Genomic DNA, 530,492 nt, shown 5'->3' with positions numbered 1-530,492 from the left:
TTTTGTTTGTTTGTTTGTGGGATAGAGTCGTCTCACTTTGTAACCCAGGCTGGAGTGCAGTGGCATGATCTTGGTTCACTGCAGCCTCTACCCACTGGGCTCAAGCAATCCTCCCACCTCACCCCCCCACCAAGTAGCTGGGACTACAGGCACAGGATACCACACCTGGCTAACTTTTGTATTTTTTGTAGAGACAGGGTTTCACATGTTGCCCAGGTTGATCTTGAACTCCTGAGCTCAAGCAATCCACTCGCCTTGAACTCCCAAAGTGCTAGAATTACAGGTGTGAGCCACAGCACCCTGCTGATTTTTCTTAAAGTAGGTCCCCCAAAATTGTGTAAGCTTCAGTACCTACAAAACCTGGAATCACGCTGTCCATTAGACAGTGCAGTATAGAGCCTGGTGTCTTACATTTTCCCCTCCAGATACCCCCATCTGCTCCAAAGACTTCTCCTGCCTGACCTCTGCCGCAGGAGGCTGACCTCTACAAACTACTTCCAGCTCCCTGTGCTCCCTGGCTTTGGGGTGTGCCCAGTGGATAACCCCACAGAAGACTGGAGGAAAAGAGAAAGTCAGTTAGAGTAGGTTAGGCCCCTGGATCCTTACTGGCAAGGTCACCTCCAGTTAGCGGGTCCCTCAGCTGAAGGTCACTGCTCCCTGGTCCTTCCTCCAGTGTGCGGTAATAGCCCTTCTCTTTGTACCCCGGGACTGGAAGTGGTAACATCAGGACTGCTGCTGACCCACAAGTTACTGCTCCCTCCCTCGTGGTTCTCACCTCCAACACAGTTGTAGATAGTCTCATTGCAAATAACCCTCCTCAAATTATCCTATTCAAATATGTCATCTGCTTCCTGTTGAGACCCTAACAGAAACACATGGGCAAGGTGAGCACTCGATAAAATTTGTTGGCAAAAATGTCTTGAGATTCGTACATCTCATGGGTGTGGAATCCCCCAGCAAGACTCTGTGGCCAGAATCCACTGAGAGAAAGTCACACACACACACACACACACACACACACACGCACACACAAGGAAAACTTGGAACAGGACTTATCTGTCACAGTGTGACCATGTTCCCCTAACCTCACAATAGACATGTGGAAGAAATGTCCCTGCTTCCACACTGGGTTGACAATTGGCTGACCTTAAGGCACAATTAAATCAGCAACAGTATAAGGTGAGAATGGAACGTATTTATTCTGGAGCTCATGGCCCTGGCACCCTTGGTCTGATTGCTCACTGTTAAACACTCTGTAAGTACAGCCATGTTCCAAGGCAGTTGCCAGCACCTACAACACCACCCACACATGCTGAGATGTCTTCCCGGTGCAGAGCATGGCAGGACACCAGTCCAAGCTGCTGTGGCAGAGACAACACGTCTGAAATGCTGTAGATGGGAATACAACGTTCGAAGCTAGGAGACCTTTGACAGGTTTTTATGAGTTGATAGCTTGGTATCAAGATCAGGGTCATGCATAAGGTTGGCCAGTGAGGACTGGCTGTTGGTGGGCTTTAGAAACTAAGAATTGAACTAGGCAGTAAAGGTTCATAAAAATAATCCTGCCATATATTCAAAATACCTATACAGTCCAAACAAATGTTTACAGAGCACTTACTACTGTGAGGCAGGGATTGAGCCCAATTCCAGGGATTCTGATTTAAGTAATGTTAAAGGAGGCAGTACTACTTATCAGGCACTGTGATTTTTCACACACATTATTTCCCCAATTCTTAGAGGGGAAAAAAAATCTTGAAGAATTTAGACAATGATTCTTGGTCCCCTGAATCTACTTCCAAATGTTCTTTTTACTGTCCCTTTATGTCCAACTTCAATACAAGAGGACAACTCTTATAAAGAAGTAATTTAGCACAGTGGTGGAGAGTTGGACAGAATGCTGTCATAGCCTAGTACTGAGATTCCTGGTTAAGGGGTCATAATTGATGAAGCAGGGTGACCCAGTGAATAAAAATTTTCCAGCTTCCCAGTAAAGACAAACCAACTAAAAATTTATACATGAGCTCTGTATTGATTTCCTGCATAGTCAGACCCCAGAGTTCCCTTTTTATCTCTGGGAGCCCAAACACAAAAATGTGGAGAAATAAAAATAATCCAGGCATGTTGAGAAAGTGTGAGGAGGTTAGTGTTGGCTCCACTGTGGCAAAAACTCAATCAAAAACTTGAAACAAACACTATAGTTATTAGGAAGCAACACTGTCCTGGCAGGGTGCCCAGCAGGCACTGACTCAACCCATGAGTCAGTTTATGAATCCTTGCCCTTGTTATTTTCATCTGTAGAATGGGAGCAATCATTCTGAGCCAACAAGCTCTCTGCCACCCCAGGCTGGTAGGAGGCGGATGAGGTAATATTTGAGAAGGGCTTTGATCTATCCAGAACAAAGTCGCTAGGGTGTCCTTACTCAGTGTAGGTGGCCTAAGAACGGCCCAAGGAAATATCACCTCCTGGGAGAAAGAAAAGGAGAAAGGAGTGAGGGCCAGAATGTGATCAGGATCTTCTGAGTATTCTGACCCTGGTCTGTACTTCCCCACCACCTCTTGATGCTTCATCTCATCCCAGGTGCCCAGAACCCTTATTTCCCTTTTAGCAAGAACTTTTGAGCATCGACCGTGTGTCAGGCACAGTGTCTGATATGGATATGGATTAGCTGTTTCCCCACACAAATCTCATCTTGAATTGCAGTTCCCATAGTCCCCATGTGTCATGGGAGGGACTGGTGAGAGGTAATTAAATCATGGGGGTGGCTACCTTCATGCTGTTCTCATGATAGTGAGTTCTCATGAGATCTGATGGTTTTATAAGGGGCTTTCCACTCCTCACTCATATTTCTCCTTGATGCCGCCCTGTGAAGAAGGATGTGTTTGCTTCCCCTTCAGCCATGACTGTAAGTTTCCTGAGGCCTCCCCAGCCAGGAACTGTGGGGAGGAACTGTGAGTCAATTAAAGCTCTTTCCTTTTTTTTTTTTTTAATGAGAGAAAAAAAGAGAAAGAAAAAGGGGAAGAGAGAACAGGATTCTTGCTCTATTGTCTGGGCTGGAATACAATCTAAAATTAGGTATTAAAAACCTCTTTTATGCCGATAATTGTGCTTAACAACGGAGACAGGAAGGAATAAGGGAAGAAAATAACAAACAAACAGCCAACCAATATTTCATTTAAGTCTGTGAAATGCTATGCAAATGCCGAAGAGTGATTTACTTCCAATTATGTAGTCACTTTCAAAATAGATGCAATATGATACTGAGAAAAATGTATGTTCTGTGGACCTGGGGTGGAGAATTCTATAAATATTCACTATGTTTACTTATTCCAGGTCTAAGTTCAAATCATAGATGTCTCTATTAATTTTCTATGTCATCGATATGTCGAATATTAACAATGTGGTGTCAAAATCTCCCGCTATTGTTGTGCAGGGGTCCAGGTCTCTTTATAAGTCATTAAGAACTTGTCTTATGCATCTGGGTGCTCCTGTATTGGGTGCATATATATTTATAATCATTAACTCCTGTTGTTGCATCGATCCTTTTACCATTATGTAATGTCTTTCTTTGTTTCTTTTAGTCTTTGTTACTATTAAAGTCTATTTTGTGAGAGATGAAAATTACAACTCCTGTTTTTTTTTTTTTGTTTTTTTTTGCTCTCCATTTAATTGGTGAATCTTCCTCCATCCCTTTGTTTTGAGTCTTTGTATGTCATTGCTTGTGAAATGGATCTGGATACAGCATACCGATGGGTTTTGACTTTTTATTCAATTTACCTGTCTGTGTTTTTGATTGGGGCATTTAATCCATTTAAATTTAGAATTAATATTAATATTTGTGAGTTCAATATTGTCATTTAATGCTAGCTGGCTATTTTGCCCATTAGTTGATGTAGATTCTTCTTTATAGAGATACTCTTTACGTTTTGGTGAGTTTTGGGGATGACTGATACTGGTTGTTCCTTTCTGTTTGTAGTGCTTCTTTCAGAAGCTCTTGTAAAGCAGGCCTGGTGGTGATGAAATCTCTGAGTGATTGCTTGTTTGCAAAAAATTTTCTTTTTCCTTTGCTTATGAAGCTTAGTTTGGCAGGATATGAGATTCTGGGTTGAAAATTCTTTTCTTTGAGGATATTGAATATTGACCCCCACTCTCTTCTAGTTTGTAGGGTTTCTGGTGAGAGGTCTGCTGTGAGTCTGATAGGCTTCCCTTTATGGGTAACGTGACCTTTCTCTCTAGCTGCCCTTAGAATTTTCTCCTTTATTTCAACCCTAGTGAATCTAGCAATTATGTGTCTTGGAGTTGCTCTACTTGAGGAATATCTTTGTGGTGTTCTCTGGATTAGCTGGAGTTGAGTATTGTCCTGCCTTACTAGATTAGGAAAGTTGTCCTGAATAATATCCTGAAGAATATTTTCCAACTTGGATTCATTCTCTTCATGACATTCAGGTACACCTATCAATCATAAATTAGGTCTTTTCACATAGTCCCATATTTCTTGGAGACTTTGCTCATTCCTTTTTATCCTTTCTTCTCTAATCTTGTCTTCTCGTTTCATTTCATTAAGTTGGTCTTCGACCTCTGATATCCTTTCTTCTGCTTGATCAATTCGACTGTTAAAACCTGTGCATACTTTGTGAAGTTCTCCTATTGTGTTTTTCAGTTCCATTAATTCACTTACATTCCTCTCTAAGTTGTCTATTCTCGTTAGCATTTCATCAAACCTTTTTTCAAGGTTCTTAGTTTCTTTACATTGGGCTAGAACATGTTCTTTTAGCTCACTAAAGTTCCTTATTATCCACTTTCTGAAGCCTAAATCTGTTAATGGAACGCACTCGTTCTCCATCAGGCCTTGTTCTCTTGTTGATGAGGAACTGTGATCCCCTGTAGAAGGAGAGGCATTCTGATCTTGGGTATTCTCAGCCTTCCCATCATTGTGAGTTCATCCACCTGTCGTCTTTGTAATTGCCTACTTTCAAATTAGGTCTCTGAGTGGACGTCCAACTTGTTGATTCCCAGTGTCGAAATCTGAGCAACCCACTGTGCCGGCCAAAACAGCGGCATTAAGATTCGTGGTGCTTTTCTGCCTGGGAATCTCCAGTATGGCTTCCCTCCTGAGTCCCTTCTTCAATCAGGTAAATGGGTGACTCTGCCCTCCCGGAGCTCCAAACGTTGACCAAAAGGGGACCCAGTCCCGTTTAGCTCTTTCCTTTATAAATTACCCAGTCTCAGGTATGTCTTTATTAGCAGTGTGAGAGCTGACTAACATAGTCCTTAACACATTTACAATCCCATGGGAGCACCAAACATGTCCACGAATTCTAGTGACTATGATGTTTACCAGAACCTATTACATGCTGGGAAAACTAGCTCATGTAACCCTGTGAGGTGGGTAATATGACCGCAGTGTCCAGATGAAGAGACAAAGCCCCAGTGAAATGAACTGATCTGCTCAAGGTCCCACTGCTAGTGGCCAGTAGAGCTGCCTGACTTCGAATCCATCCTGATATCAATCATAGCTGTTGACGTAGGAAAGTGTAATGAGGCAAGAGCTAACTGGAGGTACACAGACTCCACACAGTGAGAATGCAGGAAGAAGAGCGCATTGTTCTACCAGGCCTCACAGAGAAGCCTGAGAAGGTAGAGAAGGCACTATGAACCCAGTTACTCTGCTGAACTAATATGGTTCCTCTCATAATGGTAGAGATAGGTTCTTTTAGATATTTTGATGCAATAATAGATTATCGTAATTATTCTGAGGTCAGAAGTGGATGAAAGAAGTTTTAAAAGTCTAGAAAATGTTTCCTTCTTCTTTTCTTCCTCCTGATAATGGCATCAATGGTGGTGATGATGGCAACGATGATGATGATGACACTGACAACGGCAGCTTTTATTTATTGAGTTTGAAGCATTTGCCAGGAACTATGCTAATACCACTTCCAGAAATCTTCACAATATTTTAGGGAGTTGGTAACTTTACCCCCAGTGTAGAGGTAAGAATATTAGAGCGCAGAGAAGGTAAGTCACTTGCTGAAGGTCACACAGCTGGTGTATGATGCAGTTGGGCTTTAAGCCAAAATTTCAACTGACTCAGAAGACCAAATGCTTAACTACTCTACCATGAGGTTCACCAAACACTCGTCATTTCATATGCTTATGTCTTCTGAGCTGGTTTTCAAAATGCCATACTCATTTTATCTTCCTCAAATCTTGAGAGATTTACCGTGTGGGCCTCCAGGAATGAATTGTTTCACAGTGCCTTGGTGAAATTCTCTGAGCTGAGGATGATGTGAGCTGCCTGCAGGTGGGTTGTTTCCTCCTTTCTTGTTAGGAGGCGTGCCCTATAGGACCTGTCGACACTCAGCATCCATTTCTACTGCCTTCTTCTGTACCTTCCTACCTACTGCACAGGCTGCAAAACTGAAAGTCGCACTTTCCAGGAACCCTAGTACTTGGGGCCCTGAATGCAAAAAAGTTCCACCAGTTAAGGTCCTCAAAGAAGATTTGGAGGGCAGGTTGAGGTGGCAACACGGTCATGGTGTTGTCTTGGGATTTTTCCACAGCCATGTTCCACTGCCTTGTCCCTAATGTCATGACTGTCAGAAGACACTCATGCGTTGTGTTGGTATCAGTATCAGCTTCCTGATGGAGTTGTGAGACTGCATAGGAAAGATATGGACCTTGCCCAAAGAGAGGTCTGGCCTTCATTCTCAGCAATCGGAAGCCCTTGGAATGTCATGCTTTATAGAAGTGTCTTTGTTTGCCTGGGGGCCTTGGGTCACCAAATAGTCTAAATATAATTTAGGGTGGGGCTGGTCACGCCAGATAGTCTTAGGATGGCAGTTGCTCATGCCAGAAACATCAGCAATGCAATTTAGGGTGAGTGCTTTGGGTCACACTGCATCAGTGTGGTCCACAGGAACCAGAGACTGAGATCAGCCACGTGGGCAACCACACCTTCGTGACAGAGCCCCAATAAAATCTCTGGACACCACGGCTTGGATGTGCTTCCCTGGTCCACAGTACTCTGTGTGTATTTCCACAAAGTGATACTGGGAGGAAACATCCTAACTCCATGAAAAGAGGACAACGCACTGTGAATGTAGAACCCTCTCCAGCCTCCGCTTCTTCTCGTGGCTGATTTTAACCTGTAACCCTTCCCTGTAATAAACCATACCCATGAGTATCATGCCTTTTAATGAGTTCTAGGAACCTTTTTAGCAACTTATCCAAACTGAGTGAGGTTTAGGGAGCCCCTCAAATTTTGCAATTAATTTCAGAAGTGAGGGAAGTCTTACGGGCCGTGTACTCTCCAACTGTATAGTTTGCTAAAACTCCTGCAGAGTTCTCAAACTCTCTAGTCCCAGGGGCAGCCTCCGCATTCTTCCCCTTTAGATCGTTGCCGAGCTGGTGACTCCCCCCGCAAGGCAGTTCTGCCGTGCTCGAGCCAGTGCCTGCCAGTCTGGCCCTTCAATCTTTTAATCCCTATGTTAATCCCTTTGTGCTTTAAACATCTAGCAGGCTAACAGTTAACTGTGTCCTGTGTTAAACTTTGACTAACACAGGAGAGAAGAGAGACATCAATAAATGCAATCTATCATCGATTCTAAGAGGCATGCTTTTCCTATTGTAATACCTCTGGACTCTGGATATAGCTTGTAATTGATGCCAATTACAATCAGCAATGGTTTCTTTTCTTTATTAGTAATACGTAAAATAATGGGGCATCTAACGCTTGATGGAGTCTTAGATTTGTTGAAATTCTAGGATACATGGTGTTTGCTTCATCAGAAAGTCTTTCCAGATCATTTCTCCTCTTCATTTTACTTCTCACATTGCACACTGGATCCGATGTCCCCAGACCTGAGGGCATGGACTTCTTCCTTTCTTTTGCTTCACACTCTTCGAAAGTGAAAACAAACACCCTTAGAGAAAGAGAGAAGCAATGTGTTCATGCAATAGGACATGGGTTTCATGATTGAGAGAGGCCTGAATCCGAAACCTTCCTCTACAACTTAAATGCTGTGTGACCTTGTATAAATTATTAATCTTGCTGAGCTTCCTCTTCATCTATAAATGATACTGGCTGTTGGGATTAAATGAGACAGCACCTATAAAATTCTTGGCCCTAGGAGGCACTCAGTAAAGGCTTTCCCTCCTCCTTCTGCTCATCCTTCTCTTATTGTTCTCCTTCTGAACATCATGAGTTCGGCCACTCACATCACTCCATGTCCGAGAGCCAAGCTGCAAGCAGCCGTTATCATTTATCGTCCATGGCTAGACATAGACTCAAGTCAAATATACGTTCATGTTCATATCCAGTCGCCAACTTGCGAACTGGGAAAGAGAGTTTTGTCAAAAACAAAAGCAAATTGTTGCTTTTATTTTTGCAACAATCCAACTCTTGTCATGTTTTGATTTCAGGGCTGCTCCAAGATTCCGGGACAAAAGGCGCTATATATAAGCACGATTATGAGACTCAAAGGGGGGCTCTGAGCAGAACAAAATCCTTTTATTACAGAGAATTGGAAAGACTTGTTGCCAAATATAGTTACCACATGGAAAACGCTTTTTTTATTTCTTCCACACATCACCAGCGTTGCCACCACTGTGCTGTAGCTAAACCCACATGCTGTCAATTAATTTATCTACAAATATTTTAAATGATAATGACTAACATATTTTGGCAGTTACCATGTGCCACGCATGTGCCACGCCCATGTACTTTATATCTCATATCTCATTCAATCTTCCCAGCAGCTCTTCCCCGAGGTAGGTATCATTATTAGCCCATTTGACAGGTGACGAAATCAAGCCTTGGAGAACTTAAGCAACTTGCTGAAAGTCATACGGCTAAAAAGAGGTAGAGTCAGGGTTTCAATGCAGCTACATGGTGTCCATTATTATGATCCTCCTCTATATCAAATGGAATATGGGAATGCACAGCAAGATGGGTACATGTCCTTGATCCTCAGAAATCTATAATCTGATAAGATAAATGTCAAGTGACTGGCATACTAGTAGCTGTCCCAGCAGCTGAGGTGTCACAGATATCTTAGTGAGCCAGGGTTCTTCCAGAAGACAGAGTTCAGAGTCGATACTGTTTATATGAATTACCATGTTCCCCTCCCTACTCCTGACCTCGTGGTTTCCTCCTAGTTCAGGCAGCAAGGGCTTTCCAGCCCCATGCCTCAAGGAATTCCACAAGAAAGGGAACAAAGATGGTGGCAATTCTTGGCTTCCAAATTTTAAAATACAATCTTGAAACTCAAGGTAGAAGCAATATAATTCAGAGAAGATTTTCAGAGTTTCGGTAATGTATCCTTTGGAGTATCAAACGTCAAGGCCCTGGAGGAAAGGCTAGAGCACAGCAGAAGTCTCTGAAGACCTTTCTCCAGTGCAACAGCGGATATGTGTCCTAGAATAAGGAACAGAGAGAAGAAGGAGGGAGAGAGGGGTCACTGCCAAGGTGTCTTTGAGAAGGGCCCTCTCTGTATCTCGCCCCAAGACCAAATCCCAGACCATGGAGGAGATAGAATCTCACATGGAATGCATTTGATGGGTCTCAGAGAACCAAGTCTCACCTGTGTCCTGGAATCTCTCCCTCAGGCAGCGACTCTGTGGTGTTACAGGCTAAATTATATCCCTTTTTATTCCTGTGCTGAAGTCCTAACCCCTAAAACCTCAGAGATGACTGCATTTGGCCTATAAAGAGGTGATCACTTAAAAATCAGGTCACTGGGGTGGGCCTTCATCCGATCTCACTGGTGTCCTTAGAAGAAGGGGACATTTGGACACAGAGACACGCAGAGGGAAGACTGAAGAGCAGGGAGAAGACGGCCATCTGCAAGCTGTGAGAAGCCTCAGGAGAAACCAACTCTACCAACACCTTGATCTTGGACTGTGAGAACAGAAATAAACTGTGGGAAAATAAGCTCCTCTTGTTTAAGTCACTCATTCTCTGGTATGTTGTTATGACCGCCCTAGCGGACTAATACATGCAGTGACCTTAGAGCTGCAGAGCACGGCTCTGCATCAAGACCAATCCCCACACCCCAGAGGCTGGCTCCCCTGCCCCCGCTGAGGGCTGGGCTGTGGCTCTGGGCTCAGTGCTGCATCTCTATCTTGCACCAACATCTTGCAGCCACCTACATGTGAGCCCCATCAGGAGTCCTTTCTTCTTCTGTCACTCAGATTAGAGGGAAACTTCTAAGAGGCCAAAGCATGAACCGAGAGAGCGAGAGAGAGAAAGACAGAGAGAAAGAGAGAGAGGTTGGTGCAACCACTTTTAAAAGTTAAATAGATTGATAGAATTCCTACGAAAATAGCAGAAGGGGAGAGGAATGAAACTGTGTTCCACATTGAATTCCTAAAAAGAAAAAAAAAATAAATAATAAAGAAAAAGTTCCACATTGAATTCCTAATAAGAAAATAATAATAATAAAGAAATTGTGTTGCACTCCTATTACGGGAGGACTGTGGACGACGCTGACTTGTTTAACCTTCACTATCAACTCTGAAAGACAGGTATGATTACGTAGCAGATGAGAAACAGGATCTCAAGTTGTCGTTAGTGACAGTGGGGTTTTATACCCGAGACTGTCTGACTCGAAGCCATGATAACTCCACACTGACTACTCAAACTAGATTCATGGCCATTTTCCTCTCTCTCTCTTTCTGCGTAAATGTCTCTGGCTAATACTTCAAGAGAGAGAAGGAATAATCAGCAAGTTGATACATTATACTCACTTCAAGCAAACAAGCCAATCGTTGTTTGTCTCTCACAGGTGTGGCTTGATTCCTGACCATTAGTGACCATTAATAAAAGAAACCACGTTACCACACACACGTACGTTTGAATTTCCCAGGGAGCTGAGCCAGGGAGCTGAGCTCAGCCAACATTTTCATAAGCTAACACCTGCAATGGAGACATAAAGCATGATCTAACTGAAGCACCATTTATCTTTGGGAATTAAAATACAAACCAAAGGATAATTTATGAGCTTGATCATTCTCTCCCCTCACCATCATTGGTCTCAGCTTAACACAGAGATAAGCCTCGGTTGTTCCGCACATCTGTTAAGCAGCTTTAAGAGGAGTCAGGACACATTTGCAGGGCCTTTGGGTGCCTCTGCTGGTTTAATCTCAAGTTTCTTCATTGACCATTGAACAAATGAAGAATGAGCACCTCGTGTGTCCCAGGCACGGTGCTAGGCTCTTAGGACAGGAATAAACAAGAAAAGATTGCTATCCTCAAGTGGCCACACTCTATGGGGGCAGATGGACACAAACTTATGGTGATAGGACAAGGGAGCAGTGGCATTATGGGGGAATTTCTGCTCCCACTGGCCAGTTTTCCTGAAGAAAGCTATATTTCACGCCCCAGGGGATGTGCTCTTGGAAAGAAATTGTAGCCCCTCTCCCACTCACTCCTCCCAAGTAAAGAGAAGTGACTTGCCAGTTAGTAAGACTTGGAGAAAGAACCCAACATGGGTCTGAGTTCCCCGGACCCACCCACTCTCTCACTGTCTCTCTTTGATCTGCTTGCCTGCCCCTGCCTCCAAGGTATAAAAAAGTGTGGGTTAGGCCCAAGACTTGCCTTCCTAACTCAGATCTGGAAGCACAAATTGCTCTGTGGAGGCTCACAGGTGTAGGACAGGGACTCCTTGCATTTGGCTGTGAATGGCTGGCCTCGGCGGAGTTGCCCCAAAATTTAGATCTGGAGCCAAAGTCTAAGGAAGCTCCATTGGCCACAGATCAGCCCATATTCTCCAATCAAGCTTTACCTAAAATAAGGCTGGCATTTTGATGTCATCTGTGTGATTCTATGTCTATACTTCCATTTATTTCAAAACTCAGAGGGAAGGAAAGAGTGTTATTTAATCACCAGTAGCTATGACAGTGGTGAGAAGGAGGAAATGAATGAGCAGAGGAGAGATAGCTAACCCAGTGGAGGCAAGGGGCTGGGGGGTAAGGCTGGACTCTAGTGTGAGGTTCTGAAAAAGAAGTAAATAGGACTCAGGCAAACAGACATGGGAAGGGCATTCCTGGCAGGGGGAGGGGCATATGCAAAGGCATGGAAGTATGAAAGAAGCTCAGTGCATTTGAGAACTTGTTAAAAGCTACCCTCAACTCTTGACTCTCCAGGGATGGCACCTGCTTAGCTCCGCCCCTTCTCTTTGGATGGCTCACTGTCTTCACCTCTTCATCTCCAGCCATACGTTAGTCCTCTCTAATACAGCATCTGCCTCCTTCACACCACCAAAAGCATTCTTGCTAAGACCACCCATGACCACATGGTACTAAGTACAATTACCATTGTTCACTTTCTATCTCACCAAGGCTCCTCCAATGTTCACCACAACTGACCATTCTCTTCTTCTTAAAGTACTTTCTTCTCTTGGCTTCTATAACACTGCTTTGTCCTGATTTCTGTTTTTCTCTATGAAAGCTCCCTGTGCTAACATTTCTTCTTTGGCTCCAATTTCTAAGTCTTCAAGGCCCTTTTTTCTATCTTTATGTTAGATATTTTTTAAGAGATGGAATCTCATTCTATTGCCCAGGCGGATCTCGAACTCCCAGGCTCAAGTGATCCTCCTGCCTCTGCCTCCCAAATAGCTGAGATGACAGGTGTGAACCACCACACCTAGCTTATGTTTGGATCTTTAAGCTCAAATCGACATGGATATCAGTGGGTGGAGATTAAAACCTGGGAATTATTAGCATCTAGTTGCATGCTGGAGATGGGAGTGGATCATCTATGAGGACGGATAAGCTACCCTAAGAAGTGAGTGTAGATTAAAAAGAAATCAGAGTCAGTGGTGATGGTGAAGTAGCTTCCATCATACTAATCTCCCACTGGACAGCTGCCAAAAGCAGGCAGAAACCAAAGGGGATTTGACCCTTGAAAGAAGGGGCCACACTATGGGACAGCCTTGTTTATATTTGACTTTTCTACGGAGGACACTTCCCAGTCTGCATGCCACAGGGTGGCTAGAACTCAAGAAGAAAACCACAGTTTTATTATCTGGAAGCATCAGAGGATGGGGTTCTGAACTGCCAGAGCAATTGGAAACTGAGGGAAGGCAGATGTCCTAGAATGGGGGTAGTCACAAGGGGCAGCCCTAAAACCTCCATATATACACCCCTGAAATCACTGGCTATTTAGTGAATTGCATATGCATGAGAAAGATTTCAAGGAGCCCAAGGGGAAAACAATAATTGGAAGGTGAGGCCAGGTGCAGTGGTTCACGCCTGTAATCCCAGCACTTTGGGAGGCCGAGGCAGACAGATCACAAGGTAGGGAGTTTGAGACCAGTCTGACCAACCTGGTGAAACCCTTTCTCTACTAAAAACACAAAAAATTAGTCCATCGTGGTAGTGTCCACCTGTAATCCCAGCTACTCAGGAGGCTGAGGCAGGAGAATCACTTGAACCCGGGAGACAGAGGTTGCAGCGAGCTGAGATCGTGCCATTGCACTCTAGCTGGGGTGACAGAGTGAGACTCTGTCTCTCAAAAAAAAAAAAAAAAAAAAAAAAATTGGAAGGCTAAAAGAACAATGTGCAGATTTCAGCAACTGCCCGCTGTGGGGAGACCACGTTTGGGGTTTGAGTTCCGCCGAGTTAGAGGAGCTTAACAAACGTTTCAGGCTGTCCATGGAAACCCCCAAAAAGACCATGACTGAAGATGAAAGGCTATGTCCAAGCTCTAAGGAACTAAGCAACAGAGATGCAATGATGTCAAGTAGTCGGTTTAGGCACACAGCTAACGAGTTTAGGGCTGGGATTCAAATCCACCTGGTCTGGCTTGTCACAGTTGTCAGCATCAAAATGAAGTCACTGGTATTAAGGAAATCCTAACAAATGTCGCCAGGGAAAGCCATAAAGAGAAATTCTCATGCTTGTATGTCTTTGACTAAAAACGATCACGAAAGACTGCGAAAACCACAATGTTGCGCAAAGGCCATTGCACAAAAAATTCTCCTGCCAGGACATCTGCCCAGCAACTGCCTGTCTAACCTCAGACTGGCATCACCCTTGTTATTGATCTTTGTAGCCAAGAATAATTATTTCCAAACAATTGTGTAATCCTCCTCATTTTTTGGAAAACCTTTGTCTTTCTTTACGTCTCTGAATATGCACGTAGTTTACTAGGGCATGCATTTCTCCATTGCAATGATTTATTCCCAAATAAACTGCTTTTTTTTTTTTTTTTTTTTTAGCAAGCCTCTCTCTAGTTGTGATTTAGGATGACAGACCCTATAGCCCATGCCCTTGCCACTGCCCTCCACGGCCTCTCTCTGCGCACCCTGCATTTTTCCTTCAAAGCCCTTGTCACCAAATTCAATATCCAAATGTAATTGTATATTTGGTGGTTTGTGTTCTGCACTAGGCTGAAGATTCCTGGGCAGAGAGCTTACCCAGCCCCTGGCACATGGTCCACAAATTAAATATTTGTTGAATGAATAAATGAATCATTTGGTATGGCTGATTTACCAATGCTTGAGTGTGTATAATGTATTAATATCTCTTCTGGTAGTAAAAATATATCATTAAAAATGCCTTCATGCCATATGATTTCACCCCCTTGTGATCCTGGAGTGAATTAAATCACCAATAATCATTCTCATTTACAGCTGGGTTTATTTGTACATATCTGTTACTGACTATTTTTAAGCGTGATCAGGAATTCCTAAGTGCAGTATGAATGACTCAGTATTTGATTAATCAGCTCAGTAGGGAAAATTTCTATGAGTAATCAGACTGAACATAAAGATAGGGCGCATGCTGAGAAGGAACGAAGGGAGGGAAAAGAAGGAGAGAGAAGGACAGAGATAAGAATTCTTTTGTAGCCAGAAATGCAGCTTGAGTCAGTGCCACTGAATGTGTAAAGTTTCTTTCTTTTTTGTTTTTTTTGAGACTGAGTTTTGCTCTTGTCGCCCAGGCTGGAGTGCAATGGTGCAATCTCGGCTCACTGCAACCTGCAGTTCCTGGGTTCAAGTGATTCTCCTGCCTCAGCCTCCCGAGTAGCTGGGACTACAGGCATGTGCCACCACACCCGGCTGATTTTTTGTATTTTTAGTAGAGATGGGATTTCACCATGTTGGCCAGGCTGGCCTAGAACTCCTGACCTCAGGTGATCCACCCACCTTGGCCTCCCAAAGTGCTGGGATTACAGGCGTGAGCCACCGCGCCCGGCCATCCAAGTTTCTGTTTCATTGTGAGGTTGGGCTGGCAGCTGTATTAATTTCCTGGGGCTGCTGCAACAAATCAGCACCACCGTGGAGACTCATAACAACAGAAGTGCACAGTTCTAGAGCTCGAAGTCCTAAAGCAAGGTGCCCGCAGAGCTGTGCTCCGTCTGAAGGGGGCCTCCTGCAGCTGCTGGTGGTTCCTGGCTTTCCGTGGCTACTGCCTGCATTTCTCCAACCCCGCCTCTGTCTGCACATGGCCTTCTCCCCTGTATGACTCAGATCTGTCTTCCCTTCCTCTTTTAACGAAACCAGTCATTGGATTTATGGCCCACTCTAAGTCCAGGATGATCTCATCTCCACATCCTTAAATTAAACATCTTGTTTCCAAAAAATATCACGTTCACGGGTACCCAGAGTTAGAACTTGGACATACCCTTTTGGGAGACACAATTCAACCCACTGCAGTAGATGCTGCTGTATAATTCCCTTTAATGGAGGTAAAGAGTGGGGACTGCCAGCCAGGTGCAGTGGCTCACACCTGTAATCCCAGCACTTTGGAAGGCCGAAGCAGGTGGATTACCTGAGGTCAGGAGTTCTAGACCAGCCTGACCAACATAGTAAAACCCCGTCTCAACTAAAAATAGAAAACATTAGCCTGGTGTGGTGGTGCACGCCTGTGTTCCCAGCTACTTGGGAGGCTAAGGCAGGAGAATCATGTGAGCCCAGGAGGCAGAGGTTGCAGTGAGCAGAGATCGTGCCATTGCATTCCAGCCTGGGTGACAGTGTGAGACTCTGTCTCAAAAAAAAAAAAAAAAAAGAGTGAAATTGCCCTGACAGTCAACTTCTGTCCCCAGGTGTCGCTGGCTATGTCCCCACGGGAGCCTGCTCTGGCCCAAGCCCAGTACTGGGTGTTGTTTTATTCTCACAAGTACTCTGCAAGATCTCCACTTTCCAGAGAAGGAAACATATACCCCAAAAGGTTAAATCAGCTGCTCAGGGTCACATACATGGAGGTGCAAGGTTTGAATTCAAGTGTATCTTCTCCAAAGCCAGGGATATCACCATCCCACACTGCCTGAAACACTTCTATTAGAGAAGCACTGGATTCTCAAAACTCATTTGTTAAAATGCAGACACTTCCTGTGAGTGGTTACCCAAGCCTTCCTAGAAACCCAGATTGTAGAAGACTGTATTAGATCACCTTCTTCTAGAACCCGAGAAACCTCAGGGGCACACATGTAGGGAGAGGCACTAAGGTGGAGCTTTGGTACAAGGGTAAACTCACACGCTGAGAAACTGATGTCCACAGAGGTTAAGTGATGGGAGCAGGAGTACACAGCAAATCAGAAATCAGATCTGGGAATCCTGATTCTGCATCAGAAAACTTGGAAGGCATCAGTCAATTGAAATATCCTAAACTGGCTGTGTTGAAGGATTGCTATCAATGGAATCAAGTTTAAACATCAAAGTCCCAGCCAGATGTCCCATGATCAGACCTTTCCGGGATCTCTCCATAACCAAATAGTTCAGACAGGAGAGTTTTAGCATGAAAATAAGTGTTAGAGACCTGAGTTTCAGTAGCCACTTCTCCACTCTGAGCTGCAGTTTCCTCAACTTTCAGCAAAAATGTGGATTTAGTAACCTCAAAATTACCTCTAGCACTAAACATGTATTACTCAGAAGCTCCTAGAGCTTAGGCAAGCCTCAGCGCCAACTAGAGCTAGTTCAAACCCCAAATAGGTGCCCATTGCTGACACGTTTTCCCCCTTCCTCTATTATCTGCACTCCACCATTCCAGTGGGGAACCATCATCTATCACTTTTACCTTGCAGTTGAAAAGAGCTGACCACTTCTGTTCTGTAGTGAGCATGTAACTGAGGCCTAACCAATCAGAGCAGCTTATACCTTGAAGATTATGATTGGCTCAGGAATAGACATCCATCCAATTTGAGCCAATGAGATACAGTCCAGACCCTTTTATTGAAAATACTGGGAGGAAGAAGTGCTCTGTCTGTTGGTCTTGCCGAGCAATGAGAATCTCATTATGTGAGCCAGGGAGGTCAGTGTGAAGGGGAGGTAGAGTATGGTAAATTGAGTTCTGGTAACACTGACATTGCCGGAGCGTCTAGATGCAACCTTGCCTAAACTCCAAACACTCATGCTCCTGAGATTTTTAGTTACGTGAGCTAGAGTCATTATATTCCTTATTTTTTTCTTTTTTTGTTTAAGCCACTTTAAGTTATTACTTGGAACTAAAAGTTTCCTGATTGATACCAAAAAACTCTCATTTTAAGCATCAGAAAATGGAAACCCAGAATGAAAAAATAGCTTTTCCATAAAATCTGACAGCAGAAAGCACCTTAAAGCCCATCAAGTCCAATTCCCACTATTTGCAGATAAAGGAACTGGTGTCCAGAGATGAGAAGTGGCTTGTTATGTGTATACAAAACACACATACGAACACACTCACATCGCAGTGTGAGTTGTCTTATTACAATACTGAGGAACTCTGTTTATCATCAAACATTTCATACCTCCTATTACACGAGAGAATTATTATCTAGCCTCGTGCCGTGAAATGCTTTTTCCCATAATGGAATTTTACTCTGGAAGTGTATTTTGGTATTAAAAGGTTCCACTTTATAATGCCGATGGTTCAATCTGTGATCTAAAAGGCACTTAAACGCTTTGAACAAGAAGCATAAAAAGCTTTTATTGCAAAAGCCTTGCTGGATCTACCAATTTTGCCATTGATCCTTTTCCCCAGAAGACTGCTCTTGGAAGCGGCCATTGCAGAAGCAAATCCCATGGCGGGGTTGGGTCTCCCGTGGGTTAGTAAGGCACATTTCAGAGGGCTGTACTTTCCGCGTGCCCATATGCAGATACCAAAGCATTCTGGATGGACTGCAACAAAATGCTTTAAGCACATCACTCCAAGCAAAGACATTTGAGCCATCCAGAAAGGCCATAAAGATTGAGTCTAACTTCCCTTGTTAATCCCAGTGTGTTTCCTCCATTAGGTCACTTCATTGTAAAATAGGTTCAATAATAACAGTATCTGGGCCAGGCATGGAGGCTTATGCCTATAATCTCACTACTGTGAGAGGCTGAGGTGGGAGGATCACTTGAGGCCAGGAGTTCGAGACCAGCCAAGCCAATGTGGTGAAATCCCATCTCAACTAAAAAGACAATACAAAAATTAGTGTACGCCCGTGGTCCCAGCTACTCAGGAGGCTGAGGCATGTGAATTTCTTGAGCTTGGGAGACAAAGTTGCACACCAGCCTGGGCGACAAAGCAAGATTCTGTCTCAAAAATTATGAATACTAACAATAACACCAGTATCCAGTGTTATTGTGGGAGTCAGTCAGTTACAGTTTCTAAGAAACCTGACACATATCAGTGCCTGGGTGAATGTAGGTTTCCTGTTTCTGATTGGCATGCTTCCTTCATAACTGAGGGATTCAGGTCCCAAAGAGAACACTGATGTCATGCAAAGAACCCCACACTTAAAGCAGGGAGACTCCTGACATCCTAGCTTTACCCTGGGCAGTTCATTCACTTCTCTAAGCCTCCATTTCCTCATTATAAAGGGGCATTTGAATATGTCACAGAACTGTCATTGTCACTCACGTTGTGTATGGACCAATATGGCTGCCTCCAACCTCAATTCCACGTGACCTTTCAGCTCAGTTGCTTGGCATGGAAAAGGGAATATAATTAGCACCTCTTAGTCATTGACTCACCCTTTACCAATAGCTGGGGACCAGGGAAATTTGGTCTACTGCCAACTTAGCAGAAGCTATAGGCAGGAGTATCCCATGAAGGGGCTGTGGGCGGAGCAGCAATGAGAAGCTGGAGTGATAGAGCACTTCCCAGAGAGTGCACCTTGGACCAGTGCCCCATCAGAGTTCCAAAGTGAAATACGTATGGGAAATATTGCATCCAGCACTTTCTGCAAGATTTCTGGTGCTCATCATTATGTTTAATTCCTCCAGTCAGAGGGGGAAATAATCTTGTTTAATCTTAGACTTCTCAAACATATTTCACTATGGAACACCTTTTCCCAAGCACTGTTTCATAGCCCTGAGGGAGGGCAGAGCACACTTGAAGGAGCAGGGCTCCAAGATTCCAGAAGCTCAAGTGGAATTTCTGAGCTATTTCTTACATTGGGTATTCCTGCTGACACTTTGATGCTTCCATTTGGGTATTCCAATGCTAAGCTATTCTTTGGCCACACCATTGACTGTTCTCAAAGCACTTATTGATCTTTGCATGTGGTCACATTGACAAAATGCACTCCACTTCCCATGTACTCTTCTAGGCAAAGAGAACACCTCAAAATATGGCTCCTGGCTAAAGGGAAGGTAGACACATGAGCAAACAAGAGTGAAAAGGCTCATAAGATAAATGTGTGCCTGGTGGAGGTGCAGAGGCTTTGTAGAGAAGCCTTGTTTGAAGGACAAGGTGCTACTCCTAGAAAATAGTCGAGAAGGCAGGATCCAGCACAGGCAACACATGCAAACGCTCAGAAGGAAGACGGCAGAGGGGATTTCTGGAATTACAAGGAATTAAATCAGGATAGAGATCCAGGGATAAGAGGAGAGGAGTGGAAAGGTAAGTAGGAGCCAGGCCATTAAGAATGTACTGAGCAGTGCATGCCAAGGGTATCCTTAAGTGTCCTTCAGAGGCAATGCAATAGTCAAATATGTGTGAGTGGGGAGGTGAAGTGACATAGTTAGACCTGTGATTAGCAAGAGTCCTAAAACCCTGTGGAGGTGGGCTTGGGGAAAGCACCTGGAACATTTGATGATAGCTGATAGTCAGGATGTGCTTAAAAGGTTAAAGACAGCTGCAAATTTCTTGTCCATCTCCTGATTGAAAGATGGGGTTTATTTCCCATCCCCTTTCATCTGGGCTGGACTTGATGGCTTGCTTGGCCAACAGAATGTGGGAGAAGGGACTTCCAATCCTAGTCATAAGAATCCTTGCAGTTTCTACCCAGGCTTTTGGAATACTCACTCTAGAGCAGTTGTGTCCAACCCTTTGAATGAGAGGACCTTTTTTTTTTGAGATGGAGTCTCGCTCTGTTGCCCAGGCTGGAGTGCAGTGGCACGATCTTGGCTCACTGAAACCTCCACCTCCCAGGTTCAAGCAATTCTCCTACCTCAACCTCCCAAGTAGCTGGGATTACAGATGTGCGCCACCATGCTCAGCTGATTTTTTGTCTTTTTAGTAGAGACAGGGTTTCACCATGCTGGCCAAGCTCCTCTCGAACTCCTGATCTCGTTATCCGCCCGCCTTGGTCTCCCAAAGTATTGGGATTACAGGCATGAGCCATTGCACCCAGCCAAATATGAGGACTTTTTTGCTTAACTGTGGTGGTGGCTATCACAAAAATTACGCATGGACCTTTTTTTTTTTTTTTTTTAGCTCATCAACTATCATTAGTGTTAATATATTTCATGTGTGGCCCAAGGCAATCCTTCTTCCAGTGTGGCCCAGGGAAGCCGAAAGTTTGTACAGTCATGCTCTAGAGAGAGCCAGCTGTCTGATTCTTCCCGGGAAAGACCATCCTGCTCTAAGGGTAGCCCAAGCTAGCCACATGGAGAGGTGCATATTCAGTGAGACTGGCCCAGCTAGCCCCACTGTGCTAGCCATCCCAGCCAAATCATCAGAGATGTCCATGCAAATGCCATCTTGGGTAATCCAGCTCTAGAAAATACAACACGAAGGCAAATTAAAGAGTTCAGCCAGCAGTCAGAACCAAGGCCCCAGTAACACAACCCCAGTGGGGTCCCCCAGACATCTCCTATTGTTCAGGTCAACCCAGCTGAGGTCAAGCCATTGTGAAACAGAGACCAGCTATCTCCCATGCCCTGCCCCAATTCCTAACCTACAAAATAGTGCATATAATACAACGGGGCTATTGTTTTATGCCACTAACTTTTGGGGTGGTTTGTTCCACAGCAAGAGATAAACATGATCCTGGACAAGTTCAAGTGGAAGTTTATCTAGTGAAACCATCCTGTGAACAGAAGCTACAGAGTTTCCATTTGGAAAATAAAGAATTCTGAAGATGGATGGTACTGATGGTTTCACAACAATGGGAATATGCTTAATGCCACTGAGCTGTGTGCATTTAAAAATGGTTAGGATGGTAAATTTTATGTGATGTGTATTTTACACAATTAAAAATTTATCAGTCCTGTGAAAAGATAAGTGGGTGTTGAACAGTGAGAACACATGGACACAGGGAGGGGAACAATCACACAGCAGGGCCTGTCAGGGGGTGAGGGGCTGGGGGAAGGATAGCAGCAGGTGGGGGGATTGGGGAGGGATAACATTAGGAGAAATAGCTAATGTAAATGACGGGGGGATGGATGCAGCAAACCACCATGGCATGTGTATAACTTTATAACAAACCCGTACGACCTGCACAGGTACCCGAGAACTTAAAGTATAATAAAAAAAAATACACTGCTCTATGGAGTTAGGCACAGTAGTGTCCACCACCCCTTCCCAAATGAAGTGAGGCAATTATCATTGTTCGGTTTCACTTATAGTTTCCTTGTGTTGAGACTTCTCTGGCCACAAACATTCTCCATATTCCCTTCTTGGAATGTGATATGGCATAAATCACATCTGAGAAATAAAACCCCCATAATTGCCAGAGAAAATATTGCACTTGAAAGAATCCCTCCCCCACCAAAAGAAAAGATTGGGAGTAGTGCCTGTGCACGCGCATGCGCGCACACACACACGCACACACTTCTCAGACACTTTTCCCATTTCACAGCACAATCTTACCATGTCCTCTGCCCTAGCACGTGTCACTTCATAGCCACGATTCTGAAGCATTGTGGGTAGTGTCCCTTGAGAAGGAACACAGCCATAAATATGGAGAACCTCCTTAGGAGGTGGGCTTCATTAATTATCGAGAATTTAATAGAATTCCAGGAGCCAAGCAACACCACGATGCTAGTCGTCGTTTTGTTTCATGGTAAGATCATCTCTGCAGCGATTTATTACGTTCCTGGGTCAAATCCAAGACCTCACTGCAAAGCCAGCCAAAGCCTCCCTTCAAGGAGGGAAGGCACTTTGGGGAACTTCAAGCCATTCATCTTTCCCAAGGCTCAAAGTCTGCCTAGACATTGTTGAAGACAAGGCATAGCCTCCCATTGCCTTTGGTATTGGAAGTGCAGGGGAGGTGCTGCGAGGCCTTGGGGAGGGGAAACCACTCTGCAGGAAAGGGAAAGCGTTTGGGGAGGGTCCCAGAGTGAGCATCCTCACCAAGACACTGCCAGACAGGAGCTGAGCACAGGTCTCTGATCACATTTCACTCATATTTCGGAGTGCTTTGCTATGTGTCACTCACATTTCAGAGTGAAATATGATCAAGGACCTGTGCTTAGCTCCCGGTTCTGAACCCAACAGTCTCTGTGACATTATGGGGGTTTCGCTGTCTCATGATGGGGGCTTCTCTGTCTCTGCGACAGGTATTACAGGGCCACAGTGAGGTATTAAACTTGCAAACTGTCTATCAGGTCTGGGAGAAAGAGCCTTGCTACCAGCCCAAAGGGCTGTTGTGGCTGAATGTTGTCTCCCAAAAATTCCTGTGTTGAAGTCCTAACACCCAGTACCTAAAACGACTTGACCTGAAATGAGGGTCATTATAGACATCATTTGTTAAGATGAAGCCATGTTGGAGTGGGGTGGGCCTCTAATACAGCACAGCTGATATGCTTCATAAAAGAGGAAATCAGGACGCAGATACACACCCAGGGAGCGTACTGTGTAAACATCAGAGACTGCGGCCACAAACCAAGGAGCTACCAGAAGCTCCAAAAGGGGCCGGGACTGGAGCCTCCCCTGGCACCTTCAGAGGGAACTCGGCCCTGCCCACACTTTGATCTCGGGCTTCTAGCCTCCAGCGCTGAGAGGCAATAAATTTTTGTTGTTCTAAGCCAAGCAGTTAGTGGTCCTTTGTTACAGAATCCCTGGGAAACTAATATGAGGTTGATCTGCTTTGCAAACATGCCTTCATGGAACTCCTCCCGTGTCCTGGGCTCCATGGACAGAGATGAGTGGGACACCTGTCTCTTTGTGGTCATGTCCCCTTGAGAGAAAAACTCATCACAAAGTGTTATGAGTAAATTGTGTCCCCCCACAGATTCATACTTGAAGTCCTAACCCTCAGATGGCGACGGCCAATTTGGAGAGAGGCCTTAAGTAAAAAGGAGGTCATTGGAGTGCACCCCAATCCAATAGGACTGGTGTCCTTATAATAAAGGGAGATTAGGACACAGACACACACAGGAGGAAGACAATGTGAAGACACAGCACGATGTCAACCATCTATAAGCTGAGGAGAGAGGTCTCAGGAGAAACCAGTTCTGCTGACACCCTGATTTTAGACTTCCAGCCTCTAGGACTGTGAGAACATAAACTTCTGTTGTGTAATCCCCAATCTCTGGTACTTTTATGGCAACCCGACCAACCAATGTGCAAAGTGACATGCTAAGTTCACAATGAACACAGCGCAGAAAAGAGGCTCCCAACCTGGCCCAGGGAATCTGGAAGGGCTTATACGAATAGGTGACATCTAAAATTTGGATAACTCCCAGGACTGTGAGAGACAAGTTCTTTGTTCCATAAGCATCCATATTCTGTTTCACTTTGGGGATTCTGGCACTGGACTCACTCTCTCCTACCTGAAGACAAAACCCAAAATGTCTGGATCTGAGCATGACAAGAACCTCCATTCCACAGAGGGAGTCTCGTTAGCAGGAGCAGCCAGGTTGCTGGGGAAGGTAAGCCACGCATCTTATGACTCCACAATTCCACGGGAACTCCACTGGGCAGGGAGGGCTCTCATTTCCCTGACTTTACCCCCATCAGGGCCCATACTGGAGCCGGTGCCTAGTAGTTCTCTGAAATCGTTCATGGAATGGAAGTGAGAGAAAAGCTGGACTCCAGCCCAGTCCATTCCCAGGGCCAGTCACCATGGTGGCCTTGAAGTGTTTGCACAGCTTCTGCAGACAACCGGGACACCTGCTCCTTCACATTGGAACATGGACCTACTAGTCAAGTCAGCCCAACTGTGACCAACTCTATGGGTCACGAGGCAGGGAGTTACACCATGCAAGTTGGCAGTACATTGGGCGTCTCACTCAAGCTGAGCCTATTGGCTCTTTCTCTGAGGATTCTGAATTGAAGGGAAGGGGGAAAAAGATGATGAAAGAGAGACAGACGCAAAGAGAGCCTGGGACAAAGTGACACACACACACACACGCGTGCGTGCGTGCGCGCACACACACACACACTCCACACAGCCTTTTTCCCTAGTTCAAGTCCCTTCCTCCCTTCCAGAAGCAGACAAAGCTCACCTAGCAGTGATGGGAGTTGAAGATTCCTATTATCCCTGCCTCCAATCCCATTGGTTCTTCCCAGGAAGAATACTTAAATATGCCTACCACCAGGTGCCTCAGAGGGTTATTTTGCAACAACACAATGAAAAAATAAGAGAAATCTTGGCAACCTTTAAAGAAAATACAGTTAATTGCCACTGACATTCTCTCTTAGGTTGCATAAGCAAGTCCTGGGCTTAATCACATGCATTATTGCAATCAGCCTGCCAATCACATTTTGAAATATTTCATTTTTGACATAATTACAGTAGAATACCCACAACCCATCAATAATATGGATAAGGCAAGATTGATATTGTGTTTCCAAGTGGGGCCTGACAAAGGCATCATAGCTTTTGTTCGGGGAAGAAAGGCAGGAGGGAAAGCATCTCCCTCTCCCTTTACGACGGGTTTAGCCAGACTGTCTAGAACGTCACTCACGTGAGGCTGGAAACCCCACTCGTTGGAACTGTAATTGGGAATTTTCAATTATTCAAGCCTCATGTAGGTTATTCTTATGGAGTAACAAATTCAGAATGAATGCTATAACCTGGGGCCTTTGTGCTTACATGTTATTGTGAAACAGAAGCCTATTGTCAATTGCTCTTTTATGTTAATTTACCTCATTTTACTTATTAGTTCCTTGCTGCAGATCAGTTGATTCGTGTGCACGATTCGCAAAGGTAAAATGTGCAGAGAGAAACTGTAAAATTCAGACTTCCAATGTACCCAGTAGCTTGGCCATGGGCCCCCTACCACCCTCCACACCTTTTGTCTTTTCATCAAGGTAGGGCTTTGCCTTTATTCCCAACAGCGAGGATTAGAAACCTCAGACAAACCCTTAGACACGTTGTTCAAAGAATGACTTTTTTTTTTTGCATACAGAGTTCAGTTCTTTCAGGAGAACCCGTTTTCCGTAGTTGAAGTGCAGAAGTTGAGAGAAAGAGGAGGAAGCTCAGATCTAAGGAGAGCAAGTCCTTACTCAAACCTTTGTTCTAGAAGGTTTGCTTATGATGGACAAAACACTGGGTGTGTTTGGCCAACAGAAGGGGCATGAAACCTCTCACAAGCACACCCCTGGGGTCTGGCATGGAGATGGGGGTAGCGTCCTGCGGGTCTGCAGCATGGCTCTGAAGCAATCGCACCCGCCCTGGGCGCTCCCTTTTCAGAAAGGCCCTGGCACCTGCCAACTGGCCCTGCCCACAGGGCCGACTTCCCCACCAGGCAACGCGGGCCCTGAGCCAGGCCCCTGATACTTTCCAGGGCCTACAAACACATCTGCCTTTCTTACAAAATTAGAGGGGGAAAAAAAAGAAGTTTTACAGCACAGAAAATGTTTTAATATGCAATGTTAATATATTTGTCTTTATACTCATGCATTCATAAAATATAGTTTTAACACATTTAAATTTTTATTGTGATAAAATATACATAAAATGTACTATCTTAACCATTTGTTAGTGTACAGTTCAGCTGTGTTAAACTCATTTACAGTGATGTGCAACCAATCTGCAGAACTCTTTTCACTTGCCAAACTGAAACTCTGTACCCCTTAAATAACAATTCTCTACTCTCCTCTCCCCCGGGGCCCTGGCAAGTACCATTCTCTTCTCTGTCTCTATGCATTTGACTACTATTGGTACTTTGTATAGGTGGAATCAGACAGCATTTTTCGTTTGTTTTTTTGTTTGTTCTTTTTAAAGAGACAGGGTCTCAATCTGTCACGCAGGCTGGTGTGCAGTGGCACAATCATAGCTTACTGCAGCCTTGAACTCTTTGGCTCAGATCAATCCTCCTGCCTTAGCCTCCCAAGAAGCTGAGGCCATAGGCATGCACCCTTACACCCAGCTAATTTTTAAATTATTTGTAGAGAGAGGAATCTCGTTGCATTGCTCAGGCTGGTCTTGAACTCCTGGCCACAGTAGTGTTTGTCTTTTTCTGTCTGGCTTATTTCACTTGGCAAAATGAACTCGAGGTCCATGCATGCTGCAGCATGTGTCAGAATCTTCTTCCTCTATAAGGCTGGATAATGTCCCATCGCATGGAGGGAGCGCACTTGCTTTCCAGTCGTCTATAGGTGGACACTTGGGCTGCTCCCACCTTTTGATTATTGTCAACAATGCCGCTGTGAACATGGGTATATAAATTGCCATTGAGCCCCTACTTGCAATTCTTTTACCCAGAAGTAGAATTGCTGGGGATCAAACGAGAATTCCATTTTTAATTTTTTGAGGAAGCACCACGCTGTTTTTCCTATCAGTTGCACCATTTTACATTCCTACCAATAGTAGACAAAGGTTCCAATTTCTCCACACCCTCATCAACACTGTTAATTTCTGTGTTTTGGTTTGATTTGCTTTGGTTTTTGATAGTGGCCATCCCAATGGGTGAGAGCTGGTATTTTTAATATTTTTGCTTAGAGGAAGACACCCACAAAGGCAATAGTGTCTAAGACTCATGACAGTCAGAGTGTGGGCCTGCTGGCCTCCCCCAGCCTCTTGGGGGGCTCCTGGCCTCTGTACTGCAGCCAGGGTGGCCTTTCCCATTTCCATCTGGAGATTTCACTCCTCTGCTTCATACTCTTTTATGGTGCCCGGCATCCAGAATGTTCCGATCCCCTGCTTCTGTGCTTGCCGTGTGGAGCTGAAAGCACCAGGAGACAGGGGCTGACTCATGAACAGCACTTGGAAAATACGGACTGAAGAACAGATAGCACTGCCCTGTCATGCATTCATCGCATGAAACGAGAATGCACAGTCGCCCCCTCTGAGGTTGTCTGCAATCCACAGCGACTACTCACGGGCACGCCCTCAGCACTCCACGGAGGCTGCTTCGCTTAATTCTGTGTTGATTCCTGTGGTGGCTATAACAAATGACAACACGCTGGGTGGCTTGAAGCAACAGGAGGGGACCCTCTCACAGTTCTCGTGGCCAGACCTCTGAAGTCGGCATCACTGTGCCAAAATCAAGGCTCTAGAGGAGAATCTGTTGCGTTTCCTGGTGGCTCCTCCACGTGGCTGCCCACATCCCTTGGCCTGTGGCCACATCCCTCCAGCCTCTGCCTCCATGATCACATTGCCTTCTCCTTTGTGTGTGCCGCGTCCCCTCTTGCCTCGCTTTTATAAGGATACAGGTGATGGTATTTAGGGCCTGCCAGATAATCCAGGATGATCTAGTTTTAAGAGAGTAACTATCACATCTGCAAAGACACTTTTCCAGATCAGGTAACGTTTACAGGTTCCAGGGATTGGGTCCCGATATATTTGGGGAGCATTATTCAGGCTACCACAGTTCCCCACACAACCTCCTGAAGCACGTACTGTCCCCTGTATTTTGGAGGTAAGAAGCTGGGACTGGGAGAGGGGTAGGTGCTTAACAAGCGACATGCTGAGGTCACACATTCCCTTTGGGTGAGATGGTTAATGCACCAGATTCCAGAGGTTTAGCTCTTCGTGGGGCTTCTTAGAGACAACCCCCAGCTTCTAGGATTCCAGCTCTGCCTCACACAATCCCTTCAGTCCTGCCCCCTGGACTTCAGGATGTTAGGGACCCCCCCCCAACCCAAGAGAGTAGGTCCCTGTCTCATTGAGTGCCAAGACTCTTTTCGCTATGCTGTAGAGGGAGATGTAACTATCTGTTTTAGGAGATTTTCTGAAATAGAAACTACCGTAAGAATGGTTTTCACATTACCCAGTATTCAAGGAGGAATGGTATCCCCCTAAATTGCTGTCTTGAAGTCCTAACTCCGAGCACCTCAGAATATGACCTGACTTGGAAGTGGGGTCATGGCAGATGTCATGGTTCCGATGAGGTCAGACTGGAGTAGGGTAAGCCCTGCTGCAGTATGACAGGTGTCCTTATAAAGAGGGGAAACGTGGGCACAGACACACAGGGAGAATCTGATTTGAAGGGAGTTCTGCTGCCACAACAAGGAGTTACCAGAGCTCAGAGACAGGCCTGGAGCAGATCCCTCCCGAGAGCCTTCAGAGAGAGCCTGGCCCTGCCCACACCTTGATCTTGCATTTCTGTTTAAGTCACCCAGTTTGTGGTGCTTTGTGACAGCAGCCTTAGCACATGAATACATCAGGTAAGGCAGATCACTGAGCTAACCAGAAACTTCATTCCCTGCTGCTTCTCCGGGCCTGGGTAGGCAAGGCTGACCTGCTTTTAGGCTGGGGATGCTGTACTATTCAGTGCAGGCACCGAAGGGTGCTTTCTATGGCCTCCCTCACCAGCTGTGACCATTATCATCACAACCTGGGGTGTGGTATGGTGTCTCATATAATATGACTTGGGAAAAAGAAAGAAGAAAGGGAGGGAGGGAGGGAGGGACAGAGGAAGGAAGGAGGGAAGGAAGGAGGGAAGGGAAGCATGGAGGGAGGGAAAAAGAAAGGAAGGGAGGGAGGGAGAAAGGAGGGAAGAAAGGAAAGAAGGAGGGAAGGAAGGACAGAAGGTAAAAAGGAAGGGAGGGAGGGAGAAAGAAGGGAAGAAAAGAAGGAAGGAAGGAGGAAGGAGGGAGGGAGGAAGGAAAGAAGGAGGGAGAAAGGGAGAGAGGGAGGAAGGAATGGAGGGAGGGAGGAAGGAAGGAGGGAGGAAGGAAAGAAAGAAGGAGGGAGGGAAGGAGGAAGGAAAAAAGGAAGGAAGGAAGGGAGAAAGGAGGGAAGAAAGAAAGGAAGGAAGAAAGGAAGGGAAAAAGGAAGGAAGGGAGGGAGGGAGAAAGGAGGGAAGGAAGGAAGGAGGAAGGAAAAAAGGAAGGAAAGAAGGAGGGAGAAAGGGAGGAAGGAGGGAGGAGGGAAAGAAGGAGGGAGAGAGGGAGGAAGGAAAGAAGGAAGGACAGAAGGAAGGAGGAAAAAGAGAAGGAGGGAGGAAAGAAGGAAGGAAAGAAGGAAGGGAGGGAGAGAAGGAGGGAAAAAGGGAAGGAGGGAGGAAGAAGGGAGGAGGGAAAGAAGGAGGGAAGGAAGGAAGGAAAGAAGGTAGGAAGCAGGGAGGGAGGGAAGAAAGGATGGATGGAGGGGAGGGAAGCAAGGCTGGAAAGGAAGGAAAGAAGGAGGGAGGACGGGAAGAAGGAACAAAGAAAGGGAAGCAGGGGAAGAAGGGCACCTTATCTACACTTGTAGGCAGACCTGTGCAGGCTCTTCCCCTCTTCTCCTTTCCGCTGACCTCACTTCCTCCGTTTGCCCGTTTGTTCTTGCAAGGGTAGTGTTCCCTCCTGGTCGTGCCCTCTGTGGCATCTCTCCAGGAGTGCCTCTCTGATACCATGTATGAATGTGGGTCCCCAAGGTCCATTCACTGCTTTACCTCCTTGCTTTCCATCTATAGGATCTCTGTTGATGCCTTTACAAAAACGTGGAAATTTTTCAGCCGCTGTGGATTTCTTTTGTTGTTCAGCAAAAGAGGAACTTCCAGTCTCAGGGCAATTTCAACTTTTAATAAATTGCATAAAGTTGGAATGAGGTGTGGCAAGAAGCCCCCACACACATTTCTTCTGCCACCAAAATCCCTAGTTTCAGCTTCTTTCATTGGCTTGAGACCTTCATGATGTTCCCTTCAATTTTCAATCTAAACAGAAGAGCTGCTTCTTGTCCTATTTTTGCCCCAAATCCCCCACCATATTAGGGCTGATTTCTTTTTCAATCACATCCTTTATTAGGTTTCTCTTTCTGAAAATAAAATTTTAGTTTTAACTATATGAAACTCATTTGCATAACTCGAAACTGGTCAAATACCAGCATTTCAAATGGATCAACCTAATGACAAAACATAAAAATAAAAATAATACACGTAACATTATCTCTACATAAAAGAGAGGAATTTTGAAAAATTCAAAATGTATAAAGGTAAAAATATAAATCACTCATTTCAAGGCCGGACACAGTGACTCATGCCTGTAATCCTAGCACTTTGAGAGGCCAAGGCGGTCAGATAACCTAAGATCAGGAGTTTGAGACAGCCTGGCCAACATGGGGAAACCCCGTCTCTGCTAAAAATGCAAAAATTAGCTGGGCTGGTGGCAGGTGCCGGTAATCCCGGTCACTCAGGAGCCTGAGGTAGGAGAATCTCTTGAACCTGAGAGATGGAGGTTGCCGTGAGCCGAGATTATGCCACTGCACTCCAGCCTGGGCAACAGAGCAAGACTCTGTCAAAAAAAAAAAAATCACTCATTCCTTTCAAAGAGGATCAAAGCGAACAATCTGGTGTTTGGCCTTCCAATTATTTTCTATTTTTATCTTTAATACACATTATTAGAGCACTAGTAATGCACGTCTTTCCAACATGTTTAAGATCGTAATTGCAACTGCTACTACTAACATGAGTAAGCACGTACGTCAGTAACTACGCACAGACACTGTTCTATGCACGCCACAAATATGAACTCATTTAATCATCATAGCAAGCCCGGGAGGCAAGTAGTAATGTCAATCTCATTTCACGCAGGAAAATTGTATGTACAGTTTGTACTCACTTTTCTAACTTCATTTGTGGTTCTCACACATTGTTCAAAATTTCTTGAGATCATATTCTTCAATATTAGCAGAGTTCTTCATAAGTTTGTGCTATGAGGTCAGCAAATGTGCTATGAAGGGTCAGATGGTAACTATTTTAAGCTATGAGGGTTGGACGGTCTCTGCTGTAAGCACAGGACTCCGCTGTTGTATTGAGAGCCACAGCCAGTACGCAAAGAAATGGGTGTGACCGTGTCCCAGAGAAAGCCTATGAACAAAACAGGTTGCCAGATGCCAGGCTGCAGTGTGTCAAACTCTGCCCTATTATAAGTTGACTGTGTTCCATGGTTGGACATTTAGGCTTCTTATAATTTTTAACATGCAGATGAGAATTTCGATCTAGTTCAATCTATTTGCCTTAGTTTTGGCTTTGTTTTCATTACTTTACAACTCAAGAGAGCTTTGTCCATTTGTACTGAAGTCCTTATCTGTAGGATCTCTGCCGTCGCCTTTAAAAACGTGGAACTTTTTCAGCCGTTGTGGAGTTCTTTTGTTGTTCAGCAAAAGAGGGACTTCCATTCTCAGGTCAATTTCAATTTTTAATAAATCCCATAAAGTTGGACCAAGGTGTGGTAATAAGCCCATATGCTGTAATAAGCCCACATTTCTTCTGCCACCAAAATCCTTAGAAATTATAGGAGGAAAGTGTTAATAACGATAAAAGAAAAACTACATAAAACTCTGAATACAAAAAATACTTGCTAGGGTCTGAATACTTGTGTCCCTTCACAATTCTTATGCTGGAACTCTAATCTCCAAGATCACAGTGTTAGAAGGTGGGGCCTTTGGGAATGGTATCAGGGCCCCTATCAGAACCCCAGAAAGCTGCCTTGCCCCTTCCACCATGTGAGGACACAAAAGAAAGCTTTACTTACAAACCAGAAAGTGGGCCCTCACTAGACACTAAATCTGCCAGTAGCTTATCTTGGACTAACCCAAATGGAATACGATAACACCAGTGTAAACACACACATACGAACCCTCATACTCTGTACAGTAGGTTTCCTATGGCACATTAGCTTTCTACTGCTGCATAGTGCCCTAAAACCAGGGGTCCCCAGCCCCTGGGTAATGGACCAGTACCAGTCCATGGCCTGCTAGGAACTGTCCACACAGCAGGAGGTGAGCGGCAGGCAAGTGAGAGAAGCCTCATCTGTATTTACAGCCGCTCCCCACGGCTGAGCTCTGCCTCCTGTCAGGTCAGCGGCTGCATTAGATTTTTACAGGAGCATGAACCCTGTTGTGAACTGTGCATGGGAGGGATCCCGGCTGCATGCTCCTTATGAGAATCTAATGCATGGTGATCTATCACTGTCTCCCATTACCCCCAGATGGGACTGTCTAGAACAAGCTCAGCTCCCACTGATTCTACATTATGGTGAGTTGTGTAATTATTTCATTATATATTACATTGTAATAATAATATCAGGTTGGTGCAAAAGTAATTGTGAGTTTTGCCATTGAAAGTAAGAAATAAAGTGTACAATAAATGTAAAGTGCTTGAATCATCCCCAAACCATCCCCCACCAACTCCTGGTTTGTGAAAAAAATTGTCTTTCATGAAACTTGTCCCTGGTGCCAAAAAGTTTGGGACTGCTGCCTGAAACAACCTCCATGTATTGTCGGGTGTCACGATGGTGTCGCGGGATTCTGCTCGGGATCTCACAAGGCTACACTGAGGGTGTTGGCTGACTGCTTTCTCATCTGCAGCTTGGTGACCTCTTCCAAGCAATTCCTGTTATCGGCAAAATTCGGTTCCTTGGACTGTAAGTTCTTCTTGACTATCACGTGGGGGTCCCCTCAGTTCCTTGTGGCTGCCCTCTGATGCTGTGGCCCCCTCCACAGGGATCCGTCACATGCACAGTTCTCAATAGGGTTCACGCTCCAATGAGAATCTGATGCAGCCAGCGATGACAGGAGGAGGAGCTCAGGTGGTAATGCCAGCAATGGGGGGTGGCTGTCAATACAGATGAAGCTTCACTCACTTGCCTGCCATGCCCTCCTCCTTCTGTCTCCTTCCACCACAGGGGTTGGGGACCCCTGGCTTATATGGATTAAATGTAGGCTTAGCAGTTATAGCAAAAACCCAAAATAAGTGGCTCAAAGAAAAGAGAAACTTCCACTCACCTAACTGTCTAGAGTCCGGCATGGCAGCTTCATGGCGCTAAGAACCCAGGCTCCTTCTGCCTTCTGAATCTGCCACCCTAACTTGCTACCTGACCCACCTCTCAGTCTCCCTTCAAGGTGGCAAACTGAGGAAAGAAGGGAAACTCTCCCACATTTAAAGGCCTGTGCCCAAAGTGGCACACAAACATCATTTGCCTTCACAACCAAAAACCTGAAACCTTTAACAGCCTGGGCTTTGAAACTTGGCTACCTCTAGCCACAGAGAAGCCGGGAAAGTGTCTCCTAAGAATTTTCACTCAGTTACAAGTTAAAGGTTCTCTTATCTTAGAAAAAGGAGAGAACCAAGGTTGTGGACAATTAGCAGTCTCTGCCACAGTAGTCAAAGATATATCTCTTCAAAAAAAGAATCACCATGCCAGATCGTTTTAAGAACAAATTCCCCCAAATCTTTAAAAAATAGTTTCAGATCTATTGACTTTTATAGAGCATAGGACGGGCAGAAAGCTTCCCAGTCCACCTTTCAGGTTGGCATCACCTCATTAAAAACAAGAATAATGCACAGATAAAGAGAACTACAGGTCAGCACCACTTATAAACATAGAAGCAAATCCTAAATAAAATATGATCCATGGTCTGTGATGGAAATCACACAACTTGATCAAGTAGAGTCTAATCCCAGTAATGCAAATATGGTTCAACATTAGGAAATTCACTTTATTAACAGATTACAAGAGAAATCCTTTGGTCACCTCAAAATATGGTGAAAAATAATCTGGTAAAATAAAACACTTGGGGATTTAAAGTTAAATCCCCAAATTTAACTTTAAAAAAAAAAACTGTTTATTACTTGGAAATAGCAGGAAATTTCCTTATGTTGATAAAGAACATTGTGGCATTGATTGCTCTAGTCACCCATCATCCATTCCTCACTTCCTCCCTTTTGTAATGGTCCCTAACCCCTAGCTTTAGGTGGGTATGTGGTCACTAAGTTAGAGACTACATTTCCCAGCCTCCTTTGCCATTGAGAGTGGTCAGGTTATTGATTTCAACCAATAGGATGTGAATAGAAGGGATACCTACAATTGCCTTGTTACTGCTTTAAGAGGAAGCTGTTTTCCTTCGACATCCCTTTCCCATCTCCAGCTAGCTGGAAAACAGCAATGATTGAGCATGTTTGGAAGTTACCTGGAGAGACTAGCAGAACCAGCCCTTACCCTGGACTATCACTGTGAACTCTTATGTAAGAGATAAATTAGCTTCTATCTTATTTAAGCCATCGTATTTTGGAGACTTTTTCTTGTACCATTTAGCCTATGCCCTAAATCACCACAAACATAATTTCCAATGATAAATCGTTAGAAGAATCCCTATTAAAGTCAGGAACATGAAAAGGATACCTGCTATCATCTTTACTATACAACATTTTGCTGGAGGTACTAGTCAAAACAATTAGGTGAGAAGAGGGATAAAATAATAAGCATAAGAAAGCAAGAAATTTAAATTCCCATTTTGTGCAGGCAATATGATCATTTGCTTTTCAACTGAAGAAGTACTAGAAAGAATAAGAGATTTCAATAAGCTTCTGGAATTAATAGATTTTCTTTCGTATGGTTTTTTTTTTAATTTTAAGTTCCGGAATACATGTGCAGGATGTGCAGGTTTGTTACATAGGAAAACATGTGCCATGGTGGTTTGCTGCACCTATCAACCCATCACCTAGGTATTAAGCCTCGCATGCATCAGCTATTCATTCTGATAAGAGGTTTTCTAAACAAATGACCAATTAGAAAATATAATGCGAAAAAAATCCTGTTCACAAAAAGCAAAAAAAAAAAAAAAAATGCTGACAAATATGTAGAAATAGACTTTATGAAAAATGTGCACATTCCATTTAAAAAAAAAAAAACTGTAAGCTTTTCTCAATGATATAAGAAGACCTAAAAAATCAAGAGCATACTATTTTTAGATGGTATACTCTGCTCTAAAGATGTCGGTATTCCTCAAATTCACTCTTAAATGTTATGTATTCCCAATAAAATGTTTATAGAACTTGATAAAGGGATTTTCAAGTCCATCTGTTTGAGTCCAAGAAGAATAAAAACATCAAACATCTTACATGTTCTAGTAGCTAAAGTACTAGAAATAGACACAGAAACAGACAAATGAAATAAGAGAGAATACAGAAAAGAGCCATTGTATAAATGACAATTTTGTTGGTGGTAAAGATAGCATCTTACATTAGCAGACAGCACAGACTATTTGAGAAATAACCTTGAGATAATTGGCCCTCCATTTAGAAATAATTTTAGAACTTTACCTCACACCATATACAATAATGGATTCTAGTTAAATCAAACAGCTAAGAGTAAAATTCTAAACTATAAAAGTGTATGAATAAAAGAGAGGGGAACATTCTCTAGAATGCCAAGCAAGGTACAAAAGAAGCCCTAAAGCAGCAGATCTCAAAGCTTTCCCTCTGTTCCAGCCACACTCCTAGCAGTTCCTGGACATTGCAGGCATGCTCATCTCTTGCTGTTCCCTTGGCCTGGCTGTTTCAATGTTATCTGACTAAGGAGACCTTTCCTGATCCTTTTTGAAAAATAGGCTCGACTGGGCACCACAGTTCATGCCTGTAATCCCAGTGCTTTGGGAGGCTGAGGCAGGAGGATCGCTTGAGGCCAGGAGTTCAAGGCCAGCCCAGGCAACGCAGTGAGAACCCAACTCTACAAAAATAAAATAAAATAAAATAAATAAAATAAAATAAGCCAGGCTTGGTGGTGCACACCTGTAGTCTCAGCTACTCAGGAAACTGAGGTGGGAAGATCACTTGAGCCCAGGAGTTCAAGGATGCAGTGAGCTATGACTGTGCCACTACACTCCAGCCTGAGCAGAAGAGCAAAACCATATCTCCAAAGAACAAAAACACAAACAAACAAAAAATAGGCTCTAAAAGTAAAGTAAGCCTCTACTGCAATTCTGTGCTGAGGAATAGCTCTACAGGAATGTGGTGGAATGCAGGGGATTTCTTCTTGGAAACATCTAACAGATTAGTTTGTCTAACAACCCATTTAGGTCCTGAAGTCTCTCTACAATCTGTGCTTAAATATTTCCAGTGTCAGGGAAAGCATTATCCTCTAGGAGGATCTGTTCTGTCAATCTATCTACCAACCCATCATCCATCCACCCACCCACCCATCCATCCATCTATCTACCCATCTTCCAACTACCCACCCATCCTTTCTTCCGTCCATCCATTCATTTGCTACCTCCCCATCCTTCCATCCATCTGTCCATTTATCCATCCATCTACCCACTCATTCATTCACAGCATCATTACACAAACATTTATAGAGTGTATATTCTGCACCAGGCATGGTTGTAGGCACTGGGGTTTTTGAATTGAACATATCATGGTCAGGCTGTCAAGGACTTCAGAGTCTTGTGCATGTAAACAAATAACAGTAACACATTGTGACAAGAGCTATAATAGAGTTCCTTTTCAATTGCTGTGGAAGAATGGAAGTAATAACTTCTGGTGGTGTCAGAGAAGGTTCCCAGCAGGGATAGCATGTTAGCCAGGAGTTGAAGAATGTCTAAGAGATATCCTCCAAGCAGAGAAGGGGAAGAAGGGCATTATAGATGGAAGAAACAGAAAACAGAACGCAAACATGTACTCACATGAGAGCTTCATAAAATTGCAAATAGGGGGCCAGGACTGGGGTTGCATGGGAAGGGGGAGAGTGAGGTGGAAGAGAGGCATCAGGCAATGTGCCTGGAACAGTGACAAGAGATGAATTCTGAAAGTCTTTGCAAATGTTGCTTAGGCTAAAGTTTTGGTGAGTAGAACATTCTCTAGAAATCTCCATAAAAAAAATATGTAAAGAATCCCCATGATGTTCTTACATTAATCTATGCTGCTGGCTTGGGCTTAGATGCAGCTTTGCAGAATATATTTTTTAAAGTTTCATTATGCCACTGTACATCAAAATAGGCCAATATAAATTATAATACGGTCATGCCAATAGGACTTGCAAACACAATATTTTAAGTTTATATCGCATTCCAAGACCCATAAAAATTATTCCGAATGGCTGTTTGCTTTTTGAAGCCAAATGAAAAGGTATTTGCAATTTGATTATTAACAAATCAAATCACTGATATGATATTGGATTCGGTACATCTGAAACTGACTGAGAGTGAAAAATCCTCAGTGGTCAATTATGTAGCACAGCTGGTTTATAGTTTCCGGTGTGTCGTTGAGAAAAAGCACCACAGCCAACTCAGATTTCATTCTGATTTATTTTAACCATTTCTCTATGCTGAGACTTTCTCTCCTAGTCTCTACCAGGCACAGCAGCTCTGCCCTAACTGACACTGGTGTGGGTATGACCTGTTGGATAAGGGGTGCATGCCTAGGCGAATGAACAAATAAGTGGAAGGAAGCATTATCGCATGGGTGAGGGAATTCATACCACGTATACTGCACTCCAGATTGGAATAACTGGACTCTCAAGAACCGAGTTGCTTTCACAGTGGAAAGAGTGTTGGTTTTCTGCTCCCCAGCATATAGTCCCCCTTATTTTTGATATCACTTTGTGGTTTTGCCCTGTGTCCTTGACTAATATTAAAGTCCTCCTTTTTTAGGTATGTTCAAAGCCTTTGGAGAATAATCAATAAAGATAAATAATATGCCTTCCAGTAAAATTGATCATTCTAGATTGAGCCTCCTGTTCAGTGTCTCTGATCCCTCTGCAGCTTCGGGGGAAACCTCTTCCTTCCAGCAAAGATAGCTCTGTCTTGCCTTGGTAGGGTGTGCTTTTGTCTTTGGGAAAGTCTCTTCCCACTTCCTTCAATGTGAGACCTTCATTTCCAGGAATCCTCAGATGACCTAAACTTTGTCAGTGTACAGAAATGCATGACTCCAGGAAACACGGGATAAATGTCTCCTGTTGAGAGGTCCCTCCGTTTTGCCTTCTGATTGGAAACACTGGGTTTTAGTTCTCTTCCTCTGTACGAAAGGATTTGGGTTTGGGGGAGTCACACCTTGTTCTGCTCAGTTTTGAGCCATCTCCAGATGGCTACTGGTGCGAACAGTCCCCCCTTCCAGGTAGACACTGCTTCTGTGACAGCTTTCATAGGCTTCTTGCTATGCTGTTTTCAAACCTGAACCCTACAATGAGTTGGGCAGGACAAGAATTACATTCTTACTTTTTTTCTAGAATGAGAGGAAATAAAGATTTAGGAAAGTTATGTGTCTTATACAAGGTCACAGGAACAGCCATCTACTTGTGCCTATCCAGGGTCCTCAGTAATAGGTATGTCCCTTAGATTTTTTTTTTTTTTTCTTGAAACAGAGTCTTGCTCTGTCACTGGGCTGGAGTGCAGTGGCACAATCTTGGCTCACTGCAACCTCCACTTTGTGGGTTCAAACAATTCCCCCGCCTCAGCATCCTGAGTAGTTGGGACTACAAGCATGTGCCACCATGCCCAGCTAATTTTTGTCTTTTTAGTAGAGACGGAGTTTCACCATGTTGGCCAGGATGGTCCCGATCTCTTGACCTCATGATCTGCCTGCCTCAGCTTTTCAAAGTGCTGGGATTACAGGCGTGAGCCACCGCACCCAGCCTAGAGATCTTTTAAGAGGTATTTTCCCCCATATTCAGGACTTGATTTGGGCAGAGCTGATGTTCATTCCATCTTGAAGAGGTACAGAATGTTCCTTCCATACCCCTCCCCTCTGGCCCCATCAGGAACATTTCAAGAAAAAGCCTGTTACCAGCCTGTGAGGTGTATTCCCAGGACTTTTGTTGAATGCAGTGAGCAACAGTAGGTCTGTTCACTGGCATTGCTGGAAGCAGGGGTGAAACCAGTCTGGGAGTTCTAGGGGACAGGCAGTGGAGAGAGATGGTTTAGAAAAAAAACCAGCACAAGAGAGCAAGACATGACACAGGGAAAACACAAGACCCAATGATATGCTTTGAGCTCCTGGGTCCAGCAATGCCTGAAATTGGATCTCTGTGAACTTTTACATTATATATGTATTCTGATTCTGCAAACAATCTGTCTCAAAATACAGTGGTGTAAAACAGTCATTTATTATCTACATGGTCCTGTGGGTTGATGAGCTCAGCTAGGTGGTCTTGCTCAGTATCATTGACTCTGTTGTGTTCAGATGCCAATCAAGCCAGATGAGCTGGGGGCTGGCCAGGCATCTCTCTCCATGCAGCCTCCCACATGGCTCGTGTGGACTTCCTCACAGCACGAGGCCTGGGAGAGCAGGACTTCCTACTTAGTATCCGGCTTTCCCTAGAGTGAGTGTTCCAAGGAACAGGGCGAGGGCTGCAACTTCTGCCTTGGAGGCCAGTTGCATTATTTCCGTGGGTTACCAGCCATTTCCAGGGGCTACTAGCAAGTCTCAGGGCAAACCCAGATCCAAAGAGGAAGCTACTCAAGGGCATGAATCCAGAAGGCATGAGTCATTGAGAAGCTGCCTTTGGAGACCCGCTACCATGACACGCCAGTCAATACATTCCCTTCAACGCCCGAAAGCTGGGTTGCTGCCACTTGCGGCCACAGCCACAGCCTAGGTTAGGATGCAGCCCTGCTCTCCTATCTCCCCTCTCAAGCCCAATTCAGATGCCGCTTCTTCCTGCACCTCCCTCATCCTCCTACCCCTACCAGAATTAACCTCTTCCTTCTTGAAATCCACAGCTCTATAACTGAAGTCATCAATGAGGCTCAACACTCTAGGGAGGAAACTAAAGCTGGGGAAACTGAGACCCAGAGAGGCAACACCAAAGTCACTCAATATGTTCTGGATTCAAGGAAGAGCCCTTATCACATTCTCTCTCATAGAATGGATATATGTACATAGCTGATTCTCTCCACTGGACTGTAACCTCTTGATAAGCAGGGATCGTGCTACCACTTCCCTGTATCCCCCACTGCACCTGGACGGGGTTTGAACAGGGGAGAACTGCAGAACTTGTTTGCTGAAGCAACTTTTACTCGGGAGCTTCCCAAGTCTGCTCTGCCCTAAGCCATCGTCCAGTTTCTGGGGAGCCCTTTCTGCCCCCACGAGAAAGTAAGGGCAGGAAGGACAAGAGGCAGCACGATGCCGCAGAAAAGCAACAAACAGGCTTGGCATCAGGCAGACCTGCGTTCTATTTAATTTGTTTAATTTATTTTTTTGAGACAGAGTCTCACTTTGTTGCCAAGGCTAGAGTGCAATGGTGTGATCTTGGCTCACTGCAACCTCCACCTCCTGAGTTCAAGCGATTCTCCTGTCTCAGCCTCCCGCGTAGCAGGGATTATAGGCGTGCACCACCATGCCCGGCTCATTTTTGTATTTTTAGTAGAGATGAAGGTTTCACCATGTTGGCCAGGCTGGTCTCGAACTCCTGACCTCAGGTGATCTGCCTGCCTCAGCCTCCCAAAGTGCTAGGATGATAGGTGTGAGCCACCGTGTCCGGCCAGGCCTGCATTGTAGCACAGGCTCGGCAAATTGCCAGGTGAACCTCCATTTTCTCATCTGTAAAATGGGATGGGATAATTATGCCTTCCTCCCAGTCATGTGGCTGTGCAATCCATTAATGTATGCAAAAGGGCGTTGAGAACGCTAATAAGCTTCACGTACGCAAGGGGTTGGCATCATTAGCAAATTCAGATGCACAGACGCCTGTGCACTGACGGGGCTGGGAGGGGATGGAGGGGCACCACAGCCCAGATCCCCCGAAGAGCTGCCCCCTCTGTCTTCCCTCCTTACTCACCCCCACAGCTTTTTCCAGGCCCAGGAAAGAGCAATGTCACCAAGAGCTGCCCGTCACAACCCAGGGCCAAGGAGAGCCTGAGTCCCCTCAGATTTCCGCTCTCCCCGAAGATTTCCACCCATTATTAGCCCCGAATGGGGAAAGAGACATGACTAATTGTGCCCACAGTTGCCTCCTGGCATGGACAATTAGCCACCTGCATCTAATTCTGAGGGACCCAGAGGCTAATTGCATCTGCCAGACCCCATGGGTTGCATGAGTCTGTGTGTGCGTGTGTGTGTGTGCGTGTGCGTGTGTGTGTGTGTGTGCGTGTGCGTGTGTGTGTGTGCATGTGTGTGTGTGACTTCTTGAGCTACTAGTGGGCACCAAAGCAGAGGCTGCTAAGATGAGTGAGTATTATTGCATTTAACACCCACTAAGAGCCTACTGGTTCCTGAACACAAAGAAACCAGGGCACGACCTTGCCCTTCCCTATGGTGGAGGGACAGAGGAGGCTTTCACTGGTGAATGAGCAGAGTGCATCCCCTGGCTGGTAAGCCTGCTCTGACTCGTCCTCGGGGTGGAGGGGCTGACTTCAGAGTGGCCACTGTCATCAGAACCACCTGCTCTGGGTTCCAGAAAAATGTCATCCCGGACCCTCCTCTACGCCCCCTCCTCCCTTCAGAGCGCTGAGTATGCTCCACTTTGATGCACATACGCTGGGCTGTGTGCTTTCCCCTCTCTCTGGCTCAGGGCTGGGCACACAGTAGGTGTTGAGAAAATGTGTGTGGATGAATAAATGAATGTGTAAACCAATGAATGACACCTGCTGTCTCCATCAGGGCATCCTGGTTTCAGCCTGGATTATTAGGGCACCCTGGCATATGCCTTCTCATTTCATGCCCATCCTCGCCAAGCAGCACACAGATACCTACAGGGGGTTTGGCTCTATGGGGGCCCCTGACATGTCCCCGGATTCCAGCCTGTGCCTGCTTTGATCTGGACGCAGGCTGAGGGCCTGACCTTTACCTCCAACCCTCGCACTCCTGCAGCAGCTACTCCCCCTGGCTGCTGAGGACTCCAGGCCCCATCTAGAGACTTCCAGCTGGAATTCCCAGTCCTTAGCTCCACAACCATCTACTTTGCATCTGTTTAGGAGGTGTGCCTGCCCTGGCTGGCCCCATGGGACTTAACCTTCTCAGGCCACCTCCCCTGACCCCCTGCAGGGCAGCTGGAGACTCCTCTGAGCCACATGAGATTCTCCCCGCCCAGGCCTCCATCTGGCCCCATTCCACTCCCCCACAGAGACCTTCACCTAATGTGGCCCAGTTGTTTGCAGAGGATTCTTTGCGCTGGCAGCAGGGAAGTGGTTGTTAAGGTCAAAGTAGGCCACTGCTGTGATAAACTCCCACCTCTGAGTGGCTTCCCACAATAACACACAATACAGGCCTCTCGCAGTGGTTCACGCCTGCAATTCCAGAACTTTAGGAGGCCAAGGCGGGAGGATCACTTGAGCACAGACAAGTCTGAGCAACATAGTGAGACCCAGTCTCTACAATTTTTTAAATAAGAAATAAATAACACACGACATAGCCCAACATGGGTGGGTGAGGGTGTTCTCCATGCAGTAATCCCACCAGCCGGGCTTCCTCCATCTGGGGCTCAGAGTCCCGTACTGTCCCATCTGCGTTCAGCAGGCAGATGAGGGATGAGGGAGTGTGGAGGATAACAGGGAGGTTTCCATGACCTTGTCTAGAAGGGACATACCTCATCTCTCCCACATTCCGTTGAACTCAGTCATATGGCAGCACCTAACTGCAAGGAAGTCTGGGACTTGTAGTTCACTTATGTGCCAAGGAGGAAAAATACACAACTAGCCAGTCTCTGACATTCCCCACCTAGGATCTCAAATATAAAACAAAGAACATGAGCAATTAGGCATTTCCTCTGCAAACACCACGCTGTGGCATCCAGACTCCCTGCCTCATTCCTTGGCCTTCCCTCTCCCTGCTTCCACACTCCAGCCACTTCAAATGCCCGAAGCTGCCCCCAGGCTGTTGGACAGGTCTGTGGGTTGCTTATTTCATTTCCTCTGCCTCTGGTGTCCTCTCTGTGTCCCCCACACTCTACTCCACTTTTAAGAACCCCATCAAGGGCATGCTTCCCTGCAGAACCCTCCCCAGCCTCCTTCCTAGGCAAAGTGGCAGTCTGCTTGCTCTCTGCCACTGCCGTGCCTTGCACCTGCCCACACAGTTTGTTCTCCATGGCCCACTCGGCAGTCCACCTGCGTGTGTTGAATTATGTCCCCCCCAAAAGATATATCCAAATCCTGACCCCTGGTACTAGTGAATATGGCCAAATTTGGAAAGAGTGTCTTTGCAGGTGTAATTAAGCTGAAGATCTGAAGAAGAGACCATCCTGGACCTAGGACTTGTGCCCTTGTAAGAGAAAGGAGAGGGAGGTGTGACACAGAGACCGGGAAGACCCAGGGAGAAGACCGTGTGTAGATGGAAGTAGAGGTGGAAGCGACACAGCACAAGGCAGGCACACCAAGGACTCCTGGCAGCCACCAGAGGCCAAAAGGGAGACATGGGACAGATCCTTCCATGGACCCCTCAAAGCAGCAGTCCCCTATATTTTTGGCACCAGGGACTGGATTCATGGAAGACAATTTTTTCCACAGACTGGGTGGGGGGATGGTTTTGGAATGATTCAAGTACATTACATTTATTGGGCACTTTAGTCCCATTGTAATATATAATATATAATAAAATACGGATACAATTCACCACCAGTGGGAGCCCTGAGCTTGTTCTCTTGCAACTAGATGGTCCCATCTGGGGGTGACGGAAGACAGTGACAGGTCATCAGGCATTAGATTCTCATGAGGAATGTGCAACCTAGATCCCTCAAATGCATAGCTCACAGCAGGGTCCACACTCCTGTGAGAATCCAATGCTGCCACTGCACTGATAGGAGGCGGAGCCCAGGCGGTAATGCAAGCGACGGGGAGTGGCTGCAACTACAGGTGACACTCCCCTCACTAGCCTGCCGCTCACCTCCCGCTGTGCCGCAGCACTGTGACCAGCACTGGCCATGGCCTGGGGGTGGGGGACCCCTTTCTTGCTGACACCTTGATTTCAGACTTTTGGCCTCCATTACTGTGAGAGAACAAATTTCTGTTGTGTTAAGCCACCAGATGTGTGGCAATTTGTTACAGCAGTTCTATGAGTCAAACATACCACTCACATGGCCTCTGACCACTAAAAGCCAGCTGCAGATGTTATATCTGGAGCCACAGCTCCAAAGCTTTGAGAGGCCAGGCAGGTGATGTGACCATGTGTAGGACCTAAGAGACTGCCTGGGCCTGTGTTGCGCATGAAAACATACGCCTCCCTAGAGAATATTCATATTTATTTTTGTTTTTAAAAAAAGAAAAACTAAAGGAAAGCATTATGACATTGAAACAAAACAGTGTTGGGAATCTGGCCTGTAGCTAGGGTGACCATATGTCCTCGTTTTCCTGAGACAATCCTGGATTATCCCTGTTGTGCCCGTGTCATTTTTCATAGGCCCCCTTGACTCTCAGAAGCATCCAGAGTGAACGGTGAATGATGTGCTCACTCATGGGCCATGAGTTTTCTCCTGCCTTCAGAACAAGCATGCAGAAAAGATCTGCCTTACCCCACTCCAGTCATGGCCCCCACCCCACTGATGGTTTAGATGATTATTCAGCAAATATTCACTCCCTCCTGACACCCAGCTCCATGGGAGGATTATTTTTCTCTATCCAGAAGATGCAGGGCTTCCCCACGTGACCGCTTTGGCCTCATGGCGGGCAGTCTGCTTCCTGGCAGAGTATGCCTCCCTGCTGCTGCATTTTGGTCCCAGCCCCATGACTTGCTTTGGTGAATGGGATGCTAGCAGAGATCACTGAGCTGAATTTGAAAAGCACTTGTGCAAGTAGGACATACCCCTTGTGTTGGGATCCACTGGGGATGGCTGGCACGATATTGAGGGAAATATTAGGGAAAAGTTATAAGATATAGTCTCTAACCTTTAGGAAGGCTGAAATGTTTTTATTAACTTATGGAAGTGGCTGAAGGCAGCCAGTTCATAAGTTCAAGTACGAAGTCGCAAAGTTTAAGTTAATAAAAGCTTCCCCAGTTAAGTCTGTTTATCCCACATTCCTTTGTCTCTACTCGGTTGACTTATGTAAACTTTATGCTAGATGGTCCTCTCAAGAAGTCAAAGAAGAATTACCTGTTAATAGTGCCTATTGTAAGCCCCCAAACCAAGACCTTTTATCCTTCATAAAACCACTCTTTTAACCATGTTAATTATCCACAAGCATGTTGACTTAAAACTTGTTATTAAATCTATACTAAATAAATGCAAAGAAAAACAAAAAGTTGCAGTCAGTTAGCTGCAATCGCCGTCTAAGAGCAGTGGACAGCCTCCCTAGCCCACTCAAATTCACTGTACCCTAGTGTGTGAAAGTGTATTTCATTCATCCATTGCTAAGTCAAAGTCTGCAAGACAGACCTCCACAGGTAGTAATCAATGTCTCACCCTTGCACCTGTGGCATCATGCAGAGAGCTTCTCCCATGTACTTGCTGCTCCTTTTCAAAATGTTATTTTATTTTTTAACTTTTACGTTAGGTTCAGGGTACACATGCAGGTCTGTTATATAGGTAAACTACACGTTGCAGGGGTTTGGTGTACAAATTATTTTACCATCCAGGTACTAAGCATAATACTCAATAGGTAGTTTTTCAATCCTCACCCTCCTCCCACCCTCCATCCCCAAGTAGGCCCTGGTATCTGTTCTTCCCTTCTTTGTGTCCATATGTACTCAGTGTAAGATCCTACTTATAAGTGAGAGCATGCAGCATTTGGTTTTCTGTTCCTGCATTAATTCACTTAGGATAATGACCAGTTGCAACCATGTTGCTGCAAAGAACACGATCTTGTTCTTTTTCTTTTTCTTTTTTTTTTTTTTTTTTTTTTTTTTTTTTTTTTTTTTGAGACGGGGTCTCGCACTTGTTACCCAGGCTGGAGTGCAATGGCGCGATCTCGGCTCACTGCAACCTCCGCCTCCTGGGTTCAGGCAATTCTCCTGCCTCAGCCTCCTGAGTAGCTGGGATTACAGGCACGCGCCACTGTGCCCAGCTAATTTTTTTTTTTTGTATTAATAGAGACGGGGTTTCACAATGTTGACCAGGATGGTCTCGATCTCTCGACCTCGTGATCCACCCGCCTCGGCCTCCCAAAGTGCTGGGATTACAGGCTTGAGCCACCGCGCCCGGCCTCTTGTTCTTTTTCATGGCTGCATAGTATTCTACGATGTATATGTACCACATTTTCTTTATCTAGTCCGCTGTTGATGGGCATTTAGGTTGATTCCATGTCTTTGCTATTGTGAACAGTGTTGCAATGAACATACGCATAAATATGTCTTTATAGTAGAATAATTTATGTTCCTTTGGGTTATACTCAGTAATGAGATTGCAGGGTCAAATGGTAACTCTGTTTTAAGTACTTTGGGAAATCACCAAATCATTTTCTACAATGGCTGAACTAATGTACATACACACCAGTAGTATATAAGCATTCCTTTTCTCTGCAACTTTGCTAGCATCTGCTCTCTTTTGACTTTTAAATAATAACTTGCTGCCCTCTTTTGCCTGGACCTTGGAATGAACATCCTTGGAGCAGATCTGAGTCCAGTCCTCAGAGAGATGCCAAACCCAACCAGGTCCTGCTTACATCAGCTGAACGCCTGCCAACCTGCAGAGGTGTGCGAGAGAAACAGATGCATATTGTGGTATGTCCCTGAGGATCTGTGATTATTTGTCACCCAGCAACAGCTGACTTATACTGCCACACACTGCCATCTGATCCCACTGTGTGTTCACTCCCGATTCCCTGCGTTCCAGCTCCAGACTCTTGACTCCGACTTCAGTAAGGGTCTCGTGCCTCCCCACCCAGCTAGGACCTTGGCTGACCTCTCCACCCGGCCTCTGGGGAGGCCTCCTCACGTCAGGCTCCAGCACTGGGGCAGAGGGGTGAGGAGGAGATCTGGGAAATTATAGCATTTCTATTGTTGTATTGTTTTAAATTAATTACATGTCTGTGAACCTTCTAGGCCAGCACTGTCCAACAGAAACAGAACGTGAGCCATGTATATGATCTAAAATTTTTCAGCAGCCACATCAAAAAGTTAAAAAGAAGCCAGGAGCAGTGGTTCACACCTGTAGTCCAGCACTTTGTAGTATGTAGTTGCAGGGCGGGGAATCACTTGAAGCCAAGAGTTCAAGACCAGTCTGGGCAATAAAGTGAGATCCTGTCTCTACAAAATATTAGAAAATTAGCTGGGCATGATGGTGCACACCTGTAGTCCCAGCTACTCAAGAGGCTGAGGTGGGAAGATTGCTTGAGCCCAGGAACTGGAGGCTGCAGTGAGCTATGATCGCACCACTGCACTCCAGCCTGGGTGACAGAGCGAGACCCTATCTCAAAAATAAATAAATAATTAATTAGTTAAGAAATAATGCTAGTATTTTTTTTAAGTAAGAAGAAAGTGAAATTAGTTCTAATAATACAGTAAATTTAGCCCAATATACCCCAAATATTATTTCAACATGTAGCCAACATTATTTAAATTATATTATATGTGTCTAATATATAGTACATATACATTATTTAACAGCTATTTTACATTCCTTTTCATGCTCAGCCTTTGAAGTCCAGCGTGTATTTAACAGGCACGGCACGCCTCCCTTCAGACCTGCCACATCTCAAGTACTTAACAGCCACATGTGGGTTACAGCTACCATACTGGACAGGGCGGCTCTGAATGATAGGAGGCAGAACTCCATGTCACCGTGTGTAGCGTGGTGCCTGGCACACAGGGGGCACTCGGTAAATAATTCCTGAATGAATGAATGATAAACACATAGGCACTGCTTTAAAGCTGAGAACAGGTGGGCAGACCTGTTACCCATGGCATAAAAAAAAAACCTACAGCTTAGACAAATCGAATTTGCATCAACACCGATGGTGGTGTTTTGGAAAGCCACGTTGGCTGGTGCTGTGTCTGAGTCCAAAGGGGACTTGCTTGAAGGGGTCATATGCAATGAAAATATAATCTCAGGCAGCATTTCCCAAACTTGTCTGACCATGGCATGTTGTTTAAATTGCTCTGCTTTTGTCAGGATGCCAGTAGAGGCTCATGTGATACTGTTTAAATTAAAGTAGACAGCAAAATAATAATAATAATAATAATAATAGTCTCAGAGTTGAATTAATTGCTGTAAGAAATGATGAAAATTTGATTCATATGCTTAATATAAACACTGAATAATTGCACCAATAAGTGTTAAAAAGCATGAGTAAAATGCATAACAAAGACTGGCAATTGTCAAATAGAAACGCACACAGGTTGGCAGTGGAGAGGCAAAATATACAACCTGCTGCCGAATCTCACGCTTCCTGCCTGAGGTGATTTGTCATGGGACGTGCGCTTGTTTTCAGGTGCAGGAGACTCTTTCCCAAAGGAAGATCAGCACTTAAAAATCAAAACTACCACCAGCCTGGCCAACAAGGTGAAACCACATCTCTACTAAAAATACAAAAATTAACTGAGCATGGTGGCGCACACCTGTGATCCCAGCTACTCGGGAGGATGAGACAGGAGAATTGCTTGAACCTGGGAGGCAGAGGCTGCAGTGAGTCGAGTTCACACCACTACACTCCAACCTGGGTGACAGAATAAAACTCTGTCTCAAAAAATAATAATAAAATAAAATAAAACTAATAAAAACTACCGCTAGTCAAAGATGTACGACGTGTCAGGTACTGTTCTAACTCTCTGAGGCTGATACCTCAATCAGGGTCATTTTATGGATGAAGAAACTGAGTCACAAAGAGGTCAAGTAATTTCCAGGTCATGTTGTACCGGGGCTTCTGGTTCCAGAGCCGGTGCTCCTAACTGTTATGCCATACAGTCTCTTTTGTTTAATAATTAGAATCACTCTGCCCAGCTAATTTTGGTATTTTTTTAGTAGAGATGGGGTTTCACCATGTTGACCAGGGTGGTCTCCATGTCTTGACCTTGTGATCCACCTGCCTCGGCCTCCCAAAGTGCTGGGATCATAGGCGTGATTATGCAGCCATCAAAAATGATGAGTTCATGTCCTTTGTAGGGACATGGATGAACCTGGAAACCATCATTCTCAGCAAACTGACACAAGAACAGAAAATCAAACACTGCATGTTCTCGCTCATAGGCGGGTGTTGAACAATAAGAACACATGGACACAGGGAGGGGAGCATCACACACTGGGGTCTGTAGGGGGGAAATAGGGGAGGGACAGAGGGGGGTGGGGAGTTGGGGAGAGATAGCATGGGGAGAAATGCCAGATATAGGTGATAGGGAGGAAGGCAGCAAATCACACTGCCATGTGTGTACCTATGCAACAATCCTGCATGTTCTTCACATGTACCCAAAAACCTAAAATGAAAAAAAAAAAAAAAATTAAAAAAAATACAAATAAATTTTTAAAAAGTAATTAGAACCACTCTATAAATTTTTTGCATTTTTCTAATGTACACTTTTTTTTTTAATTTTTTTGAGACGAAGTCTCACTGTTGCCCAGGCTGGAGTGCAGTGGCACTATTTCGACTCACTGCAACCTCCTCCTCCTGGGTTCAAGCGATTCTCCTACCTCAGCCTCCCAAGTAGCTGGGACTACAGGCATGCACCACCACCTCAGGCTATTTTTTTCCTATTTTTTAGTGGAAACGGAATTTCACCATATTGGACAGGCTGGTCTTGAACTCCTGACCTCGTGATCTGCCTGCCTTGGCCTCCTAAAGTGCTGGGATTACAAGTGTGAGCCACCACGCCCAGCCCCTAATGCACACTTTAAAATGAATTTAAGATGAACAATGCCACCAGCTGTGAGAGCTCCTGTCCTTTGGAATACTCATGAACATCTCATGGAACCTGCGTGCCATGGAACGGAGTTTCGGAAATGGTGTTGGAGAGATACATGCAAACTCTATTTAATATTGCCAGAAGCTATTTCAAACCATTTATGACTTCATCACTCTGCTTTCCAGAAGAACATCTTACAATAAAAACAGAGTAACAGCAGATGAAGCAGGGAGGTGTAACATTACAGGTAATGCTATAGAAATTAAGCCCGAAATCTTGTTCTGAGCTTCCCAACAGCTGGAGTGTGGAGAAAAGGCCGCCTGGCCACAGAGTTCTTACTTCCTTAGAGGTAGGACCAGCCCGTATGGCAGGAGAACCAATTTTTCTTGGCCCAGTGCCCTGGAATTCATTTGTCATAGAGACATTTGCATAAGTGGCATTGAGCAGTGTAATGAATTATAACCCCAATAGTCATTTTACAAAAAAAAAAAAAAAAAAAAATGCAGTGATGTTTCTTGGGTGGCTCTTATCACCGTGGGACCTTTGCTGAGGGCAAAATATTAAAGTGTTGCTCCACACAGGCAATTCTAGAGGAAAATCAAGTAGCTCCAGTGCCTTAATTCTAGACCAAAAAGGAAGTGAAAGTAATTCTGGAATTTCAGCTTAAGCTGCTTTCAAATCTATTCACCCATCTTTATGCCTGCAGCCTTCTTCGGCATTGTCTCCTAACACCGAGCTCTGAGCATATCCTGTTTTGCTCAACAGATCACAACTATTCTGCAAGAATGTGGAAGTGACTACCTGGTCTGTTTATTTCTCTCCATGCACCATGATATGTGCTCACTGGGTGTTTATCGCTGAATGAAGGAATCATTCAAAACTTAAAAATATGGGCCAGGCACGGTGGCTCATGCCTGTAATCCCAGCACTTTGGGAGGCTAAGGTGGGCGGGTAACCTGAGGTCGGGAGTTCGAGACCAGCCTGATCAACATGGAGAAACCCAGTCTCTACTAAAAATACAAAAAATTAGCCAGGCATGGTGGTGCATGCCTGTAATCTCAGCTACTCGGGAGGCTGAGGCAGGAGAATCACTTGAACCTGGGAAGCGGAGGTTGCAGTGAGCCAAGATCGTGCCATTGCCCATTGCCCTCCAGCCTGGGCAATAGAGCAAAACTCAGCCTAAAAAAAAAAAAACCTTAAAAATAATAATAAAAAAGGTCTCATGTCACTCCTGCCAACTTGCTGGTCCTCAAAGTCAATGCATACTTTCCTTTCTCTGTGCCTTCTCTGGCCTGGCCCCCACTGCTAAAATCATACTCAGACTCCGACTCCTCTATGGAATTTCCCTCCTTGCCTCCAGTGGAAATTTGCACCATCTTCTCCATTCTCCCCGGCATCCAGCACAGATGGATGCTTACCCGGGGCAGCAGGAAACAGTGGCTTTCAACATCAGGAAGCCTGGCTTTGAGGGGCTCAGGTAAGTCACTTAAGCAAGTCTGAGCCTCGGTTTCCTCATCTATAAAATGGCCAGGTGAGAATGAGGAGCAAAGGGGAGAGATCTCTATAAGTTACAAAGAGCTATGTTAACGTGCGTCCACCCAGCAGTGCCCCTCCAGCCTGCAGGTGACCTTACAGCAAGGTGCTCATCAGCCTCACCTCTCCATCACCAAAATGTCTCTCAGGGACCTGGCTCACAGGACTGAACAAACTCCAGCAGATTTAAACTTGAGGGGTAGGATACATGCGCTTTATGGCTGGCACGCTAGGTCTCCAACCTAAATATTCTGGGCAATATTCATAAATATCTAGAATTAACTCCCAACACTTCACATGTCTTTGATTTCATGGTTCTAAGAATAGAAATAACCTTTCGATTTTAAAGAGAAATTGTGGAGCTGAAGACAAGTGACGAAAGTCTTCCAAGACATCCAGGCACAACTGCAGAGTTCAGGCAGGGCACGGAGCACCGAGGGGGAGGTCTGTTTGACAAATCTTTGAGCGAAGCCAGAGTTCCGGAGAGTGAGGTCTGAGACGGGCTCCGCTGGAGGCAGGCACAGCCTGGGCAGAGAAGATGATTAGTAATAAATGGAGAACACCTCAGGGGACCCTCCTACAGACAGTCTGTCACCCAGTGTTTTTACCATTCCATTTCAAAGTTTAATTAGATAATCACTTTCCAATGCCTAGATGCAATTAACCCCTTTGGAGCAGCCCTCGTTCACAGTCAACTTTCACAGGCCACAGAAGCTGAAATGCCCGTGACAAGCCCGAGTGTCGCAGATTTCAGGAAAACATCTCTCAAGGAGAAAAATAACCAACAAATATTTGCGGGTTTGGAAGAGAGAACTTCTTTCTCAAATGCCAGAAGGAAACCATTTCTCATCCAAGAGTTCAGCGTGAACCATCAGTGCCTCCTTCCTCGTGCAAGCCCATGGGCAGAACCGTCTTCGGGCACAGCCAGGCTTAACTCGCCCGACGAGGAAGAGAAGGGGACTAGCAGCCTGTCCTTCGAGGCCACTGCCTGGCCAGCTGCACGTGCAACCCCCTCTCCAGTCCTTGAAGGTTGCTGTGTTTCATTTAACACAGTGGGCGAATGTAGACTCCCTGTGACCCTCTTTCGCCCGTGTGATTCACAAACCCAACACGGCAAAAGCCCAAACTGAATTCACAATGTCCCTGGACTTTCTTCCCTATTTTTGTGAGATGGAGTCTCACCGTGTTGCCCAGGCTGGTCTCAATCTCCTGGCCTCAAGCAATCCTCCCACCTCCACCTCCTGAGTAGCTGGGACTACAGGTGCACGCCACCATGCTCAGCTTCCCTGGACTTTCAAAAGCAATTTCTTTATTTGCATGGTCTTTTAAAGCACTCCTATATTTCACATGACCTTTCCTATATCCCCATGAAGTGGACAGAAAGGGACTGTTATGCCCATGTGACACACAAGGACACTGACTCAGAGAGGGGCCAGATTCAGCGTCACACAGCTGGTAAGAGGCAGAGCAAGATTCCGACTTAGGGCCCCAGATACAGGCTCCAGTCGCACCGTGTTTCCTCCACGCTGTCTTTATTTATTCTACATCTACTTACTGATCGCCCACTATGTGCAAGGCCCTGGTGGTTCTGCACCTCACAGGACACAGGAGCTACCTATTCTCAAGAGATTATAAAACTAATGGAGGAAGCAGACATAAAACCACAGCGTGAGAGTCCAGTGCCCTGGAAGCCACAGGATCCCAGCCCATGAGCCCAACCTGACACTGGGAAGCCAGGTGAGCAACAGCAGAGCCAGGACTGGAGTGAGGAGCAAGGCTGGAGCAGACAGTCTGTGGGGCCTCCTGGCCCTGTGACTCATGGGTACACAGGAAAATATTTAATGACTGGCTCTGTGTGGGAAACAGGCCTGATTTGTAGAGTCTGCCCATTCCCGTGTTGTAAATGCTTCCATAGCAGCTGATGTCAAGCTACCAATGTGAAGTCACTGCAGGTTGGGAAGAGATGCACACGTGCTCCTGCAAGCCGGGGCAAGCTGGTGCCAGCCAGTGCAGGCCGACTCCAGCATGCCCCTGAAGTGACATCTAGAGCAAGGCCTGCAGGGCTCATAACAGGGTAGACACAAAAGACGGATCTGAGTTTGAGTGAGACCAGAGGCAGAACTGAGGACAGGTTTTTATAGAGCTGTGCTGGCCAATACTGTGCTCGCTAACCGTATGTGGCTATTTAGTTTAGATTAAAAGTAATTATAATTAAAATTCAGTTGTTTGGTGGCACCAGACACACTTCAGGTGCTCAGTGGTTACATGTGGCTGTGGCGACCATATTGGACAGCACAGACCTTAGAACATTACCATCCTCATTGAATGTTCTATTAGATAGCACTGTAGGGAACGGGGGAGGGAGGATGAATTTCTAGCAAGAGAAGAGAAGTTGTGGCAGATGTTCATGGAAGATGAAGGGGCAACTAAAATAAACTACCTCAGTGTCCCAATTTTACCAAGGATCAGCTTCAAATGAAGGATGGATAGAATGAATGAATGAAAGTTAAGTTATTGAGCTCCTTGACTGTAGTAAGCCTTTTTTTGTGTGTGTGTCAGGGTCTCACTCTGACACCCAGGCTGGAGTGCAGTGGCATAATCTTGGCTCACTGCAGCTTCAACCTCCTCGGCTCAAGCCATCCTCCCACCTCTGCCTCCCACAGTGTTGGGACTACAGGCATGGGCCACCGCACCTGGCCCTGTAGTGAGACTCTTGCTGGGTGATCTGCTCCCTGCCCGTGAGGAATTTACATCCCTGGTACATGGCAGGTGCTCAATACATGTGTCAAGCATTTTGGACTATCTCGGGGACAATGTCCCATGGAGCATGCTTTGGGACGCACCTGTCCAAACACAGCCCTATTGTGAGCAGGTGACGCTCAGGTGCTGGCCCACAGACCATCTGGCTTGGGTTAAGACACTCATCAGGAAGTAGCTTTCTCTCCAACAAGAAGGTACTCTGTATCTTTCTTGTTTCACCAGCATAAAGGAGCACGGTGATGATCACAGATACACAGTGCTCGGGTCAGCTGTTGAGGACACCCACCCCATGTTTAACAGCTAAGGCAGCAGCAAGACTTCGCTGGAGCCCAGCACTGCCCCCACGTCATGCAGTGGAAGCTGAGTTGGAACCTAGCTGCATTTGTCTCCAATATCCATGCTCTGTCCCTCCCGCCGACACCCTCACCTCTTGATCACTTCTATTTCACAGCCCCTGTTCATCCGAGAACGTGGGTTCCTTCCCAGCAGTCCTCCTTACCTCTCAGAGCCTGTGCCACTTTCACAACCACTTTAAAAAAGAAAAAGACAGCTACTCGGGAGGCTGAGGCAGGAGAATTTCTTGAACCCAGGAGGCGGAGGTTTCGGTGAGCCGAGATCACGCCATTGCACTCCAGCCTGGGTAACAAGAGTGAAATTCCGCCTCAAAAAAAAAAAAAAAAGAATCTGGGCATAGTGGTTCATGCCTGTAATCCCAGCACTTTGGGAGGCCGAGGTGGGCAGATCAGGAGGTCAAGAGATTGAGACCATCCTGACCAACATGGTGAAACCCCATCTCTACAACCAATACAAAATTTAGCTGGGCGTGGTGGCACATGCCTATAGTCGCAGCTAGTCAGGAGGCTGAGGGGCAGAGGTTGCAGTGAACCAAGATCGCGCCACTGCACTCCAGCCTGGCAATACAAAAAAAAAGAAAAGAAAAAGAAAGGTGACTTTTATTCTATTCTAAAAGCAAACTCACACTCTTTCCAGAAAATTAGAAGGTAAAAGAGAAGCGGAAGGATAAAAGAGGACAAAATGTGCCCATAGTTCCAACCGTACAGAGACAAGCGCGGTGCAGGTATTTTCTGTGTAACTTTCACTTTGTGTGGCGTCTTTGTGATCATGCTGCGGATTCAGCTTTGAATCCTGCTTTTCGTCTCAGCCCTCGATCGCCTGCCCTCCCAGGTTACTGCACTCTTACAAACACGCTTCTTCATGGCAGCATCGAGTCTCCGTGACGTGCACCCCGCTGTACGTAAACAGTCTACTTTTCCTGGACATTTAGATTATTTCCAATTTCTCTTTCACATATGGCAGCTTGATTTACTTCTCCAGACACAAAGCTTTTTCCACATTTCAGATTATTTCTTTGGGATAGATTTTCAGCAGCAGAATTACTGGACCAAAAGGTATGTGTATCTGGCTGGACGCGGTGCCACACGCCTATAATCCCAGCTCTTTGGGAGGCCAAGGCAGGCGAATCACCTGAGGCCAGGAGTTTGAGACTAGCCTGGCCAACATGGCGAAACCCTGTCTCTACTAAAAATACAAAAATTAGCCGGGCGTGGGGGTGCACACCTGTAATCCCAGCTACTAGGGAGGATGAGGCAGGAGAATCACTTGAACCCAGGAGGCGGAGGTAGTGGTAAGCCGAGATCATGCCATTGCACCCCAGCCTGGGCAACAAGACCGAAACTCCATATCAAAAAAAAAAAAAAAAAAAAAAAAGGTAGGAGTATCTTAAAGGTTCTTAATAAAGATTACTAAATTTCTTTCTACCAGTTTCTATCCCAAAGCTCTGTATTCATCCTGTTTTCTCTCCTTTCTCACCAGCCTTGGGTTTTACTGTAATCTTTCCTCACTTCATAGGTTAATGTACTAACTCATTGCTCTGATCTGAACTCCTTTCATTATTTTGGCGATGGAGCCTTCTCTCAAACACCAACAACCTTTGAAAAGGCTGATGGCCACTGAAACTGAACACACCTTTAATAAACGTGTGCCTGGTTCCGAGGCTGCCCGAGCCGCAGGCAAGATGTCAGGCTCTCCTGGAAAGTCCAAACTCCAGGAGCCTGTGGAGGATTCTCCGTGACCGCTGCCTCCTAGGCCGGGTGTCCTGTCCCCATCACGTTCCTACACTCCCCTAATGCCACCTCTTGAATGAGGACAGTGAATTCCAAAGGAATGCCTATCTGTGTTTATAAAGTAGAGGAAGAACAAAGCCAAGCCTGGCCAGATGGGGCTGCAGAAGGCACCTGTGACCCTTCAGACCAGAAGCTCAGACTGCAAGGTTCGGGCAAGACGAATTCCAAGGCGGTCCATGGGAAAGAGGTGGCTTGCATTATGGATGACTACGCTGGTGGCCTATGATTCATCTGTGAACTCCCTGGGGAGCAGGCGGTAGAAAGAACATAAGCAGAAATATGAAGTCAGAGGCCGAGAAACAGAAAGGGAGAGAAAAGGCAGGGCCCGATGGCTCAGGCCTGTAATCCCAGCACTTTGGGAGGCCAAGGCAGGCGGATCACTTGAGGCCAGGAGTTCGAGACCAGCCTGGCCAACATGGAGAAACCCCGTCTCTACCAAAAATACAAAAATTAGCCGGGCGTGGTAGCAGGCGCCGGACAATGAGACCGGGGTCTCACCACTGCTCAAAAAGAGAGACGGGGGTGGGGGGGGGGTTGGGGGGGAGACGGAGAGAGAGAGGGAAAGGGAGGAGGGAGAGAGAGAGACACAAGGAGAGAGAGAGAGAAAGTTACAAGGAAGGAAAAAAACGGTAAGAACACGGTAGGATGGGGAGAGGCAGAGAGAGGAAAGTGGAAGACAGAAACGGTGACCCGCTGCTCTAAAATAAATTAAACAGGGAGAAAAAAGAGACCCAGTGGTATGTGGACAGAGAGTGGAAGCGCAGGACGAGGGAGTGCCCCAGGCCGGAACAGGCCAGAGAGCCAGACCCCGGTAGAGTGGAGGGGGCCAGCCAAAGGGCGAGGTGCGGGGAGCAGACGGGAGAGAGGGCCGCGAGGAGCCGCCAACACCCGAGGAAAAGCGGCCCCGCCTAGCCACCTCCGGGGGTCCGGGCTTGGGCCACTCGCCCCATGCCCAGGGTTCGGGCACAACAGCAGCACGCGGCCGCAGCCAAGGAAGGGGCTCGCGAAAGTTTGCAATAAAATCATCCACGCCCGCCTCCGTCTCGGCGGGACCTCGTGCAAATAAAAGCACGCGCCCGGGCACTCCGTGGGCCCCTCGTCCCCTCGCCTCTGCTGCAGCCCGGGCGGCCTCTCCCGCGGGCGGGTGGTGCTGGCGGCGACGGCGGCGGCGGCGGCGGCGGGCGGGCCAGCTCGTGGTGATCCCCGATAGCGACGCTAGAGGGCGCGCAAGGGTTGCTGCGCCGCGCCTGGTCGGCGAGGAGCGGCCGAGTAGAAACGCAGAAAGAGTAGGGCCTGCGGGTGTCGGGCCGAGCAGTGGGGTGCTGGGGCTGGGCAGTGGGGTGCTGCGGGGCCGCGCAGTGGGGTGCTGGAGGCGCTGGCCCGATGGCTGATGGGAGGGTGCCATGCAAAGAGGTGTTGCGCGCTTCATTTAATTGGACAGAGGTTGCCCCTGAATTAAATCTTTGCAAGACTGAAACAAGCCGGTGCAAACTAAATGAGAGACAGGCGGAGGCAGGCAGGGTGTGAGATGCCGGCACCTCGCTTCCTGGGTTACTGATCCCCCAAAACTGCTCAGGGGAAGAAATAGTCTGATCCCACCAGTACTCACCTTTGCACACATACATACGCCCTTTCGGAATGGGGTGGGGTGGGGGGGCAGGTGGTGAACTTTAAAAGGCTTTTAAAGCAAAAAAAAAAAGCGGGGTTTGCACGAGGCTGAGGTACTTGAAATGATTTTTGTGTTGCAAATTGCTATGCTTTTACTGAGGCGCTGATGAAAATAAATGAAGCTCCTCGCTCTCTTTTGCTAATAAATGAAATGAAAAAAGCGCCATTATTATGCCACCTGCTTCTAATTCCTAATTGTGGTAACTTAATTCTCAGATTGTTGTTAGCTGCTTAATATCGCAGGCGCACAAGCAAAAAAATAAAAATATAGGAGCCGTTTGGGTCTCTTTTTGGCCGATGGAGGTGGAAGGTGCTTGGACTCTGTTGTTTTTTATTTAGTTTGGTGACAGTTCCCACAGTGAAATGTGTGTGCGGTATTGGAAGGGAGAAATCTTCATTCTCTTCAGCATCCCAGGGGGAGCTCAGAAGGAATAAAAAGGCTTCTGAGATGCTCAAAACCTAAGTAAATAGTCCATGAAAAATGATCAGTGACAAGGTCCATATTTTTTCTGTACTGAAATAGAATGGTGCATATTTCCTATAAAAGAAAAAAACATTAATTTTTATAACCTGGTTCCTAAACGCCTTCTATGAACCTAAACCACACAGTTCCCAGCCTGGGCACTGTACTGGGTCCCCCTGCTGAAAAACCTTTGTTTTGGGTGTCACAGATGACAGGTAAATTCCTTTCCAGTCATTCCTTCCAGGCCCTCTAGTCTGGGGAGGTGGGGATGGTGATGGGGTGGTCGGGAGGGCTCTGATTTAAATTTTCTCCTAGGGAAATAGAAATTAGCAGATCTGAATCACAATTTTGCCAAAGTTAAGAGCTATATTTAGCTTCTTCTCCTATTTTCCATTAAAATCAAGCTTTTTTGTTTGTTTTTCTTGGTCTTTCTTATTGTTGGGAAGTTCTGGAGGATCAGACGTGTTAGGAAGGTGTGAGAGAGCCCCAAAGAAGTACAAATTTAGGAAAGAAAAATGCCATATTTCTTTGGTACAATTATGAAAGGCTAGAATATTTCCTTATGCTGTAACACATTTTTTTTCTTCTCTAGTTCTAGGCAAACAGCTAAATAAACACATAAGAATAATAAGCATTTACTCAAGAACAACTTGTCACAATGTTGCTAGTCAGCAAGACAGAACTGCCTTCTGCGAAACCGAATGAAATCAACTTATACTTCATGCCCTGGCCTCCCTGGCCTTCGAGTTTTTCACGTGAGATGCATTTGTCCCTTATGACTGTGAATGAGAGTACCTTGGAAAATGCTGGCTAAATTGCATCCAAGCCAGTTTGGGGCCTGCCGGGGAAAGCAGCCAGACCTTCAATCCCAGTTCAAACTACCCTCTAAGTGTTGCAGCGACACATGGCGATGTCCTGTTGACTATAAAATCCCATTCTAGCAGACGAGAACGCCATCCAGCTCTTAGCAGAAGGGCAGCCCGCATGAGCAGATCGCGAGATGCTGCCCTGTCCGAAACGTGAGCAAAGTTCATGGGGGAGAGAAAGCAGAGCAGCTACCCTGAGTCAGCCCTGAAGCAAGAACAACCGAAAGAAAACACTTGTGAATGAAACTTAGCAAGCTCTCAATGGAGCTGGAGCAGCAGGTGCTGTTTAAATAACCAAAATAAGGTTGCAAGCAACAGATCCTATGTTTGCCGGGTTCTTTCCTATGCTGCATGACATTAGAGAGTGAGTGTGTAAAAATACAAGCCTACATCTGCAGGCAGAGCTAGGCTGATGGTGAGGAGACACAGCAAATGAACCCCAAATTCAGGAAAATATGCAAAAGGTTTGCTCTTTAAATGCTACAGGAAAACAGAAAGTGGAAAATATGTGTGTCTGGGTTGTAGTGAGGAGGGATAGATGAAACATGGAATGCTAATGTGTATCATGATCAACCTAGAGGATCTTATTTACATCTTAAGCTATTTGTTGCTGATTTTCCATGCAACTGTTTTGTACTGGAATTCTCAAAGCTGAACCAGAGGCATTTAAATGACCCTGTACGTTTGCTATGTGTCTTCTAGAAAGCGTAGACACACGCGCGCACACACACACACACACACACAGTCAGTCCCACATCTATGTGCATAAGCAGCATATACCCCCCTTATCTCTACAAATCTCTGCCATCTCTATATTCCCAAACACAGGAGAATCTATGTATTTATTTCTCTCTTGAACTCGACTATGCAACACAAGTCAACACTCTTAAATGTCATCTTTTAATACCTCATATAAAAGGCAAACTTTTCCTAACATGCTTTTCTCCAATCCTATTTAATGAACTCCCCCTGAACGCTGCATGTACCCAATTTCATCTGTAGAGGTAAGGCATAATATTAAAAAAATATATTTTTTTGGTATTAAAAAATGAAAGGAAAAAAGCAGGGGAAATATTTTGAAAGTCAATTAAAATTTTGTGTACGTTTTCATTTTTTAATGATAAATTAAGTTACTAATTTTGTCCGTGCTCTTTGTAGACACTGCAGGTTTAATTGCTAATTGTTAACTGCGAATGAATACATTTGCATATTAATTAGCTCCCAATTTACATTTTTAATTTGCTTCCTTCAAAAGGTGCAAGATAAAAGGTCGTGTTATTTTAAATAATTTATGCTTTATTGCATGAAATACGCTAATATGAAATGTGCCTACTAATTTTAACCCCTTTTCTAAGAAGGAAAATGAATACCATTAAAAGGGGGAAGGCAGAGCTGGTGGTATTTTGAAAAACAACATTATGCTACGCTGTACCTCAGCAGCCGATCTGCTTTTTCCTGCAACCTCCTTGGGCTGAAAAAAACGAATGTATTTTTTTCCTTTACCATCAGTTTAAAAAGTAATAATATATTTGAAGAACAAAACAGCTGCAGTGGGGGGACTGATCAGTGCTTTATCCAGGAAGACTGACAAAATGAGTCTTGTTTCTAGTCAATATCGCCAGCACGTGGAAGCCCCCCCACCCTGTCCCCCAGCCCGTGCAGTGGAGAGGCCTCCAGCAGAAGCCGCTTCTCCCCATGCCTGTCTCCTCACCCACCAAAAGAAAGTTTTGCAGCTCACATCTTTCTCTAGGTTTTGGAATCCAAGTTTCTCACCCTGGTTTCCTGAAAAATCATGAGGTGGTTTGCACAGGGGAGAGTCCGTTCTTCCCCAAGAGCTGAGCAAAGAGGTTCTGAAATTGTAATTTTTGCTCCTCATCCCTTGTCAGTCAGCTTCACTGTAAGAAAATAAAACCCTATTGTTAAAGTGGTGATATGAATACACCATGGCTAGGACCAGAAAACGAATATTCAGTTCTGAAAGGGGTGTACAGATTGGTATATTTTGACCGTTACTGGAAACATCTCCTTTATTTTCTTCCTCTTTTTCTTTTGTATGATGTCATTTTGAGACATACCCACTAAAATGGTGCTAATATTTCATAGGGCTTTTAAAATCATTTGTCTAAATAAGCATGCATGCAAAAAATTTTAAAAACAGGGCTTGGGTACTGGAAAATATAATTATGGAAAAATATATGAACAATTTGGAAGAAACTGAAACCTGTCACTTTGTTCTCTGGATGACTGCTGAGTCTCAGCCTTTTTCATTGTGTCTAATTTTTTGCAGATGGAACCCAAGCCAGTCTTGTGGTAGGAACCTCATAGCTGAGGGCCACCTAAGATCACCCTTGCCAGGATTAATTTATGTGGATCTGCAGGCGAATAGCATTGGGCCGCCTCGCTGCACAGATCCAGGGCTCTGACTGAAACCGTCCCTTGTTCTGACACCAAAACACCCCCTTCCAGACCATGTGGGACAGGTTGGGATGGAAATGCATTCGAAGTGTGAAGCAATGGAGTCGAGTCAGTTGTTCAGCAGAGGGTCGATCTTTCTGGGCAATTATAGCTGCAGTGACAGGAACACTCGCAGGTTCATTGTGAAGACGCACTGGCAGTTAGCTTTCTCCCTCCAGAGAAGCCAGGTGCATGAGCACATCCCTCCAAGTGATTAGGATTTTCAAGTAGAAAGATTTCCTTCTGCTCACATGAACATCAGCAGAACAAAAACTCATGCCAACATGCAACCTTGGCCGTTTGTCCGTCTAAGGGTAGGGGACTAAGAGGAGAGGAGCTGCAGTTTAACCACGTGTTATTTCAGTCTCACCTGGTCATCAAAAGAAGCATGAGAACAGCCAAATCCCCCAAAACCAACGAGCTCACAGCCACTGCTGCCTAACAGGGAGGGGTCGAACACAGGAACACGAGGGACAGTTGCCTTTTGTGAAACATGGATGGATAAATGGGCAAACACATACAGAGATACGCAAGGTTCATCTGCAGTGAATATTTTGGCTTTTTATTCAGCTGTGTGTTGACGCTATCGTAAATTCGCCAGCACAGACACCGTGATTGAAGACAGGCTCTGCCCGCATCATCCCTGCACACGAGTCTTCCTGCGTTTCTGTCTCTGTTGCCGAGCTTTCTCATATTTCATACCTCTACAGCCCTCCCGTAAATCAAGGGTTAATTGTGATTCTTTCAGACCCATGGAAATAGGAAGCCGAGACTTCTGAAGGATCCCTTGCTAGTCGGGAAGCGCGCGAAGGGAGGGGGTACTTTCTGAAATCCAACTTTACTGCTTTTACCGAACCATTTGTTGTGCATGTGTGTGTGTCTAAAAAATGCATTTGGTACAAATGTTTGAAAGTCCTGGTGCGCTTTAATTAATAAAGCCACTTAGGACGAGTGCAAATCGTGCACGCGGAGATGTGCACGGCCCAGCATCTCTCTGACATCCAGCCCGGTTTGTTTAGTGTAATAGTCAAAACATTTTTTCTTCTCTCGGGTCATGTTGATCTGTAGAATAATTTGAATTCTCAAGCTGTTATCCATACATCACTCCCAATCGCATCCAAATGAAAGGAAACAATTTCATATTCTATAATTAAGTAACACCAAGAATGCAACAGGCAGGAGGCGTTATGGGGAGGGAGGGGGTGGGGGAGTGGGCAAAGGACTGAGGCCTGAGCCCCAAGCCCACCAGGCACGACCCAGAGCAGGTGACATGGCAGCCTCACCTAAATGACTCTCTTCACCTAAGTATTCTCCATATTCAGCCGCAGAGCTCCCACCCACACTGTCTTCCCTCCCGAAATAAAATCTTTCTGGAAAATTCCAACATATTTGACAGATTTATTCCATCGGGGACCCTCCACCCCCTTTCTTCAAGGAAACCATTTCTGGGGTGCACAGAGCAACCCTATATACCATGTGCCGTAGAAGGCTGGGCTGATTCCTTTCTTTTAATTTTTTTTCCCCATAACAGGAGAGGGTTTGAAGAATGCTTCTACCATGGATACCAGAGAGGGGAATTTTAAGTAGGCAGAATGTAATCACCCAAATTGGAACTCAGCCAGGACACTGCCAGGGCAATTACTCCTCCTCTCGTGCTAAATGCCAGGGGAGCGTAAATGACCTGCAGTTTTGCACCCTCGTGCCAGCGGAGGGGCTCGCAGGGACAGAAGCCCCAGAGCTCACCTGGGACAGAACAGCCGCCCCTCCCCATCACCCCTAGCTCAGCTCTGTCTTCAACTTGCCCTGCTCTGGTTTCTGAAATTATCAGGGTTTTTAAGCTGTGGTCAGAAATCACTTTTTAAAAATAATATTAATAGCGCCCACCCCCGTGGTGCTTCCCTCTCCCAGGACCTGAGTCGAGGGTTCCCTGTGTCCTACATGATACAGCCCACCTCCCAGTGGCTCCAGGGACATTGCTTCTCTTATCCCACTTCCTGAGTCCAAAACTGAGGACCAAAGAGGTCACAATCTGCTCGAGGTCACAAAGTCGGGTTTCAGGATTGTCAGACCCCAGACCCCAGGTCTGTCTCTTCTTTGATGGAAAAAGAAGAGACACCTCTGCTTATACTTTCTCATAGAGCAGATTTCTCTTGGAGGGCAAGGATCTATTTTCTAAACAGGTCTCTGTGTTATAAGTAGGATTATAATGAACATCCTTGGTATGTTGGTCTTTGCACACTTCTCTATGTCCTTAAAATAATTTCCTAGCAGTGGAATTGTTGGGTCAAAGAAAATACATATTTAAAAAAATAACATATTATTAAATTGCCTTCTGGAAAGGTCTGCATGCTGGCCAGTGGTGTTAGAGTGTCTTCTGAAAGTGTGGTTCTTTTAAAGCTCATAGTTGATACATCCAGACTCCACGTGGACCTGACCTTATGCACTCACAGTGACTGGGATGCCTATCACTGCGGCATTCATCAGTGGCTTTATGTGAATCTGCTGGTTCTTTCAATAGGAGGGCGAGCTCACTGAGGTCAGGAATCCTGCTTTATGCAACTCTGTAACCCCAGAACCTAGCACAGAGCCTTGCATATAGAAATAGCTCCATGAACGCTTGTGCCGGTGAATTTGTAAAGCCCAAGGCTGCTGGAATGGAGAATACACCTGTACTGAGTGAGAGACAATGTGGTGGGTGGAAACTAACACAGGAGTTGGAGTCAAGGCCACTGAAGTTCCAGTTCCTCCCCTACCATAGCTGGATCTGGGGCCCTTAAGCAAAATCACTTAGACCAGTCGAGCCCCACTTCCCCCATGTATAAAACGGAGCTAACGGTGTCTGCCGTCCAGCGCCGTTGTCAGGAGTAAGGTCAAGTGTGGTAAACACCTGTCTCTAGGGTTTTTAGCCTTCTACGTGCTATTCACAGCAACCCATGACTCACGGGTGGTGCTGGTTTATAGCAAGTTTTCACTAACCTGCAGCCAAGGGAGAACAAGGAAGATAATACACCGAGTTTTTCATAAAGCAAAATCCTTTCCATTGGAAGGGCTGTTTCATCGTGAGATGATGTCATTTCTGCCTCTTCTTTGCCGTTTAAACACCCTTTTGTTTATGAAATGATGGTGACAGCACACGGGAGCTGCTTTTTTTTTTCTTTCTACAGTTTCAACTTTGACAAAATTTGAAAGCGACTCTCTATTAGCCCCTCTCACCCCAACTTTGTTTCATGCTTTTCTGGCTCATAAACATAAAGGGCTTAGAACAAATGGCTCAGGCGACAGCTTCATTCAGACTTCCGATCAAATATCCCAATTCTAAACCCTTAGTGAGGGTAAGAGAAAGAACCGGAAGGCGACAATGGCAACGTCCCCCATAAAACTACTCACAGTTATTTTTGGGTGATACGAAGAATCAAATGGGTATTTTTTTTTTAGAACAAAACTGTGAGAATTTTCAATTGTGCACATTGTTCCTTTGGAAGCAGTGACTTTGGGGGGCTCAACCCCCATGCCACATTCGGAACCACTCTCTGCTCTGTGCCCCTCCTGGCTTCCTTATCTGCCATCCTTCTTGACCCCAAATTATTTCTCCAGCTTCTCGTCAACCATCTTAGGAGCTGCTTTCGTCCTCCGTGGCCACTGACTGTTTCAAAAAATCAAATCTACCCATAAAGAGTGGAGATTTGCCAAGATCCAGGAGATCCAAAAGAGGAACGGAAGCTCTGAAATGTGAGCAAAGCGACATTACTTTTGATTACCTTCTGGGCCTGTGCTATTGAATGCATGGCCTGAATATCTTGGTGGGTGCCATTCCTCCTTGGCTGAGAGACTCGGGACCCCAGCCGCCTTGGCCTGATGCCTCAGGCTATGATGCATGGTGGGAAGGCTGGGTGAAGAGGCAAGTCTGGAAACAGCCCTCGAAGGAGACAGATTGTTAAGACCTGCTCTGAGAAGCATGTAGGGGACTGTGGTGCCCCAACACTGGGTCTCATCCTGTGACCAGGGTTTGAGGAGTAGCCCCAAAGATTGTGGCATCAAAAGCTTTCAGAACCAAAAGCCGCAGAGCAGCGCGGTTTGAGAAGGTCCTTTGTCTGCTCACAGGGCAGGGGTTAGGCGGGTAAAGATGGCGGGTGGCACTGGTAAGGAAGGCAACCACAAGAGCGGTCTCATCGTGGACTGAACAGTGGCTCCCGGAAAGCTGTGTCCACATCCTGAAGGCCGGTACCTGCGAATGTGACCTTATTTGTAAAAACGGTCTTTGTAGACGTCATTCATTGAAGAATCTCGAGATAAGATCATCCTGTATTAACCAGGTGGGTCCTAACTCCAATGGCAGGTTCTTACGAGAGACACAGAGAAGAGAACAGATGCTGAGAAGGTCATGTGAAGACAGAGGCAGAGATTAGAGTGATGCTGCCACGAGCCACAGAACACTGAGAAACTCCAGGAGCCACCAGAAGCTGGAACAGGCAGGGATAGATTCTCTTCTAGATTCTTTGGAAGATGTGCGGCCCTGCCAGCACCTTGAGTTTGGACTTCCGACCTCCAGAATTATGACAGAATAAATTTTGCTGGTTTAAGCCACTCGGTTTATAGTATTTTGTTCCAGCAGCCCCAGAAACTGATCCAGACCTCTCTAGGTGGAGGTGAGTTTTTGTCATCTTAGGAGATCAGGGCAGTCCAAGGTAGTGGCTGGGAGGAAAGTCTGAGATGGGCACACATAGAGAGTGAAGTGGGTGCTGGCATTACAGATGTGACCTGGCATTTTGGGAGGCCGAGGTGGGTGGATCGCTTGAGCCTAGGAGTTCGAAACCAGCCTGGACAACACAGTGAAACCCTGCCTCTACAAAATAAACACAGGTATGGTGACATGCACCTGTTGTCTCATCTACTTGGGAGGCTGAAGTGGGAGGATTGCTTGAGCCCAGGAGATCGAGGCTGCAGTAAGCAGTGATCCCACCACTGTGCTTCAGCCTGGGTGACCGAGGGAGACCCTGTCTCTCTCTGTCTCTCTCTGTCTCTCTCTCTCTCTCTCTCTCTCACACACACACACACACACACAGGTGGGGTAATGAGCAGCACCCCAACACCAGGGAAGTGCTACTGGTAAGCCTCAGATTCTTAAAATCTGAGGCAGTGGCATGTTCCGGGGATCTTGAAGAGGCTCTGGAACAGGCAGAGCAGCAGAAAAGAGGGATGAAATAAATGAGAGAGACAGAGCATGCGCACACACATCTGAGAGCAGAAACCATTCATCTTCTACAACGGCCAAAACCTGGAAACGCTTGTGCCGAACAACAGAGGATTGAAAAACTATTACAAACCATTGAAACAGTACGTCGATTTGTAGTCGGTTCCGTGGGCAGGGCTCCGCTATACCTCGTTAAATATAAACAGTCAACTACAAACTGTATGTATGTCACGTGGTCCTGGGCCTGTATTATGTAAATGTATATTCTCCTTACAAAGTCTAGAAGAAAAGCTCACTAAGGTGGTCATCACGGGATGAAGGATTTTACTTTTATCAGATGCATACATATTTTCCACTGTTTCTAACTTTTTTCTACAGAGGAACTGATGACTGCATAATATTTGAAGGCTTCGTTTTTATAAAATCCTGTGATAGTGTCTACATATAATCCTTTAAAGTGAGGCCCTTGATATAAAATCATCAGCAAGGTTGTCGCCTACCTAGAAAATCCTCTAACACCGCTGGTGGGACTGTGAATTACTTCAGACTTTCAGAGAACAATCGGGCAGAATTTATTAAAATTTAAACTGCATATACCCTTTGTCCCAGCAACTTCATTCCCAATCATCTATCTTAGAGATTTCCTCAAATGCGCATGCAAATAGCTTGTATATGGTACTCACTGAAACATCGATTGTATTAATAGCATCAAAAAAGTGGAAGTGAGCCAAGTGTTCATAATGAGGAAGTGTGAATAAATGATACTCATTACTACTGTGGAGTACTATGTAAGCCTTAAAAAGAAAGAGGGCGGTCTATATATAATATGTGTGTGTGTGTCTGTGTGTGTGTGTGTGTGTGTGTGTGTGTGCGTGTCTGTACACCAGTGTGGAAAGAGTTCTGAGATGTTGTGAAAGGAGAGCTAAAAAAAAAAACCCTGCAATTTGCAGAGCAATATGTACAGTATGATCTTGTCTCTGAAAAAAACACCAACCTACTTTTGTGCAAATACACATAGGTTTATAAAATGCTGAGCAAAAGGGCTGAGGGCGTTAAGTCCACCTCTGCCTCCTTCTGATAAGGACACCGGTGATTACATTCTGGGGCCCACCTGAGCATCTAGAATAATCTCCCCATCTCAAGAGCCTTAATCGCCTCTGCCTCTTGCTTCAGATGTCTCATTGCTGTCGTCAAGAGACAGAAGTGGCATTGGGAGGACAGTGGTGGAGACTTTACCTTTTGCTCTGATTATGGGTAGCTTGAATAATATGCATTAAGAATATAGCCGTGTTTACTTTAATAGAATAAATAAATAAGCCGAATGACTAAAGGAGCTTGGAGGCTTTGTGCCCCTAAACGCGCAGGACTGAGTCAGGCCCCGCCCCTTGCATGCCCGGTGATCATGTAGTTGCAGGTCAGCTTCTCTGTTTGTTCCTTGGTCTCCTCGTCTGTCCAACCAGGGAGCTGGATACCGCAGCTTCTCAAAGCCCTTTCAGCTCAAAGAACCCCCAGTTGTCTGTCCGCCATGACAAGAGAAAAGATTAATTTTCCTTCTGTCCTATGAACCTTGACGGACACAATGAGGCAAGGGGTTTGGCAGGAGACATGTTGCTCTGTTTGCAAAGTCAGCAAAAAAATAAAAAGCCTCTGCTCATGCGACTTCCAGAGCCCACTCAATACGCCAAGCCCTCGAAGGGCCTCTTCTGCAGAAAGCACTGTTCACCCCAAGTAGACTTTAAAAATCGTTGATAAGCGAAAAGATTTTCTAAGACTCTTCGGGAGGGATTTTTTAGTACCCTGCTCTGTAATAACCAGAAGGTGTTTAATAAACATGATATGCAGCAGTTGCTAAGAGAATCTGATTTATGTACAAAAGCAACACAGAGCAACTGTGCATCAGGGTGGCGCCCTTTTATTTGACTGTGAATGCTGGTATTCTGATGGAAGCAACTGGGCTGAACTTTATTTATAATCAGCTTACAGCATGGATAGCGGTACTGTAAGTGCTTCTCAAATTACACAGCAAATCGTGCTGTCTCCTTAGGCAAACAAGAGACCCCCACGTCATAAGCTTTAATTGTAATACAGGTCACTGTCGAGGGTAGACTATTTCCCAAGCCCTTCTGATTAGCAAGATCACATATAGCTTAAGCATGGGCTGCGGCTGCAGCCACGGCACCTGAAGACAGCTCCGACAGCAGCCAATAAATAAATGTTCAAGGAAATCGACATTAAGGAAAATCTCATTACAGAAAAAAAAACATTTAATTTTTCTACGTTTGTGTTGAAGAGTTCACCAAGAAGTGCAAATCGCTTGGGCTAAGGAGCTTCCTGGTTCTAAAACGAGTCCTGAATAAATATCCGGCAAGTGTGAGGCAGTGAAGAAATCTCATTTCATTGGCTGAGAAAGAAATCAGAACAGATGCGGAAGACCAGTTTCTCAGATACACAAATAGGACGCAGGACCAGACTTGGAGGCTTTTTTCCCTTGCTGGGGCTGCCTGTCAGAAGATCGTAGAGCGATTCCTTAAATGTGAAGTCTAAAATTCCTTCCCGAAGAGGGATCTACAGAAAGGATCCCAGAGCGGCCCATCATAGCTTTCTGAAATGTTCTCATCATTCATAATTAATATGCTATGGACTGGATCAATAGAGCCTGCTTTTCAGGTGCCCCTTTTAAGTCTCTCTGTACCTTGGCGTTCTCATTCTGCCTAAATCAGCCATAAGTGACTTCAGAACAACCTCATCTGAGGCTCGTATTAGGGCTAAAGAAAAGCTGGGTCATTCCAGGCGTCAGGCAAATCCTGGGACCATCATAAAACCCTCAGCAAAATAACCCCAAAATAGACATCTTCTTTCTCTGTCCTTTTGTTCCCCTTCAAGTGTCCATTTCTCCTCTCCTCCATTTCTTTCTCCCTTTCTAGAAATTAGAAGCAGGCAGTTTTCCCCCACCCTCATCTCAGTTGACCTCAGCCAGCTGCTGTGTGTACACGGTGAGCGCTGATGTGCACCTGCGTGTGTGGCAGACACTTTCAGCCATTTGATGGGGTCCTTCAGGAGCACTGAATCCACTCACTCATCAACAAATATTTATCGGTATCCACAAATATCCATCAAGCATTGTCCTAGACTGTGAAGATACAAAAGTGATTGAGACAGAATGGATACTTTACAGTTTCATGAGGCAAGACAAAGAAAAACAAAATAAAAAAACTTCAGTATAAATTGGGATGATTGTGGTCAAGTCAGCAGTGTTAAGAGAAACCCCAGCAGGGGTCTCCTGGTGGTCAGGGATGGAGTTCATTCTCACCCAAGGAGCTGGGATCAGAGGCTCAGTTATAAATACGGCAAGGAGAGAAACCAGGCTGGACCGGGTGCACGACGTCCGGAGTTTTGTGGTCTACAGGGAGTGCGGGATGTTGCCCGGTTTCTCTGCATCCTTTTTAAACCCCGGGACTCCAGTGAGCAATGCAGATGAGAAGCGTTATTGTCCCCTTTTACAGACAAGGCAGTCAAGGCTCAGAGGGGTTACTGGCAGTCACTCTGTGAGCGAGTGGCAGCTCACCCCAAGACACTCCAAGTCACGAGCTCCACGCCAGTGTTCTGTTCCCACCACAGGTTGTGTGAGAGTCACAAGATGTGTTCTATCTCATCCCAAAATGACCACAGTCCTGCTCTGGAGTGACCAGAGTTATGTTGTCCTCAGAGTCCTTAGAGCATATCTGTGGGGCACAGGAAAAGGCCGTCCCTTCCTTTGAGCAGACCCAGCCCAGCTTTACGGGCTGAACACTGGCTGGATGACAGCCCCTCTCGCCTGCCCCAACCTGCCCCAACTGCCTGAGTGTACCTGTCCAGTGAACGACCAGCACCACTGCACATGACAGCCCTGGAGCATCCCTCCTGACATCTGAACTAATGCTGGGGTTTTGTTTGTTTGTTGGAGACAGAATCTCACTCTGTCACCCAGGCTGCATTGCAGTGGTGCAATTTCGGCTCTCTGCAATCCAGCCTCCTGGGTTCAAGCAATTCTCCCGCCTCAGCCTCCAGAGTAGCTGGGATTACAGGCATGCACCACTACACTCAGCTAATTTTTATATTTTTAGTAGAGACAGGGTCTCATCCTGTTGGCCAGGGTGGTCTCGAACTCCTGACCTCGTGATCCACCCGCCCCAGCTTCCCAAAGTGCTGGGATTACAGACTTGCAGACGTGAGCCACTACGCCTGGCCAACCAAGCTGCCCTCGCTTCCTATTTCCTCCCACCATGTGACCCTGCCTGCTTCCCACCCCTCCCCGCTCCACCACACATACCAGCCTCCCCCATGCAGCAGGTGGGCCCCTACAAAAGCTGTTTCTCTTGTTCCTCTGACTTCCTCTCAACTTTTCCATTTTCTTCATCCTGATCCCAGACACACCTCTCATTCAAGTTGCCAAAGCCCTTTCTCAGATTCCCTGAGAGCCTCTCTGACTCCTCTCTGTTCCAGTCTCCACTCAGTGGTCACGGTAATTTTTAAAAGGCGCAAATCACATTGTGTCACTCGTTTGCCTAAAAACCACTCCAAATCTTCCCACGGTTCCGAGGATACTGGTGACATCCTCACCGTCACCTCCAGGAACTTGCTGCATCTGGCCTCAGCTTACTGCACGTCCTTACACGCCACCTCTCTGTCTCCGTTCTGGCCTTTGTCTAGTTTTTTTGAATTCACAACTTCTTCCTGCCCCAGGGCCTTTGCACATGCTCTTCCCTCTGACTGGAACACAGAAGGACTGCTCCTGGTCCTCTCGTTGGAATTTGGTCCGCCTGTTTTGCTCTGTCATGATGTTAGCCACTGCTTAGTGAGGAATGCATGTCTCAGACCACTGTTGTAAAATCCTTCTGTGTACTTAATCGCCGCAAGGATCCTATGAGGGAGATGCTAACCGTATTCCCACTGGAAAGACTCAGGCAGGGAGGCCCTGAGAAGCTAAACACTTTGCCTAGAGGCATATAGCTAATTAGAGCTAGAATTGCCATCCAGGTCAGTGACTGTAGAGCCCACCGCCCTCTTCTCTGATGCTCTGAGGGACATTTTCTATTTATAATGGGCTGTGCACAGCCTTGCCTTGCAGCACCAAAAAAAATGTATTGAGTACATACCAGGTACTCAATAAATGTGCAATCCATGAGCAAGACGGTAGGGAACATCCCAACCTTTCTCGATAGCATCCTTTACCACTGCCCATGGGAACTATGACGTGCATAACAACTACACTCATTTCCCACGGCTGCCAGAACAAATTACCACAAAAGGGGTGGATTAAAACAACACACATTTATTCTCTTGCCATTCTGAAGGTCAGAATTCCAAAACCAGTATCACTGGACCAAGACCAAGGTGTCGGCAGGGCTGTTCTCTCTGAAGGCTGCAGAGGAGAACCCGTTTCCCTGCCTTTCCAGAGCTGCCTTTCCTCCATTCCTTGGCTTGTGGCCCCTCCCTCCACCTTCAAAGCCAGCAGTGTTGCATCTGACTTCAACTGTCACATTGTCCTCTTCTGTGTCAATTCCTCCTCTGTGTCCCTCTTACAAGGACACTCATGGTTACATTTAGGGCAGACCTGGATTATCCAGGATCATCTTTCCATCTAAAGGCCTTTCCTTTCGTCCCATCTGCAAAGTCCCTTTTGCCATGCAAGGTCACACATTCACGGATTCCGGGGATTCGGGCCTGGATATGTGTCTCTGGGGACCATGATCCAGCCTACTATGATAATAATGGCTGACTGGGTGTAGTGGCTCAAGCCTGTAATCCCAGCACTTTGGGAGGCCTAGGTGAAAGGAGTCCTTGAGCCCAGGAGTTCAAAACCAGCCTGGGCAACAAAGCAAGACCTTGTCTCTACAAATAATAATAATAGTAAAATAAATTAGCTGGGCATGGTGGTATACACCTGTAGTCTCAGCTATTCAGGAGGCTGAGATGGGAAGCTCTCTTGAGCCCAGGAGTTCGAGGTTGCAGTGAGCTGTGATTGCACCATTGCACTCCAGCCTGGGTGATAGAGCCAGGCCCTATTACTAAAATAATAATAATAAGAGCTGAAAATAAAGAGCCAATAGTCATCACATGTTTACTGTATGTGCTTCACGAGTGCTGATCACAGCATTGGTAGTGCTATGAGAGAGATACGTTATCACCATTCCCATTTCTCAGGTGAGAACTCTGAGGCTTAGTAAGCAGCAGCGCCAGGATTTGAATCCAGGCTGTTGAGACCCTGAACCTGTGCGACTAACCTCATGGCACCTGTAAGGCCGTGCTGGTCATCCGAGTCCCGAGTCGAGGGGAGTGTGGCCAGGCAGCTTCACGGGAAACCTCACCACGAGCTTCAGACAGACGCAGCCCAGCTGTCTCAGCACCGGTGGCGACCCTTCCTCATTGGGCCCTGGACACCCGCGGGCCGGGAAGGTGGGAGGCCCAGCCCCTGCCTCGCGCCAGCTTCGCTCAGTGCCCGCAGCTTTGTGGTCTCTGCTCCAGCAGAGCGCTGCGTCTCGCTCAACTCCGTTACTGTCAGCCCCTCTGACTCGGGAGCGCTGCACCTCGTTAACGTGTTATTTATTTTATTGCCTTATTGTGGAAGTTGTTTATAATTCGCTATTCTATATAATGGCCTTCTAATGCACACACTGCTAAATAATTAAAAAATGTCTTGCCGCCACTCCTCAGGAACCCAGTTCCTTCGCCCTACTAACGAGGCCCACTGTTTAAGTCCAGTCTGTGGTGCTCCTTTCCTGTAGAGCATCCTGGTGAAGAGGGGGTCCCCAGATGTCTGCCAGACCAGGGTGGCCAGGGTTGCTGGGAACTGGAATTGGGGTGCTGCCCATCCCTTCCACATGTAGGGCAGAGAACTTGTGAGATAGACTAGATCCTGGCCCCCAAAGATGCCTCATCCCAGGAACCTGTGAGTATGTCACCTTACATGGCAAAAGGGACTTTGCCAATGGGATTAAGTGAAAGATCTTGAGCTAGGAGATGCTCCTGGATGATCTTGGGTGTGTCCTAAGTGTAATCCTAACTGTCCTTGTAAGAGGGAGGCTAGGATCAGAGGAGAGAGGAGAAGGTGCTATAATAACAGAGGCAGAGAGCAGTCTGATAGTCGCTGTTTGGCTTTGAAGATGAAAGAAGAGGCCACAAGCCAAGGAATGCAGGCAGCCTCTGCAAGGTGGAAAAGGCAGGAAACCAGTCTCCTGAGAGGCTCCAGAAGGAACCTGCATTTCTGCACTTGATTTCCACCTTGTAAGACCCAATCTCTGACTTCTAGAACTGTCGGAGAATGAATTTGTGCTATTAAAAGCCACTAAATGTGTCATGATTTACTATAGTCACAAGAGGAGAGTAGCCCAGCATGTCACATGCGTCCACCAGATACAGAGCTCAGTGCAGGGCAGGCACCGAGGGAGGTCAGGCTCAGGTGGAGATTCCACAAGCAGAGGGCTGAAGCCACACAGCGACTTGTGAACACGGACCACATTACCCACTCACACTGAGTCTGGCCTGGCAAAATCCAGTCCAGATTCCCAAGCCTTGGCCAAATGGGGCTGGCAGGCAAACAAAACCCACAGAAAACCCAGATCTTCACAGCGGCGAGTGGGCTCCACGTCCTCTCCTGCCGAGCTTTAGGCGGGTGATACCTACAACCGCTTGCTCATAGTGGCACATGTTTTACAGGGAGCAAAGTCCCCCCATCCCAACCGGACTTGAGAGTTAGGCAGAACAGGTTTACAGTCCTAACAGACAAGAAAAGCAAGCCTCGGAGAGGCAAAAGAGCTCATTCCAGAGAGTTCAGTGAGTCAGGAGCAAACCTGGGACCCCTGTACCCCCCGCTGCTTGGGAGACAGAGCTGAGTGTGCCTTGCTTGGATGCATTTTCTTTCCTCTTTCTGGGGGTGCTAATTCACCCTGCCAGGCAGCAGGAACAGAGCAGTCAAGGCTGAAAGGTCCATACAGGTCCCTAATTTAAAAATTGCTCCCTGAATAATTGACTGCTTGTCCTCATGAGCTATCGGTTGGGGGCAAATGTCTGTTCCTTTCCCATCTGGAATCCCGTCTCTGGTCAGCCAGTCAGTCACCAGCCAAGATTAAGTGCCACCCGCAGCACCACACGCCAGGCCCAGGAGAAAATGACACGTGCTGTGATCTAGTTCCCAGCCCTGGGGACTCCGCGTCTGCCCAGGTAGCCAGCCCAGAGCTGGGAAAGCCAAAATCAAGAAGCAGACACCATAAAGTTTTTTTTTGCCTCACTTTCTCCTGTCATCCCTCAGTTCATGGCTTATTTGGGGGAACAGACAGGAGGATAGAACATGACAGCAGACGTGGTTTATGAAGAAATGAGCCAGGGCCCTCCACTTCCCCCCACACCATGGCAACACAGTTGGTCTGTTGGGGAAGAGCCTCCTATTCACTAATGGAATTCTCCCCTTGAAAGTCATGATCCTGAATGCAAAACACGCAGCGAATCTCTGAATGCATAGCTGTGGGAAGTAGAAAAGTTCCTCTTTAAAGTTTCCTTTCTTGTTAAAGAGTAAGTGTGCTTTTTTGTTAAGCCCTATCCTCTGTAGCTGTTAGACATGCCATGCTTACAGGCACATAGTACATTCCAGTATATCTGTGCTGAACTCGCTCACAGGCATGTCCCAGCTCTCCATTGCTTTTCCTTGTTTAGAAAAGTTTTAAGTTGTTAGCCAATCGGGTTTTAGTTTAGATTGTGAGGTCTGGCTCCAGCCAACGGAGATCAGACACGGCAGTAAGGACGACCCCAAATGCGTAAGGGATAAATTTGTGTGTATCCCTTTATTCTCTGTACTCCCGTGGCTAGTGAGAGTACCCTTCCTGCAGTCCAGGAAGTAAAACTTGTGTTGCTGAAAGATCCTTTGTCTCAGTGCTGATTTTATTTTGCGGCACCAAGCATCTGTTTCCAACACACAGTAAGGCGAGTGTGTTCCCACCACAGAGCAAGGGTCCCATCTCTACCAGGACATCTGCCAGGGCGTCGCTGCCATGGTGTGTGGTTGCCATATCCCTAGGGTTATATTATGGGTTTGCATCTATCCCGGCCTTCCTTGGCTCATCCAAGAACATGCATTGAGGACCTGCATGCAGTCAGGCCCGGCTGAGAACCACACCCCTGACTGTGAAGGAGCTCAAGCTCTGCATGGGAAAACTGACAGCAGCAGACAGCAGCAGGACGAGTTCCCGTGCGAGGGTAGAGGGAAGCTCAAAGGGCTGGGGGCAGAAAGAGGACCCACGCATCCAGAAAGGCTTCCTGGAAATGTGACCCCTGGTCCCAGTCCTGAGAGTTGGAAGGTCGCTCTTTTTAATGAGAAACCCAGAAGTAAGAGAGGAAATAAAGCTTATTCAAGCACCCAGAAGAAATCCTTTCTGCCTGAACAAACGGACAACTCAACTTGCAATCTTAGACGTCAGGGGAGGCCACACGGTGTGAGCAAGCCAAGAATCTCAGCTCTTCTAACTACAGCGTGTGTTTACTCAGGCCTGGCTGCGACAAGCTTCAACCAGACTTTGGGTAGATGGCAATGGCCCCCACCCTATCAGCTCCTACAGAAGTTGTAAAGTGGGGTGTTAGGAGTGGACCCCGGGCAGACAGGCACCCCGTCATTTAAGCACTCCTTTCTTAAGTACTCTTCAGTAGACACCTGCCGCTTGTCAGCCCAGTGTTCCTTCTTTCAGGAGAAGAGCTGTGTCCAAGCTTGGGTCAGTTTTACAAGATGATGAGCTCCCTGGTGGCCATTATGATGATGGCAGCAGGAGTTAGCCTTAAAGACTGAGAGCCTTAAAGAGGCTTGGAGGTAGTGACTCTCAGCATCTGAGTTGGATCACTTGGTCATATGCCATGACCAGACTTCCAGCTAGTCAAAGCCTCAACAATTTCTCTTTTATATAATAAAACATTAACGATCACTACCACAGGCCTCACCTGCCCCAGCCCTTGGACATGGAGGAGGTTTTCCACCCAAGGGACCCTGATAAGAAAAGCATGTCAGGAAGGGCATAATGTAGAAGTCTGTCACTCCACCCTCACGCCAGCTCAGCTAGTGCTGATGGAGGGGCGGGGTGCCTCTCCAAGCCCTGCACTGAACACCCCAACAGGAGTGGCCCCAGCAACTGGAAGGCCATTTCTCATGAAGCTACATCTTCCTGCAGGTGCTGTGTCAACTGTTTCCGGGCTGAGTGACCTTCAGAAGTACCCAGAGAAGGCTGGCAATCTTAATTCTTTAAAGGAAAAGATGAATGCCTAGTTTACCATCTCTGGGGCATTTTGAGTGAGGTGAAAAGCAGAAAGGAGCCTGTAGAGGTCTGGAGAATGGAGGCCATGCCCCTTGCTGCTCCCCACAGCTCCCAGGACAGAGCTGGACAGAGGGAGGCGGGCTCAGCCTCCACCGGCCCACAGGCCCTGCTGTATCTACATCCGAGCTCTCCTTGTGGAATTCTCCCAGCAACAAACCAATGAAAAGTTTCCAGAAAGCCAGTGACAGGAGTGGGCTCCACATTCCTCTCCTGCATTCCGCTTCTCCTTCGGTAGCCGGGCTGGGATTTATGCAGATGTGCAGATGCACAAAAGAAAAAAAGGTGCCTTGCTGTGTTGTCTAAAACCGCTTCCCTCTTGCTCTCGAGTCCCAAGCCTGTGATGGCAGAAACCTTGATTTTGCCAGTTGAGGCTGCTCGGTGATTGCCGGGTGAGACCTTAGCTTCTTGCTAGGCTTCTGCTCCATCTTCCAGGATCTTCCCCTCCTCCTTCCCATGATGGAATCTGTGGTGAAGGGGTCAGTGAGGTGCCGGGGGTGGGGAAATGTTGCCTGAGGCTCCCAATGACCTCCAGTTAGGGTGTGACCCACCCCATGGGATGCCAGATGACAGCCCTGGCCCCTTTTCTGTCCTGTAAGGAGAAGTGTGGCTGTCAGGTCTGTGGACGCCCTGCTCTGGCACCAACTGGTCTTTGCAGCATTGGCCCATACTCACTGGGTCTGCTTCCAGGGTCCCACACCACGTGGCCTCCTCACTCCTGTCCTTATTTTAGTCACATCTTAAAAGATCTCTCTGCCACCTAAGTTACCACATTCACTGATTTCAGAGATTAGGATGTGGACATCTCCTAGAGCGGTGGAGATTATTCCGTTCACAGTGAGGATGTCAGAGACACGTGAACCAGAACAACTCCATTTTGAATAGGAGCTGGGTAAAATGAGGCTAAAACCCACTGGGCTGCATTCCGAGGAGGCTAAGCGCATTCTAAGTCACAGGATGAGACAGGAGGTTGGCACAAGATGCAGGTCATAAAGACCTTGCTGATAAAACAGGTTGCAGTAAAGAAGCGGCTCAAACCCACCAAAACCAAGATGGCGACGAGAGTGACCCACGGTCACCCTCACTGCTGCACTCCCACCAGCGTGTGACAGTTTGCAAACGCCATGGCAACCTCAGGAAGTTACCCTATATGGTCTAAAAGGGAAGGCATGAATAATCCACACCATGTTTAGCATATCATCAAGAAATAACCATAAAAATGGGCAGCCAGCAGCCCTCGGGCTGCTCTGTCTATGGAGTAGCCATTCTTCTATTCCTTTACTTTCTTAATAAACCTGCCTTCACTTTGCACCGTGCACTGGCCCTGAATTCTTTCTTGTACGAGATCTAAGAACCCTCTTGGGGTCTGGATAGGGACCCCTTTCCTGTAACAAGGAGACATGAAGAGTCTTGGCTGGGGGTATCAGGGAAGGCTCTGAGCCTGTTAGCACCGTGAATGAGCGAACATTCTGAGCAGCGTATAGTATTTAGCTTGGACGGCTGAAGCAGAGACCCAAGGTACCAAATCCTTGCCTAGATAGAACTGCAATTCCCTCTCAGGTAAACAGCAGGGGCAAACCACGCAGGGCTGGGCAGCAGCCTCACAGCATGGTGGGCCAGGCCCCTTCTGTCCTCTTGCTGTGCCCTCTTACTGCGTTTCCCTCGGCTGCACAGATCAAGGGGGCCCTCTGTCCACCCAAATTCCAACCAGCCTGCAGGGGTGGAAGTGTGTGTTTACTCTTTAAAGGCAGGACGGGGAAGTTAATCCTACAGATCCCCTCCCATTCCCACTGGTGCACTTGGCCACACCTCGCTGCAAAGAAGGCAGAGAAATGCAGTTCTCATTCTCAGCGTCCATGGGCATGGTTAAAAGTTCTGTGGCTCTGTAGAATGGAATGAGCAAGGGCAAGTGTCTTCCACCAGCACCTTCTAACTACACAGCACATGGCTGCATTGCTAGGAATACGCAGCAAGGGAGTCCCTGCCTTTGAGGAGCCCTCAGACCACCAGGGGAGAGTCTGTTGTCACGGGTGCCCATGCAGTGTGCCATGGGAACCCCAAGGCTGGGCAACTGGCCAGTCCTGATGGAGGAGACCAAGGGTCGCAGTAGGCGTCCTGGGGAAGGCGGCATCTAGGCAGGCTCCAGGAGTCACTGGTCCTCCCTCGTTCTCTATGTCTCATAGGCCTGCAACTCAATGTCCCCAGTGTCCCCACCCCACTCTCTCTCCACCCGGAAGCACTCTGGCCCATGGCCACCTCTAGAGACTCTGTTCTGAGTCAAAAGAAGTACTTCTCTGAGTGTGTGCATGCATGTGGACATTCTTGGAACTCTTAGAACCCACCCCACCTCTCAACAAACAAACCATAGACCCCTAAAGAGGCTGGTTTTGACTGGGTGCAGTGGCTCACGCCTGTAATCCCAGCACTTTGGGAGGCCGAGGCAGGAGGATCACTTGAGGTCAGGAGTTCGAGACCAGCCTTGCCAACATGGTGAAACCTTGTCTCTACTAAAAATACAAAATTAGATGGGTGTGGTGGCACCCACCTGTAATTCCAGCTACTCAGGAGTCTGAGGCAGGAGAATCACTTGAACCTGGGAGGCAGAGGTTGCAGGCAGTGAGCCGAGATCACACCACTGTACTTCAGCCTGGGCAACAGGGTGAGACTCTGTCTCAAAAAAAGCAAAGGAGGCTGGTTTTGAAGCAAGGCAGCAAAGGGAGCACCTTTATTAAAACTATTCAATGAGCAAAACTTGCTTTCTTAAAACACCACCCACTTTGAGGTCACCAAACTAGAAAGATCCATCTTTGCTACTCTGAAAATTGGATTCTTCTGCTGAAATTAGCCAAGTACATAGTGCCTGCACTTTTGCATACACACACACACACACACACACACACACGTGCCCAGACAGTTTTTCAGAAATGAGGATGCAGATGAGAGACTCAAGGACAGGTCTTACTTGCTCTCTGTCAGTTTACAAGAGAATTTATTCCACAAATTCATCCATGAATATTTAGCAAGGCAACAATAACATTCAATGACACCCATGAGATACACAACTCAGAGAGCCCTCTCCCAGGAACGTACACAATGCTTGATGTCAACGTTTTATCTGGACTGAACGTTTGAAATGCAAGCATTAGCTTACAATAATCCTCCCCGCCCTCTCTCTGTCTCTGTCCCTTACTCTCTCTCTCTCTTTATTTGCATACACAGACATCCCTCCCATTTTGGATCCAAACTGCCAAGCAAACTCTTCAACAGAGTAGACGCGGTGGGGTGTGTGGAGAGCCACCAAAGGTTTAAGTAGTGCTAATGGCACGAATGAATTTTCAGACAGGCCACTCTTTCTTCTTTCTCAAGAGAAACAAAACAAAACGGAAAAAACTCACACGTGTTAGGCAAAGCCATTCTGGGATTGGCTAACAAGGTTTAGCATTCAATAAATCTGCAAACTTTTGACAAGCCACTGTGGAAGGCTGAATAGCAGCCCCCAAAGACTTCAGCGTCTGAGATACAGCAGTTCCGGGTCCCCATCCCTGGAACCTGTGTATGTTATCCTATGTGGCAAAGGAACTTTGCAGGTGGGATTAAGTTAAGAATCTTGAGATGAGGGGGATGATCTTGGATGACCCAGGTGGGCCCTAAATGTAATCATGAGAGTCCTTTTAAAATGAAGAGGGAGGCCTGGCTGAGAGAGAGAGAGAAGGCCAAAGGCCGCATGCTGATGGAAGCAGTGGTGCATTCGAGCAAAAGGCCATGAGTCAAGGATTGTAGGTACCCACCAGAAACTGAAACGGGCAAGGAAACAGATTTCCCTCCAGAGCCTCAGGAGGAACTGACCCCACCAACACCTTGACTTTGACCCACTGAGATCAATTTTGGACTAAATTTCTTACAGTTCTGGCCTCTAGAACTGTAAGAAAATAAATTTTGTTCTTTTAAGTCACGAAGTTTGAGGAATTTTTACAGCAGCAACAGGAAACTCGTCCAGCCACGTAGCTCCAGGGATGGGGCTCCTCCCCTCTGCAGGTGCACCAGGCTTCTTCTGACCGGCTCCATGGGCTCCAGCGTCAGTGGGGCCACTGGAAGCCATGCAAGCACCTGGGCTTTTGTGTTTATGTGTTTCTAAAAGTCCTCTGTTTTTCTTTCTTTCTTTTTTTTTTTTTTGAGACGGAGTCTCACTCTGTTACCCAGGCTGGAGTGCAATGGTGTGATCTCAGCTCACTGCTACCTCCGCCTCCCAGGTTCAAGTGATTCTCTTCCCTCAGCCTCCTAAGTAGCTGGGATTACAGGCACGTGCCACCGCGCCTAGCTAATTTTTTTGTGTATTTTTAGTAGAGATGGGGTTTCAACATCTTGGCCAGGCTGGTCTTGAACTCCTGACCTTGTGATCCACCCACCTCGGCCTCCCAAAGTGCTGGGGTTACAGGCGTGAACCACCGCGCCCGGCCAGTCCTCTGTTTTTCTAATAGAGTCCCACTGTCCGAAATTTAAGATGTCAAGAAAAATTGGAAGAACATAAAAAGAAAATAAAATAAGACAAAAGAATAAAAAACAAAACCAAAAAAATGACAATCAGCTCTAATCCCACCTCTAGAAATAGCCTTCATAACAGTAATAATCACAATTTGTAATTACAGGTTTATTTTAATATTTTTATTATTTTATTTTATTTATTTATTTTTTTAGAGACAGAATCTTGTTCTGTCGCCCAGGCTACACTGCAGTGACACAACCTCGGCTCACCGCAACCTCCACATCCTGGACTCAAGCAATTCTCCTGCCTCAGCCTTCCGAGTAGCTGGGATTACAGGCACCTGCCACCATGCCCAGCTAATTTTTGTAATTTTAGTAGAGGTGGGGTTTCATCATGTTGGCCAGGCTGGTCTTGAACTTCTGACCTCAGGTGATCTGCCCACCTCAGACTCCCAAAGTGCTGGGATTACAGGTGTGAGCCACCACGCCCAGCCAATGATTATTTTTAAAATAATGTCAGTTTGCCCATCATTTCCCCAGACAGTAGGGCCCAGGAAGGTAGGAACCCACTCCAGTGAAGAGCTCCGCGTCTGAGATACAGCAGTGTCCGCAAACGCACTGTGTGATCACTGAACAAATGACCTCTGCTAACATTTTGGCCTATTTCTTTCCAGTCTTTTTCCTATGCATAATGCATATTTTTATGATTGCAATTGTTCGAGGACCGTGCATTTTTGCCCCACTTTCCTCACTTAGTATTTTATTCTGAGTATGTCTAAAGTCATTAAATAGTCTTCAGAACTTTATTTTAATGGCAGACTAATAGTCCATACTATAGATGCTTCTTTGTTCGGTTACATCCTCTTTTTTCCCTTTTTTTCTGTTATAAATAATTCAGCAATGAACATCTTGGTGCATAAATCTTTATCCACATTTCCGATTATTTTCTTGGGGTCAATTCTTAGGAGGGATATTATAGAAACAAACCACGTCATCATGTTTAAGACTCGGGGTAGTGATCAGTGCATGCGTTTAAAGCAGCTCTGTTATCAAGAAGGGAACCTCAGGGACGTAGGACTGCAGTGTACACAATTGCATGGTGAAGCTAATCTGCTCAGTTTTCATCTAAGCAGAGACCACTGGCTGGGTGATAGGAGACCTGAACTCTGGTCTGAGATTTGCCATTTCCTAGTCATGTTGAACTGGATGGCCCCATATTTCAAACAGGAGGGCCAGATGATAATGTTAAGCTCTCTTCTATCAAGAAAATTCTAGTGGCTGGGCAAGGTCGTTCACACCTATAATCCCAGCACTTTGGGAGGCTGAGGCAGAGGGATCACTTGAAGCCAGGAGTTTGAGACCAGACTGAGCAACAGAGTGACACCCTGTCTCTACCAAAAAGATTTTTTTAAATTAGCCGGGTGTGGTGGTGCAAGCTTGTAGTCCCAGCTACTCGGGAGCCTGAGACAGGAGGATCACTTGAGTGGGGGAAGTTGAAGCTGCAGTGAGCCATGATCCTGCCACAGCACCTCAGCCTGGGTGACAGAGTGAGACCCTGTCTTCAAAAAAGGTAAAAATGAAAGAAAGAAAACTGTAGCAACACCTTTTGGAGATCATTACTAAAGGGGAAAAGCCAGTGAAAATTAGGAGCAATTCATGCCAGATAATCAAATGTTGATCTTAAAAGTCCAAGCCACGAGATTTGTAAATTAAACCATGATAAAAAGCATTCTGCCACTCTCCTCTCTGTACAGACACAGCATCTGTTGTACCTGTATGTTTGCTGAACAATGATTCAAATAATTTAAAGAATGTGCAAAGCCTTCCTCTCAGTCGATGGACTAAATGAAGCGCAGTTGACCCTTGAACAACATGAGGGTTAGGGGTGCTGACCCCACCCCCCACCCTCAGTCAACAATCTGTGGATAACTTTTGACTTCCCCAAAACGTAACTACTAATAGCCTACTGTTGACTGCAAGCCTACTGATAATATAAACAGTGAATTAACACATATTTCGTATGTTATTTGTTGTATTATAAACTGTAGTCTTACAACAAAGTAAACTAGAGAAAAGAAAGTTATTAAGAAAATCATAAGGAAGGCCAGGCGTGGTGGCTCATGCCTGTAATCCCAGCACTTTGGGAGGCCGAGGTGGGTGGATCACCTGAGGTCGGGAGTTCGAGACAGCCTGACCAACATGGAGAAACCCTGTCTCTACTAAAAATACAAAAAATATTAGACAGCCGTGGTGGTGCATGTCTGTAATCCCAGCTACTCGGGAGGATGGGGCAGGAGAATCGTTTGAACCTGGGAGGCGGAGGTTGTGGTGAGCTGAGATCACGCCATTGCACTCCAGCCTGGGCAACCAGAGTAAAACTCCATCTCAAAAAAAAAAAAATCATTAAGAGAAAATCTATTTGTTATTCATTAAGTGGAAGTGGATCATCATAAAGGGCTTCAGCCTTGTTCCTTCATGTTGAGTAGGCTGAGGAGGAGGAGGAGTGGCCTTGCTGTCTCATGGGTGGCAGAGGTGGGAGAAAATCCATACAGAAGTGGACCTGTGCAGTTCAAACCCGTTTTGTCTAAGGGTCAACTGTAGTTGGCCTGACTTACCAGATGCGGCAAATTCCACGTATGCAGAATGAGAAGAAACAAAAGGTGAGCCGAGCGTGGAGGCTCACGCCTGTAATCCCAGCACTTTAGGAGGCTGAGGCAGGTGGATCACTTGACTCTAGGAGTTCAAGACCAGCCTGGGCAACAGAGTGAGCCCTCATCTCTACAAAAAATACAAAAATTAGCCAGGCGTGATGGCATGTGCCTGTAGTCCCGGCTACTTGAGAGGCAAAAGCGGGAGGATCACTTGATCCAGGAGGCAGATGTTGCAGCGAGCTGAGATCGCACCTCTGCACTCCAGTGAGACCCCGTCTCAAAAGAAAAGAAGAAATAAAAGGTGATTTGTAGAAGTATGATCGATATTACTGTATTCCAATGCTTGGAAAAGTGTAATCCATGTCTGACCATGACTCTATTAGCCAGCGTTCTTCCAACCTAGTTTGTGCTTCTAAGCAAGACACCTGGACCACTTTAGACAGCACCTGCTCCACAGCTCTCCTGGAAATTAGACACTTGCTCGCTCATTCATTCTTTTATTCAGTCAGTCAGTCAGTCAATAAACATTTGGTGGAAAGCTGTGCCAGGCCCTCTGGGGGCTCCAGGAGGAGGGGGCTGAATAGAACATGGTCTCCCTGGCATAGTGAGGGGACCACAGAAATCCTAGCTCTGCTTCAAAGTGGCCACATTTTCTGAGAAAATGCACCTCTCCTTTCAGCCTCCTGTTCCTCACCTCTGAAGAGGCACCATTAGTACTTCATTTGGTCCTGTTAAAAAGCATAAATCAAGGTGCATAATTTGTGGCACAGAGCCTAGTACCAAGGCGACAGTAAATGTCAGGCCCTCCACCCTGACCTGGAAACACTCACAGCTTGATGAGCAAGACAGAAATACAGAAGGTTATTTCAGTCTAACAGAGGTTTTCACCAAGTTCTAAGAGTAGAGACAGAAACCAATCGCTCTGGTGTTCCTAGATGCAAGAAGGGGACTGTTTCAAGTGTGCTGGGATAAAGGTGAAGAGTTTGCAAGCCCCCAGTGCTACCCTTCGGAGCCAAATGTTTAGAATCAGCCCGCAAGGATCCAGGCTGATGGGTGTTTATTTAGACACACACGCCAACAGCCTGTAATGTGCCCAGAAGAGGGAAGGGGGCCAGAGGGATGGATAGATTTTATGTGCAAGAAAGAATTGCGGCTGTGAAATGTGAAGTGAAAGATGCCTCGTTTTCGAATTAGGCTACGGGAAGAGAGGAAATGTAATTCTCCCAAAAGCTAGAGAATTGGGCCAAGTTGGGCTGCAGAGAGGATTTCTGCATTTGGAAGACAATCTAATTTGGTGGGTTTGGGTTTTGGGGCAGGCAGCCTGGGTTTGTGTCTCAACTCTGCCATTTACTGAGCTCATGTGGCCAGGCAAGCTCTGTTTCCTAGAAAGTTCCATTCTATGCCAGATAGGGATGAATCCGCAGCACAGGTCAGGCGGTTGGTGTGAGCACGGATGGGGTGCTGCTGTGAGAACACCTTACCCAGTGCCCAGCCAGCAGCAATGTTACTGTTTATTATAACAATAATAAATGTTAGTTCTTATTATCAAGCAGGAGGCTGGTTGGGATGCTTCTAGCTAAATGTCCGAGAGTGCTCTCTGTATCTCTTTCCACCACAGTTATGGAGGGTTATGGGGAAAACTTTAAAAAAAAAAAAAAAGGGAAAGAGACAGGAGTGCATTTCACCTGGTGTGGGTGACCCAGCACCTACAGCTGGCACTTCTGATTGGCCAATAACCCACCCTTGTCTTTGATCTATTTATTCTCATCCCCAGGTGGGAGAGTGTCTTAGGATCCAGAGTCAACAAAAATTTTCTAAGTAATCCTCTGTTCTAGGCACTGCACTGCGGGCACCACCTCTCCTCTATTTGTTTTCTTTTTTGAGACAGAGTCTCCCTCTGTTGCCCAGGTTGGAGTGCAGTGGCATGATCTCGGCTCACTGCAACCTCCACCTCACAGGTCCAAGCCATTCTCCTGCCTCAGCCTCCGGAAGAACTGGGACTACAGGCGCCTGCCACCATGTCCAGCTAATTTTTGTATTTTTAGTAGAGAACTCCTAATCTTAAGTGATCCACCCACCTTGGCCTCCAGAGTGTTAGAATTGCAGGTGTGAGCCACTATGCCTGGCCATCTCCCCCCCATTTAATCTCAGTTCTCTCACCCCTTTGGCAGCAGCACGAGTGGACTCAGAAAGCACAGAGAGGCCAGGTGACTTGCCCGAGGACACACAGCTTAGGGGTGGGAGACCAGGCATTTGCAGCTAGAGCTGAATGGCCACTGGTCTTTCATTACTTCATACCTGGAAGGATGTCGGTTCCCTTCGGGGATGGGGGTGTCCTAGGAAGACCCACATAGGGACCACAAACCCCCTCCTCACACAGACCTCAGAAAGGCATCTGTCCTGTGACTGGAGACTGGCTGCATTCCAGACCCAAGTTCCTGACATGCAGAAAGGGTGAACTTATTGTTACTTCAGTCATAACAAAAGCAGGCAAATCATTATTTCTTCATTGCCATGAACCTGAAGGCTTCCTGGGGTGCAGGGTAAGGAGAGGTTTATTAAGGGTGCTGAGCAGGGTGCTAGAGTGCCAGGAGAGGAGACTAAGCTGTGGGGCCTCCGTGCATCTCCCACTGCCCAGCACTGACGGGGCTGACACTTGGCATCGCCACTTCAGGGAGCCAGGACTTGCTCAGGAGAGGAACCAGCCTCCCTCATCATCCATTCAAGCTCCTCAGAAGAGGCAGCATCTCTGAGCCACCTTTAGCCCCCAGGGAGGGCACAGAGGAGAAGCTTGGCCCCTGCACACTAAGAAGGACATGAGAGCCAGGCGTTCCCTGCAAAGACAACTCGATTGCTCACCACTCAAACAACTGGAACACGGCCAATGGCCCGGGATGTCCTCACTCCATATGTTTGGTCCCCTGTCCTGCCTCGACCTCCCTGATAATCTGGCCACCCAGGGGCCCGTTCCCATTCAGGCCCTGGCTTGTTTCAGCCCTCCCCTCTGCCAGGTACCCTCTCACCTTGTCTACCTGCATTCTCTGCTCCCTTCGGAGGAAGAATCATTTCCCCTTCTCTAAGCCCCTCCGTCACCCCCCGACCCCAGCTATATTTGAGGAAAGGTCCCACAACTCCTCAGGGGTGTTCATCTTTGCAGCTTCAGCTTTTTGATCAGCTCACACTCAGAATAACTGAATAGAGGCATGGTTAATAAATTCAGTAACTAGGTCAGGTGTGATGGTTCATGCCTGCAATCCCAGTACTTTGGGAGGCTGAGGCGGGAAGCTCTCTTGAGGCCATAAGTTCAAGACCAGCCTGGGCAACACAGTGAGACCCTGACTCTATAAAAAACAATATTAAAAAAAGTTACCTGGGCCTGATGGTGGCACACCTGTAGATCAGATACTGAGGGCTGAGGCAAGAGTATTGCTTGAGCTCAGGAGTTTGAAGTTGCAATGAGCTATGATCATGTTACTGCACTGTAGCCTGGATGACAAAGCAATACCTTTTCTCTTAAAAATAATAATAGCAATAATAAGTAAAAATACATTTTCAAATTCAATAATTAGTTATAAATTCCTCATTTTCCCCATATGCCCTTGAACCCTTATATTACCCAATCTGGATAATTAAATAGCTAGACTTTATCTTTTAAAAGAGTTTTCCAGCATGATCTTATTTCTTATAATCACCCTAAGAGATTGGAGTTCTCACTGCTTCAAAGAAATATTCGTTTCATTTCCTACCAATGCTGAGACATGGACCCAGAGAGGTTAATGACTCACCCAAGGTCACACAGGTAGGTGGCCACAAAAGTGGGATCCAGCCTGAGCTTTAAAACCTTCATGAGACAAGGCCAAGCAACCCTTCCCAACCCCTGGAGCCAGTTCTGCCCTGAACATAAGCCCTGGAAGAGGCTAAGCCACGCCCAGGCTCAGACTGCCTTCTGGGCCTGGCAGCCCCTCACCTGGGCCAGGTGGGGTGTGGCCAAGGCCCCCAGGCCCTCCTGCTGGACGGCCCATCCTGCCTGCCCAGGGGCGGCTCAGCCGGCTGCCCTCCACCATCTGCCGATTCCAAGCTTTTCGGCAAACTGGCACCTAATCACCCACCATCTGTGAGCAGAGCGAGTCTTGGCTACCTCTTGGTGCTTCTTCAAATCAACTTGCAAGTTTTCAAAGTGACGCGAGTTCTTGATGCTTGCAAAAATGTCAGCTTCCGTCACATCTTATTAAAACTGAAAATACGAAAAGGTTTTGGATAAACTGAAACACGCCCAGTTTTAAGTGAGATCGCTTTTTTTTTCCTAAAATGTGAAGAATTTTGTTGTTTTTCTCTGATTACCAGGGTGATCATCGTTATCCTTGCACTTGTTGTCCTCCGTGGCCCCCGCCATGACAGGGCTGCAGCTGACTGTGCGCAGAGTGTCAGCAGCGGTTCAGTCACTTTCTCACGGTGACTTATTCGTGCAGGGTCCCCTTGGTGAGGCTACAGTGGTGGAGAAAGTACTAACAGTGAGTAACACCTCTGTGCCAAGGAACAACGTCCTCTGTGCATTCCCTTATTTAATCCTAAAGTAAGATTCTCCATAAAAGTGAGGAAAAGGGGCACAGTGATGCCACTCATCACACGGCTAGTAAGTGGCAGAGCTGGGATTTTAACCCAGGCAGGACTTGGGCTGCTGTGGGACCTGCAGGCTGGGGAAGGTGCTTGGACTCTACCCGAGGGGCCCTGAGAAGCAGAGGGAGCATTCTGAGCAGGCGTCGGCAGGGTCAGGACTGCGTTTGAAACGTCGTTGTGGCTACATCATGTATTCACTCAGCACTCATTCGGTGCTACTGCTGCATGGCCTGATGCTAGATTCCATGGGGAAATATGAGATGGATAAAACCCAAATCTAGGGAAAGAAGGCCTGTGCTTAATTATGGTGCTAGCAGAAGAAGCGATAATGGCCTCCTGTTGCTTCCAGAATGAGTGCCAAATTTCAGAATCAGTCCCTCACTCGCCCCAACCCTCACTCCCCCTCCACCCACTGTCCAGGCCCAGCAAGAACTCACTCCTGAGCTGGGTGCGGTGGCTCACACCTGTAATCCCAGCACTTTGGGAGGCTGAGGTGGGTGGATCACCTGAGGTCAGGAGTTCAAAATCAGCCTGACCAACATGGAGAAACCCCGTCTCTACTAAAAATACAAAATTAGCCAGGTGTGGTGGTGCGTGCCTGTAATCCCAGGTACTTGGGAGGCTGAGGCAGGAGAATTGCTTGAACCCGGAAAGCGGAGGTTGTGGTGAGCTAAGATTTAACCGTTGCACTCCAAACTGGGCAACAAGAGCAAAACTCTGTCTCAGAAAAAAAAAAGGAACTCACCCCCTGGACTGCCTGGCAAACAGACCCCCACTCCACCTCCCAACTTAGTTCAAAGGCCTCCAGGAGGCCCCTGGGACATCATCCTCCTGCTGGCCACCCTGAAACAGTCACGTGCCTCCAGGCTGGGGGCCTTTCCCAGGGAACTTGAATCCTGTGGGTGGGTCAGGCTCAGCAGTTGGGCTCCCTGAGGGTGGGGGCTCCTTCTCATGTGTCTCTGGGTCCCCAAACCCTTCCATGACCCTGGCACACAAGAGGCATTCAGAAGATGTGTGTGGGGTAAGCGCTTGTCCAGGCAACATCCTAGAAAGGCTCCTCAGGAGACGCGTGGCACAGAGCACAGCCAGAGCCAGTGTGAGTCTCCGCTCAGCCAGCCCCTCCTGGGTGGTGTCCACGTGTCTCTCCTCACCTGTGAAAGGGGAGCAGGCAAAACCATCCCAGAGTTGTTGGGTGAACTGAATGCATGACACTTGGCAATGCTCAAGATATAGCAGCTTTTACTACTGCCACCACTGCTGCTCCGACCACCATGACCAGCACTGCCACTAAAACCGCCACCACTGCCACCACTGCTGCTCCGACCACCATGACCAGCACTGCTGCTCCGACCACCATGACCAGCACTGCCACTAAAACCGCCACCATTGCCACCACTGCTGCTCCGACCACCATGACCAGCACTGCCACTAAAACCGCCATCACTGCCACCACTGCTGCTCCGACCACCACTGCCACCACTGCTGTCCCGTCACCACGACCACCACTGCTGTCCCGTCACCATGACCACCACTGCTGCTGCTCCCACCACTGCTACCACTGCTATTGCTACCATTACCACACTGCTGCTACTATCACCACCACCACCATGGTTACCACTGGTATTACTACCATGAGCACAACTGTTGCTACTCCCACATGACCACCACTGCGGCTGTTCCCACCACCAAGACCACCATTACTACCACCACTATCACCACTATTACCAAAACAACTCCTACTGCTATCACTCACACACCTGCACTGTGTTGCTGCTGTGGCTCCTGCCAGCACTGTGCTGATGCTACCATTGCTACCACAGTCACTGCTCCTTCCATCACGGTTGCTACTGCCGCCAGCACGACTGCTATCAATACAGCTGCCGCTGCTGCTGCCACCACTACTACTGTTGCTAGTGCCACCGGCATTGCCACCACTGCTGAGACCGCTTCTGCTGCTCGCTGCTGCTGCCACCACTACTACTGTTGCTAGTGCCACCGGCATTGCCACCACTGCTGAGACCACTTCCACTGCCGCTGCTGCTGCCACCACTACTACTGTTGCTAGTGCCACCGGCATTGCCACCACTGCTGAGACCACTTCCGCTGCTCGCTGCTGCTCCCACCACTACTGCTGTTGCTAGTGCCACCGGCATTGCCACCACTGCTGAGACCACTTCCACTGCTGCTGCTGCTGCCACCACTACTACTGTTGCTAGTGCCACCGGCATTGCCACCACTGCTGAGACCACTTTGGCTGCCGCTGCTGCTCCCACCACTACTACTGTTGCTAGTGCCACCGGCATTGCCACCACTGCTGAGACCACTTCCGCTGCTCGCTGCTGCTCCCACCACTACTGCTGTTGCTAGTGCCACCGGCATTGCCACCACTGCTGAGACCACTTCCGCTGCTCGCTGCTGCTCCCACCACTACTGCTGTTGCTAGTGCCACCGGCATTGCCACCACTGCTGAGACCACTTTGGCTGCCGCTGCTGCTCCCACCACTACTACTGTTGCTAGTGCCACCGGCATTGCCACCACTGCTGAGACCACTTCCGCTGCTCGCTGCTGCTCCCACCACTACTACTGTTGCTAGTGCCACCGGCATTGCCACCACTGCTGAGACCACTTCCGCTGCTCGCTGCTGCTCCCACCACTACTGCTGTTGCTAGTGCCACCGGCATTGCCACCACTGCTGAGACCACTTCCGCTGCTCGCTGCTGCTCCCACCACTACTGCTGTTGCTAGTGCCACCGGCATTGCCACCACTGCTGAGACCACTTCCGCTGCTCGCTGCTGCTGCTACAGCCAACCACTCCCGTTACTACTGTTACTATTACCTCTGCTATGATCACTGCTGCTATTGCCAGTTAAGGAAGAACAGGTAGAAAGTCACACTGTGCAATAGAAAGTGTACAAATAGTAAACCCGAGGAAAAATACTATTTCTGGGCTTTTAAGCAAAGACATTCACCTTAAAGCACCCTTGAAATACCACGCTATAACAATTAACTAGGGGAGAACTATTTTAAATAGACCCATGCAATGCTTGTGAGACGGAGTTGAAGACCTGATAAAATAGTGCGTTGTTACAATGGACTGCTTTAGAATGGCAAAAGATAAGAACTATCACAAGCCTTAAAAATGCCCTTGAAGCAACACTTTCCACTCCTGGGACTAATGCAAGAGATGACAAGGTGGGAGAAAAAACATCACCTGAACCTTGATCAGCAACAATAAAAACAGAGGCAAGGTGACCCCGACGTTTGCATCTTGGGGAATGAACACCTCAACGGGTATATTCCTGCTGGTGGGAATATTACACAGCTTTGAACAACTGTGGTGATAAGAACTGCAGCACCCAGAAAGATGCTTAACATGTGCTGCTGAGAGGAAAAAATTAAGACATAACCAAGTATTTATACTGTGTTTAGAGTATTATAAAACATGTATGTCATAGACAATAAGTGAAAAATGAAAATAATTGTTGGAAGATTTGTATAGTAAGACTAAGAGACTTTTTAACAATTCTTTTTAATGTTGCTGTCATATTGTTTTCTCAATACAAGTGGAAAGAAAAAGAAACGTCCCAACAATCTATTGATAGGAGTTTTCCCCCGAGTATAACATAGATGTGTCTATTTAAAAGATTTCTTTGAAAATCTCATTTAGCACCACAATAAAGAGTGTCCAACTTTTAGTTCATTTCAAATGAATTCCTAGTCATAACTTTATTCTCATTCACAATGTGTATAATTTGCGCACTTCAGGAGATTTGGTGATTATACAGGAATTCAGTGTTTTTAATAATTTCCTGAAGGGTTTTTGAAGCAGACATTGTGTTCTTCCTGTTTCCCAAACAATCTGAATGATGGAAAATCTCCAAAATAGCTATGCCCGAGTCTCCCTTTCTTCCCTCTAATTTCACATACATTTTTGTCGTCGTTGCTGTCCTTGTACTTCTGCAAGTAGGAATTCTCCTTTTGAAGCCGTCCCTTTGCCGACAAGAAATTATAGTCATCTTATCCCTAATGCACTGCTCCCTAAGCAAAGGACTTATTATCCTTCAAGACTCTGTGTACAAAGGCTTCATCCCAGCAGGCAGACTGAATCTCCGTGGGGCAGGTGCACATACAGGCTGACCCGACGGATTCAGAGCTTTGGAAAATGGGTATTTACGTCGGCACTCACACTAACAACTGTTTTGATTTGTATTTAATGGAGACGTAGAAGCAGAGGGCAAAGGAGCCTTTCCGATCAACTCATTCAGCCACGTCATTTTAGAAATGGGGAACCTAAGCCCCCCTCCCTATACCCCCCTACTAAGAAGCCATGACTTGACCAAGGTCACACCGCCATTTAGGAGCTGAGCAGGGACCGCAGCTGCTCCCAAACCACCATTCTTTCTGTCCCCTTCAAGGTGACCATATTTTCTTAATCTAAATGGGGCCAAGTCTTCCGGTGAAGTTCTCCCTGGTTTGTGAATTTACTGATAAATCACACAGAGGCCTGACCACAAGGCCATTGGTTGTGAAGAACTTTGGTGAGTGCTGACAGAGACGTCTAATTGTTTCAGGTTGCTTTTAGAGAGAAAAATTAAAGCTCATTTCATTTTCAGTGTAACCCTTATTATAAAACAAAGTGACATTAGAAACAAAGAAATGAAGTTCATCCTTCCCAACCCCTACAAGAATTGTTTTATATTTGTCCACATTCTGTATTTTCTGGGGCAGATTTAAAAAAACAGTTCACAATGAAAGACACAATGATCGAGTTATAAAGTAGAATCATTTAAAATCAGCCCAAGGTTGACACTAAGCCACATCATCCACCTCTCCTCCCCCTCCAAGTTCAAAACAGAAGAGACTGGGAACAGGCTTGTGGGCTCCACACAGATAAAAAACTCCGTGACTGGCCAACAGGAGGGTCCTGCAGTCTGGAACCATGGCTGCCTTTTGCTCCATGGTAAACAGCTGATCCAACCAGTGTCAACTGTTTGCAAGCCACTGCTGATCCCAAGAGAGGGATAAAACAAGAGGGGCCGTGGAGGAGCAGCGATTCTGTCCTATCAACCCGGCCCAAGAGAGACCCCAGCCCAGGTCCTGGAGCTCTCAAGATACCCTTTTCCCTGGGGGAGGAAGGGGAAGGGAAACTCCCAGCCAGTCCTCCCTCCAAACGGCTGAGGTGTTGCAGGAAGGTTCCCAGCACTTCGCTGGCGAGGCAGAGGTGACACCACTTTCTCTTTATGGGCCAAATTGGTGGCGATATGAGGGTTGAATGTCTCCCTCCTCATCTCAGCTTGGGTTCCCCCGTCTCTTCCTGAGACAAGGATTTGGGAGCAAGTAGTTTGTTTCGGAGGTGATCCCAGGAAGCAGACGGGGGAGTTGGGAAGTGAGGCTGAGGTGGGGCAAGAGCCTGTAAGCGGGGGCACTGGGGACCCTCGGGGAACCCCTGACCCATCCCCCATAGGAACAAGGAAGTGGGGGCAGGGGAGCATTTGTCTACCAGTTGCCCTTCCTCACTGGCTGAAGGGTGCCCTGTGCTCACAAGCTCCTGGGCGTCCCCGCTGCTCTATGGGGAGGGAATACCCTTGGTAGAAGAAAGACACAGCAAACTGTCAGCTCGGGGGTAAGAGCCGCCTGCAGGTGGTCTCCGGGACAGGCTGCGGGATGTGGGTGGTTACCTCCTCTCCCCTCTCCAACCCACAGTGCACACCTAGGAGCTCCACCTGCTCTAGCTCCATCTTCCTGCCTCTGGCCGGGCAGAGGTGAAGAGGTTCCCAGGAGGCCTGCCTGCTCCCAGAAGCCCCTCACTCACTCCCCGCACCCACCACCACCACCGCTCACAGCCTCACCCCCTCCATCTCCCTTGAGGTCATGGGGAAAAACAGTGCAGTGAGTCCTCCTCTGGCTTCATCAGTTCCCCCAAGGCATCGGGGATTCCAACATCACTCCTCATCCCGACATGGTCCAGGGAAGCCAGGCAACCCCCAGGCTCTATCCTCCCACCATGCAACCCATTCCCTGCCCAGTCCCCACTCTCCGGCCTCAGCTCCTGCAATCTTCATAGCACATCCACCTGACATATGACACATTCACCCACTTGTTGGTCTCCACCCACCCAGAGCACGGCCCCAGAAGGGCAGATGCTTCGCGTTTCACTTCCTGCCATTTCCCTTCCCTGGAGCAGAGCTGGCCATAAAGCAGGCAGTCAGTAAATATTTAATCCGTGCTGAACAACGAAGGGAACCAGCCCATGTATCAGAACTACTTTCTCCGAGGTCAAGAGAGGGCCAGAAAAACAGAAACACCACAACAGTCCCAATGCTTGCGATACACATCACATGTTTACATTTACTAAACCAACACTTTTAACAAAAAAAAATACAGCATAATTTACTGTGCCAGTCACAAGATAATGACCCCACTGGTTTTGCTAAATGGATTTTTACCACCCTGCCTGCACCCCAGGAACAGGGTCTGTATTTGACCATTTTCATGCTGCTGATAAAGACGTATCCGAGACTGGGCAATTTACAAATGAAAGATGTTTAACGGAGAACCCACAGTTCTGCACGGCTGGGGAAGCCTCACAATCATGGTGGCGGGGGGCAAGGAGGAGCAAGTCACATCTCACATGGATGGCGGCAGGCAAAGAGAAAATGAGAGTCGAGGGAAGGTCACGGGTCCTCTTCTCAAACCATCAGATCTTGTGAGACTTATTCACTACCATGAGAACATATGGAAGAAACCACCCCCATGATTCAATTATCTCCCACTGGATCCCTCCCAGAACAGGTGGGAATTATGGAGTAAATTCAAGATGACACTTGGGTGGAGACATAGAGCCACACCGTATCAGTCTCTGTGGGACACGCACGGAGGCTGCACAGAGACAGCCTCCTTGTTTCCATCCTTCAGTGCCTCCCTGCGATGGCGTCCAGAACCTCATCTGGAGAACCTACGCAACGTCTGCATTCGAGGCTTCTTGTTACTATGATCAACCCCAATTCCTCCCTCCATAAGCCTTGCTTTTCAGAACACCCTACTGAGGGTCCTCACCAAGGTACCACCCTGCAGTCTGTCCCCTGGCACCTGTGCCCCTGCCCACAGTGGGTGCTAGGTGCATAGCAAATCACTCAGAGAAGGGCTCACTTTGGTCAACAGACAACCGGGGAGAGCGTAAGTCAGGTCCCGACGCCCTGCAGGCCACCCAGTGCACAGGGAATGGAGGCCACGGTCCTTCCCAGCCCACCCTCACTCCGGCTTATTTCCCCAGCGGCACTTACTACCCTGGCCTCTACTGTGTTTTCTCACATGATTATTTCTGTCTTCCTCCAACACGAGGGCAGGGCTGATGCTCACTTACTAGCTGCGTGTCCCCTACCACTTAGCACTGTGCTGTACGTAGTAGGTGCTCAACAGCTGTCAAGTGAATGAATAAATTGTCCTCTCCCTCAAGGCCCCAACCAAGCTACCAGGCAGATGGGGTGGTCTGTCCCCCGTGGGTGTTTCTCAGCCAGCCCCAAAGCCTGGCTCCCGGGTCCTTCCCTCTGCTCGGATCAGCAGCCCAGGGGCTCAGCCTGCCACACTTTGCCCAGGCTGACGAAAGCAGCCAGTTTCTCCACAGACACGCACCTCCCTCAAAACTGGTACCGACAGGCAGATCTCCTTAATTAGGGAGGCTCAGCCAATGACCTATGGCATGAATACATTATGTGGATGTCTTGGGGGTGATATTTTCTGAACAGGTCCCTCATTAATGACCTGCTCGGTCCCCTGTTGAAACTGTGCCAGGCTCATCCCAGGGGAAGGCACAGGCTCCCAGGGAGAGGAGAGAGACACACACCCCAAGCAATCTCGGTTGAAAGCTGACCTATACCGCATGCTCACAGGGGAACTTACCCCAGCTAAGTCATCTGGATGTGCCTCGGTTTCCTCAACAAAATGAATGGGAAGGACATTTTTCAATCCAGGAAAAATTAAATGGACATGGCACAGAATACTCTGCAAAAGGACCCATCTAACCTGAATGATCTGGAAGGACCAACCCCGGCTGGGCTATGATGATGATGATGATGATGATGATGATGGTGATGATGAAAAGCTTTAATGAGCATCTGTTTACTCTATGCCACTCTGTTAGGTGTTATCACAAAACTTTTCTCATTTAAACCTCCCTGCAATTCAAGAAATAGGCATTATTACCCCCATTTCACAGAGACAGAGCTGGCCCTCGAAGGGTTGGGTGACAACGCCAGTGGAGAGGTCAAGTGGGGGAGCCGGAAGGTCTTTTGAGAAGGACCCTGTCAGGACCCAGCCCCTTGTGCTGCCTGCACTTTCATCTCAGGCTCCAAGAGAATCAAGCCCCTCCCCTGGCCACATGGCCTAAGTGGCCTGTTCCCAGACACACAAGAGATGCCCCCAGCCTTGCCGACCTCTCACCTTGTCCCCAAGTCCAAGTGCCGTTGGAGTATTTAGTGAGTGAGACCCGCTGGCCGAGGGGTGGAGCAGCCTGAGGGGCAAGCAGGAAGAGGCCAGGTCAACACAGGGAGGCCTCAGATGAAATTAGGACGAGCATCCAGGGTGCAACCGACTGCTGAGCCCCAGGCAAAAGGATCGGGCCAGCTCTCGGGCCAGGGCTGGACCCTCAGGGGACATAGAGTTTCTCATTGGGAACCAAGTCCAGAGCCCAGAGTCCATGGCAGGTGGAGGCCTGGGAGGGTTCAGTCACTTCCTGACACTTTCATTATGGACTCAGGCTCTTTTCCAAAGGGGATTCCATAGAAAACCAGTCACACTCGGTGCTTCCAGGTGGGACAGGCAGGGGAGGGAGGTCCTAGCCCAGCACACAGCACAGTCCAACAGATGCCAGTGACCTTCTATGGCACCAAGCACAGCCCCATATGGGCGCCTTTCCATCCACTTCCTCTCATTTAGAAATATCAGCTTATAAGTTTCCTTTCCCACCTTAAAGCAGGGCAGAAACCCTGTTCCCCTCGGTAAGTCCATTGAGACTAAGGGTCTACAAGAAGGTATTCAAGGAGAGGGGAAAGGGAAAGAAGCTCACGTTTGCTGAAGTCCTGCCACCAGCAGGCACAGGCGAGGCACTTTCAAACGCCGTAGCCTTCGTCTTTCTATCAGTCACGTAAAAGTGGGCATTGATTTTTACCCTGCCCAGCATCTGTTCTCTAAGCTTCCAAAAATTTTCTTTTTTTAGGCATCCACCCCCTCCAACTCTTTTTTTCCTCAAATAACAGCTGTATTAAGACATAATCACATATCATACAATTCACCCATTTAAAGTGTTTGATTTAATGGTTTTTACTTTCTTATTTATTTATTTTTGTTATAAACAGGGTCTTGCTCTGTGGCCCAGGCTGGAGTGCAGTGGCGTGGTCATAGCTCAGTGCCACCTCAAACCCCTGGGCTCAAGGGATTCTCCCACCTTGGCTTCCTAAAGTGTTGGGATTACAGGTGTGTGCCACTGTGCCTGGCCTCAATGATTTTTTAATATATTCAAGGCTATGTGCGAACATCGCCACAGCCAATTTTGAACATTTTAATCACCTCAAAAATAAACCCTGGGCTGGGTGTGGTGGCTTACACCTGTAATCCCAGCACTTTGGGAAGTCAAGGCAGGCAGATCACTTGAGGTCAGGAGTTCGAGACCAGCCTGGCCAACATGGTAAAACCCTGTCTCTACTAAAAATATAAAAATTAGCCAGGCATGGTGGTTCAGGCCTGTAAACCCAACTACTCAGGAGGCTAAGGCATTAGAATCACTTGAACCCAGGAGGCAGAGGTTGCAGTGAGCGGAGGTCAAGCCACTGCACTCCAGCCTGGGTGACAGAGCAAGACTCCACCTCAAAAAATATATAAATAAAAATAAAATAATAAACCCTACACTCCCTTTTAGCCTCCCTCCTCACTCCCCCATCTCCCCAGACCTAAGGAACCACTCACCTACTTTCTTTCTCCAGAGATTTGCCCGTTCTGGACATACTTTATAAATGGAACCAGGTACTATGCGGTCTTTTACGTCTGCCTTCTTTCACTTAGTGTAATGTTTCCAAGGTTCCTCCACATGCTAGGATGTGTCAGTGCTTTGTTCCTTCTGATAGCGGAATAATATTCTGTCGTATGGAGAGACCACACTTTGTGTATCCACTCACCCGTTGTGGCACATTTCGGTTGTTTCTGCCTTTTGGCTATTATGAACACTCCTGCTGTGAGCGTTTCTGTACAACTTTTTGCATAGGCACACGTTTTTATTTCTCTTGGGTATGGACGTAGGAGCAGAATTGCTAGATCACATGGTAAGTTGACACTTTACTATTTGGGAAACTGTCAGGCTCTTTCCAAAGTGGCTGTGCTATTTTAGATGTCCACCAGCATGTATGGGGCTGTGATTTCTCCACATCCTCACCAGTACCTGTTACTATCTGGCCCTCTCTAACTCATGATCCACGCGGTTCCAAGGAACTCCACAGCTGTGCAGACACTTTACCTTAGCCACTCTCTCCTACCTGTACCTCCACACCAGGCACTTTGTGCCATGGAAAATGGTGGAGTCTATACTGATGAGTAGTATGTTGTGTGTTGTGGGGGAGAAATTCTAAGAAGGCAGACACTAAGGGAAGTAGAATTGTGGAGCAGAAAGAGCCCAGTTCTGAGTCTGAACTCTGGCTCCCCCTGCAGGCTGGGTGACACACTCACAGCTTGAGCCACAGTTTCCTCACCTGTACAATGGGATCAGGAGACCTTTCTCATCGGGCTGTCATGGGGAGTGCCTGAGATGACACTTGCAGCATCCGTTACTTGAATCTGCCTCACATAAGCCCCCATGCAATGTCTGGGTCTTTCCAAACCATGCCCTGGTGTTTCCCCATTCTGCTTGCTGGGATTTGACACACGAGTTCCATCTCTTTTCCAGCTGCACCAGCAATGCCTCTGCCTTTCCTCTGCAGCTCGGGGACCTGGTGACACACCCGCTGTATTATTAAATGTTTGTGATCTGCCAGACCCCACACTGGAGCATCCTAGATGCAGTCTCTAATCCTCACAGCCACCCTGAGAGAGGAGGTTTCCCAGCTCCAGTTTTCTGATGCAGACATGAGCTCAGAAGGTAGAGAGCTCGCCCTGGTCCCCTAGGCAGGACGAAGCAAAACCAGAACAGCACGCCAGGCCCTGTGGCCCACCTGTCCTCATATCTCACCCAGGGTGCTTCCTCTCCCCTTCGTTCCTCTTCTTGTGTGCAGAAAGGGTGGTCCATGGACTAACAAAGGAACCAGGCAGGAATCGCCTTCTCTCCCCGGCTCTCGCCTCCGGCAGGCCGCCATCACCTCCACTCCCCAGCCCACCTGGCCCAGCAGTGAACAACATCCCGGGTATCATGACGATGAGAAGCTGGCAGTTTTCAGCTGCAATGGACTCCTTTTCGGCTCTGCACTAAGAGTCCATTAAGGATGCCCTCTCCTCTAAAGTGTGGTGTCCTCAGGTTAAATTCTTTCTAAGCAGATGTTTATTTTTAGAGAGCCACTGTATGGGCTGTTATTGAATGCTTAAGCAGTTCCTTAAGACTAGGGTCACTGAAGGCTTCCACCACAGAAAAACCTCCACATAATACCACCTGCTGAACAACACTGCAAAGGGGGAGAAAAAGGAGTCTTTTATTTAAAGAAGGAGGAATTTGATGAGGGGGAAAAAAAAACTCTGAAAGCACGTCTGCTGAAAGAAGCAGACTAGTATGTTTGTATTCAATGTGGAAATAGATTCAATAAAGTATATTTTCCCAGGTATTTTGAATGACAATGACAACACCCAGGAGGGGCGCGGGGGACCAGCTGTGACACGAAGACACAGACAGACCTTGAACACGCAGCTTCTCTGGAGGTCGGAGGCTAATGTACGCTTCGCTGTGCCCTTCCGTGTGTTTTGTTTCTATCTCATGCTTTTAGGCAGGGAAGGATGAAAGACCTCAGCTCTCAGACAACTTGTGGGAGCTGGAAGAGGAGGCTGTGGGGCTTCCATTTGGGCTGGAGAGGGGAGGTTTTTATGAGATGCCGCCAAAGGCACTAAGAGTTTTTGTCCCCATGCAGTGGTGCTGAGCCCAGGTTTGAGAACCGCAACAATTTAAGAAGGAAAATGAGAGCTAACACGTCCTATGCACTCTCTGCATGCAGTTCCTCTGGAAGCTCATGCTATGTCTTGGCACAGGCAACCTCACAACGACAGAGAGGGGGTGTTACGGTTCCCACTTATCCAGCGGAACCAGGTCAGAGAGGTTAAGTGATGTGCCTAGGGTAGAGATTACGGTGTGTTTTCATTGAAACGCCTCTCCTTTTCCACAGGGACACATAGCTAATGAGACGTTCCGGCCTCCCTGTTAGGTGTGGTCACAAGACTGGGTTCTGGCTGAAGGATGGGTGCCACATCTAGGCCCAGCCCATAACACCCTTCCATGCGCTCCTGCAAGCTCTTTTGAGGTCCACTGGCTTAACAGAAGAGCACCCCAAGACACAGGAACACAAGACGGAAGGGGCACAGTGACTGCAGGGTGGCTGACTGGCCAGGAACACCTGCATTAGATTGTGGTGTAAGTGAGAAATCAACTTTTAGCGTTTGAACCACTGATAACTCCAGGTGCAGCTATCACGGATGGCCACAGGAGTAGAAGCAGCATCTGATTTCACTGTTACATGACCCAGAGAAAACTCGGAGAGTTGGAAACCCAGAGCTTGGCTCTAGTTGGTGCAAGCTTCTTAGTTGGTTCTCCTTGAGACCACTCTGTCTCTCTGACTTGGAATGAGTTCCCCAGAAGCAGCTCCTAAAATGAGGATTCCTGTGAAATAATCAACTAGGAAGTATTCCAGGAAAATCGGGTAGGGGGACGAGGAGGTGGAACAGGGGAGGGAAGGAGGCCAACAAGGAAGTGGCGTTGAACAAAGTCCCGTGGAGGCAACCCTGGCTCGGTGCCCAGACCTCAGAGTTGTCCCAGTCAGGGTGAGGGGGCTGCAGCATTCATACCTCTGCACGAGTCTCTCACTGGAGAAGGGCTGGCCTCTGCAGAACATAAACCCGGTTCCCAAGCATGGCCAGGCCTTCATGAACATGAGCTAAAAGCAGTCCTCCAGCAAAAAAAGATCCATGGCTGGTTGTTGGGAGTGGAGGCACATCAGCAGCCCGTGGCCTGAAAATGATCAAGGGATGAAGCGGACGAGTGAACCTGAGGGGACCAGTGAAGCTTCTGCTACCCTCTCCAGGCTCAGTTTTGCCATCTGGATAAGGTGAGGGCTCAGGTCTCCTATAGTCAAACGTCCTCTGGCTATGTGACCTCAAGATAATATTCCCATCCCCAGCAGGCCATCCCAGGGGGCTTAGAAAGACAGTGCAGCCATCCAGAAGTAATGATAGTCCCCTCAGTCGCATCCAGAAGCCCGGTGAGGAGCACAAAGCGCTGGTGATGCTCTGGCAGAAGTCTCATCAACATGACACCATGGGCACCATGAGCGACCAAGAGACTTCATCTGTTCCAGCTCTCGTCACTTTTCTGCTGCCTCTAGCAATCAGAAATGCAGTCTCGTGGGGCAAATTCCAGCTTGTAATTCACAGCACAGGGTTCCAAGGGCCATGATGGAATTTTCACACCAGGAATGGTCAGGACTTACAGCTGCACGTGCCCATGTAGAGAAACAAGCTTAAGGAGTGCAGATGGACCAGGACTTGGAAGGAAGAGGGCTTTGAGAGCGGAACTGGATTTGAATTATGGCTTTGTCTTTGACAACTGTGTAACCTTGGGCAAGTGACAGACTTCTCTGAATCTCATTTTCACTGTTGTCAAACCACACATAATCTTAGGGTTGTGAGAATTAAACTGGGCATTTCATGTAAAGTGCTTTGTATATAGCAGGTGTTCTGAAAACACTGCTCTTTCACTGCACTTGTTTCACTCATTGTATGTCTTATGACAGTGCTCAAGAAATATTAGTTGCAAGAATGAATATGTGGGTGGTGGGTGGGTAGGTGGATGGATGGATGAATGGGGCAATAAATGGATGTTTGGAAAGGTGAATTCACAAATGCCCTGGACAACTCTCTGGAGATGATATGCCCACTAAAAATACCGATGTAATTTATGGTTCTCTGACAGTCTTTTCACAAAGGGTCCCTTTACTCCTCTTTCTTAGGCAGTCTCTACTCTTCTTTCTGCCCACTTTCCCTTTCTTCCAGCCAGAACTCCTACTTACCTGTAGCCCCTGGACAGCCCTCTTTCTGGGACTGGTTTACTTCCCAGCTGGGAACTTTTAAGAAACATCCTGGGAGAAGTACCTCAAGTCCAGGGAGTAAAGTCTCCTTGCAGTCTGTGTCCCTGACCCTCTTGCAGCTGAAACACTGTGGCCAGGTTCTGATCCTCCTCTCGAGTCTTTGCCTAGATTCTGTCCTGCCTCCTCAACCACTAACACTGGTCTTTGGGCACTTCTTGTCTCAGGCCTGACCTCTCCATTGGCTATTCCACTAGCTGGTGGAATTGCTATCCCTCTGCCTAGCCTCTGACTCTCTGCTCTGCCATTCTCCTTGGAGCCTGTGTCCTTCTGCCCATTGACATTTTCCTGACTTGTTCTGACCTCCAGGATCAGCAAACAGCCCCCATTGAACTAATTAACATAATTAGCCTTATTTTGCCTTGACCACATTGCTTCCTAGGCTCCACCCATCCTCTGGCTGTCCCACATCTATGCCCTGTGACCCACAAAGTCCCAACCATCCCCTCCCTTTTGCCCACAGCCACTCAAAACACCACTATTTAATAAATAAGGATATAATTCATATCTCCTCTTCAAAGAGAAAAGAGTGGGGTTGACCAAGGAAAGAGGACATGACCAGGATCATTCATGAAGTTTGGGACTGAGACTGGCACTGAGGTGGCCTTACTCAAATTCTGTACTAATCATAGCGAAGGTTTAGATAATATTAAACAATACGGCCTTACATTTATATGGTGCTTTGAGATTCAAAAGCAATTTCCTACACATTGTCTTGTCTGAGCTTCACACAAGCTTGCAAAGGGAGGCAAAGACGGGATTTCAGTCCTATTCGCCAAAGGAAAAATCCCAGCCTGTGTCAGGGGCATGGCAGGAAGAGTCTGGGTTTTGGAATCATGCAGACCTAAGTACTAATCCCGACTCTGCTGTGTAAGCTTCTTCAAGTTACTTTTCCTTGTCAAATCTCATCTGTGGAAATAATAATGCCTATTTCCCAGAATTGCTGAGAAAAACAAATGAGAAAGTACATATCACAGACCCACATATGTGAACGGGACATGGTGGATGCTCAGCAGATGCCATTTCCTGAGGCAGATTAAATGGTTGGCCCCAATTCCTCACCTTTTCCTGCACTCACAAGCTTGAGATGGCCTTGCTGTGGACAAAGAGCTTTTCCCTACCTCCTGACTCTGGGCTTAGTGGTGTGACTTTCTCAGCAGTGGCCTATGGGCAGGAGTAAGTTGGACATTTCCAGACCTAAACCTTAGGAGACCTTGTTGTCTTCAGCTTCTCCCATTGCTGTGAAAAACCTTTCACCTGGGTAGCCACTGTCCCTTAGCCTGAGCCACAGAATGAAGATACACAGAGAGCAGAGATGTCCCACCAAGCACCACCAGATCCAAGTGTGAAGCAGAGCTGCCATCTGAGCCCAGGCAACCTGCAGATTGGTAAGAATAAATGATGTTTGAGATTACTGAGTCTTGGGGTGGTTTGTTATGCAGCATTTTGTAACAATAGCTAACCAATACATCTCCTTCCTTGTGGGGCTCCCTAGGTTCCCATGGACTAACTTAGATACCTGAAATAGACCCCATCTCTCCTGGAAAGGAACTGAGCATGTTTTTCCCTCACCGCCATACTGTGTCTCACCTCCTTGATGTACAAGTTTTCCTCCAAATGTCCATCTCCTGCAGACAGTGGTGGAGCACCTCTCTCTTCCAGCAGCATATTAGCAGACATGTTTTCACAGGCAAAGATAAAGCAACAGAGGCAAAGGCCTGCTTCTCAGCCTCTAAACGAATCCTTTGTTGGTGATAATGCCTTTGTTGACAATGCTCACGTTCCTAGATCAACCACTCAGCATAAGTCAGGGACAGAGGTGTTCGTTTCACCAAAGCTGCCCACTTCAGTTTTCTCTTTGCCAAAAGAAGAAACATTAAAAGTGCTTCGTGTGTACATTTAAGTACATCGTTACTTTCTGAGTGCTTTATCGTCGCTACCGAGTGTTCTTCCATCACAGGGAGACCTTGACTCGCAGTCGATCGCACTGCCTTCTGCTTCGGGGCTCCTCCGCCGGGTGGGTTGCAGGCATTGTTCTACCAGCGCTATCGATGCCTAATGTGAAGGAGTTGGAGAGGAGGCTCTCCAAGTAAATAGATACACTTTCTGCTTCCATTCAAGGCTTTGAGCCATTCTTTAACCTCCAATGATGCTGGATAAGTCATCTTTGCTTAGGAGGTCTGAAAAGGCTCAAAGGGAAGAATTTTCTGCATGGACCTCCATTTATCTCAGTAGATAGTAGGAGGAATACAAAGAGAAGAGAGAGAGTGCTGGGTGAACTCGAGATGATTGGAGGGTCTGTTTAGTTTGGTATGTGGAAAGTGGATGATGAGTGTGAAGGTTATCTGAATTTAATTGAATTTCTCTAATCCCTTAAGGCACTTAGGTTTCACAGTTATCTAGTACCTCCTGGGTGTGGACAAAATACAAAGTGCAGAAGAGCCCTGCCGTTGTCCTGGAATGCAGTCTCCCTTGGCACACCCCCTACGCAAGTGGGGATGGATTCTGTCCCGTCCCCTCCACCGCTCCAGCCACTCATGGAGCAAACTGTAGCAAAGATCTCTCAGCCTCCACCGTTTGCCAAGCAGCACCATATCTGTTCTCTCCTTTAACCTTGGTGGAAGGGGAAGAGGGCAGCAGGACCCAGAAGGAAACTGAGGCTGGAAAGATTTGTCAGCTAAAGATACTCAGAGCTCATATGCAGGGCTAGGCTGGGGCCTTAATTCAGGACACTTTCTGCTCTAAATCAAGAAATGAATAAAACTGCCATTTAAACAAAGATGGGAAACGCACCCAGAAATCATGCATTCCTTTCCCAAATATTTATTGAGTGTCTACTATGTGTCAGGAACTACTTATTTTAGGTGCTAAATAATAGTGATTCCAAGCCGCCAAATCACGGGTCTGAAAACCAGAAATGAAGAATTTGTGGAGACAACCGTGTACTCATCTCAGATCTCAGTGACATGACAGTGACAGGGGCTGGGCTTATTTGTGTCCTGATGCCCAGCAACCAGTGCACACCTGCCCGTCGGGGGCCTCAGAGGTATTTGCCTGGTGGCTCCATGGGAGTCATCCAGACACTTTCTACACCTGTTGGTCTGTGGCCTGCCTCTACTCCTTGGGCTCACCCTTCCGGGCTATCCCTCACAGTCCTGCCTGCTGGAGGGATAAGACCACACATCACCTTACCTGCGACCAACTTTCCAGGGGCTCCCAGGGCCCCTCAGGATACAGCCAAAACCACCTAATGAGGCCTAACGTCATCCTTAGTCACCTAAGGTCACCCTTAAGCCTCCTTCTCCAGCCTCGTCTCTCACCACTATGCACCTATGACAAAATTATACATACACACCCACAAACACTCCATAGACACACAGTATACACCACACACACACACACGCGCACACACACTCCCACCTGCTATTTTTTATTGTATATAGTTAAGGGGTACAAGATGATGTTTCGATATACACACACACAGTGGAATGATTACTACACTCAAGCAAATTAACATACCCAGCATCTCACATAGTCACCTCACATGTGCGTGTGTATGGTAAGAGCACCTAAAATTTCCTCTTGGAAAACGTCCAGTATACAATACAATATTATTACCCCAGTCCTCATGCTGTACCTTGTATCTCTGCACTTACTCATCCTGTGTGACTGAAGCTTCGTACCCTTTGACCTACATCTTCCCATTCCCCTCCCCCGGTACCCACCATGAGTTTGTTTTTTCAGATTCCACATATATGTGAAATCATGTAGTATTTTTCTTTCTATGTCTGGCTTATTTTACTCAGCATAATATCTTCCAGGTTTATTCATATTGTCACAAACGGCAAGACCTCCTTTTTAAAGACTAAATAATATTCCATTGTGCTACGGTTTGAATATGTCCCCTCCAAAATGCAGACGTTGCCAATGTCATCGTACTAAGAGGTGATTAGGGCGTGAGGGCTCCTCCCTCATCTACAGGATTGGGTGCCCTTATAAAGGGGCTTGGCAAAGAGAGCTGCATACTCTCCTGCCCTTCTGCCTCCCACCATTTGAGAACACAGCAAGGCCCTCCCAGATGCAGGTGTCCTGATCTTGGACTTCCCAGACTCCAGAACTGTGAGAGAACAAGCTTTTCTTTATAAATTACCTGGTCTCAGGTATTCTGTTACAGCAACACAAAACAGATTAAGACACATCCCTAGTCTCGGGTATTCTGTTACAGGAACACAAAACAGTCTAAGACATATTGTGTATATATGCCACCAGTTCTTTATTGATTTGCCTGAGATATGGATCCTTTGTTTCCGTCTCCCAGTTATTGTGAATAATGCCGTATTGAATGTGGGAGTGTGCATATCTCTACATGGTGTTGATTTCATTTGCTTTGCATCTAACTCACAGGGGTTGCTGGGTCATATGGTAATTCTGTGAGGAACTGCCACACTGTTGTCTATCATGGCGACACGAATTCACATTCCCAGTAACAGCGTACACTCCCTTGCTGTTTCTTACCCCAACACTTTAACTTAAGCCATTCATTCCCCTAGCACACCTTTCCTGACCAACTCCCCTTCTAAGTTTTCTCGTTCAGGTATCCCTAGTGCTCACTTGAGGTTAGGCTGCTGCACTGAGCATTTTTCATGCATCATTTCATCTGATTATTGCTATAGTCCTGTAAGGTGGAGATTCTGTTTCCATTTTGCAGATAAGGAAACAAAGACTGTGCAGTTGTGCAATGTGACCAGGGTCACAGTTACTAAGTGGTGGTGCCAGGAATTAACCCGGCCTGTGTAGCTCCCAAGCTCAGCCATAGGAAGGTATAATTCCCTTCATCTCACAGAGGCTGAACTGGTAGCTGGAGAAGTTAAGAGGTCCCCCTGAGTCTGCCATTGTTTCATAGGGGCCCGATCCAGCATCCAGATCCCAACTCCTCCCTAGGACTGGGAGCTGTTGGAGGACAGAGAGAGCTTCTTACTTGTTTCCATGTCCCAGCACTTGGCACAGGATCTGGCCCCGAGCAGGTGCACCAACAAATGGGGACTGAATGAATGACCGAGCCAGCCAAGTGGCAAGAGATGGTCACACTCTCATGGTTTGTGGGCTGTATCCATGGGTCTGAGAAACAGAAGAAAAAAGACTCGAAGGCCCCTGCCTGTAGCAACCAGTCCTAGTCCTCCAGGAAAAGCACAGGACTGAGAAGGCTCAAGTTCATTACCTGGCTCTGCCCCAGTGCACCGCGTGTGTACTGCAGAGACCCCCTCTGCTTCATCGTGTGTGAGGAAGCGACAGTAACATGACCTGCACAATAACTCTGTGTCGTTGTTTCTGTTTCCTTTCAGCCTGGAGGCATTCCCTGCCCCGCACTGACCCTTGAAGGCTCTGGAAGCCCAGAAGGATGTAATAGGGACTTGGACTTGCATCCTCAAGGCAAGGATGGTTTGCTTTGATCAGGGGCCTGTCCAAAACATTTGCATTGGAGAAAGAGCTCCTCTGAGGCAGAGAGGGCAGGACGGGTGGCAGGTGGTCCCATGAGGGGGAGGCTGCATGCAAGGGGTGGCGAGCCCTGCTCGGCATGGCCCAGGGGGCTCTTCACATGGATCCTTGAAGCCGTGGTAACTGGTCGACCACAGAGCCTGTGGGAGTTAAGATTTAAAGCTGCCTCTCATGTTTCTGGCCTGCGTGGATGATGATACAACTTACCATGTTTATAGGACCAAGAGAAGAACATAAGGGCAAAATGACGAGTTCTGCTTGGGAACCTATTTAGTTGGAGGGTCTGTGGGACAGCCCAGCGTGACTTTCAGGAGCCAGTTGCATGGGTGTAGAGTTTGTTTAGAAGGGAGTTTTGGATTGGAATGCACATTTGGGAGAGTTGTACAGATGGTACAATGAGATGGCCCAGAAAGTGGGGGTCAGGAAAGCAGCAGCAACCGCGTCTGTAACGCTGGGAAATGTCAGTGTCAGAGGACAACTGGGAAGGCCCTGAGGACGAACAGCTGGAGAGGTAGCAGGGAATCCCGCAGAGACTGCTATCGTAAAAGCCAAAGAAGCAAAGAATTCAAAAAGAAGGAAGAAGTAACAGTGTCCCAGGGCCTAGACAGGTCAAGAGAAGAACTGAAAAGTATTAACTGGACTCATCAGCTAGTGGTGGGAAGAGCCATGGCGGACGCCCTCTGCTCCTCCACCTTCCCCCTCTGCTCCTCCACCTTCCCCCTCTGCTTCTCCACCTTCCCCCTCTGCTCCTCCACCTTCTCCCTCTGCTCCTCCACCTTCCCCTTCTGCTCCTCCACCTTCTCCCTCTGCTCCTCCACCTTCCCCCTCTGCTCCTCCACCTTCCCCCTCTGCTCCTCCACCTTCCCCCCCTGCTCCTCCACCTTCCCCTTCTGCTCCTCTACCTTCCCCTTCTGCTCCTCTACCTTCCCGCTCTGCTCCTCCACCTTCCCCCTCTGCTCCTCCACCTGCCCCCTCTGCTCCTCCACCTTCCCCCTCTGCTCCTCCACCTTCCCCTTCTGCTCCTCCACCTTCCCCTTCTGCTCCTCCACCTTCCCCCCCTGCTCCTACACCTTCCCCCCCTGCTCCTCCACCTTCCCCTTCTGCTCCTCTACCTTCCCCCCCTGCTCCTCCACCTTCCCCCCCTGCTCCTCCACCTTCCCCTTCTGCTCCTCTACCTTCCCCTTCTGCTCCTCTACCTTCCCGCTCTGCTCCTCCACCTTCCCCCTCTGCTCCTCCACCTGCCCCCTCTGCTCCTCCACCTTCCCCCTCTGCTCCTCCACCTTCCCCTTCTGCTCCTCTACCTTCCCCCTCTGCTCCTCCACCTTCCCGCTCTGCTCCTCCACCTTCCCTTTCTGCTCCTCCACCTTCCCGCTCTGCTCCTCCACCTTCCCCCTCTGCTCCTCCACCTTCCCCTTCTGCTCCTCCACCTTCCCCCTCTGCTCCTCCACCTTCCCCTTCTGCTCCTCTACCTTCCCCCTCTGCTCCTCCACCTTCCCGCTCTGCTCCTCCACCTTCCCTTTCTGCTCCTCCACCTTCCCCTTCTGCTCCTCCACCTCCCCGCTCTGCTTCTCCACCTTCCCCCTCTGCTCCTCCACCTTCCCGCTCTGCTCCTCCACCTTCCCCCCCTGCTCCTCCACCTTCCCCTTCTGCTCCTCTACCTTCCCCCTCTGCTCCTCCACCTTCCCGCTCTGCTCCTCCACCTTCCCTTTCTGCTCCTCCACCTTCCCCTTCTGCTCCTCCACCTCCCCGCTCTGCTTCTCCACCTTCCCCCTCTGCTCCTCCACCTTCCCGCTCTGCTCCTCCACCTTCCCCCTCTGCTCCTCCACCTTCCCCTTCTGCTCCTCTACCTTCCCCCTCTGCTCCTCCACCTTCCCGCTCTGCTCCTCCACCTTCCCTTTCTGCTCCTCCACCTTCCCGCTCTGCTCCTCCACCTTCCCCCTCTGCTCCTCCACCTTCCCCTTCTGCTCCTCCACCTTCCCCCTCTGCTCCTCCACCTTCCCCTTCTGCTCCTCTACCTTCCCCCTCTGCTCCTCCACCTTCCCGCTCTGCTCCTCCACCTTCCCTTTCTGCTCCTCCACCTTCCCCTTCTGCTCCTCCACCTCCCCGCTCTGCTTCTCCACCTTCCCCCTCTGCTCCTCCACCTTCCCGCTCTGCTCCTCCACCTTCCCCCCCTGCTCCTCCACCTTCCCCTTCTGCTCCTCTACCTTCCCGCTCTGCTCCTCCACCTTCCCCCTTCTGCTCCTCCACCTTCCCCCTCTGCTCCTCCACCTTCCCCCTCTGCTCCTCCACCTTCCCCTTCTGCTCCTCTACCTTCCCCCTCTGCTCCTCCACCTTCCCGCTCTGCTCCTCCACCTTCCCTTTCTGCTCCTCCACCTTCCCCTTCTGCTCCTCCACCTCCCCGCTCTGCTTCTCCACCTTCCCCCTCTGCTCCTCCACCTTCCCGCTCTGCTCCTCCACCTTCCCCTTCTGCTCCTCCACCTTCCCGCTCTGCTCCTCCACCTTCCCCCTCTGCTCCTCCACCTTCCCCCTCTGCTCCTCCACCTTCCCCCTCTGCTCCTCCACCTTCCCACTCTGCTCCTCCACCTTCCCCCTCTGCTCCTCCACCTTCCCCTTCTGCTCCTCCACCTTCCCCTTCTGCTCCTCCACCTTCCCCCTCTGCTCCTCCACCTTCTCCCTCTGCTCCTCCACCTTCCCCCTCTGCTCCTCCACCTTCCCCCTCTGCTCCTCCACCTTCCCGCTCTGCTCCTCCACCTTGCCCTTCTGCTCCTCCACCTTCCCCTTCTGCTCCTCCACCTTCCCCCCCTGCTCCTACACCTTCCCCCCCTGCTCCTCCACCTTCCCCTTCTGCTCCTCTACCTTCCCCTTCTGCTCCTCCACCTTCCCCTTCTGCTCCTCCACCTTCCCCTTCTGCTCCTCCACCTTCCCCTTCTGCTCCTCCACCTTCCCCCTCTGCTCCTCCACCTTCCCCCTCTGCTCCTCCACCTTCCCCCCCGCTCCTCCACCTTCCCCTTCTGCTCCTCCACCTTCCCCCCTGCTCCTCCACCTTCCCCCTTCTGCTCCTCCACCTTCCCGCTCTGCTCCTCCACCTTCCCCCTTCTGCTCCTACACCTTCCCCTTCTGCTCCTCCACCTTCCCCCTCTGCTCCTCCACCTTCCCCCTCTGCTCCTCCACCTTCCCCTTCTGCTCCTCCACCTTCCCCTTCTGCTCCTCCACCTTCCCCCCCTGCTACTCCACCTTCCCCCGCTGCTCCTCCACCTTCCCCTTCTGCTCCTCTACCTTCCCGCTCTGCTCCTCCACCTTCCCCTTCTGCTCCTCCACCTTCCCCTTCTGCTCCTCCACCTTCCCCTTCTGCTCCTCCACCTTCCCCTTCTGCTCCTCCACCTTCCCCCTCTGCTCCTCCACCTTCCCCCTCTGCTCCTCCACCTTCCCCTTCTGCTCCTCCACCTTCCCCTTCTGCTCCTCCACCTTCCCCCCCTGCTACTCCACCTTCCCCCCCTGCTCCTCCACCTTCCCCTTCTGCTCCTCTACCTTCCCGCTCTGCTCCTCCACCTTCCCCCTTCTGCTCCTCCACCTTCCCCCTCTGCTCCTCCACCTTCCCTTTCTGCTCCTCCACCTTCCTCTTCTGCTCCTCCACCTCCCCGCTCTGCTTCTCCACCATCCCCCTCTGCTCCTCCACCTTCCCCCTCTGCTCCTCCACCTTCCCCCTCTGCTCCTCCACCTTCCCCCTCTGCTCCTCCACCTTCCCCCTCTGCTCCTCCACCTTCCCCCTCTGCTCCTCCACCTTCCCCTTCTGCTCCTCCACCTTCCCCCTCTGCTCCTCCACCTTCCCCCTCTGCTCCTCTACCTTCCCCCTCTGCTCCTCCACCTTCCCCCTCTGCTCCTCCACCTTCCCCCTCTGCTCCTCCACCTTCCCCCTCTGCTCCTCCACCTTCCCCCTCTGCTCCTCCACCTTCCCCCTCTGCTCCTCCACCTTCCCCTTCTGCTCCTCTACCTTCCCCCTCTGCTCCTCCACCTTCCCCCTCTGCTCCTCCACCTTCCCCCTCTGCTCCTCCACCTTCCCCCTCTGCTCCTCCACCTTCCCCCTCTGCTCCTCCACCTTCCCCCTCTGCTCCTCCACCTTCCCCTTCTGCTCCTCCACCTTCCCCCTCTGCTCCTCCACCTTCCCCCTCTGCTCCTCCACCTTCCCCCTCTGCTCCTCCACCTTCCCCTTCTGCTCCTCTACCTTCCCCCTCTGCTCCTCCACCTTCCCCCTCTGCTCCTCCACCTTCCCCCTCTGCTCCTCCACCTTCCCCCTCTGCTCCTCCACCTTCCCCCTCTGCTCCTCCACCTTCCCCCTCTGCTCCTCCACCTTCCCCTTCTGCTCCTCTACCTTCCCCCTCTGCTCCTCCACCTTCCCCCTCTGCTCCTCCACCTTCCCCCTCTGCTCCTCCACCTTCCCCCTCTGCTCCTCCACCTTCCCCCTCTGCTCCTCCACCTTCCCCCTCTGCTCCTCCACCTTCCCCTTCTGCTCCTCCACCTTCCCCTTCTGCTCCTCCACCTTCCCCCTCTGCTCCTCCACCTTCCCCCTCTGCTCCTCCACCTTCCCCTTCTGCTCCTCTACCTTCCCCCTCTGCTCCTCCACCTTCTCGCTCTGCTCCTCCACCTTCCCTTTCTGCTCCTCCACCTTCCCCTTCTGCTCCTCCACCTTCCCGCTCTGCTTCTCCACCTTCCCCCTCTGCTCCTCCACCTTCCCGCTCTGCTCCTCCACCTTCCCCTTCTGCTCCTCCACCTTCCCGCTCTGCTCCTCCACCTTCCCCTTCTGCTCCTCCACCTTCCCCTTCTGCTCCTCCACCTTCCCCCTCTGCTCCTCCACCTTCCCCCTCTGCTCCTCCACCTTGCCCTTCTGATCCTCCATCTTCCCCCTCTGCTCCTCCACCTTCCCCTTCTGCTCCGCCACCTTCCCGCTCTGCTCCTCCACCTTCCCCCTCTGCTCCTCCACCTTCCCGCTCTGCTCCTCCACCTTCTCCCTCTGCTCCTCCACCTTCCCCCTCTGCTCCTCCACCTTCCCCCTCTGCTCCTCCACCTTCCCCTTCTGCTCCTCCACCTTCCCGCTCTGCTCCTCCACCTTCCCGGTCTGCTCCTCCACCTTTCCCCTCTGCTCCTCCACCTTCCCCCTCTGCTCCTCCACCTTCCCCTTCTGCTCCTCCACCTTCCCCTTCTGCTCCTCCACCTTCCCGCTCTGCTTCTCCACCTTCCCCTTCTGCTCCTCCACCTTCCCCTTCTGCTCCTCCACCTTCCCCTTCTGCTCCGCCACCTTCCCCCTCTGCTCCTCCACCTTCCCCCTCTGCTCCTCCACCTTCCCCCTCTGCTCCTCCACCTTCCCCTTCTGCTCCTCCACCTTCCCCTTCTGCTCCGCCACCTTCCCCCTCTGCTCCTCCACCTTCCCCCTCTGCTCCTCCACCTTCCCCCTCTGCTCCTCCACCTTCCCCCTCTGCTTCTCCACCTTCCCCTTCTGCTCCTCCACCTTCCCGCTCTGCTCCTCCACCTTCCCCTTCTGCTCCGCCACCTTCCCCCTCTGCTCCTCCACCTTCCCCCTCTGCTCCTCCACCTTCCCCCTCTGCTCCTCCACCTTCCCCTTCTGCTCCTCCACCTTCGCCCCCGCTCCTCCACCTTCCCGCTCTGCTCCTCCACCTTCCCCCTCTGCTCCTCCACCTTGCCCTTCTGCTCCTCCACCTTCCCGCTCTGCTCCTCCACCTTCCTCTTCTGCTCCTCCACCTTCCCGCTCTGCTCCTCCACCTTCCACCTCTGCTCCTCCACCTTCCCCTTCTGCTCCTCCACCTTCCCGCTCTGCTCCTCCACCTTCCCGCTCTGCTCCTCCACCTTGCCCTTCTGCTCCTCCACCTTCCCCCTCTGCTCCTCCACCTTCCCCTTCTGCTCCTCCAACTTCCCACTCTGCTCCTCCACCTTCCCCCTCTGCTCCTCCACCTTCCCCCTCTGCTCCTCCACCTTCCCCTTCTGCTCCTCCACCTTCCCCCTCTGCTCCTCCACCTTCCCCCTCTGCTCCTCCACCTTCCCCCTCTGCTCCTCCACCTTCCCCCTCTGCTCCTCCACCTTCCCCCTCTGCTCCTCCACCTTGCCCGTCTGCTCCTCCACCTTCCCCCTCTGCTCCTCCACCTTCCCCTTCTGCTCCTCCACCTTCCCGCTCTGCTCCTCCACCTTCCCCCTCTGCTCCTCCACCTTCCCGCTCTGCTCCTCCACCTTCCCGCTCTGCTCCTCCACCTTCCCCCTCTGCTCCTCCACCTTCCCCCTCTGCTCCTCCACCTTCCCCCTCTGCTCCTCCACCTTCCCACTCTGCTCCTCCACCTTCCCCCTCTGCTCCTCCACCTTCCCACTCTGCTCCTCCACCTTCCCCCTCTGCTCCTCCACCTTCCCCCCCTGCTCCTCCACCTTCCCGCTCTGCTCCTCCACCTTCCCGCTCTGCTCCTCCACCTTGCCCTTCTGCTCCTCCACCTTCCCCCTCTGCTCCTCCACCTTCCCCCCCGCTCCTCCACCTTCCCGCTCTGCTCCTCCACCTTCCCCCTCTGCTCCTCCACCTTCCCCCCCGCTCCTCCACCTTCCCGCTCTGCTCCTCCACCTCCCCGCTCTGCTCCTCCACCTTCCCCCTCTGCTCCTCCACCTTCCCCCTCTGCTCCTCCACCTTCCCCCTCTGCTCCTCCACCTTCCCCCTCTGCTCCTCCACCTTCCCACTCTGCTCCTCCACCTTCCCCTTCTGCTCCTCCACCTTCCCCCTCTGCTCCTCCACCTTCCCCTTCTGCTCCTCCACCTTCCCCCTCTGCTCCTCCACCTTCCCCCTCTGCTCCTCCACCTTCCCCCTCTGCTCCTCCACCTTCCCCCTCTGCTCCTCCACCTTCCCCCCCGCTCCTCCACCTTCCCGCTCTGCTCCTCCACCTTCCCGCTCTGCTCCTCCACCTTCCCCTTCTGCTCCTCCACCTTCCCGCTCTGCTCCTCCACCTTCCCCTTCTGCTCCTCCACCTTCCCGCTCTGCTCCTCCACCTTCCCCCTCTGCTCCTCCACCTTCCCCTTCTGCTCCTCCACCTTCCCCTTCTGCTCCTCCACCTTCCCGCTCTGCTCCTCCACCTTGCCCTTCTGCTCCTCCACCTTCCCCCTCTGCTCCTCCACCTTCCCCTTCTGCTCCTCCAACTTCCCACTCTGCTCCTCCACCTTCCCACTCTGCTCCTCCACCTTCCCCCTCTGCTCCTCCACCTTCCCCCTCTGCTCCTCCACCTTCCCCCTCTGCTCCTCCACCTTCCCCTTCTGCTCCTCCACCTTCCCCCTCTGCTCCTCCACCTTCCCCTTCTGCTCCTCCACCTTCCCCTTCTGCTCCTCCACCTTCCCCCTCTGCTCCTCCACCTTCCCCTTCTGCTCCTCCACCTGCCCCCTCTGCTCCTCCACCTTCCCCCTCTGCTCCTCCACCTTCCGCTTCTGCTCCTCCACCTTCCCCCTCTGCTCCTCCACCTTCCCGCTCTGCTCCTCCACCTTCCCCCTCTGCTCCTCCACCTTCCCCCTCTGCTCCTTCACCTTCCCCCTCTGCTCCTCCACCTTGCCCTTCTGCTCCTCCACCTTCCCGCTCTGCTCCTCCACCTTCCCCTTCTGCTCCTCCACCTTCCCGCTCTGCTCCTCCACCTTGCCCTTCTGCTCCTCCACCTTCCCCCTCTGCTCCTCCACCTTCCCCTTCTGCTCCTCCAACTTCCCACTCTGCTCCTCCACCTTCCCACTCTGCTCCTCCACCTTCCCCCTCTGCTCCTCCACCTTCCCCCTCTGCTCCTCCACCTTCCCCCTCTGCTCCTCCACCTTCCCCTTCTGCTCCTCCACCTTCCCCCTCTGCTCCTCCACCTTCCCCTTCTGCTCCTCCACCTTCCCCCTCTGCTTCTCCACCTTCCCGCTCTGCTCCTCCACCTTCCCCCCCTGCTCCTCCACCTTACCCCTCTGCTCCTCCACCTTCCCCCTCTGCTCCTCCACCTTCCCCCTCTGCTCCTCCACCTTCCCCTTCTGCTCCTCCACCTTCCCCCTCTGCTCCTCCACCTTCCCCCTCTGCTCCTCCACCTTCCCCTTCTGCTTCTCCACCTTCCCGCTCTGCTCCTCCACCTTCCCCCTCTGCTTCTCCACCTTCCCCCTCCTCCGCACAGCCCAACTTTCCCAGAGATGTCCTCTGTGTAAAACCCTTCCCTGCTCCACACTCTGACTCCTTTTTCAATATTCTTGACCTGGCTCAGGACCCCAGAGCCATAGAACTGATTTATCCTTGTTTCCTTTGTAGATTCTCCTGCTCACTTTGATGGCAGGTCTCTTCGTGGAAACTGAGGCAGGAAGCATGCCACACTGACACTGTTACAGACTTTGGGGAGAGCAGACTCAGTGGCCTGCTTCAGGAAGGAGCTGGATGTCCCTGGCTGGAGGACCTGATGGGAAGCAGGAATGGCAGAAAGACGGGGCTGTTCAAGGTGCTACAGGAATAGAGGCATCCTGGGAGAAGGTGCCCAGCCCCACTTATACCGAGAACCACTCAAGCATACAGAGGAGGCAGGGACAGCTCCTGGCCAAGTCCACATGGTGACACCAGTGCAGACACTTGGGCTCCATTGCTTTGTGCATAGAAGTGCTATTTACAAAGCTGTCCTCAAGATTCAAGGAGAAAGAAACTTAGTTGTTTTTAAATATGGGAAACTAAAGGCAATTTAAAAAAAGAGAGAGAGAGAAGAGAAAACCCATCAAATGTCATTAGACTTCATCAGAACCATTTCTCATACTGACAAAAGAGAAATAACAAAGAGTGTGTTCTTGTTATTTTTCCAGAGGGACAGTGTGCGTGCCAGTGAAGAAGGAAGTCATAAAAGATACCAGGGAAATGCAATAACTAGATATTTCAGTGCATGGGAGTCTGATTCTTTGGGGGAAGGGAAAACCACAGTGGAGCACTTTAGATGCCCTACTTAATTTTGAAAGAAAAGGAAAATTATTGGAGATTTCAATGGCAGCCCGATCACAGGCCTCTACCTCTGCCTCAGCAAGGAAATTAGTTGCCATGGCAACCTCAGGTTGCATCATTAAGAATTTTTAAAATGTTGAGAGTAGGGAGGCAGGGCTTTAAACACTGAAGGAGGAGGTAGAGAGAGGGAAGAGAAGTGAGGCTTAAGAAGTAGAAAAGTGATCCAGGGACAAGTGGAAACCTTGGCAAAGAGAGGAAAGGAGTGGGGCCTCCCTTCCCAACAAGTGGATGTGTTTATTGTCCCTTTCAGGGTCTCGGAAGGAAATAGTATATTGGGTTCCTTTTTGTTCCATGTCGTAATTTGATCATTTTTTCCTCTTGCTATTAAAAGGAAAAAAATGGAAAGATGAAGGGGATCACAAGATCCTTTATTTATTTTTTATTTTTTGAGACAGTGTCTCACTCTGTCACCCAGGCTGGAGGGCAGTGGTATAATCTCGGCTCACTGCAGCCTCAACCTCCCCAGGCTCAGATGATCCTCCTGCCTCAGCCTCCCGAGTAGCTGGAACTACAAACGTGTGCCACCATGTCTGGCTAATTTTTGTATATTTTGTAGAGATGGAGTCTCAGTATGTTGCCCAGGCTGCTTTCAAACTCCAGGGCTCAAGCGATCCTCCCACCTTAGCCTCCCAAAGTGCTTGGGTTACAGGCATGAGCCACCACTCCTGGCCTGTTTTATTGTTTAAAAGTATAGAGCCAGGTGTGGTGGCAGTCCCAGCTCTTCAGGAGGCTGAGGCAGGAGGATTGCTTGAGCCCAGGAGTTTGAGGCCTCAGTGAGCTATGACCTCGTCTGTGAATAACCACCGCTCTCCAGCCTGGGCAACACAGCAAGATGTCATCTCCTAAAAAAGAAACATAAAAGTTTTGAATGGATCATTATATTTCAAGTTATCTCCCCAATGCTCTTAAATGGTTTGGTTCTGAACTTTCCCATCTGACAAAATATAAAAATTAAATTTTGTGTTCCACGTCAACTTCTTAAAGTTCTTTCCTAGCTCTCCAGGTGTATGGAAAAAAGCCATGGAATCTTATTAAAGGGAAATATATTTCTGTCCAAGGAAGCATTTCTATCCAAAGAACCTTGGATGAGAGATTATACAACCACTCCATCACTGTAATATTATTTCTTTTTAAGGAATGTGGTTCTTGTTTTCCTTTTGCCTGCATCTTCATACAGAAGGAGGAGAGGGAAATTCAGATGACCACCAGGTCAGTAATTACCTGGGAAAGCTGGAAATATTCTCCACTTTCAGCCTGGAAATATGTGGAAGGTGAAATATCTGGGTCATCAGTTTGATTTTGCACCTGTCCTTGTATTGGCCCAAGCAGTTCAGAGCCCTTCCTTCCAATGTGGGTCCCGGTTTAACTCCTCAACTGTGGCTGCCACAGCCCTTTGAAAGGGGCTCCCCTGGCACACAGTTTTCCTAAGGGCGAGGGTTTCTGCAAATCCCGTGGAAAGCTGGTGGACATGTCTGTGTGTTGTGGTGACAGAGGGACAAACCAAATACAACACAGTGGTGTCTACAAGGGAGGGGCCCCACCTTGGGGCAGCAAAGCTGGAGTCAGGGAGCCCCGGGCTGGAGACAGCCTGCGTGGGAGCCACCTTCTTCTCTGCTTCCACTGGGGGAAGAGAAGATAGAGCCACGTTTTGTGGTCCTGAGCAAAATCTGCATACACTCTCCAGGCCTGTTTCTTCCCAGGGCAAATGGGAACAGTAATAATAACTGCCGCTTACCTTGAAAAGCTGGAAGGGGGATCAAGTGGGGTGAGACACAGAGACTGCTGTGTGGACAATAAAAGGTTACACGGATGTCAGGCATCCTCCTCAGGGCGACAGTTGCCAGGCTCCAGGTTTTATGGCACAGGACAACGTTGGCCACGCTGCAGAGGCTGTTCAGGATCTACCTGCCTGGTTCTCTGGATGATGGAGCCCACTGTCTTGGCTTTGGGCCAACTAAAGGCAAACAAGAAGCAATGCTAGCTGCAAAGGTCCACCCTGCCCAAACCATAGCAACTCCATGAAGGCATCAACCCTAGGACACCAGCCTCCTCACTCAAAGGGGTGACAGAAGAGTGGGCTAAGTGGCGCAGGATCCCAGGCACGGCTGTGGCAAGCCTCCCATTGCTCTCTGCTAGCTACTGCTCACATCCCTGACCCACGAGGCTGGCCTCACTGCACCCTCCAACTCTCCTTCCATGCCACCATGCCCAGGGGCCCCTCCAGCTTTTCTCAATGACCATCTTCTTCTTAGCAAGACAATGCTCCCTGAACACAGGCAACTCTTTTTTCTTCTTTTGTGTAAGTGGCTATGTGGTTAGTAGCAGGGCTCTGACTATATATACTTGGGTTAACTCAGTTTCCAAATACTCACAAGTTGTTCTTTCTGTCATCCATTCATCCATCCACCCACCCATCCATCCCATCAATCAACAAACATTACGTAACACCTTTGCTAAACACTGGCTGAACCAGAGGTCAGCAAACGACAGCCCATGGGCCAAATCCAGTTTGATATCTTCAAGTTTTTGTCGATAAAGTTTTATTGGAACACAGCTGTGCCCACGGTTTACATTTTGGCTATGGCCACTTTTACTCTACAATGAGAATCGAGTAGTTGCAAGAGTCCTTATAGCCTGCAAAGCTGAAAACATATACTATCTGACCTTTTACAGAAAAGGTTTTATGGATTCTTGGGCTGGTCACTTGGCAGGATGGGGAGGGCCCCAATAGCAGAGGAAGAAGATACAAAGCAGGATCGAATCTGGGTCCTTCCCGCAAGGAGCTTACAGCTGGAAGAAATAAGTCAGACTTTCACAGGTCAGGCTGTCTTCAGGGAGGATCAGAGAAAGTGCTAAGGGAGCCCAAAGGCAAGCTATCCCTGTCCGCAGGACAACTCAGGAAGTGTCTGGAGGCTGGGAGTGGCAAGCTGGGTTGGCTCAGTCGTATGCCTGTGAAGAGGTGAGGGAAGAGCCTTCACAGAGAAGTGGCTCTGTGGACAAGGGCACCAGTGCAGGGACCGGGTTGTGCACCTGGGAAGCAGGTGCTCCAGTTCAGTATGAAGGTGAGATGCCTGATGACGAGGATCGAGAGAAACAGTGCAAGGAGAGGTTGAATGAGGGTCCTGGAGGGTCCTCGATGCCAGGATAAGGAATTTGGAGCTTATTCTCTAGATGCAGAAAGTTTTTAAAAGTTCTTGAGCTGGAGAATGAATGGGGAAGCTGCGCTTTGGGACCATTAAAAAGGCAGCCAGGTGTAGTATAGACTAGAGATTGATATTTCTAAGAGAAATTACACCTTAAGATTTATTCTCCCTAACCTAGTCAAATGAAGTAATCTATAAGAAGGATTTTGTAAACTATAAAATGTATGGGATTATTGTGATTATTTATTATAACAATAATGCTAACCCAGGTAAGATTTAGACCTTTCTGTTCAGATTCATTTCCATGTTTCAATCACTTTAACAGTTCCCCACACTGGATTGTATTTTGACTTCCCCAGACTGTAATGATAGCCCATTTAATATTAAGCATGATGTAATTCAACAGTAATGTCCTGAGCCTTCATTTTCAAGGAAGTTATTTTCGGTATGACACAGAACATGTCATGTCATCATAATATCACACAACAAAGGGTTGAATTCCACCCAGGACACAATACTCCCACCAATGGGGCCTGGACATATCCCTCCCGTGGGCTTGGCCCAGAGGAGGGTTGACTCTGCTGTAATAAGACCATCACCAAAGGGCCAGAAGGATAAAGAGCCACAGCGCCATGTAGCCCCAGGCAGCATGAGGAAGAAATGGATCCTTCAAGGCTGGGCATGGGAGATCTCTACTAAGAATAAATTCACTGGGACCAGGAACCAACAGTTCATGCAATTGGTTAAAAATGTGACAGAAGAACTTTGTCTTCAAAAACCAAACTAAAAATCTTAAAATCAATATTTTTAATAAAGTCAACAAAATGTAGATTATGACCGCAGCTGTGCATTAATTCTTAGAATAAATAAGTGGTAAATTGGTGAGGAGGCATGATTTTTCCTACAAAATTGCAAGACAACAGGTTATAACATCCTTCATTCCACATTTGACCTCCCAGTATAGTAATAAAGTCTATTTAAAAAAAAAAATCAAGGATTTAATCCATTATCTCAAAGGCTTTTCTCTATCCTTTGATATGAAATCATTCAAAACATCAATCAAACCATTACTCTTTATGGTAATTAAGCACTAATTCTTCTAAGGTGGATCTTCTTTTTGCCAATGGCTTTTGCAATAGTTCAAGCAGTTCTCTAATATCACTTGCAATGACTTCAAGAAATCCTTCACTATTGGCCAGATGTATGACTTCTCTTTGTAACTGGTTTGCCACTGTTCTCATCCTATTCATCCCCAAACCGAGAGACAGTGTTGGTGTGGTGGGCAGAAGAGAGACCATGGTTTTTCAACAGGAAGGAGACTCCCAGAGGTGGGAAAACCTCCATCCTGAGGCCAGGAGCTTCTACAGCTTCAAGAGGGCCCCAAAACTGCCCAGCAATCCCTGCCGTGGCCCTGCTCCCAGAGCCAGCTGCAATTGGAATCCTCTCTACACTCTTTGGAGGCCTGGCCTCCTCCACTCACCCTCTGGGAATGACTCACCCACTACTCCACAGTAAAAACAGAGGCCTGAAAAGGAACGTCTGCCATCTCTTGCCCCCACACCTACAGGCTAAGGGGCATCTGCATCAGATCTCACCCACTCTCCTCGAACCCTCAGCGGGAGGACCCGTCCTTCTGCATGAGCTTCATTTCTTCCTGTCTTCTGGGTTCAAACCCCTTCCCATCAGTGCCCGGAAGCCACCTGTCATTTTCTTACCAGTCTTCCTTCCTTCCCTGCCTTCACTGTGGCTTCCTTGGGAGTGGAGTCAACTTCCCACCCCGCTGGCTGTGGACCTGACCAGGTGACTTTGCTGTAACCAATGGAACATGGGTGGGAGGTGTAACAGTTCCTGGTGGGGCATTTAGGAGCACAGCATGACCTGCTGCTCTTGTGCTGCTGGCATTTGCAAGGAAAAGCCATGCCCAATGTGGTCACTGCATTCTCAGCTGCGACCGTGGAACAAGAGCGGATCTGGACTGAAGGCCATAAGACCCTTAGAGAGAAGGAAATATTTATTTAGAAAATCCTGGAGATTTGGATTGTTTGCTAGTTTAGTATCATTATTGCTACTAAATTAATACACCCTCTTCTCCACAAACTATGAACATAGATAAATTTCTATAATGTTTATCTTAACAAAATTCTGTGGGTACACAAGTTAAGGGTATAGTCAATCCTGCCAGAGAATAAGAAAGAGGATCCAGGTTATTTTGTTTTTTGGGGAGGGAGAGTTGTATGTTTTTTATTCTCTAGCCCAACAGGCAGTCTTGCACAGTAGTAATGAGTGTGGATTTTGGAACCAGTTTGCCTAGATCCTGGCTCTATTACTGCCTGACTCTATAACCTTGGGCAAGTTACTCAACCTTTTTGTGTTTTGCATCTGTGAAAATGAAATGTCAATAATAATATCACCTCCATAGCAAGGTCATGGGAAGAATTAACTGAGCTAATACATGGCACTTATAGTCGAGCCTGGCATAAAGTAAGATGTGTTCAATCAAGATGATCATTATTATTATGTGACTCTCCTCTCCTTCTGGCTGTGAACTCACACCCATCTCTGTAGCCCTGTGGTCTAAACACACAGCCTGCTAAGTGCTTCATGAATGCCTTGTGAAATACCTGCAACCCACCTACCATTTCTCAGACTTCCCTAACTCTAACACAAGCAAAAGAGCCTGGGCTTCTTGGAGAGGCCCCCAGGGACTCAATACACAAACTCCCAATGTGTCTCTCTTTTAAAGGGATTGCCTAATTAGGTCAGGACAACCAGGAGAGTCTTCCTTTTGAATCATTTACAGCCAGCTGATTAGAGACCTTAATTACATCTGTAACATCTCTTCACCTTTACATAGAATTAACCTGATCATGGCAGGTTACTAGCCTAACTCACTAACCTATGGGTAACCTAATCATGGCAGTGACATCTATAAAATGTATGTAAATGCCTTATTTACAGGTCCCACCCACACTCAAGGAAAGGGGGTGTGCAGGTGTGTGCACCATCTTAGAATTCCACCTACCACACCACTTTAGAGATTAAAAACTTCCTTCACTGAGAAGAGAGTAGGGCAGGAAAGAATTAAGAAGGCTTGACGCTTAATTGGGTAGGTGCCCAAGAAGGGAACGTGAACACTAGCATCCCTGCCGCCAAAACCTGGCTGAGCCTCATAGGAACCAGAGTGGAGATTGAGAAGAAACCCACAAGTAATGGGGCAGGACTTGGGAGCAATAGGGTCTGTCCCTCTTTTTCTGGATGAAGACAGGAGAGGGGCAAGCTGACCTAAGTCTGGAAAAAGAACGTTAAGGTATAAACGGTTACACAGGGTATTAGGCAGAGAGGACCTGACACAATCTCTTGTATGTTCTAGAAGCCTCAGAGTGGCCAGGACAAGAGTTGGCCTCTTCCCCTCCTGCTGAGGAAGCCTGTGGAAGTGACTTCCATATAGTCTGATGTAAAAAGACCTTAAGGTCAGGATGAGCGATGGCTCAGCTGCACATCAGCAGGTCAAAGCCTGGGAACCAGAGAAGATGATGCACATCTCAGCCAGTGGCATCATGGACAGCTGGTGACTGAGCAATAGACGTTCTGCTTTCTGGCCCCATGCCATGCACTGTTTAAGGCCCTGGGACATAGTTAGAACCCTGGAGAAAGGCAGGAAAGAGCTACAGTGAGGTTGGATAGGATCACAATTGAGTGAACATCACTCAGTGGAATGGGATTTGGATTAGTTTCCGAAGACTGCCCTAACCAATGACCATAAATTGGGTGGCTTAAAACAACACAAATTGGGCTGGGCTCAGTGGCTCACACCTGTAATCCCAGCACTTTGGGAGGCCGAGGTGGGCGGATCATGAGGTCAGGAGTTCAAGACCAGCCCGGCCAATGTGGTGAAACCCCGTCTCTACTAAAAATACAAACATTAGCAAACCTTGACTTGTAGATGCACTGCCCCAATATCTGCCTCAGGCTTCACATCAGCTCTTCTCCGTGTCTCTCCACATTTCCTCCTTTTCTGTCTAAGGACACTCATCATTGGATTTAAGGCCCACCCTAAGTCCAAGATGATTTCAACCATAGTCCTTTAATTTCAATACATATTCAATAAACTTATTTTTAAATAAAGTCGCATTCTCACGAATTGGGGCTGAGGACTTAGACATAGCTCTTGGCAGGAACATAATTCGACCCACTACAGGGTTCAAAATAGAAATTAAGGTAACACCAGCAGCTGTAACACATAAACCCCCAAATCTCAGCAACTGTACACATCAGAAGTTGATTCCTTACTTACATAACCACCAACGCCTATATTCCTGGTCAGCAGGAGGCGGGGACTCTACTCCACACAGTAGCTCCGGGACTCCGGCCCTGCCATCTTCAGCCTGCAGCTTCCAAGGTCATCTTGGGCTTTGGCAGCCTCCTGGAAGTTGCAGAAGAGAGAGGGAGAAGAATGAGGGAGAACAGAGAGGGTAGAGAAGACACATCTGTTTCTTACTTACAGCCTGGCAATGACATTGCTGAGAAGTAGTCAGTGATCCTACCTAGATGCTGGGGGATTGGGGCTCCCCTGGCTAGACAGCCATTCCCTGACATTCCTGAAGGGATTCATGAATCTTTGGTGAATAGCTGGCCATTTATGCCACGGCTAGTAATGAGAAACTAGAGTAAGATTTCTTACACCCATAAGCTAATAGCCTGAGTTGTGTGCCCATTACACAACTATAACATGTATTTTCCAGGCCACACCCTCTGGGGACACATTTAGGTCCTGTTTTATCCTGTTTGGGATGCTACAACACACCATAAACTGGGTCACTTTTAAACAACAGCTTTATTGTTCACAATTTATCGCACACAGTTCTGGAGGCAGGGAAGTCCAAGAGCAAGGTGCCAGCAGATTCAGTGTCTGGTGAGGGCCTACTTTCTCATTCATAGAAAGCTCTGGTGGAAGGCCAGGCATAGTGGCTCATGCTTGTAATCCCAGCACTTCGGAGGCCAAGGCAGGCCAATCATTTGGGGCCAGGAGTTCAAGACCAGCCTTGCCAACATGGTGAAACCCCATCTCTAAGAAAAATACAAAAAATTAGCCAGGCATGGTGGCATGCGCCTGTAGTCCCAGCTACTCAGGAGGCTGAGGCAGTAGAATCACCTGAACTCGGGAAATGGAGGTTGCAGTGAGCTGAGATTGCACCACTGCACTCCAGTCTGGGCAACAGAGCAAGACTCCATCTCCAAAATAAAAAATTATAATAAATAAATAAATAAATAAATAAAAAGAAAGCACTGGTAAGAAGGGTGAGTTAGCTCTCTGGGGCCTCTTTTATAAGGGCACTGATCCCATTCATGAGGGCTCTACCCTTATGACCTAATCACCTCCCAAAGGCCCCACCTCCTACTACTATCTCCTTGGGTGTTGAGTTTCAACACAGGGCAAACATCAGACCATAGCAGCCCCTAAACCAGAGCCAGTTAGTTATTCTGCTTGCCCCTGAAGGCTCCAGTTTCCGGCAGCACGGCATTTCCCTCTGAGTACTTCCCCTCTGCTCAAAGTGGGAAGGGAACATCTCAGTTCTCCCTACTTCCCACCCAGGCCTCCACTTCTTAGGCCCTTGTAGGTTTGCCTCAGCCATATCTAACACCTTCAGGAGCACTGTACCACCTCAGCTGCCCAGAGAATCCACAGCTTTTACCAGAGCCCAAGGAGAGTCAACCCTCAATGCAAAATGACCTTCCTCACCTGCTACACACCTGGATCATTTTCACTGCTGCAGGTGTCCCAAGCCAGGGCCTTTTCTCCCAGCTGGAGCTCAAGTCAGCCCTAAAGACCTCCACCCCAAGCCTGCGTGCCACACAGGACCAGCCCTCCTTCACTCTTGTCTAGGCAGCCTCCTTTCCCCTTCTCCAGCCAGATCTTCCCAACTCCAACAGCATTTCATGCCCTCACATGAACTGTGTGTTCTTTTGGAAAGAAGAGGTTTGCTACTTTAAAAAACGCCATTGAAGACATACAGCCACCCTTGCATATGTTTCCAAAAAATACAGGCCACATAGCAGGGATCTGTGACAATTATGGTCAGATGTGGGTCTTTAATTCTGTGAAAAAATCAAGAAGGAGGGTGTCCTAGAGGGAAATTGAGGGAGAAACTACCAATACAGACACCATCATGGCACTGCTCCTCTTTCTCTTAGAGCCTCGCCGACATCCTTGGGGACCCCGGCAGGAGAACAAAGTATACAAGATATGTCTCTACACTGGGGCATCTCACCCTCAGCACAAGTGACATCTGGGCTGGCCAAGGCTTTGTCATGGGACTGTCCTGTGTGTGGTAGGATGTTTGGCAGCATCTTCCGCCTCCACCCACTAGATGACAGTAGCACCCTCCCCACTGCAGGTTGTAGCAGTCAAAAACATCTCCAAACATTCCACATGTCTCCTGGGGGACAAAATCGCCCCCAGTTGAAAAGCACTTCTCTTAAGCAATAGGACAAACTGCTGTTGAAGAAACACACAGAGATTTACAGTCAGGGATGGCGATGTCCGGATATAATGTGAGCCACAATGCAAGCCACAGATGTAATTTTAAATTGTCTAGTAGTGACATTTTAAAAAGTTCTGAAAACGGTGAAATTAGTTTTAATCATATAGTTTGTTTAACGCAACATGTATTATACAAAATGTTCTTTAACATGTAATCGATATTAATGGTTACTAATGAATGGTCTTTTTTTTTCCTGGTACTGTGTCTTGGAAATCCGGTGAGTGTTTTGTATCTAAAACACATCTAAAGCACATCTCAATTTGGACTAGTCACATTTTAAGTGCTCAGTAGCTACACAAGGTGAGTGGCCACTGTCTTGGCCAGTGCTGGCTAGGAAGCATGGATAGCTTTATGATAAAACCATAGACATTAGAATCAAGCAAGCAGTAGCCTCAAGTTCCGGCTCATGAGCTATGTGACCCTGAGCGAGTAAGTCTCTCGGAGCCTTGATTTCTCTATCTGTAAAATGTGACAGTGATGCATTCTGCACAGGGTCTATATAAGTCCATTCTCACTTTGCTATAAAGAACCACCTGAGACTGGGTAATTTATAAACAAAACAGGTTTAATTGGCTCACAGTTCTGCAGGCTGCACAGGAAGCATGGCTGGGGAGGCCACAGGAAACTTACAATCATGGCGGAAAGTGAAGAGGAAGCAGGTGTGTCTTACATGGCCGGAGCAGGAAGAAGAGAGAGGGAAGGTGCCACACATTTTTAAACAACCAGAACTCATGGGAACTCACTCACTATCGTGAAAACAGCAAGGGGGAAATCTGCCCCATGATGCAACCACATCCCAACACGTCCCTCCTCCAACACTGGTGATTACAATTCGACATGAGATTTGAGCAGGAACGCAAATCCAAACCACATCGGGTCGTTGTGAGGATTACGAAGGAGAAGAGAGGTTTGAAGGACCCTTAAAACAAGCAGAGCATAGTGGCCCCCCCCTTTAGGGGTTAGTCCCCTTCCTCCAAGGAGCAGTTCCCTCCAGAGCAATGTGTAAGCACACCTCAAGGCGGCCACACAGGGAGTCCATAATGCCCCACCGACCCACTTTTCTCTCCCTCTCTGGAAACAGCACATCCCACGGGTCTCAGCCCCACTAAATCTCCTCTTCCAGGCAGCAAGATTCATCTGCGGCATGTGTTTGCCCCTTTATTTGTTAATAAAAGTGCTTTTCCTAGAGTGCAGTCAGAAGGGGGAGTGGGGAGTAATAACATGTGTTTGGTGTCTCCGATATTAATAGCACCAAGTGTCACATGCTATGACAGCAATGAAAGTGGGTATGGACTCGGGACCCCCTCTTTTCTCGGAGGCAATGCTCCCCCTTGCAAACAGAAAATAAACACAGCCCTGGTGGAGCACAAATGCCAATAACTGTGAGATTTTGATTAAATAATAGATATGTGTTCAGAAGCACTTCTTTATAGTATGTGATTAAGAAAGATAACTAGACATTCTTACAGCCCTAATGATAATAATTACCACAACACATAAAGTGCAGAATATGACACCAGAAAGGCCATTATTAACCTTTCCCAGGGTTATTTTTTTTGGGGTGTATTTTTGACACCATGGACACTGGCATTCAGAAACTAAATAAAACTATAGCTGAGGCAATTACCCTCAGCCATTGCCCTGATCCAGCCTGGGATCAGGACAAATAAAGGGGGGTAAGAAGGGGGGGGAGAGAGAGAGAGAGAGAGAGAGAGAGAGAGTGTCTGCAGGGGGCATAAAAAGTCTTTTATACAAAACAGATGCTTGCTTAATATCGAACATCTGGCCAGTCTTATAAAGATTTGTATTAACATTTCTGCAACTGTCAGTAATTCAGAAAACTGACAGAGCTTCCCTGTTTAGGTTTTTGCTATAAATAACAACCTTAGATTTTTTTTTTTTTTTCTGCTTGCATGCAATTTGGGTCCCTGACATCTGATACCCAACTGCTCAGCACTTCCTGGCCTGCCTTGAGGGTGCAGAGGGGTGGCAGCTGCTCTGGAATCTCACTGCCCTGCACTTCCTCAAGAGCTGCCCAAATCTCCCCACCCTGGCTTCACAATACCTGGCCTTAATGCTATTGAATTTTCCTCTACACCAAGTGCATCAGTCAACTTTTGCTGCATAACAAACCATCCCAAAATTGAATGGCTTCAAAGAGTGACCATATATTTTGTGTATGACTCCAAGGGTGGGCTATTTGGACTGGGCTCTGCTTGTTAGTTCTTCTGGTCTTGACTGGGTTCATTCATTCTATTGTAGTCAGCTTCCAGTTTGGCTCCGGGCTGGGTGGTCTATGTTGGTCTAAGCAGCCTCTAGCTCATCTCTGCTTCACATGCACTCTCATCTTCCAGCAGGCCAGCTTGAGCACATTCACACAACCCAGGCAGAGGTCCAAGAGAACAAATAGCAGCATGCAGAGTCTTTTGGGGCATAGGTTCAGAACTGGCATGCTATCACTTCTGCTGCATTCTACTGATAAAATTAAGTCACAAAACCAGATTCGTGGGGTCAATAAAAGAGTACCATCCACTCAGAGGAGCTACCAAAATCTAATTGCAAGGATACAGGCTGAAGAACAACTGTGGCCATTTTTGCAAACAAGACCTCACCTCTGGTACAGTTTCTCAACCATTCTCCAATGACCCTCTGAGTTGGTCAGAGAAGGTATTATTATCACAGCTTTAAAGCTATGGAACTGTAGCTAAGTGAATCATCTAGAGTTGCACATCTTTCCAAGCAGGCAGCGGAGAAAATTCTGGAAGATGGAGTTTACCACCAGCTGTAGCTGCTGACCATGGTCAGGGCAGACTTTCTGGCTGATACAGTAGTAAGCCTGATGTGAGAGTGATTTGAGCAGAATCAAAAGGTGTATTTGCTATTTCACAAATTTGTTTCTCCCACCTTCTTATTCCATAAAGGAATAAGGCATGTAACAAAAATATATCCAAAGATTGTATTTTTTATTCAAAAAATAAATAAGAGAGCATGTCAGGGCACGGTGAAAATAGAAGTAGCAGACACAAAGCAAATCTCACATTATCAAAAGCTGTAAGAAGACACCTGCAGGTAGCAGGCCTCCTACCCCCCCTTCTGAGCTCTCTGCTGGCCCTTTGGTGGGTGAGACCCTCAGAGGAGACCTTGTAACACACAGGCAGCTGCTCACCAGGGGAATCTAAGGTCAGTCCCTCAAGAATCAGATTCTCTCTGTGGATCAACTAGGACAATCCAACTGGGCTCTAATAGGTCACCTGATGCACCTGTGACCTCTGCCTGATGATGACTGCTGCCAGCCATTCCTCCTGGCTGTGGCTGGTGTCCCCTGAAAATCCTACCTCTGCCTTAATGGAAGTTTCCAAGTCCAGCCTCTAGCTGCCCATTCCAGAATGCGTGAAGGTCTGTGCTTGGGCTCTCTGTTACATTTTGTCCATAGAGTGTTCAGTGCCATACCAGGTGTTGCCCTTGGTAGTCATTGTGCAAATATCCAATTGGGGTGTGATTAATTCCTCCCCAGAAACCACTCATCCTTGCCTTGGCCCAGTGTTTAGAAGGCCAATAGCACTAATTACTCTGACTTGAGGCCCTCAAGGCCCAAGTTGAAGTGTAAATGCTCAGGGAGGATGAGGATCTACTAACCTAATAATGTATCAGCTGGACAGAGTTCAGCACAGTAGTTCTCAACCAGGAACCAGGCAGCCCCAACAGCTGTTATTCAGAAATGGTATGAGGTCATTTTTCATGGTTGCAATAATGGGGATGGGAAAAGCCACTGGCATTTAGCAGGTGGGAGCGTGGGATACTTAACATGATGCAGTCCCACCTGACACAGAATAGTTGCAACTAAAACATCAAATGCAATCTCATTTTTCTGCTGCTGGTCTACAGGGGTCTCTAAGAAAATGGGATCTAAGACCAGCAATCTTTGAGGAGAAAATAATGCATCCTATTTGCATGACTGCATTGTTTGCAAAGTTATACATCTTTTTTGTTATTTAATCCTCAAAGTCACCTTGTGAAATGCAGCAAATCTGATTCTCTGTTACACAGACAAGGAAACTGAGACTCAGGGATATTCACGGATGTTCTCAGATGCATCTGTTCAGATCCTTCAAGAAGCAGATGCCAAGAGGGATGAAGGGGAGACAAAGCAGGCGAGGGAGGGGAGAGCCTTCAGACAGTGGTGCACTGCACTCCAGCCTGCGCGACAGAGCGAGACTTTGTCTCAAAAACAAAAAGAATGAATAAATAAATAATAGATTGATTCCTTTCATTATAAATCATATCCAGAGCACCAAATATTTAGAAAACAAAGAAAACGAATCGAACAGCATGACTCCACCAGGTCCAATACCTGGGAAAGGAGAGAGGGAAGGAAGGGGGATTGGGTTGGAAGAGATGCCGACCACAAGGAGCTCTGAGCAAGCATCAGCCACCCCGATGAGTAACCCCAGAGCAAAAACTGCCTGTAAGAGGAGTCCTAGTCAGGCAGAAATGGTCCAGTTCCATCATCCCACCATCACCATGGGAGGCCATGGTCTCAGGTAAGCTCTACCTAGGATAGGAAGATGTAGCAGCTGAAGGCTCTCTACCTATGACCCTCTTGCAGTGCAGTCTCTGGAGGGAGACCTGGGCTGCCGCTCCATAGCTATCACATCACACAGCTAGAATGCGATGGAGTCAGGACTCAAGTCTCACTAGACAGCCAACGCAAATGCAGACAAAGAAGAATAAAGGGACCTTGGAGCATGAGGGACTGAGGGGACACAGCCCAAGTGAGAATGAGAAGTCAAAAAGAGAGAGAGACTCAATATCAGCTTCTGGCACCCATCTCAAAAAAAATCAACCAAAGCTAGAACATGCTGGAAAGGCTAGGCCAGCTGCTGCGCTCTGTGTTCATGTGATAGCATGACGAGAAGGTCCAGTTATCCAAAGCTTTGCAAACGCGGAATCCACAGTGCCTTACTGAAGGAGGAAACAGGAAAACAAGCAAATAAAGCACATGTTTGGGGGCTGAGAGTGTCTGACTTCCAGGTTGGCATTTTCTAGTGACTGTCACTGCAAAGAGCCTCCCGCTGGTGTCTCCCAGCTGAGTACCATGTCACGCGGGTGCCCTGGCATTGGAGATGCTATAACGGGGTCTTGGTGTCACAGGGACAGGAAGCCAGTGATGCAGAATCTCTGAGTCACTCTGGAACCAGAGATAAAATTAGATGGCAGAAGCTTTAAGGGACCTTAGGCATCATCTAGTGTATAACCTCCCCACCTGCATTTTTCAGAGGAGGAAACCGAGGCCCAGAGAGGTCAAGAGATTTCCTCTAGACCAGGGGTTCTCAACCCTCAGCCCCACACTACTGGCATTTGGGGCCATACATGATTTTTTTGTTGGGGGGAGGAGGGGGAGAAGGGGAGGGGCTGTCCTGTGCATTACAGATTGTTCAGCAGCATCCACAGCCTCTACCCACTAGATCCCAGGAAGATTGTCCCAGTCACACAACCAAAAATATCTCCAGACCCAAATGACATTGTGAAATGTCACCCTGCAAGCCACAGTTATACTCAGGTGAGAACCACAGCTCCAGACCAAACATCCGGAGACCTCCAACTGGCCTCCTGCCTCAGAAGACACAGCCCACCTCCAACATCATAACAGCATGAGAGGACAGGACCAGTGTTTACCCTTCAACAGTAGGAATTTGTAAAGAAAAGTAGAGAATTTTGAACTTCACTGAAATGCGCTGGCTGCAGCAGAGAGGCAGATAGAAACCTAACATTTGACCAACATCTAATCAGAAAGAACTGCACTTTTTAAAAAACAGGCTAGGCACAGTGGCTTGTGCCTATAATCCTAGCACTTTGGGAGACCCAGTCAGGCGGATCATCTGAAGTTCAAGACCAGCCTGGCCAAAATGGTGAAACCCTGGTGTGGTGGCATGCACCTATAATCCTAGCTACTTGGGAGGCGGAGACAGGAGAATTGTTTGAACCTGGGAGGCAGAGGTTGCTGGGAGCTGAGACGGTGCCACTGTACTCCAACCTGGGTGGCAGAGTGAGACTCCGTCTCAAAATAAATAAACAATAGATTGATTCCTTTCATTATAAATCACATCCAGAGCACCAAAAATGGAAAACAAAGAAAATTAATTGAATGGCATGACTCTACCATCTCTTTCAGTGCATTTCCAAATCTCCTTGATTTCCCAGAACTACTTGGGATGCCTCCAGGTCACCATTGGATTTAAAGAAGTACAGAGGGAAATAACGCTGTGGATTTCCTTCCTCTACTTTGATTGGGCTATTTGGAGGCACTTGAGCATACAAATGTAAAGACTTGTTTGGCAGCATACTGCAGGGCTCCACTACTCTGGCCTGCTAGGGCTCCCCTGTGCTGGGATCAATTGGCAATGCCTCATATTTGTATATTACTGATGACCTTTCAAAGTGCCTTACCTAATGTTTGAGTGTTTTTGTTATTTTTTTATCATAACAACCTGTAGAGTTGTCTGGGATGACATCCCTAGATGAAGAAATGGAAGTTCAGAGACATAGGGTCACTTGCCCAAAATCAGGGTGACCTAGAAGTCAAACAGGAACAATAACGTACATCTTCTGACTGCTAGGGAGTGATGCAGGATAGAAGAGCAAGGGTTTGGGACTCAAGTGTGCACGCCCATGCTGCTCTGGCCCCTATTTGCAATGAAACATGTTTAGGTCTTGATTCACCTGTTAGTGAATGTGGAGGATGAGGATGTAATGCTGCTTCACAGAGCTGTTGCGATAATTTTATGAGGTCACATATATGGGATGTACAGGGAAGGCTTTCAGAGTTTGCCTGATACATTTGGCATTTATTTGGCAAGACTTTCTGAGTGAATGAGTGATCACCACCCCTATAAAGTATGTAGACAACTACAATTCAGTTCTAGAATAAAGGAGGCAGGCTTCTGCTTCCATGGGTGATGGACTGGAGGAGGCATTGCCTTTTTTGTCACAAGGTGTCACCAGCATTGGTTCAAGGCAAAAAGCACCTCTGATCTGAGAGCACCAGATTGTCATGACTGCTGAGCAAACCCTGTTGCTCTTAATCACCAAGATCCCAATCCACTGAGATGCTGGGACAGAGGGTACTGGCAGGGGCTGCATTTTCAGTGACTTTGAAATGCTGCTGCAGCTTTAGAGGAAAAGGGGTCCCCATGAGCTCAAGGAGTACACTGGAAAAAGCCCCAAATGCATCTGAAGTCCTAAGTTCCGATCTCAGCCTTCTGGTTGTAGAATTTCAGGCATCATTTTCGAGTCTGCCCTGTGTGGTTGTGCAGGTGGTTTACTGCACAAGGCAGTGATTAGAGGTTGAAATCTGGTCTGCACTTTACTTGCCAAGCCATGCACCTTCAAACAGGGCTACCTCTGCCCAGAGAAAAGTGCACATTTTTCTTGTTCTCACAGAGATGTTCAAAGGGTCAGTGGCAGTCCTGGTCTATTGCCATTTTAGAACCACAGTTTTCCTCTGCATGAAATAAGAGATTTTTAGGGGTCTGTCCCTAGAAATTCCAGATCCCTCTCCTTCCCACTTACTATTACTTCTTTTCCCTTCCTTCCTATTCAAGGGAAAAAAAGGCTTTTGGTTTGTCACTCTGAGCTTCCAGAAGGGAAGATGGAGAGAGATGGAGAGCGTAGGCAGAGCCTAGAGTTATTTAGAGGATGAATATAGCAGGACTTACCAGGGACTGGATGTGAGGGGGATGGTGGGGGAGCTACCCCTCGGTTTGAACTCAGGGTGGGTGGAGGAGCAGGAGGGCAAGTCTGGGAATGGGGTATGGTGTGGAATGAGCTTATCCTAGGCAAGTGGGTTCGTGGACCTTCTAGGAGAGATGCTTAGCCTGCATAGGTCCGAAATTCAGAAAATCAGCCAGGACTAAAGGCACAAATTGAAGAGTCATGGGGGACATCACAGGTGAGCCCATCAGATCCGCACTCACGACTCCACCTGCTGTCAAAGAAGAAAGCCGTTTCAAAGCAGGAAAGGACAGGATCCTAGAGCCCACTTCGGCTCCAGCACTTTAGAAGGCTTTGGTGCCAGGTGGGACTTCATGTCACAAATGTGCAAGGAAAGGGCTCCAAATCTCTCTACAGGTAGAAAAGGGTCACAAAGGCTGAGCTGGGTCAGGTCTGTCTCCCCAGGCAGCTGGGCTGTCGGAAAACAAGATCACAGGGATTTGGGTCAAGCTCTGAAAAATGTTTCTGTCTGGGACACCTTCTCTGACCTGGATCTATTTTTAGAAACTCTTTTTAATGATCAGAATGCAAAACTATGGATTCAGCAGAGTATATTCCCCCTGAGCTCCCTCCACGATGCATTTTAAATGGAATCACTGGAGAAAGCAGCTATGAACACTCATTAGGACCAGTTGAAACACTCTCAGGCTGTGCTTTCTGTTACCACTAGCTGTCCCTTAATAATATTCACAATAACAACAGCCGCTCCCAAGCCTGGAGCACTTTACAGTTTGCAGAATGCATTCATTTATCCCCATTGGCTCACTTGATCATCACAAGAGCACAGCAAGGTGGAATTATTATCTCACCGTATGAATGAAGAAACTGAGGCTAAGTGGTAGCCATCAGCCCACCCAAAGACCACACATACGGAGGTCCTCACAGAAGTGAAGGGAAGTCAGACTAGATACATAGGAACGGGACCAGGGTGGCTCTGGTTCTACAGATAGCCAGGACTATATAGTGTCCTTCACAGGCCATTGTTGGGATGAACCAGCATCAACCCTTTTTTATAATACATGCCTGTCTCTGGTCAAAAATCTCAGAGAGAATCTCATTGGTTGAGCTTGGGTCATGTGACCATTATTTATCTAGAGAAGTAAAGGGCCCTTTGAATGACAGCTCCTTCCAGAATGCATACAAAGGAGAAGAGGTGATACTCCAGAAGGCAACTAGGGTACATTAGTATTAGAAGAAGTAGGCCCAAGAAGCAGAGGAAGCATCTGATATTCACTCCAATCTTTAAACGCTCTGTGAGGACCTGATTTCTAATGAATGGGGTCCTGCGGTTCTCTTCCCTCCGACCTTCATTCTCTTTCTAGCACTACTTTCACTTCATCACTGAATGCCTCTGTGAGTAATGCCACCTAACATTTTGGCTGCACATGGCTGTATGCGACCTTGGACCTGTCTTGCCCTCTCTGGACCCAATTTCCTCATCTACACCACAAAGGCAAACTCTGTGTTTGCAAAGACAAGTGAGCCCAGGAGTTCTGCAAACCCAAGACAGAGACACAAGTTCCAAAGGCTAATAACAAACAGACACCAGGAATCTTGTCAGTGCCCCTCTCACTGGCCATCTTTTCCATGTGAAATGATGACACGCTCTGGACTTGATTCCCCAGCAGCCTCATGGGAGCGGCATGGCCTGGCTAAAGGATATTCCCCCACCCTCAGCTTTTCCACTGTAGGTAGAAATTCACAAAGGCTCCTAATCCTTCAGACCTTCAAAACTTGCTTCCTTCCCAGCTTCCTCCTGCCCACAAGAGGCCCCTGCTCTTCCCATCTGTCTTCACTTGCCACATTCCCACTCATCTGCCAAGCCCCAGCTCCAATGCCCCTGTCATCCTTGACCATCTGCCCTAGCTGAATGAAATCTCCTGCTTGGAACTGCCCCTGACTCGGTGCCTCACGACTATCCATCCCATGTTAGCTTAGTTATTCACGTCTCCTACAAGACTGTGAGCATTCTATAGGCAGTGCATGTTTCTCACTGTGTCTGCATTCTCATTGTCTACCATGATGTCCAGCTTGAGGCAAGTACTGAATGATGGTTTATGGGATAATGAATGAATGAATGAATTGATGGGGGATGGATTATTTCTTGTGGACAGCTGTCTTTCCATCGTAGATCCCAGTCTTTCCACTCTAAGACAACGTACTCCCAAATGGATTATTTCATTTCCCCCAATCCACAGATGCCTGTGTTCACTGTGGCTGAACCCTGGTTCCACTGGACCTGCACCTCCAGGGTTGCTGCCTCATTAATTCAATCACTCAGCAAACATGCACCAAGCAGCTGCTCTACACCGGGCATCATGCTAAAAGCAGGCAGTCTAATAGCTACACTCTGCATGTGCACCCAAACAGCTCCTGTTAACCCCAGCCAGTAGGAGGCACAGTCACACTCTGAGAGAAAAGGAGGGTAAGGACACTGGAGAGTCTGGAAGAGCCTCTATAGGAAATGAGAGAAGGCATTGGCCACGAATCTTGGGAGCTTCCTGGGCAGCACGGGGGACCATAAAGAATGCAGCATCACAAATCCGTAGGGCAGCATCTGAAAGGGAGGAGTGGATTCTGGGAAGGTCAATCCAGAGTGGAAGCTGCCAAATGGAACTATGGTCTTGCAAATGACAGGAACTGCAGACAACCTAAAAGGAAGATGCTAACTATCACAGGCCTTCTGGTTTTGAGTGGGTAGCAATTCCTAAGCTTCACATATTGTCAAATAATCAGCAGTAGCCAATAGGGACATCGCTCTTTTAAAAATTTTTACGTCACAGAGAGGGTTTGGAGAGGGGAAAGGTAAGTCCACAACTTTCCCACCATGTCACTGAAAGAGGATCTGCTGGCCATAACTTGTTCTTAGAGTAGGGAAAGGGTTGGGGTGGGAATGTCTTGCATATATTCAGTGAACAATTTTTCCCATCTGTGTCAAAAGAGATGTCAAATATATCCAAATGTGCATTTGTCTGTGTTTATGTGTGTTTTTATAAGAATAGGAGACAAGGATTCTTATCTTCCTAACTTTTAGCAAAGATGTAAAAGGTTGTGGCTACGCACACTTCTATTACTTACTTTATCCTTTTATCACATTTTCTTACATTTTGAGGGCAATGGAATTTCTTCCAGGTAAATCTTGTGTCTGCCACCAACCTACATAATTTCTCCAGACCTCCACTTGCTTTTCTGTAAAATGAGGGGCATAGAATCAACATTCAGTCCCTCTGAACCCTAATACACCGCAAGTCTTTGAGAGCAATAGGAAGGAAAAGTCCTGCATGGATGCCTGAGCACAGTCACTCTTCCCAGAGGCACAGTGCAGATGCATCAAATCAAAATATAAATCATCACGCCCTGTTATGGGTCTCATACACAGTTTCTTTTAATAAAATATGCAAATATTTTGCAGTAAATTGATTTCCCAGTTTCATTCTCTTATCTCCATATTTATTATTCATGATTCCTCCACTCCTCACTTGAAGAAGCACAGGGGTAGTGGGGATAAATCTAGAATGTAGAGTTTGCTTGCTTTCCTACAGTTATTATTAGCACAGCGCTGTACTCCCAGGAGTAAAAGATACATGTAAATATGACTCCCAGTCTCAACTCAACTAAGAACAAAATGCAAGAAAGTCTTCATTGATCTGAATGCATGCACTTAAACTTCCTGTCAAACTTTCATAAAAGTGTGACTTTGCTGAGGAAAATGATGATGGCTTAAGTTATGACTGCATGGATACTGTTTTCACTTGTTAAAAGCAAATGGGGTATGTCTCAGTCAGGAACTTGGAGAAACAGAAAAATCTAAGGAACTTTTTACTGCTGGACTAGAGGGCTCTTTAAAATATATGTATATGTATATTATATATATGAAGGATATTCATTGTGTATCAGATATTCATTGTTTTGAGACTGGAACCCAAATGTTCCAGTCTCAAAACAATGTCCCATTAAAAGCGGGGAAATCCAAACAGGAATTTTGACCACTATTCACATAATCTGTAGCAACTCTTAATAAAACCAACTGTCTTCTCCTTTCTTCTGACACTCTGCCATTCCTGGGAGCTTTTCCCTCTCCAGCCCCAGTAGACTTTTCTCTCTTCCTTGCCGCCTTCTTTTGGCCTCCTTGCTCTGGGTCTCTCTAATCCATCATCGTGTCCTGCTTTTGCAGCCTCTCAGCAGCCCATATGTCCGAGGGCATCAGCCCTAGTGGGTTTGGTCTTTTCTAACTTCCCCCACTGTAGTGGATTTGAGGGATTCTGTGTCTGATCAGGAGAAAAGATATAACCATGAGTTGGCAGTAGTACACAATAGACTTTATTTGGGTGCCACTTTGACAGGTTTGCATGCAAGAAAAGTTGATCAGAGCATGACGCTGTCCAGGGGCCACCACCCAGAAGGGTAAGGGAGAGCAAAGGGAAGAAGGAGGGCCAGGGAACTCCTGGGGGAGAGGGAGATTGGAGAGAGTCTTACATGTCTAGGTGGTGTTACTCAGCAGCCCAGAGGGCAGTCGGGGTCAGACAGCTGAAATTTAGGGATCTTTACGGCTACAAGGTTTATCTTACCTACGGTTAGCAGATGTTGGGCATAGTTTTATAGGGTTAATGCTCACTCTAATCAGCTAAAAGTTTGCTCATCTGGGCTGTTTAAAATAATTGGATGTCTACGAGTTTGAGTCTAGTGTCTTTGAGCCACGTGAATGCAACCCCATTCACATCTGACAGTGCTGGCTGTTGGCTGGGATGCCTCAGTTCTCCTCAGTTGTTTGGGATGGTGTCTTGTCCTCCAATAGGCTAGACCAGACTTCTTTGTATGTTGGCAGAAATGCCCTAAGAGGGCAAAGTTAAATGTGCAAGCACTTATGTCTCCACTTACATCATATTTGCTGTTGTTTCATTCGCCAAAGAAAGTCATACAGCCTAGAACAGAGTCAAGGTGGGAGGGGACTACATGCAGGCATGGAGACCGGGAGATGGACTCATCTGGAGCCATTACTATGACATAGACAATAGATCATAAGCCCTAAGCTGCAGCCACAATAAATTTTTTTATATGGTATCAACTTTCCTGCCTACTGGAAGAAAACGTTTTCAGCCTGGAGGCCAGTAAGAAAGTTACTTTTTCTGATAAAGAGTTCCCTCCAAAGCAGATCCTGGTGAAATGACTTTGGTGCAGGTAGCTTACTTGGGAGAGAATCCTAGGAAGTAAAAGTGAAGAAGCAGGGAAAATCAGACAGGAAAAGGAGGAAACCCAATAAGCATGTGCTAAGGAGTGGGTTACCCTTGGGAGAATCTGGACCTGCATGCTGTTGGGGACCCTCTGAGAAGCCACGTGGGCAGGCCTCAGAATTGTCCATCAGAGAAGGGTTAGCCTGGAGAATTCATCCACCACTGGTTGAGCCACTTCTGAGATAATGTGGAAAGCACTAAGGGAGAAAAAGAGGATCTCAGGTACTTGAGGTGAGAAGCTGTCAGTGGGCTAGAAACAGTCCACCCCAGCTGCAAGTGATCCAGTGGGCTCAGGCCATCGACAGCATCTGATACAAAGAGACAAGAAAGTCCCTCTTATCGTCAAAATGCAAGTGCAACCTGCCCAACACACACAGAGAACACAGAGCTCAAGAGCAGAGGGAGAGAGTATCGAGTGACAGAAAATCTACATAATCATCACTGGGTATTCTACTGAGCAGGCAAACCACCAGCATCACCAGTAACAGATAATTAGTACTGAAAGTAAACTTTGAGCAATCTAGAGACAGATATGTTTTCCAAAATAGATAAGGATCTATTTCCAGAAAGTGGTGCCCTTCCTGGTATTCTTATTGTGGAACAAAATCTGCTTGGGACACAGAAAGTTCTCACCTATTTTTTGGCAAGAGCAGAACAGAAATTTAACAGCAGAATTCTATGTAGTATATCTGTGACTGGTTGTGGGTAATGATGCTTAAGTTAACCGTATGGTTAACTATATGTACCATACTTCATTGATCTAAAAAGCAATTTCTTCACATTTAACATTTCTGGAATCAGGATGCATCTTACAATTATAGCTGGCAGAACTTTTCCTTCCCTAATCTATAAAATATTGGTGCACTTTAGTATCTTAGAGATGATGAACTATGGGAGTTCAGAGCATGGATCAACCAGGTTGGAATAATCCTTTTATTGACTATCAAAACTCTCAGATTAAAAAGGTTTTCCAAACCACAGTTAGGGAGAGATCCTTAAGCCAAGAAGTCCCCTCCTGCCTTTTCCAGTTAAAATTCTGAGGTCCCAAGGAGATACACAGAGAAGTTCTGCAGTCCTCCTTACAAAACTTTGCTTAAAGCTCCTACTTTTACGTGTGTGGCTCAGGCTATCTTTTATTATTCAAGATGTTAACTTTTCAAAGAATTTTCACATCTATCGGAAAAAGTAAATGCTATAAAATCTAAAAAGAATGCAGGGAAAGTGACAGAACTCTGGGAAGGGGAACTCGATCTTCACCAAGTTCCCTGGGTATTCTACCGAGCAGGCAAATCACCAGCATCACCAGTGAGAGAGAATTAGTACTGAAGATTGGGTTCCACTGCGCACAACAGAAAGCCCAGAATGATCCAGATTAAACAAGTTAGAGGTTCACTTCTCCATGTGAAAGAAGGCTGGAAGAAGGCAATTCCAGGCTGTGAGGGAGAATTCTATAGTCAGCAGGGATCCAGGCTCCTTCTTTCTTACCCAACCTCCAAGCACCTTGTTTCCATCCTGTTTCCTCATGATCCACCATGACTACTGGAGCTTCAACCATCTCTTCTGCATCCCAGACGGGAGGAAAGAAAGGCTTAGAGCAAGCAGGACCCCTTCTCCACCCACTTTCAGAAAGACTCCACAGAAGCTCCGCCCAGCAACTCCCACATGCCTCTCATTGGCTAGAATTCAGTCACATGACGAGCTCCCTCGCAAGGTGGGCTGGGAAGTGTAATCGTCCAGCAGGGAGCCATGTTGTCCCTTGGTGTAGGGTTATTAAGGGAGGAGGGAGGAGGAAGGAGAGGGTGGTAGGTAGGCAGCTCGCAGTCCAGCGGCCAGAAAGGTTTTCTGGGGCTAAACGAGAACGTGGGGTGAGGAAGAGTTCAGAAAACTGCAGAGGAGACCGTACAGGACCCTTGGCAGGGAGGTGCCTTGGCAGCTGTGTTTAGAACTCGGTGGGAGGCCTAGAGGCCTGGATCCCAGCCCTGAGTCTGACACCACTGGCCTCGGAGGCTACTCAGGAGTCATGCAGGATATGCGGCAGGCTGCAGAGGGAGGGCCAAGGTCCCCATCTCCGCGAAAGGAGAGGGTCCCCGCTAGGTGAGGGCCCAGTTCGCGCGCTGCTTTCTTCTCCGGGAGCGAACGCGGGCTCCAGCCTCTGCGGCCAGGCCTCTTGCTCCCATTAGCACCCTGGGGCCGCGGAGGCGAGTGGGCCTGGTTATTAATGGACTTTCCAGGCGGGAGTTGCAGAGTGGGCCTTGTTCATGGTCACTGGTGGTCTCTGAGTCCCACCAGCTCCGCGGGAATCCGGGCCGTGGCGAAATGTTCTTAAAAGAAGAAAATTACCCAGAAAGCGACTCCCAAAGAAAAGTCGGCTTTAAAAAAGTTTGTGCGTGTTGCAAAGCATTATCTTTAAGTCCTCCAGCTAGGCTAAAAGCCTATCCCATTCCTCCCTGGGATTTCTAGTGAATTAATAATGTCGCTGATGAATATTCAAAAGTAGACAGCTATTGTGCCTCCAAGCACATAATTAATTATTCATTACACATTTTTATTCACTGAATTAAAAAACACAGGGTGCTCTGGGAAATGAAGTGTACTTCACTGCAGGAGCATGAAATTCCACACTGCCCCTTTAAGGACTATTATTCTCTATTTGTGGTTACCAAGCAACATAAATGCTGGGCAATTAGATCATGGGTTGTCCCTGAAGACTGATGGGATAATAAGCAGTAGTTAAGTATTAAGTTGACCCAGTGAAGGTCCCATATGAATAAACCTGGGTAGGACCACAGCTGGTGTCTTTTAAATGAAACTTTTACATTAATACCGTACAAAAGGTGATTCTGTTCCAGGAGCGTGCATTGGCAAAACTTGCTCGTCTGCAAATCCCGCACAGGTTAAATGTGCTTTTTCTCCGAAGCGACTGTACTTGAGAGGTTGTGCGAGGAGTGCACTGTCCGCTCCCAAATGGGGCAGCAGCCTGCATCCAGGGACCAACTTGGTGAAGATGTCAGTCTTCAGCCTCAGCCTCCCAAAGAAATGCATTAGTTGAGGGACTTCCAGGGAGGGTGCAGGTGGAAGTGATGAAAACGGAACTTCTCTGCTAGCGGAGTTGAAGTCAGAGCAAAGGCCAGCCCTGCCAGAAAGGCCCGGCTGAGAAGAATACTGGTTGCTCCCTGCTCAAGGCTGCTCTCTCATCCTGGATTCCAGTCCCAGAAGGGCCTTCTGCCCTTGAACCCAGTGCAGTGTTCTGACAGCCCAGGCCTGGAGCACCGGGTCTATGCAGCTGCCTGTCTCCTAGACTTTAGACCCCTCAGGGACAAAATTCAGGTCGTAATTATGTCTGTACCTTCAGAGTCCGGCACACAGTCAGCCCTCAACAAATAATTAACAATAAATAATAAGAATTTGGGACACTTAATGGTGTGAGTTGGCTGAAGGTGAAAGTAAAGGAAAATAAATGAAAAGTTTGGGACACTTTATTAGTCATGCCATTTGGTTATAAAGCAAAGCTTAGACTATTGATTGCAGTTTGCTGTTTCTTTACAGACTCCAGTGTTTGCAAATCTCTTGGCACTTTTCTTAAATGCTCCTGAGTGCTGCCAGCAGGAATGCCATGTACAGTTGTACAGGATGTGCACTGCACAAGGGTGCCTAACCAAGGGAGTGTGATTGGAGCCTGAAATCAAGCCTTTGGTCCAAGTCATATGCTTTTCCAGAGTGGCCACCTTTTCTCAGCTCTCACAAAGGCATTGAATGGGCTGAGAGCAGCTCTGGCTATCGTTGGAATATGGGTGGCAGGAGGGGAGAGCTGGCTCTGAGGGAGTGGAGCCAGAGGTTCTGCTCAGGAAAAAGGAGTTGTCAACTGGGGCAGACAGAGGGCAGGGCCCAGAAGGTTGTGGCCTTCACCAGTATGATACAGGAGAAAAATCCCCAGGTAGAGCCTACTTTCTGTCCTCTCCCAACCTCTGGTATGCGGCTGTGTACACCCCAAAGGCAAGTCCCCAGGTTATCCTCACTGTTGATGTAGGCACATGGAGAGAAAGTCTGAGGTGCTAGCAGTGAGAACTGGCAAGACAGAAACCAGAACATTTTTATTAGTGGGATTCTCAAAGCAACCCTACGAAGTGCATATCCATATTTGCAGATTGGGAGACTGAGGCTCGGAGAGTTTAAACAACCTGTCCCATCACAGAGCTGGAGGGAAACCAGGGTTTCAACCCAGACAGGTTGGCTGCACAACCCCTGCTCTTTAGCAGGGCTTGTCTTGAAAACACTTAACAATCAGGAAAGTATTAGAACAGATACCTGCCTTAGGGCTAGAGCAGGGGCCTGGAGGTCCCTGCAGGTTCTTAACCCCTCAGCTGCTGAATTATTTAATGGTCAAGAGAAGAGGGGAGGGCCCTCTCAGGATCAGGCAGTGGCTGTTTACAAATTGGAATGCAAACATTTTAGTGTTTTGACAACTGGTACGCCATGCAGGTGCCTACCTGTGAAATGTCAGCCTTCCTCAAAGGTTCCCTGAGTCTGAAAGAAGCATAAGGGAGGTGGCCAGAAGCAGAGTCCTGAGCAGGGAGCAGTCTGGAGACAGCAGTTGCAGATGAGGCAGCAGGAAATGATGGGGGTGGGGAACTTCCGGCAGCCGGCTTTTCAAGAACGGGACCGGGCCCCCCAGCTCAGGTAGAGAACTGAAACTTACTGATGGGCAATTGAAGAAGGGAAAACAAGGCTGATGATGGAGAGGCCAGGTCCTGGACCCGGCACCCCTGCTGACCCAGCACCCTTGAACACGTCTCCCATCCCCTTCCCGGTAAATAAAGGATTTAGGCTAGAAAATCTCCTAGGAATGCTCCAACAATAACATTTTATGATTCCATGTTTCTAACAAATGAAAACACTATTGAAGGAAAAGGAAAAATAAAAACATCTGCACTTTTTGCCATTGAAATTTTGTGTTGCTGGCGTTTTTTTAAGCTTAGAATGTCCTGTGATCCCTGCTGGTGACAGGAGATGATGGTTTTATTGTAGTTGTAGATCATTAATTTTGTAGACAAAAATGTGAAAACACAGCTTATCTCTGTCTGCAGACACTTTGCTATGCCAGAGCATGAAACAGTTCTCAGTTGAAGATAAAGAACTGCTGTCTAGAGTTTTGTGATATGAAGCAGGGAAGACAATTCCCCCCAAAGCTAAGTGGGCTCCATGTTAGACATGAGAGATACAGCTGCAGTAGTCTCTAGGTAAGGGCCGAAGTGTGTCAGGCAGGAATGTGGGGGTGGGAAGGGCTGCTGGAGAAGCTACTTCCAGGCCAGAATACCCTACTCTGCTGCACTTCCACCCCAGTCCACCCAAGCTGCCCTGATCTGTGTAGACTCTCTCAGAGCTACTTGCTAGGGCACTGACTATCACCATGATTTTCTTTCTTCCTGTATGCTTTTCTTGAGAGTCAGAGTGTTTATTTTGTGTTTGTTCTCTGAGCTGCTAGCACAGTGCCTAGACAGTGAACACTGGATAAAGGTTTGATAAATGATGGGATGAGATGGATAGATGATGGATGGATGGATGGATGGATGGACAGCAATCGAGAGATTCTCAATGGCTCCTCTCTCCCCATTTTCAAGAGTCAGCATTTGCAAATTTAGTAAATCTGCTTACTAGAAGGTTTGTTCTTGCGGATGTCCTCCAGGCCTTCTATACGTCTAAATCTGAGCCCTTAAAAGTAAATGCTGGCAAGACTTTTCAGTATAGCAAAGTGAGGAACAATGATAAACTCAGCAATGTCAAAAACAGCCATTGCAGGCTGGGTGCGGTGGCTCATGCATTGTAATCCCAGCACTTTGGGAGGCTGAGGTGGGCAGTTCAGTTGAGGTCAGGAGTTCAAGAGTAGCCTGGCTGAGATGGTGAAACTCTGTCTCTACTAAAAATACAAAAAAAAAAATTAGCCAGGTGTGGTGGTGCATGCCTGTAGTCACAGCTACTCAGGAGGCTGAGACAGGAGAATTGCTTGAACCCGGGAGGCAGAGGTTGCAGTGAGATGAGATCACATCTCTGCATTCCAGCCTGGGTGATAGAGTGAGGCTCCATCTCAAAACAAAACAAAAAACATCCATTGCAGAAACCTGTAAATCACACCAAATTGAAAAGTGGTTATTCAGATCAGGAAAGTGGAAGTAAGGAGCATTCTTGCCTGGGGCTGCTCCCATCTCCCACCCCTGACCTGGTCTCCCAAGGCCAGTCAAGTCATGACCAGTAGTTTTGATGCCAGAGGGGGCTGACTTGATTGGAGTGGAGCAGTGAAAAAACCCACACCCAGTGGCATTGTCAGGAATAGTAGCAATCTCAGTGGCGAATGAATAGGAATGATCATTCAGCTAGCTCGAGATTGAGGTTCTGAATGGGGCAAGCACAGACCAGCAGAGTAGCCAGAAACTTCACAGGGAGATGTAGGAAATGAGACAATAGGGAGCCTTGATAAACTCTTGACATATCCAAGCAGGAGACACCTGAGAAGGCCCAAGCTATCCAGACTGACTGTGAACATGCACATGTGTGCTAAGGAGATACGAAAGAAAAAATACAATGCAGATTGAACTCCGAACACGTTACCTGCACACACTGATATATCAGTAGAAGATGGAAACCTTACTTGCCCAAGGTGGATTAGCACAACATTGGCAATCATTTGCTGACTAGCACTCTGGACAGACACGGGGGAAGTCCTACAGACCCAGGCTTAAAAACAAACAAAGCAACGAACTTTTAAAAACTGAATGGAGACATCTGCAGCTGCCTTCTGCAGTAAAATAGAAACCGCAGATTTTGTTCAGGCAAATTATTAAACAGCAAACAGCTACAGCAACCACCTTGGATCAGAATCTGGAGTTACTATAATATATAATCTTAAAGTATTTCATTTTTAATAGGAAATTATGAGATCTGCAGAGAAACAAGAAAGCAGATAAGAAAGGAGAAGGAGGCATCTTGGGAGTCTGAAGCAGGTGGATCACCTGAAGTCAGGAGCTTGAGACTGCTGGTGAAACCCTGTCTCTACTAAAAATACAAAAATTAGCTGGACATGGTGGTGCATGCCTGTAATCCCAGATACTTGGGAGGTTGAGGCAGAAGAATCACTTTAACCCAGGAGACGGAGGTTGCAGTAAGCCTATATCGCGCTACTGCACTCCAGCCTGGGCTACAGTGCGAGACTCCATCTCAAAAAATAGAAAAAGGAAAAAGAAAGAAGAAGGAGGAAGCAGTCAGTAGAAATTTTGTCTAAGGGGGGTCCAGCTGTTAGAATTAGAAGACAAGAACACCAAAGTACCTACTGTAAATATGTTTTCTTAAAAAACAAAACAAAACTACAGGTAACTGTCATTTAAAAAATTAAAAGAAAGTATGACAACAGTGCTTCAACAAATAGTGAATATCTACAGAGATATAAACTACCAAAAATAACCTAATTAAAATCCTGAAAATGAAAAGTACGACAATGGAAATGAAAACAACTGTAAGAGGGACTCAACACCAGAATTGAAATGGCCAGGAGGCAGAATTAACAAACTTGAAACTACATCATACAAATTATCCAATCTGAAAAAGATGGGGGGAAAGAATGCGGAAAAATGAACAGAACCTTGAAGAACCTTGGGACACTGAGTGTACCAATATATAAGAAATGGGGATTCCAGGAGAGGAGAGAGAGAGAAGGTAGACAATGTAGGAAAAACCAGCTCAGCTTCTCCTACTATAGTCTCACGACACAGAATGTTTCTGTGGCCCCATATGTGTTTGGGTTTATCCCCACACACCAAGCAAGTAATCCTGCAGTGGACACCAGCTGAGTGTTCTCTAATTTAATTTTGTTCTAACAGTGTCTATCTGGAGATAGCATTAGATCCCACAGATTAAGAGCTCTATCTCCAAGGCTGCCCCCACTTCAGATACCAGTAGCAAGCACAGGTTGTGGCATAAGCTTCTGACCAACCGACTATAAACTGAGGTTCCCCTGAACCCTTCCTCAGGTTCAATTAACTTGCTAGAGTGGCTCACAAAATTCAGAAATACTTTATTTACATTTACTTATTTATCATTAAGGTAATTACGAAGGATACTAGTAATAGCCAGATGGAAGATATGCATAGGGTGAGGTATGAGAGAAGGAGCATGGAGCTTCCATGCTCTCTCCAGTCACGCCAACACTAGGAATCCTCGCATGTTCAGCTATCTAGAAGTTTTCCAAACCCAGTCCTTTTGGGTTTTTATGAAAACCTTATTACATAGACATCATCGATTAAATCATTGGCCACTGGTGATTAGCTTCACCTTTAGTCCCTCACCCTATCCTAGAGGTTAGAGGGGTGAGGCTGAAATTCCCAACCCTCTAATCATGCTTTGGTTTTTTTCTGTTACCAGCCCCAACACTAAAGACACCTGGGACTTCCAGCCATCTGTCATTAGTATACAAAAGACATATTACTCCAGAGATTCCAAGGGCTTTAGGAGTTGTATGTCAGGAAGCGAGAAGACCAATTAATATTTCACAATACCATCCAAAAGGAGAGAGAGAATTATAATGAAATAATGGCAAATATTTCCCAAATTTGATGAAAAACATGATATATTCTAGAAGCTTAATGAACCATAAGTAGAATAAACACAGAGGTCCACCCTAGACTTATCATAATGCAATCATATAAAGAGAAAATCTTGAAAACAGCAAGAGAAAAATAACTCATCACTTACAAGGAGGAACAGCCATATGATTAATGGTTGCCTTTTCATCATGAACAAGGGAAGCCCAAGGACAGTGCAGTAACATATTCAAAGTGCTAAAGGGAAAAAAAACTGTCAACTAAGAATTCTATATCCACTAAAAGTACCCCTCAAAGAATAAAAGTGAAACGGAGACATTCTCAAACAAAAAGCAACTAGATAATTTGTTGCTAGCAGACCTGCTTTACAAGAAACACTAAAGGAAGCCCTTTAGGATACAAAAAAATAACATCAGACCTCAGTTCATACAAAGAAATGAAAAGCACCAAAAAAAAAAAAAGGTAACTATATAAATAATATAAAAGACTATGTTTATTTTCCCTTTAAAAGATGTAAAATTGTAGAAAATAATATAACACTGTATTGCTGGTCTTATAACACATATACATACATACATATGCATATAGGATGGAGGAGGAAATAGACCTATATTGGAGCAAAGATTATGTATTTTACATGCATTAAATTAGTATGAATCTGAAGCATATTGTGATAAATTAAGAAGCATTTTGTAATCCCAGATCAATCACTGAAGAAAAAAAACGTAATAAACTTAAAAAAAATTTAAGCCAAGAAATAAATTAGTATGCTAAAAATTACCTATTTAACACAAAAGAAAGTAGAAAGAAGAAACAAAGAAAGGAAAAAGGAATGGGACACAGAGAAAACAAAAAGCAATATGAAACATGAATTCAATCACATCAATAATGAAATTAAATATAATGGATAAAACACTTCAATCAAAAGGCAGAAATTGTCAGACAGAATTTATTTTTCAATCCAATAATATAGTATATATGAGAAATTTCTTCTAAAGAAATGAAAATCAAAACCACAATAAGATACCATCTTATGCCAGTTAGAATGGCGATCATTAAAAAGTCAGGAAACAACAGATGCTGGAGAGAATGTGGAGAAATAGAAATGCTTTTACACTGTTGGTGGGAGTGTAAATTAGTTCAACCATTGCGGAAGACAGTGTGGTGATTCCTCAAGGATATAGAACCAGAAATACCACTGGACCCAGCAATCCCATTACCAGGTATATACCCAAAGGATTATACATCAACCTACTGTGAAGACACATGCACACATATGTTTATTGCAGCACTGTTCAAAATAGCAAAGACTTGGAACCAACCCAAATGCCCATCAATGATAGACTGGATACAGAAAATGTGGCACATATACACCATGGAATACTATGCAGCCATAAAAAAATGAGTTCATGTCCTTTGCAGGGACATGGATGAAACTGGAAATCATCATTCTCAGCAAACTAACACAAGAACAGAAAACCAAACATCACATGTTCTCACTCATAAATGAGAGTTGAACAATGAGAACACAGGGACACAGAGTGGGGAACATCACACATAGAATTAGGAGAAATACCCAATGTAGATGACAGGTTGATGGGTGCAGCCAACTACCATGGCACATGTATACCTATGTAACAAACCTGCATGTTCTGCACATGTATACCAGAACCTAAAGTATAAGAAACACACACACACACACACACACACACACAAATAGGTTGAAAGGAAAGGATAGAAAAAGATATAGCCTGCAAGCAACAAACTTATAATAGAGCTGGAGTGTCTGTGTCAACGCAAAACAAAGAGAGAGAAACAGGGACATTTTGTAATGATTAATAGGATCAACTTATCAATAAAACATAACAATCATAAATATATAGAGACCTAATGAAAGAGACCCAAAAGTTGTGAAGCAATAATTAACAAAATTAGGCCAGATGCAGTGGTTCATGCCTGCAATCCCAGCAATTTGGGAGGCCAAGGCAGGAGGATCACTTCTGCCCAGAAGTTCAAGACCAGCCAGGGCAACATAGGGAGACAAAAATCTCTACAAAATGAAAAATAAATTAGCCAGGCATGGTAGTGCACATCTGTTGTCTCAGCTACTCAGAAGCTGAAGCAGGAGGATTGCTTGAGCCCAGGAGGTCAAGGCTGTATCGAACCATGTTGTGCCACTGTCCTCCAGCCTGGGTGACAGAGTGAGAATGTGAGACATCTAAAGTAGTCAATGAAACTCGCAGACTGCAAAACAGAACGGTGGTTTCCAAAAGCTGGAGGAAGAAGAATATAGAAGCTGTTGTTCAATGAATTTCAGTTTTGGTTTTTGTTTTGTTCTGTTTTGTTTTGTATTTTAGTAGAGATGGGGTTTTACCACATTGGCTAGGATGGTCTCGCTCACCTGACCTCATAATTTGCCTGCCTTCACCTCCCAAAGTGCTGGGATTACAGGCGTGAGCCACTGTGCCTGGCCAGAATTTCAGTTTTGTAAAATGGAAAGGTTCTAGAGATCTGTTGCATAACAAGTGAATACACTTAACACTTTTAAACTATACACTTAAAAATGGTTAAAATGGACCGGGCACAGTGGCTCACACCTGTAATCCCAGCAATTTGGGAGGCTGAGGCGGGTGGATCACCTGAGGTCAGGAGTTTGAGACCAGCCTGGCCAACATGGTGAAACCCCGTCTGTACTCATAATACGAAAATTAGCTGGGTGTGGTGGCACATGCCTGTAATCTCAGCTACCCAGGAGGCTGGGGCAGGAGAATCATTTGAGCCTGGGAGGCAGAGGTTGCAGTGAGCTAAGATTGATTGCATCATTGCACCCCACCCTGGGCAACAAGAGCCAAACTTCATCTCAAAAAAAAAAAAAAAAAAAAAAAAGGTGAAAATGGCAAAATGTATGTTTTTTAACTACAATTAAAAATTTTGTATTCCAGAAAGGGAAATGGGAAGTAAAGTTTTTAAAAAATAATTAATAAATAAAAATTAAAGAAAGTGAAGGGACAATTTAATAATCATAATTGGAGGTGTCAGTACTCCACTATTAATAATAAATACATAATAGAATAACTAGACAAATCAGCAAGAATATAGGAGATAATACTATCAATTAATTTGTTCTAACCAACATCTATAGGATACTCACTTGACGAGGCAGAATACACATTCTTTTCAAGCACACTTGGAACATTCTCAAGGGTAGATTGTATTCTAAGCAATAAAACAAGTTTCAGTAAATTTTAAAAAATTGAAATCATACAAAGTATGCTCTCTCATTACAATGGAGTTAAATTAGAAATTAACAACAGAAAGAAATTTGAGAATTCTCTAAATATTTGGAAATTAAACATCACACTTCAAAATAACTCATGGGTCAAAGAAAAAATCACAAGGAAAATTAGAAAGTATTTTAACTAAATGAACACAAAAATAAAACATATGAAAATAAACTGGGCACAGTGGCTCACACCTGTAATCTGAACGCTTTGGGAGGACGAAGCAGGTAGATCACTTGAGGTCCGAAGTTGAAGCCAGCCTGGTCAACATGGTGAAATCCCCTCTCTACAAAAATTCCCAGGCATGGTCACAAGCCTGGGGTCCCAGCTAGCTACTCAAGAGGCTGAGGTAGGAGAATCACTTGAACCCAGGAGGCAGAGTTTGCTGTGAGCAGAGATTGGGCCACTGCACTCCTGCCCAGGTGACAGAGCAAGATTCTATCTCAAAAAAAGAAAAAAGAAGGAAAGAGAGAGAGAGAAAAAAAAGAGAGAGAGAAGGAAGGAAGGAAGGAAGGAGAGAAAGAGAGAAAGAAAGAAAAGAAAAGAAGAGAAAGAGAAAGAAGGAAAGAAAATGCATGGGGCCTGGAGTGGCGGCCTGTAATCTCCCCATTTTGAGAGGCTGAGGAGGGTGGATCACTTGAAGTCAGGAGTTCAAAACCAGCCTGGCCAGCATGGTGAAACCTGTCTCTACCAAAAATACAAAAATTAGCTGGGCGTGGTGGCACACGCATGTAATCCCAGCTACTGGGGAGGCTGAGACATGAGAATCGCTTGAACCCAGGAGGCAGAGGTTGCAGTGAGCTGAGATGGCACCACTACACTTTAGCCTGGGTGACAGAGTGAGACCCTGTCTCAAAACAAAACAAAACAAAAACAAAAAAAATCAGACAATTTATGGGATGCCATTAAAGCAGTGCTTAGAGGAAAATATATAGTTTTAAACATTTATATTATTAAAATGATATCAAATTATTAACTCAATTTTCCACCTTCAAAAACTAAAAAAAGACAAACTAAACCCAAATCCAATGAAATCAAAAGCAGTAAAACAATAAAGAAAAAAAAAATCAATGAAACCAAAAGTTAATTCCTTTAAAAGATCAGCAAAGTTGACAAATCTTTAGCTGGACTGATCAAGACAGAAAGAAGACAAATCACCAAGATCAGAAATGAAAGAGGGAACATCACTGGCAAACAGAAGCTTAAAAGGATTATGGGAAAAACTATGAACAACTTTATGCCAATAAATTAGGCAATTAGGTGAAATTGATAAATTCCTAGAAAAACACAAAGTACCAAAACTGACCCAAAAAGGCAGAAAATCTAAATATATCTACAGTTAATGCGATGGTAAATTTTATGTGTTAACTTGACTGGGCTAAGGGATACCCAGGTAGCTGGCAAAACATTATTTCTGAGTGTGTCTGTGAGGGTGTTTCTAGCAATTGAACCCGTAGACAGTTAGGAAGATTGCTTTCATCAATGTGGGCAGGCATCACCCAATCTGTTGAAAGCAGGAATAAAACAAAATGGCAGGGGAAGAGCAAATTATCTCTTCCTTCTGGAACTAGGACATCCATTTTCTATTGCCCTCAGACATCAAATCTCCAGGGATTTGGGTCTTCAGACTCAGGACTTAGACCAAGCAGCTCCCTAGTCCCCAGATCTTCCGCCTCTGACTAATTACACTCTACTGGTCTTCCTTGTTCACCCTGCTCAACACAGCATATTGTAAGGCCTCTTAGCCTCCAAAATTAAGTGAGCAAATTCTCATGGTAAATCCCCTGTTGTATATGTACATATTTCCTATTTGTTCCATTTCCCTGGAGAGCTCATATAATTCATAAAACATGAATTTTTAAAAATAGTAATTTAAAAATCCTTCTACAAAGAGAAGCCCAGTCCTCAATGATGAATTCTATTAAGTATCTATATCTAAAGAAGAAATAATGCCAATCCTTTACAAACTTTTTTATAAAACTCATTTTATAAAATGAGTCAGTGCCTTGATACCAATGTAAGACAAGATACCACAAGAAAGAAAAAAAAACTATACATCAATATCCCTTATGAACATAAATGTAAGGTTTTTAAACAAAATATTAGCAAACCAAATACAACAATATATTAAAAGGGTTATGCACCATGACCGAGTGAGATTTGTCCCAGAAATACAAGGTTGGTTTAACATCTGAAAATCAATTACTGTAACACACCACATTCATAGAATAAAGAACAAAATGTGCATGATCATTTCAATAGATGCAGAAAAAACTGATAAAACCTAACACTCATAATAAAAATCTTTAGCACAGTAGGAACAGAAAGGAAAATCCTCAACTTGATAAAGGGCAGCTACAAAAAGCCTACCGCTAACATCATATGTAATAGTGAAATACTGAACACTTTCTCCCTAAAATCAGGAACAAGGCAAGGATGTCCATCCTTACCACTTCTATTCAACATTGTACTGTCAGTTCCAGCCAGTAGAGTCAGGCAAGGAAAATAAATAAAAGGTATCCAAATTGGAAGAAAAGTAAAACTGTTTATGCACAGATGACACAATCCTATAAGGAGAAAAACCTAAGGAACTCACACATACACATACACATGCACTCGCACACACATCTAAATAAATGAGAAATTTCCAGTGATCCACATTCTTACTGTGGGCTCCTATAACCCTAGACACAAGATAACTCCTCAATCCTTGTGTGTCTTGAGATTCCCATAAGGAGCTCTCAGAGACCACATAAAGGCACTGCTCCAGAGAGAAAGCTCATTCTGGCTTCCACACAAACTCTGAGTTTTGAGCAGTTGCAGCAGGGGACAATTTTGAGAGCTCAGCCCCTACCACACTGCATCCTGACCAACAGCCCCTGCATCTTTACATCCTGGGATCCCCACTGACATCACATCCCCCTGTGTTCTCCCAGAGGGCTGCATTGGCATGATGCCAATTGAACCCAGCAAAGTGACAAGATCACCAGCTCCCTAGCACACACCGTGTCCTGCACTCCAGGGAATGGGCATTGCAGTACGCTGGGAAGACTGCCCTAGGACAATGAAAGTCAAAATACGTACTCCTCAAAGCAAGAAACCCACCTACCCAGGCCCCTGCTACTGACAGCAACCCTTAGCCCACCAGCAGCAGGGCTACAGCAAGCTTCCATGCTCCCTGAGGACTCTCCCAGCCTCCAGATGCCTCTGCTGCTGCCACCAGAATCCAAAGTACTTGCCACTGGCAGCAACACTGTACTCCTCAGCAACAGGGCCACCAGACACGTGAATGTGCCTTGAGGACTGGCTTTCCCCACTGTTGCCATTGCAGCCACCTCCTTGAGGGGCCAAACCAAACAATCTTCAGATTCTAAGAGCGGCCTGCCTGCCTGCCTGCCTACAGCTGCTGCCAGTGACAGCAACCCCACACTCCCTAACAGCAGGTTCTCAGCATACTTGCATACACCCTGAGGATAGATGCTTTCTGCCCTCAGCCACCTCTGCTGCTATCACCCAAGTACTCCACCGTAGGGCCTGGGGATTACCCTATCCTGCCCACCGCAGCCTGCGTTCATGCACACCATCAAGAAGCCTGAGGATAGGCCTGCCCCGCCTGGAGCCCCTCCCTCAATGCACAAGCATATTCCCCAAGGGCCTGGAATCAGCTATCCCCACCTCCCACCGCTGGCATCTGTGCACTTTTCCCAGAGGCTTGAGGACTGGCCCACCCAGCCTACCACTACCATCACAGCTGGAGGACCTGGGGTCTGGCCTACTCAGACCATTACAATGACCACTAAGACAAGCACATACTGCCTGGGAGCCTGAGGGTTGTCCCACCACCACTACAGCCATCACCCACACCACACTTGCTGTCCAAGGGCCTGAAGACCCACTCACCCACCCTGCCCACTGCGGCCACTGCTGACACCTCAGTAAGCATCCCAGAGTTTCAAGACTTGGCCCACTTGGAAATGCTAAAACGAGAGATCTTGTACACCACCTGGAAGCACAAGGACAGGAACACTTAACCTGCTGCTTTCACCACTGGTGACTGAGGAGTGGCCTACCAGGCATCCCTGTCCCCAGGAAAACCTCATCACAGCCTCTGCTAACAACCACAGCCTAAGCCACTGAAGAAATCACAGATACCATTGACACTGTTTACAGCTGTGGAAATCATATGAAGATTACACTACCGCATGCACTCAAATAAAGCTAAAGTGCTCTCCTAAAGCAACACTATAGATACATCTTCTGAAAAATTTCTTCCCTATGAATGCTAACCCAAAAATTGGGACTGGCAACTGTTATGCCAGATGTGCAGATATAAACTGTTACACAGATTTGCAGATATCAACATAAGAAGGCAAGAAACATGAAAAAGCAAGGAAATATAACACCTCCAAAGGAACACAATAATTCTCCAGCAACAGTGTTTATAAAAAACAGAATTATGAAATGTTGGAAAAAGAATTCAAAGTAATGATATTAAATAAGTTTACTGAGATACAAGAGAGCACAGATAAACAATACAAGGGAATCAGAAAAAGCAATTTAGGATATGAATGAGAAATTCAACAAAGAGATCGCTTTCATAAAAAAAGAACCAAACAAATCCTGGAACTGAATAATTCAATGAATAAAATAAAATAAAATTATTTGAGAGCTTTAACAATAGATTATACCAAGCAGAAGAAAAATCTTCAGAACTTGAAGACAGATCTTATGAAATAGCCCAGTCAGACAAAAGAAGAAGAAGAAAAAGAATGAATAAAGCCTAGGTGACATCCATATGAGACTAAACTATGACACCACAAAGAGAACAGACATTCTAATTTTGAGTTCCAGAAGGTGAAGAGAAGCCCAAGGCATAGAAAACCTATTTAACAAATTAATAGCTGAAAACTGCTCAAGTTGGACAAGAGATTTATATATCCACATACAGGAAGGTCAGCAATCTCCAAAAAGATGTAACCCAAAGAAGTGTTCTCCACAGCACATCACAGTCAAATTGTCAAAAGTCAAAGACAAAGAAAAAGCATGTACTCACATGTAAGGGAGTCCCCACCAAACTAATAGCAGAATTCTCAGGAGGAACCTTACAGGCCAAGCAGAGTAAGATGACAGAATGAGAGAATGAGATAATATATATTCAAACTGCTGAAAAAAAAAAAAAGACTGTTGAACAAGAATACTATACCCATATAGTAGTTCTTCATAAATGAAGGAGAAATAAAGTCTTTCCCAGAAAAGCAAAAACTGAGGGAATTTGTAATTACTACATGGTCCTACAGGAAATGTCTAAGGGAGCCCTATGATTAGGACTGGTAGAGCAAACACGCAAATGAGGAAGAGAAAGGACTCAAATATTACCACTACAAAAAGCAAAATAAACAAAAACAGAGGAAGAAAGGAACAAAGAAACAATTAATAAAGTAACTGGAATAAGTCCTCACACATCAATCATAACCTTGAATGTAAATGGATAAATTTTCCACTTAAAAGATCTAAACAGGCTGAATAAAGGAAAAAAAATGACCCCTACTCTGGAAGATGCTCCATGTGCTGTGAGAAGAATGTGTATTCTGCAGCTGTTGGATAAAATGTTCTGTAGATGTCTGTTACGTTGATTTGATCTAAAGTGCAGTTTAATCCAATGTTTCTCTTGTAGGCAACATACACTATGTGTTGCCTACAAGAAACCTGCTTCCCCTATAAAGACACATATAGCCTGAAAATAAAGGAATGAAAAAAGATATTCCCTGCAAATGGAAACCAAAAGTGAGCAGGAGTCGCTATGGTTATGTGAGATAAAATAGACTTTAAGTCAAAAATAGTAAAAGAAGACAAAGGTCATTATATAATGATAAATGGATCAATTCAGCAAGAGGATATAACAATTCTAAATATATATGCACCCAACACCAGAACACCCAGATATATAAAGCAAATAATATTAGAAGTCTATCTCTCCCACTAGAGAGATAAGACTTCAATTCAATAATAGCTGGGGACTTCAACATCTCACTCTCATCATTGGACAGATCACTAAGACACAAAGATAACAGAGAAACATTGGATTAAACTGCACTTTAGATCAAAGCAACGTAACAGACATCTACAGAACATTTTATCCAACAGCTGCAGAATACACATTCTTCTCACAGCACATGGACCATCCTCCAGGGTAGACCAATGTTAAGCTATAAAAACCGATCTCAATACATTTTTAAAAATTGAAATTATATCAAGTATCTTCTCAAGCCACAATAGAATAATTCTAGAAATGAACAACAAGAGGGACTTTTGAAACTATACAAATACATATGAAATAAACAACTTGCTTCTGAACAACTACTAGGTAAATAAAGAAAGTAAGAAGGAAATAAAAACATTTCTTGCAATAACTGAAAATGGAAACACAGTATCTGGAAACCTATTGAATACAGGAAAAGCAATGCTAAGAAGGAAATTTATTGCAATAAACACCTATATCAAAAAAATAAGAAGCCTCTAAATAAACAATATAGCAACACACCTCAAGGAACTAGAAGAACAAGAACAAACCAAACTCAAAATTAGAAGAAAAAAAATAATAAAGATTAGAGCAGAACTAAATAAAATAGAGGCTAAAAAAATACAAGTGTTCAATAAAGTGAAAATTTGGTTTTTTGAAAAGAAACAAAATTGATAAACCAGCTAGACTAACCAAGAAAAAAGAGAGAAGACCCAAATGAACAAAATCAGAAACAAAAAAAGGAGACATTACAACTGACACCACAGAAATATAAAAGATCATCAGAGATTATTATGAACAACTATGCACAAGCCGGAAAACCTAGAGGAAAGGATAAATTCCTGGACACATACAACCTACCAAGACTAAACTTAAAAGAAATAGAAAACATGAACAGACCAATAATGAGTAACAGGCTTAAATCAGTAATAAAAAGTCTCCCAACAAAGAAAAGCCCAGGAATGGATGGCTTTACTGCTGAATTTTATGAAATGTATAAAGAAGAACTAACACCCATTTGCCTTTCCAACTATTCCAAAAAGGTGAAGAGGACGGAATTCTCCCCAACTCATTCTATGAGGGCAGCATTACCCTGATACCAAGACCAGACAAGGACACAATTTAAAAATAAAAATAAAAAAAAAAAAAAAAAACAGAAAATTACAGACCAATACCTTTGATGAACATAGACACAAAATTCTCCAACAAAGTGCTAGGAAATAGAATCCAATAGTACATCAATACACCATGATCAAGTGGGAATTGTCCCAGGCATGCAAGGATAGGTTCACATACGCAAGTTAATCAATAAACATGATATATAACATCAACAGAATGAAAGACAAAAAACATATGTTTATCTCAATAGATGCAGAAAAAGCATTTGATAAAATTCAACATCTTTTCATGACAAAAACCTCAACCAACTAGGCAGAGAAGAAACATACCTCAATATAAAGGCCCTGTATGACAAACCCACAGCTAACATACTAAATGGAAAAATGCTAAAAAGCCTTTTCTGTAAGAACTGGAAAAAAACAAATATGCCCGCTTTTACCATCCCTATTCAACATGAAAGGAAAATCTTCCACGCCTGGAACCCCGAGCCAGAGCAATCAGGCAAGAGAAAGAAACAAAAGGTATCTGAATCGGAAAAGAGGAAGTCAAAATTTTCATTTTTGCAGATGACATGATTTTATATTTAGAAAAACCTAAAGATTCCACCAAAAAAACCTCTATGAAATCATTTTTTAAAAAATCAAGAAAACAATTTAGTTTTCTTGATTCATTTATTCAAAATAAAATGCCCAGAAATAAATTTAACCAAGGAGTTGAAACACCTCTGCAAGGAAAACTCCAAAACCTGATGAAAAAAATTAAAGAGTACAAAAACAAAGTGAAACACATTTCATACCCATGGATCAGAAGAATTAATATTGTTAAAATGACCATATTACCCAAAGTAATCTGCAGATTCAGTGTAATCGCTATCAAAATACCAGCATCAGGCCAGGCACAGTGGCTCACACCTGTAACCCAGCACTTTGGGAGGCCAAGGCAGGCAGATCACTTGAGGCCAGGAGTTCAAGATATGCCTGGACAATATGGTAAAACTCCATCTCTACTAAAAATGAAAAAAATTAGCCAAGCATGGTGGCAAGTGCCTATAACCCTAGCTACTCAGGAGGCTGAGGCAAGAATACCTTGATTCCAGGAGGCAGAGGTTGCAGTGAGCTGAGATCGTGCCACTGCACTCCAGCCTGGACAATAGAGTGAGACTCTGTCTAAAACAAAACAAACAAATAAAAACCCTCAAAATTTTAATATCATACTTTACAGAATTAGAAAAAAAAATCTTATAATTCATATGAAACCAAAAAGGAGCCTGAATAGCCAAAGCAACCCCAAGCAAACAAGCAAAAAGAACAAAGCTGGAGGCATTACACTACCTGCCTTCAAATATATTACAAGATCATAGTAAACAAAACAGCATGTTATTGGTACACAAAGAGACACACAGACCAATGGAACAGAATAAAGAATCCAGAAATAAATCCACATATTTACAACCAACTGATTTTTGACAAATGCAACAAGAACATACATTGGGGAAAGGACACCCTCTCAATAAATGGTGCTGGGGAAGCTGGATATCCATATGCAGAAGAATGAAACTAGACCCCATCTCTCACCATATACAAAAGTCAACTCAATATGGATCAAAGACCTAAATATAAGACCCCAAACTATAAAACTACTAAGAAAACAGGGAAAACATTACAGGATATTGGTCTAGACAAAGATTTCATGGCTAAGGCCTCAAAAGCACAGGCAACAAAAAAATATAGACAAATGGAACTCTATTAAACTAAAAAGCTCCCAGGCAGAAAAAAAAAAATCAACAGAGTGAAGAAACAATTGTTGAATGGGAGAAAATATTTGCAAACTGTTCATCAAAGGACTAATATCTGGAATATACAAGGAACTCAAACAACTCAACAGGAAAAAGCAAATAATTCCATTGAAAAGTGGACAAAGACAGCAGGACAGTGGCCATGGAAGTCAGAATCCGCTAAGGAGTGTGTAATTCACCTGCTGAAAAAAAAAAAAAAACAGAAGTGGACAAAGAATTGAATGTGGTGGTTCATGCCTCTAATCCCAGTGCCTTGCGAGGCCAAGGCGGGAGGATTGCTTGAGGTCAGGAGTTCGAGACCAGCTTGGGCAACCTAGCAAGAACCAGTTTCTATAAATAAATAAATAAATAAATAAGCCAGGCATGATGTTCACACCTCTAGTCCTAGAAACTTGGGAGACTAAGGTGAGAGGATCACTTGAGCCCAAGAGTTCAAAGTTGCCATGAACAATAGTCACGCTGCTACACTCCATTCCAGGTGACAGAGTGAGACTCTGCCTCTAAAAAAAAAAACTTTTTTTTTAATGTGCAAAAGACACAAATAGACATTTCTCAAAAGGAGACATACAAATGGTCATGAGGTATATGAAAAAATGCTCAATGACACTAGACTTCAGGGAAGTGCAAATCAAAACCACAATGAGATATCATCCTAACCTAGTTATAATGACTATCATTAAATACATAATGGATGTTGGTAAAGATGTAGAAAAAAGGAAACTCATACGCTGTTGATGGGAATGTATATTTGCACAGCCATTATGGAAGACAGTATTGAGGTTTCTCAAAATACTAAAAATAGAACTACCATATGATCCAGCAATCCCACTACTGGGTATTTACCCAAAGGAAGAGAAGTCAGTGTGTCAGAGAGATACCTGCACTCCACATTCATTGCTGCGCCATTCACAATAGCAAAGATATGGAATCCTAAGTGTCCATCAGCAGAGGAAGAGATCAAATGTGGTACATTATGCAATGGAATACTACTTGGCCAAAGAAAAGAATGAAATCCTGTCATTTACAGCAAGAGGGATGGAATTAGAGGTCCTTATGTTAATAAGTCAGACACAGAAAGACAAATATCGCATGTTCTCACCCTCATATGGGACCTTTAAAAGTTAATCTTGGCCAGGCATGATGGCTCACATCTGTAATTCCAGCACTTTGGGAGGCCAAGGCAGGTGGATCACCCGAGGTCAGGAGTTCAAGACCAGCTTGACCTGCATGGTGAAACCCCATCTCTACTAAAAATACGCCAAGCATGGTGGTGTGCACCTGTAATCCCAGCTACTCAGGAGGCTGAGGGAGGAGAATTGCTTGAACCTGGGAGGTGGAGGTTGCAGTGAGCCAAGATTGTACCATTGCACTTCAACCTGAGCAACAGAGCAAGGCTCCGTCTGAAAAAAAAAAAGATTGACCTTGTGGAGGTGGAGAGTAGAATGATAGTTACCAGGGGCTGAGAAGTGGTGTGGAGATGAAGAGAGGAGAAGTTGGTGAATGGGAATAAACATACAGTTTAAGTTCCAATGTTCAATGGCAGAGTAGGGTAACTGAAGTTAACAACATACTGTGCATTTCAAAATAACTGGAAGAGAGGATTTAAACTGTTCTCAACACATAGAAGTGAAAAATACTCAACGTAATGGACACCCAAAGTACCTTGACTTAATCATTACATTCTATACATGTAACAAAATATCATATTTCTCCATAAAAATGTACAAACATTATGTATCAGTAAAAGAATTTTAAACCACTATGAGATGCCATTATATAGCCACTAGAATTAGCTGTAATGAAAAAGACAATAACACATATGGTAAGGATGTGGAACCTGCAACCCCCACACATCACTGGTGAGAATGTAAAATGATAGTCATTTTGAAAAACAGTGTGGCAGGTTCTTGAAAAGTTAAACATAAACTTACTCTACAATCCAGCAACTCCATTGCTAGGTATCTATTCAAGGGAAATGAAAACATTTCTCCACACAAAGACATGTACATGATGAATGCTCATAGCAACATATTCATAGTAACCAAAAAACTTGAAACCATTTAAATGCCCATCAGTTAATGAATGGTTGAACAAAACGGGCGGTATCCTTACAATGGAATTACATTCAGCAGTAGAAAGGCATGGACTACTCAAACACGTTACAGCTTAGATGAACCTCAAAAACATCATGCTAAGAGAAAGAAGCCAGCCACAGAAAACTACATATTGTATGATTCTGTTTATATGATATGTCCAGAAAAGGCAAATTCACAGAAACAGCAGATCAGTGGTTGTCAGGTGCTGGGGCGGGAGCAGGAACTGACTGCATATGGGCAGGAGGAAACATACGAGGAGGATGAAAGGTTCTAAAACTGGGCTGTGGCGATGATTGTACAACTCTATAAATTTAGTAAACACTGAATTGTAGACTTAAAATAAGTACATTTTAGTATTTATAGTTTACTTGGAAAACGCTGTTTAAAAATAAAAAAAAAAGAGAGAGAGGAAAAAACTCGGGCTGGGCATGTGGCTCATGCCTGTAATCCCAGCACTTTGGGAGGCTGAGGCAGCCATATCACTCGAGGTCAGGAGTTCAAGACCAGCCTGGTCAACATGGTGAAACCCCGTCTCTACTAAAAATACAAAAATCAACTGGGCATGGTGGCATGTGCCTGTAATCCCAGCTACTTGGGAGGCTGAGGCAGGAGAATCACTTGAACCTGGGAGGTGGAGGCTGCAGTGAGCTGAGATCGCACCACTGACTGCACTACAGCCTGGGTGACAGAACATGACTCTGCATCAGTCAATCAATAAACAGAAAAATCATTGCCCCAGGACGGGATTGAATGTATTAATAATAGGACCGACCTCCACCCTCGTCAATTTGACCTTCAACTTCCACGAGACCTACACACCAGACAAATGCACAGCTTCTTTACTGAAAGGTTAGAGTCAGGGCAGTTTCAGAACAGAAATTATAAGGCTGAAGGGGGAAAGGTTAAGATGTCAAGATTTGGGCACCACCTTGAATCTTATAAGACATTCACACTCACGTCCTCTGAGCAACTCCTACTCCCAAACACTGTTGATTCCTTGGTGCTTTTGCATTCTTCAGCAGCCACCAGGCCTTATCCAGTGGATTTATTACAACTCCGGGGTAGAGCCACGACCCCAGACCCATGGGTAAGGCCCGTGCACCTTCCATTCCAAGGCCTCTGATCTCTCCTGAGAGCTGGGCCATGACTTACTTTACCAATTGCCAATTTCAGTAGGCCCACCTCCCAAAGCAGGATTTCTCTTGGAAACAGGCAGAGGGACCATAAGTAGAAAATTCCATAGTTCCTGTTCAAGACATAAGCTGGCCCTCAGAGCCTTTGAGACCCCCATTTCAAACCTGAGAAGATTTTAGGTTCTTTCCTGCTCCTCCTGGAGCCCGAGGGTCTCTCAAAAGAGCTGCTGCCTTGATTATATTCAGATTCTAGAATGTCAGTCCCCTCTGAAAGGCAGGTGAGTGGGTAGCTTTATTCCTCCCCATGTGCTTGAATGAAGGTTTTCCATACCAGGACCTAGAGAAGAGGTCATGATGGGCCCCAGAGTAGCCAGTCTGTATTTGAACTTGGCCGGGACCAAGTTTACCAGGGCAGGGCCACAGGGGCGGGGCAGACAGGCAGTCGCAGCAGGAATGGAACCAGCTGAGCAGAGCCTGAGCAAACAGAAGAGCACTGTTGGTGTCAGCGTGCTAGGTCCTGGACGGGGATAGCGCATCCCTAGGTGGGGCCCTCCTGGGGCTGGTGAGGGTGGGCAGTCAATCACACACAGCTGGCTGGAGCGGGAGAGCAAGGCAAAAGGGCAGGAGACAGATCCTAGACATCTATCCGAGCCCAGAGACCCCCCCTGGGCCAGGGTGGCAGCCACTCTTTTGGTTTATACAACAGCCTGGCTTCTACTTTTGCCCAATTCTTGGCACGCAGCCACAGTGATTCTGCTAAAGCCTAGTTCAGATGGCGGAACTCCTGTGCTGTGCGTCCTCAGCCAGAGCGGCTAAGCTCCAAGGAAGGTGACACGCCCAAGCAAGGCCAACCTGCCACACCAAGGCCAGGGCCCTGATACGCAGTGACAGTGTTTATGTTCATACCCCCGACTCTTGAATCATCAGACTCCCCGCCTCCTTGGTGGCCCACTCTTTCCTACTAAAAACTAGCTCTCCCCCTTGCTCGGTGACAATGCAGAGACCTTCCCCTACAAGGCAGCATGTGCCCCCTCAGAATCAATTCCCATTTTCCCTTTTGACCGCTAGGCCTAGAATTAGGATTAAATCTCAACATAACTCATTAGGGCACATGCACACCAGAGGACCTCCAGACCCGGTAAGCATGACCAGCAGGAGCCTGCCAAAGTGTGATCATGGCACCGGAGTCTGAGGGTGCCTGACCAAGGGGGTCTGAGTTCAGGACTGGAAAGGGGAGACTTCATCAATGTGAGTACGCTCCCAAGGCTTAACCTTCCAACGAGGACTCCCAGCAATGGTGCAAACTCTACGACGATGTCTGCGGGAAGCATGAATAAAATGATGCCCACCCTCTGTGAGGCTGACAGGCAGGATTGCCATGGCAGACAGTGCCACGGGAAACTGAAAGGCTCAGAGATATGGGTGTGTTGGGGTGGATATGCCATGCAAGGTCAGAAGACACACGAGATGAGTATGTTCCACAGGAAGCCCCGAAAAATGTGTCATTTACTAATGCCGTAATAAATAGGCTAGTAAGAGGGGCACCAGCATCATTACAAAGTTCACCAGGGATGTAAGGGCGATCTGGCTGTGACAGCTCTTACCCGATTGATTGCCCAGTTTGATTTGGCTGATCTGGCTGGCTAGTCGGGTGTCCCCACCCCCTCACCGCTGCATGCGCATCCCTCCTGAAGCTGTGCCAAAGCTTCCCCAATAGAGGAGGACCAGTGTTTGGTCAAGGATATAGGAGTAGCTGCACTCCCCTGCTAGAACCTCCAAACAAGCTCTCAATGTTCACTGGGGACTCCTCTCTGCAGGGGTTTTGCCTTTCCTGTCTACAGGGCCTCAGCCACCACCATTATCCCCTCTGCAGGCCAAGGCCGATGGTGGAGAAGATACCACTGCAGGACAAAGCTCACTGATCACAGGGGGATGAGCGCCATCAGAAACCAGATGGCCACAGCTGTTGCAATGTACTGAAAACAGGGTCGCAGTGGCAGCCACGGGGCTCAGAATGTGGGGGCAAGCTGAAGTCCACTTTCATGACCTAAGGTTGGAATACACGTAGCCTCACGATCCATGGCAATTATCCTGGCAAGCTGGTCAGCAGCTTGTGGAAAGGAAACGCTGATGATCTGGGACAAGGAGGTCTGGGAGGGAGACGTGGATGGACGCCTGGAAGTGGGCACCAAGGGTGAAGACCCTCTTCTCACACAGCTCACGAGAGCACATCCGACACAGGAGCGCTGAACAACCAAACGGCCTGGCCAGCTGGCACGGCCGGCCCTGCCATCAGCCACACGAGTGCTGGCATGAGGGCACCTGAGCAATGTGGAGGCTCTGCGTGGCCCCAACAGCATCAGCTCCCACTCGCCGAGGCTGGTCCAGTTACTGCCACCCCCAAACGTCCAACCTGACAGAAGCAGGGACTAATGCTGAGCCCCCAATATGGCACCATGTGGCACTTGGTGGCAAATGGACTACATTGGACCCCTTCCACCCTGAAAATGCCAGACAAACATTCCAGATATGGTTTTGCCTTTCCTGCCTGCAGGGCCTCAGCCAGCACCGCTATCCAAGGGCATGTGGAGCATTTCATCCCCGGGCGCAAGACCCCACATGACCTTCGTCAGATAAGGGAACCTGCTTTATGGCAAAGAAGGTGCAGGGAGTAGCCATGATCATGTGACCCAGGGGTTACATCTATATCCAGAAGTGTGGGCATGATAAAGTGTTGGAATTGCCATTAAAGGTGCAACTGAGGCCACAGTGTGCAAAGATGAGGTGTCATCCTCCAGGATGCAATAAACAGTTTAAATCAAAGACCTATATATGCTGCTATGTCCCCAACAGGAAGAATACATGGGTAAGTTCAGAACTAAGGGAATGGAAGCAAGAGTCTGTTGTGGGCTCAGTTGTGTCCCCCACAAAATTCAAATGTTGAAGTCCTAATTCCCAGTACTTCAAAATGTGACTGTAATTGGAGACAGAGCCTTTAAAGACATAATGAAAATCAAATGAGGTCATGGAGTGGGCCCTAACCCAATATGGCAGGTGTCCTCATAGGAAGATATCAGGACCCAGACACACAGGGAGGAGACATGAGGAGAAAGACAAGCCAAGGAGAGAAGTCTTAGAAGAAACCAACCCCGGCAACACCCTTACCTTGGACTTCCAGCTTCCAGAACCACAAGGAAATAAAGTTCCATAAATTCCATTGCTACCCAGACTGTGGTTCTTTGTAATGGTGGCCCTAGGAGACTAATAGACCCTGCTCACCTTCACTTTCAGCGACTGACTTGGGGGATTTGTCCTTTCTGCGCCCACAATTTGAGCTCTGTATGTTAAAAGCTCCTGGTTCCTAAGAACAATTGCACCAAGGGCTCGCCAAGAATCCCATTAAATGATAAGCTACAAATGTTACCTGATGCTTCAGGATCCCTAGACCGAGGAATCGTTAAGCAAGAGTGGAGTCAGCATCCTGGTGGAGCGGACTGACCCCGATCAACAAGAAAAGCAGGTTGGCTGTACACAGTGAGGGCAGGGAGGAAAACGTTTGGCATCTCTTGATATTTCCTTGCCCAGCTGTGATGGGCTGAGGAAGGGCATGGTGGCTAGGAGTCAGACCCTCCAAGGATGAGGATCTCAGCCATGCAACCAGCTAAGAGCAGAAAAGGCACTAGCTGGGGGTGAGGAGAACCCAAAGTGGCTACTGGAGGAGGGAGATGAGATGAGGACTATCACCTCATGGCCCCGCGGTCAGCTGCAGCCTCAGAAGCAACAGTCTCCTCAACCTTCCCCTTCTGAGTTTCTCCCAGGAAGAGAGGTCCACCCAGGACTCAGAGGAGTGATGCCCAGAACATATATGAAGAAGTAGGTCCTGGAGGTCCAAGTGGCGGAATATGGTGGACACTGTGATGCTCCACCCAGATCCTCTTCAATGGGACTTTTGCCCCAGCTTCTGAGACTGCTGTAAGCAGACAGAGTTCAGCTCTCAGCTCCTGCAGGGATCTCATCCACTGCAGTAAGTCCCCCAGCCCAAGAGCACATTCCTTCCAGGGCAGCCCACATGCAACGACTGATCCATGTGGGAGCAGCAAAGACTGGCCATGTCACCCAGCTCGGGACAACAGTGATGGCCGTGCTAATTCCAAAGCTCACCACAGGCTCCACCGAGGCTGTCCTCAGGCCTGCCCACAGCTCAGCTTCTCCTGGTGCCCAGTCCTTCTTCCTCGCCCTCCCATTGTTTTTGATTTCTATCTAAATAAATGTATTTAAGTGCAGTCATTCTTCACATGCCCAAGCACTGTTTTTTGTTTGTTGGTTGGTTTGTGTTTTTGTTTTTTTGAGACAGAGTTTCACTCTTGTTGCCCAGGCTGGAGTGCAATGGGGTGATCTCAGCTCACTGCAAACTCCTCCTCCCAGGTTCAAGCGATTCTCCTGCCTCAGCCTCCCAAGTAGCTGGATTACAGGCACCTACCACCTCACCCATCTAATTTCTGTATTTTTAGTAGAGACGGGGTTTTGCCATGTTGGTCAGGCTGGTCTCAAACTCCTGACCTTAGATGATCCACCCACCGCAGCCTCCCAAAGTGCTGGAATTACAGGCGTGAGCCACCATGCCCAGCCTCAAGCATTGCTTTATAATTATACATAATAATATAATTCCCTTCCATCTCAAAACCCACACTTTTGTCCAAAGTTCTAAGCTTTATCAATCTCCATGCCCACATCCACTCGTTCCCCTGGCATAGTTTTCTATGTTGTGTTGCCTGGCAATTTACAACAATATGGCTATGGTGGTTGTTCAGTGCCTTCGCACCAGGTGTTTCTCCTGCCTTCTCTCATTTGATCCTTTTAACACCACTACGCGTCAGACACGACATGATTTCCATTTCCAGTGAAGAACCTGGATCTCAGAAGGTTCAGTTACTCTCTCAAGATCACATGCTGGGTCTGCGGGAAGACCAGGAGGTGCTCAGACAGCCCAGCTCTGAGTCCACTGCTCCTCCCTCTGCTACTGCAGTTCTGACTCAAAAGGAAGACACCTGCTTGGCGGGCACAGCTGCTGGGAGGATAAGCAACAGTGGACACCACACAAAGGGAACACAAGGTCAACCAAAGGAGGAGCTCTAGCAGTGAGATGGGCTTCCCTGAGAGGTCATGAGACCCCTATCCCTGGGAATATCCAAACTTCCACCAGGCCTATGAGAAATGTTACACTGAGCCATCAGAAAGGTCTTAGCCAACTCAAGGAAGAAAGGATTCTCTGATTCCATCCATGACATTCAAATCCCCCCACACTGAACTGATTCGAAGGTTCCAGCTGACAGTGATTTGAGGAGAGGCAGACGTGTGACCGCCACAGAAGCCCCGGAGCTGGATGAAGCCCTGCCCACCTCTGGACCACTGCCAACCACTGGCGGCGACTCTGACCGGCCAGAGAGCAAGAGGCCAGACTGCGGTACCACTGGGGTCCCTCCACGGTCTCAGTGCCCTTGACTGCAGCCCACCAGGTGTCTAATGGATGCTGCAGCTGTGCATGGGAGAGAATGCCAATCAGGCCTGGAGGGCAAACCTCATGGAGGTGCAGATGGAGGTTCACCAACCACAGCCCCTCTTTCCACATTTCTTCCCTTACTGAAGAGGTGGGTGGGTCCAACACGCTGGCAGGCACGTGTGTGTGTGTGTGTGTGTGTGTGTGTGTGTGTGTGTGTGTGTTACCTGTATACATCAGTGCCTGCTCCAAACACTGCCTTGGCTCGCCAATAGGCATCTGGATTCCCATAGGAGCAGGGTAGCACCTGGCAATAAGCCTGGATTTCTGAGGAGCTCAGAGTAGTTCTTCACTGAGGTAAACACAACTCTCAACTCAATTCACCCCTTCTTCATCTCCCCTTTTGACCAACGTGAAGCCAACAGAATATCCACTATCAACACAACCAACTGGATTATTCGGGGTTTCCTACTCTTACCTGAAACTCATTCACTCATTTAATGAACATAGATTGAGCCAGGACCTGTGATAGGCTCAAAGAGAGTCTGCAAACTCTTTCTTTAAAAGGCCAGATAGTAAAGTTTTGGGCTCTGTGGGCTCACCTGTCTTAGTCACAACTACTCAACCCTGCCATTGTAGCATGAAAACAGACACAGACAATATAGAAACAAACGAGCAAGACTGTGCCAATCAAACTTTGCTTACGAAAACATGCCACAGGCCTGATTTAGCCCCATAGGCCTTCGTTTGCCAACCCTTGATCTAAGAACACAAAGAATGGATACATATGCATAAGGAGGATGGAGGATGGAGGATGGAGGTGGGGTTCTTCCTGTCTTCTGAAATTTTATAAAACTAGAAAAACAAGTCTTAGGCCAGGCGCAGTGGCTCATGCCTGGAATCCTAACATTTTGGGAGGCTAAGGCAAGGGGATCACTTGAGCTCAGGAGTTCAAGACCAGCCTGGGCAACATAGGGAGACCTTGTCTCTACTAAAACATTTGAAGAAATGAGCCTGGCATGATGTCTAGTAGGTGGCCTGTGGTTCCAGGTACTCAGGAGGCTGAGGCAGGAAGATTGCTTGAGCCTGGGAGAGCGAGGCTGCAATGAGCTATGATCGTGACACTGCACTCCAGTCCAGCTGACAGAGCCAGACCCCATTGGAAGGACGGAAGGAAGGAAGGAAGGAAGGAAGGAAGGAAGGAAGGAAGGAAGGGGATGGGAGGGGAGGGGAGAGGAGGGAGGGGAGAGGAGAGGAGGGGAGAGGAGAGGAGGGGAGAGGAGGGGAGGGAGGGAAAGAGAGAAGGAAAGAAGAAAGGAAAAAGGAAAGGAAGGAAGGAACAGACGGAGGGAGAGAGGGAGGGGAGGAGGGAGGGAAGGATGGGAAGGGAAGGAGAGAGAAGGAAGGAAGGAAAAAAGAGGAAAGAAGAAAAGGAAGGACGGGAAGGAGGGAGGATGGGAGGAAGGAAGGGTTTTTATCAAGGGAGGAAGGAAAGAAAAAGGGAAAGAAGGAAGGAAGAAAGGAAGGAAGGTCTTGATCTTAACTTTGACATGCCACAGCAAAACCAAAGCATGGCCAGTGAATGACTTCTGACCCCAAGCTCCTGACAGCACTGGGCAGCCCTGGGGAAGGAGGCTTGGGTGTGAGCCCACTGCCTGCCAGTTAGCAATGTATACACCACTTCCATGAGGTTTGGTTTCTTCTAGAAAATGAAGCTGTTTTATTTTATTTTATTTGTTTGAGATGGAGTTTCACTCTTCTTTTTGCCCAGGCTGGAGTATGATGGCGTGATCTTGGCTCACTACAACCTCTGCTTCCCAGGTTCAAGCAATTTTCCTGCTTCAACCTCCTGTGTAGCTGGGATTACAGGCATGCACCACCATGCCCAGCTATTTTTGTATTTTTTTTTTTTTAGTAGAGATGGAGTTTCCTCATGTTGGTCAGGCTTGTCTCAAACTCCCAACCTCAAGTGATCGACCCGCCTCAGCCTCCCAAAGTGCTGGGATTACAGGTGTGAGCCACCGTGCACGGCTAACATGAGGCTATTTTATAGAATACAGTGGCTCACGCCTATAGTTTCAGCTATTCAGAAGGCCTGAGGTAGGAAGATTGCCTGAGCCCAGGAGTTCAAGGTTACAGTGAGCTACGATTGTGCCACTGCACCCCAGCCTCGGTTACAGAGCAAGACCTCGTCCCAAAATACATAAAAGCAAAATGTGAATATTAATGCATATATGCATCATGGAATCATTACGAAGATAAAAATCATATCATGTGGAAGTGCTCCGTAAATTATAAAAAGCTATGGAAATGTAAGAGACTGTCATTGTTAGCCTCCAACCTCATGCAAAACTTGAGACATGGTCCCAGCCCTGCCACTGATTAGCTGTGGGACTCTGGGCAGGTCACCTCTCCTCTCTTCCCCTCGGTTTCCTTGACACTGAGATGCTGGAAGGTGATAAGGGAAGGTCTCTGTACAGTGTAGAGTGTGCATTTTCTATGTTGTCTTGATGTCATCATTAGATAATAATTATTGTTATCATCATTTTATATCATTATAATGGTCTGTGTTTCTATCTAAAAGTTCCCTAGATATTTCTGTCTGCCAAAGCCACTGAGTAGTCTCTTTCCCTCTTTCACTTCGGAGCAAGTCCTCCTCATGCTGTCAGCGCAGGATGAGACCACTCTTCAAAACAGCAACTGCCTCTCTGCCTGCCTGGTCTATCTGTGTCTGTCTGTGTCTGCCTGCCTGTCTGTCTGTCTGTCTCTCTCACCGTCCTGTGAGCTCCTTGAATATGGGGAGGGGAACCAGGCCTGACTCATCTCTGTGTCCCCACCCCTCCCCCAGCATCTGGTGCACAGCGAGGTCGGCCGGGTCCATCTGATGAGAATCCCTGGACCTCCCTGGCCTGATGTGCTGCTCCATGTTACTGCTGACCCTCCAGGAAGATCACTCAGCACCTAACGCCTGTTTGAGGGCCACAGAGGGGGAGATTTGGATCTTCCTCACCCTTTGCATGGCAGGGTCACGCTGCCAAGGTGCTCCTGTCAGTCCTCCTGCTGTGTCCCTAACCCCGTCTCTCAGATCCCCAGGAGCCACCCCGACGGGACCTCACCTCTCACCTCTCACCCACTGCCAGGTGCACCCAGAGGTGCCACACACCTGCATGGCTCGCCCACAGGGGCCCGCGAGTCCACGGCATCGGGTTCACGTTGTGGTTCCTGCTGCTGCTGTCAGGACACGTGGCTTCCTCAGCAGCCACCAGCAGACCCGGGTATCACTCCTTACAAAAGCAGAAAGCTGATGGCCTATGGGGCAAGATGTCACTACTGGGAAAGAGGCTTCAGTGGGTCAAGTCTTCTCTCTTCTCCCCCAGCACAGACTGTTCAAAGTTGCAGTGGACAGGGCAGAAGACATTCTCCCAGGACCAGCAGCTGGCTGCTCTTGGTTGATGCTGAGTAACACACTCTTCTGTTTTCCTTCCCTCTGCTTCCCTGGGTCTTCACTCCCCAATAAAGTGTGAGCATCCAAGTTTTTGCCTCAGACTTGATTTTCTAGGTGACAAGAGCTGAGACATGAGGGCCTAGGAAATGCCCACTTTGGTGACCCCATCTGCTCTCCATCCTCTCAGAGCCTTCCAATGCCTGAGCCCGCGTTCTCTGCCAATCCTCAGCACCCTACCCCTCTTATCCTTACCCTTCCCAACCCAGCCTAGAGCCCACCAGGCCCACCTGGGCTACATCCACCCTCAGACTGCAGACCCGAGGCCCTGGGCTCTGCCTCTCCTGGCCTCTCTGCCACTCCCCAGATGCTAGCTGTGCAGATCACTGTCCCCACGAGTCTCCATTCACAGTGGACCTGTATGGAGGCTTTAAAATATGTCCATACCTTCTCCCCTCAAACCGTGAAGCCTAATGCCCCCTCCCCTTGAGTGTACGTCGGACTTAGTAACCTGCTTCTAATAAATAGAATTGGCCGAGTGTGGTGTCTCACACCTGTAATCCTAGCACTTTAGGAGGCGGAGGTGGGCAGATCACTTGAGGTCAGGAGTTCAAAAGCAGCCTGGCTACCAGGGTGAAACCCTGTCTCTGCTAAAAATACAAAAAAAAAAAATTAGCTGGGTAGGAAGCTGAGGCAGGAGAATCGCTTGAACCTGGGAGGCAGAGGTTGCAGTCAGTTGAGATCATACTACTGCATTCCAGCCTGGGCAACATAGACTCTGTCTCAAAATAATAATGGTAATAATAATGAATAGCATCATAGCATATGACTTCCAAAATGAGGCCTGAAAACGCACAGCAGCCTCCTCCTCTCCCTCAGGTCACTTGTGCCGGGAGAAGCCAGATGCCATGGAGAGGACACTCAAACAGGGCCATAGAGAGGCTCACTCAGCAAGAACAGAAGCCTCTAGCCAGTGACCATGTGAGGGAGCCAGCTCAAGCCAGATTCTCCGGCCCCACTCAGGCCTTCAGATGAATGCAGCCCCAGCCAACATCTTTTTTTGTATTGTACTTTAGGTTCTGGAGTACATGTGCAGATCATGCAGGGTTATTGCATAGGTATATACATGGCAAGGTGGTTTGCTGCCTCCATTCCCCCTTCATCTATATCCGGCATTTCTCCCCACATTATCCCTCCCCAGCTTCTCCACCCCCTGCTCTCCCTCCCCTAACCACCCCCAACAGACCCCAGTGTGTGATGCTTCCCTCCCTGTGTCCACGTGTTCTCATTGAGGACTGGGTCCTCAGGAATCATGTGTGATGATAACTGTTTGCTGTTTTAAGCCTCTAAGTTTCAGGGTAATTTGTTCCCCAGCAGTCAACATCATCCTATCCGTTTACTTGTCTCAGGGGCTTTCTCCCCATTCCCCTCAGCCAAACCTCCACGTCCTCAAGCACCTACCCAACATGCAATCCTTTCGTTCTCAGTGAAGAAGCTTGTCTTCCACTTTGTGGGGCAGGAAGAGGGGAGATGAGGCATTCAAATGCGACACCCCCAGCTCCCTGACCTACGCCCTCCACAAACGCCTGCACCTGCCCCGTTGTCCCTGCCTTGCATCCAGTCCCAGGGGATGAGCTTCTCACTCCTGTTCAAGTGCAGCCCTTCCCGGGCTCCTGCTCCCCATTGTTCTTCCTCACTCCTAAGCCTGCAGGTGCATCTTCTCCATGGCCTAGAGCTGAGTCTCTCCTTTCTGTGAAGCCCTTGACCAGAAGCCACTTCTCACTCCCATTCTCTCTCCTTCTCTAACAAGTACCTTGAAAGGGCCGGGCGTGCCCACCATGCACGTGCTCATTCCTCAAGCACTGAGCAGTAGCCACTGCCCCTCTTCCCCGCACCCGGTCTCCAGTTATCCCCAGCTGCCGAACCCAGACATCACTCCCCAGCCCATCTCCCAGGGGCCACTTTGCAGCATGTGACACTGTTGGCCACTCCTTCTGCCCTCCGGCTCTCCTCCTCACCTCCAAATTGCACTCCCTCCCGATGCCCCTCACCGGTCCTCACTGCTTCCTGTGCAGACCCCACCTCCTCCTCCCACAGCGCAGACACGACGTTCTCGGGTTTCCGTCTTCAGCCCGTGCTCCTCTTACTCTTCCTGTCCTCCTCAAGAGGAGTCCTGACTCGCTCTCATGGCAACAACTACCACCCTGTATGGATGGCTGTCAAGTTCACACCTCGCCCTGACCTCTTCCCAGAGTGTCAGATTGTATCAGCTGCCTGCCATCTCCCAAAGTGCTTCCGAGTCACCACGTTCAGAGGATGTAACGCTGCATGCTTCCACAGCGTCTTTCCCTCTTGCTGAATGGCACCTGCAGCCACCAGCTCATTGCCAAGATCAGGTTGTCACCCTGGAAGTCCTACTCCCACTTCCAAATACTCAGCAAGTCCGACTGAATCTTCTCCCAAGAGGGTTTTAAAATCTGGCCCTCACACTGTCCTGAGGATGCACTAGCCTGCAGGAGACCGTGTGGTCTCTAACCTGGACCCTTGGGACAGGGTCCTGACTGGTCTCTCTTAGATCTATAGATCTAAAAGGTAGAGATCAATGGCTCTATCCTGTAGCCACAGGGAACTTTCCAGAACTCTAATCATTTTGCCCCCTTCCTAAAACTCTTCAGTGACTCCCCTTCACCCTCTGTGATCTGTCCTCTGTCAGCCCACCACTCCCAGACTCACACTTGAAGACTTGCTAAAACCAGTGTCTTCTGTTTGTCTGCACACGCTCTGCACAGTCTGGCCTGCAGCCTTGGCTCATATGGGTTTTCTGCCTTGTACGCCCTTTCCACCTTTCTTCCCCTGCCAACTCTGCCATTTTGCAAAGCCCAGCTCCTGCACCATCTCCCACAAACCCCCATTGCCAACATGCTCTTCCATCTCCACTGCAACCTTCTGACCTTGGTGTGTGGGACATCGGGCAGAGTGAGGGTTACAGCCACCTCACCGCACTGCCACCAGGACCCACTGAAGGACAACGTGAGTCCTGGCCCGTAGTCAACAATTCACAGCTTGTAGCAGCCATGATTAGTATCCTCTGTGCTCTCCCTGGTACCCACGCCCCCACCCCCAACACCCTGTCTTTGCCCTCATGGCTCTAGGCTGCTTCCTTGTCTAACTGGGAGTTTGCTGACAGAGAGGTGGCATTGTTCCACCCCCAGAGCCTGCACAGTGCCTGGCATAGAGGAGGAACTCAGTCAATGTCTCTGAATTGGACAAAGAGCTGAGAGGTAGGCCGGGTGCAGTGGCTCATGCCTGTAATCCCAGCACTTTGGGAGGCCAAGGTAGGAGATGAGACCATCCTGGCTGACGTGGTGAAACCCTGTCTCTACTAAAAACACAAAAAAATTAGCTGGGCGTGGTGGTGCACCCCTGTAGGCCCAGCTACTCAGGAGGCTGAGGCAGGAGAATCACTTGAACCCGAGAGGCAGAGGTTGCAGTGAGCTGAGATCATGCCACTGCACTCCAGCCTGGAGCAACAGAGCAAGACTCATCTCAGAGAGAGAGAGAGAGAGAGAGAGAGAGAGAGAGAGAGAGAGAGAGAGAGAGAGAGAGAGCGCTGAGAGGTAAAAGGAAAGGCAAGAAGCACCTGTGCCCTTAAGTAAGTGCAGCACAATGGATGGTCATGCTGGGCCCCTCCTGCTCTATCACCCGGTGACCTGGCAGCCTTGGCCAGGTGACCCCAACTCTCTGAGCTTTGGTTCACTTAGAGTGCACGGGGAAGTTGTGCACGGGGACACTCATTTGCTCGGGGTCAGCATGAACCCACTGTACTACACTAGGGCCCTGGACCGTCCTGTCCCAGCCCTGTGTGGGTGCAGTGTGTCCTTCACCCACTTCTTCCTGCCAGGCCAGCCAGGCAGCATGGAGAGCCTGGGGGGCACACATATGTGCTGCAAACTTGTTTTCTTGGAAAGGAGACATCATTTTGTCCTTGTGGTTGCCTGCGGATGCCTGCAGACAGACTGTCGCGCTGGAGGAGGTGTGTTGGTGGGAGCGGGGGGCCAGGGGGATGCCCACCTGCACCCGGGGTGCCTGGCCCCTGCCCACCTCGCTGCCTCTCTCACCCCTCTCCCCTCTCTCCTCTCCTGTGCCCCTCTCTCCTTTCCTCCCCCCTCTCTCCGCTCTCCCCTGTCTGGCTTTCTCCTCTCTCCTCTCTGCCTCTCGGTCTCCTCTCCTTCCTCTCATTTCCTCTCACTCCCCTGTGCCTCACCTCCTCTCTGACACCATCTCTCTGCCTCTCATTCTCTGTCTTGTTTCTGTTTCTCTCGAGCGCTTTTTCTCTTCCTTCTCTCTCTCTTATTGCTTTAGTCTTATTTATCATACCCTCCCTTTCTTTACTCTCCATTCTGTGCAAAGAATTTTTCCCCCACTGCCCCCAGGCGAAGTTGGTGGAGAAGAATGAATTTTTCATTTGTTTTTCCATATTCTGCTCCTGTACCCAAGAAAGTGGAACTCAGGCCCCTCTGTATGTGTCTGGAGATACGACACACCTTGATCTCTGAGTTTTGTTTTGTCATTTCCCATAAAAGTAAAACCCGCTCAGAAAGTCAGGCGCCAGGCCCAGGGAATCAGAACGGCAAGCCCGTCGGCACGTCCAGCGGACCTCGCCCTGTTGGCAGCCCCAGGAGACGGGGAACTTCCTTTGCCTTCTGTCCCACCAGAAGGGTAAGAACCTGTTAGAATGGCTGTGTGTTTCCAAGCATGCTGGAGCTGGAAGTTCTGTTTCTAGCCAAGGATGCCAGCTGACTGCATACGTGCACGCGAGCACATACCCATCACCCGCACACACGCACACTCACGGGAGCTCCTGTGTGGCTGTCCCCCAACTCCTGACAAATATGTTTACCAGGTAAGGGTCTTGAGTCACTGGAGCCCATGGGACAGGGAGGATCGTGGGGAAAACAGACGTCCCCTAATCAGCTTTTCCTTCCTTGCTCTTATTTCAAAAGAGAAACGGAGTTAGGGTCAGTCCAGCTGGACTTGTTTTCTGTCCACTTTGAGGATGTCCCATCCCTCCCTGCTCCTCCATTTCCCCCAACACGACTGGGTTCTGCAAGACTGGATTGGTGTCAGATGGGAGTGCCATGGGGTTGTTCACTGCTGCCTGAAGGGACTGGCATTGTCCCTACCACTCCCCTGGCTCCACGTCACCCTCCAGGTCTCAATGACACCCTTCTTGCCAACCAAATGGGAGAACGAGAGTGCTGCTCTCCGTGCTCCCTCCCAGCCCCCAGCCGGCCCCGTCTCTGCAACTCCGTCAATCTGCGGCTGTCTGATTTGTTGGTGTGATGCTTGTTGCCACACCTTCCCTGCTAAAATGCAAGCCTCATGAGACAGGAGCCGAGCTGCTATTGTTCACCAGAACATCCCGACACCTGCACAGTGTCTGGCGCATGGTAGGCCACCAACAAATATCTGCTGAATGAGTGAATGAATGAATGAATGAATGGGATCTTCTCGTCCAAGCCCCCGATGCTGGCAATGATGACGCTGAGAGGCCCCAGGGAAAAAAGCAATTGCCCAAGATTGCACAGCCGGGGGTGCCTGGCCATGGTGAGGGTTCTGGTCCCTCCCAGCATCCTCACCCCACACCAGTTCCCCGGAGTCCCTCCCTAGCTGGGCTTCTCCCAGTAACCAACAGTCCTTCTATAAGAACTTCATACACCTGCCTGCTATCCTCTTAAGCCAGGCCTATATTTTCTTTGGAGTAATAATTAAAATAACATATTCACCAGCTGGTTTTTTTTTTTTTTTTTTTTTTTTACTAGATTTAATCTGCTCAGGCTCTGATTTGCATATTAAAAGCACTAATTAGCCCCTCCGAGTGCTTGGGCACGGAGAGCGCAATAACTGGTCACGTAGTCCCTGAAGACCCATCCCCAGCGCTCTGGGCGAGGATGCGGATGGCGGCGCGAGCCCTGGGCAGGGAGAAGCAGCTTTTGTTTCCAGCATTCGGGGACTGGGACGCTCCACCGCTCCATCCTTGTGGCTCTTCTTCTCTTTGAAGTGTCGTGTTTGATGTGTTCGCTTGTCTGTCAGTTTTTATTTTAACTCCTTTAGAGTGAGTGTTTTAACCCCTCCTGGTCACAGGGGGACTGAGAGTCCCCAGGGAGTGTGGGCAGCCTTGGACCAGGGGCTCCACGGTGAGCCCCGAGCCCACGGGCAGTGGGGCCGTCCCCCTTTCCAAGCTCTCTCCACCCCCTTCCTCCCAGCCAGGAGGAGAAGGGCGATTCCAGCATGCTGGTCCCTTTAAATTATTCCTTGACTGGACCCGTACAAAGGAATAGCTAATTGCGTTGTTATTATTTCCTTAAAAATAAAACTGGGGAATGTGTGTGCGGGGAGGCTGAGGAGCCCCGTCTATAAACGCTGTGGGCCGTGCAGCGGGATTCTGCGCAGGCTCCAGCATGCGGGACCCCCGGGGCAGCATTCAGCGTCCCCCAAAGACAGCTCTTTCTGCTACCCCAGGGCTGAGATCTCACATAGGGACCTGCCTGTTCCATCCCCGGCTCTGGAAAGGAAACCGAAGCCTAAGTCTCGCAGGAGCTGGCAGAGGCCAGCCAGGGACCCGGCAAGGGAGACAGTCCCAGAAATTCAGCCATTCCCGCCTGGCATCCCACACAAGCTGCTCCCCCAGACCCCGGGTTTTCACGGGCGATCAGCCCCTCCCGGAAGGCCCGCGAGCCTGCCGGGGCTGGGCCACAGCAGAGAGAGCCAGATGGCGGCTGTGCGAGCACCAGGGGCAGGGCCAAAAACCGTAACTGGGAAGAAAGCGCTGGCAAGAGAGCCCCTTTATTGCTTCTGCCCAGGCTCGGGGTGGAATCCAGCTCCGGCGGCTGGAGCCGGCTCAGCCTCCAGGCGACCGTGGCCCGTGTCGAGGCCTGCCCAGAGCGTCTGGAAGAAGGCTGTGGGGCCCTCCACACACGAGGCAGCCCGGCCCCTCCCAGACGGATCCCCGGCCACTCTGCCTGTCCCCACCTGCTGCGCCCTGGCCTGTGCCGGAGCAGGAGCCAGAACACCCTGCACCCCTTCTGGGCCGATCTGGAGCAACTGGGGTCGACCTCCTTTGTCCATTTCTGCACTGGCCCCAGAGGCCTTGTTGGACATCTGGCCTGCTCCAGACCCTAGGGCTGAAGATGGAGAAGGTGTCTGGGAGGGACAGCGGATCCTCGGCTCTGCCTGCAGCCGGAGCCCGGTGTGCAGGAGGCAGCCTTGCTGGAGAGCCCATCTGGCTTTGACAGCAGCAACCCAGCAGGAAGCTTCCAAGTCAAAGCGCCACCTCACAGTCAGCAGGGAACTGCGGCGAGAGAGGAAGGAGACGGTGTGGCTATGCTCCGGACAGAAGACCACCACTCAAGGCTCTCTCTTGACTTGGGTGGGGGTAGGGGACGCCCACTAGGAACGCAAGAAAACATGGAGTCAGCTAAAAAGCTCTGGGGTCCAGAGCGAAACTGTGGGAGAGAGAAGCCACGGAAGTCTTGATTTTGGGGGCAGAAGAACAGCAAGGGCCGGGGGCTCCCCAGTGAGCCTTGGAGGGCCAGGACCTTAGGGAGATGGAGCCAGGACTGCCGGCCTGAAAGAGGGTGATCGTGTGGGCCACTGGGGTGTCTTCGAGGTGCTGCAAGGGCAGGGAATGGAACGCATGCCTGGAAGGAGAAAGGGACGCCCAACTGGGGAGAAGTGCTGTGTGGTTCTCGCTGGGCCTCAGGAGAGCTGCCAGATGTTTCCAGCTTCCAAGAATGAGGGAGTGGAGGGAAGTGGCACCCCTGGCAGGCAGGAGCACAAGACAGGAGCAGAAGCGTGCCCACCATCCGCGCAGAAGGCAGAGCTCTAGGAGGGGCTTCGCCAGGCTGGACAAGGCTGGGATCCCTGCGGAGGCTTGAGAGGAGCTGGCCCCGGAGCTGCAGCAGTAGGGGAGCTGCATTTAGGTTTGTGCAGCAGCCTGTCTAGAGTGGCCTGATGTCACTGCACCCTGCTGCCAAGGAGCAACAGTCACCCTGCCTCCATCCGGGTTCCCTGGGGGGAGGAAACAGAAGACAAAGGAGAAGGGGCAGGTGATGGGCGAGTGACACCAGTAGTGAGGAAGACATGGACCAAACTTGGACACTCAGGGATTACGACTTACAAAGTCCTATGTGCCCCAGGAGGTACAGGTATTCTGGGGGCTACTTTCCAAGAATGGTGGGTTTTCTGTGAGGGAACAGAATCTCTCCAAAGGGGGAGCAGGGAGCCCACATCGATCTGTTGTTGGAAAGTCCCCCACAAGTGCATTCACAGCCCACAGAGGAGCAACCCCAAGGTACCGCGTGGAAGCTGGCAGCACAGAGCTTGACCACCCATCTCTCTCAACACGCTCAGCCCCTCTCAGATACACCAGCTGGAAAAACCTCTTCTCCATGACCAAAGATCTAGACTGCCACCCAAAAGCAGGTCCCTAGGGGCTCCGAGAGAACAGCTTTGACTTGAGGAACATGGGACCAGTGGCCATCAGAGACAGTCAGCTGCCCCTGCCGTGGGCTCTCTGGGAAGTAGGATCCCGGTGTGTGTTAGTCAGTGTGAGGCTGGCAGGGTGTTCTGAAGAGGCCTGAAGTCCCAGAAACCGTGCAGAGGTGAAATACGGGGGTGATGGCGGGGTCGTGGCATCGCCCTTCCAATTGGACTTGCGATTAGAGAAAGCCAAATTGAGACAAAGCAAGCTCACCCCTTGTTCGATCCTCAGGGAGAGTTCAGGTTCACTAATTCAGATAGAAACTGAAAGACCTAGATTTGGACAGAGGCCCAGATGAGTGCATTTTAGCTAGAATTTGGTAGAACATGAAGACAACATAGATGGGTGAGAGACTCTGTCCATGTGTCATCATTTAATTCCTCCAAATCAATCTCAAAAAGTCAGAGACTGATAGGCATGTCTAACTTTTCAACAGAGGAGAGTGCTAAGTGCCATATTTGCAAGTTGGCTGGATATTTCAGTGCTTCCTGCCGTGGAAAATGTGCTTGGACCATCTTGTTGGCACAGTGAAGACACAATCACCTGCTGCAGATCATGTGACCAAGGCTGACGGGCTGTTCTGGGGGACATCCCTGACAACCTTGGCAGATTAGGGGCTGAGGTGGGAGCCTGAGCCTCGTCTCCAGTAGACTTGGATAAATGCATGGTAGACACAGCCTGGCGTATTTCAGAGGCTTCTCTGGGGCAGCATGGACTAGATGTTCACAGTCCAGAGGGGCTGAATTACACATTGTCTTGAACCTAAGAGGTTTCAAGGAGCTGTGGAAAGGTTAGAAATTGAACTTCTAAGATGCATCATCTCTGAGATGCCCTAATTTCTTTCCCAAGAGGTACATATCCACATCTGGCTGACCCAGGCCTGGAGGCCCAGCACCCATGGGGGATTGGTTTCATGCTCTCCCCAGCCTTCCCACGGAGCACCCTCAGGCATCAAGGACTCCTTTGCAGAGAGAGCTAAAGAATCCCCTCAGAGAAGAAAGACCTAGGAATGGGTAGAACGGAGCCCCATTTCTTCTTCCTAAGACCTCCTCTTCTCTCCTCTCCTCTCCTAAGAGACCTTTCCTTACCCAGAACATCTCAAGGAGGTGGGCAGCTGAGAAAAAATCACAGGTTGTAGAAACTGTGCTTCCCTCTTTTGTCCTCTGTCCACCTTTCTCTGTGCTGGATGGTTAGTCCAGGAAGATGCTGTCGGGGCTGACAGCTGCTCTCTCTGGAAGGAATCTTTGGTACCAAAGAGAGCCTGGGTTAGAGCCAAGAGGGGCGAAATCAAGTTCCTGGTGGCTTGGGGTAAGCCAAGCTGGTGGCTTGCCTAAGATCAGGCTAGTTGATGAAGCTCCTCTTATCTGTAGGTGGAGTCAATTTCCAAAAGGACAAAGATGGAAGCTGCAAGGTCTCTTGACACCTAGGCCCCGAAGTTGCATAGCATCTCATCTGCCACATTCTGTGGGTCAAGGCAAGTCACGAGGCCAGCCGAGATGCAAAAGGTGAGGAAACAGGTTCCCCTTCTTAATGAGAGGAGCTGCAAAATAGTGTGGCCATGTTTTGCCATCGACCACATGCACGCTCCACAGTTCAGCAATTCTATTTCTAAATGTGTAGCCCAGACCTGGAGAGACTCTTATACAAACTGACAGGAACAAGAATGCTCATTACAGCATCCCATGTTATGGCAAAATTGAAAACAAAGACGCCCACCATTGGGAGAATACATAGGTGAAAAGTGGCATGCCCTGGAAAACTATACAGCAATTTCTAAGGAACTAAATCTCTACTTACAACTCGGATGAATCAAAGATTATGCTGATTGGAAAAAAACAAGTTATAGAATGAAATGTATAAAAAATTAGCCAGGCATAGTGGTGCACTCCTGTAATTCCAGCTACTCGGGAGGCTGAGACAGGAGAATCGCTTGAACCCACGAGGTGGAGGTTGTAGTGAGCCGAGATCGCATCACTGCACTCCAGCCTGGGAGACAAGGCAAGACTCTGTCTCAAAAAAAAAAGAATAATAATTAAATGTATAGTATGATACAATTTTAAGGAACAGTTTTCAAATACAAAGACAATACTGTATATTATTTTCAGATACATACATATGTAAAAGGCTAGGGGCAAATCGAAGGGATCAGCATGAATGAGATGAGATTCTGTGCAATGGAGAGAAGGAGAACGGGCAAGGAGGAAGACTGGACTGGACTAATGAGGGCATGGCATCTCTAACCAAGTAAATAGATTCATCCAGTTTGTGCACTTAGATCCGCACTCACAGAACAATTTCAAAATAAGAAGATAAACTTGATGAGAGGGAGCCACGAAGGAAGAAGATAAGGAGGGACAACTGGCCGAGGGAGATCTGTAGAAAGTCAAAGGAAGGTCAGCAGCACATGCTGAGGCTGGACCCACATTCCTATGGAAGAGGCGGCACACACAGACAATTAACGCTCAGTGCTTTGATTTTAAAAAATTGTTGCTTACGGCTGGGCGCAGTGGCTCAGGCCTGTAATCCCACCACTTTGGGAGGCCAAGGTGGGTGGATCACTTGAGGCCAGGAGTTCAAGACCTGCCTGGCCAACATGGCAAAACTCTGTCTCTACTAAAAGTAAAAAAAAATAAAAAAAATAGCCAGGCATGGTGGTACATGCCTGTAATCCCAGCTACTTGGGAGGCTGAGGCAGGAAGATCACTTAAACCAAGGAGGTAGAGGTTGCAGTGAGCTGAGATCATGCCACTACACTCTAGTCTGGGCAACAGAGCGAGACTGTCTAAAACATAAAAAACACAATTGTTCTGTTTATTCTTTTAACATATTCCCTTTGTCAGAAGAAGGTCATAAAGTTGCCAATTCATTATCTGGATAAAGTTGGTATTGGCCATGGTTTAAACTTTGTGGGCAAAGCAACTGCTGCTTCTACCTATGTAGGTGACTATGGCTAAATTCATTCGCTCACTACTTCAACGAATATTTAGGGAGTACCTTTCGTGTGTCTGGTGCCTTAGTTTGGGGATGCACCAGTGATCCCAACATGGAGCTTACATACGAAACGTTCTCACCCAGCGAGGAGTTCCTCCTGAAGCTTCCACTCCCCTGCTGAATGATTCGATCTGCTGAGGTTTTATGGTTTCTCCTATCTTTCCTTCCTGGGCAGAGTTAATACCCACAGGCCTTCGAGTCCCCACTCACAGCAGACTGAAAGGACTGCGGAGACGGCAAGCCCTCGCTGCCCTGCAGCAGCTTTGTGGTCTCCTGCCGACCCTCTCTGGGTTCTCGACTCTGACCCTTTTCTTCCCAGGAGCCACCACAATGATCAGGCTCTGCCTCCTAATCTAAACCCCAGGGTTCCTCTTTTTTGTTTGTTTTTTTGTTTTGTTTTTGTTTTTTGAGACGGGACTCCCTCTGTCACCCAGGCTGAAGTGCAGTGGCACAATCTCTGCTCACTGCAGCCTCCACTCCCGCCTCCCAGGCTCCAGTGATCCTCCCACCTCAGCCCTCCAAGTAGCTGGGCCCACAGGTGTCCGCCACCATGCCCAGCTAATTTCTTGCATTGTGGGGTTTGACCATGTTGCCCAGGCTAGTCTGGAACTCCTGAGCTCAAGTGATCTACTGCCTCGGCCTCCCAAAGTGCTGAGATTACAAGCATGAGCCCCAACGCCCCGCCCAGAGGCCCAGGGTTCTGGATCCTCCTTTCCTCACTGTCTTTCTGCATCTCCATTGGACCAGACACAGAGAGGAGTGGGAAAATGCTGGGCAATCTCCGAACAGACAGCAATCCATGGAGGGCTTTCCAGTGGGGCATGAATGTGAGCCTTGCTCTGGGCTGGAGAGGTAGGGGTTTGATTGGATGAATGGGATAGAGGTCTAAAGAGGCCAGGCCTAGGGCCGACCCCTCTTCCTCTAACTGCTCTCCCCACTCTAAGCACATGCTACTCACCTGCCCCTCTGTGTCCTCACTCACCTTGAGTACATTGGAGGATGTGTCCCCACCTTAGGCATATGAGACCCAGTCCAAGTGTCCCCACCTCTGGAGAGCCTCCCATCAACTTTCCCAGGCTGAGCTGAGAGCCTCTTCCGTGCCCCCGGCAGCTGGCACACACAGCCACCTCCTGCGGCTCTCAGCAGGCAACCTCGTGATGGCAGGTGGGCCTGTGGGACCCTCCCACCCTCCAAGCAATTCCTCTAGGGTTGTCCCCAGTGTTTCCCCACCATATAGACAGGAGAAAGGAGGAGGGCAGTAGAAAAGCGCTGGAAGAAGGGAGAGGGAACTGGAGGGAGAACGCAAAGGTGAGGGAATATCGGCCACTCCCTGCAAAATGCCCAGGGGGGAAGCAGCTTTGGCTGGGCCCTCATATGTCTCAGAAAATAGGTAGGTGGCCCGAAGCTCACACTCAGAAGGTACCCTCAGAGCACAGCGCGCCATGTGATTCTATCGCAGGATCAAAGGGTCTTGCCAGGGCCCAGGGGACAAGGGTTTCTGTCTAAACTCTGTGGTTCATGCAACACTCCAGCTCTCCCTAGAATGACATTATCTGGTTATCTTCCTTCTCGCACATTTGCTGATTTAATATTCATCTATTAATAGCTGCAGGGCCAATACCCTGGTTGGGTTCCTTCACACAGTTCACTACTGAGCTCTGGAGTCAGGCTGCCTAGAATCAAATCCTGCTTCTTTCTGGCTATGCAACTGTAGACTGGTTACTTAACCTCTCTGGGCCTCAGGTTCCCATCTGGAAAGCAGAAGGAGTGCTAGCACCCACACCACTGGCAGTGCTGAGACCTCGTCCATGGAGCACTGACTGTGGCATTGTGTATATTATCTCACTGATCCCTGTTTAATTCCCAGCTTGAAGGAAATTGAGGCTCAGAAAGGTTACGTGGCACCACCAAGGACTCCAGGCAGCAGGTAAAAGAGCCAGAAATGGGTCCCAGCTCTTGTGTCCAGCCCTGAGGGAAGGAGGGGTCCCAGGAAGAGCCACTGCCAGCCCTGCTCTCCTCTTCCCAAGTAGGTTCTGGAGCCCCCCTGCTGCAGTCCCGCCTCAGACATGGTTCGGATCAGTGGTTCTAAGTGGCAGCATGTTGGTAACGAAGAGGTCCCATGTGGTCTCCAGCCCACTATCATCTGACTGTACCACACCCTGACTCCACCCACAGGCTCATGCCCAGGCCGCCAGAGACCCCCTCATGGTCACACCCCAAGGCTGCTGTTCAGCCACTGCAACCCCTGCCCCCGCCACTGCACACACCTGCCCTTCCCTGACCCCCCACTGCACACACCTGCCCTTCCCTGACCCCCACTGCACACACCTGCCCTTCCCTGACCCCCCACTGCACACACCTGCCCTTCCCTGACCCTGCACTGCACACACCTGCCCTTCCAGCAGCTCTCCTGTTTCACTTCCTGAGTTCCCAGCAGGCTCCTCCTCCCAAGCCTGAAATGCTGCCTTCCATCCTCCACCCTCATCTGTTCTCAACTCTCAGCCTCTCCCTAGGCACATCCATGCCCACAGCTGATGACCCAGAGAACTGCAATGCAGGCCTCCCTCTGGGGGTCCAGACCCCTGGATCCAATGGAGATTCTCCACCAGGACGTCCCACAGTCACCCCAGCGGTCGCAGTCCACCCAGACCTGAACTCATCGCTCCTGGATGCCCACTCCTCCCCTGCCTGTATTCCCACCATCTACCACCCAAAATGGAAATCCAGTATCTTCCTGGACCCCTTCCTTCTTTTGCCTCACATGGAAAGAGTGACCAAATCCTATGAATTCAACTTCCTTCATATCTTTTCCTTTTGTCACCTCGTTTCCACGTCTTCTACTCAAAGCTCCAGCCTCCTCATCTCTTACCTGGACTGTGGACATTTTATCCCATGAGGTTTTGTTGATCCACATTCCCCGTCCTCAGCCCCTCCCCACCCTGCTCATATTTCTCCCATGGATGGTGGCCACATGAACATGGCTGAGTGTCTACTGTGCCGTCACGGTCCTGGGTATGAGGGAGTTGATGACAAAACATGGTTCTTCTCTCAAGGAACTCCAAGTGACAGTAACAGCAGGTAAGGAGTGAGTCGCCGTGCAGATTACAAATCATAGTCAAGTGCCATAGAGGAAGCACGTGGGGCCATCTGACAGTCTTAGGGGGCCATGCAAGGCTTTTTGGAGGGACCAGTGGCAGAGATGAGTGAAGTCCCCCTCATTGTCACAGGCTAAAGTCCAAACAAAACCTCCGGTTGGCTTGCAAGACCCTTTGTGATCTGGTCCCAGGCTACTCCATCCTCATTCTGATGCCCGCCCCCTTACACACACACTCACACACAGCACTTCCCCAGGCATGTCGCACCACCACATGGCCCGGGGCGGGGGCCTGTTTCACTCCCACTCCTGCCCCAGTACAACATCTTGCATCAAGGATTGTGTCAATTTGTGAGCTTGCAAATCGGCACTTAGCTCGCATGCCAAAGTCCACAGTCCTAAGTTTCAATGGCAGAAAGACATTGCTGAAAATAATTGTGCCTGGCAGCGCTGGGGCCGGTTCCAAAAGCCGTCCGGTGATCCAGCACACGCCGAATCTTCGCTTGCTCTATGCAGCAGCCAGATGCCTGTATACCCTGCCCAATCAATCTGGAATGAGTTGGATTATGATAATGTACATTTGCAACAACCTGCTACTGAAAGAAGGATCACAAAGCTACTTCCTGGTTCCTTCCCCTCCTCCCTGCCTCTGCCCGCTCTGTGACTCACCCCAAGGGCCCTGCTGCTGCCAGCGCCTACAGGTAGACGGCACCAGGTTGTGGCAGAAAGCGACAGCCCCACCGGCGAGCTGGCAACAGAGACCCCTGCGCTGCCAGCCATTAGCCATTGACTACAGTCCTGCTGGCTCCAGCAGGCAAGGCTTGCAAATTCCTGCTCTCTGGGAGAAGTCCTGCACTGAGCCCTTCCCTGGAATGTGACACTGGACAGTTTCATGCTGTGAAACTCCAGAGGCATTCTTGAGGCGAGGCTCAAGTGTGGATCCCTCTGCAGGGAGCTGTTTCCCCACCTTAGTGCTCCTCAAAGAACCAGGAAGATGCGAGGCAAAAAGGTGTCCAGAAACTCCAGGGAGGGAGAGAGGGAGGGAAGGAATGGATGTGAGAACCTGCCAGGTACTGACTGCGTCACCCTCCCGGCAGCCTTGCAAGGTCGGTACTCCTCTTCCTATTCTACAAATGAGCAAACTAGAGGCTCAGAGAGGATAAGTATGACCCCCCACTAGACAACGATCAGGGTCAAGGCCTCCTGACTACAGCCTACGTGCCTCCCACCCCCTTTTCAGAGCGCCGCCCCCATCACTCCAGCCCTTTACCAAGGGGGCAGTAGAGTAGAAGCCTGCAGGCCAGATGTCAGCATTCAGGGTCAGCATTCATTCAGGGGCTCAGTTACTTCCTCTCCTTCCCCCTTTCCTTGCCCCTCTCCTCCAAACCCTCACATCCTCGTCCCAGAGATCTCAAGGGGACTGTCCCAGTTCCCACCTCCCTCTTCTCATCCATTCCTTGGCTATTCTTGGAGCACAGAGAACGCCTGACTCCAGAAAGGGCATCCGGGGCTGGCGGATGGCTGGAAGCATCCCGTGGCTTGCAGGGGAGTCATTCCTAGGAAATAAATGACCCAAGAAACCATTAATGTTGTGTTCCTCTCGGGAACTTGGAAACTTCAGTGAACTCTCAGATTCCTCAAGCTGGTTTAAGTTTGGGCTTTCTTCAGAAGATGTTCTCTTTCTCCACCCCACATGCCCCAACATTCCCAGGATCTAAACACAGAGCAAACAGCCAAGCCTCAGCATCCAGGTGGCTTCCTCCCCCTCCACTCCCACTGGACGCTGGAAGCTGTGAGCTTTGACCTCGCCACCCACCCCGCCGCTGTCGCCACACACCCACCCTCACCCCCACCTCACTTCTAAGAGACTCTTAGCTTGCATGCCGAAGTCCATCTGCTCACGTCTGCTCTGGTCTTTGGGCACTGCCCTTGACCAAGAGGAGTACCAAACCTTCCCCTCCTACCAGCACTCAGAGTTTCAGTTTGTTTCTAGACTGTAACAGAGATCAGAAACAGGGAAAGAAGCTGGAAGGTGGCAGAGGAGGAAAGGAACATGATATTTAACTGCCTCCTCAAGAGAGCCACCATCAAAGTCAAGCAAGGTTTCAAGGTAGGGACGGACTATCAGCTCGGCTCCTGGCGGCCTCACCAGCCATCCGAGAGCCCAAGGGTCTGGCCCAGTTCAGGCCGGCCTGGCACGAGCATCTCTCCCATCATGCTGAAAGTCGCTCCAACAATTAAGCTTGGTCCCTTTGTCTCTCCTCCCCTTCCTCCCGCTCCCTCTCTCTGCTTCCCCGAGTGTCCTACTGTGCGGGGCTCTGCAGCCACCCTCCCCATCAGGCCGTTTCGCAGTGGCACTGCGGCGCCGTGGAGAGGAGCTAATTGGATTTGTTGTCAGCTCCTGAAGCTGCCAGGAGCTCACGTCTGCTCTGGTTACAGATGAAGACATCACGGTGACAGGCTCAGAGACAGCTCAGCTGGCATCCCAAGGCCACTAATAGAGCCATGTTGATTTAATGTCCGAGTGGAGAGGTGCAGACAAGCTGTTCAAGTTTTCCCTTCCAAACAAAGCAGGGATACACCATCCGTCATCTGTGGATCAGTAAATAAGCATCCGCGTGCCTCTAGGAGCTCTTAACCATCGCCACGAAAGAATGACAAACTATTTTCCACGGGGAGACGGGACTTTGAAACAGAGGCTCTCCCTCTCTGGTGTATGCCGCCCTCAGGGAGCCCAGCTAATTCCGCCAAACATAAATTTTACTTAACTATGTAATTATGAATGAATCCCATTAGCCTTAAAATTGCTCGCTTGCTAAAGGTGTGCCCCTGTGTATGTGGGCTTCGGTGTGGGGGGGATGTGGAGAGGCGCCAGTGAAGACGAGAAGACCTGTTTATTGTCAATGAAGTCATTTAATGAGCACCTACTGTGTGCCAGGCACTGGGTGAATGAGATATGGCGCCTGCATTCGGGAAGCTCATGGGTGAGGCAGTTCCAGCCCAGGGCAATAGTGCTACAGGATAAAAATGGGACCACGGGGAGCATTGACAGGAGACACCCCGTTCCCTTTGAGGGTCTGGAACCAGTTTCCAGTGAAAAAGCATCTAAGTCCAAGGTCTGCCCTAAGCCCCTTCAATCTGAGCAGCTGGGGTCTGCAGCAGGGGAATCCCTGTGGTGACCATCCCTCTGTCCCCAGACTGGTCCTTTTTCCCCAACCCACTAATGACCCTGTGGTCCTCCCCAGCCTTGCAGAGGCTTGAGGTGTCCTCACAGGGTGGATGGTGTCACCTGAGGTCCAAGAGCACCAGGAGGGCGTGGAGCCATGCACCCTGCAGGGGCCGGTCTTAGCGCTCAGCGTGCCTGCCCAGCGCATCAGGAGTCTGTGGGCTGGGCTCTGTCCTCTGCTTCCCCACAGCTCCCAGACCCGTGTGAGAACTCTCCTCTCAGATCCTGCACATGCCAGGCTGCTGGCCGCCCATGGCCACCTTGACTTCTCAGTGATGGGGCCCAAGCAGGAGTATATTAAAATGCATATATATCTATTTTTTTAGGCGGAGTTTTTGCTCTGTTGACCATGCTGGAGTACAGTGGCGCCCTCTCGGCTCACTGTAACCTCCACCTTTAAGTTCAAGAGATTCTCTTGCCTCAGCCTCCCGAGTAGCTGGGATTACAGGCACCCGACACCATACCTGGTTAATTATTTTATTTTTAGTAGAGACAAGGTTTCACCATATTGGCCAGGCTGGTCTTGAACTCCGGAACTCAGGTGATCCACCCACCTCGGCCTCCTAAAGTGTTAGGATTACAGGCGTGAGCCACCGTGCCCAGCATATATTTAAAATGTTTAACATTTTAAATGTTAAAATGTGAGCCAGGCGCGGTGGCTCACGCCTGTAATCCCAGCACTTTGAGAGGCCAAGGCGGGTGGATCACAAGGTCAAGAGATTGAGACCATCCTGGTCAACATGGTGAAACCCTGTCTCTACTAAAAATACAAAAAAAAATTAACTGGGCATGGTGGCGCGTGCCTGTAATCCCAGCTACTCAGGAGGCTGAGGCAGGAGAATTGCCTGAACCCAGGAGGCGGAGGTTGCGGTGAGCCAAGATTGCGCCATTGCACTCCAGCCTGGGTAACAAGAGCGAAACTCCGTCTCAAAAAAAAAAAAATATTAAAATATTTGGCCACTGCTTCCTGTTAGCTGCACATCACCCTGGGGCCCCAGCATCCAACTGCCTGTTCCCAGGGCCCCTATTCCCATCCCTGCCAGGCTTCTCTGTAGACCCTTACCCGCCAAGACCACATGTCACTCTTCCTGCCTGGATCCCCCAGAGCCCACCTGAAACTCAGCAGGCCAACATGCCAGCAGAAGGAGTTCTCAGGGCTTTACCAGACTGGGGAACCCCCTGAAGCCCACCATGAACCAAGGATGCAAACTGGTAGAAGGCATTTAACATTCCCTCAGATGAAGCAGAGGAGCCCCTGAGCCTGACAAACACCACCCCTCCCCGCTCCCTCGCTGAACCATCTCCCCTACGCCGGGGCCACCCACACACCCATAGGCCTGTACCCAAGTCCATTCCAATGGGGCAACTTGAAAAGCACCATGAATGCAGGCAGTCCTCAGGAATGAAAGAGGAGAGAGGGAGGGAGACATGGAGAAGCCATTCTGACCTAACAGAAAGCAAACTCGAGGAAGAGAAAGGATTCCTCATGATTGAACAATGAATGAGAATGGGAACTCAGTAAAACAGAAGCACAAAGACAAGATGCTCAAACAATAGGAAAAGATGAACAAGGACATTGCTCAGACCTAAGGGTACAGATGGAGGCCAAACAGTGCTACAAGAACAACCACCACCTCCCAAACGAGGAACAGAAGACTTTCTTAAAAGTAAAATTCTTGACATGGTGGAAAAGCTTGAGAAAACTGGTGAATGCAGATGGAACAAAGAGATTGAAGTAAGTAGAGATAAGATGACATAGAGAGGCCAGGTGCAGTGGCTCATGCCTGTAACCTCAGCACTTGGGAGGCTGACGTGGGCAGATCACTTGAGGTCAAGAGTTCGAGACCAGCCTGGCCAACATGGCAAAATCCCATCTCTATTAAAAATACAAAACTTAGCTGGGCATGGTGGTGGGCGCCTGTAATCCCAGCTACTTGGTAGACTGAGGCAGGAGAATTGCTTGAACCCAGAAGGCAGAGTTTGCAGTGAGCCAAGATCATGCCACTGCACTCCAGTCTAGGCAATAGAGTGAAACTCTCTCTCTCAAAAAAAAAAATGATGACATATAGAGAACTGGTAAGGATGGTACAATGTAAGAAATCTGGGTCCCTGATGTAAAGAATCCAACAAATTAAACAGAAGATGTAAAGAAACGATACAAGACGATTTATCTTAAATGGATAACTTTTCCAAAAGATCAAAAATATATGCATTCAATGTTCAAGAAAAACTTAATGGAGAGCCTTGAACACCGAAACATTGCCTGGTTAAACTATAGGACATCACGGATAAAAATGAGTTATTTGGAGGTCAAGACAGAAAAAGCAAATCAGTCACAAAGTGAAAAAGCAACTGGCCAAAGACCTCTGCAGCCATGTTCAATGCCAGGCAGCTCCAGAGAAATAGCTGCAGGGTTCTAGAGTGACAAAGTGTGACCAGGAGATTATAACTTGAAAATACCCTATTGGAATATCAAGGTAACAGAAGATATTCTCAAACATGAAAAATCCCAGGAATATAGCACCCATGAAAAAAATGACTCTCATCAAATTCATCCAGTACCCATAAAGACCCACAAAAGAAAGAAGTATGGTGAAAGCACAGGTGCCAGGGGTTTGGTCCATTTAAATATAGAGCTAAAATTCAACAGCCATGGAATGCTGGTTTTAGAAGAGTCTTAGTGTGATACAATACTCAGCTCTGGGGAGTGGGGCTGGGAGGAAGGAGCAGCCAGTCTAGCTGATGGCGGCCCAAATGGAAACACAGAAAGACTTGCAGTTAAGCCAGACAGATGAGACGCACGCCTTCACTCTGGGTTCAGGAAGCCCACCCAAGGGATGGTAACAGAACAAAAGAACTATCAACCCACAAGGACAAAGAACACAGGAAAGATGAACCAGGAGATGAGAGATGCCAACAGAATCCTGGAAGATTGACAGTTGATAGATCAGTGGTACCTGACTCAGCAGACCAGAGAGCTAAAACTTAATTGATTTCAAGGGGTGGGGAGGAGGGTGGGCAATGAGAAGCAAGCCTGTCCCCCAGCCCCCATATAACTCCAAAAAAGCTGAAAAGCTAGAAGAATCAAAGACGTCTGAATGCTGGAGAGTGGGGTGGGGCTGAAGACAGGAGGATTATTGGAAGGTAGGCAGAAGCAGCAGCAGGATCGCCAAAAAGGATGACCAACTGTCTCAGTTTGCCTGAGACTTTGCGGGGATGGGGAGGATGAAAAACTCTGGGTACTAAAACCAGGACAGCCAGCCCCAAGCAAACCAGAATTAATTGATCATCTTGCCACCAGATTTCCTCCCTGACCCCAACCCAGGGCACCTATGAAATTGCCCCTTCTACCCCAGTAGAAGACTGGAATACAGCTTATTTTGTGATGAAAATGAACTAGATTGTATATTCAACAACCCCAGGCCCAGCAAAGACCCTACTGAAAATAGAGGCATTAAGAAAAAGCCAGAAGTGGGAACATGGGGGAAGCCTCAAGTCCCTTTCCTGACTTGGTTCAGAATCTTGGCAGCCAGGTTTATATATCACCATCTCCTGCATACACACACTCCCACTCCCTGTACAAGAGTTGGAGAGTGTCCTTTGAGGAACTAGTCCAAGGGAAAAGATCTACAGATAAGGACATTTGGGGCACCCTCCCCACAAGAGAATGACCAGATTGCCATCAAACCATCCCATAATGAGAAACATTAGTCTACAAGCCCCAGCCCTCAGACCCAGCGTTCCTGCTCAGCTTTTTAGTGCCTCACTCTTAAATATCTTTAGGGCAGCCAAGGATCGCCAAATGTGATCACCAGATTGGAAAAAAGCCTTTCACAGAAAAGTAGATTGAAGAAAAACATAATGACAGGAAACAGCAACAGAACTAATAGAAGATGCTGCATTTGTTAAACAAAAATGGATGATCATCAGGAGGCTGAGGTAGGAGAATTACCTGAACCCAGGAGGCAGAGGTTGCAGTGAGCCGAGATCACGCCATTGCACTCCAGCCGGGGTAACAAGAACAAAACTCCGTCTCAAAAAAAAAAAAAAAAAGGATGATCGTGAAACAACAACAACAAAAGGAGCAACCAGAGACCGAGAAAGGGCCTAACAAGTCAAAAGTACGACTAAAAAATTCTAAACTCGATAGACGGCTAAGCAGGCAAAGTTGAGGAAATCTCAAAAAGAGAACTAGGCAAGGCAAAGAGACACATTCACAGCACAAATTCAGCCGCCAAAATTCAGCCACAAAATTTTCTTCTTTGTCATTTTGTGCGTTTTCCAAATTTTCCACCATGGACCCATACTAATTTTACAGTCAGAAGAAAAAAGTATATAAAGATGTCATTGTTAAAAGTCCATGACCACATGATGGGCAGCACGCTTGGGGGCTCGGGAGCAAGGGCTGGGGTGGGCTGGGGAGGGAGGCTGCCAGCAGGACCCCCGTTTCCCATGGGGACCCAAATTCATGGGCAGCAGGGGCTTTGGGGGCCCACTTGGCAGGGGGAGGGAGTTTCCAGAGTCCTCCCAGGACAGACTCTCGGTGGCTCAGGGCCTGAGTGGGACTGAGCCTGTGGGAGGCTGGAGATGCGGGCAGCCAGTTGGGCAGGGGCTGAAAAAGGAGCAAGAGCCTGGATTTGGATGAGATGGGTCACTTTGCTCCAGGTCCACAGAGGACCAAACAGAAGGAGTGCCACACGAATGTCTGGGTGCTGCCAAGCAGGATGACTCTCAGGGGTCCCTTCATGCAGCTGACAGTGTGGTCCCAGCTCCCACCTCTCAAGAAGACTTCAGTTCAGGCTTTCATCCAGCAAGCCTCAAGCAAACGCCTTCCCTGTGCCAGGCTTCCGCTAGCACTGAACATACAGCAACGAATCAGGCTTCACCAGGCCCCAAAGCAGAGGCCAGACTCGCTCTGAGCCCCCCACAGTCTACACCAAAGGGGTAGTGGGGGACCCAGGAAGGGAGAGGAGGGACCCAGCTCTTCCAACAGCTCTCTTAGGTGAAAAAGATTTTGAAAAGAGAACAAAGGCAGAGAACAGCAGTGAATATGGTCACGATAAGTCCATGGGGAAGAAGGTGACCATGGTGAGGAGAGGCCCTCATGCTTGCTGGGGCCACTGCAGGCCTGTCATCCTCTCCTCAGCTCTTCCAGCAGCTCCGCAGGGCATGCATGCCCACCTCCATGGCCACAGTGAGGACACTGGGCTCGGAAGTAGAGGCATCTTCCCCAGAAGGCCCAGCTGCCAATTGGCAAAGCCCAGCTCCTGCCCCAGCCCAGCCTCACTCCACGTTCTAGGCTCCAAGCTTTCCCCAGCCACACTGAGCTAGGGCATGGGACAATTTACCCATGAGGCGATAGACGCAGGAGGGCAGGAAGGCCTGAAATGGTTTGAATGTGTATGCCCACCCCCTACTACCAAAATTCAGTGTTGAATTCTAACCTCCAAGGTGATGATATGACTCCCACCTTTGGGGAGTGACTAGGTCACGAGGGTGGAGCCCGTATCCATGGGATTAGTGCCTTTATACGAGAGGCCCCAGAAAGGTCTCCAGCCCTTGTTTCTCCATGTGAGGACACAACAGGAAGGCGCCTTCTATGAATCGGGACGTGGGCCCTCACCCAGTGCAGAATTCGCTGACACCTTGTTCTTGGGCTTCCCAACCTCCAGAACCATGAAAAATAAATGCCTGAGTTTATTATAAGCTCCCCAGTCTGTGGTGTTCTGTTATTGCGGCCTGCACAGACTAATACAGGGTCAGTCTAGGAACACACAACCGTTTATTCCAACTCTCTCCAGCCTGGTGGCCAAGCATCCTGCCCAGACCTCACCATTCCCAGGCTTGAAGCACCACAGCTTTGGCAGGTCAGCCTGGAGTCCACCTGTCAGTCCCCAGCATCTCCAGGACAACCAAAGCAGGAACTGAAAAGACAGCACTGCCCCCATTTGGGGCTGTCGACTCGATTCCTGCCACACCCCACTAAGGAATGTAAAACTCTCCACCTGCCTTGGGTGATCTGCCAGGTGGGAAGGAAGTCACAGGGGCAAGTGCACATCTTTCTAGCAGAATCCAAATGTGCCCTTGATAAGTCCTGTATTAGTCCATTTTCATACCGCTATGAAGAAATACCGAAGACGGGGTAATTTATAAAGAAAAAGAGGTTTAATGGATCCACATGGCTGGGGAGGCCTCACAATCATGGTGGAACGTCATGGAAGAGCAAAGGTACGTCTTACATGGTGGCAGGCAAGAGCGTGTGCAGGGGAACTGCCCTTTATAAAACCATCAGATCTCATGAGACTCATTCACTACTATGAGAACAGCACAGGAAAAACCCACCCCTATGATTCAATTACTTCCCACCAGGTCCCTCCCACTACAAGTTACAATTCAAGATAAGAATTGGGTGAAGATATAGCCAAACCAAACTCTCATTGAGAGAGGGACCAGTGGGTCCCATCACAATTAATAGGCAATCACTGCAGACCAACTGAGCCTCGTCTTTCAGATATGCAGATGTATACAAGTGACGCAGTCATCAAGTCCCTGGCTGATGCTCACACCTTGTCCAAACTCCGATGGGCCAGACCCAGTGCCAGCCCCAGCTCCTGCCCACATGCACTTGGAACCTGATTCCCCATATACCTCCAAGCAGTTTCTCTGCTCAGAACCTCTTTCTCGTCTCCTTTGTCGTGGCTGCCTCCTACCCAGACTTTGAAACCAGTTCAGGTGTTGCTGAGGCTCAGAGAGGTGGACTAGTCTCGACTACCATGCCCAAGGCTATTGAATCTGAGTCACGCGGCTGCCTCCTCCTCTGAGAAGCCTTCCTGGATGCCCACAGCGGATGGGGGTCTCTGATCTTGGCCCCTGAGCATCCACTGATCACACTACAGTGTCTGTGCGTCTCCTGGACCAGACCAGCTCTGCATGGGCAGTGACGGTCCTTGTTTCCTGCTGGATTCCCAGAGCTGTCTGTCCTCCTCATTGGTCTCACTGCTGTGGACTTCCTCCACCTTACACTACTGGCTCTAGCCAGGGAACAGAACCTATTCTCAAGGAGACCACAACCACATGGGAATCTGACTGCAGGGCAGAGTTGGGAGCTGGCTGACCCCCCCCAATGAGGAGCCCCACAGGTCCCTGCCCACCACAGTGCCCTCTCCCATGGCGCCCTTCTAGCACAAACACCCAAGAAGAAAGAGTCCACTAAGTCACTGGAGCATAGGGGCTGGCCAAGACACTTCCTCACTCACAAGGCAGCTGAGAGGTTCACTGGGTCCAAGACCTGCAGGGAAGAGAAGGATCTAAATGGGCAGAAAGAGGGGGTAGGCCTCCTAGGGGAGCTGGACTTCACCCATAGGTGTCACCTTGCCAGCAGGGTGGCCACAAATAAAAGAGCTGGCTTCTTGGAGCAAAGGCATCCTGTGTTCAGGCAGCCATGCATGCAGTAAGAGCACGGGAAATGGCACCCCTCTCCCCCAGCTCTCTCCCTCCCCTTCTCTCTCCTTCCTGAAGGCAACTTCATCTATCAGTCTGCTTCACCAACAGCTCCACGTGGAGTCAGCTGGGGTAGCTGGACAGGGACTGGAGAGGTCACTTCCCAGGCAGCTCACGCTCATGCTGGCTTCGGCTGTGGTCAAGACCTGCCTTCCTTTCCACACGGCCTGCTCAAGGTTTCTCCTGGCAGGTGGCTGGGCTCCAGGAGTAGGTGTCCCAAGGCAGCCAGGTGGAAGTCATGTCACCTCTCATGATCCCGCCTCTGGAGTGTCTTTTTCACCACAATCACAAGCCCACCCACACTGAGGGGAGAGACACGGAATCCCTCCATGGGAGGAGTGTCAGCATCACATTGTAAGAAGAGAATACAGATGTGGTCAGTTTGGGAAAATACAAGCTGCCACACCCACTCCGGAAGGAGTTTGGATTTTACTGTGTACATGGCGGTAGGATGGCAACAAGATGGGGTTTACATTTGAGAAGTGGCTGGGTGGAGGGTGGACTGGAAGGGAGCTGAGTGGAAGCCTTCCAGTCAGTAGGCACTAGCCCTAGTCCCACTAAGGGGTGATGTGGATTTGCCCCCAGGGCAGCAGTGGAGATGGGCTGGGCACCAGGATGTGCATACTTTGTGGCTCACTAGCACTTAGAATGCCCAGACTCAGACATGTAAGGCAGGCCATGCAGGACACGCTTGGGGGTCTAGACTTTATCCTGGGGCAGTGGGGACCTACTGAGGGAGTCTAAGCAAAAAGGCAATATGATCAAGACTGTGTCTTAAGGAAACTCTCGGAGAATTCTGAATCTAGGACAAGACTTGCAATCTGACCTGTATAGTAATGGCCCAGAGAAACAGGTGTTGCACTGCCTCAGCGAGCCCAGTAAGTTCCCCAAAAACCAACATCCCCCAATCTCCTGCCTCCTGTTTCAAGCCCTAAGCCAGGCATGGGGTGTTTCTCTCTGAATTCATGGAGCTTTCGGAGTCTGCCTCTCTGGGGCATATATATTGTTTCCACCCACCCAGTACCCATTCCCTCTGTGTATCAGTCAGTTTCTGCTAGATGCTGCAGTAACAAATGATCCCCAGATCTCAGTGACTTCCAGCAGCAAACATTTGTCTCTGGTACTCATTTCACACAGACTTCAGGTCAGCTGCAGCTCTGTTCCACGTGGCTTCTTCACAGCTGGGTCCAGGCTGAAGGAACAGTCTCTATCTGGGACAGCCCCTTCCAGAGGGAAAAGGAAAAGAGCAACAGAGCTGGTGGAAATCTGTAATATTAAAGCTCTGCTCAGACACGGTGCATATCACATCTGCTCACACGCTGTGAGCCAGAGCAAGTCACATGCCAAGTTCAAGGTTAGTGGAGAGGGCAGGTACATTCCTCCCACAGGAGGCATTGCCAGGCATGAGGTATGGGAGGAGATGTATGGTCCTCTCACAGAAAAGGAGACTGTGAGCAAGAATACTCACTCCACCTGGGGACCCCTTTGCCCTAGGTATTGGTTCAAGGATGGGCATGTGACCCAAGCCAGCAATTGAGTCAATGAGATTCATTGCTAAGCCTTTCAGCTGGGCTGACGGGAAGGAGAAGGATTCATTTCCATTGTCGCTTCTGAGAAGGTGGCTGTGAGCCTGAAGCTTCCAGCAGCTATCTTGGCACCACAAGGGACAGAGCCTTCCCAGAGACAGCAAGCACAAGACCAGGCCCCAAGAATGTCACGTCGGGTCCTGCAGCCAGCTGAGTGGAAGTCAGCTGCCCTTGGCGTATTTGATTATAAGAATCTGCTCAAACCATTTGCACTGGGTTTCTGACACTTACCACCCAGCGTCTGATTCAGTACCACAAGTGAATCAGACCCACTCTTTGGCTATCATAGCCTGACTTCCCTGATGATGGTCTCTGCCTTCTCAACTAGACAGTCCCTCCTTCAGGATAGAAACCTATAGCAACAATTTTTAATGACCCTGAGTATCTTAACACACATTTTTGGAGAGAAGCATTTATTGAGCATCTACTATGAGCCCAGCATTGTGCTACATGTTTTCACATGTACTATTATCATCCCAGCCTTTGAGAAGCCCTGTAAGGTCAATGTTACTGTCGAGATTCAAAAAGATTAAACTCTATGTCCAAAGTCGCACCCGAGTCAGTAACAACTGGGACTGGAGTCCAGCTTGGCAGTGATATGGACAGTATTATCTCCTGGGGCTTCCATACCAGCGCCTGGTGTGCCATGCAAGCTTCCGAGTGTCTTCAAGGGGAAGGATGGACACAACACATTGCTGCTCTCAGGCTGACCTATTTGTGAGCAGGGCTGATGAGAAGGCGGGCCAGGGCCAGGTCTGTAATGTGTGGTCAAAGGTGAGCCTGACTGGCCTTGGCTGAAGACCCCCATGCTGCACCCTGATGCCCAGCCTAGTTGGACCCCAAAACCAGGCATCAAAGCCTGTATTCATTCAATTCAACCCCTCTAAAGGCGACCTCATCTTTGCATCAGCCTTCTGCACCCCGTCCCATAAGTCTTGCAGACTGAAGCCACCTCCTGCCCAGATTCTAAGCACAGGCCAAGCCTCCAGATGGCTCTGCCCAGGCTGCCCCGACCCAAGTCCTCTGCCTTCCTCTAACTCCCTGTCCCCCGCATCCAACCCTCCTACCCAGAGATTATTAAATATAACCCCCATTTGCAGGAAATATGCAAAACTGTTTATCTTTGGAAACTAAAATATATGAAACTGAGTCATCAGGCAAATTATATGCATCAGTAAGTGATAAATGTTCAGGGCCAGCAATCCTGAAATAGCGCATGAAAGCCGTTTTGCTACTCCTCTTTCTGCCTACAGAGCACTTTTGAGCAAAGTTCAATGCTGGCAGTACAAAGTCAAGCCCCACGGAGCCCCTCACATTGGTCCTGCCAGCTCGAATGGGTGCCAGGGGACTCCTGAGGCAGGGAAACCCCACGAACCCCTATTCCAGCCTGCCCTCTCTCAACCTCAGGGCAAGATTGTTGCGACATCTCTTCGCTCCAGACGCAACCCCTAGACCCCTAAGGCTCAGCAGCCTGGGATTAGAAGTCCAGTATATGTTCCCTTCCCTGACATACTCAGTACACTGTCCAGAGAGGCCAGACACTGACGGCAGCTCCACATCTGATATGGCCACTCACTCTGTCGAGTTGGCCCAGAGAAGTGGCAAGGTGGAGGGCAGTAGCCGAAGGACCTCCTGCCCTGGGAGGGACAGCAGCTCCTGGCGGCACCTGTCTCGGATGCAGTCCTGCTCAGTCTCCGGCATCCTCCCCAGACACGCATACCCACCGCCTCCCTCCTCTCCCAACATAGCTCCTGACCACGTGGTATTTCCTACAAATAAAACATGGAGGCCCCGTGGCCCATCTTGGCCTGCACATCAGGAGGCCTGAACTCTAGTCCTGACCCTTCCCCAACACGCAGCACGATCTTAGACCTTCCCTGGCCTGTTTCTACATCTGCCATATGAGAGGCCCCTACCCAAGTCCGACGATGGATGTTCACTTTCTAAACAACTGCTCTGGATAGCTCAGCCACAAACACAGACGCTTGTTCATTCATTCAACAAACAGCAGGGGAGCACCTCCTGAGTCCCAGGCACTATGCCGGGTCTCAGGGTGCTGGAGCCATTGAAGCAAGGTCCCAACCATGAGCTACTCGCTGCCCAGGGCCCAGGGCGTCACCTAAAGAACGTGCCTGCTCAGCTATGAACGCGCTAGCTGCGCTTCGCCCCAGGTCAGCGCAAGTGCTCTGAGCCATGCATGAGCTTTGAGCGTTTGCGTCCTGGATGGAGACGCCATGTTTCCATTTAGCACCGTGATGCAACACTGACGGAACTGAGTCCCAGCTCAGAAGTTTCCACTTACTTTTCTCGACCGCAGTTTCCTCATCTAAGAATGTGGGCAACGTAAGGACAGCCTTCTAGGAACTCCGTAGGAACTAGTGAGAACATGCGTTGGGTTTGGTCCAGAGCACACGTTAAGAAATGCTGCAGTTGCTATGATGAAAGAGGCTCGTTGCTACCTCCCTGCGTCAGTGCTGGGCTGGGCTGCACACGCTGGGGTTGCATAAAGCCTGGTGTGGTTTTCTTCAGCTTGCAAGTGGCTTCACTGTTACTCTCAGCTGTCCGGTCACAGGAAAACCTGGGGCTGTCCCCTGTGGCCCTCCGATCCCCCTCCTGAGTTGAAGTTCTGGCCCTGTCACCATGTTGCTCTGTCCTGAGCCTTAGTTGCTCTCATCTGAGACAGGGAGCCAATGCCACACCTCCCTTGCTTCAGGGCTGCCATGGGATCAAAGGTGACAGCATCCACAGGACCTGTCTGTAACCCGTGCAGCGTTCCATGCAGATAGCATGAATCTCCCATAAAAGCAGAAAGTTTCCCTTCATATGTGGGGTCAACTGGGGTGCTTTGGGCCGCAAGCAACAGAAACACCAACTCAAAGAGGTTTAAACATCCCATCAAAAAATGGGCTAAGGACGTGAATAAACAATTCTCAAAAGAAGATCTACAAATGGCTAAGAAACATGAAAAAGTGATTAACATCACTAGTGATCAGGAAAATGCAAATCAAATCCACAATGACATACCACCTTACTCCTGCAAGAATGGCCATCATCAAAAAACAAAAAAACAGTAGATGTTGGTGTGGATGCAGTGATCGGGGAACACTTCTACACTGCTGGTGGGAATGTAAACTAGTACAGCCACTATGGAAAACAGTGTGGAGATTCCTTAAAGAACTACGCAGAACTACCATTTGGTCCAGCAATCCCACTACTGGATATCTACCCAGAGGAAAATAAGTCATTATACAAAAAAGATACTTGCACACACATGTTTATAGCACACAATTTGCAACTGCAAAATCGTGGAATCAACCCAGAGGCCCACCAATCAATGAGCAGATAAAGAAACTGTGATAGATATACACACACACACACACACACACACACACACACACACACACACACACACACACATATATATGATGGAATACTACGCAGCCATAAAAAAGAATGAACACCATTTACAGCTACCTGGATGAGACTGGAGACTATTATTCCAGGTGAAGTAACTCAGAAATGGAAAACCAAACATCATATGTCCTCACTGACGTGGGAGCTAAACTATGAGGACATAAGAATGATACAGTGGACTTTGGGGACTGGAGGGAAGAATGGAAGGGGGTGAGGGACAAAAGACTGCAAATAGGGCACGGTGTTTACTGCTCAGGTGATGGGTGCACTAAAATCTCACAAATCACCGCTAAAGAACTTACTCGTGTAACCATCATGTAACCAAACACCACCTATACTCCGAAAACCTATGGGGGAAAAAAGGCGTTTAAACACTGAGGGATTTCATGACCTCGCACACAAAAGACCCTGAAGTGGCCCACCTCAGACCAGCTTCAGTTTCAGGGGAATGAGAACCGTAGACCAAACACAACTCACCTGAGGCCCGGCCAGGTGGAAGAGAGTGGAGCCTGAGCAAATCAGACTCCGCCAGCAGGGAAGTAGGGGAGTGGATCTGGAGTGAGCAACAAGAGCGTCCGCCACACCTGCTTACGAAAGAGCTTCGCAGGTGAGTGTTCTCAGCTACTTGCAGAGCATTCTTAGCATTTCCTAACGACGTGGAGAAAACAGGAACAGCGTTGGTACGACGCACAGTCCGGTCCTTGGTGCTTCACACCCAAGAGCCACGGGCTCCTAACCCCTCAGGAGGAAGCAGCCTTCGGTGGCCTCGTCCCCCGTGACCCCAGGCCTCAGTCAAATGCATGGCCTGGCAAAATTCCTTTCCTGGAAAATGCCTAAGATGATCTGCATGAATCCTCCTGCGGCCTGGGGATTACAACCAACCGGAAAGGAGAGGAAGAGGGAAGTGTGGGCGGGGCGGAGTGGGGGCGGGGCGGAGTGGGGGCGGAGTGTGGACGGGGCGGAGTGTGGGCGGAGTGTGGGCGGGGCGTGTGGGCGGGGCGTGGAGGCAGGGAGGCGGGAGGGAGGTCAGTGGCCCCGGGAGGGTGAGTCGCCCATCCTGCCAGGCCATTCAGGCCCCAACCCACCCCATCGCTGCTGACCTTCCGCTCTGATCTGTCTCTCAACAAACACTCTTAGCCCCATGTTCCTGACTATGGGCCACACTGACCCAAGACCAGCACTTTCACAGGCCCTGCTGGAAGCATAGCCTCAGTTCATGGGGCAGTTTCAGCATGGCTTGCCTCACAGGCCCCGCTGCGTGGAGAGGACCACACAGCCCAGACTCAGCCTCAGCCTCAGCCTCAGCCTCAGGAAAGCCAACTCCCATCCCTGTTTGGCCATCATTAGCGGAGTGGCGGGGGGTGGTCCTGATCCCACTGCCATGAGCCCCAGCAACTGTCAGCTAAGACCCCAGTCCTACAGTTGGCACCCAGCAAACAGTCCAGGAGGTGCTAGAGCTGGGCCCCCAGCAAGCGTCCAGCACGCATTAGCCATCGTGGTTACAGAAGCAGCAGTGTCCTGAGGGCAGGTGTGGGGCCCAGCGGTGTGCTTCCTAAAGCACTGGTCCCCAGCTTAAGCATGGCCCCGGGGTAAGCGGGGGGCTGCTAGTGACGCGCAGAGTCAGGAGCGCAGAGCCAGGCTAAGGCCTTGGCTGTCCCGGCTTCGGACCCCAGTGAGACAGGCACACCCATTTGCAGTTGCATGTCACAATGCACAGTGTTCACATCGCGGCCGGCTGGCTCTCTGCGATTTCCCCTCTTGCAGAAGTAGCTCCCTGTGCAGGGGCAGGTCCTGGGTATCATCCACCCATGCACTGGAAAGACACCCAAGTGGGTGGGCCAAAGAGTCTGCCCACCAGAATTTGGGAATTGACACCCGGTGGTACCAAGACACAGGGCAGTGGGCACTGCGGTTGAGTCCCGGTAGGGCAGGGCCCCCAGAAGACGGCCCCGCCTCCTGCTGCCCCAGTCCCCATGGCTGCCTGTGCCTGGCCCAGTGCCTCCCCTAGTCCACAAAACACCCTCACTTCCTGCCAGGAGACTCTTTTTTTTGTCAGATAAGACAGAGTCAGTTTGTTGCTTGAGTCAGAGTAAACACAGGGCCATCAGCCATGCCCTCATTTTACAAGTGTGATCTGGGGCCCCCGCAGGCGTGTGACTTGCAGAGGTTGCTGCGGGCATGCATGCAGGTCTGGGAGAACCCCAGTTTCTAGGCACCCCCTCACTCCTCTTTTCTGACAATCCCCTTAGTAAATGTGTGGACTCAGCCCCTTCTTGGGGCCCTCTTGGCTCTGGCTTCAGACGAGTCCGCATACCCCACATTGGTTCTGCTGGCGAAGGCAAAGGTACTGAGATCTGCTCAGACCAAGCGGTAAGCTGGACCCAGGCCTGTGGTGGGGGGGGGGGCAAACCCACCCTTGCAGTGTCCCTCCTCAGGAGCGTGTCCAGGGGCCCAGCATCGGGGCTTTCAGAACTACAGGAAAGGACACTCCACAGGTGAACACACCTCCAGCTCTGATAATTTCCTAGGGAAGAAAAAGTTGCCACACCCCCAGATAAAGGATGTGTGGAGCAGCAGGGAAAATGGCTTCTGGTGTGCGCACTGCTCCCTTAGCTGGAGGGACTGTCCCTGCTCTCAATAGTACATAAACTCTTGGCAAAGTTGGGCTTTTCATGGTTTGCTGAACTCCTGAACACAGATGTCCCATTTGTGTTTCATTAGTACATCAGCCGCTCTGCGGCTTTCGACCTCTGCACCAGGCAATAATTACCTGGCTCGGGCCCATCCCCTCACCAGCTGGCCGGGGACTTGCTCTGCCCGACCAGGGCTGTGTCTGCTGTCAGCCCTTTCCAGGCAACTGGACAGCTCCGTCATAACCAGAATGCCCCAGCTGGGCCTGTGTTAGCATGGGGGGCTCCTCTAGAGTCTAGCAGACACCTCCACCTGAGAAGAGGCCTCCGGAGCCCAGCTACCCCAGGGAGGCTGGAGGGGGGAAAAGGGAGGAGGTAGAGGAGGAGGGGAGGAGGAGGAAGAAACCTAGAGGGGCAGGAGAAGGGGAGAGAAGGGGGGGAAGAAGGGAGGAGGAGGAAGAGGGAAGAGGGAGGAGAGAGAAGGGGGAAGAGGAGAGGGAAGGAACCTAGAGGGCAGGAGAAAAGGAGAGGAGGGGGAGAGGGGAGGAGGAGGAAGAGGGAGGAGGGGAAGAGAAGAGAAAATGGAAGAGGGAGGGGGGAAGAGAGGGGAGGAGGGGGAAGAGAGGGGAGGAGGGGGAAGAGGGAGGAGGGGAAGAGAAGAGGAAACGGAAGAGGGAGGAGGAGGGAGAGAGGAGGAGGAGGGAGAGGGGAGGAGGAGGGAGAGGGGAGGAAGAGGGAGAGGGGAGGAGGAGGGGGAGGGGAGGAAGGGGAAGAGAGGGAAGGAGGAGGGAGAAGGGAGAAGAGGAGGGGGAAGGAACCTAGAGGGGCAGGAGAAAGGGAGAGAAGGGGGAGAGGGGAGGAGGGGGAAGAGGGGAGGAAGAAGAAGAGGGAAGGAGGACCAGAAAGAAAAGGAGGCAGAGATGGGTGAGGGACTAGGCCTGGAGCTGGGAGCTGCAGCTCTGATTGGAACATGCTCGGGTGGGCCTGGCAGCCTCCATGCACCCCTGCTCCGCTGCCTTCTGGCTCCAGCCGAGGGCCAGGCTGACCTCTCAGTCCCACGGCAGAGGACATGTAGGGAGTCTTCTGACAGGATGTTGGCCAGATTTCAAGAGCAGCCTTGACAAAGTGCAGGGCTTTCTCCACTCTCGTCCCAAACCGATGCACCTGGGCATAGGTGAGGGATCAGGGCATTGCCCTCCAGCCCGATGGGTCTCCCCTCCCCAGGCTCTGCTCTTGGGGCTTTCAGAAAGCCACTGAGGAGGGCTTCGTGGAAGAAGGCATTGCGTCTAGGCTCTGAGGCACACAAACAGAGAGGTCCCTAAGCCCCAGCTTACTTGGGTAGAATTCTTTTTTTTTCTTTTTGACACAGTCTTGCTCTGTTGCCCAGGCTGGAGTGCAATGACACAATCTCGGCTCACTGCAACTTCTGCCTCCCAGGATCAAGCCATTCTCCTGCCTCAGGCTCCTGAGCAGCTGGGATTACAGGCATGTGCCATCATGCCAGACTCATTTTTGTAATTTTAGTAGAGAAGGGATTTTACTGTATTGGCCAGGCTGACCTCAAGCAATCTTCCCATCTCAGCCTCCCAAAATGCTGGGATTCCAGGCATGAGCCGCCATGCCCGGCCTATTGCATGTGAAATTCTAACATGGGCAGATCAAAGGGGATTTGCCGAGAAGCGAGTGAAACTTTAGCTCCAGGGCCCCTCACTTGCCCAGGCACCTTCCAACACCCTGAGCTGAATTTAGAATTTAGAGTTCTGTAAGAAGGTGCCCCAAATTGTAGAGGCTCCAGGATCCCTAAAACCTGGATCTGTCCCTGGTATAAATTTCAACTCCACCTTTTCTTCTCTGCTGAGATGTGGAATATCTACACTCAAATCAAGAGTCGCCAAGGTGGGACTCAGAGAGGTCAAGTCTTAAATCAGAAATATATTGGCTTTTGGGAGGAAGACCCACACAGAGAAGGTAGTGAGGGTGTGAGGATGGGAAGGGGAACAGAAAGGGGGGCCCAGATTTATTAAGCACGTCATACACATACCATACTAAGCTCTCTGAATCGTGATCTTGTTTAATCTTCCCAGCAGCCTGAGGAAAAGTTGTTCTCCCATTTTGCAGATGAGAAGAATGGGCCTCAGAGAAGTAACCGGTCCACAGAAGTGGAGCTGGAAATGAAGCTCAGGTCTGTGGGCTCTGGAGGCCACACTCCTCCACTGCACATCGTGCGCTCGGATGTGTGCGGACCTGGCGGAAGGCACCGTGACCAGAAGCACTGTGTTGAAACTACAGTCCTCCGTATCGATGGGTCCTGCATGTAGAGATTCAAGCAAATGCAGATCAAAAATGTTTGAAAAAATAAAAATGCAACAATAACGGCTGGGCATGGTGGTTCACACTGTAATCTCAGTGCTTTGGGAGGCTGAGGCAGGAGGATCACTGGAGCCCAGGAGTTTAAGACCAGCCTGGGCAACATGGTGAAACCCTGTCTCTACAAAAAAAAACAAAAATTAGCCAGGCGTGGTGGCAAGCGCCTGTAGTCCCAGCTACTTGGGAGGTTGAAGTAGAAGCATCGCCTGGACCCGGGATGTCAAGGCTGCAGTGAGCCGAGAGGGCGCCACTGCGTTCCAGCCTGGGTGACAAAGTGAGGCCTTGTGTCCAAAAAATGACAACAACAAGCAAACAAAAAATACAACAATAAGAAATAATACACATTTAAAAAAAATACAGAATAACAACTTATTTACATAGCATTTACATTGTATTACGTATTATAAGTAATCTACAGGTGATTTAAAGTACATGGGAGATGTGTATGGGTTACATGCAAATACTATTCTTTTTCTAAGAGGGTCTTGTTTTGTCATTCAGGCTGGAGTGCAGTGGCACAGTCACAGCTCACTGCAGCATCAAACTCTTAAGACCAAGTGATCTTTTCACCTCAACCTCGTGAGTAGCTGGGACCACAGGTGCACATCCCCACACCTGGCTAATTTTGTTTTGTAGAGGCAGAGTCTTGCTATGTTGCCCAGGCTGGTCTTGAACTCCTGGCCTCAACTGATTCTCCCAAAGTGCTGGGATTTCAGGTATAAGCCACTGCGCCTGACCCACATTTTATATTGTCTGATCATCCACAGAATTGGTGTCCAAGAGGTTCCTGGAACCAATCCCCCACAAATGCCATGGGACCACCATGCTGACCACACTGCTTGACCCTAAAGCATTTCTCATGTGACTAGTACATGGACATTAACTGTCTGGTACCCTCCCTTTGTCACTGATGCACAACATATGAAATGTCTGTGGTGGTGTCTTTAGTCAGACTGATGTTTTAGTTTTAGTTTTGATTTTTAGTGAATGTGAATAAATCTACTGACATCAATAAATTAAGTTTCACTTGTGATCTTGCAGGTTCTTCATCCACAAATTCTCTCTCAAGAGGCTTTTGAGAACAAAACCATCACCACCAAGGAGAGGAGAGAGAGGTGATACAGCCAAGGATAGTAAATTTCATCTTTCTGCACAACTCCCATAGGTCAGCAACAACTTCCCGAAGTCCTGCGTGCGAAGGAACCTCTGGGCCCAGCAGCTGTGATCTGTCAGCAATGCCTACTCCAAGCACGGGAGGGAAGGGAGGCAGTTTTTCTGGCAGGTGTATGTCAGCTTCCAGAAAAGCAAAGACAGACAGGGAGGCCAGGCCCTCCAGCTACAAAAATGAGTATTCCTTTGGGGGCTGTGACTAGACTCAAATGTCCTCAGCTATGAAGGAGCTAGACTCCTCCCACCCCGGAGTCCCTGGGTGCCTTGTTAGCTAGGGTGGCCCTGGCCATGGATGAGGGAAGGCAGGGGAGGATTAAGACCAAGATTTGAAATTGGACAGCCGGGAAGTGGGCATTGCCGTCATCAGAAGTCAGCAGCCCCCCTTGCGCTGGATAAGGTGGGCTCCCCCACAGTCCCTGCCTGAGGAAGGTCATGGCCGCTTCTGTCCTGACCTCCCCAGCTCACTGGATGGTTTAGTTCAAGGGTGGTCTCAAACGGGCCACCTTTGCTCTTCTTGCAAATGTTGCAGATGTCAAAAACAGCACTTTCCTTTAATTGTCACAAGAAAATACTCACGTAAGACCTTTGTGTATGGGGTTTTACTGAAGTCTGGGGCTGCAGGGGATCCCACTGCACCAATGAAACAGCTGAGGGGTTCTGTGGTAGTCTCCCAGATGCTCACGAATCCGCCGTCCTCCGGAATGGGTGAAGCGCACTTGCCTTGGGTGTAGAGTTTAAGAGTTCGCCAGAATTCAAGATGAATAATGTTAATGCAAAAAGTCATGGGGAAAAAAATCCACCATGAAAAAACATCACAATTTTAAATAAAGACAGGATCAACTACCTGATCCATATGGAGCCTGAGGCAAAAGGAGACATCCGTGAGACTGATCCTGTCTGTGTTTGAAATGTTGATAGTTTGTTCATCATGGATCTCTTTCGTTAATTTTGAGTTTTAAAATATGGCAGTAAAATACGATGTCTCTTGACGACTGCGATTTTCGGCACCACTCTCGATTCTGTGCCCAGGCCAGTGCCTCACTCTCCTCACCCCTGCTCTGCTCTGCTCCTCTCAGCCTCGGCTCCCAGCCTCTCAAGAGCATTAAAAATGTCTTCCTCCAGTTTTCCCAGGGCACCTCAACCCTTCCCCACCCCTACTCCCAAAGGCAGCGCACCATCTCCCAAGATCTGCCACTTGGAAATTGTTCTTGGCAGAGGACGGCTGGATACAGACAGTGAGGCGAAGGCCACGTGCAGGGACAGGAATGAGTCCAAGAGGAGGGTTATCTCCAGTTGGGGCTTCTTCACATAGAGGGCCTTTCAGTTACTCTGACCCCACAGGACAGGCCCCAGAGCCAGGAGGAGGGTACAAAGGCAGATCCAGGTAAGGTGTCCTAGGAACTGGGGGGATAAAAACAGTGGCCACTGGACAGGAAGTCAGATCTACACGGACACAGAGTGCACTAGGGAGGGGAGCCCCTTCTCTGGTGTACGGGCCCTCCTCTGGGTCGTGAATATTCTGTAGCTCTGGCTGGCATTCAGAGAGGTGGGGGTGCCCTCTGGGCAGGATGCTGCCGGGTCCGAGGCTGGCCTGGAGGATGAAGGGGGATGATGAAGCCATTCTTGCCTCTACCTCTGGAGCTAGGCGGACTCCGCATGGCTCCCACCAGCCCCACTGCTCTTTCTGCTCCACCATCCACGTCTGGGGGAGCCCCAGAGAGCACGTAGGAAGAGCCAGGTGTCTACGCTTCTGCGACTTGGGCTGCAGAGAGACCAAGAGAAGTCAGGCGCTGGCAGAACGCGAGGCAGTCCAGGGATGGCAGGGAGGCCCACTGGGGCCTGACTTTGGTCCTAATGGACCGAAGCTTCGACGGAGCCCGGCCAGGTGTCCGGGGTGGCACCTCCCATCAGTGGACGCTGGCGAATGACTATGGAAACAACATTCAACAGCAGTGTTTTCTATGCCAGGTACACGGCCGCTTTGGCGTGGGTGGGTAACCATGCCTATCTCACCGCGGGGCACTGAGCAGACCGCAGACCCGGGGCCCCGGGCTCCACGGCTCGCTTACGGCATGAAGCATCCCCGCAGGAGCCGCAGCAGGAGCAGGGATGGGCCGGGCCCGGGGGCGCGCGCATGCGCAGACCGTGCTCCAGGAGGGGCGGGGCGCTGAGCCCAGGAGGGGCGGGGCGCTGAGCCGAAGGCGGGCGGAGGGCAGGGGGAGGCCGCACCCTCCAGGGCACCTTTGCGGTGACTGAAAACCACCCGGCCCGGGGATGGGGGAGTCTTGTCTCTTGCTGCTGACCAGGTGCTTAACCTTGGGCAAGTCACTGAACCTGCAGGTGCCTCCGTTTTCTCGTCTGGAAAATGAGGGTCCTAGAGTCGCCCGCCTCCTAGGTCGTGGTAGCTCCGGGTGTAACTTAGGCCAGAGGCAGTCACGGATGCGGGCTTTCTGTGCGGCCGCGCTGAGCGTTCCTGTGGGCGCCTAGGAAGGGCTAGTCTTATGTTTTTATATTTCCTAACTAGTCTCAGCAAGATGAAACCCGGAAGTATTTCTCCACCACTCAGTGCTTCTCTTGCTTTTCCTCTACTAGAATCACTACTAACTTTTTGTAATTTGACAGGATGCTTTGCACGCAGGCCTTCTCACTTGACTGTCACATGAGCCTTTTGAGATACATACATTTTAGGATTCTCCCCATTTTCAGATAAGGAAACTGAGGCTCAGAGCTCGAGTAGCCAGCCCAAGTTCCCACAGCTAGAAAGTAAGGAAGCCAAGACTGAAACCCAAGTCTTCTGATTCCAAAGCTGGGGTGCTGCTGGCTCGTTCTGGAACAAGCAAAATGGACGTCCTTTCTAGACACATCCATGATATAAGTTCACACTGAAATTGCCCTGCATAATTAAGGATTTTCCACTATTGGAGGGGAGTGTAATAATACAGTGATATGACAGTTATGCTTTCAAAAAGAGCCCTCACCCATTAGAGAGACACACCGCAATCTTCCCAAATGAAAAAATACGATGTCTAGTGCCCATTTGTTTTTAAATCATGGGGTGGGGTGCACAGATTAAGCAAAACTGACCGTAAAAAAATTGTTGGAAATGGGGGGTGTGGAATAATACAGTAATATTACAGTTATGCTTTCAAAAAGAGCCCTCACCCTTTAGAGAGACACACTGCAGTCTTCCCAAATGAAAGGACATGGTGTCTGGTGCACATTTGTTTTTAAATAATGGGGTGGGGTGCACAGATTAAGCAAAACTGGCCATAAAAAAATTGTTGGAGGCTGGGCGCGGTGGCTCACGCCTGTAATCCCAGCACTTTGGGAGGCCGAGGCGGGTGGATCACGAAGTCAAGAGATCAAGACCATCCTGATCAACATGGTGAAACCCCGTGTCTACTAAAAATACAAAAATTAGCTGGGCATGGTGGCGCATGCCTGTAGTCCCAGCTACTTGGGAGGCTGAGGCAGGAGAATTGCTTGAACCCAGGAGGCGGAGGTTGCGGTGAGCCGAGATTGCGCCATTGCACTCCAGCCTGGGTGACAAGAGTGAAACTCCGTCTCAGAAAAACAAAACACAAAAAATTGTTGGAAATGGGTGATGGGCACGTGGGTTCATCACATGAGTACATGTATGTGATGAACATCTTAATACATGTTTCAAGTTTCCATAATACAATAAAAATCAATCAAGTTTTCTTAAAACTTCTTAAACTGAAGCACACCCACGTTGCTGGAAGAACCCAATCCCAAGATCTGTTTTCTAGAGACTGAGAACCCACCCCACAGTCCACAAGCCAAGCGGGAGTCTTGTCTCTGCTGCTGACCAGCTGTGTGACCTTGGACAAGTCACTCAAACTGCAAGTGACTCTGTTTCCTCATCTGAAAATGGGGATCATAGTGGTGGCCACTTCATAGGGAATGAGACCCCTTGGACTGGATGCTGGGTCCTTGGAAGCCACTGAGCCAGGGGTCACACCCAGCGCTTCCAGGGCCAGGTAGGCAGTGTCACCGAGAGGAGTGGCAGCTAGGGATGGTGAGAAGTGGAACTGTTCCCTCCAGCCTAATGGTGTGAAGGGACCACATGTTCTTCTTCAAGAAAGGTGGAGACCCAGCTCTTGACCTGGCATTTTATGATTTCCTTTTTTTTTTTTTGAGATGGAGTGTCGCACTGTTGCCTGGGCTGGAGTGCAGTGGCACCATCTCAGCTCACTGTAACCTCCGTCTCCCAGGTTCAAATGATTCTCCTGCCTCAGCATTCTGAGTAGCTGGGGCTACAGGTGTACACCACCACGCCCAGCTAATTTTTGTATTTTTAGTAGAGACGGGGTTTCACCATGTTGACCAGGATGATCTCAATCTCTTAACCTCATGATCCGCCCACCTCGGCCTCATAAAGTGCTGGGATCACAGGCGTGAGCCACCTCGCCTGGCCGCATTTCCTGGTTTCTAAAGGCTGGCAACCAATTCAAATTTAACCACGAACCAACTGCCTGTATGTGACCAATTTGCCTCCTGGCACCTGGGCTAGCTCTTCCCCTCTCCCCAACACCCTTTGGAGAAGAGAGAAACAAAGCCCAGAGTGAGAAAAGACTCCCAGAGTCTCAGAGTCAGACCCAGCCCTAGCACGACTCGGGTCTCCCCTCCCCTGGCCCACCCCTGGTTTCATATTTCAGTAGTTGGAGGACTTCTCCCGAAGAGACAGAACAAAGAGCAAGCGCCAGATAACAACATCTAGGCAAATGTCAGTTCTGCTTCTGAACCCAAATTAGTGAATATGCCCCAACAAAGGCAAGTAGGGGCAAGGTTAAGGCGGGAGGGGGAGGCCATCACTGTAGACCTTAAGATCAAGCATTTGAGCCAAATGAGTTTGACTTATTACTTTGCTAGGTGGGTTTACTGAGCAAGTTATTTAATCAGGCATGACCTCTGTTTTCCCATCTGTAAAATGGTAGCATACAAACAGCTTGCCCTTTTCTGTTTTACACATTGTAAAAGCTCAAAGCCTCTTACGAATTCTGGTGATCCCTTCAGAGCACGTGGCCTTAGACAAGCAAAGGGCCACTCCAGTCTGTCACTGTTAATCACTATTAAGCACTATTATCGAAAGAAAAATGGAACAAGAACCAGTGCCGAGAACTCACGGGTCTAAATGGCTGAGCTCTGGAATCTCTCTCTTTTCAGAAAGCGGTGTCTTAGGTGAAAGAAAGAGCATTGAAGATTGGAAAGCAACAAAGACTGTGCCCTCGAAGTTCTCGTCACAAGGCAGAGACAAGCTCGTGGGGAGGAGACGCGTATACACAACACGCCTTTTGGAGTTTTTCTAACTTAGATAATGACATTTCTAACCCAGTGCCAATAGTGTTGAAACATCACCCAGAACCAGCGACATGGCAAGAATAGGGAGCTACAGAAATAAAATATGCTGAGCATAGAGAGGGGAGGGCAGGGAAAAGAGAGAAAATCTCAAATCCAGAGGAGGAAAAGCCACCTGTGACCCTGAAGAATGCTAGACTCTGCAACCAGCTCAAGCTGCTGAAGACAGATCCGGCTCTTCCTCGCCCAGATAGTAGTCTCCCCAGCACCCCAGAAACAGAGCTACAGTCTGGCCTGTGGGACCCAACAGTCCTCTTGTAGCTGCCTGCTGAGCTGGGTTTTCACTTCTGCAAGACAGGAATAATGAGGTCCACCTTATGAGATTCTCGTAAGGGTTAAGAAGGTGACTGTAGACAACCAGGAATTTTTAGAGACTCAGTAATTTATTCACCCAAGGTCATGCGGTGTCCAGGCTAGGACCAGATCTGGGCCTCTGTGCTCTGGTTCTCAACCTCGTGTTTGTTCCCTAGGCCACCCTGCTCTAAGTAGCCTGGTACCCTGTCACTTTATCAATCTACGAGGACAGAAGTCACAATCTGGTGGTGTCAGAGACCATTTTGGTCTCCACGGCATTTAAATTGCTTTGTTCTGTTGCTGGCATTCTTTTAAAAGTGGGAAATTGCACATAAAAGCACAGATTTGCAGCTTCCCTTGAGAAATGATAACCTCTGCGATGCCGGCCGAGTTCCCACGTGGAGACAGCTGGCTGGCCTGAGAAGTAGCTGCCTCCCCCAGAGCAGGTCCCAGGCCCTCCTCATCCTCCTCCAGGCCTGCTTCATCCGCTTCCTTACCCCTCAGCCTGCGTGCACTTGGATGTGAGACGCACAGCCTTTTAAAGGGAAAGCCCTTGGCCTGCCTAGGAGAAGCCAGGGGACCACTCAGCAGCAGAGCCGATGAAAATTGTAAAGCATCCCTCGAAAAGCGTCCACGGTGATTAGCAGGCTGGAGATTGATTTACGAAGAAGAATGAACACAGGAAATGTGCCGACCTTGGCTGAACAGTGACGTGGGCAGACATGCGCTCCATCCACGGCCTCGGGAAGGAGCCAGGTTGTTAGAGAGAAGCCCAGGGGGGCCGCTCAGGGAAACAGAAACTGAGCTGTGGAAATTTTCAGCTGAATTATCAGGAAACTACCTTTGGCGTTGTGAAAGCCTGGGCAAAATGGAGGGGTCGCCGCAGAGAGGGAGGGGAAAATACCATTCCTGTTTCTACCTGACTTCTCAGAAGAGGTCACCAGATCCATTCACTGGACATCCAGGAAGCAGCTCTACATAGAAGCTCTGTGGGCTGGAGGAAGTGGCTCTAGGAGGGGTGACCAGCTGTTCAGCCTTTAGCACCCAAAGTAAGTGGCAAAGTCAGGGTCACTGGGGCCTGGCCTGCCTCGACATCAGGGATAGAAGGACAGCACTGGGGCATGGATCCGACCTGGCATAAGCAGCACAATGGCTGGAGTATATGGGCAGTGTTGGTGGTTATAGGCATGACCAAGGGATTCTGGTTCTGGAAGAGTAACCTATCGAATAGGTGTTTCAGTCAGGCCTCTTTTCAGTTGCAGCAAAAACCCAGCTCAAACTGGTCCATGTGCAAAGGAAAATTGTTGGTTTCCATAAATGATCATTTCAGAGGTAAACTGCTTCAGGCGAGGCTGGATCCAGTGGTTTGGCTGAGGTCCTCAGGACCTGGGCTCTCCGTCTTCTAACTCTGCTTTCCTCTGTGTTGGCTTCGTTCTCAGGCAGACACTCCCCTATGGTGGTAAGATGGTGCCCTGCAGCTCATCTTAAGATCCCGTGAATCCCAGGAGACATCCAGAGCCAACACTTACTGGTCTAGTTTTGGGTCACATGCCCACCCCACAGCAACCAATCAGGTTGGCATAGGCACGTGGTGCTGTGATTGGCCATGCAACTCTCTGGCACCCATGGCAGTAGGGGCAAGCTGGGGGCTCTATCCAAATGAACTGCCTGTGGATGAGGGTTTCTCTATGGGAAAATTAACATGCCGTTTCCAGAAGCAGCAGAGTTAGAACTGAGAGGGCAGGTAACGTGGTTGGGGAGCAGAAGACAGAGGGTGCTATCAGGACCCAGCCAAGCAGGGCTGTCACCAGAGCTCTGGGGACACTCAGTGGGATCTGGAAGAGCACCTCTGAGGCTGGCCCAAGTCTCACATTGGACCCCAGCCCCATGTGTCCCCACCAGCTGATAGGGCTGGGACCGTTAACATTCTAGTCCCTAATGTGGGCTGCCTTGGGTCTGGGTGAGCCTGCAGCTTAGTGAGGTCAACGCCCACTGCCAAGAAGAGCCTAGAGAAGGCAGGATGCAGGGGCTTCGGGGTTCTAAGCCCAAAGGGACAGGAGGGCACATCCCAGGCACCTGAGGTGCAGTGTCAGGAGGGCATGCACTCCACTCTCCTTGCCCAGGAGTGCCTGCCTGAGGCGTGGGCATGGGCGTGTGTCCCCGTTCTAGTGTACGACAGGGGCAGGGAATTAGACGAAGGAAAGGCGTGGGCTTCTGGACAATATTTTCCTTGCTCATTAAAAATTAAATTTTAAAAATCCCATTTGAAGAGAGTCCATTTTCCACCTTTGGACTGCCTCGGGTCTGGGCGGCATGCCAGGACTGGGGTGGACAGCCAGGCTGCAGCCATGCAGAGGAGCTGAGGGTGGCCAAGGAGCCAAAGAGCCAGGGCCTCTCGTGGTGGCAGCGTCGCCCCAGGAAAGTCTGTCAGGTAATGCAGTCCCCCTACTCGCTTTGCAGCGGGTTGAGTGGTGTTTCTGTTAGCTGCAGCTGAAAGCAGCCTCCCTGACACCAGGACCCAGAGCTGGGATCAGCACGAACTAGGAGTGACAGAGGAGGCTGACCGGCTGCTCCAGCTTCCCACAGGCCCTGAGCCCTGTGGCATGTCTTACTGAAGACACATTGGTCAGTTTGTGCTGAAAAAAAAAAAAACCCTGCTTTTTCCTTCACTTCTAGGCCATGAAGGGAAAAGTATTCCTAGATAACTTTCTTGCCCTGGTTTAAATAAGCCTCCCACAAAACGGCCAGAGACTGACATTCCCTTTTTACACAGTCAAAAAAGAAATCTTCCCACCCGACTGTCCATCAATAGAGGGTAATTAAGTTCATTCAGCTACAGCCATTTGATAGCTGTGTGCGCAGCCACTAAATCGATGCTGACAGATGATGCTTAAAGACACAGGAGATGCTTTGTATGTACTATTCAGTGAAAGAAGGAAACACGGGTTACAAAGCTATATGCATACAGTATGATAACATATATATATGTAAATATGCACACACATAAAATAAGACTGGAAGGAAACACCAGTGTTTGGGTGGTGGAATTTGGGGTAATATTTATTGTCAACTTTATATATACTTCTGTGTATTTTTCAAGTTGCTACGATAAGCATATATGATGATTATAACCTGAGAACTAGAGTGAAGATGACGAGGTCACACACGGCAGCCCTGGAGGAAGCATTTCAAGGGAGAGGAAAGGAAAATCTTTCACGTATGCATCAAGGTCCCGGGCTGTAAGCACCCACACACGCCACATCAGGCCAGAGCGAGCGTCCGGGTGTTTCTGGCTAGTAAAGGAAAAGTCAGAAGCTCAAGATTCTGGGGGCCAGGAAGCTTCCAGGGTGTGTGACAGCCTCCTCCCTCCCTCTGCCTCCATCAGTCTGCCTCCCACCAGGTCTCGGCGGTTCTCTCACTCAGACCGAGCAGCGGCAAAGCTCCCATAAAAGAGCTGGGGTCAAAGCTGACCTCGCACAGGCCGATTCCTCGGGAGTCCCTCATACTCAGGGAGTTTGGCACGTGGGAGGTTAATTCTCTTATCAAAACTGTACAAAATCCTAATTTTGCAGAGTGGCAATTTGGGGGGAAAAAAAACCCAGCAATGGGAAAATGTTGGTTATGCAGCACTAGACATTCAGTTCTCAGGGGATCAATTATAAAAACACTCATTCAGCTATTTCTATTCAAATGAACACCTGAAGAGGAGGCCTCAATGGTTTTAAAAGTGTGTGGATATTACTGGATAAATGTTAGTCCAATAAAAGAGATCATCATCCGCTATTTGTGTACATTTAAGTTGACACTAAAAAGATCTTTGTGGAGTATCGCTGCGCTGCTGCTTTTTCTGCATGCATCTTTTTATCCTATTCCCTTAACACTTTAGCAACTGAAGAAAACAGACCAAACGTGGCTGGTCATGGTTTCCTCCTGCTTCCCCTTCTTCTTCTCCTTCTTCCCCCAAGATGAAAGGGGCACGGGTGTTGCGAAGGCCACACCTGAAGTGGGCAGCCTGGTCGCTCACACTTATAAATATGTAATGTCCTGCTTGGAGGCGCAGTCACGAACTCCTAATAAGAATTCACCAGTCTGTGTTTGAAAACAGACATTTGCATTTGCCCTGCGGTCACAGTACATGGACCATTCTTATTCAAAAATTTATTTTTTTTCCTTTTTCTTAAGGTCTGGAAATATTCCATGCCCTCTCTCCTACACACACACACGCACACACGCACGCACGCACGCACTTCTCTCTACATTCTCTTTAAACAGAAATTAAGATACGGGAGCCCAGAAAACCCAAGCAGCCCCTCCTGCGGCCACTGGGCCTGGGGCAGGACCTGCAGTTCCCAGAGAGACGGAGCCCCTCCAGACCTGCTCCCAGCAGATACTAGTTTTCTCTCAAGTCCAAGAGCTTTCTTGGTCCAGAGTGAAATGCAGAATTTTTAAAAGGGGAGTAAGACAACGTGGGGAGAGTGTGTTGAGGCTCAACAAGCCGGCTAAAGCGAAGCCAGGGTGTAACCCACTTGGCAGCTGTAGGAACCTGCCTGGCTCAGGGCTGGGACACTGTGCCCCAAGTTCCCAGGGGGAATTAGGTGGTGACAGGCATTTCCTGGTCAGTGGCTATGCTTTATGCAGTTAAACTTCCTGGAGAAACAGCACCCCACCGGTCATTTCAAAAAACACTTTTAAAAAGGGCCCTTTTTTGTCTGTGAATCCTGAACCTCTAAGTCGTTAGCAAGGTCTAGAGAGCAAAGTGCCACCATTTGTGGAACAAAGAACAGATCCTGAACACCCCGCGTTTATTTGGGTCTCTTCTCCTCTATAGCTTCCTCAATAAAGCAAAAAGCTCTTGGCCTCTTTTACCCCTGGGTCCCCGCCCTCCCTCAGTCCTCACGGGCCCCCCAGGCCGGCCACACTGACCGCATGGACATGACCTCATTTGACTTCCCTGCACCCCTCCTTCCTGAGAGGTGGACAAGGTTAAATGCTGATCCCACAGATCTCCGGGTTTAGAGCATTCCTTCTAATGGCAGGTGTTCAGAGCGTACCTTGCGGAAACGGTGCTTTCTTGGGGCCAGGCTGTGGTCAGTGAGCATCCTCTTTACTTTAGCTAAGGGTGGGCAGTGCCCACACAGCAGGGAGGTGGAGCGTGAGAGGAGGGGGTGCTGTGCCCGGTCTGGGGCTCCCTCAGCCGGCCAAGTGGCTAAGCCAGGAAGATTCCTTTGCAGCTGCCCAGGGACCGACCCAGCCAAGCCCCCATTCCAGGGCTAACAGTGACACCTGCAGTTTAACCTGCCACATGTCACTCTGTGAGACAATCACCCCGGGAGGGGCTGAGGGGTCTTGGGCCACCCAGCCATCACTGTCTGGGGGCCAAGTAGGCCAGGTTTACCAGGGGTCCCCAGGGAGATGGCTGAGGAGACTGAGTTATCTGGGCCTGGTGTCAGAGCCAGAGAGGGGGCAGACCCACCTGCTGTGCAGGGAGGAGACCGCAGGGCAACCATTTCTAGCCCCGAGCCTCCAGGACCCAGGACTGTGCCTGTTGCAGTCAGTGCTCAGCCACCCACCTGAGAAAGCCAAGGCCATGGGATCTGGTTGGGCGGGGAGGCAGCAGGGACCCGAGGGCACCAGTGGTCACAGTGGCAGCATCCAAATAGCTTTTCCTGAGAGCCAGCTCTGTGCAGCACTTTCTGTCCCCCCACTGCTTCTCTCAGCAAGGCGTGACCACCTGGTCCAGTGCCCTCACTTTATAGCCTGGAAGACTGAGGACCACAGAGGGAAGGTGGCTTGGTCAAGGCCATCCAGGGGGATGGCACCTAAGTCTTGTCTCCAGCCTGAGTCTAACTACAGGACAGTGCTCTGGACTGCCATGGCGACATTCTCAGAGCTGGCTCAGGACTTGACAGGTGACATGCCCTTCCTGGTGTGGCCACCATGGGACAATGCGTGCACAGCTTTCCATAGACCATCTCCTCACCACCACCCCCACCCTCCCCACACACACTCACGTGTTTGCACACACACACGCACACAGGCACACACACCGAGAGAAGGCAGCAGGTCAAAGCTGAATTCTCTGAATCCAGCCCAATTCCCAAGGCATGGCCCCAGCAGTTACGACTCCGTTTCCTCCCCGACACTCGCTCACAGAAGTCTGAGAGCCAGGACACAGGGAGTTGGGAATGAAAATGAACCGATGCAAAGATTTCTTTATAACTTTTCTCAATATTCTGCTGATTGCTAGCTCAGTAGCAGATGTGGTGTGCTTAATGATGCATAGACAAGAAGCAGCCCCTGATCCCTAAATGAACTTCTTATCTCTAAATATATACAGGGAAGGCTATATAAACTCAATTTAGCCCCTCTGCTCTTCCAGCTATCCCGATTGAGGAGTGGAAGGAGAGAGCGGGTGCCTGGAAGGCCAGGCAGGGGCAGATGGAGGGCAGGAAGGAGAAGGTGGGGAGGTTGCAGGGATGACCAGCCACCGTGTCCACTGCCCCCAAGTGACTGAGCTGGCCTGGCAGACAGGCAGCCCACCTTCCTTTCCATTTCCCAGGGTGAGGGGGTGGTTGAGGGGCTTCCTCCTGAGAAGTCCTGCAGTGGCAGGAGCAGCAACAGCAATGAAAACCTTCACCAGGAACCTCTCTCTGTTTAGCCATTTCCATAAAAGGTGCCACATCTGTATGTAGCGAGATTCAGCAAACTTTTAGAACTCGGATTCTTGGGAAAGGGGGTTAAAAGTGCACTGGCCCTGAGTCTTCCTCACTTGGTGTCTTCCCCTGTGTGCAGATGCTGGGCCCGAGTCCCTGGGAGGACCCAGGGTCCAGTGAGAGCAGATGTGAGTTCCAAGTGCAGGTGCGTGCCAGAGGCAGACACACTGGGCTCCAGGAACACAGAGGGGATTCTCCTCTCCTCTCTGCACCTGCTTCCCAGGAATGGGCAGAAGAAACAGCAGGTGTGAAGGCTTGGGGGGCAGGAGAGCACCAGGCCTGCTCAGGAGCTGCGGTGAGTCTGGACACGGGATGGTGGGTGTAACCGAGAACCCAGGGGCAGGGGAAGCAGGACCGCCGACACCGTGTAAGGAGCCTGACCTGCATCCTGCAGGAGGTGAAGGGGATGCTCGGCCTGGTTCTAGGTTGCTGCTGATACATAAAAGCTGCTGCTGCCAGGCTGAGTGGGTGGGCAGAAGGGTGGGTTCGGGTTCAACACTCAAGTCCCAGAGCTCCCAAGAGGCCAGCCCAGGGCCTGGCCAAGTCACTTCAAATAGCTGTTTAGCCCAGATGGCCTGTTAATCTTGAAGGAATACCAAAGAAGCACAGAGACACAGTTGACAAGGGAGTCAGCGCACCCAAGGCCCATCGCACAGCCAAAGGGAAGCTTATACATATGCAGCACAGGCCCACTCAGAAGGCTTTTCCATTAGCCACGCGGAGACACCGTGGCCAGGTTGGGGGAATCTATATTTCACCTTATGTTGCACACAGCTGGGCTCAGACTGGCACCAGTGTTAATATGCAAACGAGTCAGTATCTGTATTCATCAGGGCTCTGAGAAGCCAGGATCCTTCTCTTCCAGAGCAGCAAACAAAGAGAGGTGGGTGGGGCATGCCAGAGGGGGCGTGGCTGGTAGGCAAGGACTAGATGGGAAAAAGAGGCCATTGGAACAGAGAACAAATTATGTCAAATTAGTGTGGGGGGGTGGGGAACATTCTCAAAGAGGAGACTTAGAACCCAAAGGGTTTTGGAGCCAGACGTTCCTCCTAGAACCGCGGTCTAATGGCCTCATTTTATTGATGAAAAAACTGAGGGCGAGAGAGGAGAAATAATTTGCTGAGCGACAAACACCTAATTGTAGTTTTTTGTTCATAGGGGAATTCCGCCGTGTTCAAATTTAATTTTTTCTTATAGAGGTAAAGAAAGATCAAGGAGATCCTTAGACGGTCAGTCCTATCAAGACCATGTGAGCACCGCGTGGAGAAAGAAAGAGAAGCCGTAAGCCATGGACCTTGCCTTCGACATGTAATAAGAATGTGTTCAAGGATGTTGAGATTCACTCAACACAAGGAGAAAGTCATGAAGGGAACGTGCTACCTGCCAGGTGTGGGCTGGGGAATGGGGTGCCGCTGGTCTTATTTCAGAGGTCCCTGGGGTGGGTGGAGCTGAGCCACACTGGCTCCTCTCTCCAAACCCCCTTCCTTAGGGTTTTCTGGGAGAACTGTGCAAAACCTCACCAGTCTGTAGAGACGGATACAGTTTCTCTGGCTGGACAGAGCTCCGGTGGCTCTAAGTGTGCAACTCTTAAAAAGGCAGCGGAGGCCAAAAAGCTCTCCTGTGTCCATCCCTCACAACAATCAGCAAGTCGTCAGCACAGCAGCTGTCTACACTAGACACATGTGACCTGCAAGCTAGACGCCTCTTACTGGAACCAGTTTCCTGATCTGTGAAACAGTTTACGAGGCCTGTTTTCTGAGAGGAGTAAGAAGGACCGGGTATGTGATGACATTTAGTGTCGTACCTGGTATACGTGCAGCTAGCTGAAGTTACAGGGCTCTAGGAGAATCTGCTGTGAGCTGTGAAAGCAGGCACGAAAGTCCAGTGTTAACCAGAAATGACACGGGAGAGAGCCGTGAAGACCTTTGCTGTGCACCTAGAGGACAGGGCATGGCCTTGGTGTGTGGGCTGTGTGGCATTTCTTCCCAGAGCCTAGAAGGCTTTTACTTACTGCTCAGTTCAGAGATTCAGGGCTGGGTTCCAGAGGGATGCAGGAACTGCAAGCCAGGCTTCCAGATAAACAAGCTTTTGCGTGTAGCGCAGAGTGTCTGTCCTCCTTCCTGAGTCTTCCCTCCACCCTTTTAAATGCCAGCTCCATTTGTGATGATCACGGGAATTACTCTAAAGTCAGCCTGTGCTCCTCGGAAGGACAAACTGTTAAAGCTGAATGTAAATTTGGCATTGCTCTCCCTTGAATGCTCTTGGCATCCGTTTAAAGAAATGAGAATTAGGGCAGTGATCGCATATTCATTTTTATAAAAATGAATCACAGACCAAAGATTGGTTTCTTGAAATCCTGTAAGTTACAGCTTAATTTCCTTCACTAGAACTGGCCCAGTGCTTGCTACACTGGCTTTGGCCACACTCACAGACTTGTTTCGCCTCGGTCACTTTATTCTGCAAAACCTGCCGTAGCCAGAGAGGTGATGGACTGGAAGACTTAGGGTAACCAGCCGTAAGCCTTAATCCAAGGGAAGGGCTTTGACAGTGACCCCGAGATCTGAGAGGACCGTCCAGTTACTAATGCATCTCCATTAGCTGGGCTCCCTGCCATAGTTTATTCAGTAAATGACAGTAAGAATTGTCATGTCAGGCTGGGTGTGGTGGCTTGCACCTGTAACCCCAACACTGGGAGTCCGAGGCAGGAGGATCACTTAGTCCCAGGAGTTTGAGACCAGTTTGGACAACAAAGAGAGACCCTGTTTCTACAAAAGAAAAAAAATTAAAATTAACCAGGCCTGTAGTGCTGTGCACCTGTGGTTCCAGCTACTCTGGAGGCTGAGGTAGGAGGATCACTTGAGCCCTGGAGGTCAAGGCTGCAGTGAGCCGTGACTGCACCACTACACTCCAGCCTGGGTGCCAGAGCCAGACCATATCTCAAAAATAAAAAAAAAGGATTCTCATGTCAGAGGCCCTTCTCAGTAAAGTGGGAGAGAGCACAGGCAGACACAGCTCCTGCCTTCAGAGGCTCCCCTTAGCGTTCAAGCTACGAGACCCGAGCTCTCTCTTTGGCATCTGTCTGCCTAAGAACAGTCAGAGGGTTTGAATCTTGGCTCCACGGCTTCCTGGCTGGTGGCCTTGGACAAGCGACTGACTTTCTCTGAATTCTTAGGTTCCAGTTAACACCACCAGTCCTGCAGGGCTGTTTTGAGTACTAGATGAGAGGCATGCATAGTACCAAACAGTGCCTAGCACATAGTCAGGTGGCCCTCTTCTCTGTCCCATCACCCTTAACCATTCCCATCATTGCAACTGGCTCCATCATCTATGGGTCCTTGGACAAGGATTTCTCTGTGCCTCAGTTTCATCATCTGGAAAATGGGAACTGTAATATCTGCTTCAAAGGATTGTTGGAAGGATTCAATGAGATAGTCCATGTAAGACATTTAGCACAATCTTTAGACCATGAAGTCTAATACACATGAGGTCATATTCTGCTGGTACATTGGGAGGTCCTCAGGGAAGAATCTGGTCAAGTCCTTCATTCACTGAGCTTCCACAGACACTGACAAGCAGCTATCACACAGCATGCCCTGTGTCTCTAGACATCAGGACACAGCCTCAGCTTTGCAAGAGCTGCTCCCACCTAGGGCAACACCACAATATGGTAAGTGCTTTAGCGACAGAGTGCTTTGGGAGTGGAGATCTAACCCAGCCTGAGGGATCAGAAAGCTTCCCAGAGAGGATGATATCCAAGGTATATCCTGTGGTATGAGTCAAAGCCAGCCAAGTACAACAGGGGTGAGCAGTGAGGTGCTGGGGCAACAATTGCCACGCACACCGAAAAGCATGCAGCGGCCAGCGGGAGAGGGGCAGGCTTCGGCTAACTCACTGGCACACCCAGAACTCATGCCCACCACTTGGGTCTCAGGTGTTGCCGAATGAATGAACAAGCTTGCTGTGCACGGTTCCCATCCTCCCTTCCTACCTGTTGCTCTGGGTTCCAGGGAAGACATGCCCGCTCTCTCTGGCGCCTAACCCAGAGCGTAGCCAGGGAGAAGAGCAGCATGGGGAGCAGCGCGCCACTGGACACGCCAGGCCAGGCTGTCACAGGAAAGCACTCCAACCCTAGAAGGACTGCCCAAACCTCCAAATTTAGGGGACACTGAAAGGAATCCCGGCCTTGATTTCTCTCTGGTGGGTGATGGAGACTGGAGGGCATGCCAGGAACAGGATGAGGAGCAGCATCCGGGCTGGAAGTTGGCTGTGGGCTGGTGGCTGGAACGTGGTGGGGGGGACAAATGGGGCAAGGGGTGACTGCATTTATCAATGAAGGTATGAAAGGCTGTTCTAGACTTAATTAAATAACGACTCATAAATATTCAGCTCAGCAAAGCTGAGCCTCCACAATGATGGATGTCAGGTACTAAAAGGCTTTCAAGGGGAGGACTCTGCAGAGACGTGGGCCCCCAAACGTGTCAGAATGGAAAGGGCACACTGCCCACAGCTTCCGCTAGCTCATGACATATTGCCCTCGTACCCACCTTGCAAGCCAAATGCACTTTCAAGCAAGTGGTCTAGCTCCCTACGGAAGAGAATTCTCTCAGGACCTTGGAATTTATAGTACAGTGATCCCCTTTATCCATGGTTCCGCATTCCGCGGTTTCAGTTACCTGCGGTTAACCATAGTCTGAAAATATTAAATGGAAAACGACAGAAATAAACAATTTGTAAGTTGTAAATTGTGCAGCCCTCTGAGTAGTGTGATGTAATCTGGCACTGTCCACTCCATCCTTTTTGGGAGGTAAACATTTCCTTTATCCAGCCTGAAGCTGGATCTGGAAGAGGGGCAAGAAAGTGTGCGATGGCACAAGTCTCCAACACGGGCTATGCAACCAGGCAGGAAGCACGAGTGACCGAAGCCCAGGGTCTCTGCGTGTGTGCTCCTTATTCTCCTTTACTTAGCTTCTACCACCGCTAAGAACTTGGACCATGCCTTGATCATGCTGAGCTGCTTTGAGCCTCAAGGGCTTTCTCAATAGGGCAGTAATATCTAACCTACCACTCCCCACCCGCCCCCACCATGTCACATGCTAGCTCTGCTGCCTGCTGCCTTGTTCTCTGACCTTCACATGCTCTCCCACCCGTGCCCTGGTGCAAGCCCTTCACTCCGCTTAGCATGCTGTCTCCTCTGCTGTTTCTGATCACAACCAAATGACCCATCTAATGGCACCTGTTCCTCCACAGCCTCCCCAAGGCCACCAGGAAGCTGCACGCTCCCTCAGCACTTCTGGACCTCTTATCACACTGTGATACATCTGGACGTTGACACCTCTCTCAACACCACTGAGCTCCAGAAACTCTAGCACCTTCCGGTCCCTCTAGTTGCCAAGCTCCTTCCTGCTTCAGAAAAATGCCCACACCCTGCACCACCTTATTCTTCAGGTCAAACTTGTCCAGTTCGAAACGGTGCTCCTGACCCTCCGGAATCACTGTTATTTCCGTTCAGAGCCCACTAGTGCCTTACAGCTCATTTGTCAGGCATCTGTTCCCCTTATGAGCTATAAGCTTTCATGAGGACAGGGGCTGTTATCAGCTTTGTTCCCCATGTGTAACTAGGGCCTCTCCATAACTGTTAAATATATCTCAAAATGGCAACAGCTTGGGCTTTAGAACCAGACAAGTTCAACTTATTACGGGTTGACAGAGCCCTTGCTCTGTCACTACCCCAGGCAGTTACGGCAGCTGAGTGTGATGGCCACCACTCAGAGTGCCCCAAAGTGCCTAGAACACTGTGGATACTTGGTGAACCCCAGTTCCCTCTCCTTGCTTGCCTTCTTCTCACTGTAACAGCACCTGGTACATGGTAGGGGATCAACGAACATCTGTTGAATGAATGAATCCTCACAGGAGGCAAAACCATGCCCATTAAATTACAAGTTTGTTTTTTTTCTAACTTTCTGATAGGGGTATCAGCTAAAGCCAATCATTGTTGTAAGCCTCCCTGATTCAACCCTCACCCAGCAAATCAGGGAGTCTTTCCCCACCATACAGCCTGCTTCCTTCTCCACACCCCTCCTAGGTCCAAGCTCCCGACTTTCATTCTCAGGCCTCAATCAAAAGGGTAGGTCCCCAGCTTGTGGAGACACACACAGGATATGCCTGATAAAAAATGACTTACCTAGTAAGACCTTAAGTATGTTTTTTTTTTAAAAGGATTATGGGTGAAGTTTCTTCTTTATACTTTTCTTTATTTTTCAAGTATAACAATGAATATATGATGATAATTAGAAAAAAATCAACATTAACAAATTCAAGATAACATCAAATTTGCGTAAAACCAATTCACCTAATGAATTTTCCGAGTGACATATTCATCCACAATTCACATTTTAGACATTTACCACATTTACATTTTATATACAACGTAATGAAGCCCTCCTCACAAAAAATTTTTTTAGATGCCAGTTTTTCTTTTTTAAAAACATTGTTTTCATCCAATTCCTCTAAAAGTATTTCTGCCTTGTTTTTAATAAAATTTTGTCAAAGTGTATTAAAGGCTTCAGATATGATAAAGCACCTCCTGAACAACCTCTAAGCCATCTCTGTGAGGTTTCATTTACTCTAGTCTTGAGCAGTTTAGGGCTTTTAGCACTTCTTTTAGGTCTTCTGTTTTAATTGGCTTAAAAAGAAAAACATTTCTAAGATGCAAAACTTCTCAAGGAGAAACCATCCCAATCAATATGTAAAATTACATTTTTTAAACATCCACATTTTAGTCAAAGCTATTAAGTGGTCTGAGTGTGAACAGGTGAGTTCACCCCAAACCAGTCAGGACCCAAACCTTCCAGTCCTAATAAACATAGTACACCAGTCTCATCGGAGCCCAGCTGTCGCTCTTTGCATCTCTCCCCCGCCTCTCACCTCTAGCAGGCCAGCTTTAAGGGCATCCAAATAGCAGAAATGTATTTTAGCTGTTCTGAAACTAGAGGCATATGCAAAATAGAGCTAATTACCCTTGCCTTCTCAATGATGGTATCCAAAGAGATACTAAGGCAATGTTGTTGAGTGGGATAACACAGGGTCATATTTCAGGATTAAGTTTTAGAGTCAAACAGAACCAGGCTCAAATCCAATTTACTGTGTGACCCCGGGCAAGGTACTCTGCCAAAATAAACCTGCTTCCTCATCTGTAAATGGTGACACCAATGAATATGTCAAATCTTATAGGTTGCTATAACAATTGGCCCTACTGCTTAACACCTAGTAGATCTACTCAGTAAAAGGCAGCTACTGTTGGGAATTCTCCCCAGATCCACTCACCGCACTTGAACTGTTGCCAGAAGCAGGCCGGCAGGCTCACTGTCTCCTCAGAAGCTGCACACTGCCTTTGTCTTCGCGCCAAGGCAGAGAAAGCTTTTTGATGAAAAGGTCAGTCTGCCCCAAACCCATATTAATTTTTTTTTAAACAGGGCTTTGCCTGACTCCACCTTCTTCTCCCTACTCTGATCCTGCCCAAATTTCATAGCAGGAAGACACCTTTGAGAATTAGCAGGGCTGGTTTGCCAGATGTTCCTTTGCAGTCTGCCTTTGTGACTGCCCTCTGACAAATTCAAACTGGTTTAACCTGGTCCTGAAAAAAAAAGTCCGATTGCTTAAACATGTCCTATCTGCTTGCTAATCCACATAAAGCTCCAATAAGAAAGATCTAAAGAAAAACTTACATTTTCCTCAGAAACTGGGAGAAGGTGTTGAATAGCTTACCCAGGGTTACTAGGCCCTGGAGGAGAGAAGGATATTTGTCCTTCTTGAAGGCCAGGGCTTTTTCTTCCAACCACTGGACCAGGCTCCCTTGAGACATCAATCAAACATCACACCACACTGGTGGTGGCTTCAGAAGTATAAGGCTCAAGACTTCATGCAACTTGGAGCACAATTCAACTGAAAGGCCAAGGTTTGGCAATATGCAACTTGTACATCATAAAAAATTATTTACCAATATCCAAATCCTAGATTGGTTGTACAATTCAGCCAGGATGTAAAACCATGGAATTTCTCTCTCCAATTCAGCTGCAACCCCTCGACTTTTTATCTTCCCCTCCTCTTTTACTGCCTTTATCTGTCTGGCAGCCCGCAGGGAGGGGCTTTCTGACACTACCACATATTCTGCTCATCAGTTGTCTTGTCTTTTCCTGCCTCCCACTCTTACCTGGGAACCTTCAATGGGTACTTAGGCTCACTCCAAATAGACGTGCAAAATTTCAAGGAACTAGTTGGCAACAGTGTTGGGCTAAAATATGTTGTTTACAAACAAAACCCACAACCAGGATGACCTGACATGAACTTTAATGGAATCTCAAGCATTCAACCTCCTTCCAATGTTAGATTTCCTCAGTTCTACCCCGGACCAAAGTTCAAACAGCCATAGATCACTTTGGCTATCCCAAGTGAGGGAAGCGAGGGAGAATTGTTAGAACATTAAGGCCAATGAGTGCTGAAGGGTGAACGCTCAGAGCATGAGGACGCAGTAGTAACAGCTGCTGTTACTTACCTTTTATCCTCACAATCACCTTAAAGGGACACTACTCATCTCCACTGAAAAGGAATACAAGCTTCAAAAACATGCTGTAACTTCATGAGCTGAATAGTAGAAAGTGCTGAAGCTAAGACCTAAACGCAGCTCTGCCATGAAAACAAGCATTCTTTCCACAATACACAAAAAAGTTGTGCACTAAATGTTTTAATTCAGCTGATATAAAATGGCGGTCAGGATGAACTGCCTGATGGGCAACTTTGCTGAAGAATATCGCTAGCATGTGCCAAACCCGACAGATGACGTATCCTATGGAAGTTAATTCTCACAACCAGAAATTAGGCATCCCTACCATAATGCCAATGCCATTCCCCTTCTACTCAACAAAAGGCCTACATAGGCCATTTATTTTCCATGAGGCTCCAATCTTCTAATTGGCCCCAACATCTGGTCATGCCTCAAACTCCCTGCATTCTTCTCCCCATGTTAAACAATATGGCAGGTTTCAAGTAAAACACCACTCAAGTCAGAGCCTCTAAGATGCTTCAACTTCTAACCCTTCCTTCATGGAAGCTCCATTGCTTTGGGTATTATGATCCTGAGTGGTGATCAAATCAAAATTACAAACAAGAACTTCCAAAGAATTCAGAATTAATGAAGTTTTGCTAATTTGTGCGGTTTAGCCACTTACTGGCCATATTGCTAATTAAAATATTAAAATGTAACCGAAAAATGAACTTCCATTGGAATCTAAGTTCCATGAAGTCAGCAACCAGAAGAGTCCAGGCACAGAGACAACTCAAAAACATGTGTTGAAAAAACAAGGGGTGAGAGATTAAGTTATTTTCTCTAGGTTTCTGGCCTCACCTTACTGTTCAACACTTGCTTCCCCACATCCCAGCTATACCACCCTTCTTTAAAAATTCTGTTCCTAAAACTTGAACATTCTACTTCAAACCCTTTTGAAAATGAAGATTTTCATGCTTTCCTATAGCCTGTTTGATTAACAGCCAAATTCAACGCTCTTCATAAACGTATTCCAAGGGGCCAGGTGCAGTGGCTCACACCTGTAGTCTCGGCACTTTGGGAGGCCGAGGCAGGCAGATCACTTAAGGCCAGGAGTTCGAGACCAGCCTAGCGAACACGGAGAACTCTCAACTAAAACCACAAAAATTAGCTGGCTTTGGTGGTGCATGCCTATAATCCCTGATACTTGGGAGGCTGAGGTACAAGAATCACTTCATCTCGGGAAGCAGAGGTTGCAGTGAGCTAAGATCATGCCACTACACTCCAGCCTGGGCAAAACAGCAAGACTCTGTATCAAAAAAAAAAAAAAAAAAAACGTTCTGCAAGGCCAAGGGGGAGCTAAGAAAATGCCAGGAGTCCTTGCAGCTCACCTTTCTTCTACCCATCCTGTCTATTTTATATGGATTATGACTTAGATCCATGACTAGAACTCTCCTTTCAAAAGCCAACCCTGGTAAATGTGGCAGAGGAAACCCTTCTTTGGAGGTCTCTGAGAACAAATCTGGCCTCAGAAAACATGCTCTCAACTTGCTACAGTTCAGTTTGCTGCACCAGAGTCCTGCAAGACGTTCCATCTTACCTCTTTCCATGTCAAAAGCGAGTCAATAGAATGCACAATAGCAAGAACACACTTTACGGGACGGTCAGAGTCTAGAGAAATTACCTGATCTTTGATGCCACTTAGTTTCTTCATCTGTTGTAGATTACTGCTTTTATTTTCCTATCAGTGGATTTCTAGCTTAGCAATAGCTCATGCTCACCATGAACCTCAACAAAGGCTACTAAGAAAACCTGGTATCACCCTAACATACAAGCTGCTCCACTACACCCGTAAGTACTACTCTACTTGGGGGATTTATCCTGATTATGATATGCCCAAGGACATGAGCCTAACCTTATTTCCCTCTTCAGGTGTGCCGTTCCTAGAGAATGAGCGGTGGCAGACTACCACTACTCAAATTACAGGGAATGCGTGATGTGCTAACATACTCTAGCTATAAAACTCATCCCTACATTTTACTTGGGATAAGAAAACCAGCTCGTGACTCCTCAGAAATGTTCTGAGGTCCCGTTTAATGAAGTGGAGATGGGTCATAACTTGCTTCTAAGGAGACTATGGAGATTAAGAAAATCACCTTGAGCCAAGTTAAAACTTCAACTGCTGCCTAGAGATAGTAACACAAAATACAGACTGCTCTCTCAATGGAAATGGTTGAGCAGAGACTGTCACAGACAAAATGAATGAGAAGGCTCACTAGGCGTCTTCTACTTTGAGATTTTAAAATTCAAACTTTTTAAATTTAAATTTTTAAATTTTAAAAAAGACTGGTTATTTTCAAGGAAAAAAACAGTTACTCAACAATTTAGGCAGATGATGAAGACCATACTTGGAAAACTAGCTTTATAAGCATTTTCATTGTTCAGAAACCAGTGTTCACATCAGGGTCATTCAACATGACAAAGGCCACAACGGAATCAGTTTCCTTAAAAGAGAAGTCTACTGAAATATTCTCAGGTTTAAGAAAACTTACGTGAAAAACATGTAACCTAACACAGCTCAAAAATTACGGGCAAAATTTGTACCTTTAAAGTCAGCATTAAAGGTATATAAAACAGTCAAAAAATCTTATGTATTATCAAGGAGAACACAAATAATCAACAGCTAAACTGGATGCCAGTAGCCTAAGTTTACTAACAGTGATAGATGAAAAATACACAGTAACAGTACGGATGGCTAAAATGTTTAATATCCCATAACCAATGCTTATTGAAGCCAATGCTTATACTTGAGCCAGTCTTTGTAATGAAAACTGTAGTAATACTTTTATTATTTTACTATAAAATCCAAATTAGGATGAACTGAGTGCTTTAAAGAATTTTCAAAAATAATTATTTTACAGTTGGAAAGTGTGTGTCATATACGCAGAGGTTTGTTTCGAGCATCCCATGAACTTAAGGATAAAAATGGTAATGTGAAGTAAGCCTAAGTGACAGAGAGAGAGGTAGTAGCCTAATAGTGTAGTAAAGCTCCCCAAACAGTCTTGGCACAGTGTCCAGGCACGGCCGGCTCTCTGCTGGGGGCGACTTTCTTGGCTGTGAAGGCAGATCATGCCCTCTGTCACTCATGGGGAGCAGTTCTGCCCAACTGTCTCTTTTCGACAACTTTATCATCAATCTCTTTATTAACAGCCCCACTGCAGTCAGAAAACGCAAACAAGGACCAATTCTCATGCCAGATTTCTGGAAATCACATAGCACCAGGCATCACACAGTGTGAAAGTTTCTAAGGAGGGTGCTGTGCCAAGAGAGAGACAGCATCCACAAGCAGCAGCGCAGAGTTGGGACATTTTACATTATTACACCGAGAGATATATACATACTTAATTTCTGATGCCTAAAATCTGAAAAGAACCCCAATACCCACACATGTGTATATGTGTGGGGACTGAGGGGCACAGTAGTGACACAGAGACCTTACTCCCCAGAAATAACTTTATTTTGCACTTCCAAAGTCTTAGAGTAAAAATAGTATTATACCAAAAAAAAAAGTTTTAACTATTTTAGGACTACATGACATTATTAGAAAACACATAAGACTGAGATAAATGTCTCCAATGAGCTGTAAAAAAAAAAAAAATCCATAAAACTGAAATGTTTGAATTATTCAAAATATATATTTTCAGCATGAAATCTGTTGGATCAAAAAATAACATCCTACAAATTAATTAAAGGAAACACTTCTAAAAGGTTTGTGAAATATTTTTAAGAGACTATAAGAGACTTAGAGATAATTTTTTAAAAATCAGGTCATAACCATATCACTAATAAAAACCATGCAGGTTATGTCAAAAATTAGGATACTGTCTGTCTACACAGTTCCAAATACTGTAATGTGTGGTAATTAAAATAGGTGAGACTTTATCATTTAACTACTAATAACATTAAAACCACCCCAAGATTAAAACTTACCATAACAAACCTACTGACCTGTTTGAAAACCAAACTGACAAAAAGAATATTATTCAATACTACTGAAGAAAACACTATAAAATAATTTTAAGACTGATAATATACAACTGAATTTATACTGTTCCAAAATTTTGCATTTTGCTGTGGTATGTCTTAACTCTGTGATACCTGTACTCAGGTGAGAAGGGAACTCTGCTGCTTAGACCAAGTCAACAATGCCAAGTTCAAGCCCAGGGTGAATCAGCTCTCTGCATTCCAGATTCTATTTATTCCAAAACGTAAAACACACCTAGCACACCCCTGGGCTTTTCCCTAGTCAATTCTGCAACCCAGTGAGAGGGAGTGTAGAGGGTTTAGCAGAAGTCCATTCTCGCCATTAAAAAATAAAAAACATGTAACAAAAACTAAGCTGGTGGCACAAAGCATTATTCTGTACCTTAGAAATGTCAAAGCAAAAAAATGCTTTGATACACATACACACACACACACAGTCTCTCTCGCTCACTCTTCTGTTGTTTACTTGAATAGATACGTTTCCCATCTTATTGGAATTTAGAGATACCCAAACCAGAGGAAAAAATGATTGCACTGTCTTATTTACATCATATTAAAGTATGAATATTTTGAAAGTTAACATTTTAAACAGTAAATTCTATACATTCAACAAACTGTGCCCTTTGTAGGTATGACTCTTAGCTAGATTAAAATAGAAAAAATATTAAAAGATAATTGCAGAAAAAAGCACAATAACTAAAATCACAACCTTTCACACAAATGTATAAAGTTTCTGAAGTGTTAACCTAAACACAGTCTTAATTCTACCCTTTTCAGGAAAGGCCTGTGAATCAGGAAGGGAAGAAGAAAGAAAAAACGGACTTAAAATTCCATCTCTTTCAACAGAATACTTGGGTGGTGTGATCGGCTGTAGTGATGCTCCCCAAGGAGGAAAAGTTGAAATCATTTCCCAAGTACATGAAATCACTTCTAGAATGAAGTACAATCACTTCTGAAATACATGGCTCAGAAATATTGAGGCCATCTTCCTTATTTGGTGCCAATAAAAGAGATATAAAATTTAACAAGAATTTTTAAATTGATGACAAAGGAAGAATGAATTGATTCCACAAATGTGAGAAATAGATATTAGAATTAAACAGACCACTTGTTTCTATATGACTGAAGGTCATTTATTACAGGACACAATATTTCATTTACCAAATTCAGGTCTGAGTGAAGACAGCATCCATTTGTGATGTTGGTTTGCTAACAAGCAAAATAATGTGGAGAAAACAAAACATACATTTTAGGCTAAAAAACAACTAATTTTCCTTGTACTAATCATGTTTATTAGAATAAAAATAGCTAAAGGTATACCCAAAGGATTGGTCAGTGCTGCTTCAGGTAAACAATTCTGTCATTTTGTTTAAGTGCACTAACCGTATTTCGAGGACTCAGTCTACAAGTTTGTATGTATTAATGATTTATCTGTTCATATATCCATTATGACTTGGAGCTACTGACCATTTACTGCCACCTTGAATGCAGCCAGAATTAGTATTATGCAGAGCTCTAAAACATTTTTCGGTATGGTGAAAAAAATAGGTGTGAATTAGAAAAATAAAAACTTTATTCTAGAATACATCCACAGCCACAAAGCACAACTTTCCATTACAATTTTACTAACTCAGCAAGATGCATGAAAATGCCAAGAGGGCATGTGGATGATAAAACTCAGAAACTGTGATAATTCAGTCCTGCATCTAGGTGTCTATCAGAGTAGAAGAAGTGCAGCCAGTTCATTCTTTTAGTGTTAACAAGGGAGACAAGGGTAATTCCTACAACATTTTCCCTTTCACGGAATAGTCCCAGAAGTTAAATTTTGCTTTTACTAAAACTCTATCCCACAATGCAGCCACATCCCCAATTTTATATATAGGGAAGGTATTAGATTTTTAAACAGAATTTTAGGAATGATATATGAACAATTACATGTCCTTCAGAATAATGGCTTTGACATAAAGAGGTCCATCCCTCCACTCAAAACACAAGATGACCGTAGAAGAGCTGACCATCACAAATACAGAGAGCAGCTGACTCCTAAACCATGAGTTAAGTATTCAATGCTGAGCATCTGGGAGGTTAAGAAAAGCAATATCTGATTTGCATTTAGTAAAATAAGAAACACAGAATCCTGGCTGGTTGTGGTCTGTAATTCTAAATTCACTGTTGTTTAACAGTGCCATCTGCTGACATTAAAGTGATAAATGCTTTGAAAATGACAGTACACTGTCTACAGGCATAGAATATATAGATAATGTATAGTGTCTACAGACACAGAATACTTTAGAGGACGGAACAACTAAAAGTGAATTGTGAATTAATAGTAACTGTATTAATGTTTTCCTCCCTAAAGATCAATTATATGAAAAACAAACACCTAATTATTATCTGAGATATAAATACTAGGCTGCTGCCAATAGTTAACCAGAAACAAATCTTTTCTAATGTAACCAAATTCTTTTGCAAATTCTCACTCAGAACCATACTATAAACTTAAGACAGAACCAATTAAATTACTGAAAAAAACAACAAAAGTAGTAGTCAAAAGAAATCAGCCAACTGTGAGATTGTGCTGTTTTTTTTTTATTGTGTTTTCAATGGAGAAATACATCATCTGTTTACAAAATAGCTCTTGAAAAATACAAGGAGTACAGATACTATAAAACAAAGCAAACTCCAGTCATGAGACACTACATACATCATGCGAAAGCAACAGTCTGATCTCCAGGTTATGAAAACTATAATTAAAAAGTCACTACACAGAAAAGGTCCAAGTTTCCAGCTTGGCAAAACTTGGGTGCAGTTACATGAAACGTTTAATAAACTGAATTGTTTTCTCCAATGGTGTAAACAAAATGACAAGACTAAATCTGTGCCTGGTAATTTCAATCTAACTCTGAAGCTACACAAAACACACAGACACCTTGTACACTTCACCTGTTAGTATGACAATCTTTTTTCTTAGGTGGTGGGAGGAAGGGCAAGGTGACTGTGTAAAGCAAAGATGTGGGAAGTAGAAATACTGTATACTAGACATTATAAAGTCATGGTGAAAAGAAAGCTTCGATTAATGCATAGCCTAAGGGGGAAAAGACTACACTCCAACTTCGGAAAATTAATTTAGAAGGATAGGGGAAGAGTTTAAGTAATTGCAGTTTAACATGAAAAATGCACATGTGATAGAATGGAGCACAATGGAGGATTCATAAAACATGCTCATCAGAAAAATCTGTTAAGTTTACTTTGTCCAGATTAAGAAAGAGTAACTAAGTTTATCAACATCTGGCATCCCTCATACTTTGTAAAGATAGATGTTCTGCTGCTTAATTATGAGAAATTATTTTATTCAAAGAAAGGATCTCTTAATCTTTTAATAAAACAAAATGAAGGAGTAGAGAGCTGACTAGATGTCAAGTGCTTGCTAGAAATGATTTTTAAAATGTTTCTACATGTAAAATGTACTGACAAATTTTGGTAAACAATTTAAAAATAAGAATTCGTTTTAAAATCTTGGAGAAAATGCCTTTTTGCCCACATTTAAAACTGAAAATCAATTTTACTATAGATAATTCTGTGGAGTGTACAAAATTCCTCTTATTTAGAGATCAAATGGCCATCTCAGATAGACATCATGTTTCACAGGCATTACTTTTAGTCACCCTCAAATTTCAGCCATGGGACCAAAATTTAGTGTTCTGTGCCATGTGGCCACAGGGTCATTGGTTTCACATCATGGCTTAAGAAAATACTGGCATTTTGTTTCTTGTGAAGTAAGTCCTACCTTGTGCATACAAGCAAAAAGAAAAAGGAAGAAAAGTGGGGAGGGAAAGGAGCAAGAAGCTTTTTTGTTTGTTTCGAAGACAACAGATTGAAGGCAAAACAATACAGAGCTTTCATAAGCTCAAAGAAAAATATTTGCTGGCTGGTCGCTGATTTGTATGCACTATAAAACAATTCCATAAATAAAACCAATATATCATTTCTTAATCATGACCCCATCAAAACCAAGTTATTTCCTAATTATTCTTTCAGTGTCAAATGTACCCTAGAGTTGACGTTTCATTTTTAAGGGTTACAGCTACCTCACAGGAACTGAACTAGATGTACTCTTGTCCTTTCTCTGAAGTTTAACAGTACACCATTGCACAACGGTATCCAATTTGAAGACTAATGGTAAAGAAAATTCCTCAGGAAAAACTGAAAATCCGTCAAGCTGAAAATCTAAAATTATTTCTACTTTCTAATAAAAAATACATAAAAGTGCATCATCAGAATAAGTAATTTTTATGCCAGTTTGTATTGCAAATTTTCCAAACAATGCATCAAACATAAACCCAATCCAGATGTCAATTATGGATACAAATATAGCTTGAGGTTTTTTTAAAGGCAGTAATTTTTGAAATAGTTAATGCAACTGTTGCTAACACAATAATAATAGTACTCCTGGCTTCACATACTAACCTGGACTTCCGATCAAGTGCTGATTAGCCCAGTAAGGGAGGTCACCAAAAAAACCCAAATCCATTTCAGTCATGTCTAGTCTTGTACCCTCCATTCTCCTTTTTTTTTTAGCATTTGAAGACAACAGGTTGAGTTGGCAGATATTGTTTATGGACCCCTGAGGTTGTTTTTACCGATTCAATCTCAGTTTTATTGAATTCTTGATAACAGGAATAGGATTTGCAGGGAGAGCAGGGATATCAGAAAGGTCTGTACTGGATGTTTTCTGAGAATGAAAGCAAAGAACACAACATTGTTCAAAGCACCACAATTTAACAATGAGATGTATTTTCTATTGCTTTACTTCCTAAGAAACCTTATCCTAAGAAGTATTGTATTACAAATTAAAAAAAAAACAAACAAACCTATACTGTTGTCAAAATGGAATGTAAATATGACTTAACTTTCACATTATTTGTTCAACAGTTGTAGACATTTTCAAATAGGTATGTTTTAACAATATTTTAAAAACTCTTAAGTAATTTCAAATAGTTTTTAAAATTGTTCCTCTAAGCATCACCTATCATAATGATTAAGTTACTGCTAAACTGTATTCACTTATCACAACACTAATAGCTGTAATATTAACTAGTATTGGAGCACCCCCAAGTGGGAGAATACGTCAAGTTCACTTTATGCACAGAAGCAGGAGTAAATTTATTATTTTCTGACACTGTAAATTATACAATTAAATCTATACAGCTGAGCAATAATTTAATTATCCTAAATTTTAGGTAGATCATTATCATATTAATCAGATTAAATCACAAGCCTTCTTTAACACTAAAAAATACAGAGATAAATCTTTTAATGTTTTATTATGGAAAATTCCAAACATACACAAAAGTAGAGAGCACTGCATAACAGATCCCCATGTATCCATTACACAGCTTCATCAATTATCAAATCAAAGCCACTGTCTCCCCACCTGCAATTTGCCTTGTGTTATTCGAAAGCAAATCCTAGAGATCCTATCATTTCATCTACAGATATTTCCAGATTTATCTCAGAACAATAAGAACTCGTATAGCCACAATATTATCACCTCCCCCAGAAATAAGTATGTCCCTAACATTACCAAACATAGGAATGTATTTTTCAAAATCAACATAATCATTCTTTTTATACCTGGGTGATTTTTCTTTGGCTCTATGAATCCTTTCATTAGAAAGAAAATTCTAGTCACTCATAAAAATATCTAAAAGGCAAATATTCATGGATACTAATTACTATAGGGATAAATTCAGTAAGACAAAACTATGAAAACAGATCCCTAGAGAGTATGTGGCAAACCAAAAAAACATGCAATCACAATCACAGGACAGTTTATGTCTGATAAACAAGTTTGTCCACGTATCAGTATTAAGCATACTTCCTGATGTTAGTTACTCCCTCTTAAGTTTTATTAGATTATGGAAAATATATTCCAGAAACTAAACATAATATTTATGCGTCTTTAGAGACTCTAAAAGTTAACATCCAGCAAACGCACATTTTTAAATGATCACGTTAAAATAACTCTGAGCTGCAAAGCAGCAAAATATCATCACAGTATCAGTACAGCAGCAGTTGTTATCTAAGTTACTTTGTAGAGGTTAGCCAGTTTTATAATCTATTAAAGAATATATCTACTTTGTGTCAGCGTTTGAGCTAGACATTAAGGTTCACTCATGTGAAAGGATGCAAGAAGAAAATTATTAAACAAAATGAAGGTTCACAAACAAATCAATGAAAAAAGATTCCAGATGCCTACTGTATTCTGTATGTGAGGGACTGTCACAAGCAGAACTGCTAGGACAAATGAAAAAGTAACTCTGACGAGCTCTGAGCTATATTAAAAACGAACTGAAATCAGTAGTGAAAACTAAGGCAGAAATACATTTTTAAAATAAAAATATATTAACCTTGCAAAGGAAATCCATGAAGAATGGTTTTTAGTTCTTTCCTAGTTTAAACTTCACTCTTTGACCTACAAATAAAACCTGTATATAAACCCTGTATAAATGACTAGTGAGAATTTAAATGATTTGCAGTATCAAATAATATGTTAATATAAGGGGATGAGTTAACACTGAAATATTCCCAAAGAACAGTTCCATCAAATCCAGGGCCCTGCCTTAAAACTACAATAAATAAATTTATAGGCTAGTAATCACTTTCACAAAGATTAATTTTAATAGCCTTCTATGAACTCTCACTTTAATCCAATATACCACACTAATCTTAAGGACATTTACAAAATTCTCCTTGCTTTTTGCACTTAGTACCTGAGAGGCCAACACAGAAGCCGCTGTCTGAATAGTTTCTGATTGAGTTGTACTTGTCTCTGTATCAAGTTGTTCCTGTGAGACAAAGAGGATGGGGGAGGGGGAAAAGAGACTTAAAAAAAGAATAAAAGAACATAACTGGGTTTGATGGCTAATAAAGAAGACAAACTGGAAGACAGGAGGGATCAAGAGAAAGATGTGACTACATTACAAAAACATCTAGTAAGCCTCAGTGTAGGTTATTTCACCAATTCAGATATTAATAAATTTCTATTTGTCTACTTAAATCTTATAAGGCATGGGTCAAAATAGCTCATGACTTTCCAACCAGCTCCAGTGGACATTTTAAGCAAACGAAAATTAAAAACACACATAGGCACATCATGAAATGTTGCCCAGATAATAACAGAGCATAAACCCAAGGAAAGCTCTTAGCTTTGTGGGAAAAGAAAAAAATGTATTCAATACTACTAAATAAAATTACCCCACAACTTTAATTAAAAGCAAGAAATAGGTCTCTAAAAGATTTCTCCCTCCTTATGGCTTCTTCAGTCCTCCCCAATAATCAGTGCACTGACTCTGCTCATCAGAAAATACAGGGTAAAAGTATGTCATACCATCACTCTAAACTTTTTAAAAGCAGTACACAAAAGAAAACAATATGTACACAAACATAGGAAAATAAAAATATGGGCAAGGTATGGTGGCTCACACCTGTACACCCAGCACTTTGGGAAGTCAAGGTGGGAGGATCACAAGGTCAGGAGTTCAAAACTAGCCTGACCAACATACTGAAATCCCGTCTCTACTAAAAATACAAAAATTAGCCGGACGTGGTGGCAGGCACCTATAATCTCAGCTACTTGGGAGGCCGAGGCAGGAGAATCACTTGAACCTGGGAGGTGAAGGTTGCAGTGAGCCGAGATTGTGCCACTGCACTCCAGCCTGGGCGACAGAGCAAGACTCTATCTCAATAAAGAAAAAAGAAAATAAAATTATAAAAACTTCAATTTCCATGAAACAATATATACAAAAATAAAACAATGAAATACTGTTTTCTCCTATGAAGTTTAAAAAGGTAAATAAGGTGTAGGAAGTAGGAATGGAAGACATGCAGCCTTTCTGGAGGACAACTTGGCGATGTATACCAAATTTTAAGATTAAGCAAGCTATTTTCCTCAATAATTATTTCATTAATTTATGCTAAGTAAATAGACATGAACGGATGGTAGATACGGTATTTAGCTGCAGCCAATATTACAGTAGGAAAGCACGACTTTCTTTTTTAAACAGAAATAACTGCTATGGACAGGAAATTGGGTGGATAAAAATGATAATAGCCTTAAGATGGCATTCTATGAAGCCATTAATAATTTTGTAGATTACATAATGAATGACATAAACATTTTTTTCTTGGTTTATAAAGTGAATAAAATTAGAAAGCAAGGGCATTATGAGGGTACACACAAAACCTAAGAGAATAGTTGTTAAAATATCCACCATAGAAATCTGGATAATTTGGGAGAAGGGGAAAAATTTCCGATTTTCCCACAACAAAGGGGAAGAAAGTTAAAAGCCTTCAATATATTTCAATTTCTGGAAAAAAATGGGTCTTTTACATTTTGGGGAAAAAAAAATTTCTTCTACCCCATCTAAACCTCGTTCAAGTTCCATGCACCCCAAGTTCTAACCAAAACCTTATGCCAAAAACTGCTTCTATAATCACACCATATTCTCACCCCAACAGAGAGAGATCATGATCTCATCCTGTACTGTCAAAAATCCTATGTATCCTTCAAAGACCACTTCAAATGCTATTTCTTTCTTCAATGAAGATGTTTACTGCTCACTATTTCTGCAGTCAGAAATAACATCTTACTTTTCTTGCCCCTTGACCCCCAGCCCTCAATTACTTTTTCTTTGATAATATAATTAATTACGTTCATGACTTATCTTTCCTACTTAATTCTCCCTTTAAAGGCACAGCATGTGTTTCACTCATCACTACATTCCCTTCAGTGTTCAGCATTACATGATTAACAGTAAAAACAAACACACACTTCTCCATAAATAATACTGAAAAAATCCAAACCCTATAGCACAAAATACAATATTCTAGAGACATTTCTATCACATCTTCTGTACTCTTAATTGTGCATGTATTCTAAAGGCTAAATTAGTATACCTTTGCTTCTGTTTTATCATGTCCACTCAAAGCAAGACAGTTAGCATCTTCACTTGTTTCATCCTGTTTTTAAAAAAAAAAGCTTTATTCTCTAAAATGAAAAATTTAGATTATTTGCCAATCAATGCTTTACTTTATAAACTTTTTTAAAACTATAAAATAATTAAACCTGTAAGATCAACTTTAGCCTTAAAACAGATAACTAGTTTCTCTTTTAAAATGTTTTTATAAGATTGAATTTGGCTTCGGTAGCTAATAAAATTGAAAAGAACATTAGGAAAACTGTTACTGCAGATCACCACCTAAAGTGCATTTCCCAAACTACTATGAGTTCATAGAAATGTATTTTGTAAGGAAAAGGAAAAAAAAGAGTTCCTGATCAAACAACTTTAGGAACTTTCGCATAGTATCACCCCCATTCTGGGAAACTAAAATAGAGTGGCACATAAAAGATTCTAATAAATTCTATAAAGAAAGGATACCACCTTAATTTTTCCAAGCTTCGTTAACCAGAGAATCCTTGTTCTTGGTACAACCTACTAACATCCTGCAGAGTACAGGCTCGAGAAATGCCTTGCTTGGGTCTTAAGAACTATTTTAACAGTATTTTCTCGGCAGAACTAACAATTAATTTTAAATGTGACTTTAATACGGTATCAACCAATTTCAATAAGGACTCTATTTGGACCCTGCAAATATGCAAACTTTAAAAATACTAACGTGTCACAATTGGCCAAATCTGAATACTGACTGATTCGTAAAACTATGGATTATTAATATTTGTGTGATAAATATACTATACTTATATTTCATATAAGTCCTTATTTTTAGACATACAAAGAAATATTTTTGGTTGTTATGCCTGGGATTTGCTTCAAAACAATGGGGAAGGAAGTGATGTGGGTATGTAGATAAAACAAGGCTGGCTATGAGTTGTTAACTGTTGAAGCTAGGTGATGCAAACATGACGGTTCATTATACTAATGACATGTTTGAAATTTTCCATACGAAAAGTATAAAATATATATATGGAGAGAGAAAGAGCTTAATTTAGCTATATAGTCCAGGAAATACAGCAAACATTTTCTATTTGTATTTTACATTACCATTTACATTTATTTGAAAAACCTTAGGATCTCATGACCACTAAGCAGAAGTAAAGTACCTCAGAGCATCTAAAACTCTCCTATCTATAGTACATTACTGAGTGGGGCCAGTATTTCTGTCTGGTTTGCTACAATTTCTAATACCAAGTACTCATTAGCAGAGAATAAAATACCCAATTTAGAAGGGTTTCAAAATCAGGATATTTCTACTACAGCAAATTTGATTTTAATACCATGAAATTTAGCCCTGGGTTCTAATCCTGCCTCCTACTGTAACTAGATCTGTAACTGGAAAAGCCACAAACAGTAAGTTCTTCTGCTAGGAAATGAGACTAGCCCATGAAATAACCCAAGGTCCCTTATCTTCTTAAAATGCTATCCTTCTGTTAGTCAATTCCACAGAAATGCCATAAGCAAAATCCAGACTGAGAAAATATATACAAAAAAAAAAAAAAATTGGGCCGGGCGCGGTGGCTCACGCCTGTAATCCCAGCACTTTGGGAGGCCGAGGTGGGTGGATCACAAGGTCAAGAGATCGAGACCATCCTGGTCAACATGGTGAAACCTCGTCTCTACTAAAAATACAAAAAATTAGCTGGGCATGGTGGCACGTGCCTGTAATCCCAGCTACTCAGGAGGCTGAGGCAGGAGAATCGCCTGAACCCAGGAGGCGGAGGTTGCGGTGAGCCGAGATCACGCCATTGCACTCCAGCCTGGGTAACAAGAGCGAAACTCTGTCTCCAAAAAAAAAAAAAATTACAGGAGAAAGTGGGGGAGGGAATCTATATTTTAAAGGACGCTTAGAGGCGGCAAACAATTGCAACTCAGGGATCTCTTTCTACTTCCAGATTTGAACAAACAGCCTATTTTTTAAAAAAATCAGTGAAACAATCAGGGACATTTGAGCACTGACTAGATATCTGATGATATTAATAAACTGTTAACTTTTTTAGGTAGGCTAATTTGACTGTTAATACTTTCATTCTTAGGTATGAGTTTTAAGATTCTAATGAAACATGTCTGGATTTTACTTTTAAGTAATTCAATGACAAGAGAAAATGAAAAAGGCTGAAAGAAGATTACAAAGATTGGCTGAGAGTTCATTAGAACTGAAGCTGTGTGATGGGTACACGAGTATATTAGATGACTCTTTTATATGTATTTTTCATTTTCCACACTAAAGTTTAAAAATTCTATATTCTTATTGCGTTTATAAACCAGACAAGAAACACAAGTGTTATTCTACCAAGGTAAGTGCAAACAAAACTGCAAAACACTGCACTGGTATAAACTCACTTAGAGCTCTTAGGATATCATTTTTAACATTAAAAAAAAATGTTAAGTGCATAGTTGCACAGTTACACTTAAATACACTTTACTAATGTCAAAAGAAATTTGAATTTTGAAATGCTGTGACAAGTTCAAACCAGTATCAGTAGTCTGAATGTGTAATTGACACAAAAATTGGGTACACGTTTAATTAAGCTGCTGTACAACACAATCATGTGGGAACAGGGCTGTTAATAAGATTCCCCCAGGTCTAATTTCTAGAAGATCTCTGATTCAATTTGTGTGGAGAAAGCCCTAAAACCTTTATTGAAAAACAACAAAAAAAACCCAAAAAAACTAATTCTGAGGTACAACTAACAATGAAAATAACTGCCTTAAGAGATAATTACACAGACACAGGTGAATTTTCAGAATACATCTTCTAAGTTATGATGATTTACAGTGGGCCCTCCATATCTGTGGATTCCGCATCTGCGAATTCAACCAACCACGGATCAAAAATACTCAGAAAAATAAAAAATAATACAATAATAAAAATGACACAAATTAAAAGATACATCATAACAATTTAAACAAAACAGCATTTATATTGTACTAGGTATTGTAAGTAATGTAAGTAATCTAGGGAGAATTTAAAATACTATACTATATCCATTTTTCATTCTCATTTACCATGGTAAGAATGACAAAATTCATCAGATTACTTTTAGTTAGTAGTAGCTATTTCCAAAAACAACAAAAACAAAAACAAAAAAAAAAACACTAAAGTCTTCAGAGAATAAGCTAAATAATAAAAGAATAAACTAGAAAAAAATAATTTTTCACTATTCTTAATCAAAACATAATAGAATCCATGAGAAACCCAGAGGAGTTTTTTTTTGCACTCTAAAGAAATTTTGTTGTAATAAGTAAATTCCTAAATAAATTCTCAGCTAAAAAAAAAATCACAAAGGAATTGGTGCTTTTAGACTGTCATCTCTGGGGCAATAAGGAATGCCTCACTGACTGGAAAACAACACGAAAGTGTCCTGAGAGAGAAATAAAATTGTGCAACAGGACTACTTCTATTTTAAGACTCATACCAAATCAATGTACAGTTTTCATGGTTTTCCCAAAACTAAGACTCTAACAATTGTAAACCAGCTAGTATAAAAAGTTAACACAAGTTCGCAAAGCATAGTGGTTCACACCTGTAATCTCAACACTTTGGGAGACCAAGACGGGAGGAATGCTTAATCCCAAGAGCTGGAGAGAAGCCTGGATAACATAGCAAGGCTCTGTCACTACCAAAAAAAAAATTTTTTTTAATTAGCTAGGCATGGTGGTGTACAACTGTAGTTCCAGCTACTTGGGAGGCTGAGGTGAAAGGAATTGCTTGAGCCTGGGAGGCAGAAGCTGAAGTGAGGCAATTGTTCCACTGCACTCTAACCTGGGCAACAGAGCCAGATCCTGTCTCAAAACAAACAAACAAAAAATTAAACAGCTATTAACGGGCATGGTGGCATGCTCCTGTGGGTCTAACTACTTGGAGGCAGAAGGATCACCTGTGCCCAAGAGTTCAATGCTGAAGTGAGCTACGTATTGCACCACTGTACTCCAGCCTAGGCAACAGAGTGAGACAACCCCCACCTCTTAAAAAAATGCAAATGTTGCTAGAAAGTTCCCTGAAGGGTTAAGAGAATCTGGCTGTGTGCACCTGCTTATCATTCACTAAGAATTCCCTCAGAACCTCTAGTATTCAATGGTCCCATAATACCAAGTACAGTATAGAAACTTCAAAATTCCATTTGGATCAAAGAAGCAAAAAACTGTCTAAAGGGGCCATCAAAGTATCAGTACGAATAAAAAATAGTCATTAGAGAATAATAAGTTAAGAATTCAATGTTAAATTCTGTTGCAGACTATACCTGCTAACTACACATACTAAAGAAGTTTAAATGAGAGGCGTAGCTTTATGGTAGAGGTAGTTACTGAGAAGAATAGGAAAAGTGAAAAACTATGGCACTAAAGCACTACAGACACACCTGAAGTTTTCTAAAAGCTTTGTTCCTTGATCCTTCTCTATTTTGGTTCATAAAGTTTTCTTCCACTGGATTTAAAAGTAGGCAACTTGGTGTTGCCATGGCTAACTAGTATGTTTTTTATATATATACCTCTTCTGTTTTGGCTTTCTTGGGACTCTCTTCTTTATGAGGTGAGGATGTCCTCTTGACTCCTACTATAGGAGTAGGTATCTTTGTTGCTGCATTTCCTGAAGTTGCTGCATTTCCTGAAGATCTGGGTGGTGGGTTTACCAGACGTGTTGAAGAAACAACTCTGGAGACCGTAGGCTTTGGTGGTGGAGAAATGGCTGGTTGTGTGGCAGTCTGAGGAATGCTTTCACTCGATGTACCTAAGCAGCAAATATATGAGCACACACAAATTAAAATAACCATATCAGTATCAAGTTATAAGGTTTTATTTCTCTGAATTTGATTTGATGAATAACTTTACATGCAAATAATAAACTGGCATCTAAAAAACTAAATTTCAAGTACTTAACAAACCCGTTTTTCAAAATGAAGGCTAAACCAAATCTAATTTAAGAATTCTCAAACCCGAAAAACCCAATCTCCTTACCCCCTGAGCTTTCACTGGAATTTACTTGTGGCACAGAAACTTCAGTAGCCTGTATGTTGGTCACAGATGCTGCTGTTACAGCTGGAGCAGGACTGTTTCTGCTAAAAAAAAAAAAAAAAAAAAAAAAAAAAATTTAAGAAAATAAATAAAAATAAAACGCAATAATCTATAATGTGTACAAAGTTATTTGCTAAAGTAAATGATTCTTTGGTTTTACTTCCTATACATACTTTAGTAACTGACTTTATTGGATAAAATATAACAACAGTAAAAAGTACACAAACCTTCTGAAGTAGCACTGTCTAATGTTACTTCCTAGGATGACAGAATGTTCTATATCTGTGCTACTGGATATGGTAGCCACTATCAAAACAAAGCTCCTCTGCACTTAAAATATGACTAGTGAGAACTATTTAATTTTAATTAAATTTAAATTGTCACATAATCTATTCTTAACTGATTTGGGCTAAGAGACTTAACTGAAGGATTTTTTTTGAACAAAAGTCCTTTAAAAAGTTATTAATAAGAGGACAGGCATGGTGGCTCATGCTTGCAATCCCAGTACTCTGGGAGGCCAAGATAGGAGGATTGTTTGAGGTCAAGTCTGAAACTAGCTTGGGCAACACAGTGAGAACTCATCTCTACAAAGAAAAAAAGAAAGCTAATTTTTTTTTAAAGTTATGAATGAGAAAATGTTCTGAGAAACAGAAAACATTAATAAACTTCTGTATACAAAGTATAAGGGTTTTATAAAACCCTAAAAGCCTCTCCAGTGACCCAGTTGAACAAAGACCTTTAGGTGACAAGGGGATATTTCAATATTTTACTTTAAAAATAACTTATTTTAAGCCCTCTTTACTCCCCCAAAGTTTCTCTCCCATTTTCTCTTTCTCATGCCAATCTCAAATGACCTTGTTTCCTACTTCACAAACAACCAAAACCCATTAGTCAAGTATTAGCCCAAATTCTAAATATTAAAGACACACATTTCTATAATTAACCCCTATTCTTTCCTATATAATGAAATTTTTTTCTTATTATATAACAAAGCCCAATCTATGTTCTAAATCTCACTAGCTCCTGTCATCTCAAGAAACTCAAATCATCACTCCTTTACTCTCCCATCCAGCTTTTCTGTCTCCAGTAAATCCTACACATTAGCATTTACATAAACTCAAGTTTTTATTATCTCCTAAATGAAAAACAAAACGAGAGAGTCTTCTGGTTTCCTTCTCTGTCTCTCTTTCTCTTTCAGAGCCCACACTCTGAAACTGATGAATGATGCCGCCATGAGGAGGTAGGCAACACTTGAAGGACTTGTATTTTTGGTACCTCTGTGACATCCACATGGAAACCAAACAGGAGTCAACTCATTAAGGCTATGAATATCACTGGTACATGAATGTAAATGTAGTCAATAGAGCAGGTGTTACCACTCAGGGACAATATCAAGATGGGATAAACAGACAAAAGTATAATGAGAAAGTCCTCAAGGGCACAAATACTAAATAATCAAAAAGAAAAGGACAGTTGGCCAGAGAACCACCACAGATGCAGGAGAAAACCTGAAAAGGCTACCAAAGTGCCTAGTACACAATAAACACTCAATACTTGTTAAAGCAAATACACAACTGTATTCCAAAAACCCAGAAGTTTTATCTACACAAATTATTTAGTATTACTTCAAGAAACTAAATCTCAAAACTAAATTTGTGAAATTATTAGTACCAGTTGTGCACATTATATTCGTGCACAAACTCAAAGTACACAAAGGGTTTAACAAATCCCAAAATTCTTAAAATGTTAGCTTCTTCACTTAAAAAAAAATCTTTTAAAATGGTAACACTTACAGGACATATTCAGGCCTGAAGTATTTGGATTATGCACGATTAGCCTAAAAATATATCATGCACATGAAGTCCAAAAGAAAGAAAACTGAACACATCCATGACACTTCAGCATTTTCGATTTCACATTCATCCAGAGAATCACCCCCAACCTGCATTTCTGCCATTGGTTATATTTTAACTGACAAACTTATTTTTGAAACTGCTTTTTAAAAACTGCAATATAGGCCAGGCATAGTGGCTCAAGCCTGTAATCCCAGCACTTTGGGAGGCAGAGACGGGTGGGCCACCTGAGGTCAGGAGTTCAAGACCAGCCTGGCCAACATAATGAAACCCTATCGCCACAAAAATACAGTAATTAGCCAGGCATGGTGGCGTGCACCTGTAGTCCCAGCTACTTGGGAGGCTGAGGCAGGAGAATCACTTGAACCTGGGAGGCAGAGGTTGCAGTGAGCCGAGATTGCACCACTGCACTCCAGCGTGGGCAACAGAACAATACTCCGTTTCCCGCCCCCCCAAAAAAACCAAACTGTAACATAACATATTTTAAATAGCACTCAAGTTTTAGGCATGAAATTGAATAACAAAGAGATCAATATGATCATCAGTTTAAAACACTACCAACACGCCAGAAGTCTAATGTAAATAGCTCTCTTCTAAAATATGGTAGCTTGTTCATTTTTAAGGAATTCTAGAAGGTAAATTTATGGAAGTTTAATACAAATATGGCTTCATTGTATTCTAATTTTTACTGCCATAAACACTGTATTTCTTTCATAGTAAAAAAAAAATTTTTTTAAGACAGGGTCTCATTCTGGTTGCCTAGGTTGGGGTGCAGCAGTGGGATCACAGCTCACTGTAGTCTCAACCTCGTGGGTTCAAGCAATCCTCCCACCTCAGCCTCCTGAGTAGCTAGGACTACAGGTACACAACACCACACCTGACTAATTTTTTACTTTTTTCTAGAGATGGGGGTCTCACTATGTTGCCGCCCAGGCTGGTCTTGAACTCCTGGCCTCAAGTGATCCTACCACCTCAGCCTCCCAAAGTGTTGGGATTACAGGCGTTGAGTCACTGCACCCGGCTGAAAATTTTTAACTGCTTTATACCCAGAGCAGTAGCACACGCCTGTAGTCTCAGCTACTCTGGAGGTTGAGTTAGGAGGATCACTTGAGTCCAGGAGCTTGAGGCCAGCCTAAACAACACAGCAAGAACCCATCTCTAAAAATAGTAATTTTTAAAAATTTTAACTGCTATAAATGTTAAGAGAGATATTTAGCTCTTCTAAAACAGGTTTCCCTAACTATCATAAATAAATTCCTCTGTTACAAAGGTACGAGCAGCTCTAGGACAGAAAGATAGTTTTGTTCCTTTTGTCTGTTCTCATTAGCACACCATACAGTGCACTGTAGCAGTAGGTGTCTAAATACATAAATTTGGGGGGGTTACAGTGCTAACATTCATTCACATAATACTGAAGACATTATCAGTCTCAAAAACAAAATGTTGGCAAGACAAAACTAAAAAGTACTATCCCCAAATCTAGGAATTAAATTGCTATTAAAAAAATATTAGTAGATTGAATGAAAATAACATTCTAAATAGATGACTTTAATAGCAAAAGAGAATATATCTGATTGATTTAGCAAACAGCCACTCCACTTCTGTTTCCCTCTTTTTCCTTACCCCTGAGAGCTGCCAGAACTGTTCAATGGACTGGTCTTCGTAGCACTAGTAGGTGAAGGCACAGACATGCTGTTATCACTGTCCATAGACAAGTCGAGGCTGCTGTCATTGAGAGCTGTCAATTTGACACCTTCTGTTGAATGCTGCAAACCATGAAGGATATATTATCAAATATATCTTTATTTCATCCAGATGTTGAAACATAGAAATCTTTTACTTAACATACATGATTTTTACTGAAAAGCACAGTTCACTAACTCTACAAAACTTAGATGTGCCATGCTGATTCTGAAAGACAATCTGAGAGTCAAGTACTTTCTTCTAAGAAGGCTTCAACATTAAATATAGTTCTTATGTGGGAGAAAAAAAGGAGAAAGAAATGCTATATTAAATGTACATACTGACTGTAAGATACAACACAAATTAAAAACACTATAATATGAAAACACAAGAATCTTGAATCAGAGGACTATAAATATATACACACACACAAGAAAAAATGTCTCAACAATAAACATGGGACTACAATGACTCTGACAAGTGAGACTGGAAGTGATTTTGTTTACATATAGATTTCTAATTATCCTACAATAAATTAATTTTTTTAATTTCAAAAAGTGTAACTTACTGCCACTCATTAGTTTGTCAATAAAAGAGCCTTTCTCAAAAGCAAGATACTTCAGTGCTCTAATTGCAATTTAGAATTTTTTAAAAGGCATGCTTAATAATAGTGTAAATTATCCTATAAAAACAGAAGTAGAAATAATTTTCTGAAAACTAAACATAATATACATATATAAATCCTAACACTGATCCTCCTTAAAAAAATCAAAGCACTGCAAAACAAATAATGTGGAAAAACCAAAAAACTATGGATAGTTTCACGAAATTAAAGTTGCTTTCTAGCAACAAAGTTTTATTTTTTGCTATTTGGTGCTACTATAATATTACAATGATCCCCTTCAGCTTCATTTTTTTCTCCAGATTATTTAGCCTGTGTACACTTACCTACAGAAACATTTTAATGAAAATAATCTAGACTGTTGAAAAAAATACATTCCTTATATATGTACCTGCATGCTCTGCTTTCTGATTCCCCAAATAACAAAATATTCTTATCTTTGATTTAGCACTAGACATACCACTTATGTACATGAATGAATTCTGATCAAATGGGGAAGATGAGATTTCATAGAAAGGAGAGGGAGAGTAATACCATTTTCTTATGAAGTCAGTTGTGAAATAAAAGGACCTAATACTATAAATGAGTATCTCTTCTATTCAACAATGCTACCAATCTTACTCTTCACTAGATATGAAGATTTATTCAGTAAGCAAATTATATTCAATTCTACAGTATTACCTGCCTCACTAGGTGACCAAACACCTGTGAGATAACAAGCCACTGCTGGGGATAAACTGTGAAAGTTTAACTGGTTGGTCTAAACACAAAACAGCAGTAAGCTACTTTGCTTTGTTTGCTTCTATATCTAGATCAAGTTTGGTAGCAGGAGACCTCAAAGCCAAATAGTCATAAATATTCTACCATAATTTTTAAGAAAAGATAAATAAGACAAAGAACATACTACAGAAACACACACACACATACTTTGCAGTCAGACCTAGGTCCAATTCACAGCTCATACTACACGACCCAGGGCAAGGTTCTTAACCCCTCAGTTTCTGCTATTAAAAGACAATATTCATAAGTTGCTGGAACATTAAATATAAAAAGAAGTGGTACAGCGCTTTGCAAATAGCAGTTAATAAAAGGAAGCTATTAATAAGAGTCCAAACAAAACATTCATGGATCTTGACTCCTAGACACTTGTTACTTACTAAGCAAGAAAGTGCTATTTTACTAACACAAACTTAGAAATAATCTAAATGATCTCAGACACAGGGTAGATTTAATCATACTGTAGCTATACAAATAAATATTAAACAGCCACTAAAAATGTAATTTGGATAGATGTTCACAACATGTTAACACAAAAAAAAGGCAGGTCACAAAATAGCAAGTTTAATCAAAAACCCTTTAAAAATATGTATATGGTAACATGTACCGAACAGTCTGTGCATAAATAAAATGTTAAAAGTAAGTTTGCTATGAAATTATAGTTACTTCATCTGATAAAATTTTTGGACATTCTCGTCTATATTCTAGAAGACTATAAGAAATACTAGCTGCAGAAACAATAAAAATAAAACATCTTATATTCAAATTTACTTAAAATGTACAAAAGATGGTTCCAAACACCAATATTGTCATGGAAATAGTAGGAATTTTAAAAGGTAATCTGAATACAGGATTCTGAGAAGTCTATCTGTTAAGTAGCTATTTTATTAAGTAGCTATTTGACTATTAATTATTAATAAGAAATAGCAAAGTTCTAAAGAACATAATCTACTTTTACTTCTGAAAACATAAAACATTTGTATATATTTTTTTAAAAATTATTTTTTAAGAGACAGGGTCTCGTTCTATCAACCAGACTGGAGTGCATTGGCACAATCACAGTTCACTGCAGACTTGAACTCCTGGGCACAAGTGATCCTTCCACCTCAGCCTCTGGAGTAGCTAGGACTATAAGGTACATGTCACCACGCTCAGCTAATTAAAAAAATTTTTTTACAGACAGGGTCTTGCTTTGTTGCCCAGGCTGGTCTTGAAATTCCCAGCCTCAAAGGATCCTACCTCAACCTCACAAGTCATTGAGATTATAAGCATAAGCCACGATACCTGGCTCCAAAATGTTTATATTTTCTGAATGTGATAAATTTACATTCAAGTACAATTGATTTAACTCATTAATAATATAACACTAAAGGACAATTAGAAGGCAAGTGTTTAACCTGATATTTTAGTTTTGTTTTCCTTAGGCTAATCTCTAGCAGAGATACTTTCATTTTAAAATAAAACTTTGCTTGATGGAAAAGTTTACAATAAATACATATACATAACTGTTTGACAATAGTACATTTTTTTCAATTTTTAATTATCAGTTAACTAAGTTTTTAATAAACCATTAGGTTAAGAATAAAATTTTTTTAAATAATATTTAAGCCTTAAAAACTGATTTTAGACCCCTCCCCATCTATGTACCTATCCCCAAGTTGTTAATCATAATGATGGTGATAACAGAAGTGAATATGAGCATTTACTATGTGCCAGGAGCTAGTCTAAACCACCCTTTACATGTATTGGCTCATTTAATCCTCACAAAATACCTAATGAGATCAGTAAAAATACTGCCACAATTTTAGAGATGAGATAAATCAAGAACAAGATTTTTAGCATATCTCTTGTTTAAATTTCACAGGTAGGAAACAGTGGAGCCTGAATTTGAACAAGGCAGTCCACTCCAGAGTTCTTGCCTTTAATTAACTTCAATGCTTTTGTATCATAATATACTATTTTAATAAATAAAACATTATAAAATTAAAGCCTTTTGTGTATTAATTTCATTCCTTTCCTCCCAACCCCAATCCCAGACAACCAGCCATTATCCTGAATGCAGTGGTTGTTACTCTGTAACATAAACTTTTATTTCACATACTCTCCTAAACACATTAAGTTTTTACACTTGTAAACTTTATATGGAAGCATCAAATGATACATACACACATGTGTTTTCTTTTATTTAACATACTAGTATATGCAGCTGTAGTTAATTTATTTTCACTGCTGCAGACTATAAGGTATTCTCTTATAGGAATAAGCCATCTATTTTTGAAATCACTTAAAGAAAAAAATGTAATTTTTAATCTGTGCACTAAAATTCCAATATGCTCACCAAAGTCCAAATAAGGAAAAATTGGCCCTAAGTTATTTAAAAGGAAGTCCTAACAACAGAATAATGTAATGCAAAATATTAACTCAGTGACCTCTGTTCATGATCTCTTTTATACTCAGCAACTTTTAGTTTTTAAATAACATACGTTTTATTTGTTACATTCACCAAAAAAGCCATTTTCATTTTTTAAAAGTCTCACATAATTTACTTGACCCACATATTTCCTTACTAATTTTAGTTTACTTTTTAAAGGAAAGAAAATTAAATACTGATGCGGGATTTTTAAATGAATAAAAATAAAAAGTTCTTAAAGAGAATATGGGTATATACAAAGTAAGGATACTAATCCTAAAATCTGAAGCAACTGTGTGCAAGAAAATTGATTAGAGTCAGATTTCACATAATGAAACTGCTCCATGTAACAGATTTTTAAAATATTGTCATCTATTTCAAATATGACTTATCAACTGAGGCTAAATTCCGAAATAATGATAGTCCAGATGCATAAAACATTGTGTTAGTAATGCTTTTGTAAGTACTTTCTAAATTTACCTTTTTCTTTTTCTGAAGCACATGATTAGGTAGTAGTTGATGGAGTTGCTTTCTTTTTACATGCATTGCAGCAATTTTCATATCCACCTCAAACATCTTGCTGTTTATTGCTTGCCTATAAACTATACAATTAGGAAATTGTTACAAGAAATAGAAACATTTTAATAAAGGCAGTTAAACTGACTCCAGAGAAACTATTCTAAGTAGGGATCCTTTTTCCATCAATACTGCTTATCTGTAATTATGTCAAGACCTATTCCTAAACTGACATAATTCATTGCCTGAGCAAACTCCTTTAACCACAGGATGTGCTGAATTAAAGCACAAAACATATCAATTCTTCCAGTATAGTAACTCCTTAAATACCTCTTAAAGTAGTAACTCTATAGAGTAACTCTTTAAGAAATGGCAGAAATGGGGAAAAAGGGTTTCTTAAACCCATACCCTTTTATGCTACCAGTACTATTGTTTAAAACTTTACCCAAGTATGTAACACATGCTGTAAAACAAGTCAAACTTATTAAACTATACCTAAAGGTACCTTTACAAGAATCTGCAAGATAAAACTTTAAGTAATGACATACTTTCTAATACGGTAATAATTTAAATAACAGAGGTCACAGGTACAAAAAGAAAATGCTACAATTAAATAAGTTCAAATTATTTAGATCCAGAGGGCCCTGAAAAGGAAAAAAATCAGCCATATAAAAAATATTCATGAAACACCTATACTTGATTCACATTGTTGTAGACACTGGAGGTAAGTGGTGAACAAACACTGAAGTAGCTTCAGAGGATCTACATTCCAGTAGGAACAGTTCAATAAACAGAAAACAATAAATTATATAATACAGTCCATGTCAGATGCTGATAAGTACTACTGAGAAAAACTGCACAGGGAGTAGGATAGGAAGCTCAGCCTGGAAACTGAGCTGACATTTGACTGAAGATTTAAATGAACATGAGGATGTAACCTGAGAGTACTCGGTGAAATAACATTCCAGGGAGAGCAAACTTCAAGAACAAAATGCCCTAAGCAGGAGAAAATGCCCGGATCGTTTGAGAAACAAAAATGCCAATGGAGAAGATGAAAAGTAGAAATCCATAATCCCTTACGTGCAACTCTAAAATCCCAAAAACTTCCAACACGCAAGTTTTTCTAAGATAGGCAACAAAATTCATCTAGTAACAAACCCTGTTCCAAACTATTTGTGGCTGTGGTTATGGTCTTTACCTTTTGTTCCATGTATCAATGGTTCCTTGCAGAAATGTTACTGTTTGTCATTACCAAATGCTGTTCCAGGCCTCACTGGATATAACTAACTAACTTTATTACCTTTCTGGCTCCAAAACTTATAGATCTAAAGGAATGTGAACTTACAATAGGAGGTAAGGTCAGAGACATAATGAAAAAGCCAGATCAGTCAGAGGCTTGGAAACCACAGTAAAGACTTGGACTTTTATTCTCAGTGAGACAGACACTCAAAGGTTTTAAGCAGGCAAGACATGATCTGGCTGGAGCTAGAGACCAGCCTGGCCAACATAGTGAAACTTCACCTTTACTAAAAATACAAAAATTTAGCTGGGCATGCTGGAACGTGCCTGTAGTCCCAGTTACTCGGGATGCTGAAGCAGGAGAATCACTTGAGCCTGGGAGGTGGCAGTTGCAGTGAGCCAAGATCACGCTACTGCACTCCAGCCTGGGTGACAGAATGAGACTCTGTCTCAAGAAAATATATATATCATTTAGATACTAGGTAAGAACAGTTGAAGAGGGCAAGGGCAAAACAGAAAATTTTGGCAATGACAGAGATCAAACAGCACTATAGTGGCTAGGACTTAGGGTGAAAGCCGTGGGAACAGTATTAAGTAGCAGAAAGCTCAATGTATTCTGAAAGGAGAGGCAAAAAGATTTTATAATGAATTAACATCAAGCAGGAGGAAGAGGAGCCAAAGATTGATTCCAAGGTCTCTAGGTTGAACAACCAAAAGAACTTGAAAAGAAACTGGTAGGGGTTGGGAGTGAACATTTGTGTGCTGAATATGTGAAACCTATTTTCTTTTAAAGTGCCATAGAGTACTGGATTAAAATGTTTCAAGATGCAGGACAACTAAATATTTCCTTCCCAAAAATACCTAAAACATCCTTGAAAATCTTGATGGCTCATTAGTGTAATATTTGATACACAGCTCAACTTGAATGCAATGTGCAAAACAAATTTCTAATCCAGGTAGGTATCTATGACTTGTTAGTTCATAAATATGTTAACATCAGAATTTTTACTTCAGAAAAAAATACTTCTGTGGTGTTCAGCAGGTGGAGTATCATCCTACACATGACATTCCAAAAATCTGTACAGGTATTTTTGTTGTTGTATTAATTAAAAGGTGCTAAGACTAGAGACACTATATATCCTTCAATGTGGACAGTTCTACCAAATGCAGAATTACACCATGTCCTCCCTACATTCCTAAAGATGAAAAACCTACTTAGCAATTATTTGAAACAAGAATTCACTTCAATTTTACATTTAAAAAGTAGAGTATTTTAAACAATTAAAAAAAACAAGAAAAAAGTAAACAAAAAATAGAGTGTTTTAATTTGAAATTTCCAGGAATACAACTACCACCAAGCATACAAAAATTAGATCACCTTTTATTTGCAACTTTCACTTGTACCATGTCACCAATGCCAAAACTGCTGGTGATATCAGAATCACTACAGACAACACCTATATCAGTCAGAACTTACAGATGTTACACTGCCAGCGATTCTACATAAAGTGCAATCACCTGACACTTAAGTATGTCTTCTAGTGTCATTGTAGCTCAGCAATGACATACTGAAATACACATTCTTTTCCTTTTACTTCTCCTTTATATCGCAGTTAGTGTATGATACTGACTTTTTAACAAACTGTCACTGATTTTTCTCTCTTCTGTAATTAGGTAAAAAATTTCTAAATTTTAAATCTGTATGTTCTCAGGAGAAAATTCCTCACAGAGAATAAAAATGCCATTTACCACATTTTTTTTTAAATGGGGGAGAGGACAGTATCTGAGAGAGAAAAGGCTTAGTCCTTAAAGAAGATGTGCAGTTGTCTCTATGTGTAGTATTCGCCATTCCCAGGAAAAGTTGTGCACCTATATATAGCCTCAGATTCTCTCAACTACATCCACCATTTGGTCTTTAGTTAAAATGAACTACCTTTTATCTTAGAGTACAGGTCAATCTGAAATCTACACTTCATCAGTCTATTTCCCACTATGGACTAACATTTGAATTTGTATGAGACATAGGAAAATTTCTTCAAGTCATCACAAGTTCAGCTTCATCAATTTCTCAGGTTCAGCTTCATCAATTTCTCAGGTTTAAGATGATTAAGACAGACACAGATTCAGTCTAGAAAACCATATATTCAAGTTATTTCCCATTTCTTAAGAAATTATGGACAAGTCAAGTTTGAAATGGTTCTACTTAACTTTAAGGTCTATCACAAAAGAGAAAAATCATGTATATATAGGTTGAGTATCCCCAATCCAAAAATCTGAAATTGAAGCTGCTACAAAATGGAAAAATGTATGAGTGCCAACATGACACTTAAAGGAATTGCTCATTGAAGTATTTCAAATTTCATATTTTCAGAGTAGGAATGCTCAGCTGGTAAGTATAATGTAAATACTCCAAAATCTGAAAAAATCCTAAACACTTCTGATCCCAAGCATTGTGGATAAGGACTACTTAATCTGTATTAGCCCAATACAAAACCATTATTCTGATGATAGTTCAATATTCGGAAGTATTTTCAACAATTATTGTAAATATCACTATGGTGTGCATCAAGACAAATTCAAGCATGCAAGCACCGAAGTGTTTTGATTATCCAAGTAAAGACATACCTGTATCTGTGAAAGACTGAATATCATAGGTGAGATCAACACTGAGGTTTTCAGAGTTTTCTGTTTTTTTAAACACTAACCCAATCACCCACATCGTGCGAAATTCTTCCCTGCAAAGAAGAACATTACCATAGTTTATCTGGATTTCACGAAAATGTAGCTATCAATGTGGCTGATAATCTGAGACACCCAAAAACTTGTAATACAAATGTATGAGCAAACTAAAGTTCTAATCCCAAGCTCCATCAAAACACACAAGTCCTCACCCATATCTGTCCTTTATATTCCTATTACAACATAAACAATCAGAGTTCTAGGTGTACATTGATAGTCAATGTCCTTAATGATGATTCTAAATAACTAAAGCCACTGAAATCAAAGAAAAATTACATTTAAACTAATGAAGGAAAAAGAATAATCTTTTTAGAAAAGTCTGGGAAAAAAAGGATTTTCTAAATATAGAAATTTAACTAGAACTTATTCTTAAACTTTAAAAATTCAATTTAAAAGGCCACATGAACAGAAGCCTAATAACAGGAGTAATTAGTGATTCAGCTACTTTTGAACATTTAACAGTGTAGCTACTGAATGGAACATCATACAATCTTGTAATAATTAAGATTAGAATTGCCACAAAATGCAAAAAACTCTAACTCTTATCACATGATTACAAAAGAAAAAAAATTACATAACCAATAAGAATATTGTATAATGACATAAACTTAGTGATCCTTTCACTTATCTTTCTTTAATGCTGCTTTATTTTTTAAAACAAGCTCATTACTAGTACTTTCCAACCCACCAATGCAACAAACTAGAGTCCAGTCTCATATTAACAGCAAACAATCAAACCAGCAACTAACCTATATAAAAGACCCCCTAAAAAGGTAAACTGACTCTGCTTTTAATTATCTTCTAAATAGACCAGAATCAATCATAAATCAGATTTTTTAAGTTCATATCAAAATGTTTGTCCCCTTTTAACAAAAAAAATTAAGATAAAAAGCAAAGACTGATGTATGGTATACCAGCTGTTCTGATACCTACTGAACAAAGAAAATATTAAGGAATGCTAAAGACAGTATTAGAGCAGAACTGTAGAATGTGAACTCTAATTAGCTAATAGGCGCCTTATCATTGGAAGAATATTGTCAGAAAAGAAAAATTTATGCTGACTTTTCTCACAAAACAGTCTTTCTCTTCAATGTTTCTGATCAGGAAAAACTATGTTATAAATTCTAAATCGTCTATAAGTCATACGTAGTCAACAGAATAGTGATACTAGTTATAAAAATTGCCTGTAAAATGTTCTATGAATAAAAATTGGAAGTGGGAAGAAGAAATTAAATTAGAAAAGTGCTTACTTGTCAGGATTTTCTTTGGGTGCTGGAAATGACTGGGGATTCACATGAGCCAGTGTAATAAATTCATTCTTCTCCAAGCTTCCAACTAGGATTCGGATTTTTGATTCCACCAAGCCCACCCTGAACAAATGTCACTTAGTATTAATGAAAAGTTTTGGTTAACTTAAAAATAAGTAAATAAAATGCACACACCAGGGCATTTCAACTGGCTGAACTCTCAGAGACATAACCAAAAACCTTATGTTCCACCCAAAATTGCCAAACAATGAGGAAAAAAGAGCCAAGAAACACTCCATTCACAACAGCAAAGTTACATAAGTTATCCCCACAAATTTTTTTAAAAAAAACTGTAACAGCACTTTAAATATACAATTAAGAAATGATACATGGATCTCTATAAAGCAAACAAAAAAATAAGTTGCATATGGATCCCCTAAATTTCCATACTTTCATTACACAAGGCTCCATTTCTGAACAAATCAAACCAAATTAGATGTTTTAAGGACTTCCTCCCAACTCCTACTGTGTTCAATGGCTATGTGATTCATTTTGAAGTTTGCTTTTTCTGTAAAGTCTATTCTTATACTCACCATTCTAGGCGTTGTTTTTCTGTTGGTGCACTTGCTAGAAGTACAATATAATGCCTTTGAAGATAAAGACAACATGCTATTTATTTTATTTACATGCTTTGTGCTGGATATTAAACCATAAAGTAATAAGCTTCCTTACAGTTATAGATCCACATCAATTTAGCAAGGGGGACTACGATCTCAATATGCACATAAAATCACATATGCTAAATTCCACGCTTCTAACTACTACTGAGTTTAATTCTTCTGAAAAAGGCAGTGATTTTATGAATAATTACCAAAATGCAGCTTTATTCAAGAAGTAAAAAAAAAAAAGCATTAATAATTTTGCTCAACATTTTGCTTTAGATAGAAAAGCTTATCACTAAACACACATACTACAATAGTAACTTCAAAAACAACACATCATGCTTTTAAATTCAAATTAAATAGTAGTGGAAATTAAACTGAATACTGCAGTTAGGTCCTGTGATTTTTTTCCCCCTGTGATTTTCTTACAGATTAAGAAAAAACAAAACCCACTAACATGACAGTGATAAAGAAATCTGATTTTGATCCAAAAGCTCAATCCCATTCATATTGGACAAAAGCCAGTTTTCACTTCAGAAAACAGCATCATGATCAAATAAATATTGAAGTCTTTTTAAAACAAACTATTTACAACTAAAATATAACTACTATGATTCAGTTTCCTAAGACTAAAAAAGTTAAATCCAATATACTCTTCTACAGTATCCATTTTAGAAGTGCCGGGAGCCAAATTTCACACCAGAGTCTCTACCCGAAAAAGCAATCTGACATCATTATCTAGTACTGATACTAATTTCAAAAGTGGCAGTATAACGGAAATTTTTAAATTATTTACTCTTTGAAAAGTCTAAAACTTTCCTAATACATTCTAATACATTTTATAAGTGTAGTTTCTAACCAACAGCAAAAATTTGACCTAGACCTAGAGAAAAACTACCAAACCTACTTTTAAAAAATGTATCTGAAAAATGGTTTCAATTCTTCACAGCTGTGTAGCCCTAGGTAATTCTAAGACTTGTGTAAATCATCTCTAAAATGGTATAAAAGTACACATTTTATTGGGAGAGGTATTGCAAAGTTCAATGGAGTTAACTTGAAATCTATAAACTCAAGGTAACAAAGATAGATATATAAAAACTAAGGAATATAGAGATATGTGAATATGCAGTCCAAACCCATATAAACCGATACTTCCATTACCAGTTTAATTTGCTCACCATTATTTGGAGTATGTCCAATACATGAGCAAGCACAGATGGCCCATATAAGTAAGTCAACTGAAGTCACATGAAAGTATTAAAAATTCATGTATTTTACATATAGAGAAACCCATATTCAGAGTTCCAAATGCTCAATCAAACAAAATCCTAACAAGCTCAGTAACCTGATTTCTAGGTTCCTAAAACATTAAAAATGGCTAGCTGGTTTAAAAAAAAAAAGTGAACAAGATGAAGAGCTCTCTCACAAAAGTATCGCAACTTGTAACAGGAGACAATGAAGTGTAAAAATCAGGCATGTACACAAAAACACAAAGCTGTCTGGGTCCATCTAAGGGCAAAGACAAAACTGCCCCAGTCTCTAGATCACTCTTAAAACACATTATTAAAATGGAAATTCTTAATAGCTACCTTTGTCTTCAACAAAACCTTAAATGATATACAATGTTCATTATTTATAGAAGGAAAATATACAATCCATTTGGATATGATTTTGTTAGCAATTCAAAGTTTTGAATACTAGAGTTCAACATTACTTCTTACTGAAATCCAAAAGGGAAAGAGTATCTACTCTATACCTATCTCACACACAAATACATGTATTCACATATAGGTAGAAATGTTAAGTAATTCTAACAAGTATTTATGCTGAAGTTAAATGTCCTTTACTCAGACACATTTAAACGAATTTGAGTTGAGAGATATAAAATGCAATAGTTAAGTTTAATAAAATTAACCTGCAAAAATATTGAGTCATTAGGAATTCATCTACAAAATTCCAACTTCATTCTCTAAATATCTCTGATTTTTAAAACCAGGATACTCCAATTCTTAAGGTCCCTATCAGACCACAGAAACCTAGTGTACATCTAATTTAAACTACATTTTGTTGATGTACCAAAAAACATGGTTCCCTATTTCACAACCGCTATGTTTAAAACTGTCATGCTTATGATGCTCAAATGCCTCCATCTGAAGTTTTAATGCAATTGACATTACCTTTTCCCCAAATTTAAGAAATAGTTTCTAATAAAGAGTTTAAAAATAGTTAAAAATAAACTATAAAAAAAGTATCCCAAAATAATAAGAACTTATGTAAAGTACCTAAAAACATTTTACTTTATTATCTAATTGCTATTTGCAAAACAAATTCTCTAAGTCAATCTCCTGACCATTTCATCTCACCTGGGAAGATAACTCAGATATGTTCAATAAAAAACTGGTATATCTTAGTCAAAAATGCCTGCAATTCTGTATTTAAGTAATTCAAAACCAAGATTTAGTTTCCTGGTTTTATTTTTTAAACAAACTGAAGGTCAAGTTACTATATACACACATGAAATTATAGAATCATCTTAGAGAATACATTGGTTTTCCTAATGCTTTTCCTTTATTCCTAGTGAAATCTAACACCTGAAGTATTCACATTTCCTATTGTTAGTGATTTCTTGCTAGTTACATGTTAACTTGAATTATCTCAAAGGAGGCAGTAAAAAAAGTTTTCTTAGAACTCCAAAAACTTCACAAAACAATGTTAACACTTTTTCTTAAGGAACACTGATATCTCTTTCTGGAAGATGATTAGTTTGCACTTTAAGACAAATTAGATTTTTCTCCATGGTTCTGCTCCTTCGAAGAATGTGAGGTATATTTCACATGACTTAAAATCCTACACATATCAAGTGACAATATTTCAGGATTAACTTTGACTCAAGAGAAAACTAAAGATTTCCATTTGGTTGTATAGTCAATCTTTGGGGTATTTTATATGAGGATGTGTCTTTAAAAATTCCAACGTGAATATCTCCAAAAGCATAATCTCAAAGAGGCAAATCTCTGGAGAACAATTAGAAATATAAACAGAATTTGGTGTGAATAAAACTAGACCACTATCATATTTTCAAGTTTTCACAAGATACTCAGCTGAAATGTAAATTTTTCTGATATAATTTCCTTTATTTGTTGCTACTTCCTTTTTTACAACCTAAAAAAATTTGATTGTTTCACAAAAAATTCAGTAAAAATTATATGTAATATATCTTTGAACCAAAGAACTTACAGATACTATCCAGCCAGGACTGATGTATAGTTTAAAACTTTTGAAAGAAACTCAAGCAAGTTTTAGAAAAAGCACCCAAGTTCTAATAATGTGAATTTGTTCAAATAAAATGACTCTATCAAGGTCTGTTCAATTTCAGTATTAATCTTTCTTAAAGTGAAGGAAGCCCCAACTTAGTCCTATAAGAAAGTGAATAGAAAAAGTCTGAATCTAGTTTCATCACTGATTCCAGGAATTAAGGGATACTGTACTAATACTTTACTGTAAAACCAATTCCTTTATTATTCTCCCTACATGTAACTATGTCTCTTTTATATCATAGTTCTTAAAGTATCCATATACATGTTTATTAGTTTAAATGTTCCAAGGTACTTCCTCTACATTGGTTAAAATAAAAACAAAAATTATCTGCCAAACAGAAATCACAGTTTATGGGGGAATTCGTAGTAAACTAAGAGTATTTAATGATTATGCTATTTTAATTTTTACTGACAACACAGTTCTCCCAGAACACAATTACTGACTCCATTATTGCTTTTTCATGCAAAAGATATGGAAACAAAACACAGAGACATCATGAAGGTCATCATTCTTGCTTTTAATTGGGGAATACCATAAAGCAATCTTGCTTAGATTATTACAAAACACAATCCAACACAAGATCAAATGGTCAGAAAAGTTTCAAGCATTAAAAAAAAATTTAAGTAGGACTTTGGCAAATTTTCAGCCCAGGGCAAATAAAAGTTCAAGTCCGTGGTTTGTCTGTTTTTTAAAATAAGATTTATTATAACTTACACTTTTCATCAAAACTAACACAACGAAGCTTTTAACCTGTACTAAGGTATTAAACCATTATATTTAAACCATTAATTAAAATTATTAACACCCATTTAGATTCATGAAAGCTAGTTGTAGAAATATTTGAAGGGGCTTTATTAACACTGGGGGGAAATGGCAAGCGAAAAAAGTGCTGTAACTATTGAAAACATTTAATTGGCTACATATCGGCACTTTATTAGCTTTGTCTTTGTTTTAAAGATTCTTAATGATTAACAAAGTTTCCAGAATTAGATGAAAACATTGTTTCTTAGTAAAGAGTATTAACTATAAATTTTAACAGTGCATCCACTTGCCAATGTATACAGATTTACTGTTTTTGTCATGACTAATATATGCCTACGAACTGATGTTGCTACAAATATAGCTTCAGTTAGATCAGGCAGAAAAACCATAGGGGCTTCACATTCATTACCTCAACCAAAAAAAAACTAAGGAGTTCACTAAAAACAGCATGTCCTTGTGACAGGAAAGATAATCCTATGGAAGATGTTTAAAGGAAAATCCAAAACATTAAAGCAAGAAGAAATGTCACATATGCTACCATTAAACCATTACTAAAGAGAGCAACATGTCCGACATGCCTTAAAATACATACTTGTACTTTTGAAAGAAGTTTGGAGCTTCAAAAAGTTTGGACCACTCTGCCTTACTCAGCAAAATTTCATCTGTGATAGCAAGACCTAAATTAAAAACATATTAAAATGTTTGCATACTTCAGTCTATAATCTAGAATTTTTAATAATCTTAATCACACCACATGCACTCACTATAATCCTAAAACCAGAATTTTAACATATATAGGTTTAGCTTATGATTTTAGAGCATATTCTTACATAAATACATACTTTTTTAAAAAGCTGGAAGATTTTTTGAGAACCAGGTTTCTGGTAAAGTACGACTATTCTAAAATGCCATCTTGATAGAATGACCTTCTTTCTTAAAACTGAACCACCACAGTTACTCGAGAAGGAAAAATTTCCAGTATTTTGTTTCTTGCCTTTCTAAAAACAAGTTTCCCTGTTGTTTCTAAAGGGATAGAGGCATCTTCCCTTGATGCGCCTCTTTAGACTACAGATTAAAATACTCAGGAATTTTAAACTTCTAAATTTACAGCTAGTGGTCAAACAGCTGATTCTATTTCCCTTACTGTTTTCAGTCAAACCAAACAATCTTGTTCCAGTTACTTCTCTCAAAGACTATTTGGTAATAGCTGTATGTTCAAATTAACAGTACAACTAGGGGTCAAAAGTTAAAAGGTTCCTCCAAAATAATGGAATGTAATTGGGTAGTATGGCCTCATTCCTGCTCAAAGTTTGTCCCAGCAGTATTCAGCCTGCAAAACATCTCTCATTTCACCAGTGTAGACAAACTGTTATCATTTATAATTTTATAAGGCAATAGTATGGAACTCAACCAGCCTACTGGTTTTAACTGTTGGTTAATCTTCCAACTTGTTATAAAAAATAAATTGCCTAAAAGGAATTAATTTTTTGAAGTCAGTTCTCAAACATATACTGTAATAAACAAATGAACACCAAAATCCACTTCAGTGAATCCTTCTTCAATTTAAGTTGCACAGCTGACTACTGGGTCTACAATGGTATGTAAATCCTTCGTGTATAAAGCAGAGCGTAAGGATAAACACTTACCTTGTTTAAACTCCTCAACCATGACCATCCGTGTTGAAACGGACACATTGTACGTGGAGTTCTGTTGTGGGTATGCTGGTGTAATTATAGGCATAAGATGGTACCTATCACTGGGATTTACCTACATACAACAACAGCCAATCAGTTTCTTCAAGTACATATGCAATAGATACTTGGGCTTTTTACCCCTTGTTAAACTGAACCAATGATATTTTTTTTACTTCATTCATAGCTGGAGTTGAGAAAGAAAAACCATGTAGAGAGACATTGTTTTTACAAGAATTTTTTATAGTATCAAAGATTTCGTCTAAACTAATGACTTGTTTCTATTTGGATTTTGGCAACCTTACTATAAAGTGTGCCTGTTGAACCAAAAAAAAAAAAGTGCTGTTTGGGAATCTACTGATGTTTAGTTTTTCTTTATTTAACAACAGAAATGGGGATGCACATACAATTACCTTTAGAGACATGTCACGCTATAGTATGTTTTGTAAAGCTAATTTTAAACAAGATAGAAACTTAAATTCTTAATATACCCTTAAATTATTAAAAAGTTTGAGCTTATTAACACATGGTAAAACTACATTGTCCATGTTGATATGTTAGGAGATAATGAAATGATTTACTGTTAATTTTAAATCTGTATACCAGTAAGTGGCACATTTCCACAAAGGAAGTTGTAAATTCACATCCTCTAAAAGTAAATGCCCTGAGGTTTGGAAGACTTGAAAATGCATAGCTTGATGTAATTCAAAAGAATTTAAAATTTGGGGTATTATAATAAGATAAATTAATTTAGAGAAATAGGATTTCATAAACTTAGAAAATCTTATTCAAAACTAAATTTCTTCTATCAGTTCATAAAGTGCAAGCTGTTAACATTTAAAATGAGTAAGCAGTAAATGTTGTAACTTCCCAAGAAACAGAATGGAAGGTCTTCTTTAGCCCAACCATGTTTTTATAATCTCTGAAATAGCTAAACCAATTTTTACAATTACATCATGGTTATTAAAGTGAGACTGCTTAGAAGTTATATGCCACATGTAAACATTAAATAACAGCTTTCCTACAACAACCCAACTTTAGGAAAATACTTAGATAAAATAAAAAAATACAGGGACTTTTAGTATCCTTTTATTTTTTTAAAGCACAAACACCCACACAACTTTGACTTACAAGGTAGTTCTATATAGAAAAAATTAAAATGTTAGTAAAATCTGTATTAAAACCTATGTACAATTAAACGTGGTTTACAGGGTACATAATTATGCTTCTCACATCAATTATACTTGAGACAATTATAGTTGAGGTTATCTAAAAGAAAGTATAATACGGACATGACCACTCATAAGTAAAAGGCTGGAAAGTCTCCCTGAAGTTTATGCAGATGATTTTTACTTGTTATTGCACAGTGTGAATTGGTAGGGGAAAAAATAATACACTAACCCTTGGGTCCCATACAGGCAAATTAAGATTGCATTCTTCAGGCTGTTTCAATAGCACGGGATTTGGCCATTCCCTGTTTAAAAAGATTGTAGCACTTGATAAGACTATTGGATATTATCATCTAAACGTATTTTGTTAAACATACAGCATTTGTGAAATGTGATCCTTCTTCATTCTGCCCTCTTGGTATATATAACGTTTTATTCCTTTCTGACGACATTAGACTACTCCATATCTTTTTCTCCTAACTATGAAATGAACTTAAACCATTTGGTAGCCTTCTTAGATTGAAACCAAATACATTCTCTGCCACTCAAAGACCTTTAAAAGGACTAAATAAAGAAGTACCATCCCAAAATAATGATGTGTCCACTTCCGCCTTGAACAGAATATATCTCCACTGAAAGACAAAATTCCTGCCTTTATACTAATTCCATCCAAAGTCAATTGAGAATTTTAAAAGTTACTTCTGATCATAGTCAAAGGAGTATAAATAATTATAAAAATTAATTAGGATTCATGACTTCAAGGTTGTAAGACGAGTAAGTGTAGTTGGAAAATTTTGTGGCATAAACACATTTTCATATGTGTTCTATAAACTAGCTACTTTGATCCCTTATAAAAGAGGTAAAAACTGGAGAACACTTGCCATTCTTAACATCAAGGGTAGCTTCTTAAAAACATTATTTGCTTACATATGTGCAGCATTAAGAGAAATTCTGACATTCTTCAATCTTATCACACCTGATTTTAAGTGTTACTAAATCCCAAAACAGCAGAATGTGTACTGAAAAGTGTGGCATGGTTCTAAATTTTTTATTTTTTCCTCCAGTTGAAAACAGTTCTAAAATGTCTCAAATAACTTTAATTTTTATAAAATTACTAGAAAAGAACATCTCTTTTGCAGAGAGAGGAGCAGGAGTTCACAAGCACAGGAATGGAAGATTTATCTTAATTTGATTAAAAACCCCCTTACCTTTTGGGCCAAGGCAATTAACATGAAATGGCAGTAATATTTTACCTACTTTTCTTAAATCATAGTTGATAAATGTGGAAATGAAATGAAGAAACTTAAAAAAAAAAAAAAAAAAACTCTCCTGGATTAATGACTAATCTCAAATTGCTTTTTTTGTCCCAAAACACTTAATGTTAATTTATTCTTTAAAAGCTTATTATTAAAATTCATATATTTAATATTTGGCCAAAATAAATGCTGAAAGCAAAAAGAAAAAAGACAGTCACAAGAAACTAATGGCCTATAGACAGAGAATTCAAAGAGTGAAAGAGGTGGTATGTACAAGTTTTACCCAAAAGTACAGTAACTGATTTCCCAACCTATCAATAAATTGGATCTTAGCTGCTAAAATTCAGAGGGTAAGTTTATGCAAGGAAGTATAAATAGTATACTGCCTTACTATCCTGGCAAAACTAGGGAAAAAAAAATAGAGTTTCAGTTTGCCATTATATGGAATGTGATCTCCAAGGCTACCTAAATGACTACATCATGAACTGAAATTTGAATCTGAAACCAGCTGCAGAAATGTCATAGAAATAAGACTAAACTTCAGTGTCTACAATCAATTTTATTTTAATATAATCTAAACACATACCATTTAGAAAATACCAAGAAAAATTTATGTACAAGTGTTGATGCTATTGCATTTGGATAAAGCTGGCAAGTTCTTGCTACTAGCATAGCCCAGGAAACACCACCGAGGAAACCTAATATATTGGAATAGATGTTGTGGCCTGTTGATAAGGGAAAAGCAAAAAGATAAGTTAGTGTTGAACAAAAGTCTGAACATTTTTAATAAGCTAGCCAACAAATTCTGAACTCACGTTTGGCCCATAGTTTGATAGCTCTCAGAGTTAACCTGAAGTTGTCAATGTTTGGTACTAGATGTAAAATTTCATCGGTTACCCTGCAACCTGATTAATAGGGGTAAAAAAAAAAAACAGAACATTAAATCATCAAAAGTTTAATAATGCTTCTAAATTTCCTGAGATTAAAATTAAACATAAATTTTTATTTGGTAGAACCAGTAAAGCTAATTCATAAAAGAGGGAAAAAAAAACAAAATCTAACGCATTTATCTCCTATCATAAGCACTGATCAAAGTAAACTGTAACCTGCCTAATTTTGAACTTTAGATTCACAATTAAAACTTTCCACATATACTGAGGAGGACTTAATCCACTCAAGTTTCCAAGAATTGCTCTTCAAGAGCATAGTAACAAGCTATGGTAATATAAAATTGTGCCAAAGTAGCCATTCTGACCTCAGCAACGCTAATAGCATTGCTAAAGAATAACAAGATCAAAATTAATTAGGGCTAGGCAGTGAAACCTAAATCACTAGCAACAGAGTACAAAAGTCAGATGGTCTTTCTCAGTGTCCTGAGTACCATAAATGACAGAACAAATACAGTATAAAATACTAAAGAGTGAAATAAACTACTACTCTTCTGTAGTTTATTAGGTAAAGCACATTTTATTTAACTCACTACTGGGTTAACAATATAGCTATAAAAAGCTTCAATACAAAACTTGTGTAAAAATAACTAATATCTGACAAAAACTGAACGACAGAAAAGGAAGCAGGCTTTCTCATACCGTTAAGACTTCTTATACATCTTATATCTAAATTTTTAAGCAGACTATCATCTCGTAGGTCCAAATCTTCTGGAATTGTCTGCAGTGCTAATCTTGCAAACAAAATATCAATCTGAAACACAAACAAAACAACATTCTGTATCTGTCAAACTACTTTTAAGGCATTTCTATTAAAAAAAAAAAAAATTCCAGCACTTTAGGAGGCTGAGGCAGGTGGATCACTTGAGCAAGACCAGCCTGGGCAACATGGAGAAACACCATCTCTACCAAAAAAATACAAAAAAAATTAGCCAGGCACGGTGGCACGCACCTGTGGTCCCAGCTACATGGGAGGCTGAGGCAGGAAAATCATTTGAGCCTGGGAGGTGGAGGCTGCAGTGAGTCAAGATTGTGCCACTGCACTCCAGCCTAGGTGACAGGAGTAAAATCCTGATTGAAAACAAAACAGCAGAACAAAAACCTAATTTTCCTTAAAGCCAGGATCGTCTCATTAACTATAAACATAACAATGTCCCTGGCAAAAGTCCAAACTATATTATTTCATCTCACAGGTACTTTAATCAGAAAATTTTAAAACACGGCAATATAGGCCAGGGGTGGTGGCTCCCACCTGCAATCCCAGCACTTTGGGAGGCAAAGGCAGGAAGACTCCTTGAGGCTACAAGTTAAAGATCAGCCTGGACAACATAGTGAGACCCCATCTCTACAAAAAAATTAACTACTGCCAGGTGTGGTGACAAGTGCCTGTAGTCCCACCTACTTGGGGGGTTAAGGTAGTAGGATCCCTTGAGCCCAGGAGGTTGAGGTTACAGTGAGCTGTGATTGCACCACTGCCTCTAGCCTGGGTAAAGTGAGACCCTGTCTCAGAGGAAAAACAACAACAACAACAACAAAAACATGGTAATATTTTTAAAATAGAAATGGAAATGTACAAGTACATAGTTATCAGTTTAGTCACAATTAAATGCATCTACTGGATATGTTAAGTCTGCTAAATATATATACTGAACTGAAGTTAACTGTTTAGCTCTTCATTTATATGAACTGTAAACTGATTACATACTAAAAAGTAACCAAATGTAAGGCAAATGGCCTTATATTCAGCCAAAAATACCTCTCAGTAAGAGATTTCATTATATATGAGAACTTAAAAGTACACAAATATAAGGCAAGCATCCTTATATTTAGCCAAAAATACCTCTCAATAAAGAGATCCCATTATATCTGAGAACTTTTATGGCTGTAATACTACAGTATGTTTTTCCAATTGAGTTTTAAGTAAAACAAAAACAATAAAGTACAGCCTAAAACAACCAGAGTTACGGCTAATTTTGAAGACTTATAGAATTCAACTGCAAAATTGTTTCTTTTCTAAAAGAAAGGTGAGAGCATAAAGAAACAGCACAGATTTGGTAGTTATGCCTGAGGGTATGATTTCATGGTTCCAAAAATATGGACGCTGCTGTAAACAAGTCTTTTATAAGATCATTTTTTAAAAAACAGTATTTTAGGAGTACATTTTAAAATATCATTTAAACACACCTACAGGACAGAAGGAAAAAACTGTACTGCTACACAAATAAGTACTTGTGGTCCAGGATAAACTGTCCAATGAAACAGAACAGATTTCAAAGTCTAGTATCGCCCCCAGTTTAGACAGAAATAAAGATTATAGCTCATAAAACTAGGTAACTGAAAAAGCAACTCAGTAACAATACTGAGAGATTTTTTAAAGGATGGAATTACTTCAAAAAATATTGAAATGTGAAAATGATTACTAAATTTTCTAAAATATTATGTTCCTAAAATACTATTTTTTAGTATGGCATGTATAACAGAAAACTAACACATTAAATGCTTTAAGTAGCCATCTAACTTTCCATCTTGATCCTATAAAGTTTGCAAAATTAGGTCAGGTCTCCTTCCAAAAAAATTTCCTCTTTGTCAGTAATATTCTTTTTGAGAAAATGAGGGATCACCTTATACTTTATATTACAGATTATTTTTACATTTACTTAATTGACAATAAATCAAAACTACATCAATTTGATAATCCCTTATCAAATTTAACATTTTATGCCTACTTATTAAGGTCACTTGACTTTTCATAAAATACAGAGTTGAGCTTCTTATGCAGCAACCTTAGATGCATCCATTTTTCAAAATAGCAAAACAGTGAATTATCTTTTTTATTTTTGTAAAGAGATGAAGTCTTGCTATGTTGCCCAGGCTAGATTTAAGCTCCTGGGCTCAAGAGATCTTCCTGCGGCAGTCCCAACTGAGTAGTTGGGACTACAGGTGCACATGACTCTGCACAGCTTCAATAACTCTTTTTCTTAGTTTCCAAAATGTTACAATCTTCACTTTATTATCTGTGACTTTCCAGTACCATTCTGCACAGCAAAAGTAATATAATAAATTACTGAAGTTGCTTCACTGTCAACTTCGTTCTAATCACTTTAATCATATACACTGAAAGCAGCAAGGAGAAATGATCATCTCAAGAATTTGAGCTCATAAATCTTCCCCTATCAGAAAATATTTCAGCACTCACACTTTTCTCCCAATTAAAGCAAAGTGTTACTTGCAAAAATACATTATGCTACTGCCTTAATGAGACTAAAAGCACACAAAACTAGCATATGGAAAAGCTACCAAAAAAACTTTTTTGTAATAGCATTTCAATCTGAAGGTTTCATTACTTCTGTTTTAGCTCCAAATTTCACTTGGTATTTTTAAAAAGACTAAAAAATGGTATATTCTACAAAGAACAGGCAGTCACTTCCATTTAAAAGCCTAAATTATTATTAATATCACAACCAACTCACTAATTATAAACCTTAAAATAAACCAAGTTTTTAACCTATATCAAAGAGAGTAAGTGACAGCACATAGGAAGAACTGTCAATTTGAGCTATAGCTTACCTCTATCCCATCAAAACAGAGTTTAATAACTGGTACGAATGCCTCTTCAACAGCCTATAAGAAAAGTAAACAAGTTTAGGGTCTCTGAAGCTACATTTTAGGCCTCTACTAGTTTTAGTACTTTAGCAAAACACCTGACACAAAAATAGCTAGCTTTAAGACTGGGCTCTTGAATTAGACAAATCAGATCAGAAATCAAGGTTCAAACATTTGATTTCAGCCACTCATCAGATGTATGATTGTGGCCAGATTATTTCAGATTTACTTTGTTTGCCTCAATTTCCTAATCTGTAAATGAGTTTATGATTTTAGGCTTGCTGTAAAGAACAAACACAAACACATATGCCAAGTGCCTAGAAGGGTTAGGCAAACTGCAGGAACTCAATAAATGATGGCTATATCATAAAATTCACTCAACTGACTAAATGAATTCTTATAACTCCTCCCATTTCACCCCGAACATTTACGCACTCTTAAATCTTTTACTTCTTCCTGTAATTTCAACTTATCATAGAATGAGGTGAAAAAGTCACTTCGATCAACATGTCTTGGTGCAACACACAACGCATCAATATCAGCACCTAAAAAAAATTAAGCCCATCAACCACTAATTAATATTACAAGAAAATTATTTTGCATCTTATCATGGTAGTATTTGATGTTGAGAATCTATTTAACATTATACTGGTAAGCTTCTGAAAATGTTCCACCCCTTATTAAAAACTACCAGTCAATGGAGGATAAACATGATTTTAATTGATGGGATATATTTTGATCCTGCAGCATCCTCTATTTATAGTGGTCCAGGTGAACTGGGAACCCAAAGAATGACGGCTCAGTGAGTACTTTCATGGTGGAGCGGTTCAAGCATACACCCAACATCTTGATGTCACTAGTCACAGCCATGTTCGTTGGTTAAACAAAAAAACAGTTTTCCTCTATGTACTATGTGTCTGGTGCTTCTAGGCTCTCTACCAGGCCCCTAAATGGGACCTATAAAATAAATTTCAAGCAGAAGAATCTAAAGAGGTAGACCATGGTAAAGTAACTGTTATTAATTTAGTGTTTGATAAGAGGCCAGCACTAAGTACATAGGCAGAATATTGAAAAGGAGAATTAAAATCAATCAATTGGGCTCATATAAGGGAGAAATCAATGTGGAATCAGGTCAATGGTTATTTTCCTAAAAGACCTTGTCTCCAGATGCTGAGGTTGACTCTGAAAGCTATTTATTATAATAGAATATTCAAGAAGAGGAAGAAGGGGGTACAGCACACAGGATATATCAAAAGTAATGTGCTAATGGGACAGCGTGATGGGAGATGGACAGAGGGAAGGATTCTAGAACACAGACAACACTATACTGGCAGATATAGTTCATGGTTAAAGAACACAGCCTTGGCTGGGTGTGGTGGCTCATGCCTGTAATCCCAGCACTGAGAGGCCAAATCAAGTGGATGGCTTGTGCCCAGAAGTTCAAGACCAGTCTGGGCCACATGGCAAAACCCTGTCTCTACCAAAATAAAATTTAAAAAATTAGCCAGGCATGGTGGTGTGTGCCTGTAGTCCCAGCTACTCAGGAGGCTGACGCCTGAAAATCACTTGAGCCCAGGAGTTGGAGTGCAGTAAGCCAAGACTGTGCCACTGCATCCAGCCTGGGCAGCACAGTGAGACCCAAAGATAGTACAGCCTCAGGATACCTGGGTTCTATCTATTCTGCTTTCTGCCAGTAGAAGGCTGAGAGAAATTAGTTTCAGACTTCTGTTTGTTATGTGAGAACAGTACTAGAAGAACTAAATAAGATAATGAAGATCTCAGTGTCCAGTGAAAGAAAAGAGCTCAATAATTCTTTGCCATAGTAACATTTGTATTGTGTATTTATTTGCACAGAGGAAATAACTACAAGTATAAATAAACTATTAACTGATTATCAGTGGCTATGAAAACACATTTTTGGGGTTTTTGCTTAGCTATATTTTACAATTTGTCTACAAAGATATTAGAGGGGGGCATCCATCAGGTTTTCTTAAAAGCAAGAATTCATTTTTGTTCTGATTTCCAGAGTGATATTCTTCTGGTGAGGGAAAATGATATATATGTAGATAGCAGCACTGTCCAAAAGAGCTCTCCAATGGGAAAATTACTCTTTATCTATACTTTCCAATGCAGTTACCACTATTTTATACGTGGCTGCTGGACATATAAAATGTGGCTACCTCTACTGAAAATCTGAATTTTTAATTTAATTTATTTTTTAATTTTTTTCTTGAGATGGGGTCTTGCTCTGTCACCCAGGCTGAAGTGCAGTGGTGCAATCACTGCTCACTGCAGCTTTGACCTGCCTGGACTCAAGCAATCCACCTGCCTTGGCCTCCCAAGGTGCTGGGATTGAGGTATGAGCCATCACACCAAGCTAATTTTATTTAAACTTAATACTGCTTTTGGACAGCGCTGATGTAAAAGACAGCATTATTTTATATCTCTCTTATTGAAAAATTTAGATTCCTTGAAGCACTCTCTCTTCCATAAAAGCCTAAGCTGTATGATACGCAAGTAACTAAGACAGGTATGTCATAATTTTTAAGAACTAAAGGGTCGCTTTCCAGGAGAAATAAAAGAATACTTACCTTTTGTATGTACGCCTAACCTGTAAGATCCAAATGTGAAAATTTTTCCTCCAACATTTTCAATTACAGATTGTGGAAGATTCTGTTGAAACAAAAAATGGTTATTTTGCCAGTGGAGTACAAGGGAAACTACTCAAATGACACTGTACTGGGGTGGGGCAGCGGATCCCAAGAAAGATTACAGTGTAAATTTACATAAAGGGTATTCAAAGTCTATAAAAGCTCTAAAAAAAATACAGCCTCTCAGATCAATCTTATTTGAAATTCAAACAATTTTCAACTTTTAAAGAAGTTTATTCTTTATTGAAGACCCACAGTATTTTAGATTTCTGCCCTATTTCTAGAAACTGCTATAAAGAAGACTGATTGAGAAGATCACATAATCCCCCAGGAGCACATTAGAATCAGGGACTTTATTTATGACAAAGATGCTTTATAAAATGAATCATCAATGTTAGAGTTTAAGAAAAACATGATTGCTTTAAAGAAAAAGATTAAATGATTCACCAAATATCCCATAGCACATTAAAGCATAATTTTATCATATCAAAAGTGACTTGAAAGCCAAAAATGGCCACGCACAGTGGCTCACACCTATAATCCCAACACTTTGGGAGGCTGAGATAGGCCAATAGTTTGAGCCCAGATTGAGATCAGCCTGGGCAACATGCAAAACCCCATCTCTAGAATAAATGTTTTAAAATTTAGCTGGGCAGTGGCGTGCAAATATAGTTCCAGCTAATCAGGTGGCTGAGGTGGGAGGACTGCTTGAGTCCTGCAGGTCAAGGCTGGGGTGAGCCATGATCATTCCACTGCACTCTAGCCTGGCCAACAGAGTGAGACCTTGTCTCAAAAAAGGAGAAGGGGAAGGGGAAGAAGGGAGGGGAGGGGACAAAGGGAAGAGGAAGGAGAAAGGGAGAGCACAGCAGAGAAGAGAAAGCCAATATTGGTAAATAACTGCTTAGTTTTCTTAGATTTCCAAAAGGTTTTGGTGGGGTAATTTAGAAACAACTAAATTTACTGACAGTTTCTTACTCAGAAAGAGTAGAGTCATCAGGAAGAGGGAGAAAGCATTCAAAAACTGCCTTCCTGGCCCTGGGACTAGTGTAAAGTACCAAGCTTTACAGTTTAGTATTCAATGGCCCTTTTCATAAGAATGACAATGTCTGTCCGAACAAAAATAATTTTAATAAGTGTTAAGTCAATATTTCCTTTTACCTAAATCCTCCGTATAATAAAAGCTCAATTCAGTACCAAAGCATGTAAAAGACCACCCCACCTCCTCTCAAAAAAAAAAAAAACAGACATAAATGAAGTTATTTCATACTCCAAAAATCCCTAAAGACAAGTTCTAAAGAGTCAGAGACTCCTGTTTTTTAAGAGCATATTTAATCATCACTATAGAAAATATACAAGTTATGTGTGTAATGTTATATTTCTCTCTTTTTTTTTTTTGAGATGGAGTCTTGCTCTGTTGCTCAGGCTGGAGTGCAATGGTGTGATCTTGGCTCACTAGAACCTCCACCTCCTGGGTTCAAGTAATTCTCCTGCCTCAGTGTCCTAAGCAGCTGGGATAAAGGCGCACGCCACCACACCCAGCTAATTTTTGTATTTTTAGTTGAGAAGGGTTTCACCATGTTGGTCAGACTGGTCTCAAACTCCTGATCTTGTGATCCACCCACCGCAGTCTCCCCAAGTACTGGGATTACAGGCGTGAGCCACTGCGCCTAGCTGTAATGTTGTGTTTCTTAAAAGTAAGCAAAGCCTTTGTCTTCCTATATTTAGGTATTTTTAAATCTCAATGGCAAAGTTGACCTAGTTATTTAAACTAAGCCAGCAAGATGTGCGCAGAAGTAGCCTACAAAGGAGGTGAAGGAGAAACTATCTTAAAACACTGGTCCACAGACTTCCCTATCAAGACATATCAGTCTTTTGAAGAACACTCTCCAATGGTACTTTGTGCAAGGCTGTAAAGATTCGGTCACTGTTAATCATCACTGTTGAGCACTTGAAATTTAACTAGTGTAGTCAAAAATCTGAACGTTTAATTTTCGTTAATTTTAGTTAATTTATATTTAAATATTCACATGTGGCTAGTAACTACTGTATTACTAATTGCACTTTTAAGACGTTAGTATGTTTATGCCTATTTCATCATTGCAACCCAGAAATTAAGATTTCTTAAGTCAGGTCACGGAAAAACATTTTCACTTGCAAAATATTTTTTTCATTTTTAAGACAAGAGTGTTAGATGTCAAACAAACCAAAAAAAAAAAAACTTATTTTCTATCAGAAGCTATGATCAATAAGAAACACATGGTAAGTAAAGTCCACAATTTAGAATACTACATTTGCTGAAGTTTAATTTGTATTCTGAAATATATATATATATTGCTTTAAATAAACAGTACTATAAATTTGACTAAAACGAAAAGACTACAACTTTTCTTCTAAGTTGACACCCTCTCTTCCTGCTCTGTGAGATTTTTCCTTTACCCCTGGTTCTCCTTTTAACATTTCAGTTATATTATAGATTAAACATGGGTTCTGTACTACCCTGGAAAAATTACCACTATTTATGTTATTTTTTAAATGTGTCAAATGAACTCCACATACAACTCTACAAATATATTTTCCCTACCGGAAGAAGCCCAGCCATGTATTTATGAGTTGTGTTGTATGAGTATTCATAACCAAGTATTAGAAACTCAAAGGGGCCGGGGCATCAGCTCACCCCTGTAATCCTAGCACTTTAGGAGGCCAAAGGCAGATATATTAAGCCCAGGAGTTCGAGACTAGCCTAGGCAACATAGTAAAAAGCCATCTTTACAAAAAAATACAAAAAATTAGCCAGGCTTGGTGGTGTCTGCCTATAGTCCCAGCTACTCAGGAGGCTAGGGTGGGAGAATCACCTGAGCCCAGGAGGCGGAGGCTACAGTGAACTAAAATTGTGCTACTACACTCCAGTCTGAGCAACAGAGGGAGACCCTAACTCAAAAAAAAAAAAAAAAAAAAAGCAAGCCCAGGCACAGTACCTCATGCCTGTAATCCCAGTACTTTGGAAGGCCAACATGGGCAGATCACTTGAGGCCAAAAGTTTGAGACCAGCTGGTGGTCAACACAGCAAAACCCCATCTCTACTAAAATACAAAAATTAGCTAGATGTAATGGCGCACACCTGTAATCCCAGCTACTTGAGAGGCTGAGGCAGGAGAATCGGTTGAACCCAGGAGGCAGAGGTTGCAATGAGCCAAGATGATGCCACTGCACTACAGTCTGGGCAACTGAGTGGGACTGTCTCAAAAAAAAAAAAAAAAGAAAAAGAAAGAAAGAAAAGAAAACAGGCTAGGTGCAGTAGCTCATGCCTGTTAATCCCAGCGCTCTGGGACACCAAGGAAGGTGGATCACTTAAGGTCAGGAGTTCAAGACCAGCCTGGCCAACATGGCAAAACCCATCTCTACTAAAAACATAAACATTAGCTGGGTGTGGTGGAGTGCACCTGTAATTCCAGCTACTCAGGAGGCGGAGGCATGAGAATCACTTGAACCCAGGAGGCGGAGGTCTCTAGCCTGGGTGATAGTCAGACTCTGTCTCAAAAAAGGAAAAGGAAAGGGAAAGGCAAAGGGAAAGGGAAAGGCAAAGGGAAAAGCAAAAGGAAAGGCAATGGGAAAGGGAAAGGGAAAGGCAAAGGGAAAGGGAAAGGGAAAGGCAAAGGGAAAGGGAAAGGGAAAGGCAAAGGGAAAGGGAAAGGGAAAGGCAAAGGGAAAGGCAAAGGGAAAGGGAAAGGGAAAGGCAAAGGCAAAGGGAAAGGCAAAGGGAAAGGGAAAGGGAAAGGCAAAGGCAAAGGCAAAGGGAAAGGCAAAGGCAAAGGGAAAGGCAAAGGGAAAGCGAAAGGGAAAGGGAAAGGGAAAGGGAAAGGGAAAGGGAAAGGCAAAGGGAAAGGGAAAGGGAAAGGCAAAGGGAAAGGCAAAGGGAAAGGCAAAGGGAAAGGGAAAGGGAAAGGGAAAGGCAAAGGCAAAGGCAAAGGGAAAGGCAAAGGCAAAGGGAAAGGCAAAGGGAAAGGGAAAGGCAAAGGGAAAGGGAAAGGCAAAGGGAAAGGGAAAGGGAAAGGGAAAGGCAAAGGCAAAGGGAAAGGCAAAGGGAAAGGGAAAGGGAAAGGCAAAGGGAAAGGCAAAGGGAAAGGGAAAGGGAAAGGGAAAGGCAAAGGGAAAGGGAAAGGGAAAGGGAAAGGCAAAGGGAAAGGGAAAGGGAAAGGGAAAGGCAAAGGGAAAGGGAAAGGCAAAGGGAAAGGGAAAGGGAAAGGGAAAGGGAAAGGGAAAGGGAAAGGGAAAGGCAAAGGGAAAGGGAAAGGCAAAGGGAAAGGGAAAGGCAAAGGGAAAGGGAAAGGGAAAGGGAAAGGCAAAGGGAAAGGCAAAGGGAAAGGCAAAGGGAAAGGGAAAGGGAAAGGGAAAGGGAAAGGGAAAGGCAAAGGGAAAGGGAAAGGCAAAGGGAAAGGGAAAGGGAAAGGGAAAGGCAAAGGGAAAGGCAAAGGGAAAGGCAAAGGGAAAGGGAAAGGGAAAGGCAAAGGGAAAGGCAAAGGGAAAGGCAAAGGGAAAGGGAAAGGGAAAGGGAAAGGCAAAGGCAAAGGGAAAGGGAAAGGCAAAGGGAAAGGGAAAGGGAAAGGCAAAGGTGAAGGGAAAGGCAAAGGGAAAGGGAAAGGCAAAGGCAAAGGTGAAGGGAAAGGCAAAGGGAAAGGCAAAGGGAAAAGGAAAGGCAAAGGTGAAGGGAAAGGCAAAGGTGAAGGGAAAGGCAAAGGTGAAGGGAAAGGCAAAGGGAAAGGGAAAGGGAAAGGCGAAGGCGAAGGCGAAGGGAAAGGCAAAGGCAAAGGCAAAGGGAAAGGGAAAGGCAAAGGGAAAGGGAAAGGCAAAGGCAAAGGGAAAGGCAAAGACAAAGGGAAAGGCAAAGGGAAAGCGAAAGGGAAAGGGAAAGGGAAAGGGAAAGGGAAAGGGAAAGGGAAAGGCAAAGGGAAAGGGAAAGGGAAAGGCAAAGGGAAAGGCAAAGGGAAAGGCAAAGGGAAAGGCAAAGGGAAAGGGAAAGGGAAAAGGAAATGGAAAGGGAAATGGAAAGGGAAAGGGAAAGGCAAAGGGAAAGGGAAAGGCAAAGGGAAAGGGAAAGGGAAAGGGAAGGAAAGGAAAGAAAGGAAAGAAAGAAAAAGAAAGAGGAAGGAAGGAAGGAAGGAAGGAAGCAAGCCAGTCAGCCAGCCAGCCCAAAGAATGTTATTTTAAAAAACTAGGCCAGGCAGTGGCTCATGCCTGGAATCCTAGCGCTTTGGGAGACCAAGGTGAGAGGACTGCTCGAGGCCAGGAGTTTGAGATCAGTCTGGGCAGCATAGCAAGACCCCACATATACCATTAGCCAGGTGTGAAGGGACATGTCTAACAGTCCCAGCTAGTCAGAAGGCTAAGGCAGGAGGGTTGCTTGAGACCAGGAATTTGAGGTTACAGTGAGTTATGATGGTGTCACTGCACTCCAGCTTGAATGACAGAGCAAGACTCTCTTAAAAAAAAAAAAAAAAAAAAAAAAAACTAAATAAACACATATTCTGTTTGAATACCTGAAAATTGTTTTTAAAAACTAACTGTGGTAGAATTTCTTAAAAAGTAAGAAGATTCTCAAATATGTTTAAAGCGTCTTTTTAGAGAAACATCCATTATTTCTGTGAAGTGTAAGTAGTTTACAATTACTGAGTTTCAGCTTTGAAATGTTGCAACCAAAGAGTACTATATTTATTTTTAAAAATCACTTAACTCAGTTCAGTTTTTCCTGCTTCCAAATTAACTAGAAAGAAAATGTAAAATCTGTTACCAATAGTCTAAACTGACTCCACATTAAAGACTCTAAATCCACTCAAATAAGAACAGGCTATATAAGACACTTGCTGTGTTCAGTTGGCTTGATAACGACAAATTATTTCATATACAAAAAAACTGCCTTACCTTGCTTTCACTGATTTCTCGTATCCACTCTTTTACCAGGTTATTTAGTTTTCCCAAAATTAGAATCCTGTTGATAAAACAATTACCAATCAAGTATTCCAGATTATTACTGATTAAATTTCTTAAAGCTTTAAATAAGTATCTTCCTAAATTTTGAGTTTTTAAGTGATCAGAAGCACAGTATATTGTAGTTAGCGCTCGCTCTCTCTGTCTCTATATATATATATGCACTGTTACACTGAGTAAGGCATTCCTCTTCCTCCAGAAAATTCAGAACTATAATAACCAAAGTATTAAAAAAAAAAAATCAAAATTATTGCTTTAGAAAAAAAATAAGTAACATCAAAATTAAAATTGAGAACTCTATGTAGAAAATGAAGTTTTTAGCCGGTGCAGTGACTCAGTCCTGTAATCCCAGCATTTTGGGAGGCCGAGGTGGGTGGATCACCTGAGGTCAGGAGTTCGAGACCAGCCTGGCCAACATGATAAAACCCCATCTCTACTAAAAATAAAAAAATTAGTCGGGTGTAATAGCACAGGCCTGTAATCCCAGCTACTTGGGAGGCTGAGACAGAAGAATTGCTTGAACCTGGAAGGCAGAGGTTGCAGAGAGCCGAGATCATGCCATTGTACTCCAGCCTGGGCAACAAGAGCAAGACTCTGTCTCAAAAAAATTTTTTTCTCTCTTAAGTATCCCCTTCTCCAAAACAGATACACAGATCTGGGCAAATAACCCTGGCCTTCTAAGTGAGTAGAGGATGTCTCAAAATTAGTTTAACATTAACAAAAATTTCTGAGTTAAAAAAATATAGAATATACATTTACCTGCGCTGCAGTTCCTCTTCCTCTTCAAAAACCCCAAAGGGTTTCAGTGTCTCAATTAGTTTCTGTGTAAGTATGCAGTCAGTCTCCTTGGGGGCTGCTAAGCTGATAGGAGAAGTGATGCCATAGTGCTTCTGTGGCGGTTGTGTTTGTTGTGATCCCTGTGTTGTAACTGGACTATAAATAAAATTGGATAAAATTACTGCCAAAAGAATTCTACAATTTGAAATAAATCAGCATGACCAGAAAAACTACTTTAGTAACACACATTTCTAAAGATGATTGGTTCCTTGCCATACCCCCAAAATTTTTATGACAAAAAGTGACCAAAAGCAAGTGACCAAAAAGAGAAAATCCTTCCCCAAGGATTTTAACTCTGTCACTACTTAAACACCTAAGTTAGAATCCAGACCAAATACATTGCTAGAGAAAACACTATCCAGAATATAGTAAAATTCTGAGAATTTTCACCTCTTGAAGCCAAAGTCTGTTTCTTGAACATTGATAAACATACTACAAAAATGCCATTTACCAATATAAGACAGTCCCCAAATGAAACTTGGCATCTTGCTCACCATGAAATCAAGCTCAGAGATAATGAAGCAAATAGCATAAACTTAAAATTTGAAGGGAAAGAACTATATTCACCCTAAGCTTGTTACTGATTTTTTAAAGAGATTTACACTTCAATAATGATACTAGTCTAAAATGTTTATTTTATACATACACAGCTACTTTTTTATCCATTTTAAGAGAAGTTCCACATTTGTAAAAAGGCACAGCAAGCTCTAAATGCTTAGGAAATTAATTCGACTCAAGCTTTTTTCATAAAAATTTTTTTTCATTAAATTAACTTTAAAAAGTCAACACAATATTTTAAAACTAACAGTTGAATAACATTCAAAACCAAGTAGGTGGCCGGGCACAGTGGCTCACGCCTATAATCACAGGACTTTGGGAGGCTGAGGCAGGCAGATCACAAGGTCAGGAGATTGAGACCATCCTGGCCAACATGGTGAAACGTGTCTACCAAAAATACAGAAAAATTAGCTGGGGGTCGTGGTGCACACCTGTAGTCCCAGCTACTTAGGAGGCTGAGACAGGAGAATCACTCAAATCTGGGAGGCAGAAGTTGCAGTGAGCCAAGATCATGCCACTGCACTCCAGCCTGGCGACAGAGCAAGACTCCATCTCAAAAAATAAAAATAAATAAAAAAAACAAGTAGGCGACAAGGAAAGACTCAAAATCTGGATCAGTTATTTCTCCCAAATTCCATTCCTTAAGCAATTAACTGGGCCGGGCGCGGTGGCTCACGCCTGTAATCCCAGCACTTGTGGGAGGCCGAGGCAGGTGGATCACGAGGTCAAGAGATCAAGACCATCCCGGTCAACATGGTGAAACCCCATCTCTACTAAAAATACAAAAAATTAGCTGGGCATGGTGGCACGTGCCTGTAATCCCAGCTACTCAGGAGGCTGAGATAGGAGAATTGCCTGAACCCAGGAGGCGGAGGTTGCGGTGAGCCAAGATCACGCCATTGCACTCCAGCCTGGGTAACAAGAGCGAAACTCTGTCTCAAAAAAAAAAAAAAAAAAAAAGAAATTAACTGTTTATAGGCCAGGTGTGGTAGCTCACACCTGTAATCCCAGCACTTTGGGAGGCTAAAGCGGGAGAATGACTTGAGCCCAGGAGTTGAGGCCAGCCTGGATGTGTTGAAACTGTCTCTACAAAAAAATAAAATAAAATAAAATGTTTATTTTACACACACACACAGCTACTTTTTATTTTTTGAGATGGAGTCTCATTCTGTTACCCAGGCTGGAGTGCAGTAGCACAGTCTCAGCTCACTGCAACCTCCGACTCCCGGGTTCCGATTCTCCTGCCTCACCCTCCCGAGTAGCTGGGATTATAGGCATGTGCCACCACGCCCAGCTAATTTTTATATTTTTAGTAGAAACGGGGTTTCACCATGTTAGCCAGGCTGCTCTCGAACTTCTGACTTCAAGTGATCTGCTGGCCTCAGCCTCCCAAAGTGCTGGGATTACAGGCATGACCACAGCTACTTTTCTACTAAGTTCTAAATACATCTTCAACTTTAAGTGTGATAATCTGCATAAGCAATAAGATGCCAAATCTAAGAATGCTACAAAAGTGAGGCTTATGATGCATTTACTATACAAATCCACTGGGTTCTAGCCTATACCATGACTACTGGACTGTTCTGTAATTTGTCTTGTGATATCAACACAGACCTAAGAATGCCAGGAAGCCCATAGTGCATGTTACTAATTAGCCACTGGGCTGCATGTCATCTATTTACTGTTGCCTGGTCTAGTTACATACTGTCTTAATTTTAATTCAGATTTTATAACATTTACTGAGTAACTATGAATCAGACTTATCTCTTGCAGAAATTAATTTACATTAGATCATTTCCTCCTATCCTTTTAATCTAAATTGCATAGCTACTCAAAACTATAACGTTAATCCCCATCAGCACTAAGTATTTGCTGAAGACTTGGCCAGGCATGGTGTCTCACACCTGTAATCCCAGCAAACTTCGGGATGCCAAGGCAGGTGGATCATTTGAGGCCAAGAGTTCAAGACCAGCCCAGCCAACAAGGAGAAAACCCATTTCTACTAAAAATACAAAAATTAGCCAGGCATGGAGGCATGCACTTGTAATCCCAGCTACCTGGGAAGCTGAGGCAGGAGAATCGCTCTAACCTGGGAGGCAGAAGTTGCAGCGAGCCAAGATCACGCCACTGTACTCCAACCTGGGCAACAAAGCAACACTCCATCTCAAAAAAGCATTCGCTGAAGACGAAATAAAAATGTTCCATTTTCTAAACGTATGTAGCATCTTCCACAGTATTAAAATATGCACATGAAGGCTGGGTGTGGTGGCTCATCCCTGTAATCCCAGCACTTTGGGAGGCCAAGGTGGGCAGATCACCTGAGGTCGGGAGTTCGAGGCCAGCCTGACCAACATGCAGAAAGCCCATCTCTAATAAAAATACAAAATTAGCCAGGCAAGGTGGCATGCGCCTATAATCCCAGCTACTTGGGAGACTAAGGCAGGAGAATCACTTGAACCCGGGAGTCGGAGGTTGCAACGAGCCAAGATTGTGCTGTTGCAATGCAGCCTAGGCACTCCAGCCTACGCAGCAAGAGCGAAACTCTGTCTCAAATATATATATACACACACACACACATACACACACACACAAAGTGTAACTGAATTCATAATGTCTTGGTCATTACATATTTTAATCGACAAATCGTTATCAGAATAAAACTGCCATCAAAAAGGTGGCCCTCAAATCTGCCTAACCATGAAAAGCCCCATACCATATACCAACAGATTTCAAGCAATTATTTACTTATTTATTCTTTGTGGGAAGTTTTTTGGTTTATCTAGCTTTGAGATATCACTGACATACCAAAAACATTGAATGTAATTAATGTATATAATCTGGTGAGTTTGGACATATGCATACACTTGCAGTTAGCATAATAAAAGTAATAAACATATCCATTACCGTTTCTCTATGTGCCCCTCTGGTTTTCTGTGGTAAGAGCACACAACTTGAGATCTACTCTTAACAAATTTAAAATTTAACAAATTTTTAAGTGCACAATACAAAGTATGCTTACCACATATCCTAACATAATTGTATTATCTTGTGTTATTCATTGCTTTATGAGTTTTGCTGAATAAACTACAGCCCTTCATAATTATCCTGGGATTATGAATGCTTTTATAAACGATTTTAACACAAGTAAAGCCAGGAAAAAAAAAGTGTAAACAGTTCATTTTGTCTAGGCTAGATCTCGTTCAAGCAAGGAGAGCTTTTAAGTCAAGTATAAACTGAAATCATATTTTTGTAGCTTCAAGGAATAAACCTCTATTTTTGTTTTGTGCAAGTAATATGTTTCTCTGCATTCTTTTCCATTCTCAAGGAATTAAATTCATTCCCAGTTCAGTTTGAATCATTAAAAAACAAAGAGTATCTATTTTAAGATTCCTCTATCTTTCCCACTTTTTCCTTACTCAAATCTTCAGATTTTCACTATCCCAATAAACAATGCTTGGAAAGCTCTTGTCTACTTTAACTTTCTCACCAGAACATTAGAATACAGGCCCTAATTTCTTAATGTGCACAAGATTTGTTCAGCCTAATTTGAAAAAAAATACTGATGATTACACTAACATTTTGATGGGGAAATAAATCATATGCAAGCTGGAAATTTTTATTTACTTTATTCCAAATATAGGCACATCATCTAGCCTCAGTATTACTTTGTGTCAAGATAAAACCACATGTGTTCCATCTAATTCAAGAAAGAACATGTATGGACCAGGTGTGGTGTATCATGCGTATAATCCCAATTCTCAGGGAGGCACAGCAGGGGAAAAAATCACTTGAGGTCAGGAGTTTGAGATTAGCCTAGGCAACATAGCGAGACACTCATCTCTACGAAAAATAAAGATTAGCTGGGCTTGGTGTCACATGCCTATAGTCCTAGCTACTCAAGAGGCTGAGGCAGGAGGATGGCCTAAGCCCAGGAGAGAGGGAGAGAGGGAAGGAGACAGAAGGAAAGGGAGGGAAGGAAAGAGGATTGAAGGGAAGAGAAAGAGGAGGGAGGGAGGGGAAGGGAGGGGAAGGAAGGAAAAGGAAGAAAAAGGAAGGAAGAAAGAAAAAGAAAAACATATGCAACATAGACCTACCAAATAAAAACAAACAAATACATACTCTGAAATTTGTAAGATATTTGTGTCTCCAATAAAAACGGCTCGGCATGAGCTTAAGAAGCTAGACTAAGAATTCCAGGCTGCCAGATGTTTCAAATGTCCAAAGTAGAAACATTAAACATAACACTTTAAATGAAAGTGAAGATTTTTCATTTAACATTAGAAATTAAGTAGAGTGATAAAACAATTTAAGGAATCTTTTTGTTGCTGTTCTCCCTCTAACAAAACAAAACTATATACTCCAATATTGGGCAACTTGAAACACAAACCTCCAAAGATTAAGGATTCTTCTGCCTTACATACATACACACTGACGCTCTCCTGGAATCATACACCAGACAGGTACCAATCCCAAGAATGCAAAGTTCTTCCTCCCATTCTTGAACACACTAGACATCTGTCCATTCTAGAAACATTTTTACCAGTATTTTTCTTCAGACATTATTCTACTTTGAAAAATAAATGTCTATAATTCATGTAACACAAAAAGAAAAAAATACAAGCCAGACATAGCTACAGTATTTGTGATACCTTAAAATGTCTTCCTGGTTTTTAATAGGAAGAATATTGCTTTGCTTGACCAACTAGTCTATTTTCATCTTACCAACATAATTAGTATTTACCTTTAGGGTACTGCTTGAATTCTTAGAGTGAAACTGATAGCCATCTAGCAAGTTCTCTACTTTATAAAAACACAAAAATTACTGTATTTCCTTAAGAACTATTTTTAGTATCCTAATTTCTTGCTCCATTGTATATCTATCCTTATTCTTCCTTTTTGTTTACATCTAATGCAAACATCTTGCCAGTTTTAAATATTATGACTAAAGCATTCTTAAAAGTTTTAATCCTTTCTGGATCAGAGTAACACATAAATACCTACACATAACAGTACCTATATGAATTTTGCCCCCTCTCAAAATCACAAAGGACAGTCAAACTCTCCTCTACATCCCCCACCACATACACACCTTTTCTTACAGGTTCAAGACACTGTGTGAAGAATTTTCAGAACTCTTCTCTCCTTAGAATATGAGGAGTTTTCTTTACAATAAATTATACTTATCAAGGCAAAGTTCACATAGAACACATGCCTCTTAATTTTTTTTAAATTTTAACATTCTATATAACAATTCCTTTTTAACTATTCTAGTTTTGACTCTTGGCAATTTTGGTCCCAACTCCTTTCCTTCTACTCCTTTGTCACATGGTTCCACCACGCATACTACTAAGCATGTCTTCCTAAAATACAACTTTCCAAAAACTGTTACTTCTGGTAATGGCATTTAAGACAGACTACATGGTCTCAACTCAAAAGCAATCTGATAAAAAAGAAGCAGGCTTGATTTCCCTTCTGCTACTCATTGTATTATTCTGGTTTCATTTCTGCCACTAGTCGTATCATTCTAGGTAAGTTGCATCTCTGTGGATTTACCTTAGAATTTATTATATCTCTCTGTTACTTTGGATAACAAACTAGGAATTTTACAACTACAACACATAACACTACAGAGCAGTTTCCAAATATGGAAGTTTTTAGACCAATGCTGAGAGGTCTAAATGCTGCAGGTCTTTCCTTTCCCCATGCTAGGCTGTCAAGATGATTTTAATTAGGATAAATATTTAGGAACTTAGAATAGTGACATTTTTGTCTAATCAGCATATGACTGTTGGCTATTTTGGCTGGACATTTGTTTCAAAAGGTTAGACATACAATCTTAACTATCAAGAACCACCTGGCTGGGCGTGGTGGCTCATGCCTGTAATCCCAGTACTTTGGGAGGCCAAGGTGGGTGGATCACCTGAGGTCAAGAGGTCGAGACCAGCCTGGCCAACATGGTGAAACCCTATCTCTTTAAAAAAAAAAAAAAAAAAAAATCACCTTGGTACAGTAATTATAAATCCAATTCAAATAGTGCAAGTTCCTATGATTTGTTAACTGGAGTTTAATGGTCATATATGCAAATAGGCAAAATATGATCATCTTTGGACATATACTGATAACCATTTTAAGTCAGTGGAGAAAACTATGAAATACGCAAATGGCTTTGATTGTCCACAGTAAAATCTAAAACCAAGATGCTATGATTTCAAAAATATTTAAAAAGTATAAAGGCACTAAAAGAAAATGAAAAACATTTTCAGAGACTTACTCAAGCAAGACACAAAATACAAAAGTCATACACAGAAACAGGTTAACTTATATCAAAATATTCCAACTTTTATATAGTAACAATACAGCATAAGGAAGTTAAAGCAAATGATAAAAGGAGAAAATACATGCAACTTACGCCAAAACAGCAATACTCTTAATATATAAAGAACTCTTCAATCAATTTTTTAAAGTTTCACTGCATATCAGGGAAGCAAATTAAGACAATCAGATTAAAGAAAAACAAAATTTAACGTATGTGGTAAGAACGAAAGACAAAAAACTTCCAACGTTGGCAATGTTGTAATCAAATGAGCCCTTATTCATTACGATGAGAGCAAACTTGTTACATCATTTTAAAAAGCAATCTGGTATTTGCCAAAATTAAAAACGCATATACCAATTTGAAAAGTTTTTCTAGCAACTTTATCTCTAGCCATCTACAGAAACACTAGGACAGAAGATTCAAACCGAAAGCCTGAAGCTGGAAGACGTATTCTCTTTAATCATGCATTTTTAAAATATAAAATATTATATAAAAACCTAAATCGTCAGGCCTCATGCAGTGGCTCAGACCTGTAATCCCCACACTTTGGGAGGCTGAGGCAGGAGGATCCTTTGAGCCCAGGAGTTTGAGACCAGCCTGGGAAACATAGAAAGACCGCCATCTGTACAAAAAAAAAATTAAAAATTGGCCAGCCGTAGTGCCATGCACCTGTAGTCCCAGCTACTCAGAAGGCTGAGAAGAGGATTTCTTGAGCCCAGGAAGCTGAGGCTGCAGTGGGCGGTGATCACAACACTGCAATCCAGTCTGGGCGACAAGCGAGACCCCCACCTCCAAAAAGAAACAAAAAACAAACAATAAAAAATAGGTAAATTTCCAGCCACTCCTAGAGTATAGGTGTAAGGACCGGAGACAGAGCAAAATAGGGACCCGAATTCCAGCATAACAGAAATGAGCTTGAAATGAGCAGTGTCTATATCCTAGGGCTATCCCCTAAAGAGGGAGTTTGTTTGGTATACTTCGTTCATTCATTTGTAAATTAACTCTCTTGATGTCATTGGTTCTGGAATTTGAAACTTTCTCACAGAACTAAGACAGAAAGGCATTCAAGATTGTTCACTGAGCAAAGTATGCAATGAAGTAAAACTGGAAACTACCTAAATATCCATCAATAAAGAACTGGTTACTACAGTACATGCTTATAACATAAAACTATGCCAAAATTAAAAAATGAGATAGTACATGTAGCAGCATATGTATCAGGAAAAAAAACTAGCAGAATATAATTATGATCATAGCTGTCATTTGCTGAAATTGCAACATATCCCAGGTATTATGTCAAGCACTTTACATTATTCCCAATTTTTTTCTAGCAAGTCTTACTATTAATAAATGATCTCCATTTTAAGAAACTAAGAAAGAAGGGTTGACTAAGTTTACCAGACCAGAATGTGAAACCAGATATCTGATTCCATAGCCTATACTAATAATCTCTATACTGAGGCATCTCTCTACATCATTTACAATATGTAGTCATACAGATATAGATTTTCTTTTTATTTTAGAGATGGGGTCTTGTTCTTTTGCCCAGGCTGGTCTAAACTCTTGAGCTCAAGTGATCCTCCCTCATAGCTCAGACTACAGGCACTTACCGTAACAGCCAGTTTTCTTTTTTTGAACTATTTGTATGTTATGTCTATAATATATTCATAGAAACACAACCAAGCAGAATTGAGACGGGAAAATGCTACCTTATATTTTATAAACTTGTTTCAACTTGTTAAATTATTTTTTAAAGCAGATATTAATAATCTTGCAAAAGTTGAAAGTCAACTAATTCTACCATTCAGCATGAAATTAGAATAGTGATAGCAAGGAGGCTAAAATCACCCCATGAAATGGCAGCAAGGGGTACCAAGCAAATCCTCCATTTAAAACACAGTTTCTGCTAATTAAAGCACTATTTTGTGAAATAAACCAAAATGTTTAAAATAGCTTTTTAGTGCAATACTCTGTGGCTAGAAATAATAAATCCAAAGCAAATCATGCTTCATTTATTGCTCCAGAAAGCTGCTAGGGCAACCAAGGCTATTAAACATCAACTCAATTTTCCTAAAAATACTTTTTTCTCATCTACCTTTTGTCAGAAAGTACAGTATTAGGCTGAAATGTACCAAATTCCTAAAAATGCATAAAAGACAATGCTAAATAAAATACAAAGATGCTTAGGACAGTCTCTGTTCTCAATGACTGTCTCAAACTTAGTCTGGGATTCAGATCCTCAAACAAGTAAGCAAAAAACATTAAAGAAACAAAGATAATGCTGGGTGGATCACAAAGTCAGGAGTTCAAGACCAGCCTGGCAAACATGGTGAAACCCCATCTCTACTAAAAATACAACAACTTAGCCAGGCATAGTGGTGTGCCTCTGTAATCCCAGCTACTTGGGAGGCTGAGGCAGAATTGCTTGAATCCAGGAGGCAGAGGCTGCAGTGAGGGGAGATTGTGCCATTGCACTCCAGCCTGGGCAAGACTCGGTCTCAAAAAAAAAAAGAAAAAAAGAATAAAAAACAAAGATAAAATCATTGCTATGCCAGAAGGTTAAGGTGTCCACAGTAAATGATTCGAAGGGGGAGGGGCAATCTAGGCAGATTGACTAACGCACAAAAGGACAGAACATCGTATTACCAATGGTGCTTTCCTCAAATAGTTCATGTTTAAGTACTTTGTATCTCAATTTATTTTTTTTTTTAATAGAGTCAAGGTCTCACTATGTTGCCCAGGCTGGTCTCAAACTCCTGGGCTCAAGCAATCCTCCCATTTTGACCTTTCAAAGTGCTGGGATTACAGGCATAAGCCACCACACCCAGCCTGTGTCTCAATTTATACAAAGCTCATCAGGCTCTACTGATTAATCTCCACCTCCTGATATCAGGTGTTCAGAAAAAGTTGTGGCCCATGATTTTAACAGAGCCAATTGCCCCAATTTATAGCTACCACTTAACAGAAAATGCTTTATTATTTGCATGATAAAGTTAAAACTGAAAGCTGAACTCGCTAAATATTCTTCTTTGGAAGCAATCAGATAAACTACGGTAACTTATTTAAAGTAACAATTCAACACAGTACAATTTGCTGTTTAAAGGTCTTAACCTTTAACATAACGTGTTCATTCAAAGGACAAGGACAGAAAAGATATCCCTCTAAAGTATCTCAATGTGCATTAAATATTAATTCTTAGCCAAAATAATACAATCTCCTTTTTCACAAGGTATTCAGCATATAATGATAGTAGCTTAGAGGCAAGCATATCGCTAAAATATGTATTTGCTAAGAAATTAAAAGGATGATTAACTGGCCCACCACAAGGTGCTCTGTGCAAGTGGTACTAAAAATATTTATAACCCAACTATATTCTTTTTTAAGACAGAGTCTCGCTCTGTCACCAGGTGCCAAGCTGGAGTGCAGTGGCACGATCTCGGCTCACTGCATCCTCTGCCTCCCAGGTTCAAGCAATTCTCCTGCCTCAGCTTGGGACTACAGGTGTGCGCCACCACACCCAGCTAACTTTTCTATTTTCTAGTAAAGACAAGGTTTCACCATGTTGGCCAGGATGGTCTCAATCTCTTGACCTCGTGATCCATCCCCCTTGGCCTCCCAAAGTGCTGGGATTACAGGCGTGAGCCACCACGCCCAGCCTGAACCCAACTATATTCTTAAAAATGTATTCCAGGTGGGCCATCCAGCCAATATTTAGTAAAATAGCAGCAGAGGCTCAACGATGATGTAATAGTTTGTTTATGCTGAAAGGGAATAAAGTATGTATGATAAAGCCCAAGGCCAAACTGAAAATTCAAGGTTGCTTATGCAGAGAAAGGGTACTTACTCTTCAATTATTACAATAGCCAAGTTATTTTTCCTCACTTCCTAAGGGTACTTTCAACTGCCCTTTTGCACGGCAGTGCACGTATTTTTTGTATTTGTGTGTGTGTGTGTGTGTGTGTGTGTGTGTCTGTCCCTCTCTCTCATGTAACTAGGAGAAACTTAGGAAAAAAAGAGGCAAACTGTGCAGTCCTACATCAACTTGCCAAGTACAACTTGAAAATGAAAGAAATGTAAATTTAATAAAGTAGGAAACAGAACCTGAGAAAGTATGAAAATGTATCAGAAAATAGTCAAAATTATAGTAAGTCATAGTATTACATACATTAATTCCAGAGAATAACAGGAACGCTATTCTTGATCAACCCCAAAATTATAAAAACTGCCATAAAATGCAAGAAGCCAATTTCTGGACAAAATACAGAGGGAATGCAAATTTGAAAAATAATTCTGTAACAAAAGAGAAGAAAGAAATCTAACAAAATGCCTTTAATTTTTTCTTTCCCAAATCCTCAAGTTTCCACACATGAGAATGCTATACAGTGCAGCAGGCCTACATACAATCCAAAGATTAAAAAAATTAAAAAGGCAACTCCCATCAAAGGTACTGGCCACAAACTGGGGTCTGTAAGTGGCAATTCTGTGCATGGCTTTAAATAAGAATATACACACAAATGGCCGGGCGCAGTGGTTCATAGCTGCAATCCCAGCACTTTGGGAGGCCGAGGCGGGTGGATCACCTGAGGTCAGGAGTTCAAGACAAGCAGGGCCAACTTGGTGAAACCCCGTCTCTACTAAAAATGCAAAAATTAGCCAGGCATGGTGGAATGCACTTGTAATCCGAGCTACTCAGGAGACTGAGGCATGAGAATCACTTAAACCCAGTTGGCGGAGGTTGCAGTGAGCCGAGATTGCACCATTGCATTCCAGCTTGGGCGACAAGAGCGAAACTCCATCTCAAAAAAAAAAAAAAGATTATACAGACAAATAAAGCCACTAAAAGTATAGTCATGTGCCACATAACAGTATTTTTCAGTCAGTGATGGACCACGTATAGAACAGTGGTCCCGTAAGATCATAACACCATACTTTTACTATTTCTTTTGTGTTTACATATATATAGATACACAAATGCTTCCTAATATGTTACAACTGCCTACAGTATTCAGTACAATAACACGCTATATAGGTTTATAGCCTAGGAGAAATAGCCATATCATAAAGCCTAGGTGCATAGTAGGCTATACCATTTAGGTTTAAGTATACTGTTCCCATGATAAAGTCACCTAACACATTTTTTCAGAATATATCCTTAAGCGATGCATAAGATCTCAGGTTCTACAGTATGTTATATTCTGTGTATACTACAAGTATATACTATATGTTACTTTTGTTTATATACCTTTGTACATATATTTTGTTTACCATGTAAATAATGAGATTTAAATGTTATACTCACAAAAAAAATGAGCTTGAAAATTAATTGTACTTGAAATTATATATAGAGATTCCAACTGGCCAGGCATGGTGGCTGACGCCTGTAATCCCAGCATTTTGGGAGGCCAAGGTGGGAGCACTGCTTGAGCCTAGGAGTTTGAGACCAGCCTGGGCAACATGGCAAAACCCTGTCACAATAAAATATATAAAAATTAGCCACGTGTGGTGGCACCTGCCTGTAGTCCCAACTACTCGGGAGGCTGAGGTGGGAGGATTCCCTGACCCTGAGAGGTCAAGATTGCAGTGAGCCATGATTGCACCACTGCATTCCAACCTGGGCAACAGTGAGTCCCTGGTCTCAAGACCCCAACTGAACTAACCATATATGGTTCCCTACAGTGCTCACAGGAGATGGTATAGTGTACTGGAATGAGAATGGAACATGGAATCAAGAGCTGATTTAAGCCCTAATCTACAATTTAGCACCTTGATGAACTCGGTCAAGTATTCTTTTAAGCCTCAATTTTAACCAACTTTTAGGGGAACCTCCTATAATGTTGCTGCTTTGTAAATCATAAACTGGCTTTGTCGAATTATTTAAAAGCTGCTATGTAATTAGAACCCTGAACATACAGAACATACAGAATAAAAGAGACACATATACCCTCCCCCAAAATGAGAACTAGCTAAGAATCCAAACGGTCTCATTTTACCTGAAAGTAGCTTTATAAACTTGCCTAGATAAAATTAAAGGTGAAATTTAACTGTAATGTTAGCCTAAAGCTGACTTAGTTACCCAATGAAGTGTTCTAATGAACCAAAACATTTTTAAAGTTGTTATCCAGCCAGAACTGGCTTCTGCCTTAAGAAGGTGAGGAACTGAGTAGGTTCATAAGTTTACTCAACTCCAATACCTTACCTTCCAACTTCTCTATCAAACAGTATGAACTGAAAACATGTTTAAGGTAAAACACATCTCAAAAGCATAACCAACATTTACTGAGCAACAATTCACTACAGAATCCCCAAATTTTAAAATGTAAGCCAAAATATCTCACAGTTCTGTTATCTTTCCTAAAAGTTATCTAATACATTGTTTTTCACTGACAACAAATCAGAGGGTTGGGGTGGGGTGAGGTCCAAGTCCATCCCCAGTGTTCAAAACACCACCAGAGGCCAGGTGTAGTGGGCCTGTAATCCCAGCACTTTGGGAGGCCGAGCCAGGCAGATCACCTGAGGACAGGCGTTCGAGACCAGCCTGACCAACATGGTGAAACCCTCTACTAAATATACAAAAATTAGCCAGGCATGGTGGCACGTGCCTATAATCCCAGCTACTTGGGAGGCTGGGTAGGAGAATCGCTTGAACTTGAGAGGCAGGGGTTGCAGTGAGCTGAGCTTGCACCACTACACTCCAGCCTGGGTGACAGAGTGAGACTCCATCTCAAAAAATAAAAAAAAACACCACCAGAGATGCTGCATGGGCAACTCATACCAGCACTGAAAAGTCTACTTCATCTTGGGGCAGCTGTTCTCAAGCAGGATTTCTCAAGTTTTCAAACATTTTGGTCTCAGGACCCTTTATAACTCTTGAAACATATTGAGCACTCCAAAGAGCTCTTATTTAGATGCATTATGCTTACCAATATCCACTGCATTGGCAATTATAACTGAAAAACTTTTAAAGTATTTGTTCATTTAAATAACAAGAAACTCACCACATGTTAACATAGTTTTAAAAAACTGCTTTCCAAAACAAAATATTCAGTAAGAATAGCATTCTTTTGCATTTCTGTAAATCTCTTTAATTCTGGCTAAATCAAAGATGGCTCGATTCTCATAGCTGCTTCTGCATTCAATCTGTTGCAATAAATTGTTCTAGTTGAAGCATGTGAAGAAAACCTGGCATCAAACCAACATTATAACTGTTTCTTTTTGTTTGTTTCATGGAGACAGCTATGTCACCCAGGCTGGTCTTGAACTTATAAGCCCCAACAATCCTCCCACCTTGGCATTCCAAAGTGCTGGGAGCAATACTACAATTGGAAAAGAGGAGTATTTAGTCGTTTCAATTAATTGTGGGTAGTCTTCTTTGATACTACACCAGAACTCCACAAGTGGCAGTTTTACAAAGATTAGTTACAATATGAAAGTTAAAACTATTAATAAACCCTCAGTACTCTGTTGTATTAAAATCTGGTTTACCTTGCACTCTGAATGTACCCTTGAATGCACATATGATTTTATTACACCACGACTGGTCATTTGGAAAAAATGGGTTCACTGAATTATACAGGTCTATTAACAAATATTATTCTTTTTTAAAGCACATATTATACAGCATCAAAACTATATGCATTAATATTACCACCAATCTCAGCAGATACATCTTTTAAGTATTGGGAAACTGATAAGCTCATGACGGAAAAACAAGCTTTCTAAAATTCTAAATTTTGCTTGAAAGCTCAAATTTTTCACTGGCCACGAACAGAATCAGCTGTTTACCTTGAAGTGACAGGCTCGCATTACTCTCACGTGTCTCCTAAATACTCAAATATGAATACCCACAGTTCATCACTTGTTCTTTCAGATAAAAATGGAGCACCACAAAAACACTAGTTGAGCTCACAAATCAACATACAAGTGCTCCTCCTCAAAAGCACTGTAATACGCCCCAGTACACAGCTTAACAAGTACTTTCCATGGTCATGGTGCATTAAAAAGACAGTGTCAAGACTTAGTAAAATCAACCTCCTTTTACTGCTTCATCAAAAACTTTTAAAACTAGGAGTATGCGGTCATTAGGAAATAAAATGATCAAAAAAAGAAATAAAAAGAAATAAAATGATTATATACAATACAGGTCCATGCCCCCAATGCCACTCACCCATCCAAATTTAACATTAGGACAGGTATATCAAAAATGAAAGTCAAACACAATATAGCTGGGAAATCACAATCCAATACATCAAAAAAAAAAACAAAATTTATGACGGTGTGACAGCAGAACATGAAAAAGCAAATTAATGAGGAAGAAGCCCCATTTTTCTTTAGGCATTCTTTGGTCTCTATAGTAATTATCGTATACCTAGTTTTTGAGCCTCGCTTTTTTGCCCAGGCTGGAGTGCAGTGGCATGACCAAGGCTCACTGCAGCCTCAACCTCCTGGGCTCAAGCAATCCTCCCACCTCAACCTCCCAAGTAGCTGGGACTACAGGCATGAGCCACCACGCCCAGTTCAAGTGTTTTATGTAGAGATGAAGTTTCGCCACATTGCCCAGGCTGATCTCAAACTCCTGGCCTCAAGCGATTTACCTGCCTGGGCCTCCCAAAGTGCTGGGATTACAGGCGTGAACCACCGCACCTGGCCCTGTCTTCCATTTTAAATACCTGAACTAACTCGCAAAGAATTTGAAATACCTAAGGTCTTTCATGGAAATGTATACCTTCCCTCTTCAAAGAATGTTGGGAGAAGGAAGGTATAAAAGTACTTTCAATTCCTAGAAATAAGACACAAATTACTTAACGTTATTTCTTCATTGAAGCCTTTTAAGATGTACATCTATCACTTTTAATGCTGGTATGATTATCAGAAAAAGAAGTCCCTTTTCGAAAACAGCAAAATGTTAACTGTTAATAATGCAGTCATCACCTGGCATCACTGCAAACATTTATTTCCTATTGAACTGAGAAACACCACAAAAACCTTGCTCAGACTAACTTCTCCTAGAGTCGCTTACCATTCCATGAAAGGGAAAAATCAGTCAACAGAAATTATACAGATTCCAAGATTTGAGACACGTTTAGTTAATTAAGTCTAACAAACGTTTTCATCATAGAAGTAATAATGTAATAGACTTCTTAATAACAAGGGTGGGTGAGTGGGGTTGAGACATGAGAAGGAATTACTGGAACCATGAAAAATCCTTTTAAAATACATAAATTGCGATAGAAAATTAAGGTCTGTGTCCAAGTTAGAGTCTCGCCTGTAAAGAAACACATCCATATACATATATAATTATAGAACTATAATTGGCGATTATTTGCAAAAAAAGAAATTATCCTTAAAAAAAAATGGACCTGAGTCACTACATTCGATGTCTAGAAACCACAAAAATCTTTATCCTGAATTTAACCAAAACTTTGAGTGTCAATTACATGTTGCGTTTTGAGGCTACGAAGATGAAGAAAACTCGGTCCCTGGTCTCAAAGAGGCATTCTTACACTTCAATCTTCAAAAATGGAAGAAATGCAGTCTCACTATTTAGGCCTCTACAATGCTGTATATTTGCAGAAAAAATAATCTGTCATCTACTGGCAATGAGCTGCCAAATTATATCTCATTATCAGAAAGAAAGGGGGAGGGGAGAAAAAACTTTTTTAAAACCCTCTAAGATAAAGAAAAAGGCCTAGTGGGATTAGAAAGCATAGAGAGACTAGCTTTAAGCCTACAACCACCACCAACAACAAAGTATCACCAGAGATAGAGAAAGAAGAAAGCAGAATGAAACCCGGTTATCCCATCAAAACAAAATAGGGAAAGCAATTCCTAAGTCGTTTCGGAGGAGGGCACCCTGGCAAGTGCCCCCTTCTCCGACTGCGAATGCTACGGGGGACTGGGGCGGACGTGGAGGCAGGGGGGCTCCAAGCTCAAAGCTAGACTTTTAACTCGTGTTCCTACATTCAAACAAGGTCAGTGGAAGGGGGCTAACTCGGGCGCACCACACAGGAATCTGGAAATGGGAGGAAGAGAGTGAGCAAGCGGAGGCAGACCAGGAACAGAGAAGCAGCATCGAATGGGCCCAAGGGTCGCCGAGAGAGAGCCCGAACCCCAAGTGCTGATCCCGCATGGAGTTGGGTCTCGGTTCCCCGCCGCTGGGCAATGTTTTGTTTTGGTTTTCTTCGGGGACGGGGTGGGGAAGGTGGAATAGCCCGGTTAGTTAGAGGTTCCTCCAGCTCTTCCGGAAGGGGAAGGCCCCCGGCCCGACGGCAGCGGACCCAGCCAGGAAGGGTCGGGGGACGCGGGAACCCTGCACATGGGGGAAGTGCGGCGGCAGCGGGCGAAGAAACAGGAAGGTCCCCAGTTCTGCCTACCTCCCACCAGCGGGGAGGGTCGGGCTCGCGTGCCACCCTCTCCGCCTACCTCTTCCCTTCCCGGACGCCCCCCAAGGCCCAGCCGGCGTGCGAAAGAAAACAGAATACAAATTACTTACAACGGCATCGTCTCCTGCGCCGGCACCGCCCAGTCACTTCCCCCCCGCAACCGCCGCCGCTGCCGCCCTGGGCATGATCCACTAAGGCGGGAGGGAGGGGGGGGGCCTGCCTCAGCCCTGGGTCCAACCCCTCTCCCGCACCGCTCCCGCCGCTTTAAGCGCTTCTCCTCCTTCCCCCTCGTCCTAACATGGCGCCCGAGCGCTACCACAGCAACGTTCTAGAACTGCTGACGCCACCACGCACGCTGTGCGCACGCCTGCGCACGAGCCGCCGGCCGCCGCGAAGCCTCACGGGAAGCGTAGTTCATAAGGCCGCCAGCGGCCCGGCAATTACCACCGGGGTCCTGTCACGCTTAGCAGTGGGTGTCAGATGGTGGGAGGGAACGGTCAGGGAGGTTCCGGGCGGTGGGTGGTACCTCGGGCGGGAATGCTGTCGTGGGTAATGCGGCGTAGACGGCGCGAGGAAGAACCCGGAGAGACCCTAAACCCACGAGGCGCCGCTTCCGGCGCAGTGTGAGGTCCCGCCTTTCCCGCCGCCTGAGGTCGCTGCGGCTGCTCTTTCCCGGAACGGCGACCCTGGAGGCGCTGACTGGGGGTTGAGGCACCCACGCGTGTACCGTGTGTACCCCACAGCGCTGCGCTCAGGACGGCTAGCGTGAGTCGCTGCCTTAGGTTGGAACCGGTTACTCAGCCGCTGGGTACTGGACTGCGAAGTACCGAGTACTTCTCCAGACCCCGGTGCCGGCCTGGTGTGATGTGGCGAGAGGTGCTTAGCCCAGAGCCGACGAAAACGTGTGCCCAGTACCCGCTTTCCCTCTCAGACTGCGTCCCACCCAGATGGCGCTTTCTGTCTGTTTTAACCACCAGTGTATTCCCGATGCCTGACTCAGACGCTGAAATATTTGTGGAGCATTCGCCTACATGTGTGGGTTAGGACTGTGATGGCAGTCCGCGAATTCTGGAACACGGGCTGACGTTACTTTTGAACAAACGATGCCCTGGAACTTCCTGACCTTCCATAGGAAGACTCATGACCGTAACCGCTGGCATTTTAGCAAAAGCTGTCTTGGTCATAATTTCCCCTTGACCGTGTTTCCAGCCCTTAGTCTATCTCAGGTGGGACCTAGAAGTCTGCCTTCTCCCGACCCCTCGGGAAAAGTTTGAGAAAGTGCTTGAGGCAGAACCTCCGCTCTCATATTCCCTTCATCTTCGAATTAGAACGAGTAGTAAGTTCTACAGTGTCACACAGAGAGTTCCTGGAGAGGAGGAGGAGGGAAAGAATCAAATACAGGACGCTGCGTCAATCAAAGTTCTAAACTCTAAATATGTTAATATGCTCTTGTGCATCCTCAGGAAGTTTCACAAAGGCTTTCCCTTTTTTTCCTCAGAATGTCTAGTAGGACTAGTGACTCAGAATGGGAAAAGCTCGGGACCTAACCTGTTCTGAGGGCCGCACGGGTGTTAGAGTTCGAGGAATGTGAAACACCTCCCTGATCCCCTTGAAATATGTTAGCTATACTGCAGTAAAGAAAATGTAAGCCGGGCACAGTGTCTCACACCTGTGATCCAGTACTTTAGGAGGCTAAGGTGGGAGGACCGCTTGAGCATGAGAGACCAGCCTGGGCAATATAGGAAAACCCCTGTCTCTACAAAAAGTAAAAAAATAAATAAATTAGCTGGGCATGGTAGTATGTGCCTGTGGTCCCATTTACTCCAGAGGCCGAGGTGGGAGGATTGATTGCTGGAGTAGGAGGTGGAGGCTGCCTTGAGTCTTCATCTCACCACTGCACTCCAACCTGCGTGACAGAACGACACCGTCTCAAAAAAAAAGAAACTGAAAATTAATTGTATCTGTTTTTTTAAATGTGACCACTAGAAAATGTTAAGTTATATATGTGGTCTACATTTCCGTAAATTGTGCTGATCTGGACACAGATTTGTATTCGATTCTCATTTCTTCCACTTAGTGTCTTATCCTCTTGTTATCAAGGTGGCTTTGACTGGGGACTCAGAAGCATAGTTGTCCTTAAAACACCGAAAATCTGAGATCCAGATAATCCAATAATGTATTAAGGCTGTGGACTTAAAAGTTGCTTATAAAGATATGCCCTGAGGCCGGGCACAGTGGCTCACTCACACCTGTAATCCCCGCACTTTGGGAGGCCAAGGTGGGCAGATCCCGAGGTCAAGAGATAGAGACCGTTGTGGCCAATATGGTGAAACTCCTTCTCTACTAAAAATACAAAAATTATCTGGGCATGTTGGTGTGTACCTGCCTCAGCCTCCCAAATAGTCTCAGCTACTTGGGAGGCCGAGGCAGGAGAATCGCTTGAGGCGATTCTCAACCAGGAGGCAGAGGTTGCAGTGAGCCCAGATTGTGCCACTGCACTCCAGCCTGGCAACAGAGCAAGACTCTGTCTCAAAAAAAAAAAAAAGAAAGAAAGAAATTCCCTGAGGCCTGGCACAGTGGCTCACTCACACCTGTAATCCCAGCACTTTGGGAGGCAGACAATTCCTTGAGCTTGGGAGTTCTAGACCACCCTGGGCAACATGGCAGAATCTTATCTCTACTAAAAAAATAAAGTCAAAAAAATTAGCTGGGCTTGGCACACGCCTGTAGTCCCAGCTACTTGGGAGGCTGAGATGGGAGGATCACCTGAAACGAGGAAGTCGAGACTGCAGTGAGCCCTGATCCTGCCACTGCACACTAGCTTGGCAACACAGCAAGACCTTGGTGGTGGGGCGGGGGGGTGGGGGGGAACGAAGGAAGGAGAAAGAAAAGGAAAAGAGAGAGAAAAGAAAAAAAGTATTTTTAGTAGAGATGAGCCCAGGAAGTCAAAAAGAAAAAGATACGCACTAGTGATGAACTTTATGATTTAAAGAATGGGGACTTTTTCAGCTTATGCTGTCCTCTGCCAGGCATCTCAGACGGCAGTGAAGAAAAGGATGGTAAACATCCATGCTTTTGGTCTATAATTGCTTCAAACTATTTTTGTTTCAGCCTTTCATAGAATGAGGCAGCTAGATAGCACAGCTGATGACTATTTTATACCTAGAATGTGCTGGATACCACTCTATTTGCCTAAGACATTTAAAAGGAACAATATTGAGGATGGAGTCAAGGTAGACTTCATGTTAGAGGTCACTTCAGACACATCCTGATATATTAGGGTTTGGTAAGTGGACAGGAGTAGAGGGGCATCTCAGGTAAAGAGAACAAGTTTTAAAAATAAAATAAGGCCGGGCACGGTGGTTCACACCTGTAATCCCAGCACTTTGGGAGGCTGAGGCAAGTAGATCGCCTGAGGTCAGGAATTAGAGACTACCCTGGCCAACATGGTGAAACCCTATCTCTAGTAAAAACAAAAATTAGCTGGGCATGGTGGTGGGTGCCTGTAATCCCAGCTACTCAGGGAGGCTGAGACAGGAGAATCACTTGAACCTGGAAGGCAGAGGTTGCAGTGGACCGAGATCATGCCATTGCACTCCAGCCTAGACAACAAGACCAAAACTCTGCCTCAATAAATAAATAAATATTAAAAAGTGCAAATAATTTATTTGGAGAAAGGGAGATTTTTGAAGACAAAACCACAAAATATTTAGTGAGGAGTGGTGGAAATAAAGCTGGAAAGCAAGTGAGAGGCAGAAGATAAAGGGCATGGTGGTGCACACCTGTAGTCCTAGCTATTCGGAAGGCTGAAGTGGGAGAATCACCTAAGCCCAGGAAGTCAAGGCTATAGTGAGCCAAGATCATGCCACTGTGCTACGGCGTGGGTGACAGAATGAGACAACGTCTCAAAAAAAAGGGAGATGGGAGGGCACATAATGACCATACACAGACAAGGGAATTATAGATGGTGATAAGAACCATTAACAAACCAGGCGATAGAGTTATGGTAGAGGTCAACTTTAGATAGACAAGGCTTTTCAGGGGAACTGACCTTTGAGCTGAGACTTGAAGTTAATTCTAAGAGATTTTGAATTTTTCTTTTTGTGAATGGAGGAGCCATTTAAAGTTTTAAAACTGGAGTGAGGTTACATTTATATTTTTGGAAAGATGACTGAAAGTATAAGGAATGAATTTGAACTAGGAGAGATTTTGAAGATGGAAGATGGGTGAGGTAGCTCTTGCAATCTTTCAGATGAGAAATGAAGTTTGAAATAAGGAAGAGAAGAAGGGAACAATTTGAGAAAGATTGAGGAGGCATAGTTAATTCTAGATGTGAGAGGTGATGGAGAGGAAGAAAACCAAAATGATTTCAGAGGTTCTGGGTGGGGGCGGGTGACAGTGCTGGAGCCACTGGTAAATGAAGTAGGAAATAGAGATGGATAACTGGGTGAGTGGATGAGATCAGGAGAGTAGTAGCTATGTGTTGATTTTGAAGTGTCTGTGGGACATTCAGAAATGTCTATGAGATAGTTGAAAATATGCTTCTGGAGCTAAGAAGAGAAATCTGGGCTGGAAACATAAACTCTGAAAGCAAGAATCATGGCTTGGAATCATGTTTTGGCTCTGGAAGGACCTTATATATACACCCTACTCCAACTCAAATTTTATGAATGAGTAATAAGCTAGATGCTCACAGATCATATTTAGGACCCAGTTAAGAATAAAACTCTCGCTGAGGAAAGTGAAGAGTGAGATAAGACCAATTAATAGTATATTGGTACCAGTCTACTGTTACCCTTGCCTTGCTTGTCCTGAGTCCTGCCCACACCTCCCTCCAGCTGCTGCTTGTCTCCACGGCTATTGCCCCATCACCCAGTGCCTGTTTTCTCCTGGCTGCGGAGACGGGGGAAGACGTGTTCTACTGGAATTTTAAGTATAGTAATCTCTCTTTATCCTCAGGGAATACTTTCAAAGAGTCCCAGCAGATGCCTGAAACCGAGGGTAGTGCCGAACCCTCTATTTACTACGTTTTTTCCTACACATATATACCTATGATAAAGTTTAGTTTGTAGATTAGGCACAGTGAGAGGTTAACAGCAACAATAATAAAATAGAACAATTAGAATAATGTGCCAGCATGACTACTCTTGCCCTTTGGGGCCATTATTATTATTATTCTTTTCCACCCGTGCCTCTCTGGGGCCATTATTAAGTAAAATAAGAGTGACCTGAACACAAGCACTGTAATATTGGGCAGTTGATCCGATCGTGAAGAGGGCTGCTAAGTATATACAGTGTGGAAACACGGGACAGGATGATTCATGTCCACCTGAGCAAGAAAGCACAAGATTTTATGACGCTGCTTGGAGTGGTATGGAATTTTAAACTTAGGAGTTGTTTATTTGTAACATTTTTCATTTACTATTTTCAGCTCACGGTTGACCACAGGTAACCAAAACAGTAAAGAGAAACTCCAGATAAGGGGGGACTACTGTATCATCCTGATTAAATTTTCCACAGAACAACGTCATAAATAGTGGAAAATTTTCAAAACTGGTTCCCAGAAGTCCACAGTGCGTTCAAACAACAAAAAGTGCATGAAAATGTTTTTGAGAAGAGAAGCTCTTCCTATGTTGGGAACTACATGAATTTGTGTTTTGGTGTCATTTAGGAGTAGTAATGGGAGATACCATGTGACACAGAGATTTTTATCCAATAAGGAACTCTGATGATCCACAGGGCCAATACTTTTTCAAAAAAAACCTATTAATTACTAAAATAAAAATAATAATATAAGCATTTTTATCCAGTGAATACTATACTCTTGAGCAGTCTTTTCATTAAATTCGTATCCCCTTTTATTTTACTTATCTAATTATTTTTTGAGACAAGGTTTTACATTCTGTCACCCAGGCTGGAGTGCAGTGCTGCGATCATAGTTCATTGTAGCCTCCATCTCCCAGGCTCAAGTAATCCTCCTGCCTCAGCTCCCAAGTAGCTGGGACTACAGGTGCATGCCACCATGCCCAGCTAATTTTTTTTATTTTTAGTGGAGACAAGGTGCCAGCTATGTCACTCGGGCTGGTCTGGAACTCTTGGCCTCAGGTGATTCTCCTGCCTTGGCCTCCCAAAGTGCTAGAATTAAGGAATGAGCCACCACATCCAGCCACTTTATTATTTTGACTTTCACATTTAATTCTATGCTCCATTTCAAAATAATTTTGTGTACAGTATGAGATAGAGGTCAAGGCTTGGCTTTGTTTTTAATATGCGGATCGCCAGTTGACGGCCATGGACCATTTATTAAAAGACCATTCTTTCCTATCGAATTGCCATGGCACCTTTGCTGTAAGTCAGGTGACTGTAAATGTCTGGGTCCATTTCTAGGTTCTTGATTCTGCTCCATTGATCTATGTGTCTGTTCTAATCACTGTAGCTTTGTAATAAGTCTTGATATCTGGAGTGTTTAAGTACTATAGGTTTGTTCTTGAAGATTGTTTTGATTATTCCAGGTCTTTTGCATTGCCATATACATTTTAGAACCAGATTTCTGATTTTTTTTTTAAAGATGGGGTTTCACCATGTTGGTCAGGCTGGTCTTGAACTCACAACCTCAGGTGATCCGCCTGCCTTGGCCTCCAAAGTGCTTGGATTACAGGTATGAACCACCACGCCTGGCCTTTTTTTTTTTTTTTTTTTGAGATGGAATTTCGCACTTGTTGCCCAGGCTGGAGTGCAATGGCACAATCTTGGCTCACTGAAACCTCCATCTCCAAGGTTCCAGCAATTTTCCTGCCTCAGCCTCCTGAGTAGCTGGAATTACAGGCATGCGCCACCACACTCAGCTAATTTGTATTTTTAGTAGAGACCGGTTTTCTCCATGTTGGTCAGGCTGGTCTTGAACTCCCAGCCTCAGGTGATCCGCTCACCTTGGCCTACCAAAGTGCTGGGATTACAGGCGTGAGCCACCGTGCCCGGCCCAGATTGCTGATTTTCATCCCCTAAAAAAAAATTAAGTGAGAAGGAAGCAAGCAAAGAAGGAAGGAGGGAGGGAGGGAGGGAAGGAAGGAAGGAAGGAGGGAGGGAGGGAGGGAGGGAAGGAAGGAGGGAGGGAGGGAGGGAAGGGGAGAGAGAGAGAAAGAAGATGCTAGGATTCTGATTGGAGTTACATTGATTCTGTATAGATCATTTGGGGGAAGAATTTAAGTATTACCAATATTGGGCTTTATAGATTATTAATATGGTCTGTCCCTTCATTTCTCCATTTAGTTCATGTTTAATTACTATCAGTAATGTTTTGTAATTTTCAGTAGAATTCTCACACATCTTCCTTAGGTTACCCCTACCTATTTTATTGTAAATGATACCAGCTTGCCATGATTCGAATATTTGATCCCTCCAAAACTCATATTTAAATTTTCCCCAATGTGGCAGTATGGAGAGGTGGGACCCTTAAGAGATGATTGGGCCCTGTCCTCATGCATGCATTAATCCATTCATAGATTAATAGAATAATGGGTTAATGGATTAATGGGCAGTAGTGTTGGAAGGATGAGAAGCACAGAGACTCCAGATATGTTTTGAAAGTTGAGCCAATATAATGCATTGAAAGTTGAGCCAATATAATGCATCCATATAATGGGTGGGGGGTAAGAGAAAAGGAAAAGAGCTGGGCACAGCTGCTCATGCCTGTAATCCCAGCACTTTGGGAGGGCAAGTCAGGTGGATCACCTGAGGTCAGGAGTTCGAGACCAGCCTGGCCAACATGACAAACCCTGTCTCTACTAAAAATACAAAAATTAGCCAGGCGTGATGGCACCCACCTGTAATCCCAGCTACTTGGGAGGCTGAGGCAGGAGAATGGCTTGAACCTGGGAGACAGAGGTTGCAGGGAGCTGAGATCACACCACTGCACTCCAGTCCCTGGGTGACAGAGAGACTTCATCTCAAAAAAAAGAGAGGGAGAGAAAAGAAAAAGAATTGAGAATGACTTCAAGGTTTTGAGCCTGAGCAACTGGAAGGATGGAGTTGCCGTAACTGAGGTGGGAAATGGGGGGAGCAGCAGGTAGAGGGGAGGGAGGAGGGAGATCAGGAATCACAGTTGGCCTTGTTAAAGTTTATCATGCCTACTAGACATTCAGATGGAGGGAAGAAAGTGTTTCAAGGAGGAAATGATAAAATGTGTCAGATGGTCAGAGACGCCCAGTAAGATGAGGCCTGAGAATTACCAATTGGATTTGGAAATGTGGAGCTCACTAGTAACTTTGCTATATTGGGACCATAGCTGGAGGAGGATGTGGAGGTGTGGGAAGGTTTTTGCATTTTAATTTGGTTTTGAAGTACGGAAGCTAGTACGTCATGTTTCAAGCTTGGCATGATGATCCAGAAGTGAGAGAAAAATGAAGCTATGAGAGAGCAGACAATTTGAAGGGTAGAATCTGATGATGTGAGGAGGGACAGGAGCGAGGGCACAAGTTGAGGGCTGACCTCAGATAGGAGCACACACAGTTCTCTGTAGCAGAAGGGGAGGCAGAGATAGGTTTGTAGCAGGAGGATTTAGAAGCTCTCTTTAATTCTTTTATTCTTTTTTTTCTTTTACTGGTTCTATGACCTGTGAAGACAAAGAAGCTCTCTTTTGATGACTTGCTTTTTTTTCCCAGTAAACTAGGAAGCAAGGTCATGAAATGAAGGCATGAAAATGTAACTATTATAAAGACTAATGATTCCAAACTGTGGAAAATGTATTCTCTTTATTTCAATAAAGACTCTTATTAAATACATGATTCTTATTAAAATAGAAGGGTATTCTCTTTGTTTAAATAAAGACTCTTTAAATACATGACTCTTATTAAAATATAAGGGTCAAAAACAGTATAGAGTGCAGCCATGAAAAATAATGAAATCATGCCCTTCGCAGCAGCATGGATGCAGCTGAGGGCCATTATCCTATGCTAATTAACATTGGGTTCTCATGGACATAGAGATGGCAACAATAGACCCTGGAGACTACTAGAGGTGGGAGGAAAGGATGGGGGAGCAAGGGTTGAAAAACTATTGGGTACCGTGCTCACCACCTGAGTGATGGGATCATTTGTGTCCCAAACTTTAGCATCACACAGTATACCCGTGTAACAAACCTGCACGTTACCCGCTGAATCTAAAATCAAAGTTGAAATTATAAAAAATAGTTTCCAAAAATAGTGCAGTGAAACAAAATTAAAAATAGGTACATTAAACTTTCTCAAAATTAAAACCTTTTGTGTCTTAAAGGGCACTCTCAGCAGAATGAAAAGATCCATGGGATGGAAGGAAATCTTTGCAAATCATTGTTTGGTAAGGGTCTTGTATCCAAAATATATAAACAACTCTTAAAATTCAACAAAAAGACAACCCCAAGAAAAAGTGAGCAAAGTGCCTGAATACACAGGCACACCTCATTTTATTGTCCTTTGCTTTATTGTACTTTGCAGGTACTATTTTCTGCAAATTGAAGGTTTTTGCAACCCCGCATCACGCAAGTCTTATCAGCACCATTTTTCCAACAGCACGTGCTCGTTTCATACCTCTGTGTCACATTTTGATAATTCTTGCAATATTTCTAACTTTATTATTATTTATCAGTGATTTTTGATATCACTGTTGTAACTGTTCTGGGACGCCACAAACCATGCCCATATAAGACAGCAAGCTTAATTGATAAATAAATGTGTGTTCTGACTGCTCCACCGACCAGCCATTTTACCATCTCTGTCCCTCTTTTTGGACCTACCTTTTCCCTGAGACACAACAATATTGAAATTAGATGAATTGGCTGGGCGTGGTGACTCACACCTGTAATCCCAGCACTTTGAGAGGCCAAGGCAGGCAGATCACAAGGTTAGAAGTTTAAGACCAGCCTGACCAATATGGTGAAACCCTGTCTCTACTAAAAATACAAAAATTAGCCAGGTGTGGTGGCGCGCACCTGTAGTCCCAACTACTCAGAAGGCTGAGGAAGAACTGCTTGAACCCAGGAGGCAGAGGTTGCAGTGAGTCGAGGTTGCACCATTGCAATCCAGCCTGGGCAACAAAAGCAAAACTCTGTCTCAAACAAACAAACAAACAAGTAATAACCCTATAATGGCCTCTAAGTATTCAAATGAAGAGTCACAAGTCTCTCACTTTAAATTAAAAGGTAGAAATAGTTAAGCTTAGTGAGGAAGACATATTGAAAGTCAAGATAGACAAAATCTAGGCCTCTTGTGCCAGTTAGCCAAGTTGTGAATGCAAAGAAAAAGTTCTTGAAGGAAGTTAAAAGTGCTACTCCAGTGAACACACAAATGATAAGAACGTGAAACAGCTTTATTGCTGATATGGAGAAAGTTTGAATGGTGTTTACAGAAGATCATACCAACTACAACATTCCCTTAAGCCAAAGCCTAATCCAGAGCCAGGGCCTAACTCTCTTTAATTCTATGAAGGCTGAGAGTGGTGAGGAAGCTGTAGAAGCAAAGTTGAAGCTAGCAGAGGTTGGTTCATGAGGTTTAAGAAAAGAAGCCGTCTCCGTAACCTAAAAGTGCAAGGTGAAAACAGCAAGTGCTGATGTAGACGCAACAGCAAGTTACCCAGAAGATCCAGCTAAAATCACGTAAGAAAGTGGCTACACGGACCAACAGATTTTCAACAAAGCGAAAACAGCCTTATATTGGAAGAAGATGCCATCTAGGACTCTCCTACGAAAAGAGAAGTCCATGCTCAGCTTCAAACCTTCAAAAGATAGACTGACTTTCTTGTTAGAAATTAATGCAGCTAGTGACTTTAAGTTGAAGCCAATGTCTATTTACCATTCCAAAAATCCTAGGGCCCTTAAGCATATACCCAAATCTACTCTGTCTGTGCTCTATTCAGGGAACAATGAAGTCTGGATGATAGCACATTTATTTACAGCATGACTTACTCAATTTTTTTTTTTTTAAGAGACAGAGTCTCAGTATGTTGCCCGAGCTGGAGTGCAGTAGCTATTCACAGGTGTGATCACTGAACATCACAGCCTCAAACTTCTGGGTTCAAGCAATCCCCCTGCCTCAGCCACCTGAGTAGCTAAAACTACAGACATCAACCACTGTGCAATGGCTTGGTTTACTGAATAGTTTAAGCCCACTGTTAAGAACTACTGCTCAGAAACTAAATGATTCCTTTCAAAGTATTACTGCTCATTGACAATGCATGTAGTCACCCAAGAGCTCTGATGGAGGTGTACAAAGAAATTAACGTTTTTGTGTCTATTAACACAACATCTATTCTGCAGCCCATGGACCAAGGAGTAATTTACCAGTGATTTTCTTTATTATTTATCAGTGATTTTTGATGTCACTATTGTAATTGTTCTGGGACACCACAAACCATGCCCATATAAGATAGCAAGCTTAATTGATAAATGTGTCTTCTGACTGCTCCACCGACTGCAAGAGCTTGGAGGAGTGGAGTTTTCTCCTAACTCCTCTGGGGAAAGAGACATCTCTGATATCTCCTTCCGCAGCTTGCTAAATAGCAGGTGCTTTCCCAGCGCTGGCCTAGGTGCCCTCCAGCGCTGGCCTTGGTGCATAGCCTAGGCGCCCTCCAGCGCTGGCACTGCCGCATAGCCTAGGCGCCCTCCAGCGCTGGCACTGCCGCATAGCCTAGGCGCCCTCCAGCGCTGGCACTGCCGCATAGCCTAGGTGCCCTCCAGCGCTGGCACTGCCGCATAGCCTAGGTGCCCTCCAGCGCTGGCACTGCCGCATAGCCTAGGCGCCCTCCAGCAGCCCTTACATGGGCGTGACAGAGGGCTTAAAGCATCTTGCCTCAGGGTCATTCCTTTCACAATGTCACCCCAGGTTCACACTTCATGACCTGAGAGGCATTAGTAAAAGAACTAAGATCACATATGAATAAGTAAGATCACATATGAATAACTAAGATCACATATGCATAACTACTATGATTATATTTCTAATTATTTTCTTTTCTTTTTTTTTTCCTTTTAATCCAAAAAGGTTCCACTTTCTAAGGGTTATCTCTAATTATTTTCTTCTTCATTATTTATATGGGAATAGGCTGAGACTTCTGACTCCTGCCTTGGCACTTATGGGGTCTCCCCCCAACAGTTTCTTGAGATGGAATCTACTCCTGATGAAGACACTGTGAACACTGTTGAAATGTACAACAAAGGATTTTGAATATTTAATAAACTTAGTTGATAAAGCAGTATCAGGATTTGAGAGGATTGACTCAAATTTTGAAAAAGTTCTAGCCGGGCGTGGTAGCTCACACCTGTAATCCTAGCACTTTGGGAGGCTGAGGAGAGTGGATCACCTGAGGTCAGGAGTTCAAGACCAGCCTGGCCATCATGGTGAAACCCCATCTTTAATTAAAAAAAAAGAAAAGAAAAGAAAAGAAAAGAAAAGAAAAGAAAAAGCTCTAATGTGGGTAAAATATCATCAAATAACATGACATGCTACAGAGAAGTTTTTCTTGAAAGGAAGAGTCTGTCGATGTGGCAAACTTCATCGCTGTCTTTTTATTTTTTATTTTTTGAGATGGAGTCTCACTGTCTCACCCAGGCTGGAGTGCAATGGCACAATCTCAGCTCACTGCAATCTCTTCCTCCTGGGTTCAAGCAATTCTCCTGCCTCAACCTCCCAAGTAGCTGGGATTACAGGCACATGCCACCATGCCCCACTGTTTGTACTTTTAGTAGAGATGGGGTTTCACCACATTGGCCAGGCTGGTCTCGAACTCCTGACCTCAGGTGATCCGCCTGACCTCAGGTGATCCGCCTGCCTCAGCCTCCCAGAAGCTGGGATTACAAATGTGAGCCTGCTGGCCCAGCCCATTGCTGTCTTATTTTAAGAAATTGCCACAGCCACCCCAACCTTCAGCAGCCACCACCCTGTCAGTCATCAGCCATCAACATTAAGGCAAGAACCTCTACCAGCAAAAAGATTATGACTAACTGAAGGTTCTGGTTATTGTTAGCATTTTTTAGCAATAAAGTATTTTTAAATTAAGGTAGGTACCTTGTTTTTTAGACATAATGCTATTGTACAGTTAACAGATTATAGTATAGTGTAAAAATAACTTTTATATGCACTAGGAAACCAAAAACTTTGGGTGACTTGCTTTATTACAATATTAGCTTTATAGTGGTTGTCTGGAGACAAACCCTTGATATCTAAGAGATGTGCCTGTATATTTCTCCAGAGAAGACACTGAAATGGACAGCAAGCACATTAAAGGATGCTTAGTCACAATATGATGCCATGTTACACCCACTATGATCACCATTAAAAAAAACACACACACAGAAAATAACAAGTGTTGGTGAGGATGCAGAAAATTGGAGTCCCTCATACACTACTGATGGGAATGTAAGTGATGCAGCCACTGTGGAAAATATTGTGGCAGTTTCTCAAGTTGAGCATAGAATGATCACATGACAGCAGTTCCACTCCTAGGTATCTAGCCAACAGACTGACAATCTGTGTTCAAGTAAGAGCTTGCACACAAATGTTCATGCTACTTCTAGTCACGGTAGTCAAAAGGTAGAAACAACCCAAATGTCCATCAACAAATGAAGGATTAAACAAAATGTGGTATATCCATACAATGGAGTAGTATTCACCTATGAAAAGGAACAAAGCACTAAAACATCGTATGACATGGATGAACCTTGAAAACATTTTTCTTAGTGAAAGAAGCCAGACATGAAAGGCCATCCATTGTATGGTTTTATTTATAATAGGTAAATCCATAGAGACAGAAAGCAGATTTGTGGTTGCCTGGAACTGGGGGGGAGGGAATAATGGAGCGTGACTGCCTAATAGATGCTGGGTTTCCACGTGGGGTAATGAGAAAGCTCTGAACTAGATAGTAGAGGTGGCTGTAGATCATTGTGAATGGACTTAGTGCCACTGAATTATACACTTTAAAATGGTTATAGTGGTGAATTTTATGTTACATGTATTTCACCACAAATATAAAATAGGGCAGTTATATTGGGTTACATTATTTAAAGGGATAAAATAGGTATGCCATTAAAATAAACCTAAACTAATTTCTCATTTAAGGTAATTCTAGGATTCTTATGGGATTTTTAGAACTGGAAAAGACCATAGGATTGATAACTTAGGCCTATGTTATAAAGTGTGTTGAAAATATTTAGAACTTCTTATTTATCACAAAGATTGGAATGATCCTGTTATGTGAATTTCTCCACCTAAAGGTTTACAGTTCTTTCTGACTCACTGTCTGGAATCCTGACCCTGAATGCAGAGCAACCTTTCCCCAACCATTGCTTCATCAAAAAAAAAAAAAAAAAAAAGCAACCTTACGGACACCAATCTTGTCTGATTTACTGTGACTCAACAAGACATAAACCATTCCAATTTATTTTCATTTCTAATACCATTGTTATCGGGGCCATAAAAAGTCATGTAAATTAGCCTACATGTAAATTAGCCTACATGTTAGAATAATACATAGTCTACAATGTATAGTCTGATTTTCTTCATGCTCTAAATTAAATAACTATAAACATTAGTGTACAGAAGCAGTATATTTAGACCTGACTAAAGAATAAAATATTAAATCAGTATTTGTCTCATGAGCTATGCACAGATGTCTTCATCAATTTACATTTCAAATACAATTTTAATGATATAGTCATTCATACCATACATCTTTTTAGTGATTATAGTTTATAGAATATTTGCCTATAAAAAAAAAGAATTTTCCAAGAACTGGAGAAGCATTTTTCAAAGCAGTTTTTCAAAGTATAATAAGTGATCTGTGGTTCTATAAAAAGATCTTTAAAGTTTCACTGTGCTTCAGGATTGTTCTTGAAGAGATATTCTGCCTACAATTTAAAAAAAAGGCAAGTCAACAATTTACAAGTTATTATTAGTCAAGTATTTGTACTAGTAATGTTTACAATTTAAAAATCATCCAGGGCTAGACATGGTGGCTCATGCCTGTAATCCCAGCACTTTGGGAGGCCAAGGCAGATGGATCACTTGAGGTTGGGAGTTTGAGACCAGCTTGGCCAACATGCTGAAACCCTGTCTCTACTAAAAATACAAAAAATTAGCCAGGTGGGGTGTCAGATGCCTGTAATCCCAGCTACTCAGGAGGCTAAGGCAGGAGAATTGCTTGAACTCAGGAGACGGAGGTTGCAGTGAGCCGATACTGCACCATTGCACTCCAGCCTGGGCAACAAGAGTGAAACTCCATCTCGATAAATAAATAAATAAAAGTACATACATTTTTTTAAGGGCTTTCCAGCCAAAACCAGATAGCCTGCTAGACAAATTCTAAAAGAGCTATAACACTGAAATTATGTACATTTTTTACTTTCAAATGAATAATATCTCATATGGGTTTGACCAATGAGGAAAAAAAGTCTTATTTTAAATGGTGAATGTATTAGAAGCTATTTCCCTAATAACTAGAAACATAGTTTTGCTATCTCAACTGGTTTTCTGTTAAGATTCAGGCAGACTTTCTTTTTTTTTTTTTTTTTGAGACAGAGTCTCATTCTTCACTCAGGCTGGAGTGCAGCGGCACAATCTTGGCTCACTGCAAGCTCTGCCTCCTAGGTTCAAGTGATTCTCCTGCCTCAGCTTCCCAAGTAGCTGGGACTACAGGTGCATGCCACCACTCCTGGCTAATTTTTAAAAAATTATTTATTTGTATTTATTTATTTATTTTGAGATGGAGTCTTGCTCTGTCACCCAGGCTGGAGTGTCGTGGCGTGATCTCAGCTCACTGCAACCCCCGCCTCCCGGGTTCAAGCGATTCTTCTGCCTCAGCCTTCCGAGTAGCTGGGACCACCAGCGTGTGCCACCATGCCTGGCTAATTTTTATATTTTTAGTAGACATAGGGTTTTACCATATTGGGCAGGCTGGTCTCCAACTCCCGACCTCGTGATTTGCCCGCCTTAGCCTCCCAAAGTGCTGGGATTACAGGTGTGAGCCACTGGGCCTGGTCATTTTCTTTTCTTTTTCTTTTTTTTTTTTCTTTTTTTTTTGTATTTTTAGTAAAAAACCAGTTTTCACCATGTTGGCAGGGTGATCTCTAATTCCTGACCTCAAATGATCCGCCCACCTCAGCCTCCTAAAGTGCTGGGATTACAGGCGTGAGCCACCACACTCAGCTTCAAATTGATGTTTTTTAAAAAATTAAATCTCTTACCAGATAATCAACGGGGTCTTCGGGTCGAACACTACAACATTCATTCAGGCCCTGAATAAGAGTTGGCATCACATAGGTCATTAAATAGTTTCTCAGGGGAATTGATTGAGCCTCCAGTAATTCTCTTTCTTCTCTTTTCACCTCCTCCAGTTGTTTATTCTAAAATAGAACGTTTGAGAGTAAAGTAAATGTATACTCAGAAACTGGAGAACACTCACACAGTTCACCCTAGAGTGCACTGAGACACCGCTAGAAATGGTCACCATATTCTGATACAGATGGCATTTCCAATCAGCAGAGAAAAGACGGAAATGGTGTTGTAACAGCTTAGCCATTTGGAAAATAATAAATTGGATCACTTCTTACACCAAATAATTTCTAGCTGCCCAGATGAAGCAAAATAGAAAAAAAAAAAAAAGTGCCATTAGAAAGTCTGGAGAGTATTAGGATAGAGACATGGGGAATTCTTTGATCAGCAGCCAGCCACCCTCTCTTTGGGAATCATAATTCCAGATTTCTTTTGAGAAATCTCCCTTCTCAGCCTAGTAGTTTGGTTTGAGTGGGACATAAGCCCATCAGCCAGCCACTTCCTGGCCATGGATTCTAATTAAGGATCAGCACAACATCAAAATTGTCTACAATTTACAATGCCTTTGTATTATAATTGTAAAAGTGACTAGTACAAATGCATGACTAATAAGAACTTGTAAATTGTTGACTTGTCTTTTTTTTTTTTGAGACGGAGTTTCGCTCTTGTTACCCAGGCTGGAGTGCAATGGCACGATCTCGGCTCACCGCAACCTCCGCCTCCTGGGTTCAGGCAATTCTCCTGCCTCAGCCTCCTGAGTAGCTGGGATTACAGGCACGCACCACCATGCCCAGCTAATTTTTTGTATTTTTAGTAGAGACGGGGTTTCACCATGTTGACTGGGATGGTCTCGATCTCTTGACCTCGTGATCCACCCGCCTCGGCCTCCCGACTTGTCTTTTTTTTAATTCTAGTTAAGTATTGGCACATCAAGTGCCCTGCCATGCAGGTAGGTGCACCTAAGCATGAAGCCTACCGTGTAAGGCAGGGCAGAGAGGGGGATCCTAAGTCCTTGGTGACATCGTTTAAGCCACTGTATCAAGCCTCACTTGAAGCCAGTCCCACCCCTGGACTTTTCTGGTTTTCTTTATGGTGAAGTCATTTTGAGTTTGCTCTTCTATCACTTACAAGATAAAGAGTCCTAGCTGATATTTGTTTGAAAGGAGGACTTTCTATTTCTTTTTCTTTTCTTTTTTTTTTTTTTTGAGACAGAGTCTCGTCTCATTCTGTTGCCAGGCCGGAGTGCAATGGCGTGATCTTGGCTCACTGCAACCTCTGCCTCCTGGGTTCAAGCGATTCTCCTGCTTCCGCCTCCCAAGCAGCTGGGACTACAGGCATGTGCCACTACGCCTGGCTAATTTTTTGTATTTTTAGTAGAGATGGGGTTGCGTTGTGTTGGCCAGGATGGTTTCAATCTCCTAACCTCGTGGCCCGCCTCAGCCTCCCAAAGTGCTGGGATTATAGGCATGAACCACCTCGCCTGGCTGAATGGGGGACATTCTTAGCAAGATTGCCAAACTCAGAAATCGAAACGAAAAACAGGTGGATGGATTTGACTACACATAAGCATAAAACTTTTGTGTGGTCAGAGAAAATACCATAAATAATGTTAAAAGATAGATGATGAATTGAGAAAAACGGCAACATATTGTCGAAAGTTAGGAAGTGATGAGGGTAGTATGTGGCGCACCCTACTTGCCAGGCGCTGTGCGTAGTTTACATACATGAACTCTTTAGTCACCTCAATGACTGTATGAAGTAGGTACTATCATTATTCCCACTTTACAGATGGAGAAACTGAGACACAGAGAGGAACTTGCACAAGGCCATGTACCTACAGAGAGAGTGGAGTGGGATTTGAACTCCAGCAGCATGACTTGGGAGGCCAAGTGGAGCCATTTCTATTTCTATTAAACTAGTTTATCAGGAGTTCTTGGGCGCGGTGGCTCACGCCTGTAATCCCAGCACTTTGGGAGGCCGAGGCGGGCGGATCACCTGAAGTCAGGAATTCAAGACCAGCCTGACCAACATGGTGAAACCCTGTCTCTAAAAAAAAAAGTTAAAAAAAAAAAAAAAAAGAGTTCTTTTTGCAAAATAATAAGAAAAAGACACACAGCCCAAACACGGGCAGAGAAAATATGCAACATGAGAAGAAACATAAATGATTAACAAACATAAAAAAAGCTGTAAAATTAATGATCAGAGAAATGAATATTAAAACAATGAGAACAGTTTTTATCAGCCTGACATGTGCGAGCAAAAGTGAGAAAGCAGGTTTAGAGGAGGTGTAGGGAAATAGCCATCTGTTAAACCATATCTAGTCTGACCCAGCAAACTTTAGGAATTTATGTTAAGAAGATTAATCAGGCATCCAAATATGTGTACATAGGGCCTCCCTCCCTCTTTCCCTCCCTCTCTTCTTCCTTCCTTTCTCCCTTCTTTCCTTCCTTCCATTTGTTGAGTGCCTATTACGTGCCAGGCACTATTCTAGACATTGGATATATGACAGTGAACAACACAGACATCTATGTCCTCATGTAACTTAAGTTCTGTGCAGAAAAAAGGCAAGAAACAAGATAAATATATAAATATATAATAGGTAGAGTAAGTACAAAGAGGAAAATTAAAAGGTATAAAAGGGGATGTGTGTGACAGGTCGTGGGAGAGGTAGACATTGAATTTTATACAGAGACCAGGAAATGCCTCACTAGAAAGATGACTTCTGGTAAAGATGTGAGGTGTCTGGGAGGCAATGCGTTATGCAGGTGACTGAGACCACCACTGGAGCACTGTTTGAAATTGGAAAATATTAGAAGTAGCCAGGTCACAAAGGACCTTGGCCACAATGAGAAGTTTGGACTTTTATCAAATCATGATGAAGGGCCTGTGGGGAGTTGTAAGCAGAGTATGGCCATGGTGGGTGTGCAGTTTCGAAGGATCACCTGGCAGCTGCGTAGGAAGAGACTGCAGATGGGCCAGGGTAGTCGGGGAGAACAGTGAGAAGACACTGCACAATTTGGGTGAGAAACACTGACTCTGATCAGAAGCAGAGAGCTGGGGACAGATCTGGGTACCATTGATGGTGTTTGTTTTTTGAGACAGGGTCTCGCTCTGTTGTCCAGGCTGGAGTGCCATAAGCACGATCACAGCTCACTGCAGCATCAGTCCCCCAGGCTCAACTAATCCTCCAGGCTGAAGTGATCCTCCCACCTGAGACTCCCTAGTAGTTGGGGCTACAGGCATGCCACCATGCCCAGTTAATTTTTATTTTTATTTTTAGTAGATTCAAGGTCTTGCTATGTTGCCCGGGCTGGTCTTGAACACCTAAGCTCAAATGATTCCCCAGCCTCAGCCTCCCAAAGTGCTGGGATTACAGGTATGAACCACCATGCCCAGCCTAAGAGTGTTATTTTTGGAAGCAGAATCATTTACTAGACACAGTGATTTGAGGAATGAGGTGGGGTGGAACGAAGCTGACCAGCTGGGTAGGCTGAATGGGTAAATGGAAGAAAATCAAATCAAATCATGAGGTCAGGGTGTAGCAAAATGTTACACATTTACAGGAATTTGTATTATGAATACACCTGACAATGGCTAGTTTTTGTTATTAATACTAAGCAAGCTGGGCACAGTGGCTCACGCCTATAATTCCAGCACCTTGGGAGGCAGAAGCGGGAGGGTCACTTGAGATCAGGAGTTTGAGACCAGCCTGGCTGGTCAACATGGTGAAACCCTGTTTTTATCAAAAACAGAAAAATTAGCTGGGCTTGATGGTGCTCACCTGTAGTCCCAGCTACTTGGGAGGCTGAGAGGGGAGAATCACCTGAACCCGGGAGGCAGAGGTTGAAGTGAGCTGAGATTGCGCCACTGCACTCCAGTCTGGGCAACAGAGCCAGACCCTGTCTCAAACAAAAAGAAAAATAAAAAAAAATACTAAGCAAAAGACCATGGATATCCTTTTTTAAATGGTGCAAATGAGAAAAGACAAACACAGATTTGTTTGGGGTATTTCCATGACATTTCCCTAGAGCAGGATCCGAAGTGAAACTGGCCGAAATGGCTTTGCCAGGCACTGCACCCCCGCCCCACACACAGACTCACACACAGTCCCACTCACCCACTCCTCCCAGCGAGCTATCTTCTCTGCAGTCTCCACGGCCTCCTTGTGCTCTCGTTCTGCTTCCTCAGCAGCCTCCCTGGCCAGGCGCTCCTCCGCAGCCTTCCACTCCTTTTCTGCCTTTTCTTCGTCTGTTAAACCATAATTTTGAGGCTCCCCAATCTCTTTGATGAGCTGTTTGATAGCAAGTCTATTCTGAGCGTCCTCAAGTTTTCCTACATCTTTAAATACCAGGAGAGAGATCAACACATACTTATATTCTAGGCCTGCCTGCAATTGGGAAAATTCTTTATTACTATAAACTTGTGATAGTCAATTATGTAAATTACTACATGGGGTTTTCTTTTCTAATTGCCGGCATAGTTCAGAATTTCTTCTCTCATAGGCAAATATCAGACCAGAGTCTGAGAGCCATGAGTAGGAAAATCTGGACTTGGGTCTATGAGTTCTAACAATGACTTGATTTGAGTGGTTGGATCGGGGAATGGATTGCCTGGAAAAGCAATGAGCTCTCCATGCCTGGAAGTATTCAAGTAGAGACCAGGACACTTCTTTCTGAGACGGAGTCTCACTCTGTTGCCCAGGCTGGAGTGTGGTGGTGTGGTCTCATTAAAGCCTCCACCTCCCAGGTTCAAGCAATTCTCTTGCCTCAGCCTCCCGAGTAGCTGGGATCACAGGCACCTGCCACCAGGCCTGGCTAATTTTTTGTATTATTAGTAGAGATGATGTTTCACCATGTTGGCCAGGCTGGTCTCGAGCTCCTGACCTTGTGACCACCCATCTTGGCCTCCCAAAGTGCTGGGATTACAGGTGTGAGCCACCACGCCCAGCCAAAGACTGGGACACTTCTTTCAGAAGTTTCTACAGACGGAGGTCCTGCCCTTGTGGGAGGCCAAACAGGATGCCCTCAAGTTTCCGTCTGTCTTCCATTTCTGAAAATCAATGATTCTGGGATACATTTTCAATTCATAAAAAAAATAACCACTTCAGTGTGTCTACTTGAATGGGAAAAAAAATCTAGACTCCAGAATATCTGAGAAATGTTAATATCAAGACCAAAGAGAAGAAGAAAAGTGGCTTGTTGATAAATACTGAGATCTCCACGGTCAGTGAGGTGGTCAATTCTATACCACTATCGGGGCTGCTTGGAAGGTGTCTGCAGAAAATGGTGTGCAGCAGACACATTTTGGCACTGAGCCCCTCCAGACCTTCCTCTGGGTAACTGCTTGCCCCACTCCCACTCAGCCACTGCTGTGCCTACCCTCCCATATTTGGTTTTTATTTATTTTTATTTTTTATAGAGACAGAGTCTCCCCATGTCGCCCAGGCTGATCTTGAATTCTTGGGCTCAAGCAGTCCTCCTGCCTCAGGCTCCCAAAGTGCTGAGATTACAGGCATGAGCCACCACTCCTCCCATGTTTGTATGACCTTGACCTAGACCAGAAGCACCACCAGGTTCTAACATGGGAAGAGGGGAGGAGCAGAGCCAATGCATTGGTTGGTGAACAGAAGCAAGCCCTTAAAAAAGCAATAAACAGCTGGCCACGGTGGCTGACGCCTGTAATCTCAGCACTTTGGGAGGCCAAGGCAGGTGGATCACTGGAGGTCAGGAGTTTGAGACCAGCCTGGCCAACATGGAGAAACCCCCATCTCCACTAAAAACACAAACATTAGCTGGGTGTGGTGGTGCACGCCTGTAGTCCCAGCTACTTGGGAGGCTGAGGCAGGAGGATCACTTGAGCCCAGGAGGCAGAGGTTGTATTGAGATGGAGTCACTGCTCTCCAGCCTTGGTGACAGAGCAAGACTCTGTCTTAAAAAACAAAACAAAACAAAACAAAAAAAACAAACAAAAAAGTAAAAATCATAACAGGTACCACCTCGTTGCCTGACCTGTGACATTTAAATACATTTCTCGCCCGGTGCTGTGGCTCACACCTGTAATCCCAAGCACTTTGGGGAGGCTGAGGTGGACAGATTACTTGAGGCCAGGAGTTTGAGATCAGCCTGGCCAACATGGCAAAACCCTGTCTCTACCAAAAATACAAAAATTAGACAGACATAGTGGCATATGCCTGTAATCCCAACTACTTGGGAGGCTGAGGCAGGAGAATTGCTTAAACGGGGGAGGTGGAGGTTGCAGTGAGGCGAGATCACACCACTGAACTTCAGCCTGTGACAGAGGGAGACTGTCTCAGAAGGAAAAAATTAAATAAATAAACAAATAAATGCATTTCTCCTTGATTACTCTGAGTAATTACAACCTTGATGTCACTAACTGGACACCTTTGAGAAGGGACTTGGGAATGATTCTCCTAGCAATATTCCACTCTGACCCCAGAGCAGGGCCACTGCTGTGCCCACCCTCCTGTGTTTGGTTTTTATTTATTTTTTATAGAGACAGAGTCTCCCCATGTTGCCCAGGCTGATCCTGAACTCTGTATATGATCTCGAACTCCCCATGTTGTCCAGGCTGATTAGAGTGAGGTGGGCACCTCAGCCTGAACTGTGGCCAGCAGAGATGCCCTTCAGGGAATGTGGGATTGGATGGAGTGAAGTCAGCTCTGGGCTTGGCTCTCTGTGTAACATTGTAACTCTGGGGCATGGGGTGGCCTCAGCCTACCACACAGGCCAGAGACGGGGAGATAACCCTGGCCCAAAGAGAGAGAGAGGACAAAAGAGACACTGAGAGAGAAACAGAGTCCAAAGCTGCAGAGAGGACGTGGTTCCCAGCATCTTTCCAGGGCCCCATTCCAGACTTTGCAGAGGCCAGGCTGCGTCCCTGACCGTGAGATGCCCCGCCCCACGTCCCATCCTTAGGATGATACGTCTCTCCTCTCCACTTTTATGTTATCTCCCAGTTGCCATTTGCAGATGAGGCCAAATGAGATGGGCACAGGATGAGATGGAATACAATGGCCACTCATTCATTCCTCCCTGTTATTTCTTTTCTTCTCAATATTTCTCCCTGGGCTCTCTGATATCCCTATAAAAAATGTATTCTCCATTCTTTCCTAGTTCTCCAAATAATGTAAACTAATTTCCATATTAGGAGCTGCAGAACCCTTAGCTTTTATGTATAAAGCCTGTCCAAAGTGTAGAAACATGTCCAGATGAGGACAAAACCCAGTCACTACTGAGGGTGCAGACCAGAAGAATTTGCAGTTTATAAATTGTTATTTTTATATTTCTTTTTTTTTTTTTTTTTTTTTGAGATGGAGTCTTACTCTGTCACCCAAGCTGGAGTGCAGTGGCACAATCTCGGCTCATTGCAACCTCTGCCTCCCAGGTTCAAACAATTCTCCTGCCTCAGCCTCCAGGGTAGCTGGGATTACAGGCATGAGCCACCACACCCGGCTAATTTTGTATTTTAAGTAGAAACAGAGTTTTGCTATGTTGGTCACGCTGGTCTGGAACTCCTGACCTCAGGTGATCCACCCACCCTGGCTTTCCAAAGTGCTGGAATTTTTGTATTTTCTAAAAATACAAAAGTACAGGCGTGAGCCACCGCACCCAGCCTTTTTTATATTTCATAATAGTATGTCATTTTATGCCTTAGTATCAGTAGGAATAACAACATGACCACTTGTTGAACTCCGTCAACCTACCAGACACTTTGTATCTCTTATCTCTACCGTTTGTCACAATCCTGCAAGCCTGATTATTTTCCTATTTCACAGATGAGAAAACTGAGGCCCAGACACAACTGGAATTAGCTCTCCTGCCTCCTCCTGACATTATCCCTAAGCCCTAAGCCTCCCGATACTCCAGGGCCCAAATGCTGTCCCATTGGGCAGTTGGGGGTAGAGAGCAGCCCTGGAGGCCCACAGGTGGGCCTGGCCAGGAAGCTTTCACCAGGCAGGGCCTGGTTGTTTGTCACCAAGCCCAAAGGAGGAATAAGTGTCAAGATCCAGAAAACCAGAAAGGTCTCAGAGCTGTGTTTACAGGAAACAAGAAGGAATGCGGTGAAGAGCTATTTGCTTTTCTGGGTAGCTACGGGAATGGGCTGGCCAGTCTGAAGGAAAAGGTCCGGAGGAGAGCACCAGTGCCCAGCAATGTAACTGGTAACGTACACTGTCCCCAAGGAACCTGGGGGAATGGCCCAAGCAGCCAGCACCACACGCATATTTTTTAAAATGAATTTGTCATTTGACTTCATTATATATCCATAAATTCTCACACAATAATAACACCCTCCCACCACCAAATCCCCACGTAAAATGACTCCCCAGGAGGAGTGCTCTCTGTGTATCCCGTGGCTTCCTGTGCCCCAGCCCAGGGTTATATTCCCCACCCTCCCTCAGCCCCACAATTACAGCTAGACCTGCACCAGGGTTTTCTGGGGGTCCTGGCCCTGGACATTCACATTATCCTTGAATTCATTTCATACCAATATGTATCGGGTGAATTTCAATTTCATCAAAATAGTTTAAGACTGTCTCGTCTTCGAGATTGATGTCCCGGTAGTTGCTCAGAGCCTGGAGGAATCGGTCTTGGCTGTAGTGGGTCCCCGCCACGATGCTCTCGGGAAGGTTTATCACACGCTCCTTCAGAAACTCATCCGAAGCATCCAGTGCACAAACGAATTCTGGGGAGAAGGAGCGACTCCAGAGTTGGTACAGTACCGCGCAGCTGATTAGCAGGGTGCTGGAGAACATGTGGGCCCCTGCTAACCCAAGTGTCTGGTTACCAGTCAGGACCACCTGTTGCCACAGATAGTCTGTCCAGTTGGCTTTGCTGCCTCTCACGGAGGATAAATACATGAAAATCACCCCAATTCCAGAGACCACCCTATGAGACCCAATCGGTATTTTGGGCAATCTATTATTTTCCCCTTCCTCCCTCGCTCCCTCCCTCCTTCCCTCCTTCCTTCCTTCTTCCCTTCCTAACTAATAAAAGCAGCAGAAATCATAAGTAGCAAATCTCAGATAATCCTGTGACATCAGCTTCCTAATTTTCACATTGTCTCTTTTCTCTCTCTCTTTTTTAAATATACATACATATACATATATGTATGTATATATATTTTAGAGAGAGACAAGGTCTCACTATGTGCACTATGTCTCACTATGATCCCAAGTTCCTGCCTTAAGCAATCCTCCCACTTTGGCTTCCCAAAGTGCTGGCAGGGATAAGCCATGGCTCCTGGCCTCACATTGCCGCCTGTCCAGCACAATTATCACAGGCTTCCAGAGAGAGCTGTGGCTACAAGCAACTGCTTTGATGGCCAGTTTGCCAAATTAATAAAAAATGGGAACTCCCCTTGGAATTTTCATAGACCCAGCTCTTCCCTCAATGCCATTGGCTATGATGATACGGTCAGCACTTATCAAATTCAACACACAGATCATGTTAATAGTGATGACCATTTTGCCCACCTATGATTTTCTTTTAAACTGTGAAAGCAGCTGTTCCTCCAGCTTCTAGTACAAATTCAATGGATGTTTGTTGAGTGAATGAGATTCAAGTGTGGACCAGTGAAATGAACTTTCCAAGGTGAGCTGTGATTCTTAGATGCTCTCAGTCACAGGACCAGTGCACACTGGTGCCCAGATCAGTGGCTGGGTGCATCACAAATAGCTTGCTATCTATTAGAGCCCAACAGAACTTGGGAGTGATTTGATTTTTTTTTTTTTTTTTGAGACAGAGTCTCACTCTGTCACCCAGGCTGGAGTGCAATGATGCAATCTCGGCTCACTGCAACCTCCGCCTCCCAGGTTCAAGCGATTCTCCTGCTTCAGCCTCCTGAGTAGCTGGGATTACAGGTGCGTGCCACTGCGCCCAGCTAATTTTTGTATTTTTAGTAGAGACGGGGTTTCAACATTTTGGCCAGGCTGGTCTCAAACTCCTGACCTTGTGATCCACCCGTCTCAGCCTCCCGATTTTTTTTTTTTTTTAAGACAGAGTCTTGCTGTGTCACCCAGTGCAGTGGCACGATCTTGGCTCACTGCAACCTCTGCTGCCCAGGTTCAAGCAATTCTTCTGCCTCAGTCTCCTGAGTAGCTGGGATTACAGGTGCCTGCCACCACTTCCAGCTAATTTTTTTTTTTGTATTTTTAGTAGAGACGGGGTTTCACCATGTTGGCCAGGATGGTCTCCATCTCCTGACCTTGTGATCTGCCTGCCTTGGCCTCCCAAAGTGCTGGGATTATAGGCGTGAGCCACAGCGCCCGGCCTTGATTTTAATTTTAAAATCATATTGGCTTGTAACATTATAATGACATTCTCATTTACTTGCATTCTGATAAGTTTCCTTGAGTGGGTGAAAAAGGTAAGTGTACTGGGGAAAGCCCACAGGAGGTGGGTCCCCGAGGCAGGTGGACATGTGTGAACATCATCTGCTGCACATGTTAACTATGAAAACAAAGGCTGAGATGAGGCTGAGCCTTATTTATAGAATAAGACTCTATAAATTTGTAATAGTTTGATACTACCTCCATCCTGCATAGAAAAGGCATTCTCTCAAGTAAGTTGTTCCTATCTTTTGCTCATCTTTGACCATGATATTCATGAGTAGCTGCTTTTTGAAAAGGAAGGGAGACATGGCTGGGTGCGGTGGCTCACGCCTGTAATTCCAGCACTTTGGGAGTCCAAGGCAGGCAGATCACGAGGTCAGGAGATCGAGACCATCTGGCCAATATGATGAAACCCTGTCTGTACTAAAAATACAAAAATTAGCTGGGTGTGGTGGCACATGTCTGTAGTCTCAGCTACCCAGGAGGCTGAGGCAGGAGAATCACTTGAACCAGTAAGTCAGAGGTTGCAGTGAGCCAACATCGCGTCACTGCACTCCAGCCTGAACACAGAGTGAGAATCCATCTTGGGAAAAAAAAGAAAAGAAAAGAAAAGTGAGGGAGACATCTGAACCCCCAAATGCTGGTACAGTACTGAAATAAAAATTATGTCAATAAATTCGCTGAAAATTGAATCCATTTAAGTTCTATGATGTCAGACATCTATATGAAAACGTATTTTTTCATTTAAATTTTTTCCCTGATGTGATACTCATTTGTTAGAAAATGTATGAATTATGTTAATAATCTATGAGTTTCAAAATGTATTCTATCTTTTCTTCCAGGCTGATTGGGAGGTAGAAGATTCCAGTTAATTGAATATTGCAAATAATGAGTAAGATCCTTAGCTTTTCAATTTTCAAAGAATTTTAATATGATAAAATATACTTCCCCCTGGGTAATTTTTAAAAAATGTTCACTCATTCTCTCTATGACTCACAGAGAACTTCAAGATCCTGTAGCATCTCAAAACAGTTATTCAGAACGTCTCTTGTCCTTGCACTGAATCCCATGAAAACAAATTTCCAAACAGTCATCGGGTAGGCACAGCTTTAAACTTATCTCCTTTAACCAGGAGATCTGAAAAGAACCAAACTGGACATAGCCTAACAGTAGTGGTAAATACAATGGCTGTTTAGTGGGAGAGAATTCCAGCTAGAACTGGATTTCCATAGATTGGAACGTATTTCCTTCATTTTCTATATCTTATGCTTTGACTTTTTTTTTTTTTTTTTTTTTTAAGAGACTGGGTCTCACTCCGTCGCCCAGGCTGAAGTGCAGTGGTGTGATCAAGGCTCAGAGCAGCCTTGACCTCCTGGGCTCAAGAGATCCTCCCACCTCAGCTTCCTGAGTAGCTGGGACCACAGGCACATGCCACCACACCTGGCTAATTAAAAATGTTTTTGTGTCTGTGGAGATGGGAGTCTTGCTATATTTCCCATGCTGGCCTCCAACTCCTGAACTCAAGCAATCCTCCTGCCTTAGCCTCTCCAAGTACTGGGATTGCAGGCATGAGCCACCACACCTGGCCTGTTTTGACATCTTGAGGGGGGCCTTACAGATCTGGGGAGAGACTGCTGCCCTTCCCAGGCCTAGCCAATAACTAAAGATAGTGACAACTTGGCTGGGCGTGGTGGCTCACGCCTGTAATCCCAGCACTTTGGGAGGCTGAGGCGGGCGGATCATGAGATCTGGAGTAGGAGACCATCCTGGCCAACATAGTGAAACCACGTCTCTACTGAAAATACAAAAATTAGCTGGGTGGCTGGGTGTGGTGACACATGCCTGTAGTGCCAGCTACTCGGGAGGCTGAGGCAGGAGAATCACTTGAATCCAGGAGGTGGAGGTTGCAGTGAGCCAAGACTGCACCGTTACATTCCAGCCTGGGCGACAGAGAGAGACTCTGTCTCAAAAAAAAAAAAAAAAAGATAGTAACAACTTACCTGTGAATCCCCCTCCTGTGCAAGCCACTCACTCTGTTTGTCTAATCTCACACAGCGAGCCAGTATTTCCCTGGCCCTAAATCATCCCAGGACTAGGCCCCAGGCAACTAGAGACCACCCCTAAACTCAAACTAGCCAATCCCAAACTGTTCACTCTGGCCTGCCTTGGCTTTCCCAAAGAAATGCCAACAAACACCGTGGCCTAGATGTTCTCCCTCGTTCTTGCTTCTGCTGCCTGACCACAGCTGGCATTCCCCATGTGCCCCCTTCTCTAGGGAATCTTAAGTGGTAGATTCTTCTTTCGGCGGCTTTGACCTCTCCATGTCATCATTCAGTTCCCTCCCCCAATTAAAATCCCATAGGTACAAATGAAACAATGCTCTAATTTCTATTAGAGAAATAGAAAATAAAGACAATTTCTGGAAAGGGGGTAATTTGCTAACAACAGATTAACATTCCAAATAGACTACGTCTTAGATATGTCTGCACCGTGTCCAACCAAGAGAGGACAGCCCAGTGGCCTACGTTTAAGAGTCCTTGGCCACTTGACCTCTGTGCTTCCCTTTCCTTATCTTACAGGGGGGCTTCATTAATTCTGTTTTGGAGGCAATGGAGTGAGAAGACCTGAATTTGAATTTAATTCCCCTACCATTTACTAGGGAGTGGATCTGTGTGATCTCTGGGCTTTAGCTTCTGGATCGGGTAAACGTAGGTGTAATTCCTCCCTTGCGGGCTCGTGGAAAGGTTCAGTGAGTGCCTGGCACATGATAAATTGCCCATGACCAATTGCTAGTTGAGCTGAAATGTATCCAGCTGCCTCAGCGAGAGTGTTATGATTTACCACGGAGTTTGCAATGAATTAATACTGCCTAGAAGTGATAAATATACATACACTAGACACACCTACCTAGAATCTAATAATCAATAATGAAGATGATTATTTAGACAAATAAACTTTACTTTTTTTTTTTGATTAATTTTTTTTGAGACAGGTTCTTGCTCTGTTGCCCAGGTGCAGTGGCGCAATCAGAACCCCCTGCGGCCTCAACTCTCCATGCTGAAGTGATTCCCCCACCTCAGCCTCCCAGGTAGTTGGGACTACAGGTGCACGGCACCACCCCTGGCTAATCTTTTTTGAATTGTTTTTTTTAGCAGATATGAGGTCTCACTATGTTGCTCAGGCTGGTTTCTAACTCCTGAGCTCAAGAGATCCTCCCACCTTGACCTTCCAAAGTGCTGGGATTACAGGCACTCTGTCTGGCCAACCAACTTTACTTTTTAACTTTTTCTGAGGCATTTGCCTAAATTAATGGGAAATCTGAGACAAGCCATCCCTGAGGCATTTCATGCTTCTGCCATTGGCTTCAGAGTCTACAGGCAAACAATAAATATCCATCCCCAAGGATGACTGCTATCTGGTGGTCTCAGTGCTTCCAGAAGCTTCTCTGCAAACTGTGCTGGACCAAGAGGAGGAGAGAACAGCCGCAAGCTGCCTTCCTTGGGGAACTGATATCAGCGAGCAGGCCCTTTTTAGTTACACCCTTGTCCTAAGTTGCTGAAAATAGTTTTTCTTACAGTGATCATATGACCCAAAATGATTTCCTATGAATATATACCTCAAGCAAACTGACTAAAAATAAAACAGCTGTTTAATGTTTATAGGAAGTTCACAAGAAACGCCTGCTCAGTACTAAGTAAATCCTGTCGTATAGGATAAATTGCTTATGCTTCGCTTTCGAGAGTGCTTTGTGAAATCTGTGTAAATTTGTGAAAGAGTAAAACTGCTGCGGCGTTAACAGTGAACTGAAAAGCTTTGGACCTGTGCAATCTCAAGTCAGAAGCTGAGTGTCTTCTGGAAGAGATGATGGTATGGTCAGCACCAAAACCAGGACAGGGAAGGAGCTGACGTGACTCAGGAAGTCAAGCCATCAACAGATTTGCTACCTTTTGCTTCGTTACAGGAGAGAGCAGTGGAAGATAATGTTCCCACGGGGATTTCTATTCATTTCAGCACTTTAATATTCCTTATGTTTATCCCTTGGTGAATTCTCTAGTCTGCAAGTTTATGCTTGAGAATATCTTTTAATTTTTTTCCTAGAAAAAACATCCTACTTTATTAAACTCAAAAAGATTGTTTCGGCACAAAAGAGGTATCCAGCTACTCTAGGCACACTGCCTATGGGGTAGCTCTGCTCCATAAGAAAGTTAAAAAAAAAAAAAAGGCTGAGTGAGATGGCTCACACTTGTAATCCCAGCACTTTGGGAGGCCAAGGTGGCCTCCCAAAACTATTTTCATCACCTGAGGCCAGGAGTTTGAGAGCAGCCTGGGCAACATGGTGAAACCCCGTCTCTACTAAAATACAAAAAGTAGCTGGGTGTGGTGGCAGGCACCTGTAGTCCCAGCTACTGAGGAGTGGGGGTGGGAAGAATGAAAAAAAAAGAAGAGAGAGATATCAGACAGCATTCTATTTTTTTTTTTTTTTTTTTTTTTTTGAGACAAAGTCTCTCTCTGTTACTCAGGCTGGAGTGCAGTGACATGATCTTGGTTTACTGCAACCTCCATCTCCCAGGTTCAAGTGATTCTCCTGCCTCAGCCTCCCAAGTAGCTAGGACTACAGGCACATCCTATGGCACCCAGCTAATTTTTGTATTTTTAGTAGAGATGGGGTTTTGCCATGTTAGCCAGGTTGGTCTCAAACTCCTGACCTTAAGTGATCCACCTGCCTCGGCCTCCTAATGTTCTGGGATTACAGGTGTGAGCCACCTTGCCCAGCCTAAAGAGCATTCTTTTAAATGTGATCTTGGGGAAATAAACTTACCAGGTATAATTGCTTTATCAAAGGGAAACATTCTGCCTCTGACTTCATCTTCATCCTCCTCATTGTCTTCTAAGAAAACAAAATATTCCTCATTGTGTTTATTAATATATTATTACAATCACAACAAAAAAATCCAAATATCTTAAGTAGCAAGCACTAATAGAAATAAATAGCCATAAATAGCACATGTATTTTTAGAACTAGCTTCACAAACTAAATGTACATTGATGGATGCATGGATAAAGAAAATGTGGTATATGCATCCAATAGAATATGAATCAGCCTTTAAAAAGAAGGAAATGGCTGGGTGCCATGGCTCACACCTGTAATCCCAGCAATTTGAGAGGCCGAGGCAGTGGGATCACCTGAAGCCAGGAGTTCAGAGATCAGACTGGCAACAGAGTGAACCTGCAAAAAATTTTAAAATTAGCTGGGCATGGTCATGCAAGCCTGTAGTCCCAGCTACTCGGGAGACTGAGGCAGGAGAACCGCTTAAGCCCAGGAGGTCAAGGCTGCAGTAAGCTATGATCATATTTATCACTGTGCTCCAGCCTGGGTGATGAACAAGATCCTATCTCTCTCTCTTTTTTTTTTTTTTTAAGGAAATTCTGCTATATGCAACAACAAGGATGAACCTTGAGGACATCGTGCTAAGTGAAATCAGTGATAGACAAATACTACATGATTCCACTTACATGGGGAACTTGAGTAGTCAAATTCATAGAATCAAAGAGTAGGGAGTGCTGGGCTTGGAGGCTCACACCTGTAATCCCAGCACTTTGGGAGGCCAAGGCAGGCAGATCACTTGAGGTCAGGAGTTTGAGATCAGCCTCACCAACATGGAAAAACCCCTAAAAATACAAAATTAGCTGGGCATGGTGGCGCATCCCTGTAATCCCAGCTACTGGGGAGGCTGAGGCAGGAGAATTGCTTAAACCTGGGAAGCGGAGGTTTTGGTGAGCCAAGATTGACCCACTGCACTCCAGCCTGGGCAACAAGAGCAAAACTCCACCTCAAAAAAAAAAAAAGAAAAGAAAAGACAGAAAGAGTTCGATATGGTGGTTGCCAGGGGCTGGGGAGTGGAATAAACCAAAGTCACTATCAATAGGCATACAGTTTTAATCCGGCAAGATGCATAAACTCTAGAGATCTGCTGAGCAGCACAGTGCCTGTAGCCAGCCATAACGTATCACACACTTAAAAACTTGTTCAGAAGGTAGATCTCGTGTGAAGTGTCTGTGCCACAATTCAATAAAACATAATTTAAAAAAATTTGCAAAAGGCTATGCACCTTGAGTCAACATCCAGGGGAAAAAACAAAAAGAAAAAAATGCTACCTAATGGAAGGTGAGCCAAGGCTCAAAAATCGTCTCTCTAGTTTTTTGTTTACTTTAACTGAGTGACTGTTTGTCTGAACAATAAAGTTGCAAATTATCTGAATATAAATACTCAAAATACGACACTCAGACTTACGATTGAACAAGTCTTTTGCTTGATCATAGGTCTTCGGGAATCCATCCAAGATGTAACCTTGATTCCTGCAAGGCATTGATTTTAGCTTTTCTTTCATGAATCGAATTATATATTGATCATCTAGTTCACCTGATAAAAAAGCATATATGTATATATTACTGTGGAGTCACATGCTACATCAGAGTTGTTTTAAAGTTATCTCAAAAATTGTTGTGTAGTCAAAGGTACTATTGGAAATCCCTATTTTGCTTTTTTTTTTTTTTAGAGAGGCGGGGTCACACTCTGTTGCCCAGGCTGGAATGCAGTGGTGTGGTCATAGCTCACTGCAGTCTCACCTCCCAGGCTCCGCAATCTTCCCACCTCAGCCCCCCAAGGAGCTGGGAATATAGGTGCTTGCTACCACACCCAGCTAATTTTTAAATGTTTTGTAGAGAAAGGGTCTTGCAATGTTGCCCAGGCTTGTCTTGAACTCCTGGCCTCAAGCAGTCTCCCACCTTGGCGTCCCGAAATGCTGGGATTACATTTTAGCCCTTAAAGTAAAAAAAATGTGATTTTGTATTTTGAACATGTCGTGAATTCTAATGCACAATAATGTAGGAGAACCCAGTGAGCTGGTCTGCAAGAAAGAGCACAGGCGAGGGCTGATGTCTGCACTTTCAAAATGTTCCGTAATCCCAGTTGTTGGTGCAGTTGATTGAGGAACAGCAAGTGGAGTAATGCAGAGAGCTCCCCACACTCCACCCACAGGGTTTCTGTTTTGATATTACACCTCTGTAACTTTCATATACAGTAATAAATGCTTCTGTTGTGAGAACTGAGATAGCATTCACGTATGTTGCTAGCACACGATTTACTAAAAGTAGGTGCTGGATTTGAATAACAATCAAACTTGACCTGACCCTCAAAGGCACTTTTCTCTGTAAAGCTTCAGAAAAGAACACGGCTCCCTTCTCCCTGTCTTTTCCAGTCGGCATTTCTGACCTCAGCCCCACTGGACAGTTCCCTCTCAAGCCCTGACACTGGGTTCCTGGCACTGCTTGGGGAGGATGAGGAGGGAGGAGTTTGTTCTAACACTGGCACAGTGGTTTAATAACAACATGATGCAACTCCACCACAATATCCATCTATCATTCCATCATAATTATTGAACAGCTAGGATGTTCAAGACACAGCCCCATCCTTACCTTGCTTAATGTATATATTACAGTAATGTAAGTTTGACAAGTTAGAGAAATTGATCTTCAAAGCTCTTTCCAGAGTTTGTACTATACTTTTACTTTATCAGTGAATCCCCCTCCTCCTCCTCCTCTCCCTCCTCATCCTCTTCCCCATCCCCCTCCTCCTCAGCCTCCTCCTCCTTCCCTATTTTACATACTGTAAAATAAATAATTTCAGGCTTCTTTTTTATTACTCTTATCAATGACAATAAACTAATCTACTTAACAATAACAATAAACTGATCATACAACCCATGAGGCAGTGACAGGTTCAGAAAATAACTGTGTCTTTTAGAAATTTAAATATTATGGCTAAGAACAAAAAAAGATCATAAGTGTTATTTAACATAATGAAATTCCTCTGAATGATTCTACATTACTTCCCAGTAAGAGGCACAGGGGTGCCAAGAAATGAAGCCAAATAAAACATGTCAAGGGATTCACTAATATTCGAAGTCTGGTTTTATTTAAGCCATCTATTTTCTTTTTTGTTTTTTTGAGACAGAGTCTCACTCCATCACCCAGGCTGGAGTGCAGTGGTGCAATCTTGGCTCACTGCGACCTTCGCCTACTGGGTTCAAGCAATTCTCATGCCTTAGCCTCCTGAGTAGCTGAGATTACAGGTGTGCACCACCATGACCAGCTTTTTGTAAATTTATTTTTATTTTTTAGTAGAGACTGGGTTTTGACATGTTGGTCAGGCTGGTTTCAAACTCCTGATGTCAGGTGATCCACCCACCTCGGCCTCCCAAAGTGCTGGGATTACAGGCGTGAGCCACCGTGCCTGGCCTAAGCAGTCTATTTTTATTTTTCAAAGGCTTCGTGGTTAAGGCACTTAATCTAGAAATCTAGCTACAATTCCCTTCAGTGCCTCCCTTGGCTTATTTCAGGCCTGGAGCTTGCCATTCATTTCTGCTTGGTTCAGAACGAAAGTGCTCAGTAATTAAGAAGGGACCTCCAACAGCATTTTTTGGTAATTATTGGATACTTGAGAGGCATGACCCAGTACACAAAGGACCCAGCCCAAGTGCCTTTCTCTTGAGAAATGTGATCTCTTAGAGATAATCCCATGACCTTTGGCCAGTGTTCAGCTCTATGGCAGGCAACTGCGTTTTCTGTTTGAAAATGAGTGAGTGTAACCCTCCTACACAGCTTTTTTCTTTTTCTTTTCTTTCTTTTTTTTTTTTTTGAGATGGAGTCCTGCTCTGTTGCCAGGCTGGAGTACAGTGATGTGATCTTGGCTCACTGCAACCTGCACCTCCCACGTTCAAGCAATTCTCCCGCCTCAACCTCCCAAGTAGCTGGGACTACAGGCGCCCGCCACCATGCCCGGCTAATTTTTGTGTTTTTGGTAGAGATGGGGTTTCACCATGTTTGCCAGGAATGGCCTTGATCTCTTGACCCTGTGATCTGCCTGCCTCAGCCTCCCAAAGTGCTGGGACTACAGGTGTGCGCCACCACGCTCGGCCTCTACATAGCTTTTAAAAATGTCATCCTGCTTTTTCTAAAAAAAAAAAAAATTAAGTGTATCTTTCAAATACCAGTAATATTTAAAATATTCATATTAACACATATTCAATAATCACTAAAACAGGTTTAAAAATAGAGAGCTTCTCCCCTGAGCAGTGGTGGGAATGTGAAGTGATACATTTGGGATTACAGCTTCGGTTCTGTCCCCTCATCCCCAGGAAACTACTGTCTTAACTGATGATGACCAAACAAACCTTTTTGAAACAGTGATTTCAAAAAGAAAAGACAGTCCAAAAACTCTGTATCTGTAGGAAATCTGCCTCATGGGAGAGATCACCCTTTCTCTTTTTTTTTTTGAGACAAGGTCTCACTCCTGTCACTCAAGGGTGGAGTGCAGTGTCAGGATCTCGGTTCACTGCAGGTAATCCTACTGCCTTGGCTTCCCAAGTAGCTGAGATACAGGCACGCACCACCTGCCCAGCTAATTTGGTGTTTTTTTGTTTTTGTTTTTTTTTTGTAGAGACGAGGACTCGCTATGCTTCACTGGCTGGTGTCAAATTCCTGGGCTCAAGTGATCTTCCTGCCTCAGCCTCCCAAACTGCTGGGATTAAGGGCATGAGCCACAGTATCTGACTTTCCTTTTCCTTTGTAGAAGAAGCAAACATGTTCCACTTGGCTACCAGTTGGAACTTAGTAAATAAATGTACCTCAGAACTAAAATTATCCATACAGTTATTCTTAAGGATAATTAGAAATGAAACAAAATGAGTGGCTTTTCACTCAGTTCACCAGGCAATGTGTAAAATTCCATGTGTTTGCTGAGATACAAAAGTTTAGAAATCTACATCTAATCCAGGCAGCTTGAGATTTGGACAAATTTCTCTAAATCAGGTAATGTATCTGTAAGCAGCTGAGGAAGAAATACCTTAAGAAGAAACGAAAGATGGATCTTGGAAGAAATTTTGGAATCTTCAATTTAACGTAATATGAACACATTAATATTCTAAAATCTTCCATATTGCTCTAATTTAGTAAAAGAACTGTGTATTGGATTTTGCAATTTAAAAATGAGGCACAATGAACTTGTTTAAAATATTTTACTAGATTATACATATACACTTTCCAAAATTCTCATGTAATCTCTAGTGAACTTTTAAATGGTCAAAACTTGTGTTCACACTGCCACGTGTGTACCTATGCAACAATTTTGCATCTTCTCCACATGTATCCCAAAACCTAAAATACAATAAAAAAAAGTTAAAAAAAAAAACAACAAAAAACTAGTGTTCATCGGCCAGGCGCAGTGGCTCATGCCTGTAATCCCAGCACTTTGGGAGGCCAGGGCAGATGGATCATGAGGTCAGGAGTTTGAGACCAGCCTGACCAACATGGTGAAACCCCATCTCTACTAAAAAAAATACAAAAATTAGCCAGGCATGGTGGCGCGGGCCTGTAATCCCAGCTACTCAGGAGGCTGAGGCAGGAGAACAGCGTGAACCTGGGTGGCGAAGGTTACAGTGAATTGAGATAGCACCACTGCACTCCAGTCTGGGAGACAGAGCAAGACTCCATCTCAAAAAAAAAAAACAAAAAACTTGTGTTCATGTGAACCTTTCCTTTTTTTTTTTTTTCCCATATTCATCTACACTTACAGATTTCCTCAGTAACATTTTGATTTGCTGGGTGTTTGCCTTTGGTGGCATTTTTTATTGTGCATGCAGAATGTCCATTGCTACCTGTGACTTTAGGTTCATTATAGGTTTATTTGGGCAGTATTAGGGAAAAAAATGCCATAAACCAAGAAATACTCTCCAGCATTTTAATAGGGCCAAAACAAAGTTGGTGGTCTAAAGGCTTTTTTTTTTTTTTGAGACGGAGTCTGCTGTGTTGCCAGACTGGAGTGCAGTGGTGCAATCTGGGCTCACTGCAACCTCCATGCACTGCAACCTCCACGTTCCGGATTCAAGCGCTTCTCCTGACTCAACCTCCCAAGTAGCTGGGACTACAGGCACAGGCCATCACACCGAGCTAATTTTGTATTTTTAGTAGTGGTGGAGTTTCACCACGTTGTCCAGGATGGTTTCAATCTCTTGACCTCGTGATCCACCTGCCTCGGCCTCCCAAAGTGTTGGAATTACAGGCGTGCGCCATCGCAGCCAGCCTAAAGGCTTAGTAATGGTATGGAGTTTCTACATGATGTTAGTGAAAAATGAAGTTTGTTTTCTAGGAAAATGGGCAACTCTCTCCAGCTGTGTATTTTTCATGTTAATCCTGACAGTTCACCAAATAGCTAGTCATGAAGAATGTAGGCAGTTAATATTCCTCCAGGAAGGGGCCAGGTGCTCATGCCTGTAATCCCAGCACTTTGGGAGGGTGAGGCAGGAGGATGGCTTAAGCTCAGAAGCTCAAGACTAGCCTAGGCAACATAGGGAGACCTCGTCTCTACTTAAAAAAAAAAAAAAAAAATTAGCCAGGCGTGGTGGCTACTTGGGAGGCTGAAGTGGGTGAATTGTTTGAGTCCAGGAGACGGGGGCTGCAGTGAGCTATGATTGCACCACTGCACTCCAACCTGGGTGACAGAGCAAAATCCTAACCTCCTCCCGGCACAAAAAGAATCCCTCCAGGAATCATTCCTACCTATGTTCATATTATTTGATTTCTTTTATTCACCTACTTGAATACTTGGATAAACCATTCACCAGTTTAATCCTTTTACTTTAATCCTTTTACATAAAATAATCTGAACTCAGACAAGTTTCATCAAAGCCCTTTGGCGTTACTCTACTTTTAGTGTATCGACAAAAACAAACAAAAACAAGCATGGTTTTCCTCTACTTTGACAAAGTAATGTAATTTTTACCTTATTTATCTGTATGGAATTCCAGAAGGAATGTGGACATTTATTTATAGGATGTTTGCATTTTTAGGTCTTTAATACCGTGTTTCTGCCTCTCATTTGTGACCACATGCATTATTCTTGAAAGCAGGTAAACTCACTGAATGGTTGTGTAATAGCCGTTCAATTACTGCCTGTATACATGTATATTAAGGTAAAATAAAACTGACAAAATATTTCCAGGGTACAGTTGGATCCATACTAAGTGGTTTGCCAAGCTAGATATGTCCTTAGTGGGTCTGGAGACTTGGGCATGAATAACCGTTGTTCTAACTGGAGTGACTCCATCTTGAATAAAGGTCAGATAAAGCCAAAGCTGCTGGGTGACATTCCCAGGGGGTTGAGCACTTTTGGTCACAAGATGTTTATGGTTGAGGGACCAAGTTAATGATGCTAACTAACTAAAGACCCAGAACTTATGGAAATGTCCTGATATTTGGAGAACAAAAAGCATTCTTAGTTTAAGAATAGGTTTTGCTTTAAAAGTAATAGCTCACTTATAAATTCTCACTGAAGTCAATAGTAACATAACATACTTATGTTCTTAAGTAACATAAGAAACAATACTAACATCCTGTCACAAGTTGATCATAAGCCTTTATAATAAAGTACACTGTTGTCTCACTCCACCAAGCTGGAGTGCAGTGGTGCAATCTCGGCTCACTACAGCCTCGGTCTCCCAGGCTCAAGGGTTCACGCCAGTCTCCTGCATCCATGCCCAAGTAGCTGGAACTGCAAGCATACATCACCATGCCTGGCTATTTATTTATTTATTTTTATTTTTTGTAGAGATGGGGTCTTGCTATGTTGCCTATGCTGGTCTGGAATTTCTTGGCTCAAGCATTCCTCCACCTTGGCCTCCCGAAGTGTTGGGATTATAGGTGTGAGCCACTGCACCTGGCCAAGTACACTTACTTAACAACCTATACAAGCAGGCATTATGTTTAAAGTATGGCCTTCCCCCTCTTGCTTTCTGAAGATGCCCTACTCTGTGATGGAGTAGCTTTCAATAAACTGCCTCTTCTCACTGTGGGGTGTTCCTTCTCTTGTTTTCTGAGGACACCCTGCTCTGTAACAGAGTAGTCTCTAATAGACTATCTTAACTTCACTACACTCTGCGGCTCACCCTCACTTTTTCCTGCATGAGATCTAAGAACCTGCCCTTGGGATCTAGGATGAGACCCCCTTTCCGGTAACATTGCTCCAGGACTGAGATTTTCAGTGACTGTCACCCAGCCACGTCCAGGCTTCCACAGGCTCAGACTGTTCAGGGGTGATTCCTACCCTTCCCTGTTACTAGTGATACTGTACTTTGTGTAAGCTTTTAGAGTTTATAGAGCAATTTCATTCATGTTCTCTTGGTTATCACTATGTTACCCTCATTTAATCCTCCAAGCTGGTGGGTTTATTCTGTCTTTTCCTCTCCTTTCTCTTATTATTATTATTATTATTTGTGTGTGTGTGTGGTTTTTTATTATTATTTTATTATTATTATTTTAAAACACAGGATGAAACAGGTTCAGAGAGAGGCAGTGATTGGTCTGAAGTCAGGAACTAAGCAAGTGGTCAAGCCATGCTTGGTGACTTTCAAGTGCATTCTTCATCCTCTTGCTTAGTAGAGTCTTGTGGAAGATGGTGTGGGAAACAGTGAGTCTCAACAACAGAAAAGAACACCATGTTAATTCATGGGTAATGGTTCTGACTAGACTTCCGGTGCCAAGGTTAACTGTTTTAAGAGACTTTGACTTTACAGTAATAATATGCGTTTTGTTTTAAAAAAAATAGATAGCTCAAGCCAAGATTTTACAATGAGCCATGTAGAGATACTAACAAGTTGGTACATTTACAGTCTTTTCTTCCCCTTTTTATTTTCAAACTCACAGAAAAATTGAAAGACTAGTCTAATGATCACCAGGAATCCTACCAACTGGATCCAGTAATTTCACAATGCTTTTGAAATATATAAAGTGAGCACAAAATCTGTAATTAGCCCACTCTATGGTGTAACAAAGCCCTTATTTTGCTGCTCCATCGGGGCCGATGGGAGTGGAGTTAGGACACGGAGGGGCCACACTGGGGGACTGGGAAACTAGTTTTGCTAGAATCATTAGAATCATGTGATAACAAATGCAGTCTTGTGAGGAAAAAGTGAGCTAACGTCAGTGCCATGGGTTCAAAGGTTTTGTTTTGTTCAAACATAGCCAAGGTCCATGTTTTCATTTCAGGTAAATATAGATAGGAGGGATTTTTGAACACACTTGAGAAAGAAGAACTTACCTTCCTGCAGTTAAAAGGAATTGAAAGATTCCAATCTTGTAGGAAGTGGTGGGGATGGGGGAGTCACATGTGGGAGAGGAGCTGTTCTAAAGACTAAGTTAGCTTTGCTGGGCAAGGTGGCTCATGCCTGTAATCTCAGCACTTTGGGAGGCTGAGGCAGGCGGATCATGGGGTCAGGAACTGGAGACCAGCCTTGCCAACATGGTGAAAACCCATCTCTACTAAAGATACAAAAAATTAGCCAGGTGTGGTGGTGGGTGCCTGTAATCCTAGCTACTCGCAAGGCTAAGGCAGGAGAATGGCTTGAACCTGGAAGGTGGAGGTTGCAGTGAGCCAAGATCATGCCAGTGCACTCCAGCCTGGGTGACAGGGCAAGACTCTCAAAAAAAAAAAAAAAAGACTTATCTTCCCTACAAGACCACTTCCTTCACCCCCTCCTAGGGCCCTTCTTACATCTCTCTTGCCAGAGGCTGCTGAACCTGTTTGGCCTCTCACACCTGGGGGAAGAACAGCACGTGAGGACAGGACCTTCTGGAGCCTGGGGTGACTGTTTTCAGCTGGGCATTGTCTCTGCTGTAGTTCTTGTTCTATGTGTTCATCTCCCCAAGCATGAAAAGAGTTCAGCTGGTACTTCACACCGTCTGTTATGTTAAGCCCTTGGAGAAGATTTCTGGGCCCTTGCAAAGACCAATTATATAAGTCTATCAATAAATAATGTTTGGCCAAGCACAGTGCCTCATGCCTGTAATCCCAGCACTTTGGGAGACCAAGGCAGGCAGATCACTTGAGGCCAGGAGTTCGAGACCAGCCTGGCCAACATGGTGAAACCCCGTCTCTACTAAAAATACAAAAAAGTAGCTAGGTGTGGTGGTGCACGCCTATAATCCCAGTTACTCGGAAGGCCAAGAATTGCTTGCAGCCGGGAGGGGGAGATTGCAGTGAGCTGAGATTGTATCACTGCACTCCAGCCTAAGTAACAGAGTGAGACTCCATCTCAAAAATAAGTAAGTAAATAAATAAAGTTCAATGTTTGCCAAGTCCTGTTACCTTGATTATTAGACATTCTTGTCTCTCCTTAGGGGATGGCATAGTTCCTTGCTCCTGGCACCCCATTTCTAGCCTTATACCCCAGCTGTAAGCTTTACTCATACATAGCCATGTACTCTGTGGATTCCTAAAACTCCCAGCCCCCACCCCTCAATGTGGCCTTGGCAGATTCCCTTCCACAGATGGCCTCACAATGGAACATTTTATCTTGCTTTTTTTTCCACCTCACCCAAAAGGTGAGCATCAGGACTCTGTTAGACTTTTTTTTTGTAAAGATGGAGGGTCTTGCTATATTGCCCAGGCTGGTTTCAAACAATCTTCCCACCTTGGCCTCTCAAAGTACTGGGAATATAGCATGAGCCACTGTGCCCAATTCCACTCTTGTAGACTCCCTAAAGGCAAAACAGTGATCCCCAAAGGTCTTATGTGAAGGCACAGGCAATGTTATATCCCCAAGGATTCATCTGCGTGCTCCTTTCCCCTCTGGGAAATCTCTCTAAAATTCTAGATTCCATTTCCTTCTGGTGCAGCTAACAAAAAGCAGAAACCAAAAGACTCAGCTTTCAGTGGACACTTGGTGTTTGTATGCAAAACCACCTCCTCCATCCCAGAAAACCAGATTGGTCTGGCCAGGGGAAGGAGGAGAAGAGGTTTGGGGCTAACCTGGCCTTCAAGGAAAGTGACAGGGGACTAGAGACCTCGATGGAAGTGGGCAGTGACAAACATAAGGAACCAGGTACCAGGGACCAGAGCAAACTCTCCTCAAGCTGGCCACCGGCAAATAGCCCCAGACAGTTGTGGGCTCCCTGAGTGGAACGTGAGCGACGTGGACACCTGGTAGGGAATCGGATGAAATTAGGAGAGGGAAACAGGTCCCCGACCCAGATGGAGGTGAGTAGCTGGGAAGAAAACAACCTCTGGGGCAAAGGAGTGGAGTGCCAGAAGACCAGTGATGGCCATGGAGGCAGTCAAGAGCCGTGCCCCCAGGGCGTGGTGGGCAGTTCTCAGTGGGAGAATCTCAAGAGCCCCTGAGAGATGACAAAGGAGCAGTGAGCATGCCATCTGTCACCCAGTGCCAACTTACATCCAAGCTGGCACATCCTTCTCTGTCCTTCTCCCCTGTCCTTGATCCCTGGAGGATCAGAAATGGCCACCAGTAAGAGGGGAGGAGGAAGGAAGAGGAGGGACTATAAAAGTGGTTGAGAAGATAGCAAGGGGAGAAACTGCGTTAGATGAGGCGGAAGGCAATCCTGCGATAACCAGATTGACGGAGGAGCTCAACTGTCCAAGCGTAAAAATGAAATGGTCTTAGTTTTCTAATAACTGCTACTGACTGCTTTCCTGCGAGTAGTAAAGTCCCTTAGAGGCCTCTCAGTTCAAAACTCAGTTTGTAATTATTTGATAGGAATGGATTTCCTAAAGCAGGAATAAACAAAAGGCCTACTCACTCACTCTTGAGTGCAATGGAACCAGCCTGAAATTCTGTCCAAGGGAAACAATGAATCCAGTTTGAGTTTAAAGCAACACCTTACTGTGATTACTTTGTTCAACAAACTGGTTACAATTAATTACTAACTGAGTAAGAAAAATGTTCCATTTATGTATACGTCTTTCTGCATTAATTATTGGTTTATTACATTCATCCTTTTTTTTCTATTAAGGATTTCATAACTCTTATCAATTTGTCTGAACATTTTATATATTAAGGATATTAATTTATTATATCAGTGGCAATGTTTTTTCTTGGTTTGTCCAATTAAAAGGACAACCAACCAAGTGGTTGTCTTTTTAACTGACAAAGTTTATTTTTATTTTATTTTATTCCTTTGAGATACAGTTTCACTCTGCCACTCAGGCTGGAGTGTAGTGGTGTGATCTCGGCCCACTGCAGCCTTTCCTTCCTGGGTTCCAGTGATTTATGAACACGTGTGATTTCTTTTCTTTTCTTTTTTTCTTTTTGAGACAGAGTTTCTCTTTGTCTCCCAGGCTGATTGCAGTGGCACGATCTCAGCTCACTGCAACCTCCGCCTCCTGGTTCAAGCGATTCTGCTGTCTCACCTCCCAGGTAGCTGGGATTACAGGCACATGCCACCATGTCTGGCTAATTTTTGTATTTTTTGTAGAGATGGGGTTTCACCATGTTGGCCAGGCTGGTCTCGAACTCCTGTCCCTGCCCACTTTGGCCTCCCAAAGCGCTGGGATTATAGGTGTGAGCCACCGTGCCTGGCCGATTATTTTCTTTTCAAGTTAGGAAGTTCTTTCCCATCAGGTCATCACCAAAATGTTAACAATGAGATTGTGGATGAATTTTTTTTTTGTTATAATTTCTATACTTCACTTTTTTCTTTCTTTCTTTCGAGACAGGATCTCACTCCGTTGCCCAGGCTAGGGTGCAGTGGCACAATCATGGCTTAGTGCAGCTTTGGCCTCCCAGTCTCAAGTGATCCTCCTGCCTCACCTCCAAATAGCTGGGACTATAGGCAAATGCCACTATGCCTAGCTAATTTTTTTTTTTTTGAGAAAGAGTTTTGCTCTCGTTGCCCAGGCTGCAGCACAGTGGTGCAATCTTGGCTCACTGCAACCTCTGCCTTCCAGGTTCAAGCAATTCTCCTGCCTCAGCCTCCTGAGTGGCTGGGACTACAGGTGTGTGCCATCACGCCCAGCTAATATTTTGTATTTTTGGTAGAGACAGGGTTTCACCACGTTGGCTAGGCTGGTCTCGAACTCCTGATCTCAGGTGATCCACACGCCTTGGCCTCCCAAAGTGCTGGGGTTACAGGCATGAGCCACTGCACCTGACAACACCTAGCTAATTTTTTTTTTTTTTGTAGGGTTGGGGTTTCACCATGCTGCTCAGGCTGGTCTCAAACTCCTGGCCTCAAATGATCCTCCCACCTCAGACTGCCAAAGTGCTGGGATTACAGGCATGAGCCACCGTATTTGCCTGTACTTTACTCTTAATAGTAAACAGTCTTTTTTTCCTTTTTGTAAACGGTCTTTTATCAACAGATTTTTAAAAAATAGCCACTGTTTATAAGAGTGGCGTGGCTATCTGCTGCGTGTGCATTACCTGCATGCTGCTCCATGCTCTCCCTGACACCTTCTAGGAGCTCCTGTGCATCTTCCACATTCTCCTCTTCCTCTTCCTCTTCGCCTTCTTCTCCTTCCCCTACATCCTTAGGTGCAACAATCGCCTCCTGCATGCCACAGGGATATTCACATTGGACGATGCCCTGCATTGATTTGCTGCTCACAAATCAGCTGGCAGGTGATCCCAGAAAAAGCCTGGGACCCAAATAGGGCATGTACCCTATGACAGCTGTCATGCAAAATTTTGCAGGATGTGCATATCCAAAAAGACACGTGAGAGCCTTGAGGTTTTTCTTATACTATATTTAAGAAAATAGTCTATTTTTGTGCTAATGTCAGAACTGCTGGAGTCAACATTTTTCTAATGTATTATTCTAAGATACTGGATTGTATCTTTTTTTTTTTTTTTTTGAGACGGAGTTTCGCTTGTCACCCAGGCTGGAGTGCAATGGCGCGATCTCGGCTCACCGCAACCTCCGCCTCCTGGGTTCAAGCAATTCTCCTGCCTCAGCCTCCTGAGTAGCTGGGATTACAGGCACGCGCCACCATGCCCAGCTAATTTTTTGTGTTAGTAGAGACGGGATTTCACCATGTTGACCAGGATGGTCTCGATCTCTTGACCTCGTGATCCACCCACCTCGGCCTCCCAAAGTGCTGGGATTACAGGCTTGAGCCACCGCACCCGGCCTGGATTGTATCTTAACTTGAAGGAACCATATGCAGAAGTCAAGTCTTTTAATAATCATTTATGAAAACTTCCTCAGTATCTGTCATTTCCAATAAAATGATAAAAAGCAGTTTACAAATAAGTAGTCTCATAATACCGAGAAACATACAACAAGAATAAAAAACCTAAAAATGTTCCAGGCAACAGAGAGAACACAAGATATACTTTGAACCACAGCTAGAGGCAGACTGAATTTCAAGGGCAACTCATGGAAACTGCTTCCATCTCAGAGGAAAGCCCTGTAGAGTTTTGTGCTTTCATAACTGGTAATAAATCTCTTGTTTACTGTCATATAAAATTAGTTGCTTGTTTATTATAAAACTAAGAAAAGCATTTCTAAAATGTTAAAATTCCCAATAAAGTAGTTTAAAGCCATTTCAGGCAGGACATGGTGGCTCATGCTTGTAATCCCAGCACTTTGGGAGGCCGAGGCAGGCAGATCACCTAAGCTCAGGAGTTCAAGACCAGCGTGGCCAACATTGTGAAACCCCATCTCTACAAAAAATACAAAAATTACAGGCACGTGCCTGTAATCCCAGTTATTCGGGAGGCTGAAGCAGGAGAATTGCTTGAACCTGGGAAGCAGAGGTTGCAGTGAGCTGTGACAGTGCCACTGCACTTCAGTCTAGGCGATAGAGTAGACTCTGTCTCAAAAAAACAAAAAGCCATTTTACAAGATGATGCTGAAGGTAATGAAGGAAGCTCCTGTTCTTCCCCAAGCCAAAGCCGAAGCAAAAGCTTTGAAGCTCAAGAAGGCAGTGCTGAAAGGTGTCCACAGCCACAAAGAAAAGAAGAGCCGCATGTCATCCACCTTCCAGTGTCCCAGGACATCCTCCGAAGAGTGTCCTCAGGAGAAACCAGCAGGACCACTCCGCCATCATCAACTAATTTCCCCGACCCCTGAGTTGGCCATGAAGAAGAAAGGAGACAAACACACACTCGTGTTGATTGCGGATGCCAAAGCCAGCAAGCGCCACACCCAGCAGGCTGTGAAAAAGCCCTCTGATGCTGATGCGGCCAAGGTCAACACGCTGCTCGGGCCTGACGGGGAAGAGAAGGCAGATGATCCCTTGGCTACTGATTAAGATGCCTTGGATACTGCCAACAAAATTGGGATCATCTAAACTGTGTCTGGCAGGCTAATTCTAATATACATTTTTTTCACCCCAAGAATAATAATTAATTAAAATGCCCAGGAAAGTAGTTAAAAGTGTTACCAGTTTTGCTATGGCTTCAGAGATGACATCCTTCAGTTGGATGTGATGCAGTTTGTAGTACTTGGACAATTCTTCAGCAATGCTGGATTTTCCCACAGCAGGGGGGCCGAGAATGCAGATCTTGATTGGCTGAAAGAGGAGAGAGTAAGGAACATACAGCAAGCTCTGAATGATCTGTAGCTAGACAGAGTGTTTTTTTTATTTCAGAGGAGTGCCTTTTTTTTGAGACAGAGTCTCACTCTGTTGCTCAGGCTGGAGTGCAGTGGCACAATCTCGCTTACTGCAACCTCAACCTCTGCCTCCCAGGTTCAAGTGATTCTCTGCCTCAGTCTCCCGAGTAGCTGAGACTATGTGTGCACCACCAGGCCCAGCTAATTTTTGTATTTTTTGTAGAGACAGGGTTTCGCCATGTTGGCCAGGCTGGTCTTAACCTCCTGGCCTCAAGTGATCTACTTTAGACCACCTCGGCTTCCCAAAGTGCTGGGATTACAGGCATGAGCCACCGTGCCTGGCCAGGAGTGCCCTTTTAAAACAGTCTCTGGACCCTGCAGGCTAACTCTCACTCTTCTGTGGAGACTCCAGAGTCACTGCCTCTAACCCTGCCGCCACCACCACAGTGGCTGCCACATCATCCTGAAAGTGTCTGCTCCCTGGTCAGACAGTTAATGTTCTGTTTCATGTCCATTCATTCAATAGGTATTCAGTAAGCACCAACTACATGGGCTGATCTGAGGCTGGGGGACAGGACCACATAAGAAGATGTGTCAGGAACAACTCAGCCTGGCCCATCGCTACTAAAATTACAAAAATTAGCCGGGTGTGGTGGTTCATGCCTGTAATCTCAGGTGCTACTCGGGAGGCTGAGGCACAAGAATTGCTTGAACCCAGGAGGCGGAGGTTGCAGTGAGCTGAAATCACACCACTGCACTCCAGCCTGGGCAACAGAGTGAGACTCTGTCTAAAAAAAAAAAAAAAAAAAAAGTTGCTCCATCTCTCTGAGCCTTAGTTTCCTCATCTATACTATGGAGATAAGAATATCTACCTTTCACCGTAAAAAATGATAAGGGTGTGAGTTAACACGTTAATTAGCTCAATTTAGCCACTTCGCAATGTCTACATATTTCAAAACATTATGTTGTACAGGATACATGTATGTAATTTCCATTTGTCAATTTCAATTAATTAATTAATTCTTTTAATTAATTAATTTATTTTAGACTGAGTCTTGCTCTATCACCCAGGCTAGAGTGCAGTGGTGCAATCTCGGCCCACTGCAACCTCCACCTCCCTGGTTCAGGCAATTCTCCTGCCTCGGCCTCCCTAGTAGCTAGGACTACAGGTGCATGCCACCACACCCAGCTAATTTTTGCATTTTTAGTAGAGATGGGGTTTCACCATGTTGGCCGAGCTGGTCTCGAACTCCTGACTTCAAGAGAGTTCACCTGCCTTGGCCTCCCAAAGTGCTGGGATTACAGGTGTGAGCCACCACGACTGGCCAATTAATTAATTCTCAAAAAAGAATATCTACCTTGAAAAGTTGTGATGATTAAAATGACCAGTGTGTCCTTTGACCAGTTAGAAAGAGATCAAAGTAGTAATCAGGCTTCTTCTACCTCCCACATGTATACCCAGGCCTGAAACAAGCAAGCCAGTAAAGCACTTGATAGTTTTCCTTATTTAATATTCTTCCTTATATGGACAAAACTGTGACATCACTCTTGAGCTTCCTGTCATGTGCAATTTGCATACATTATTATCTATGTTAACTTTAAAACTGTTCATGTTTGGTTGACAAGTATTTGTTTAATATATAGGTAAATGTGATAGACCTGGAAAAATTTGTCAAATTTGAAAAACAACTTGAAATTAGAAATTTGAACATTTGAAAAAGCAAATGGTTCCATTGGCATCATCACACTAGAAGTTTGGTTTACTTTGCTTGAATCAGAAGTTTCGATGGGAAACAGTGATGGTTACCCTTAGTCCTCTGCTTTGTTTGTACTCCTTGAGGATATTGTTGATGTTTTCCACAAATCCTGTTTGGGCGGCCCATCGAATATTAAAATTCTCCTTCACAAAGAGCGCTTCCATTCTTAAGTTGACCAGTAAATGGTCGAGACAATCTTGCTAAAAGATAGAAGAAAATTAGAGGTTAGTCTTTTTTTGTTTAATTCCCATTGCCATAACAGACCGAAATCACTATGGTTATCAAAAAAAAGACAAGCCGGGTGTAGTGGCTCATGCCTGTAATCCCAGCACTTTGGGAGGCTGAGGCGGGCAGATCACCTGAGGTCAGAAGTTCGAGACCAGCCTGACCAATATGGTGAAACCCCGTCTTTAAAAAATAAAAAATTTAAAAATTTAAAAAAATTTAAAAAGACAATATACATTCACTAAATGTGGAATCTGAGTATTTACAGAGCACCTGTGTGACACTACGTTACTTCTAAGCAGTCCCCATGTCTACTCTGATGGCGGGCCACATTCTGGCTGAACAAGTAGGAAAATACTGGAAATCCAAATTTTCTTTTTTAAAAATTTTAATTGCATCTACTTTTGAACACTGCAGTTTCATGGTTCAAAATCCAAAAGAACATAAGGTGCAGAGAAAAATATTCCCTATGACCTCTGACCACCACCCACCCAGTTCTGCTCCTCAAGGCAACCAATATCAGTCCTTTCAGAAACACATTTTGAGTGCAGTGTTTAGATGCAATTTATTCTTTTTTTTTGGAGACAGAGTTTCACTCTTGTTACCCAGGCTGGAGTGCAATGGTGCGATCTCAGCTCACCGCAACCTCTGCCTCCTGGGTTCAGGCAATTCTCTTGCCTCAGCCTCCTGAGTAGCTGGGATTACAGGCACGCGCCACCATGCCCAGCTAATTTTTTTGTATTTTTAGTAGAGACAGGGTTTCACCATGTTGACCAGGATGGTCTCGATCTCTTGACCTCGTGATCCACCCGCCTAGGCCTCCCAAAGTGCTGGGATTACAGGCGTGAGCCACCACGCCCGGCGCAATTTATTCTTAAAAAGAATTGCATTCTAATGCAAGCTTAAAGAGCATACTGCAAAAAATCCTATTTTTGTTGTTGTTGTGATGGAATTGGAATAGCAGCCTGCTGTTTGAATTTTAGAATGAGGTCAAAGAAAATAAATCCCAGTGTTTGTACAGCATTTTACGTATCAAACAGCTTCCAAACAGCTTACATTTTGTTTTGTTTTGTTGTTTATTTTGAGATGGAGTTTCCCTCTTGTTGCCCAGACGGGAGTGCAATGGCACTATCTTGGCCCACTGCAACCTCTGCCTCCCAGGTTCAAGTGATTCTCCTGCCTCAGCCTCCCAAGTAGTTGGGACTACAGGCATGTGCCACCATGCCCGGCTAATTTTGTATTTTTAGTAGAGATGGGGTTTCACCATGTTGATCAGGCTGGTTTCAAACTCCCGACCTCAGGTGATCCACCCTTCTTGGCCCCCCAAAGTGTTGGGATTACAGGCGTCAGCCACCGTGCCCGGCCTAAGTACTTTTTCTGACCATGGCCTCTGAGTGTCTTTCAGGAAGGACAGCTGAAAAGAAGAGTGAGTTGCTTTAAGGTAGAACATCTGGTGGTGTGGTAGGAGTTGACAATGGCATTGGAACCCAGGCCTCTGACTCCAAATCCCTCAAGAACCAATGTTCGTTAGCCAAAATCTATCTGATATTAAAAAAAATATATTAATATTATTGAGGAAGAAAAAAAAAAAACACCACATATACTAACCGTTAAGTCCTTCGTTAGGTATGCATTTTCTCTGGGTATTTTCTGGATTTTCCCAGGGCCAGTATTTTTACTGATACACTGTTAGAGGAAAATTGAAATATTATTTGGTTTACCTGGAAGATTTTACTTTATATGAAACTGAAATGGGTCGGGCGCAGTGGCTTATGCCTATAATCCCAGAACTTTGGAAGGCCGAGGCGGGTGGATCACCTGAGATCAGGAGTTTGAGACCAGCCTGGCCAATGTGGTGAAACCCTGTCTCCATTAAAAATATCAAAGTTGGCCAGGCGTGGTGGCGCATGCATGTAGTCCCAGCTACACAGGAGGCTGATATACAGGAATTGTTTGAACCTGGGAGGCGGAGGCTGCAGTGAGTCGAGATGGAGCCACTGCACTCCAGCCTGGGTGATAGAACAAGACCCTGTCTCAAAAAACAAACAAACAAAAACCTCAAGTGAATGTGAGCATAATTGAATTTTTAAAAGTAGCATTAGTGCTAGGTAGTGGAGATAAAGATGAGCGTGGCCCGGGATCTGCCCTCAAGAGCTCCCGGTGTGAAAAGGGAGACAGAACTGTACACAGATAATTACCACGTGGAGTGTTTGCAGCTCAGCAAAGGGGATTCTGTGCTATAGTCTGAATGTCTGTGTTCCACAAAATTCACATGTTGAGATCTTCACCCTTAAGGTGATGGTATCAGGAGGTGGGGCCTTTGGGAGGAGAGTGGGCTATGAGGATAGAGCCCTCAAGAATGAAATTAGTGTCTTATAAAAAGACCCCAGAGAGTGCCTTCGCCCCCCTCACCCCCCACCATGTGAGGACACAGGGAGAAGACAACATCTATGAAGCCAAAAAGCAGGCCCTCGTCAGACACTGAGTCTGCCGGGGGTTTTTTTTCACAATGATTATTATTGTTTTTTTTTTCTTTGAGACAGGGTCTTGCTCTGTCACCCAGGCTGGAGTGCAATAGCACAATCTCGGCTCACTGAAACCTCTGCCTCCCGGGTTCAAGCAATTCTGCCTCAGCCTCCTGAGTAGCTGGGATTACAGGCATGCACCACCACGCCTGATTAACTTTTGTATTTTTAGTAGAGATGGGGTTTCACCATGGTGGCCAGGCTGGTCTCAAACTCCTGACCTCAAGTGATCCACCCACCTTGGCCTCCCAAAGTGCTGGGATTACAGGCGCGAGCCACCTCGCACAGCCATGCTTTGTTTTGTTTTGTTTTTTGAGATAGGATCTTGCTCTATTGTCCAGGCTGGAGTGCAGTGGTGCACTTACAGCTCACTGCAGCCTTGAATTCCTGGGTTCACGCAATCCTCGCACCTTAGCCTCTCAAGTAGAAGGAACTATAGATGTGCTCCACCAAGCCTGGCTGATTTGTAAAGTTTTTTTGTAGAGAGGGGGTCTCACTATGCCCCATGCTCGGCTCAGACTCCTGGCCTCAAGTGATTCTTCCACCTGAGCCTCCTATAGTGCTGGAATGACAGGTGTGAGCCACCATGCCTGGCTGAATCTGCCTTGATCTTGCACTTCCCAGCCTCTGGAGCTGTGAACAATAAATGTCTACTGTTTATAAGCTACTCAGTTTCTGGTATTTTGTTACAGCAGTTCACACAGACTAAGACATTCTGGGATGAAGAGGGACACCTGTCCTGTGCAGGACGTGGGAAGGAGGCAGGAAAGGTGCGCAGGAAGATAGATGAATTATATATTTTTTCTTTTTCCTTTTTTTTTTTTGACAGGGTCTTGCTCTGTCACCCAGGCTAGTGTGTAGTGGCACAATCTTGGCTCACTGCAACCTCTGCTTCCTGGGCTCAAGCAATCCTCCCACCTCAGCCTCCTGAGTAGCTGGGACTACAGGCACATCATCATGCCCGGCTGATTCCTGCATCTTTTTTTTTTTTTTTTTTTTTGGTAGAGATGGGGTTTCACCATGTTGCCCAGGCTTGAGCTGAATCTCAAAAACGAATAGGGAGTAGCCAGGAGAATCGCAGGAGAAGGCTGCACTAGCTGGGCCACATGGTAGCTGCTTTAGCCAGAGCAGCCTGGACTGGAAGAGGAAGCTCTCCCAGATCTAGACTCCTTGAGGCTGGTCATGACAGCTCACACCTCTGAAGGTGACCTGACTTTCAGAAGCTGAGGCAGGAGGGTAATTTGAACCCAGGAGTTTGAGGTTGCAGTGAGCTATGATCACACCACTGCATTCCAGCCTGGGTGACGGAGCAAGACACTGTCTCTAAAAATTAAAAAAAATAAAAAGAAAGAAAGAAAGCTTATCCAGGCACTGTGGTTTACATCTGTAATCACAGCACTTTGGGAGGCTGAGGTGGGAGGATCACTTGAGCTCAGGAGTTTTGGCTACATGGTGAGACCCCATCTTGACAAAAAACAGAAAAAAGAAAATTAGCCAGGTTATGGTGGTGCAAGCCTGTGTGCCTGGCTTCTTGGGAAGCTGAGGCAGGAGGATGTTTTGAGCCCAGGATGTCACGGCTGCAATGAGTTATGATCACACCATGGCACTCCAGCCTGGGCAACAGAGTGAGACTCTATATCAAAAAAAAAATACATAAACCAATAACTAATATTAAAAATAGAGCTCCTGGGATTGGCCAGTAGGTCGGTGGACCTGACCACATTAATACTTTGGGGCAAGGGCCTATCGGCGGATTTTAGTATTCTGGTGTGTCATCTGCGTGTGTGTCTGGGGGGCAATGATCACTGTCTTCTTCGCCTGAGCCCTGTAGTGGTCTTTCTCGTTTCCCTCTGTGCATATAAAAGAGAAAGGCTATTTTGGTAGTAATCTTAAAGTATATACTGCAAATGCAGATAGTGAGTTTGGGTTTTATGGAGACTCTACTTAGGAGTCCCAGTTTTGTCAGCACAGCTGATTGTATAACTACACTCCAGGGGGCAAAACTAAGAAACGTCATCAAAATATGGGATGAAACCACCGTACCTTGACTAAGTCTTCCAGGGTATGAACAGACTCATCCACAGCAACCAGGTAGCGAGGCTTTGGCGCGTGATCTATGACGTTCTGTATCACTCTGCAGACCCACAGGTAAAATCATCATCAGAGGGAGAAGGCGAAATAGATGCAGTAAACTAGAATTCACTGACTACCACCCCCATGGTTGGGCATAGGATTTGGTGCTTTGATAAGTCATCTCCACGTTCGATAAGGTCAGGGTTGAGCTGGTTATCTGCATTCTCCAGATGAGGAAGATGCTAAAGAGTCTGGTGACATTTCTCAGGCTGAAGAGCTATTGTGAAAGTGGAAGAGCCAGCTTTTGAGGTCAGATCCATCTGGTTCCGACCTGTCTTCTTTCTAGTGTACTCCCCTGTCTCCCAAAGAGGGGACCTGACCTCAGCAGGACTCCAGTTTATGAAGCCCTCCTCATCCAGTGGCTCATTTCAGCCTCACGACAGTGCTTTATGGAGGCGTTTTACAAAGCAAGACACAGATTTAGCCATGCTGTGGCTCTTTTAAAGAAGTCACGTAGCAACAGTGACTAAGCCTGCTCTCCTATTCCGAGTTGCCAAGGTTTCCGAGGGCTTGCCTCTGTGCTGAGGGTGGCACAGGTGTGATTCCACTGAATTCTCACAGCCTAACATGGAGGTACTGCTCCTATCCCCATAACTAACTTTCCCAAATTCACACAGCCAGTGAGAGGCAGAGCAGGGACTGGAACAAAACTTAAAGAATTCCAGAGAGAAACAATAGTGAATAGAAGTCTACCACGATGACTTGTCAATTCTACCTCCATCTTAGCTTCCTTTCAATAAGATGAAAATAAATTGGGGGCATGCTTCCAAATGTGCATTTCACATTTATTTTGTATTCACTTCTCTTTTCTCTATATTTATTTATTCGTTTATTTATTTATTTTGAGTCTCACTCTGTCACCCAGGCTGGCAGGCAGTGGTGCAATCATGGCTCACTGCAGCCTCAACCTCCCAGGCTCAAGTGATCTTCCCGTCTCCACCTCCCGAGGAGCTGGGACTACAGGAACGAGCCACCAAACCCGGCTGATTTTTGTATTTTTTGTAGAAAAAGAGTTTCATTGTGTAGTCAGGCTGGTCCCAAACTCCAGGGCTCAGGCAATCCTACCACCTTGGCCTCCCACAGTGTTGGGATTACCAGTGTGAGCTACTGTACCCAGCCTATTTTGTATCAATTTCTCAGAACATTTCAGCTTTTTGCTTCTTCCTTGGTTAAATATTTGACAATCTTCAAAGAAATCTCTGGGGAAAAATTGCTACTTAAAGGGGTCTGTCAAAAGACAAAATTGTAACAAATCTAGTTAAAGATTTCATTTGGCTTTATTTGTGATTCTAGAATCAGGCAACACTTCATTCCATAAAATAGAACAAATATGTCAGTAAAATGAGCAGAGGCGGGTGGTTTGATAGGCAGAAAGGGCTGCAGTAGCAGAAACAAAGAACAAAAAGCACATTGCTCATTTCAAAGCTACTTTCCTTGTAAGACAGGGACGGGGAGAACAACAGAAAAATAACTAATAGGGCCCGGCACAGTAGCTCATACCTGTAATCCCAGAACTTTTGGAGGCAAAGGTGGGTGGATCACCTGAGGTCAGGAGTTTGAGACTTGCCTGGCCAACATGGTGAAACCCCGTCTCTACCGAAAATACAAACATTAGCTGGGCGTGATGCGGGTGCCTGTAATCCCAGCTACTTGGGAGGCTGAGGCAGGAGAATCTCTTGAACCCAGGAGACGGAGGTTACAGTGAGCTGAGATCATGCCATTGCACTCCAGCCTAGGCAACAGAGTGAGACTCTATCTCAAAAAAAAAAAAAAAGAAAAAGAGAAAAAAAGGAAAGATAGCTGATGGGTTACCACCAGGTTACTTCAGGCTACTTTTTGTCATAAGGATTAAAACACAGAGAGCTTTATTATCATGCCTATTGAAGATTGAAACTGGCTTGTTTGAAAAATTAGCTGTTATTGCTCTCCTTTGCTTTCTCAAAAGGTCAGATAGCAGCTTGGTTTCAGTTTGGTGCTGGAACGTTAGCTTGGGAGACTCCATTTTGATTTTCATTCTGGTCTGTTGGGGCCTAGTACAAGAGCTTCGTCCAAAACAATGGCCACCTGTAATTTGTTTTTAACAGGCCCCAAGTCCTCCTGTAATGGGAATAATTTCACCCTCTAATTTATGTTTGAAAGTAATCTGTTAAGAACTAATGCTAAGTAATTTATTTTAATAATGTAAAAGACGCTTCTATATCTTTGAAACCCAGTAATGTCATAATGTAAAATCTCTGCAGAAAAAAAAATGGATATGTTTTGGCCCCTCCACCCCCAGGGATGGAGCAGATCCAGGGCTTTGTAGTGCCTAAAGCTTAGCCCATTTATAGCAAGCTTGTCAAACCTGCGGCTTGTGGGCCACATGAGGCCTAGGACGGCTTTGAATTCGGCCCAACATACTTTGTAAACTTTCTTAAAACATTATGACATTTTTTTGTGATTTTTTTTTTAAAGCTTATCAGCTATCATTAGTGTTAGTGTATTTGACGTGTGGCCCAAGACAATTCTTCCAATGTTACCCAGGGAAGCCAAAGGATTGAATATCCCCTGCTTACAGGATTGTTCTTTAAGGAAAATACTAAAAATTAGGTTCAGGGTCTTGGAAAGGGGTCTGCTCAGGGATGTGTCCCTGAAGTTTACACTTCCTTCATTTCCCTGTAAATCTATAAATTTGAGATCGTGACTAATTTTCTAGTGGCCAGTGGATGAGGGAAAGAGTGGGAATCTGAAAACCAGAACCTCAGGGAGGTGCAGAAATTGCTCCTTTCTGGGGATGTGCCACAGGGGTGACAGAATAAAGTCCCTGGAGCTGATGAACCACAAACACAGTGAACCAGCTTCTGACCTCACATTTAAGTCAGGGTCTTCAAAGGAGAAGAAGGCTTTCTGGACCTGTCTGAATATGGGGTTTAGATGCTTTCTGAGTATAAAAAAAAGTGTCAACTTTACCTACAACTGTCAAAGGCAAAAAAAAGCTTCAGGTTTACAGTTTGTCATCTGAATTCTAGAATTTGAGTTGGTGGGTTAGACGTATTAATGTCATCTGGGACAAAGGAATAAGAAACTATGTCCTCAGAATGTACATACCAAGTTCTTTCTTTTCCAAAATTGGAGGGCATTGCTATTCTGCTGATAAAGTTTCTAAGAGATGAACCTGAACTTGTCACCAGAAATGTAGACCTTGTGAACAGTGGGCGCTATTTCATTGGATGCAAAATGGAGAAGATGGTACCTTCTGCAATGAGTTGTTATGAAGAGCGAATGCAGTAATGCATGTAAGGGTCTTAGCACTTAGCAAATGCTCAAACTGTATTAGCCTACAAACACACACACTAACCAAGTCTGTGAAGGTCATGTCTCTGGGAGAATGCTCACCCTGCTAGATCAAGAACATGGATTGCTGGAATTACATTTGTTCCGTCGCCAAAAACTGGTAATGCAGGAATCTCGCCCAACCAAGCCATCTGAAAGAAAGACAAGCAAAACCATGACCCCCCAGTTACACGTGGATGGCTATTACAGCTCACACGTAAGTCTACAGTCAGAGGTATCCAAAAGACCTAGCTATCTGCTCAGGTAATTTCCTCCAGGAGATGTTTTATAAATCAGCCCTGATGAGATTAAATTCTACCAAGAGAAATAACATGTAGCTTTGGGACTGAAATACTTCTCAAGAAACCTACAACTTCCCAGTCATATTTAGTAGCTATATGCATGTCATCGACATGGAGAAGAAATGTTTTCACATGCATGATGTCTTTAATTCTCACAAAAAGACTAATCAAAATGTAAAATTACCCCCACCGGTAGGTATGAGGTGAGGGGGGGAAATAATTACCATCAGTACAGGGATAAAATGCTTTAGTGGATAAAGTAGCAGGAGGAGAGAGCCTGGACTGGAACCCCAATCCTCAGAGTCCAAATCCCCGTCTTTTCTTCTCATTAAGTATTTCAGGAACCAAACAGACATGCTGAGTACTGTTTAAGTGTCATGTATTAGATTATTTTGAATTGTTGTGAAGAGAGAAAGAGGTAGGAGTGAGGGTCACAGTAGACCGCCAGGTCTTGTAAGATATTTTGGACTTTGAGAAAGGGTTGAAGGGTTCTAAGCAGTGATGTGACACCAGCAGGATGGATTTTGTTGCCTTGTGGAGAAGTGGTGGTAAGGAGAGTCTGATGGGGAGAGAGGTGATGGCAGGTGTGCAGGTGAGATGGGCTAGCTTAGCTTGGAGGTGGGAAGTGCACAGAGTGGGGATGGAGAAAAGCGAGATACTGAGGAGGCTGGCTATAGTAACTGGGCATTTTGTCATGTGTAATGTGAAAGGAAAATACATCTTGGGACCCCCAAATCACTAAGCCAAAGGGAAGAGTCAAGCTGGGAACTATATAAAGCAAACCTGTCTCTCAAAGATTTCATTTTGTTTCTTTTTTTTCTTTTTCTTTTTGAGACGGCGTCTTGCTGCATCACCCAGGCTGGAGCGCAAGTGGTGTGATCTCGGCTCACTGCAACCTCCACCTCCCAGGTTCAAGTGATTCTCCTGCCTCAGCCTCTCAAGTAACTGAGATCACAGGTATGTGCCACCATGCCTGGCTAATTTTTGTATTTTTAGTAGAGACGGGGTTTCACCATGTTGACCAGGCTGGTCTCAAACTCCTGACCTCAGATGATCCTCCTGCCTCAGCCTCCCAAAGTGCTGGGATTACAGGCATGAGCCACAGTGCCTGGCCTTACTCAAAGATTTTTTTTTTTTTTTTTGTCACTCAAAGATTTTTAAAGCTACATACCTTCCTCACAATTTTCCCATTAGGAGATTATCTGTAGGCCCCAAGAGCTTTACCTTAAAACAGTTCTGTTGAAATTCACCCTGACAATGTGAAATGATAGCTTATCTTCACAGGTACAAGACAAGGACAGAACTCAGTCATCCCTCTGCTCACCTGATACAAGTGCATATCTGATGTTCCCTCTACCCTATGTTTATCTTATGTAAAAATGCAGATTCACTCAGCTAGATGAATGCATAAGTGACTATTCTACCCTTCCAGCAGGTTGAACAGCTGATCAAAGACTCAAAAGAATGCACCTGCTTGGCTCTTATCTACCCACATCTTTGATTTATTTTTTGTAGACACAGGGTTTCACCATGTTGCCCAGGCTTGTCTCAAACTCCTTGCTTTGTTCAAGCCATCACTCATCTTGACCTCCCAAAGTGCTGTACTGGGAATATAGGCATCAGCCACCATTCCTGGCTTGCCCATACCTTTAAAAAATTTCTTCCTCTTTCTCCAATATCTACCCTTTCCCCTTTAAATATTGAAGCCCTCAAAGGCATCTTTGGAGAAAGGCACAGACCTGTTTCCTGGGCATGTGTTCTTAACCTTGGCACAGTAAACTTCTAAATTGACTGAGACCTGTCTCAGAACCTTTTCGGTTTGCAGTAAGAAGGAGGGAGGAGTTGGAGTCTGATCATGCAGCTGGGTGGAGAGTTGCCCCATTTTCTGAGATGGGGCCTTGGAGGAGGAGCAGGCTTGGGGATGACTGTAGGTATAGTTTGGATTTGGGAAACACTTCCAAGTTGAGATGCTGAGTAGGCAGCTGGACCTTCTTCAGAGCTAGAATTTAGGAGAGACAGGCTCGCTGGAGACCTAAGTTTGAGTCATTAGCATCAGTCATGGGAATTTTAAATAGACCAAGGGAGAGAGCGCAGAGGGTGAAGAAAAAAGGTCTAGGGCCGAGGCCTGAGAATGCCAAGATTCCGTGAGCAGGTAAGTGAGGAGTAGCTGAGAATGGACAGTAAGAAAGAGCTTCCTTGAACTTCTCCTCTGCAACTGTCATATCTCTTGTATTAAAAAAATCAGTTCAAGACCGGGCACGGTGGCTCACATCTGTAATCCCATCACTTTGGGAGGCTGAAGAGGGTGGATCACAAAGTCAGGAGTTCAAGACCAGCCTGGCCAACATGGCGAAATCCCATCTCTACTAAAAATACAAAAATTAGCTGGGCATGGTGGCAGGTGCCTATAAACCCAGCTACTCGGGAGGCTGAGGGAAGAGAATTGCTTGAACTGGGGAGGCAGAGATTGCAGTGAGCTGAGATTGTGCCACTGCACTCCAGCCTGGATGACAGAGCAAGACTCCACCTTGAAAATAGGTAAATAAATAAATAAATAAAATGAAAATAAAAAATCAGTTCAACTAACCTCTTTTGACCACACTTTTTCCTTTAACCCCTGCCTTCTTTCTCTGGATCTCCTCCTTTTACAGGAAAATTCCTTGAAATATTTCTCTATTCTCATTGTCTTCAATTCCTCTCCACCTGTTCCCTCTTGAACCTACTTCTATTAGACTTTCGTCCTACCCAGTGCCAAAACATTCAGTGGTCAATTTGCAGGTTTCACCTTACTTGATTGTCTGCCGCAGTTCATCATTCTTCCTTTTTAGAAACTTTTTTTCATAATGATTTACTCCCCTCTTATTTCCTCTCCTGCCTCCTGCCTCCCCTTCTCAACCTCCTTCCCTAATTTCCTCCCGTTTCCCTATAACCTCCAATATTGAAGGGTGCCAAGACTCAGTCCTCAGGCCCCTTCTCTTCTCCATATTCATTCACTAGTCGATGTCATCCAGTCCCAAGGATTTAAGTATCCACTATATACTGTCAGGTCCCATGATTATATCTTCAGACCTGACTTCCCCCATGATCACGAAACTCTTTACGTCCAACAGCCTACCCAGTATCTATACTTGGATATTAATTATCTCAAACTTCCTGAGCTTTCCACAGCATTCTACCCCAACCAGCACCATTCCCTGTCTTCCTCATCTCAATAAATGGCAGTACCATACTTCCAGTTGCTTAGACCAAAATCCTTAAAGTTATCCTTTGTTTCTGTCATCCTTACATCCAAGCTTTGAACAAATCCCATTGACTATCTTCAAAATATGTTAGAAATATGAACAGTTTCCAGTATCCCCGCCATTCTCACCCGGGTCTAAGGCACCACCCTCCTCACTGGTTTCCTTGCTTCCGGCTCCTGCCCTTGCCCCAAATAGCACATCCTCAGCACAGCAGAAGGAGAAAGCTGTCCTTTTGTAACTTCACATGGATTATATTGCTTCTGAGCTCAAACAGTCTAATGGTTGCCCAACTCATTCAGAAAGAAAGCCAGAGCTTCAGGAGGGGCTACGAGGCTGGGCTTAGTCTGACTCTCTCATTACCGCTTTGATCTCATTACCACTGTTTTCCCATACTTCAGCTAGATGGATCTAGATTGGTCTTCAAATGCAGCTGGCACATTTCTGCCTCACTTCTTTGCACTTACAGTTCTCACTGCCTGGGATGTCTTTCTCCAGAAAGCCCATTAGCCAGCTCCCTGATGGCTTTTCCCTTCCTACTCAAATGTCACATTGTTGGAAAGACCTTCCTCTACTTTCCTATATAAAATATAACTCCCCGACCCCTGACAACCTTACTTCCCAGCTCTCTATGTCTTTCTCTGCTTTGTCGTTTTCCATAGCCTGTTTCAACACCTGCAGTACTCAGTATTTACTGGCTTGTTTATTATCTATCTCTTTCTCCACCCCTGCCAGAATTAAGCTTCACAAGAGGAGGGACTTTATTATTTTACTGTATCCCAAGTACCTATAACAGTTTCTAGCACCTGGTGGGCACTAGATCAATATTTGTTTCATGAATGAAAGGAGATCCATCTTTATTATTCTGAGAATGTGAATACAAGTTAATAATGGGAAAGAAAATTAGGTCTTTATGGTCACATCCATACTTTCCTTCATTTTCTGCTATTCTCCTGAACTAAACACATCCAAAGCAATCAAAAACTCCTTCAAATTGTGTATCTTTGTCATAAGACACTTTAAAGACTTCATTGAAAAGCCATACCTTAAAAAATGTGTGTAAGATGCCTCCTTCCGCTCCATACTGGAGTCCAGCAGCAAGTACGTAAGTTGAAAATTTTCTGGACTATTAGAAAAAATATAGGAAAAAAAGCTGAATGTAACATTATTAATCGTATTGAACCAGATTATTTTAGTAGTTAAAATGGACACTTTCAGAACTTCCGTCAACTGTGGGAGGTTGCTGAGGTATTGTTTGGGATAGAAACCGTATCTCTTAAAGGGGAAAACACCACCCCCACACTATTCAGGAACACCTCTGACTGCTGACCACTATTAGTGGTTTTTTTTTTTTTTTTTTTTTGGAGACAGAGTCCCGCTCTGTTCCCTATGCTGGAGTGCACTGGTGCGATCTCGGCTCACTCCAACCTCCACCTCCCGGGTTCAAGCAATTCTCCTGCCTCAGCCTCCCGAGTAGCTGGGACTACAGACATAGGCCATCACGCTCTGCTAATTTTTTGTATTGTAGTAGAGACAGGGTCTCACTATGTTGCCTAGGCTGGTCTTGAACTCCTGAGCTCAGGCAATCTGCCTGCCTTGAGCTCCCAAGATGCTAGCCTTACAGGTGTGAGCCACGGTGCCTGGCCTCACTATTAAAATATAACAGGTTCTCCTAATTAAATTAAAGCCAGAGTTTTTGTGAAACCTTAATATCTGTAAGTCTATGCTGGGCACTGAGTGGGAAAAGAAGATAGAAAAACAGGTCTTGCCACAAGGATCTTTAATGATCTAGTAGGGGGGGAGACATAACACATGAAACCAGGGAGCTGGTAATGGGCCTTAACACAGGACGGAAATGCACGTGGATTGTCCACTTCACCCTGGACGAGTAGTTTGGGCACTGAAGGAACTGGCCTCAATATTTATTTATTTTTAATTTTTGTGGTACATAGTAGGCATATATATGCATGGGCTGCATGAAATGTTTCGATATAGGCACGCAATGTGAAATAAGCACATCACGGAGAATGGGGTATCCGTCCCCTCAAACATTTATCCATTGAGTTACAAACACTCCAATTACACTCCTTAAGTTATTTTAAAACCTACAGTTCAGTTATTACTGACTGTAGTCATCCTGTTGTGCTATCAAATAGTAGGTCTTATTCATTCTTTCTAACTTTTTTGTACTCATGAATTATCCCTCCCTCCCCCTACACCCCCCACTCTTCTCAGACTCTACTCTCTGCCTCAACATTCAACCAGATAAGCTCAAAATACCATCTTTATTACTGATATGAGTTCTACTGGAGGACATGCCTTAGGTGAGCCATGACAATGAGCTTCCTAACCCCGAATCATATTGAACCAGATTATTCTCTACACAGAAGAAGAATAAGATGAACTTTTCCAACCAGTCCCAGGCAACCAACGCTGGACAACTAGGGACTTCTCCATATGGCGGCCTGCTGCTGTAAGTCTCAGGGTATGAAGAAGGTGAAATACACAGTAGCTGCCATTCCCAGAGAGAAGGGAAGGAGGAGGGGGCCAAGCTCACACGGCCAGGCCCTTCCCAAACCCACTAATCAGAAAACTTGCTTGAGCTTCTTCAGGCCAACCAGGGGTGGTGCAAGAAGACAGAAGGTTTTTTGTTTGTTTGTTTCTTTGTTTTGGGTTTTTTGTTGTTGTTGTTGTTGTTTTTTTTTTGAGACAGAGTTTCCCTCCTGTTGCCCAGGCTGGAGTGCAGTAGCATGATCTAGGCTCACTGGAACCTTGGCCTCCTGGGTTCAAGCAATTCTCCTGCCTCAGCCTCCCAAGTAGCTGAGATTACAGGCTAGAACCACCACGCCCAGCTAATTTTTGTACTTTTAGTAGAGACAGGGTTTCGCCATGTTGGCCAGGCTGGTCTTGAACTCATGACCTCAAGTGATCTTCCCACTTAGCCAGAGTACTGGGATTGCAGGTGTGAGCCACTGTGCCCAACCATTTTAGGAAGACTGTTATTCAGGCTCTTGTGGGAAGGTCACAAACATTAGACTTAAAAAGGGGGACATAAGCACAGGTACAATAGAGATTTTAAAAATTATAAGAGACTTATGGACAACTTCATGCCAATTAATTTGAAGGTTTAGCTTAAAGGGCTCATTTCTTGCCCCCAGACTCCTGCTAACTGCCTTCCCACAGTCCAAGACAGTTTTCAACCAAAGTCTACCCAGAGACAGAGCAAGATAGCGAGATGGAAATCTCCCCTGAAAGGACAAGAAGAACTCTCTACATAGAAGAAACAGCTTCATAAGAACCAAAAATCAGGTGAGCCCCCATAGTACCTATTTTAACTTCTTATCGCTGAAAGAGGCACTCAAGAACCAGAAAAAACAGTTCGGAATTGCCAAAGCCACCTGCCCCCATCAGCAAGAGAGCACCTCTGAGCGCTGCAGGAGGGAGAACAGAGCAACTGAGAGGCACCGAACTCAGCGCTGTCCTGTTAGAGCAGGAAGGAAAACCAGGCCAAACACAGCAGAGGCCAGCCTGGCCCATGCAGGGAGCATTTAAACCAGCCTTGTCAGAGCGGGGTCTCCGGTACCAGCAGTCAGAGCTGAAATGCCTCCAAGCAAACTTGAAAGGCAATCCAGGCCCTAAGGACTGCAAGTCTTAGGCGAGTTCCAGTGCTGAGCGAGGCCCAGAGACAGTGGACTGGGAAGGGCACGCAACATACCAAGACACCAGCTGGGGCAGCCAAGGCCAAGGGAGAGCTAGCACCATCTCTCTCTTTTTTTTTTTTTTTTCTTTGAGTCGGAGTTTCCCTCTTGTTACCCAGGCTGGAGTGCAATGGCGTGATCTCGGCTCACCACAACCTCCGCCCCCTGGGTTCAGGCAATTCTCCTGCCTCAGACTCCTGAGTAGCTGGGATTACAGGCAGGCACCACCATGCCCAGCTAATTTTTTGTATTTTTAGTAGAGACGGGGTTTCACTATGTTGACCAGGATGGTCTCGATCTCTTGACCCCGTGATCCACCCGCCTCGGCCTCCCAAAGTGCTGGGATTACAGGTGTGAGCCACCGCGCCCGGCCACACCATCTCTCTTCTAACCCCAGGCTGCGCAGCTCCCGGCTCCAAGAGACCCCTTCCTTCCGCTTAAGGAGCAGAGAGGATAGAGTGGGGAGGACTTTGTCTTGCATCTAGGACACCAGCTCAGTCACAGCAGAAAAGGGCACTGGTGAGCAGTGAGGCCTCATTCTAGGCCCTAGCTCCCAGGTGATATTTCTAGACACACCCTGGGCCAGAAGTGAACCTACTGCCTCGAAGGAAAGGACCTAGTCCTGGCTGCATTCATCACCTGCTCACTGAAGAGCCCTTGGGCCCTGAATAACCAGCAGTGATACCCATGTACTATGTTGAGGGCCTTGGATGAGCCTTGCTGGCTTCAGGTGAGATTCAGCACTTACCCAGCTGTGCTGATGATGGGACAAAACTCCTTCTGCTTGAGAAAAGCAGAGGGAACAGTAAAGGGGACTTTGTCTCGCGCCTTAGGTGCCAGCATGGCCAAAGTGGGGTAGAGCACCAAGCGGGCTATTGGGGTTTCTGCCATGACCTGACTCTTGAATGGCATTTCTGGACCTGCCCTGGGCCAGAGGGGAGCCCACTTCCCTGAAGGGTGAGTCCCATCTGAAGGGTGAGTCCCAGGCCAGACAGCAGCCAAGACCGGCTGACTTAAGAGACCTGGGGCCCTAAGGGAATATCAGCACTAGTCTATCAGTACTCCTTGTGGCCTGGGGTCACTACTGGGTGGGGCTTCTCTGCCTTTGGAAAGAAGAGGGAAGACTGGCAAGGACTGTGTCTTGTGGTTTCAGTGCTAGCTCAGCCGCAATACAATAGAACACCAGGGAGACTTCTAAGGTTTATCACTCTAGTTCCTGACTCCTAGATGGCACTTCTGGACCCACCTGGGGCCTGGGGGACCTTGCCACCCTGAAGGGAAGGACACAGGCCAGGGTGGTTATGCCACCTGCTGATTGTAGAACCCCGGAGCCCTGAGTGAACACAGGCAGTAACCAGGGAGTGGTTACAGCAGGCCTTGGATGACACCCAGTGCTGTGCTGGCTTCAGGTCTGATCCAATATAGTCATAGTAGTGGTGTCTACAGGGGTGCCTGTATCACTCTAACCCCCAGCTTCAGGTGGCTTAGAACAGAGAGAGAGAGAAAGAGAGAGAGAGAGAGAGAGAGAGCGCGCGCGCGAGAGAGAGAGAGACTCGGTATATTTGGGAGAATGTAAGGGAAGAGAACAAGAATCTGCCTGTTAATCCAGAGAATTCTTCCAGATATACTCTAAGACTATCAAGGAGACACCTCTATGAGTCTGCAGGAACCGCAGCATTACTGCTTGGGGTGCCCCCTAAAGCAGATACAACATAGTCATAGTACACAAGTCCTTTCAAGTATCTGGAATGGCTTCCCAAGCGGGACAGGTACAAACAAGCCCAGACAGTAAAGACTACAATAAATACCTAACTCTTCAATGCCCAGACACCGAAGAACATCTGATAGCATCAATACCATCCCGGAAAACATGACCTCACCAAATGAACTAAATAAGGCACTGGGGGCCAATCCTGGCAAAACAGAGATATGTGACCTTTCAGACAGAGAATTCAAAACAGCTGTGTTGACGAAACTCAAAGAAAATCAAGATAATACAGAGAAACAATTCAGAATTCCATCAGATGAATTTATTTTATTATTATTATTTTGAGACGCAGTCTGCTCTGTCGCCCAGGCTGGAGTGCAGTGGCACGATCTCAGCTCACTGCAACCTCCGCCTCCTGGGTTCAAGCGATTCTCCTGCCTCAGCCTCCCAAGTAGCTGGGATTACAGGCATATGCCACCATGCTTGGCTAATTTTTGTATTTTTTAGCAGAGAGGGGGTTTCACCATGTTGGTTAGGCTGGTCTCAAACTCCTGACCTTGTGATCTGCCTGCCTCAGTCTCCTAAAGTGCTGGGATTACAGGCGTGAGCCACCGCACCCAGCCCCATCAGATGAATTTAACAAAGAGATTGAAATAATTTTTAAAAAATCAAGCAGATACTCCAGAGCTGAAAAATGCAATTGCCATATTGAAGGATGAATCAGAGTCCTCTAATAGCAAAATTGATCAAAGAAGAAAGAGTGAGCTTGAAAATTCCCTATTAAAAAATATAGTCAGAGGAGACAAAAGAAAGGAAAAACAATGAAATATGTCTACAAGATCTAGAAAATCGCCTCAAAAGGAAACCTCTGAGAGTTATTGGCCTTAAAGAGGAAATTGAGTAAGAGATAGGTGTAGACAGTTTATTCAAAGGGATGATAGCAGAGAACTTCTCAAATCTAGAGAAAGATATCAATATCCAAGTACAAGAAGTTTACAGAATACTAAGCGGATTTGACTGAACAGCATGATACTGGGTCTGTGTTCCCGCCCATATCTCATGTCGAATTGTAATCCCCAGTGTTGGAAGAGGGGCCTTGTGGGAGGTGATTTGTTCATGGGGCCGGATTTACCCCTTGCTGTTCTTGTAATAGTGAGTGAGTTCTCATGAGATCTGGTTGCTTATAAAAATGTGTAGCAGTGACAATTTGCTAGGCATGGTGGCTCATGCCTGTAATCCCAGCACTTTGGGAGATTGAGGGGGTGGATCACCTGACGTCAGGGGTTTGAAACCATCCTGGCCAACATGGTGAGACCCCGTCTCAAAAAAAAAAAGTGTGTAGGAGCTGCCCCTTCACTCTCTCTTCCTCCTTCTCAGGCCATGTATGATGTGTCTGCTTCCCCTTTGTCTTCTGCTATGATTGTTTTCCTGAGGCCTCCCCCGCCATGCTTCCTGCAAAGTCCATGGCACTGTGAGTCAACTAAACCAATTTTTTTTTTTTTTTGAGACAGAGGTTTGCTCTTGTTTCTGAGACTGCAGCACAAGGGCATGATCTCAGCTCACCACAACCTCTGCCTCCTGGATTCAAGCAATTCTTTTGCCTCAGCCTCCCAACTAGCTGGGATTACAGGCATGTGCCACCACATCTGGCTAATTTTGTATTTTTAGTAGAGATGAGGCTTCTCCATGTTGGTCAGGCTGGTCTCGAACTTCCAACCTCAGGTGATCTGCCTACCTTGGCCTCCCAAAGTGCTGAGATTACAGGGGTAAGCCACTGCACCCGGCCTAAACGTCTTTTCCTTATAAATTACCCAGTCTCAGGTAGTTCTTTATGGGAGTGCAAGAATGGACTAATATATGAGACAACCTATAGGCATATAATAATCAAACTCGCAAAGATAAAGAATACAAAAAAAGGTTCCAAAAACCAGCAAGAGAAAAAAGCAAATAACATATAATGGAGTGCTAATACATCTAGCAGCAGATTTTTCAGTGAAAAACCTTACAGTCCAGGGGAGAGTGGCATGATATATTGAAAAGTGCTGAAGGAAAAAAAACTTTTCCCCTAGAATAGTGTATCTGGTGAAAATCTCCTCCAAGCATGGAGAAGTAATACTTTCCCAGACGAACAAAGCTGAAAAATATCATCAATACCAGACCTGTCCTATAAGAAATGCTAAAGGGAGTACTTCAGTCAGAAAGAAAAAGACATTAATGAACAATAAATAATCAACAATAAATAATATAAAACGCACTGGTAATAGGAAATACACAGAAAAACACAAAATATTAAACACTTTAACTATGGTGTGTAAACTATCTTATCCTAAGAAGGAAGACTATAAACAATGAACCAATCAAAAATAATGACCACAACAACTTTTTATGTTATGGTTCAATAAGATATAAATAGAAACATCAAAAAGTTAAAACATTGGGGGATGGAAGAAAGGCATAGAGTTTTTTTTTTTTTTTTTTTTAGACGGAGTTTTGCTCTCGTTACCCAGGCTGGAGTGCAATGGCACGATCTTGGCTCACCACAACCTCCGCCTCCTGGGTTCAGGCAATTCTCCTGCCTCAGCCTCCTGAGTAGCTGGGATTACAGGCACGCACCACCAAGGCATAGAGTTTTTGTTAGTTTTCTTTCTGCTTGTTTCTTTATGCAAATTGGGTTAAGTTGTTACCAGGCTAAAAAAATGGGTTATAAGATAGTATTTGCAAGCCTCATCATAACTTCAAACTAAAAAACCTACAATGGATACACAAAAAATAAAAAGTCAAAAACTAAATCATATCACCAGAGAAAATCACCATCCCTAGAGCAAGATAGGAAGGAAAGAAAGAAGGAAGATAAGACAATAAAACAATCAGAAAACAAATAACAAAATGGCAGGAATAAGTCCTTACTTACCAATAATAACATTGAATGTAAGTGGACTAAATTCTCTAATCAAAAGACATACACTGGCTGAATTGATGAAAAAAAAAAAACAAGACCCATTGATCTGTTGTCTACAATAAACACACTTTACCTATAAAGACACACATAGACTGAAAATAAATGGATGGAAAAGATATTCCATGCCAATGGAAGCCAAAAACGAACAGGAGTTGCTATACTTATATCAGACAAAATAGTTTTCAAGACAAAAACTATGGCCAGGGATGGTGCCTCACGCTTGTAATCCTAGCACTTTGGGAGGCTGAGGCAGGTGGATCACCTGAGGTCAGGAGTTCAAGACCATTCTGGTCAAGATGGTGAAACCTCGTCTCTACTAAAAGTACACAAATTAGCCATGTGCGGTGGTGGGCTCCTGTAGTCCCAGCTACTTGAGAGGCTGAGGCAGGAGAATCACTTGAACCCGAGAGGTGGAGGTTGCAGTGAGCTGCCGGGATCATGCCACTGCACTCCAGCCTGGGTGACAGAGTGAGACTCCATCTCAAAACAAAAACAAAACCCACAAAGGAAAAGGATAAGCCCAATTTCATACAAGCTCCAGAGAATAGAAAATACTGCTCCCCAGACTGGGTGCAGTAGGCTCACGCTTATAAGCCCAGCACTTTGGGAGGCTGAGGTGGATGAATCACCTGAGGCGGGTGGATCATGAGGTCAGAAGTTCAAGGCCAGCCTGGCCAACATGGTGAAACCCCGTCTCTACTAAAAATACAAAAATTAGCCAGGCACAGTGTCAGGTGCCTGTAATCCAAGCCACTCAAGGAGGCTGAGTCAGGAGAATTGCTTGAACCCAGGCAGCAGAGGTTGCAGTGAGCCAAGATCATGCCACTGCACTCCAGCCTAGGCGACAGAGTGAGACTCCATCTCAATAAAATAAAATAAAATAAAATATGAAAGCAAGTTTGGTATCAGGCAATTCAGGACTATTTTGGCAACTTTTATAATTATTAGGGACTCCTCTTTGCCTCAAAATACTGAATAGAAGTTCACCTTTTGTGTACGTAGTCTTGTATATGAATGTGCTGCCTAAGGATGTGATAACAGTAGATAAACACTTGACAACCAGCCTCTGGAGTGCATAGACTGTGTCTGCTTTATCGATGGCTGTGAGGACAGCTCCTCATCACAGTGCCTGGTCCATAATCGGATCTAACTGGACATTTGTTAAATGAATGTGTTAAATATTTCCAAAGGTCTATCTCCCAGGTGAAAACATTAGCATCACTGATCAAAAAGGATCATTGGGATGACCAAATTGGCCGAATCAATCTTATTAATGGTGTAGAAAAGAGTGATTAAGAAAGTTGGGGGTAAAAAGAATAGATTTTTACAATGAAATTTTGGTTTTATTATTTAAATGACAAGTTTAACGTTTTGTAATAAAAGATGTAAAGATGATCATATTTCTCATGTTATCAGCTGTATATGTGTGAGCATACATTTTCAACCTGTAAATTAAACATAAATGATCAAGAAATCACAGGTTCCAATAAAGTTAATATATTTACGGAATTTAGAATTGGAATAGTTCACGCCTGTAATCTCAGCATTTCGGGAGGCCGAGGCGGGCGGATCACGTGCGGTCAGGAGTTCGAGACCAGCCTGGCCAACATGATGAAACCCTGTTTTTTTAAAAAAAAAAAAAAAAAAAAAAAAGAACTGGAATAAATTTAGACCATCTAATCTAGACCTTTTACGTATTTTAACCCCATAAGTTTAATAACTTGGCTAAGGTAATAAGTTAACGGACAGAAAAAGGTCTAGAATTCCTCATTTTCTGTTGTTTCTTCTAATGTTTTACACTCACAGTGCTTGGATTGGTCAAGTGTTTTTTACAGTAGGACAGAAGTTCCTATTGTAATATCATCTGAGACCACTAGGTGTCATCTTATAACTATTATTGCAGTTCACTTAGTGCTGGTCTTCCACTAACGGGAAACATGTATGGCACTTTCAGACGGTTTGGGGCTTTCTACAAGTTACTCAATGAGGATGATAGTAGCACCTGCCTCACAGAATTTTGGGAACTGTATATGAGACCCTTGAAGATGGCATGAGATACCATGAGTAAAACACTGAGAACTGTGCTGAGTACACAGTAGTGAGCCCTCAATTTTTCAGCTGGCGGAGGCCCCTGTGTCGCCACTGCCGCCCGCGCCTGCCCACCCCCCACCCCGCCCCTCCGTGGCACTCCTGGCTGCGCGCTCCGCCTGGAGCCTGCGGGAAGTAGACGAGCAGCCGCAGCGCCCCCTGCATGTTACCGACACGCGACGGCGGTGGACGAGCGGGGTACAGTACCGACGCCCACCCAGGTGAAGCACAGACCCACCAGCATTTCGTGGGATGCTCTTGATTCAGGGAATCTCTACACCTTGGTCTTGACAGACCCGGATGCTCCCTGCAGGAAAGATCCCAAATACAGGAATGGCACCGTTTCCGGGGGGTCAACATGAAGGGCAATGACATCCGCGGTGGCTCAGTCCTCTCCGATTATGAGGGCTCCGGGTCTCCCAAGGACACAGGCCGCTGAAGTGTGACGAGCCCATCCTCAGCAACCGATCCGGAGACCACCGTGGCAAATTCAAGGTGATGTCCTTCCGTAAAAAGGACACTTGGGGCCCCGGTGGCCGGCACGTGTTACCGGGCCAAGTGGGACAATCTGGGAAGCAGGGGGCAGCTGGGAGACCTGGACCGTCCAGGAAGCCCCAAGCCGTGTTCTCCAGTTCAGTGCTGCGTGTACAATAGATTTCTCCTCTTCTCGCCCTCCTCTTTGGACAGGCAAGACTTGAGCGGTCAGATGGTGGCTTAGGGTGACTTTTCCTGTTGCCTGGCCTTTATCATTCTAGTCACTCACTGTGGTTTATGTTTTGATCAAATTTGAACTTCATTTTGGGGATATTTTGGTATTGTGATGGGGTCATCAAATTGTTAATATGAAAATAGCAACCCAGAATTTAAAGAAGAAAAAATTAGGCAGAAATAGACCCATGTCTACAGTAATAGAGCAAAGCATCAAAGAATCTTTAAGGGAGGTTAAAAAAGAAAAAAGAAAAGAAACAAAAGGATTGGTTGCCTCTGCCTTTGTGATACGAGACCAGAACTGCACGAAGCATGCTATTGTGGCACTGTCGCTAGACAACCAGAGGCTGGCATTGAGGCTCAGCCCCAACATGGGCCTCTCAGACGCCTTAATGGGTGTCAGTATCTCACGCTGGTCCCTTTAAAGAACAATCCTGTAAAAAGGCGAAGGCAGAGCGGCTTTACTGTTGTTGGGACATGACCCTCTAGACGGGCAGCAGAGCTGGCTGTCAGTTTATCAGGTATCTCTACATCTGTGTCTGTTCAACTGACTGTTCTTCATGGGGGTAAGAAAAGCTGGTCTGGAGTTGCTGAATTTTGTGTTAATTCTGCTGTTTGCTTATAGTCTAATAAAATAAAAACCCTGAATGAAAAATAATAAATAAAAAATAACTACTTACTCATTGCCAGGGCATTCCCATCATCTTTTCTGATGAAAGGCAAGATAAAATAATTTTATAATGGCTATGTCAAAATGACAAATTTTGCTGGGACAGAAAGCTAATAAGCTCTTAAGACTGTTTACGTGAACTTCTCAGCTACGGGAATGTCTTAATGATCAAGGATGTGTCAAGATAAATTCTATTGAATGATGGGATTTTGGATTTCAAAGAAAAAAAAGCAAACCCCACAGGCTTTGGTGGCTGACAGCTCTGAATCTCAGCTCCATGCCAGGAAATGCAATGAGGACAACAATGTGCGTAGATAATAGTCTTGTTATAAGGAGTAGCTCAGACGAGGCCGAGGTGTGCTCAGGACAGTGCTCAGTAAATCCTAGTTATGTGACTTGTCTAGGGCAAATTATTTAACCTCTGGAAGCTCCCATCTCTTTATTCCTAAGATGAAGTTAATAGGCACTTTTCAGAGTTGTTTTAAGAAACAAATGGGGGCTGGGCACAGTGATTCACGCCTGTAATCCCAGCACTTTGGGATGCTGAGGTAGGCGGATCACCTGAAGTCAGGAGTTCGAGACGAGCCTGGCCAATATGGTGAAACCCTGTCTCTACTAAAAATAAAAAAATTAGCTGGGCATGGTGGCTTGCCCCTGTAATCCCAGCTACTGGGGAGACTGAGGCAGGAGAATCACTTCAACCCAGAAGGCAGAGGTTACAATGAGCCGAGATTGTGTTATTCCACTCCAGCCGGGGCAACAAGAGCAAAACTCCATCTCAAAAAAAAAAAAAAAAGGGAAACAAATGGGAAAGATTCTGGGAACAGGGAAAATGTGGTTCCCCTGTTCCCCATTCCAACTCTGGGTTGTTTGCCTCTTCTGGGCCAGACAGCTTTTCAGACACACAAACCCCTTTGCAGGTGAGGGCTCAAGCTCGGCTGGGTGGTGATGGAAGGCATTCAACCCAGTGTGCTGGACCAGAACCTGGGCCAGGACCCCTAAGGGCAGGGCATCCTGGGGTGAGTCTAAAGCTCAGACATCTGTGGGTGTAAGACCCGGGAAACTAAGCAAAGAGATGTTCAAAGACTTCAGATGATGTCCATGTTCCATTATGCCAGACTTACCCTTTTTCCAAATTTGAGAACCATTTTTTCAGCATTTATATGGTCCAGAAAATTAGGATGAGCCTTTCTTCTTCGATAATCTTCTTCAGTGAATGGAACCTCAGAATACTCCTATTATAAGAAAGAAAAGGTACAGACTTGGTGAGTTAGAGATATGTGTGACTTCTAAGGCTAAAGATGTGTTCCTTTAAGCTCAAACAAAGCTTACAGCTACTGCTTATTTTATGCTCTTATTTTTGAGACAGGGTCTCACTGTGTTGCCCAGACTGGTCTTGAACTCCTGGGCTCAAGCGACCCTCCTGCCTCGGCCTCCCAAAGTGCTGGGATTATGGTCATGAACCACTGAGCCTGGCCATACTGCTTATTTTATTTAATTTATTTTTGAGATGGAGTCTTGCTCTGTCACCCAGGCTGGAGTGCAGTGGTGCGATCTTGGCTCACTGCAACCTTCACCTCCCAGGTTCAAGTGATTCTCCTGCCTCAACCTCCTGAGCAGCTGGGATTACAGGTGCCTGCACCATACCTGGCTACTATTTATATTATTTTTAGTAGAGATGGGGTTTTGCCATGTTGGCCAGGCTGGTATTAAACTTCTGACCTCAGGTGGATGATCCGCCCGCCTTGGCCTCCCAAAGTGCTGGAATTACAGGCATGAGCCACTGTGCCCAACCATACCACTTATTTGAATAGTAATTTACTCTTCCTAAAAATGCTGTAGGAGATAAATTTTATAATTTAAATTTAATCTAAATAAAATTAAAAACTAAAAGTCTTCTTTTGCAGAGGTGGTAACAAGTTACCACTGAGATTCCATAAAGGTATCAATATTAAATATAATTTCTTTTTTTGTAGAGACAGGGCCTTGCTCTCTTGCCCAGACTGGAGTACAGTGTCCTGATCATAGCTTACTGCAGCCTTGAAATCCTGGGTTCCAGTGATCCTCCTGCCTTAGCCTCCCTAGTAGCTGGGACTATAGGCACACACCACTATGCCCAGCTAATTTATTTCCTTTTTTGTAGAAACAGAGCCTCAGATTGTTACCCAGGCTGGTCTCCACATCCTGTCTTTAAGCAATCCTCCCGACTTGCCCTTGCGAAATGGTAGGATTGCAGGTATGAGCCACTTCTTCCCAGCCTGTAGTTTTATTTTATTTTTTTAACCTAAATTGTTTTTTCTTTTTTCTCTTTGCCACACTGGCCCTCCCTGGAATAAATAGCATGTTAAAAAAAAAATTCCACATGCAAGTTGCTGGCTCAGGCTTTAAAAACTGGTTTCATTAGCTAAGATTAAGTGTCTCCTGGGAATGAGGAATGAAAAATATTTCTTAACAGTTCACTGACCTGTACTTCATATTCAGTCTCTCCACAACCCCCCACCCTGTGAAGTCCCATAGAGGGATGCAACCAAAATAACTACATTAGAACCTACTGGAATCAAAAGGAAAAATGGAGAGCATGCAACAGTGTGATTTGGCAAAAATCCATCTAAATTCAGAGATCCTTGTTGGAGCAGAGTTTTAAAAATATAGTGTTCAATATGGAACCTTTCAATCACAATGCATTGGTCTAAGTTAAATAACCAATCCAAGGCATTTGAGACAAGAGCTTACAAGGAAACAATCGAAGAGGCCAAAGAAACACACAATAAAAATCCTACTGAGGCCGGGCGCGGTGGCTCACGTCTGTAATCCCAGGACTTTGGGAGACTGAGGTGGGTGGATCACTTGAGGCCAGGAGTTTGAGACCAGCCTGGCCAACATGGTGAAACCCTGTCTCTACTAAAAATACAAAAATTAGCTGGGCTTGGTGGCAGGTGCCTATAATCCTAGCTACTCAGGAGGCTGAGGCAGGAGAATCGCTCGAACCTGGGAGGCGGAGGTTGCAGTGAGCTGAGATTGCGCACCTGCACTCCAGCCTGGTGACGGAGTGAGAATCCTTCTAAAAAAACAAACAAACAAAAACAAAACAAAACAAAAAAACAAAAGTAAACCCCTACTGAGGTAGGAGCACGACTGCTCCTGAGAAAATGACTGGAGTCCAGCTGGGAATTGGTAGGAGTGCGGTAGGTGATAGCGAGATTATCAGCATTTCTGGGCCGTGCTGAGGAGTTTAGATTCATTCCAATGGCAACAGAAGGCTATGGAAGGGTTTTAAGCTTTTCTCTCTTTTTTTTTTTTGGATAAGATCTCACTCCGTTGGCCAGGGTGGAGTGCAGTGGCACAATCACAGGTCACTGTAGCCTCAACCTCCTGGGAACAGCAATCTTTCCACTTCAGGCTCCTGAGTAGCTGGGACTACAGGTGCTTGCCACCATGCCAGGCTAATTTAAAAAAGTTTTTTTGTAGAGGTAGGGTCTCACTGTGATGCCCAGACTGGTCTCAAACTCCTGGTCTCAAACAATCCTCCTGCCTTGGCCTCCCAAAGTGCTGGAATTATAGGCTTGAGCTACTAAACCCAGTTGGGTTTTAAGCTTTTAAAGGAGGACAGCAACACGATCTAAATTATATTTAATATTTTGATACATATTTTAATATATCATCACGTACATATTTGAAGTATATATAATATTGCAATACATGTATTTCTTTCTTTTAGCCACCTGGCTTGCTTTTGATTGGTACACGTATTTTTAACTTGATATGTCACCCTTGTACCAATTCTGGAGGTACATGTGATATTTTGACACGTTTTTTCATTGATATATCGTGGTTGTGAATTACATTTCAGCAAGACGGCTGAGGCTGGGCTGTGGAGGATGGATTGGAGGTGCAAAGGCAGGCGCCAGCTGCACAACCACCTGAGTAGTCCAAGTAGCTGAAAGCTGAGGCTGAATTTGAATTTCAGCTCAATTTGAATCTCAGATAAACAAATGACTAATTTTTTAGTCACGAGGTACAGGCATGCTAAAAAATTATCTACTGTCTATCTGAAATTCAGATTTAATGGGGTGTCCTTTATATTCATTTGCCAGTTCGAGTCTGGAAACAGTGTAGTCAGCTTTGCCTTCAGGATGAATTGAGTCCTGGTCCCTCTGCAGCCCCGGCTCACGTGGTGTGGTGGGCCAGCTCACCTAACCCTCCTCTTGCTCCTTGTGACTGGCCCAACACTCCTCTTCTGGATTTGCCCCACCCTTAGTCCTCAGCTGCCAGGGAAATGGTCACATTCCATGAGGTGAACCACGAGAGAAGCACAGGTTTGATGGCCAGTCTCTTTCCTGACATTTTGAGAATGTGACTGATAGAAAAGGAAGATGAATCTCTCTCTGGCCAGTGGCTCCGTAGCCCGTAAGTTCCAACCAGATGGGGCTGCAGGTTCTGGGCTGTCATTCCTCGATTCCTGGTTGGGACATAGATCTGTTTGTGTATTATGCACCTTTGCGACTAGTTGCTGGGCTGTGTTCCCTTTAGGCCTTAAATTTCACTTGTTACAACAACAAATACGGTGTATTTTGAACCCAAACCTTTAACATGTTTTTAGTTCCTCCCAACTGCTTGCATGGTTTGCCTTTCCAGTAAAGGGTGAGCGGCTGACCTTTCCTTTAGCAGGCATTACAGCCGTTCTCCTTTCATTGTTATGTTATATATCCATGGCTGTCAGCGTTTCTGGAAACAGCCTGCCTTACTTCTATCTTGTTATAATTACTAAGCTCATTTAGAGGCGTCTTCTTTCTAGGAGGTGAAGAACACAATCTACAGAGTAATCTCTCCTACCCTTTATTAGGCCAATAGGCGAATCTGTTATCTTGTAACACTCTAACACTCTGCTGGATTCTTTCTTCCTTTTTTTTTTTCGTTTGATATGGAGTCTCTGTCGCCCAGGCTGGAGTGCAGTGGCGCGATCTTGGCTCACTACAACCTCTGCCTCCTGGGTTCAAGTGATTCTCCTGCCTCAGCCTCCTGAGTAGCTGGGACTACAGGCGTGTGCTACCATGCCCAGCTCATTTTTGTATTTTTAGTACAGACAGGATTTCATCATTTTGGTCAGGATGGTCTCAATCTCCTGACCTTGTGATCTGCCCTCCTCGGCTTCCCAAAGTGCTGGGATTACAGGTGTGAGCCACTGTGCCTGGCCAAAAGTTTATTCTTAAATGTACAGTAGCCTCCAAGACAACACTTCATTCCAGCTCTATGTGGCAAAGGATGTGATGCAGGGAATCCAGATGTTCAAATACGCATGGAATCAGGGGTAATCATTGCCTCAGGCACAAGGAACAGCTTACTGCTTGCCAGATTTTTTCTTTTTTTACAATTTTAATTTAATTTAATTTTTTTAGAGATGGGGTCTTGCTGTGTTGCTCAGGCTGGTCTTGAACTCCTGGGCTCAAGTGGTCCTCCCACCTTAGCCTCCCAGTGTGCTGGGATTACAGGTGTGAGCCACTGTGCCTGGCCAATTGCCAAATGTCTTAATTCCACCTGTGCCCAGGGGTCCCTTCCCCATGGCCTTGGCTTTTAGCCCCTCAAATTTATTCTGCTCTTCTTTTTGTTTCTGCTTGAAAGCCTTATCTTCGGCCATGCTTACTGGTTCACACCTGTAATCCCAGTATTTTGGGAGGCCGAGGCAGTTGGGTTATTTGAGCCCAGAAATTTGAGACCAACCTGGGCAACATTGGCAAAACCCTGTCGCTACAAAAACATTTAAAAATTAGCTGGGCAGGATGGCACGTGCCTGAGTCCCAGCTAATCAGGAGGCTAAGGCCAGAGAATCACTTGAGCTCAGGAGGTGGAGGATGCAGTGAGCTGAGGTTGCACCACTGCACTCCAGCCTGGGGAAAGAAAGAAGGGAAGGAAGGAAGGAAGGAAGGAAGGAAGGAAGGAAGGAAGGAAGGAAGGAAGGAAGGAAGGGAGAAAAGGCTTTATCTTCATCATGCCCCATCCATCTTCTTGGCCTGATTCTTGGGCTGTTTTAGAGCTTTTCTTGCCACTTTTGTGGTCGGACATGGCGCCTGCCACTCCTTGCCCAGATGCTGCCAATGGAAACCTGCTCTGCTGTTCTGATGCCTTCTGAGCTCTGCTTCCTTCTGTGTGGCCTTCCTCTTCAGGATCACAGCAAGACTAGTAGCAGCAGCCCAAGCTTCACATCCAGACATGACAACATCCCCAGAGAGACAAAGCCAGTGTCTTCCTTGAAGTCTCTCTTAAACAGAGATGAGCCCTTCCTGGGAGTCTCCTGGCCATCTTTCCTCTGTGCCAGAGATTGGACCAAACTGATTTCCTGGATGCAGCTACACTACCTATTCCAGGCTCCTCAGCTGTGGGCTGAGATTTAGTCAAAGAAATTTGCAGAAGTGATGAGAATCTCTTCCAGGCCTGCTTCATAAAGCTTCCCATGCATAATCTTTTTTATGTTTCTCTCCCTCCATAGGCCTGATGCAGGTGTGCACGACTGCCCAGGGGTCATTCTGGAAGGGGTTGGAGCCATCCAACAGAAGGAACGTGAAACTTGAATCAGAGTTGGGAGGAGACTGACTTGATCATCAGGAACACCTGTTTTACATTTTACCTGAGCAAGAGATAAACTTCCCCCATGTGTAAGCCACTACATTTTAGGGGGTAGGTTTGTTACATCCCAAATCCAAAAATTGGATTGCATGCCCACCCCTTAGCTAATCAGCAAGAAGAATGGGACCATCGTGGCTGTTTTTGATCAATCAGGATTTTCCCCTAGAATGGGGATAGAATCTCCCTTCTCTGATCTCATGGGCAGTGTGGACACTTGAACTTAACAAGTCATGGCTCTGCTGGCAAGGAAGACAGTGGGGTGGCTTCTTGACAGGAAGCCAGCAGCATCTACAACCATCTAACATTCACTTTTCTGAGTTACATTATGGAGTCATGCCTTTTCACAAACTCAACTGATTTCAGTGAACCATAATGTATTAGTCAGGATCCTCATGGGAAAGAAACATCATACTCAACGTGGGTAATTTCAGGAGAGTTTAATAACAGGACTATTTACAAAGATGTGGGTAGGGTGTAGGGAAACCACATCACCTGGAGCTGGGAACAGGGTGCTCTATACTCCTTCTAAATCCAAATGTGTCAAGTGGGCAGGGGATGATTAGAGCCTAGGGTCAGGGAGGGGTAAGAAGGGGGTGCTGGGGTAAGAAGGGGGCAGTGGGGGAAGAATGGGGTGGTGGGAGAAGAAGGGGGTGGTGGGGGAAGAAGGGGGCACCTGGCAGGCGCAGTGGCTTTTGGGTTCAGAGACTCAGCCTAACCACAGCAACTCTGCAGAAGAGAGCTGGGGGGATAAGTGCTCTGATATCATTCTTCTCAATTCCCCCATCCTCTCACCGGTGTGCCCCATTGGCCAAACCCAATTGGGAGCAGAGGACAACGTTGCTTGCCGATCTAGACCACAAGTTCAGAGCAGGGTGGAGAAGAGCAGAGAGTGGCCCTGGAGGGGCAGATGGAAAACACCCAGCAGGCAGAATCACTTTCCCGGTGCTCGCCTTCCCACAGTGTGGCTGGTGGGGGCCCTCTTTGTCCTCTCAGGCCTGCCCAGGACATCTCTGAAAAGATCCTGGCTCTCTAGCATCAACAATAGGTTCCAGCCTATCCCAATTTTCACTGGCCCAAGACACGGAATCAACTCCCTCCCACAGAGTCCTGGAGTTACTTCTACCAGAAAACACTCTTAGAAAATACAATTTGTGTATTGGGGGTTCTCAGAAAGGCTGCTGTTGGGACATTTTTCATAGTGACAGAGCTTATCTTTCAAGGTCATCAGCTGACAATGATTTTTTTCCAACCTCTTATGTTAGTGACCCTTTACTTAGAACTAGTTTCCTCAGCTGTTAAGACTTCCTGTGTAACTGGGGTGGTGGCTCACGCCTGTAATCCCAGCACTTTTGGAGGCTAAGGTGGGCAGATTACCTGAGGTGGGAGTTTGAGACCAGCCTGGACAACACGGTGAAACTCTGTCTCTACTCAAAATATTAGCCAGGAGTGATGGCATGTGCCTGTAATCCCAGCTACTTAGGAGGCTGAGGCAGGAGAATCACTTGAACCTGGGAGGCAGAGGCTGCAGTGAGCAGAGATCATGCCACTGCACTTTGGCCTGAGTGACACAGTAAGATTGTCCAAAAAAAAAAGTACTGCAAGGCCAAGGGGGAGCTAAGAAAGTACCAGGAGTCAGGGCAAGGCACGGTGGCTCATGCCTGTAATCCCAGCACTTTGGGAGGCCAAGGCGGGTGAATCACCTGAGGTCAGGAGTTCAAGACCAGCCTGACCAAGATGGTGAAACCCCGTCTCTACTAAAAACACAAAAATTAGCTGAGCGTGATGGTGGGTGCCTGTAATCCCAGCTACTCGGGAGGCTGAGGCAGGAGAATTGCTTGAACCTGGGAGGGGGAGGTTGCAGCAAGTCGGGATTGCGCCATTGCACCCCAGCCTGGGCGACAGATCGAGACTTCGTCTCAAAATAAAAATAAAAATAAAAAAAAAGAAAGTACCAGGAGTCCTTGCAGCTCACCTTCCGTCTACCCATCCCAAGTTTATCTTACAGGGATTACGATTTAGAGTCCAGCTAGAACTCTCCTTTCAAAAGCCAACCCTAGTAAGTCCAGCAGAGGAAACCCTTCTTTAGAGGTCTCTGTTTTATAGACTTCATCTCTAAAAACAAAACAAAACAAAACAAAAAAGACTTCCTGTGGCGATGACAAGGAGACAGAAGCAGAGAGGAAAGTGTGGGAGGATTTACCGAGTTCCTCCTGGCTCCCAGCCCTCGATGCCCAGTGGCATCTCTGACTGTGGATTTTGTAAGACATTGTTTATGTCTTTCTAACATACCGTCTTTCTGATTAAGAAAGCTGGATTTGGCCATGCGTGGTGGCTCACACCTGTAATCCCAGCACTTTGGAAGCCCGAGGTGGGTGGATCACGAGGTTGGTGGATTATGAGGTCAGGAGTCCGAGACCAGCCTGACCAACATGATGAAACCCAATCTCTACTAAAAATACAAAAATTAGCTGGGTGTGGTGGCATGAACCTGTAATCCTGGCTACTCGGAAGGCTAAGGCAGGAGAATCACCTGAACCAGGAGGCGGAGGTTGCAGTGAGCCGAGATCGCACCACTGCACTCCAGCCTGGGTGACAGAGTGAGACTCCATCTCAAAAAAAGCAAGCAAGCAAGCTGGATTCCGTTGCTTGCAAGCACAAGTGTTACTCAGCTCACTCTGACTTCAAACGATGCCACATCTCCTTCTGCCACACCCCCTTCAATTAGACTTGTTGGGAATAAACTTGTTTTGCATGATTGGTCTTGTTCTATCTGTACCCCCACTAACTTCCTCATCCTCCTGGATTATTTAGAAGCAAATCTCAAACACAAATATTATTTATTACGTCATTAATCCTACTGCAGGTAGATTTCTCTATTAAAAAGTATTTAGCAGCATTTTGTCTTCTTTGAGGAATCCTCCATCAGTTCTACTATTTTTCCTTTTTTTGTTTTTGAGACAGGGTCTCACCCTGTCACCCAGGCTGGAGTGCAGTGGCAGTGATCTCTGCTCACTGCAACCTCTGCCTCTCAGGTTCAAGCAATTCTACCACCTCAGCCTCCTGAGTAGCTGGGACTATAGGTGTGCACCACCATACTCAGCTAATTTTTGTATTTTTTGGTAGAGACAGGGTTTCACCATGTTGACCAGGCTGGTCTCAAACTCCTGACCTTAAGTGATCTGCCCACCTCGGCATCCCAAAGTGTTGAGATTACAGGCGTGAGCCACTGTGCCAGGCTTAATTTTTCTTTAAAAATTAAAGTTTTGTGGCTGGGCGCAGTGGCTCACACCTGTAATCCCAGCACTTTGGGAGGCCAAGGTGGGCAGATCATCTGAGGTCGGGAGTTCGAGACCAGCCTGACCAACATGGAGAAACCTCATCTCTACTAAAAACACAAAAAAATTAGCTGGTGTGGTGGCACATGCCTGTAATCCCAGTTACTTGGGAGGCTGAGGTAGGAGAATTGCTTGAACCTGGAGGTAGAGATTGCAGTGAGCCGAGATCATGCTATTGCACTCCAGCCTGGGCAACAAAAGCAAGACTCTGTCTCAAAAAAAAAAAAAAAAAGATTACAGTTTCGCCTTTTAATCTTAGTTATGTAATCCACCTGGAATTGATTTTGTGTATGGCATGAGGTAGAGAAGTTTTGAAAATGATGAAAGTGTTCTGTATCCCGATTGCTGTGGTGGTTTCACAACTGTATGCATTTGTGGAAACTCAGGACTATAAAACAGTAAATTTATTTATTTATTTGAGACAGGGTTTCACTTTATCACCCAGGCTGGAGTGCAGTGGCGTGATCTCAGCTCACTGCAGCCTCGACCTCCGCAGCTCAAGTGGTCCTCCCACCTCAGCCTCCTGAGTAGCTGAAACTACAGATGCGCCACCGTGCCTGGTTAATTTTTGTATTTTTTATAGAGACGAGGTTTTGCCTTGTTATCCAGGCTGGTCTTGAACTCCTGACCTCAAGCAATCCTCCTGTCTCGGCCTCCAAAAGTGCTGGGATTATAGGCGTGTACCACCACACCTGGCCTAGTACATTGATTATATCTTCATAAATCCGACTTTGAAAACCATCATTCGTCACTGGGGAAATGCAAACTAAAACCACAGTGAGAGGAGGAGGGCATGCCAAAAGGACACAGGAGCTAACACAGGAGCCATTGCCCCATGTTTTCTTTGGGGACCCTTCTCTTCTCCACTCAGTCCATGCAGTGCAGGGGGCTGATCATCTCTGGCTGTCTAAGTGGGTATGTGATCCCAGGTCTGGCTAGTCATGCCCCTGGCCACAGGGACTAGTTCAAGGTTAGGCTCATGACTGAAGACCTGCCCAAACACACATTCCAGTCCTAGGATGGGACATGATCTACAGTGGGAAAAGGGAATCGAAGCTTGTCGGATGTCTACCTGGGAGTTGCTGGGAGCCACAAGGAGGGGCAGGCTTTACTAGAGAGTGAAGTCTACTCAGAGTAGAGAAGAAACCATAAAAGAAAGAGAGAGAGTTGGTGAGCGTTGAGGACACTGTTGAATCCTCTGGGTCCAGCCATTCCTGAAGTCTGCTATTGGACTTATTCATTATTTTGCTTATCTTGGTTGGGACAGTCAGTCAGGACGCTAGCATAGTGATCAGCCAGTCCATCAATTCACAATTATTTTATAGTGGACACTTAGCTGGACACTCTGAAGGAAGGGATTGTAACAGGAATAAAATGACCAGGGCCTGCTCCTTGAGGTGATGGCATCCAAAGTAGGTGAGTAAACTTCACAAGGAAAGAGCATGAAACCTGTGGCCCCTGCCCTCAAGGGGTTCTCAGTCTACCAGGACTGAGGCAATTAAACAACTACAAACCATTTGATGCAATAAGTGTGATGAATCCCTAAATATCTCCTTGTTATATATAATATTCGCTGACTGTAACATGCACTTTTTCATATTATCATTTCTGAAATTAGAACATATCTGGAATCAATGGCTTATCATTGTGGTCAGCCAGGGAGCACTGGCAGTGTCGCTACGGGTGACTCGGTGACCTTGAACATACTGTTGCTATTGTTATCACTTCAAGTTGAGGCAGGTACTACTCGAGTTGATTTCACTGCCTTTTGAAAGAGTACACTGTGATTCAGCACTGAAATGGAAAGGTAGTGCGTAGGCACAAAGGCACGGGAACAGAGCAGCAAATGTCAATTTGACATTAGTCAAGAGAATAAGCAATGTTCGAAGAATGTGGTTCACGTTCTCTTGCAACATAATAACCATGTACTTTATAGGAAGGTACTACAAATAAATGACATGATTCAGGTTTTATATTAAGTTGTGTGGAAAAAGAATGTGGTGTGATTCAGAGATAGAGTCTGAATATGAGGAAGTTTGGGGAACACTATAATCACTATATTTTACATTTATTTTCTATTTATTTAGAGATGGAGTCTCACTCTGTCACCCAAGGCTGGAGTGCAGTGGTGCCATGTTGGCTCCCTGCAACCTCCGCCTCCCGGGTTTCAAGCAATTCTCCTGCCTCGGCCTCTCAAGTAGCTGGGATTACAGGCACCCAGCACCACATCCGGCTAATTTTCGTATTTTTAGTAGAGATGAGGTTTCACCATGCTGGCCAGGCTGGTCTTGAACTCCTGACCGCAGGTGATTCGCCCGCCTCAGCTTCCCAAAGTGCTGGGGTTACATGCGTGAGCCACTGAGCCCAGCCTATATTTTCTTTTTAATGCATGCACAAGAACGTTACGTGACAGCAATATGGGTCTAAGTAAGTCTAAAAGAGAGCTCTTTCAATATGTTTAAAATACAAAGTATAAGTGATAAATAAGCTTTGCTATAGTTTCATAGGCAGTATATTTTTCTTTCTTAGAGGCATATAAAACAATGGAATCCCTTAGAATTGAATGTGTTTAGAGGCAATGAACTCTGTTGGGTGTTTTCTATGGAATAGGATTCAGGAGTGTGAGAATACACAACTCGCTGTAGGAAGCTCCCTCTGCACACAGATTACAAGGTGTTAAGGGTGAAATGTTACCTAAAGGAAAGCTAATGCTCTACTTACGGGGTCCAGGGCTTTGGATCTTGCCCAGGTCAACACCGTGGACAGTAAAATAAATACCTTCCGCTTTTCAAAGTGGCTGACTTCTTCATTCAGTGCTGTGGGGCCAAAAAGCAGAGTGGTTATTCGGACCCAGGCACGACTTATTTTTTTCTAAATCACGTGTACTATTAGTCACCAGTAGGAGCCACTTAACGCCAGGGTGCTGTTACCTCTGATGCTTCTTTGACCTGTTCCCATCACCGTTCTTCAAATTCCCCCTCCTTTCTCACCACCTGTATCCGAAATACAGGTTGTTCAGAACCAAGCATTTCCGCCTCATCAGCACTCTCCACTGCAGCCCTTTCTCTCCACCATGCTCATCAGTTGCCTGATACTTTCTGAGCTGAGCTCAAAATTGTGGCCCCTTCCTGGTTTCTGGCCTCTGGCCATGTGCTTTTACTTTTTGGGAGGGCTGGTGACAGTAAGGATCATAGCTGACATGAATTAGAACAACTCACGGGCTTTGTTGAATTCCTCTCACTACGAGAGAGGTATTCTGTATTACGGATGTGGAAACTGAGGCACAGTTTGCCCAGGATCATAGAGGGAAGTGTTGGGGCACAGAGTCCAATCCAGGCTGTCTGGCTGCCAGACCCGTGCTGTCTCCACCATGCCACCTAGCCAGCTGCCCAGAAAAGGGAGCAGGCTGGGGATGGAACAGCAGAGGCCCCACATCAGAAGGTAAGGTCCGCTTAGGGGTTCCCATAAGGCAACGCTGTTCAGTGAAAGCCACTGTGGAAGGAAGTAATTTGGGGTGTGCCCACCCTTCCCACTCCACCCCTGGGGCTGTGGGCTGTAGTGGAGATCACTGATAAGGCAGAAATGTTTGGTTATCAACAACTTGAAGGGATCTGTATTTAGGATAGAGGTAAACAGAAAGATGAGCATTTGATTTCCAAAGGGTTTATTGCTTTGCAGAAAGGCTCTCTACACATTTAAGCATTGAATCTCCTTGAATGTATTTGGCTAAGGGATTCCATTAAAATATTCTTCATGATGGATAATTTTCAAGAAAAATATAGGCCAGGCGCGGTGACTCACATCTGTAATCCCAGCACTTTGGGAGGCCTAGGCGGGTGGATCACCTAAGGTCAGGAGTTCAAGATTAGCCTAACCAACATGGAGAAACCCCATCCCTACTAAAAATATAAATTAGCCAGGCATGGTGGTGCATGCCTGTAATCCCAGCTACTCAAAATATTAAGGCCGGACAATCGCTTGAACCCAGGAGGCAGAGGTTTCAGTGAGCCAAGATCACACCATTGCACTCTAGCCTAAGAAACGAGAGCGAAACTCTGCCTCAAAAAAAGAGAAAAGTATCTAAGCTGTAAAGTGAGGTCTAATTTAATTGTCAGAGGGGCTAAGTGATGCAGCTGTCATGGTATGATTTTAGTATCATGAGCTAATTCCCTAAACAAGCAAAAAAATGAAATGCTGATATCCTGGATCTAATAAATGTATGGATTTCTACCCTAAAATGAGAAAGTGTTACTGAATTACGGCTAAGAACACCACTATGATCATGTATTAATCCAAACTTTAAGTGTCAATTTTGTTTCTATTTTTATTCTAATACCAAAAATTGTTTCTTCAATTTATTTTTGCTCTTTTAACCTTTCTGCTCTGCGGAGATTCAGTTTGGCCTATTTTGTGACTACTTGGCACACTTTGCGGTCCTCTAACTGGGTTATCCTTTTTTATTTATGATATTTATAATAGATCTAAAATGATCTGCTCGTCCCCCTTTGAATACACCTTCATCTATAGGCAAATATTTTCTCTCATTTCTAATAATGTGTTCCTCTTTCTTCTGTCATCTTGCCTTCCTTCCATAGTATCTGCAAAAGGCAAGGTAGGAGAAGTCTAAAACATTTAAAAATAATTTAATAAAACATTATGAAAAGTGATACGTAGTTGGGCATGGTGGTTCATGCCTGTAATCCCAGCACCATTGAAGGCTGAGGATCACTGGAGGCCAGGAGTTGGAGACCAGCCTGGTCAACATCGCTAGACCTCATCTCTACAAAAAATTAAAAAAAAAATAGCTAGGTGAATGCCTATAATTCTAGCTACTTGGGAGGCTGAGGCAGGAGGATTACTTGAGGCCAGGAGTTTGAGGCTGCAGTAAGCTATGACTGTACCACTGTACTCCGGCCAGGGTGACAGAATGAGACTGTACCTTTTAAAAAAAGAAAAAAGGAATACATATCCATTGCAAGAAAAACAGAATCTAAGAATGTGCATCAGGTAAAATGACAAAGTCCTCATCCCTTACCAACCCCATACCCCCCAGGTGACTCTGGTGACAGACTGAAGGATCTCTGACTATACTTTCTTGCAGACACAAACACTGTATATCCCAAAAACGAAGTAATTCAGTTAAAACTTTTCCTCTAAATAGAGAAGTAAAATTTTCTTGATTATTTGAACCTCTTTATTAGGAGGAAGCAGTAAAACACTCTACATTTTAAAGCTCATGAAAGGAAATGCAGTATCAAAGCTTGAGAAAAGGTTATGTTCCCTTGAGGGGGAGAGGGTGGTCCTAAGAAAGGCTGATGCCCATCTGTCACAGCAGGAAGTCAGTGGTTAAAGTCTGAAAAGCACAATCAGTAGGCACCAATGGAGGCATTTTGACGTATTAAATGAGGTTGCTTGGCTGGGCGCTGTGGCTCATGCCTGTAATACCAGCATTTTGGGAGGCCAAGGCAGGTGGAACACTTCAGGTCAGGAGTTTAAGACCAGCCTGGCCAACATGGGGAAACCCCGTCTCAGCTAAAAATACAAACATTAGCCAGGCATGGTGGCATACTCCTGTTAATCCCAGCTACTCGGGAGGCTGAGGCAGGAAAATCACTTGAACCTAGGAGGCCTCAGAGACTGCTGTGAGCCAAGGCAGTGCCACTGCACTCCAGTGTGGGTGAAAGAGCAAGATCTTGTCTGAAAAAAAACAAAGAGGTTGGTTTGGGGGAGCATGAATCAAAAAAGCACCACCTTGCTAAACACCACTTCATTCTTTTAGACTTGAGGGCCTTATAGTTCATTATATTTTTCAAAGCACTTTCAAAATACAAGCATTCTCTACAAGCCTTCCCTGACCTTTGCCGTCAGGGAACATTTGTTGAATTGAATCAAATATTTAGAGTTAGAAATAATTCCTCCCCTCCTAAAGTAACGGGGCTCTTAGACATAACTCTTGTGAGCACACCCACTTTGTTGCGTTAAAGTTTCTCTTGTGTGCCTTGTCTCTTGTGTGATGACTTGTGCCTTGGTGTATAACGCTTTTCTTATCTTTGTATCTCCCCAGTACGTTCAACCCCACCTCCTTAAGCAGTGCCTACAGAACGAGTCAGGTTGAATTTTAAAAGTTAAATGTTTTGTCCAGCCATCATGGCTCACGCCTGTAACTCCAGTGCTTTGGGAGGCTGAGGCTGGAGGACTGCTTAAGGCCAGGGGTTTGAGACCAGCCTGTATAACATAGTAAGACCCCATCTCTACCAAAAGAACAATTAGCTGGGCATGGTGGCATGAGCCTGTAGTCCCAGCTACTTAGGAGGCTGAGGTGGGAGGATTTCTTGGGCCTAGAAGTTCGAGGCTATAGTGAGCTTTGATCATGTCCCTGCACTTCAGACTGGGTAATGCTTCATTTAAAAACTACGTATTTATTTTATTTTATTTTGTTTTATTTTATTTTATTTTGTAGAGACAAGGTCTTGCCATGTTTTGCAGGCTGGTCTTGAACTCCTGGTCTCAATAATCCTCCCAAAGAATTAGAATTTTTTGATAATTAAAAATATTCTGTTCTTCTGAAATATCTATCCACAAGCATATTATTATCATGGATTTCATACTTTAGGTACACCTCACTGACCAGAGACTGCATTAAACATTAAAAAAAAGTTTCATCTTTTTAAAATGAAACATTACCCGGGCTGAAGTGCAGTGACATGATCATAGCTCACTACAGCCTCGAACTCCTGGGCTCAAGATATCCTCCCACCTCAGCCTCCTGAGTAGCTGGGACTACAGGCTCGTGCCACCATGCCCATACTTTAGGTAAGAAATCCATGAGACTGAACTGAAGTCTCATACCAGTTTACTGGTCTGATACAGAGACTGGTCTGAAGTTTCAGATCAGTTTTTTTCTAGCCCTACTTAGCCTAGTGTTCATAGATGACTATTAGGTAAAGTAAGCAGCACTACAACAGCATCCCTGGAGATAGAAGAGTACACCTCACTGACCAGAGACGGCCCAGATGGCTTCCTCCACTTGCTGTGGGCTCTCAGTGATGTTATAAATAATAACATCACACTCCAGCAGGCGCAGGAGAAGGTCTTCTCGGGAGATGGCCTGAAAAAGAAAATCGACAGCCATTTGCGGCAAGAAGCTAACAAGGTAACCTTAATATTTCGATGAAATGACAATTTTCAAAAGAGATCTGCTACGCTGAAGAGTCCCACAGAAAACACTTGCGGGAGGATTTCTATTTGAAATGAAACTGTGACTCTCTTCTGTGTGTAGTTCTCAAGTAACAAAGAAGTTTATGAAAACCACTTGGAACAGATGATTTAAAAATTGCATAATAATCTCAGGTATTATTTCTGCATGGTGTTTAAACCCCAATTCAGAAGGGAAGAATTAGAACACACTGAAAGAAATGAGTGAGGCATTTAAAACTAATTCAAGCTCTATGCAAGATTATTTGAGCAATTATGTATCACAAATCACTCACAAGTGCTGATGAGTGATGAATGTGGATTGTCTTAGAATTCTCAAGATGTTCTCTTTCTAGATTAAGGTACCTTATTACAGTTGACAGCTGCAACTATTTAAAAAATACAGAAACGTTTAATGGTTAAAAATGTAAAGTTCATATATTAAATGGAAGTAACTTTGGTGATCTTTTTTTTTTTTTTTTTTTTTTTAATTTGAGACACAGTTTCACTCTGTCACCCAGACTAGAGTGCAGTGGCACGATCTCAAGTTCACAGCAATCTCCACCTCCCAGGTCCAAGTGGTTCTTGTACCTCAGCCTCCCAAGTAGCTGGGACTACAAGCATGTGCTACCATGCCTGGCTAATCTTTTTTTCTTTTTTGTAGAGATGGGGTTTCACCGTGTTGGCCAGGCTGGTCACAAACTCCTGACCTCTGGTGATCCACCTGCCTTGGCCTCCCAAAGTGTTGGGATTACAGGTGTGAGTCATCGTGCTAGCCAGTGATCACTGTGTTTTAACTAGTCATTCCCTGATGCATGAATACCAGCAGGCTTCCCAATAGTACGGTGCCTTGAGTGCGTTAAGAACCATAGAAGGACCCTGCGTTTCCAAACCAGGATTTGCATTAGTTGTTATTACCATTGTCCTGAACACCAGCTGTTTTCCGCAGTTCCTTGACCAACTGTATTAAAGCAGAACCTTTTAGAACAAGCTGGGTCTCTTCCCTTTATTGAAGAACAAAGGGAAGTTGATGTCTTTCCTTAGGAGATGATAGATCTGCCTGTCAATTTAACAATGACGTCCTTGTTAAATTCAACAGCATGTACTAGGTTGCTAGTTTCTCCAGTCCTGTTCCTGAGATCCTTTTGAATGAATCTGCCTTAGTTTTCTAGGGCTGTTGTAACAAAGTGCCATGAACTGAATGGCTTGAACAACAAAAGTCTCACTGTTCTAGAAGCTAAAAACCCAGGATCAAGGTGTTGTAGGGTTGGTTTCTTCTAAGGTCTGAGAGGGAGAGTCTGTTCCCTGCCTCTCCCATAGCTTCTGCTAGTTTGGTGGCAATCTATTCCTCGTCTTGAAGATACGTCACCCTGATCTCTGCCTTGATATTCACATGGTGTTTTACCTGTGTGTTGTCTGTGTCTAAATTTCCCCTTCTTACAAGCTCACTGGTCATACTGGATGATGGACCCACTTTAATGACCTCCATTTGGTTGGATTTCCTCTGCAAACATCCTATCTCCAAATATGGCTGTATTTAGTAATACTGGGGGTTAGAACTTCAATCTCTCTCTTGGGGGTGGGGGAGAAAGAACTGGACCCATATCACCAGCCTTTCCGTTCCTTCTCTCAATTCAGTGTGCAAGAGGGAAGCCACTGACAATCTTGATCCAAACACTGATTTTTACTTTACCAATAGCACGACAATGGGAAAGGACACTACCTTCCCAGTACACCTAGGATGGATCAAGATCCAGAAATGACACATGAAAGAAAAGAAGAAACACTGAGAGAATACAAGGACTCGAAGATGTGTATTCTAGATGTGGTCCAAGAGAAAGAAGATACAGCATCTATGTTTCCAGCTTGTAAAAGCAGGTGTGAGTGGTGTCCATAGAAAAATATGCACACGTGTCAAATTATGGCTGAATCTATTTAGGACGAAACAGCCACATTTTCAAGAGAATGGTCATCCAGACCCGATGTTGAGTGACAATTTTTCTGCATTCATTTGTTCACCCAACAAACATTGTGGGCCCTGCTTTTGACTGTAGTGACAGAGACAAAACTGAATAATATATAGCTGATGATACTAAGGAGCATTGTGTGTGTGTGTGTGTGTTATTGAGAAGACATACCACATAATCACGGTCTAATGTAGACAAGGGCCCAACCAAGCACACATGAAGCCTTTGTACAAATGAGAAAAAAGGTAACCTGCTTGATGAAAAAATTGTAAGAAGGGGTGGACTCTGGGGCACAGGGCAGCCAACATACCAGGCAGCTCTTCAGCTCCTACTCACTCCCTTAGCCAGGCACTCCTGTACAGTGTGCAACTTGTACAGCTAGACACAGAAGCCCCAAAGTGGGAAAGGGCTGCCATAGAGGTATATCTGAGGTTCAAAGGACTAAGGGAAACACGTGATTATGCCTCATAGGAGAAGATGTTTGACTTGGGTTGGAAGGGTGAATACGAGCTCACCTGGCAGAGCCCAGAAAGCTCGTGGAATAGCAGGTGGCTTGTTGAGCCAGGTAGAAGCACCTCTCATAACCTGGAGCAGGCTAACGGTTTCCATTCTCACCTATCTCTCACCTTTGCTTTATTTTTTGCTGGTCTTATCTGTATCATTCCAATTTCAGCATATGTGCTGCTGAAGCAAGCACTCTCTCACCTTTTCTGCCACCTTGTTTCTTCCCTGTGGCTCCTTATAAGCCACGCTTTTTTTTTTTTGAGATGGAGTCTCACTCTCACCCAGGCTGGAGTGCAGTGGCTCCCTCTCAGCTTGGCTCACTTCAGCTTCTGCCTCCTGGGTTCAAGCGATTCTCCTGCTTTAGCCTCCCAAGTAGCTGGGACTGCAGGCACATGCCACCATGCCCAGCTAATTTTTTGTATTTTTAGTAGAGATGGGGTTTCACTATGTTAGCCAGGATGGTCTTGATCTCCTGATTTCATGATCCTCCCGCCTTGGCCTCCCAAAGTGCTGGGATTACAGCTGTGAGCTACCGTGCCTGGCCAACCCATGCTCTTTCTATGCCAAAGCACACCACACACTTACCCAGGCATTCCCCCTTGCATGGTGTTTCCTTCCCCCCTTACCTGCCTCGTAAGCTCCACTCGACCATGGAAGAGCAGCCTCAGCCCCACCATCTCCAGTAGATCCCAAACTTCCCCATCTGCAGGACTTTGCGCTAATGGAGGCTACAAGATCTAAAGATCAAACATAGGAGGCCTCGATCTGTTTGGCAGGGAGGGGTTTGAAGCCTCATTTTCCTGCCTCTCTAGATAAGACTGAGAACTCCTTAGGTGCCCCTTTCAGATTGCCTTGGGTGATGCTCTGTGCACGCCTCTGTCCCCACATTTACTGCTGCAGAGTCCCTGCCAAGCCGTGAGCTCCATGTTCCTCTGTGGCTCATTGGGGTGCTCAAGAAACATTCACAGAATCAAATTCAGGTGAATAGTGAGAGACAGTGAAGATCAGAACTAATGCACATGGCTATGAGAATGGAAAGGAGGGGATGACACCGGACAAAGAGATGTGCCGAGGACCCCATGACCAGCAGGATTCAGGAGTGAAGGACAAGCGAAGAGCCCACAGCTCTCTGAGGTTTTCAGCTTTGAGGGAAGGCAAGCGCATAATAAATGGGATAAAGGACACTATTGGTTGTCTTCAAACTTCTGTTTCCTCTTCCCTTTCTCCAACAGAACCTCAATTTTGCTTCAGATACTCCTCAGCCTGCGGGAGTTTAACTCCCTCTTTTAGCTTAAAGGATGAGACTAATTGATCTAAGGGTAAGTGACTAGCTCCGGAAAAGGACAATGACTCCATTCACGACAGTGAGACTCAAAGAGATGCTTACCAGGGACTGCTGGCAATGGCCATCCTCCTTTCTCCGAGACCTTCTGGAAGTTTGCCTTGCCAGGGTGTCACTGTGTAGGAACTAAGGCCTTCAACTGTCGCAGCCTCGCTGCCAGCCTGAAGATAAAGTCATCCTCCAAGGAGGGCTGAGCCCAGGAAGGGGCAGGATGAAGGGCTGGAGCGTGTGGATCAGCCCTGAAGCTGGTTCCACTTCTGGGCCACTAGCTACATAAGCTGGTGAATTTCCTTATTTATTAAGCCAGTTGGGGTCACCTCTGCTTTCTATTACAAGTAGTTCAAGACAGCCCTGACTGATAGAGATAGCAAGGCCCTTAATAAAAATCAGTAGTACAAAGTTGTACAAAGAGTAGTTTTGTAGGGGGCCTGATAAATATGATTTGGGATATGTTGATTTAACAATGCCTGCAGGACAACCAGGTCTAGGAGGCAGCTGGGTTTGGAGGCTGCAGACAGATGATGACAGCATTGGCTTATGTGGGGGGCTGAAGCTATAGGGCTGGACAAGATTTAGGAAGGCAACCTGTTACAGGAAAGCAGGGAGCTCTGGGGAAAACTGCATTTTTAAAGGGTTAAAAAGAGGAAAAGGAGCCAGAAAAGAAGCTGGGAAGGAATGCTTGGGTGCTTAGGAAGTCAGTGCAGAGCCGAGGCACAGAAAGGAAGGCCAGTTTCTCTCGGGAAGCCAGGCTGCTGCTGTGAAGCCAGGTGAGCTAAGCCCTTGGGAGTCAGGAGACTGCTGGGGACACCGGCCAGGGCATTTCCTGCAAAGTGTTGTGGGCAGAGCCAGCCAGCACTGGATAGACCAGTGAATAGGGGGGTGAAGAGGTGAGGCCTGCAAATGCGGCTGGTCTCCTTCTGAAGTTCAGTGGTGGCAGGGGCCAGGGGCAGGGAAAGAGGCTGGTGGCCAGCAGGGAGGCCAAGTGAAGTGTTTTACATTACATTACACAATGTGAGCATATGTGTAGGTGGAGAGGAAGAAGCCAGTGGTAAGAAGACAGAGGGGGATGAACGGGAAAGAATACACAGAAGACAGGGAAAGCGGCTGAATGGGAGGGTCCCAAAGATGTCCAGGGGATGCATTTCTCCATTCCACAAGTGTTTATTGAGGCCACTTTGTAGCAGTGGCTGTGTTAGGTGCCACAGACACATGGATAAACACGGGGATAAACAAGTCACTGTCTCCACCCTCAAGAAGCTGACAGTCCATTTCCATGGACCTTACAATAGACAGGTGATAACAATGAGTGTGAAAAGCATTATGATCTAGCCAGGCAAAGGATGATATGGGAGCTCAGAATCCAAACTGCAAGTGAGGGAGAAGTAGGAATCATGAATGGCTTCCTGGAGGAAGTGACACAAGTCTTGAAGGATGAATAAGATGGGTTAGGTAAAAAGAAAAAGAAAGAAGGCTGTTCCAGGATAGAGCATGTGGAAAGCTGTATGGTAGGCTCCAGAGAGTAGCAGGCAGGGTAAGGGAGGAGGTGGCCTGGGAGAAGAAGACAGCCACTCCTTCTGAGGGTATTTAAACTTCTCAGGACTAGGACTGTGTTGGATTTGTCATGTGGAGAGAGCACTGTTTCTAGAGATCGCAATGGTATATTATTTCTGAGTGGTGCATTACCAAAGGATGTTTCTCTTTAAAAAAAAATTTTCATAAATATAAAATAGAGACAGGATCTTGTTATGTTGCTGAGGCTGGTCTTGAACCCTTGGCCTTAAATGATCCTCCCACCTCAGCCTCCCGAAGTGCTGAGATTATGGGCATGAGTCACTGTGCCTGGCCTATTTCTTCTTCACAGATGGTGCCCATCATGGCACAGACTCATCTTGGATAATGCAGGGCAGAATATGCTAGAGAGAGAATTGTATGAGTCTGAAAGTCCAAATTAGATCCAACCTTTCCAAAACTATCTAATTTAAACTCTTTGCTTTGGCCTGAAATTGAAAGTGGGGTCTCCAAGGCAAATCTCCAACACAGGCGAAAGCCATTCCCTCAATCTGGCCATGCCTGCGTAAGAGAGGGGAGGGGAGGCAAACAGTAAAACAAGTTGTCAAGGCATTGGAGCAGAAGGCGATTCTTCCCTCTGTCTACTCCTGGCCAGAGCCTCCAGGACTTACAGAGTACGTCTCCACCGCAAAGTCGGGCTGCGGGCTCTCCGGCTTGGACAGCGTGCCCACAACCTGGAATGTGCCTTCCTTCACTTTGGTTGTGGAAGCTTCCCGCATAGCTGACTTATTTTCATCTTCCTCTTCCTCCTCCTCTGTAATTTCTTCAAGTGAAGCCCCAACTACACAGTTAGATAGAAACTGCAAGGAAACAGACATTTCCCAAATGGTAAGAACAAATCGGAGTCAGGGAGCCAGTGAATGATGATGATTCTAGAAACTTACCTTGCTCGAGTGCTTGCTGGGGACCAGCAAGGCAAAGCAAATGGTTTGCACACTGTCATCTTATTAAAGTTGATTTAATTCCCAGAGAAGTGGGTAGTATTAAAATTCCCCATTTTACCCTGAGTTCCTGAGATGAGGAACTCAGGGTCAGAGAGCTTAATCAACTTGTTTCAGGATAGTGCACTCCTTGCGTAGAAGGTGGAGCTGGGTTCCAGTGATGATGTTTGTGTTGTCCAGCAGAAATAAAGAAATGTAATGGAAGCCACATAGGCTATTTCATTTATTTTTAAAGATATGGTCTTGTTCTGTTGCCTAGGCTGGTTTCAAACTCCTAGGCTTAAGGGATCCTCCTGCCTAGCCTCCTGAGCAGCTGGGACTACAGGAACTTACGTAGTTTCAAATTTTCTAGTAGTGGCCAGGCACAGTGGCTCATGCCTGTAATCCCAGCACTTTGGGAGGCCGGGGCAGGCAGATCACGAGGTCAGGAGATGGAGACCATCTTGGCCAACGTGGTGAAACCCTGTCTCTACTAAATACAAAAAAATTAGCCGGGCGTGGTAGCTTGTGCTGAGTAGTCCTAGCTACTCGGGAGGCTGAAGCAGGGGAATTGCTTGAACCCAGAAGGCAGAGGTTGCAGTGAGCGGAGATCATGTCACTGCACTCCAGCCTGGCAACAGATCAAGATACTGTCTCCAAAAAAAAAAAAAAAAAAAAAAAAATTTCTAGTAGCAACACTTAGAAAGTAAAAACAAAAGATAAAATTAATTTAAATGTTGTGAGGTTGGGCGAGGTAGCTCATGCCTGTAATCCCAGCACCTTGGGAAACTTGAGGTCAGGAGTTCGAAACCAACTTGGCCAACATGGTGAAACGTTGTCTCTACTAAAAAGACAAAAATTAGCTGGGTGTGGTGGTGCACACCTATAGTCCCAGCTACTTGGGAGGCTGAGACAGGAGAGTTACTTGAACCTGAGAGGTGGAGGTTGCAGTTAGCCGAAATTGTGCCACTGCATTCCAGACTGGGCAACAGAACAAGACTCTATCTAAAAAAAAAAAAAAATTTAAATGCTGTGGTATTTATTGCAATATATCCAAAATATTATCAACTTACCATGTAATCAATATAAACATTATTGAGATATTTTACTTTTTTATTTGAAATTCAATCTGCATTTTACACTGATGGCACATCTCCATTTGGACCAGCCAAATTTTTTTTTTTTTTTTTGAGACAGAATCTCGTCCTGTTGCTCAGGCTGGAGTGCAGTGGTGCAAGCATAGTTCACTGCAACCTCAAACTCCTGGCCTCAACCAATCCTCCTTCCTCAGTCTACTGAGTAGCTGGGACTACAGGTGTTTGCCACCAAGTCTGGCTAGTTTTTTATTTTTATATTTATTTTTATAGAAACAGGGTCTCACTATGTTGCCCAGGCTTGTGTGGACCAACCACATTTAAGTGTTCAATGGCTACACGTGGCCAGTGGCTGTGGTATTGAATAATGAAATAGAATGAAGTTGGCAAAGTTTCTTTTCTTGTTTTCCAAAAGCTATCCTTAGAAGTGGCTTCTGCAGTGGTTAAGAGTTTCATTCGTTTATACGTCAATAATTACTTATATATGTCAACAATCATTTTAATTTATCTATTAAGCATATATAAATAATCATGGCATTAGCATAACTTGGGAATAAAAATATAATAAAACCAAATAAACAGAAAGTCCCACCTCATTATTTTGATAGAAAACAGTCCAGGTTAGCATGCGAGATTGCCAGCTTCCACCTCTTATTGGAATATATTTCTCCCAAGTAAATTATGTATGTTTTCATTTCATTTATCTCTCAAACATACATATTCAATTTTTTAAAATGTATTCAATTTTATTATCCCTTTTCACAGTTGAGGAAATTGATGCCCAGCAAAAAGGAGATGGGGCTGGGATTGCATTGCCTAACTGAGCTGTAAGCCTAACAATGCTCGAGAGACACAGCTTCCATTTCTCTCATATTCCTCATATTCTCACTCCTATGTTCCTTGGAGCAGATGATCCAGTGATTACCTTGAATTTGAGAAAGGCCCTGATTAATGAAGGCCCAACTAGAAAATTCTGTCATTGAAAAGCTTTTGAAAAAGATCTCTGGGCAGAGCGTGGTGCCTTATGCTTGTAATCCCAGCACTTTGGAAGATCAAGGCAGGAGGATTGCTAGAAAAAGATCTCTGTATACTAAGAATTATAGTTATATCTATATAACTATAATCATTATAAAATACATTGTTATAAAAAATAATCAAGATCAAAAGGGGATTAAGGAAGGAGATAAACTCCCTTCCCTCTTTTTTTTTTTTTTTTTAGGAGACAAGGTTTTACTCTACCATCTATATTCCTCCCAGGCTGGAATGCAGTGATGCGATCACAGCTCACTGCAGCCTCAAACTGGGTTCAAGCAATCCTCCTCACTCTGCCTTCTGAGCAGCTGGCACCGTAGGCATGTGCCACCACACCTAGATTCTCCATCATTCCTAATCTCAATCATGTTCATGTCACCTCCCACAGGTGACCCTTGAACAACACAGGTTTGAACTTTGTGGATCCACTTATCCACTTATTGTCTTCCACCTCTGCCACCCCTGAGATCAGCCCCTCCTCTTCATCCTCTGCCTCAGCCTATGTAACATCAACACAAGGAGGATGAAGACCTCTAGGATGACCCAATTCTGTTTAATGAGTAGTAAATATATTTGTCTTCTTTATGATTTTCTTATAAACATTTTCTTTCCTCTAGCTTACTTTATTGTAAGAATGCAGTATATCTTATATGTACAAACTATGTGTTAATTGACTGTTTATATTATTGGCAAGGGTTCCTGTTAACAATAGGCTACTAGTAGTTTAGTTTGGGGGAGTCAAAAGTTATACACAGCCTGCAGTCCCAGCTACTCCGGACACTGAGGTGGGGAGATCACTTGAGCCCGGGAACTTGAGTCCAGCTTGAGCAATGTTAATGAGACCCATGTCTCTATACATACGTAAATAAATGAGTTATGCGCAGATTTCCAACTGTCTTCTCTGTATCTGTATTTTTTTTTTTTTTTTGAGGCAGAGTTTTATTCTGTCACGCAGCATGGAGTGCAATGGCGTGATCTTGGCTCACTGTAACCTCTGCCTCCTGGGTTCAAGTGATTCTCCGGCCTCAGCTTCCCGAGTAGCTGGGATTACAGGCATGTGCCACCACGCCCAGCTTATTTTGTATTTTCAGTAGAGATGAGGTTTCTCCATGTTTCTCAGGCTGGTCTCGAACTCCAAACCTCAGGTGATCTGCCTGCCTTGGCCTCCCAAAGTTCTGGTATTACAGGCGTGAGCCACTGTGCCCAGTCTATATCTGTATCTTTTTGAAAAACACAACCCCTAACCCTTGCGTTGTTCAAGGCTTCCCACTGAATTTAGAGTAAAGCAAAACTCCTGACCAGGGCCATCCATGACCTGGCCCTCTGTGCTTGCCTGTGTTGCACTAATCTATGGAATACATTTCTATGGCGTGCAGACCACGGGTGCATCACTGCTTAAGAGCTGAGCAGACCACATTCTGGCCTTCGTGGGCCCCTTCCTCCATTAAAAAAAATTTAAACATTATATTTCATGATTGCATGCTACAAAGTCAAACACATTCATTGACTCTAAGATTTCATTTGTTTCCTTCTGATTTCAAAATAAATTAACACACTTTTTGTGAGCCCCTAAAAGTCTCATGGGCCCTGGGCACACTACTCGCTGCACCCAATGAAGAAGTGGGCACTGGAAGCCCTGGTTCGATGTCCCCTAGCCACTGTGCTTGCAAAAACCGCCAACCCTATTCCTGCTTTGGAACCTGTGCCTTTGCCATGGTCTTTGAGAACTACTTTCTCTGGCTCGATCCTCAACCTGTGTAAGTTAGATTAAATGACACCTTTTTTTTTTTTTTTTTTTTCAGATGGAGTTTTGCTCTGTTTCCCAGGCTGGAGTGCAGTGGTGCAATCTCGGCTGACTGCAACCTGCACCTCCCAGGTTCAAGCAATTCTCCTACCCCAGCTTCCTGAGTAGCTGGGATTACAGGTACTTGCCACCATGCCCAGCTAATTTTTGTAGTTTTAGTAGACACAGGGTTTTACCATGTTGGTCAGGTTGGTCTCAAACTCCTGACCTCAGGGACATTTTCTGTGTACAGATATATCATCTATCTTCTTTATGTCTGTATTTTTTTGAAAAACACAAATAAGATAAACACTACACCTGTTTGGTAATGCTTCCTTTCTTTAAAAATGTTTTGTCATAGTTTTGTTTGTGGCCCTGCTTCTTCTTTCCTACCTTTTCTGATAATTTGGAAGATGTATCATGTATTTAGAGTCCCTTCTGGTAGATACAGGTATATAATACACATATATATTGTTTATCATGTATCATTACATGTCATATATATATATATACCTATATTATATACCTAAATCTCTGGTTTTTGCTTTTTTTGAGATTGAGTTTCACTCTTTCGCCCAGGCTGGAGTGAAGTGCTGTGATCTTGGCTCACTGCAACCTCTGCCCCCCGGGTTCAAGTGATTCTCCTGCCTCAACCTCCTGAGTAGCAGGGATTACAGGTGACTGCCACCACACCTGGCTAATTTTTGTATTTTTAGTAGAGATGGGGTTTCACCATGTTGGCCAGGCTGGTCTCGAACTCCTGACCTCAGGTGATCCACCCACCTCGGCCTCCCAAAGTGCTAGGATTACAGGTGTGAGCCACTGAGCTCCACCCTAAATCTCTGTTTTATGATGGATGCATTTTAGATGGTATACTGGGTTGAATAGTGTCTACCCCATCAAATTCCTGTCCTCTTAGAACCTGTGAATGTGGCCTGATTTGGAAATAGGGTCTTTGCAGATATAATCAAGTTAAGATGAAGCCATACTGGATAGGGTGAGTCCTAATCCAACAACTGATGTCCTTATAAGAAGAGGGAAGTTTCGACGCAGAGACACACAGGGGAGAACAGCATGTGAAGAAGGTGGCAGAGACTGGAGTAATGGGTCTACTAGCCAAGGGGTGTCAAGAATTATTGGCAACCACCAGAAGCTAGGAGAGAGGCATGCAACAGTTCTTTCCCAGCTTCCAGTAGGAACCAATCCTGCTGACACCTTGATCTTGGACTTCTGCCCTCAAGAACTGTAAGAGAATAAATTCTGTTTTATAAAGTTATCCATTTTGTGGCAATTGGTTACCACAGCTCTAGAAAACTAATACAGATAGTATATATTGTAGCCTCATCCTATTTTAAGCAGATTTTTCCTGTTCCAAAGTGCAGTCATTAGCCTCAGAGAAGTCTGTCCAGGGTGAGATTAGATTCCTCTGAGGCTCTAGAGGACAGAGGACAGAATTATATTGATAAAATCATGTTTTTTTTTTTTTTTTTTTTTTTTTTTAATATCTTCATTTTCCAGGGCTAAAGACAGAGAAAGGTGAGGAAATGTAATGGAACTCAGAGATCCAAACAGTGTCTGGTTCATAACAGATGCTCAAAAACCATATATGAAGGGATGGATGAATGAAAAACGCTTCACGGGCAATATAAAAATTTGATTTATTTTCTCGTTTAGCTGCCCGCTTCAAAATCGATGGAGGAGTGGAAAGAGAACCTAGCAGGAGGCGGGAGACCTGGACTCTCTGTCCAGGTTCTGGCCTCAACTCTCTGTGATCTTGGGCAAGTTCCTTCCTCCCTCTCAGCCTCAGTTTCCTCTCATTAAAAGGAGGAACAGGGGATGGACCTGTGATCTCCAGACACGTGGGCTTCCACGTAGGATCCCTTGTCCACACTGGGTGCAGACTGAGGTCCAGGGAGCATTGGTGGTGCCCAAGACGCGGGACTCTCCCTGAAGAAAGGCCCCAAGAGCGCCCTGGAGCGCAGACCCTCGCTGGGTTTGCGGACCGGGGGCCGGGGGCTGTGAGCTGAGAGCTGGGATGCCGCTCCAGGCCGCCGCCGCCGCTCACCTTTCCGATGTTTCCGCTGCTGTAGGAGTCCAGCAGGTTTATAAACACCCTCCGGAGCCGCAGAACTTTCTCCGTGGGAGCAGCAGTTTCCTTTTCTTCAGCCATGGTGGGCGCCGTGCTGGTTGCTACGGTGAAAGCGTCCCTCCGCTTGCCAAGGAGGCGTGGCCCGGGCCTGGAAGGCGGGGCCGGTTCGCTCTCTCTGGGGGCGGGGCCTGGGCGCCGGGCGCCTCGTGCCGGGCAGGAGGGGCGTGTCGTGCGCAAAGCAGGGAGTGCAGGGCGCTAGGCGGGGCGTGCCGGGCGGGGCAAGTCGTGCCGGGCGCTAAGCAGGGCGTGACAGGCGGGGCGGGGCGTGCCTGGCGGGGGGAGGCGGGGCGTGCCGGGCGCTAAGCAGGGCGTGCCAGGCGGGGCGGGGCATGCCTGGCGGTGGGCAGGGCGTGCCGGGCCTAGCGGGGCTCGGGACCCGCAGTTGCGCGCGCTCTCGGCTGCTGGGCGCCAGGCGAATGTCCCCGTGAGTGCTCTCCGCGGCGCCGCGCGTGCAGCCTGGATCTCACCCTGGCTTGACGCCCACTAGGAGCTCTTGGGCAGTGCACCGTCTCTTTCGGAGGCTCCCTGGGCGTTTGTCCCAGGGGGCCCTGTGATCTCTGTGCCTTTTTATCTCCATTGTTCGTAAGGTCTAGAAACATATCCCTGTGCCCGCTTGATCCGATGACTAAAAAATAATGAGGATTCTGAAGAAGAGGGAATGCCCCACAGCCCAGGCCTCTCCCCGCCACGTGGGAGTTAGTGAGCGCGCTCCCGTGGGGTGGTCTGGCTGGGGCGACGGGACGTGAGCCTCAGCTGTGAAGAACAGCTGTTGCCATGGAGTTTCGGGCTCCCGAGCATCTGAGCGACGCTAGCATAGTCTGGCTGTGCGGCAGTTGTGGCTTGGTCCGCAGGCCCAGCTCCCTTGGAGGTTGTTTCCAGACGCAAGTTCCGGGAGGACCCCTGGTGTCCGCTGGGGGCGACCAGAGGGCGTGGGTGCTCGGGATTCGCTCACATTCACCAAGGGACGAAATTTAGACTTGACCGTCCCACAAATTATACATGCAGTTGCTGAGATAAATCCACAAATTGAAAGATAGCATCCAACCTGGTGATCACAGGACCGCAAAGGTTGTAGTGGACCAAGAGTACATCCCGCAGTTACCTTGGAAGAGCCTGATCATATTGAACTATTTTCATGCTTTAAGCATTAATTAAGTCGTTAAATGCAAATATTTAACACTTGCAGCAATTGTGTGTGAGTGGTTTCTCCTCGTTCATTTTATTAGTTTTAATAGAGACATGGTCTCACTGTTCTTACTGACCAGGCTGGTCTCTAACTCCTAGGCTCAAGAGATTCTCCTGCCTCGTCCTCCTGAAGTGCTGGCATTAAAGACATGAGCCACTGCGCCAGCCTTCTTGTTCTTTTTACTTTTAATTTTTACTTTGTTTTTTTGAGACGGAGTCTCGCTCTGTCACCCAGACGGGAGTGCAATGGCATAATCTCCGCTCACTGCAACCTTGCCTCCCGAGTTCAAGCGATTCTTCTGCCTCAGCCTCCGAAGTAGCTGGGATTACAGGTGCCTACCACCACACCTGGCTAATTTTTCTATTTTTAGTAGACAGAGTTTCACCATGTTGGCCACACTGGTCTTGAACTTCTGGCCTCAAGTGATCCGCCCGCCTTGGCCTCCCAAAATGCTGTGGTTACAGGTGTGAGCCACCCCAACTGGCCTTTTTTTTTCTTTTTTCTCTTTTTAATAAACGGAGTTTCGTTCTTGTGGCTGGAGTGCAATGGCCTGATCTCAGCTCAATCTCCGCCTCCCAGGTACAAGCGATTCTCCTGCCTCAGCCTCCCAAGTAGCTGGGATAACAGGAATGCACCACCACTCCCAGCTAATTTTTGTATTTTTCGTAGAGACAGGGTTTCTCCATGTTGGTCAGGCTGGTCTTGAACTTCCAACCTCAGGTGATCTGCCTGCCTCGGCCTCCCGAAGTGTTTCAAGAACCAGAGGTGGCCCAAGATCTCCAGACAGATTGGAGGCCCTGGGTTTTCAGGCACTCAAGAAATTTGGCTTTGAGTTTCAGCTCTGCAGTCATTTGTGGGAGGCTGGGACCAATCTTTTAACTTTCCCTAGGCTGTTAAATTGCCTGTAAGATAAGAGTGATACCACTAGCCTAATACGGCTGTTAGGATTAAACAAGACATATGTGAAGCATTTTTTGACGGGGTCTCCAAAGGTGAAATTACTGCTTTTTTTTTCTTTTCTTTTTTCTGCAAGGCTAAGGCACACTTCTACAGATGGAAGCCTTTATGTTTCAATTTTCTGTCCCCACCCCATTTTCTTTTTCATACATACAAGTCTCATTAAAACTTGTTTTGATAAAGTAACGCTTTGAAATTTTTGCCAACTCAATTTGGGAACAGTTTGCTTATAGCAAATATTTTTTGCTTTTTTTTTTTTTTTGAGATGAAGTCTTGCTCTTTCACTTAGGCTGTAGTGCAGTGGCGCGATCTGAGCTCACCACAACCTCCGCCTCCTGGGTTCAAGTCATTCTCCTGCCTCAGCCTCCCCAGTAGCTGGGATTACAGACACGTGCCACTACACCTAGCTAATTTTTGTATTTTGAGTAGAGATGGGGTTTCGCCATGTTGGTCAGGCTGGTCTTGAACTCCTGACCTCGTGATCTACCCACCTTGTCCTCCCAAAGTGCTGGGATTACAGGCATGAGCCACCGCACCGCACTTGGCAATTTTTTTTTTTTTTTAAATCAACAAGAAAGTAGTGTCAGTTTAAATGTACAAGTATTCATGCAAGATCAGTGCAAAACTTAGAAAACATGCTTCAGCATTTTTTCATGACTTACTAGTTCAAATATTCTCAAATTCACTTGATTCATTTTCAAATTGTTACTTTGTCTCTGCATTCCTTATTGATATGCAGTTAAGCAGGTAAATACTTTGAAGTTATTCAGCTAGTCATGCTACAATGAAATATAACTTACCTGTGTTTCTTGAAATAAGGGGGATGGCATCTAGATAATTTCATATATATTGGTAGGTTCAAAAAGGAGATTCTATTAATTACTATTACTTTTTGAGATTAAGTCTCACTCTGTCGACCAGGCTGGAGTACATAGGGGCAATCTTGGCTCACTGCAACCTCCACCTCTTGGATTCAAGCAATTCTCTTGCCTCAGTCTCCTGAGTAGTTAGGATTACAGGCGTGTGCCACCACGCCCAGTTAATTTTTGTATTTTTAGTAGAGACGGGGTTTCACCATGTTGGGCAGGCTGGTCTCCAACTCCCGACCTCAGGTAATTCAACCACCTCAGCTTCCCAAAGTGTTGGGATTACAGGTGTGAGCCACAATGCCCAGGCTGGAGATTCTATTAATTCTATTATACCAACTAATGGATCTTTCCTTTGTTATTCTTTCCTTCTTTTAAAATCAGTTTTCATATAAACACAAAATTAATGTGATGGCTTTTATTAACACATACTGTATGGGGACAGCTGGTGGAGTCAGAAGACTTGGGTTCTGATCCAATGCCACTTCTCACAGGCGGTTGCTGAGCAAGTCGCTCAGTCTGTTTCACTTGCATCATCCAGAAAATAGAGGTCGGAAAGAAAGTTCTGAAGTCAATATGGCACCTATCGGAATTTCAGTGTTTCTTACTGTATTCCTCCTTACCATTCAGACAGCACATTTTATGTTTCTGAACACTGGGGAGAGAACAGCACAGTGTGCAATGGAAGAAGCTGTTTGTAAATGCACTAGTAGCAGCTGGACCTGGAGAAAATGTGGGAAGAGTGTCACTATGGGAAATGAGGTGTGCACTCTTTTCTTCACAATCATACTGCCTCTTCAAGGATCCTGGGAGCAGATACAACTCAGCAAGGCTTGGTGCTTTTGCTAGACAGCCTTCAGCTAACTTAAACCCCACATCTATTGCATTCCCTGCTTCTAATTAGTATATACAAGCTAATGGATAAAATGTGAAAAAGTATTAAGAAAATGAAAATGACCTATTTTTATCACCTAGTGATTACTACCATCTTATAATCTTGTTTCATTTTTTGTTACATACACAGTTTTCAAAACAGTATGTATAGTTTTATATCCTTCTTTATGTAGCATTATTTTTCCCCGTTGCCATTTTTTCATTTTTAGTGGTTGCCTATTTTCCATCTAAAGGATGTAGTATAACTTTACCACTCTTTAGAGCCTTCCCAATTTTTCATTAGGGAAAATGAACCCTTGTATAATAGTTTATCTTTTGCTGAATCATTTCTCGATGCTAGATTGCTAGTATATTACCAATTCAGAAGTTATAAACTTTGTAAAGGATTTATTATCAATGTTTCCAGAAAGATCTCACCAACATACCCTCCAATAGCATGTAAGAGTGCTCCCTCACTAAATCCTTACTGGATTAAGTTTAAATAAGAAGAATCACAAAATTAGTAAGTGAAATGATCAGATCACTTAAAATTTTCTTTCTTGAATGAATAGTTGGGTTGGACCTCTTTCAAGTAATTACTGATCTCTTTTTTTTTTCTGAGTCGATTGTATTTGCCCATTGTTTGTATTTTTTCTTCCTATTGATTTGTAAGAGTTACTTATACACAAGTTTTTCTTTTTCCTTTAGAAGCAAAATCAAGGCTTATCTGATTGTTTTATAATTTTCATTTTTTTTTTTTTTTTTTAAATAGATGAGGTCTTGTTCTGTAACCCAGGCTGGAGTGCAGAAGCACGACTGTAGCTCACTAGTCTCCAATTCCTGGGCTCAAGCAATTTTCCTGCTTCAGCTTTCCTAGTAGCTAGGACTACAGGCGTGTGTCACCAGCCATGCTTTCATAATTTTTTGTAGAGATAGGTTTTATGTTGCTCAGGCTGGTCTTGTACTCCTGGCCTCAAGTGATCCTCCTGACTGGACCTCCCAAACCACTGGAATTCCAAGTGTGAGCCACCACGCCCAGCCTATCTGCTGGCAAAGTTCTTTAAACGGACCAGGTAAAATGGAGGTTTTAATATCTAGATTCTCATGTATATCTGGGTAGTTTTATTAAAGTCCTCTCCTCTTGTTCCTCATTACTCTTTCATAGTAATAAAGAGCAGCTCACTTCAGTCACTTCAAATCAAAATATAACAATACAGAATTAAAAAATGAAAACGAGCTCTTGGAATTAATCATTTATCACAAAGTGAACAATTTCAATTCTTAAACATACAATCATCACTTTTCTTCATACTAACTCAAAATGAGTAAAGAGAATTTTATTCAAACTTTACAAATATCATTTACATTTAGCCTGAGATTAAGCATGAGAAAGTTCAACCTGAAGTTAGACTTCATTGCCCAGTTAAGCATCTGAAAATAAAGCTGAGAATGAATATACATCATCAAACAAAGCATTCCAGTGAAGTCTGACAATGGATTGTGACACAAACTGAACTTTAATTTGCTCTGGTCCACATGATCTTCAGAGCCTAAAAGTTCCTATTTTTTAATAATGATGGAAAAATATCTGCAAATGACAAATGAATGAAGGTGTGACCAGATGCAAAATTTCAGTTCCACATTTCTACAGCAGCTGCTTTAGGCGACCATTGAAAAACAACTCCCCAATCCCTATTGTTCAACATGTACTTGACAACATGTGGCAGCATGGTACAGTTTATGAAGTTTATAAATATCAGTACCTGTAATAAAATATAAAATACTGAGTATCCCTTTTTCGAATATTAAGTCTCTGAATGCTTCATTCATCCTTTGGTTTCAAACCCATACAATGCACTCATATTACATTGTAGATTTCGCATGGAGACAGAACACTGTACATCTGTTGGGGAAGGTGGGGTGCTGTGGGAATACCAAAGCACTACATCATAGAAAGTAAATGTTGAAGCAAAAATACTTTCTGGATATATACTGTACATTATGTAAACACACATTCAGAATAAGAATCAACACAGGCCAAAATATTGTTTTTTAGGAAACCAGAATCTTCCTTCTTTTAAATCACACACTGAAGATGCTTTTTGTTAAGAAAAAGAATGGAGTCTGTTCCTGTATTTGCTTATGTGCTTAGATACCTAGGAAATGAGTAATTATTACATTCATTTGCTAACGGTTTATCCTCTGATTAGTTGGCTGGCTGTTGCAAACATGAAGTACAGAACTATTTCAGTCCCTGTTTTTCATTTAATACTAGTTAAGTAATATATAATTAATTCATCTTTATTAAACCATATTAGTAATATAAATAGATTACGTGAAGCAGTGAAGTTCAAAATTTGTGCAGGGGAAACTAGTTGATAATTTGTTTCCAATAAGGCTAGTAGCAAATAATTACTACAAAATTTGTCCAAGCTAGTAGTGAACCCCTGATTTAGCAGGCTGAATCAAAGTGTATAGTTAGGTAATTCTAATTCCTCTATTACTGTGCAAATCTAGAATTTCCTATGTAAAAGAGAGTGCTGGCAGCATCAAAGCCCTGTAATAAGAGTATGAAATACTGATTAGGATTTGAAATGCAGAGAGATTATATGAAGAAATGTGAAGGTCTTAATGATGGTATCACAGCAACGGCCTCGGAATTCCCTTAGTGAAACGGAAACTAAAATCATTATTCAATAATCTTCTGAGCCAAAAGCTTAAGTTGGAAGCAAGTGATTAAGACACAAAACCAAAGATGCATTTTCTATGACCATATGCAAGAATTTCAAGCTTTATGTCAACATTCTGTACCAGCACCAGCCCCTCTGAAAGGAAAAAGTATAGTCATGACTGTCCATCCCTTTTCAAAGCTTCCAGTCTTTGAAGGAGTGCGTTTCCAAATGCTTCCCGGTAGGCGGGGCTGAGTGTATCCAACAAGGAGTAGACTGTTTCGTGGTAGGGAGTCTGTAAATGATCATCCACCTGGTCAAAAGCATAGCCTACCACCTACAAGAGAAATGCAACAGTGAATTCATCAGTTTTCATCTTGGTACAGAAAGCAAAAACCAAGTGTTTACATGAATAATCATCCTTTTAAAAAATACATGTATTTTTTCCTAGCCACGGGACCACCAGAGATACATGTGTAATTATCAAATGAGACTATTTCTCAATCAAAGTCAGAGAATGTATATTTTAAACAAAAACTTTAATACTCGAGCAACTTGATAACACAGAAACACCAATAAAATGCTCCCTATAGAATTTTTTTCAAAATTTAAAAGGTTTTATTTACTTCTGAGTCTCAAAGTAATGTAGAGAAAGAATTTGAAAAGCTACACAAAAACAGTATTTCATTTTCATATTACAAAACATGCATGTATTATTTACCCTATTTAATTCCACATATATTGAAGGTCCACTACATTAAGTACTATAATGGGTAAGATAGCATTAGTTCATATTTTTATCATTATTTATTTTGTATTCCTTTTATACATAGAATTCTATAAATTATTCCTAATGATTTAGTTTTAGTTATTAATTTTAATAGTTATTTTATTAATAATTGGTTTAATAATTAGTTTATGTTTTCATAACTGCTTAGCTTTATTATTAGTAATCTGAAAGGTCACTTCCACTTAATATATTTCTTATCTGACAGGGAATGAATGCTCAGCTCTGTGAGGTAAAAGGGAATGTTACTGTGTCTTTTTTTCTTCGCAGGGTACACTATTTCTGGAGGAATTGCAATACCAGATCGATGTGAGGAGTGAACAGAGCAAGAGCCTATTCTATCTCCCTGCTCCAAAAATCCATTTAAGATACTATCCTTGGATAGAGGACCTAACAGATATTAAACTGATAAGAAGAGATACTACAACTGATCTTAGCCAAAAGGCTGAGAAGCAACGTGTGGGTTTTTTTTTTCTCCTGTGAACACAGCTACAACTTTTCTTTTTGACAGGATTATAAGGTATGTCATGGTTCACCAGCACAAGATAGGGCAAAATTAATTTAGTTTTTGCTGACTTGACTAAAGTCTGTAAATTCCCTATATAAATCCTAAATTTTTATGACATCTATTTAAGCCATAGAGATGAAAGTTTATGTTAGAAATAGAAGCTGAGTGTTTTTTTTTAATGAAAAGCAGAAGCAGACACCTAAGGAAAATGAATCACACCTCTTCAAATCCATGCTCAATTACTGCACTCTACAGTGGAGTACAGTTCAGTTTGCCTTCTTCCTCTTATCTTTGCTAGACTGTGATCTTCCTGGTGAACATGGATCGTGTCTTATTCATGGTTTGATTTTCAATTTGCTGATGCAGGATAGTAGCTCAATAAATGTTAACTGAATCAGACTGAAAAACAAATATTTGGGCACCTACTACATGCTAGGTTTTACAAATGGTTCAGATATTTCTGTATCATACAGTCAAATAATCATTCCCCAAATCATTTTAATTTTTGTAATCTCTAAGTTAATTAAGAAGCAGGAACTCTCACGGGTAGACAGACTGACCCAAGATCATTAAAATTCACATTTAAGACTGCCCTGCTGACTCTCTGATCAGAACTCCTTCTACTTCTCCCCAGCCAACTTAGAATTAACCTACACAAGACAGAATTAGTTTACCTGGGGTCACTTACCTCTACTTCTGATTAAAGATCCATTTCTAAACACTAGGAGCTTTCAGTACAAATTTAAGGATGTGGAAAGGAGTGCACGAAAATTGGTTAATTCAGGTACTACACTTAAAGCTAAGCAGCGATCTTTGTGGCAGCTGTGAGGGAACTGAGGGCAGTACAAATGCTGGTATTGCACTTTGCTCTGTCAAGGAGTACACAGTGTACATGACTCATCTTCAGCAAACTGAATCCAGTGAAATAAACAGGTATTTATGTACTTAACATAATATTATGTGACATTCTTACTTGCTTAGGGAGGCCTTGCTCACCAGCTTATGATAATGTACAATTACTTTGAACAAATATAGAAACAGAAATGTATGATGTTTGCCAAGACTGAGGATTCATTGATTAGGAAGGTTAAAACTAAATTTTAGATTTTCTAATGTTTATCTCTTTGTTCAGTAAGTCAAAGGTTTTTATAAGTTTTTTTTTTTTAAAAAGGGTCTCTTTGTGTACCCAGGCTGGAATACAGTGGGCCAGTCACAGCTCACTGCAACCTCGAACTCATGGGCCCCCTCCTAAACTTGGGATTACAGGCAAGTGCCACCATGTTGGGCTAATTAAAACATATATATATATATAAAAGAAACAGGGTCTTGCTATGTTGCCCAGGCTGATCTCGAATTCCTGGCCTAAAATGATCCTACTAGCTTGGCCTCCCTAAGTGCTAGGATTACAGGCAAGGGCCACCAGGCATGGCCTACAGTTTTTTTCTTTTTTAATTAAAAGTTGCTCTCTGGTGATGTTTTCTACTATTCTAAACTCATGATTTTTGTTTAAACAATGGAAAGGTTAATCTGCCTAGAAGAGCTCTTATAATAAAGAGATACTTGTAATAAAGGGCTAATAGGACACCATTGGAAATCTGGGGGCGGAATGTTCTGCTCTGATTTATTTCTGCTCTGGAAGACAGTGTTGTCAAGTATGTTATTTTAACAGAAGAGACATTTCTAAGAGGTCGACAAAGATCTTTTCAACACAATGACTGCAAAACCCATCAATGCAGAGAATGTATATATAATTTTGGTGAACACATTTAGCTATAGATGAGAAATAAATTAGTTTTGAGGGTCATGATTAAAACAAAGTCGCACCCTGCAAATCAAATGTTTTTCAAAAAAATTCAGTTTCCCCATATTGATCAAAAGACTTTGAAATTAATAAAAATTTCTAGGTAAAAAGTTTTCCTTAAAAAAAATTTGGAAGCTACTGAATATCCAGTTCCCCTCCCCACTCATCCCTCTTTTTAATAAAGTGGTAAAGACATAATTTTTTTTTCTAAAAAGAAAAGTGAGTTACCTTAAGCCCCGCTTCAGTGAGCTCTAGGCAGTATCTGTTTCTCTCCTTTGTTTCCACATTGATATAGGCCACGTCATCTGCACAGCGCAGGCTTTTCGAGACAAACATGTTGTTAACAGCAAAGAGAACATCATTTACAACTGCTTCAGCTTCTAGCCTCATGTCTTTCATGTCAGCTCCTTCAAAACCATTGAGCTCTGAACCTTCTTCAAATCCTGCCATACTGCTTAGCTCCATGGGATTACAATCTGTTTCCATTCTGTAAAAAAAAGCAGTTATAAAATTTGTTTATAAAAGACATTCAAAATATTACATTTGATTAAAATTAGCTATGCCTTAAAACTGCTTAGTATAATACACTAGCTAACGATTTTTAGCAAAAATACTATCTAAAAACATTTCTAGTGGTTTCTCACAGCAAAATCACAGACCTCCTATAGATTTTCAAAAAAAGGATTTCCCTTCTTCACTTACCCCCAAAAGGTCAATTTCCATAGTGATAAGCATTTAGAACATTATGGTTTTTTTAAGTTATATTGAATAATGCCCCAGTAACAATCCTAGTACATATTTTAAAAAATAAATATATAATTATTTCTCTAGGAAAGATATTTAGAACCAAAATTGCGGAGTCAAAGGACATACTTACTTTAACTTTGAATAGATACTGCCAATTTACCCTTCAAAAAAAGAATGTATGACTTATACTTCACTAACAGAATATGAGGGACTGTACTCTTTTTCACCTCTTTCCAATTCTTTTAAATTTTTGCCAATTTCAGAGGCAAAGAATGATAGCTCATTGTTTTAATAAGTATTTCCTTGAGTAAACATCTTTTTGGATGTTTATAGGATATTTTTGGTTCTAAGATCATATGGTTGAAAAAGTAAAAATGGAAATGAATCTAATGAAATCAGAGTGCAAGCCTTTACCTACCACAGTACACTACCTCTCAGTAGTTCCTTTTATGACTTCTGGATTGGGGTTTTGCTCTAGGCCTTCCCCATCCCATGATTACATTTTAAAATCCCCTAAATTGCCTTCTAAATTCTCATTCTATCTGCATTTAACTCTTTGATCCATCTGGAATTTATTTTGCGTAACTTTATTTTCCAGATGTATAGCCAACTGTCCCAACACCATTTACTGAGTAACTCATCTTTTCACCACTAATTTGAACTGACCCAAATGTTAATATTTTAAAAAATATTATTTCTAATTTCTCATGCTAACTTGATCCAATATTACTGCCAGGCTGCAATGTCGTTTTAGCTTTTCTTCTGTGACTGGGGTTAAAAAGGATCTTCCTGGCTATGTGTATTCTTAGGCAATTGTATTCTTACAATTTGAAATGTATGAATGAGAAAAGATAATGAATGTGAAAGTGCTCTGGAATGTAAAAAGGGCTTTACAGAACAAGCTATTGTGAGCTATTGCAATTTCTTTTGACTTGGCAGGTTTTAAAAGTAAAGTTTCATTTCTCTGATATGGATGAAGCATCTGCCATTGTGAATGAAGCATAACTCTTCATTCTTTCGCATATTCAATCAACATTCATTTCCTATCTACTTGAGCACTGTGGTCAAGGTCTAGTCTGACCCCCTTACCACACTGGAGTTAGATTAGACCGGTAATAAACTCACTGTATTTTAAGAGACAAGGTCTCACCATGTTGCACAGGCTACAGTGCAGTGGTTATTCACAGGTGTGATCTTTGTGCACTAAAGCCTAGCACTCCTGCGCTCAAGCCATCCTGCTACCTCAGCTACCTGAGTAGTTGGGACTACAGGCTCATGCCACCACATCTGACCCTTAAATGCATTTTTAGAAGGAGTCTCAATTTTTTCTGACAATATGGACAATATTTATAAGCATTTAATTTAAACTATTGATCTGGTATATGACACCGTCTGTTGCTATTTCCAAGTTACTAACTCATGCCCTATTTGTGTAATATTCAAAATCCTTTAAGGGAGTGACATTCAAAACCCTTTAAGCTAGTCATTAGAATTATCTGCAAGAGCTTATAAAATTATAGATACATTTTCCTCACTGCAGAAAAACAAAATCAAAATCTCTGGAAGACATGTTATTTTTTTCAGAGCTCTTGAGTGATTCTGCTGTGCAGCCACTGCTCTAAATTATCAGCAAAAATCAGCTAAATGTCATTTGCACATTATAAAAGTCAACACTACTTGCTGAAGGCAATTTATAACAACATATGTAAAGCTATTTCAAAAAATTACATAGCAAGTGTATAATGTATTCCTCCAATCCTAGTTCGATTAATGATACGTTTTAAAGATTCTTAATCTTGTCTCTCACAGCACTTTACAAAATTAGTCCCTCGATACAAACAACAGAAGTTAATTATAAAATTACCAATTATTGCTGGAGCAATCTGTCGGGTAATTGAAAGCTCAAATTGACTTATTATAAAGGAAAAAACATTTGGTTTTCCAAATTTTACCTTATTCTAAAAATAATCAATATACTGCTTAAGATTATATTGGGTTTTATATATACAAAATGAGCCCTTTCTTTTTTACATAGTTTTGAAGCTTTAGAAATGACTGTCTACTATAAATCTTGACACCATGAATATCAAACATCTTAATTTTGCTAAAGTTGTCAAGTACTTCAATTAGAGATGTCAGAAATAATGATCATTACATAAAAAGATGTTTGTATGAGAAAGTTTACACTTATAAAGTTTTTTTTTTTTTTTTTGCAAGAGTCTAATTCATTGCAATTAGGACCTTAATGATGCAGAAAGATCAAGAATCCAGTAGTTGAATGGAAGAAATCCTCACAGGTCAGTGAAGCAGGTCACCAAACAGTTGTAATAATCAGCACCAAGCTGCAAAGAAGAGGAAGATACCTTTCCTAAGACTGAACTTTTATGACACTTTCCCTGAAATGTCTCTGAATAACATAAAATTCAGAACTTTTGATAATACATAATAATGGTGCATTATATAAATAACATTTTTAGCTATTAAGGTATGATTACAACTTCTTTTTTTGTTGGTTGAAACAGATTCTGGATTATTTACCAATATCCTTTTCCCTGCCTAATACCACACATATTTTCCAAGGGCAACCATAATGCCCCCTTCCTGTACTAAGAAAAGTAACTAAGAAATTTGGCTGAGATTAACTCCAACCTCCAGATACAAACTGTTCCAAACTAATTAATACATGAAATTCTTCCTGTCACTTTATTTATTTTTTTGAGATGGTGTCTGACTCTCTTGCCCAGGCTGGAGTGCAGTGACACAATCTCAGCTCACTGCAACTTCCACTTCATGGGTTGAAGAGGTTCTCCAGCCTCAGCCTCCCGAGTAGTTGGGATTACAGGCCTGGCTAATTTTTTTATTTTCAGTTGAGATGGGGTTTCACCATGTTGGCCAGGCTTGTTCCAAACTCCTGACCTCAAGCAATCTGTCCACCTCGGCCTCTCAGCACACAGCCCCAGCTGTTCCAGGCAGCCATGTCAGCCATGTTGAGATGGGGCCACTAGCCCAAGCATGATGCTGACAACAGAAAAACAACAGACTCAAGAGATTTACAGAGAAATGTAGCCAGAGCCCATTCTGGTTTCCCAGCCTTTGCATTTCTCAGTTATTGGAGCCAACAAATTCCCATTATCTTACTGGCAACAGAAAGCATTCTACTGTTTTTAGGAGTCTACCCATAATGAAAGGCAGTGACTGATTTAGCTCTACAACAGCCCCAGGTAAAAAGGTTTCGAAAATGGACCTCAGATGATGATGATGAATAGTTGTGTGCCTCTCATGTAGAAAGTACTTAATAAAAGCTTTGTAGAGTCTGGATATCAATTAGTTTCCTATTGCTACCATAACAAAGTATCAAATTAGTGGCTTAAAATAGCATACATTTATTCTCTTACAGTTCTGGAGATGAGAAGTCTAAAAGCAACATGCCAGTAGGTCTGTATTCCTTCTAGAGGCTTCAGGAAGGAATCTGTTTCCTTGCCTTTTCTAACTTCCAGAGGCCATCTGAATTCCTCAGCTTATGGTAACTTTCTCAATCCTTAACATACATAAAAACATTCAATGACTTCTTTTTCTGCCCTTCCTTTTTTGTAGAGTTATTTATTTATGTTGCTGTTGCCTATGCCACAGTACAGTGGCACAAGAAAAATTATTTATTTATGACTGAATGAGACAGGATCTTGCTGTCACCTAGGCCATAGTGCAGTGGCACAATCTCCGGCTCAAATGATCCTCCCACCTCAGCTTCTCAAGTAGTTGGGTGCCATCATGCCCGGGTAATTCTACTTTTCTTAGAGACAGGGTCTTCCTATGTTAACCAGGCTAGTCTTGCACTCCTGGGCTCCAGCAATCCTTCCACCTTGGTCTCCCAAAATGCTGGGATTACAGGTGTGAGGCACTGTGCTTAGTCATAGTTTATTTTCAATAAACACATCTGATGGGCAACATACGGTGCTGGGCAGTTTACATGCTTCTCTTAAAAGGAGGCTCAGAGTACTTGCCAAGCCCACTGCCTTCTCTGGAAAGGTTTCTGCATCATAGGACTCACGCTTTGTATTTTAATTCCAGCATCATCATAGCAAAATGTGCTGGGGATGGGTATTTCAATTAAAAACACCATCTCAAGGTTGGTAAGGGGTTTATTTATGTCCTAAGTCAACAGCTTTGTCCAACTACTTGATTCTGGATGGTGGCCTAATCAGATTCTCTCTCAAGCAGTTTGAAAAGAGCCAAAAACCATGAAGTCAGTTAGCTGGTGATGATAGAAGTTACAGAGGCAGAGCAGTGAACAGCTAGGTTGTTATGTTGACAGACATTTGAGAAGCAGCTTCTACATTTTGGATTATGTACCCCAATAGGTCAAAAATACTTTGAATAGACACGCCTTATTATAAGCATTTATAGACATATTCTACCACAATTAAAGTATTTAAGACATATAAATATACATTTAAACAGAAGGTAAAGATGGAATACAGATATATTTTCTGCTCAAAGGATTATCCGTGCACCTGACTAGAAGCCCGTACCATTGAGGATGAGGAAACACATGCCCATTTCAGTGAAGGAACAACCACTAGAATTACTATTGACACTTCAGAACTGCTATCAGGTTACCAGAAAGGTTGATTCATCAATGTGAATCCTGTAAAAATCTTTGGTTTCCCTTTTTGTACACAAAACGATTTAACATCACATAAGAAATTCTAGATGAATAGAACTTTCTGTGATGATGGAAATGTTCTTTATTGTTGCCCTTCAATACAGTAGCTACTAACCATCTGAAGTTTGGCTATTGTGATGGAGAAATTAAAATTTAAAATTTACTTAATTTTGGTTCATTTAAATTTAAATAGCTAGTGGCCACTGTATCAGATGGCACAGGTCTAGACCTCTGTGAAAACTTGCAGATAATATGATAATAAACAGTTTATACTGAGGTTGAAAAATCTCAGCAGATGTAAAGGCACTGAATCAAACTTTATATATGAGTAGCAAAATTTGGAAATTGAGATACAACTGAATCCTAACTACTGTATGTAAAGGAATCAATCATCACTTTTTCAAACAGTAAAAACTAATGAATTATTATCCTATGTTTTATAATCTTATCTATTTTGATTCTAAGTTTATTAATCAAATATCATAATCTACTCTGTACCTACATATCCAGCATTTTTTTAAACACTAGAATACTTTTTTTAAAATTGTACTTTAAGTTCTGGGGAACATGTACAGATTGTGCACGTTTGTTACATAGGTATGCACATGCCATGGTGGTTTGCTGCTTCCATCCCCACTTCATCTACATTAGGTATTTCTCCTAATGTTGTCCTTCCCCAATCCCCCTACCCCTTGCTATCCTTCCCCTAGCCTCCCCACCCACAACAGGACCCAGTGTGTGATGTTCCCCTCCCTGTGTCTGTGTGTTCTCATTGTTCAACATCCACTTATGAGTGAGAACATACAGTGTTTGGTTTTCTGTTCTTCTGTCAGTTTGCTGAGAATGATGGTTTCCAGCTTCATCCATGTCCCTGCAAAGGACATGAACTCATCCTTTTTTATGGCTGCATAGCATTCCATGGTGTATATGTGCCACATTTTCTTTATCTAGTCTATCACTGATGCGCATTTGGGTTGGTTCCAAGCCTTTGCTATTGTAAACAGTAAAGCACTAGAATACTAATAAAAGATGTCTACAGGTAGCTTGCAGTCTAATTTGGGAAATAAGACAGGGACATGAAACGAAATACTTGTATAACTTTTAATGCCATAGAAACACATCATAATTATTTCCCCAAAATGAACTTAATTGTGAGCGGCAGATAATTCTAGAAAACAATATGTCTTGGTCCTATTACAAACTCTATCACTAAACTTGTATGAACCTGAGTTGGTCACATAATCTCATTGGTCTTACGAAGTTCTCATTTACAAAACAAGGTAAATGGGCAGAAAATTCTTTACTGTTCTAAGAGCTATAACATTCTCTTAGAACAGCAAAGATGGGGCTTGACAAAGGGTCCAGGTCAGTCAAAACTGGTCTGGAATGAGCATGAATAAAGAGTTATAAACAAGCAAAAAGGTCTTGAGAATTGTGAAGGATTTTGCATAGGGAACAAAGCATAAGCAAGGGTTGGCACAGGGTGTGGCAGGAACTAGCCTGGTTAAAATACAAGGATAGGCAGGGATGGCCCAATTTGACAGTGTGCTAACACCTAGACAGAGGAATTTGATTTTGATATAATAGGTCTTGGGAATGGAAATACAAATATCTTTTTATTTAATATGGGTTGCTTATTGGCAGTATGCAGGGTGGTCCTGCTTTTTTACGCACCTGGCAACCTCTATCTTTTAACTGGGGTGTGCTATGGTATGAATATTTGCCCCCTCCAAAACTCATATTGAAATTTAATTTCTAATGTAACGTGGCAGCACCAAGAAGTGAAGCCTTAGGAGGTGACTGGGTCATGAGCGCTCTACCCAGAGTGGATTAATCCATTCATGGACTAATGGTTTAATGGGTTATCATGCAAGTAGAACTTGCAAGTGGTAAGAAGATGGGGAAAGAACTGAGCCAGCACATTCAGTCTCCCTCGCCATGTAATGCCCTGTGCCACCACAGGGCTCTGCAGAGTCCCCACAAGTGAGAAGGCCCTCTCCAGATGTGGCACCTTTACCTTGGACTTCTCAGCCTCCATTACTATAAGAAATAAATTTCTTTTCTTTATAAATTATCAAGTTTCAGGTATTCTGTTATAAGCTTCTCTGTTAAGAGAAGCATGTAAACTGCCTAGCACGAAAATGGACTAAGGGTGTTTAGACCACTTACATTTAATTTGGTTACTGTAATTATTGACACAGTTGAGTTTCAATTTGCTATCTTGCTACTTGTTTTCTTTTAGTCTCATCCGTACTTTACTCCCTTTCCCTTATTTTCCTCCTTGCTTTTGAACTGACCACTTTTTAGGATTCTATTTTATATCTTTTGGTTCTTATTAATTATATTTTTTGTTGTATGTTTTCGGTGGTTGCTTTAAAGCTTATAGTATACATCTTTATCACAGTACACTTACAATTAATATTACACTACTTCATGCATACAAACTTTACAAGAGATTTTGCTATTTTTGTCATATATTTTACTTCTACATAAATTATAAACTTCATAATATATTATTTTTGCTTTAAACAGTCAATTATTTTTCAGAGAGATTTAGGTAATAAGAAGTATTTCATATGTAACCATATAATTACCATTTTTGGTGCTCCTTCATTTGTACTGATCTATATCTACATGTATGATCTGTATCATTTTCCTTCTGCCTGAATAACTTCTTACATTTCCTATAGTGTGGGTTTGCAGTTGACGAATCCTTTCATTTTTGGTTATGTCTGAACTAGTCTCCCTTGCACCTTCATATCTGAAAGATATTTTTTGTGGGTAGAGAATTATAGGTTGACACTTTCGTTTTTCTTTCAATACGTTTAAATATGTTTCTTTAAATATGTTTAAATATGTTTCTTGGGTACAGTGGCATGCACCTGTAGTCCTAACTATTTGGGGGTCTAAAATGGAAGGACTGCTTGAATTCAGTTCATGACCAGTATGGGCAAAAGCGTAAGAGCCTGTGTCTCTAGAATTAAAAAAAAAAAAAAAAATTAAAAAGATGTTTCTAGACTATCATCTTGCTTGTATTGTTTCCAATGAGACATTTGTCACTGTTATCTTTGTTCCTCTTGGTGTAGATTTTTCATGCTTCTTTTCCTTAGGTTTCATTGGGATTCTGGAATCTGTAGGTTTATAGTTTTCAACAAATTTGGAAAATTTCTGGCCATTATTTCTTCAAACATTTATGTGTCCCTACTCTCTTTGGGGACTCTAATCTTATGTATGTTAGTCCAAGTGAAGGTGTCCTATTCCCCACTGTTGTATTTATTTTTTTCACTGTTTGATTTTGAATTGTTTCTACTGATATGTCTTCAAGTTTGTGAATCTTTTCTTCAGTATCTGTGTCTTTTAATCTTTTAAACATATTTTCCATGTCTTTGCTCAATTTGCTCAATCTTTTTTGTAGCATTTTGAACATATAAAATACAGCCGTAATAACTGTTATAATGTCCTGCCTACTAATTTCAAGTTTTATTTCTGGGTTAGTCTCAATGAATGGATTTATCTTCTCAATTATAGGTTACATTCTGCTGCTTTGCATGCCTGGTCACTTCTCATTGGATGCAGATATTGTGAATTTGGAGCCGGATGCTTTTATATTATTTTAAATATTATTGAATTCATTTGGTTAAACAGATGGTGAGAAAAAGTTTAAAAAGTAATAAATATTACTGAGCATTGTCCTGGGAGGTAGTTATCTGGAAACAGCTTGATCCTTCTAGGTCTTGCTTTTAGGTGGTACAAGAGCTGCATTTAATCTCTAGTTAATTTTGTCCCATTACAGAGTCAAAAATTTTCTGAGTACTTTACCCGATGCCCTATGAATTAGGAGGGTTTCCATTCTGTACGGTAAGAATGGGAATTATCCCTGGTCCTGGTTTAGCTCAGAAAATTGTTTTCTTTAATTCCTATATTTTCTTTTCATGGAAGAACAGTTATGATTATTAAACACATGAAAATATATTCAGTTAGAAATCACAGAAATAATTAAAATGAGGTAACATTTAACATCTTGCAGATCAGTAAAACATTTTCCTTTTTGAGTCCATGCATAAAAAATTTTCTAAATCAAGTATTATTGAGGATGCAGAACAGAGAACATTTAGACACTGTGAGTGGGAGTGTAAACTGGCACAACACTTTGGGAAATGATTTGATATTATCCAATAAAGATGAAAATCCAGCAATTTACTCTCCAAAGAAATGTGATGTATAATTTTCTTATCACCTCTGCTTGAGAAAGTCTCAAAGTCAGTATGCTCTAATTTTTTTTTTTTTTTTTTTTTGAGACAGAGCCTTGCTTTGTTAACCAGGCTATAGTAGTGGTGCGATCTCAGCTCACTGCAATCTCAAGTCTCCTGGGTTCATGCAATTCTCCTGCCTCAGCCTCCTGAGTAGCTGGGATTACAGGTGCCTGCCACCACGTGCAGCTAATTTTTGTATTTTTAGTAGAGATGGGTTTTCACCATGTTGGTCAGGCTGGTTTCAAACTCCTGACCTTAAGTGATCCACCCACATAGGCCTTCCAAAGTGTTTGGATTACAGGTGTGAGCCAATGCACCTGGCCCCTCCTCTAATTCTTTTTGGTAGTTCTTTCCCCAGCCTAGGGCAGTGAACTCACAGCCATCAATCAGTATTCAGCTGTAGGCTGAAGGGAGACCCTTTGTACATCTTCAGAGTCCTTGCTTTCTGTGAAGCTATTTACTTTCTAGTACTCTGTCCTAGCTGCCTTGACCTTCTTGGGTTTCTAGCTCCATGTCCTCAATTCAGGGAGGCCATCAGGCTTTACTTGGATTTTTCTTTCCAGGGCCATGCCTGGAGACTCTCTAGGCAATACACTGGGGCAACAGGCTCACCAAATTTGTATGTTGCTCCTCAGGGATTACTGCCCATTACCTGATGCTCAAAAGTCTTGAAACCATTGTTTCATATATTTTGCCCATTTCTTCTTTTTTTTTTTTTGAAATTAAGGTGAGAGGGTCCTTGTTAGTCTATCTTGGCCATGTAAGTGGAAAGCCCAATAATCAGTTCTGAGCCAACTTTGCAAGCCTATTTCATCGGTTTCTCTTTCATTGACTTTGGTCTCTCCTATACTACTCTGAACCAGCTTTTACCATCTTGCTGTTAACTTCATTATTAAATACATTTTTGACACAGGCTCACCATATGTTTTTAATTTAAAAATGTATTTTAACAAAATACTTTGAAGACTTATAATCCTCTAAAATTCAGCTCAGACAAACCTATTTCAGGATTCTGTATCTGATCTCAAGATGGTCCATCACTATATCTCCCTGAATAGTATCTCTACTTTGGTACTGCTGTACTTAAGCCTCATGGCAAATAATTTTTGCGTCTGTACTACTACAAACCCATGAAAATGGGAGCGTGTTCCAGCACAGTGTCTGGCATAAAGCAGAACTTCACTGAATATTTTCTAAATGAATAAAACACAGAAAAAATTCTAATTCTCTGCTTCTCAAGTATGATATTCAGCTCTGTGACAAAGAGTATACAAAGATGCAGGACAAACATGGCAGATGTTCTTGAAAAATACACATCACTGTTACTATATCAATATCAGGAAATATTACAAAACTGCCTAGAATTTTAAATACAAAGTACACAAATATTTGGATGTCTCAAGCCACATCCGCTTTTGGTTATACCCCTACATGTCTATAGTTTCCTTTGCCTCTGAATCTAAAGGGTACGTTTGAATGTGGAATATTTGCATGAAAAATCAGCTTGAGAAGTATAGCCCTAACCCAAGGAATTAATTCAACAAGGTGAAAATTTCAGGCACTGTGTCTGGCAGTATGAAGTTAACAAGCAGAGGCAGGAGCTCGTAAAAGGGCACAAGGTAAGGGCTGAGGTTAGGCTTTCTCTAAGTTTTTGCAACTCTTTCCACTTCAGTTATGCTATCGCTCTCTGTTAAAAAATAATTATTGATAGTTTTGGCTGGGTGTGGTGGCTCATGTCTATAATCCCAACACTTTGGGAGGCTGAGGCAGGTGGATCACTTGAGGTCAGGAGTTCAAGACCAGTCTGGCCGACATGGTGAAACCCCATCTCCACTAAAAATACAAAAAATTAGCCGGGTGTGGTGATGCATGCCTGTAATCCCAGTTACTAGGGTGGCTGAGGCAGGAGAATCTCTTGAATCCAGGAGGCAGAGGCTGCAGTGAGCTGAGATCATACCCCTGCATTCCAGCCTGGTGACAGACTCCGTCTCAAAAAAAAAAAAAAATTGATAGTTTTAATTTTTTAATATTCTAATTTTCCTATGGTGAAAAGGAAATGTATTATGTTTTCAACAAGAAAAAAACAATTTAAAAATTGCGGTATTTTGGAGAGTATAAAGAGCAGGAAGCAGAAATCCTAGAGAACAGGTTATTATTCAGACACTTAAAATAACTGGTAGCATCAGTTACAGATAAAACAAGAGTTCTGAATTTATCTGCATTTCCAACAACTGTTTTGAAAGGAAAGATGAATAAAGTTTATTAATTATTATCAGCAACATTAAGAATTTAGGCAAAGCTAAAACCCAATTTAACCTTTATTTTCTGTAATATATAACATTTAATCTGTTTTCAATAGCTTAGAGACATATTTATTTTGAAATAGAAAATTTTAATTCACAATCATGTATAGTATCACAAATATAAAGTGTTTGTAATTCAGTAAGAATGGCTATTTTCCCAGGTATACACCAGTTTATAAAATTACTCTGCACCCCATTTTCAGCAAGGACAGAGATATATTTAGTAATTATAAATCTAGACAATAGAATTGTATTGTGCTATCTTAGTCTGTTTGTATTGCTATAAAGAAGTACCCGAGGCTGAGTCATTTATAAAGAAAAGAGGTTTATTTGGCTCATGGTTCTACAGGCTGTACATGAAGCAGTGCGAGAATCTGCAACGGTCTCCAGCTGCCTCCACTCATGGTGGAAGAGGAGCCAGTATGTGAAGATCACACAGTGAGAGAGGGTGGGGGTGGGGGAGACAGGACAGGTAGGTAGATAGGTAGGTAGGTAGGTAGAGAGAGAGGAGGAGAGCCAGGTACTAGGTAGGTAGATAGAGAGGAGAGATAGATTAGATAGATAGATTAGATAAACAGATAGATAGATAGATAGATAGATAGATAGATAGATAGATAGATACAGAGGAGGAGAGCCAGATAGATAGATAGATGAGGAGAGCCAGGCTCTTTTGAACAACCAGTTCTGTCAGAAACTGAGTGAAAAGTCACTCACTCTTGGGAGAAAGACATTGAGCCATTCAAGAGAGATCCCTACCTCTCACCCCTCAAACTGGCCTCTCCCCGCCCTGCTCCCACCCCCGGATCCAAACACCTCTCACCAGGCCCCATCTCCAACAATGCGGATCAAATTTTGACAACAGACTTGGTGGGGCCAAACAAACCCTATCTAAACCATAGCCTTCCACTCCTCGCTTCTCAAATATGATGTCCTTCTCACATTCAAAATACAATTATTCCATCCCAATAGTCCCCAAGTCTTGTTTTGTTCTAGCACCGACTTAAAAATCCAAAGTCTCATCTGAGACTCAAGGCAAGTTCCTTACAGCTATAAGCCTGTAAAATAAAAAACCAAGTTATTTACTTCCAAGATACAATGATGGAACAGTCATTGGATAAATGCTGTTTTCCAAAGGAAGAAATTGGCCAAGAGAAGGGTAAGAGGCCCCATGAGACTCTGAAACCCATCAGGGCAGACATTAACCTTAAAGTTCCCAAACCTCCTTTGAGCATGTCCTGCCTCCTGGGCACAGTGGTGTGAGGGGTGGGCTCCCAAGGCTTTGGGCAGTCCCATCCCCATGGCTCTCCTGGGTGCAGCTCATGTGGCTGCTCTCGTGAGTTGGAGTCAAATGCCTGTGGCTTTTCCAGGATGAGGGTGCACACTGCCAGTGGCTCTGCAATTCTGTGGTCCCCATGGCAACCTTGTTCCCATAGCTCTACTAGTTAACACTCCAGTGGAGACTCTCCATCAGGGCTCCAACACCACATTTCTGCTTGGCACTGTTTTAGCAGAATATTTCTGTGACACCTAGGCCTTCTGATACACCCTCTAAAATCTAGGTGGGAGCTGCCAAGCCTCTGCCACTCTTGCATTCTGTGTCCTGCAACATACAAAAGCTGCAAAGGTGACAGCTTGCAGCCTGAGCAGTACCTGGAGCCCTCTGAAACAGAGCTGCAGCTGGAGCAACCAGGATGCAGGGAGCACATTCCAAGGTGGCACAGAACAGTTGCATCCAAGGCTTTGACCATGGAAACTATTCTTGGTCTTCTAGGCTTTTGGACTTGTGATAAGAAGGACAGCTTAGGAGATTTCTGAAATGTCTTGAGGGACTTTTCCCCATTATCTTGGCTATTAGCACCTGGCTCCCTTTTATCTGAACTAACTGGATTCTTCTGAAAATGCTCTTTCCTTTTTTTAACACAAGGCCAGGCTGCAAGTATTTCCATATTTTTATGCTCTGCTTTACTTTTAATTATAAATTCCAACTTCAGGTCATTCCTTTCCTCCCATATTTGATTGTGAGCTGTTAAAAGCAGCCATGCCACTTCTTGAACCCTTTGCTGCTTAGACATTTCTTATACCAGATACTCTAGGTCATAACTCAAGTTGGGCCTTCCACAAAGCCCTAGGGCATGGAGGCAATGCAGCCAAGTTCTTTGTTACAGTATAACAACGGTGATGTTTGCTCCAGTTATCAATAAGATCCTCATTTCCATCTTAGCTCTCCTCAGCATGGCCTTTACTGTCTATATTTCTATCAGCACTTTGGTCACAATCATTTAACCAATCTCTAAGACATTCCAAACATTCTTTTATCTTCTTGTTTTCTGAGCCCTTCAAGCTCTTTCAACCTCTGCCCATTACCCAGTTCCAAAGCTGCTTCCGCATTTTTAAGTCTCTTTATATCAACACCCCACTCTAAGTACCAATTTTCTGCCTTAGGTGCTTCCACTCAAGACAGAAGGGGAGCCAGCATACTCAGATCACATGGTGAAGGAAGGAAGGAGAGAGGGAGGAAGGGAGGGGGAGAGGGAGAAAGAGAGGGAGTGGGGAGAGAGAGGGAGAGAGAGAGAGAGAGAGTGAGGAGGTGCCAGGTTCTTTTCAACAACCAATTCTCAGTGAACTAAGAGTGAGAGCTCACTGGCTCTCAGGAGAAGGTCACTGGGCCATTCAAGAGGGATCCATCACCATGATCCAAACACCTCCCACCAGGATTCACCTCTAACACTGGGGATCAAATTTCAACATGAGGCTTGGTGGGGCAGAACAAATCCAAACCATAGCAGTGCTTTTGTTGATTAAGTCAGGATGAAGAAATACAGTGTAATTTGAGTTTTAAAACCTGTAAACAAGCAGAAACACTGGCTGGGTGCCCTGGCTCATGCCTGTAATCCCAGCACTTTAGGAGGCCAAGGCGGGTGGATTGTTTGAGTCCAGGAGTTTGAGACCTGCCTGGGCAACATGGTGAAACTCTGTCTCTACAAAAAAATATAAAAATTAGCTGGGCATAGTGGCACAAGCCTGTAGTCCCAGCTACTTGGGGGCTGAGGTAGGAGATCACTTGAACCTGGGAGGTTGAGGCTACAGTGAGCAATTGTGCCACTGCACTCCAGCCTGGGTGACAAAGTGAGACTCTGTGTCAAAAAAAGGTGGGGGGGGAGAGCAGCACTACAACCCTGTAAACCTTTCCTTCAAATCCAGAAACTATAAATGAGACTCTAGTAAAAGACCCTTAAAAACTGAATGTTGAAAAAAAAATCCAGGTATTACAGTTTCTCATTTCTATATAATACTGTAGAAAATAAGTATTATTTGGCACTTTATTTAAAGTACATTCTAACAAACATAAATCAATATCTAAAGAGACATTAAAAACCTCACTGCTTTCCCTTTAAACTCCAACTAGTAATATTCTGTTTCTAGTAAAGAAACAAAAATTGAAATACCTTACAATTGCTATTATTTATTCTGGTACATTGTATTACCTGCTTAAAACATCATACATAAATTATTTAAGAACCAGCTCTTTTCTCCATCTGTTGGCATAATTTTTGGGTGGTGTTCGTATTTTTGGAGGATTCATAAAACTGGTTATTATGACACTGATTACTAAATTCTTTATTCTTTACTTCTTAATTTATTGGACTATTTTGTTTCATTATGAGTTCAGAGCATCAAAGAACTTTGTCCTTAGTGACAAAAAAACGGGCACAGAAAGACAGTCATATATATGTAGCCTGACAAAAGAACAGTGCCAGAAAGATTTCGAGAGCAGTACAGAGATTGCAAATTTTCACTTTGAAAGTCTGACCTTTCAGTTGACATTGTAACAGTCAGCTGAGGGCAGGATACAATATCTCATTCATGATTACCTTTATATGTATCACACACTACAACCTGGAAAATCCTCTCAATGTGAACAAGAAGTGGCCAGTAAGGTGTGATGGTTAACAGGTTCTCAAGCTGGCTGATGGGGCTAGAATCTTAGCTTGGCCACTTAATTTACTCTGTGACTTGAGAAAAGATGTTTTAATCTTTCTCAGCTACATATTTCTTCTCTTTAAAATGATGCTAAGTGATATTTACAGAACCAAATGAGTGAATATGAAAAGTGCTCAGAATTGTGCTGGGCCGACAGCTCAAGAAATATAATCTATTATATTAAAAGTATTCAACACTATCTTTCAAGAAGAAAGCCTGGCCCTGAAACTCAAGCCATGTGGCTCCAAGTTAGGTGCTGTTCACATTATGTAGGGGGGTAGCTGCTGCTGTGTTGTACAATTCCTCCAAGAGCCGTGAGGTGTGCAGCCCTGATAGCATAGTCCTGTTATCTCAGGTGCAAGTCATTAAAAAAAGGTCAAATACATCTCCTTGGCTTTTCTTTCATTTCTCAAGTTAACAGATTTCTCTGAAGGATGATTATTTTGACATGACCTATTTAGCCTCTGGTATACAGTGTCTCACCTGTCGCTTCGAACTTTTATATAATTCTTAACAGGCTGACAATAGTCGGTTGGGTAATTATTTTCTTTTTTTAAAATTTATTTTTATTTTTTGAAATAAGGTCTTGCTCTGGCACCCAGGCTGGTCCCAAAATCCTGGTATCAGGTGATCCTCCCACCTTGGCCTTCCAAAACACTGGGATTACAGGGGCATGTCACCACACCTGGCCAGGGTAATTATTTTCATTTTTGTGGGAAATAGAAAAGTTCCTTTTTAAAAGTTTCCTTTCTTGTTAAATTATAAATGTGCTAATAACTTTGTTAAGCTTATGTAGCTGTTAGACATGCCATGCTTATAGGCACGTAGTACATTCCATGTTCTTGTTCTTTAACCAAGATATCTGTGCTGGACGTGCTCACAGGCATGTCCCAGCTCTCCATTGCTTTTACCTGTTCAAAAAAGTTTTAAGTTGTTAGCCAATCAGGTTTTAGTTTAGATTGTGAGGTCTGGCTCCAGCCAACAGAGATCAGACACAGCAGTAAGGACGACCCCAAATGTGCAAGGGATAAATGTGTCTGTTTTCCTTTGTTCATTGTACTCTTGTGGCACGACAGCTAGTGAGGGTACCCTTCCTACAGTTCAGGAAGTAAAATTGCGTTGCTGAAAGATCCTTTGTCCCAGTGCTAATTTTTCTTTGCGGCACTGAGCATCTATTTCCAACAATCTTCCTCAATTAACGCAAGGTGTTAACATTTTGTGACAGGTACTTTGTCTTTGACAAAACACAAAAACAGCACTGTGATTTGGGATGAGTTTGTACCCTATTTTAGCCAAAGGTATCATAATGACAGGTCAGAAACCTTAACATTTATACAGAATTTCTCCTAGAAAGGATAAAGGTTACAAGGCAACACACAATACTCTGAATAGAGCATATTTGTTAATGCAAAACCTTCCATTTTAATTTTCCTTTCTGATACTTGAAATTGTAGGCATTCTATGGATAGCCTGAATGCAATCCTATATTGAAAAGAAAACCACTCATTTAATAGCTGCTGAAAGAAGTCCAAATCATATCTATTTGTCAGAAGTCTAGTTCCAACCTTCCAAAGTCTAATTGCTTACCAGATAAGATCCCACCTTTGACTTTTCATGCCACCTTGCTTATATTCCTTTTATGGCAAATACTAGAATTATTATTTGCAAACATACCTTATCTTCAAACTTTATCCAGAATCCAACTGCTTCTAACTAACCCTCTTCACTGCTACCACTTTGGTAATCCTTGGATTACTGAGATATTCTTCTAACTGGTTTTGTTGTTTTCACTCTAGCCCTCCCACCTCCACACCAGACTATTCTTAACACAGCAGTTAGCATGATCCCATAGAAACTTAAGGCCATATTATGTCACTCCTCTCCCAAATCCATCTCACCCAGAGTAAAAGCCAAAATTCCTTTTTTTTTTTTTTTTGAGACAGAGTCTTGCTTTGTCGCCCAAGCTGGAATGCAGTGGGTACGATCTCAGCTCACCTCAACCTCTGCCACCTGGGTTCAAGCGATTCTCCTGCCTCAGTCTCCCAAGTAGCTGGGATTACAGGCACACGCCATGACACTGACTAACTTTTTTGTTTTGAGACTGAGTCTCGCTCTGTCGACACCTGACTAATTTTTTATATATTTTTGGTAGAGACGAGGTTTCACCATGTTGGCCAGGTTGATCTTGAACTCATGACCTCAAGTGATCCACCTGTCTTGGCTTCCCAAAGTGCTGGGAATACAGGTGTGAGCCACCGTGCCTGGCCCCAAAGTTCTTATAATGGTCTACAAGGCCCTACATGATGTGCTTCCTCTGTACCCCTAGCCCCCAACCCCCAACCGCTCAGCATCTACTTTCTTTCACTCAATCCTGATGTTCCTTAAACTCACTAAGCATTCTGTGACAGGGCATTGCACCTGCTGTTCACCATGCGTGGAAAACAGCTCTTCCTGGTATACATGTGCCTCACTTCCCAACTTTCTCCCAAGTCTCTGCTAAAATGTAATCTCTTTGAACAAGAGAGTTTCCCTTACCATCTCATATAAAAATGGCAAGTCCGTTCTCTCTTCCCCATCTCCATTCCCTTTACATTGCTTTCGCTTTTCCAACAGCCCTTATCACCACAATGCATATCAGTCACTCATTTATTTGTTTCACCTCCCTTCAATAAAATGTAAGCTCCAGGAAGGAAGAGTCTTATCTGTTCAGTGTTTTATCGCCAATACCTAGAACAGTGCTTGGCACATAGAAGGCAATCAATAAGTATTTACAGAATAAATGAACAAATCTTCCACTTTATTATTATTAAGAGGTGGGGTCTTCCTCTGTAGTTCGGGCTGGAGTGCAGTGGCATGATCATAGCTCACCGCAGCCTTAAACACCAGGGCTCAAGCGATCCTCCCGCCTCAGACCCTAAAGTAGCTGGGACCACAAGCAGGCACCACTATGGCCAACGACCTTCAACTTTATAACACAAACTCCTTGAAGGTTCTGCTTGATTCTCAACACTTTTCACATCAACTGTGGTGCCTTTCATTTAATGGACCTAAACAAATATTTCTGAATGAAGAAGAGCCAGGAAATCTAAGTTACTGAGAATACCGGGATAAGTCTACAAAGAATGAGGGGAATCAACAATCCAAGCAACTGCATATAGAGCACCCTGGTTCTAAAATGAAAAGGTGGTTGTGGAAAAGGCAACCAGATCTTTCTCCACCTACCAACATTTTGGGCTGTATTTCCAAGGCATTCATGGAAGTTACCGGGACAGTACACATTTCACTCCTTAAACTGGTCGTCTTAATTCACTGTGATTAAATAGCTGTATGTTTCAGGGCTGTTCAGGTTCGTGCCCTACTCATCACAAATCCATGCACATAAGAATTTAATCCGCTCACACTCGGCAAAGGAGGCAACGTAGGCTCGGGGAGGGCAGTGGCCGGCTCAAGGTGGCTGGGCTAATTGGTGTCAGTGCCAGGATTCTAACCCAAGATATCTATCTGGCTTCTGGGCCACCGAAAATCCGCACCCAGGCCTTGCGAGGTTGACTAACTTAAGAGCCGGCTCCGCCTCTGCAGGAGTTGCCTCCCAAAAGGCAGAAATACGATTGCGCAGACTGCCAGAACAGCCCAAGTTCTTCACCTAGGTTTCCGCGAGGTCAGGAGCATTTAGCATTTCTCAAGGAATGCAGTTTTGCACACAGATGCTTCCAAAACCCAAGTTTCCTGATCGTTGGTATGACACACCCAGGATTAGGTGAGCGTATGGGAGAAGCGCTCTGCAAACCGCAGGCGAACGGCAACGAAGAGGAAGCCTCGGAAACAATACCTGAATGAGGCGGGGGACGAAGAACTTGCTGACTCTGGGCACCGGTCAACACTCGGGGGCGGGCGGGGATGCTCGAGAGGGGTTCCAGTCCTCCCCGCGGAGACGGCGGAGCCCCAAGTGTGCGTTTCCGGGGCGCCGGGGTCTCAGCGGGGCCAGGAGAGGCAGGCCGGCCGGACCCGCCCCCAGACCCCTCTTAACCCGGGCGCGGGGCCCCTGCAGACTATCGCCCCTCTCGGCCCAGCCCGCTATGTGGCGTCGCCTCCCCGTCCGGAAGGCCCCACGGCTCGCCGGCGCCCGGAGCCCATAGCCCTTCTCGGCGGCCGCCCCCTAGCCCGCAGCCCACCCGGCAGCCACTCACCTGCGAACCCGGCGTCCTCTTCTTCCTCCCTCCAGAGGCGACTGGAGCCGGCCCGCGGCGCCGCCCCCTCCCTCCCCGCCCTCGCCTGCCCCGCCCCCTCGGAGCCGGAACTGCTCCGGCCCCCGCCCTTCTGCCCGCCTCCCGCGGCCCCCAATGCGGCGTCACTTCCGCCAGCGCCCGGCCGGGTGCTGGGAGTCTGGGTCTCGCGAACGCGCCGGGAGCGTCCCCACAGCCGGGAACGCGCCCCGCGGATGACAACAAATTAGTCGCGCGGTGGCAGTAGAGGTGTCTGCCTCAGCCCCTGCCGCCTCCCCTCGCGCTCTCTTACACCCTCTCTCTGAGCCATTTGGGACCCCCTCGGAAGTCCCCTGGCCTGGGGCCGGGAGGACCCCTCTGCGTCTTGTCCCCTCCAGGCCCAGCGCGAGCGGCGCGGCGTCAGCGATGGGGTCTCCCTGAGTGACTCCCGGCGCGGAACGGGGATGGAGGGGCCGTCCCAGGCTTAGGCCCCGCCGCGGCCTGGAGCCAGAGTCGCGACCCCGAGGCCGGAGCCGCCGCCACCCGCAGCCGCAGGCAGCCCAGCTGCCAGCCGTCACCATGCCTTGGCCGTTTTCGGAGTCTATCAAGAAGAGGGCCTGCCGGTACCTCCTGCAGAGGTACCTGGGCCACTTTCTGCAGGAGAAGCTGAGCCTGGAGCAGCTCAGCCTGGACCTGTACCAGGGCACCGGGTCCCTCGCCCAGGTCCCCTTGGATAAATGGGTAAGAGCTGCCGGCGGCGAGCCGAACGGGGCTCGCTCCCCTCTTTAGGACTCTTTAAACCAGTGCTGTCCAAGATTGGTGACATTCAGTCCCTCCTTGGGAATTGTTTGGACTCGAGTGTGGCACGGCTCAGAGAAATGTGTTAGTGTGTTGTTTAATCTGTTTCTAGCAAGTTTGCTCTCCTCAATCACGTGTTCCGGAAACTTAACAGATGTAATGGAGTCTATACTATGGGAATAATTGAGTGTCAGTGCTTCGGGGGTCTATGAAACAGGCTGAGTAGGTCCATGGGAGGAGGTGACCAGAACTGTACCTTGGCGGATGTGAGAGGCCGCAGGGTTTTGTGGCAAATAAACAACCCTGCCTCGTGGGATGACTTTCTGGAACGATTAATGGATGAAGAGGACCTTTGGATGTCAGAATCTCTAGTTAGGTGTTTTGGGTTGGCTACTTACACGCCGTGTTTGCCTTGTTTGTCATGGTGCAGCGTTTGCCATCTGGCAGAAAGTTAGGTGAAGGCCTCCTGTGCCAGCTTGTCTGCTTTTGCTTGATTATATGTTTACAAGATGGGTTTGTGTAACGAGCCTGCGAATGGTTGTGTGGCCCTAGTAGTGCTGTTGAGTTATGCCTCTTTGCTCCACGTGACAGATCGTAAAAGCAGGTGTTGCAAAAGCGCTGAAGCTGCAACTTTCAGACATTTTTAAAGCCTGCCTTCTACTTGTCATCCAGAGGCGTGAGTTGATTCATTGCTGTACAGGTGCTTCATGTGAATTTCAACTCACCGCATACAGTTGTACCTGCATTTGTGTGTTCAATGCATAGTATTTTACTTGAAGTATATTCAGTCTTGGGTTTGACAGGAATAGAGTGGCTTCTCCCCTTTGCCCAACCCTTACTTCCTTAGCCACAGAAAATTTTAAATTATGGAAATACCTTATTATGACACTTAAATGAATTTGTGCTAGAGACTACAAATCAGTATGTAATTTTATCAGTATGTAGATGACTTAAACTAGGGAGAGTACACAAGACAGTGGAAAGAGCCCTGGTTTGACAGCAGTAAGACCCAGCCCCTCACCAGGTGAGAGTCCCACCCCTGGAGGGAGTCTCCAGGTCCCCACAATTAGCCAAGTCATTATGGACTTAGCAATTCACCAGAGTTCAGTAAACACTAATGAAGCATGCACTTATGTCTGTGTCGCATTACGGTATTGCATGGCTGTAATTCTTTCCAAAGATAAGGATTCTGATATTTTTGATTTCAACAACCCATGATTCTACACTTTTGATACAGTTATGAATAGGTTATCTTGAAAAAGGAGGGTTCAAGATTTATTAATGCCTTTTGTGGGTGGAAGGACTTTGTATGCATTATTCTTTAATGACTTTAACCCTATAAGGTGGGCATTATTATTTCTGTTTTGCAGATAGAGTTAAGCATTTGCCTGTTCACACATCTAGCAAGTATTACATCACATGGCCTAAGATCTAAAAGAAAGGCAGTTAATGTTTATTGATAACTATTTATGTCAGGCATTGTACTAGGCACTTTCATTTGTGAGGTTTTATTTAATCCTTCTGGGAAATCAGAGGTAGTGCTATTTGAATTTTATAGTTTGAGTTCAGGATCATTGGCAAAATAATTTATGACTAAACGTAATCCGAGGATTATGTTTTGGTCTTGATGGTGTGGATTTTGGAAACTAAAATGATAATGTCAAAGCATCCAGTAAACATTTGCTGTTACCGATTTATTTATTTTAGTATGCTGTGTTGATGGTTAAGATAAACTTTGGTGTGACCCTTAGGTATAGCTATTCAGAGTTCTGCTTCCAAATTCAGTTTATTTTAACACTTGATTTTTTTTTTTTTTTTTTTTTTTTTTTTTTGGTAGAGGGTTCGCTTGCTTTGTTGCCAAGGCTGGTCTTGAACTCCTGGTTTCAAGTGGTCCTCCCACCTCAGCCTCCCAAGTGCTCAGATTACAGGCATAAGCCACAGGACCCAGCCAGATACTTGATTTTAATGACTTTCATGACTGAAAAAAGGTACCTATAGAGATTCATAGATCCTAATGGAAAAACTGATCCTAATTGAGGAATTGCTGTACCACTAATGTTTCAATTCTAAACGATCAATTATGCAAATAGTTTTGTTGAATTTGACAATGGCATTCCTTTCATTCCTGATCTCAGTTTTTCTGTTATTATGGCTAATTAATTAGGAGACATTGCACATATACACACACACACGAAGTTTAAAATTCAATTTTTCAAGGTCTTTGTTCAGAAGACCTAGATTGATTGGAATAGTCTTTACATGTTTTTTAAACATTTTATAGACTATATAGATGATTTAAAAAATAAGCAGTGTTTTTAATAGACATTGTTTTCAACAACGAAAATCATGGAACAATGGAAACATTTCCAAATACAGTTTTTCAAATGTTCTCCCCATAGTACAAGTAGTCTTTGAAAACTGGTTGCTTCCTTACTCTTTAATAAAGTGTTTATTTTGAAAAGACAGGTAAGTATGTTTTGTTTTTTGGAAAATATCTGCTAGGTAGCATGTACTACTGATAGTTATTGTCACAAATACATAAACAGTCAGTGGAGAATTCTCTGTAAAAGGAAATTGCTTATCTTTAAATCCAACCCTTAAACAGTTGGCCATAGGAGAAATCAGGAAACCAGAAAGTAATTGCCATTCACTGTCTCTTTACAAAGATTCTGCTGTGTAAAGGTCTGTTTTTCTTCTGTAGAATGTATGTGGAAATGTTTCTGTGTGCAGAAGTGGAAGGAACATCCAACCTAGGGCACCACTCTTAATCCTTCTCTGTTGCGGAACGACTAGTCTTCTCTTTGTATCGGTTTGATATATGGCCTGAAGGAAGGTGCCAGTGCCCATTTGTATATTAAATATAAGTACAACTGTTTAAATTTGAAAAATTTAATATAGAATATCTCATTTTTTTACAGCTTTATGAATCATCTGATAATACTTTAGGTTATATACATCCAGTTTTGGAGATCACTACCTTAAATGTGGCATGAAGCGGAGGGAGGAATAGAAGCAAGGGGTTTGGGATTGTTCCATCATTGGAGTAGGCTGTCTAAAAATTTCATAAACTCCTTGTCCCTAGAAGTGGTTGATATGGCAAAATGTTGAAAGGAAGAAATTCTGTTTGGGTAGGAAGTTGGATTTAATGACTCACTCCTTTTTAACTCTTTATGACTCTCCCTTTATTTTTGTTTTTTAAGTGGAATTTCTTTCATTAATTGATTCAATACATTTATTGAGCTCTTAGCATGTGCCACTGTGAGGGACTAGGGGATATAGCACTGAACTAAACAAAGATGCTTTGCTTACAGGAGCTCAAGAAGACAGATGTTAACAATTTATTACACTGAGGCCTTTTGTTTTATTTTTGAGACAGGGTCTCACTCTGTCACCTAGACTGGAGTGCAGTGGCGCGATCTAGGCTCACTGCAGCCTCAACCTCCCAGGCTCAAGCGATCCTCCTCCCCCTCCTCCCCTCCGAGCAATAGCTGGGACTACAGGTGCATGCCACCACACCTGGCTAATTTTTGTATTTTTTGTAGAGATGGGGTTTTGCCATGTTGCCCAGGCTGATCTCAAACCCCTGGACTCAAGCAGTCTGCCCACGTCAACCTCCCAAAGTGCTGGGATTACAGGCGTGAGCCACCATGCCCATCCACTGAGGCCTTTTAACTTTAGTTTAATAATGTTTCAATTGCTGCTTATATTCTCTTGTATAATAAAGTCGTCTTCAGTTCAAGAAACATTGATTACTGATTATCAAGGCCACCTGGAGACTAGAGTGTTACCTTCACTTTTTCTGTTTATATGGGTGAAACTCATTAATGATAATTGAAAGCAAAATGCCTTTAACAAGAAGAATAAAAAGCTCTGAAGGAAGCTATAGTGGGGTATTTATTTGCTGAGTTAACCACTAAAAGTGGTGGCTCCACTTTTAGTTTGAGAATTATTTTCTTGTTAGTATAGTGGTGAGTGAAAAAAGAAGTACTTTATAGGACTGGTGAGGAAACACTTCATAGGACTGGTGTGGAAAATGTTGCTTGAGCCAAATAGGTTGAGAATTTTTCCTACTCATATACTGTGGTAGCCTTGGATTTTCACAGAATGACTGAATTTCAAGGTACCTTATGCTACAAGCTACATGGGATTTTGCCCAAGTGGTTGTAAGACTGGGCATAAATATAACCTATTTAAATATAATCTATTTAGCATCTTATATTTAGGGAAATTATTTTGTAGCTTAGTGGCACACTGTAAATTCTGGAACTGTTAACTGTCTAAAACTGTCAACATTTATCACATTTTTTTCTTTTTTTCCTTTTCTTTCATCAGAGACAATCTCTGTTACCCAGGCTGGAGTACAGTGGTGCGATCAGCTCACTGCAGCCTCAAACTCATGGGTTCAAGCGATCCTCCAGTCTAGCCTCCTGAGTAGGTGGGGACTACTGGTGTACACCACCACACCCAGCTGATTTCTTTTAATTTTTGTAGAGACCAGATTTCACTAAGTTGCCCAGGCTGATCTTGACCTTCTGGGCTTGAGTGATCCTCCCACCTAACCCCCTCCAAGTTGCTGGGATTACAGGCATGAGCCACCATACCAGGCCCTTTCAGTATTACTCTTCACTCCTGTAATAAACCTTTCTGAACCATTGTGTTTAGAAGTTTTTAATTTAAACTTCTCTGCCACAAAATTGGGACAGAAAACTTGGTGTTTACTGAGAAAAGAGTTCCATCAAGTCCCGTTTCTTACATGGTTATCTAAGGTTGACAGCTGTCCACTTTGCAAAGGCTAAGTCATTGCCTATATATACTTTAAAACACTGTTAGGTTTTTAATTGTTCATTTTTACTATAAAACTAATATATGCTCATTACAAAAAATCCAAACAGTAAGGAAATATATGATGTATGAAGTAATAAAACTTAATCTTATCTCTTCCAGAGATAACAATGTGGTACAAAAAATTAAGACTTTTAGTTTTGAAAATACTTAATACATGAAGCAAGTAGTCCTAAACTTACCTTTCAAAGTCTTTTATGATGGACCATTTTTTAAAATGGAATGTGTCAGACATTCTAAAAAAGTAAATCTGAAAAATACAAGTAGAGGGAAGAACTTTGAAGACTCTAACTTGAGGTACCTAGTTGATGGTGAAATAGGAAATTCTATAGAAGAAGCAGGTTTTTTCTACCTTCTGGAGTTGGAAGTGGGAGGAGGAGATTGAGATTGGATAGAGAATAAGTTTTACTATATTGATTTTTGAGGGGGCTTTAGAATGTGAGGACTTTAGATCTAGGTAGAGAGGCTCAGGAGGCACTGGGAAGTATAGGAAGATTGCAGTTGATAAAGATGGGAGTTATCAGAGTATCAATAGTGAATAACACAGTGGGAGGAGATGGAACTGCACAAAGCGCATGGGTAGTAAGTAGATTAGCTTGAGAAACAAAAAAGACTGAAGATGAAACTTAGATGAACTCCAGTATTTTAAGTTGTAAAGGATCAGAAAAGACTGAGAGGGTGAAGTGTTATAAAAGTTAAGGGAAGTTAGAATTTCAAAAGGGGGAGTGGTCCTAGGAACTAGATAGAGATGAGAATTCCAGAAAGATGAGGACTGAACATGGTTCCTTGCATTTGTCATTTTAATGGTAGTTACAAGCAGTTTGAGAGGAGCTGAGGATTAGAAGGTTGCTCGTAGTTTGCAGTTTGAGCAGATAGCTACCTTGACAAAGAGAAAATGGGGTTGATGGCTAGAGGGAACGTGGAGCAAAGCAGGGGTTTTAGTTTGCTTTTGAAGATAATAGTAATCATTTATTAAACACCTTCCATCTCCATATACTGTACTGTGTGGGTGCGTTTACATACATTATCTTACTCTAAATTGGGTTCTAACAGTTTCTGATTATGAGATTAAATAACTTACTCAAGTTTGGTATTAAGCAGTGCAGCAAGATTTGGAACCTGTCTTTCTGATTCCTATATTTTTTTTGTACATCACACTGCCCCAGATTCAAGAAACCACAGCACTGGGTTCACCTGGGAATTTGCTAACATGCAGGCTTCTGGCCCCTTCCATTCAGATTTTGGTTCTAGAAATTCAAGAATCTGCATTTTTAATAAACATCCTAGGAGATTCTAATACATGTGGTCCTTGATTGCATTTTTAAAAAGACTTACACTAAAGGAATGCAGAGTTTTTCCATTGCGTTTTAAAAGCTTATTCTACGAGCCAGCTCCCAAGCCAGTACTACATTAAAAAAATTGTTGTATGTTAACACATGGTTTTGCTTAGCCTCCTGCAAAATCTTCTTGTGCAATTATGTTTCTCTTTTTTTTGTGTGTTTCTGCAGTGATTGATTGAAGACCTTTTGCAAGTTACTTAGGTTTTTTGCTCCTCAATTGCCATATTTGTAAATTGGGTGCAAAAATACCAATTCAGAGGGTTATTGTGAAGATTTAATGCAGGTATAAATGTAGGTATAAAATAGTACTCTGTGGTGTCCTATATGTAGTAGGTGCTAATTAAATGTTAATCTAAATCAGTTCATGCACACTTTTGTCTTATCTCGATTTGAATTCTGATGCCTTGGTTTAAAGTAATAAAGATGTATTCTTTGCCTAATCTATGGAATTACGTATTTAAAAAGAAATATATAATTTAATGTTTGCTTTTCTTATCGTCAAGTACACCTTGAATTCCTTTCTAGAGCTCATCATTGTACTAGGTAGATACTGTGAAAGATAAAGAACAATGGCCAACAATGAAAAAATGTTTGCTTAGTACCAGGAACTATTAATATGTTGGTAGCTTTACATATATTACCTCATTAATAGTCACAGTAACTCTCTGTGGAGTTACTATTTCTATTTTATGGATGAGGAAATTGACACTTGGAAATTAAGGATTTGTTCAAAGCCACCCAGCTAGCTAGTAAGTAACCTGAACATACGCTGTCTTTTTAAAGGAGTGGGCTTCTCACACCTATAACTATCTGATCTTCGACAAACCTGACAAGCAATGGGGAAAGGATTCCCTATTTAATAGATAGTGCTGGGAGTACTGGCTATCCATATGCAGAAAATTGAAACTGGACCCCTTCCTTACACCATGTTCAAAAATCAGCTCAAGATGGGTTAGACTTAATTGTAAATCCCCATACTAGAAAAACCCTAAAAGAAAATCTAGGCAGTACCCTTCAGGATGCAGGCATGGGCAAAGATTTCACAACAAAGATGCCAAAAGCAATTGCAACAAAAGCAAAAATTGAGAAATGGTTATCTAATTAAACTAAAGAGCTTCTGCACAGGAGAAGAAACTATCACCAGAATGAATAGACAGCCTACAGAATGGGAGAAAATTTTTGCAAGCTATCCATCTGACAAAGCTTTAAAGTCTGGCATCTACCAGGAACTTACACAAATTTACAAGAAAATAATAACCCCATTAAAAAGTGGACAAAGGACATGAACAGACACTTCTCAAAAGACGACATACATGTGACCAACAAACATAGGAAAAAAAGCTCAACATCACTATCATTTGAGAAATGCACATCAAAACCCCAACGAGATTCCATTTTACTCCAGTCAGAATGGCTATTATTAAAAAGTAAATAAAACACATGTTGGTGAGATTGTGGAGAAAAAGGAATGCTTTTACACTGTTGGTGGGAGTGTAAATTAGTTTAACCATTGTGGAAGACAGTGTGGCGATTCCTCAAAGACCTGGAGGCAGAAACACCATTTGACCCAGCAATCCCATTACTGGGTATATACCCAAAGGAATGTAAATCGTTCTGTTATAAAGATACATGCACACTTATATTCCTTGCAGCACTATTCACAATAGTGAAGACATGGAATCAACCCAAATGCCCATCAGTGATAGACTGTATAAAGAAAGTGTACATATATACCATGGAATACTATGCAGCCATAAAAAGGAATGAGATCATGTCCTTTGTAGGGACATGGATAGAGCTGGAAGCCATTATCCTTGGCAAACTGATGCAGGAACAGAAAACCAAATACTTCATGTTCTCACAAGTGTGGGAGCTGAATGATGAGAACACACAGAGACATGGCAGGAACAACGCACACTGTGGCCTGTCAGAGGGTGGGTAGTGGGGGAGGGAGAGAATCAGGAAGAATAGCTAATGAATGCTGGGCTTAATACCTAGGTGATGATCTGTGCAGCAAACCACCATGGCACACATTTACCTATGTAACAAACCTGCATGTACTCCACATGTATCCCTGAACGTAAAAATTGGAAATAATAAAGGAGTGATCTTTAAACATGTTTGCTCAATTATCTCTGAAAAATTTTTTTAAAAACTACCTATTCCTTGTACATTTAAAATTGACTTAAATTTTTATTATAATTTTAAATAGTTGTAGAGAATGACTTGTGTTTAAATATTGATATTAAAATATAACTTTTTTCATCTAGTGGGATTTAAAAATCATACACATTCATTAAAAAAATGCTTGAACAGTCTCTTCTTTAAAGTTGGAAATTTAACATTATATCTTTTTCCATTGAACTCATATGTCCATTATACTTTTTTTGCAAGATTCCAGTGTAATTTATATAGTTTATGCTTGTATTTTATTGATCATGCTGTCATTTCTCTACAATAAAAACATATTTAATTGAAATTGATTATATTAAATTTTTTTCTGTTGCCGTTAGGCTTTCTTTTGCATTAAGCGAATATTTTCTAGTGTAACATTTAAATTCCTTTAATGATTTTACATATATATGTGTATGTGTGTGTGTGTGTGTGTATATATATATATATACACACACACACACATATATGTATATTTTGAGACAGAGTCTCCCTGTGTCACCCAGGGGCACAATCTCAGCTCACTGCAACCTCAGCCTCCTGCGTTCAAGTGATTTTTGTACCTCAGCCTCCCTAGTAGCTGAGACTACAGGCCCATGTCACCACAGCTGGCTAAATTTTTGTTTTTTTAGTAGAGATGGGGTTTCACCATGCTGCCCAGGCTGGTCTTGAACTCCTGAGCTCAGGCAATCTGCCCTCCTTGGCCTCCCAAAGTGCTAGGATTACAGGTGTGAGCCACCATGCCTGGCTCAGTATATATATATTTTAAATTATTTCTTAGTGGTTGCTCTAGAGCTTACTATATTCATTTTATCAGTCCAGTCATGTGTTGCTTAACTACAGGGATATGTTCTGAGAACTGGATCATTAGGCAGTTTTGTTGTGTGAACATCATAGAGTGTACTTGCCTAAACCCAGTTGGTAACTATATACCTACTGTATACCTAGGCTATATAGTACAGCCTATTGCTTCTAGGCTGTAAACCTGTACAGCATGTTACTGAGTACCGTAGGCAACTGTGACACAGTGGTATTTATGTATCTAAACATAGAAAAGGTATGTAAAAATATGCTATAAAATATAAAAAATAAAGATAAAAATTGATATGGCTGTATAGGGCACTTACCATGAATGGAGCTTGCGGGACTGGAAATTCCTCTGGGTGAGTCAGTGAGTGAAGGTGAAGGCCTAGGACATACTATCCACTACCGTAAGCTTTATAAACACTGTTCACTTAGGCTACACTATATTTACAAGGACATTTTTCTTTTAATAATAAATTAACCTTAGCTTACAGTAACTTTTTAACTTTATAAACTTAAAAAATTTTTTAAACTTTTTGTTTCTTTGTAATAACATTTAGCTTAAACACATGTTGTAAAGCTATGCAAAAATATTTTTTTCTTTATATTCTTATGAGCATTTTTTTTATTTTTTAATGTTTTTACTTTTTACACTTTTTTATTAGAAACTAAGACAGAAACACACATATTAGGCTAGGCCACACAGGGTCAGGATCATCAGTGTCACTGTCTTCCAGCTCCACATCTTGTTCCACTGGAAGGTCTTCAGAGACAGTAACATGCATGGAGCTGTCCTCTCCTGTGATAACAACGCCTTCTTCTGGATACCTCCTGAAGGACCTGCCTCAGGCTGATTTACAGTTCACTTTTTTTTTTTTAAAGTAGGAGTATACTCTAAAATAATGATTAAAAAGTATAGTATAGTAAATGCATAAACCAGTAGCATAGTCGTTTACTATCACTCTCAAGTATTATGTACCATGCACAACTGTTTGTGCTAAACTTCTCTATGCCTGGCAAAGCAAGAGGCTTATTTACACCAGCGTCACCACAGACATGTGAGTAATGTGTTGTTCTACCACCTTATGATGGCTGTGATATCACTAGGTCATAGGAATTTTTCAGTTCCATTATCATCTTACAGGAACACTGTCCTATATATGGTCTGTCATTGATCAGATGTCCTTCTATGTTACATTATTTCCTTCAGATAATCATGGAGCTTTAAGTGTTATCTTTCTTCTGGATTGTATTGTAATTACAATTATTGTTACGTATGTAATTGATCCAGTGTACATTTATGTGTATTGATAATTCAGATAAAACTTTTTCTTTCTTTTTTTTTTTTTTTGAGACAAAGTCTCACTCTGTCACCCAGGCTTCGGTACAGTGGATGATCACAGCTCGCTGCAGCCTTGACCTGCCAGGATCAAGCAGTTATCCCCACGTTAGTCTGCCAAGGACCTGGGACTACAGGCACGGCCTACCATGCCATCTAATTTTTGTATTTTTGTAGAGACAAGAGTTTGACCATGTAGCAAAGGATGGTCTCAAATTCCTGGGCTCAAGCGATCTTCCTGTCTCAGCCTCCCAAAGTGCTGGGACTACTGGCATGAGCCACCGTACCCAGTACACATAAAAACTTTCATTGGAAATAAATTTCTTAATGATAGAGGTGGATTGTGTTCCCCTCCTCCCTAATTAGTGCATCCATAGGTGAATATACTTACAGCTAGAATTTAGTAGGGCTCAGCATACATTTTATTCTAAATTTAAAAAATAGATACAAGCTTGAGAAGTACTGATGTTATAAATCAGTAGATGAGAATTGAGAGATTTTGCAGGAGCAAGATCACTTAGTTCTTTGGATTTCTGAGTCATGTGAAAAAAATGTATAAGATGGGAAAAGAGAAAATGTACTGCTGACCGTGTGTGGAGGTTTTTATACCTTAGACAGTACATAAGGGAGAATTTCTGAAGGGAAAAAAATATGGCTTTTTTGGCCTAAGTGGGAGAAGGAAGATTGTACAAGGAACTATGGGACAGGAGACCCAACATAATGCCACCACTGTCTGGAGTTTTCTCATCCGTTTTAGGAAGGAATATGTCTAGATACCTTAAAACCATCCATGCCCGTGTACTACTGGAAAATCTTTAGGATTATACAAATCTCAGCATGAAGTAGGAATCTCCAAAAATAAAACAAACCAATCCAGTTCTCACTATTCAACCCTAGGGTATAGACAAAGAATTATAACACAACCCTATGCAATATAGCATGCAGGAAGCACTTTACATATAAGCTGGCATTTAGTATTTGTTATTTTAGTTTGAAAAGTAAATTGTCTTTAAAAAATTACATTTATGTTCATTCTGTCTGTCTTCTGTTGTAGTCTGGTTTGCCCCACCATGCCACTGAAATTGCTTTTAATGGGATCACCAGTACTTAAAATATCACTGAGTCCAGTAGACATTTAAAAATCTTTGGCTTCTTGTTAGCTTTTCTTGGGCTTGACCACTCTTCTCTTTCATGTTGTCTTTCCACGATTTTCTTGGACATGAACCTCTCTCAATTTTCCTTCTACCTCTCTGCCTGCTTTTTTCTAGTTTCTTCTGCAGGCTCCTCTTTCATAACCCATTTCTTAAATATTGATGTCTGTGAGTTCTGTCTTAGGCCTCTTCTCATTTTACTCTATATACATTCCCAAAGGTTTCTCTCCTCATGCGGTGGCTTCAGTTACCCACTTGTTTATTTTTTATTTATTATTTTTTGAGACAGGGTCTCACTAAGTTGCCCAGGCTGGAGTGTAGGGGCACAATCTTGGCTCACTGTAACCTGTGCCTCCTGGGCTTAAGCATTCTTCCCACCTCAGCCTCCCGAGTAGCTGGGATTACAGGCATGCACCACTACACCTGGTTAATTTTTGTATTTCTTGTAGAGACAGGGTTTTGACATGTTGTCCAGGTCAGCTCAGGATCCTCCCGCCTTGGCTTCCCAAAATGTTGGAATTAAAGGTGTGAGCCACCATACCTGACCTACCCTCTGTGTTTATAATGTTCATCTGTATCTCCAGTACAGATGGCTCCCCTGAGCTCTAGCTGGAGAAAGCTCCACCCTCCTCTTTAGCACCTCTACCTAGATGTTTCCTTAAACGTGTACTTTGGAACTGAACTTCTCATCTTCCCTCTAACCTGCTTCTTTATGTTCTGTATCTCAGTAAATGACATCTCTATCTAAGCAATTGCCCAAGCCAGCCTCCTGGGTGTCATTCATAATTCTTTCTTTCCTTTACCCCTCATGATGCCAATTAATTTTTCTACTTCCTAAATACGTTACAAAAATTTATCCACTTCTGACTGTCCTCAGTGTTGCTCTCTGTGCCAAACCAGCTTCTCTAGCTTCTATTACTTACAACAGCCTTCCTGCTGGCATCTTCACTTCATGTTCTACATGGTAGCTGAAGGGGCCCACTGAAAGTTTGAATCTTATCATGGCGTCCTTGCATAAAGCCCTTCAGTGGCTTCATATCACCCTTAAGGTAAATTTCAGACTTTTTTTTTTTTTTTAAGCTAACACATCAACAGTTTATCTTGTGGGAACATACACACAAACATTTATGTCTTTATACCATGTGATATGTGCATAAGTGGTCACAGTACAATCGGGTTTATAAATAATATGAAATAACTGGAAACAAGCAGAAAAGCATTTACAGAAATTATAAATTTCTTCTATTTTTTATATAGGTTTTGTTATACTTCAATAGTTTATCTATTTGAAATATATTTGGTGTAAAGGAAGGACATAGGGATCAGGCTTTGTTTTTTCCCAAATGGTGAGCCCCTTGCTATACCAGAAATAATTGAATGATCCATCTTTTCCTGCCTAATTTGAAATGCTGTCTTTATCTTACGTTACATTTCCATATACTTAGGTCTGTTTCTGGACTTTCTGTTGTGTTCTCTTGGTGTACAGGTATCACACTGTTTAAATTTGATCACTTTAAAGTAAACATTAACATTAGAATCATGTCGTAAGAGCAGACTTAGGAAATAGCATGTAAATTACTGCACTGCCTGCTGTGCTAAGTTAGGCAGCTTTCTGGTGGACTCCTTCACTGGGCAGACTCTCCTTGTTAGCGAGACTGGCATCAATGCCATTTAGATAAGGAAACTGAGATTGAGTGAGGTTAAGAAACTTGCTGTGGGAGGCAGCAGAGCAGAGGTTGGCCTCAGTCTGTCCAACCCCAAAGCCTTAGAGTTCCTTTCTTTTTATTTATTTATTTATTTATTTTATTGCATTTTAGGTTTTGGGGTACATGTGAAGAACATGCAAAATTGTTGCATAGGTGCATACGTGGCAGTGTGATTTGCTGCCTTCCTCCCCTTCACCTCTATGTGGCATTTCTCCCCATGCTATCCCTCCCCAACTCCCCACCCCACACTGTCCCTCCCCTATTTCCTCCCAACAGACCCCAGTGTATAGTGCTCCCCTCCCTGTGTCCATATGTTCTTATTGTTCAACACCCATCTATGAGCGAGAACATGCGGTGTTTGATTTTGTGTTCTTGTGTCAGTTTGCTGAGAATGATAGTTACCAGGTTCATCCATGTCCCTACAAAGGACGCAAACTCATCGTTTCTGATGGCTGCATAATATTCCATGGTGTATATGTGCCACATTTTCCCTGTCCAGTCTATCATCGATGGGCATTTGGGTTGGTTCCAGGTCTTTGCTATTGTAAACTGTGCTGCAGTGAACATTCGTGTGCATGTGTCCTTATAGTAGAACGATTTATAATCCTTTGAATATATACCCAGTAATGGGATTGCTGGGTCAAATGGAATTTCTATTTATAGATCCTTGAGGAATCGCCACACTGTCTTCCACAATGGTTGAACTAATTTACACTCCCACCAGCAGTGTAAAAGTGTTCCGATTTCTCCACATCCTCTTCAGCATCTGTTGTCTCCAGATTTTTTTTTTTTTTTTTTTGAGACAGAGTTTTGCTCTTGTTACCCAGGCTGGAGTGCAATGGCACGATCTCGGCTCACCGCAACCTCTGCCTCCTGGGTTCAGGCAATTCTCCTGCCTCAGCCTCCTGAGTAGCTGGGATTACAGGCACACGCCACTATGCCCAGCTAATTTTTTGTATTTTTAGTACAGACAAGGTTTCACCATGTTGACCAGGATGGTCTCGATCTCTTGACCTCGTGATCTGCCCGCCTCAGCCTCCCAAAGTGCTGGGATTAAAAGTTAAAAATTAAAAAGGGCTGGGTGCGGTGGCTTGAGCCACCGCGCCCGGCTGTCTCCAAATTTTTTAATGATCGCTGTTCTAACTGGCGTGAGATGGTATCTAAATGTAGTTTTGATTTTCATTTCTCTAATGATCAGTGATGATGAGCATTTTTTCATATGTTTGTTGGCCTCATGTATGTCTTCTTTGGTAAAGTATCTGTTCATATCCTTCGCCCACTTTTGAATGGGCTTGTTTGTTTTTTTCTTGTAAATCTGTTTTAGTTCGTTGTAAATTCTGGATATCAGCCCTTTGTCAGATGGGTAAGCTGCAAAAATTTTTTCCCATTCTGTTGGTTGCCAATTCACTCTAATGACTGTTTCTTTTGCCGTGCAGAAGCTGTGGAGTTTGATTAGGTCCCATTTGTCTATTTTGGCTTTTGTTGCCAATGCTTTTGGTCTTTTGGTCATGACGTCCTTGCCTACGCCTATGTCCTGAATGGTTTTGCCTAGGTTTCCTTCTAGTGTTTTTATGGTGTTAGGTCTTATGTTTAAGTCTTTAATCCATCTGGAGTTAATTTTAGTGTAAGGTGTCAGGAAGGGGTTCAGTTTCTGCTTTCTGCATATGGCTAGCCAGTTTTCCCAACACCACTTATTAAACAGGGAATCCTTTCCCCATTGCTTGTTTTTGTCAGGTTTGTCAAAGATCAGGTGGTTGTAGATATGTTGTGTCACCTCCGACACCTCTGTTCTGTTCTATTGGTCTATATCTCTGTTTTGGTACCAGTACCATGCTGTTTTGATTACTGTAGCCTTGTAGTATAGTTTGATGTCTGGTAGTGTGATGCCTCCTGCTTTGTTCTTTTTGCTTAGAATTGACTTGGCTATGCGGGCTCTCTTTTGGTTCCATATGAAGTTTAAGGTGGTTTTTTCCAGTTCTATGAAGAAGGTCATTGGTAGCTTGATTGGGATAGCGTTGAATCTGTAAATTACTTTGGGCAGTATGGCCATTTTCATGATATTGATTCTTCCTAACCATGAACATGTAATGTTTCTCCATCTGTTTGTGTCCTCTCTTATTTTGTTGAGCAGTGATTTGTAGTTCTCCTTGAAGAGGTCCTTTACATTCCTTGTTAGTTGTATTCCTAGGTATTTTATTCTCTTTGTAGCAATTGTGAATGGCAGTTCGTTCTTGATTTGGCTCTCTTTAAGTCTGTTATTGGTGTGTAGGAATGCTTGTGATTTTTGCACATTGATTTTGTATCCTGAGACTTTGCTGAAGTTGCGTATCAGTTTCAGGAGATTTTGGGCTGAGATGATGGGGTCTTCTAGATATACAGTCATGTCGTCTGCAAATAGAGACAATTTGACTTCCTCCTTTCCTAATTGAATACCTTTATTTCTTTTTCTTGCCTGATTGCTCTGGCTAGAACTTCCAATACTATATTGAATAGGAGTGGTGAGAGAGGGCATCCTTGTCTAGTACCAGATTTCAAAGGGAATGCTTCCAGGTGTGCCCATTCAGTATGATATTGGCTGTTGGTTTGTCATAAATAGCTTTTATTATTTTGAGATACGTTCCGTCAATACCTAGTTTATTGAGGGTTTTTAGCATAAAGGGCTGTTGAATTTTGTCGAAGGCCTTCTCTACATCAATTGAAATTTCAGACTCTTTAACATGCATTACAAGACTCTTTGGATCCTACTCTTCCTTATCTACATAGCCTTATTTCTGGCTCTTTGTCCTGGCACACTGAAGCCTAAATCAACTTTTCTTTTTCAAATACTGTGATGTATCTAATGTGTGTGTGTGTGTACTTCTTTGACTTGTGCTTTCTTTGAATCCTTCCACATGCTCTTGTCTTTGCCTGGACCATTTTGCCTTAACTCTTTCTAGTCTTCTGGTCCCAGCTTAAAATAGTACTCCCTCAGGTGGCCTGCGTTGAATCTACAGATTAGGTTCTATTATGTATTCAAGTAGCACAGTGTATTTCCTCTGCATACAATCATCACACTTTAATTACTTGTCTCTTTCATGGTATACTATCTTGTAAGCTTAGCCAGGATGGGGATCTTCTTTATCTTGGTCTCTGTTTTCTTTTTAATTTTTTTTTTTTTTTTTTTGAGACGGAGTTTTGCTCTTGTTACCCAGGCTGGAGTACAATGGCGCGATCTTGGCTCACCGCAACCTCCGCCTCCCGGGTTCAGGCAATTCTCCTGCCTCAGCCTCCCGAGTAGCTGGGATTACAGGCATGCGCCACTATGCCCAGCTAATTTTTTGTATTTTTAGTAGAGATGGGGTTTCACCACGTTGACCAGGATGGCTCAATCTCTTGACCTCGTGATCCACCCGCCTCGGCCTCCCAAAGTGCTGGGATTACAGGCTTAAGCCACCGCACCCAGCCCTTTTTAATTTTTAACTTTTAATTTTTGTGGGTATATGGCACATATATTAATGGGGTACATGAGATATTTTGACACAGGCATACAATGCCTAATAATTACATCAGGGTAAAAGGGGTACGCATCACCTCAAGCATTTATCCTTTCTTTGTGTTACATATAATTCAATTGTGTTCTTTTAGTTAAAAATGTACCATAAATTATTATTGACTAGCCACCTTGTTGTGCTATTACATACCAGATCTTATTCATTCTTTTTTTGAGGTGGACTCTCCTGTCGCCCAGGCTGGCGTGCAGTGACATGATCTTGGCTCACTGTAGCCTCCGCCTCCTGGGTCCAAGTGATTCTTCTGTTTCAGCCTCCCAAGTTGCTGGAATTACAGGCATGTGCTACCACACCTGGCTAATTTTTATATTTTTAGTACAGATGGGGTTTCACCGTGTTGGCCAGGCTGGTCTCGAACTCCTGACCTCTAGAGATCTGCCCGCCTCAGCCTCCCAAAATGCTGGGATTATAGGTGTGAGCCACCATGCTTGGCCCTTGAGCTTATTCATTTAAACTATATGTTTGTGCCCATTAACCATCTCCCTACCCTTCCCAGCCTCTGGTAACTATCCTTCTACTCTCTCGTCTCCACGAGTTTGTTTTAATTTTTAGCTTCCATAGATAAGTGAGAACATGCAAAGTTTGTCTTTCTATGCCTGGCTTATTTCATATAACATAATGACCTCTAGTTCCATTCATGTTGTTGCAAATGACGGTATCTCATTTATTTTAAGGACTGAATAGTACTCCATTGTGTATATGTACCACATTTTCTGTTTTTTGAGATGGAGTGTTGCTCTGTCGCTCAGGCTGGAGCGTAGTGGCATGATCTTGACTCACTGCAACCTCTGCCTTTCAGGTTCAAGCAGTTCTCTGCCTCGGCCTCCTGAGTAGCTGGGATTATAGGCACCCACCACCACTCCCAGCTAATTTTTGTATTTTTAGTAGAGACGGGGTTTCACCATCTTGGCCACGCTGGTCTTGAACTTCTGACCACATGATCTACCCACCTTGGCCTCCCAAAGTGCTGAGATTACAGACATGAGCCACCGTGCCTGGCCCCACATTTTCTTTATTCATCTGTAAATGGGCACTTAGGTTGCTTCCAAATCTTGTCTATTGTAAATAATGTTGAAATAAACATGGGAGTGTGGGTATCTCTTCGATAAAGTGATTTCCTTTTTTAGGGGATATACCTAGCAGGGAGATTGCCGAATCATATAGTAGCTCTATGTTTAGTTTTTTTGAGGAACCTCCAAATTGTTCTCCATAGTGGGTGTAATAATTTACATTCCCACCAGCAGTGTACAAGTGTTTCCTTTGCTCCACGTCCTTGCCGGCATTTGTTACTGCCTTTTTTTTTTTTTTTTTTTGATAGAAGCCATTTTAACTGGGGTGAGATGATATCTTATGGTAGTTTTGATTTGTTTCTCTGATGCTCGATGTTGAAAACCTTTTCACATGCCTGTTTGCCATTTGTATGTCTTCTTTTGAAGAATGTCTGTTCAAATCTTTTGCCCATTTTTTGATGGGATTATTAGATTTTTTTTCCTATAGAATTGTTTGAGTGCCTTATATATTTTGATTATCATTCCTGTGTCAGATAGTTTGCAAATATTTTCTGCCATTCTGCGGGTTGTCCCTTCACTTTGTTAATTGTGTTCTTTGCAATGCAGAACCTTTTTAACTTGGTGTGATCCCATTTGTCCATTTTTGCTTTGATAGCCTGCACTTGTGGATGTCTCTGCTTTCTTTATACCTAGTGCCTAACCCATGTGTGGGCATATTTGCCACCTTTGAATAAGTTAACAACTTTGTGTTCATAATGAACCTGGTTTTTCTCCTTAGTGTCTCAATGAGATCTTGGAGTCAGCAGATGCACCCTTAGAAGTCACTGAAGGATTCATTCAGTCAATTTCCCTGTCAGTTCCATGGGGCTCTTTGCTACAGGATAATTGTGCACTGGAAGTGAGAGGATTAGAAATGGTCTTCCGGCCTAGACCTCGCCCAGGTTGGTGTGTTGTATGTTTCTGTTTTATGTGTTTCTACTTTTATTCTTCAGTGCCTAGGAAAGTAACCTGATTACATTAAATTTAGTATTTACTTTATCATTTTGCTTTATGAAATTTTCAGTTGATAATACATTATGACTTGGCTCTATGTGTACATTCTAGCTCTAAGTCTACATGCACATTTTAATGTGCATGTTACACATTTAGAGTTGTTTCCCTGATTATTCACAGAAACTTCAGTATACAGATTATTTGGTTTATTTAATTATTTGTTACCAGTTATCTAAAGTGACTTGGGTTTTAAAGATTCAAAAAGTATTATGTCAGAAAGCAAGGAAGAATGCTCAAAGATTGATGGAGAAATGTTAAAGGGACACAGGATTGGGTGTCAAGGGGCTTCCGTTGGCCATATTTGGGAAAATTTGAATATTATAAAAAATGATGATAATAATGGTTTATAACACCCAAAATAAAAAAAAATCTCTTGGACAATACTGATACACATAAATTAGTATATAAGGTGGACAGGGAGAAGGAATGTTCTTCATTATAGCAGTATAGCTACTTATAGAAAAAATGATAGAATTAGATAAAATTGACAGTCTAGGTGACAGGTTGGTATGCAATGATAGAATTATAATCTCAAGTGCTGCCCAAACCATGAAAGTTTAAATTATGTTTAGTAGACTTAAAGAGAAATTCTGTATTTTGAAAACTGATAATGAATGCATGAAAATTGTCTTTAGTAATCTGGTATTTAAATTAACCGTGATAAATGAATATGGTATTTTTCTATGGGAAGGCAAACTTTTAAATATTTTTCTCTTAGTTTAAAAGATTTCATTAAAAAGACTTTTAAATTCCATTTTGGAAGGCAATAGTTCTTGCAATGTCTGTCACTTTGCTTTGAATAACTTAGGGAGGTGTGGTAGAATTTTCTCATGAGGGAAGATCTGGTAATGATTTTTCACATCTCATATGTTTCCTCCTCCAAGGATACTCTTTTATTTTATCTACATTTATACTAATTTCCAAAACCTGTATCATCTGCTACACTCCTGCCACATTTTCTGTTAATTTCCTCAGCTAGAAGAGAAGAAATAACTAAAGAAGAATTAACCTCTTCTTTTAGCTTTCATAATGTTTTCAGTTGACATTCAATAGTTGTCTACTAATCGTATCTTATTTTTTTAACTGTATCGTAGGTTCTCTGAGGGTGGAATTTACTATCATTTTTGCTGCTTTCTATAGCAGGATTAGCAAACCATAACCTGCAGGCCAAATTGGTCCTGTCATCTGTTTTTGTTAATAAAGTTTTATTGGAACACAGCCATACTTACTTATTTACTTCAATGGCTATTTTGCACTGTAATATGAGGGTTGAGAAGTTGTGATATAGACCATATGGCCCACAAAATAGAAAATAGTTACTGTCTGACCCTTTACAGAAAAAGTTTGTCAACCCCTACGTACAATATTTAGAACAGTTCTGTGTGTGTAGGATACCCATTAAATATTTGTTGAATGAATACATGAATTGGTATTTGGTAAAAATATAACATGTTATAAGAGCACATTCTCTGGACTTTTTTCTGTGATTTTTTTTTTTCTTGGTTGTAAGGTGATATTTAAATCTCAAGAGTACTTTCTAGAGTGTCATTTACCTGGGTAACACCATGGTGTAAAGAATCTCTTAAAGGATTAAGAATTTATCTATTTGAAATGTGTTATTTTAAGAATTGGCATTGTTATAACTCTGAGAAATTATTTAGGATTAATCTGTATTTTCCACAGCAACTGGTTCTGAGCCTATGTATTGGTCAAGCTTTATGACCAGCAGTATGCAATTGGCAAAAGAATGTCTTAACCAGAAACTAACAGATGAACAAGGAGAAGGATCCCAGCCTTTTGAAGGACTTGAAAAGTTTGCTGAAACCATTGAAACAGGTTTGGTGTTACTGAGAATTTTCAAAAATTTAGATTTGATGTAGTAGTTCTGTACCTTCATGTAATGAGCTTTGTATAAGGCAAATCCATTGGAATGGATTTTTCAAAGAATTACTGTTCCTACTTCAGAACTTTAGAATTGAGGTTAAATTTTAAATATTCCGTTTAGTTGTGTGTGGTTTTTTTTGGTACCTTTGTTTCTCCATTTATTATGCTCGAATAGTGAATGGATTAGAATACAGCAGATAGTGCTAGTCATTATCTCAGTCATCTGTTGAGCTGTAATATGGTTAAGTGCTCAGTAAAGCAAAATGTTTATTACAAAACTCAGGATTTAAGGATTTTAGTGGAAAGAAATTCAGTTTCTTTAAGTTCTTTTCAAACTAGTATTTATTTATTTGGAGGTTTTTATTTAGTATATATGTGGTTCATTACTGTGACAATTACTTGTTTATTTTAGTACTAAGAAGAGTAAAAGTCACTTTTATAGACACTGTTTTGAGAATTGAACATGTGCCAGAAAATTCCAAAACTGGAACTGCACTTGAAATTCGAATAGAAAGGTAAGAATTCTTATGTCTGAAAACAAATGACTCTATTGTAACCTCTTATATTACATTTTCAGGGAGGTTTTGGAGATTAGAGGTAGTGATATTAAACTATTGCATAATTTCAGAGTAAAGCGCTGCTCTTCAAGTTATGTTCTGATTTTATTTAATTCCATTATTGAAAACTTGAAAGTGCCAGTTGGGGTATAATTATATATAATACCATGTTAACTTCAAAGCAAGTTATTCTGTTTTTGTTAATATCAAATTAGAATAATAAGCATTTGAGTGCCACTAAATTTAAGGTGCTCTTGTGGGAAAGTTTCAGTTTTTTCATATTAACAATGCAATATTTAGGCATATTTCATTAATATGAAAGATATATTTGTTTTACTGTGCTTAATCTAAGTGCTGCTTTAGTGAGAAAGGCCAAGGCCACTGTTTTGAGGATCTTGAAAGAATTATTTAAAGGTCAATATGTGCAATAGTGATTTACTTAAAAAAAATAAACATGTTGCTTTTAGTTTTTTTTTTTTTTTGCATATGCCCACTTGAATCCCTTATACATAGCTCTAAAGCAAGGTTAATTTACATACACACACCTGAGCATTGATTTGAGGGAGTAACTGGTCACCTGTGTGTTAATGCTATATGAACTGCCAACAGAAATGAGCAGGATGCTCTGTGTGAGCACCAGAGACACTTTGTACATGGATCTATTTGGGGGCTCTACTGAATTTTAAGTAGCTATGTTACGGTTTCTGTCTTTCACAAAACACCTATTTGTAAAACAGGTATTGTTAGCATATCTTTGGAATTGGGGTCCATTGCCTTAAATAATGTATTTTGAAAAATCTAAAATTTCATGCATTTAGAATCATATTTTGTGTTTTGTTTAAACTGAAAATTAGTCACACGTAGGAATTCAAGAAATGCCATTTGTGACTTTGAGCCAAATGCTGTCTCACAGTTACCAAGAGACGTTTTGTTGGGGAGTACAGGAATTGTTTTCCTTAAAGCTAACTTTAGGGAGTTATTAATTTTTTCTCTCAATTTAAGCCTCATAAAGTTACCTTTTTGGAGTTAGGACCTCTTCATGAAAATATTTGCTGTAGTAAAGCACAGTGAGACTGAGCCTCATTATAGGCATATTCTAAGAAGTGCAAACACTTGAAAAAACCCTTTAACTTAAAAAAGCTATGTGAGTTTCTTATTGTAAATAGGTTTTCCTAGAAGCTTTGTGTAAATGCTTTTTAAAAAAAATTTCAGAACTGTATACTGTGATGAAACTGCTGACGAATCCTCAGGAATTAATGTGCATCAACCCACTGCTTTTGCTCACAAGTTACTTCAGCTCTCTGGAGTATCTCTCTTCTGGGATGAATTTTCTGCATCAGCAAAATCTTCCCCGGTGTGTTCAACTGCACCAGTGGTAAGAAAAACAAAACAAAAAACCCTAAAACCATTACTATAGATTTTTTTAAAGAAGAGTTAAATGAGGGCTATTAAATTTTGCTAGGATATATATGTGTTAATGAGTCTCTGTTTTGAGATTTAACACAAATATTCAGTAATGTTAATATATATATCAGAAATTTGAAAATACTGATATTTATATTCCTACCATTGTGCTGTGTATTAGTTTGAAAGGGAAATGTTGGGTACTGTATCTTGGGGGAAAATTGTGTAGAAGTTGAATATCCCTTATTCAAAATGCTGGAACTGTGGTTTGGATTTTTGAATATTTTTATAGACATAATGAGATATCTTGGGGCTGGGACCCAAGTCTAAATATGAAATCCATTTATGTTTCTTTCTTTTTTTTTTCCTCTCTTATTGAAGGTCTGGCAAGGAATTCTTCCTTTTTTTTTTGAGATGAAGTCTCCTTTCACCCGGGTTGGAGTACAGTGGCACAATCTCAGTTCACTGCAACCTCCACCTCCTGGGTTCAAAGGATTCTTCTCTCTCAGCCTCCTGAGTAGCTGAGATTACAGGCACGTGCTACCATTCCTGGCTAATTTTGTATTTTTGGTAGAGATGGGTTTCGCCATGTTGGCCAGGCTGGTCTCGGACTCCTGACCTCTGGCGGTCCACTTGCCTTGGCCTCTCAAAGTGCTAAGATTACAAATGTGAGCCACCAGGTCTGGCCCATTTATGTTTCATATACGCCTTATATACATAGCCTGAAGGTAATTTTATACAATATTTTAAATAATTTTGTGCATGAAACAAATATTTGACTGCAGCCCATCCCATGAAGTCAGGTGTATTTTCCTGACTTTGTGTTAGTGTCATGTTGGTGTTCAAAAAGTTTTGGATTTTGGAGGATTTTGGATTTTGGGTTTTTGGTTTAAGGATGTTTAGCCTATATTAACGTCTAATTTTTTTTTGTTTGTTTTTGTTTTGTTTTTACAATAAAAACAGGAAATTAAACAGTGTCTAAATTTACCTTACATAGTGACTGTATTGCTGAAACTTTATTCTACAAATAATATCTGAAAAAAGCTTTAAGGAGCTCTGTTAAATCCCTTCCAAGAGGAGAGTCATTTTATAAGTCACTCTATAATTTGCCTTTCATGTTACTTTATAAAACAGATTTTCTTAATTATACAGTGCCCAGTAGGTTTTCTTACTGCTGTAACTTGAACAGATACTGTGCTTTTTTCATAAAGTCCTTTTTCATGATTTGCTTTTATTACCAGTGGACTGTGCTAACATATTACTGTGTTTCATTTTAGCTATAAGATACTGGTTTGTCCATTGTAACATAATACAGTTTTACATGTCAAATATTTTATTCTTAAGTTGACATTTATATTTTACATTTCATTTTATTTATCTGAAAGTATTTTAAATAATTATTTTTGTCACCTTATTGCAGGAAACTGAGCCAAAGCTGTCACCAAGCTGGAACCCCAAAATTGTTTATGAGCCACACCCACAGCTAACTAGAAATTTACCAGAGATAGCACCTTCTGACCCAGTGCAAATTGGAGGGTTAATTGGTAGGTTGGAGTTGAGTCTCACATTGAAACAGAATGAAGTACTTCCTGGAGCTAAGGTCAGTGTTTGTTTCACTTTCTATAGTAAAACCAAAATAAAAGTACAAGTATTCTTTATTCTATGGCATGATTCATTGATTGATTACTGCAGATTATCCTGTAACTAGTGTATACTGCTGTCACTGAGTTAGCATTTTTACTGTCAGTTGATGCTTCTGTCCTAGGTCACAAAATTTATGTGAGGCCTGCCTTTGCCCTACTGTTGCAGCTCAGGTTTTATAAAGAGCTGCCTTCTACATTCACTCTCCTCTATTCCAACAATTTGAAACCGAAGAACGTCTCTTTTTTTGTATTAGGCATGGTTTCATTAATTCAGATAACTAGGAATTTATTTAAAAATTTCTTTCTGTTGTCATAAAATTAAGTTTAAAGGAAAAGAGATTTGGAAAGCAAGAAGACTGTAGAAGATGTTTTTAAAACTATATATATGTAAAAATATCTACCTATTTTGAACAGAATGACAATTTTTATATAGTTGTATAATATTTGTGAAGAGATAGACTTTTTCCATTGTCTCATAGCTTTAAAATTTTTTGACATAAAATCTGTATGATTTATCACCTTTACTTTTATTTTGAGGTGGCATCTACTTCTGTTACCCAGGCTGGAGTGCAGTGACAAGATCTTGGCTCACTGCAGCCTTGACCTCCTGGACTCAAGCAATCCTCCCTCCTCAGCCTCCCAAGTAGCTGGAATTACAGGCACATACCACCATGCCTGGCTAATTTTTGTATTTTTTTTTTGTAGAGACAGGGTCTCACTATGTTGCCCAGGCTGGTCTTGAACTCCTGGACTGAAGCGATCCTTCTTGCTCAGCCTACCAAAGTGTTGGGATTATAGGCATGAGGCACCTCACCAGAAACCTTTACTATTTTTAAGTGTATAGTTAAGTGGTAATAAATAAATGTATATTCTTTTTCCCTTAATTTCCCTACTGTTCTCAACCTCTGGTAACCATCAGTCTACTCTGGATCTTCATGAGATCCCCTTTTTTAGCACCTGCATGTGAGTGAGAACATGCGTTGTCTTTTTGTGCTTGGTTTATGTCATTTAACATAATGGCTTCTAGTTCCATTCATGTTGTTGCAAATGACAGGACTTCATTATTTTTTATGGCTGAGTAATAATTCCATTGGGTGTATATACCACATTTTCTGTATCCATTCATCTGTTGATGGACATTTAGAATGAGTCCATATTTTGACTGTTTGTATGTGTGTGTGTGTGTGTGTGTGTGTCTGTGTGTGTGTGTGTATCATATATATTCACTATGTGAATAATGTGCAGTAAACATGGCAGTGCAGATAGCTCTTTGGTGTATTGCTTTCCTTTCTTGTGGGTATATACCTAATGTAAAATTGCTGGATCATATGGAAGTTCTATTTTTAGTTTTTGTTGTTGTTGTTGTCCCTTTGTTTTCTTTTTCAAAAATTTCAATAGTTTTTGGGGTACAGGTTGTTTTTGGTTAATAGGTGAGTTCTTTAATGGTAAATTCTGAGATTTTAGTGTACCTGTCACCTGAGCAGTGTGCACTGTACCCAATATGTTGTCTTTTATCCCTCACCTCCCTCCTAACCTCCCCTCCTCCTGAGTCCCCAGAATTCATTATATACCTCTGTATGCTTTTGCATTCTCATAGCTTAGCTCCCACTTATAAGTGAGAACATACGATATTTGGTTTTCCATTCCTGAGTTCCTTCACTTAGAATAATGGCCTCCAGTCCATCCACGTTGCTGCAAAAGACATTATTTTGTTCCTTTTTATGGCTGAGTTAGTATTCCATACTGTGTGTGTGTGTGTGTGTGTGTGTGTGTGTGTGTGTATACATACCACATTTTCTTTATCCACTCGGTTGATTAACATTTAGGTTAATTTCATATCTCTACTATTTTGAATTATGCTGCGTGTGCATGTGTCTTTTGCATATAATGACTTCTTTTCCTTTGGTAGATACCAGTAGTGGGATTGCTGGGTCGAATGGTAGATCTACTTTTAGTTCTTTTTTTTTTTTTTTTTTTTTGAGACGGAGTCTCGCTCTGTTGCCCAGGCTGGAGTGCAGTAGTGCGATCTCAGCTTACCACAACATCTGCCTTCTGGGTTCAAGGGATTCTCCTGCCTCAACCTCCTGAGTGGCTGAGACTACAGGTGCATGCCACCATGCCCGGCTAATTTTTGTGTTTTTAGTAAAGACAGGGTTTCACTGTGTTGGCCAGGCTGGTCTCAAACTCCTGACCTTATAATCTGCCCTCCTTGGCCTCCCAAAGTCCTGGGATTACTGGCATGAGCCACCGTGCCCAGCCTACTTTTAGTTCTTTAAGGAATTTTCATACTGCTTTTTATAGTAGTTGTACTAGTTTACATTTCTACCAGTAGGGTAAAAGTGTTCCTTTTTTATGAAATCCATCCCAACATCTATTGCTTTTTGATTTTTTAATTATGGCCATTCTTGCAGGAGTAAGGTGGTATTTCATTGTGGTTTTAATTTGCATTTTCCTGATGATTAGTGATGAGCATTTTTTCATGTTTGTTGGCTGTTTAAATATCTTCTTTGAGAAATGTATATTCATGTCTCTTGCCTACTTTTTGATGAGATTATTTTTTTCTTGCTGATTTGTTTGAATTCGTTGCAGATTCCGGATATTAGACCTTTGTTAGATGCATATTTTACAAATATTTTCTCCCACTCTGTGGGTTGTCTGTTTGCTGATTATTTCTTTTGCTGTGCAGAGCTTTTTAGTTTAATCAGGTCCCATTTATTTTTGTTTTTGTTGTATTTGCTTTTGGGGTCTTAGACATGAATTTTTTGTCTAAGCCAATGTCCAGAAGAGTTTTTCCAATATTTTCTTCTAGAATTTTTATGGTTTCAAGTCTTAGATTTACATCTTTGGTCCATCTTGAGTTGATTTTTATACAGGGTGAGAGATGAGGATCCAAGTTCATTCTTCGACATGTAGCTTGCTAATTTTCCCAGCATCATTTATTGAATAGGGGGTCCTTTACCCAATTTCTGTTTTTGCATTTGATGAAATTCAGCATCCCTTTATGATAAAAACCATCAACAAAATAGGCGTAGAAGGGACTTACCTCAAAGTAATAAAAGACATATATGACAAACTTAGAGCCAACATCATACGGAGTGGGGAAAAGTTGAAAGCATTCCCCCTGAGAACTGGAACAAGACAAGGATGTCCACTTTCACCACTTCTATTCAACATAGTACTAGAAGTCCTAGCCAGAGCAGTCAGGCAAGAGAAAGAAATAAAGGACATCCAAATTGGAAAAGAGGAAGTCAAAATACAACTGTTCACCAATGCTATGATCATACACCTAGAAAACCCTAAAGACTCGTCCAAAAGGCTCCTAGATCTGATAAGTGAATTGAGTAAACTTTCAGGTTTCAAAATCAATATACACCAGTGAGTAGTAGTGCTATACACCAACAATGACCAAGCTAAGAATCAAATCAAGAACGCTATTCCTTTTACAACAGGGGCAATAAAATAAAATAAAATAAATAAGACAATAGTTGGAATATACTTAACCAAAAAACTGAAATAGCTTTTCAAGGAAAACTACAAAATACTGCTGAAAGAATAGATGACACAAACAAATGGAAACACATCCCATATTCATGGATGGAAATGATGCATATTGTGAAAATGACCATATTGCCCACTGCAATGTACATATTCAATGCATTTCCCATCAAAATACTGTCATTTTTCACAGAACTAGAAAAAACAGCCCTAAAATTCATATGGAACCGGAAAAGAGCCCACACTGCCAAAATAATACAAACCAAAAAGAACAAAATGTTGAGTTATCACATTACTGGACTTTATGCTACAAGTCTGTAGTTAGCAAAACAGCATGGTACTGGTATAAAAGTAGGCATTTAGTCCAGTGAAACAGAATAGAGAACCCAGAAATAAAGCCAAATGCTTACGGCTAACTGATCTTTGACAAAGCATACAAAAACATATTTTTAGAGGAAACTTCATACTGTTCTTTATAGTGGTAATATATACACTATACTAATTTACATCCCAACCAACAGTGTATGAGGGTTCTACTTCTCATAGCTTTGACACTGTATAAAGACACTGTATAAATACAACTGTATTTGTCTCTTAGGGAATCATATTGATCAGTCTTACGGAGAACCAGGAAATTTGCATTTACTTAGCTCAAAATTATTGGTTAAGCGTTATTTTCACACTTTGAAAACAAATTTTCTATATAATCTCTATAAAATGTACTTTTAATTAAGAAGATACCAGGATTTATTCATCTGTTTATTTACTCATCTCCCTAGTTGTAGATGTTTGAGTGACTACCGTATGCCAGTTGCTTACTTGTCCAAGTTCTTGGGACAGATGCAAAAATGAGTGGAATACAATTTTTGCCCAGTAAAATATAGAGTAAGGGATATGGAAATTGCTATGGGGACATGGAAGAAGGAGCCACTAAGCACATGTGAATATATATAAAACGAATTTTCAGTTACCATGTTACATTGAAGAATCTCCGGAAATCTCTCCTTGGATTGGAACCTCTGACTAGAGTTTGAGGAGGAGGAAGAGGGTTGGAATGAAGACATTACTATTACTGATTACTTAGGCCCCTTTTGTTTACTGCTCTGTCCTTCAGATGGTGCAAAATCCTTTCACAAGGTCATAAGACCCTTTTATAAGTAACATGTTGGGATTGTTAGCAGAACAGATAGTCAAAGGGTTATGTAACTCTACAGGGAATCGTCTGCTGAGGAAACGTCCTTGGGAAACTGATATTAATAATATGCTTATGTCTTCGGGGAATGCATTTGCTATGTCTGTAAGGAGGAGGAAGCATAGCAATAACTTTTATAGTTCTGTTTTGGTTAATTATATGTATGCTTTTATATTCATGTAAACCCAAACTTTTGTATATAATGTGTTGATTTGTACAAATGTCTTTTATAATGAAACATTATGTATACATTTGTATAAATGTATAAATACATGTTACTTTTAGAGTTCTGTATATTAGGACAAATGAACATCTGGAAAAATTGTATAGTGGCATTGTGTGCCAGCCAATATTTAATATTTAGAGATACTATTCTTTCCTATAGAGTAATTTTTGTGTAATGATGAGTATTTGAGTATAATTTGTTTTTATTTAATGCAAATGATGCTAAATGGAAAAAGACAAGTTCTGGATTTTAGTATTGAGAAACATAGATCTCATAAAATGTAGCGTAAATAAAGATGTCATTAATTAGGGGTGCTCAAAACATCAGATCTTTAATCTCTTTCTGATGTACACTGGACTTCACTTTTTCAACAGTGGATTCAAAATGTTACAAAATATTTTATTTTTTATTTTTAAGTTCTCAGAATAGTTTTCCCTTGAGTAGTGTGTAAGTCTATGTTTCATATAGTCAGTTTTAGCCTATGGTTTTAGGAACGCATTTGTACAAAAATAGGAGACTGCCCATATTGAATTTAGAGATGTTTTGTTTTAGTTACCATCTTACATTGAGTTGAAATTTGTTTTTTAGTTATGTTCTTTTATATTTCCAAAAGGAAGTAGTAAATACTTTGTTCTTTCTATGCCAAACTCAGAATGTACAAATAATGAAATATTTCTATGAAAATTTTAATTTCAATGAATTAGAAATGAAACTCTTCATTGTTCATTCTAATGAAGATCAGAGATTGTGCTTTCAGTACAACAATTGTGAAGTTATAAAACAATTTTTAAATTTGGCGTATAATTAGAAACACATTTTCCCACTCCTCATAGCCATAGGTTGGCTCATGGCTTGGGATGTCAGTGGTCAGGAAGGCACCCTGTAAAATAAGCCGTCTGTGGGCCGAACAGCAGAGCCATGCCATGGAAGGAGTGAGGGCTTTCCCTCCAGGTCAACCTGGGTTAGAATCTGGCTCTGTATCTGCTGCATGGCCTTGTGCAATTCACTGAATCCTTGTGAACTTGTTTCTTCATCTGTACAACAGAAACAGTAATAAGAATTAGAGGAAACAAATATAAAAGCACTTAGCATGATACCCCAGTGCTCAAAAAAAAGTGATAATAATGATTAATTTTACTGGATAATGTCTTCTCAGGTCATCAAAATTTCTCAAAGCCATTATATAGTTTATTTGTCTTTTTAAATTTTTTTTAGAATCAGAAGGAATTCCTTCTCCTGGAAAAGAAGTCATTTTCTAGATATACATGTTTTGTTAATTGCATTATTTTTCAGTTGCAAAATGACATACAAATAATAGGAGTCAGTGTTAAGAGGAGGTGAATGAAAAGTAAGGCAAAGATATTCTGCTTTTTAGAATGTGATATAGAGAATACAGTAATTGCTTTTGTCAGAGTATTCAGGAATCATCAAGAGAGTGGGATAGAGCTTTTATTTCTAGGTGGAAAACTGGGCAAAGAGTTGGAAAAGAGGAAGTTCACATAAACACTATCTTCTATCCATATTTCTGTGGTGGCATCCTCCTCCCATGCAGAGCAGACTTTGTGGACCACAGTAGGTACTGGGAGGGCACAGTGTTGGTGGAGAAGGTCCTTATGTGCTCTGCTAGAGTGTGATCGGTAGCGTACTTAAGAAAGCCAACTTTCTTTGTTCTTGATGTGAATCAGACTTTAAGGATTATGATTTTAGTCTTTCAAAAGTCAATACAGTGCTATTGCTACCTTAATATTCATCCTTGGAGACCATGTCTTAAGTCCTCCTCAAATACTTTACTCAGAAGACTTGAAGAGACAAAAAGTATAACATTGGACTTGTCAGCATGGAATTTCTCAGGAGGATTTTTCCTTTTAGAACAACAGTTTGGTGGCCTTTAAGTCTTTTCATTTAGATTGTGTGAATTAGTAGAGAGAATCTCAGATGAAGGAATGAATCTAAGACTAAAGAATCAGTATTCATCTCAGTTCATTAAAATATACTGCTGTTTATGGTGATAAGGTTATAAAGAATACTCCTCCTGAATAGTTTTTTTTCCTACCCTTAAGTTGGATGTTGATGGACAGATAGACTCTATTCATCTACTCCTGTCACCGAGACAGGTGCACTTGCTTTTGGATATGTTGGCAGCTATTGCTGGACCAGGCAAGTATAATTCTGTTATGATATATATAATTGTTACTTTTTAAAATTTTAAAAAACTTTAAAATTAAAATATATGACATATGTACATGTAGAAAAGTCTATTAATAATTTTTGAGGGCCAGGCGTGGTGGCTCATGCCTGTAATCTCAGCACTTCGGGAGGCCGAGGTGGGCGAATCATGAGGTCAAGAGATTGAGACTATCCTGGCCAACATGGTGAAACCCTGTCTCTATTAAAAATACAAAAATTAGCTGGGTGTGGTCGCGTGCGCCTGTAGTCCCAGCTACTCGGGAGGCTGAGGCAGGAGAATTGCTTGAACCCGGGGGGCAGAGGTTGCAGTGAGCCGAGATTGCGCCACTGCACTCCAGCCTGGCACCTGGTGACGGAGCAAGACTCTGTCTCAAAAAAACAAAAAACAAACAAACAAAAATTTTTTTGAATATGTGAATTCAAAGAAGCAAATAAGAATCTTAAGTAGTTAAATTTGATTGGGTGTTTTGAATTGTGTTACCTTGGCACATATTCACATTCAGATGATTTGTGTGCATTCTTGACTATTCCAAAATTGTACTGACTTCTTTGGTTGGGAATAGTACTTCATACAACCGAGAAAGTATAATTGTTGAACACAGTAAGTAGTACACATTTTAAAATATTTTCAGTGGCTCATATCCATCAGAGATAAGATTTTGGGATTCCTGGCTAGTTGCTTAAAGCTATTGCTTAGAGCTCCGACTCATTAAATAGCAGGTGGTTTTGCACTGTTGTTGTTCACTTGCCACTGTTGTTCCATAAGTCGGTTTTGGGAAGGAAATGCTTAATTAACTCCCAATTTAATTACTGTTTTGCTTTCCTTTTGTATACTTATAGAAAATTCTGGCAAAATAGGGTTAGCTAATAAAGATAGGAAAAATCGACCCATGCAGCAGGAAGAAGAGTATCGAATTCAAATGGAATTAAACCGATATTATTTGAGAAAAGATTCCCTCTCTGTGGGTGTATCTTCAGAGCAAAGTTTTTATGAGACAGAAACGGCTCGTACACCTTCTAGCCGTGGTAAGCAACTCTAACAGTTGACACCAGAATCATATATTACAATCATAGATAAAATTACACTTAATGTTGGCTGCTGTGAAGAGAAGTTTAGGAATGAAAGAACAAAAAGATCAACATTATAAGAAATCTATAACTTTTAATTTATAATTAATCTAATTACAACATTATAGTAATACACTAGCATATGGGTGCTATAGTATATTTTTTGATTGTGTAGTTTTGTTTTGTAAATGATTTATTCTAAGGAAAACCAATTTACAAAAATGTAAATTTATATGAAAGTTAAATTAGGGGTAGTGATATATTTTGTCAAATTATTATGTGCTCATATAGTGATTTATAGTTTAAGAAACTACTAAACTAGTAAAGTTTGATTAGGAAACTTTCCCTTAATGATTTTTCCATCAATTATATGTTAGTAATATTCTCTACCCAGCTTACTTTACATTAACAGGTGTTTCAGAATGTATAAGTGCTAATAACATAGATAAAATGAATCAATTTAAGTATGGGATGTTGGACAAAATAAGAAATCAAAGCCTACTCAAGAAATTTTGGCCATAATAAACTTCATTTGCATTAGGGTAAAGCAATCCCGAAAGAAGGAATTGAAATGTAAATAGAATTCCAAATAATGTATTTGGCTCTTTAAAAAAAAAAAAAAAAAGAAAGAAATAACTGTATCCAGATGAAACTAGAGGTTGCAATATATTTATATTATTTTAAAATCTGATTTTAATTCCTAAACTGGCATATCACATTTAAAAATATACCAGGTAATACAACATTTATATATTTAAAACAAAACATGTTCATCAGTAGGATAGCTTCATTTTGTATTAATTTATATTGAGCTTTTACTATGCCATTAATATCTTGGATTCAAATAAATTACCCCACTGGAAATAACATAAAATTTGGGGCATCACTATATCTTGTATAATCTAAAGGCAGAAGATCGTATTAATGTATATTAACTAACGTAAAAGACTTGAATTGGTGGGATTATAATACAAATGACATAGTTTAATTCTCTCTAGAAGAAGAAGTATTCTTCTCCATGGCTGATATGGACATGTCTCATAGTCTCTCTTCTCTTCCACCCCTTGGGGACCCCCCAAACATGGACCTTGAGTTATCATTAACTAGTACATATACAAATACCCCAGCAGGATCTCCATTAAGTGCTACTGTGGTAAAGTATTATTTAGTTTTTCTTTTGTTCTTGAAAAGTTGCTTCTAAAATTCTGCACTTCATTCACGTGCTTAAAAAAAATCTTTTATAGCTTCAGCCCACTTGGGGAGAGTTCCTTGATCATCATAAAGAACAGCCAGTAAGAGGGTCAACATTTCCATCCAACCTAGTTCACCCAACATCTTTACAGAAGATACGTAAGTAAAAATAAGACATTTGTTGTTAGTTTCTGCTGAAATTTTTAAGTTTAAAAGTTAAAAACAATTTTTAAAATGCCATTCTACTGGTGCTTTTCTTTCTTTTTTTTGTCTTGGCCATTTAGCAAAGTTCAGAAAATGAAAATGAACCATTGATAAACAATTCACTATGAAGTGTTTTAGAATAGTTGCCCGTTCATTGTATTCTTTGTGTATTTAAATACATAAATATTTTTAGTTCAAAAGTACACTATAAGTTTCATATTATTATTGCAGTTTAGGAGCCTCAATCAATCATGTGATTTTTTTTTTTTCACTCTTTACATATTCCTTGAAAGAGAATCTCAGGTTTCTTTTCTGCAGAATTTAATTGAAATAGACCCAAGGTTTAAAGGAAAATTTGGTGAGCAGCTTTCGGTTAGTCTTGAGTTTTCCAGTACATTTTTATTAATGTAAAAGCTTGGTTTGTACATTTGTTGTTGTCACATACTTTGGTACTACAGTACCAAAATCTTGGATATAAGATGCAGCAAGATAGCCATTGATTTTACTTAAATTAATTGTTTAATATCATTCAAACTGTTGTATGATCATCTGTTTTTTTAAAGCTAATAAATGTATAAATGTTTTATAATTTTGCTATAATAGTTTTTATGTGTTAAATTTTATGTATATAATTTTAACACTTCTATTTCAGCTCTCCCATCTAGATCTATTTCAGTGGATGATTCCAGGCCTGAACTTATTTTTAGACTAGCTGTGGGAATTTTTTCAATCTCTGTGCTTCACATTGATCCTTTATCTCCACCTGAAACATCACTGAACCTTAATCCATTGACACCTATGGCAATAGCTTTCTTTACTTGTATAGAAAAGATTGATCCAGCAAGATTTTCAACAGAAGATTTTAAGTCTTTCCGAGCAATGTTTGCAGAAGCTTGCTCACATGATCACCTTAGGTAAACTCTCACTTATATATTTGTGATCCTTTAAACTTTCACGTATGTACTAATGATCCTTGAAAAAGAACCACATGTGGACTTTTGCATCCACCTGTCTGCATTTGTTTTTCTCATTCACACTTTATTTGTAAATGAATGGAATGAGTCAAGTTTTCTTGCAGTGCTGCAAAGATATTTAGTGTAGAATCTTTAATTCAGGTTATTTGGCATGTAGAACAAGTATCTCTTTAGCCCCCTGCTCAGCTCTTGTCAAGTTTCTTTAACCATGTTTTGCCGTCATCCCTATTGATGCCATTGCAGTTCTGAAAACAGTTGTTATCGTCACTGGCATTAACAGAGATTACAGTGGTAATGAAAAATAGAATGATAATACTATTGAAACTGATCCATATGCCACTGGCTGTGGGGTAGGAAACATTCCCAAGGCTGAACTTGGATGCTGTGTTTCAACTTCTGCTTAAGAAAAATCAGAGCTTACCAAATAGCCAGTGAGTGATCCTTTCATGGATTGAGTCCTAATAATTGAATTTGTAAGTATAGTTTTTTTTTTTTTTTAAATTGAGACAGAATCTCACTCTGTCGTCCAGGCTGGAGTTCAGTGGCGCGATCTCAGCTCATTGCAACCTCCACCTCCCAGGTTCAAGCGAATCTGCAGCCTCAGCCTCCTGAGTAGCTGAGATTACAGGCATGTGCCACCATGCCTGGCTAGTTTTTGTCTTTTTAGTAGAGACAGGGTTTCATCATTTTGGCCAGGCTGGTCTCGAACTCCTGACCTTGAGTGATCTGCCTGCCTCAGCCTCCCAAAATGCTAGGATTACAGGCATGAGTCACCATGCCTGGCCTATAGTATTGTTAATATGCAAACACTCTTTATTTTAATGTGAAGGTGATCTGTAAATTTTTGAATGTCTTATACAGTGGTTTAAACATATCATCTATATTAGTATTTTTAGAAAATACTTTGGGCTTTTATTTCATCTTTTAAGCTTCTTTAAAGTATTAAAATTGATATGAAAAGTAGTTTTACACCTAATAAAAGAAAAACTCTACAGGTTAGGACTATAGAATTTATAATCAAACTGTAAAAAAAAAACCTTTTTTTTCTTTCCCTGTCCTTTTTTTTTTTGAGGCAGAGTTTTGTCCTGTCACCCAGCCTAGAGTACAGTGGTTCAGTCTCAGTTCCCTGCAACATCTGCCTACTGGGTTCAGGTGATTCTTGTGCCTCAGCCTCCCAAGTAGCTGGGACCATAGGCGTGCAACCCACGCTCAGCAAATTTTTGTATTTTTATTTTATTTATTTTTATATTTATTTATTTAGAGACAGAGTCTCACTCTGTTGCCAGGCTGGAGTGCAGTGGTGTGATTTCGGCTCACTGCAACCTCTGCCTTCCAGGTTCAAACAATTCTCCTGCCTCAGCCTCCTGAGTAGCTGGGACTACAGGTGCACGCCACCATGCCCTGCTAATTTTTCTATTTTTAGTAGAGACAGGGTTTCACCATGTTGGCCAGGGTGGTCTCAATCTCTTGACCTTGTGATCCACCCATCTCGGCCTCCCAAAGTGCTGGGATTACAGGAATGAGGCACCGTGCCCGGCCTAATTTTTGTATTTTTAATAGAGATGGGGTTTAACCATATTGGCCAGGTTGGTCTTGAACTCCTGACCTCAGTTGATCTGCCCACCTTGGCCTCCCAAAGTGCTGGGATTACAGGAGTGAGCCACTGTGCCTGGACTTTTTTCCCCCCATTTTTGACAAGGTTTCAAATATCTGCCAGTAGGAACATATGATAAAAGCAACAAAAAATAGAGGTAGACTTAAATTTGGGCCTCATCGACTGAAGTTTTTGAAATATTGCATGATGTTTTTAGATAATTTTAAGAAGCTATTTCATATATTTTACAGATTTGAAAGATTTTATCTTTGCAATGTAAATTTTTAAATGTGGAAGAGGAAGGGCAGTGTTGGGAAATAAATATATCCTGTAAAATCTCCTATCAACAGAACTGATTTTTTTTATCTTAAGGAAATATAAATTTGAAGCAATCTTTCTGGTTAATTTTTTTAGGAATATTAATTATTGATAACAACTTGAACTTGTCAGAATAGATGGATAATTGTTATATGTTAACACTTTATTCTATTTGACTACTTATACATTGTTTAATCTAGAAGTATGTGAATAATCTTAAATGGTGTGCACTTTTTATAATAGATTTATAGGTACTGGCATTAAAGTATCCTATGAACAAAGACAAAGATCAGCTGCCCGATATTTCAGTACTGATATGTCCATTGGGCAAATGGAATTTTTGGAGTGCCTATTTCCAACTGATTTTCATTCTGTTCCTCCTCACTATACAGAGGTAAACGTTGAATACTTTTTAAGATTATTTTTAAAATCTAGCTTGCTTTTTAATAATTGTATAAGGCAGTGATTTTCTTTAAAAATGTATAGAAGGAGTATTGTCATTTTCTTTTTGCATTTGTGTTCTGTTGAAACATTTTTAAGAATGTTACCCAACATCATTATAAGGGTCTGTTAGAATTTTAAATTTAGAGTTGACTTATTTAGAAGTGATAGATGGGTTATGAGAAAAATGACTTCATTTCTCCCATTTTCAAAGCACTCTTCATTTCAGAAGAATTTGATTATTGAACAAATAGTTATTGAATGCCTGCTGTGTGCTAAGCACTGTTCAAGACAAGTGAAATGTCTTGTGTTCATTTGCCATTATTCTGATTTTTTCCTAATGTAAAAGTGCGACCTAAAGAAACTTTAGAAAACTGTCCAAGTAATATTCATTGCTGTTACTTTGACCCTTTGTACTGTTTTATTTTAAAAACACTTTCTTGGAAATGAATTTATTTGAATCCTCACCTACATTTTACAGGTGAGATATCATAGGAGTTAACTAACTTGTCTAAGGTTCACATTGCTAGTAAGTGCCAAAAGTGAAACTTAAAACCAGATTTCTGACTTCAAAAAGCCTTTCTCACTATTATATGGGCACCTCTGTAAATTCATGTGATTAATTGTAGTTTAATCTTACATCTAATTTGTCTTCATCTTTACTTTTAAGCTTTTAATGTTCCATTCCAAAGAAGGAACTGGTTCCCATTCCCCTGTGTGTCTTCAGCTTCATTATAAGCATTCTGAGAATAGAGGGCCCCAGGTAAGATGTCTTTTTTTTAATAATTACAACCTGTATATTTTCATCTGATACATACTTTGTCACAATTATAAGGTCTTAACATAATCTTATAGTAGTTTTTAGTGATTGTATTAATGTCTTTTTTTTTTTTTAAGGGTAATCAAGCAAGACTTAGTTCGGTTCCTCAGAAGGCAGAATTACAAATTAAATTAAATCCAGTGTGTTGTGAGCTGGATATCAGTATTGTGGACAGGTTAAATTCCTTGCTTCAACCACAGAAACTTGCCACAGTGGAGATGATGGCATCCCACATGTATACTTCATATAATAAGCATATTAGTCTGGTAAGTATTCAAAAGCCACAAATACCAATCATAATTATGGTTAACTAATAGAGTTATTGAGATAATTTCTGAACTTAAGAATTTTTAAAAGATTAAACAGTATATATTATTAAAACAGCATTATTTGTAATAATAAATGGAGACATCTTTTATGTATTGATAGTAGACTAGCTAAATAAGTTGTGATAATACACTTAATGAAATTTTATGTGGTCATTTAAAATGATGGTTACGGGCTAGGCACGGTGGCTCATGCCTGTAATCCTAGCACTTTGGGAGGCTGAGATGGGTGGATCACCTGAGGTCAGGAGTTCAAGACCACCTGGCCAACAGCGAAACCCTGTCTCTACTAAAATATGAAACTTAGTCAGGTATGATGGCAGGTGCCTGTAATCTCAGCTACTCGGGAGGCTGAGATGGGAAAAATCTCTTGAACCCAGGAGATGGTGGTTGCAGTGAGCTGAGATTGCACCACTGCACTCCAGCCTGGGCGGCTGAGTGAGACTTCATCTCAAAAAAAAAAAGATGGTTATGGCTGGGTGTGGCAGCTCACACCTGTAATCCCAACACTTTGGGAGGTTGAGGTGGGAGGATCACTTGAAGCCAGTTCGAGACCAGCCTGGCCAACATGATGACACACTGTCTCTACTAAAAACATAAAAATTAGCTAGGCATGGTGGCACACACCTGTAATCCTAGCTACTCAGGAGGCTGAGGCATAAGAATAGCTTGAACCCAGGAGGCAGAGGTTGCAATGATCTGAGATCACATCACTGCACTTCAACCTGGATGACAGAGTGAGACTCTGTCAAAAAAAAAAAAAAAAGTAAAATGATGGTTATGTAGATGGTATAGCAACATGAAGAAGGCTTATCAAGAAGGATTAAATGAAAAAGTAGAATATATTGCTTTACATAGCCTTGTCACACCTGTGTAAATAAAATTGATGTATAGAAAAAGAATGGCTGGAAATGTGGTAGTCAGTAGCATTGTTTATGTTATAGTGGAATTAGTTTTTCTTTACTTTTCCATGTTTATCTGAATTTTTATAAGCTGTGATTATAATGTCTTCACAAAATTTTATCTGTTTATACATTTGATAAATTAATTGAACTACCTAAAACATGTAGCCCAAACATTATAGGATATACTTTGAAAATAATCTGTTGAACATCACATTATATCACTTTTACTTAGATCTGGTGCCTGGGGTCTTTTCTAAGCAAATTAAGTCAGATTTGCAAGAACTCTATTAGGAATTTTGGGGCCGTAGGACCAGGATCAGATGGAGACAACCTTAGTTAAAAAGAAAATGAAAAAGATATTTTATTTTTCTATGTATTTGCTTTTCTCTTAGTATTGAGTATTCACATCAAATTAGCATTATTTATTATTATTAATACTTTTGAAACAAAAATCTGTTGCCCAGGCTGCAGTGCAGTGCTACGATATCAGCTCATGTTAGCCTTGACCCCCTTGGCTCAAGCGATCCTCCTGCCTCAGCTTCCCAAGTAATTGGGACTACATGTGTGTGCCACCACACCTGGTTGAGTTTTTTATTTTTTGTCTCCCTATGTTGTCCAGGGTAGGCATTCTTTATTTGTTATTGTCATCAATTGCTAGTTATTTTTATTTCTGTGGGGTAGTCTCTGTATTAGTTCTTAATTATATATGTAATCAGATGACGGTTTGATCTCTTGGGTTACTTTTGCTTGAGAGTTGTGGTTAATATTAGCAAATCAAATAGGGAGAGTTAGAATAGATTTGTTAAAAATTGCTGTGGTGGCTCACACCTATAGTCCCAGCAACTCAGGAGGCCGAGGCAGGAGTATTGCTTGAGCCCAGGAGTTTGAGACCAGCATGGGTGACATAGCAAGACCCTGTCTCAAACACACACACACACACACACACACACACACACACACACACACACAAAGTCTAGCATATGAAGGGAGTTTTCTGATCATGGAGGTTAGAAATTCATTGAAGAAACTGAGGAATGTTAAAACCTAGAGTGGACTAAAGCTTTTTTAGTTTCAATATGTTTTAGAGAAAAAGTAGAAATAGACTTCTACTTGAATGGCATGTTCTTTGACCCTTTTATTATAAGATGGCTTTGGGTAAATGGAGCATACGTCATGGTCTCCTAGAGCCATTTGATGAGATCATACCCTTGGATTGGATAGGAGCTCAGGGTGAGTCATTTAGTGAATATTTATTTAGAACCTGTGATGTGCCAGCCTCTGGGTTTAATCCTAGAAGTACAAAGATGAGTTAGAGATTGTATTTGGCATAATTCATCTGATTTCACATTGAGTCTTTAAAGTCGTATATTGGTAGAAAAGTTTTTCAAACAGAATGTTGGACACTATAGTGATTTTTAACAATATTGAATTTGTTCGTTGGCTAATTTACACAGTATTCTTTATAAATTTATAGTAAGATAAATATTAATCTATAGTGCCTTTGTCTTCACTTTGGCTCAGTTTTTAATTTATTTAATGTTTTATATCAGAGTTTAACTTTTGCCAGTAGTTTTCACTTTTGCCAATAATTGCTGCATTATAAAATTTTTTTACACTCAATTAATATGGAAGTGGTTAATTTGAATTGAATTTGAATGCAGAATACCAAATGGGGAAATAGTGATTGTACATATTGTAATGTTGAGTACTCTGTAATTTATGTTCATCTACTTAATTTAATATTTTGGCATATCTTCGACGTTTTATGTTTTAGCACAAGGCTTTCACTGAAGTGTTTCTAGATGATTCACATAATCCTGCAAATTGCCGGATATCAGTACAAGTTGCTACACCAGCGTTAAACCTTTCTGTTCGCTTCCCAATACCTGATCTTCGATCTGATCAAGAAAGAGGACCGTGGTTTAAGAAGTCACTTCAGAAGGAGATCCTTCATTTAGCCTTCACAGATCTAGAATTTAAGACTGAATTTATAGGAGGATCAACCCCAGAACAAATTAAATTGGAACTTACCTTTAGAGAACTAGTTGGTAAGACTGAATGTGCCTGTAAAAGAACCACACTAGATACAAATAACTGCTAATGAAACATACATCACAAAAGTATCTGACAGCCCCAAAAATAAGCAAATTAAAGAATTATGTTAAAAAAATCAAGAGCAATGTCTTTTTAGTCTTATATACAAATTATGTGATATAGTTTCTTTTTAAAAAACTAAGGATGGGCTGGGCGCAGTAGCTCACGCCCGTAACCCCAGCACTTTGGGAGGCCAAGGCAGGCAGATCACAAGACCAGGAGATTGAGACCATCCTGGCCAACATGGTGAAACTCTGTCTCTGCTAAAAATACAGAAAATTAGCTGGGTATGGTGGTGCGTGCCTATAATCCCAGCTACTTGGGAGGCTGAGGCAGGAGAATCGCTTGAACCCGGGAGGTGGAGGTTGCAGTGAGCCAAGATCGTGCCTCTGTACTCCAGCCTGGTGAGACTCTGTCTCAAAAAAAAACAAAAAACAAAACTAAAGATTCATTCACTTTCTTAAAATTCCTGTTGTCTTCAGGAGAGTATAGTCCTTTAGCCTACATTTTTATTATCACCTCTCATTTATTTGTTGTAGGACTGATAATAGAACTTGTTGAGTGCCACTGTATGTTAGATATTATGCTGAGCACTTGATACACATTGTCTTGTTCTTTTAGTCACCATAATTGCCATGTTTATTTTTCCAATTATTTTTATAATTTAATAGATGAGACGATTGGTGGACTTGGAAGTATCTTGCAAGATCATGTTGTAATCAATGGCAGAAGCAAGATTTGAACCCAAGTCTGACAGTAGAGCTTGAGCTTTCAACCATTATACTAATTAATCGCTAGTGACTTATTTTTAAAACTTGTTTTGTTTTTTTTCTGTATTACTTTGTTTTTGCCAGTAAATAAAGGGAATTTATGTAAACTTTAAAGTGAACCAAGTCAATGAAGATCTCAGAAAATCTTTTATCCTATGGTTCCTAAACCACCTGCCTCTGCAACAACACCCTTTCTCTGCAACCACACTCCCTCCCCCTCATTAGAATAGGCTGCAAAAGTTTCCCTTCTGTTCTCACTCAGTTGTACATATCGTTTGCCAATTATGACTTAATGAAAGGGCTTTCAGGTGTTGTGGGATTATCCCTTATCTCCAATATTGAGAGACTCATTATTCTGGAGGAAAGCCTTTCTTTATTTGTAAAATTGATTGAAAAACATGTATAGAATTTTTTTTTTTTTTTTTTTTTTTAGGACAGAGTCTCACTTTGTCACCCAGGCTGGAGTGCAGTGGCATCATCTTGGCTCACTGCAACCGCTGTCTCCTGGGCTCAAGCAATTCTCGTGCCTCAGCTGGGCACCATCACACCCAGCTAATTTTTGTATTTTTAGTAGGGACGGGATTTTGCCATGTTGGTCAGGCTGGTCTCAAACTCCTGACCTCAGGTGATCTGCCCAACTCAACTTCCCAAAGTGCTAGAATTATAGGAGTGAGCCACTGTGCCCAGCCCGTACAGAATTATTTTGAACAGAGGTATTTCTTACAGTGTTTGGTACAAAACACTTATTTAAGAAATGTAGTTACTTTTCTAATGTAGATTAACTATATAGACTTTATGAAGAAATAATCATTACTAGCACTTAGTGCTAAGTGCTGTATTACTATGTCATTATGGACTTTATGCTGTGTACATTGGTACTTAAGAATTTGAGTTTGAACACAAAACAATTTGTAATTTATTGGCTCATTCTGTCTACCACATGTGCACATGAAACCAGAACAATTGAAAAAGTGCTGTAGAACTTAAGGTTGCATTGTGTTCCTGATTGAGAGGAACTGTGCTCCTCCATCTCTTTTAGTACTTGAGAAGAAATGCATTTCGGTAAATCAGTCTTGTGTTTTTAGGATCATTCCAGGAAGAGAAAGGAGATCCATCTATAAAGTTTTTCCATGTGTCTAGTGGAGTAGATGGAGATACAGCATCGTCAGATGACTTTGACTGGCCACGGTGAGTAAGCAAATATGTAGGTTTAATAGGATTTTCCTTTTAAAAATATATTCTTCGAAGCCAACATTTTGGCTATTACATGTAGGCTAAAAATGTCCATCCGTGATTCTTTTGTTCATAAGTGTGATGATTGGGTGTTCACATGTATGTGTGAGATGTGTCACCCTTGAACCTTGTTGTGCCATTTTTCTGCCTACCTTATTTTAAGCCCCCTCTTCACTGTCTGTCAGACCTAGCCAATTCTTAGGACAGGTGTTGCTCATACACACTTGGTAGCGAGCATGAGTTTAGAGCACAAGTTTTCATCCTAAGAATTGGATCTACTTCAGTTAAGTAATTTAGAAGCACAATTTACCTTAGGGTATCTATCAGGAAAAAAGCCTGTGATCATTTACGAACCAAATGGCACCACTACCTAGGGAATAAGAGCTGTTGTAGTCACAGCACTGCTGTTCTCTTTGAGGGTTCCATGCCTCCTTATAACAATGGGTGGATATGGTAATCAAAGGAGAATGAAAAGTCTGTGCTAGTGATGTTCTGTAGAAGCTTAACAAAGGAATGGGATTACTCTGGAGTAAAAAGCTCATTAGTTTTTGTAGTCATAGGCTGTATTAACTCAGTGATCTTTAGGTTTTGTGGTTACAAAACAAAAACAGCACCAGCCCTTTATTACTGAAATTCCTGGAGGAAAAGATAACTTTGTTGTTAGGGTTTTGAAACTGTTCCCTAATCAATCTCTCCCTTTTCCCTTTGACCAACTGATATACAAGGTTGATGTAACATGAGGTTTCTTAGGTAGACAAGTATTTTATTATAGCAGAACAGACTGTATGTGAGAGGATTTGGTTTAATGGTAACTAGAATCCTTAGGTAAAGTTCGCTGACTTTTAATGAAATTTAAAAATAACCTTTTTGCCTCCAAAAGGTCAGACCTTCAGTTAACCAAGTATAAAATGTTAATGTCTTTCTCTTACTTACTTGTTTCAGTTCCACACTGTCAAGTTTACAACATGTTCATAAGTGGGTTACCTTATAGACATAATTAGACTTTGTAGAGAAGTTTAGTTCTATCATTAAGATTTAATCAGTGGTGTCTGTATTAATTTGCACAAAAGTTAAAGTTTCACTATTTACACTTAGATCCTGGTCTTTTAAAAATTGTCTTTGCTTTCAGAATTGTACTGAAAATAAATCCACCAGCCATGCATTCCATTTTGGAGAGAATTGCAGCTGAGGAAGAAGAGGAGAATGATGGTCACTACCAGGAGGAAGAGGAAGGAGGTGCTCATTCCTTGAAAGATGTTTGTGATCTAAGAAGACCAGCTCCATCTCCTTTTTCTTCTCGTAGAGTAATGTTTGAAAATGAACAGGTAAGATTAAAGTGTGAGCAAGCTACAAAGAAATAATATTGTTATTCTCTGACATAGAGCGATGCTTTTAATTTTTTATTTTTTTAAAAAAGCTTTGTGTACTGTTTTTGCTATGTCTTAAACTCCAAAACTGAATAATAACTATTTTTTCTTGGTGCGTATTTTCACCAGTTAAATGTTACCTGCTTATTTATTTCTCACATACCAAGTCCGACCCATAGGCTAAGAAGATGCTACTACTATTTTAAACATAAAATGGTTATTTGATGCCTTTGTTTTTGCACTAAACTATTATGTTTTAGATGGTGATGCCAGGAGACCCCATAGAAATGACAGAGTTTCAGGATAAAGCAATCAGCAATTCTCACTATGTGCTGGAACTTACGTTACCAAATATTTATATAACACTACCTAATAAGATCTTTTATGAGAAGCTTTATAATAGGTGAGTTTATACACATTTAGTTGAATCGTTGGAATCAGACTTTCTAATTGCCTCCCTGTTTTTCCTCTTTCCCCTTTCCTTTCCTTGCCTTAATATTATTTGCCATCTCTGTGTACTTTGTGTGGTGTTGATGGTGACTGTTGGTGTTGTTGGAACTATTGCCATTATGATGTGCTATTGTCACAGCAGAGTTTCCTAATTAGTGTGCTGCTGGGTGTGTGAAATATTTATTTCCTTAGCCTTCAGGTTGGCTGGTTGCCCTCTGTCAGCTTACTGCAGGGTAATCAAATATGATTTTTTCTACATATGCAGTGACATGAAGAGTTAGGAGATACTAATACAGAGGGCTAGCCAATGCTGGAGTAGAATCAGAACCCCAGTCATTGTACAAGAAGCATCTTTTCCTCAACATTCAAAAAGATAATCTTGTTGGAATTCAAAACTCTATGAATGGGTACAAAATTTAAATTTATTATATTTAGATACCCCTCGATATTTATGCCAGGCAGATATTTTGATATAAATGGAATTCTAGGTTATAGACTCTGAAGGCCTTGAACAATTTACCTAGCCTCCGTAAGGCTCAGCATCCTCATCTGTAAAATGGAGATGATTCTGGCACTCACCTATAAGGGTTGTTTAGAGGATTAAATGATATAACACTTGACAAGTTCTGAGAACAGTGTATGGCATATCATAAGCACTTAATGGTTGTCTATTATCATTCCTACCCACTGAAGGGATTTCTTTTTGGCATACCTGAAAGATTGTCATGTGGGTTTCTAGAAAAAGAAGTCCTTAGTGTTTGTCATAACTGGCTTCCTATATGTAGACAAGTTATTCTAGTTTCCATTAATCTTCAGAAACTTCAGACCGTTGTTTCTGCTGTAGGTTTACTTGGTGTCAGATACCCCTGGCTCTTTATTCCTTGACTGTTAATAATAAATCCTGGGTCTTCTCACTGGGTGCCATTGACTTTCGCTCTTAGAATCATAATCAATTAAGTTCCGGGAAGGATTCTAGGGTTCACATTACTTCAGTGGTCTTGAAAATGAGATTCAGAGGACAGTCCATTGGGGTATAGGAAGAAAATGTTAGCACTTATGTTTAACTTAAAAAATAATCTTTTAAAATTTCTCTTTTTATATTTGTTTTATAATGTACATTATAAATAGCACATAATTTATATTAAATTAACATTAGAGAAGTTTCAGATTGTTTTTAAATGTTGGGATTTGTTTATACCTGATCTACAGTTTGGAAATGACTGATCTCTAGGCTCCTCCTCCTATTTCATAGTTCAAGGGTGTCTGCAAAGAGCTAATGTATGTGCAAGGCTGAACTTGAGGGAAATGCAATGACTCTTTCAAGGCCTAGCCCAAAGATCAGAAAGACTTGACCCATTTCTTTCTTTTTCTTCATTGACTGAGCAGATTGCTTTTGATTAAATCAGGGCATCAAGAACAGTAATACATACCTTAATCATTCCCTTTGTAAATGTATATTTATTTACCACTTCATTTTTAAATATAGGACAAGGCCTTTTCTTTGAGTATGAGCCACTGATTGGAATTCTATGTTGTCTGTTGTTTCCTTTTCCTTTTTTCCTTTTTTTAATCCTGCATGTAGCATCTATTTTGTCTTTTTCTTTTTTTTACATAAAGTGTACCCAGAAGGCATTGTCTAGAGTTTTTAGTTCCATTTTCTTTAAAGTGGAGTGAAAAAAATTTTTTCAAAGATATGGGAGAGGAGAATCTTTGTAGGTTTTTAAGTTTTCTTTTTAACCCCAGTCTGCATTAATTAAAACAGTTTTTATTTAAAGTAACTTATAGTAACAAATACAAGCAGATTTGAGGGCAGACACAATTAGTCTTTGGGGAGTATATGAAATATATAACTCTACTGATAGAAGTGGTTCTCAGCTCTGCTAAAGAGGTGTCTACCAGCAGCAAGGAGTTAGCATGTTGGGGGTTTCCACTGTTCTGGTAATTGGGTAGCTGACTGCTTAAGTCAGGGAGTATGTATTAGAATATGTATTAGAGTATGTAACTGTTAATCTGGGTAGTTGGTTTAATGGGTTGCTCAAGAGAGTTTCTATTCTATTGAATACCTTCCACTAACCACTATTTGGTCTCTCAGGTCCCTGGAACTGCATAAATACTGAAGTGCTCCCTCACTCTCTGGGACCATATAAATCTATAAACGTCCTCAGGGTTTGCATCCTTTGCCCCTTATTCAGCTGTGTATTGTCAAATTAATACTATTTAAACAATTTCCAAACATTCTCAGAGAAGATTTGCAATTTAGTACAAAGAACTCCCTCTGCCCCAACCATTTGAGAGTAAGTGGCTAACCTGAGTCCCTTCAATGTTGAGTACTTGAATGTGTATTTCCCACATACAAGGACATTCTACATTAACTGGCAATTCAGCTCTCAGAAGCAGGAAGCTAAACTGGATACATACTACATATAGTTCTCATACCCCATTCAAGTTCTACTAAATATGTAAATACTATCCTTTTATCTTTTTTTAATTTTTTTTTTTTCCCTGAGCAGGAGTTATAACCAACTCTGCCTTTATATATTTAAAATGTTGGTTTACTCCTTTAGTGCCTTGGTCAACAAGGCTCTTTTTAGCAATATGGTTTTTGGTACAGGAGAATTTTTTCTGTGTTAAGATTTGTTTAAAATAGAATATTAAAAAGAATTCAAACTGCTTTCATTAAATATATATTGAGCATCTATTTTGTTTCAGCCTTGTAGACTAGACACAGAATCCTGGTGATATGTCCTTAAGTATCTTAAGCATTGTTTTCTTTCTTGATATTACAAGCACCATCCAATATCTGATAGTACTAATGATGTCAGGACTGTGTTTAGACCAAAATATAAATAAGGAGAACATAATGAGTGGGTGGGATTATAATCTTGAGAGTCACAATACTCAGTCTTGGTGTACACCTTCTAGGGCTTCAGAAGCTCAGGAATTGGCCTGGCAGTGGCTTCTCACAGAGTGGGGCAGGGCTGCCTCACCACTTGGTGCCTTGACTGGTATTCACACCAGTCTTTAGGATGAGTCTGGGCTTTGGCAGTCCTTTTGTGTGAGTCATGCACTGTCCCTTCCTCACCAGCTGTCAAGTGACATGTGACAGCCACTGTGCTAGGCATATGTAGCGACAATAGATACAAATCCCTCTCTTGGGTGGCTGGCAGTCTAGAAAGGGGAAATGAGGAAATTCGGCAAGTTGCTGGAGGTGCTGTGGCTGAAGTGGATGAGTGTGAAGAATATGCTGTGGGCCCAGATCTTACAAAGGGCTTCCTAGAAGACACTGTGGAGTTTTCTTGAAAGCTTCGAGGGTGGGTGAGGGGAGGAGGCTAGGATAGAGGGGCGTCTGAGCAGTGACAGGTAGCTCTTTGAAAAGTAGGATATGGTGACAGCCTAGGTATGACGTATGCCTTCCCACTGGTTGCCAGTATCGATTGGGCTAATCTAGCTAGTCATAAGGGTTTTCCTCTCCTTATTTTGTGCTCCATATGCATTTTTCATTTTATGAAGTCTTCCCAGTGAAGCTGTGCTTTCTGTTGATGAGGGAAAAAGCAGGTATCTCTAGGGAAAGAACTGAATTGATCCCACAGATAAATACTTGCCTTAAAAAAAAAAAAGAAGAATGGAATTGGGAGCTGGATATAATCCACATAATCTGGACTCTCATTCCCATTTTTCTACTAATTAGCCATGTGACCTTGGGAAGATCACATAACCCTTATGAGACAGTTTCTTCAAGTGTAAAGTGAGAATAATTATTCTGCCCTGGACGCCCCACAGGACTGAGGGGAAGGTCAATGAGATGATGCAGGATCAGTTCCAGTTTACAAAGTGCTCTCATATAGGTGAACTGTCTTCCTTTTTTGTTCTTTGTGTGTTATTTTTATGGGCTTGTCTCTAAGGTATATTTTGAAGTATACTCTGAATTTGTAATTTGATATATGTAACACAGGTAAAATTGGGCAGGTATCTAGCTAGGTATCTAATTGTGCAGATTCCTTTGTCACTGCCCTGCATTATAGCCATATCAGTTATTTTTTTCACTGAAGAAATGCAGTTGTTATTTTTGTTGTTTTTCCATACTCTTGTAGGATCTGATTTCCGTTTCGCCATGTAAAAAGTTATTGTTCATGTGATCTTTTAAAAGAATTTTTGTTTTTAGTTTGCCTTCTGTTGAACTAGGAGTTATGTGCTTATTTTTCAACTTTTGTCTTTATAGGATCTTTAATGACTTGCTACTGTGGGAACCAACAGCTCCTTCTCCAGTGGAGACATTCGAAAATATTTCCTATGGCATTGGGCTTTCAGTAGCCAGTCAACTTATTAATACTTTCAACAAAGATAGTTTTAGTCCATTTAAATCTGCAGTTCACTATGGTAATATATTTTTAATTTGTTTTGATTTAAAATGCATAGTTTATCAATTAACAAAGTAGTAACCTTTCAATTGTGGATTTAAAAATATTTATTTTTCATTGTAACTATATTTTGTAATTTCTTTTAGTCATTTATAAAATATTTCCTCATTTCTATCTGTATATTGAGAATATCATTATCACTTAAGTATGTTATCTTTAGAAGGATAGTGTGCACATCATTTGAAGTTCAGGGCTAAAGAGAAAAACAAAATGTATTTCTTTTTTTTTTTTTTGACTCCTCATTTATAAAATCCAGTAAAACAGAAAATATATTTCTATGTTCACACCATACTTATAAAACTAAGCAGGTTATAAATATAAAATATTTTTGTGATCATTTTTAAGTTGCTGTTTTATCTTAATAGGCTATTGGAATTGTGTAATCGTATGTTTATTTCTCATAGATGAGGAAAGTGGATCCGAGGAGGAGACTTTGCAATATTTTTCCACTGTTGATCCCAACTATCGTTCCCGTAGGAAAAAAAAACTAGACTCCCAGAACAAGAACTCACAGAGTTTTCTGTCAGTTCTTCTGAATATTAATCATGGATTAATGGCAGTGTTCACAGATGTGAAGGTGAGGTTTACAAATCCAAACTGTTTTTTCAAATGTATCTTATTATAAATAATTCTACTATGATATACATCTAGTGATTGAAGTATTTAATATTTTGAGGTTGTTTCAGGGACTGATGACCAGTGTTCTGGGGCAAACCATGATGACAGCAACTTTGGGGATTTAGCTTTAGTTACAGATCAAACTTTGTGTGGCCCTCCCTTTGGAAAACAGATGCTAATTCTGCTTCTGGGGTGACAATTGGCAATTAATATATTATATAGGAGAACAAAGTACAGAGATTCATCTGATAGAAGAGGTTCCACATAGCATTTAAGTTATCCAGTTTTATTTTTTACCATGATATTGAATGGTTCAAGGATTAGATTGCTTTGCTGCAGTATCGGAGATTTTCCTAAGCTGAATCAAGAAAGAGCATCTCAAGGAACATGCTTGCTTTTCTGCATTTAAATAATAATTTCTGTGTTTTTCTGATCTTTTTACTAGCAAGAAAATGGAGATCTGTTGGAAAACAAACATGGTGAATTCTGGTTAGAGTTCAATAGTGGTTCATTATTTTGCGTGACAAAATATGAAGGTTTTGATGACAAGCACTACATTTGCCTTCATTCTAGCAGTTTCAGTCTATACCACAAAGGTAGGACAAAAATGTGCCTTGGCTACTTCTCTTTCGACATGTTTAAATTTCTTGTTTAACAAAGAAATTCTATTGAGAACAAAACTTTGATATTAGAAATTATTTTCTGTGGAGGGTTCTGATTCTGCTGTCAAAGTAATATTTACAAATTAGAAGTAAACTTCAGGTTCTTTTTTTGCAGTAGCTTTGTTGAGATATAATTCATACACCATACTCATTTAAAGTGTACCTTTCAATAGTTTTTAGTATTTCACAAAAGTGCAACCATCACCAGAGTCAATTTTAAAACGTTTATTACTCCATGAAGAAACTTCATACACTTTAGTGATAACCTTCCACCTCCCTCTACTCTCTCCTTCCTGTAAACACACTTATCTACACTGTTTCTATGGATTTGCATATTCAGAAGTTTCTTATAAATGGAATAGTACAATATTTGGCGTTTTTAACTGGCTTCTTTCATTTGACACACTTTCAAGGTTCATCCAAGTTGTATCCATACTTCATTCCTTTTTATTGCCGAATAATATTCCATTGTAAAGATATATCATTTCTTATGTATCCATTCATCAATCAATGGGACTTTAAGTTCTTTATTGTCCCTTAAGGAATATTTCCTTTTGGTTGCAGATATAGAACTTACCAGTTTTTGAGCAGTGACCTGAGTTTACCTCGTTTCATAGACATGAAATGTTTGTGATATTTTCCTATTTAATTTTCCTAGCATTTCAGAATACTTTTTTCTTTTTTAAGTTGTGCACTGTTGGTCATACTAACAGTAGCAAAAAGGAGTGGATTATTAATACCATAATGCCATGCTGGTTTTTGTCATTATGCCTTCTTAAGTAATAGTCAGTGGAAATACATGGATTTTTGTTTTGAGTCATGTAAGTTGATTAGCTAATTTCAAGTATTCATTCTGTTACTATTTTTACCTCAATGTGGATCTCTAGGCATAGTGGATGGAGTGATTCTTCCTACAGAAACACGACTGCCCAGTTCAACCCGCCCACACTGGTTGGAACCTACTATTTATTCCTCTGAAGAAGATGGCCTCAGTAGAACTTCTTCAGATGGAGTTGGAGGAGACAGTTTGAATATGCTCTCTGTTGCTGTTAAAATACTGTCTGATAAATCAGAGTCCAATACAAAGGTTTGCGTTTTGTACTTTTATGCCATTAAGTACTTGCTGTTGATTTGATTCCTGCTAAAAATAATTGCTTAAAAGGCAACACATTTATTTTCTTGGAAAAACTTTTGAGTTATAGGATTACATAGGTGGTAAATGTTGTTCTTTGTATTGTTCTGTACAGGAATTTCTCATTGCTGTAGGACTGAAAGGAGCCACTCTTCAGCATAGAATGCTTCCTTCTGGACTTAGCTGGCATGAGCAGGTAAGAGAGCTGTTATGTATGTATCAGTTTATTTTAAAATGTGTATTGACATCTAATATACGTACTGAAAAGTATACAACTCATAAATGTTCAGCTCAGTGAATTATCATCAAATGAACACTACTGTGTTACCATCTTTTAGGTTAAGAAATAAAACAGTATTATCACCTCAGAATGTAATTGGCTTTTTACCTTAAAGTGTGGTCCTCAAAACCTCTTAGTGACAGAGTTATCTTTTAAGTCATTAAAGGAAGGCGAAGGACCCTGTATCCCAGGACCTGTAGAGTGCCTGGCATAGAGGAGTAGTGAATGGTGTGTTGAATTGCTTTTATAATCAGAAGTTCTTTAAGTGAGCTATTTCCATATAATTCCCTAGGCTAATAATACGATGTTGCTTTAAAGCATTTTATCAGGATTTCTGTCATTAATTTCCAGTTGAACAACTTTTTATGGTAATAAAATACAATTGGTTATTTTTTAGAAGAGACTTTGAGTAAGAAGTTAGCTTTTCCTTATGTGAGAATGAAAACTAGTGTGCTATAATTCCTTCTCATGTTTCTTGTAAAGGAGACTTAATTGTGCTGGGAAAATAATAAATTATTTAAAAACTTGAAGGTTTTCAAAATGCTTTTCTCATGAAAGCATTTAGAAAACGTGAGGATATTTGTCTGACTTTCTGTCTACGTGGTAGGAGTAAAGAAGTGGTTAGTGTGAATAACCAGCTGGAAGGGAGACATTTAGCATAACCTCTTTATTTGTTTGGATTGGATATATGAGAGAATAGATGTTGGTGAGAGGGACTGTTTCTTAGGCTGAGCTAGATATAAATTAAGGAAAAAGAGCTTCCATTAGCGGTGACTTAGAAAGAAAACCAATCCCTGTCCACACAGTGAGTTATATAGGAAGCCATATTGATAGTTTTAAGCAGTCTTCAAATTTATTTTTTCCAAGAATTGTTCCAAGCCAAAAAATGTGAAATCATATTATGCAAACATTGTAATTAGTTTCATAAGGTATGATTTTCTAAGATTTCTGTAGCATTGCAGTTGTTGGATAGGCTTCTTCATTTCAAATTCGAGTTTTGCAAAATACTTTAAAAAATTTAGTTTTATTATATAAGGTGAATAACGTTTTGATATACATAGTAAAATGATTATTATAGTCAAAGAAATGAATGTATCCATCAGCATCCATTACATTCTTTTCTGATGCAAGTACTTTTTGAAATTAATTCCTTCAAAATGATGATTTTTTTTTTGTTTTACTATTATGATTTTCCAATTAAATGATTTTTTTATGAGATATTCTGGTTTACATTGGTATTAAGGATATTATATGAAACCTTTTTTTTTCTTCTAAAGCAGGGCATTTTAATTTTTTGTGATTATAGATTTTATACTTCTTGAATATTACTGATGAACCTGTTTTGGGATATAATCCTCCAACTTCATTTACAACTTTTCATGTTCATCTTTGGAGCTGTGCACTTGATTATAGGTAAGTTGACAAATGGAACAAAATAAAGTTTTATTATTTATATACTAAATTTTCAAAAAAATACATAATTCAATGGAGTTAAAGTTCAAATTGTTGTTGTTGTTTTTAATAGAGTTTCTGGTGCCGTATCAAATTGATGTTCTTTTGTTTCTCTTTGGCATTAGACCCCTTTATTTGCCAATCCGATCTCTTCTTACTGTGGAAACATTCAGTGTTTCCAGTAGCGTTGCGTTGGATAAATCTTCCTCTACTCTCAGGTACCTGTGTAAACATCATTGTATACTAAACATACCTGTTCAAAACATAACTACCAGTTGATATTTACCTAAATCATTGTATTAAAGTCTCAATCTTTTGTTAAAATAGACATTCTTTTACTAATAGTCATAACCTTTTACCCAAGTTACTCAATTTTTCTCAGGTGACATGTTTCATCTACCCATTTATTATTGCATTTCATTTTTAGAGAAGAAATTAATTCTGGAGATTCTTAGTTTGCTTTTAAAAACATATGGTAAACTTCCCATAATACCTGATACACTCTATACTTTTTATTTAATTTTTTTATTTTTTAGAAACAGGGTCTTGCTCTGTGGCCCAGGCTGGAGTGCAGTGGCATGATCACAGCTCACTACAGCTTTCGACTTTTAAGCTCAAGTGATCTTCTGCACTCACTCTACTGAGTAGCTAGGACTGTAGACATGTGCCACTATCCCTGGCTGATTTTTAAATTTCTTTTGTAGAGAAGGGTTCTTGCTGTGTTGCCCATGCTAGTTGAGAACTCCTGGCCTCAGGTGGTCCTCCTGCCTTGGCCTCCCAAACTGCTGGGATTACAGTTGTGAGCCACTACATCCGGCCCACTTTATCTTTATACTATAGTTTAAATCTTGTAAATTTGGGCATCTCTTTAAAAACTGCCAGAAATTTAGAATTAATTTGAGTAGATGATTTAATCTAATTCTTTATGCCATTTAAATATTCCTAGCATTCACAGTGAGTTTTTAAAAAATGTTAGATGACAGTTTTAAGTGAGAAACTGCCTATGATTTCGACAATGTTCATACCAGAAAGAATGATGCAGTTACGCTTATGGTGACTATGGCGTATGATACTCAAAGCTTAGTTTCTCAGATGTTGGTTTTATCTTTCTTGCCTCAGAATAATCTTGGATGAAGCTGCTTTACATCTGTCTGACAAATGCAATACTGTTACTATAAATCTGAATCGAGGTAAGAGTTAAAAAACAAATGGAGTAGATGAATGCTGCTTTATTTTCATGCGTGAATATTTTGAAGCATTTTAACTCTGGGATAAGCTAGTGAACTAAGAATCGTATTAAAGATCCTTAAAGATTAAAGGGTCTTTAAGTATATAGTAATTATGTGGTATATATTCAAAGCTTAGTTTTTCAGATATATTGGTTTTTCAGTTTGAAATTGTAATGTTCTTATAACACTAAGTACATGCATCAAATTACTGTATATACCACATATTTTTATGTAAGATAATTTTTGTTTCTAACAAAAAATAAAGTGAATTTTAGGAATTTTATAGGATAAAACTATGTTTTTATCACATTATAATTATTTGTAGTGCTCTCTGCAATGAATTTCAAAGGAATGCTAGTTGTATTAGGTGTTGGTTGACATTTTTGAAAGCTGTACTCAGACATTTTCTTAATTTAAAAAATTTTAGATTATGTTCGTGTGATGGATATGGGACTTTTGGAGTTAACCATAACTGCAGTGAAGTCTGATTCTGATGGAGAGCAAGTAAGTTTTTAAAATAAACAAAAATTTTAAGTTCTATTTTTTAAGAGATAAAAAAATTGAGGTTAATATTTTTCCACATGCCTAATTTTGGTCAGAAATAGAGTAAATATATTAAAAATTTATTTATTTAAATACTTTTTTATGTGGTGAGACAGATGATCATATATCTTATTTAATGTAAATCTATGCAAAAAAGAAACTTTTGTCTCTTGTTTGGAAAACATTTTCATTACTTTTTTCTGTGTCTCGTCCAGACCGAGCCCCGCTTTGAGTTACACTGTTCCAGCGATGTTGTCCATATCAGAACGTGCTCAGACTCTTGTGCTGCGTTAATGAATCTCATTCAGTACATTGCAAGCTATGGTGACTTGCAGACACCTAACGAGGCAGAAATGAAACCTGGAGCCTTTCAAAGAAGGTCTAAGGTACAGTCAGCAGTGTTATTCCTCCAGTCCCTGCCATGTCGTGACATGTTTACATTATTGAGGTCTTCACAACAGTCATAAGGTAGAAAAGAAACTTTGAAAGTCATTCATCTGTTCTTTACCTTCAGAATGATGGGATTGGGAAAGGTGATTTCATGGGCCTTTTTGGAAGACCATTCGATTGTTTTGATATTCATTGTTTCCATTAATCTTCTTAACAAACATAATACTTTTTTTCCCTAGATTTAAGTTATTTTCATCTGTCCTAAGGGAAGAAAGAAAACATTTATCATGTAAAAGCTTGTTCTATGCAAGCTGTATGTAAAAATGCTATGAAAAGCTGGCAGGTATTGTTACCAGAAGACTTTTTTTTAAAGACAGAGTCTTACTCTGTCACCCAGGCTGCAGTGCAGTGGTGTGATCTCAGCTCACTGCAACCTCCACCTCCTGGGTTCAGGCAATTCTCCTGCCATAGCCTCCTGAGTAGCTGGGACTACAGGTGTGCACCACCTCGCCCAGCTAATTTTTTGTATTTTTAGTAGAGACAGGGTTTCACCATGTTAGCCAGGATGGTCTCAAACTCTTGACATCGTGATCTGACCGCCTCGGCCTCCCAAAGTGCTGAGATTACAGGCGTGAGCCACCATACCCAGCCCCAGAAGACTTATTTATATCATCATATTTTCCCTGTTTCTTATCTCTAAGACAATCCAGTTTTCAATGTACTTTCTCATATGACTTTCTTTTCCTTTCATAATGACCTGGTGAGATAGAGAGGTTAAAGATTAGTACTTCCATTTTACAAATTAATAAGACCCAGAGAATTTAGATGATTGCCCTCATGAGTAGCGGAAACCACAATAAACCCAGATATTTTGGTGTCCAGTTCAATGCACTTTTTTGCCCCAAGTGTCATCTTTCTAACTTATCTTATGTCCAAACTGAAGAATGTCCACAGTTTGTTTTGTGTTTTTTCTTTTTCAGTGTTATTTTTTGTGGTCTCTCTTATGAACAGAACTCAGTCCCCTTAGGTTCTGGAGCCTCTCTTGTGTACTCTAGTAAGGGCCTGACTGGCATTGTGTTTGTTATCTGTTGTTCAGGATTATTTTACACTTTGTGTTACATTTATGTTTGTGACTCCTTGTTCCTGCTGTATTCTCATGATAATAAGGTGATTTATGACACCCCCTCTCTACTGTTTATTCCCTTTTAAAAAATATTCTTATTTTAAATTATCCCTTGCCATTGGAACTTGCCATTTTATGCTCACATATAAAAAGCATGATCTGGATTTAATGAATCTACAGCTCACTAACCAAAATGGTTAAGTATCGGTGCTGGAATTGAACTCTGAATCACCGTTTAGTAGATTTCTCCTCCTGTGTGTGCCCCCCAATGCTGTTGAGTGTCCAAGAAATGAGGCTTCGACCAACAGGGGCTTTATCTCAAAGGGGTGAAAGTCATTGCAACCATCAGAGTTGAGGAGGTCAAACTTACTTAGTAATCCCCTCTTTCCCCGCTTTATTGCAGTTTGTTCAACTTCCTTGTTTTCAAATGCATTGCCTCTTCAAGATCCCAGTTCACTGTCTGGCTTTGAGGTGATGACACACTTATTTCTCTTTGCCAGTATTTGTTAGGGTGATAATACTAAAAACTTAAAATATACCAGCTGCTGGGCATAGAAAAATGAGTAGGTTTCTATTTCTCATGTTTTTGTACAATGTAATATATTTCTGGTATTAAATAAATGTAAGTAGTTTGCTTCTTAAGGGCATTTTCAGTTATTTTTAATTAGGTTTTTTGGCTATAGGTAGATTCCAGTGGTCAATCATCCTTAGGTGGTCCAGTACTTCCTGAAGCAGATCAACAAATGTTACGAGATCTGATGAGTGATGCTATGGAGGAGATTGACATCCAACAAGCCACCTCGTCAGTAAATCCACAGGCTAATGGTAAGATTAGGACTCTTCTCAGGGAGCACTGATTTTATAGTTGAGGCTTTCATTATTTGTGTTCTCATAAATTTAATAAGTCACTTATTAAGGATATGTATGAGTTTTCATAGATATCTGTTAATCATTCAGCTTGTGTCTACTCAGTGTCTAGTAAATAGGTAACTCTGGTCAGTATGGTGTGGTGGATACAGAGTGAGTAGTAGACAGAGCTTATGTTTCTGGTAGCTTGTAGCCTAGTAAAACAAATGGGCACAAGACTGGTGCCAATTCTTAGGCCGATTGGTAAATGATACAAGAAAACACCTCAAAGGTGGTATATCCTCTGGAAAGGATACTGTTTGGAAAGGATTGGAATAATTTTATTAGACTTTAATGAAACTAAGATGACCTGGCTTTTTAAAAGTAGATAGGATTTAGGTATGTCTTAAAGAGGGAGGAGAAGGTAATCTTGGCAAGGTCATTAACGTTAACAGAGCAAAGAAAGAGGCATGCATGAGCCTCAGTTATTTAGCCATGACATCCGGGCTGTTACTGAAACAAAAGTTCCCTTCTTATTGAAAAGAATTAGACAATAAAGTTGGATAAGCAGAGAGGGACTCAGATGATTAGAGATCCTTGAAAGCCAAATGGAAGCATGTAAACAGTTTGAAGCCTCTATTTCAAAAGTATTTTTTCTAGCTGAATGGCCATAGCTATATCTATATGTTGGGAAATCTTAATTAAAAAAATTATTTCATATTGTTGTAAAAGACTAGTGTTAAATGTTGCTTTCATACTAATTTAGGATAAATTAGAACTAAGGAAGCAAACTGGGACTTCTTGTGTTCTGTGTACTACATTATTTGTAATAAATATTAGCAGCTAGGCTGGGTGCAGTGGCTCATGCCTGTAATCCTAGCACTTTGGGAGGCTGAGACGGGCAGATCGCTTGAGCTCAGGAGTATGAGACCAGCCTGGGCAACATGGTGAAACCCCATCTCTCCAAACAAAAAAATAAAAATTAGCTAGATGTGGTAGCATGCGCCTGTAGTCCCAGATACTTGGGAGGCTGAAGTGGGAGGATCACCTAAGCCCAGGAGACAGAGGTTGCAGTGAGCCAAGATCATGCCACTGTACTCCAGCCTGGGTAATAGAGCAAGATTCTGTCTCAAAAAAAAAAAATTAGCAGCTATTTTAATTACATGGGAAAGAATATTTACTAATTATTTACTAGGTGGCTTCAATATACAAGATTCTGTACTAGGCCCTAGGTACCTGTAAGGATGAGTAATTCTGAGGTACTGCTGTGGCAGAATTTAAAATTTAATCTATGAGTCGCTTAAAGCCAAAATGTCCCTTTCTTCTGCTTGGTGTTCTCAGCCCCATCACAGTGTTTGGTTTTAATGAATGAATGCAGAAAGAATTAATGACTCTTAATATGTAATATAAACATATTAAAATATATGTTGACATACAGACTTTGGTGCACATGTAATCATTGGTGATTGCTGCCTAAGGTTAGGTGTCCAGTTTGGGAATCCCAGGCCTTAGGAAGCGGTCTTCTTTTCATGCTTGAATTGCTGCCTCCTCTGCCACCCAAAGCTTGCTCAACAGCTATTCTCTCCTCCCCTCAAGCAGGGACTTCCTGTAGTTCTAGGCAAGGCTCTGCTAAACGTAACCATTTTCCCCTCCCATTGTAATATTGTCCAAGAAGTTTCTTCCAGAGCGCCACCCATAGGACAGAATGTCAAAGGTGAAATCCTGGCTAAAACCAAACTCCACTCAACACTAACCAGCAGCTGCTGAAGTCCTGAGCTTCCCCAGTCCCAACTCACTGAGAGGAAACTGTGTTAATGACATTACCATTTACCATTTTCTTAGAGAACTTCAAGTTTATCATTAGTCTTTTTATGAGGTTTTTTTTTTTTTTTTTTTTAAACAGGGTCTTGTTCTGTCACCTGGGTTGGAGTGCAGTAGTTTGACCTCAGCTCACTGCAACCTCTACCTCCCTAGTTCAAGTGATTGATTCTCCCACCTCAGCCTCGCAGGTAGCTGGGACTACAGGTGTGCGCCACCATGCCTGGCTAAGTTTTGTATTTTTATTAGAGACAGGGTTTCGTCATGTTGGCCAGGCTGGTCTCTAACTCCTGACCTCAGGCGAACCACCTACCTCGGCCTCTTCAAGTGCTGGGATTAGAGGCGTGAACCACCATGCCTGGCCTGTTAGTGGTTTTTGATGTATTCCTGACTCTTGCTGAGGTGTTTTGGTTATTTAAGATCTCTTTAAACCTCAGATTTTAGACTTATTTTAAGAAATGAGATATTATGACTGGGCACAGTGGCTCATGCCTGTAATCCCAGCACTTTGGGAGTCTGAGGCAGGCAGATTGCCTGAGCTCAGGTATTTGAGACCAGCCTGGGCAACACAGTGAAACCCCGTCTCTACTAAAATATAAAAATTAGCCGAGTGTAGTGGTGTGCACCTGTAGTCCCAGCTACTCATGAGGCTGAGGCAGGAGAATTGCAAGAACTCAGCAGGCGGATGTTGCAATGAGCCAAGATTGTGCCACTACACTCCAGCTTGGGTGACAGAGCGAGACTCCATCTCAAAAAAAAAAAAAAGAAATGAGATATTGTAGATAAAAGCACATAACATATGTCTGACATGTTGACACATGGTTAAAAAACTTGTTATTGTTGTTAATATTTCAAAGTGTATGAAAAGGTTGTAATCTTATCTAGGTGTTTTGGATGAAAAATGTCAAATTCAGGAGCCATGTTGTTCAGACCTCTTCCTGTTTCCTGATGAGAGTGGGAATGTATCCCAGGAGCCTGGCCCCACCTATGCCTCATTCTCTCACCATTTCATCAGTGATGCAATGACAGGTGTGCCCACTGAGAACGATGACTTTTGCATTCTTTTTGCACCAAAAGCAGCCATGCAGGTAATAAATTTATAACATTATTGAAGCCTCGAATGATGTTATAAATGGAATTGACCAAAGGGTGCCTGGAGAAAATACTGTTGATTTTGTCAATTCTTTATAGTTCAGAATTACTTTGGTTGGTAATATACTACTGACAGTTTGTAAATGGTTGCTATACTTTACTGTTTCTGTGATACATCTCATAGAGACTCAGAGAAGAATTCTATTTGCAAAATTTCCCACATAGATTGTTGAACTCCAGATGTATTATGTAGTAATATGACTCTTCAAGGATCATGAAATTAAGTGGCAGAAGGATCTGCTGCACAGAATTGCTAGTCCAAGAATTGGAAAAGATAAGATGTGGTTTGTGTGAAGGCTGATGGTTGGGGCATGTTTATGTGTATGTATAGATATAGGGGTGTGTGTGTGTGTGTGTCTGTGTGTGTGTGTGTGTGTATTTGGAAACTTTCCAGTAGTAACTGTCTGGTAGGTGTATTTGTTTACTAAGTTCTGTAAGTTCTGAGAACCTTCTGTTTAAATTTTTAAAAATCCAAACAATCAAACTCAGGATAAACCTGTTATTAAAAACGTGGTAATATCATCCATATCTTGAAATTTGTTAAGTTTTGTAGTATTGACTTTAAATTAAACAAACAAATACCACACACTAAATTTTTGCTTTCTTTATCAAACAAGTAGTGAAAGCCAAATTGTAAACTATAAAAAATCCTAATGGAGGGAGTTACATGGAACAAAGAGAGTTTATTTTATGGTTAATAAAGCAGAGTATCTTTGTGATGACTAATGCCAGCAGCCATTACCTTATTTTATATATTGGAATTATTAAAAAGAATGTAGAAGCAAGAATGCCCCTTGAGATGTGCAGCATAATCAGTTATTTCTAATAAGAAAAGAGAGTGTTACCTGTTTGTTTATTTTAGGAGAAGGAAGAAGAACCAGTTATAAAAATCATGGTTGATGATGCAATTGTGATAAGAGACAATTATTTCAGTTTGCCTGTTAAGAAAACTGATACTAGCAAAGCCCCATTACACTTTCCCATTCCTGTGATTCGGTATGTGGTGAAGGAGGTCTCTCTTGTCTGGCATCTCTATGGAGGAAAGGATTTTGGAACAGTCCCACCCACTTCTCCGGCTAAAAGTTATATGTAAGTTAATTTCTATATAAGTTTATTTGTCAGGCCAATATATTCTTTCTATAGAAAAATAAACAGAATTTTCCATTTCCCCTTTAGAGAAAAAAAAGAAAAATAAATATAATTTATCATTTTAAGAATTATTAATAGAGTTGTGTTAAAAACTGTGTAATTTAAATGTCACTCTTACAGTTTTCCAATTGTGAACTTATTTGTATTATTTGTATTTTTACTAAAATGTTGACTTTAATCATTTTCATTCAGCAGAAATTTTCAGGTATCCACTGTTGCAGAATTTAGAGACTGGAGAGACCTATGAGGTTGCAGAAGGATTTTCTTTTAGGTGCACACTGGCCTAGTTCAGACTCATGTTCCAAATGGCTGAGCGGCCAGACAAAGGAGGCAGGCTTCTTTTATGCTCATAAGGGCGTGAAAACATGAAGCAGGCACAAAAGTAGTTAATTAACCTTGACATGTCTTATGATATGTCTTACATTTTGAGGAGCATGTTTAGCAACTGGTGTTTATCTATGCTGTGTGGCCTTGCTGCTGCTCTGAAACAAAACAAAGACTTACAGAACTTACAAGGAATGTGGAGGATAGATAAGGTTAATATTTTGCAGGAGAGACAGTTAATATTCCTCCTTAACTTGGGCTCTGGGGCTGGGGACATGCTTTTTTACAGACAATTCTTTGCTAAAGTTATTACAGTCCTTCTTATTTTATTAATTTTCCTTTCCTTTCCCTGTTCACTACCATGTACCTGTTTCACAAAAATGAGTAAGTCCTGTGAGTGACAGAGGGCAGTGAATTGCAGGAAGTGTGTCAGGAGGCTGGGGCATGCCTTGTCCCCCAGCATCCAGCAGGGCACGGAGCAGAGAGTCAGTGGTCATTGAGCACTTGTGAGACAAGTGCAGTATGCTGGTGGCTGGGAGAGAATCAGATGGACAGAATCCATGTAGGGGGACAGACTTCCTTATTGAGGTGGGGCATGGCATAGAGGCTACATGGAGCAGTAACATTTGGCACAATAGTTCAGCAACTTTTTCTCCTTAAAAGTGATTTTAAAACACGTCCAACTTTACTGTAATTCTTTTGTGTATTAGTTGGGATTCCTAGGACTTATGCTCTGACTGTAAAGGGTTTCCAAAGTAACAAGAAGCTTATAAGGAGGCTCATTTCTAAGTGTATCCTGTGATATGGATCTCAGCATCATAATTAGCTTTTTCTGTAGTTTTGAGTATTTAGCAAGCAGATTGTTATTGTAATGGCAGTAATAAAATGCGTGTTTTCAATGTCTCCAGAGTAAAGAAGATAAGGTTTGGTTTCTAGTAATTTGTGGCAGCGTTCTGAAAGCTCTGTACTCTTCCTTTGTCTTTCATCTTATCATTTTCCTTAATGTCATTCATTGACTTTCTTTGAATATTCCTTTAACAAAAGGGTTTTTTTGTGTTGCTCATTTTTAGTAGTCCCCACAGTTCTCCTTCTCACACACCCACAAGACATGGACGTGGTATGGTATGTGGAGGAAAAGGAAGGAACCATGACTTTTTAATGGAAATACAGTTAAGCAAGGTAAGATGGCATTTGAAAGGAAAAATCCACTTAAGTAGGACATCGCGGGGGTTCTTTTATTATCCCCCACCACGTAGTCTTGAGCCTTAAGTCCCAACCCTTTGGATTGGAAAAGTGTAAGGATATTGTATAAAACTCTTACCTCTTTTTCATTCTCAAGTGTTCTAAGAAGACTGAGGTGTTTTTCTTTTATTTTTGTTTACCTGGGCTACCCCTAGAGCAGTGGTTCTGAGAGTTGAGCAAGCTCAGAGTCCCCTGGAGGGCTTATTAAAACACAGGTGTCTGGGCTCCCTGCCAGGGTTCTGATTCAGGAAGTCTAAGGCAGGGCCAGACTGAGGAGACACTGTCCTAGAGCATCTGTCTGGGAAAGCCTGTGTTTGGACAGTGCATCTGGTAGGTCCTTTATGAAGGACTAGGGACCAACAGGGCCAGACCACTGATGGCATCACACACATTTAATTCTACCAGGTTGTCTGAGATTGTACCTAAGTGCCATATTTTAGGATAGCTGTCATAACAGTATTGTAGTGTTGATAATTCCGTGTGTTTAATCATCTCTATGCTTCCTTTTGGAGCTTGAACCCTGTCTCTGTTGATTCATTTTAAAGCAATTTCATAGGTATGCAAGATAATAATTTTATGCCTTATTCCTACTGAGAATTTTCCTTGGAAAGGATAAAGGATTTTACCAAGGTCAAATAAGAAATACTAGTCAAGCTTCTCTGTGTATGGTAGGGTCCACATGCAGTAGTCCCCCTTATCCACAGGCATACATGGTAAGACCCTCAGTGGATGCTCGAAACTGCAGATTGTACTGAACTTTATGTATACTATGTTTTTCCTATACATACACACCTATGATAAAGTTTAATTTCTAAGTTAGGCACAGTAAGAGATTGACAACAATAATGAATAATAAAATAGAGCAATTATAATGGCATACTCTAATAAACGTTATATGAATTTGATCTCTCTCTTGCTCTCAAAATACTGTAATGTTTTTGGACTTCAGTTGACCATGGGTAACTGAAACTGTGGAGAGCAAACCCTTGGATAAGCAGGGAGCACTGTAGATTGATAAATGAGTGAACAAGTGAAGGAATGTCATGTCGTTTAGTTTTTTAAAAGTGGAATTGTAAGCTGAGGTAGAATTCAAAGGAAATGATGAGTGATATTTTGCATTTTAAAGAGAAAATACAATGTAATAAAATATAAAGAATTGTTCCACATTCATTCTCCTTATCTGTTAAGGTGAAGTTTCAGCATGAAGTCTACCCCCCATGCGAACCTGAATGTGATTCCAGCCTCTCAGAACACCCAGTCTCCCGGCAGGTGTTCATTGTTCAGGATCTTGAGATTCGAGATCGCTTGGCAACATCACAAATGAATAAATTTTTATACCTGTATTGCAGTAAAGAAATGCCTCGAAAAGCTCACTCCAACATGGTAAGAATTAACCTCATTGTTCTTGTGTTATGTTAGTTTTGGAAACATGTTTTTATTATCTCTAATTGCAGAAGAGTTAGAGTAGGGAAAATTACTGGATATCTTTTTTCATTTTAATGTGAAAAAGCCCTTTTGAGTGTATTGCTAAGTTTTATGTTTAAAAAATTATTTGGGGTCCATTAACTATAATTGCTAATAAATTGATATCTGAGGAAACTAGAAATTTATAGTGATCTATACAAAATATTTAGTATTGCTGAAGGTGTTCCAGCTTTCTAACACTCTTTATATTTTAGTAAGGGGGAAATGATTCGTTCAGGACTTCGGAGGTCCTTTGTAGAATTTGATTTTGGAATATGGGCCTATGGTTAGCTTCAGGGTTTTGATAGGCTCCCGTTACTAAGTACAACATTATCCATTTGCAATTTTTCCTCTAAAGAGTCTGTATCTTTGAGCAGATTTTTTTTTTAACCCCTGACAGTGTCTTACTCTGTCACCCAGGCTGGAGTGCAGATTGTGGCTCACTACAGCCTCAACCTCCTGGGCTCAAACTGTCCTGCCATTCAGCTTCCCAAGTAACTGGGACTACAGGTGTGCACCACCATACCTGCCTAGTTTTTTATTTTTTGTGGAGATAGAGTTTCCCTTTGTTGCCCAGGCTGGTCTGGAACTCCTGAACTCAACTAATTCTCCCGCCTTGGCTTCCCAAAGTGTTGGGAATACCAGCGTAAGCCCCTGAGCCCAACCTTTAATCAGATTATTGCCGGGAGCATGTGACCAAAAAAGTTGGATTCAGGCTTTTAAGGAAAGAGGGTAAACAATTCTTCTTTTTCTCATATAGTATAGGAATAGGAATTTTTCTTTTTTCTTTCAGTTTTAAAGAGAAGAAGGTCATCATATTATTGCAGAAAAATGCTGTTCTTTTTCTTGCCTTGCAGTTGACAGTGAAAGCCTTACACGTGCGTCCAGAGTCTGGCAGGTCCCCACAGGAGTGCTGCTTGAGAGTGTCACTGATGCCGCTCCGCCTCAATATTGACCAGGTTTGTGGCATGAGCCTGATTCCTGCCATCGTAGTTAGATATAGACTGCGTGTTCAGAATAAGGGAATTGTAATGTTTATCATTATTGAACTTTTATGGCGGTTACATACTTAGAACAAACTTCTGATAAAGAACAGGGCAAATTTGTTGGACGTTTGGAATCTGAACTGTGGGTGAGTAAACATCATTAGATGTTATTCCCAGTCTCCTACTCATGGTGTGATATAGACCTTAATACCTGCTTCTTCTTCTCTAATCCTTATGTACTCTACTCCCAGTTCAGATATGCATACATTTTCAGAGAGTATTAGAGGATTCCCTGATGGATTGAATGCTGCTCTGTCTTCATCACAGCACCTGGAAGATAATTCCTTTTTTTTTTTTTTTTTTTGTTTGTTTGTAGAAAGTGATTTATTTAAAGAGAGAGAGAAACAGGAGAAGGAGAGAGAAAGAAACAGCTAACTCTCACACTAAGTGAGAGAATCCAGAAAGATGGAATCCAGGAGAGGAAAGCAGTTTCCACACTGAGTGGAAGGGAATAGAGAGAGATGGAGTTTAGGAGGGGAAGACAGGCTTCCACAAGAGAGTGTGGCTCTGGAAGATAATTCTTTCTGTGCTGGACAAAATGACAAATGAGTAAATTGTTATAGCTGAAGAGGTCAGAAACAACAGAGATTTAGACTTTCCCTAAAGAAAACTGGGGTTGGGCACAGTGAAATCTAGTTTCCCATATTCTGGCAAGCATCCCATCAAATTCTTCTGGGCTTTGCTTTGACCCAGAGAGCTGTTTAAAACATAGCTGGTGCCTCTTCCAGAAATTTTTCCAAGATGTATGAAAATGTGATGCTTAGTTGAGTTGTAGTAACATAATGACGAGAAATATGGGTTTGGAGTCAGACCTGGGTTCCAGTCTTAGCTCTGTAGCTCGTACTACTTATATGACTTTGGGTAAGTTACTTCACATCTCCAAGCCTTAGTTTCTTCATTGATAAAATGGGAGAAGTAGTAATACATGCATCGTAATGCTTTTAAAATGAAGATGAAATAGATCAGTGTGTGAAAAACATTAGCTGGGTGCCTGACACACTAGGTCAGGGATCAGTAATGTTAACTGCTGTTGTTATTAACTGAAGCATGTGATAACTGCAGAACAGAAGTGGAGTTTTTCACTAATCTACTTTGAAATCACAAAACCCTCTTGACAGAAATTGTGTTGATATGAGCACAGGTTTGGAAGTAGAGTATTTGTTTGCGGGGTGGACATTATTAATTTGCTTGAATAGTACTGGTTGAATAATGTTCATTATTTAAATAAAACTTGAATAACTAAAAGCAGGTAACTGGTATATAAAAAATGAGCTTAAATAGTATTTATAAACAAAAAATAGGCGCTGTCTCAGAAAATGTACAGTGAAGTACAGAAGCTTAGCATAGCTTTACATTAATGCCTCTAGCCTCTGAGCTAGGTTAGACTTGCCAGTCAGTACTGTAGGTTTATGTTTTATCATTATGAGAAGAAGATATTTTGATATTCATACTTTAACTTAATTTATCCATATATTGATTGGCCTAGTGGAAATATAATGGAGTATTTATGGGAAAATTAATCTGTGGAAATCACCAGTGTGAACAAGACTTTGAGTAAGATACATCTTTCTGGCATGACTTTACCAAACTTAGGAAGCCCAATTTTCTTTTTTTATTTTTCCTGACAGTGTCTCACTCTGTCATCCAAGCTAGAGTGCAGATCATGGCTCACTATACCCTTGACCTCCTGGGCTCAAACTATTCTCCCATCTTAGACTCCTGAATAGTTGGAATTATAGACGCATACCACCATGTCCAGCTAATTTTTTATTTTTATTTTTTTGTAGAGATGTGGTCCTATTATGTTGCCCAGACTGGTCTTGAACTCCTGGGCTCAAGTGATCTTCCCACCTTGGCCTCCCAACATGCTGGGATTACAGGCATGAGCCACTATGCCCACCCTAATTTTCTTTAATAGACTTTTTTCTTTAATATTGAACATAATTTCTTATTTAGAACTATAAAACATGATTTTAAGGTGGGAATTTATTAATCTTAGAACCATCAAGGAGATAAATTTTATGACTATACTAATGAAGAATGGGAAATAATTCATGAAGACATAAAAGCTAGAAAAACAAAGCCATGCTACAAATATGAGGTATATCACCTAACACGAAAATTATTTTTAGTTTGCCTCTTTTAAGATTGCCATACCATATTTTGGGATAGTAAATGGTCATTGAGTAGAAAACCAAATGTTTTTGTTCATTTTTTCTTGTGAAAACAGATCAGTTGATGAATGATAATGCTTTGAGTAATATTTTTCTAACTAAGCATATCCCCACTTATTCATCTTAATTGAATCATATTAAGTCTGAAAGTAACACATTATTCTTTCACGTTTTCAAAAAACTTCATTGCTATTGAAGTTAAGTGCAACTGCTTCCAAAACTCAGTGTTCCCATAGGGCAGGCAATAAGCGTCGCAGATGGAATGAGTCCCATCTGGTGGGTTAAGTGGATGATGGAGGTCACACAACTAGGCAGTTTGAGATTCAAAATAGGAAGGGGGCCAGATTTCCTGCTAGCCTAGTGTCCATTTTAGTTTTGTACTGCCTGGAACTCTGCAGGAAAGGTGTATCAATTCATTCAAAACCATTTGGTGAATGCCTACCTTGACCCAGGTTCTATACTAGGATTCTGGGGATACAAAGATGAATAAGACATCTCTATCTTCAAGGATCTCTTTATAGTGGGGAAGACTGACATAAAAGAGATAGTTTTAATGTGCTGTGGTGAATACAAGTGATACAGATAGGTATGGGATGGTATGCCTGACCATAGACGGCTCCTAACCTAGGCTGGGAGTTTGGAAGGGTGAGGGTTGCTCAGGAAAGGCTTTCTGGAGGTGGTGACATTCAAGTTGGGTTTTAAGGAGTGCAGTGGAGCTAGGCAGGTGAAGATTTTTGTAAAGTTACCAAAAGCCTTATTCTGATTGTGGATTAGGATTGGGAAACCATTTTGCTAAGTAAGATAGGTAAGTGCTCAGGCCAGGCTGTATAGGATGAATATGGAGCAGCACTAGTTTGCACAATTGTGTTTTTCATCATCATTGCTTCATAGCTTGAGTATGACATTAAAAGGAATTCTTTTAACACTGTAAGTCATAGTGCAGTATTAATATACTTTATCATAGGATCTTAAAACTAGACATATTTTGCAAAGTTTAGCATCAACAATTTTTTAAAGTTTAAAAAAACTGATTAACATTGAGGTCTTATTTACATATACTAAAATGCACAGCTTTTAAGTATTCAGTGGAGGTTTCACAGATTTACACACTTGAACAGTTACTGCCCCAGCTGAAATATAGGACATTTTCCTTACCCTGCAGACTCCACTCACGTCCCTTTGTGGTCCATCTCCACCATCCCAAAGTGACTACTGACTCATCTTTCTGTCACCATAGATTAGTTTTCTCCTGTTCTGCAACTCATATAAATGGAATTGTACTTAGCTTCCTGTACTCAGCATTAAGCCTGTGAGATCTATCTGTGATGTGGCAGTCATTTTCATTGCTGAGTAGGATTTCACTGTGGATATACCACAGTTTATCTTTTTACCTGCTGGTTCACCTTGGGGTCGTTCTATGGTTTTGGCTCTTAGGAATAAAGCTCTTAGGAAATTTATGTCAAAGTATTTTTATGGGCATACATTTTGATTTCTCTTGGTTGAATAAATACATATATAAGAGTAGAATTTCTGGGTCATAAATAGGTGTATGTTGAGCTCTCTTAAGAAGCTGCCAAACAGCTCTTCACAGTGACTGTTGCATTGCACATTGCCACCAATAGCCATGAGAGCTGCGGCTGCTTCATAGCCTTGCCAAACTTGGTACTGTTGTCTTTTAAATTTTAGCTGGTATACTTTGTGTACATTGTGGTTTTAAATTGGATTTCCCTCTTAACAGGTGACATTGACCATCTTTTTATGTGCTTATTAGCCATTTGTATATTTTCTTTTGTGTTTGTGAAGTGTCTGTGTCTTGCTAGTTTTAAAATTGTATTTGGGTCGGGTGTGGTTACTCATGCCTGTAATCCCAGCACTTTGGGAGGCCAAGGCAGGAGGATTGCTTGAGCCTAGAAGGTTAAAATCAGCCTGGGCAACATAGTGAGATCTTGTTTCTACAAAAAATAAAAAATAAGAAAATTAGCTAGGCATGGTGGTGCATGCCTATATTCCCAGCTAGTTAGAGGGCTGAGGTGGGAGGATTGCTTGAATCCAGGAGGTGGAGGCTGCAATGAGCCATGATCACACCACCATACTCCAGTCTGGGTGCCAGAGTGAGACCCCCATCTATAAAAACAAAATAAAATAAAATTGGGTTGTTGCTCTTATTGATTTGTAAAGAGTTTAGCATAAATACCAAAATCAAACAATTGAGAACATTTTAAAAAGCTGGTGATTAGCATCTCTTTATCTGTTGTTTTGTGCATTTGTGGTGAAAAATGAGTAGAAACCATTGTCTCTTTAGTCTCCTTTTTTTTTTCTTAAAGAGCATATTGATACCTGAAAATTTGTGGGTTTTTTTGAAGGTAATCATGGAGTCCCACCGTTTATGACATTGAAAATACCACCATCTAGTGGCCAAGGAATAGTATTTTATATGCTGTTAAACTGTAAACATGTAGTATTTGGTATAATATGAATTATATATGTTAAATTGTTAAATGTGTATAATGGAAATAATATGTAAAATACATAACACGAATATTATATATGTAAAATATAACAATATAATGAACAATTCATGAACCCACTGCCCTGCTTCTGAACCAGTATATTTCCACTACTGTTGAAACCACCAGCTTGCTCTGCAGTCCATTGCTTAGTCTCCCATGTGCATGTTACATAGAATATCCTTCTCATTTGCATCATTTGTACTTCTGAGATTTGTGATCAGTAAACAGAGCTTTTGGAATTGTCAAACTGTTTTGGTGTGCTACCAAATATTTTGATACTTCATGTTGCATTTTGGCACAGTATTAATGTTTTATATTAGTTTAGGATTTTTTTTTTTTTTTTGAGAGAGAGATTCTTGCACTGTCACCTCAGGACTGGAGTGCAATGGCATGATCTTGGCTCACTGCAACTTCCATCTCCTAGGTTCAAGCGGTTCTCCTGCCTCAGCCTCCTGAGTAGCTGGGATTACAGGCACCTACCACCAAGCCCAGCTAATTTTTTGTATTTTTAGTAGAGACAGGGTTTCACTATGTTGGCCAGGCTGGTCTCGAACTCCTGACCTCGTGATCTGCTTGCCTCGGCCTCCCAAAGTGCTGGAATTATAGGCATGAGCCACTGCGCCTGGCCAGTTAAGGATTTTTTTAATGAAAGGAAAGAATAAGAAAGATCAGGCCCAGGCATATATATAAGTATATTCCTGAAGATATATTTGTCAGTTTGAGTGAGATAGGCAAAATGAAGCTGCTGGTAATGGGAAAATATGGGATGTACGTGCAATGTGAAGACAGAGTCATGCAGTTTTTGTTTGTAATTATGTAATTTCAGGAGAGACCACACTGAATGGATTATTTTGATTATTTTGAATATCATGTTCAATGAGGAAATGTATTAAGGCAGTCTAATGTATGATAAAAGCAGAAGTAAGTCATTTGGAACTTTGAAGACACTAAAAGTGTCCAGCATATGATTGTTGGTAATATTACCACAATGCAGAATGAGAGCCAGCGCCAAGAAAGAGTGAGAGTGCTCCATTTCTAAGAAAACTGAAATATACTTTGATTTTTTTTTTTTGAGATGAAGTCTCGCTGTGTCACCCAGGCTGGAGTGTAGTGGTGCAACGTCAGCTCACTACAACCTCCGCCTCTTGGGTTCAAGCTTTTCTCTTACCTCAGCCTCCCAAGGAGCTGGGATTGCAGGCATGCACCACCATGCCCTGCTAATTTTTGTGTTTTTAGTAGAGACGGGGTTTCACCATGTTGGCCAGGCTGGTCTCAAAACTCCTGACCTTGTGATCCACCCACTTTTGCCTCCCCAAGTGCTGGGATTACAGGGTGAGCCACTGTGCCCAGCCAAATGTACTTTAATCTAGAAATCCTTCCTACCTTTGTAATCTTTAACTTCTGTCTCTCAGTTTTCATACCTATAAATTAATTTCCTCATAGAATTATGAGAATTAAAAGGGAAGTATGTGTTTGTGTCTGTGCATTTGTGTGCACGTGTGTGTGTGTGTGTGGTGGAGAGAAGACTAGGGGTAATGACTGGAATAAAGGATTCAATAAATTGTAGCTATATTTGAACAATGAGTAAAATATATGAGTTTAAGATACTTTGTCTCATAGTTTTAGAAATAGGTAGGTTTTTTTTTCCTTTTAGTTAAAATTACGTCTCTTAATTTTAGGATGCCTTGTTCTTCCTGAAGGATTTCTTTACAAGTCTTTCTACAGAAGTAGAGCTTCTAATGACTCCAGATCCAGAAGGTATTAAATATGTATAGTTTGAAAAGCCTATACCAAGTACTTGGATTGATACTGATTATTATGGGGTTTTTTGAGAATGTACTAAAATGTTTATTCCCACTTAAGTAAATGTGTTCTGTGTTGATTTTTGTTGATTTTTGCAAATGCTGTTTATATAAAAGTAATAATTTAAAAGATAAAAGCAAATTTTCTCTGTAACAGAATTGTATTTTAATTGGAGAAACTATAGGAAAACAAATTAGATCAAGATTAATTTAAATGGTTGCTCAGAAGAAGCATACCTAATTTTTCAAACGTGCACATTACATTTTCAGTTAAAAAGTCTCCTGGAGCTGATGTCACCTGCACTTTGCCAAGGCATTTGAGTACCTCAAAGGAGCCAAATCTAGTTATTTCTTTCCCTGGGCCAAAACAACCTTCCCAAAGTGATAGTGCCAATTCAGTGGAAGTGGTTAATGGCATGGAAGAGAAGAACGTCTCTGCAGAAGAAGCGTCTTTTAGTGATCAGCCTGTGTTTTTTAGGTAACTAATTTGGTTTTGATAACAAATGAAGTTATTTTAGAGTTTTGAGGATTGTTCTGTGATGTGTGTATGCTGGTAATCATGAGGTTCCCTCAGCTTTTCTTTGCACTGTCAAATTGTCAGCTGGTGTATTTATCTGTATGTGGTCCCCATCTAATTGCACCTCCCTCATGTGCACGTAGTAACCGGTTCAAAATTCATCTCTTTTGATTCTCTGGCAGGAATTTCCTTTTCTCCTGACTGCTGCTTTTCTCCTTCTGTCCCCTCTTTCCAGCACTGTTATGGTGTGTTTGTACCAGCCCAACAGGATATTATCCTTTTGCTCTTTTTTCCTTTACATAGCTCAACCTGGCTTTGCCTGCTTGCCTTTTCCCTTGTAGGGGTTTTCTACCTATTTTCTCTGTCTGCCTTTACCCATTGTCATATGTCTTTGCTGACCCTTTCCTCCCTGCTTAGTGGGCACTGTTGGGAGACCCAGGTCCCCTGTGCTGCTGTTGTCTGCTGTGACTGCTGCCCAGCGGCTCAGCCAGCTGGAGCACAGCACACTGGAGTTTCCTCATTTTCAGACCTGTTCATTCTTCTCATCTTCTTTTTTTTCCAACCCTCGATGGTAGGGATGGTGGCTTGGCCCTATGGGAAAGAGAAGGGATTGAAGATCAACGCCCCCTTGTTATGAGGAGCAGTCAACATCTTCCCTGATTTTCTGTGCTGCTTTCTCACACATCCCGGGTTCCTGATTTCTCTCCGTCTTTTCCTCTAGGTTCTGAAGTTAGACTTTAGGTATGGGCAGTATTACTACTGGAAAAGGTTGTCACATTTTAAATACTTTGCACAGTGACAAAAATAGAAAAAAATGGAATATGATAATTGGAAACATCTTAGAATAGATGATTTCTGGTGGTTCTAAATCTTTCCACCACCAAAGAAGGACCTTTTAAAATTAATTTCCCACATTGATCCTTTTATTTTTACAAAAACGTATATTTTAAGTGATAAATTGCATTTTTATTTTATATTATTCACATATAAACTGCCAGTTTGGTTTCGGTAAACGTGGGCCTGAAAGCAAAGAAATTTGCCTTTTTCTTTTTTTTTAGCCAAAAGAAGTAGGGTTACTCATTTATTTAGGTTTAAAAAGTACACAACCCCTGTACTTACTTAGGTAAATGTTTATTTTTTTATTAGACTATTTCAAATATTGAGAATAGCTTATAGATTTTCATTTGTACTCTCAAAAGCTCCTATCAGTACTATAGTCTAAATTATACACCTTATAAATGAGGAAGAGAAGGCCCAGAGAGGCGAGCTGACTTGCTCAAGACCACATAATTAGTGGCCAAGGCATGGCTAGAATGCAGGTCTTCTTATCCCTAATCCAGAAAATTCAGTACAGGTTTTAGTAATGCCACAAGAGCCCTGTTCCTCCCCATAAGCAGTTATTCATTTTACAAATATTTTTTGAGCACTTAACTGTATGCCAGGTTTTGATCTAGGCACAAATGAACAAAGTAGAAAAAATACTTTATTTAATTGAATTTACAAATTGAGATTACAAATAATTAAAATAATTGGTTTGTCCTATTATATATGCCATAGAGAAAAAAAAAGAGTAGGAAAGGAGAGTATTTAGATGGTACTGGCCAGACAGCCAAATGGAGCTGAGGATTCACTGGATGGGTGTGACCTGGGAGTCCCAGGCTTCTTGTAGTAATTGGTATAAATAAAACATCTCCATTTTGTTGTTAGGTGAAGTGGACTTTTGTGAGATGGCTTAGAATGTAACTACCAACATTAATTCTGTGGGAAAACTGTGTTTGAAGTTTCAAACATTGTTTGCAGCCAGTGTGTGGAAGCCAGCTCATTGTATTAGATGTGTACCATTGGTGTACAACCAGCCCTCTATATCTACAAATTCCACATCTGAGATTCAACCAGAATATTAATAAAAATAACAATAAAAATACAAATAATACATAGAAAAACGATTTGCACAGCATTTACATTGTATTAGATATTGTAAGTAATCTAGAAATGATTTAGAGTATATGAGAGGATGTGTGTGGGTTATATGCGAATACTATCCCATTTTATATAAGCGACTTTAATGTCAAGGGGTTTGGTATCCACAGGGGTCCTGGAACCAGTCCACTTCAGAAACCAAGGGACAACTGTATAATTACAATTTCATTCTCACACCGTTCCCTATATTTGTTTGTCAATATTCTGTTTACTTAGAAACATTAATTTCAAGGATTCTCACAAAATTTAACAATGTAGGTGGCATTTTAACAATTTCTGAACACTGAGCAGCAGAGAGTTTAAGTGACTTGCTGACAGTTTCATCTCATAGATGAACCTGGGGTTCATGTCAGGTTTTCTGGCTCTTTTTCACCAGAGAGTCAAAATAATTCTTTACCTCTTCTCTTTATATTTCTTGGTAAATGACTATGTGGTTTAATCTTGAAGGTTACTTTTATTAATTTATTCTTTGAATGAATTGAAAATATATATATAAGAATACATTTTTATAAGTGTACATTATTTCATAAACTGAGAAAAAGTTTTATATTTTATTTTGCTATTTTTTATTTTTATTTTCCCACACTATACTGACGTAACTAAGAAAAGCTTTTTGTGAGAAATGCAAATATAATAATATATGAGACAATTAACATCTGTTTAATTGTTATATTAAGAAAAGATAGAGCTAAAAGCCATTCTCTTTTATTTAGTTTTTAAGATATTTACATTATTTATTTTGTGGTTTTGTTTTTCTCTAATTGAACAAATTAATTTATATCTAATTTCACCTATTAGTAATGGTAAATGTAAATAACTCTTCTCCTTCTTTTATCTTCAGAGAATTTAGATTCACGTCAGAAGTTCCCATTCGACTTGATTATCATGGCAAACATGTATCAATGGATCAGGTTGGGAAACTCCAAATATACTCTACAAAATTATCTTATCTGTTTTTCTAATGAACTTTTTTTTTTTTAACTTTTCTTTGTCATAGTTTATATATATGTTTGAAATGAAGTGCAAGGTTTTTGAATTTAATTGTTTTTAAAGTAAATATTTATTTAAGTACCATGAATAAAATTTGGTATAAATTGGATCATATGTATTATATATATTTTTGCTGTAAATATTTTAAGTCTTTTACTATCAGTAATGATTACTGCTTTGACTTTCAAATTAACAATGATTTTAGATGTTGAGTCTTAATTTACAGGTTAATTTGGCCTTTTTTAATTTTGAAGGGTACACTAGCTGGGATTTTGATTGGTCTGGCTCAGTTAAACTGCTCTGAACTAAAGCTAAAGAGGCTTTCCTATCGACATGGGTAAGTAAACTTATTACTTGAAGCTTTAAGTGAAGTTACCAAAGTTAGTGTACAACAAATTTAAAAACTGAATTTTCTTAGCAAGCATACACAATTTTATAATATTTTATTTAGAGAGCTCATTTTTAGAGGACTCTTACAGATTTAGTCACTGATTTCTATTCTGAGGGATTAGAAGTAGTTTGAACAGAGTAGTATTTGGAAAAAGCAGTTATAGTTTAGGATATTTTAAATAATTTTCTAAGGTTGTAAATTAGCTTATTCAGTGGAAAGACTGGAAGTTCACAAGGTGGTAAACCATGGTTCTTAGTAGCAATTATTGGCAATTTAGAGACTTTGGGTTAATCCTGTGCCAGAGCCTTAGATGTTCAAGAAATAAAAACAGTGGAAAAACACACTTACATGTATTACCTGAGTCTTGTAGAAATTATTAACATTAGAATCAGATTTTATATTTATATGTGTGTGTGTATGTATGTATATGTATATTTAGAGAAATTCGGGTTGTGAGTTAAATGGACGATTTAGGTTTCTTTTTGATTTGAAAAATGTTTACCAGTTTTTGAAGCATCTGTAGTATTTGTCCTTATAATTTGTAAATTTTGTTTTTTTTTTTTTTGAGACGGAGTTTCGCTCTTGATACCCAGGCTGGAGTGCAATGGCGCGATCTCGGCTCACCGCAATCTCTGCCTCCTGGGTTCAGGCAATTCTCCTGCCTCAGCCTCCTGAGTAGTAAATTTTGTTTTAAGTAAAAAAAAAAAAAAAAAACCCTCAAATGAATCTATGTCTAGAAATGTATTTCTCCTTTTGACATACTAATAATAATTTCTCTAGTTTATTAGGTGTTGACAAATTATTCTCATATGCAATCACTGAGTGGCTTAATGACATTAAGAAGAACCAGCTACCGGGAATCCTGGGAGGTGTTGGACCTATGCATTCACTAGTACAATTAGGTGAGTTTTCTTTTTTTTAATCTAAAGATAAGTTATTTTTTTAGATCAGTAATTCTTATCTCTTTGAGAATTTATGTGAGGACCATTAGTCTAGAAAACTTACATATGTACTCGTACACACAAAACTTTGCCTCCAGTTTTAGGAGTTAAAAACCCCAGGGTTAGAACGATAGAAAGGTCTGAACTCCAGCACTGATGTTGATTTTGTGTTGACTGTTCTAGTGCAAGGCCTAAAGGACTTGGTCTGGCTACCAATAGAGCAGTACCGGAAGGACGGCCGCATTGTCAGAGGGCTTCAGAGAGGTGCTGCTTCCTTTGGGACCTCCACAGCAATGGCTGCTCTAGAACTCACAAACAGAATGGTTCAAACTATACAGGTATCTCTCCTTAGACTGCCTTAGACTAGACAAAGAAGAGCCATTGTGAAATGGTTGGGTCCTTTTATTTTTAAGACAATACTGTGAAAATATAAAATGTTGTGAGTAGATACTTTATTTGTAATGATTTAATGTCATGCTTGTTTTATTGCTTAAATGTTTGGTGTTAAATAATTAGAATAAAGCAGTGGAATACAGTGTCAGATTTGTTTGCCTGTTTCAGGTAAATGGTAAACATTAAGTTAGCAAAGGATTTATTTCACCACATTTATATGAAAGGATCATAGCTAAATTTTTTAAAGAAGGCGTTATAGTTTAAATGAAGTATTAAAGGTCATTCTAGTAAGCATTAAGTTCCATAGACGGATGTGGAAATGTTGAGTGTTCTCAGTGAACAGAGGAGGGGCTAAAAAAGTCAGCTCAATCCAGGTGTTCTTAATTTATACTTTTATGTTCTTGTTATAAAAGTCATCAGTTCTTGTGGTGAAGAATTCAGATATGCAGAAGTGTCTTCATCAGGGCTCGTGAGTCCCTCTGCTCTTCTTCCCTCCTGTAGGAAGTGCTCTGCTGGTCTGTAACTCTTCAGACTTTCTTCTAATTCATTTCTTCCTTTTGACAAAATGATCCAGGCAGCCGCAGAGACTGCTTATGACATGGTGTCTCCTGGTACCCTTTCTATCGAGCCCAAGAAGACCAAAAGGTTTCCTCATCACCGGTTAGCCCACCAGCCAGTAGACCTGCGGGAAGGTGTGGCCAAGGCCTACAGTGTTGTGAAAGAGGTAACTGAATACTTGGGTGGACACATCAGAATCTGCCTGCATGCTTTCCCAACCTTCACCACCTAAAGAGCATTTAATGGCTTAAATTTATTCTGTAGAAATCCCTGGGAGCGGAATGGGAACTGCTGCTAATAACATGTGCCCATACCTGTGTGAGGTGACAGAAAAGGACAAGTCTTGGACTAGTAGTCTTACATGAAGACTAGTGATTGCTCGGGTGGATGGATTCTCTCTCCTTACCTGCAGAAGCACTCAGGGAGTGATAGAAACAGATGCCATGTGTTCACTGTCTAGGTTTAACACATTTATACTCTGCGCTGCTTACCTCAGATTCCTCAGATTTGCTTAAGAACCAGAGCTTTTCAGATGAATGTCCCACCCTGATCCCATTCCTGTGCCTTTGCTATGCTGAAGGTGGAATGTATGTTTTTCTTGTACATATTTTTATAGTTTTATTATACAAGTATGTATTCATAAGCAAAATATACTAGTGTTTATGTTTTAAAACTAGTTTCATAAAACTAATTTCAACAGTTTTATGGTGTTTTACTGTATGAATATACCATAATTTATTTATTTTCCTGTTGGTGGACATTCAGTTTCCCTTTTTTCCCCTAAAACACCACTATGGGGAGTGCTCTTTTAACTGTCTTTTTGTTCTTACGTACAAGAAATTCTTTAGGGTGGAATTGGGGAGTAACTGTTGGAATCTCGACATTTGTTAAGCATTGCTGAACTGGCATCACAGTTGTGCCAGTGAACCCTGTTTTTTTTCTGGGTGTTGTCAGGGGCATTCCCTGGCACACTCTTTTTGACATTCTTTTTAATTTGACAAAAGAAAGCTTGAGGTCATTTTACTTAAGATTTGTGTTTTAGGATTTTATGAAAGATATTTTTCTCAGTCATATTCTGACAGCAGTCAGACGTCCCTAGGATGGTCTTTTACCTGAGAAAAGTAGCCTCTGTGGTCCCGAATTGTGGGAAGTGCACGGAGGTAGGGCCCCAAGAAATGTATAAGTGGATAAATAAAGGTAAGACCAATGGTCAGCTTTGAAAAAAAGATTCACTGGGGAGAATAAAGAGAGATAATTGCCAGTCAGACCTGCTCCTACAGATGTCAGGATTCGGTCAGCTATCAATAGGTTAAAATTAGATCTGTGAAATGGACACTGGGGTTGGTAAGAGTAGTGAACAGTGAGATGTAATAGCACTTTGATATTTAGCAATTTGTGAAATGGTTGCTGTATTTAATCTATGTTCATTTTGAAATAAATGTGTGCTTACTTTGTGCCAAATGTATGGTAATCACCAATAGAGATAAGCGATATTCCTAATTTACAGATGAGGAAACAGCTTCCACCAGACAGTGGCCTCCCCCAAGTACCATAGTGGGAAGGGAGTGGAGGCAGGATTGGAGCTGGGTATTTAGGTCTGAAGTTGAGTTATCTTTCTCTAAGCTGTCAATAGGAAGAATGAGGGAAGGGAGGGTGAGATTAGTTAAATGTGGATTGAGATGGTGGGATGTACTTGTTTGGACTTACTCAGGATTGTCTATTAAAGTTTTTAAAAAATAGTTCCTAAGTGGTGATTGGTCTTTCTTTTCCATTTTAGATGTCAGTAAGTCAAAGATGAAGAGCAAATGCCTTGTGTGTGTCATAGATAGGCTCATCTTTTAGATCAGAGGTCGGCAGACTAGGCTTCAGGGCAGACCTGGCCATGCCTCTTCTGTATGGGCCCTTAAGCTAATAATAATGGTGCTTACAATTTTAAAGGATTGTAAAACAAAAACAGAAAATAAATGACAGAGCCCATGGCCCACAAATACCTTCTATGTGGCCCTTACAGAAAAAGTATGTCAACCCCTTCTTACATAGTTCTATTTGGTGGTGGTCAGGCACTTATGAGGGTGGCAGTAGGAATTATTGAACACTTACTGTCTTCCAAACTATGTCAAGGTTTTGAGATTTAATTCTAACAATCACCATAGGAGGAAGGCAGCATTTTAATTCCCTGTTTAAATGACTTGTCCAAGGTCACACAGCTAAATAATAGGGCTGAGATTGGAATTTACTTCTGTTGTCTGCAAACGTAGTGGTGGGCGGCCTCACACTCTACTCACCTACTCCTGTTTACCATGGGTGGGGTAGGGAGGAGAACTGGTGAGAGAGGAGATGGTGCAGGGAATGTGCAAGTTGGAAACGTTTTCTTTGTTGTACTCATGGTTTCTCTTATTGGCTGTTATCCTCTAGATGGTTTTTAAAGTCGCACTTACATTTCTTTGAGTTTTTCTGCATGTCCTTTTTTTTTTCTTGCTCCATGGTATTACATGTTTTTGCCAAATGCGCTGGGTAGATAGGACGCTCTTGTTAACTTGCCAAAATGATGGCTAGATTCTGGGTTAGGACAGCGTTCTTGATTTCCCTGGAGAACCCAAAGTTCCTTTATTCTGTCCCCATCACTGAAGCTGTCACAGTGGAATGTTGCTTTGAGTTTCCTAGGGATTTCTGAGTTAGATAAACGGTAGAGAAGAAGTCATGTGAAGTTTTTATTACATTGGTTTGACCTACACGTTTATATATTGAGCTTCAGAGTTAACAGTCATTACTAGCATAGGGAGTGAGTAAACAGAATGAAAGCTTAGCAATCATTATTTTCTTGTTATATGTTGTAAGAAAGATGGGAAATGCTACTGAAGTTTTGTTGAGAATTATTAAACATGTGCCTGCTTTTTGTTCTCGGAATTCTCTATTTAATCCAGTAAAATGTTCTATTTAGCTTTTTATCTTAATTGAATTTTCCATTTTTTTCCTAATACATAACCAGTAATTTAAAACAAATTAAGTAATTTCTCAGAGCTTAATAGAACTAAGTGTTCTTATGTTGAATCAAAGGGAACTGTCACCATATTTCTTTAGTGAGTATATTTATTCAGAAAGCTTTGTTTGCCAAGTTTGATTTAACTGGAGTGATTAATAATACCAGCAAAGCTTATATTTCTGTCTTCCCAATGTGAAATGGTTGCTGTACATTTTCCACACACTAGTGTCACAACAAAATACTAAATCATAATTGCCTCTTTCCCTTATAATTAGAATTCTGTCATTAAAATTAATAATCCTGGGTTATCTAAAAGCATTGTATTTTTTTGGTCTGGTTACAAACATAATGTTGGTTACCTGCACTAGAAGTGTGTACTGTAGGATAGCTAGGGAGTTTTCTGACCAGAGTTTGTTCACTGCTGTCCTCTCCCCTACCTCCCACCTCTGTGCAGGGAATCACAGACACGGCTCAGACCATTTATGAAACTGCAGCTCGAGAACACGAGAATAGAGGGGTGACTGGTGCCGTTGGTGAGGTTCTGCGCCAGATTCCTCCAGCGGTGGTGAAACCTCTGATTGTTGCCACAGAAGCAACGTCAAACGTGCTGGGTGGCATGAGAAACCAAATTAGGCCAGATGTCCGGCAAGACGAGTCACAGAAATGGCGCCACGGAGAGGACTGATGGCTCAGACCTGACTGCGTGAAGATAAGGAGAACGGAACCAGGAGCTCAGTGTCCCAACAGCAGCTTCGGAGGAAGCTCGTTTAAGTTTGTCGTGCTATCTCAGGAACAAAAGCATTTTTTAGTTAAATAATTTAATGTCAAAACAACATGCAACCAAAAGCTTTTGCCATTTAGGGCTGGTTGATACTTGCCTGTAGGAATGTTTGGTGGCTGGTGTCAAAGGTCCTTAACGCATTTGCTGCCAAGTTAGTGGAAGGCTCACTTTTGTCAAGATGACTGTAATTCTCCTTGTTACCTACGAGCGATCGTTGGAAGCCTCCTTCTAACACTCTTTGTGTAGCTCTATGGAGTTGAATTTTCTTAAGGTTTAAAAAGAATCACAGCTTCAAAACTTTAATTGAAAATGCGAGACAGAAGCCACAGGGGAAGCAAAGCAAATAGGATTTTCAATATAAATATCAGTATGGAAAAATAACCTATTCTGTTGAATTTAGTGTTCATGAACTTGAGAACAACATTATTTCCATTTACTCTGAAAATCCTTCTGGGGATTTGAGAAAGTGAATGTTGCAGACGTCTTCTGTTGTGTTGCACTTTATCCTGTGTGTGTGTATGTGTTTTTAGATAAATTCAAGTTGCGTGCTATATTTCTTGTATAATTTACAAAGTTACACAAATATAAAGAGCAGTAAACTTGTCTGAAATTTTTTGGCAAAGGAAGGTAACTTAAATGTAATAGCTTCCTTTAAGTGTACAGGAAAACATGCATTCTATAATGAAGTGGGGCCCGTGTAATTGTTTATATGTTCAGTTTTAAGCAGGTATCATGCAGGCTTGTTAGGAATGTATGGATGGGGAAATTGGAAGTGGTTTTTACTCTTTTAAAAGTAAACAAAAATTCTTCAGATATGCCCTAGTCAACTATTTCAACGTACCATTTTTACTTGGTTAACAGTGTACTTTTGATAACCTATCAGGAATGAATAAAGTATTTTTATTTAAAGGTGATACTGTTTTATGCTTCCATGAATATTTTGCTTTTCTTAGAGCATATTCATAGATGCAGTACTATGATTTATCACAAGATAACTGGGAGCACTTTCTCAGAATTGATTTTGGTTAGTATCAGGTAAATCATTACCAAGGAGTGAGAGGGAACTTGTTCTGAATCCTGACTTTAGACTGATCCAGCAGAAGGAAAAGGTGGGACTCTGTATTTGTCCACCGTTTAAAGTTGCGTGATGTGATTTCCTGTTTTCTAAAGTTGAGAGAATATCACTGAATTTGGATTTCAAAAATGCATTTCAATTTGGGGCTTGGAAAATGAAGTTACATCAATTTCATTCTGTAAATTTTCTAAGCAGGAAAGCAATGTAAACCAAAAATCAAAATGTTTAGAATTTATAAAAATGGGGTGATATAGCTTTTAATTTTAGTTACCTTTTCACTGCCAAAAAACTTAAAAAGACAACAGCGTAACCACCTGTTTAAGCACCATGGGACCATCTGTTACTCAGTTCTGATAGAGCCTGGTCCTGGTGACGCGCTAATGGGAAGGAGTGCTGTGTTACCGGGAAGGCCTCTGGCTGTGGGGCGTGTTCTGACCCCACTTAGACTCCAGCTTTCTCCATTTGCCCTTAATAAGGAAACTTGCTATGTGTGTTACCAGTTATGATGAGTCAAACTGGAAAATACTTGATCAAACTTAAAATTGTAAAGTTTCTAACTTTTAAATATACTTTCCAAGGTTATACTTAAGTTCAGTTAAATACAGTATAGCGAAAAATAATTATTCTCTCCTTTGCACCCTGAGTTGCGAACAAATTAAGTTTACAAATCTCATTTAAACATATATCTTTGTAATGTAACCTCTGTGGTTCTTCCTCTGTTCTTCCCTCCTGCACCTGCTGTTGATATAATCATTATTTTGGGAACAGAAACGTTGTGTCTCAGAAATATCCATTGTCAGTTCAGCCAAGATGTTCTTTACTTGAGATTCTGTAAAGATGTTTACTATCTGTATCTGAACACTTCTACATTATTAGATGTCCTTAATTTTTTTCTTTTTTACAAGTGTCTTTCCAGACTTTTATGTTGTGATGACACAGTAGAAAGAGTGTGGCTAGAATTCGTGGTTTGCCAGATCTGCAGCTTACCAAACGGATGACTTGGCCAGGACATCTGATCTCTGTAAGCCTCAGCATCCCTCCTGGTAAATGGAGGGGTTTTTACGGCAAAGCCCAAGGGGGGTTTTGGATGATTAGGCTGTGTGTGTGTGTGTGAGAATGACAGCATGTGGCGTCATGCTTTGTATAGAGCCTCATACCACTGAGCCTTGTCCAGTGAGAGTCCTCTCTCTGGTGACATCACACACGGAGCAGCCAGGGGCCACCTTAGATCTCTCAGAGCAATACCTTTCTCAGCTGCCACTGTGCCTGCATGGTTGGGTTTGGTGTCATGCTTCTGCCTGGAGTAGACTGCGCATGTCCACCAGCGATACACTGAGTCCTTACAGTTTTTCCCCCATGGAGTCCCATCAGCAGCTCCATCGAGATCTGTTAGCAAGTTGTAGGACCCCACAGTGTTCTGACATGTTAAGACCGTCTTACACCACGAGTAGAGAGGCAGCTGCAGCCACAGCCATGTCTTCTTTTTGAATGGAGCTAACTTGTTGCTCCCTGTTTTCCCTTCCTGTCTGCCCACCACTGAAGATTGCCTTTAAGGTAGACAACACTCAGTGTTTCTTCTAGACGTCGTAGCAATAGACTTTCACTATCATGAAGTTGGGGTACAATTTGGATTCTCACTTAAGTACATATATTTATCAATATTTTTATAAGGCAAAGTTAACTTAAAAAATCTTTCCAAGTAGCAGTGTGCCTAAGATGGCAAAATACTAAAAACTAGTGTTTCCTGCTCCTGACGTGTCACTTTTCAAGCTGATTGAAATATTTCCGGCTTTTAGGGCATTACTTTTTAACCATCTCCTTTAAAAATGGTGTTCTGTAGGGTTAGTGCCTTTGTTCAGTTCCAAAAAAGTCCAGGCAACTGCGTCTGCCCCTACAGAGGCTGCTCATTCTGAGGCTGTGTGTGCTGCTTCCACCGGCACGCAGGCAGCAGGGGAGCCGAATTCTAAAGCCAGCGGCTTAAAATGAGGAGTCCACAATTGCACTATATGGTTTCAGGATTGACTAATCATCGTCTTAACATTAACTCAGATTTTCGATGTGTAAAGAGCTGTGTGACTTGGCTTCAGAGAGATCACTCCGCTTTGCTTTGCTTGAGAGTTCTTGCACCTGCATCCTCAGAACTGTGGGGTGAGGTGGGCTCTGACGAGTGCTCCTCTTCTCTGTTTCCCTTCGCTACTTCGTGACCTACTTAAGACTTTAGAGAGAATGTCCGTCAAGTTCTTTTCTCCATCAAGTTCTGTAAGTTTCTCAAAAGGAAGGGACTCTGCAAACACAAAGTGATCTTCTTTTGTATTTGCAAATGCATCAGCTGGGCATACCAATTGGTATCAAACAGAATAAAATCAAATATAATTTTTTCAGTGTTAGGTTAAAAAGGAATATTATTTGTATAGTTTATAGATAATGAAGGAAAAAGATTTCTTCTTTTCATTGCAGGAAATCTTATTTTTGTTTACTGGAAGATAGAGTCACTCTTTTCATATAAGACAAATAGTGCTTTAATGCCAGCTTACTTGTATCTCTGCCTTGTCAGGATCGTGCTAGGCACACTGCCCCCTTGAATAGACATTATATGCACGGTTGCAAGTCAGCCAATTTTTTTTTTTTTTTATTTAGAAGTTATTTTCCTCTCATGATAGTGCCTGCAAATCAGAGATACAAAAAGCATCCGACACACTACCCTGATAGGCTTCTTTGGGGATGAGAAATGTGAGTCTGAACAACTCAAGAGTTTGAAATGCCAGCCTTTTTGGTAAACATAGGGTGTTAGAGGTGTATTTTGCTGTCCTACGACAATTGTTGGGCCCTTGGTTTCAAGCATGTTGCCTCATAGGAAGCACTAGAGTGCCGTCTGCTGTATTTCAAGAGATTGTAAATGTCATCTCAGCTGGCTCAGTTATATCTCTGATGCCCCAGGTAGCAGCCCCTCCCTCTAAAACAATGTTTACTTTGCTGTTTCACTTGTATTTTGTGTATACAAAATGGCAGCTTCCAATTTCTAGCTGGATTTGTCTTGCACTGTTTGTATAACTTGCTGGTCACCCAGGACTATTTGCTTTTTCATTGAGAAATTCGGTAGCAGTGTCTAGTTCAGCTTTTATGTTGATCCATCCTGACTTATTTTAGACATTGAATTTATCTCACCACAAGTAAAAGAATGTATGTGTATTGACTGTCTCTGCTAAGTTTCCTAATTTTTCCTAATTACGGTAATTATGGATGTGAATAAGAATACTGATATTGTATAAGTATTTTTGTGGAAATGTACCTTGTTAATGTGACTATTTAAATAATATAAAAATGCGAATACTCTTGAAGAAAATTAAAATATTTACTCTTTGGATTTTTGCTTTAAACACTCTTGCCATTCACCGAGAAGTGTTCCCAAAACGTGTGTAAAATACTTTTTGGGGTGGGATGTCCATCTGCTTCAGACCTTGTAATAGGGAAATGAGGCTCCTATGCCCCTGGTGCTTCTCATAGCCAATCTTGGGTCTGTCTGCTGCTGATTTCTGTGCTGTATGGAGTATTAACGGTTCTTCCCTCCCTGTTTTGGATATTAGGCCCTCTGTTATTACCCCTGCAGTATGGACCTGTGGCAAACACGTCCCCTGGTATTGGCCTCACAAACCTGATAACTATTTGGAGGAATATTTTTACTTATGAAGGGAATTTTTAAAAGACATACTTATTATTTTTATTTTATTTTTTTATGGAGTTTTGCTCTTGTTGCCCAGGCAGGAGTGCAATGGAGCAATCTCAGCTCACTGCAGCCTCTGCCTCCTGGGTTCAAGCAATTCTCCTGCCTCAGCCTCCCAAGTAGCTGGGATTACAGGCGTCCGCCACCATGCCTGGCTACTTTTTTGTGTTTTTAGTAGAGATGGGGTTTTACCATGTTGGCCAGTCTGCTCTCGAACTCCTGACCCCAGGTGATCTGCCCGCCTCTTCCTCCCAAAGTGCTGGAATTACAGGTATGAGCCACTGCGGCTGGCCAGACATACTTATAAAGACACATTACTTTAAAAGGTGGTGTGACAGATGTCACTATATATCCACTTTGAAGAATTAGGGAAAAATGACAAGTCACAGTTAACACGTGGCTCTTGAAGAGAGGGAAGGAGACAATTGTGAGATGCTCACTGTGTGCCAGGTATCCTGGTGTATTCTTTTTATAATCTCGCAGCCCCTGCTGAGAGGCAGTAACTAGAGTCCCTGTTTTCCAGAGGAGGAGACAGGTTCAGAGAGGTCAAGAAACTTGCTCACTGTTCCATGGTTTGACTCCCAGACCTCTTGCTCTTCCCAGGACTTCATTTAAGAACAGCTTGGAGCAGTTATCTAAATTAGCAAAACCTCTTCACTAATTGGGAAATCACAGAATTTTGCTAGAGGATTGAGATTAAAGGCTCTTAGAATATTTGAGCAATAAAATGTGCTTGATCTCCTCCCGGCGTCTCCAGCCTTTCCTCCCTCTCCTGGCTGTGCTTAGCCACCCTAGCGGTTCAGTTCTGCGTGCCCGTGAGCAGGAACTAGCGCCACCTGCAAGATTTCTTTCTTTAAATGCTGCAGCACCGGGCACAGTCAACACTGATTAAGGCAAAATCTCAGCATGGGGCTAAAGCGGGGGTTCTCCACCTCGGCACTTGACATTTGGGACCAACCTATGTATTGCAGGATGCAGGGGATGTTGCCAACCCCCACCCCACTCCAGCCTCTGGCCACTGGATGCCAGTCAGTCCCCTCTCCCAGTTGCGACAACCAAAGATGTCTCCAGACGTGGCCAAATATGCCAAGTATGACAAAAATCCCTTTAAAAATCCACTGGGCTAAGAGCTCCCCTGAGAAAAACCATGCACAGCCTGGGGCAAGACCAAGTGCCGTAGCCGCCTCCACTCAGGCGCTCCCTCTGGGTCTCCGCCTGCTCCTGCGTCTCAGCCCAGAGGCTCCACTTGCAGGCAGGCCTGGCCACCCTCCCTTCCTCTCTCTTTCCCACTACAGCATGCTCTCCTTTTCTTTGTTAAACTTTGCAGCACTTCTCGCATACGGTAGATCCATGTCTGTTTCCCGGTTTGTCTGACTTCCTTCAGGAGGTCAAGGGACTTAGGGACCTGGTGCCTAGCACGGTGCCTCGTCCAGAGTCAGGGATCAGCGAATGGTGAATGAATGAATGAACAAGTGAACCTTAGTGGTCATCTAGTCCTGTCTGCCATTGAGGAAGCCGAAGCCCAGAGAGGGGAAATTCTTTGCCCAAGATCACATGATTACTACTTACAGGTGTCCTTTATTCAATGTAAGCTAATGTTTTCTTAATTTTAGCAATACTTGTGATAACTTTTAAAGTAAAAATATATATAAAATAAAAGTTCAACATTGATTGAATGTTTCCTACATGGCAACTCCTCTGCTCGGCACTCGACAACACTCTTAGCTACTGTGGCATGGTTCCCAAACTTGTCTGCACATTAGTCCCCTGGGGAGCTTTAAAAATACACCCCAGGGATTGGGATTTAGCTGGTCTTTGGTGTGGCCTAGGCTTTGGCATTTTTGAGATGTCTCCTGGTTCTTCTCATGTGCAGACAAGTTCTGAGACCCAGTGCATTACACTGCCCTGCCCCATTCACCAGGGTAGGGTGACATTTACATTCACTGTCAGTATCGACAATGTAACATTCACATTCAGTATCAGCCAGGGTCCCAGCAGGAGACATGACCACTCCCTGTGATGGGCAGGTGCTAGGAAGGAAATACTCAGCACATGGTGGGCAGCACAGGGTAAAGGAAGCCCACAGGCACCTCGTGGCTGTCTCTGAGCCAAGTGAAGACTTGGTAGCACTTCTTTAATCCACTTTCAGCTCTGGGCCTGCCCTGGCCTCAAAGTCGTGTGAACCAATGACCATTTCTCTCCTCTTGTGGTTCTCCTGGTGTGAATGGGAATAGGATGCCCCTCCGTCTTCATCCCATCTCTCAAGAGACTGAAGCAACACCAGGCACAGCTGCAGTCCTGAAAAGACTAAGGGAGTGATTCCTAGAACTTACAGCTGAAAGAGGGGCTGCCTGACCAGAGCTATGACCCTGGGTGGAGGGAAGCAGCCAGAGGGATAGACGCCCACCCCCACTTTCCTACCCTCCCATCTCCTGCTGGAGCCTCTCATAGGTGGAACCTGACTCATGCCCAGTCCATAAGGCACAGGGTCCTGGGCAGAGGGCAAGGTGGAGGGCAGGGGCAGAAAAGGGGAGAGTGAATCTACTTTGTCTGGTTCACATTTGTGCCATTATTTGTATTTTGCAGATGACAAAACAAAGCTTAGGTTAAGCAACTTATCCCAAGCCACACCATGTACTTGTTAAGGAACCCTAGTCACTAGTGACAGCTAGATCCCCAAATCTCAGCAGCTTAACAAAAAGAGAGGTTTATTGCTCATTTACAGAAAGCCCAGTTGGCATTCTGGAATATCTGACAGCTCTCCTTCAAGCAGTGATGGACAAGCCCAGGCTTCTTCCATCTTGTGGCTCTGCATACCCTGGAACTTCAGAATCTCCAGCTGGGATCTCTGTACAGGAGAGACAGGAGGACTGTGGCCAGGACGTAGCCAGGGAGACAGGAGCAAACATCACTATTGCCCACATTGGTCAGAATTCTGTCACGTGGTCACAGCCAACAGGAAACATGGGTAATGGAGTCTACCTGTGTGCCCAGGAAGGAAGGAAATTGAGGTTGGTGAGCACCTGGCTTGGCTGCTACCTGCAGATCATAACCAGCCCATTTAGACTCTGAATGCAGGAATTTCTGACTGCAGACCCATGTGCTTACACACTCTATTGGAATTACATTCCGCTGCACTCAAAGATAATTTACTGTTGCCAGAGTTAGGATTTTTTTTCCCCTGGGCTCGTTTATATTCCTGAAAGCAGTTCCACACAGAGCAAATCCCATTCAGCAAACATCTGCTGGTGAATGGGGCAGGGCAGTGTAATGCACTGGGTCTCAGAACTTGTCTGCACTTGAGAAGAACCAGGGGATCTCTCAAAAATGCCAAAGTGCAGGCCACACCAAAGGCCAGCTAAATCCCAATCCCTAGGGTGTATTTGCAAAGCTCTCCATGGGACTAATATGTAGACAAGTTTGGGAGCCATGACACAGTGGCTAAGAGTGTAGATGTTAGAGTTAGGCTACTTGGGACTGGACTCAGGCTCCACTATTTCTGATCTGTGTGGTCTTGGGGAAGTTACTTAACCTCTCTGTGCTTCCTGCTGTATAAAATAATAATACAATTGTTATGAGGGTTCCAGGAGTTAATATATGGGAAGTGCTTCAAACAGTGTCTCTCTGGCACACAGTAAGTATGATATAAGACTTAGATATTGTTACTGTTTCTTGAAAGCCTACTGTGTGCAAAGCCCTGTGCTAGAGAGGAAAGATCTGGTCCTTGCTCTCAGGGAGCTCAGAATCCAGTGAGAAGACATCAAACTCTCCACATCATAGAAAAGGTAAAAGAAAAAGATAACAAACTCCAATATGCAAGAGATGAAACACAGTTATTCATCCCAGACATTTGTTCCTTACAAATGTAAGTCAATTTGCTCTGCTCCCTGAGAGATTCGAGGAGCCATTCACAACGCTGATGAAAGGCACATAAACCACTGGAAACAGGGTCAGAGTCAGAATTCCTGGTTTTGAAGACACCAGCTGGTCTCCTCTTGTTTCTGGGCATCTGGACTTCTGCTTCCCTGGCATTAAACACAGATCTGGGGTGGCATCGGGGTAGATGGGAGAGCCAGCTCTGATATTTAAGATTGCCTAGTTACAAGGAAATCTGATCTTAGAGATATAACCAGGGTGGTATTTAAAAATCAATCTCAAAAAGGGTGTTGGAGACCAAGTTTTCTGGGATTTGGAATAACGGAGAAAAATGAACATTAGTGCATCCTTCAGAATTTCTAAGGTTACCAGAAGAGGATGAGACATTCTTTCAGACTTGGATTCCACTGAGGTATAGAGGAAGACTCAGCTGCTCAGTGCAAAGTACTAACTTGACTTTCAGAACTTGATCGTGAACATTTTGTCAGCCCAGATGTGGCCCAGTTATTTTCAGTGATGGAGACTTCAAGGCAATCCCTCCATAAACTGTTTAACATTTAGTAAAGGATGAGTGAAAAAAATGCCAGCATCTATGCGATTTTTAACACAGTCTCAATGTTCTAATGCCATAGCCAGAAATCCTTCTTCCATTGATAATAAACACTTCAAAGGCCAAATACAGTTTCCCCTGTGCCTCCATTTCAGTTTAAAGTTTTACTCCCCTCAACTCTGACACTTTCAGGACATAACTTTTTCTTCACACCAGATTCCGTTCTAATTCCTTCTTAGTTGTCCATTCTAGGTTCCATTTGGGAAGCAATCTTAACGTGGCCCAGCCTTTATTTCCATTTGGTGCCAATGAAGTGGAATTTTAGCCAAATCTCTATCCTAAAAGCTCACCTTGAGCCACTTGACTTTGCCGCTCCTCCATTTCTTCTATCTGTTGGATAAACCACTATAAGGAGTAATGCTGTGTCCATATAGGACAACCATTTGAAATTTAGGTAGCCGGCCGGGCGCGGTGGCTCACGCCTGCAATCCCAGCACTTTGGGAGGCTGAGGCGGATGGATTACCTGAGGTCAGGAGTTTAAGACCAGCCTGACCAACATGGAGAAACCCGTCTCTACTAAAAACACAAAATTACCCGGGTGTGGTGGCGCATGTCTGTAATCCCAGCTACTTGGGAGGCTGAGGAAGGAGAATCACTTAAACCCGGGAGGCGGAGGTTGCAGTGAGCTGAGATCGTGTCACCACACTCCAGCCTGGGCAACAAGAGCAAAACTCCGTCTCAAAAAAAGAAAGAAAGAAAGAAAGAAATTTAGGTAGCTATCATCAATTGCCTTCCTATAGAAGTTATCTATTGACATACCCACAAAACAGGTTCATTATCTTTTTAAATTTTTGTCTGAAGAGGTCTTTAAGCAATCCTCTTTCAAGAGACATTGTTGCCTTGTCCTGTTTCCATGTTCTGTTTCGCTTTGGAACGGATCTGTCGTGACCCATGTAAGGGCTTGCTTTGAAAGAAAGTGTGTGCAGAACCACGTCTGGGGAGAGAGCAGTCTGCCCTTGGTGCCAGCAGGGGGCGCCCGCTCTCTTCTCAGTGGAACTTGGTTTGAAAATCATCCCCTACCAAGCGTGGCACCTGGGCCTATGCAAATTCCTACCCCACGTGCCGCCGTGGGAAGGACTTGGAAAGGTCCTAACTGTCCTAACTCTTTCACGGGGCTTGTCAGTGACAGCTTCCTTTTAGTCAAGGACACTGTGTAGGTTAAAAATAAAAACATCATGTTATTCCATGATTAATTTCTCCCTGTAAACACGGGGCTGGGGCCAGCAGACCAGGCCCCTGGTGGCACTTTCACGGAAGAGTGATAAAGCCATGTTTGGGGCATGAGAGAATAGCAATGTGCTTTGTATTCAGATAAAGATCTTCTGTGGCCTTCCCTGAGGGGTGTCTACAGAGGAGTGTGAAATAGAAGCCAGCAGAAGCTTCTCTGCTAGATCGCTCTACTGGAAATGCAGCCCCCCACCCTCCCACTCAGGGTGGGATTGGGGTGAGGCGAGTGAGACTCTCACCTGGGTGCAAAGTCTAAGGCAGGAGCACATCCGTAATCAAACAATAACGCAAAGTTTTAAAAAATCAAAATTAATGCAAAAACATCCATGATGAAGAAAACCTCGAAAGTTTAAATAAAGACGTGATTTGACGGGGCATCTCCACGCTCTGTTTACTTCCCTCAAAGTCACCCAGGTCTCATTGGGTCCTGATTGTACTAAGAATGTTGGCATTTTGTTCATGATGGATGAATCCATTTCTTCCTTTCTCACCCCTTCCCAGTCTTCCATTTTCCCTGCCACAAGGTTGGCTGTAGGACAGTGAAGGGAAAATCACATTGGAATAAGCCACAAGGCATTGGCTGAGGGGCTTGTGAAACCCAGGGAATGACACCAAAATCAATAAGAGCGATTTGTTAGAAGTGGATGCCAGGTATTGCCCTTGAAGAGAGATTCTGCTCTAATGAGGTCGGCAAATACTTGCGCGTGCAATGCATGCCAGAGACGGTCTGGACTGACTGTGTAGAGTTGGCTATGTCGTCATTCCAGCTGTTGTTTGTGTGATCCTCCTAATTACCTGCCATCCCATCAGCGCTGGCCTCCAAGCCTCCCTTTGCTGACTCTTTCCTTCCCAGCGCCATGGCCTTCCTCCTTCGTTTTGTAAAGTCCAATTCTTCAAGGGCTGAAGTCCTATAAATAAGTACCCACTTTTTCTAAGAGAAAGAGAGTGAGCTGGATTTTTAAAATTATTATTTTCTTCTTTTCTCTTTCCTCTGTTCCCCACTTTCTACTTAGCTCTTTAGAAATGCAATTTATAACCTTCCCCTCACCAGACACTCCCTACAGGGCAAGCTTATCTAACCATGTGCTCGCTTAGAAGCTCCAGTGCCTGACATCTCTCCCGCCAGGAGACTGCTTCGAGAGATATTAGTCAATTTACAACCTCGAGTATGCCCGCTAGGAAACTCTCTCCCTCCTGGACAGTATCTTGAGACAATAGGCCACTTTACAACCTAGTTCTGCTCTGCCAGGTAGTTGAGCTGGCACCATCACAGGCAGAACTGCCCACTCCCTCCCCTGAATGCCATTCGTGCCAAGTCCCACTTCAACAGCCCCTGCTTTCTCCCCTAAAGCAAAGCGGCACCCTTAAGGCAGGAGCTTGTACTTCCCCTAAGCGAAGCTTTGGAAAGAAATCCCTTTCTTTGTACCAGACCTCGTTCTTGTTCATTGGACTCTGCAAGTGGTGAGTAACTGAACCGGTGACTCAGTTTCAGTCCCACCACCTCCCAGAAGTCTCTTTAGACACCCAGGATTTCCTTGAGGCCATTGTTGAATAATTGGGTCAGATTGGCTAAAATGTAGTTCTCAGCTGGGGAAGGGGTGATTTTGCCCGGTATGGGACATTTGTAATGTCATGAGACATGCCAGTTGCCACTACTGGGAGAGGGAGGTTGCTCTGGGCGTCTAACACATAGACACCTGGGAGGCTGCTAAGCATCCTATAATGCACAGGACAGCCATCCATCACAAAGAACTACTGGGTCCAAATATCTACAGGTCTAAGAAACCCTACATCAGAACTCACTAAGATATTAGTAAGGATTTTGTGAAAAATCTCCCATGAATCAGATTTGCTGTTCACCAGTAAGCTTTCTCCAAGGATAACAGATATTTGGAGTTTGTGTCCTCTATAGTCAGAGATGGGCAGGATAGTAGGAGCTGGGGTGTGAAGACACGCCTGTTTTCCCTCATGAGTTCTGCACTAAACAGACAGATGGAGGAGTCAGTGCATGGGACTGCAGTATCCTCTTTACTACTGTTAAGGGCTAGGCTGGAAGGTATCACTCAGGTATGCAGCCACAAAATGTACTTTTTGATACTGAATCCCAGAATCAGGCTGACTTATGCAGGCCCACGCAGTGCTGATGACTTTCCCCGTGAGGGCAGAGCCTTCAACTCTGTGCTTACCTTATGGCCAAGAGAAGACCAATCTGCAGTCAGGCACTTCCCAAAGAGTGAGTGAGAATGGAGGAAGGAACTGGGCTGTACTGGCCCAATTCCTTTTTTTTTTTTTTTGAAAATGGACAATCAGAGAAGTCACTCTTCTTCCAGGGAGGAGAGTCAGGGGTGGAGAAAAAGTCAAGGGTTTAGGGAGCAATTGCTCTTCATCAAAACCTGATGAATCAGTCAGGATGAGCTAGGTTCTGCTGCAGTAACAAAACTCTCAACTCTGTGGTTTAAAACAACAAAAGTTTATTTTCTCCTCACCTACATGTTTGATGCAGGTTGGTAGGGAACTTTGCTTTTCCTAGTCACTCAGCGGTCCAGGCTCATGAAGTCCCCAGATCTTAATGACATCACTATCTTAACATGGCTTTTCAAGTTTTCCATAGCAGAGAAAGGAGGACTATTATCTTGAATTTTCTTCTGCTTGGAAGTGACACACAATTTGGCTTGCATTGGCCAAAGCAAGCAAGAAGGCATACTGTCTACAGGGTGAGAGAATTCAATGCCTCCCACCTCCCATTTTTCAGATGAAGAGAATTGGAATTCTCAGTGAGCAGTAGTAATGTCTCTCACAGAAGAATGAGGAAGAAGAATTTCCTGCCCTTCACCACCTCCCTGCCCTAAATAGACTTTGACCAAATGACACTTATATTCGAAGGACAAGCTGCTCAGAAAGTGTATTCTAGGGAGCACTGTGCAGGGCTACAGTACTCAGAGCTGGCATTTGATCCCAGACTTTACACTGATGAAGTTGCTC

General features: G+C 43.5%; 4 protein-coding genes, 2 non-coding genes and 1 pseudogene across 14 annotated transcripts; 2 read left to right on the top strand and 5 right to left on the bottom strand.

The window, feature by feature from the left end:
* Nucleotides 1–237,628: 237,628 nt before the first annotated feature.
* PAPOLA (poly(A) polymerase alpha) lies at nt 237,629–302,643 on the bottom strand. Of its 6 annotated transcripts, none has more exons than XM_012471268.2 (22): nt 302,418–302,643; nt 284,977–285,150; nt 284,152–284,218; nt 278,176–278,257; nt 276,020–276,129; nt 275,549–275,602; nt 272,624–272,735; nt 271,850–271,939; nt 271,621–271,759; nt 270,011–270,083; nt 268,565–268,685; nt 267,511–267,595; nt 262,770–262,823; nt 262,180–262,299; nt 260,816–260,925; nt 256,916–257,037; nt 252,567–252,709; nt 249,034–249,131; nt 248,568–248,806; nt 244,019–244,081; nt 241,834–241,908; nt 237,629–239,792 (listed from the first exon to the last, which is right to left on the bottom strand). In XM_012471268.2, the coding sequence occupies exons 1-22, from the start codon at nt 302,423–302,425 to the stop codon at nt 239,697–239,699; spliced, it is 2,235 nt and encodes a 744-aa protein (XP_012326691.1). In that variant the 5' UTR covers nt 302,426–302,643; the 3' UTR covers nt 237,629–239,696. The 6 variants fall into 6 exon arrangements, with proteins under 6 accessions (XP_012326691.1, XP_012326690.1, XP_021530885.1 ...); XM_012471267.2 differs by having other exon boundaries at nt 249,034–249,134; nt 302,418–302,637; XM_021675210.2 differs by lacking the exon at nt 244,019–244,081 and having other exon boundaries at nt 249,034–249,134; nt 302,418–302,637.
* A 14,394-nt stretch (nt 302,644–317,037) lies between these two features.
* AK7 (adenylate kinase 7) lies at nt 317,038–404,237 on the bottom strand. Its single transcript, XM_012471269.3, has 18 exons — nt 404,107–404,237; nt 397,824–398,012; nt 391,636–391,744; nt 387,358–387,452; nt 375,805–375,915; nt 363,895–363,975; nt 359,372–359,460; nt 355,907–355,997; nt 352,947–353,024; nt 351,164–351,313; nt 349,187–349,315; nt 347,223–347,349; nt 335,246–335,374; nt 333,773–333,841; nt 327,108–327,305; nt 322,720–322,940; nt 318,515–318,673; nt 317,038–317,179 (listed from the first exon to the last, which is right to left on the bottom strand). The coding sequence occupies exons 1-18, from the start codon at nt 404,209–404,211 to the stop codon at nt 317,141–317,143; spliced, it is 2,169 nt and encodes a 722-aa protein (XP_012326692.2). The 5' UTR covers nt 404,212–404,237; the 3' UTR covers nt 317,038–317,140.
* On the bottom strand, nt 317,592–317,653 carry LOC135274385 (U7 small nuclear RNA). Its single transcript, XR_010342224.1, has one exon. It is a non-coding gene; the product is annotated as a U7 small nuclear RNA (small nuclear RNA).
* Nucleotides 404,238–409,309: 5,072 nt separating the features above from the next.
* Nucleotides 409,310–434,053, bottom strand: GSKIP (GSK3B interacting protein). 2 transcript variants are annotated; one of them, XM_012471270.2, is made up of 4 exons: nt 433,972–434,053; nt 416,826–416,926; nt 414,066–414,324; nt 409,310–411,078 (listed from the first exon to the last, which is right to left on the bottom strand). In XM_012471270.2, the coding sequence occupies exons 3-4, from the start codon at nt 414,321–414,323 to the stop codon at nt 410,917–410,919; spliced, it is 420 nt and encodes a 139-aa protein (XP_012326693.2). In that variant the 5' UTR covers nt 414,324; nt 416,826–416,926; nt 433,972–434,053; the 3' UTR covers nt 409,310–410,916. The 2 variants fall into 2 exon arrangements, with proteins under 2 accessions (XP_012326693.2, XP_012326695.2); XM_012471272.3 differs by lacking the exon at nt 416,826–416,926 and having other exon boundaries at nt 433,972–434,030.
* On the bottom strand, nt 411,795–411,985 carry LOC135274510 (U2 spliceosomal RNA). Its single transcript, XR_010342328.1, has one exon. It is a non-coding gene; the product is annotated as a U2 spliceosomal RNA (small nuclear RNA).
* Nucleotides 434,054–434,198: 145 nt separating the features above from the next.
* On the top strand, nt 434,199–521,439 carry ATG2B (autophagy related 2B). Of its 3 annotated transcripts, XM_012471275.3 has the most exons (42): nt 434,199–434,727; nt 453,475–453,637; nt 455,433–455,585; nt 456,046–456,148; nt 457,403–457,565; nt 459,015–459,194; nt 466,211–466,307; nt 467,178–467,363; nt 468,404–468,558; nt 468,650–468,755; nt 469,453–469,714; nt 471,930–472,080; nt 472,798–472,890; nt 473,025–473,213; nt 475,953–476,226; nt 478,128–478,230; nt 479,405–479,600; nt 479,903–480,045; nt 484,312–484,469; nt 484,915–485,087; nt 485,574–485,724; nt 486,678–486,877; nt 487,038–487,118; nt 488,509–488,615; nt 488,780–488,872; nt 489,774–489,844; nt 490,311–490,387; nt 490,642–490,812; nt 492,623–492,764; nt 495,489–495,691; nt 496,618–496,844; nt 498,299–498,407; nt 499,659–499,853; nt 500,792–500,893; nt 507,344–507,422; nt 507,737–507,944; nt 510,805–510,874; nt 511,208–511,290; nt 512,125–512,246; nt 512,469–512,623; nt 513,253–513,402; nt 516,674–521,439. In XM_012471275.3, the coding sequence occupies exons 1-42, from the start codon at nt 434,566–434,568 to the stop codon at nt 516,902–516,904; spliced, it is 6,237 nt and encodes a 2,078-aa protein (XP_012326698.1). In that variant the 5' UTR covers nt 434,199–434,565; the 3' UTR covers nt 516,905–521,439. The 3 variants fall into 3 exon arrangements, with proteins under 3 accessions (XP_012326698.1, XP_012326699.1, XP_012326700.1); XM_012471276.3 differs by lacking the exon at nt 434,199–434,727 and having other exon boundaries at nt 453,420–453,637; nt 468,407–468,558; XM_012471277.3 differs by lacking the exons at nt 434,199–434,727; nt 467,178–467,363 and having other exon boundaries at nt 453,420–453,637.
* Nucleotides 478,336–478,433, top strand: LOC135274496 (small nucleolar RNA U13; annotated as a pseudogene).
* Nucleotides 521,440–530,492: the final 9,053 nt, after the last annotated feature.

The sequence above is a fragment of the Aotus nancymaae genome, unplaced genomic scaffold (genome assembly GCF_030222135.1).
Source record: "Aotus nancymaae isolate 86718 unplaced genomic scaffold, 86718_ANA_hifiasm-v0.15.2.pri h1tg000011l, whole genome shotgun sequence".
In the NCBI taxonomy this organism is placed as follows: domain Eukaryota; kingdom Metazoa; phylum Chordata; class Mammalia; order Primates; family Aotidae; genus Aotus; species Aotus nancymaae.
This window is presented reverse-complemented; position numbering and strand designations above follow the sequence as displayed.

What these genes read in the sequence shown, in the direction of transcription:
- AK7 (XM_012471269.3), bottom strand. Translation starts at nt 404,211, where the DNA reads ATGGCTGAAGAAAAGGAAACTGCTGCTCCCACGGAGAAAGTTCTGCGG. An exon ending in TTCTCAAATTTGGAAAAAGG is followed by an intron (nt 363,976 to 375,804) that starts GTAAGTCTGGCA and finishes TTTTTCTAATAG; the next exon opens with TCCAGAAAATTTTCAACTTA. An exon ending in CATGTTCTTGATCTAGCAGG is followed by an intron (nt 355,998 to 359,371) that starts GTGAGCATTCTC and finishes GTGGGTCTGCAG; the next exon opens with AGTGATACAGAACGTCATAG.
- GSKIP (XM_012471270.2), bottom strand. Translation starts at nt 414,323, where the DNA reads ATGGAAACAGATTGTAATCCCATGGAGCTAAGCAGTATGGCAGGATTT. An exon ending in TCACTGAAGCGGGGCTTAAG is followed by an intron (nt 411,079 to 414,065) that starts GTAACTCACTTT and finishes TTTCTCTTGTAG; the next exon opens with GTGGTAGGCTATGCTTTTGA.
- ATG2B (XM_012471275.3), top strand. Translation starts at nt 434,566, where the DNA reads ATGCCTTGGCCGTTTTCGGAGTCTATCAAGAAGAGGGCCTGCCGGTAC. An exon ending in TAATGTTTGAAAATGAACAG is followed by an intron (nt 479,601 to 479,902) that starts GTAAGATTAAAG and finishes ATTATGTTTTAG; the next exon opens with ATGGTGATGCCAGGAGACCC. An exon ending in GCATTCACTAGTACAATTAG is followed by an intron (nt 512,247 to 512,468) that starts GTGAGTTTTCTT and finishes TGACTGTTCTAG; the next exon opens with TGCAAGGCCTAAAGGACTTG.
- PAPOLA (XM_012471267.2), bottom strand. An exon ending in AAGAAGTAAAAGATTTAAGA is followed by an intron (nt 275,603 to 276,019) that starts GTGCGTAAATGT and finishes CTTTTCTTATAG; the next exon opens with GCTGTTGAAGAGGCATTCGT. An exon ending in AACTTCTTTCAAAAGTACAA is followed by an intron (nt 262,824 to 267,510) that starts GTATGTATTTTA and finishes TTATCTTCAAAG; the next exon opens with GCATTATATTGTACTTCTAG.